At 38.7% G+C, this 461,614-nt stretch overlaps 18 protein-coding genes and 1 long non-coding RNA gene across 44 annotated transcripts in view; 11 read left to right on the top strand and 8 right to left on the bottom strand.

The window, feature by feature from the left end:
- Window positions 1-7,255, top strand: part of foxp1a (forkhead box P1a) — a 34,156-nt gene extending 26,901 nt beyond the window's left edge. For all 5 annotated transcript variants that reach the window (XM_057363013.1, XM_057363014.1, XM_057363011.1 and 2 more), the window contains 9 exons: window positions 1,733-1,820; window positions 2,085-2,168; window positions 2,280-2,487; window positions 2,736-2,812; window positions 2,981-3,082; window positions 3,692-3,813; window positions 3,916-3,979; window positions 5,417-5,568; window positions 5,701-7,255. In XM_057363013.1, coding sequence (XP_057218996.1) covers window positions 1,733-1,820; window positions 2,085-2,168; window positions 2,280-2,487; window positions 2,736-2,812; window positions 2,981-3,082; window positions 3,692-3,813; window positions 3,916-3,979; window positions 5,417-5,568; window positions 5,701-5,854 — 1,051 coding nt within the window. In that variant the 3' untranslated portion in view covers window positions 5,855-7,255. The remainder of the gene's footprint in view (window positions 1-1,732; window positions 1,821-2,084; window positions 2,169-2,279; window positions 2,488-2,735; window positions 2,813-2,980; window positions 3,083-3,691; window positions 3,814-3,915; window positions 3,980-5,416; window positions 5,569-5,700) is intronic.
- An 88-nt stretch (window positions 7,256-7,343) lies between these two features.
- tns2a (tensin 2a) lies at window positions 7,344-58,882 on the bottom strand. 5 transcript variants are annotated; one of them, XM_057363005.1, is made up of 28 exons: window positions 58,511-58,882; window positions 40,003-40,108; window positions 39,744-39,781; window positions 29,066-29,104; window positions 28,630-28,668; window positions 27,648-27,697; window positions 26,590-26,773; window positions 26,446-26,496; window positions 26,248-26,370; window positions 25,485-25,549; window positions 24,958-25,041; window positions 24,738-24,850; window positions 24,490-24,550; window positions 24,173-24,248; window positions 23,937-24,066; window positions 23,435-23,500; window positions 22,358-22,474; window positions 19,635-21,080; window positions 17,081-17,231; window positions 16,074-17,002; window positions 15,651-15,782; window positions 13,100-13,195; window positions 12,597-12,674; window positions 11,380-11,457; window positions 11,128-11,296; window positions 10,931-10,999; window positions 9,874-9,903; window positions 7,344-8,812 (listed from the first exon to the last, which is right to left on the bottom strand). In XM_057363005.1, the coding sequence occupies exons 1-28, from the start codon at window positions 58,622-58,624 to the stop codon at window positions 8,671-8,673; spliced, it is 4,776 nt and encodes a 1,591-aa protein (XP_057218988.1). In that variant the 5' UTR covers window positions 58,625-58,882; the 3' UTR covers window positions 7,344-8,670. The 5 variants fall into 5 exon arrangements, with proteins under 5 accessions (XP_057218988.1, XP_057218990.1, XP_057218991.1 ...); XM_057363007.1 differs by lacking the exon at window positions 58,511-58,882 and adding an exon at window positions 48,717-48,832; XM_057363008.1 differs by lacking the exon at window positions 58,511-58,882 and adding an exon at window positions 42,671-42,777.
- A 7,442-nt stretch (window positions 58,883-66,324) lies between these two features.
- On the bottom strand, window positions 66,325-81,787 carry eif4ba (eukaryotic translation initiation factor 4Ba). Of its 3 annotated transcripts, none has more exons than XM_057319747.1 (15): window positions 81,750-81,787; window positions 78,266-78,409; window positions 75,730-75,935; window positions 75,434-75,550; window positions 75,136-75,190; window positions 74,872-75,015; window positions 74,578-74,718; window positions 73,870-74,037; window positions 73,554-73,794; window positions 73,360-73,448; window positions 72,997-73,219; window positions 72,393-72,430; window positions 71,946-72,075; window positions 71,625-71,697; window positions 66,325-67,210 (listed from the first exon to the last, which is right to left on the bottom strand). In XM_057319747.1, the coding sequence occupies exons 1-15, from the start codon at window positions 81,760-81,762 to the stop codon at window positions 67,133-67,135; spliced, it is 1,860 nt and encodes a 619-aa protein (XP_057175730.1). In that variant the 5' UTR covers window positions 81,763-81,787; the 3' UTR covers window positions 66,325-67,132. The 3 variants fall into 3 exon arrangements, with proteins under 3 accessions (XP_057175730.1, XP_057175731.1, XP_057175732.1); XM_057319748.1 differs by having other exon boundaries at window positions 71,625-71,694; XM_057319749.1 differs by lacking the exon at window positions 66,325-67,210 and adding an exon at window positions 70,304-70,612.
- Window positions 81,788-102,389: 20,602 nt separating this feature from the next.
- On the top strand, window positions 102,390-108,636 carry LOC130545257 (keratin, type I cytoskeletal 18-like). The gene is made up of 9 exons (XM_057319687.1): window positions 102,390-102,466; window positions 103,369-103,515; window positions 105,581-105,993; window positions 107,055-107,137; window positions 107,444-107,600; window positions 107,723-107,887; window positions 107,960-108,085; window positions 108,164-108,384; window positions 108,483-108,636. The coding sequence occupies exons 3-9, from the start codon at window positions 105,640-105,642 to the stop codon at window positions 108,589-108,591; spliced, it is 1,215 nt and encodes a 404-aa protein (XP_057175670.1). The 5' UTR covers window positions 102,390-102,466; window positions 103,369-103,515; window positions 105,581-105,639; the 3' UTR covers window positions 108,592-108,636.
- A 945-nt stretch (window positions 108,637-109,581) lies between these two features.
- On the bottom strand, window positions 109,582-113,143 carry LOC130545407 (keratin, type I cytoskeletal 18). Its single transcript, XM_057319870.1, has 7 exons — window positions 112,607-113,143; window positions 111,146-111,228; window positions 110,889-111,045; window positions 110,636-110,800; window positions 110,426-110,551; window positions 110,102-110,322; window positions 109,582-110,024 (listed from the first exon to the last, which is right to left on the bottom strand). The coding sequence occupies exons 1-7, from the start codon at window positions 113,051-113,053 to the stop codon at window positions 109,910-109,912; spliced, it is 1,314 nt and encodes a 437-aa protein (XP_057175853.1). The 5' UTR covers window positions 113,054-113,143; the 3' UTR covers window positions 109,582-109,909.
- A 33,063-nt stretch (window positions 113,144-146,206) lies between these two features.
- Window positions 146,207-150,733, top strand: krt8 (keratin 8). The gene is made up of 9 exons (XM_057319744.1): window positions 146,207-146,711; window positions 147,801-148,009; window positions 148,640-148,700; window positions 148,784-148,879; window positions 148,985-149,149; window positions 149,245-149,370; window positions 149,453-149,673; window positions 149,765-149,808; window positions 149,885-150,733. Exons 1-9 carry the CDS (start codon window positions 146,319-146,321, stop codon window positions 150,160-150,162), a joined length of 1,593 nt encoding a protein of 530 aa, XP_057175727.1. The 5' UTR covers window positions 146,207-146,318; the 3' UTR covers window positions 150,163-150,733.
- Window positions 150,734-155,992: 5,259 nt separating this feature from the next.
- On the bottom strand, window positions 155,993-156,564 carry LOC130545546 (uncharacterized). Its single transcript, XR_008961661.1, has 4 exons — window positions 156,462-156,564; window positions 156,324-156,377; window positions 156,174-156,239; window positions 155,993-156,087 (listed from the first exon to the last, which is right to left on the bottom strand). It is a non-coding gene; the product is annotated as an uncharacterized LOC130545546 (long non-coding RNA).
- A 9,931-nt stretch (window positions 156,565-166,495) lies between these two features.
- krt5 (keratin 5) lies at window positions 166,496-170,527 on the top strand. The gene is made up of 9 exons (XM_057319558.1): window positions 166,496-167,111; window positions 168,158-168,366; window positions 168,454-168,514; window positions 168,602-168,697; window positions 168,779-168,943; window positions 169,026-169,151; window positions 169,239-169,459; window positions 169,540-169,610; window positions 169,718-170,527. The coding sequence occupies exons 1-9, from the start codon at window positions 166,566-166,568 to the stop codon at window positions 169,990-169,992; spliced, it is 1,770 nt and encodes a 589-aa protein (XP_057175541.1). The 5' UTR covers window positions 166,496-166,565; the 3' UTR covers window positions 169,993-170,527.
- Window positions 170,528-172,848: 2,321 nt separating this feature from the next.
- Window positions 172,849-180,367, bottom strand: zgc:171775 (STKc_p38 domain-containing protein). The gene is made up of 12 exons (XM_057363112.1): window positions 180,102-180,367; window positions 179,245-179,374; window positions 178,081-178,139; window positions 177,241-177,352; window positions 177,012-177,041; window positions 176,166-176,213; window positions 175,890-176,004; window positions 175,654-175,725; window positions 175,491-175,570; window positions 175,335-175,413; window positions 174,531-174,704; window positions 172,849-173,974 (listed from the first exon to the last, which is right to left on the bottom strand). Exons 1-12 carry the CDS (start codon window positions 180,218-180,220, stop codon window positions 173,913-173,915), a joined length of 1,080 nt encoding a protein of 359 aa, XP_057219095.1. The 5' UTR covers window positions 180,221-180,367; the 3' UTR covers window positions 172,849-173,912.
- A 4,082-nt stretch (window positions 180,368-184,449) lies between these two features.
- On the top strand, window positions 184,450-266,281 carry plxnb1a (plexin b1a). Of its 4 annotated transcripts, XM_057363109.1 has the most exons (39): window positions 184,450-184,841; window positions 198,232-198,354; window positions 232,275-232,354; window positions 233,363-234,464; window positions 237,277-237,459; window positions 240,053-240,181; window positions 240,365-240,465; window positions 241,305-241,437; window positions 242,185-242,341; window positions 243,727-243,835; window positions 245,229-245,337; window positions 247,559-248,242; window positions 248,462-248,596; window positions 252,050-252,172; window positions 252,350-252,443; window positions 252,581-252,747; window positions 255,109-255,260; window positions 255,513-255,618; window positions 255,906-256,042; window positions 256,286-256,462; window positions 256,764-256,977; window positions 257,079-257,321; window positions 258,304-258,480; window positions 258,559-258,707; window positions 258,798-258,898; window positions 259,005-259,222; window positions 259,301-259,479; window positions 260,432-260,498; window positions 261,154-261,300; window positions 261,387-261,552; window positions 261,643-261,746; window positions 261,823-261,907; window positions 262,238-262,410; window positions 262,497-262,657; window positions 262,738-262,885; window positions 263,008-263,072; window positions 263,170-263,245; window positions 263,331-263,405; window positions 264,836-266,281. In XM_057363109.1, the coding sequence occupies exons 3-39, from the start codon at window positions 232,341-232,343 to the stop codon at window positions 264,938-264,940; spliced, it is 6,465 nt and encodes a 2,154-aa protein (XP_057219092.1). In that variant the 5' UTR covers window positions 184,450-184,841; window positions 198,232-198,354; window positions 232,275-232,340; the 3' UTR covers window positions 264,941-266,281. The 4 variants fall into 4 exon arrangements, with proteins under 4 accessions (XP_057219092.1, XP_057219093.1, XP_057219091.1 ...); XM_057363110.1 differs by lacking the exon at window positions 198,232-198,354 and having other exon boundaries at window positions 256,764-256,962; XM_057363108.1 differs by lacking the exon at window positions 198,232-198,354.
- Window positions 266,282-269,143: 2,862 nt separating this feature from the next.
- On the top strand, window positions 269,144-278,692 carry si:ch211-220i18.4 (SRSF protein kinase 3). Its single transcript, XM_057319797.1, has 21 exons — window positions 269,144-269,254; window positions 270,315-270,433; window positions 270,931-271,039; window positions 271,127-271,214; window positions 271,287-271,374; window positions 271,470-271,576; window positions 271,672-271,840; window positions 272,373-272,446; window positions 272,560-272,667; window positions 273,506-273,516; window positions 274,066-274,184; window positions 274,682-274,790; window positions 274,878-274,965; window positions 275,038-275,125; window positions 275,221-275,327; window positions 275,423-275,591; window positions 276,124-276,197; window positions 276,311-276,418; window positions 277,054-277,123; window positions 277,606-277,698; window positions 277,820-278,692. The coding sequence occupies exons 1-21, from the start codon at window positions 269,217-269,219 to the stop codon at window positions 278,002-278,004; spliced, it is 2,121 nt and encodes a 706-aa protein (XP_057175780.1). The 5' UTR covers window positions 269,144-269,216; the 3' UTR covers window positions 278,005-278,692.
- Window positions 278,693-279,058: 366 nt separating this feature from the next.
- Window positions 279,059-287,454, bottom strand: slc16a7 (solute carrier family 16 member 7). The gene is made up of 5 exons (XM_057363156.1): window positions 287,349-287,454; window positions 286,873-287,100; window positions 284,900-285,043; window positions 279,747-280,568; window positions 279,059-279,661 (listed from the first exon to the last, which is right to left on the bottom strand). Exons 2-5 carry the CDS (start codon window positions 287,084-287,086, stop codon window positions 279,414-279,416), a joined length of 1,428 nt encoding a protein of 475 aa, XP_057219139.1. The 5' UTR covers window positions 287,087-287,100; window positions 287,349-287,454; the 3' UTR covers window positions 279,059-279,413.
- On the top strand, window positions 286,146-306,692 carry prkcbp1l (protein kinase C binding protein 1, like). Of its 6 annotated transcripts, none has more exons than XM_057363130.1 (20): window positions 286,146-286,174; window positions 295,212-295,279; window positions 295,929-296,089; window positions 298,153-298,374; window positions 299,437-299,550; window positions 299,683-299,775; window positions 300,291-300,378; window positions 300,471-300,526; window positions 300,634-300,711; window positions 301,082-301,197; window positions 301,350-301,825; window positions 301,966-302,073; window positions 302,240-302,386; window positions 302,468-302,974; window positions 303,058-303,495; window positions 303,668-303,798; window positions 303,960-304,040; window positions 304,192-304,273; window positions 305,164-305,403; window positions 305,754-306,692. In XM_057363130.1, the coding sequence occupies exons 1-20, from the start codon at window positions 286,161-286,163 to the stop codon at window positions 305,930-305,932; spliced, it is 3,399 nt and encodes a 1,132-aa protein (XP_057219113.1). In that variant the 5' UTR covers window positions 286,146-286,160; the 3' UTR covers window positions 305,933-306,692. The 6 variants fall into 6 exon arrangements, with proteins under 6 accessions (XP_057219113.1, XP_057219117.1, XP_057219116.1 ...); XM_057363134.1 differs by lacking the exon at window positions 286,146-286,174 and adding an exon at window positions 288,515-288,625 and having other exon boundaries at window positions 298,231-298,374; window positions 304,195-304,273; XM_057363133.1 differs by lacking the exon at window positions 286,146-286,174 and adding an exon at window positions 288,515-288,625 and having other exon boundaries at window positions 298,231-298,374.
- Window positions 306,693-307,365: 673 nt separating this feature from the next.
- Window positions 307,366-312,978, top strand: mapre1b (microtubule-associated protein, RP/EB family, member 1b). The gene is made up of 7 exons (XM_057363178.1): window positions 307,366-307,463; window positions 308,525-308,648; window positions 308,958-309,103; window positions 309,327-309,525; window positions 310,313-310,419; window positions 310,506-310,658; window positions 311,041-312,978. Exons 2-7 carry the CDS (start codon window positions 308,528-308,530, stop codon window positions 311,089-311,091), a joined length of 777 nt encoding a protein of 258 aa, XP_057219161.1. The 5' UTR covers window positions 307,366-307,463; window positions 308,525-308,527; the 3' UTR covers window positions 311,092-312,978.
- A 9,504-nt stretch (window positions 312,979-322,482) lies between these two features.
- Window positions 322,483-400,767, top strand: lama5 (laminin, alpha 5). Of its 3 annotated transcripts, none has more exons than XM_057363122.1 (80): window positions 322,483-322,943; window positions 324,508-324,660; window positions 347,405-347,522; window positions 348,274-348,392; window positions 348,928-349,098; window positions 349,247-349,344; window positions 355,949-356,064; window positions 362,491-362,609; window positions 363,231-363,321; window positions 363,418-363,552; window positions 363,670-363,714; window positions 363,793-363,933; window positions 364,964-365,101; window positions 366,245-366,379; window positions 366,474-366,608; window positions 366,708-366,845; window positions 366,966-367,024; window positions 367,169-367,268; window positions 368,474-368,526; window positions 368,606-368,711; window positions 368,794-368,893; window positions 368,975-369,131; window positions 369,471-369,609; window positions 370,201-370,343; window positions 370,439-370,542; window positions 371,763-371,916; window positions 372,131-372,294; window positions 373,001-373,109; window positions 373,199-373,296; window positions 373,374-373,566; window positions 373,667-373,793; window positions 373,896-374,035; window positions 374,120-374,235; window positions 374,352-374,563; window positions 376,036-376,237; window positions 377,937-378,081; window positions 378,229-378,369; window positions 378,461-378,622; window positions 379,182-379,286; window positions 379,675-379,758; window positions 379,961-380,191; window positions 380,534-380,647; window positions 381,673-381,803; window positions 382,451-382,531; window positions 382,617-382,831; window positions 382,923-383,023; window positions 383,096-383,279; window positions 383,424-383,564; window positions 384,785-384,936; window positions 385,019-385,129; window positions 385,201-385,312; window positions 385,554-385,724; window positions 386,693-386,889; window positions 386,999-387,115; window positions 387,212-387,366; window positions 387,491-387,632; window positions 387,743-387,842; window positions 387,923-388,036; window positions 389,117-389,302; window positions 389,383-389,525; window positions 389,944-390,126; window positions 390,220-390,356; window positions 390,457-390,610; window positions 390,823-390,965; window positions 391,272-391,434; window positions 391,530-391,655; window positions 391,819-391,961; window positions 393,824-393,956; window positions 394,371-394,514; window positions 395,817-395,947; window positions 396,272-396,433; window positions 396,575-396,701; window positions 396,828-396,973; window positions 397,199-397,388; window positions 397,461-397,610; window positions 398,562-398,712; window positions 398,836-398,966; window positions 399,153-399,246; window positions 399,590-399,709; window positions 400,117-400,767. In XM_057363122.1, the coding sequence occupies exons 1-80, from the start codon at window positions 322,689-322,691 to the stop codon at window positions 400,263-400,265; spliced, it is 10,995 nt and encodes a 3,664-aa protein (XP_057219105.1). In that variant the 5' UTR covers window positions 322,483-322,688; the 3' UTR covers window positions 400,266-400,767. The 3 variants fall into 3 exon arrangements, with proteins under 3 accessions (XP_057219105.1, XP_057219106.1, XP_057219104.1); XM_057363123.1 differs by lacking the exon at window positions 369,471-369,609 and adding an exon at window positions 369,906-370,035 and having other exon boundaries at window positions 367,163-367,268; XM_057363121.1 differs by having other exon boundaries at window positions 367,163-367,268.
- On the bottom strand, window positions 400,762-405,656 carry adrm1 (ADRM1 26S proteasome ubiquitin receptor). Of its 2 annotated transcripts, none has more exons than XM_057363163.1 (10): window positions 405,524-405,656; window positions 404,538-404,755; window positions 404,321-404,437; window positions 404,088-404,211; window positions 403,923-404,006; window positions 403,102-403,183; window positions 402,650-402,909; window positions 402,370-402,527; window positions 402,153-402,255; window positions 400,762-401,054 (listed from the first exon to the last, which is right to left on the bottom strand). In XM_057363163.1, the coding sequence occupies exons 2-10, from the start codon at window positions 404,745-404,747 to the stop codon at window positions 400,948-400,950; spliced, it is 1,245 nt and encodes a 414-aa protein (XP_057219146.1). In that variant the 5' UTR covers window positions 404,748-404,755; window positions 405,524-405,656; the 3' UTR covers window positions 400,762-400,947. The 2 variants fall into 2 exon arrangements, with proteins under 2 accessions (XP_057219146.1, XP_057219147.1); XM_057363164.1 differs by having other exon boundaries at window positions 403,923-404,003.
- Window positions 405,657-406,175: 519 nt separating this feature from the next.
- On the bottom strand, window positions 406,176-419,226 carry osbpl2b (oxysterol binding protein-like 2b). Of its 2 annotated transcripts, none has more exons than XM_057363152.1 (14): window positions 419,111-419,226; window positions 414,285-414,425; window positions 413,355-413,478; window positions 413,052-413,127; window positions 412,409-412,543; window positions 412,222-412,319; window positions 411,870-412,052; window positions 411,486-411,593; window positions 411,293-411,382; window positions 410,310-410,436; window positions 408,945-409,070; window positions 408,727-408,850; window positions 408,064-408,154; window positions 406,176-407,986 (listed from the first exon to the last, which is right to left on the bottom strand). In XM_057363152.1, exons 2-14 carry the CDS (start codon window positions 414,319-414,321, stop codon window positions 407,884-407,886), a joined length of 1,422 nt encoding a protein of 473 aa, XP_057219135.1. In that variant the 5' UTR covers window positions 414,322-414,425; window positions 419,111-419,226; the 3' UTR covers window positions 406,176-407,883. The 2 variants fall into 2 exon arrangements, with proteins under 2 accessions (XP_057219135.1, XP_057219136.1); XM_057363153.1 differs by lacking the exon at window positions 419,111-419,226 and adding an exon at window positions 414,516-414,590.
- Window positions 419,227-426,454: 7,228 nt separating this feature from the next.
- Window positions 426,455-429,331, top strand: LOC130571870 (zinc finger protein 501-like). Its single transcript, XM_057363159.1, has 4 exons — window positions 426,455-426,514; window positions 426,664-426,828; window positions 427,172-427,331; window positions 427,454-429,331. The coding sequence occupies exons 2-4, from the start codon at window positions 426,664-426,666 to the stop codon at window positions 428,440-428,442; spliced, it is 1,314 nt and encodes a 437-aa protein (XP_057219142.1). The 5' UTR covers window positions 426,455-426,514; the 3' UTR covers window positions 428,443-429,331.
- Window positions 429,332-431,355: 2,024 nt separating this feature from the next.
- The window catches only part of mocs1 (molybdenum cofactor synthesis 1), a 34,683-nt gene continuing 4,424 nt past the window's right edge, over window positions 431,356-461,614 (top strand). For 3 of the 4 annotated variants that reach the window (XM_057363145.1, XM_057363144.1, XM_057363146.1), the window contains exons 1-10: window positions 431,356-431,620; window positions 435,404-435,542; window positions 436,243-436,410; window positions 437,902-438,066; window positions 444,998-445,059; window positions 445,543-445,654; window positions 449,184-449,296; window positions 450,746-450,856; window positions 450,977-451,097; window positions 454,676-454,723. In XM_057363145.1, coding sequence (XP_057219128.1) covers window positions 431,474-431,620; window positions 435,404-435,542; window positions 436,243-436,410; window positions 437,902-438,066; window positions 444,998-445,059; window positions 445,543-445,654; window positions 449,184-449,296; window positions 450,746-450,856; window positions 450,977-451,097; window positions 454,676-454,723 — 1,186 coding nt within the window. In that variant the 5' untranslated portion in view covers window positions 431,356-431,473. Of the gene's footprint in view, window positions 431,621-435,403; window positions 435,543-436,242; window positions 436,411-437,901; window positions 438,067-444,997; window positions 445,060-445,542; window positions 445,655-449,183; window positions 449,297-450,745; window positions 450,857-450,976; window positions 451,098-454,675; window positions 454,739-461,614 lie in introns of all 4 variants that reach the window. The other variant, XM_057363148.1, reaches the window with a different exon arrangement.

Here is a 461,614-nt window from a genome sequence, read left to right as displayed (position 1 = left end):
TCTCTCTCTCTCTCTCTCTCTCTCTCTCTCTCTCTCTCTCTCTCTCTCTCTCTCTCTCTCTCTCTCTCTCTCTCTGTCCCCTGTGGCGGTGCAGTCATGGGGCCCCTCAGGGTTGAGCCCAGCGCACTGATAAACACAGTACCCATGGTGATCCTGGCCATCCCTCCCAAAACAAACAACAGGAGGATGTTTATCTGTGCCCCTTCCACTGACCCTGACCCCTGCTCTCAGTCTGAGCCCCGCCCTGTCTATTGCCACAACACTGCCTTTGTTCCTCCGCTCAGTCACCGTTGCACTATTACAAACATCACACTCCGCAAACTTCCACTGCTAATTTCCCTGCACAAACCGACCGAATGTGTAAGATGTGTGCGAGGTGTGTTTAGTGATGAAATTGACAACAAGCATTAGTTCTGACCATTTGACCGTAAGAAAGTTTTCTTCTTGTTGGACAGGTTGTAGCGTTTAAGCTGTTCTCAGCTCGAGGGGGAGATGCATTTGTTTTGTATACAGTAGACATCAGGCTTTCAAATATCGTGTGTGCCGATGTACCAGTAAAACTATTTTTGAACTCAACTTTAACTCAACTCAACTTTATTTATATAGCGCTTTTACAATTTTCATTGTTACAAAGCAGCTGCACATGAGACACATTGACTACAAGCAAAGCAATCAAAGTTGTACCTGCAAAAACAAGAAAAGGTTGAAACACAGAAGACAGACACACCCACACACAAAACACTCCACACACACAACACGCACACGCACCAACACACACAGACACACACACGGATGCGCACGCACACACACACAACACACACACACGTACGTACACAGACAAGTACGCACACACACACACACACGCTCAGTGAGAGCACACATTTAGGATAAAGAACCCAAGCCAGCACCATATTTATGTTTGTGAGATTTTTCTTTTTGAAAGTTATGAGCTTTGTATGCTTTTTATTTGTATCCGCTGCCCTCTAGTGGTCAATAGTAATACTGCATGATTCATGAACGCTCCACTTAGATTCATTCAAACCGGTTTACGGAGCGTTTGTAAATAACTCTGTAAGGAATATCTTTGTTTGGTAATCAAACTGTAGGGTGGGGTGACATGTAGTCATAAACAATGAAACAATAAAACAGAAGATTAAATGTACATTTTTTGTTTATAAGAAACTTGTTCAATCCCACAAGGAGCATTTGTGGGCTGTCAAACGATTAATCGCATCCAGAATAAAAGTTTGTGTTTACATAATATACGTCTGTGTACTGTGCGTATTAATATTGTATTTATAAACGCATATTTAGGAAATATTTGCATGTATTTATTTATATTTACTAATCATTTAAATTCTTTAAGAAAAATATAAAATATAACTTTCGTATATATGTATGTGTATGTGTTTCTTTTGTTTCCATTTTCATTTTTCTTAGGTAACTGTTATCAAATTATATTTGTATGTGTATGTGTACTATTTTGTATTATAAACACAGACATATACCATGTAAACAAGAACTTTTATTCTGCATGCGATCAGTCATGCGATTAATCGTTTGATCGCCCAAATGTGTGAAAAAACTTTTAGGAGCTATTTTTTACATCCGATCCAGTTAAATGAATGAAACCTCCCACTTCTTCCGTTGAGATGGTAATGAATTCGTTCTTTGTTTTGTTAGATGAAATGGAAATGGTTTTGTGTAAAAACTTTTGTGTTGTGTTCGTCAGGCATCTGAACAGTGAACACGCTCTGGATGACAAGAGTACAGCACAGTGCCGAGTTCAGATGCAGGTGGTTCAGCAACTGGAGCTACAGGTACTTCATTCCACACTTTGGAGGTTTTGTTTTGTTTGAATTTGTTTAAGATAAGTGTGATGGTCTTAGGTGTCGCTTGTTTTCTGTTTTGCATGTTGTTGAACATCCTGCTCTAATCTGAGCTTTAATCTTTCTTCCTGCTCTGTATGTACTGTATGTACAGTACGTACACATAAAGAAAAATTCCCAGCGTGAACAATAGACATCGTCTTCAGAAAGCTTATCTGTGTTACATGTCTGTTTTTGTGTGTGTTTGTCAAACAGCTCGCCAAAGACAAAGAACGCCTTCAGGCCATGATGGCCCACCTCCACGTCAAATCTACTGAACCCACACCAGCTCCTCAGCCAGTATGGGACATTATATTTACTCTTGCTGTCGCGTGTGTATATATAAACATATTATTCTTCAGTTGTTCTTTTACACAAGAGTTCAGACCTGGTTTATGGATTTCTTCTCAGGTGAATCTGGTATCCAACCTCACTCTTGCCAAGGGAACCGTTCCCAAAAGCACTCCCTCTATGAGCCTGTCCCAGAGTGCCACAGCCCCATCCACGCCGCTCACATCACTGCCCCAGAGCCCGTCCGTCATCATCCCCACCAGCCTGCACAGCATGGGACCCTTCCGCAAACGCTACTCTGACAAATATAACATGGCCATGGACCAAGGTGAGAACGTGTTTACAGTCACTATAATGCAGTTAAAACGCATTTATTCTGTTTTAAAGTCATTTTTAAATGCTATTGTTCAGATGTCAATAGAGCCAAGAAACAAGGGTGTTATAGCTAGATATTTCTTGTGTGGAATCAGATACGCATGTTGTGCCATTTGATGTGTTGTATCGCATACAACTAACCTAATTTTAGACCAAACAAACTTGACAAACGTGTCTGAACCTCTCTGGTGTTTCTCATAGATATAGTGCAGAATAAGGAGTTCTACCTGAGTGCTGAAGTCAGGCCTCCGTTTACTTACGCAGCTTTGATCAGACAGGTAAGGAACCACGACTCGACCCTGTCAAATCACATCTGATGAGACATCATCAACCATTTACTTAGCAAATACATTTGAGTTAAATCCTGTTCATTATACGTCATTGACACTGACAGTACATCAGCTACCAATGAAAGACACATTTTGTAACCTTTCGTTCATTTCTAGGCCATCTTGGAGGCTCCAGAAAAGCAGCTAACACTAAACGAAATCTACAACTGGTTCACTCGAACATTTGCGTATTTCAGACGCAATGCAGCCACGTGGAAGGTAACTAAAAATATGGAGTAAATCATTAGTTACATGGTGTCTAAAAAAAATTCTCATTGTTCATTCTCTCCTTTGCTTACACCAGCTTTAATCCTTATAGTAGCATGGCCTTGTAAACTAACGGTACTGTTTAGCGTGTTGACAAAATGTTTATATGCTCTCCTACTTGTAAGTCGCTTTGAATAAAAGCGTCTGCCAAGTGAATAAACGTAAATGTAAACCTGTACAGATTTCATGACGGCCTTAATGGCACAATTCACCCCAAAATAAAATAATCTGTCATTTAGTCACACTTATGTTGTTTAAAAGTTAAACCCGTTCATGACTCTTTCGTCTGTGGAACACAAACGAAGATATTTTGAGAAATGTCTCGGTGAATTTGTGTCTATACAGTTGAAGTCAATGGGTTCCAATATTGTTTGGTTACCAACATTCTTCAAAATATCTTCTTTTGTGTTATGCAGGTTTGTAATGACATGGGGGAGAGTAAATGATGACATACTTTTCTTTTTTGGGTAAACTGTGCCTTTGGAAGCCTCGTATCAGTTTTGATGTTCGATGTAAATAGGGTTTCGGTTGATAATGATGTCACTTTCTCTGGAATCCCAGAATGCAGTTCGCCACAACCTCAGTCTCCACAAGTGTTTCGTACGAGTGGAGAACGTGAAGGGGGCCGTTTGGACCGTGGATGAGATGGAGTTTCAGAAAAGGAGACCACAGAAAATCACTGGGTAAAAATGCATTTCATACTCAGAAAATAAAGAGTGACACGCTCAGATTCTTGTAAGGTCACTGATGCTAAAGGTGTTGAGATCTTTTGTTGGTTTTTGCAGATCTCCTCTGGTGAAGAACATTCAGTCCAGTTTGGGTCAGAGTCCTGCTTTATCTGCTTTGCAAGTATGAAGTCATTACATTCAATATCATTTGTCAATCATGAAGAAATGTCATTTTTTTATAGCTGAATTTGACGAAGTCACCCGTAGGCACCATAGAAGTGCTTAAAGAGGCCATTCCCTGTGATGCCATTCTTCACACTTTAGTTAGTGTGTAATGTTGCTGTTATAAACAATATCTGGAAAATGATAAAGCTCAAAGTTCAGTGCCAAGCGAGATATTGTCTTTAACAGAATTCGCTTTTCAAGGACTACAGAGAACGGCTGTAATCGGACTACAGCCCTCTACTTCCCGGGTACATGATGTCACTATTCCGAGTTTTTAAAAAACCTCCGCCCAAAGGAATACGCCAAAAAGGGGCGAGGCCTTCCTTAGAGAAGAGGAAGAGCCGCTGGAGTAGTGTTCGGTTATCAGAGATTGGTCATAAAAATTCAGCTACACACATTCTAAGATAACCAACGGTCAAATAACAGCTTCCATGACTTTAACATCGGCTGTGAAAGCTGTAATACACTGATATTGTGTGTGTGCGCATACCTCTAAAACACTTCTATGAAACGTCCTTTGAAGTCCTGCTTGCAAATGTCTCCTAGTCAATCTGCTTGTTTTATTATCCAATATAAAAAGGCAAAACGCTTCTGTTATTAGTGTTAATTAATATAACCGGTCTGACCCAATCGGTCCGGTGTCATTTCCTTCGCCATAGTAGGGAAAAATCGCGATCTCTAACAAAGATTGGCGTTTGCACATGCACTAGCAGACCTCCGTTACACTTCGATCGATCCGCATGTGTTTAACTGATAAAGTGAAGTTGACGCCGTAGTTACTGTTTATTGCTAAAAGCCAAAGCTTATGACTACACGTGCACTGAGAGGAGGACCGACCAATCACAACAGCCTGAGAAGCGTAAGCTCGCTGATATGGTATGGGTGGGACATCTTCATACACACACACACCCCAGAGCCCCAGAACCCCAGAGAGTTCACGGGAGCGTCACGTGATTCATGGAGCCTTCAGATAGTTCCAGGAAGTTATGTTTTATCTTTAAATGCTTTATTTCTTTATTTCTTTCATTTTTTTATTCATTAAATGGCTTTCGTCTTTAAATGGGTTAGAAGTTTACCTCAGTTGGTCTGTTTAGTCGCAGCTCCATATGCGTTACTAGTAACTTCCGGGAAATATTGAGAGCCTCCTTGTGCTGTGAAAAAACTGTTCCATTGGAGTCAACGGAGTTGGCAGAACTCTCTCTCTCAATGGCTCTGACACACTCTAAGTGGGGAACCAATCACGACAGACCTGGTCAGCTTTACCAATCAGAGCGTTTCGGAAGGAGGGATTTTATATATTCAGTTATGCCGCCTTATCCGAATTAATAAAACGTGTTGTTGCAGCACAAGTGTTATTTTTCGCGATTAAGTAATGTGATGTGTTGGTCATCAGGCGGCGATGGTGGACGGCAGTCTGCCCCTGTATGGCTCTGCGTCTTGTCTGAAGGCCCTGGCCAGCACTTTCCATGAGGACATGAGTTCTCAAGAGCATGATGATGGTTCTCACAGCGACTCCAGTCTGGAGCTGTCTCCTCTGCCCACACTGTAAGTCACACCTCCTCCCGGTCTGCTCAAACTCATATAAACTAGATATTGTGCATAACCGTAAAATAGAAGCAAACATTAGAAAAAGAGATCGGAATGGAAAGGACTCACATTTGTCATCTGTGTGCACAGGCATCAGTCTCAAATTAAAGAGGAGCACATGGAGGTGGAGGACTATAACGGCTCGATGTCTCCAGAGACGGAAGACCAGCAAAGTCCAGACACCAATCACGATGCAGAATACACAGATGATCACAGCCCAGCCTGTCAACCAGCTTTATCCTGAGATCCTCGCGGGTCCGCAGCCCCTCATTGATATCTGTCCCGTGTACCAACAGACTCTGAACCCTCACACATGAAAATGAAAGTCTTTATTTATTATTTCATTGTACCTGTTTCTGTTGAATGCAATGGATTGACCTCACTGGTACTAAAGGGCTCTCCTCCGTGTTGACGTTTATACACGACCAAGGTTTGCTCGTCAACTTGCAAAACATGAAGAGGGGACTGTAGGCTACACACATTTTGTTTGTATATTAAACACTACAGCGCCTGATTTGAATCTATGCGGAGAATGGTTTCTCTATCAACTAAAATCATTTCACACCTTCAGATTTTTAGGCGGTCTTGAGACCAGATTTAGTTTAGCTTTACCGCGAAACGTCAGACTCAGCTGAATGAAATGCTTTTCTTTGCAAGGTTGGAATCACTTCTGCCTCGATGCTGTTGGTAACGTGCGTCTTTAAATTTGGGGCTGCTCATTGGTGGAATGGAAACCGAAATTGTGAATGTCTATCTTTTTTACCTCTGTTTTTCCAGAAAAACACAAAACCAAAGGGGAACATTTTCTAACCAGCACTTGATGATGAATGTCTTTTCAAATTTTGAGTTTTGGCTTCTGTTTTGATTGTTCGTTCACTAGCGTGTACAGAAGGTTACTGTATTCCAATTATCCAGCACATTTACATAGAGACGACACTCGAGAAATGAAATCGTCCCTCAACAGTCCCGATCATTCAGTTGCTAGCAAAGCTTAACCAAATGTTTCTTTTGTATTTGAGTAGTGATGAGATTTTTGTCTAGTTTGGTTTGCTTGGTATAGAAGAACCATCAACAGTTACCAAAGATTGTAAAAGTAATGTTTGATGTTTTGTACCCTGTTTACATTGTCCCGTTTGATCCGGCCAAGACCAAGAAGTCTTCACTGTCTTGTAGATGAAAGTTTCAGATGCATTAAATGCCCTCATGCTCATGACATTGAGCAGATTATGAACTGTAATTGTGATCTGACGCCGCTAGTACTTGCTTGACAAGGAAAGAATGCATAACCATTGACTGAATAACTTATGAATGTTACAAGTCCAAACAAAATAGATGACCTCTATTTCAAATCAACTGTGTCGGTTTGTTCAACACTGGCCTTATGATAAATAAACTCTTAGTATAAGAATGTGAAAAAACGAAATGCTGACGGTGGTTTCTCTTTCATCAGTTTGATCCAAACACACTCAAAGTATTCAAACATTATTCGTAGGTATCATTTTTTTTAGCCTGCTTTGATTTTTAAAACTATTATGATCCTGTTTTTGTCTCCGTGTGGATGGTGGCCCAATAATGTATTTCATCAGACGTTATAATGCAGATACACACATCTGTTCGACAAATAAATGAGATCGTGAAATCAGTATATGGTACCATGACTTTACATTTCTTTATTATATTTTTCATTTGTGCATACACTGAAAAAATAGCATAGGGTAATAAAAAACCTTTTCTTATCAATTTCCTTCCATGTAGTCTTATTTACTTTCCAAGTCAGCTGCATGTGAGAAAATATATTACTACATACAAAGCTCAATAAGAAGATACAGAGCACAATATATTAACGTTGTCATAGACGTGTCTTGCTATCGGTCAATAACTCGATGATAAAGGCATGTAAAAGAAATGGCACAGCTTATATCGTAACTGAATGAATACACAAATGTCTTTGGTTATAAACAACTGCGGATTTTTTAAACCGCTCGTATTGTAAAAGTGAAGACTTCCACTTGTCATGTTTAAAGACCGAATACATTCCAATATGATGTTCTACTACACGTTGTGACAGAAAAGTGTGATGATGTTACATAAATGATGTCCTGTGGATGTCTATATTGTCGACCATAACGTGACGAAATACAGGTCTGTCCTACTCTTTACCGAATTCTCTCAGGTAATAAATCACATGACCATCAGCCTTCCATTATGACATCCTACATGACATAAAAATCCTCTCTATACTGGAACTCCAGAAGCTTGCTCGCAACGCCATGTCTGGTCCTCCATCTATACATCTATACATCTATACATCTCAAACCTCTTTAACTTGCGCTGCCGTTCGCTGACACACTGGGCCAGATGGAGAAAAACCACGGCACCTCAAAACAATATAAAGTTATAACACTATTTGACTTAAAGTATCACAACAAATGACATGAAAATATTAACCGCTGATTGTCATTATATCTGTGCAATTCATACATTCTGGAGTGCATATATTTCTTTTATTTAGGGGTCAATAGCAGTGCTTTCTTTTGGACGACCCCTGATGCTGAGACTATGTTGAGCATTTTTGGTGCTATGACTGATTTTATGTAACAGCTAAAGCCATTTACAATCCTATTAACAAACTATCTAACAAAATTCACTTGGTTAATACGGCTCCACCATTTATTGGTATATTATTGTGATGAATCGTGATTTGCGATAAAATTGTCACATTTTTGCACTGTGACAGTATGACTGTTTGCTATAAAAAACTGTAATGATGCTTTATGTTCCCAGAACGAATCAAGTAACACATCTTGTTGTACATACTTGAAGCATTATTGTGTCGCACATGGCGTTTTCCTTCAATACCGTGGAGCCCTGTTGCTTACATTCTGTACATGTTGTTTTGGTATAATATCAGCAGTAAAGCTTTTGTTTTTAAGGCTAAACTACACGCTTCTGTAGTGTCGTAGCCCTTAGTCTTTCTTTGTCTTTGACCAAAGATGCGTAAAGCCATGTTAGAACCTTAAGACAGTTGTGCGTGCAGATGTTATTCTTCATCCACGCGCTTCAGCGTCTTTGTGGTGCCAGCATAACCTTGTTAATGAAATTGACGATGGCCGTCGCCGGCTGTTCAGGATCTAGCTCTGCGAAAAGGTGGCACACGTTCTCTGCAACGCTCCCGGGCTTCTTAGCAACAAAGCCGAATACTCTGCGAGGACACGGAGAGATGAGATAGTGAGTAATTGATGATAAAACATTTCATGTGGACATATTAACCCAATAATACGTTATAGAGTGTTATAGAAGGTACAAGAAAAACAAATAAAGGCATGACCTAACAGGAAAGAAGAACAAACGCGTTATCGTTGCGTTTTATATTTCCTGCAGTAAATGCAAGTTCTGACTAATAAACAACCACCTTAGTTCACCCCAAAATATTTTTCGTCAACATTTATACACCTTCGTGACATTCAAAACCCGTACGTGCTTTCTTCTGTGGAACCCAAAAGAAGATATTTTGAGAAATGTCTCGGTGGTTTTGGAAATCAGTGGGGACCAAGGTTGTTCGGTTTCCAACATTCTTCAAAATATGTGACCCTGGACAACAAAACCAGTCTTATGGGTCAATTTTTCGAAATTGAGATTTTTACATAATCTGAAAGCTGAATAAATAAACTTTCTATAGATATATGAGTTGTTAGAATAGGACAATATCTGGCTGAGATACAACCGTTTAAAACTCTGGGATCTGAGAGCGCAAAAAAATCAAAATATTGAGAAAATTGCCTTTGCAGGGGCACTGTGGCAGACCATCCACTCACAAAAATAAAGTTTTTATATATTTAAGGCAGGAAATTTACAAAATATCTTTATGGAACATGATCTTTACTTAATATTCTAATGATTTTTGGCATAAAAGAAAAATCGATAATTTTGACCCACACAATGTATTTTTGTCTTTTACTAAAAATGTTCCCGTGCTACTTAAGACTGGTTTTGTGATCCAGGGTCACATATCTTCTTTTGTGTTTTGCAGAAGAAAACAACTCCTACGGGTTTGAAACGACGTGAGGGTGAATTAAATAATGACGGAATTTTGTTTTTAGTTGAACCTTTTATCCGGTTTAATCTATTACCAAATAAGAGCGTAAAGGAACAGGATGATCGATATAAAAAGCGTACTCCAAGGCTACATAAACATGCACAAACGCACATAATCAGCTCTCAAAACAGTCCAGACAAGACACACACAGCAACATTTGGACTTACTTAGACGTCGTGCTGTCTGTGTTAGTCCACCTATGGCAGCAAGAGGGAGACAGAGACAAAACTGAGGAACACGCATGCCACATTCACTCACACAAGAGGCAACATGCAACATGAGACAAACACACTCTACGCATGTATGCAAACAGTCTTGTTTTGCATAAGTCAGAACATGTTTTACTGTAGTGATGACGAACCTTCATACTCAAGGAGGGGTAATAAATGTCTTGTGAAGCAAAACGATACGTTTGTGATAGAAAATGATTCATATTTTGATCTTGTTTAGGGAAATTGTAATGTAAACAAGCAGTTTTTATTTTTAATCTGGCAGCTTTATATCTCATTGGTGACTAGTTGTCATCTGTCACCATCACTTAAGTAATTTGGGTTTTTAAAAACACATGAAGTGTTTCATTTGCAGTGTGGGACGTTTGTAAACCAAGCCCCAAAGCTTCTTCCACACACCACTTAACACATAAACACACAACAAACATTAATGCACATTACACACACAGAGCAGCCCACACAGGTTCATGCACGACACGGTTATTGTGTGTTAAAAGATAATGAAACTTTAGTTCGACTACTAGAATTCATTTGAACTCTTTCTCCGCCAGCATGTTTTAAAAGAAAGTTGCCAGTCATCGCCAACATTTTGATCATTTTTACAAAAATTGATGGGCAATGTGTCAAATTAAATAACAAAATAGGTATGTTATTTATCTTCCTTATATATATATATATATATATATAACCTCTGAAATGTGGTCAGGTTTGTTCAAAAAGCACAATGTTATTAATACAGTCCATGGTTTCACTGATATACAGTAGGGGGCACTGTTATTCATCTTCTGAAAGTGTACTGCGTCTACATGTTCAAAAACAACAAATACTGTACTTATGTTTGGATCGTTCCGAATCCAAATTTCCATTAAGGAAAGAGTTATCTAACGAAGGACGAAAAATTCAGTCTATTGCGGAGAAAGAGTTGAAAAGAAATAAACAAAACCTCCAAGTTTGGGACGAAAAGTCTTGCGGACAAATGAGGATAAGTTCTCACCTCCTGTCTTGTGGGTCCACACTGCTGAACGTCACACTGTTGATTGGATAATGTCTTCTGAAGAACACTCTGCAAAACATCTCAAAGTTAACAACTTTTATATTTCTTCCCCTATAAAACAGATATGTGGCTATCCTTTAAAAATCAAATACATATTCTCACTTGCTCTTGCTTTAATAAAACACACCACATCATACCTGCGTTGGCTGTCTGTCAGTGTAATGCCCTGAGCGGACACTTTAAAGTGGACGACTGTGGCAGAGGGTCGAGGGTTACGTGACACTGTTGCTCCGGTTGCTTTAGCAATGGCCTGCGGTCCTGTAAGTGACTCTGTCTCTACTGAGTTCAGGTACAGCACATTGCAGGCTGATGAGAGGGGTGAGAGGTCACACAGTATGTGAGGAGCGGGAGAGATGGGTCAGGGGTAAAATGCATTAACACACGCTCACCTGCTCCCTGTTTCAGAAGATCTGCAGCTGTGCTCATATTACTGGATGGCTGAACCTCTTGGACGTCACCTATTGGGTCTGTAAATGTCATTTTCAAGATTTATAGGTCAGTCTGTAAAGTTCAAACACGCTTTTTACTTTGGAAAAAAAACATAATATAAAACACACAGCTCTGTAAAAAATTAAGTGACCACTCCAAAGTTTTTCGTTTTTCTGAATTTACTATTTACATGTATATGTTTTAGAGACGAATTCTTTTCGTTCTGTGACAACATTTCTCTCAAATACCAAATAATTGTTTTTAATTTGCATTTATTTACAGGAAATAAAAACTAGACAAACTGATCAAAATGACAAAAAAAACTTGAATACTTGAATACTGCAAAGAAAACAAATGTATCATTCATTTTAAAACAATAAAACAGAGTTATCATAATTTAGCTTTTAGTTTTATTAATATTTTTAAATAGCTCTTATTTTTTTATTTTTTATGTTTATTGTAGTTGGCAATTTTGTTATCTGCTTTGTCAATTTATTTTTTAATATTGCTATATAAGTAAAAATATTTTTATTTTATTTTTGTATAGTTTTAATTAATTTTTTAGTTAACAATTTCAATGCCTACTCATTTTAATTTAGTTAAAACATTTTGAATAATATTAAGGCAGATATTTTATTAGATTTTTTTTAATCGTTTTTGTTTTAGTAAACTATAATAACCTTGCAATGCAATGGAAAATGCTTAAACAATCAATTAATTATTATTATTTACTATTTATTATTATTATTATTGTTTAGTTCAAAATACTTCAATGAAAAAGCTCACTTTTTAACCACAGCTATGTGTCTTGGCATGCTGTCAGTCTTTCACATTTCTGTAGGGACTTTATGTATTTGCAAGTCGCTTTGGATAAAAGACTCTGCTAAATGTCAATTTAAATGTTTATGTCACTCCTAAGGAATGCTTTTGTTGGAATGTAACAGACACTAGAATATACAAAATACATGTAGAAATTACGATTAAATGCAAAACTGGAGTGAGTTTAAAAGTGTGAAATGTTTTTCAGCCTTTTTATGTTTTGAGGCTTTGAATAAGATCCTACAATTTTCACACGGCTCACGGATGAAACTACACACTTGAGTTTAAATGCTGGGTTGTGGTGTCATCACACAGTGATATCTCAGCATGATGTGTTGACACGGCGAGTTGTGTTTACCTTTCTCTGGGATGCGGAGGGCACAGGGCAGAGAGATGGGTGTAATGGAGTGTTGATACACCAGTGCTGAAAGACTCCCTAACAATGACATAAAACACACAAACACTTTAAAACTGATTTCCAGATTGCAAACCAATGAGAATGAAGTCAGACAGTAACTAACAAACAAGACCTCTGATATTCTAATACAGAAAAACAGATGCTTCATTAAAGGTATGATATTTTTAACCTCTAAAACTTATGGCTGCGCTTTCACTTTCTATAAAATAATGTGCAGAACTATCTGGCAAATTTGATATTCTGCGGGAGTTTATAACACAGATAGAATAGAGATCAGACCGTATTGTTGTCTGCATACCTTGCAAAACATATCGCCAGCTAAAAATCATAAAATCATTTTCACTTCCACCTCACGTCAACGTTTCATCATATAACCATGCTATTCAAAAACACTTTTGATGTTGACCTCCTGAATGTAGGTAAAGGACCACAAACACACTTACCAAAGTATGGCTCATTCTGACAGCCCTTGATCTTCACTCCTCGTGGCCCGGTCTCGATCAGAAAATGTCTCACCAGTTGATCCAGAGGGTCCCCTCCTGCTCAGACAGGAAATGACACGTAAACATCGCTGTATGATGAAATATTACACTTCAGCTGCGATTAATGGATATTTAGATAACTGTTTACAGACACAAACTACTTCAAGTTGTAGAAAGCATGTGCTAAACAGTTTTTAATGATGTCTCAGTTAAACATTTAGATGTGGAGTGCCAAACTAAACATCAGTGCTCTTGTTTGCTCTGCTATAAATGATACTCCAGCTGTCAATAGCATGAACATTCACTTCAGATGTCATTCAGTGCAAGTTTAACAAAACACACCTATAGATGTCATTTATTCACACTGAACTTGGATAAGTAAAAATGTATTTGATCAAAATCAAAATTTAAAGATAAGAAAAACATTAATGTACAATTAATGTAAACAAATACATTACAAAAATTACCGCTTACTCAGTATTTCAATATAATGCTTCATGTTATTCCAGTACACTGAAAAATGAATTTCTTTACATAGTATTTTTGTCTTGTTTTCAAGTACAAATATATAAATTCTTAAAGGGGTCATATAACACGGCTAAAACGAATATTCTCATTTGTTTTAGATGTAATGCAATGTGTATACAGGATTTAAGGTTAAAAAACGCTGTATTTTCCACATACCGTGCATGTTTGTATCTCCTCTTTTCCCCGCCTCTCTGATTTTTAACAAAGCTCATGGCTCTGAAAAGCGAGGTGTGCTATGATTGGCCAGTTAACCAGTGCGTAGTGATTGGTGGAATACTGCAAGCGTGTGAGGGAAATGTAACGCCTCTTACCATATTTGGAACATCAGGTTCCAAAGCGATTGTACTGACAGGTACGCCCAGCTTACCTGCGTATACATTTGGGCGGTCTTAGTCCAATCATACCACGAACTGATGTAGATTTGTGGGGGTGTGGTTACACGAGGCGTTTCAGGCAGGTCTGGGTGAGCATTCGCTTTTAGATAGAATGCATCTTTTGTTCCCACACTTTCATTTTTGCAATTTTACGTGTCTAATACATGCATGGGCAACTTATAACACACCAAAGACACAGAAAAACATGTGTTCATGCCATATGACCCCTTTAAGTCAAAATACATTTTCTTGAGAAGCAATTAGACAGTAGTCTTAAAATAAGCAAAAGTATTTGCCAATGGGGTAAAAAATACACTTAAATTAAGTTTGCCTGTTTATTAACATAATTCAAGTTTATTTTTCTGACCATATCTCCAGATATCTTTGCTCGCTTAATTTTCGTATTTTCTGTCAGAAAACAAGAATATATATCTTGCTCCTCAAGTAAATGTACCTTGATTTAAGAATTTTTAGATTTTCACTGGAAAACAAGAAATATATATTTTTTGCAGGGTATTGCAAAGGCTAGAATAACATGAAGAATTATACATTATAAAATTATTATGACATTTTTGGTAATAACGACATTTTTTTATCCACCCTGAACATTTTTCTGCAATAATAGAATGTTGATTATTAGGATGTCTCATTTTTACTATAATAAATAGTTTATCTGTGCATGTACGAGCTGCGCATGTACAAAACTTTATTTTTTAAAATTTGTTTTTAAAACAAATATTATACCAAAAACGTGGAAATCATTAATTATTAAAAAATGGAGATCCTTCAGACCCAAGTAATTATCGTCCTGTCTCTAGATTATCTGTATTGGCGAAAGTATTTGAGTCCTTGATAAATGAACAATTAAAGCAGTTTTTAAAAGATAATGATATTCTTATTGATCACCAATCTGGTTTCAGAGCAGGTACCATAACTGCAGCGCTGTCTGTTACAAATAAGCTCATAACTTCATTAGATAACAAAAAACCACATGCAGCATTATATGTAGATCTGTCAAACGCCTTTGATTCTGTTGATCACATAGTTGATTATGGGGACATTGTTTATATGCATGCAGACTCTTCTGTATTAAGGAAATTGGATATTGTCCAATTATTTGAACCTGTTTCAACTCTTCGCGAATCGGCGGCGCGTTTGAGGCGTTCTTCCACGCGAATTGAAAAAATTCAACTCGAGCTATGAAGAACGCCTTAAACGCGCCGCCTGATTCGCGGCAATCGCACCGCCTGCTGCGAGTTCGCGTCTTTGCATTGACTTTGTATGTAATTTACTCGCGCCAGTGAGAACACAGCATAAGAATAAACATAACGTTATCTCTGTTCACTTGTTAGTTTAGTTATTGTTATAGTTATCGTTCTTGATGTGAATGTGCCTTCAGCTTTACAGTAAACAAGCCGTTATGAACACAATAACCAACAGAGAGCTACAGTAGTGTTGATGTTTTTCTGTTAACTCGTTCACGTTTTGAGGTGATGTAGCTCTGTTAGAGTACTTCAGAGGCAGTCGTGTGTTTCCTGTGCAGACAGACAGATTCAGGAGCAACACGAGATTAATGTTGGTCTGAGGAAATGCCTGCAGATGTGATGTACCTTTGCTGCTGTGGTTGTTGATGTTGGGGGGTGGGCTGGCAACTTTCAGAGCCAGGCCGTAAGCCCCCTGGAAAGAGTTACTGTCTCGGAAGAGGAAGGCCCCCGGCTCTCTTTCCTTCAGTGCTGCTATAGCTGTTGAACAGAGAGACAGTTTAACATCCAAAGCATATGGAACAGCCATCTGATGCATGTGCAAAAGGGATAGTTCAGACAACAAAATCAGTTATTTATTCATTCAAAACCTGTATATGACTCTTTCTTCTGTTGAACACAAAAGAAGATATTTCGAGAAATGTCTCAGTGGTTTTGTGTTCATATAATGGAAGTCAATGTTGTTTTGTATTCTTCAAAATATCTTCTTTTGTGTTCTGCAGAAGTAAGAAAGTCACACAGGTTTGAATTTTCATTTTTTGTTTAGCTCACCTTGTTCTCTAGAGATGCCCGGTTTATACCAAAACCGTGAGCTGTCCTGCACAAATTTCACACTGATACGGCTGCCCATCTCGCCCTCTCCACCGACGTCCCCCTGTCCTGCAGACACGGTCAGCTCCCCCACTGAAGGAGAGAATGTAACGTGGTGCTGACCCATGGACGCCCTCAGGGTTCCGGAACGTCCGTTGGGTGAGCCGGGCAAACCAGATGGGCGGCGTTTCTCGGGCAGAGGAGGTTGTGGAACGGCTGGACAAGTCGAGTAGGAGCCTGGAGGAGGTGACGGGGTGCAGCCTGTTGGAGAAACAGGGAAGGTGGGGGTGGACTGGGGGCTTCCATCCATACCAGAGCACATGTGTGAGCTTTCAGTACCCAACATTAACTTCCTGCCCAGAGTGGCGAATCCGGGCACGGGGGGTTCGGGACTTTCGTGGTCGGCAGCGGGCGGTTGTGGGGAAGCAGGTTTGGGGACGTCTGGTTCGGGTGATTGTGATACTCCATTGCGAGGCGTGATGGATTCATCAGAGATGGGACAGGAGGAGGGCGGTTGTGTTGTTGTTTGTGTTACAGTCTCTGGTTGTGTCTGTGGTGTTGATACAGTTTCTCCTCTGGGTGGCGCTGTAGGCGAGCAGTTTGTTGGTGGTTGCGTGGATTGTGATGGAGGGGTTTGGGGGGCGGGGTGTTCTGGCGTGGTGGGGACTTGTGGGGTTCGAGGCGGGGAATAGGTGGAGTGTTGCTGAGTTGCGGGCGTGGCTGGGAACGGGTGGGGCTCGGGAATCTCTTGATTGGAGGGGAGGGCAGCGTGTCGAAGCACCTGATTGGTTCCGTGGGAATGCTGGTCTGGTGGGTGTGGCCTGTGTTGATAGTGGGTCGAATTGTTTTCGCTTTTTATGTCTCTCGAGTCATACTCACGGGCACTCGGGCTGGAAAAGAAGATCTCGAATTTAACATATTTCTGTGTTCATGTGATGAGTAATACAAACACAATATGAGTTTATTACCTCTCCTGTGTTCGTAAAGGGCTGCTGGTGTGGACAGGTGTTGGAGGTCCTGAAATTTCAGAGGGTGTGGAACATGGAGCGTGATGTGTCCGTCGCAGGGAAACATGGGTAATGTGATTACGCCAGCCTATGGCATCTGCACCAGGGCAATCTGATGGAGGGAGAGCGTGGAAAAACTGAGGACTGCTACCGAACAAACATACAGAGATGAAATTCAACAAATGAAACTACAAAACTGCATTTTTTGATCATCTGTACAAATATCTAATAGGGCTTCCAAACGATTAATCGCGATTAATCGCATCCAGAATAAAAGTTTGTGTTTACATAATATATGTCTGTGTACTGTGCGTACTAATTTTGTATTTACAAACACATACACGTACATGTATACATATGTAGGAAATATTTAGATGTATTCATTTATATTTACCAATAATTAAAATGATATAAAACATTTATTAATTTGTATATTTTATATTTTTCTTAAATATATGCATGTATGTGTATGTTTTTATAAATACAAAATGAATACGTATAGTACATAGACATATATTATGCAAACACAGACTTTTATTCTGGATGCAATTAATCGCGATTAATCGTTTGACAGCCCTAATATCTAAACATGCTCAAATTAAAATACATTCACTTGAGAAGCAAAATGACATAAGATATTGGCCCTCATCTCACGTCAGGTTTCAACTCAAGTTTTTGTGCTTGTTTGCATGAAGGTCTGTGAACGTTGCACCTGTTTAATATTATATGTTAACGGAATAACAAGAAAACAGCTTGTGTTTTCATTTAGTTTAACAAATGAAAAATGTTCCTCACATGACACTGCCGTATACTTTAGACTTGACCACAGTAATCTGTAAATTAAAGTATATTGTAGAATATTATAGTAATTACTACACATTTTTTACTTATACTGTATAATACTGTAGTATTAACTATTATTAGTTTAATAGTGAATTGATAAACCACAGGCAATACTGCAGTATGCTTATATTTACTATAGTGAGGTTCAAAAACAAAGTTTAATTTCACTATGGTTTATTATAGCAAATACTTAAGTATACTATAGTATACTACTTTCATGTGGGCATTTTATTAATAAAGTATTTTCATACAAAATTTAATGTTTATTTAATTGATTGAAATTACAAGGTTAACCGGTGTGTTTGGTATAGACCAGTTTCTCTTCAAACTAAATCACACGTAATGCGCTCATTTTTGTTAGATTGATAAATGAGACCCATTGAGTCTTGTTTTCTGAGTAATAAACCAGAAAAAAATCTGCCAAATAGTATATGTGGTAGCATAAACTATTTGGAAGAATGTTAGCAACTGAGATTTCTGGGACATTATTGACGACCATAGCAGCAAAAATACAATGGTGGTCAAAAGTGCCCCAGAACTGTTTGCTGATCTACAATCTTCAAAATGTCTTCTTTTGTGTTCAAAAGAACCAAAAAAAAGATTAAGTAATTTTTCCTACTATGGGAGTCAATGGGGGGCAAGATCTGTTTGGTTATAAGCATTCTTCCAAATATCTTTCTCTGTGTTCATCAGAACAATGACATTTATTCAGATTTGGAACAACTCGAAGGTGAGTAAATGATGACAGAATTTTCATTTTTGGGTGAAGTGTCCCTTTAAGGGATTTTTTAAACCAAAAAATACAGAAGTGTTTTTACTCTTAAGTATATTGTCAACTATTTGCACTTTATCAGAATGTTTTTACATTGTATTTTTTTTACTTTGGATTTGGATTTTGGATTTGGATTCAATTTATTGTCATTGCACATGTACAAGTACAAGGCAACGAAATGTGACCTCTGCATTTAACCCATCCAGAGAGTAGTGAACACACGTACCCCCGGAGCAGTGGGCAGCTATCACTACAGCGCCCGGGGAGCAAGTAGGGGTAAGGTGCCTTGCTCAAGGGCACCTCAGTTGTTACCCGCCGGGCCTGGGAATCGAACCGGCAACCTTCTGGTCATGAGTCCGACTCTCTAACCATTAGGCCACAACTGCCCCTTTACTACATCATAAAGCATATATCATATTTTTCACTACATTTCATAAATACCTAACACTTAAGTACATTGAAAATGTAGTACTTTCTTCTACTCGAAAATGTTACTTGAAACAAGTAAGAGAGTACTAGGTTTTTTATTTACTTGAGCCCTAATGGCAAAAAACATAAAAGCGCACTCATGAAATGTTGTGGAGTAAATGTTCACTAATGTAGTGAAGTAAAATTCGTCCAATGTAAAAACACTGATTACAGATCAGATACGTTACAGATACTTGAAAAATGTAAAAAATGCTTACTGTAAATACTGTCCACCTCTGCAAAATACATTTACCAAACCTTCATAAAAAAGTCCAGTGGCCCAATACAGTAATAATATCTTCTTGCAATGTTTAATGCAGTGTTTTACACATGTAATTATGTGAGGTAATGACCATACACAAACCTAAACACAATTATTCACGTATATTTTGGGTAATTGTAGCAGTCAATGCATTTCTAGAATGCTCTCACCTGTATTTGTGTCAGAGGTGTATTGCTGAGGGTGTGGATCTGTCTGGTTGTCTGTAGGTCCACCGGCATGATGTGTTGGACCAGGACAAGCGGCAGAGGTAGGAGGGAGGGGTGACGTAGACTCCGACTGGTATCCTGATGCATATCCACGGCTCTCAGAGGGCGACGGCTGGTAGGGTGAGCAGGGGCACGTCTGGTGCGGTGTCTGGTACCCGCTGGAGCTGCTGCTGTATTTGAGGTCCAGATGGGCATGAGAGTGAGACCGGGACGGTTCGGGGTACGCGGGGTGGCCGGCGGGGAGGGGATCGAAGTTAAATGCTGGTAGGTCATGACCGTGGGGCCCATAAGGGGATACGGTGGCCCTTCTGTGCCAATACTCCGCCTCTCGTTCCCTCTCCCAGTGTAGCTCTGCTTCTCTGTCCCAGTGGAGCGTCATTTCACGGCCCCTCCTCAGCCCTGCCTCCCGGTCCCATAACTCCGCCCCTCTTGGGATGTCAGACTCTCTGCCACGCCTTAAGCCAGCGTCTCGGTGTAGCTCCGCCTCCCTTTCCCAGTGCAGTCCCTCCTCTCTGTCCAATCGGAGGGTGTGGAAGTCTTCTCGGCGAAGACAGCAATCCCGACAGGGACAGCCGGGCGGCACAAGGCCGTCTAGCATCATGACATCATGATAGGGGCCGGTGGGTTTAGTATGGTTGTGGTGATGATGGGGGTATGGAATGTAATCATCAGCCCTGCAGAGCAGTCGGCCATTGGGTGACATACCATGTTGATGTGGGCTGATGTCTTGGGAAGGATAAGAACAGAGGTGACGTGAGGGTCCCTCCGAGCAAGTGCGGTGAAGGTAGTGCTGTGAACCTTGTTGGCGGTCCCAGAGGAGGTCGGGAGGTGGCAGCGACTGGTGAGGATGGGCACTGTGGTGTTGGCAAAGCCCTATGATGGATGGCATACTTGGAGAGGGCGCACCAGCGTGTCCGTTAGTGGCGGCGGGTCGATCGAGGCAGTAGCCGTTGGATAAATGATGAAGTCCGTCGCATCCGGGCTCGACACACTGCTGGGACCGATATCCCACCCGACACGAACACGAGCGGCCTAACCTCAGTGACCCTGTCCGTTCGGGAGGCAAAGAGTCGCCGTCGTCCAAAATGGCCGTCTCTCGGTCGCGATCTCTTCCCACTCCGTCACCCTCTATCCCGCCGAGCAGGCGCTCGAGCTCCTCCCTCTCCTGCTGGGTGGGCGGGGCCGGTAGGGTTGGTTCATCGAGGCGGTCCGGAGGAACAGACGAGTGTCCAGAATCGGTGCTGACAGAGAGGAGATGACTGGGCCGCTCCTCTGAGCTTCTCGCAGGGCTCCCGTTGGTGGAGGGAAGGGAGGCGGAACCCGCAGCGCGTCGCTTTTTGATCTGTGCGTACAGGCTTCCGTCAAGAGGCCCTCGTGTGTGCGCGATATCTGGTGAGATGTAGAAATCATGGTTTTTGAGATGATTCAGAAGAATACGCAAGTCTTTACAGCACAAAAATGTACTTCCGCAATAAAGGTTCTTTGTAAAAAAAAGAACTGTGCCATTTTCCACCCACAGTTATTCAGCCTAACTTCAATAATGATTATCTTTATTTAATGGTCGTAATTTTTCGGAGGATCTATTGACAGAAATGCAATATAATATACACAACTATGTGTTCAGAGGTGTATAAAGACCTTACATAACAAAGCGTTATTATTACCTTAGAATGAGATATTTCTATCTACATACTTTTCGGGTCCACTTACATGGAAGTCTCCATGTTGTTTCTACAGTAGCCCTAAACGGACAAACTGCTCAACAGAGCGCATTTCGTAAATACAATATCTCCTTCGGCAAAGAAGTGAAAACGTGACGGCATCTTAGTTCTGTGTCAGCGGCCGTAGTGCTTCGAAAAGGAGGGGTGGAATGAGTCGTTGGTTGCAATGCGCAACCTCACCGCTAGATGCCGCTAAAATTACCCAATGGTCCTTTAATTTATACACTGAAGATATGCAATGTTATTATGTTATCAATTTCTACACCTTAAAAGCACTGTTTACTTTATGTTCATCTTTGCTCTATTGTTTTATTGGTGCTGTTATTTGTATCTTGATTTTTTTGTTCTTATTTTTTATTTGTCAGTAGTCCTTATTTCCCCGAATGTAGCATATACCCAACAGTACCGAAACTGTGGCCCGAACCGTTACACCCCTATTCGTAATGTACTAGGAGGGACTTTGAATTATGAATGTTAAAGTATCGCCGACATCAGATTATTCTATTTAAAGGGGCTATATGTAAGAATTGTCATGTATTTAGCACTTTTTTTGTTAATGTGTGAACAGATTGCTATGAAACTTAAAAAACTAGGCCCTTCCTGACTTTCTAGCTTGTCTATAAAAGCTTGCAGTTTTATGTGAAAGACATATTTAAAGGATGTGATGTTCATGTGTTCATCTGTCGACATGATCACATTCAATCACATTCAGTCACTATGGGCGAGTGTGCACAGGGGTAAGCTTGTAAATTGGTGTGAGTTGGTGGCTGCATTTCACTTAACGGCCACCAGTGTCGCTATTAACAAGAGTTTCTAAGTATAACCTGCACATAAGAGTATATAAGAGTTTTCTGCATTTAACCCCTTTAAAAGTCATTTCCCTAATATGTCTATTTTAAATACATGAAAATCTATCACACTGTGGATGCATAAATGAATAAATACCATCTAAGCTGTCTTGGTGTCTCTGGTTAAAGTTCTCATAAGAGTCCCAGCGCACCACAGGGTCATTTGTGTTGTAGTCCACACTCACAGATGGATCATTCCTCTGACTCGCTCTACCTGAATCACAAAGTACAATGACAATCCAATATATGTGAATAACACAATTAAACCCCATATAAAATCTAAATGAGACTTGAGGGTGTTGTGTACTTCTAAAAAAGATAAAGTAAAGTTTAAGAAGATATTTAGAGCTGCAATCTTTAACGCCTCTATATCTTCATCTCTGTAGATATAAAATTGCAGGTTACTTTACATACTTATCTTAAAGTATAACTTAAACTGATATTTACTGTGAAACTGTACCCGACAGCTCAAGCTATGAATCATTATTATAAGCTTACAGATGTGAACATAAAGAGACGGTTTTCAACACTGATGGTTTAGGCACTTGCTCAATAACTGTTTCTTGTTCATTTTTAATAAAACAAACACCAATTGCATTTTTAAAACAGTCAAAATGGGTCAAAAATGCAAAGAATTAATGATAGTACATCCTATATCCTGTGTATACAATTGGAAATAAGTCAACAATAAAGAAAATTGTGTTTGTCTAACAAAGTGGAATGTTAAAGGGATACTTCACCTAAAAATGAAAATTCTGTCATCATTTAATCATCCTCAAGTTGTTCCAAATCTGTGTAAATGTCTTTGTTCTGATGAACACAGAGAAAGATATTTGGAAGAACAGATTTTGCCCCCCATTGACTCCCATAGTAGGAAAAATTACTTTATCAATTTTTTAGTTCTGTTGAACACAAAAGAAGATATTTTGAAGCATGTAGGACAGCAAACAGTTCTGGGCACTTTTGACCACCATTGTATTTTTTCCTACTATGGGAGTCAATGGGGGGCAAAATCTGTTCTTCCAAATATCTTTCTCTGCGTTCATCAGACCAAAGACATTTACACAGATTTGGAACAACTCGAAGGTGAGTAAATGATGACAGAATTTTCATTTTTGGGTGAAGTATCACTTTAACCTGTTGTTTGATAAAGAGAGAAGATGGTTTATCTTACCTTTGATTTTCTCTGGACCAGACGAAAACACAAACTCCACTATGGCATCAGAGGGAAATCTATCATCTGTAGTGAAAATTCTGAACATTAGTCATTGGAAAGACAGACAACCACTTCCGACAGCTTATATGTGCCAAACAATGGTCCACTGTGGCCTGTTTAATATTCTATCCATCACACTTCACAGTATACATCTCATTAGAACAATGATTAACGTTCAGGAATTTTCCCAGACATTTACAAGCAACTACATCGGCCTCCCATGCATCTGCGCTTAACCCATAGAGAATCCATTGTCACGTATCTCATCTCAATTACACAGCTGTGGTCAGCAGGTGTTACCCAGCGGGAACGAAGGCGATAATTTACAGCACAGCTGAACGCATCATAAAATCGCTCCGCTGACATCCCAAGAGGATATGGGCTTGATGCGGTCAGAATCATTTCTACTGACGGACAGCTCTGTTTTTATTGCGGGTATGGAGAAGTTTGGCTTGTGTACCTGAACAGGCTTCGTCCAGCTCGCTTTTGCCAAACCACAGCTGAGCTCCATGTATCGTGCACGTGTGGAACTGAAGTCGAAACACGGTGTCCCTCTCGGCAGCCTGAACGCGCCTGTGATAACATTTGACCTACACGAGAGAGACAGACACCATAAAAGGGATTGAGGAGGTGATTCAAATCTTTAGTTTTGACAGTTGCAATATATCAGGGTCAGATAAAAACAGACCCACATACCATAATGTCTCCTTTTAACAATAGTGCAGGCTCGATAGTAACAACCAGCTTTCTGCTTCCAGAGCCCTGCAGATCACTACAAAAGAGACGGAGAAAATCATTCTCAAGGAAATACCAGCGCTTACAAGATATCCAGAGAATAGTGTTAAAACCCCATGGCTTAAAAATGGGCCCTCATTACCATCCCCGCAGAAAAAAACCAATAGACACCATCACAGAAATTCTAATGGTTTCCATTAAAATACCATTATGAACCGTTTGCTTTTTCCATTAAAACCGTTACAAAATTCCTTTTTGTTCGAAAGATCGTCACTCACTATATGCCAGAAGTGTAGACGAGTTGCATGGACTGATAGATCTTCAGGAAAGGGAAGAATCCTGCGAAGCAAAAAGTACGAGAGAGGAATTTGAACTCTCTCATCTGCAGCAGATGAATGAAAACAACATACAGTATGTGAGATACTGTGTCATTTCCTGCGTTTGTGAATGAGAAGCAGGTTTCCAAAACAAATAAACACATGCACCATGTGGCCATGTTGATGATGTCACTGAGCCATCCACTCACCTCCATCCTCCTGGAAGTTTGGGATGGTAGGAATGAGGACCTGATGGAGGAAGAGAGGACTGCTGTTCATTTTGATGGCCCCCGAGAGAAGCCCTCCGAAGTAGTAGATATACCTGCAGAGAGACATATGTGTCAAAGAATGTGAACAATGTGAAGGAGGTATGCGAGGAGCACGAAGGTCAACGAGAAACGAATGGGTCAAATATCTGAAGAGACGTACCTGTTCTGAGAGGGTTGGAGAGAAGACGACACTTTATCTTCACAAAACTTCCTCATGGCCAGCGTGCTGAGAGCCTGATCGGCACTGTGTGTACAAATCCAGCGGAAGATCATTCATTTACAGTTTCAATTCATAACCTTAACAATATTAAAGGAAAAACTCACAATCACATCAAAATGTGCCGTATAAACAAAATGACTTTTGATTTCTGATGACATAACCAAGGTGGTGTAGGCAGGGCGAATAGCATTAACCCCTCTCTGGAATGCTTGATTCGGATTGGTTAATCAAATATTTGACATATCAAATGTTGTTTCAGGCAAGCAAATAGCAACACAGTTGTGCTGGTTTCATGTCCTGCATCACTCTGTAGCGGCTTTCTTCTCACAAATGTGAACATGACATGTCCATTATCCCTTACAATGTTTGCTAACTTGTTTTGAAGACCCAAATCCCAAAGAATAAAATCAAGTCCCACCCTAAATTGTTTCCCACTAAATGGACATAAGTGCTACAAATGGACTTACCCTGCTGATATCTTGCTGTAATGCATGTAGGCAGCGATAATAACTCCTGTTTTTCCTTTGTTGCCCTAAAAACAATCAATACTTATTCATAATGAAACGAAATCAAAATTCATAAAACTGCAATAGGTTTGATGCATAAACGGTCAACATAAACAAACGTAATGTGGCCCAAATTTAACTTCCGGTAGACTTCCACAAAGCAACAATAACTTTTGAATAGTTTTATTTTTTATTTAATACAATTAATATACAATGAAACGTTAATTAAAATGGATATTAAAGTCAAATATATATAAAATAAAGACTTCAGGCCAGGCGCGTGCGTCCGATGAAATATAGTACATAAAAAATAAGGGTCTGATCTATAGAAACGTATTTGAAATATTGTGTGCAAAGAAAATATATTTTACTATATATTAACTGTCAATATATTAAATTCTAATATATATATATATATATATATACATTGTTAATCTATGATAATATTGCAATATGTTGAATACATGTTTTTTTTTTTACAAATATAAGCAGTATATTTACATATATTTTTTATTTCGTGAGGGATGTGTCCTTACAAAATGATTTCTTAAGCTCTTTGTTTTTGTTTTATTTTAATCATCTTCTAAAGACTTCCTCTGAAGTCTGACCCTACGTTAAATGACTCAGCCGGGTGGTCTTTAGGGTCATTTAGGGCACCTCTTGGTACTCTGTCAGTGTCTGTGACCCTGACGTGAACTGTCCAAAGAAAGCTATGACCTCTGACCTTGCAGTGCAGAACGACCACATGCTGGGGGTCCGAGTTCAGCCAGGTCTCCATGGCTTTGCACATGGAACAGACCTTATCGAGCGGAGGAGCGTGCATGTCTGGCCAACCGAAGTCATGAACCTGAGAAAGAAGAAAATTTCAATTAGGGGTGCTGCGGGACATTTGCATTTCAGCACCAAAAATATGAGACCCTACCTTTGGGTTTAAACGGGTGATGTCATGTCTTCTCTCGGACAGATTGAATAACTGTGGATAAGAATGGAGCGTAACGATGTAAATGTCATTAACATGAGCAAATAGGTTTCTTGATGACAAACTTATTACAAACAGTATCAGTACCAGAAACTTGTCCTGGTGTTTGGACTTGAGCATGGCTGCCACCTCTCTGAGATTGAGACGGTACCTCTGCTCTTCCAGCAGAGGGGGGAAAAACACAGAGATGATCCGCTCCGTGATGTAGGTGAGGTCGAAATCATAATGTCTCTCCATCACTCTGTCCATCACCCGGTCCACACTGAAACTCCTGAAAGAGAGAGAGAGAGACTTGACAAGTCGGTCATACCAACTTCAAAACCCCATTAAATGCTATAATGAATCCACTTTTCCTTCTAGCGTTGATGCATTTTCTTTTAAAAAAGGTAGGAGGAATATCGGAGGGCTTGTGATTATTTAAAATAATCAATATCTATTCACTATGTTAAATCTTTGAACCATGGTTTGCTACTTGATGAGACTTGGCTAAAATACAGACTAACAGTAACATTTCACATGGACTTAATAAAGTTGTTGGTCACTGTTGTTTGGCCAAGATAATTTAACCAGACTGATCAAGACGGTCTATAATGTAAAAATCAGGTTCACCAGGTGGTGGCTAAGTGAACTGTTTATCGAGACCAGCAAGAAGGTATAACCATGTAAATCCTGCTTTCGCCTGACGCTGATTTCAAGTTGACGTGTGACCAGACAAGACTGGAAAATCTGCTCCAAGGCAAAAGTTCTCCGAAACAAACCGCAAAAATTATTCAGCTCCATGTGATAGTCCATCAAATATGATGAAATTCATTTCAGTGAATAATTGAAGTGGCGTTCGTCCTAAAGTCATCTTTGATTGGGTACAGATGATCTGACCGCGCTCCCTGACGCACATATGAGTTATGAATGAGCCCTGCGCTCCTCACCACACTGCAGCCAAAGTGGATTCTTGACTTTTCACATCAAATCCCAAGGGAATAAAACCCTGCTGAGATGTGGTAATTTATCTGCGATAAATAGAGATTAGGAGAGGAATAACGTCTTGAAACTCCACGACGCTTAGCCACTCCTGCGGTGGTCAGTTAACTTCATGCTTTGAGATTTGAAGCTTTATAGAAGAGCTGATTCTTTTCAGCTGGACGTACCTGGGGAGAGTGTTTCTCTGTTTGGTGTATGTCAGAGACTTGGTCGAGCCCTGGAAAGAAGACAAAATGAGATTACAGCATTGTGTTTGAATACAATACACTTTTGTGGCCGTGTCAACTCCCAGTCATAAAAGACCCTCTCTTATGTTTATTTAAACAATATTTTGTTCTTAATTTCTGTCTTGGACTTAAGCCCATGTGTAATGTAAATAGAAGAATGCAACTGTAAAACTTAAGTAAAACATCAGCAATAGATAAATGAAATAAACAAAACCAGAAATCTGAGCATTATCACTGTGGTAGAGCTAAAGACAAACCGTGATTCACTACAGAGGTAACATATGAATAAAATACAACAAGATAACAGAACAAAACAAATTAAATAAAAAAACAGGATAAAAATTAAATGGAAGAACATAAACAAAAAAAATAAACAAACAAACAAAGCAGAATGTTATTTTAAAACCAAACTTATCTACAAGACAAAAACATATCTACTTAAGAAAACACACCTGCAAAACGAACTATATTTACAAAACAAAATGTAACAATAAACATAACTACAAAACAAAATGTAACTACAAAACATAAGAAAACACACCTACAAAAACAAACTATATTTAAAAAACAAAATGTAACAACAAACAAATCTACAAAACAAAATGTAACTACAAAACAAATCTACAAAACAAGTCGTAACTACAAAACAAAACAAATCAACAAAACAAAACATAACTACAAAACAAAATATATTTACAAAACAAAATGTTACTTCAAAACACATCAACAAAACAAAACAAACCTGCAAAACAAAATACCTCCTACCTAAACTTACAAAAGATTTCCAGGATTTCTATGACTGGGAATTCTGTAAATAGGATTTAGATGAGAACCCACTGGCGTCTACGTGAGTGTTATGAATGTATATATACATGTGTGAATGTGCGAGAGAGATAATAACAGAGAAGCAAAACGTTCTTACCAGATGCTGAATGTGTCTAGAGGAGGACGCTCCCCTCCGCTGTGTCAGATGAGAAAACACATCATAAATGACATCAGAAACACAAGAATGTGTCCTGTTTCATCATTAGTCATCAGTACTTTAACATTTTAGGATATCAAACACACCATAAGTGTCAAAATACCAAATGAGCCGTTTATCTAGACATTAATATATGAACTCAGAAGAGCCTTTACGTGAAGATGTATAGCTACGGTAAACACAAGGATTGCAAAAAGTACACTGTCATATTTTTTACAACTATTGTGAAGTGAATAAGTATAAAAACAAGTACGTGAATAAATAAATGTATATGTTAGTAAACCACTTATAGTGTGTTGGTAAGAATGAAAAAAACATGCATCAGATAGAGAGAGAGAGAGAGAGAGAGAGAGAGAGAGAGAGAGAGATCACTCACCAGTTCGGAGGACTGCGCAGGGATGCAGACTGTGTTGATCTAAAACAGAGAAAAGAAACATGACTCAAACTCCAATTCTGCATCACCACCATCCAACACACACATGATCCTGTCGTCTGCCCCAACTCAAACCCTTCCTCCTCAGGACGAGGGGATGGGAGTGGTGGCGGGATCTGCTGCGATGGAGTGAAGGAAATGCTTCCCCAAAGCAACAGATAAGAAAACTATCTGCTGATAACAACTCTTAAAGCTGGAGGGAGAGAGAGACAGATGCAGAGGATTGTGGGTAATGGGCAGAACCACACTCATTACTGCGCACATTCCTCTCGTGTGAAAAAACAGGACACAACAATATGTATACATATCATGAACGACATCACATGTGCCCAACCAGACACGCACTGTGTTTACATGTCTATTTCTTTTGGCCTACGGGGTAAAAAGGTGGAGACTTTATTTCCCTCGACTTGCACAAGGCGGGAATACGTGTGTGTGTTCACGGTCACGCTTACGTAAGATCAAATCCTCCCACCCCCTGTACATCCGATGCCCTGTTTGTTTGGTCACAGGAAAAGGGCTGAGCAGAGAGAACTTACTCTCAACCACACAGTCATTACATTCGGCCTTGACCTGTGACTGTGTGTGTGTTTACTTGTGTTTGTGCGAGTCAAAGAGAGATAAAGAGTTATTAAAAGATGCACGCTTTTGTTTAACAGGACAATGAAACGTAACTTATGAGACACTGAAGGAAGAAGGGCTTTTTGTTGCTAACATATATGCTCATTCCTCTTTTTCTGAATGCATGCTGAACAGTGTTAAAAACTGTAAGTTTAATAATGATTTATAAGTTGAGCTGTCAGGTCAGAATTTGCACTGAAAGTCAGTTTGACGTCATTTGATTTAATCTGACATAAAGATAAATCAAGTAACCTGCAATTTTAGTTTTCAAAGAAAGATGGCGATAGAGATACAAATAACTGCAGCTTGCGAAATCGTACAGATAGCTCAAATTATAAATCATCATTACAAGCTTTTCCTTGTCAATCTGGGCAAGGTAAAGAGACAGTTTTGAACTGTGATTTTGTATAATTTTGCTCAGTAAATGATTCCGAGCCATTCAAGGGTTATGGATGTGACATCTGCAGTCAAAACTTGAAATATAAATTCTCAGAGAATGTATTTATTACCAGTACATTGAACCATGTTTATATTTTCCTAAACCGCTGATAAGAGATTCCAGACATCAGAAAAACATCAGTCTATACACCTTTTTTTATTTTAGATGAGGGGAATATACAGTACATGCATTATGGATGTGACAAAAAAGGCCGCACGTTAAACAACAAATGGAGAAGGAAAAGCTTTTCATGAAACCAAAAATATTTTACTTTCATTTTCTGTGCACATTTATGAAGAAGAGGTGTTATGGACGTGACGATTCTGAAAGCTGCACTTACCTGACTATAAATATCAAGAAAAAACTCACCTGATCTGAAATGTGTGATAAAAAGTTTAGTAAAAACTTGGAATTGCTCTTTTGTTTATAACTGAAATAGTGCGGTAAGTATCACACCAGTATTTCATTCCTAACATAGCCTGTGCATGTGTTTTTGCTCACATGGCTGTTTTGTGTGTTGCTAGGTGGGATCCCATTATAATATCAAGTTTCCTCTTTTCTTTCTTAAAAATGCTACTATCACATTTGAAGAAAGTCAACGATTATGAGTCAAAACAGAGTTCAGACAAAATGCAAAGATAATATTTCACTCCCGTGTTGTAAAGGTGCTCCTCACGGTACAGTACACAAAGCCACTCTCTCACCCTGCACATCTGTAACACTGTAACACAAGATGATGTAAAACGAAAGAGCTATTTTTCTCATATGTACTGTAAAAGCTATCAGCGTGTTAAACACATCAGCTGCTAATTACTGATCTGGCATCAGAATCACACTCTCTGCAGACCTGTCGCTATGAACACATGTTTCCTCCTCTCTTTCATTTTTCCTGTTAATTCCCAACTTGCCTGATTTCCTGATTTATCTATTAAACTTTTCCCATGTTGCCACTCAGCCGACACCTCCATCCGAGTGTCAGTCATGCCATAAACATGTCTTCATCTATCGCATTTGTGTTATGTGCTGGTTTACCGCATTATTTCTGAAAATATACCAAGTTCCTGACCTGTTTTAGTTCACACCTGTACGTGACTCTTTCTTCTGTGGAACACAAAAGAAGATATTTTGAGAAATGTCTCGGTGGTTTTGTGTTCATACAACGGAAGTCAATCTTGTTTTGTTACCGACATTCTTCAAAATATCTTCTTTTGTCATCTGCAGAAGAAAAACAGTCATACAGGTTTGAAATGACATGTAGATAAGTAAATAATGACAGAATTTTCATTTTTCATTTTCAACTATCACTTTGACTTTGTTTGTTTAAATACAGAATTAAATTTTGAAATAAAATTGACTTTAAAATAAATACTGAAATGTTGCAAGGTATTTTTATGAAGAAAATCCTTTAATATTACTGTATATGAAACTAAATGTGTCCAATTAATTGTCTCAGTCTCAGACATGACAAAAGTCTGCACAAAGTAATTTAAAAAAGAAAACACACAAAGTTTGTTCCTTCAGTCTTTCTGTAGTCTACTATACATTCTATAAGGTACAGTATATAAGATGACAGCGTGGCGGTCACAAACAGGGTAAAGGTAACACTAACTCTTGGGGCCCAATGGGGGTCCGAAGCAACTTCTAGGGGTCTCCCCTCCCTCCAACAATGATTGCTTGCATACCTTCCTCATTCCAACGGAGATTGAGCAGAAATCCTCCACTGTTTCCTTTCTAAACTTTTTCCTCTTGTTCGAAATACTTTTTCACTCCCTCATGTAGCAACCAACCACCCAATTACTGTTTTCCATTCGCTTCAATCGCTTGGTGAGTGGATCTCAAGCAACCATCTTCACCCTAATTTTCTCACTTTCTTTCCCAACCTCATGTCCTTAATCTCCTCCATGCATCCCTCTCTGAAGTAACATCAGTCCCCTGTTAAGGCCCTGTATTCTTCAGTGAGCACAGAGGAACATGTTCCCACGTGTAACAGGACTTTAAGGGTGAGCTGAGGTCCATACGCGACTCCATGTGCCAAGTGTAATACCACAGAAGTAGTAAGGAGGGTTATTTACGTGACAGAAAAGTGTTTTGACTCCAGAGTGGCTCTGCTGAATCAAAGATCCAAACGAAACATGGCCGAGCTCGTAATCGTCGTCACGCTCAGAGTAGCATGCAGTATTTACAGTCAGACAGCAGTCTTACCCATCCAATGGCATGTTCAAAGTCAACAGGAGCTATTCACAAACCATTTTACTTTCATGATGTGGCATATTATTGACCGAAAGGGAAATAAATTGTGATAAATTGCCTATGTTTTCAGATTCAGAACATCTAGGTAAGTTCCTGACAGAATTGTCCTGACATCGAGTAGTAGCTGTTCTATCCGGTTCTATAGGGTTCAAGGCTTTTTTAAGCATTCCGAAAGAAAATGTGTGTGTGTCGGAGGCTAAAGATGATAGAGATGGACATACAGGCGTGTTGTAGGACAAAAGGTGCATACGTATAACACACGTATCGAGGAATGATACTATAAGCGGTAGAGGTTCTCTCTGTTGCGGTCTGTCCGCTCCTTGAAGGCAAATACAGAGAGAATGAGGAGGAGCTTCTTCCCTCATGCTATCCAGGCCCTCAACCAGAACTCTCCTACGTAACACAATCACACGACAACAGGACTGTTTTTGCACACACATATGCATACATTGCACATTGTACAAATTGTATAATACATATATATATATATATATATATATATATACATATATTGCACAGCACCTGCACTTTACATGGACACTTCCCCACTCCCCTACTATTTATATTTATATATTGTTTATATAGTTGAACCTTCCTTCCTTCCTTTCCTATCTCCTTTCTACTCTATTCGGACAGTCGAAAAAGCATTTCACTGCATGTCGTACTATGTATGGTTTTGTATGTGACAAATAAACTTTGAACTTGAACTTGAAGAGGTGCAGAAGAAGGGTGGAGATCGTGAGAGGGAGCAGAAGAAGGGCAGGCAGAGAGATGGAAGGATGTTGGAGCGATGATGGAAGCGTGGGAGGAGAGCGAGGGCGGGCGGGCGGGGGCTCGGGTGTAAACAGTGTAATTACAGCGATTAATCTGAGCAGAATGCAAGGCCCTCTGCAGGGGCACATACCGCCTTTCCACACTTTTTTAAACACTCACTGACAGAAAACAGCCTTTAATCAAGACTTTGATTAGTGTTTAGAACACATCATTACTTATAATACTGACTCAAGAGCTTTTTTTTTTCTTTTTTCTATGGGGTATAAATTGGACGTATCACCACAATTCTGATTCTGATATCGATCTTTCAGCAATACAACATTTATCGATACCTAAAAAAATGTTTTTTACTTGGTGTTTTGGTCTTGTTTTCCAGTAAATAGATATAAAAAAATTCATTTTCATTTGGTGCGACCATGATCTACCTTAAAGTGATAAAGTGATTGACTCCCATAGTAGGAAAAATAACTTTATAACTTTTTTTTGTTCTGTTGGACACAGAAGAAGACATTTTGAAGAATGTAGGACAGCAAACAGTTCTGGGGCACTTTTTGACTACTAGTATTTGTTGTTGAGATCTGTCTGGTTATAAGCATTCTTCAAAATGTCTTTCTCCGTGTTCATCAGAACCAAGACATTTATTCAGATTTGGAACAACTCGAAGGTGAGTAAATGATGACAGAATTTTCATTTTTAGGTGAAGTATCACTTCAAATGACATTTTTTAAGGCTATGGCCAATTCATAGATGAAAAACCCTAAAAACACTTAATTTAACATTTTAAGTTTAATCACATTCTTAATGTTTGACTAACTGAAATATATATTATTATTTATTTGTATTTTAAAATTGGCGTGTTGAAAATCGTCATTGACCCAAATAAAGTAAAAACATACTAATGTTATACAGACGCATGATGAAACCAAACCAAACAATCGTCACATTCTCAAAAGTATAGCAGCATCATGTGAACGGAGTGTTCAACTCAATCTGGAGCAGCTGGAGGACTGTTAACACACACTCAACTTTGAGCAGATCCCGTGAGAGATGCTGGGAATACAGAGAGGTCTGCTTTCACATACTGACCCATTACATCTTTTTTTTGGATCGATGCCCTACATGGAGATCCATAACTGTGACAGTTTCCGAACTCCAGCAGACGGGATTTATACAGAGCAATCTTTCCTGTAATCGTCCTCTCTCCCCCTTTCTATTAAAAACTCTTTTATTGTCTTATTGCCCAACTTAACAGGAATCACAAATCTCAAGAGTACAGCAGCCCCTCAAAGAGACACAGTATCACTGACTAAATAAGTCATAGTTTCATAATGGTTTATTACTGTTTGGAAACAACTTTTTCTGGCCTATATTTCTCCTTGTTACCCAACATTAGGATTCGGATGTAATCCAGACTTCTGAGTCAGAGCGCCAGCTACTAAATGACACAAAACGAAACTAATGCACATACTAGTATAAATCAAAGAGACTTCAATTAGGGAGGCCATTCAAAGTGTATATACACACACACAGGCTTGTGGGAAACATGGGAAACACATGCTACTGATGAGTTAAAAAAGATGGGTGATGAAGTGAAAGATTTACTGGAAGAGCCCACCCAGCTGACATCAGCTCATATCCTACTTTTGCTACCAGGAAGCGGGATCTCTTTTTTCCTGAAAAGTGGCGGAAATTACCCTTCCTCCATCTGACGAGCCGCTCTGCCATCCATTCCCCTTTTCTTCATCCCTTTCTGGCCCCCTCGCTCTTATCCGTGTCTTTTCCTACATGGACTGAACTTTCCGTTCTGGCACGTAGATAAGTCCCTTCCGCTCACAGGAAACACAAAAATACGAGCAAGTTTTAGTTTTGTTGCCTGTGGCAACAGAGGGATTCTGTATCTAAGAGACGAGACGTTCGCTTGTCAGGGGTCTGGTGGTTCTTTCCTGTGGTTTAAGGTTGTAGACGAGGATGCATCGTACTGTTCACCAGACAAACAAACACAAACAAAAAATGGTAATGACAATACTTCCCTTTCATCTCTGTTTTCAGGAAACTGCGTTTTGGGAATGAAAGAGTCAGGGGCTTTCCATTTAAGTGGGTAAAAGAAAAAAATGATTTACAGACTACTGAGGTTTTGAGTTTTTTGGTCACCATTGCTGTAGGCTACACAGACGCTTATTGGTTACAGACGTACAGTCAACTCATCTCTACTGTAAGACTTTTTAATTGAATCCAAACAATGACTGATATAAATAGTCAATCTTAACTCGAAGGAGTCTGATAAACACCAGCTGCTGCCAGCTGCTGTCTTTGGGAGGGCTGTGATATTTAGATGTGATAGATTTAACTGGATTAGAGGAACAGTAATCTGATCTTGGATCTAAAATTGTTTGAGGATTTCAAACAATGGTGCACTTTCAATGTTTAACTTAAAACAAGAGTGTTTACATGATGCAAAACGTTTGCTGAATTGGCTGAAGGCTATTGGCTTATCAAGAGGTCTACTAACTGTATACACAAAAATGTACTACCTACATGCTGTCCACATTTAACTGACTGTCAAGTAAATAAAAAAGATTTTAAAAATAATATTGAAAAAATAGCCATACATATTGTAATATTTTACCAATAATAAAGCTATTTTTATTGACTGTATTTATTTTCATTATTATTCTATTACATTTTATTAAACATTTATTTTTTCCATGACAATATGTAATGCGTCACATCAAATTCTGGTGGGAAATTTGACTAACTTGTGATCATTTTTAGGAAATACGTGTCACCACATATTTTCATAAACAGATTGGATCAGATATCAGATAAACTGAACTGCTTTCATCACTTGTATCTGCATTGTTTTGTTTTAGAGGTACAGTTTGACTAAATTTATTATTTTGCAGTTCCTAATAAAATGACACAAATCTTACTTTTGCAGTTAATGCTTGCCAAGTGTTCGTTTTGAACCCTGCTTGCATGTCACTCACGTATAGTACTGATCAGGTTGCCAGCACCACCCGGTCCTGTAGATTCATCCTCTACAATATTAGGAAAATTAGACCTTTCCTATCCGAGCATGCTACGCAAGTCCTAGTCCAGGCTCTTGTTCTGTCCAGACTGGACTACTGCAATGCGCTACTGACTGGACTTCCAGCTTGCAAAACCAAACCTCTACAGATGATCCAGAATGCAGCGGCAAGAGTGGTCTTCAATGAACCGAAGAGAGCGCACGTCACTCTCTATAGTCGCTCGAATCAAATTCAAGACTCTGCTCCTGGCCTACAAGACCACCACTGATTTGGCACCCCTTATCTTCACTCGCTAATGCAGACTTATATACCCGCCAGATCCCTACACTCTGCAAACGAACGACGTCTTGTGGTGCCATCCCAAAAAGGTAAAAGATCTCTCTCATGTACCTTCTCGGGATCGGTTCCACATTTATAGAATGATCTGCCCGCTGTTACAAGATCAACAGATTCTGTAGCCATCTTTAAGAACCGTCTGAAAACACATCTCTTCCGTCAACACCTGACCGATCAGTTCTGACTTCTATATCTTTTCTACTCTTTCAAAAAAACCTTAGCTCTGTATACTGTGGTAGGCTATATGAGACCAATTTTTCTTTTTGCACTTATGCTTTTTGTTGTCCTTATGTTGTTCCAATTGCTTCCATTGTTTCCTTCATCTGTAAGTCGCTTTGGATAAAAGCGTCTGTTAAATGACTAAATGTAAATGTATAGCTACGCTGTAGACTTTTAAAACAAGTAATTCTGTATGACCTAAAAATGTAAGAAACACAGCCAGACACGTTTCAAGATATCAGATATTCTAATCTACAGACTAAACAGACACAACAGTTTTTAATGTGGAACATCCATGACCACAGCGGATATACCATGACACTAGTGCTGCACAATATATCGAAATGATCGAAATATGCATATCGCAATAATTTACTGAATTATTTAAAATATTCAAAAAGTTACATATAAACCTGTTTGGATGACGTGTGTTTACATTTTCCATTACTCCACAATGGACTCCTCAAACAGTCAGAAAAAAAACAAAAGAAGGTACCAATATATACCTTTGAGGTACTCTTTAGAGTACTTTTTGAAAGGGTCCCAACCCAATGACAGATTTTGTATATTTATTTCCGAGAGTGTCAGTTTATTAGCCAGCTGTGTCCGAGTATACTCTCTCTATAAAGTATTTGGTTTCTTACCTATACTCTGTACGGTATACAAATATATATTTCAAAAGACAGAACTGTCCACACCTTTCAATTCTGACACAGGCCCATTCCTATTGAAATCCAAGTAAGCTACCAAAGCAAGGTCCCAAATCCGCTCAAAATAAGGGCAGCGCTATGAGGAGGTGAATATAAAACCCATTCAAATCTAATAATGCCACAGAGCCCTGGTAGTGAAGAAAAGCTTAGGACAGCAACAGGAAACAGCTGAAACTCTTTGGACTGGATTATCTCTATTAAAGAGCAGAGGAGGAGAGCTTACAGTGATTTTGTGCTGTGAGTAACAAAACATCTGCCATCGCTAGACTTTAAAATGAAGAGCTTTGGGTTAAATATGTAACAAAAGAAAGAATCAGTACTTGAGCGAGATTAGGGGTTACAAGGCTACAAGCCAACATTTATGTATTCAACACTGTATAACATTTCTGTGAAACACTTATACGTTATTCGCCCAAGGGTGTTTGGAACCCCTCTAAACACATGACTTGGGCTAATACCATGGTATTTGAACCTCAGAGGGCTTAAGCATTCTTGAAATTGGTCCTTGTAGGGTGCCAAGATGTAAAGGGCTGGTTTACAGTGTGGAAGGGTGATAAGGATTTTTTGTTAAAGGTCATGGTCTCCAAACTTCTCCAGGGAGAACAGCCACTCCCTTCCGGAAAAGAGATGATGGCTATCAGAGACAATACTAGCGCCAATGATTATCCGCGCTTGGTACACATATTAGTAAAATGAACTAATCACTAAATATTATAAACATCGGACTATTACAAAGCAATAAACTGAGTGCTTTAGATGAGCTGGTAAAATACAGTGAAACAATAGGAGAAACAAAGAACAATAAAGCTTAATAGGTACATTATTGCACTAACATTGCAAAGACTGTGTGTTTGATTCCACAATCTGTCATCGAATTACTAGAAAAGATTATTATTGACTTCCGAATCCAGAATTAGAATTCTCTAGTCCAGTCATTGTGCTCAGTAGCATCTCAGTAACATCCTTCTGTCGCACAGGTTTTTTAGTGAGTTTGGTGACTGAATAACCATGTGGCATGTTAAACCACTTACTGTTTTTTGCTCATTGACCAAACGTCTGCCTGTGCCAAACAATGAAGAATAAAGTTATATAAAACTGTGAATCTTTCATCACAGTAAAGGCAACAGCCAGCATAAACAGGAACCATACTGGTCAGGGTTGCCAGATCTTCAACAAAATCAACCCAATGGCCTAACAAAAAAAGCCCTAAACTTGCCTAATTACCCCTTCCTAAACACCAAAAACCAAACTATGTCACCAACATTCCTAAAATACATATTTAAGAGTCACAGTTATGCATTATACACAGTTTCTTACTGAAAATCACTCTATAGTAGTAATTATGAAAACACTAATTTTTATAAAGAACTCCATCTTTCCTTAAGAAAGACCACGATCCATCCAATTTTAACTCGTGCAATAAAAAACAACCCGTGTCAATGATTAAACATAGACCAATTCTGCTGGAAACCGCAGACCTGGCAACCATGATTTTGGCATCCCACTGCTTATAAAATTCCACAAATGTCTCATTTTGTGTAGTCAAACTGTTAGACATTTTGGATAAATAATTGATTATGTAAGACAAAATTATCATGGAAAAGTAGCTAAGCACATTAAAATGTCTCTGTGTCTGCGTGATCTTGAACCCAAGGTACACAATCTCATAATTTCCCTTTTAATTTAAAATCAACCAATTTAGCTCACTTAATTTGGATGTTTATTTTATTGCTAAAAATTAACAATCATTACCCATTTGTTAAACCAAAAATGAACCATTTGTTTTTTATTAGATTTATATGCCTCGTGTTGTACCCTATAAAGTGTTGTTGCTCTTTAGTTGCTCCCTACAGTTTCATGAGCTGTGAATACAAGCTTGCATCTAAGTTTGCATCCAACACGCAAATTGAGTTTAGCAATTGGCTCTGTGTCCTCAAGTATGATGCATGTGTTCCTGGGCCGGGACTCGAGGTCCCAGGGTGCTTCGCTGAAAATGGGCCTGATATGGGTGTGCCTGTCTGCCGAGTCCAGCGCTGGCAACCACTGGCCTTATCAATGAGCCTTTCAGTAAAGCAGTGTGGTGTTGGGGCGCGGCTGCCAACACTGACGCCCCAACACAGGGAAGCCTTCAGTACAGAGAACTCACTTTCAAAGACACAAACTCCCATTTAATACACCTATGTTGACGTAATGGGAGTGAATGAGACAGTGATAGAAATGTAAGGATTGGAAAAAGATCTTACCTTGGCTTCGCATTTCTTATGAGTGGCTGTTTTGCAGACTGTGGTAGAGAGAGGGAGATGTGCGGGTTAGACAAAAATACTTGGTCTTGGTTTGATATTATTTCATCAGAAGTGTTGCTTACGGATTTTTCACAAAGAACACAAATATATTAAATATACTCATGAAAGTGTTTTATATGAGTCATGCGCTATAATCCGAGTCTTCTTATTGTCCCCTTGGTTACTTTCTAAGGGGCTGAAATGGGCATGAAACGCTCACCTCGACAAAAAGAGCCCAAATTCTCCACGCTCTGTCTGCACACCCCACACTGCCGCTTCTTTTTGAAAGTCTTCTCTTTAAAGATGTGGGGCTCGCCCTTTCCCGCCTGAAAAACACAGAACATTTTCAACATTCAACTCATGCCTCTTCGTCACCTTTAATCCTTCCACATCCCTGTGTTCGTATAAATCTCACAATCTAGACATCGATTTCTAGTTCTCGAGACAAACAGCTTGTGATTCTTTCTTGCTGCCTCGTATGAACCTTTCATCATCGTCCCTCACTCACCTGAACTCTTCTGTAGACGTCAGGTCTCTGTCTGTTTTTCCATGTACAGCAGCTCATCTTTCAATCCAAAACAAGACAAAAACCCAGCACATTTATCCGAAATGTTCCGATTTCCGAAATGCTCCGATTCGCCCAAACGGATCTGAACAACACCACCGCGTGGCTTTTGGCCAGGGGTCGACCTTAAATACCTCACGCCCACATGTTCGCCAATGTCAATATGTATGTTATCGCTTGTGATTAGGGTCAATACCCTTCAAAACCCATCACACACGTATTTGACCCAGGTATTGAGCATTTAGTTGGGTTTTCACAGTGCATGACGTCTAAGTTGAGGAGAATAATGCTGCTTTGTGTTTGGAAGTGCATTTTTCCATTTGGCAGAGAAGTAGAGGGGTTTAGCTCTCTTTTCCACTCTCTCTCTCTCTCTCGTTCTCTCAAGCTCTACCCTGTTTGGACAGCTGGAGAGAAATGCACTGTGTGCCCGTTAGGTGCCATGCCCGCAGCTGTTAATTGTGAATTCACTAAGTTGGCACCGTCTCAAACATCCACTATAAGCATTACATTCTTTATCCATCTACCTAACATGTAACAGACATCTCAAATTGTCTAAAGGAGGGAATATCTGAGAGGGGCAGAGGTGAGCTCTTTGGACCCTGGACATTAAGCAGCCACTATCGTAAAGGCGGGTTTTTATTTCTGCGTCGGACCTACGCCGCCGTAGGCAATGTGCCGGTCTGTTTATACTTGTGCGTTGTTGTCCGCGTCGACAGGCAATGGCCACTAGGCGTCAGTGTCCACAGGCGTGTTGCTTGTGTAACCAAGACAAGAGCCAAAGAAGAAGCGGTTCGTTGTGTACGCTGTCTGAAGCATTTAGCAGTGATAGTGGCAAGTAAACAGTCACTTTTGCAGCTTGAGTTGTTACATACAGAAGAACACGTAATTTATTTATATAATTTGTTCGGAAATGCGTATGAGTAAACCCGACGCTATCACTGAGTTTTTTTTACCTGAAGGGAGGGGGTTCAAGCTGTTATATTTTTGGAGAGGTGCACTTCAGGCTAGGGCGTAGGGTATGCATCTCTGCGTATGCTACGGCGTAGGTCCGACGCAGAAGTAAAAATCCCCCTTTACACCCACCTGAAACTCAATAGTAGTTGACTAGAAACAATAGGGCTGGGTGACATATCAAATATAAACAATATATTGAAATAACAGCAATGAGTTAATTGTGCTGACAATTTGAAAATCGACATTAATGTGCCAATAGGCAATTTCTCTTCCACTTTACGTCTCACAAGTAAAGCAAATATTAAGAATATCATTTTCAAATTGTCAGAATTAACTTTTTGCCTTTATTTTGTCTCCATCCATGTTGCATTAAACATTTTGAATGTGCTTTGAAACAAGAGCTGTTTTATCCATATCATGGTTTTTAATGGGACAAACAATTTAATTTTTTTTAATTATTCTAGAGCAAATGTAATGTATAATGTAAATGTATAAAAAATGTATTGATTGATTATTGTCCAAATTTGAGCCGTGTCGTTGCTGATGGCCCCATTGGCAGCGCTCCGACATATGGCGCAGCTGTGCTTCCGGCCTAACTGTGCCCCTCTCTCACCTGTGCAAATCTCTTTACTGTCCTGTCAAAATTAAGGTATAAAAGCCCCAAAATTCCCTGATGGCAACACATTAAAATCTATTCAGAACACCTTTACAACAGCATAGCAACGCCTTGGCAACCCCACACAACCCCTGAGCATCATGGTGGTGAGTTTTGTATGGTCAAGCAGCACATTTTTTTCAGATGATGTAAAAATCTAGCTAACTTTGCAATTCAGCCCACCACATTATATTTCACACATTTTAATGGTTTATCCTCCTCAGCGAAAGATAGAAATCTCAAGATTTAATCCTGTAGTTCTCAACTGGTAGCAGAAGAGCAAGGCAAAAAACATCACTCATTCATTTTAACCAAACAGTTTAAGACCAACTGCAGGATCACCTGCTTCTCATCTCATCATCAAGTGTCTCATCTTCCACGTTATTTGAGAAAAGCTTCTTTCTGAGTTAATCAGAGTAGACTGGGAGAGAGAGAGAGAGAGTTTTGAGACAGATCATTTGCACTCATGTTCACATTCACTCCTCTCATTCTCTTTTATCCAAACTCCATTGAACTAATAGTTGTAAAGAACTGATGTGATTGTGAAGACAGATGCTACCAACCACTGAAAGAAACAAAAACAATATTCTGCTCCTTGAACATTTATGAAGAACAAAAAAAATAGCATTTGTTTTATTTTGCCCTAATGAGCATGTAGTAAGCGTTCTGTGTACCCTAATGAGGGGAGCACAAAATGTACATAAAAAATCTTACCTCTTCAATGCAAAAGTCCAAAAGGGCCAAGGACCCAAATAAAAAACCCACTATGCCTTTACCTTCCCTATGTAACCCCACCCCCTTTGACCAAATGTAAACCAAAATCCCGTCTCACAGGTCCAGCGCTCTCTGAGGTGTGACTGCTCCACCCGTCAACAGTGTCGCCTTCTGCCCGATCAAGAGTGTGCCAAGAGCGGGCAGTCAGGGTAGGGACGGCCCCCAGGGTACGGAGCGCACACAAGGAGGGACTGTTCACTTAATTTTAGCCATCCAGAACAGCAAGCCAAGGCTCTCAGCAAAAAGAACAGCCATTGAGAGAAGACAACCCTCTCCTTCTTCAATGTAAGAACAGAGAAGGAATTGAACAGACATTTCATGTAAATGACAGATGTACACAGTAGCAACAGACAAGCCAGTATTTCAGTCGAAACACACACACACCCACACACCGATTTTCCCATGATTCTTCACCTCTGCACTTTCTTCTCTTCCATAAATAGCTTCAACAGATCCTCACATTGTGTGGAATATCCTGCAGTGAACTAAACTCTGTGTTCCAGCCCGAATCCGTACACGGAAAGCCAAACAAGAACATAAACACAGACTGACTCATTTAGACCATTGAAAATGAGCTACCGGGACAGTGAGCTTCCACGTTAAATGTCCAGCATCTGTTGTTTAGTAAGGAAGATCTCGCTCAAGGAAGTTATTGACAAAACAAAGACCTCAGGTTCACCTGTATAGGAATCTGGGCATCTAAGACTTCATTTGCACCAGGAATCAACAACTATTTCAGGTCTCTAGAATGTTTTGTCCACAAGAAAGAAAAATCAAAGATGAGATCTAGGGCTGAACGATTAATCGAAATCGAATCGCAATCGCGATGTGTATCTTATCATTGAGATTAAAGGGACACTTCACCCAAAAATGAAAATTCTGTCATCATTTATTCACCTTCGAGTTGTTCCAAATCTGTATAAATGTCTTTGTTCTGATGAACACAGAGAAAGATATTTGGAAGAATGCTTACAATCAGACAGATCTTGCCCCCCATTGACTCTCATAGTAGGAAAAAATTCTTTATCATTTGTGTTCTGTTGAACATAAAAGAAGATATTTTGAAGCATGTAGGACAGCAAACAGTTCTGGGGCACTTTTGACCACCATTGTATTTTTTCCTACTACGGGAGTCAATGGGGGGCAAAATCTGTCTGGTTATAAGCATTCTTCCAAATATCGTTCTCTGTGTCCATCAGAACAAAGACATTTATACAGATTTGGACTCGAAGGTGAGTCAATGATGACAGAATTAAAATTTTGGGGTGAAGTATCCCTTTAAATAGAGAGCAAATGGAAACTTTGCCTAAGTCTCATCTGCATCTCAGATGTTTCCCCTGTCCCATTGTAGACAGGCCTACAATGCAATTATGCATTTGTGATTGAAATGCCAATCCATCCTGGCTGAGACAACAACGAATAACCCCCTGTTGCTTGTTACAAGAAGCTTTAAACAAAAAAAAAACATCTGTTTAAAATATACTCAGAAATACACATATACTAGGACTGGACAATGAATCGAAAAGTAATCGAGCCCGACATTCAGAACCTCTAACCGACTTACTTTTCCCATATCGGTTATTTCGATTACTTTCCCTTTAACATCCATGTCGACGGGTGCCCCTACCTCACTTTTTTTCTTATCAGAGCCAAAGAGACTTAAAATACTCCAATACTTCTGAGCGTACACATATATGTAAGACATCATTTCACTCTTTTACGTGCGTGCACTCACAATAACAACAAAACGTTGTGATTTTGTAAAATAAAGAAAATCAACAGGGCGCGTTATCAGTCGTCTCCGTCTCTACTCCACTCACATATTTCTGAAACACGTCAGTGAACTGATCCAAAACTCTGTCACACAAACATGATATTTACAGTACAAAACCTTGTCAGTAAACTACGCAGTGCAAAAAAAACAAAGAAAAATAAACAAAAACAAAATAATCGTTCAATATTCGTAATCGAGAGAAAATGTTCAATTAATCGAGATTTAGATTTGAGGCCAAATCGTCCAGCCCTAACATATACACATATTCATAGTTCAACATTGCTCAAAAATGACTAAACTTTCCCTTCTGCCTCAGCCAATCTGTGTCGAATCACTTGTGTCCTTGAACATGGCATTGATGCCCAGGGTGCCCCAAGGAGAAAGTCACTTCTCATTAATCCGAATGACAACATCTGCAAATAAGCACATTATCAAGAGCCTGAAATCAAATGATGATCCTTTAACAGATGCATCTGATTAGTTTGAATATCACAGGGACAATGAAAGTTTGTTAAGACAGCACAAACAAATATTCAAGAAAAAAGATCATAAACACAAAGCAGAAAAATAAATAGTGGAGAGAGGATGGAAAAATGAAGCCAATCAGCCAAGTAGCTGGACATCAAACTCCCATAAAGAAGAGATGAGCCAGTGAACAACAATGATTTATCACTGCTATAATCTACACATGCTGAAAAAAGTGCTTTAAGAGCCACAGGTGGCATTTACCGCAATGCCACTGAGAATCTTCAGCAAAATTACAGATTAAACACAATTTCACAAATTTTATTTTTACATTTTCGTAAGAAAATGTAATGCTTGGCTAGGCAAAACTACGCTATTGGCAGCTGCTTTAGATTCTACATTACTATCTGTTTGCCAACATCGTCATCATACACAAGACAACAGTTTAATACTTAAGGGTTTGTTCAAAAGAATGAGAAACACAAATGCTTGCCTTAAAGAAATACAATTCTGTCATCATTTATTCACCCCCGTGTCACGGAAAACCTGTATCTGACTCATTATCCAATGAAACACAAAAGAAAATATTTGGAGAAATGTCGTATTGGTGTTGTGTCCATACAATGGAAGTCAGTGGGGTTCAGTGTTGTTTGGTTACCAACGTTCTTCAAAATATCTTCTGTGTTCTGCAGAAGGAAGAAAGCCACACGGGTTTGGAATGACCTGAGGGTGAGTAAATGACAAACACTGCAAGGTTTCGTAAGTAGGGGAGTTTTAAAGACTTTATTCCATCATGACTCTTTCTCTTCAGTGCGGGGTAAAAGAGGGAGATCAAGGAATACACATAAGTTTGTTTATAAGTGTGATGGGTGGAACTGTGTGTGTGTGTGTACTGTAGGGTGGGACAGGCAGTGGGGAAACAGAGACTGCCTGTTCCAATGATGAAGTCAGCGTAGAGCCATTACCTACTTCCTGTTCCAATTTCCGTGACAAACACACATCACAACAACCAACAGACAACACATGCTTTTGCAAAACATTAATACTGGACCATCCATTTTCATAACTGTATTTCTATCAATGATCCATTTGTCAGATTGGCCCTAATCTTCGGCTAGCTAGGATGGAAACAAATATTTAAGATCGAATGGGACTAAAAGAATAAAAATCAATGAAAACCTAAAGTTGTTGATTAATAATAACAATATTCTGAATATTTGGGGCAAAGGGTTCCTTTCAGTGTGACACACAGGCGTTTCCTCAGGAAACGACAGACCGGACTACCCATCCTATTGTACGTTTTTATTTGCACTTCCTCCTGTCAATCTGTCACTCGGTTTCACACACAACAGTCAATTAGCAGCAGACGGTCATCAAGCATTAACTCTCTCACACAATGTTATCATCTTACTAAATATAACCCAAGAGAAACCCTACAGGGAAGTGGGGAGACTGCCAATTATATCGAGATAAAACAATTATGCACGCATACTGTACATCCAATTATTCCTCATCAGGAATTCCTGTGGCGTGACTCGTATGTGAACTTGCATGTTCTGTATCTAACTGTGGTTTCAGACTGTTATGATTAAGGATTTCAGTGTGTGATGTGAGACGTAAGAGAACCAAGTGCACAGTAATCAGTAACCGCACTTGTTTTATGACTGTACATAAATGCCTCAAATATGCTTGTAATAAAAATCACCTTGATTATGGCTTATATCAATTACTCGCATGGTTTTTACTGTGCTAAAATCAACACCGGGAATTATTACATCGTTATGTTGCCAGGTAACTGTTGCACGGCTCTCTATTGACATCCATAACTCTTTCAATGGGCTTCTCTAATGTAAACAATCGGTTTCTTAAGATAAACCAATTTACAGATTTTACAGGTGGAATATGATACAAAAAAGTTGTTAAACTTTGTGTTTTCAGGTGGATTTTAGCTTAGGCAGGGACTCGAGACAGACCTACATGAGGTCATATATAAAATGACTGCTAAAAGAAAAAAAAGAGAAAGAGGGATAAGACGTCTCTAAAAAGAGTACTGCGTAAAGTATGTATGTACTGTATATGGCAAATCATATGATATCAACTATTTACTTAAACATTAACACTTACATTGTAAGAATTATGGTCCAAAATAACAGTTTATATACGTTAAGCAGCTTTTTACAGGATCTCACACCACAAATCTACTTAATTAGAGCATTACATCCCCGGTAATGTCAACAACATATACAAGGACCGGCTTTCAGTGCAACACGTCATTACTGTTTGACTTTGAAAGCTGTGAGAGGCTGAAGAACAGACACAGAATGCGAATTTGGGTGAACGTGCATCAACTTCTTGTCTTTAATTTAGTTGCAAAACATACTTCAGGAACTTCTCGCAAACCTACTAAAAAAAATCGCAGGATTTTCTGTTTTGTACAGACATTTGTATTCACCACAGCTGCGCAAAAACATCCAAATATCTTTGTATTTTATGATTTTCCCTTCCACGCAGAATAATATCTTTTCATATTTAAGCTATTTCTGAATAACTAAAAATGCTTGTTTGATACAGTCTCTGTTACAGTTTATTGTTTTTCATGTGTTTGTCAATTTCATTCATTTTGGCCTGAAAAGTAATGACGTAACCTAAATATAATGCGTCACCGAGCTTGTCCACTCAATGATCTGAAGTACACAGTACTAGAACTCCAAGGTGTGCACAATTTTAGCCAAAATAGTAACTGGCAATTTGCTATTATTAAAATTAGTATTAGTTTTATGGTAAAATCGTTTTATTGTAGTAACAGTAACGTTAACTGTTGTAACTACGCAGTTCGGCGGAAACCACGGTTACCATGGCAACGTTCTGGAAGGAATATGAGAGCATTCCTTTATTTTATAACAAGCTGAATGTATCGAAAGCAATAAAGTCATTTACTAGATGCACCCACATGTCTACTCCCTTCCACACGTCTATGTTGCCTGGCTAGGCTGCACAATACGTTTTGGAACACAGTTGTCTCCGGTGAGGCGTTTAATACACGATGACGCAGTAACTATTAGTTACCGCGCGTGAAGTCATATGATGACTCTTTCTTTCTGCTCTGCAGTTTAACCCCTGGCAAAAAGTGGGGAAAACCAAAGATCTTTCTTTCCGCAGATTTTCATCGACGACACATGGCAAAAAAAATAGTTCAGACTCAAACGCGGGCGTTTAAATTAGTTCTTGCCAGACTTCATTAGAAGAGTAATAAAACCTTTAAAACGTTTTATAAGGTTTTAATTTGTGGTTATGTAAGGCTTGTGATCATTGCCTGTAAGGTACAAACACGCACAGCACAGAGCGCGCGCGCTTGCGAGAGAGACTTTGCTCAGTCTGTTGAGGATCCCGTCTGACATGTTTCACTTGTCATGATAGGGGAACGTGGAAAACGTGGTGACAGGAGACAGAACCACAAATGCCGATCTGTCGTTACCGTTTAAAACTACATCTAACCACTTAATTCTTCACCATGTAAATAAAACTCTGTCTTATTTAGTGTGTGCAAGTCATGGGATGCTGTAAAATCATACATAATAAATGAAAATGACAGACATTATCGATGTTGCTTTTTGCATGATAGATAGTATGTATCTTACATACAATACGATGTTATTTATACAAAAAATTTCAATGAACATATGAAATCTACTCCCGTTATTAACTTACACGTCCCTTCCTCTTCTCAAAAGTTAGCACCTTGCTTACCTTATTCATGTTCTTGGAGAATATTCCACATAAAAGAGGTTTCCGTAAAGATTTCATGGGCTACATTACCGATAGGTCAATGTTTGGAGAGGCACTGGAGTACAGATGGAGTTGTTTTCTTTACTCTCACTAGTAAACTCATAGACTGTGTGGGAGGAGTCACGGAAAGAAAGGATTGTGGAATGTTGTTACTGGAAGCAAACTTTTCTGATTGGCTGCATCCCGAAGAATCGATATCCCATTGAATGGATTGCAAACTAGACGTTTATTAATCTAAAGGTGTCATATATATTCAAGTACATTATTTATTCCATTCCATTACTGTATAAAAATGTGGGTGTTGAATCTTTAGTAAAGATGTCCTAAAGTAAAGAATTTAGCGTTTAATAAATGCTTACCGAGGTTTGCAATTATTCCAGCAATCGTTCTAGCAAATTCACTAGAAAATAGCTGAGCAGTTTGGCACCATTCAATAATTTTCATGTCGACAAAAGTCCGCCAAAAAGTTTCTTTGAATGAGCTACTGAAAGCGCAGCAGCGACATCACGCGGTCACACGTGGAACTACATCGTTGGTCAGTAAGTTTATAGTGTTTAAATGGTGTCAAAGTGTTAAGGTTGTGTTTTTTCAATCAATGAAATAAACAAAACACATGGCTTTATATTTAATTGGTGAATTCAAGTCAACAAGCAGAGTAAACAATATCTTATGTGGAATTCTAAAGCAACTTTTCAACTTTGCTTTAACACTGAATACAGAATAACTATCCAAGCCATGAGTAATGCAGTTGCAAACTATGCTTTTTATAAACAGACAACATAACAGAAATCCGAAAATTATATCAATATAAATAAGCACTAAAAGCAAACTTGGTTTAATTTGTAAAAGACGGGAAGGGATGGAGAGGGCAAGGTTAAGAGAAGGAAGAATAAAGAAATAAGGGAAGAATCAAGAAAAGCATGCATGGGTTGTGGCTTGGGAGAACACATTTTCACGATCCAGTTCAAGGAGAAGACTGAGCGATGTTGAGAAAGGGTTAAGTTATGTGTCAGACACACAGGCCATGGGAGAGTGTGTGTAGACAGGATGTGGAGGGCACATGGTTGGGGAGAGAGAGGGGCCCCGGAGCAGGCAGACTGTGAACATTAGAGAAACATGTCCCGTCCCATTCGCCAAGCCACGTGGATACGAATTTATACTGTTTACAGAACCACAGGGAGGGGAGGAGAGAAGGAGAAACTGTTTGTCCAGAGTTTACATTTAAATAGAACTCTCTTGCACTGTTTGTCCCACACTGTTTACACAAGCATCACTATTATGATCACTAATAATTAAGATGAGTTTTTTAAAACCCCAAACCCATTAGTATTAAGTATTAAGCTTTGGCTCAAAACTTTCAATATGTGCCGTTTGTGCTATGGACGTGAATGATGTCCGAGCCATATTTTGGTATCAGACTATCATAGACTTAAGCTCACGAGCAACCAGCCAGAACATTTACATAGCAACACCCTATGCATGCAACCAAGTGAGTTGTGAACAGGCAGGCACAATGTCAAAAATCTAGTAAGTAAATAAAAAACAAGGATTTGGGAAAATACAAGAGAGAAAGAGAAAAACGATTGAAAGTCACACCTAATCTAGGCAGCGGATGCAGACGTTTGAGATGAAATGGTGCATTTACTCCTCATAGTCGTGGGGTGGAACCGTGTTTCAGTAGAGCCATGTTGTGCCACACAGAAGATACTTGTGTTATTGCAGGACGTACAGTCACTCACAACAACCAAACGGAATCCAGGATATTTAGAAACACCTACAGGTACAGCCAAGTAAACATAACATTTGTTTATATTTTAGGCCTGAAAAAAAAATGAATACGTACTGAGTGTGGTGAAATGCTACTTGACGGATGATGTAATGTTGACCACCAGTAACGGATGGAATGTTAAAGGGAATCACTAACAAGATTAAAAAAGAGAGAGCGAGAGATGAGAACATGCAGAAAGAGGAAATGGAGGAAGGGGAATGAGAATGATTAGGTACAGGAGCCAAAGGGTTGATTAAATACAGCTGTGGAGAAAGAGAGAGAGAGAGAGAGAGAGAGAGAGAGAGAGAGAGAGAGAGAGAGAGAGAGAGAGAGAGAGAGAGAGAGAGAGAGAGAGAGAGAGAGAGAGAGAGAGAGAGAGAGAGAGAGAGAGAGAGAGAGAGAGAGAGGAGGAAAGAGAGAGAGAGAGAGAGAGAGAGAGAGAGAGAGGTGATGATGGAGCAAGGGGGTATTGGGGTGGTAAAATGAGTCTAAGAAATGGAAAGGATTCGGAAATTAATTTGTAGAAAAGTAATGTCTTCACCCAGTTAACTCAAAACAAAAAAATATTCAATTTCATTTCATTCCAAATCTGTATACTGTACTCTTTCTGTAAACCATAAAAGAAGATATTTTGAGAAATGTCTCAGTGTCTATATGGGGGCCAATGTTGTTTGGTTACCAAATTTTTCAAAATATCTTCTTTTGTGTTTTACAGAAGAAAGAAAGTCAAACGACAAGAGTGTGAGCAAATGATGAAAGAATTTTTCATTTTTGGGTGAACTGTCCTTTTAAGAGACACTTTTCACACTTTCACTTATTTTAATTTGTCTGCTAAAAGTCCAATTGTGTAACACATGCATTACAGGAGTGTTCTGTCATTTTTCGACCACGATGTTGTTCTCAAAACATGTTTAATGACGCATATACTGTATATTTTATGCTGTAAATTCTGTACTTGTATCAGAAATTTACATTTTAAACATTTTTGGAATAAATTCTTTCATCTTGAGCAATTTATATATTTGTCCTAAATACAACGGAATATTTCACACTGTATTACTACTCTTTATTGACACAGTTCTATTACTAGTAATGTAGTAAACAAACTTTAAATGACTACTTAAAATTAGTGAAAATTGTTGTAATGAAAATGAATTTATTTTCACAATAAATACTAATGTGGTTCAACCCTGGCACACAAAAGTGCCCAGAAACATTGAATATTTTCACAGATTTTTACATGTTTGATGAAGCACATCCCTCTCATTCTCTGCCCATCCCTCAGGCTCCCAAAACATTTACTGCACAAACACTGCAGTGAGCTGATATCAGTGCAGAACAACCAGCGGTGAAAGAAAGCAAGCAGAGAGATTTCACAGATTTGTTTTTATAACTGGTGCTGCCATGAAGTGCCACTAAAAGGACATGGCTGGCTTTTCCTTTTCCTTTGAAAGGCTTCCAGTTCACATTCTTTCGCAAAGACATGTGATTTCTCATGTTCTCTCAGCACACACATCCTCAAAGTAAATCTATCAAAAAAAATATTCAGACGACGGGTCATGCCCCCCTGAGAATACACGCCCACAGAGGGCTTTTCTGAGTCACTGTTTCATTTCAGATGAGCAAGAGGAAAATTAGAGCCATTTGTTGTCTGGTTGAACACTTACTATTCCATTAGACTGATGAAGAGATTCATCACGTGAGTGTTGGTATTTATGTATTTGCATTTGTACATACTGTGTGTTGTCATCAATGAAGAAGTGAACAAAACGTGTCAATTTTATGAAGAAAATGTGAGTGGTGTGCAAAACGTTTGGCTGCTGTGTTATGGGTGTTGGTCAGGGTGTTGCTGTGCAGTTGCTAAGGTGTGCCAAGTGGCTGTGTGCATGTTGTGCGGTTTCTAGGGTGGTCATTTATTGGAATAAGTGGTCAGATTATATTCTGGTTAATATAAATGTCTTGACTCCTTCCTATAACGTATATCTTCGCGATTTTAAAGTTAACTACGGGAAAAGCATAAATTTGATCAGTCTCTAAAAGTAACAGCACACTTTTTCAACAAGCTGCACCAGGAAAGCATGACAAGTTTTAAATGTAACGCTTTAAAGAGATTTATTCACGTTTACTCACAACGATGTCATTTCGAACCTGTCTAACTTCCTTTCTTTTGCAGAACACAAAAGAAGATATTTTGAAGAAGGCTGGTAACCAAACAACATCGGACCCCATTGACTTCCATATGGACACAAAAGAGACCGTATCTTCTTTTGTGTTTCACAGCAGAAAGAGTCAGATATAGGTTTTGAATGACATGAGGATGAATAAATGATGACAGAATTTTTACTTATGGGTGTGATGCTTGCCTGGGTAATAATGAAATGAATTCTGATCTCTTTCTCACAATACGAAGTATTCCTGTGTTAGTGTGATGATCAACAGAGCAAAAAACAAACAAACAGCATGTTTATGACCCTGAATGTGACTTACACCAGCAGCTTGCATGAGCTTTGGGAAAAACAGAGCCTATTTATACATCGACCAGGCTTTTTCCTGTGTGATGTTTATAGTGGATGCCTGTGGATTATGGCTGCAGTAAACTAGCACTTGTTGACATTCCATGGATATTCCATTCCAGGAATATACCATAAACCCCAAAGAGCACAGATACGTAAAGAGCACAGTGTGACTGTTGTGAAGTCATGCTCGCAACAACAATTCTTCACAACGTTTTTAGATGTTTCTAATTTAAGACAGTTTAATAACCACTGACAGAGAGACTTTAAAATATTTCACATCTAAAGACCATTTAGGGTGATGTAAGGGGGTGGTTCACCCAAAAATGAAAATTCTGTCATTGTTTATTCACCCTCATGTCATTTCAAACCTGTATGACTTTCTTCTGCAGAACACAAAAGAAGATATTTGGAAGAATGTTGATAACCAAAACAACAGTGGTACCCATTCATTTCTATTATATTCACACACACAAAAAAATCCCATGTTACCAACATTGTTCGAAATGTCTTCTTTCTTGTTCTGCAGAAGAAAGAAAGTTATACAGTTTTGAAATGTAAATGATGACAGAATTTTCATTTTTGGGTGAACTGTCACTTTAAATAAAAAGTAAAGAAGAGGGGAGCATTTTAAGGGAACAAGAGGAAAAAGCACTTTCAGTTTTACATTCATACTTACACCGTGTCTACACCAGACACGACACACGACTTGTTCTAATGGGATTGTCGCGCCGCACCCAGTGTGGACAAAATTAAAATGGGTTCTAATGCATTCTATTGTCTTTTGTCGCGTCGTATCGTGTTTATACTTAAAATATAACTGATGAAAAGGTTGGTAACACTTTACAATAATTTACTATTTGTTACAATTAGTTTATGCATTAGCTAACGTCAACAGCATTTATTAAAATGAATTCGTGTTAATTTCAGCATTTACTTATACAAACCCGATTCCAAGAAAGTTGGGACACTGTACAAATTGTGAATAAAAAAGGAATGCAATAATTTACGAATCTCATAAACTTATATTTTATTCACAATAGAATATAGATAACATATCAAATGTTGAAAGTGAGACATTTTGAAATGTCATGCCAAATATTGGCTCATTTTGGATTTCATGAGAGCTACACATTCCAAAAAAGTTGGGACAGGTAGCAATAAGAGGCCGGAAAAGTTAAATGTACATATAAGGAACAGCTGGAGGACCAATTTGCAACTTATTAGGTCAATTGGCAACATGATTGGGTATAAAAAGAACCTCTCAGAGTGGCAGTGTCTCTCAGAAGTCAAGATGGGCAGAGGATCACCAATTCCCCCAATGCTGCGGCGAAAAATAGTGGAGCAATATCAGAAAGGAGTTTCTCAGAGAAAAATTGCAAAGAGTTTGAAGTTATCATCATCTACAGTGCATAATATCATCCAAAGATTCAGAGAATCTGGAACAATCTCTGTGCGTAAGGGTCAAGGCCGGAAAACCATACTGGATGCCCGTGATCTTCGGGCCCTTAGACGGCACTGCATCACATACAGGAATGCTACTGTAATGGAAATCACAACATGGGCTCAGGAATACTTCCAGAAAACATTGACGGTGAACACAATCCACCGTGCCATTCGCCGTTGCCGGCTAAAACTCTATAGGTCAAAAAAGAAGCCATATCTAAACATGATCCAGAAGCACAGGCATTTTCTCTGGGCCAAGGCTCATTTAAAATGGACTGTGGCAAAGTGGAAAACTGTTCTGTGGTCAGACGAATCAAAATTTGAAGTTCTTTTTGGAAAACTGGGACGCCATGTCATCCGGACTAAAGAGGACAAGGACAACCCAAGTTGTTATCAGCGCTCAGTTCAGAAGCCTGCATCTCTGATGGTATGGGGTTGCATGAGTGCGTGTGGCATGGGCAGCTTACACATCTGGAAAGGCACCATCAATGCTGAAAGGTATATCCAAGTTCTAGAACAACATATGCTACCATCCAGACGTCGTCTCTTTCAGGGAAGACCTTGCATTTTCCAACATGACAATGCCAGACCACATACTGCATCAATTACAACATCATGGTTGCGTAGAAGAAGGATCCGGGTACTGAAATGGCCAGCCTGCAGTCCAGATCTTTCACCCATAGAAAACATTTGGCGCATCATAAAGAGGAAGATGCGACAAAGAAGACCTAAGACAGTCGAGCAACTAGAAGCCTGTATTAGACAAGAATGGGACAACATTCCTATTCCTAAACTTGAGCAACTTGTCTCCTCAGTCCCCAGACGTTTGCAGACTGTTATAAAAAGAAGAGGGGATGCCACACAATGGTAAACATGGCCTTGTCCCAACTTTTTTGAGATGTGTTGATGCCATGAAATTTAAAATCAACTTATTTTTCCCTTAAAATGATACATTCTCTCAGTTTAAACATTTGATATGTCATCTATGTTGTATTCTGAATAAAATATTGAAATTTGAAACTTCCACATCATTGCATTCTGTTTTTATTCACAATTTGTACAGTGTCCCAACTTTTTTGGAATCGGGTTTGTACATTATTAAAATGTTGTCACTGTTAACATTAGTTAATGCACAATGAACTGTATGAATGACTGTATTGATATATTGACATTAAAAAGGATGAATAAATGCTGAAAAAATAAATTGTTCAGTGTTGGCGAATGTTAACTAATGCATTTACTAATGTTAACTAATAGCACCTTATTGTAAAGTGTTAATAAAAGGGTAATACACATGTTATTCATGAACATCTCTCTCATACAAACTAACAAGAATGACAAACTGCACAAGACAGCCATCAGACAAATGTGACCTCACAGACCCACAAGGCAGAGATGAGAATGAGGAATGAAGTGTTTGTCTCACACAGACAAAAGCAGCTCAGTGAGGATCCTGACAAGCTAACGTTTCTCATTGTTAAATCGCACAATAAAAGGTAAATAATAACCAAAGAGAATGTTTATACGATCCGTAATACAATGACACGATCATTGATTTGCCATTATGAGTTAATAATACATGGGTCAACTTGATCTCTCAAGAATTAGTAAATATTTTAGTTCATTTCATACAAATCCTACTTATAGTCACGAATTGCCATTAGATTGTGTTGTCTGGGTCTGTATTTAAAAGTTTGTAGGTTTCAAATCCTTCAAGGGTTTATTAAGAATCACTGGCACTCGAGCATGACACGCAAGCCTCATTGGGGACATGATGGTGAACACCATAAGTATTTAAAAACAGCTAAATGTCAAACTGGCTTGTTAGCATCATAAACTAGATATGAGCTTGCATAACATGTTTCATTAAAGTCTCATCCAGTCGACCACAATCTTTTTCTGTCTGACGCGATCATACAGTGATTTAGGACTATATCGCCATGAAACTGCGTCCGCAGCAAAGAAAAGAACCTGGCCTGGTATTAAAGTGAAAAATGTCTGTGAAAATAAACATTATGGTTACTGTAGCAGGAGGAACCCTTCGAAATAAACCACAGCTATTAAATTATCAACAAGACAGCGGATTACTTTTTTGCAATCCCACAGTGAAAATACTAGAAAAAGGAGATATTGTTTTAATATGCGTGTTTGGATGCACATAATGAGGCTATAACATGTATGAAATGGGCGTGACTGAATAAATGCAACTTTGGAAAGGATTTAGTAACACGCATGCACACACGCACATAATGATTCCCAGGCCTGCTCCACAGGTTCAGCTGCAACTTTGTGACATCATCGAGAGGGCTTCAAGTTCCCACGATGCAGTGCACGTGAACGATCCTTAGGGACCGGATGGTTATAGACTTTCACTCTCAGGCATGTAAACACACAATCACACCCTCCTCAAGTTTTCCAGCTAGTCTTTGTCTTCTTTAACAATCGGGAAGACAATGTTACAGTACTTAATGCTACAAAAGACAAGCTCATCTTTAAAGAAGACTCGAAAGCGTAGAAAAAGTAAGACGATGCTATGCTACAGATATGTAGCATGATGAGGAAAGCACCGCAATTACTATTGCCCATTCTTGGTGTTACAAAGTTTAACGGGATAGTTCACCCAAAAATTACATTTCTGTTTTTCAAAACCTGTAGGACTCATTCTTCTGTGGAACACAAAAGAAGATATTTTGAGAAATGTCTCTATGGTTTTCTGAACATGCATTGGGTGTCATATTTTTTTATATATCGTATTATATATTTATATCATACTTTAATATATCGTCTTCTGTGTTCTGCTGAAGACAGTCATACAGGTTTGGAATAACATGAGGGTGAATAAATGATGAAAGAATTTTCTTTTTTGGGTGATTTGTCCCTTTAAGTACAACATTTTGACTAGTAAACATCAAGGATTTATGGATTATTATAGAGACTTGGGGTAATAAGCAACCACCTACTCTGGTAACCACATTGAAACCATGGCAACCACATATAATGTCTTATAGAGCAGGGGATTTCAAACTGAACAAAACATATTATTTTATGATTTATACTTCATTGAGTTTTCTTATTGGCAAACAAGAAACAACTCTGGAGAGCAGGGGGACTCCAGAATGTTCTGAGGGGTCCCCAGATTAAAAAAAGTAGTCAAATTTACTGAAAATTCTACAAACAATATGTTATCTTTATAATATTACACTTACTATTTGTCCAACAGTTGAAATGCTTCTTTATACAAAAGTATTTTAGAAAGGGGTCCCTCGCAAAGTGGTCATTATATTTGAAGGTCCTTGGCATGAAAAAGTTTGAAGACCCTGTCTTAGAGCACCTTAGCAACCACATAGAAACGCCCTGGAAACCAGCATCCTTGTGACAAAAGATTGAAATTGAACTTTGAATTTTTTTTTTTCAGAAAGTGACAAAAACTCAAATTTCATAATGTAATACAGCTAAAAATAAATGTTTGAGCATATACAGTAAATGCATAAAAATATTCAAGTTCATCAAATCTGATGCTCTTTTCACTACACGTGAGTCCCTCTATTTATAATAACTTACAAAACATATTATTTTATGATTTATACTTCATTGGATTTTCTAATTGGCAAACAATAAACAATATAAAACACTCATCAAGTAAACAATAAAAAAATACTAAAACACTAAAACACTAACACTCTAGACTCTTAAAAATAAAGATCCTAAATGATGCCATAAAAGAACCATATTTGGCTGTATGGTTCCATAAAGAACAGAACCTTTCTGTTTCACAAAATATTCTTTTCAGTGGAAAAAGGTTTCTTAAATAATAATAAAAAAAAATGGTTCTAAAGTAAATGGTTCTTGGGGACCCATCCGTATAGCTTCTTTATTTTTAAGAGCATCGAAAAACTACAAAAATAAAACAGTTAAAAACTTCCATATTACAGCATCAACAAACCCATATCCTATACATGAAATTCACCACAACCACGAGCATCAGTTCCAAGAACTGCAGCACTCAAATACACATCCACCAAACCTACCTTGGTCAGTCTCATGCTTCCTCTAGATTCTGCTCTCTCCCTCCTCACAGACCCTCTCACGGGCACCGGATCAGGCTCGTCCCCACAACTATCCGTACTCAGGGCGCAACCCATATAGAGACCTGGACCCGGACGGTCCTCTCCTTCCTCTCCCTCTCTCTGGCTGAAGTTTCCCGAGCACACAAGAGCAGCTGTTTTTGTCCGTTCACTGGAGGCCCTTCCCCTTTTTCTGGCTCTCGTTCAAACACACACACATGTTCGCCCGTTGACACTCATCTGTCTCTGGTGAGCACACACGTGTATACAAAGGTGGGAATATGCCTATTAAATCAAACGTCCATTAGCGGTTTGAAGCTAGCACGCGTACGGTCAGCCCAATGCACAACACGCAAGCCGACATCCAGAGGATATCAGCCCCCACCCCCTGCTTTTCCCGAACACACGCACTATTGTGCTGAAGTCTTTCCATCCAGACCATACACAGACACTGACTTTTTGATCTAGTTTAGTACTTTGTAAGGAAAACTTGTTTTGTTTTGCTCACTTTTGTTATTGTTAGACACTTGAGGTCACTTTTGTGCTACAGATCAATGAATGAAATTGTTTGTTGAAGAGATGCGTCCAAGGGACCGGAATATGATATAGATTTGACCCTCTTGACCTATGTAAGCATCCACATCTTTAATCATTTACTCGCCCTCATGTCATTCCAAACCTGTGTGACTTTCTGTCTTCAGCAGAACACAAAAGAAGATATTTTGAAGAATGTTGGTAACCAAACAACATTGGTCCCCCATTGACTTCCATTGTATGGACAAAACATACATTTCTCAAAATATCTTCTTTTGTGTTCCAATGAAAGGTAATCATATACAGGTTTTGACTGATTCGAAGTTGATTTTTATTTTTGGGTGAACTGTCCCTTTAAGATGTTTCAGTATGTGCATTGATGTTACATTGGTTAGTTTCAATCTCCTTACTGTTGTTTTAAACTAGAATGAAATCCAAATTGTGTGGTAAATATGAAAATAACCAATCAAAAAACCTAAATAAAAGTCTCAGGAGCCTCAGCGCAGAACCTACCCAAGATCTAATATCACAATTAAATATCTATGCACCTCATTCAAGTCTAATTTTTCCTCGCATATTTTTCCCCAGTATTCCTGTGGACAGGTCTGGCTATCCCACGGCTATCCACCAGGAAATTAAATGGCATATCGAACCACAACAACCAAAGCTGGGAAGCCACAGTTCTCAGGGTTTGGGCCTGAGCTGGTATGCGAGTTGGCAGTTGATTCGTGGCTGCTGGCCTTGTAACCGAGAACCTGAACAGAACTGAGACGCTTTACCCCGCCGAGGCCTCCTGCGACACCAGAACTCTCTCCTTCAGCTGCATGTTTTTCGTTTTCCTTTACTTTTCTCAGAGGAGAGTGAGAGATGGAGAGGAGCAGGGGAGGGGGGAGAGGGTGGTCTGTGGGACTATTAAATCAGACCCCTTTTAAGGCGAATTCCACTCGTGCCTTCCAAACCCCTCTTGTTTCTCTCCCTCCCCTTTTCCTGTGTTGTCTCCCTCTCTTTTTGCAGTGACTCATAGGCCAACACACAGTTGAGCGCCAATGTTCCTTTAACAACCTTCTCAGGTACACAGAAATGGGGCTTCCTACTTTTAAACACATCTGCCTGTCGTCCATGTTGTTGTGCACTTCTCTAAGAGTTTACAGGGCATAAAACCTGTTTAGAAGCATTGTCACTTTTCAATAATGGGGAAAAACAGATCATGACAACCGATTCGATGGACCTTGGCGTTATTAGGGATATTCACCTGAAACCAAAATTAAAATGTAAAAATTTGTAAAAAAAACAAAATATTTACATTGTGTGGAAGTGCCAAACATGGTTGATGGGAATTGCTGTGGAGATGCTGAAGTTCTCTAGTTTTAGGTCTTTAGATATGGTTATTTGGTAAGACCAATGCCTGGTTTTTAGTTTACTAATATTAAAACTGTGTAAACAAATGAATTGAAATTAAATAAAAAATCTGCCTAAATATTTTCTAAAAAAAAATAATTTAACTAAAATGACAAATGTTGCCTCATAAATAAACTGAAATAAGTTTGAGTTACTAAAATGATTAACTAAAACAGAAATAAAAATAAATTCAACCTATACTGCAACATAAAAAATAAATAAAATGACAACATCACAAAACATTTAATTGATTTAAGGGACTACACTAAATACTGAAAATATTAACTAATTAATTCAAAATATTAATAAAACTGAAAATAAAACTACTGTATAGACAGTTTCAACATAAACAAATGTTAGGTGGCCCAAACGTATCTTCCGGTAAAGAATCAATAACTGTCGAGTAGTTTTCATTTAATTTAATTCAATACAATTAATATATTATAATACATTAATAGGCCTATAAATGAAATGCAAAATAAGGCGCGTGCGTCCGATGAAACCGTCTATAATAACAAATACAAATAATCTGCACATGTTCAGCCAAAAGATAAAACTCTGAGAAAACTATGGTAGCACATCCACCTTTTTCCATATTTCCTAATGAATAAGATAAAAAATCAAGACATATTTAACTGCAACACATCACGAGAACTGAGTGATGTATTAATTTATCCAAGCTACACAGACCATGAAATCCTTCAGACGCATTTTTCAACACCTGAACAGACAAAATACTCGAAACGTTATCAACAACGAAAAACCACCCAGCTGCCAACAGCTGCTGAGCACTTTTTGGCAGGGTGACGTCCTCTTGGCATCAGTCTTCACAGACATAATTCACACTATCTGGCGATGGTGTGGAGAAAGCAGAGAAACAGTCCAGATTAAGTATGAACCGAGAGGAAGAAGAGAGATTATGTCTGCCTGGCCTCTAATCTCTGTCTTTTATTTTAATGGCCTTAAAAGACCTGAAAAGCGAGAAAGGGAGAAATAAGGAGTTGTATGAGAACCGAAAAGCAGATGAGGCTGCTTAAAATAGAACAAAAAATAAAGACTGTTTGGTCCAAAAAAGGAAAGATAAACAGACAGATGGAGAAAGATGAGAAACTAAGTGAACACTCAAGACGGCATTTTTAAACAAACAATCTTGGATTGGCCACTATGCACATGCAGTAGCAACTCCAAATCGAAACAATTAAAGGGATAGTTCACCCAAAAATAAAAAGAGTCATCAATTATTCATTCTCATGTAGTTCAAAACCTGTATATGACTCTTCTTTCTGTGGAACACAAATTAAGATATTTTGAGAAATGTCTCAGTGGTTTTGTGTCCATACAATGGAAGTCAATATGGAGGCAATGGAACAAACAGGATTTTGTACAAAGAGTAGTATAAAACGCCTTATCAAGCTAGACAATTTGAGATAACATTTATGTCTGTATAGCTTAAATGGCGCAGGACGAGATACGCACCCAAACTCTAATAACATCATTTATCCTCTCAAGCATGATGTCCTGAATGGGAGCAGATGTAGATAAGAGGAAGATGCTTCTGGGATGCCCCATTTACTATAATACTTTTGAATGTTTATGGGAGCTGCTTTGACCCTCCCCATGTATTTCTAAGACGCCACGGTCATACTGGACTCACACCTGCATCTGGTCAGTTGCACAGGAAGGAAAACACCACTAACTACACACTAACCTTTGTGGGAAGTGCAAATCTGCTTCACTGTGATTAACCACTGCAAGATGTTTACTCAGAATTATTTAAAGCTGCCGTCTGTAACTATTCTGGGTTAAAATAAACACAATTCAGTTATTGAGCAAGTAATTAAGTTATGAAAATTGTCTTCTACCTGAGTGGCAATACGCTAAATAATTATTTATAATTAGCTGTTGGGCGCGATTTGCAAAATTGTCAGTTTTACGTAATTTGTTATATTTTACAGAATTTTCATGTTTTTAAATGGAGTAAAAGTGTTTCTTTAAAGTTAAATTACAGAAATAATCTGCAAATTTACAGGTTGGGTGTAAAATAACACAAAAATACCCTATTATTTCAGTAATGTTTTTGGTTGTCATTTGCGTAATAGTACTTTTACTTATGAATGTGTATATAATACAATATAAAGCAGCTGAACAAATTAACCCCTAAAAAAACAAAATTTTAATTTAGTCATTATTTCTAGATTCCAGTCCAGCGTCTGTTGAATTTCAACAAAATCAAACCTCAGGAGCGACATAAATTCATTCAACAGCAATGTGAAAGACTGACAGCATGACAAGACGCATGAAAACTGTAATAAAAATTGAGGTTATCACAAAAAAATTATATTTTAACTGTTCCTAAATACATGTACAAATACAACTGTTGTGTTGCTTAAAAGTGAATATGAACTTGTTTTCTTTGCAGTAGTTGAGTTCTGAAAAAGTACAGAGCATCTTTTCTGTTATTTTCTCCTTTTCCTCCAGTGTTCATTTTTTGCAAATAAATGCAAAAAGAACCAACATTTTTTAATTTTGGAGAAATATTATGAACAAAAATGATCATTTTATCTAATAAAATACCTATAAATTGTAATGTTTTTTTAATAATAAATAGTAAAAAAATATAGTAAATGTAATAGTTTTTCTGTTTATGCAACATACCGGTATCGGCAATAACCGTGATATTAAAAACCATGATTCTAGATATTGCGTTAATATTGTATATTATTCAGCACCCAGTGTTTGCCTAAAAAGCCACAATGGTTACAAACTCTCTCTCTGCCTCTCACACTCAATGGCCAAAAAAGAAAACTTAAATTATTGAAATTAACTGAAATATTAATTTATAAAAATAAATCAGTAGATATCACAATGTCATTATTGTGAATTATTTTGGCCAGAAAAATCAAATATGTGACAGCCCTAGAATAAGTAAAACAGATGATTAGAATAAGGTACTCGTGAAGCCTCTTAAAGAAACAGTTCATCCAAGAAAACTTACGTTATTCCGAACCTGTATGCTGTTTTTTTTATCTTGTAGCAAAATGAACAATGACTGAATTTTCAGTGTTTGTGGTAACGCCTAAACTATCTCATCCACATTTCCTCTGGTCAAACCACCACCGCGGTTTTGGTGTCATACCACGTCCCACCTACAGAGGGCGTGTGAGAGATTTCTCTGAAAAGGCCACATATTGTTTATACAAAAGCCATGAGCTAAACAGCCTCAAAATACACAAGAAAATGTTCACATTTACTGCAGCGTATTTCACAGTATCCACCTAAACAACTGGTGAAGTATTCACATATTGTGCTGCAATCTTTCAGGGCCGGGGATTGGTTCGGTCTTTATTTAGATGTCTACACTCTTGAGTTCATTGGCTGAGAATAAAACCAATTGTGCCCAAACCAGGGTGTGTGCAAGATTTTGAGGACCATAATTTAGTCACTGTTTCATAAACAAGGATTGGGTAAATCTTGCCAAATTCTGAGAAAAGTTGCACCACATACCAATGACAAATAAGGCCAAACTCCCAAAACTTGGTTGTTTTGAACCGCAACAATAACTCTCGAATACAAAAATAAGTAAACTGTATCTGTGTTACTTCACTATCATCTATTAAAAAAATGTTGGTTAGTTAAGACACTGTATGCTGTGGCGAACTCAGAGGCAAACAAATGGTTTCCATATGAAACCAAACTCACCTGATAGCCTTATGTGTTTATTACTAAACAAGTCTTAGCGTTCTGATAAGTCTTAACATAAAATTTACCGGTGTGAAAGACCAGAAAATAAATACTATGAACACCTTTTATCAGTAAAAAATACTGGCTTGTGGTCTAGGGGAAATTTGGCAACACACTGCATCTAAACTGGAAATCAGAGCAGAGTGCCAAGAAGAAAAGGACAAAATAGTCACCAACAGCCCATGTCAGTTGAAAGCAAAAAACTAAGTATGTGTTGTGTTTTGCTCTGACTGAATGGTACAAAATGAATATGTGATGCATTTAACTATTAATAGACGCTTAAGTGATGAATGTCTTATAAGAAACCACAGTGTGAGATGCAGGGATGATAATACAAACATCCTGTGTGAGTGTTCATATCTGCTCATACAGATTAAAGTCCAACACTAACTTTAAAAAAATGCCAAAGAAAACATCTGCTTTAGAAGTCAAAATCAGACATTGCGAAGCCATTTCACATCTGTAACGGTTGAAACTAGGATAGCTTTGATGATGTCACCATATAAGAGGCAGAGAAAGTTTACATCGTGCACATTAAAGGGACAGTTCACCCCCAAAAAATCTGTCACCATTTATTCACCCTCATGTGGTGCAAAACATGCACATGACCCTTTCTTCTGTGAAAAACAAAAGTAGATATTTCAAGAAATGCCTCTGGTTTTGTGTTCATACAATGTAAGTCAATGGGGGTCAATGTTGTTTGGTTTCCACCATTCTTCAAAATGTCTTTTTTTGTGTTCTGCAGAAGACATGTTTGAAATGAAAATGTTATTTTTGGGTGAACTATCCCTTTAAGACACCAACGCACACGGCTACCGAGAACCACCCATGGAGAAACTGATCAAAATAGAAAAATACGAAAGTGAAAGATGCTGAGAAAATGTCATGCACATGTGCAGATGTTCTGAGAACATTGGGTTCCTGTTCTCTCGTCCGCATCCCACGGCCCTGTCTGCTTCCTGTCAGGGTTGCTGTGCTAAGAACAGAGACGACCCTTCGGGGCCGAAGCTCAGTTAATGTGGCTGAAAGGCCGGGTGAAGGGCACATTCTTTGGCCTCCGTCCAGCAGAAGGTCACATGATGAAGGGGTGTGAAGAGGACGCACAGCCACAGTGGAACTGAATTGTTATGGTAGTTTGATATGTACTGTAACATTGACAATGTGAAGATTCAGAATCTCTTTGATTAAATATGCTAACTTATCTTACTTTTTGTGTAGAAACCCAAGAAACCAGCATCGGCTTTTGAAGATACTGTAAATGATGCACGAAGATACACTTTAGAACGAAAAGAAAAATAAATGGTTTATCTTTCGATTAATGGCTTTCTTATAATGCTTGACATTTTCATGGAAATGAGAATTATAACAAGTTCCCACCAGGCTTGTATGCACAGTCCGGGTGTGCACGTTTACACTAAAATATGTAATAACATTTTTTTTTGTCTGGTCAAAGTTCAACAAATTTGAACTTTGACAAACAGCACAAGTAAAACCTCTTTACAGCTGTGGGAAAAAATTAAGAGACTATTCCATATCTTTTCTAGATTCTAGATTTCTAGATGTATTGTGTCCATTCCAGTCCAGTGTCTGTTGAATTTCAACAAATCAAACCTCAGGATTGACATAAAGTCATTCAACAGCAATGTGAAACACTGACAGCACGACAAGACGCATGATAAAAATGTAGGTTATCACATTTTTTAAAAACTTTTAATAAAAATACATAAATATTATTGTTGTATTGCTTAAAAGTGAATATGAACTTGTTTTCTTTGCAGTATTTGATGTCTGAAAAAATACAGAGCATCTTTTCACCTTCTTCTCCAGTTTTCATTTTCTGCAAATAAATGCAAATAGAAACAATATTTATTTGTAATTTGGGAGAAATATCGTTATAAAAATAACAATTACCTAGATTTAACCTATAAATAGTAAATTTAGAAAAACTGACATCTCTCAATTTTTCCCACAACTGTATATTTGTGCTTCTGCTCTGTGTTCACAGTCGTATGAATGGAAGTGAATGTGAGATGTTTAATGTTATCGTCCCTTTAAACCATCCCTTGTGGGATTCAACTCCATTCACAACTTCCTACAAAGCGTAACAGACTCAGTGTAGTCTTTTATTATTTTTCAGATGGTACACAGTTTGAATCAGTAAGCATTCATGTCACTACCTTTAGATATATGCTCAACCTGAAGCTGCAGCAGTCTCTGTCGTTGACACATTGAGATTCAGAGGAATACTTCATTCCTATTGCACATCAGTCCAAAGGGTGGCTTTCAAAAAAAAATCCTCAACGCATAAGTGAGAGGATATCTAAAGCAGTTCAAAGAAAAATCAAACTGTATCTATCCGGTTCAGATTCGTTTGCCGGCTGTTATTCAGCGGCGGTTATCGCTGAATACAAACAATCCGACTTGTCAGCCAACAAGAGTTTAAGACGTAAAAACTGAGTTTGTGTGATTTATTAACGCTGGGCGAACAATGCAGGTCACAGCTGCTGTAAACGATCTTTCGAGAAGCCCTAAACGTTGGGGAAAAGCATTTGATTTGTGTCTCATTTCCCCTCGAGTCTACATATTGCAGCCGCTCAACAAGCCAACCAAGCTAGAGATGCACTCAGTTTGTGATGTACGCGAGCAGCAGCAATTCAATCCTGTCAACGTGTATTTTTTTAATATCCCCATTAAGTAATTAGTTATAATCATTTATCTAACGTTCCACATTCTCTTACTTTAAAACAAGTCCTGTATATTCCCACTAGTTTAATACGGTTCTGATGAAGAAGGAGCTTCAAAAATGTTTTTTTTCCCTGACAGGACAGAACCCGGTCCTTCAGTGCTGCATGAAACAAAAGCTGTAGGTTTAATTTTGTAATTCAGGTTGGACCATTGCCAGTGCAGTTCCTCTTAATCTCCGCCATCTTCATCGTCTCCCTGCTCGCCATCCATCAGCAAGGCTGCGTATTTACTGGCTGAGCTAAATTTCTGTTGAAACAAGAACAGACAGTGAGATGTAAATGAAGCATGATCATATCAGGGGCCATTCACATTTCGCGTCTTTTGCGCGCGCATATTCGTTATTTTAAATGTAGACGTCAAACAGGGGGCGACGCGGTTGCGATGGGCATGCGCTGCGACCCTCCTGTTTTTCTAGACGCGCCGCATCGTGATGAAAATATTTCAACTTTTCCGAATGCCGCACGTGCACAAGAACCAACCAACCATTAAAGACAAGCTCAGTGAAGATGGAGACACAGATGATCACAGCATTAATAAATCTAGAAGCAGAGTTATTGCAAGGTATTTTCAGTGCATATAATCCATACTGTATATCTAGGCTTGTCGCGATAGCAACCTTTTGTTTGGCGATAAAAGGCATCAGAAATATGGTTTTCCTGTAGCTCAGTGGTTAGAGCATGGTGCCAAGGTCATGGGTTCGAATCCCAGGGATTGCACATACTTAGAAACAAATGTATAGAATAATGCAATGTAAGTCGCTTTGGATAAAAGCGTCTGCCAAATGCGTAAATGTAAATAATTGTGATAGTCGATATTATTTCCATTTTATGCCACTGATTAAGTAATGAAAATATAATAATGCAAGTACACCCCTTTAAAGAACAAAGGCCTTTTAATAGAATATTTGGACATTGAAATTGGAATGTAAATAATAAATGGAGTGTAAATATTTAAAATAAATAAAACGGACACTTCCGGTCCTTAATTTTGATTGGATGATTTACGTTACAAGCCGTTATGATGAAGTGAAGGGCAAGTAGAGCCCTTGATATGTGAACTCTGGAGAGGGCAGCACGATTGTATGTCATAATGTGGCCGTTTAAAATTGCTACACTTACCCAATGGAGCAACGAAAAACCATGTCTTTTTATCTGGAACGACTTTTTGAGTTCGTGTCCCATTCGTGAAGTGCCTTTCAAAGGAACAAAAACGCTGTTTGGAATTGGTCTAAGGTCTATTTATACATGTGACATGTCATATTTAACTTAACTGTCTGTAAGACCTCTCTCGAGCCACAACTGCGGCTTTTGTTTTCAATCACTTTACAGGTTAACGTTAGTTGTGTTGCTGTTTTCGTTACCTCCGTATTTAAGAAGTAGAGCGTCTTGTTCACGCACTCCTTTGTTTTCATATCGGAGTGTGAGGATTGCGGCTTTGACACCAGTCGATTACTATCCCAAACTGGCTTTATTCATCAGGAAAACGCAGTATAACTCCTCGAGTCTCTTCACCTGCTACTGTCCGGCCCGTGTGTGCGAATCTGCGCGCGCGTGTGATTGTGTGTGTGCGCGCGAGCCCCGCTTTTGACACAGGCCCAGGGCAGCGCCGACAGAGACAGCGCGATCGGATAAAATGTTAATGTCATTCATTTATGTAAACAAAAGCATATATAAAACTATCACCAAAAACTACCGACGTCAACTTTATATATCGTGCGATAAGTTGATAAATTGACCATCGCGACAGGCCTACATATGTGACCCTGGACAACAAAACCAGTCTTATGGGTCAATTTTTCGAAATTTAGATTTTTACGTAATCTGAAAGCTGAATAAATAAACTTTCTATAGATATATGAGTTGTTAAAATAGGACAATATCTGGCTGAGATACAACCGCTTAAAACTCAGGAATCTGCGAGCGCAAAAAAATCAAAATATTGAGAAAATTGCCTTTGAAGTTGTTAATCAGGGGCACTGTGGCAGACCATCCACTCACAAAAATAAAGTTTTTATATATTTAAGGTAGGAAATTTACAAAATATCTTCATGGAACATGATCTTTACTTAATATCCTAATGATTTTTGGCATAAAAGAAAGATCGATAATTTTGACCCACACAATGTATTTTTGGCTTTTACTAAAAATGTTCCCGTGCTACTTAAAAGACTGGTTTTGTGATCCAGGGTCACATATATCCTTTGTTTATACGCCCTCGTCTCAACGGCTAGCGTGGCACATGGTTGCTTAGCCTCGACAGACGCCAGGAGAGATCAAACTTATAGGCGCTTTGGGAAAAAAGGAGAAAGCAGTGCGGCTCGCGTTTTCCGCGTGGTTTTAGACACGAAATGTAAATCACCCCTTATAAATTCATACTGTGTGTGCTTCACATAGTTTCAAGTGAACAGACTAATAATTAGATAGAATCAGGTGGTGATATTCATCAAAATTGGTGGTTTGACTGCTAACAGGCATTAAGTTTGAGGAATAAATTGTTTACATTTGACTAACATTAGTTAATGCATTAGCTAACAGAAAACTAACATGGCAATTGCATGCAAAAGTCAAGCTTAAGATAAAATGTTTTTTTTTTTTTACCAGATTTACACCATACTAGGTCAGATGTCAATGTTTGGTGGTTTAAATACCCATGTTAAGTCTCAATGTTTTTAAAACATGATTGTCCGTAAAGGCTGGAATACACTACAAGACCTTTGCTCAGATTCTGCCCAGATTTTCAGTCTGGACTTGTTGCAGAAAGTCTGCGCTAGTCTGCAGAATTTATCGCGTAGTGTATGATGCCATTTTTTTCTCTGCAAAATTTCAGTAAGTCTGCAAGTGTGTGATGTCTAGTTTTTTCGTGTTGTGTAAAGTCGTGTAGTGTATTCCAGCCTTAAGTGAATTGTCACATCCATAACAGTCCATATTTCTCATAAATGGGCACATTCAAAATTTTATAATAGTAACTGTTTTTATTCTATAAAGAGGCATCCCTTCTCTATTTGTTTGGTATTATTGCTTCTGGTTTGTACATTTGAATTCACAGAAAACCTCCAAAGTATGTTGTCTCTGAAAAACATGCATCCTTTTTTGTCACATCCATAACGCATTAATTTTTCTCTATTTTAAAATAGAAAACTAGACTGATATTTTTCAGATGTCTGGACTCTGGGTTTCGAAAAATATAAACAGATTATATTGGTAATAAATACATTCTTTTCACTCTACACTCAAGTTTTGACTAAAAATGTCACATCTATAACGCTGGATTTAAAATATTTTTTACAGCATTTCTTGGTTTTTGTTAGTTACAGTAATACAAATACAATTGTTTCTTGATGTTGGTTCATTGTTTATTACACATATTTACAGATACAACTTCTGATTTAAGTAAAGTATTAGCAAATTTAAGAAATTTACATTAAGAACGGGGAATTGCTTCAGAAGCACTGTTCGCCGTTAGTTTATGTTAACTAATGTAAGTCACACCAGGAACGAGAACCATAACCATAAAGAAGTTTTAAAAGTCAATTTAAGAAAATAGCAGAGTCCACAACACAACTATAACAATATTGTTGAAAGACTTCTGTGGCAATTCTTTCCAGCTGATCAATTCTTTCCAAGGATTGAGAATTCAAATGATTTTGACCTATAATGAGTCAAAGATCTTTATAAAAATAAAGAGGTCACATCTTTAAGTTCCAGCTCTGTTGATTCCAGGTTAAATTCTTAAAGATGTAGTTCACTGAATAACTTGCTTTGAAAGACATGTTTGGTCAGCTATGAAGCCTGAAAAAAGCCTCTTAAAACTAACACCTGTTTTTAAAGTCTGGTCCATCTGCCTATTAAACTGCTTTATCTGAGCTTCCATGACACCCACATCCTAACAAATTTTGTGTTTGTTTGAAAAAGACTGTTGTCATGAAAAGCCAGATGGACCAGGATGTGAAAACAGACCAGAAGAACGAAACCACAAAACATGATCTACAAGTATCAAAACTTTCAAGAGAGAAAGTACAAGAAAAGTCTGCATCTTTAGGCCTAAAAACCCAACAAAAGCCATTCAAATGATGGAGAATGTATCCAATCTGAGCTCAAAGGGATAGTTCGCCCAAAAACGAAAAATGTATGCACCCTCACGTCATACCAAACCTGAATGACTTTCTTTCTCCTGCAGAACACAAAAGAAGATATTATGAAGAATGTTGGTAAACAAACAACAGCGGCCCCCTTTGATTTCCATTGTATTAACACAAAACCACTGACACATTTCTCAAAATATCTTCTTTTGTATTCCACACAAGAAAGAGTCACATACAGGATTTAAATCACATGAGGGTAAATAAATGATGACAACATTTCTATTTTTGGGTGAACTATCCATACGGATCAGGCAACATTTCAGTATTCGCAATTTACAAGCCAAAACATCCTCAGCTTGATACTAGGATTCTAATTCATCTGAATTATGTGTCTAGACTCAAGTAAATATTTACATCAAGCTGCGTTTGTTTCAAGCGAGGACTACAATTACAGTCTGTGACCTTGACATTAAAATCTCCACTTCTGTCTAAATTAAGGCGTCCCTTACAGAAATCTTTGATTAAAGAATGTCTGAAAGAAAGCAGTGGGGGATTGTGGGTGTTAGCTCTGTCACTCACATGATTCGGAGGCTCCTCACATTTCTTTGGCTCTGGTGCTGATTTGAGATCTTGTTCTCTTTTCACATCCCTTCTGCAAACACACAACAGAATCTCAAATGCACATGTACTTATTACAAAGACTCTGGAGCTACTGAGAACTCCATTGGTTGGGAAAAACACTTCCATTTAAAATATTACAATGTTACAGGATTTTTAGAATTACAGTAAACAAATCATATAGCATTTTTTTCTAGCTGTCACTTCAAGAGTTCTCTTTTTGCCCACTAGCCTTTACATTCTCATTTGTTTATCCATAAAAACACAGCGAAACAAGTTGACCTGTCAGTTTCCTTCCGTCGGTCTCGGCTGGCCGCGTCTCCACGTCCCCTGCCTGCTCCAGAGCCCGAGGCCCCACCACGACCCCGAGAGGGACCCCGATCTCGGCGAACCCCATCTGATTTGTTTTCATCTGTAAGGAGAGCTGGTGTTTATCAGTGTGGAGGACAACTCTATGAATCACACTGTCATCTGATGTCCGTTACTTTAAGCACCAAAACACTCAAATTTTTAAGACGCGTGTTAGTAGGAGAGGCAACTAGAAATTTCTCTTCCCCTGCTCAAAGTTAAGGTGACCACAAAGATTCAGACATACCAAGACAAAAATCCATAGTGATGTTATAAAAGATCTAGTGACTTCCATTAGTGTGTCATGACTTGTATTGACTTCCTCTTCCACGCCGGCATCACTTTCATGTCTCAAAAGATTTGCATCTTTATAAATCTTACCTTTGCTCTTCTGATGAACATCAGCTGAGCTTGTCGAGCTGAAAAACAAAGCAAAAATCTTTTTACAGTCCTGTTTAGACTCCTTTAAAGAAACTAAAGTCAGATTTTAAGTCTATAGTGGTACAAAAAGTTTTTAATGCATTCACGCTGTCTAAACATGTGGTATTTTCTGATCTACCTGAGCTTTTAATAGGATCTCAGATAGGGTTGAGAATCAAAAATCAATTCCAATTTTGGGATCTGAATGGAACGGTTAGGAATCGGATACTTGATATAAAATTAAAAATTCTATTCCTGTGCGTACATTTTCTTAAATGTGCATGTGTTAACTTGTGATCTGCTGATATTTTAATAAAAAATAATCATATTTAACATACAGTGCTCATAAACTGTTTATAATTTTTGCAAACCGGACAATAAGCAGGCTACATTACCATACAAGTTGATAGCTTTTTACAACTTTGGAATCGAAACTGGGAATTGATAAGAATCGGAATCCATAAGCAGAATCGGAATTGATAAAAGTCAAACCATAATCTCAGGCCACTGTCTCTTTTATGGGTCCCAGTTCACCTGCATTGCATTGTGGGTAAAACATACTCACCTTTTGGGTGAGACGATAGGTTTAGTGTCACTCTCACTGGATCCCGTGCTCATGGCGCTTCTCTTCGCCCAAACGTTTTCTTTTGGCGGAGGAGCTAGAACGACTTGAAATGGCAGGCCTTCCTGCTTAGAGGTGGTTTGGTTTCCATGGGAGGTTGCTTCCTCATCACGGCTACTGAAAACCTCGTTTTCCACAGAGCGCTCACTTTCCCGACGTCTAGGCCCTGTCAGAGAGAAGCAAAGGATATCATAGCCCATGTGATAAGAACAATGAAATTGTAGATACATCTATTTTTATTTATCCTTTTGAAAAACAAAGTCAGGGCAAAGTTATATTTCAGGCAAAAGCCGATCACTTACTCACCCCTGCTTGATGTGCTTCCTTGTTGTGATGACTCACTTCCTGTTCGTGAGCGCTCGGCTCCCTGGTCCTCACTTCGCCAGCTCGGATGCCTGAGTAAACAGCGTTCATTAGAAAAAGAGAACATGATAACTCTGTCCCTTGAATGCTTTTGCTTGTTGTTAATTTCATACAGTATGTGTGTCTGTGTGTTGTACCTCTCCCTGGGCTTGCGTTCAGGTGCCCTGCTCTTCTCCTCCTCCAGCTGTCTCTGCAGTCTCTCCTGTTCTTTCTTTAACCTCTCCTCCACCTCTCTTTCTTTAGCTGCCGTGTCCACCGGTTTGGCTCCCCCGAAGATAGAGGCGGCTCGCCCTGACGGCGCTGGCGGACCGCTGCTCTGGTCTTCCTCTTTGGGAACGCTGCGGGGCTTCAGGTTCAGCTTGGGCCTCTGCAGGGAACCTAAACACAGGAGCAGCCTGTTTACACGACCTTATATGAGTGACTCAGAGCCAAAGGTCAAATGCATGAGCTCACCTCTGTCCTCGCGCCTCTCATCCCGCCTCTCGTATCTGTCTTCGCGGTCGCCGTATCGATCTCCGTAGCGGTCGCCGCTGCCACGGTTATCGTCCCGGCGGTCGTCGCCATAGTCACGGCGGAAACCGCTTCCGAATGGCCGGCGACCCCCACTGCGAGAATCGTAGCCTGAAGTAATGAGAGAGAAGCCTCTGGTTAGAATAATGTTTATCGATGGCAAAGACATGGAGAAACTATCGTAATTTAAAAAAACGGTGAAAAAAGGCTTTTACAGGATTGTCAGTAGATTTTGCAAGGCGAAAAACATACAAATTGATCAGTTATAAACTGACAATGTGTCAAAATAGACAAAAAGTGTAAGATTAATATTAATATGGTTAAAACAGAATTCTGTGTTATTTTTGCTTGATTGTAGTTTTATTAATATTATGAATTACTTTTTCTTTTTACGTTTGTAGTTTATTCATTTTAGTAAAAAAATTTGCATTTTTAGGTATTTCTTTCTTTTTTTTACTTTCATTTTTATTCTATATTAATATATATATTTATTGTTGTATTGCTATACAAGTTTCATTTATTTTCTTTCTCTTGTTTTTATTTATTTATTAACAAAAAATGTATTTAAAAGAATTGTTTTAATAGTTTTATTTAACAATAATAACCTTTGTTTGTTAGTGGAGAAGTGTAAGTTAAAAGAACATTATATACCTCTGTCGTAGTCCCTGCGGTCTCTTTCGTCATAACGTTCCCGGTATCTCTCTCTCCCTCCATCATAGCGATCGCTTCCACCGTCCCACCGCTGGCCATCCCGGTACCGATCTGAATCATAACGATCGCGATCTCTGGATCCTAAAGAGCACACAGCGATTTAAAGGTACATTCATCCATTTAGGTAAGAAGTATGTAAGGTATTTAGATATATAAATTTCTTCACTCGTTTTCTTCAAATCTAAAACCTGATAAACTGAAATAAAATCTACTCCTGCTCCAACAAACACTCACGCTCTCCAAAGGCGTCATCTCTGCGTGGTCCGTCGTCTACGTCAGTTTTAGGCCTCGCTCGCCAGTCAGAATCCGTCTTATCTGGGCCCATGTCGCGGTCACTGCGGTTACGTTCTCTCCCTGACATGGAGCGCTCATCTCTCTCTGAGAAGAACACCAAAACAGATTTTCTGCTTAAGTAAAATGTCTCTCACAAATAAAACACATTGGTTGACAATTGCATAATACTGTATAACACCAGCACTATGCAGTGTCCATGCACACCTTTATCACCGGACTGGTCAGCAATGTCTACACGGATCCTACGATTCCCAAGGTTCTAAAGAGAGTAAGAAGAATTGTTATTATGATAACATAGCTGAGAATTGCACAACTGTGAGCCTGCATCTGGACTGTCCACAAGCGCAGCGGAAGACATACGCCACCATGTGGTCAAAAGAACCTTAACCAAACATCAACACTCAGTTTTATAATTCAAAATTACATTCACAGAGCAAATCGGATATTGAGGAACTCAGAAAAAAAGTATGTTTTAATAAGATGGTTGACAATTGGTTCTCACCTCTTCATTGAGGCTAAGTGCACGCAGCAGAGAGTCCACATCATCAAACTCCGCATAGCCGAAGCCTTTCAACCGTTCTGGGTTACTGGGCTCCCTTGGGAGGCGAACCGCACTCATCTGGATGAACGAAACTTGTTTTAGAGCATATTTCTGCAAACTGATGAAAAGCCCTGCACAATTTCCAACTAGGTGCACAGGCCAAAAAAATGCAGATGTCACTTTGCAGACCCTATTTTGACAAGAAACAAACCTAAAACTTTCAATGAAATAGGAATAATGCAGGAGGGAGAACTCACATTCAGCCCACGAAAGAAGTCTTTGATGGAGTCCTCCGTGACGTCATAGGGGAGGTTGCCCAGGAAGGCGGTGTAGGGCGGGCTGCGGGGCAGCCGGGAGCGATCGATGTTGGGCTCGCGGGCAGCACGTGGAGCCGTCGGCAAAATGGACCGATCGATGGGCGGTGCACGATACACGTCGTCTTCTGTGTGCCAAGACGTAGTAACTGTAAAAGTAAATGAAACTACATTACATCATTTTATTTGTTAATTTTCAGTATCAGTTGCGACCACATAACTAATACTCTTACTGAATATACTGACTTATCTAAAGATTTTAAGTTTAGACAGTAATACAGTCAGCAATAAAGAAGATAATCAACTAAGGTTGAGTTTATACAAAAATGAAAAGTATTAAAATCGTGGTTTTCATAGTTTAATGTATGACTATAGACTAAACACGTAAAACACTTGCATATGACATCACTGCTGTCAGAAATTGTGTTTTTATAGTTGACAGTATAAAACCTGTACTTTGAAACTTGCACTTGCCATAACGCATAAAAGTTTTTCATTTTTAGCCTTAAAGTCCCTGTGAACCGGAAGTTGCGATCGTTTTTACTTCCGTATTTTGATGCATTTCCGTGTGAAATGGAATTTGTAATGAGAAAAATAGTGGGCATGTCTTTTGTCTTTGTCTGCGATTTGATGGATGTATAAAAACGAAAACGGAAATAGGACTGGCAGCAGACTAACAGTTGAAGGGGAGGAGTTAACGGATTCTCCGCCCAACCGTCTAACATGCATCATTTGTGTTGGATAGTCATTACAGGGAAGTGCATTTTCAGATTTTAACTAAAGATTATGAGGGCACACGGATTTTAAAAAGAGATTGACCCACATTGATAAACTATTTACAATAAACGATGCAATATTTCATGAAAAAATAGGCATTGTCATTTTTTGTTTCACTGGGACTTTAACTGTAAACACCAACTAAAAACAGCAAGCATTTTTTCCTGTTGTTAAACTAATATTTAGGATACTATAGGTAGTTGACAAATATATCGTATGTGTCCTATGGTGTGACAGGAAATATTTAAAGGGGTCATATGGCGCGAATACGTGTCTTTGGTGTGTTATAAGTTTCCCATGCATGTATTAGACACGTAAAATTGCAAAAATGAAAGTGTGGGAACAAAAGATGCATTTTATCTAAAAGCGAATGCTCACCCAGACCTGCCTGAAACGCCTCGTGTAACCACACCCCCACAAATCTACGTCAGTTCATGGTATGATTGGACTAAGACCGCCCAAATGTATACGCAAGTAAGGTGGGCGTACCTGTCAGTGCAATTGCTTTGGAACCTGATGTTCCAAATATGGTAAGAGGCGTTACATTTCCATCACACGCTTGCAGTATTCGACCAATCACTACACACTAGTTAACTGGCCAATCATAGCACACCTCGCTTTTCAGAGCAATGAGCTTTGTAAAAAATCTGCGCGTTTCAGAGAGGCGGGGCAAAGTGGAGATACAAACATGCACGGTATGTGGAAAATACATCGTTTTTATAACCTTAAATCGTGTATACACATTACATTACATCTAAAACAAACAATAATATTCGTTTTAGCCGTGTCATATGACTCCTTTAAAAAACAAACTAGTTCAATAATTGTAAGTTATTTATTAATTTATATTAATAATAAAAAAACTGCATAAGAGAGATTAATCTTCATTGTTAGTTTATTTTTGCTGTCAACACCATAGGACACATGTTCAACTTATCCATATTTTAGGCTGCACTGTAATGCCAGCTCAAATGCTCAAATTTACTTTTTATTATTATTACTAATTAATTGGTAGATTTTTATAGCGACCATCTTAAAAAATCAATTTTAATTCGGACACACTGCTAAGGTGACAAATGGCTTATTTTAAAACCAACGCGTAAAGGCTTCAAGGGGTAAATTCAACAGTCACACAACTTCTATGCACGGTATCACCTGGGGCTTTGTTCTTAAGATAAATTATAGGAAGCTGCGGCTCAAGAAGTTCTCAAATATTTTCTTAAGAACATCATCTTTTTTTTCATAAAAATGAAATGACGTATGCTTTGTAAATCATTCTTGAGAAAAACAAAATGTAAGAACTGCCTTAAGAAGTTTTTTCGGGAACACAAAACCTTCCTAACTTTTTTTCTTAAATTACAGTTTGGTAATTAAAAAAATATGGCAGTTAAGAAGAATTTTCTTAAGAATGTTTTGTGAATTCTTATTAACTCACACCCACAGACCAGTTTAACCAGGTGCTGTCTACACTAAAACAGCACCGCCCCTGTATTTGAATCATGTAACTTTAATCTTCTCGGCAAAAACATTTGCCTTTTTATGTAAACTAGGCATATTATCGGTAACGGCACTATTAACATGACACAATTAACAACTATTGACCTGCATAAATCCCTCAGTGAATTAGAACAATGCAGACAGACAAATAACGCAAGAAATGAAATGTGGTTGATGATGTGGTTTAATCGAGTCTGAATCTCACCGTCTCCCTCCAAGTCATCAGTCTCATCCGCCCAGCTAGTGGGCTTTGTAGGCGCATAGGTCGGTGGAGCATTTCCCCCACTGTCCTCAGCTAAAAAGTCAGTCAGGGTAAGAGTCTTACCCTTCTTCTTAGTCTTATTTTTACCTGTAAAATGTTTTAAAATAGTTTAAAACCAAACACAAATGTCCCTGCAAAAAAAGTAACACAATAATACAAATAGCAATTTAAACAAAACAAAAAAATATATGAATAAATTTACTTCCGTTCCATGAATATGAGGTAAAACATTATGGATTATGAACATAATTCTGGTGTTGTAAACTATATATTCATTAAATATGTTTGTGATCCAGTTGATATCACAATGATGTAATGATATAAAAGTTTCTGCTTGATAAACAGAAATGGTCTATAGAAATGCAGTCATGATACAGAACTTTACATTTAGATGAAATCCAGAAAAACGTGTTACTTGTAAAGATAAACTAAATCTGCTTGGACGACAAGAACAAGCTGGTTATTTACATGCAAAATTCACTCTCTTATGGAAAGTGTCACGGTTAACACGTGGAGAAGCATTGTTGTGAGTTACTATTTGCTTCTGGGCTCTGTTGTGACAAACTGCACTGTCAGGACATTCCAAAGCTGTGGAACTTAATCTGTGTTTACTGTGAAGTGACGACAACCCACCGCACAACCAAAACAAAGACTCAACGCTCTAACAACACTATCCCTCAGCCCAATGTATGCACACTGCACAATAATTCAGGCAAGATGGGTTTAGACTGAAAATGCAAGAAGCTCTTCTCTGCTTAAGTTACCTTTCCAGGTCTATAACATACTGCTATAATTCATGACACCGGGGACAGTTAAGATGATAAATACAGAAAGTGTTTGTCCCGGGACAGTGAAGATTATAAACACAGAAAGTGCTTGTCCCAGGAAAGTGAAGATGATAAACAAAGAGTGTTTGTTCCGGGACAGTAAAGATGATAAATACACACAGCACTTGTCCCAGGACAGTGAAGAATATAAACACTGAGAGTGTTTGTCCCGGGACAGTGAAGATTATAAACACAGAAAGTGTTTGTCCCAGGAAAGTGAAGATGATAAACAAAGAGTGTTTGTTCCGGGACGTAAAGATGATAAATACACACAGCACTTGTCCCAGGACAGTGAAGAATATAAACACTGAGAGTGTTTGTCCCGGGACAGTGAAGATTATAAACACAGAAAGTGTTTGTCCCAGAACAGTAAAGATAATAAACAAATAGAGTGCTTGTCCCGGGACATTGAGGATGATAAATACAGAAAGTGTTTGTCCCAGGAAAGTGAAGATGATAAACAAAGAGTGTTTGTCCCAGGACAGTAAAGATGATAAATACAGACAGCGCTTGTCCCAGGACAGTGAAAAATATAAACACTGAGAGTGTTTGTCCCAGGAGGCCAGGACAGTCAAGATTATAATCACAGAAAGTGTTTGTCCCAGGACAATAAAGATGATAAACACAGTGTTTGTCATGGGACATTGAAGATGATAAATACAGAGAGTGCTTGTCCCTGGACATGAAAGATGATAAACACTGAGAGTGTTTGTTCCGGGATGGGGACAGTAAAGATTATAATCAGAAAGTGTTTGTCCCAGGACAGTAAAGATGATAAATACAGAGTGTTTGTCCCGGGACAGTGAAAATGATAAATACAGAGTGTTTGTCCCGGGTAGACATGTGCCCGGTTAACCGCGGTTACCACCAAATCCTGCTGAAACCGAGCTGGCTGCGATAATGCAAGGTATCGTTTATTTTATTGATGCGTAGTTTGTCCGTGAAGCACGTCTCTGGGATCAGTAGAAATGCTGCTCGATCTAAAAGCAGTGTGAGTTTGAGTCGCTTATAACGTGCATTTGAAAAAGCAACACCCGTCAAACATGATCATTATAAATATACTTTATTATCATGAAAATACCTGAGGAGGCTTGAGGATCAGTGATAAAAACATGTCCTTAGGCATTTCCTACTACTAGTGTTAAGGTCTTCTTCTGCAGCGCGTATTTGGAGTTTCTGCACGAGAGCGCCCTCTGGCTTTCGGATGCAGCAGCATTTTACCGTACTTCACTCACAAGTTGTGCATAAATCACGTGATAGATATTTTCGGTTAACCGGGCATGTCTAGTCCCGGGACAGTGAAAATGATACATGCAGAGAATGTTTGTCCCGGGACAGTCAAGATGATAAATACAGAGAATGTTTGTCCTGGAACAGTCAAGATGATAAATAAATACATAGAGTGTTTGTCCCGGGACAGTGAAAATGATAAAAGCAGAGAATGTTTGTCCCGGGACAGTCAAGATGATAAAAACAGAGTGCTTGTCCCGGGACAGTGAAAATGATAAAAGCAGAGAATGTTTGTCCCGGGACAGTCAAGATGATAAATACAGAGTGTTTGTCCCGGGACAGTCAAGATGATAAATACAGTGTTTGTCCCGGGACAGTGAAAATGATAAAAGCAGAGAATGTTTGTCCCGGGACAGTGAAGATGATAAATACAGAGAGTGTTTGTCCCGGGACAGTCAAGATGATAAATACAGAGTGTTTGTCCCGGGACAGTCAAGATGATAAATACAGAGTGTTTGTCCCGGGACAGTCAAGATGATAAATACAGAGTGTTTGTCCCGGGACAGTGAAAATGATAAAAGCAGAGAATGTTTGTCCCGGGACAGTGAAGATGATAAACACAGAGAGTGCTTGTACCGGGACAGTGAAGATTATAAACACTGAGAGTTTTTGTCCCGGGACAGTCAAGATGATAAATAAATACAGAGAGTTTGTCGCCAGATAGTGAAGATGATAAACACAGAGAGCGCAGTGAATATGCTTTGCACGAGATCAAAAGTGAAAGCTTGACAGGTAAAAATGTTCAAACATACTGTCATTTATATATTAAGACAAACGCGGGAAAGTCTGAAGTTACAGCAGCCCCTCCCTCGACTCTGCGCCTGCGTTTATTCAACTATTTACGATCACATACATTTGGGTAAGAAGATCGTTTATTTCGTCAGAGCTTGGCAGGCTTAAATGGCACACACTGCAAATCAATGAATTACTGACAACTAAAAACACAACAGCGCTACAATGCAATGAAAACAAGCACTTAAGACACGGGCTGGGCTGCACGCGCTTCAATTTCTGAGAAACAATTTAACGTTAGTGCTATCTGCTGAAATGATATTTACACGGTGACTCTGAATAGAAAGTAAATAAACTGCATTATTATGCTCTCATGCGTTCACACAGCTGCTGGTGCCAGCTCCTGCGCAGCGTCCCTTGACAACTCAAGCTTTTTAAATCACGCCACGCAGCCACGTCGCTTAATTCACATCCCGACCACACTTCATCTGCCAGTCAAGTACATGTTTCCAGCACAAATGACACATGGCACCCGCAATTTCCCAGCCGGCCCAGCCACAAATCTATAAAGTCCTCACCTGACGCCGCCATGCTGGAGAACGAGTGCGTGTCATTTCCCCGGATGGGGGCGTGGTCTGCTGCGTGACGCCATCGCGCATCCAGAGCCGCGCTCGAATCAGTTTGGGCGTCAAGAATGTAAATTCATACACACTAAATGGTCCTAAGATATTATTTAGTTTTTAAAGTCACACAAGCTGAAACTTAATTTTAACACTGCAGAGTAACAGCTGGTGTGCAGTAAGCAGTTTACCACGTTTAAAGCATGCTCCCCAACCCGTGTCTCAATATGTTTTCAATATATTCAATAAATGTTTTTGCTAATATCGAAAATATATATTGTGCTATTTGTCTTTAAGATAAATGCCAATAAGCTGGCTACTTTGTTACAGTATTTATTTATACGTATACTGTATCTTAAGAGTCAAAAAGCATATTTCCTTAGGATTACTCATTTTACAGGTTACATCATTACGCCAGTAGGGGACGACAAATGACTGCTTTGTGTTACGTTTTTTTAAGAATTGAACGATTCACTCTTTTAGATTTCCATTGATTTGTTCAAAACACTGATTCATTTAGGAAACAAACATTACTTCTGCAGTGCGTTGATCCTGCCTAAGCTTTGTTAGGAACAATTTTCGTTGACGAAGTAGAAACAAGTTACTGCAACATTGTGTTTAAAACGTAAGTCATTTAATATTAACGTTTTATATGGAACTGTTGTATAAAAGTGACATCACACGTGCAATCATGCTTTTGGGTCCTATTAAAACCCGCGTGTGGTTACCTGCTTCACAAGGCCGTTGATAATACTTTCTTTTCCTCCGATACTGCCTAAGTATATCACAATAAAGTACTTTAATATTAGTAGAAAGTATTACGTTTCTACGGAATTTACGAATAATGCATCAAATGAAATTGGTCTTTATTTTGAAACGGGTAGAGCTGTCACGATTATTAAATAATCGTCTCATCGCGATTGTTTGACCTCATCGAAATGGTTTCAGATCATCCCAATTATTGCACATCTCTATAGTGCTTCTGCATATTGCATATTTTATTGTATATATTGTAACTAAAGCATGGCAATACTTGTAAAATGTACCACCACAACACAATCACTTAAAAAAAACTAATACATATAACATAAAAATAATTTGTGGTACAATTTAATATTATTTCAGTGTGAAAACCAGTCTAGCAAAATCTCATTAACATAGAAGTAAACTTTTATTGTAGTCTTGCAAGTGAGAAAAAAACAGACTAGAAGCTTTTCTATGACTGATAGTATTTTAATGGTGGCTTCAATTCACACATGATCAATTTACTTCATTTACAAGTATTTGGCGGTTGTATTATTGACAGGTAAAAGCCTAAACCTTAAGTATGATGACCCAATTCTTTAAAGAACATAGTCTTTATATTCATAACAATATGGTCGTTTCAAAGCTGAATAAAAAATGTATGAGAATTAAAAGTCAAAGCTCTAAAACAGACAATTAATCGTCATAATCGCAATGATTTATCAGACAATTATTCGTCAGCCAAATTTCATAATCGTGACAGCCCTAGAACCGGCTTCTGTCCTCTCAAATGCCTGTTGACTCTGGTTCTTAAAGGGATAGCTTACCCAAAATTTGTATTCTGGGTGTATGCACACGGAGCGATGACGTATGTCCGCTAAAATCTCAGCCAGCTCTGTTACATCCGGCGCATATAGCATCAATCGGAAATAATGGCGTTTTTCACTCAGTCGCTTTAAAATGCAAATAGGATTACGGTCAACAACGTGAGTCAAATAATCCAAACACTACGTCATACACCAACAACCAAAAAGGAGTAGCGCTTCAGGCTATCCGTTTCAAGCTACATTCTAGGGCTGGAACGATTCCTCGAGTAACTCGAGTAATTTTGCCTCGAAGCTTTGTTTAATCCATTTAAAAACAGTGCACATGGAGCACCGCATTTCCCGTGGACCATGATTACCTTATTTCAGGCGATTTACCAAAAACCCATTCAAAAAACCCCATAGACTTTGGAGCGATGAAACCGGAAGTGCTAAAATGCTACCTCGCTTCCGGTGTTTGCATACAAAAATACGTCATCTCTGAGGTACTCAATATACCAAGTAGTTTCCTGTTTTATCATACAGTGTTTCTATGTATGCTCTTTTCGTTCTTTTCTTTTTTTGTATTTAGAATTTGTCCATAGGAAGGAGAAGAAATACATGTTTTGTTTTGTTTTTTTATTTAAAAAAAATTCTTCTGTATCTTTTCCTCTTTGTATGGTTCCGTTGTTGGATCTGTTTAATATTGTAATTTTCAAGATCTACAAAAAAAAAGTAGTTTCCTGTTTAATATGGAGTAATATACATTATGCATTTTCTTTAATAAACAATGCGTGTTTTTCATCGGATGCCCCAGCCTGGCCGAAGTTCATTTCTATTAGCAAAAATATATATTAAAACTTTATTGTATGTTAATTGTATTAAATTCAATTAAAAGTATTCAACAGTTATTGATTCTTTGCGGAGGTCTACCGGAAGTTAAGTTTAGACCACACAATGTTTGTTTATGTTGTTGCCGCTGAAACAGTCGATAAAATCTGACTTTAGGCTATGTGGCTGAAGGTAACAGTTCCCTTGTCTTTTGCGGTTGTAAAATATACACATGGTGGCAGTGTTGTCATTGAATGGAAAGACAAACTAAACCAAAAATGCTGTCCATTTGTACTCTCATGAAAGCTGATATTATGCCCATGTGACACTCATAGTTTCGTGGTTAAAGTGTAAACCAGATGTTTAAGGTACGAGTGGCTGTAAAGGGGTTGACCTTTTACCTATACTCGGTTCTTTCAGAAAAAGATATGAATTAATTCCTTATATAACAAAAATGCAATGTATTGTAACAATGCAATGTGTATATCTGCCACAGTTCCTGAATTAATGCTGTGGTGAGCTCATGCCACATGACTGTGGGTTTAATATGAGAAGGAACCGGGGGAAGACCGAGCATGACTCCAGGCCATTCCTCTTTCCTCAGCGTCTGTTTTCACCCAAACTTGAGAGCGGTAACCATAGAGACGGCTTCTGTAAGTCACTGAAGGACAAGGCCGGAGCACGTGGGAGAATTGGGAGGGATGCCAAGGTTCAAATCATATTCCACAGCAGTGTTGGGCAAGTTACTCTGAAAAAGTAATCAGTTACTAGTTACTAATTACATATTCAATAGTGTAATTAATTACTTTACAAATTACTCTCTCCAACAAGTATTTAATTACTTATTACTTTCTATATCCTATATCAACCTTGATTAGTTAAGTGATTCAAGCATAGACATGAAAGGCTCTTTTCATTCATTCAAATAAAGAATATAAAACTACATAAAGTACCCTTATTAACTGACCAAAGTATAACACATGTGAGAATTATACATTAAAGCATGGATTTTAAAGTTAGACTTTGAATTTTGATGTTAATTCCACTATTGCACACACATTTTACACAAAGTATTTAGTTTAATTACATCAGAAGTAACTGTAATTAAATTACAGAAAAAATAAGAGTAATCCCTTACTTTACTTTTTCATGGGAAAAGTAATTAAAATACAGTAACTAATTACTTAGTAACTAGTTACACCCAACACTGTTCCACAGTTCAACGGCGATGAGATGGGGGGAGGAAGTAACGACTACCTCTTATGCTTTTTTCACTGCATAACCTCACAGACCGTGTCTAGGACAGGACGGACAGTTTAACCTTTGTTTTGACAACAGCCAGAGATTTCCCCGTTATGCTCTACATGTAGTTGATGTCACATCTACTTCCGAAACTCATATTCATATACTGTATAATTCATATCTAAAGTGATGGTAGCGTAACGGTTTCAGTTCCATTTTTAATCTCGCATTCGTATTTTGGTTCGTTCAGGACGAGTAGGTTGTTTGTTTGTTATGCTTTGATGTCACCCGGTTGCTATGAACATGTTTTTCCCCGGTATGCAAATACCGTACAGGTCCTGTGCAGGTCTGATTTCCATATAGGCTTATTGTGCTTTGTCATCTCTCTCCCATTCTTTTTCTCTTACCTTGCACATGAGTTTACTGGTGTAGGAAATAATAATCATGCTAAAGCGAAACCGAATTCGAACAAACAATTTAGCGAATCCCTCTTGAGCTGAAAAACGTAAACCTTCACGTTCCTATTAAAATGCAACCTGCTGTGCTGGATGTTTCAATGGTTGCCAGGTTGCGTTTTGCTGTTTACTCTCTCGGGTTTGTTTGACCACCTGAGTGCTTTGTCAGTGCTGATGATGGGAACTAAAGACTTGATCATGCAAAAGAGATGACAGGCTTGTCTACAGTATAAAGAATAAAACTTCCATCATCTGTCACGACCTCATCATAATCACACACATTCTGCTCTGACGGATGAATACGTGGGAAGAAAGAACAAAAAAGCGGAAGGTTTTGAGATGATTGACATCAGTGAATCGCCGTCAGGTGTGTCTCACCTGATCTCTTGCCGGTCCGTGTACTCTGCATGTATAAACAGCTGCGTGTGTGTTTGGTCTCTGTAAGGAAAAGCAAGCAGAGGACAAAGCACATTATTTTAAGAGTGAAGAGTTGAATTATAATTTTCTATATACTTCTTCTACCTGTATCTAATTTATCATTGCCTATAGGTTAATATAAGAAAAAGCAACACACCTTTCACTTCTTTCCCCTTTTCGAGGACTATGGGACAAAAGTGACTGGTGATTTTATTTGTTATATAATTTGTGGTCTTTGTTGCTATGTAGCTGTGTGTGTAGTCATGTTACTTTTGTCTGATGGTTTATTCAATGGAATACCCACAGCTTGACCGGATCTGGGATCTCTTAATTTTTTCTTATCAGTTGTGTAAATAAAGTGCATACCCACAGTATATGAACACTTAAACATATTTTCCTCTTTTGAGCAGTATATTCACATACAATTATTTAACAATAAGGAAAGGTATTATATGGTTTGAAGGACGATGACAAAAAGGCACAAAAATGATGTAGCCCCCTGTCTTTATTTTAGACCACCTAATTCGTTTTAAAACGCTTGTTCTTTATATTTTTTCGCATTTTAACAAAATACAAACATGGCATTACATAACACTCTTAAATACTTAAACATATTTTAAAACATATTAAAAACTGATTCTATTAACCAATCTCAGGTTTAGCTGGTTTAGATTTTTTACAATTACCTTATATTTTTACCTTTACTGGGTAACAGAGTGGACAGCTACATAGTTGACATTTTGGGCCTATATTCAATATGTAAGCCAGGCCTAAAACTACTGCTAAGCATGTTTATAAATACATTTTCACTCAAAATTTCTCGTTAGCCATTTGTGTAACAGTCAATGAATCCACTCTTGACACAGGTTTGCTATTTTAACTAACATTCAGGAAAAGAGAGAAAACATACTGTACCTTTCATCTATGTGCCTTTATAACATCATACTATGCAACTATGCAGCTTATGTGAGATTGGGTCAAACCATTCCTTTTTTAGAGGGGCTTTCCTAGTGGGTAACTTAGTTGGCAATGGTTTTTCGGACACATAAAAAGGTATGTTACAATAAAAAAAATCTTTGAAGAACATACTCAAATGTCTTGATTATTTAACCTAACTAAAGGTGAAACTATGAAATTAATTTATATTGAAGATTATTTTAAAGGTTTAAAAAGTTTCTGGCCCTTGATTCTGATTGGTTGAGCCGCGTTCTTAGCCGTTATAAAATACCTGGTAACCCACTGCTTCTTGGGGCTTATTGCTTTAGTAGAATGAGCAACTTTACAAAATTCTACAGCTGGATACCCAGTGCTGTAGTGCTTGAGTTGTTTTTCTGTAGTGTCGGACTTGTCTTGGACTCGTTGGTATCTGCACTCAGACTTGTCTCGGACATGGTCATTGGACTCGCCAAATGTTCTAGTTGGACTCTTGACTTTCATTAAGTTAATTCTCTTTCCTCTTGGAGTAGGTTACTTTTTGTGATGGGTGTCAAGCTGTAAAAAAATGATAAATAATACTAAATGAAGTTGATGACTGATTTGAGTGTTCTGGTTCACAACGCTAAGATACTGTGTCAAATTAAAATGAAAGTTTTCCTGCATTCCTGAACACTAATCATACAAACCTCAACAATGGTGACAGTCATCAAACTAATTCAGATTAACCGCAATGCATGCTGGGAGACTTGAAATAGTTTTGTGCTGTGAAGGTTACCCAGTATGCCTTACAGCATGAAGCTTTCTTTTGTTGATTGTCACTATTGTTGAGTTTCATACACTGATTGTTTATGTCTGATCAACCCGTTCTCACTCCCGACTCGTCACATATTTACGTTCGGTCAGCGCCCCACGGCGTCACTTTTGAACGTGCAGTCATGGATATTTATTGCACAAACTGACCAAAAGCATTACAAAATATAACAAACAACTCATTTCGAAGACATTTTTGCACCACAGCCGTAAGATAACTTTACATGAAGATGCTGTGCGTGTCCGTGAATGCATGAGGTCGCCACCCTTTTAAAGATAAACCGGAACAGCTAGATGCAGTCGGTTGCGGGAGCCAATACCGTTTCACATTCAAAGCCAACGAAATGACGCGATCGGTCACGAGGTACGGGACAGCCAATGGCATCGAAGCTGACGTAACTTCCTCTGGCGGCAAATTTTGAACGTCGTTCTTCACTGGTGTTGAGATTTATGGCGGACGGTGATCGCCTTCGCATCTGTTCCTCATACAAATCGATCGTTTCGCGTTGGTACCTTTGGAATATCTGTATTTTTGAACGACATTGTGACTGCTTGTATTATGTGTTTTATATTACGATAAATATACTTTTACATTACTTGCTCAAACTGTCTGAATAGTGTCATGTAAACGCCATTATCCTGGCCATTAAACTTAAATTAAACCCCGAAACATCATCATTACAAATTATATTCGGTCAGTTCAAAGAAGTATAATAAGCAATACCACTGCTTTAATCTAGTATCACACAATACTCGTAAATCACAATACACTCATGAGCAATTATTTAGGTAACTGCACAAAGACTACAACCATTATCACCTGATCCCAATGGATAGTTTTCGTTGCCTCAACGGTTGTATTTTAGCGCAATGTTATAACAGACAATGAAAACCTAACGCTTAAAACACAAGAATCAAGAGCCCAACTAAAGCAAATACTGATCAAAATAATGATGGTTTGTTGAAACTACCTTTTTCAACATTAATTGCAGTTGCAAAAGTGATGTTGATTCAATGCAGTTAACACTGACAAGTAAACAAGCTGAGAATGGAAACATTTTCCATTGGCAGTCCAGAATGTGATTGTTACACTACAATAAAAGACTGAAAATCTGAAGTTGCACTTAGGCTTTATGTGACTGGTGAAATTGCTATTACTAAAGTAAATAAAATGACCTAATTTGATCCACTTTTTGATCATTTCAAATAAAGTATGTGGTCTTGAAGAGGATTCATTTTTGTCTCTGTCTTGACCGTCTCATTTGGACTTGGACTTGACTTGGACTTGAACCTCTTCAGACTCGGTCTTGACTCGGTCTCAACTAGTCCTGGTCTTGGACTCGACAAAGTTGGACTTGACTACAGCCCTGTGAATACCAGTGGTTTATGTACTGTAGAATAAAACCACTTTTTAAACAAAACATAAGGCTTTTTCCATATGTAGGGTTGTGTTTGGGGAAAAGATTGTAAATGTACAGGGTAAATAAGTGTTGATGCTTTATATTGAGGACAAAATAGTCAAGACATATCCCACAGAAATGTGCCCGCATTTATAGAATGACCCAACTATTATGTTGTGGCTAAAGGCATCCAAAGGAAATGTTATGTTCTTGCATCTTCAACGTAGCCACCCTTCACCTAAAATTTGCAAAGTCAATGTCTTGAGGTCTCACCCTAGAGAAGCTTTTAAAACAGTATTATTACACGGCTCGTTGGAACGCTTGATTCTGATTGGCCAGTGGCGACATTTGCAGGTTCGTTATTCCCAGATAACAACCCCTCAAAACTAATAACACACGGTAACCCGGATGCAGCAAATCATTTTGACAGTTTTTTTTGACAAATTAAATATAAATATGTCTTTTAGTAACATATATGACATTATATTTACAAATGATTAAACAAAATTGCCTGTTCGTGACATTTGAATGTCGTTTCTTACCTTAAAACTGAAAGTAAACGGCTTTTCCCAGTGGAGTTCGGCATTCGTTAAAAATGAGCTAATAAAATATTGCAAATTCACATTTAATTTCCAGTTTTTTTCTCATGTGGCAAGTACCCGTGTAATAAGCGGGATAATGTACAAGCAGCCAGCTGTTACATGTGATCAGCACCCGGCACACCGCCTGTACATTATCCCTTACTCAATGAATTTCCATTGATATATGGCGCTCTTATTGGCTGCTTTTTGGTACAAGTTATCCATTTCAAAATAAAAATCCAAGCAGTTTAGTTTTCTAACGATGTTGATATGATGTTAATATGTTGACAATTATATATTTGCCTACAAAGTGATTTGATACATTTGAACATGCATTTTTATATTAAAATGTTTTTAATATCATGATAAACATTTCAGTCAGGTGTTTTAGAACCTTTGACTGGTATTGTATGTGTTGACAGCTTCAATGAACTCAACTGTCAGCACTCAAATATGTGATGATATGTGTCTCAGTACTTTATGAATCTTTCATTATGTGATCTCTGCCCATGTTTACTAAAAACAGTGGCTTCAGTTTGCTCTCAGTCCTGCCCAAAACAATTTTATCAACGTTACCATAGTGGTCAACAGATGGTTAAAAAACTGTGTTTTTTAATTGATCAGTGCCAATGATACCGTATCACCAATACCAATGCATTTGGGCTTCAGATTCAATATAAGCACAAATGATAGTTTTGTAATTGTATTTTCGTTAAACCAGGAAGTTCTTTTGAACTAGACAGAGAAAGCATATCTGAGTTACGACTATAAAGGTTTAAGTGATTAGAAAGGTTTTACACTGACAATTTAAGTAAAGTCCTTTCATCTGTATATAATGCTTCATGTACTGTGAAGGCCTTTTCTCATGCTCTGCTATTTGCCTTTGTAATGTTGTGTCAACATCGTAAAAGTTAAAAGTCAACTCAATTAGTATATGGTTAGACATGCATCACACACATGCCAGAAATATCTCCTACTTTACTGTGTAAACAAAAGTCATGCATGGCCTCAATGTGAACTATATGAATACTGTATTGGTGAGTGATTGCTGTTTAAAGATGCTTGCGTGTAAGGGGGTTGTATTTCATCTGTTTTGTCTTCTGCTTAGCTTTGAGGAATGCACAAATGTTTGCTGAAATAAAGATAGACATCTCCATATGCTTGGTTAATATTCGGGTTGTAACGATGGATTGTGACACAATATATTATGATGCAAAAATATGGAGTTTTTTTTTACATTTGACGTTTGCTTAATCCTGTTGGTTGAGCTGCCAACATGTAACCTGCGTCAACATAATGTTTTAATGTTTTTTTGTGCTTTAAGAAGCTTTTATTTAGGGTTTCACTTATTAAAATTACTTTCTTAACTTTCATTTTATGTTAAAATTCAGTTTTATTTTTCTGTCACAGACCTATTCAGTTTGAATCATTTTACATACAATATTATTTCAGTTAAACCTTCTCTGTAAAAAATTCTGGTAAAAAACTGTTATATTTCGGCAGCTGGGGTGCCAGAAAATGCCGCAAAATATATTTTTTGAAAAGTAAAATGACACCAAAATTTGCAGTTTATTCTGTATTTTATTCTCTTTTACCAAAATTATGTGAAGATACTGTAAAATAAAGACAGTTTTTACAGTGTTGAATGTTGTAAATCATACAATAAGTTGTATGTACAACAACAAATATTATTTAGAATTGTTATTTTTGAAATAAATCTGTTATTCATTTTATTTTTCAAATTTTGATCAGAATAATGTTACTTTTGTACCATGAACCCAGTATCATGCATTGCATTGAACTGTGAGCTAAATACATATCATCACACACATACTATCGTTAACATATTTATTTCAGTATTTTAACTAATAAAAGAATTGCATTGGTTCATTTAACATGTCATATTGCTCTCAGCATTTTTATTCTTCTTCTTTCAGTGACTTCTCAAAACGATTCAATGGCAGACAAATTTCAACATGCCGTTATGTCATGATACAGAAACGGATGGATTTAATGAGATCACAATCCACACCCCTATTCCGGACAGGAAAAAGACTGTAGCTCAAAAGCAAGATTAAATTCAAGATGTTCCCATTGCAACTCATTACATCATTGCATCCCAATAGCCACTGAATCACGTCTAGCACCCAACCCCCAACAAACCAGTCATGTCATCATAACGGATGTTGACATAGCATGCTTCCGAATGCTATAGCATGATCTCATTGTGAAACATAGAAAATCTTTTGTTTGAAATAAATCCCAAGGAGTCTTTCACATGCTAGCTTAAGATATCAGTTTGATTGATTTGTATTTGGTTAACGGCTGTTTACTGATATCACAGCACTGTTACTTTTCTATTTTACCTCAGAACTACAGGTCAATCTGAAGCGCCCTCATAGGAAGGCATAGCTTGGCACTGAAGTTCAGATGAGCTGTAAACCAGCACTATGCCCCGAGATGGTTTGTGTAACATTAACAGATGTTTAAGATAAGATGTCACGACCTGTCTTCTTTCATGAAATGCTACGTTTCATGAAACTGTCACGCGTTTTTATTTCTCTCACAACCTTCACCTCAACTCTTTGAAAACAGGCCAACGGACGGTCAAGCATGAGATTTAACACAAACACATGGCTGCAAGAGAAATGCTGTTAGGGTGATCGTATGCTGTAATGAACATATGATATACAGTATGTTTCTTATCTTTATCCACCTTTATCTGTTACATTTTTGCAAGGCCTTCACTTCACATGTGGCTTCACAAACTACATTTGACCCCCACATGTTTTTCATACTCTGTCCAATTTAATCCTGTTATGCAACATTTTTTTATGAGCTCCCTGTAAATTGACTTAATTTCCTTATGACCAAGTTCCTGTATGTTTGCCAAATTGCAGATGGTTCAATGAACTTGTTTGAACTATTCATATCTGTAAACATTTGCGCAGACACAGTTGTCACCTCAAAAACAAAATATTTGCACTCTCCTTCCTTGACTATCCACCTGAGACGCACATTAACGTGTCACGTGGTCCAGATCTTATAATGGTGTGTTTCATTTTTTATTTTGAATCAAACAGAAACATCATATCATAATGAAAGTTAAGTGTTTTGCTGTGGGGTGTACTGCCAAAAAAAGAAACTAAGAATCTCAGTGCGAAAGAAGGTAATGAGTGGGGCTTATTTTGCGGAGACATACCAGAGCAGCTATGTCATCTGGCGAGACGTTTTCTGTATACCTTCAGAAAAGTGCTATCATTGTCATAATATACAATAAGTATTTTACAGATTTGGAACAACTCGAAGGTGACTAAATGATAACAGAATTTTCATTTTTGGGTGAACTATCGCTTTAAGGTAAGGCCTAAAGAAGCAGTGTTGATGGCTCTTGTCTCACTCCACGAGAGTTTCGAACCAACTTTTCGGTTCCATGTCCTGAACTTGATGTGCATGTAGATTGAACTTCAATTGTTAAGTTAACTTTGTGTTATAATATCATGAAGTAAATTCAATCAGCGTAATTTCATGACTGAGTATGTTGATCATTGAATGCACTTGACTGAACTTGACACATGAAGATGGGTTTTATCATCTTCAGCAAAATCATGTGTAAAAAACTCGGGTGTCGTCTCTGATAGTGCACTTAAATTTGAAAGTCAAATAAATTCAGTTGTAAAATCAAGTTTTTACCAATTAATAGCGCTGGCTTAAGCACTTTGAAACTGCGATTCATGCTTTCATTTCTTCCAGAATAGACTACTGTAATTCCCTATATCTGGGTATAAATAACTCTTCATTATCCAGACTACAAATGGTCCATTTGAACTTTTAACTGTTCGTAAACGCGAACATATAACTCCTGTTTTAATGTCCTTACATTGGCTTCCAGTCCGCTCTAGACAACTCAATGGTTTAAAGTGCTTTTACTTGTTTTTAAATGTTTAAATGGTCTTGCCCCCCATATCTTTCTGATCTGCTGTGTGAACACCATCCGGGAAGAAGTCTTAGATCTGCTTTTGCTACATCTTGTGACATGTGATGTTTCTTGTTGTGCGTTGTTGTTATTTTGCATTTAAAACATTGTACAGCACATTGACCAATCTGTGATTGTTTTTAATTGTGCTTTCTAAATCAATTGAGATTGAGAATAAAGGAGTTAAAACCTCTGTGACCATTGACCTTTTATTAACAAGTATTAAACTATTTAAATCAGTTCTTGTTCTTTGACTAAACATAAACCTAGACATAAACTTGACTCAACATAATCTACTGTAAATATTCATGTGCAAGGGGTTATGGGTATTGCATTTTGAACTGTTAATTGCACTTGAATCTTTAAGGATGGATTTAGTAGGTTAAGCATTTTTAATGTATGAGTCATGTTTAGTCATGATTGCATAGTTATGTACAAACAACAAGGTGGTTTACAGTATGGTAATAAAATTGAAATGATTAAAGTTATCTTCAATAATGAGCTGCTCAGTCAATGCATGTGCAGTTAACAGCAAATGGATCCGTCTATATGTTGACACCAATATAGGGAGTCCTGTCTTCTTTTCAGGTCTTAAATGGTCTACCTCCTCTGGCAATGTGTGCTTTCTCTTCAGTATTTGTCATAATACCAAGCCTTATTTGCAACATTCTTCCCTTGTGCCCCATAAGGAGTAAGTTATTTCCCTTTGCCTCAAAGCAGTGTGGGAGGAGTGCGATTTGCAGTAGCAACAAAATCCCTTTTTTGGTCAAATCTGGGCCAGACCAGATCAGAGGCCTGCAAAGAATATGACGTTGTTCATGTCGAATAATTATTACAATTTGACCTCTGGCCTTGTGATGTGTCATTTGGCTCGCTCTGAAGCCAGGCTGGAATTTAAGATGAGGACAAGCAGTGAACTGCTGAGAAAAGTGTCCCGAACAGCTTCTGCTTGTTACATCTTGTTTTTAATCGCGGCATGAGGCTGAATTAAGGGTTCACAAAGGTTGTTTTTTAACATCAGGGGGGTCCTGCTGAATAGATTTTTCTACCCCTCCAAAGCAGCTGAGTTTTATTAAACTTGGAGCAAAATAAAACGTTGTATAAAAAGCAGAATTGGCAGGTCATGTAACTCTTATCGTGATGTGAAGTGGCTCAGGCAATAAAGACAGCGGGCTATCTTTCACATTTTAAGGCATAGGGAGCCATACGGGCCAAGAGAAAGATAGAGATGTAAAGATACACACATGCATATAAAGTTATAGGAACAAGGCCGAATTAACCGTATGGGCAACTGGGCAATTGCCCAGGGGCCCATGACCTCTAAAGGGCCCAGGGCGGTGACGCCAATCAACGTGCACCGATCGCGTGACGGCAAGCGCCGCTACACAACACAACTCAAAAAATGCAAACATGGAGAAGCTAAGTGGGAGCGCTAAACGGAAATTAAAAAAGGAGAAGGATAATAGGGAATTTCTTCACGCTAGTAAACATTAGCAACTGTTCTGCTAAGGCAGCATCCGTCAACAAGGACAGCTCAGCTAGCCAGGACATTTCTTCACTGCCGGCGCTAGCTAATGTTCACAGCCCCGAGAGCGAAGAGCCCCCGGCAGCATCTTCAACCGACGGCCCGGATTCTGCTGCGAGTGCGACCGTTGAGGGAAGCGGTGATGGTCGAGTCTCACCGCCATCTGAGCCGCTAGTCAAGTCTGCGAGCAGCCCCTGTACCTCAACGCCTCTACTCCCTGTGGATCCTGCACTGTGGGGGCCGGTTACGGAGCCGCTCCGTGAACAGGCGATCTTCCGAGGGCCTGCAGCTTTCCAGAACCGGTCTGCCAAGTGTCTTGCTTCGGTGAGGGAGTCCGGACTTGGGAGTAGGACACGCTCCCTCACCAACGATCTGCTTCATTGCCAGATTATGTAGCATTTCTTTTTGTCTTGTCTAATTGAGAGAAATTGACAGATTTCCAAATGTTTATCTTGCACTAAAATGTTTAACCCTTGCCTGTCTTGTTGAACTGTGATGTGACAGGTTGTTTTCTGTTTTAAAACAAGTTAAAATGAGTTTAGGAGCAGATGATACTGCATTTTATTTATTTTTTCCTTGTGGTGGCTCCATGAAAATGCTGTAAATTGTTTATTGTTGTTGAGAGAAAACAGCAGATTTCAAAATGTTTATATTGCACTATAACTTGATTGTCCTTTTGAATTCTGAGGTGACAGGGTGATTTCTGTTTAAAATGAGCTGAGGACCAAAATGCTACTTGATTCTAGGAGATTATGGATTTTTGTTTGTGTCTTGTCTGTGGACTTCCTCTGTGATGGCTCTATCAATTCAATACATTTGTGTTGGGAGTAGGTGTTGTTAAATAAATATTGGATGCTTTGAAAGTGGTTGCTTATTTCTTTTTTTGTGAAAATGGAGGACACTTCCTTCACTCTCTATGTAGTGGGTCAATTTTGCCAGATTATACTGATGCCAATGCGTTTTGTTTTCATAACATCATGAGTGAATGGCCTTGACAAGAGAACACTGTGGTGCATTTGTAGTTCTATGAGCATTTGCACATCTGTACATCAAAATGCACTTGATGACAGTTAGTTATTTAAATATTGAGTATATTTACTGTATTACTGTAATTTATTCTGTATTTTGCCAGATTATGGTGATCCTGGGGTCGTGATGATGGGGCCCTTGAATATTGTTGCCAGGGTACAGTGAAGTGTTAATCTGGCCCTGTATAGGAACCGATAGTATCTGAAGTGTACTGAAGTGAGATGTGCTGACAGATTATCAGGGCTGTTTCTGTTCACATCTGTTAGGGTGAAGTGTTTGTAAAGAAGGTCATTGAGTGATAATGGAGAGATGCATAATCAGAGAAAATTTACTAATCTGTATACATTTCTTTGTTCTAATGAACACAAATAAAGATATTTGTTTGTAACTGAGATTTATGGGGCACCATTGACTACCATAGTAGAACATTTTTTTCGTTCAACACAAAATGAGATATTTTAAAGAATTTAGGAAAACAAACATTTCTGGGGCGCCTTTGACTACCATTTTATTTGTTCTACTATGGTAGTCAATGGTGCCCCAGAAATCGAAGTTGCTAACATTTTTTGTGTTCAACAAAACAAAGAAATGAATACAGGTTTGGAACAACTTGTTCATTTTTAGGTGAAATGTCCCTTTAACACCAAGGGAGCCAATGAGTCAAAATTGTAAGTATTAAAAATCATGATGTAATCAGGGTTTTTGTTAAAAACAATAAAAAACCATTTATTTTCCAGTGAGGTAAAACAAACATTATTTTAAGTCTTATTCAGTTTAGCTTCTCAAGCAAATTTATTTTGATTTGCTTTGCTGGTAAAATGATCATTTTTCTTTTTAGTGTTTAAGAATACACATCACATTGAAAACACTTTGATGGTCCAGTAAGCTCTATTATTGCACTCCAAAAAATAATTCAAGCTTAGCATTTTTGCTTTTTTTTCCTAGTAAGAATGTCAACATCATTAAAGGGACACTCCATAAAAGCATTGTTTTAAGGTTTCTCTTAAAACATAAAAATATCAAATAATATATTTTGTTTAAGCTTGTTTTTGGTAGTTGTTTCCTTTCTGTGGATCCTTTTTGGAGGTGTGATGGATATGAATGATGTAAGATAAACAGAAAACAGTTCTTGCTCATGGAGGTACATACAGTATAGTACATATTTCAGACTTTGGCTATCAAAACAAAACAAAAACAAAAACTCATAAATATCAGAATGATAGCTGTTCATGTTATCACATAATTGTTTTTAGAGGCATGTGCAAAGAATAATCATTCCCCTGCCATAGGCAGATACATTAGTAATGACAGTGTTTGTAAAGTTTTATATTATAATAATATTATATAATATTTGCAATCTTCTTTATAAATTAAAATCAGAAAACGTTTCGGTCACATATGACCTTCTTCTGTTTCACATTCTCTAGAAACTCTTCATATTTGTATCACTTACATCTCAACACACGTGTGTCAATCAACTATTCAATGAATGATTAATCAGTTACTTTCATTAGCAATAGACAATTATATCCAGAGGATAAACGGTCAATCAGACAATCAAAACGTCATATAATCTTCATAAACCATCATAAAAATAATAATAATAATGGGAAAGAAAGAAAAACAAACACTTTGTATATTGAGACATGAGTCATGTTACATCATGATACTCATTATTCACATAAATAATCACATATAAGCAGTTTTGACATTTGACTTCTGTTTGACTATTTGTCAAATGTCATAAGAAATAAATGTAATGAAAATTATATTTCACCTCTCCCTCACAGTTGACCCTGTGTCCTTACATTATTTTGATAAGAAGCAGAGTCCCCTCCTCTCTTACTCTTAAGATGATCATGATTTTTAGAGTCATATTTTTTGTTATATACACAAGGGTGAATTTTTTGTTGTAAAATTCTCTTTAAATTCAAGCTTAATATACAAAGACACAACCTATTAAAAGTTAACAGTGACTTGGGTCAAATTTTTCTCTTGCAAGCGTTTTGATTTATCCTTAAATGTATGAAATTAGTTAAACTACAATTTTATTTCACCTGATTTTATTTACAATGTTTTTCAAATAGTCAAAGCAGCAAATAAGTGCCCATAACAGATGGAAAATACTTTTACTGTATTTTTTATAATGGATCTCTATATGAGATCTCAATAAACTGGCTGATAAAATGAAGATTTCTGCTAAGCAAAGAGTAGCTATATTCGAAAATGCTAATTAATATATTGTAGAATATTAATAAGTAAATGTACATGAAACTTTTGAGCAGTATAGCTTCAGTTTTCTTGTTGGTTGCTCTGGTCAACAAATTTCCAAATTCTTAAACCTCTATTAAATCTTAATGCCTGCATATGGCTTGAATCCTGCAAGAGGTTTCAATTTTATTATTTTGTGGTGTTTGATGGGCTATTAATTGTGTTATCTATCTGTTCATTTGTTGAAGATTTTGTAGCCGGGCATTGGAATTTCAGACACGTAGTCCATTAAATTCCACCGATTTGCACAAGCATGAATGGACCCCCTTCTTAGCCTGCAACCTGGCAACCTGATCACACTAGACAAACATTTCATCTGAACTTCTGTTAACCCTGTTCTCACTAAACCATTTTATTGATGGCACCCCGTGGCATCCCCCCAGACATAAAGTACACACATAATTATGTGGCGAGGCACAATAAAAAGACCTCTATCGTAAAACAACGATTTATTAGAAGCAACAGTCCATTTCACATCGATGCTCAGCATGAGAAGAATGTTTTGGCAAAGTCTTGTTTTTTTAAACAAGCAGACAACGTTATTTACATGTTTATTTCCATTTATTTTCTTAGCAAGCCTGTTAAATTGTGGATTTTTTGTGAACAGCGAAGAACCATCTGTTTGTCTTTTACCAATGATTTGTTTCATAACTCTTAAGGGGGTCGCACGCCGGACGAAGGGCACAATGCTGTGTTTCACCACGTTTTTGAAAATAACAAACATATTGTTTTATTTGAGGGTTAACATGTCAGTCTCTGAGTAACATGTAATTTAATTAAGGCAGCGGCTATTTGCAGTAAGTGTAGATAGCAAAAGATGCTATTTATATCTAAGTTTGAATAGCAGTAGATTCTGTTTACACTAATTAAAAATAGCAGCATAAAAATTATTAAAATAATGGCAACTTATTGAGATATTAAAGCCCTACACCTACCCCTAACCTTATACCCTAAACCTAAACTTTATGAATAAAAATGAATTTTAAAGCCCCAGTGAAATCAAAATGAAAGTTTTTTTCCTTTTAGTAAAAATAAGTTAGCCTTAAGGACGTCAATAAACTGATATGCTCCTACGTGCTGACAAAATTCCCATTTAGAAGATATAAGCGTTCAAAACGGACAGTCTGGCACGTACGCTCAAAAAATTCGATAAATTCCATGACATCACGCCACACTTCAGCCTCTCGTCAAAGTTCTCGTCCAATCAAATCTGCTTTAGAATAAAGAAGAGTCCCGCCCCCTTCACTATGACAGCTGCGGAAGCACATTTATGATGTCCTACATGGTGAATTACGCATAATGCACTAGATGGGGGATGATCCAGACAGTGTAACCATTAACATTAAAGTCTTATTTCGCGTTAGTGTCACGCGAGTGTCCTCCGGTTCAGAGACACGATAGCACAGAGAATCTGACCCGTTTCAAGTCTACACATGGGTATCTAACCCGTTTCAAGTCTCTATGGAGGAGATCGGACATCTCCGCCATGAGTAAAAGAGAAGACAAATGCCAGTGTCACTCACCAACGTAAATAACAAGCTTTAAATGACACATCACTGGTGTCAATGATCTTCCTTCGTTTCAATAGACTTTTACACCACTGTGGCTATCATGCTGTCAAATGCTGCTTTGCCAGGCTGACTGTGCCGTAAACGAAACGCTATTGGTTGTTTTAAAAGGGGGCGGGGCCACTCAATATGTCTCGCGCTCTATGCATTTTTCTGTTGAAATTACGTCAACACATCAAATAATGCTGCGCGTTCCAAGTCATTGCAGAGGGGCTTTAAGTCTTAAATCTATTTTAATGAAAACAAATGCCTTTTTATGATCTGTAATGTGAAAAAAATGTAAAAGAGCATTTTCAGCGAGAGGTGGATTAGAATCCTGGTCTCCAGTGCCAAAGCTATACAGACTTTACACCTTACACCAAATATTTCACCCCATATGCACATTATCACATCCAGCAAAACTTTTACAGTAGGCCTATACACTCTAAAAAAAAGCCATAAAAATAGGGCACAATATACTGTATTAATATGAAGGAATTTTCCGTGTTCATTTTTACAGTTGTTTTACCTGTATTTTACATTTTGCACTGCATTCATTTGCATTTTAGCATAAATGGAAATGTCCGTAAAATAAAGGAAAATGTACTGGTAATTTTCTGCCAGTACTTTATCTGTTTTTTTACGGGATTTTTTTTACAGTGTATTTGAACTGAAAACATCGACACACTCACATTAATTTACAATCCAACTGTTTTCAAATCCACATTATTTGAATATAACATTGATGTCTGTTAAAAAAAAGTACACAGAAGTATTTGCAAGAAGCAGAGGTACGGTGCACACATTTCCTGGAAGACTTGATGTCTTCTCAGTTATTTAAAAGATTAAATGGATAGTTCACATTTAAAATGAAAATTCTGTCATTATTTACACGCCTCTTTTGTGTTTCGCAGGAGAAAGAAAATCACACAGGATTAAAATGACAACAGTGTGAGTAAATGATGACAGAAATTTCATTTTGAAGGTGAACTATCCCGTTATGGCGATTATCAAAGTTTGATAAAATTGTTGAATTTCCATTAAACATGTGCCTCTTAGCATGATTTGACTCGTCAAGCTATTGCAAGTTATAAAGTCCCACAAGAGTGTGGTTTCTAAAATGCTGTATAATAGCAGAAGAAAATGAAGTGTAGCTGTATAATTTTGGCTGGAAGTCGCCGCCCACTGCAGTTTTATATAGCAAGCTTACTGAATAAGTAGCAAGTGAACTAGCATGCACAACCTCTTATTCTGCTATATGTTGGCCCAGAATTTAGTTTCCATGGTGCCACCACAGTCTGGTTTTGATGTGTTATTGGTTGCCATGGTAACCCTGGTTAAATTTCCATTGGGGTTCCCCCTAACTTAAAACACATGCTGCCCAAACGATTGGCTGTGTGCTGTTCTTCACGTTTCACTCTGATGTCTACAATGCACATAGGAAACTTTTACTGAAATCTTATTGGGATTCAAGCTTTCCAACTTTGCCACGTGTATTGAGAGATGTGTAGGGTACTGTAGGTCTTGCTCAATTGCACAACCTCTGATACACCAAAAATGTGACGGATGGAGGGGTTCATTGGTGGTTTTAGACCGATGACCCAAAAAGAAAAGGGATGGGAAAAATCCCACTTTAGTTAACTGCACTTTTAAATTTGGCACGATTTGAACAATTTAGGAGATTAAACAGAATTTTTTTATATATAAAATATGATCATACATACTACATTATCTGTATAATGTTTCACTGCAGCTTTAAGACTGACTTGTATAATCGAAGCCTGTGCCTTAGAAAAAGAATAGAAGTAATGCCCATCCTGATCACACAAAAGCATGTATGTGTGTTGAACAGAGGCGGGAAGGGGGTGTGTGGCTCAGGTCTTATGAAAGCCGCACCTGTGAGGGATAGCTGCTGGTAATCTCCTGTCCAGGGAGCCCAGACATGAGGCATTGAAGTTCGGAAAGATTCAAAAGACTCTCTTTATAGCTTCTGCAATAAATTCCTTCTAAAACACAGCCCTGTTGTTGTTTCTTCCTGTTGCCGAGTCTTTTTCAGAGACTAATGGAGAGAAGAGCCAGAGTCGGTGAAATATGATTTTAACTCTTGGGTAAGTAAACTTTTGTCCCACAGAAATAAATTACACAGCATAGACTTGCAAGGCAGGGCCTAGACACTTGGGCTCTTTCGAATCTAAATAGACATCTTGTTACAACACTAGTATTGTACACTAGGAATAGACTAGAAATCACTCAGAACACCCTGGCAACCGCACACCAACCCTCACAGAGCCTTAGCAACAGGCATATAAATGCTTCGTTTTGTACAAACGTCACTCTTAAAAATGAAAATGAATTTACTATGATTTCTATTATAAAGATTGTAGAGCATTTAAAGTCAAATGTATGCAATAACCACATTGAAAAACTGTAAGACTGTCAATGTTCCAAATGCATTCCTCGCATCCTGAGAAGCATAACAGTAAATACCGCTTTTCAGTAGTGAGTCACGGGCGGTTATTAGAAATGCATGACTTCCTAAAATGTAGTAAACAGAGGATGACCAATTGCATGACTGAGGCATAAGGTTATGAGACCGTGTACAGTGTTGTGTTAAGACACAGACGAATAATAACATAAAAACACTTAAGTTTGCCTTTACCATGATTATGTTGGCTCTGATTATATACCGTATTCCTCAATTGCTGTTTTGCTCGGATAGAGTGGGAACAATCAGGTTTTGTGTAAGTGTCTGGACAGAGAAAAATGACTTGAGTGGGCAGCACTGATGGGTGAGGATTCTTGTCTAAGCATGTGGCCTTTTCCAAGTCTTTTCCAGTTACCTATTCATTCACAAGGCTGGGTAAATAAAGACACGACTGTAAAATTGCACAAGCAACCGTTTTTAAGTTAATAATATATTATAATATTTGTAAAGTTTTTAAATAAAATTCGTAACATTGCATGAATCATTACCGTAAACAATTTTTTAAACTCATTTTCATTCTCATAGGCCGGAGCTGATCGTTTTACAGTCCAACGCCGCTTTTCCATCTACAAAAGTTGCCTTGGCTCCATGCACGCCAGCAGGATTTTCCTTCGAGTGGACTCGCCCAACGTACCATGACGAAGGAGACTTGAGTGGAAACAGTGTCTCACGGTTAGCCGCAAATTCCCACTTTTACAGGCCCACAGTGGAACATTCTATAGTTAGTCATTGTGTACTGCCACTGGGGCTTTTCATTTTCATGATGGTTCATAAGGTTCCGTTCCCTAGATCTGCAGAAAACTGATAGTGCCAAACAGTTAAGTTGGTATTTACACAACAAAAATAGGAAAGCGTGGCATGGATTTTGAATTTCCGATGAGAGTCGGTGTGTAAATGCAGACTTACTGACTGCAGCCACACATGGAGTGAATCACTTGCACGAAGGTTCTTTTACAGTTTTTAACCCGTTCATTCATGAATTATGATAATCTCAGTCAGGTTTATTTACTTGTGTGTTTATTGCTCTTAGGGCATAAAGGATTCTAACGTTTTAACAAATATTTATTTTCCACTTACACAGATAATTGCTTACATTGTTTGTAAAAACACAATAATAGTTGCCAATAGCCAAGTAAGCAGAACTCGACATTTTGGGCTATAGCGCTTCGGTAACCTGGAAAATATAAAGGTTTGAAAAAGCGCCATCGGCTGATTATTATTGGCAGATCGTTTAAACACAGCTGATGATCAGGGCTGTCAATAAAAAGGGGGCGTTTGTAAACTCTGTGCTGCTAGAATTTCATGAGGTGGTCTAAGTCATTTGACTAGCCACCTTAAAGTCACCATGAAACGGAACTAGCGATTGTCTTCTTTTTCCATATGGTGACGTATATCCAAGTGAAACGGCTTCTGAAATGAGAAAAAAATGTAGGGAGGGACTTGGGCGTTGCTAACAAAATGGAGGCAGATTTGAATGTCAGTTTGCAGTCAGTCAGTCATTGGAGCCCCGCCCTCATGCCATTCCTTGTGACCGGAAGTGAAGAGATGACGTCTTGAGGGGGAAGTAGGTTAACGTTTTTGATTCAATATTATAAGGGCACATGAATAAAAACAATGATAACGTGCACAGAAAAGTCACATAAAAACACTACAATATTACATTAAAATATGATTTTTCAATTTTGATTTCACGCCGTCTTTAAAAGCTTAACACAGAAAGAAATACAATATGACAGGTTTGTTTAAGCTAAAGAAACAGTGTATAAAAAGCAGAACCATTGATACCGGCAGATATCATTCTAAATAATCTAATATTGGTATCGGCAAACACATTTTGCATCCTTACTAATTTTCTTGTAAATGTCGTCATTAACTTGTAAGCTTCTGATGGAATGACTGGCAACCCAACTGAATATTCTGATATTTAACAGACTTAGCTGACTGTTGAACTTGTTACCAGAACTCACTTTACCACAGAAATCTGAACCGTCATGCCTTGAGGCGAATCCCCACAGACTCTGAGAATGATCCTTGTTTGATCTGTCAGCATTCAATTTCACATTGAGACTGATTTCGATAAGAGATTACAAGCCAAGGGTTAGTAAGAAGATAAGAGTTATCCTGAGAAGGGAAATAATTCATGTCATGTAGGAAAATGTGTTTCTGAACATGTGGCAGACTAGCCACAATAGCTGCAGGGGCACATGGATCAACATCTCATGAAGCAGGAACCATTTTAAATGAATGAAGAAAAAAATACTGAAAATATTGCAACATTATTAATGACCAATCATTAATAGGAATGGCTTACAACCTAATAAATAAAAGAGTAATATAAATGAAAAAGTGTTAAAATTACAATAAACAAAAAAACTCTACTCTATCAAATAATTATTATTATTTACTGAGTAAATAAGTTCCACACACCAGCAGCTCCAGTAAAAGAAACGTGGAAATGGGATTATTGATTTTCCATGAGATCAATTTCGTATCTACACCAGTTTCGTCCCCTCCTTACCAGCGGTCTCTGCAGCAGCCAAAACACACCCCAAATATTTTTTTATGCTGCTCATTTTGTGACTTTACCATCCGCTTTTCCACACAATTTATGACAAAACAATTAGGCAGAATTGATAAATTCCATGTGATAAGATTTCCAAAGAGTGTAAAGATAATGTGGATGTGACCCTTGTACAGAGGTATCTATATATAAGCACCATTAACTCTCCTTCCACAGAATTAACCTGTTCTCCGTTTCACACCACATCTCTCTTCTGAAGAATAATAAACAGCAAGATGAAGAACTTCAGCTCTCAGAGCAGGAGAATAAGAAGAATGGCTTCAGAATCAGATCTCAGCATCCTCAAATCATCATTTAGCACATGGTCGAGCCCTGGAAAGCGAGGTTTCGATTCTAGGGAATTCCTTGGAAAATTTGACAACGCACAAATGAGATTTGGATTCGGCAATGAAAAAATAACCATGCAAATCCTGAACGATCGCCTCGCATCCTACCTAGAGATAGTGAAAAGCTTGGAAAAGGCAAACAGCGAGCTGGAGCTGCAGATTCACCAGTTTCTGGAGAAAAAATGTCCAGATGCTTGTGACTATAATCACTACCTGGTCATCATTGATAAACTACGCAAGGAGGTACTAAACCTATTCCCAAAGACATTTTTATATCTATACTGTCTGGTCCTCTGCATGATCTTTTACACAAAATACACATTTATTATAGTTTCTTTATCATTTTATTTGTCTATATGAGATATAAATACATTTTACAACTTGAATTCGTTAATTTCTCTGAATAACCTATATAATCTGAATACTACAGTCATTACACATTCATGCACTTCCTGCTACCTTAAAGTGATAGTTCACCCAAAAATGAAAATTCTGTCATCATTTACTAACCCTCTTGTCATTTCAAACCTGTATGACTTTCTCTCCACAGCAGAACACAAAAGAAAATATTTTTAATTTATAATGAATTTTTTTTTTTTACTTTTTTATGATAAATACGTATAAACAAATTATAAATATGAATCAATATTATAAATTAAGATGAATCATAAGTAATAAATAAACATAAATGATAAATAGATATATGAATAACTTTATGTGATGTTATCTATTATATTTATATGAAACTTTGAAGTAACAGAAATAATGATAAAAAGATTAAATAGATGGCTCAAACATTGAGAACATATGATTAGTTTACTTCAGTATATATAATATGTGCTATAGAATGGTTTTCCTTGCATAGTAAGAAAAATGACAATGGTGGTCAAAAGTGCCCCAGAACTGCTTGCTTTCCTACATTCTTCAAAATATCTTCTTTTGTGTTCAACAGAACAAATACATTTTTTCAAGTATTTTTTCCTACTATAATAGTCAATGGGGGACGAGATCTGTTTGGTTATAAGCATTCTTCCAAATATCTTTCTCTGTGTTCATCAGAACAAAGTAATGTATACAGATTTGTAGTAATTGAGTAAAGGAAGACTGAATTTTATTTTTGGGTGAACTGTTCCTTTAAAAGTTCAATCCTGAATTATGACTTTAAAAAAAGTGAACACTGAACATGAGTTTAGTGCTCACCAGAGAAGGTCTCTAGAGAGTGTGTTTTTTCCATCGAATAATAATCTAACAACAGACTGTAATAAACAGAGCCAGACCTCTTACCCTGTAATGTATTCACTCAGATCCAGGAGATGACCTTAGGCCTTGCTAGAGTTGATATTCAAATCGACAATAGCAAGTTGGCTGCAGAGGACTTCAAGCTCAAGTAAGCTGCTTTAAAGTCCAAGTTTGGTCATTATTAATTAATTAGCCTGATCTAATATACAGTATGTGCGTGTGACAGTTGACACAATAAACCTTGCACTTTAAAATCAAACTTCTATTGACTTTGATATGACCCACCCCAACATTTTTATTGATAATACATAAACAGACAGACAAGAACTGACCGAACTGAAGAACTGAAACCATTTCACAAAGCCTAAAATTTGGCATACCTACAAATATTTACATGCTGTAATTAGCAATTTTGTATTCAGGTATCATTTCCACGAATGTGTTTATACTGTAGGTTTGAACATGAACTTTCCATAAGACAGTGGATTGAAGCTGACATAAATACACAGAGAAGAAAGCAGGATGATATCAATATGGCGCGGATGCATCTGGAAAATGAAGTCAAACGACTGAAAGTCGAACTGATCGATTATAAAAAACAACATCAACTGGTAGATCCATTAAATCCAGATTATAAACAATTATAATATTATACTGCTATAGATCAAATTAGTCTTCCCTGAAATTCTCAGAGCATGTAGTAACTCGTGCAGAAAAATCGGATGTTTTACAGGACGTGTCAGAATTGCGCGATCAGATCGAGCAGGCGGGAGTTCAGGTGCATGTTGATGCTCCTATAGGGCAAGACCTTATTAAAATTATGGAGGAGATGAGAGCAAACTATGAAAAGATCATCCTGAAGAACAAGCGGGAAGTCAAGAAATGGCATGAAACAAAAGTAGGACACTTCTAATACAAACGCTCATTTATTTAAATATGTTGTGACAATAACAAAATTCTTTTGGGATAGATAACTGAGGTGCACATTCAAGTGTCCGAGAACACAGCAGCATTGAAGGAAGCCAACACACAAGCCAGCGAGAGCCGCAAAAAGATGAAGTCCTTAGAAATAGAGCGGCAGTCTCTGCTTGGAACCGTAAGCGACTTCTCACGTCTTGAAGGATTCATTCTCTTTTTTATCTCGTGAGCTCATTTTTCTTGACATTTCCTCCAGAGAACATCTCTTGAAGAAGCCCTCCGTGAAATGAGACTGCGATACGCCGTGGAGTTGGAGCAATACAATGCCATCATAGTCCTGAGAGAGGCTGAACTTCGACAGCTGCGTGAGGACACTCAAAACCAAAGCCGGGACTATCAGGCCCTTCTCAACATTAAGATGAAACTAGAGGATGAGATCGAGACCTACAGGAGACTGCTGAATGGAGATGACTTTGAGTGAGTGATCAAATATTTGTATTTATTTTTTCATTTGACCTCAGTTTCTTTTTGAGAATACCAACCTCTGGGCTTGATGTCTATTAAATCTTTTACAGACAACTAAGCGAAGAAGAGAAGAAGACCAGGGTGACCACCATCACCCAGAACATTGTGAATGGGCAAGTTGTGTCCACAAGCTCTGAAACGAAGGAAAAGGTTGTCTAAACACAAATGGGACCACAAATGCATGTTTGTGGCAACATTGATAAATCAGCGCTATTATTTTGAAAATAGCTCTAAATTACATATAATTAAAGTCCTCTGTAAGCTATACAGTGTATCTGTGCCAGTGTGTGATAAAACTGAGCTGGAAATAAACCAGCTGTGTGCTTTGTGTGAATTTACTATGTTATAACAGCAAACATTTAAATCGCCACAAATATACCATGGTTCTCTTGCATTCTGTTGGGTTTCTATTTGAAACAACTTTTTCAGAGGTATTTTTGCAGTAGTGCTGTATCACATTTCATGTTAACGCAAAGCCACCGCTTTCATCATTTAAACTATGTAGTGCATCTCTCTCCCCTCTGTCAACTTTGTTATTTGACCATTTTTCATGTCAAACATTCATGTTATGATAGACTGAGCCAGTGTCTAATGAGCATTTGGAAGCACAACGGCTGAAGTTAAATTCCACTTTCATTTCTGCAGAACGCCGAATGAAAATACCTAAAAAAAGCCCATGAAAACTAGACCTTTCCTGTCCGAGCATGCTACACAAGTCCCAGTCCATGCTCTCGTTCTGTCCAGACTGGACTATTGCAATGCGCTACTGGCTGGACTTTCACACAAGGAGAGTCAATGAACAAAAGTACTTCCTTGTTTCAACATGTCTACTTAAAAAAAAACTGTCATAATTTATTCACCCTCAGGTCTAGAGGTTTATTAATTCCATTCTTCAGTTTACCAGAAACATTTTTATATTTAAATGCTGTGTGTTCTTATGCAAAACTCAAAGTGACGTTTCAAAAAACAGAAGTCATACACATCAAGGTTGGCATGGGTGAGTACATTATGAGAGAATTTTTATTTCTGGTTAAACTCTTCTTTGAAGAGATATGATGAATAAACTATTCTCCAAAAAAAAAAAATACTTAGCAAGGTGCTATAGTTTATAATCTGATCTATACTCTGAATGAATCAATGACAGAAACAAACATTTGATAAAAGTCCTCTTTAATTGAAATGAACTCAACACAACATGGAAACAAAATGGGACAATATAGCCATCGTAAACAATCATTACAAAAATATGTAATAAAGTTCTTTGACCTTAAAGCCAGGTTGGCTTGTTGTTTAACACATTAGAGTTGTCATTTTAAATTAGTTTTGAAATGTGCTCGGTAAGTCTCATTGCCTATTTGCAAAGAGACGCAATTTGTTAAGGCACTTTGGGCTTAATAAATATCTAACTCATAGTTGGGAAAATTTAGCATTGGCCCACGAGGTGTCTGTGTTGTGTTGCCAGGAGATCTTCTGGGGTTCAGAGGTTCCTCTCCTTGGTCTCTGTGCTTGAAGACACCACCTTCCCATCCACCAGTGTCTGTGTGACCGTCATGACTTTCACCTTCTTCTGCTCATCAAGTGCATCCTGGAGCCTGCAGATACAACGTTTAGAGTTGTAAAACAAAAAACACACAATCATTATCTCTGTATACTTCGGTAAAAGACTTACTTGAAGTCTTCGCCGTCCAGGAGTCTTCTGTAGGTGGCTATTTCAGCCTCCAGCTTCATCTTAATGTTCAGCAGAGCCTCATACTCCTGCGTCTGCTGCTGGATTTGGTTGCGCAGTTGCGTGAGCTCGGCTTCCAGTTGCAGCATGATGCTGTTGAGACTCTCCATCTCCATGTTGTTGCGCATTTCTATGTCACGGAGAGTGGCTTCCAGTGATCCTTTCTGCAGAACGAAACGGAGAGAATCGCAGCGTAAATGGACGGATGTTTATTGAGAACAAGTCGTTTTAAGATTTGAGAGCAGATTTCCTGTTATCACAACTCACCAGGTTCTTCTGTGAGTCCAGCTCGATCTCCAACGTCTGGATTTGCCTGCGGAGATCGTTGACTTCTGTACGGGCACCTTGGAGAGCCTCTGTGTTCTGTGAGACTTGTACCTGTACCTCTGAGATCTGAAAAGCAAAACATTTCACATTAGAACATTCTACCGACGTTAAAAACCAAAGATCTCTAATGAACATTACTTTTTTATATACCTGTGATTCGTGCCAGGCCTTGAGCTCCTCTTGGTTCTTCAGAGCCATTTTCTCATACTTGGCCCTCATCTCCTCCATGATCTGGGACAGGTCATGTCCCTTGGGAGCGTCAACATCCACCTGCACTCCAGACTGGGAGACCTGGTTACGCAGCTCCATTACCTCCTGTTGTTTGGAGAGACCATAAAACGCGTCATTAAAAGTCAACGGCATGCAGATGTTTCCAGATGAGCCAGTCCAGATGTATACTCACATTGTCATGGTTCTTCTTAAGGAAGATGAGCTCCTCTTTGAGGGCCTCGATCTCGCTCTCAAGGTTCATGCGGTTCAGGTTGGTGTCATCGATGACCTTCCTCAAGCCTGCGATGTCAGCCTCGACACCTTGGCGAATGGACAGTTCAGATTCATACCTGCGAACACACGAAGGGTTAATAGATCAATGTTGAGGTCTCGAACTGTGAAGTTGCCACGAGGTTAAAATGTGATCATGTTTGCAATTTTCTTACTCACTTGACTCTGAAATCATCAGCTGCCAGGCGGGCGTTATCAATCTGGAGAACAAGACGGGCATTGTCCCTGGTGGCATCGAAGATCTACAACCGAACAGAAATTCTGGTGACTACGCTGAATCAGTGAAATCGGTCAATTGTGTGGAATTGTGACATAAACAGTATTAAATGTTTTTATGGTTTTGTTAACACAGATGGTCACAGCTGGGGCTACAGTACTATCTTCTGCTCTAACGTCCTGGTTTGTTTAGATAAGACGTACCTTCGGGGGGGGGGGGGTGTAAAGTCCATTTTACAGTTTATAGGGTAATCATTAATAAACAGGAGTTTTGGAGTCACTCATGCAGCTGGAAAGAGTTGGATTTTGTGTTTTTTCTAACCCGATAATTTTGTTTTGTAAATTCTTTCCATGTTTGCCGGCCAGCATGTGCTGGTAGTATCCATGGAAAAGGGCGGGTGCCTATATTAGCGCACCTACACTAGCGCGTTCAAAGCGTTTTTCCATATGCTAAAGGGCGTTGGTTATGAACAATAGTCCCTTCATGAATCATATCGTTTGAAATTTGATTACAATTATGCACGCTATGACGTTTCTGTTGACTTCACTGAATGTCAAAATTGATTTACACTGTAAAATATGCGGACATCACCTGGTGTTCTATCATGCTAATCTCATTTACATCAAAAACTTTGAGAAATTCTGACGAATATCAATTTAATGATTCCACTCTGATCTACCTTCCGCTAACACAGAGTCAGTTATAAATGTAAAGTCAATCATTCTGATAACATTGTGTGTTATCAGTGACCTATTGGATTTTCATTTCGGCTTCAAGATATAGTTAGTGTGAAAATATCACTTAGTTATCGGTGTCTCTCGGTTATCTTTCAGTAGTTGGTGTGCTTATTGCAACCATATCTGTAGGCAAACTTGTAAAAATCTACAAAATGACACAAATGTATCTGTATCGAATACTGTATGAATTATGTGAACATAATTTGCTATATATATGCTTAAAAACAATGTCCCACAGCAGGTTACATTTTGCACTGGCTGAACTCGACTTTTCCATTTCCCTTATGTCACAAGCTGACTCTGTCTCATATCCTGAAGTTTCCACCCTGAGGGAATAAACAGAGCTCTAGACGTAAAACAGCGCCAGAATAAATACAGGACGGAACTGCTTATTCATCCAAGCGCTGCTTGTATAAGCAGAATTGCCGTCCCACAGATACCAAGATTAATTCACATGAGACCACCTCCCCCACTTCCCCGCTCATGGCTTTATTGGTTCTCTGCCTATCAATCCCGGCTATCAGTAAACTCATCACACAACCATCTATCAGGTAGCAAATAAATGTCTTTAAAATCCCATAAACGTCCTCTAGATTGTTAACAAATGGCAAGTCTGTCCCGTTAAATTCATTACAGCTCTTCTTCAACAGACTCATTCAAACTCACCTTCTTGCGCAGTTCGTCGACGATGGGCTGGTATCGGCTGTAGTCATGTACATCAGGACCTCTCTTCTCCAGAGCCTCTCTGATCTTCAGCTCCAGCTTGCTGTTGGCCTGCTCCAGGGTCCTCACTTTCTCCAGGTAGGAGGCCAGACGGTCGTTCAGGTTCTGCATGGCCATCTTCTCGTTGCCCATGATCTCACCTGTGGCTCCAGTGGCGCTCACCTGGATAGAGCTGGACATCGAGGGCATCCCAAATCCGCTGCGGACACCTGAGTAAGAGGCGGAGGAGATGCGGGTTCCCTGACCCCCAGCTCCACCGTAGATGCTGGCAGCCCGGTATGCAGGCAGGCCACTGCTGACACCGCTGGTGGTGGTGCGCTTGATGGACATCTGGGACAGCGGCACCTGGGAGGTGGAGGAACGCACGCTGTAACTTGTTCTCAGACTCATGGTCGGTGAAGCGAGTGAGCTGTTGAGTGAAGATCTGGAGAGAGGTAGAGCTCAGTAACACAGCCAGAAGAGAGCACAGGGCAGGAGAGAGGGAGGCGATCGGGTTTATGAGCAAACTGCCCTCGGGTGTCCCGCCCCTGAAATCCTCACAGCCAATCGCATTCCTCCATGTCTGTGGGCTGTTGGTCTGGAATTCTTGAGGACTTTTGTTATTTCGAGTGGCTCCGTTTTTCCTGTCTGAAATGAGTGAAATGCATTTTACATCTGGAGTTACTTTAGAGCAAGGGATTTTGTGAAGTTAATAAAAGCAAATTTAAGCTATTAAGGAAACATCTCTATAAATTTTAATGAGATAAATTGAAGATTTTCACACATTTTATTTTATTTTATAACTGACTTCAGTTATTTCAACCTAATATTTCAGTTCTTGACTAGTATGAATTGCTGTAGCTTTTGCTAACACAAAAATTGCTAACATTTTACAAAAAGGTTGTATTTGGTAACATGCATTAACAAACATGAACTAACAATGAACAGTATAGTTTCATTTATTGTTCTTTGTAATGTTAGTTAATGTCAATACAATCATGGTGCATTATATTGTTAAAAGATAAAAAAGATAGTTAAAAAATAATGTTTGATTTTAGAAATATATTAATCAATGATCAAATTAACATGATCAAATATTAATAAAAATGTAGAAGTATTGTTCATTGCTTTGTTCGCTACTTTACAGTAAATTGTTACCAAAAATTATTTTGTTGAGTTAAAACATGTGTTTGCCATCATTTTTACAATTTAGTACACATACAACTTATACAATTATAAAATACTTGATTTTGTACAAGTTCAACTGTTTTCATTTTCCATGAAAGCCAAACTTGTCAAGGCTTCATTATTTAGTGTTGAAATCATTACTGTATGCTGTCATTCAAAGTTTTGCAATTTGTCTCATGTTTTGCAAAACATTTTTACACCTGAATGAAAATATCTCTCGTGTCACAACAGGCCGTGTGTTCTTTCATCATCTCTGATAACCATTATACTAGAAAACCATCAGAAACTGGAAGGGGATAAATGATTGAGCCCAAGTCGTGATATTCGATCACTGAAAGGGTTTTCCTGACTGACCCGCCCGTAAAAGGATGTGGATGCTTGGGAACAAAGAAACAATTAGATCAGGCTCCTGAATACACACACATGCAGAGACAAAGAACCAAAGCTAATCACAGAAACCTATCTGGACCCCCTTGACGTTTTAAACCCATTCTCCCACACACACCTGGATTACACCCATACCTGTTGAAAATAAGTTTCACAATGACAGGACTCCGAAAAGAAAGCTGATACCATCCACACATTCTCTCAAGATTTACTTTTGTTTATTAAGAACTAGTGGAAAAACAAAGCTTTTAAACTGTAGTTGCCACTCGCTAACTCAGATTTAGCGAGTATACCTGCTTTTTATGTGTGTCTTCAAACACACAACAAACTCATTCTTTACTTTACTAACCAAAAGACGTTTACAGTAAACTTTTAGGAAAAATGATCAGCTACTAAACCATCCCAAAACAAGTCTGCATAAGGCAAATTCACTTTGTGTGAGTGTTTGTCTGTGTTTGTGCGCTGCAATTCTTTCTTATCCACTGTGTTGGAATGTGTTTGTTTGAGGTTGGAAGGACACAGCGGAATTTGATTTGGAAAAAAATGTGGGGCATTGTTGTAGCCGATTTATAATTCCCAAGCCTAAAGTATGCACTTATTTACTGATACAGGACATTTTTTTTATTTTTACTGAACCGGTTTTAAAAAGTCCATCTGTAAACTTTCCTTGAGGAAAAATGCATTTTTTTTTGGAAACTATTATTTGTTTTTTATATACATTTTTACCTGTTTTGTATTTTTAGTATATTTTGAGGTATGCTATCATTTAAATTATAATGTAACGCGTTTAAAGATTTTTGAAAAATGTTTAACATATTGTCGCCTCTTTGTTTGTCAGGGTGTGTTTGATCATTCTTAAAGCCTTTAATCATTTTTCCTGAACCCAAGGCAATCAGTGTTGTGGGTTGCCAGATCCCTCAAACGCCACCCTTTCTCGGATTAGGAAATATTGCAGCAGTTATGATGGAGGTATGACAAAACATGCTGGTGGTCCAGTCAAAACTCATCTGGGTTTTATCTAAGGTGTGTCCTTACAAAATCACATTAAAAAACAAACATGGGGTTCATACAGCACAACAAGCCTTTGTGCTACAGTTAGTCGGTTTTTTCAAAAGAAAATATTTGCATACACATGGAGGAGTAGAGATGTGCTGCATTACACCCATTATGTCAATCATAGGGAAATGCAGGCCACATTGCATAATGAAATACAATAGGAGAGAAAGGTCACATGAGGTTCTTTGAATTTTACTGATAAAAGATCAAATGAGTCACATTATTTTACAGTCAGGGACATGTAACGTGTTCAAGCAGAATGCCTTTTCTTGTAAATGAATAAAAAAAGTTAGTGTTTGGTTAGATGATATCACAAGACAGGTTTAGACGAGGTTCATAAGACGTGCATCGGTCAGGGACATCTGTATGTGAAATACCTCGGGCCCAGTGCCTGCTTTAGCACATTACTGATGCCAGACAAAGTCTTAGACATAACAATGTACAAGGAAAGCGATGCCATTTTAGCTAGACAATTGAAATGTACGTTTTTTCCGACTCTTCAGCCCACATGGGTTTCCCACATGATGGTGTAGGAATGAGTCAAATGTTTGTTTTTTCATCTTATCAGTACTCAGACAACTGTTTAACTGTAATGTTGACTGTCATGAGCTGTTATGACTGACTCAGGTTAGATCCGGTAGGTGTGGTTCAGCCAGACAATAAAAATGAGAGCCTTACTTTTAGTGTCATTTGTTCTGAAATGTTGTCCAGAAGGAGAATTGAGACTCTGCTTATGTCTCAAAGTTCTCTGCTTATGTCCCTCAAACAAATAAATGTCATAATTTATTTACCATCATTTCAATCAAAACCTGTTTATAACTCAAAAGAAGATATTTGGAGAAATGTGTCACAATAAGCTCTCCCTATTCTACATAAACATTTACTCAGTAACTTTTAATCAAAGTCACTGAGTGCAGCTGTGACACGTCAGAGGAGACCTGGCCCTCCCGGCTGAGACTGGTTTCTCCCGAGGTTTTTTTTCCCTCCATTTATTTATCATTGGGGTTCCTCGCCACAGGGCCGTGTTGGCTTGCTCACCGGGAGACTGCTTTTATTAGATATTATTTACTAGAATGATCTTGCTTGTTCTATAAACACCATGCACTGTGCTGTGTTTTACCTTATCTGTGTTTTTCTGTTTTCTTATTTTCTCCTTTAAAGCTGCTTTGGAACAATGCACATTGTGAAAAGCGCTATATAAATAAAATTGGATTGGATTGTGTCCATACAATGGCAGTCAATGGGGGCCAGTGTTGTTCGGTTACCAACATTTTTCAAAACATCTTTTTTGTGTTCTGCAGAAAAAAAGAAAGTCACACAGGTTTGGAATGACGTGAAGGTGAATAAATGATGACAGAATTTTCATTTTTTCATGAACTATCCCTTTAAGAGAAAGACCAGATGTGTCTCTTATAGAGAGTCAGTATGGAAAATGTTAATGTCATAAACGTTCTCAGATTTTCAAGATAACAAAATCTTCTAACAAAAGTGATTTCCTACCAAATAAATGTTTGCCAATTATCTTTGCCTAATACATTTCGCAAAGTAAGATCCGAGCAAGTATAAATTCTTCCTGGATGATCTGGCAATTTATCAGTAATTTGAAACCCTTCTTGGTGACAAACATACTTTCTCAAGTTTTCACACCACTAGCTGCGACATGCCATTTGGCGTGACCAAGGATGGACACCTGATCTGTGTGTTTATCCGTCCCCATTTTGGCACAAGTAAAACCACAAGTGGAGATGTACAGAATGTTCCAGATGTGAAGCCACCTGGTAAAACAGATAGCAGGTGTCTGACACATTTTTCTGCACTGAATTAATAAAACAGCACACACACAACTCAGTTGTGACACAGGGTGGAGTGAGGACGGCAGGGAGCTGTTACTGGATATCTGATGATGTGAGTAAGATGCTTTGAATCTTGCGGTGCACATTCCAAGGGCTCTTTGTTCTGACTCTCAGTTGCATATTGTTTGGGAAAAGGAGGAAAGGGTGTGTGTGTGTGTGTGTGTGCGTGTGTGTGTGTGTGTGTGTGTGTGTGTGTGTGTGTGTGTGTGTGTGTGTGTGTGTGTGTGTGTGTGTGTGTGTGTGTGTGTGTGTGTGTGTGTGTGTGCGTGTGTGGCTTTCCAGTGAATCTAATTTGTGTAAACCTTTTGCAATTTCAGTATATTTGGCAACATGTAAAACCTAAGACGATAACCGTGTAAAAATCCAGGTAAATAGTAAAAGTTATAATCTTCTGGATGCAGACATCTGTACAAAGAAATGTGGCAGGGGTCTGTCTGTGTAACCCTCTCTGTCACATTGCCAGGGTGTCCTGAGTGGTTGCCATGGTGTTGCTGTGCGGTTGCTAAGGTTTTCTGAGTGTATATGTTGATATATGACGCACTGCAAAAACTTTTTTAATTCTTGTGTTTCTGGTCCAAATATCTAAAATACTTATTATCTTAGGTCATTTTCTTTTTAAAGAAAAAACAGTACTGTTACCACAAAAAATGGTTTTAAGCCAGTTATTTATATCTTTTTACCCACCATTTTGGGCGTTAAAAATAGTAACGCGCCTATTTCTGCATTCACACCAACCTGGGCGAGTAAATTACATACAAAGTCAATGCAAAGACGCGAATGGACGCAAACTGAGAAAAGTTGTATGTCCTTTCTCTAAGAAATGTTAAAGCATCTCTCCTCAACAAGCTACATGATTTGACAAATTAGAAACATTAGTGTCGAATATTAATACTTTGAATGAATAGTTTGTACAAAGAGCAAATTCAAGTATGGAAAATCACACGGCAATTAGTCTGAAGAATTCCCCCTCTTACGTAAAACACCCTCCAAGAAAACATTCCCAAGGCAGCAGAAACAACTTTCCCCTTCATACGCCTTTTTTACTACCTCTCCCCTGCCCCTCTTGGCGGGTCCTTGTGATTTTACACACTACATTGCACAATTGTGCTGGCTCTACAGCTGCACGGCTTTTGGAACTGAAGCCGTGAGGCGCCGATGCGTTTATAATGTCCAGCGTACAGAGAGCGAGCTCGTACAATAGGCCAGAAGAGGGGAGGAGTCGTACGGTGGAAACACTCTTAGTGAATGAAAAGATTCACTGTCTGTACTTCTCGAACGGCCACAGCAGCTCTGTCACACTCTGTAACTCTTAATTTAGAGTTGATTTGTACGTGTGTGCGCAGGAAAGGCGGGTTGACTTACAGCTGGGAGAAAATTCTCTCCCTTTGTGCCCAATGATGAATTATCGCACAACCGAAATGGCTTTTCATGTCTGTCTGTGACATTTAGGCGGACAGTGGCATGTCCACCGCGTCTGAATTTCTCTCTCTTTGTGAGGTCATAAAAACGTATGGCGAACGATTCTGCGGTGGATTTATCTGGCTGAGACTATATAGTGTTATTACCCAGCATTCTTTGCAGCAGGGCTAAGGGGCACTTTGTTGGAACATATTTGACACTTCCTTAGTCATTTTACTGAAAAGACTTACTGTTCGAATGACAGCGGACACATTGTGCTGCTCTCAGCACTTCTGTAATGTTCCTGTCAATCTTTATGAGGCAAACTGAGTTTTAATTTTCTGCAGAAAATATGAGTAGTCATACAAGTGTTGTGGATGGTTGCCATGTTGGTGCTGTGGTGTTCTAGGTGATTGCTAAAAAATGTGTTTTTAGTATGTTGTTAAAGTGTTGCTAAGTGGTTGCTGGGATGTTCTGCATTGTAGAAAAATAAATAATGAAAAATAAACTGGCAATTTTCTGCCAGGACATTTATTTTTACGGACATTTGCATTAATGCTTAAACACAACGCAATGCAATTAAAATTCAAAAATGCAAAAAAATCCATTATTAATATGGTATATTGTGCTTTATTTTTATTTTTTTACATTGTGGGTGGTTGCTTACTGACGTAAGTCAAAAAAGGCCAGTCTTAAATCTCATAATAATAATAATAATAATAATACATGATATCTCTAAATTTAGCTCAGTTTTCTTCTTTAATAAATTGAAGGCGTACGTTTTACTTAAGTTTTTCCAAATTTCACAAAAAATTGCATAATAGTAGGCTAAGTCTTGTGGGTTTCTTCATAGACTGTAAAATAATCTGTAATTTTACTGAATTTTGCTGTTTTATTTAACAGAATTTTCACATATTTTTGAAATGCGGTAAAATGTAATATCAAATCACAGAAATAGACTGCAAATTTACAAGTTGAAAACATGTAATCTTATTTATATTTTCAAAATATATTTCAGGTTTTTTTCTTGCACCCCATCTGCCGGATTATTATTTTTTACAGGTATTTAATTTACAGTGCATGCTATCCCAAAAGTGTGAACAATAGTAATGTTGATGCTTGAGTTAGCAAGCACCCCCAAAAGGCCAATTTTCAATACTATTATGGGCAGAGCAAGATAAAAACACTCCCTCTCACAATGCTTTTATTCTTTCTGAGGAACATCAAAACAACGTCCAGCTTCAAACACTCTCTCAAGTTGTCTGGCATCCATCACACATGCATAATGGGTCAACTTGGGCACCATTCAAAACCAGCCAATATGAAGTATTTTGAAAGCTTTGATCTGGCAACCTTACTGACCTGTCTGTGCTTCGCCTTCATTGATCATGTACCTTACCCTGGTCCAAGAAATATCTCATGTGTTTGTGGAGAATTGCACAGTTGTATGAAAGTGGATAGAGAGTGTGAAGCCATGTATGCGATCGATCAGTCAGAGTAATATATTTGTCAAGGATTTCGGAATAACCCAATTGCAGGCAGCGGGTATTAAGGGGTTAACAAGAAACAGGTTTATTTGAAACAAAACAAAAGCCCACAATGGGGTAACAAAGACAAGACTAAATAATACTATGGAATAAAAAGAAACAAAGACTTCCCACGTGGGGGCACAAAACCAAACTAGAAATAAACTGACACAACGTCTCACACCAAGGTACAGGTAAGGTATTCACAAGGACAGGCAAAACCAAACAAATAGCAATACCGGACACGACTAGGCACAATACAAGACGAAATGACACAGGACAGAGAAAACAAGGGCATTAAATAGGGGAATACAAACGAGGGATAATGACACAGGGAGGGTGAAGGGCAGGTGGCAGGGATCAAACACTAATGGGAAGCTAAACGGGATAACAAGGGGGCGGGGCCAGAGACTCGACACTGAAGAGAATGCATAATATGTTATGATAGACCATAATATGATTCTCTCCACATAAAACCTAAGGCTTTGTCATGACTCTGCTACAAGACCAAGAATAAACATGACATGAAGCAGAGTCATGACAGAAGCCCCCCCCCTTAATGAACACCCCCAGGTGTTCACCAAGGGGTAGACTAACGGGACAGGACAGAGTGGGAGACAGACAGGACAAGGCAAAACAAAGAAAACAAAATCAAGGGCAGACAAGACACAACAACAACAGGACTAGGGTGGGACATCAAAACTAACAAACATGGGAGGGGGGGTGGGGCCAAACAAGGGCCCATAGGGGGCAGTCCATGGGGGTGGGGAGAATTCCGAGTCCCCGGCTGCGCTCGAGGGCGTGGAGTCCTGGGGGAGACAGTCTTTGGCCCTGGGAGTTTCCCAGGGGTCGGCTTGGCTGCCGGACTAGGGACCGGCTGGAAGGCCGGCTGGGCAGGACTTGACGCCGGCTGGGAGGCCGGCTGGACAGGGCTTGATGCCGGCTGGAACACCGGACTGAACGCCGGCTGGAACACCGGACTGAACGCCGGCCGCACCGGACTGGACGCCGGCCGCACCGGACTGGACGCCGGCCGCACCGGACCGGACACTGGACAGGACATTGGCAGCACCACCGGACTGAACGCCGGCCGCACCGGACTGGATGCAAAGGACAGGGACAGGCAAAAACAAACAAATAGCAATACCGGCCACAACTAGGCACAATACAAGACGAACCGACACAGGACAGAGAAAACAAGGGCATTAAATAGGGGAATACAAACGAGGGATAATGACACAGGGAGGGTGACGGGCAGGTGGCAGGGATCAAACACTAATGGGAAGCTAAACAGGATAACAAGGGGGTGGGGCCAGAGACGCGACACTGAAGAGAATGCATAATGTGTTATGATAGACCATAATATGATTCTCTCCACATAAAACCTAAGGCTTTGTCATGACTCTCCTACAAGACCAAGAATAAACATGATATGAAGAAGCAGAGTCATGACAATATTAGGGTGTGTGTTGCTGAGCATGTGTCCAAGTGCTCCACAGCCTGTTGTGGTATTTCTTGATTCATTCATGAGTCACTGTCTCATGGTTTCATTTTAATTTAGAGTTGTAGAAGGAGAGTATTTTTGTCCAAGTGTGTGTGAGGGGGGACTTTTCCATAAATCCCGAGGACAGGGTAACCCCCGCTGAAAATGGGTTCCTGTTAATGTTTTGTCCTGTTTGACAGGAAGTTCCACCTCTACAAAAGACAATCCACACTGAGTCTTGGAGCCTTGGGGTGACTGAGTGTTTGCTTTGTGAAATTTTATTTTAAATACAATGGAGTCTAGAAGTCAGAGAACATGTTGGTTTTTACACATTTGCAAAATACTGAATACTAAAAGATTATAAGGTCAAATAAAGAAGACACATAGAGAATGACAATTTTTCTGCATCTATGAAACCTCACAAGAGTCATTAACATCAAGTAATTCTGGGATAAATTGGTACCTGGACCTGTTTTCTATTCCACTAAAGATTTCACCAACCAACCAAATGGTTTCACAAGAGTGATTGTCAGGAATTTGACCTCATGACACCGCAAAGACCGATTGCTGTTAGAGTCAACACCCTGACGTCTAAGATTGTTGCGTGAAAGGAAATCCATTCTACTAACTGATGAAGCCTTGTAGATGAGACGTTCCAAAAAATCTGACCTCGACGACTGAGACGACTGTAACATTACAGCATTACGACTTTATATCAAACCTTAAAGCTTCACTGCAGACAAACTCATGAATGCCCCTGCAGGAAATGATTTGACGAACACATCGTTCTCTCATTTTTTGACGTATTTCCTGTTCAAACAGGAAGTTATGGTGGAACATAACATGGCTTGTCTTTTATTAAATAGCCCAAAGCCTTTGGAGGGATAGTTCACCCAAAAATAAAAATTCTGTCATAATTTATTCATTGTCTTGTGGTTCAAAACCTGTATATGACTCTTTCTTCTGTGGAACACAAAAGAAGATGTCTCCGTTTTTGTCCATACAATGGAAGTTAATGAGGATCAATGTTGTTTGGTTACCAACATTCTTCAAAATATCTTCTTTTGTGTTCTGCAGAAGAAAGAAAGTCATGCAGGTTTGACATAAGAGTGTAAACCCGCCCATTGTTTTTATTAACGTGTTTGTTCAGGTTTTGTTATGAATGCATTGTTTCAATGTGTGAGGGTAATTCGAGTAAGTGCTGATCAAAGACAAAACCAAGATCTCCAGACTTGCTTTCTCAGCAGCATTGACCTTTGACCTGGGAAGGGCAGTTCCCGACACACAACAGACCTGGATTGTGTTGGAACCCACAACCCTAAGCCTCCCACTCATCTGCTCACATCTCTTCTCCTCTCTCTCTTTATTCCTCTTTTATTCTCTCAGAGCTCCAATGGATTGTGCCGGAATGTGCTTAGGCTAGTATGAGAGAATAGATAACAGCACAGGCTTCTGGGTAATGATTCTACTGCGAGATTACACTAAAACCAACAGGCTTTAAACAGCACCCCTGCCCGGTCTATTTGTTTCATCTTTTCGCCCCGGCTGTGAGTGTTTATTTGAATATTTCACTTTCTGTTGATAAAAGGACGTTGGAACAGGTAGTTTCTAGTTGACTTGCCAGCTGTATGTCCAGAGAGCATATTATTAAAATCATAACACATCATTTAAATCCATAAACTTTGCAGGGAATATTGGACGTACACCAGAAATGGAGTTTACTGATTAAGCCTAACATTAGGTAACACATTAACACATTACAATTAATCGTTTACTAACATTTTCAGGATATGCACATATCTTAAAGTCTTGACTACAAAACAGCTATTTACATTTTTCACACAGGAAGTGTGTGACAACATGCCCCGATGGCAAGCCATGCTGCGAACTTATGCGGGGCAAGTTGTCACATGGAAACCTGAAATGAAATGGCCTATTATAATACACTTTTTTTATTTTTTGCATGCAGTTTCATATTTTATATATTGTTGTTCTGCATGCAGTATTTTCTCTAAACTTTGACTGAATCGAGTTATTCTGTGTGATGTGATCATCACTATCTATGTGATTATTCCACCCTCCCCCAAATAACCAAACCAAATGAGCATTTCAGCCAACTTCTAAATAACAAGAGCATTTTGGGAAATCCTCATTCGGTCAATGACCCTGAGGTCTCAAGTTTTCTGGGAACGGAGACAAATGACACATCGTTTCAACTGCAATTTGCAAACAAAATGAGTCACCACATAAAGTCCAAACAGGACTAAAACACCTTGTGAAATGACAAACGTCCTATTCATGCGCAGCACTTTCCCCCTGAAATGTGTCCAGCTGCTTTAATGGCCGACCTATGTTGTGTGTGTGATTGGCCTGCGAATATGAACAGGTGATGATTGATGGATAACCCCAAAGAAATGTGTCATAGCTTTGTCCTTCACGCTGTGTGGACTCACTGTATGTGGACTGTGTGATTGATTTGTGTGATATTTTCCTATCATTAACCACACAGTAGTATTTTAAAGCATTTTGACTTTTTAAGGGTACCAAAATCTATTCCTTCGTGGGTTACCCTGTACTTAAAAAAAACATCTGCAGTGCTGTAAATAACCCAGAAGGAAACTTTTTGTATGTCTTTATTACATTTCCATTCATATGTTATTGTATAATAATACAATAATACATTTGCATTATTACAGAACATAACCATGTGATGTACAGTTCTAATTTAGTACAGTAGAGGGCAGACGTACAGTTTGCAGGTGTGCATCAGGTACGATAACTACAGTAGGTTTCTCCACCCATCAAACTCTTTATCATCATACCTTCACCTCTGCTCTTCTTTGTCTATAACATAAACTATCAGAGCCAGGTGTATTTTCACCATGGTGATGTGTCTTTGTTGTGAAAGCAGCGTGGGTGGATAACGCTGAAGATGAGTGAATTCAAGCCAGTCTTATCATCTCCCCCTGCATACCTGACAAATGTGTGGTCCGGTTTCCAAAACAATCAGGAGGAAAAGCAGGAAAAGCAATGCTCCATGCTGGCCCGGGTGCTCCGGACAGTTGTTATCGAAACAATGCACACTTACTACAGGGGAAATAACAGAGCTGTATCGCTCAACCCACTTCCATGTGATTTCCTTATTCTCTCTCTCTCTCTCTTTCACTCTTTCTCGATCTCTCAGCATTAATGGTACTTTATTGGCATGACCATGCATAGTTATAATATTGCCAAAGCTTTTTACATGAAACAAGTAATAACTGAAATATACAATACGACAACAAACAATACAATACAACACTGTATTTCATTGCAACATCTCTCTTGCTCGTCCTCTTGGCCATCTTTCTCTCCTGCGTGTGCTCGAGGGCTTACACACGTTTCACTTTTTCACTCCTACATCTTACGTAACTCGATCTCTTCTCTCTCCACCCCCCTTGTGGGGTTGAAGGACACCAGCACACTCCAAAGAATTCCCCTTGTCTTGTGTCGGCACTCCCTCACCTCTATATCTTAGCCTGACACCATTATCATTCCACACACATCTCTGGCCAATGCGCCGGACCCCCGGCCCCGTGCTTATCACAACTGGAATGTACAGATTATTTTGTAAAATATATTATATAAACATATTATATTGTAAATATAAAAAATATGGAAGCCATCGGTTTTGCTGATTTGCCTAAACACGATAGATACTTCACATAAACATTTCCATTTCCACGCCATATGACATTATACAATCCAGTGTGCTGCACTTGGGTGTATCCTACAGAAATAAAACCTTGATATGTAGGCCTACTAAAAGCACTAGAGACCAGTCCTGGGAATTATGTTTCATTAATGTCATTTATGTTCATGTTATTGGAGCAAAGGTGCAGCTGTCTGAATAGAGACTTTGGCACAGCATGAATAGAAAATGTGGCTTAAATTGTTCTCTTATCACCGGATGAAGTACACAAGGAGCAGAGGTGTGGTGCAACAGCACCAATTCAACTACATTTCACTTCATGAATAATGCAATTTCATTAGAATTGACAGATGTAGATGTTTAGAATACAGGTCGCATCTGTAGTTAAAGGTGCAGTGTGTGATTTTTTTGAGGATCTATTGACAGAAATGCAATATAATATACATAACTATGTCTTCAGAGGTGTATAAAGACCTTACATAATGAAGCGTTATGTTTTTTATGTTTTACCTTAGAATGAGCTATTTCTATCTACATACACAGCGGGTCCCCTTACATGGAATTGGCCATGTTGTTTCTACAGTAGCCCTAAACGGACAAGCTGCTCTACAGAGCATGTTTTGTAAATATGTTATCTCCTTCAGCAAGGAAGCGAAAACGTGACGACATTTATGTCCTGTGTCAGCCACCGTAGTGCTTCGAAAGAAAGGCGGAGCGGTGGAGAGAGCCCTTGATTGCAATTCACAACCTCACCACTAAATGCCGTTAAATTTCATACACTGGACCTTTAAACAAATGATGGTTTGTTTATATGCATTTCATTTTTTAGAGAAATATAACAATGTACGACAAAATAAAATTTAGTCTCCGTCTGTGAAATCCAGGTTGCATAATATTGGGACCATAAATGATTGTTGTAAATGACAGATTGTATGATACATAATGTGATACAGTATTTAAATTGTAATTTATATTATAATAAATACTGAAATTAATTATTCACTGTCACGAACGGGGGTGAGACACAAGGATACAGAGGACCCAGGTGCAGACGGGTAAGGGGATAACAAGACGTTTAATATAAAACAAAACAAAAAACCCACGAGGGGGTAAAATAACAAAGATATAAACATGACATATAAACAGGAACACGGACTAACTACACTAGACAAGACTAAGACAACACTTGAATTAAATTACAAAGGACTAAACTACGCTAAACTGAAATGTTCCAAATATGGTAAGAGGCGTTACATTTCCGTCACACACTTGCAGTATTCGACCAATCACTACACACTGCTTAACTGGCCAATCATAGCACACCTCGCTTTTCAGAGCCATGAGCTTTGTAAAAAATCTGTGCGTTTCAGAGAGGCGGAGCAAAGAGGAGATACAAACATGCATAGTATGTGAAAAATACAGCGTTTTTTAACCTTAAATCCTGTATACACATTGCATTACATCTAAAACAAACGATAATATTCGTTTTACCCGTGTCATATGACCCCTTTAAAGATATCAATGTTATATTTTCACAGAATGTTCTTTACATTATGTAGGATGACTTTACATAGAAAACAGTCAACAAAAATGACCATTCATTTTTATTGTATGGACACAAATCCATTGCAATGGGGACCAACGGTTTTCTATTACCAACGTTCTTCAAAATATCTTCTTTTGTGTTGTGCAGAAGAAAGAAAGTAATACAGGTTTGAAATGACATGAGGGTGAGTGAATACTACTTATATACTTATAATATATAATACTTATAATTTACACAAATAACGTAACACAAATAGATTTAATAATAAGTGGATTTCAATAAGTTTTAAACATATCTTAGTATTATCACACTGGTAAGTACCAAGAGGAGTTAAAAAAAACGTTCAAATTGAAAGTACATTCACATAACCGCATATCCTGACCACATGCGTGCAGAGAGACACCTGAAGTTCTTGCTTTTGTCTTCATGATGCCTGGATTAAAAACTGTCTAATGCACAATATTGCCAGGCTTGAAAGTGTTAATGGGAGTGGTTTTATGGGAAAAGACCACTTTGTGACTGGAACGTTTTCCTGTTAATTTTACTTTTTTACTTGTGTTATCTTTAATCAGGGTTTGGCAAGACATGGGGCAGTGATGAATCAGAAGCAAACAGACTTGTTATGCAATCCGAAAAAGATAGAAATAGATTAGGAAGCGATGCATGAAAAAGCAGATAAACTGTAGATTTGGCAAGACGATGCTAAATAGCGTACTGTGGCAACTCAAACTTAACAAAACCACACTGATTATAATGACTAATGTCTCATCTCCGGCTCTCTCTGTCCGTCTGTCTGACTTTTCTAAACACAGATGGCAAAACTTTGTGCTGATCTAGCACGTGATCTGTCTTGTGGAGGCCAAAAATCCTGCCCTAATATAAACTGACAGACGAGATTAACTACATAAAAGGCATTTGAAAAAGAGAGTCTTTGGACAGAATGAGGTGTGGAATAAAACAAGCGATATATTTTTCCAACACCCATATTCCACAGAAAATGTCTTAGTTTTCTCATAGACTCAACCACCCACGCCCTCCCCACTCGCCGTGTTGAGCTGCAGCGCATTCCTATCCTCTGTCATCATAACTGCTGCCGTTTCACACACTACCATGGCTGACCAATCGTGCGCTGCCCTCACATCACCTCTCGCATACAGAGACCCTCGCTCGCTGTTACCGCTGCAGACACGGGTGGGTGGGGTCGTTGGCAACGTCCAAAACAGGAGAAAAATATTAACACGTGAAAACAGGGGACAGGAAAACAGGAGACTTTCCCTCTGAAACATTTTTGGTTTGTTTTTATTGGTTTGTAAAGCTGCTCTTGAAATACAACAAGAAAGCATGCTACTTTCAAAATGAGACCACATTCAATTCCTCTTATGATGAAAAGCGGGTGACTAACACGGTACCATGGTTACCAAATCAGGAAACACCAAAAAAGATCACATTCTCATTGCGGTTATCAACGTTAGCTGGTCACCAATTTGGTCATTTCCTGTCTGAAACAAGAGCGTTGTCTTTCTTGTCTATAATGAACGCCAGAGATTCAGACCGCTCGCTCAAGAGTTGGGACTATTTTTTTTAACAGCTGCTTCAGTTGAGTTTTAAAGGAGACGCACAACAGTCAAATTGTGAGGAATTTATTAATTTAGGCATTTTCGTAATGCGTGTGCTGTTGTGCGTGGTTGCCATAGCGTTGCTAAGAAGCTGCATGTGTGCTGTGAGGGGATTTTGCATGTATGCGGTTGCTAGGGTGTCTGCGTGGTTGCCTACTAGCACACGCCAGAAGAGCCCACAAAGTTTCAGTCAAGTTCTAGTTCCCTGATATGACTCAAGTCTGTCTTTTATGTTGAGTCTAGGGATTTTTCACTTGTATTAATGTATTAATGCAAAAACATGTTACGTCTGTCAAAATCACAACTTGAATAAAACAAATTCAACATGTGTTGACAAACTATTGAGCCTTCTCTCTTCATGAGGAAGCAAACTGCTGTTTTGCATTTGCTTTGAGCAGTTTATTGCCCGAAGAGAACATGTAATTGAAGCAAGATCACTCTTCCTTCTTCAAACCACGTGCATGCATGCACACTCCTCAACCACAAGCTGCTAAATCTACAGACATCTACACACATCCTTGAAAATCTTCTAGCGACAACTCACAGACTATCTCAGTTATCTTGAATGATGCTGATATTACCCACAACTCACCGCGAGTAGGCGGAGTTTAGTGACGCTCCACTGCATTAATAAATTATATAACTGATGCGTCACAAAATTAACAAATGTGAGTATACAGTAAACATTACATACGAAATAATGAATGAATAAATACCTTAATGGAAAGAAGAGCTGTATTTTGATGTGTGTGACATTTATTGGCCACAATGTTGTCTAGGCAACAACGGCCACTTCCGCTTCCTGTTAGTATGTCCCAGTGTGTGCAATCTCTTTTGCCATGCACTCAAAAGTACCTACTATTAGGCATAGTATAAGTAGGCGAATTGGAACGCAGGGCCTGCGTCAGAAATCGCCTACTTCCATACTATATAGTATGCGAGAATCAGTATGAGTTATGAATAATCCCTGCATTCCAATTCGCCTACTTATACTATGCCCTAATAGTAGGTATATTTATATGAATTATTGAATGTTTTGTCTGTTTATTTACCAATGTGTTTCTGGGAAGCTGCTTTGAAACATGCAAATAGTAAAAACGCCATAGACATCAACTTGAACTGAACAAGCTGTTTTGCAGAGCAGTATGGTGATGCTGGTTCATCCAGTTTGGAAAATTCATATTGATCTTTCATCAGGGTTGTCATCCAGTAATGATTGCATTAGTGATGTATTACTCAGGTCTAAACAGTGAAATGACCCACGGCATTCTTTTGCTTTTACCGCGTCTGTCGTGCACAATTATGTTAATGTAATATTAGTAAACTATCTGGCCATTTGAACTCCACGCATTAGGAATGTGGCGGCCATTAGTCACATATGTGATTATCATAAGACCACACATGGGATGTGAAGACAATAACAGGAAAGGGCTAAATCAGCAAGTGTTAAAGTCCCCTGTTCGTATTTCAGTTAACGTGAGCTTTAAATTCCTCAGATGTTTCCATAATGTTTTTTTAGAAATGATTTTCGTTTCATATCAGTCGGCCTGCCGTTCTGCTACAACTCACTCAATACCAAAACATTACAACTGTGTTAACACACAGACACACCATTGCGCACCTACACATATACATTTACTATGACCTTATGTCTATTTACTTGTGTATTCAAACATCACACCAATACGGATGTGTACTTGCACACACAGAGTTCACAAATAACAAGATCAAGTTACAGTATCTCAAACTGAAGAGCATATGAGCACTGAGTCAACTTTCATTAAAGGGACAGTTCACCCAAAAGTTAAAATTCTTTCATCATTTACTCATCCTCATGTCATTTCAAACCTGTATGAGTTTCTTTCTTCTGCAGAACACAAAAGAAGATATTTTCAAGAATGCTGGTAACCAAACAACACCGACCCTTATTGACTTCCATTGTATGAAGACATTTCTCAAAATATCTTCTTTTGTGTTTCTTTTAGGTTTTGAACAACATGAGGTGAAAGCCAGAGCTTTCATGGCTGAGATTCACTGTGAGGACACTAGTTGGAGGACATGTTATATTTTTAAACAATAGATGTTCCCATTATGTTATGTATATGATATGCATGGTGTTTGGAGGCTATTACGTCAACATGAACTCCACCTCCCCCTTGAAATTCACTCCCTGAACTCATTTTCCCAGAGTCCCCCCTTTCCTTTTCCAGCTCTGCTTAAATCATATGGGTGGATGGTCTGGCACACAACCAAGATACCCCATTGTGCAAGCCCAGGTTGCTCTATAGGGAGATTTGGCGTAAACTTTTCCGCTAGCTATAATGTTATTTTATAAGCAGCAAAAAAATCAGTGGATCTGTTTTTTTCTCCCGCCCAGGCCCAGTACTAGGCTTGCTCGACTGGGGGGGCAATTACATATTCTGGTTGGGCAACACACAGTATAATCAAAGTTCATAGCATGCATCATTTTTACAATTTTCTGTAATTCAATTGACAGATAATTATTTAATAGATAAAACAAATAATTATTTAGTAAGTATTTAATAATAGTTGTTATTAAATAATAATCATTTTTAATTTTTTTAATTGTCAGATCGATATTTTTGGAGGGGCCCAAGAAAAATCTGAAGGGCCAATGCCCCCTAGCCCCCCCAGACCCAGCCCTGATCCCTTCCCCAAATGTTACATTGGAGATGAAATGGTGACCTCGTATATAGATTAACACATTATTATCAAGCAATAGCAAACTAAAATAGCGTATTTATATTGTAGGAACATGAATGCCAAAGATCCAACAAAGTACAAAAATATAAACACATCAGAATATAAAAACATACTATTTTGTAAGTGCATAAAACAGCAGAAGTGTTACGTTTCTAAATGTTATAAATATAAGCATTCTAATTTTTATGCATTGTTTTTCTGCCATTCACATTATGGGCCAACTGTCCTGCACATTTTTTATTTATTTATTTGTTGTTGTTGTTGTTGCAGACCACTAGTCAAAATCCACTTTGGCTAAATGGCTAACATGTTATTTTTGGTGACTGCTTAACACTAGCTTGTGTAAGAAGTACTGCGAAGCAAAACCATTTAAAGGGATACTTCACACAAAAAAACCACACAAAAAATGAAAATTCTGTCATCATTTACTCACCTTCGAGTTGTTCCAAATCTGTATAAATGTCTTTGTTCTGATGAACACAGAGAAAGATATTTGGAAGAATGCTTATAACCAGACAGACTTTGATCCCCATTGACTACCATAGTAGGAAAAAATACAATGGTGGTCAAAAGTACCCCAGAACTATTTGCTTTCCTACATTCTTCAAAATATCTTCTTTTGTGTTCAACAGAACAAAAAAATGATTAAGTATTTGAAGAGTTTGGTTGTTTTTTATTGTGTTATCATGTTTTTATTGTGTTTTATTGTGTTGGTTTGCTGTATTTTTGGTTATTATGGTTTAAATCAAAACAAACCTTATTTTGCCCGCTTTATCTATTTTCTTCATATTTTCCTACTACATGTTAGTCAATGGGGAACAAAATCAGTCTGGTTATAAGCATTCTTCCAAATATCTTTCTCTGTGTTCATCAGAACAAAGAAATTTATACAGATTTGGAACAACTCGAAGGTGAGTAAATGATGACAGAATTTTTTGTTTTGAGTGAAGTATCCCTTTAAGATTGCTCGTGACAGCAGAGCTACTGAGTCAGAAGAGGACTAGAGTATTTTTAGATTCCTTACAACAATTACCATTAATTGTATCTGATCAATCTTATCCAGATGAGGAGCCTATTAAATTTAAATTAAATTAAATTTCTGAACATCACATGGATCTTAGGTGTGTGGAAACAGCTGTTATTTGTGATCTCTACAATTTCAAGAATTTGTTCGAACTGTTTGTCAGAATAATTCTGAAGAATTATGTGATGAAAGCTTTACCAGAGTCACTAGAGTTCATGAGCAAATTCACCTCAAACAATTGAAATTGAAAACAGGAAGCCTCCGTATTATGACTCTGTATTGGACAACACTGATAGGCTTCAAAGAACAACCTCTTAAAGGGATACTTCACCCAAAAATGAAAATTCTGTCATGATTTAGGCTACTCACCCTTAGATTGTTCCAAACCTGTATACATTTCTTTGTTTTGCTGAACACAAAGGAAGAAATTTGGAAGAATGTCAGATCTCACCCACCATTTACTGCCATAGTATAGGGAAAATAAATACTATGGGAGTCAATACGGGGTGAGATTTAACAATCTTACAGATATCTTCCTCTGTGTTCAGCAGAACAAAGTGATTTATACAGGTTTGGAACAATCTGACGGTGAGTAGCCTAAATCATGACAGAATTTCCCTTTTTGGGTGAAGTATCCCTTTAATATTTACTTTTTGCCACACAATCGTATAGTTTGATGGCTATATTGTTTTGCGTCTGAAGCAGTATGGGATAAATAATAACCAAAACTGTTTGTGGTGGACCTTGAGAACATGTCCTGAGGTTACAGTGCCTTCAAAACAGTTTTTCTATCCTTTGTTTCTGTCACTTTATCTCTGAATGTTTACACTCCCCTTCAATATAAAAATTATCAAACACTCTAAGGCCCGGATTCACAGACAAGGCTTAAGGCTAGTCCCAGACTCAAATGAATGTGTGACCTGTCTTAACTGAATATAACTTGCCCAGAAATATCTTAAAATATATCAGTGCCGTTGTTTTGTCTCTGTGACACTCCCGTCGGTCCCTAGTCCTGTTTTCCCTGTTTTTGCCCCAAGGATGTTCTTTTGCCACGCTCCCTTCCTGTCCCTCGTTGTTTTTGCCTGCACCTGTTTCTCAGACCAATGACTTTCACCTGTCCCTCATTGACTTTCACACCTGCACCCCATCATCCTGGTTATCCGGACATTATTTATACCCTGCCTGTTTCAGTGTTCTTTGTCCAGTATTAATGCAATATGTTACCATGATCCATGGAAGAGTTTGCTCGGCGTGGCGTGGTACCCTGTTTGTTCTGTGGATGTCATTTGGATTACCCTCTTTGTTCCTGTGGATGTTTTTGATTACCCAGTTTTGTTCCTGTTATCACTTTTTGTTTATTAAACCTTTTTCACTCACCTCCTGTTCCTCGTGGATTCGTCTGTCATCAGTGAATGTTACAGTCTCAAAATGCACACCACATGTATTCTTCTAAGGCATTTTCATAAAAGCGACATAAATATCTTAATTCAACTAAGGCATAGTCCTGGTTTAAGCTAAGCCGTGTCTGTGAAACCGGGCCAATATGGTTCCAGTTTGGATTAGCTTGTGACCTATTTTTAAAGTTTATATATGACACCATTTTTTTTACCTCATTTATATTTAAGTAAAAAAAATCATGAAATCAGTATATGCTGTATATGTTGCTTGCAATTGGGAGAAAGTAAACAGCTGTAACGTATTTTCATGTACATTTTTCTGACTATATTGATTTAAAAACTGAATGCTGTGGGTACACAAGAGTCATTACCATAAGCTGATTAACACAAACATGAACACCATACAAGGGTCACATTAAACTGTTTCAGGTGACATCCAGACACACTTTAGGAACCAGTACTGTCAAATGCTTGAAAGGATTGTTGATGTCTGGACAGTTTCCCCTATTCCTGGTCTTTTTGCCTCATGTTAAAATCAAGACTTTCTTGCTCAGTTGCTTATTTTAGAAGAAGGGTCTGATTTAAGTGGTGTCTCAGTTGGGCCATGCATTTTCCATTTTGTTAAGCTAGACGTCACAGTGCTCCTAGGAAAGTCTGAAACTTAGTCAAAAAATTTTACAACTTTTTCCAGTGTGAAATGTCAGTTATATTAATCAAACAATGGTTAGTTGTACAAGATGTTGTAATACAAGCTTCACAGTTAACTTGTATTCCTTAAGCATATGTAGAACTTAGTAGTGAAGTATTAACACTCTGATTCAACAGAAATGTAAATAGACAGAGGCGTGTGGGGCTGGTCTGATTGCTGAGGATAAATGAATACCTCTCCCGGGTCATTTCAGATGTTTATTAGTAAAGGGTTAGTTCATCCATCATCCAAAAATTCAATTCTGTCATCATTTACTCACCCCCTTGTCATTGCAAACCTGTTTGACTTTCTTTCTTCTGCAGAACACAAAAGAAGATATTTCGAAGAATGTTGCCACCAAACAACATTGGCCCCATTGACATTTTTTATGAACACAAACCCACTGAGACATTTCTCAAAATATCTTCTTTTGTGTTCCACAGTCATATACAGGTTTTAAACAACATGAGGGTGAACAATTAATACGTTTTGTGTTTGCGTGTACTGTCCCTTTAATATAACCATAAAGACCTCAACTATAAAGATCAAAATACTTATTTGTTTCCTCATTATAGAGAATTAGGCTACACCTATAGCGTTGGAAATAAATCAAATCTAAATCTCCTTTAATTTGAACAAAAGATAACTATTTGATGGAGGTTTGAACATTGAGGTCATCTCAGGGGAATGGCCTGAATCACAACGGATCATGATGTCATAGATGATGTGATAAATCTGCACAGTACACTCCCACCCCCATTCCCTCTAAAACACCAGCCCTTCATGTAAAAAACATGTTTCAGTCTAATATTCCCTCCCTACGGTCACTTGATGACGACAAACAACTGAGATCTGGTTCAGCAGGTTATCACCTGTGTGACTAACGGCCCGTTTACACCAACCACTATAACTACAAGAATAAAGTTTTATAACCTGTTCAACATGTACAAGATAGCCAAATCCACACCACAATGCAGAGATAAAAAAACTATAATGTTGGGATCACTTTCAGAGGATTTTATCAGCTAATGAAAGATAAAACATCGACAGCCAATCAAAGTCCATTGAAACTTAAAGGGCTCATGCATTTAAAATGTACTGTAAGTGCATCATGCGAGTTAAAAAACAAAACACTATGATCTGTTACGAACACTGTAGTTATTGTTGTAATTCTCTTTACAGATATCGTTCTTCATATAGGAACCGGGGAACCAACTAGCACAAAATTCACATAAAAAGCTCTAAAAGGTGCACCTGTGACTTTGTTGACCGTAATGTGGGCGCATATCAATTTGATTCACTGGAGGGCGAGGCTTACAGAATGCTTACCTTGTATTTCACAGCCAAACAGGTTTAACAGGTGGCCTGAGAGAGGTGTGCATGACAGACACAACATCAGATGTTCGTCCTGCGCTAGATAAATGACATGTTACCTGGGATCAGCTGTGTGTTTGAAGACTCCAGTTTGTAGTAGCAGGTGATTCATTTATGGAATGAGCACGTTTGAAAGGAGGAGATGAGATGTGGTGTGATGAGATGAATGAGGAGAATGAGAGGATTTCATCATTTCTACACTCTCATGTCATTCATTCAAAACCTGTGTGTGACTCTTCCTTCTGTGAAACACAAAAGAAGATATTTTGAGAAATGTCGCAGTGGTTTTGTGTTCATATATATATATATGTATACTGTAAATATATAGTATACAATAGAAGTCAATGGGGGTCAACGTTGTTTGCTTAATTTATGAGGGAACTCGCTTCCAGCTCTTCATTGCTATTTTTTCTCTCCCTCCCTCTGTTCTCCAAGACACACCCACAAAAACCGTCTTCTGCAGAAATATCCCTCAGTTGTAGAAGGTCTGACTCACGGACACGCAAAGGTCCAATAATACTGCAACGGTCGAAATTCTTCCATGGGTTTCCCATGCCATCCAAAAATATCCAGCTCTTGATCACAGAGAACCTGCGTCTGCTCCATATTCTCACCATTAGTTGGGATACTTGGGAGAGGAAGGATATCATGAAAGCTATTATAAGCGGAGAGAACTCTCCACCCAGCAACAAAACACTACATACAAAAGACCTTGTATAAACATGTATCAATAATTTGTATCTGGGTGTTATGTTACTTTTAGTTTGCACTATCTAACTTTGAGCTTAAATGTGATTAACACAAATGTAATTTGCTGGGTATTCAGAAATGAATGCCTTCCTTGACATATTTACAATCGTTCCATTGTTGAGATGGTTGCATAATAAATAAAACAAGTGAAGGAAAGAAACGTTGCTAATGGAGAACATAAGTTGTTTCCAGCCTGGAAGTGTTTGTGGACTGTTACCATTACATTCACACTTTTCTGGCATGTCTGACATAGCAGAATACATTCACGGTGAGAGATTTATGGGCTTTGTCTTTCAAGTGACTTTGCCCTCAGCGATAATGCAAAATATATGGTTTTAAAGCGACAACGAGCAACTTTTTGACCTTAAAATATTGTCTCTAAAAAAGTGGTAGGTCAACCTTTAACTAGACGAATTTTACTGCCGTTGCTACCTAAGCAGCCTCCTATCGGCTGAAACTGCACTTGTAACTTTGGTGTTCGGGCCGGTACAAGCCCCGCCTATCCCCTGCTTTACGGCATATGCCACGTTTTACTTGTAGCCTGGGAGAAGTTAGCCAACAGCAGAGCTAACAGTAAGACGAAACGAACCAAAACATCACCATGGCAGAGCCAGCCAAAAAACCAAAGAGGGTTTTGTCGGAGGAAGCAAAGAAATGAAAGCAGGAGAGTGATCGGACACGAGGCCGGTCACGAATCAATATCGGACGGGCTTACACTCGGTGGCGCGAGCAGCAAGAGGCAATGGGTTGCAAACGGATGGAGACCTAGCGGTCCTGCTCCTGGATTTGTAAGTGTTATTTGTACATTTTTTGTTACTGTCCTGTACTTTTGAACGTATTTGGTATTAGTCTGTGTCATTGGCGCACCACCGGTTCACACTAGCTGAGAGATAATACATGGTTGCCGGTGTTGATAGCTAGCATGTTGTCGTGTCTCATCATGAATGTGTGTAGTTCAGACCAGTAAACCATGTAAATGTTGAACAGTTCAGTCGTTGAGTAGGCTAATGTTGTCATTATATATATATATATATATAATGACAACATTAGCCTACTAATGTTGTCTACTAATATATATATACATGCTATGCGCTGTTTTCATAGTGTATCTGGGTCCACCGGGTCCGTCGGCTTTATAAACAAACTCATGCGTATTGAGCTGCCAGCGGGAAATCTTTGCGACAGTTTTTACGACACTGTAAACAGACAATTCCGCTTATCAACCATGTGGGGCAACAGTGAGCAGAAGTTGCTCGTTGTCGCTTTAAGAGAGAAAGAAAGGAAGTTTGTTCCTTAAAAACATTTTTAAAAATTTAGCAAAAAAAAGGTCACATATTTCTACTATGGTAAAGCCACGGTTAATTTACTTATTTGAAAAAATATACAAAATGCAACCAGTTTATTCATTATTAAAAAATATTAACAGTTTAATGTAATATTATAAATATAATTATATAATATAATTATATTTATACTTGTTAGTTCATGTGAGTCTGCAAATCCACTTCCCATCTCATTGTAAACATGCACACACACACACAGGGCCGGCCCAATACTTTACGGGGACCTAAGCAGAATTTTATTTGGGGGTCCCCCTGTGCCCCCAGTACAATCGACTATTGTCAATGTTTGATTATTTGTATGCACACTTTAAACCTAACACACCCAATTCTATTAGTTTTAGCTGTGTTCAGGATGTAGGAATGTCATAAAAACATAAACACATAAACCTTGCATTACAAGTGTGTTGTGATTGCAAAACATTTGATAATTTCATTACTTCCAATTTTAGGTGAACTGTCCTTCTACATTATGAGCACAGACCATACAAAGGTTGTGGGATTTATTGTTCAATACATTTAACTATTTGCAACATTTTTATTTTAGTTTAACCACAACGTATAGACACCTCAAAGTCACACAGCCCTTGAGGATAATTTTATCTTTTTTTATTTAGTGTATTTACTTGATAACCATTAAATTAATTTACAATATGCACACAATTATTCTTAACCTTATCCCAAATAAAACACTGAATTGGCAGATAATTATAGATTACATGAATCACGTAAATCACATATTTTTAATCTAAATCAGCATTTTGTCATTTTCATCAGTGAATACTGTCGGATGTTCAACATTTCTATCGTTAAACACTAAACAGTTGTCAATTATTGAATGATTTTAGTCACTTACAGTATGTGTTCGTGACCTATATCCGAGTGAAACAACTTCTGAAATGAGGGAAAAAATGTAGGGTGGGACTTACATCGGGAATACATCGAGTACTGATTGGTTCGTTAAAAGTTGGGTGTTGCAAACAAAATGGAGTCAGATTTGTAATCCAGTTTGCAATCTGTCAATCACTGCAGCCCCGCCCTCGCACCATTCCTCGTGACCAGAAGTGAAGAGAGATCGTTTCGAGAGGGAGAGGAGGTTAACGTTTTTAATTAAAGATTACAAGTGCAAATGAATAAAAAAAAAAGAATGATGTGCACAGGTAAATAATTTATAATGAATACTGCAACACCGTGTAAATCAATTTGAATTGACAGTTTTAATTTCATCCCGACTTTAAAACTGAAGCGTCTTGCTGAACAGCTGAAGACGTGACGGTAGCTCCGTCTTCTTTGATTTGATTGGTCACTGCTCGGCTCTGTAACCAGTAACTCCCGCCTCCTTTCATTTGATTGGCCACCTCACTTATTTTGATATTGCAATGTTGCGCTTTGTTAGTAATTTCACAAATTTTGACACACAACACAGAAAAAAATAGTGGGTATGGCCCTACGTGAGAAAATGGATGTGTGTCGTCAATGTTAAAAAAAAGTTGCAATTTCATGTGCCCTTGGGGGCACCCTAATGGCCCTAAGCAGCCGCTAGTTCGCTTTTAGGGAGGGCCGGTGTTACACACACACACACACACAAACACATGATGAGCATGCTGGTAATCATATGGTACGTGCATCACTCCTCTTCAAAGGTTTCCATGGCAACTCATCAAACTTTCAACAACCAATGGAAATGTGGCAGGGGTTAGAATAGGCAACTTGTGAGTGTGTGTCAGTACGTTTGTGATCTGTGGTAACCCCGTTGCCATGACAACAATGGGTGTGGCTCACTGCCCAGGCATTATAGGGAAGTTCTGTGGCAGAGACACATGACAAACTAAAGCAAGGCCAACCATGACAAGCCACAGAAAACTTCACATCTGAGGAATGTCCCATTATGTTTACTATCAGATTGCGGACTGAGAAAAATGATACAAATATGTTGTGCTGAAATGTTTAGATTGAGGCTTGGGTTGAAGAAGACATTTTTTCAATGCTTTAGTGACTCTGAGACATTTGGGAAATCTTTATTTTGAATTCTATGTCTGACAAAGCCTGCAAATATTTCACATAAAGGAGTGAAGATGCTTTGTGTTCAGTTTACTTTCGTTCATACATACTGTATATGAAGATGGGAGAGCTTAGAAAGGGGTTGAAGTTCCATCCTTTACTGCGTACCAACGTTCAAGTATGGCGAACTTTGGTCTTCAAATACATATTAGTGAAAGACATTTGACCAAGAGAGATTTTAATCGGCAAAGATTGTCTAAACGGTTTCTCTTGGTTACCGACGTCAAAGCTGCAGGTTTAACAATGTGAGATAAATGTGAAGTAGATAATATTTAATTGCGCAGTTCTTTGAAAAATATCATTGTGATTGGTGAATCACAGCATTCAGTGGTAAAATACTTTTGGATTACACTTTATTTTACAGTGCCCATGTTACAGTGTAATTACACATTTAAGTACTGAGTAATAATAATTAACTACATGTACTTACTATTGGGTCAGGGTTAGGATTAGGGTGTGGTTTAGGGGTAGTTAACATGTAATTATGCATAATGAATAGTAAATACTATAGCAAATACATGTAACATGTGTAACAAGGGCACCGTGAAATAAAGTGTTACCTATTTTTGTTTATTACACCGCGATTTGGAATACTTGATTCTGATTGGGCAGTTGCAAAATTCCAAGGTATTTATACATATGAGATTATATTTACAAATTATATAATTACATTATATAACCAAATGGCATTTTAAACTTCATATCTTGCCTTAAAATATATCTTCTGCATCCGTTACAAATGAAATAAAATATTTCACAATTTTACAAAGGAAATACCATTTTTTCAGATTTACTGAGGTACGTAGCCATTTAGGTGGAGAATCAACAGCCAACTGGTTGTTATCATGAAATAAACCTCTTCAGTGTGATACAAGACCATGTGTTTCATGTCAGGTCCTGATCACACTGTCACACTGGTTTAGTTTGCAATAACAACTATAATGACTGTTAAACTGTGTATTTCAGCATTGTTATCTTCTTAACCAATCATATCACTTGTCTTTCATCAAGATGTGAGCACCCTGTCGGGGTTTATTTTGTTATAATGGCCGGCTGACAGTAAATTACCCCTTTATTTTTAAATTACCCAATTTATAGTCATTGTAATGTAATATTTATGAACAATAGAAACTATAAAGAAGCCAACATATATTGTTGCCTATATTCATGCATTGTTTGAAGTAATTTTCCAATTTAATTTCCTTACTTTTGTAGCGTTTGCCTCTCTATCGCCATCTCTGTTTGAAACATAAAATTGCAGGTGTACATAGTTATCTCTAGTGGGTTGAAGTCAAATGTCAAACTGACATAGGGGCGTCGCAATATAAAACTTTGGTCAATAACCACGATATTTACAACTGTGTTAAATATATGAAAGTAGTTCAGCTTCAGTATGTGATTGACTTTCCAACATAGTTTTGCACCATTCAACATTTTGCCTTAAGAGTCACAATGGTTACAAACTCTCTCTGCCTTCCTACACTCAGGTTTTGAGTACGAGTCATTCGCCAAACAGACAAAATAAAGAAAATAAAAGATGAGTTTAACTGATAGCGTTATCTATTTACTTAAACAAAATACATATTAATTTAGTAATCAGGATTTTTTGCCCATGATAATCGTATTGTGAAAATCTGATTGACAACCCTAAACTGACATTTCCCACATAATCGAACCCGGCATCTTAAAGGAACAGTGCACAATTCTGTCTTCTTTTACTCACCTTCGAGTTGTTCCAAATCTATATACATTTTTTTGTTCTGATGAACACAGAGAATGATATTTGTATAAATGCTTGTAACCAAACAGTTCTTGGACCCATAGTAGGAAAAATCACTATACATGTATAATTTTTTTTGTTCTGTTGAACACAAAAGAAGATATTTTGAAGAATGTACACTGAAAAAAATTCTGTTGGATTAACATGAAAAAATGATGTACATCAGTTGCACATAATAAAGTTATGTTACTCAGCATAATATTTTCATTATGTTCAAGTTGCCAAATTTATGTGTGTTGACGTCCCCATGAACCGGAAGTTGCGATTGTTTTTACTTCTGTATTTTGACGCAGCAGACTGACAGTTGAAGGGGAGGAGTTAACGGATGCTCCGCCCAAGTCGTCTAACATACATCATTTAAAATGGATAGTCATTACAGGGCAGAAGTTCATTTTCAGATTTTAACTGAAAAGTGACCCACATTGACAAACTGTTTACCATAAACGCTGCAGAATTTCATGAAAAAATAGGCATTGTCATTTTTAATTTCACTGGGACTTTAAACAAACATGATTTTTATATGTTAACGTATCATATTCTCATTTAACGTTCTGAAAATAAATGTTTTTAGTTAATGTGACATAAAAATGTTCTTTTAGCTCTGACAAGACATTAAATTAACAGAGCTTAACAGACATTCAAATTTAAAATTGTAACCGCCCACTACCTAAGCAAAGGCAACACTATTCTGAACAATGGTTAGCCTATAATAAAAAATACAACAAACTCCTCTAAATCTCAAAGATAAATGAACATTACACACTAACTAGTGTTTCTCTTTACTGAAAAACACATAAAACCACACTTAATTAAGAAAATCTTAAGTCTAACGCAAAGCATGCTGGGAAATATAAATCTTCTGCCTATTGTAACAATTATATGTTAACACAAGACAAATCATTTATGTAGTGCCACCATGAATGGATGGAGTTACATAACTAAACTTGAAAAAATCATGTTGTGGCCAAATTTTATAAAATTGTGTTGATTTAACTAATCAAATTGGACAAGCAAAAAATTCAGTGTAGGAAGGCAAACAGTTCTGGGCACTTTTGACTTCCATTGTCATTTTTCCTACTATGGTAGTCAATGGGGCCCAAGAACTATTTGGTTACAAGCATTCTTCCAAATATCTATCTCTGTGTTCAACCAAACAAATACATTTATACACGTTTGTAACAACTAGAGAGTGATCAATTCATGACAGAATATAATTTTTTGGGCGAACTGTCCCTTTAACTTATGAATCGTTATTATAAGCTTATCATTTTGAAAGGTAAGGAGACTATTTTTCGTGTCTTTGCTCTAAACAACTCATTTTTGAGTTTTGCATGAAATCTTGTGTGACCGCACCTTGAGGGAGTGTTCAGTGAAGAAAGTGCTGATGTGTGTATATGGGGGTGAGGTGAGAAGTCTCCGATTTCACAAGATCTAAAATACAGAACACACACTGTACTGAACAGCTGAAACTGTCCAACAATGAAGCAAAACAAATGTCAATTTAAGGTACTGAGGATTAAACAGCATTGAACGGTTAAAGCATATGATTGTCCCTCACGCTGGAGGTTGAGGTGTGAAGTGGCCGTCAGAAGGTCACAGGTCAGATGGTTTTAACAGTATCAGTCACAATGTGCTTGTTTAGAGTGAATCAAAGCTCACATTAAATGATTGGATTATAGCGTTTAAACTTCATGGGATAAGCAGCAAAACATGCAAATTATTATAATTGAATGAGATCATTTGGTTTGATTCACGATTGAATCATTGGTGCTCTTTTTAATTTAGCTCAGCTTTTTAGAAGGAATGTGGATTGTTAAAATAATAAACAGCTTAATGTATCATTCATCCGTCCATGATTATACACACCGCAAACGTTGAGCAAGACGTCCTCGTAGGTATTTACAAATACACATTCGCGTGTCTGCGAGAAGTCTAGAGGAAGGCTTGGCATGATCATTATGTGACATTTTTCAAAAATCTGGTTGTCACAAAACCAGTCGTTGCTAGCATCTAAGTAAAGGAGGAATGTTATAATCAAGCTATCATCTGGGCAGAGCCCTGCAGATTCTCTGAGGGTTTGCTTTCATGAAGAGATAAAATGTCGGGGATGACTGTGCTTAGAGAGTACAGTCACACCTGTTTTTAGGTTTTAAGAACGCAAGAAAGCATTTCACTTCATGTCAGCAGTGAAGAAAACAGAGTTCATAGTTTATTGAACTTGTGTTTTACAAAAAGTCTTACAAAAATGTCCTAAGGGGATAGTTCACCCAAACATGAAAATTCTGTCATTATTTATTCACCCTCCGAGTTACTCCAAGAAGATATTTTGACAAATGCTGGTAATAGACTTGCATTGGTTTTGTGTCCAAACAATGGAAGTCAATGGGGTACACTATTGTTCGGTTACTAACATTCTTCAAAATATCTTCTTTTGGGTTTTGCAGAAGAAAGAAAGTCCTACAGGTTTGAAACGACAACAAGGTGAATAAATGACGACAGAATTTGCATTTTGTGGTTCTAGAGGCATTTAAATATGAATGCTTCTTGCAGGAGTTTCATAAAAACTGACCTTTTGTTATGGTGCAAAGCTGGTTCATGTGTCTAAACAGCGTTATGTTACAAAAAGTCAGGTAAGAAAATGAGATTTAGCCGATATATTGAGTTCTGATCTGTAAATGCATGGGATTAGACTGGAGTGGATAGTTATTTTGGTAACAATAGGGCATTTGTTGTTAATGGTTTGGACACGTTGTGCGTAGTTATCGTCAGGGCATGTCCAAAAGTCAGCTTTTAATGTAGCTGGATGGAAAAGTAATGTTTTTATTTGATCTGGTTCCTCTCAGAAACAATAGCCGGGATTTTGTTGCTGGTTTAAGGAAAGACCAGCGCCTAAAGCAATCATGACTCACTCAAACCCATGGAGAAGATAAAAGCAAAGGTTATCTTATGTCACTATACATTAAACTCTACATCAACAACTGTATGTCTTCTTCATCATATACAGTATGTACTACAGAAGTATTCATCATTGTCAAGACTAGTTAATGCGGACTGCTGTGGCAGGATTTAGTCACTCAGAGAGAAACTTTTTGGCACATGCATCAGAGATATTCATACTCATACTCAGAGAGGACGTTATCTGACTTAATTAACATTATTGACGTAATGAGGCCTTTTAACTGTGCAACACGTGCTACACCAAGACCTGATGGCCCAACCATAGAAACAGCTGATGATGTAATCGAGTGGTCAGTAGAATGGACTGTACCTGAGGAACAGGTCGAGAGGGATGAAGTTTTGTTTAAGCTGATACCAAAATGCTTTGAGAATTATCTAGAATTTCAGGTCATGAGCCTTTGAATATCCTACCTAAAGCGATTAAGTCAAGATGGGTCAACAACAACAAAAAAGCACCCGTGTCCATTCTTTGTGAAGACCATATATGCTGATTTCAGTTACGAATAAATGTAAAAACACTACTGAAACTAAAAGTTTAAAGTGATACTGTTAAAGGCGAAAGAAAAACAGGACATTCATTTTATGTATACTTGCGTTACCCAAAAGCACAACACAATGCAAAATTCAAAATACAAGTGAAACAGCGGTAAAAAATCTATACTGAAAATGATTTTATATTAATTAAGTACACGGTGATTCATTTTTACAGACACTTTTTCAAGCAAACGCAAACTTCTGTTGTATCTGTAAATATCACAATACCAACATTCAAGCATGACGTTCCTCTTATCTGTAAAATAAACGTTTTCATCACCCTTAAGCTGTTTTCATAAAATCTAGGCACCTGGTTTTTCTACAGTAAACCCATTCAAATAAAACTGGTTAACTTTCCAAGATCGCTGGATTCTGGAGGACTGCAAGGCCTTTAGGGGATCGTTTTTAGAAACTCATGAGAATTACATTCCGGTCAGGAACTGTTGTGAGACCACAATGTGCGACAAGGATATCGCTTATACAGTCCTGTCGTACAAGTTCTGTTTGTTTGCAAAGTATTCAACTGTGTACCTTACTTCATTTACAGTGTGTTTGGCTCGACGTTTGCAGTAATGGTGTCATTTTGTGAGTCTTTTGGAAACAGTGTAATCTTTGTGGAGGGCTTGCGACATACATCGCTCTTATACCAGAGGTAATGTTAGAGCATGAGCTTTTTTTTCACACTTTTAGTGCTGGGAGCTAAGCACTAAGCTGAGAGAGAAATTTAAAGCCTTCCAGGTGCTGCATTTGAATAGGCAAATGTATGAATGCAAGCTGTTTCTGTGCCTTGTAGTATCAGGTGTTGCGTTATATCACAACAAAACTACTATTTATATAATAATACTAATACTAATAATAACAATACCTAAATCTAAAAGACATTTCACTTTCTCAATCCTGTGTTTGCTTTTATTTCTGTGATCCATTCATTTTTAATATATAATACTTATAGTTAAATCAACTTTAGCCAATGACAACGCAAAAGTTATCAAATTTTTCAAAATATGTACCACAAAATGTGATTTTTTCCTAGAAATACTGGCCCATCCAGGTAATGTTAGATGAAGAATGTACAAATATGAGTGTTGAGTTTCAGCCACGCCTCCCATTCTACTCCCCACCGGCCAATCAGAGTCCTCCTCTGGCTCCTCCCACTTTCCAGCAGATATAGTGAGAGGGGTGGTTCTGCTGTTCTGTCTATCTGCTCGAGTTTCTCCAGCACAGCAGACGAAGCTGTTTTCTGCTGCTCTCTCTCCCTCAGGTCGTTCTCAGCAAGTGCAGGACAAAACCCACATCAGCAAGATGTCTTACAACAAGAAAACCAGCTACACCGTGAAGTCTTCTTCTTCTGGATCCGTTCCACGCAGCTTCAGCAGCATGTCTTACTCCGGCCCCAGCGTCAGCCGGCAGAGCGCCTACACTGTACGCAGCTCCTACGGAGGTACCAACCGTGGCATGGGAGCTGGTATGGGAGCTGGTATGGGAGGTGGTAGCTACATCAGCAGCTCATCGGCTTACGGCCTCGGTATGGGCATGGGTATGGGCAGCGTGGCACCTATTCAAGCCGTGACGTTCAACAAGAGCCTCCTGGCTCCTCTGAACCTGGAGATCGACCCTACCATTCAAGCTGTCCGCACCCAGGAGAAAGAGCAGATCAAGACCCTCAACAACCGTTTCGCTTCCTTCATTGACAAGGTGGGTGCTTGTTGCCTTAAAAGTTTCAAGATGGTGTTTAGATATAAGTCCCATAGTATCAAAAAGGACATGGAACAAAAAAGTGTATTGGACAGAAAAGGTGTCTAGTTGTAAATGTGTGTAAAAGTCCTCGCCTCAGTCAAAGAAGAAAGGAGACATATGGAAAGGTATGGGGAGAACAGGGTGTGTACATGGTCAGAGAGTGGCTGGTTTTTCATTTGAATGGGATACTCTGAGGCTCTTCTGAATCCCTGCTGAAGAGTCCACACCCAAATTAGGACACACTGCCGGACATGATCCCTTTATATGCAAGAAACTCAACCAAACATTTCAAGAGAAGATAGTTACGTGCAATATATCATTACTCTTGAGAGTTAATAATTCATTCGAGAAGCTGGGGTCATGTTCTAGTTAGGTAACCAGCGGAAAGAGGAAATATTCTTCTCTCTTTGATCACACTTGTGTCCTTTGAACCACGATCATTTGCTTTGCATCACACTATTTGTTTAACACGCCGACTGTTTTGAATGGAAGAAGTTGATTAGTAAAGTGAGCTGGAGCTGTGACGCCTTCCCAAAGTGTGCAGTGTTCACCTCCAAAGGTTATCGGGTTTTTTGCTCTCCGCCCATCATTTACACACTCATCTCAAGAGACTTTCTAGCAGATCTGGGCGGAAACGCTTCTTCCTGCCCTTTCTTAAACATTAACCATTTCGACCTTCTAAGCAAGTTTCATCCGAAAAGTCACACCTCTGTAGAAGGACTGCCTCGTGTCCACCTTACAAATTTGGATCTGGAAAGCGCGCTCTCATCAGCCGCCCTCCTGGAATATGAGTCACTGTTTCCTAGGAAATAGCAAAAGCATTACAAACTGAAAACACATGCACCCTTCATGCAATGAATGTGTTCTCTTTGTGAAGATAACCCATCCACATGCCACATGTTGGCATATGGTTGTACTTCTGTGCATAAATCATGAGCCACGATTTCAGGCAATTGCAGCATCGGTTTAGGGGACGTTGCCCTTTGCTGCCAAGTACACATACAAGTTTTAGTTTTATTGTAATAACTGTTTATTTTTGTCTTTTAGGTACGCTTCCTGGAGCAGCAGAACAAGATGCTGGAAACAAAATGGAGTCTGCTTGAGAATCAGACGACCACACGTTCCAACATCGACGCTATGTTCGAGGCCTACATCACCAACCTCCGCAGACAGCTGGACAGCCTGGACAACGACAAGATGAAGCTGGAGGCTGACCTGCACAACATGCAGGGACTGGTCGAGGACTTCAAAAACAAGTGAGTTTAGGTTTTTATTTCGTTTTTGGGAGATGGGTAGCACCCAAGTTTAGTCAAAGAAGCCTTTTGTGATGCACTTGAATCAATTAGGCTGCTTTAAATTAGAATGAGGCCAAAGGCGTTTCACTGGAGTAATGGGATAAACGGCTGTCAGGTTCCAACGGGCTTATGCAACTGTAATATTTTGCTGTGTTCACTTTGTTTGGATGTACATCATATTATAGGAATTTTAATTGATGTTAAACATCCCATTGAAAAAAAAGTTGGTATCACAATTAAATGGGCGTCAGCATGAGTCATGTGGATTACAGCAATCGAGCAAACAAGTGCACAGCACTTTTCATGGATCTCTACACAATTTTGATGGGCTGATCAGCGTTAAGGCCCATGAGACTAGAGAAACTAGCGCGAGCATTTCTCCCCACAAAGAAGGAGCGCTGCTGCCCCCTATTGTACAAAACAGATATTTTCCCTAAACGTACGTAGACTAACGTTTTCGATGTTGAATATTCTATTTCAGTTTAATATAGAGAGAAATTGAATGCATATTTGGCTAACTTCTCTGGATAACTGTACTTTGAAAACTTTACAAAGAGTTTAACCGATGAAATGTTCTTCATCTGTCTTCAGGTATGAGGATGAAATCAACAAACGCACAGAATGTGAGAACGACTTTGTGCTCATTAAGAAGGTTTGTACATTGTTACAAAAATCACTGTTGACATACAAATATTCATGAATCTTAACTGAATAAATAAATCATATTTTTTGTAGGATGTCGATGAGGCCTACATGAATAAGGTAGAGCTGGAGGCCAAGCTGGAGAGCCTTACAGACGAGATCAACTTCCTCAGGCAGATCTTTGAGGAGGTAAATATTATGTTATCATTTCAATGTTATTTCAATGCTATTTTATATAATGCCTTAATGTGGCACATTTTTATAACAACGTTCCCTCTCTGTTTGGTCTTGTAGGAGATCCGCGAGCTGCAGTCTCAGATCAAGGACACCTCAGTCGTCGTGGAGATGGACAACAGCAGAAACCTGGACATGGACTCTATCGTCGCCGAGGTCCGCGCTCAGTATGAGGACATCGCTAACCGCAGTCGGGCTGAGGCCGAGATGTGGTACAAGAGCAAGGTATTTCATCATCCAAATGATATGAGTTGCTCAACATAGTTGTGAATTGTGTGGGATATTAAATATCGTACCAAATGTTGGGTCCTGCTTTTCAGTACGAGGAGATGCAGACATCCGCCACCAAATACGGTGATGACCTCAGATCAACAAAAACAGAGATTGCAGATCTTAACCGTATGATCCAGAGACTTCAGTCTGAGATCGATGCTGTTAAAGGCCAGGTAAACAGCCCACGGTGCAAAAATGCATATTTGTTTTAAACATACATTTACAGGAATTGACCGCAAATGTTTCTCGCAATAGCGTGCCAATCTGGAGAACCAGATCGCAGAGGCAGAGGAACGTGGCGAGATGGCCGTGAGAGATGCCAAGGCCCGCATTAAGGATCTGGAGGACGCCCTGCAGAGAGCCAAGCAGGACATGGCACGCCAGATCAGAGAATATCAGGACCTGATGAACGTCAAACTGGCCTTGGACATCGAGATCGCCACCTACAGAAAGCTCCTGGAAGGAGAGGAGGACAGGTGAGTGTGCTGATGACATGTTTGCTTTTACGTCTATTACGTCTATTATTAAATGCAGATTTCTCATTCTGTACTGGGTTTTTTTCAACAGACTGGCCAGTGGAATCAAGTCCATCAACGTCTCAAAACAGAGCAGTAAGTGTTGAATCTTTTCTCACTAAAATCATATGAAGGGGAGCTTCTTTTAACATCTCACGTTCTGTCTCAATAGCGAGCTACAGCGGTTATCCCATGGACAGTGCAGGCAGCAATTACAGCAGCTACTCCAGCGGTTTGTCCAGCGGATACGGCAGCGGATACGGCGGCGGATACAGCAGCGGAGGATACAGCAGCGGAGGATACAGCAGCGGAGGATACAGCGGAGGATACAGCTCCGGCAGCGGCTACGGCGACACCGTCTCTCAGACCAAGAAAAGCGTCGTGATCAAGATGATCGAGACCAAGGACGGCAGAGTGGTGTCCGAGTCCTCCGAGGTCGTCCAAGATTGAGCCCCCTCCCTCCCCAGTTCCGTCTTCCGAACCTCACGCCTTTTCACGCATTCTTGACCCTTCCTTCCCAACCGTTATGACTCCAATCCAAAGCTGCAGGACTGCAGTCATAAACGCAGTTGTAAAGCAATAAACCATTCAGTCCGACCAAAGAATTCCAGAGGGACCAAAATAACCTCACTACTTTAGTTGTGCCTTAACCCGCATCCACACCTTACACTAAAAAAACACACACGTGCCTTCAGGCCGCTGCTCGGCAATAACGTCTGAATGCTTTACCTTGCACAACATGGCCACATCTGCAGGCTGGAGAATCCTAGATGTGACACTAACACGAACTAGTCATTTAGCTGAACCGCTCGACATGAGAAGTAATTGATTCACTCATTAATGATGAAGGGATATGTTTGCATTTGCGCTAAATCACGGCCGTGTTGGTGGCAGATCCATGTTTGCCTGTTTAGTGGAGTCTGCCATTTCAGTGTATTCTGGCAGATGAGAAAGAAATGCCCACTGTCCTATGTTTTCCGAGGTGCTGTTTTTGCTATCAAAATAAAAGTGTTTACTTAAACATTGTCTTCGTGTCATTTTTCTGGTTAACTGGGACGTTGAGCTGTATGATAACAATTTATGTATTAAACTAATGAAATATTTAGTGCGTTGCATGTAAACGGCTCAATTATATTATAATATATTAACTGATTCATTCACCTCTAAATAGAACAGACTATATGATAGCTTTAGGTTAGATTAAAAGGATGTTAAATTGTATGAATGAAAGTCAATGGAGCAGATGCTTTGAATAAAAAGCTATTGTGATTAAACATCTGTCAGCTAACCTTCAAACATTTGCCATTAAATATTCAATTAAAAATAAACGATGATGTATTTAGAGACTGAAACTGAAATAGTAAAGTGAACTACTGTAGTGAAGTCAGGGCTGTTATATGACTGGCTATTGAGTTCACTAAAGTAAATAAACTGTTTGACTACTATTTGTGAACAGCTGATTTTCCATTGTAAACTAAGTTTATCAATCCAACATAAATATTCAAAGAGAAACATGTGAAAGACGTGGAGAGGGAGTTAATTTATTATCTGGAAAGCTGTTTCTTGAGGAGCACTCTTGAGGAATCTCCTCCATTGACTACCATTCATTCAGAACAGCCTTTTGTGTCACAGAGTCTTGCCCCCAACGCTATACATGTATTACATCATATATGTATATATATATATATTAGGGCAGCCAAACGATTAATCGCGATTAATCGCATCCAGAATAAAAGTTTGTGTTTACATAATATATGTAATGTGCAAATTAATTTTGTGTTCATAAACTCATAAACATACATGCATATCTGTAAGAAAAATATACAATATAAAAATAAATAAACATTTATATATAAAAATTAAATTATTGGTAAATATAAATAAATACATGTAAATATTTCCTAAATATGTATACATGTATGTATATGTGTCTATAAATACAAAATACTGTAAATATGCACAGTGTACAGACACATTATGTAAATACAAACTTGTATTCTGTATATGTGTTATGATCTGTTCTGTTCCCCTGTTATTTTGGACTTTTAGGTTACTTCCTGTTTGCGTACCATGTTTGTAGTCTTTTGTAGTTTTTCGTGTTAATTAGTTTCCCCGGGTGTTTCTTGTTTCCTTGTTATCCCAGTGTATTTAAGCCCTAGTGTTTCCTTTGTTTGGTGTCGGTCTTTGTTTTCATGTTTATATTGGATTACTTTGGTTTGTTTTTGTCTTGGTTTATGTCAGTTTTATACTGCATTTGGATCTACTGTCTGCCTGGTTCCCCAACATAACAGAAGACAAACCAAAGTAATCCAAGAACAGATCATAACAATGTGATTAATGGAGATTAATCGCTTGACAATATATATATATATATATATATATACAGTTGTGCTCAAAAGTTTGCATACCCTAGGTAAATGTGACCAAGAAATGCTGTGAAAATAAATCTCTGCATCGTTAAGCCTTTGGATCTTTTCTTGAAAAATGTTACAAAAATCCTAATCTTTCATTGGAGAGTAAGAATTTTAAATAGGGGTTATGAAATACATGTTATTTTCTCACACATTTAATGTGATTTTGTGAAATGTGATTTTCAATACACATTGCTCATAATTATTCACATCCTTTTTCAACTTCTTATTTTTTGCCAAGATAAAATTATGTATCAAACCTACTTTACACCAACTAAACATTCTTTAACTTTTAAACTTTTCTGGTATAATGTCTAGGTAATAAACAAATTAAAGATGTTCTTCCAGAGAAACCCAGAAAGGTGTTTCTCAATAGCCACAAGTCCAACAGGTCTCAAGACAGAAAGCATTCAGACAGCAGTCTGATTCAAACAATATGTTTTTGTTCTTATAATTTACACATTCATAAATATCTACATACTGTACCTACATCAACAATGTTTTGCTAATAGCAGTAAGTGAATGATCACGACAGAAAGACAGTACTGTACTGGATTTTAACTGTGAGCAGCATGCAGCTGAAGAGGTTCAACCAGAGGAAATGATTTATAATTTATCAGCTATAATATATCGGCCTAAATTTGATTATCGGCAGATAACATTAAAAATGACCATTTATCGGTCAATACCGATATGGCCTATAATTTATCGTGCATCCCTAGAAACTAGCAAACATTTCATTGAGCTACACTTCAGCAAAGACCATACAATAGATTGTTTCATCGGACGCGCACCTGGACTGCAGTTAAGTTCCGGTCTATGTTTGTTTATCGGTCTGGGTAGTGCCTAATAATATAACTATTTATATTTTATTTAATTTATGTTAATATTAATTTATTTGATTATTTTATTGTATAATAATTGTATTAAATAGGCTAAACGACTTGTTGAATTTTGTTGTATGTTAATTTTATTAAATAAACAATTTGTTAAACGGGTCCTGTAACATTTAGAAACCGTATGGGACATTGACATCTAGTGGCTGAGCTTGGTATCGCAGTCTAAACATGATGTAGTGTTGCCATATGACTACAGTGGGCACGTTTCTCAGCAGAATGAACATAGCCAGTGTCATCTATTTTCAAAACAAGAGTCAACCTGAAGATCTAACATGCACTATTTTGTATGATAATCCAAATATCAGTTCCTGTCTGCAGTCAGCCAAACACAGTGATTTACAGTGCAGTCAGGACATACATTTTTATTATGTGTTCCCTTGGAATCAAGCTCACAACCTTTTATGCTACTAACCCAATGCTCCAACAACCACTGAGCCACAGGAACAGAGAAAGAATTTACTGACGAATAGGGGTTCAGTTTAACTTCATAAGTGGACTAAACTGTTTCAGGTAATCTCAACATTTTCAAGGTAAAAATAAGTGACTAGATCCATGAGGAATTTTATGCTTTAATAGTAATTGAATCATTGGTTGCATAGACATGAATGATAACATATACAACACATGGTAAATGAGATTCACAGAGCTCACAAATGCAGCAAAAAATGCCATCAAAAAATAAAGCAAAGTTGCTTTTACGCTCATTTCTTTTTAAAACAATTTGTGGCAGCCTTTAATGCAGATTTATTATTGATTCATAAACTTTACCCAAACAATTGCTCAAAACACAGTGACAGGGTTGTTTCTATTACAAGTAATAAACGTGCATTATTTGTGTTAACACATTAAATGAATATGAATAGGCGATTTCAGAGAGGCTAACATTATAGCAAGCTAGCATTGAGCATGAGATCCCACCTTCCCATCAGAGCGCTCTCTAAAGCTACGCCTCCTCCTAAACACATGATCGACATCATGATTGAAGATCACCTGCGTGAGCAGCGTGCGCGGCAGTATATGCAAATACATCATTTGACAGACAAGTGGGATATCCTGTCATTGCATTCTGACCGGATGCAATGGTTGGATGAACATTTTATGGTATATTTGATGCGATGTGGGAAAAACCAACACATGGTGAAATTGTACATACTGTATTTCAGATTTCGATATCATATGAAAGCTGGGTTCCAGACTTTTCCGAAACATTTTATTTTGTTTCTACCTTGTATGCAACAAAAGTTATGGTTATCCGAAGTTGGCTGATCGCTATGATTTTCAGAAACGTAATTTTGAGAAAAACAGGTTTAAAGTTGGTTATGAAAAGCAATGCAAAATAAAGCACAACAGTCAAGTATCACAAGTAAAAGTAATACTCTATGAACAATTTTAATTAAAAACATTCCCTAGTGTTGAAATATATAAAATACACCATATGAAAACCATTCAAATAAAGTGAAAATAAGATAATGCATAGCGTTAATATGAAAATGGTGCTGGGCACACTTAAAGAATGAGAGCTCTGTCAGGTGCGCTAAAAGCACTGCATCACTACACAAGAAGACTAGTTAACTTTACCCTGAAGAGAACGGAAACTTAGTAAGTAGTAAAGCAAGTTTTCCATTGTTTATAATGGGCATAATCTCTGAACTTTTGATGATTTAGAAGACCTTTGAGTTTAGCAATATCACATGGGTAGTCTGTTCCTGCTCTGTGTTAAATTAAAGTTTGGGATTGTTATGATGAAGTTATGCAGAAATAATGGTTTGATCACCTGAATCGTGCTTTGTCCTCTATGAAGTACATTATGGCTGAATTTAGAAATAAACTATTCTTGCAATTTTAAAGAGCATTTAATTTATTCATTATTTATAGTTTTTTTGCTGCTTCTCTGTTTCAGCTATTTGCTGTATACTGGCGTCATTTGAGGTGCATCCCGGCTCTTTAGCTGCAAAAACAACAAATAAACTTTAAGTACAATTATAATAAACAACACTTCTTAAATTGTGATTATTAATGTTTATGGGTCTCATATGACTGTACTTGTCAGCTGAACGACTCAGACGTTTGCCGCAGAGCTTTTTGTCCGGGAGAAAGGGCTCGGGCTTAGGGTGGGGAGCAGGTGAATGCCTACAAATAGAAACAGAAATACAGTTTCTGCAAAACATCAAATAATAAGTAATTTGCTGTCTGTATTTTTTTACATGGGCAGTGTTAATATAATTTACATTTAGTCATTTAGCAGACGCTTTTATCCAAAGCGACTTACAGAGAGTTCAGGGAGCAATAAGCGATACAGTATGTCAATCAGGAGCAATAATACAATAGGTGCCAATACAAAGTTACTAGTTTCAGCGAAAGCTAGACCAATACCTGTTGAGAGAAGGAGAGAGGGTTTTTTTTTTTTTTTGTCTGTCAAGTATTCACAGAAGACATGGGTTTTAAGTAGTTTTTTGAATGTTGTGAGAGATGTGATTGACCAGACTGAGTTAGGAAGAATGTTCCACCAGGAAGGAGTTGTGAAGGAGATATCACAATGCTAAAACTGAGAGAATTTGTTTAACTTATTCAGGTGCAGGAGCTGGTGTAGGTGGGGCAGGGGCTTTTGTCCACATCTCTTGTCGAGCCAGCGTATAATGTTGTGTAAAACCTGTTGAGAAGATTTTCAAAACAGTATTAAAAAATAAAAGAGTGCTGAAACTGTTGGTCAGACAAAATAAAACAACTTACCAAATGTTGGTTGTACTTTAAAAACAAAAGTGGCCTGACGAAGAAGAGGCTTCGGCCTGTTTGATGTTGGACAGGAGCTTGGCTTTTCAGACAGGTGCAGTCTAGCCAACATCTTACAAAGATCTTCAACACTGCAGCCTGTCCTCAAAGAGCTCCTGACCTCCTGCCTCTGTGGAAAAGCTGTTGAGAAGATGAATAACACATCCAATGACTGAAATCATTAGTTTTGAAAAATACGGAACATCGATACTGTACTCTTTGCAGTAGCGTTCTTCTGTTCTTCTCATGGGCTCACTCCATTTACTGTCGAGGAGCTTGTGGGAGAATCTTGATGTCTAAAAATACACAAAAAAAAACACTTTAAGTCCCGTTTCATCAAACATTTGAACATTTATAAACTGAGAGAATTTGTTCAACTCACTGAGGTAAACCTTTGGCAGCAGGGGGATCTGATCTTTTAAAGGAATCCGAGGGAGCAGATCTACGACTAAAAATGCAAAGAAATGTATATTAAGTATCGTTTCTGCAAACATTCAAACATTTATAAATTGAGAGAATTTGTTCAACTCACTGAAGAGGTGGAGCCCTCAACTTTTGAATGAAGCCCAAGGGAGGAGATTGATGCCTAATAATACAAAGAAAGGTTTATCAATTACCGTTCCTGCAAACATTTGAACATTTATAAACTGAGACAGTTTTTTCAACTCACTGAGGTGGTGAAGCTTTTGTGACAGGTGGCTCTGGCCTTTTAAAGAAGTCAGAAGGAGTAGAGCCCAAAGGAGGAGATCTACAACTAAAAATACAAAGAAGTGTATACTGTTTTGGCAAACATTCAAACATTTATAAACTGAGAGTGTCATGATTCTGCCTCCCTATGTCATGTAATTCTTGATCTTGTGGCAGAGTCATGACAAAGCCTTAATTATCCCTCATTTGTATTCTCCTATATATTGACCTCGTGTCTCTTGTCTTGTGTTGATTCGTTTTGTGCCACTTTGTACTGTTTTGTACTGTTTGGATTACCTCGTGTTCTCAGTGTTCCTCGTCATTGTAAGTGTTACGTTTTGCTCTGCCTAGTCTTGTGTGTGTAGTTAGTTTAGTCCTGTCTAAGTTTCATGTAGTTTAGTTAGTTGCCTTGCCTCGTCTGTTTTATCCCCCTCGAGGGTGTTTTGCTTTGTGTTTTGTGTAAATAAACCTGTGTTTCCATCCACCGTTGTCTGCACCTGAGTCCTCATTTCCACGATCATGACAGAACGAATCTGTTCAACTCACTGAGGTGGTGAAGCTTGTCTAACAGGGCACTCCGGTCTTTTAATGAAGCCCGAGGGAGGGGATCTACGCCTAATCATACAAGAAAAATACTTTTAATACTGTTTCAGCAAACATTCAAACATTTTTAAACTGAGAGAATTTGCAGTGAAAAGCACTCGCACTCGAAAAGTCTTCATCTCTCACAAGCTCAACACTCAACCGTCTCCGCCGAACTCAAACCCACGATGACTACTGTGAGGCAGCAGCTTATAGGTAGATGGAACGCGCTTTATGACGTCATAATCTCATCAAGATCAGAAAGCCATGGCTTGGAGAACGTTAGTATACATTGTTACAGTGAAAATATTAATAAAATATAAATTTTGTAAACAAACTTCTTACTAAAACGTAATAAAATGATTTATAATAATATTAATTTATCCAATAATATTATATACTATTCTAAAATATAAATATTATTAAAATATACATAGCTGTATCCCTTCTAGCCACAACCACTTGAATGCGACATAGTTATGTTAAAACCCCTGTTTCGATATTGAATCAATGTTTTATCTGTATAAATTGTGAAGGTTTATTCGAAATTTGATTGACGACCGATACTGACCTTTCTAACCAAAAATCAACATTGAAACAATGTCAGAACAGAAACGGGATACAAACAGAAAAGGAGCACTTGCACTGAAGGCCAGGAGTCGTCCCGGTTGATCACGAACCTGATCATGTCCCCCAACCACAGGGGCCTCAACATCTCCACCTCCGTCCGCCTGAGGGGTTCGGTGAGGCAGCTGTTATAAATAACCTTGAGTTCTGCCTCACCGAACTCAGTCTCCCTCGCTGCCGCCACAAACTCCCGGGAGAAATCCCGAACCCCGCGATCCCCCTGACGTAGCCCAAATAGCAGGTGGGCCTGGTGGGACCGCAGGGAGGCTCGAGCACTGTCCATTACTGCCTGCTGGGTTCTATTGTGACTCGTTCGTTATGTCAGGATCGGGGAAAGAACCCAAGCGTAGGCAGCGATGCAAAAAACACTTAACTTTAATAACAATCAATCAAAACACCCACAATGGGGAAAACTATAACAAAACACGAACTAGAAACAAACACTTCCCACGAGGGGGACAAAATAAGAAAACAAGAAAACTAGATTTACGCTATAATGACAGGGACAAGACTAACTAATAACACGGTATGAAACACGACAAGGTAATCCAAATAGACAAGGCGGGGTAACAAGTAAACATCCAAGGCAAGAGACAAGGAGACATAGCAAACATAGCAAAGAAGTGAAACGAATGAGCACAGGACAGTAGACACAATGACATTTAATAGGGGATCTAACAAAGGATAATTAACAAGGGACAGGTGTCGGGAATGAAACACTAATGGAAAGCTAAACGAGGAAACGAGAGTGACGGGCCGAAGACGAGACCAGAGAGAGTGCATGCTATGTCAGAATCAACAAAAACATGCCTCTCTCCACAGAAAACATGAGGCTCTGTCATGATTCTGACACGAGACCAAGAAAGACATGAGATGATGAGGCAGAATCATGACAGAACAGTACACAAAAACACAAAAAACACAACATTTCAATGTTTTTGAACACATACCTCTCAAAAAGCCTGTTACAGGAATTGGGTAATAGGCATATTAAGTACATGAAGAGGCAATGTGTAAAAGTATTTTTGATATTGTGCTGCAGTGCTTGCATGAATTAGTGGTCAGGAATGTTAAGATTTAGATGGCATCCGTTGTACAGATGTATTACATTTTAAGATCACTACTGGGTCTCATAAAGCAGTTAACATTTCATAATCATTAGCTCACTGCCTTTTAAAAATCTTGACAGCACTAAGACAACCTTAGTTTTATGAAGTCTTAACCATCTTTTCCACAAGATGGCGATATCATCCTGTTATTATTCACAGTAAATATGACCAAATGAAATTAGAAATCTTTTGATGTGGTTATCTTATTCAGTACCCTATGTGGCGCTACTACACAAGAAAGCTCTTGCAATGTTTTTAATTTGTCTAATGAATATTCCCAAGATCTTGGTAGGCAGTTAGGGTGCAGATCTAGTTGGCTTGGCTAATAAATATTTTTCACTTCTGGAAAATATACTGTTTTTACAGAAACACTAAGCTGTCTGTATAGCATTGACAAATAAAGTTGACTGTATTGTGTTGCAACCCTTTTGACAAACAGTTATAGAAGGAATTTTAAAAACACAAACCTTACTTCGTTCACCTGCTGCACACATAAAATATCAGACAAATCAACAAAATCCTCCAGAGACTCCAGGTAAAAAGACTTTTTAGGTTTAGGTCTGTTCTGTTATTTAGTTCCTGACGGATCAAATTCTTAATGAAATACATTAAAAATTGTTCAAGATTATGAGTTGTGTATTTTTTTGTTTACTTTAAATGTAATTTTATAGAAATTATTAACAAATATGTTAACATGTACTGTAAATGATGAATTTGGAGATGAATGCTATGAATTAAATTACCTTAGACCCAAATTGTCACATTACCCAGGAAAATCCAGAAACATTAGTAAAAACACCTACATTTGTTACAAAATCAATTGTTTTATTTGTAATAATAAGATATTTTTTCATAACCAGCAAACTTACATTAAATTTGAATTTAATTAATTAGTTAATATAAGCACTTTTCGCAATGTTTTTAGAGCAACAGAACAAGTGCTAGTATGAAAATTTGTCAGGCCTGCACTGACAAGAAATGTTGTGCATTTGCTCGACATTTAGTTTACTACATCAAAGTGTTTATTTGTTGTGTCTTTTGTCTGCAGACCTCCAGGAACAAAAGAATTGGCAACAGACTCTAGAAAAAACTCTTTAGGTAAGTTTTACAATACCAAAGAAATAAACCTGCGCAACTGTAAACCCAAATGCTCAAAATAATCAAACAGATTAAGTAAGGTAAACTTAAATTTATATTTAAAAAAAGTTACTTAAATTATTTATGTTCCTGAAACACAATTTTACTTTTGAGTAAAGTTTAATGATTCATTTGATGTTAAATTGATTTTTGATTAACTTGAAGTTTTGACTAAAACTCAAAACAAAATTTGCTCCTTGTTAAATTTACTTCGTTGAAACATGTTAATTAGACACAATTGGTCGAGAAGGATTTCCAATCCCCAGCATACTTTGCGTCAGAGAGCATTAGGAGAGTATATTAAAATATGATTACTTTATGTGTTTTTTAGTGAAATCAAAGACTTGTAAGTGTTTAATGTTCACATATCTAGCAAATTTAGAAGAGGGTTTTTTTTCAGTTTTGTTGTTACCATTGTTCAGAAGAGTGGTGCATGTGCTTAGGGTGTGGAGGCTACATGTGACATGTTATCAGCGAGCAATGACTGTGCTAATTCCAGTTCTGAGATTAGTCTCTTCTTGCTCATTTTGGGTTGCATAAGTCAAGGTATTTGATTTATGCACATTAAGACTAATAAATATGTAAAATAAAGAAACTGAAATAATTGAGTTTATTTACCTTAAAAATACATATTTGTGTACATAAAAATTAGTTTTGTGTACATAATTTCATAAGAAGAATGAATGAAATATTTAAATCACACTTACTAAGACTTATTAAGAACTTTAACAGTAATCAAAATTTGAAAGTTCTGCTTATTCAAAGCAAGAACCTCTTAAACTCGTTGCCTCAATTATTTTGAATATTGCCAACTTATCCGGGTTTACAGAGTAACATAACATTTTTATATCATATGATGCAGAGTCTGATTACCTTCATTCATTCCTTAAAGGAACAGTTCAGCCAAAAATGAAAATTCTGTCATCATTTACTCCCCCTCGAGTTGTTCCAAATCTGTATAAATGTCTTTGTTCTGATGAACACAAAGAAAGATATTTGGAAGAATGCTTGTAACCAAACAGTTCTTGGCCACTATTGACTATTCGTTGACTTTCATTTTCAATTTTGGGTGAAATATCCCTTTAATGCAGTGGAGCTTTAAATAAGAAGAAATAGGAGAGAAAATAGGGTTTTACTGGGTTGCACAGAATGTTGAATCCCAGTTATTGGAAAATTGCACCTGCGTATTGAAGCACTATTGCAAAAATATTAATTCTGCCAATCGACTGCTGTCTTGGCATATACCAATAGTTTCTTTGCATAAAATTCTGCTAAACTAGATGAAAATAAATGAGACGCTATCAAAACTTTGCTTTATTTGTTTAAGCATCTTGCAACGTTTAAAGTTCCCATAACTTTCTGGTTGATTTGACTGGAGGCTTTCCCTCATAAATGCTACAGGCTTCACACTGTTGATATGAACATGGCTCATTACAAAGGAAAATTCATGTTTGGCCTGTGGCACTGCTTGGATGCCACCCTCCCATTGGCCTACAGTAAAATTAGCTGTTTGTGAAAGCTTTAGTGTCACACCAGTTACATGAAGTCTACTGTATTTCAGATTTACGAAAGGTCTTTTTAATGCTTCTGGAAACTGATGCTTTACAGATACAAGTCTAGCTGGAAGACTATTTTTCTATTGTTCTGCTGTCATCTCATGTCAAATAGCTAATAGCGCGCTAATTTTTGTTTTCCTTGTTTTTGTTAAATCAGATTCTGCAGGCCTTCAAAGAGATCAAAAACAATTTTTTTATCATTTACTCACCGTTATGTCCTTACAAACTTGTTTGAAGAGTGTAAATGTAATGAGCAAATGATCCAGGGATCAAAAATAACATGTTTATAAATCACATGTCCCTAGCCTTTAGCTTCAGGGGCCACGAAAACACAAAGCAGGTGGTGGGAACCATTAAAGCTATAGAATCTCATATCCTCCTTTAAAGTGACTCTTCAGTGTTTAAAACTCCCAAAATCTTTCATGTAAAAATACTGGATTATGATTGGGTTCTGCCAACACCTTATCAGTGTAGTGTTTTGCGGAAATGGAGGTTTCGCAGTGATGCAGTAGAAGTCCTAGGCACCGTTTACACCTGCCATTAAAATTTCTTTGGCATCTGGATTGTTTCTAGATATTCTTTGGCTTCAGCCATCTGGGGCACCATTGACTTTTAAAACAGTACCTTAGAACTGTTTGTTTTCCTACATTCTTTCCTAAATATATAACAAAATACAATCATTCTTTCTATGGTACTCAATGGTGCCCCAGAAATGTAAATTGCTAACATTCTTCCAAATATCTTCCTTTGTGTTCAATTGAACAAAAAAACAGGTTTGAAACAACTTGAGGGTGAGTAATTCATGACAGAATTTTCATTTTGGGGTGAACTATCCCTTTAAGAAGAAAAAGTAAGGGCCAGTATTGCTTTCTCTGTACTAACTTTAAAAAGACATCTTGGTCACACAAAAGATATTTGGAAGAATGTTAGCAATTTACATTTCTGGGGCACCATTGAGTACCATAGAAACAAATTATTGTATTTTTTCATATATTTAGGAAAGAATTTAGGAAATCACAACACAGCTCAGCAATATTAAGGTTGGCCCGGGACCAGTGTGAAACAGTGGTGGGAAGATTAGATCATTTTACTGACTTAGATCTTTGAATCTCGTTTAGCAAAAAAGTCTTTGCGTTCAATCTTCATTTGAATAACTCGGGAACAGCTTTCAATAGCCAAATTCCCAAAACACATTCATTAAGCGATCATACACTTGGATCATATTCATTATCATATCTTAAAGGGGTAGTTCACCCAAATATGAATAACGCATTGCACCCAGCATCTGGGGTTTTACAGCACATGCATCTGACGGCAGTAAACAAATAAAACCCAACTTTTAAGTTACAAATACTCCATCTTTTTCACGCTGATAATGCGCATCACAGTGATCTGACCTAGTGTCACATAGCAGGTGTGATGGAATTTAGCCTAACATACACACTCAAGCAATGCCTCTAAAATAAAAATGTTATGGGATTTCATCAACATTACTGCCAAGTGAAATACAGCCGCTGACAGAATTAAGAGACCACACAAGACCAGGCTTTGAATCAGCATTTCTGCATCTATTGTGATAATTTCAACAGAAACAAACCTCAGGAATAACATAAACTCCTGCTAAAATACATGTAAAAACAGTACCGTGATGTTAAAACATGAATATGAAATAGTTTTCTTTGCATTATTCATGATCTGCAAACATTTAATCTTTTTTGTTATTTTGACCACTTTGTCCCATTTAAATTTTCTGCAAATAAATGCAAATATTTTCACTTGGAATTTTAGAGAAATGTTATCACTAATTCATGGAATGAAACAAAAACGATCATTTTACATGTACCTATGAATAGTAATTAAAAAAAAGGAAATTAATTTTGGAGTGTTGTCTTCCGAAGCTGTACAGTATATGAGACAAAAAGCTTGCCGTGACCCCTAAAATGACTTTCATTTGTGTTAACTGACTGATTTACAATTTTTTAACAGCACGTGTATATAATATTTTACAAAATGCATAAAGGCATACCAAATCATTTCAAGTGTTTGTCAGGACCATCAGAAGTCACAGGTCCGACTATGTTCAGAATCCTGACACTCACACTGAAAGTAGACCCCCACCTGAGGGTCTACAGAATCTCAAATGTCTATTCTCAGTCTTGCCCACAGGACATAATAATGAAGATAAACATCAGAACAATGTGATGGATCATCGTGAGTTTCACACCTATTTAAAAGAGCTTGTTCAGAACAGGTTTCAATCCCATGTACTCCCCATTATGCAAATTATTACAAAGAGTAGAACATATTTTTCGAATTTGTTTGGATGTAGACAGTTTTGATTCTAAAGCATGTTGATTCACAAATTGATTCTGTTGTGACAAATATGACAATAATCATTTGAGTACTTCATAAATCAATTACTGTATATACAGTAAGAATTGGTAAATTGATAATGAAGACTTAAAAGGATGATAGCAATTTTTCAATTTGTTTATTATTAATTGATTATATTTTGATGATATCTGTTTATTAATGTTATACTTCTTTGTGTCTCATTTTTTTTGTTTAGATTGTCTGTACTGTCTTGGTGAAAGCATGTCAGGTGAGATGACAGTTTTTTTTATGTGCACATGTTGTGAGGTTTATGATGAACTGGATGAATGTTTGAGTCTCCCATGTGATTCTAGAGTAACTTGATTGTTTAAATGTTGTCTAAATTCTTGATTCATGACAGTTTTAAGAAGTGAAAACCACAGCTGTCCAAAAAACGTGTTACCAAAGGCAGGTTATGGTTCATATAAGTGATTTGATTTTAAAAAGCAAGAAAATAAAATAATCTGCGCCGTCTGGGTGGTGCAACAGTCATCTGTTTTAACTTTTTAATTTTCCAAATATACTGAAGCAATTTTAAACACAAATTAAAAGTCCATTACAGTGTACCCATAAGTTATTATCATCTATTCTATAGAACATATCTGGAATGTTGAAGTTGCTACTTACTGTAGATCATCTTGGGGAGATGTATTGCAGTGTTCCTTTAGCTTAACTGGTAATGCATTGTGCTAGCATCTCAATGGTCATGGGTTTGATCCCAGGTTTATACATTGCTTTGGATCAAAGTATCCGCCGATGCATAAATAAATATTATCAAAATGTATCTAATTGTTTCAAAAAACAACAAAATTCCTTCTTAAGATTTTGTTCTTTATACTTCAATAATGTGTCTCTCTGTATGAGGAAAGCCAGACAAACATGAAAGTCAGACAAATGTTTAGAGGAGTAGACATGTTTAGAATAATACTTTCAAAAGGCTGAGCAAATGGAGGCTACAAGACAAATAACAGAAAAGTAAAGCATGAAAGTTGCAGGGCAAGAAAGCAATAAGAGACTGCAGTGAGAACCTGTATAGAAATAAAATGGATCTGGAACACAATATTGCCAAAATTATAATATAACAAATAAATGAATATCTTCCATGAAAAACAGAGGCCAACATAAAACTGTCCTGACAGACCCTTGCAGGTGTTGACATTACTACACTTTGTAACATCAGTACACTGTAAAATATTACTTAAAATGTACATACCTGTATGTATATATATATATATGGCACCTTCGAGGCAGGGAGAGGAATATAGATAGATGTATAGATAGATGGGGGATTAGACCTAAAGAAACTGATGATAATTACAAATCTGCAAGTTTAAGGCAAATGGTAGCTACTTTGAAAATCTCGATCTAGAAAAAAAATGAATGAATACTGTAAGTGATCCTAAACTTTTAAATGGTTGTGTATATAATTGCATTCACATACAAAAAATATCAGTTCACACAGGAACATGTTAATTATTTTGCATGTGACAGACATAAAATGTATGCACTTTTAAATCTTTTAAATCTCTTCCCATCAGTGGATTAACAATTAGCTACACCCCATTTCAAACAGGCACACACACCAAACCTGTCTTCTTAATAAATGTAAAGAAGACAAAAATGCCTATTTTGTCTCTCTGTGAGAATTCACTACATTACATTTTAAGCTAACATTTATGCATTTGGCCCACACTTTAATCCAAAGCATTGATGGTATACATTCAATTTAACTACATTAACACTAAACACTAGATTAGTGTGCAAATGGTTAATATGTGTTTCGCTTCGTTACCGCCACCTCTTATATTTTCAAGATTTGTACGTTCAGCACTCAGATGTAAGCGGTAGATTTACATGTAACCTGATGAACATGATGGGGCTAACTGACAGGCTAACAGTATGTGTTGTTGAACAATGCCACCTAAAGAAAGTTATGAAAATTCTCCCGTATGATCTCTGTCCACATGCTCTTTGTGAATTTGTTCACTAAGACACTAAAATAAAACAGGACTCTTTGCCATTAAAGGTTGAATACGTTTTTAACACAAGGTGACATAAAAATCTACTTTGAATAAAACCACGTCATCCCACTGGGAATCACAGGAGAAGGTGGTGAAGCCGTGTCCGTGACGGAGTCATTGAGGTGAGAGAACAGAGGCTTGGTTGTTCGACTGGAAAGAGGAGCCTGCAGGTCACAATGGCTTCCAGGAGAGATGCCAAGCCGTAACATTTAAACCCCTCATCAAATATTCCTTATTTAATACTGTTTACAACAAACAAAGATCCCGTACCTTCCCAAAATCATGAAATATGCATGTGGTCCCTACAGATGGCATATTGGAGTTTACAGAAATGCCCTCTGGTTGTATAATCACAATGATTTGAAGTATAAAAAGCTCACAAAGATTCTGCAGTCATCATTGTAAAAGTTTCTCTCTACATTTCTCAATGTGAGTTTGTGTGCAGGGTGTGTCGAGCCCCCCTCTGATGAAAGTACTCCCATACCAGCCCAACAAGATGGGTTTGTATCACTCGGGAGGGGCCAAGAGTACCCAAGGCTGAAGGGGGAGTGGTCAGGTGAGTCCCTCCCTCAGCGTTAGTGCTATAAATCCACCTGCACTCCATGCACAAGTCACTCATCTCTTACTGAGCTCTCCTGCTCCTTCTGTATCTCAACGTCACCCCTCCAAGACAACAGCAACCATGAGTGTCAGAATGTCTAGCTACAGCAGCGGTCCAAGCTTAGGTGGTGGTATTAGCAGTGGATCTATCAGAAGAAGCTTTTCAAGTAGGTCTGCCAGTGCAGCACCCATCGGACAGATGAGCTCAGTGTCAGTACGTCGGTCGGCTGTCGGAGGCGGCGGCTTCCAGTATGGATCGGGAAGCAGCCACAGCATGAGCGGAGGTTACGGAGGAGGCGTGGCTGTTGGAGGAGGCTTCGGAGGAGGTTATGGCTTTGGTGGAGGCCTCGGCGCAGGCATTGGTGCAGGACTCGGTGCAGGAATTGGAGGTTTTGGTGGAGGTCTAGGTGGAGCCTATGGTGGAGGTTATGGCGGAGGTATTGGTGGAGGTTATGGCGGAGGTACTGGCGGAGGTGTAGGTATGCCACCCATCACATCCATCACGATCAACCCCAGCCTCCTAGCCCCTCTTAACCTAGAGATCGACCCCAACATCCAGCTTGTCCGTACCCAGGAGAAGGATCAGATCAAGAACCTCAACAACCGCTTTGCTTCCTTTATTGACAAGGTTTGTCTTCTTTTTTTCTTGACAGCAAACTGAAGTGAACTGATAATGTAGACATGTATAGTGGATAAATTTGCAAGTTTATGAATGTTGGGTTTTGGCAGCTGGGTTCTTCTCATTAAATATTTCACAGCCAGCCACTTGCCTCCAAATCCCATTAGCATAGATCTGTAAGATTTATACTTCACTACTACTGTCCAATGACAGAAAGCACATCGTAATGGCATTGCTTGTCATCTTCTGCATTATCATCAAAGTCAAACAGTCAAGGTCCACATCTATGCTCTCTAGTTTTAGTCTCTGTATGCAATTGTTCTCGTCAGTGAGGTTGTGTTTGGAAACCCAAGCCAGGTGGGATCCAATGACTAGTCCAGTCCAAATAAGGGCATAGATCAGGTTTGCCAGCCACCCCCATGTGTGTGTGTAACATGTGAGCATCGTCTTTAATTCAAACGCATACTCAATACCTGACCTAAAGTAATCCTGAAAATCTATTTGATTTTAATACTCGCTTTCTTTTCCTAAACAACCAGAATCAGAGAATTAACCATCCAGCCACACCTTTTTTAGCCCCTACACCCATTTCGATGGTCCAGATGAAAGATACAATCAGCATTTATATCTCTTGTCACTTCTAGTGATGCAATGGGTGTTTGTTGTACAAAAGTTTAACTTTTGCCTGGGGTTAAGCCATGTCATCTCTGTCATGTCATCTCTGTTAAACTCTTCTGTTTGGCCAAGGTCTTCTGGGAGCCAGGAGGGATAGATTTTTGCGGAGTTTACATTAAAGCACAGATAAATGACATCACAACACATTTAGACTGAGGTTACTCTTTCACAATCTCATAGGGGTGTGAACATGGATGAGTTGGAATATGGTTAGAGCCATAGCAGAACCCTGATGCCACCATTCCTTGTCCTACTTTATCTCTATAAAGACACAGTTCTCATAGTTTACAAGAAGAAAAAGAAAGGATAATTTGTGAGTTTCTTCATTTGTTTAGCAGGTGTTGCTGTTATAAAAATCAATCACTTTATCTCATACGCAGGTGCGGGTTCTGGAGCAACAGAACAAAGTTCTTGAGACAAAATGGACTCTGCTACAGGAACAGACCACCAGCCGCTCCAACATCGACACCATGTTCGAAGCCTACATCGTAAACCTGCGCAGACAACTGGACGGACTTGGCAATGACAAGCTGAAGCTGGAGGGAGAACTGAAGAACATGCAGAATATGGTGGAGGACTTTAAAACCAAGTAAGGCTGTTGAATAACACATTTAGGGTCTGCAAATGAACTCTTGAATATACTGTATGTGCTAAAGTGGAAAATGTGTCCTCGTAGGTATGAGACAGAAATCAACAAGCGTGCCGGAGCGGAGAATGAATTTGTCCTGCTCAAGAAGGTATAAACTTTGGCTGCCTTTTTGACACTCTAGTTATGTTTTTGTTGACTCCACCTGTTATATTGAGCTCTCTAAGTGTCTTTACAGGACGTTGACTCTGCCTACATGAACAAGATTGAGCTCGAGGTCAAAGTTGAGGCTCTTCAAGATGAAATCAACTTCCTCCGTGCCATCTATGAGGAGGTGGGTGATATGTTATGATGTGCTTTTGTAATAGTTTTCAGTGTTACAGCAGGTGTATTTCAACTATGTATACCTTTTCAGGAGCTGTGTGATCTTCAGGGACAAATCAAAGACACAATGGTTGTTGTGGAAATGGACAACAGTCGCAACTTGGACATGGAGGCCATCGTCGCTGAAGTCCGTGCTCAGTATGAGGACATCGCCAACCGGAGCCGAGCCGAGGCCGAGATGTGGTACAAACAGAAGGTGAGAAAAAACACAAATTCTTCAATAAATCAACATTGTTTCCTTCAGAGCTTAACATTAATCTTTACTTTCCACCTTCCAGTTTGAAGAGATCCAAACATCTGCCGGCCAATATGGAGAGGACCTCCGCAGCACCAAGGTTGAGATCGCTGAGCTCAGCCGCATGATCAGCCGACTACAGAATGAAATTGAAGCTGTTAAGGGACAGGTGAGTTGTTTTGTTAGTTGTGTTTAAGTTTAGCTCAATTGCTAACAGTAATAAGAAAACTAAAATCTCAAAATATTCTACACTCAGCGTGTCAGCCTTGAAACTCAGATCACTGAGGCCGAGGAGCATGGGGAGCTTTCAGTGCAGGAAGCCACGCTCCGCATTAGACAATTGGAAACGGCTCTACAGAAAGCCAAGCAGGACATGGCTCGCCAGGTGCATGAGTACCAGGACCTCATGAACGTCAAACTGGCCTTGGACATTGAGATCGCCACCTACAGGAAACTTCTGGAGGGAGAGGAAAGCAGGTCAGTCACTCTTTCTCGTTTCTTCTCTTGACATCTGTTGAGGTAAACAGACATTAAAATTCATATTCATCTGTTGTCAGGATTGCGACTGGTGGCAGCGCTGCCACCATCCACATACAGGAGTCGGGAGTGAGCTCCAGTAGCGGAGGCGGTAAGCTAATGACATTTCACGCTCCAGCTACCTCAGACAAGCCGAGATTTTCAGCTTTTTATTCATTGTACAAACTGCATTGGTAAAACCATTGTCTTGGTGCACAGGTGGATTCGGCTTGGGAGCAGGAATCGGAATGGGCGGCGGTGCCGGAAGCGGATTCGGTTTCGGCAGCGGATTCGGATATGGCAGTGGTGCGGGAATGTCCTACGGCAGTGGCGGGGGAATGTCCTACGGCAGTGGCGGAGGAATGTCCTACGGCAGTGGCGGAGGAATGTCCTATGGCAGCGGTAGCCTGACCGGTGGTATGGGAGGTGGCAGCAGATCGATCTCAATGTCCCGCTCCTCTATGGTCCATGGAGGACTCAGGACCCTTCAATAAGCCAAAAAATAAACGTCAATCCATTTCCCACATGGCAACATGCTCTAATCCATGTTCTTTTTAAATATTTGCCCAAAGTCCTTGAGCATTTGTCAACATTATTAATGTGTTCACCCACCCAAAACCTACCATCAACCAAAGAGACATTCACTGTGTTTGATTTTTTTTTTTTGTCGTCACTAACTCCAACGGTTAGTACCTTTTTGTCCTGTAGGGGGCACTTGAAGGGATAAAAGCAGCTTATGAGAAATCTAACAAGAAGCTCAAGTTATTTTAGAATAACTAGTGTTTATTACTTTTATTACTGTGTCATGACACACAGTGAATGTGTTTTTTTCGAAAGGGATTTAGAGAAATTATGTGAAGCAACTCCACTGTTTAAGAAGCAACTCCACTGTTTAAGAAGCAACTCCACTGTTTTCTTTCCCTCATTTGAGCTGTTTTTATGCTGTCACATTATATAATTGTATTCATTAAAGCTCATGGTCCACATGTACCACATTCATACACCAATAAATCAGGGTTACATATACAATCATTTGTCTTCCGTTATTTTTTCATCAAGTCTTCTTTCGTTTCTCTTTCTACCTTTTTTAATAAATGAGTATACATCATACATACTGTACGTATCTAAAATTCACCATTTAACCTAATACCAATTATGAAAATGTTCTTGAATTGAGTTATGATAACTTTTTATTCTATTCAGCTTGTAAGAAAGTATAGAAACAGAAAACATTCATGAGAAAAATTAACCATGGATTTATTATACAGTAGTAAAAGTGTAGTAAACATGCTTTTGACAGATTGATTACCATTTGTAATACTATAGTTTTGCTACAAATATCATGGGTAAATCATAGTGAGACTATGGTAAATGTATGGTTACTATATATGGTTTCAATACCATAGTTAAATGAAGTATTAAGGGTATAATTCAGTACCATACTATTGTCATCTGAATGCATCATTTAACATTATACATATTTACATCCACGAGACATAGGTGTTCACACGTTGTTTTGGGATCTGTGCACCTTTCTTAGCATTATGTAGCTTATGTGAACCAAAAGTCACATTTTATTGGGTTAGCTTAGTCTTAATGGTCTCGCACCTCTTCAAAGCAATCTGAACCAAGACAATCTTACATTTACTTGTTATGTAAGCTGTATATGTAAAACGCTCCAGGCAAAACGCTTGATTTTTACATATGTGAATTTCCATCCATTTACATTCATATCTGTTTCATGCAAAAACACACTGTATTTCATCATGGCTGTTTCTGCTGGATAAAGGAAACGGTGTGTGGAAGGATAGATGTTTGCACCACTTACCAAGACTTTTCATTGTTGTGGGATCCTTATTTGTGTGTTTTATTCTCTTTTTATTGTGTTCTCAGTGTTCTCTTTAGTCATTTTAAAATGTGGTACAAGAAGCCTTGAACAAAGTTAAGGTTTAGCAATTTGTGCAAAGAATTACAGCATTACAGCTTAAGTGAACCCAATTAAAATGTGACTTCTCTTTCAGAGACAGAATGTTAAGAGAAGTAGGTTTTGGTCCACTTTTTCTACAGGTTTTAAGCATGTTGTCATACACCTTTAGATTAGAAAGTGCAACTGACGCACAGTAAGAAAAATGTGGGTGAAAACTACCCCTCAGTCAAATATACTTCACAGAGTAAATATCACTGTAGAAGGTCCAACGTGTATTTGTGGATCTATTGACAGAAATGCAATATAATATGCATGTGTTCAGAGGTGTATAAAGACCTTACATAATGAAGCGTTATGTTTTTATTACATTAGAATGAGCTATTTCTATCTACATACACCACGGGTCCGCTTACATGGAATTCACCATGTTGTTTCTACAGTAGCCCTAAATGGACAAACTGCTCTACATAGAGCGTTTTGTAAATATGTTATCTCCTTCAAAAAGAAGTGAAAACGTGACGACATCCTGGTTCTGTGTCAGCCACCATAGTGCTTTGAAAGAGACGGGTGAGGGTTGGAGTGAGCTGTTGGTTGCAATTTGCAACCTCGCCGCTAGATGTCGCTAAATTTCATACAATGGACTTCTTGGGGTAAACAGATAAATACTACTTGGCCATAATGAATTCTGTTCCCATAGGACTTTCAAGCACACCTGAGTGAACGGTGCCAAAATCTCTGATAACAAGAAGCCACTATTAAAGCTTTCATTCAGTGAGGGTTTAGTGGGAAGGTCAGTTAGTATTACTCATACTCCTTAAAGAACAATTATGTTGTTATGTAAGTGGATGAAACTGATAGCCGCTTTATGTTGAGAGCTGTTGATTGATTTATCAGAGGAAAGACCTTTTGAGCAGGTCAGATGAGACATAACAATACAAAATACCTTATAGTGTGTAGATTTTATGGGTACATTGTTAGTCAACGGATCCCAAATTAAATACTATAAAATATCTAAAACATATTTTTCATGTTTAACACGATAGGATAATTTTCCTTTGAGCCGTTGAGAGTGGCGACACCGGAAGTTCAAATTTTTCGTGTGTCACGTGATTCATGGAGCCTTCAGATAGTTCCAGGAAGTTATGTTTTCTCTTTAAATGCTTTCTTTCATTTTTTATTCATTAAATGACTTACGTCTTCTATTAGTTATAAGTTCGTCACAAGTGGTCTGTTTAGTCGCAGCTCCATGCGTTACTAGCAACTTCCGGGAACTATTGAGAGGCTCCATGAACCGCCATTGCTGTGAAAAAAAAATGTTCCATTGGAGTCAACGGAGTTGACGCAACTCTCTCTCTCAATGGCTCTGCTAAGAACAACGCTGCCCCCTAATGGATTAAAAAAAAAATCCAAGACATATGCACACACAAAAATAACATTTATTTTATTAGAGTATACCATTGTCCTAAAATGCTTTAAAGGTTTAAAATTGATACATCTACAAAAAAGGGAAAAAATCGAAGCCCTTATCTTTCCATCATTTAACTTATTTCTAAAAAACATCTCCCTAGTTTTTTGTACTATATTTATGGTTGGCTTTTAAGACATTGATGAACGTTCTCTCATTTGCAAGCAACTTTGTACAAAAGCATCTGCTAAATGAATACATGTAAATAACCACTGGGTTTTAAAGACAGTTTCCTTTTGAGTGCACATGAAATGTAATAGTTTAAGAATCACCCATCGAAAAACAATCAAGCAGTATTCTTAACGGTTGTTACGGCTCTGGTTTTATAGACAGCTGGGCAATTCCAGCGTTATGGACGTGACATTTTGCGTTATGGACGTGACATAAAAATGCTCAGAGAATGAATTTGTTGCGATTATATTGAACCATCTGTTTATATTTTACTGAACCCTTGTTGATAGAGTCTAAACATCAAAAAGTGTCACTCTATGAAAAAAATGTATATTTTAAAAAAGGGAAATAAACATGCGTTATGGATGTGACAAAAAAAGGACGCAGTTTTTGGGAGACGATAAACTTTGTAGGATTTCTATAAAATAAAATGCACAATCCTGATGCAATAATACCCAATGAATGGAGAAGGGATACCTCTTTATAGAACATAAAATAGTTACTTTATATTCATTTTCATGTGTCCATTTATGAGGAATATGTAGCGTTATGGATGTGACAATCCTGAAAATGGCACTTACCTGACTATGAAAAATCATGCACTAAAAATAAAACAAATGTTTTACAAATTTGAAGAGAGATCTCACATGGGTATTTGAACCACCAAATGTTAAAATCTCTACTGTTACCATAGTAAAAACCACTGGTAAAAACTTAATTTTTTCGTGGTAAGGTTGACATTTTCACGGAATTGCCCAGCTATAGCTTACAGCGTTTGTCTAGAAAATAAAGCAATAAACAGTGTCTGTCATTCTTTGGAGTGTTGTTTGCTCTTCAGATATGATGAAATATTATGTTGCAGTCACTCTGGGGTTGTCTGGGTCGAATGTCATAATCTCCATATGGATAAGACCTGTGGGACAAAATAAGCCACAAAAGCTTTGGTCAAATTTGGACAGAAGGGACATTAAACAGAATGGTTTAATACAGCTTAAAGATTCTTGGACGTTTCTCTTTCTAAACAGCATTTGATTGGACAATAATCCTTTCAGTACAAAATGAGTCATCAACTGAGTCATTGATGTGCTTTTACCAGAAGAGAATCCCTACATTTTTGTATTTTTTACTTTCGGTCTTCTCAGCTTTTGTGGCCCCATGGGATAGAAAAGAGTCCATCTGACGCATGCTAAAAATATTTGCAGAATCAAGAAGACTATCTGAGTATTTCTAACATAGTTATTTGCACATGCTAAGCATTTCACAAACTTATTTAGAGATGCTACACATTTTGCCAACTAATATTCTAAACTGACGTGCTAGAGGGGGGTATGCGATTTTGGACACAGGGAATGTCTGTAAACTTCAAATGTATATACAATCAGAATGAAATAGAATTTTGTCAAAGTTACAAGCTACAAGTACACTAGCATATAGATAGGCCTTATATGTGTGCATTTTGTTGGTCTCACTCTTCCATTCGCTGACGGCCAGTTCTAGACTCTCAAAAGAATCGTCGTATGGTGGTGAGATGGGCTCATTTTCCGGGTCATGGAACTCAGACAGATACCGGTGTGACAGGGCATCTTTTGCTGTAAGTCTGACCTCCGGGTCCAAAACCAGCATGTCCTCAAACAGATCAAGGGCTGCAAATGAAAAGGTGAAAAGCAATTGTAAGATCTAAACTTCTTGGCAAGAAGCTGTGAAGCACAGCACAGATTGTATCTTTTAAACGGCTACTCCACCCAAAAATGAAAATTCTGTCATCATTTACTCACCCTCAAGTTGTTCCAAACCTGTACGTATTTCTTTGTTCTGTTGAAAGACATTTGGAAAAATGTTAGCAACTGACAATTCTGGGACATCATTGACTACCATAGTAGGAAGAAATACAATGGTAGTCAAAGGTGCCCCAGAACTGTTTGCTTCCCAACATTCTTTAAAATATCTCATTTTGTGTTCAACAAAAAAAATGATACAATAATTTGTCCTACTATGGTAGTCAATGATGTCCCAGAAATGTCAGTTGCTAACATTTTTCCAAATAACTTTCTTTGTGTTCATCAGAACACAGGTTTGAAACAACAAGAGGGTGAGTAAATGATGACAGAATTTTCCTTTTTGGGTGGAGTATCCCTTTAACTACAGGCCAACCACCAGGGGGCGACATTTCGTAATAAAAATGCAATCAATTGCACCAGAGTTTGAAATATGGCATTGGTAAAGGGTAAATAATTGGTGGTAAATCATTTCTCTTGGTGATTTAAAATACATACCATCAGGATCCATAGCTGGAAAGACGTCTTTGAAGGCTTTTTTCCTCTGGACTGGGAGTGACCGGATGTATGACTGGGCCTACAAACACCAAATCATCATATGACACATAATTCAACAAGTAAACATAATTTGAATAATTGATTGTATTTTCCTACATCTTTGCTTTGCATTTTCTGAACAAGCGTTGAGCTCGGTGTCCCTGTGAGGCTGAGGATCTTCTTGAGCTGATCCATACCTTAACAAAGTGTTAAGCGAAGATGTACGAACAACACACTCTTTTATAGATGTGTTTGATAAGCAAGTGAAAATAAAGGATACTGTCATTGCCGGGGAAAAGCACCCCTCCGGTTATCATCTCAGCCAGGATACAGCCAGCAGACCAAACATCAACTAAACAAACAAAACAACAGCTACACAGTTACAATACAAGCCTAACATCAATTACAGCGAGATACACCAGACTGTGACAAATGCCCAGAAAATATACAACCCTAGGGGTGACTTTAAATTCTTTAACACTATGTGCAGGGCGGAGTCAAGGGGTCAGAGGTCACCTGTCTGAGTGTAATGCATCCAGTTGAGGATGACCTCGGGGGCTCTGTACCAGCGTGTCACCACGTAACCTGTCATCTCTGTTTCCGTGTGTCTTGCCAGTCCAAAGTCCAGGATCTAAGGAAAGTGTGTGAAAACACGTCACATTTTCACACCCTTACTTTTAGCACTGTAGGAATGATGAAGGACGGATGAAAAGCTCAATAGAAAACAGAGACAGCGAAATAATCTGATTATTTATTATGTTTGTTTGTTGTATATCTAAACATTGCGTTTACCTTCAATTCACAGTTTTCATCCACAGCAAGGTTACTAGGCTTAAGATCCTGAAACAAGACATCAGAGGTTTCTTTAATTTCCGTTTTAGAAAAAAAAGATGATAGAATTTGCTACTAATTATGATACTTACTGAACTTATCATGTTATCGCATTTTGTTACAAAAACATGTTGAGTGTAACAACTTAAAGAAAATAAATCTTTAAATATAAAATATTGGGTCAAATATAAAATGGGCTTTCTGGGTTCATTTAACCGGTTTAAACAATTCAGATAAAAGACAACCCTAGACTGGCGGGGACGTAACAGTACTTTTAATAATTTACCGTATTATTGTGCGTTTATGAAGCAATAATAGTGCAATACTTTTTTATCATAATATATCGTATTTTTGAATACCAGCACGTATCTGGTTATGGCTAATACAAACATCTTAAAATGTTCGGTATAGGGCTGTCAAACGATTAATCGTGATTAATCGCACCCAGAATAAAAGTTTGTGTTTACGTAATTTATGTCGGTATACTGTGCTAATTAATTTTGTATTTATGAACACATACACATAAATGCATTCATTTTAGAAAAATATAAAATATAACAATTAATAAGCGTTTATTTAGAATTTAAATTATTGGTAAATATAAATTAATATATTTAAATATTTCCTAAATATATAGACAGGTATGTGTATGTTTTGTGTATATAAATACAAAATTAATATGCACTGTACACAGATATATATGATGTAAACTCAAACTTTTATTCTGGATGCGATTAATCGCGATTAATCGTTTGACAGCCCTAGTTCGGTACATTTACAGTAGCGGTTAATTTAAGACTTACTCACCCGATGAATGATCCCAGCTGAATGGATATACTGAGAAGAAAAGTTTCAGTTGTTTAATATATTCATTCATTATCTTCAACGTTAGCTTCGGTTTGATCGTCACAGGTTGTCAGAAATGCTCTTCTCTTCAGATAAGTACATTACAATGTGTGTTTGAATGAACAAAACCCAACTTTGTATCATTAGTATCGGAGAGGAATTAAGAGCTTTGAGGAACAAGACAACAGACCTTGAGTCCTCTGAGAATCTGATAGAACAGGTATGTGATGACTTTACTGGTTAACTGTTTCCTCCTCATGATATGACCAAGATCCCGAGCTACGAATGGCATCACCATATAGCTGTGTACAAACATTACAAATTGGGGGTTAGTCCTAAACTTGACTGTGTAGATTTTAGGGCTGTCAAATGATTAATCGCATCCAGAATAAAAGTTTGTGTTTACATAATATACTGTATGTCTGTGTAGCCTACTGTGCATATTAATTTTGTATTTATAAACACATAGATGTACACATTTAAGAAAAATATAATAAACATAACATAATATATTCAAATAAATATAATATAATAAAATTAATAAACATTTATATGTTATTTAAATTATTGATAAATATAAATAAATACATGCAAATAATGTGTGTGTGTGTGTGTGTGTGTGTGTGCGTGCGTGCGTGCGTGCGTGTGTGCGTGTGTATAAATACAAAATTAATTTGCACAGTAGGCTACACAGACATATATTATGTAAACACAAACTTTTATTCTGGGTGAAATTAATCGTTTGACAGCCCTTGTAGATTTATTTACTCTGATGTAAGATGAATCCAGTCATCTGAAGCTAAATGACCTAGCTAAAGTCTTTTTTTCCCTACATAAAATCAACCTAAAGAACATTCTGTGAAAATATATTCTCGATATGTTTAATATTGAGTAAGACCACGTCAAAGATTGAAATCATTCTCAAATGCTAAATCTATACATATGCATGCTTTCATTGCTGCAGCTCTCCGCCTGTCATGACGTGCTTCGTTTCTGCACAGGAATGCATTCTGTTCATATTGACACTCACAAAGTGTCAAATTTCTCCAGCGAGGAATCAGGGGTGAAGACATTGAGAAGGCAGATCACCTACAGAATAAAGAAGACATATAAATGCATCCAGGAATGTTCGTGGAAATTTTTGAAAATTTACAAATAATTAGAGAGAATGCTGTGATATAAGTTTAAAGGGATAGTTCACCCACATTTGAAAATTCTGCTATTATTTTCTCACCCTCATGTCTTGCATGTACCTGTATATTTGTTTCTGCTGAACACAGTGAGCAATGACAGAAGTTTCATTTTTTTGATGAACTACTTCTTTAAAAGTACAACGTTTCACCCTCTGTTGTAACTTATAAATGACATGATTTTATGAAATAGTGAAACATTTTTATGACTGAACTGGTTAGGGCTTTGAAAAGATAAATTATATTGCATAAATGATTCTGGTTCTTGATCCTCTTGTTACTTAAAGAGACAGTTCACCCAAAAACGAAAATTCTGTCATGAATTACTCACTCTCTAGTTGTTCCAAACCTGTATAAATGTCTTTGTTTGGTTGAACACAGAAAAACATATTTGGAAGAATGCTTGTAACCAAACAGTTCTTGGACCCCATTGACTACCATAGGAAAAATTCCAATGGTGGTCAAAAGTGGCTGCAGAACTGTTTGCTTTCCTACATTCTTCAAAATATCTTCTTTTGTGTTCAACAATTTTTCCTACTATGGTAGTCAACGGGGTCCAAGAACTGTTGGGTTATAAGCGTTCTTCCAAATATCTTTCTCTGTGTTCATCAGAACAAAGAAATTTATACAGATTTGGAACAACTTGATGGTGAGAAGAATTTTTATTTTTGGGTGAACTATCCCTTTAATCTAAGTCTATATTAAACACACAGCAGTCTGAGGTCAGGCACATTGTTTACTAAGCATAAAAACTGGTTTGAGGAGAAAAAAGCTTTTACCATTGGTATCAAATCTCTTTCAATTGACAGAAGGATTATGATGCTTTAACATAAAGCAGCATACAAAAGAGATGCTAATGCTTTGGTGTAATTTGTTGAAGAAGGACCATAAATAAGGGGCTGTCATGAATACAATAGCAGGTGATAACAAGGTAAACAATACAGAAACAAAGAATATTCATGTACAGTCTTTAATGTGTTTTTTCTTGGGAAGGTGAGACTTACATTGTCATGTTGGATGTGCCGCAGCAGTCTGAGTTCTCTATAGGCACGTTTAGCGTGAATCAGAGACTGGAATGGTCTGTATAGTTTCTTAATGGCCACCTTTTCTTTAGTCTTCTGGTCTATTGCAGAACTGCATATAAGATATCAATGATCTTCATGTATATTATGCATACGCATATTTGGACCATGAAAGTCTAAGGATAACAATAATGGACTTTTTAGAACTATGCCGTTTTTATTGTTTAACAATTTGATACTTATACATAGTGAACTGAACACTAAAGTCATTATACAGAATTAATAAAAGGAAATAAAATAATCACTAACAAAATTAATCTACAGTCTTATCTTTTTCTTTCTTTTTTTGCACAGATGAGCCGATACATTAACATTTGCCAGAAATAGCAAACAAAAGTCTATTAGGCATGGCTCATTACAGGCAGAAGTAACAGTAGGAAAGCTCATCGTTTTTTTTTTTTAGGAATTTCTGTCTTATCAGTAAACTTGCTGAAACTTGCACACCCCTAAGGTATGTGAATCAACATCTGTTTATTCCTCCTAAGGCTCTCAGTTTTAAGGCCATAAGAGATGCATATAGCCTAGCAAATCGGCTACAGTATATTACAAAACTGGTAAATAAGCATACTGGACTAACAGTGGTGCTGCATTCGATAATTAGAATAGAAATGCATTAAAAGTGCATTTACTATTGTAATACAGGGGGGTTACTGCACATTTAAACTACCCCAGTTGAACAGTATTTTTTTTACGCGAACACTGTAAATTTGCGCACATTCGCAGTTTTATAGAGTATGATAGGCCTAACGTTATAGAATAAGTAAGTAAGTCGCACTCACCATACTGTCCCATAGGCTCCAGAGCCCACCGGCTTGAGTGACGTGTATCGGTCCGGAACATCCCATGTAGTTTTCTGGATTTCGAGTCTTTGAAAGCCTGCTTTCAGAGGTGAAGCCATAGATGCGTTTGTTTCGCTCGTGCACTTGTGTAAAAATCACTTTAGAGTGACCCTGGCCAGGTGAGCGGCAGACAGAGTCGTGAGGACACGCCCACCTCAACGTACCTTTACCGTCACGTGACGTGAGTGAAGTTTATTCAGCGTCCGCTAACAGCCCAGTATAAAAAACGGCAAAAAAAACAATCTATTATGTCTATAACTATAGAACGTTAGACAACGTAACCAATGACATTTAAAAGCCAGAAATAAACTAAATGTGACGGTTTTTCACTTGAAAATACAGCTCTGAGGAGAAGACAGTGACCTCTATGCATGAAGGGGATAAAGTAGGCTAGGTAAATAAAGATCTCCGTACTGTTTTTTGATAAAGAGTTTAAAACAGCTGACCGGCTAAACCAGCTATTATTAACACAATCATTTATACTGGACACTTAAAAGTTATGTATACATTTATATGCATGTGTAAATTTGACTTCTAGGGGAACAAAATTTTTGAACTTCTTTAAAAAGTTGCTGAGGTGTTATACCAGTAAGCATAAAAAGCATTAAAAGTATTGTGCATTATACACAGAAGGCTTAATGTATTATACACAACCTTCTTGAAACACAAATATTTTATATTTTAATTATTGGAAAACAAAATAGTTTGAACTTCTTGAAGGTTGCCGAGCACTGTCATAAGCATATACATAAACAAATAAAGCATTAAAAGGATATGTATTATAGCCTACACAGAGGACTTAAAGTTTTATACACAAACTTCATGAATCACTAATAAGGTAACACACTAAAATAGTAAATAATACATTTTATAAAACATGCCAACCTGTCCTGATGTAAAATAATACTCATTTTATGTCCCAAAATAAAAAAATATGTCACAATTTACTCACCTTCATCTCATTCCAACTCCACAGCACTCAGAATTTAAAGGGTAATAAAAAAGAAAGTCTGGATATGACAAATTTTAAAATAAAATGTAATTCTCTGAAATAGTTGATTAAAACCAACATACATAGACACTGCTAGAGAAAACAAACATTTGTGCAGTTGGACTTGTGTCTAAAACCCCTGTGACAGCTTTCCCGTAGCCCTGTCACTTATCCAGTTATTATACAAAGTTTTGGGAGTCGTGACAAATTGGATAACATTGCAGATTACAATAACATACTGTTAAGATATATATGACATCCACTGCTGTCATAGTATGAGTAAATACAAGAGAAACAACAGAGCTGATGCACAGATAACATTCAGTGCCGTCACAGGGCAAAGTGTGCCATGCTGCTTCTTGGAATAATCCTGATTCCCATATAGGCCTACTTAGAAATTTCTCGAGATGAATGGACTCATTGTTATTTGCCAGACATTCATGAGGCTCTGGCATATTTTTGCATGAGCTCCATGTACAAAGGGTTGAGTAATTGAGCCTCAATTAAGCCACACCCCTTTTGTTATTGCTGCTGGGTTTAGTCTTCAAGACTTCACTTTACTTATTTTATGATTTCAAAATATTTTTTCTTTAAAACATTAAATAAAATATCAACACAAGCTTTCCATAAACTAGTATACGAGAACAAAAGCTGTTAAATGCTATTTGACAGCAATAGTTGGCAAGATTGGTCAGTTATGTTTTTAAGGCGGAGCTTAAGGAAGGTCAATTCAGTCATGTTACACGTGTTTTCAACATTAAGGTGTTACATCAAATAATGGTAGTCTCTGCAGATTCCTCTTCTTTTGGCTTCAGTGTGTAAGAAAACATTGAATCGCAGAGGAATGAATAGACTTTCACGGAAGGTCAAAGGTCAAACAGTCCCTCCGGGCAAGGAGGGAGATTACACACATTCAGTCGCTCACAAACATTCTCACGCTATTATCAGCATTATCATTACGATGAAATAAATATAGATGAATATATTTTATATAGGTACATGGAGGCAACAAGACAAATCAATGGTTACATTACATTCCACTGTTGACTTTTTTAGGCCTGCAATCTGTGTGTATTATGGAGAAAGAAAGAACAAAAAGTGCATTTATTTGCAAATGTCTTTTTTATAAACGTTTTACAGGATTTCCACCAAGCATTAGCATTACAACAAGCACAAAAAAATGGGTCTTTAACTTTAATGGTCACCTGAATTCATTTGCTGGTGCTTTGGAAGACTGTCTGAAACCAGTTTTCTAACAAATCCCTATCAGTTTAGTCATTAACTGGGTAACAAGAAAGCTGTCTTAGGTTTGAAGAAAACCATAGGTGACTGTCATAAAACCCCCTGATACTTACGTAAAAATACAAAGTTTGGGTCATAGCGCCCTCTCCTGGTTTACATAGGATCACTTTGTATGTTTTTTAATATGAATCAACTGCACAACAGACTGAATCATTGTTTTACTCTGCCAAAATATTAAAGCATCTATAACCCCAATGTATAGAATAGAAACCATTACATTTACAGTTATGCAACGGGTAGACACTTTTACCCAAAGCGACTTATATACATTTGATTTATATTTATGTATGTGTGTTCCCATCAAACCCATGACCTCGCCTGATGCAATGCTCTACCAATTGAGCAACAGAAACATACTGGGCCGATGTGCTAAAAACTGACGTGTTTGTGGAAAAGAGTAAGGCCTTGGTGTTGGTTTACTTTTAAGGTGTGGAGGGGACAGCCCATTCACAGAGGTGACAAGAGATTGGTTGTGTTTTTATGATGCAGTGTGGTGGAGAGGGATTGGCTATATGTGTCTGTGATGGAGGAAGAGAGACATAGAGGGATTGGCTGTGTGTTCATGAATGTGTTTGTGTGTTCTTTCTTTGGCACACCGTGAACTCCCACAGCACAGACACACCCACTCAAACAAACACCTACTCAACACACCCACCATCTGTGTGACCATGAGTGAATAAAATGGTCAACATGGTCTCTCATTCTCTCTGTCTGATCATATTTCTGTATCCCACTTCAAACTCTAACAAGGATATAGGGCCTATCGATTCGCATACAATTTAGGTAGAGGTGGAATTACATTACATTATTTATAACCAGATTCTGGAATTATTTTACTTTTTTTTTACATTTCACACTTTGCATATGTTGTTTCACACATAACCTTTTTTATTAAGTTCTCTTTAAAGGCTTACCTAATAATATGAATAATACCTTTGTGTGTGTGTGTGTGTGTGTGTGTGTGCGTGCGTGCGTGCGTGCGTGCGTGCGTGCGTGCGTGCGTGCGTGCGTGCGTGCGTGCGTGCGTGTGTACTGGTTTAGCTATATTTGTGAGGGCCAAATGTCCTCAGTACCACAGTGAAATACGTGTGAACCCACTTGTGAGGACATTTTACTGGTCCTCACTAAATAAAAAGGCTCATAATTCGCTCAAATAGTGTTTTTCTTTAAATGTAATAGAGTGCACATGTTTGTGTGATTATTAGGTTAAGGGTTAGGGATAGGGGATAGAATATATCATAAGCCTGATATAAAATCAATGGAAGTCTATGTAATGTCCTCACTAGTATACTCAAACAAACCTGAACACAGTTTATTGGCTACATATAAACATTATGTGTACTGAAACGGATATACGTGAATATAAACATGCTATATAAATACAATGTCCCATAAATAGAAACTTCCAATTCTAATTTTGCTTTTAAAGAAAGACCCATAAAAGAATAAAGAAAGAAAAATGGAGCACCAAACCTGGATGTATTTATATTTATTAAATTACCAATTTATTTATTTATTTCTGTATTAATTCATTTATATTCAAGTTTAATATGTTTCAAAAACATGGTGCTTATACGGTATTTTTACTGTTTAGACCTATTTTTGTGTAGAGTCAACTATCTTCTGTGGAAAAAAAACATAATGGGGCAGTCACTGCATTTTGAGACAAAACAAGGACACTGGTTTATTTTATGATGCGAGCTGTGCAAGCTGTTTTCAGTTTAGACAGCTTTAACATTTATTTTAGTCTAGGACTATCTTAAACCCTGTAGGGAAAACCACCCCTACATCTCATAATAACCTAAGCTTATGTAGCATACCATGAATACAACAACAAATGTATATTTTTTACATTTATTTATTTTATACATTTTAAAAAGAGTGGAATCTTTTACAACATTTTATTTAAAAAACACGAGATGAATAATTTTGTTGATGTTATGTCACCTTTAGTGTAGCGTAGTCTCTTGTTGGGACGATGCTTGAAGCCCAACCCTTTTTCCAGCAGCGGCCACCGGGCTGCACTCGCGGACAATAACGCTACTGTGTGACTCTCATCTCCCGTTATCCCTCTCCAAATACACACAGAGCTGCGAAACACCGAGGAGAGACGGTCTTCCCGGAGTTTGCGTGTCTGAAAATACCCAGAAACGCGTATTGGTTTGTTTCGGGTAAATTACTTTTTGATGTAGTAGAGTCAGACAGACGGTCGGGGACAAACACGTGTGTGCGTGCGCGAGGCGCGCTCCCGGCGAAGTTTAAAGACTGAAAATCGCCGCGCTGCCGCTGCTGTGGATTAATCGGGAATACAAATCACTGCGAGTTTGCGGGAGACAAAACGTCGGGGTTTTCATCCGAATCCAGAGACTGTAATACTTTGAATGCAGGTAAGTAGACAAGAACACATTATGCCTTCAAATGTGCCTCGTATTTTACCACTTCTTTGTGTTAACGGGCTGGATTGAATGCGTATTCCATTGAATGTAACCTAGATGAACTTTTACTTAGTAAGTTACTTGCTGACAGTCGCCAGCATTTCACAGTATCTGAAGTGAAATTACGATTAAAAGATCGTACTTTGAATCGCTATGCGTGAAGTTTTCATTTGATTTTCAGAAGCCAAAAGTTCGTTTTCATGGGTTAAATCGAGGAGGATTTCACTTTTATATGTTGCATCCTTATTTATATGAATGAAGTATACATGAATTCGTAAATAAATGTAGCTGCTTTGTTTACATGAAGAAACTTTGAATCTCTGAGATTGCAGGTGGAAACGGATTTGCATGTTCTGGTATAACGTTACTCACTGGTTTGTTCTATTGTTGTTTGAGGTATATATTTCATTACAATTCATCCGTGAAACAACTTTGTCAACATATAACGTTGTAGTGATGCATCATTTCTGCGAACTTGTCTGCATGACACAGAAACAGTCTTTCTGATGCTAACCTGAGATATCATGGCAGGCAGCATCTGCTTTGAGGTTTTGAAGAAAATGAGGAAGTTCTAACACTCTTCATTTCCCTAGGAATATAATGTTTAAACGTTTTCATAATTTGAAACCTATTGCAAGTATTTGGTTGGTCTATCTTGTCCAAACCAAAAGGAGTTTGTTAGGGGTGTTTGCTAAAAAAAAGCATCACTATCAGAAGACTGTTATACTGATGTCATTGGTTTGTTCAAATCCCTATTACCATAACTAAACACAGGCCGCTGTGACACAGACTTGAGTGAAACCTCAAATGAAATAATGAAATAAACCATCCATAGTAAACGTCCTTCTCTTTCACAGCCTGTCAATCCTCTACAGATCGTTTCCGAGATAAATGGATGCAGAATTTTGGGGAAACGATTGTGACAGACGTTCGGATAATTGTCTGAGGCTCTTTTCCCCCACTTTATAGTCTTTTCATCTTCTTTCGTCTTAGACCAGCAACTTTGACCAGTTGCTGGTCAAAATTATGAAGCAAACGGTCAGATGTCCTAGATTCGACCCATCCATTGTTGGTTTTTCCACGTCCACCCATAGAGGAATGTTTCAAGGTTTATCTTACCTCAGATTTTCATTTATCTGTTATTCATCTTCTGCACAAATGCATAAATATCAATGTAGTTCAACTCAAAAATGCTTCTCTTGAGTCTCTCTTGGCTTGGTTGTATAAGCAGAAGCCATGCTCGAAGATGACCATCTGCTCTGTGCTTTGTAGTTTTCTTCAGCACAATATCAGATTAACCCCTCACCTCATGTTCTATGGGAGTGTGGTGTGGAACAGAACAGGGCGGTTGTAGCGTGAAACCATAGGGTCTGTAGGGTGTTGGCCGGAGCTAACAGGTGGTAGCAGAAATAGACACTGAAGGGTTGGCATTCTCATTCAAACTCGGCTTAAAACACTTGCCGGAATATTTTAGTGAATTCACAGCGTCATTTCGGTTTCATGGCTTCAGTCAACGTTGTACTGTCATTGGATTGATGATGTCACCATCAAAATTGTGTGTTGCTGAAAAATGATTGTTGCTCAGGGCTTCCTGACTGTTTGCGTTTTAAAAGTTGTGTTGGGAGAGTTAGGTGTTAGATACGAGAGTTTTTATTGAGCGTGTATTTTAGGAGGCCGTGAATCTGTCTTTTGGCATCTGTTGCCTTGCGCTGCATTCTTCTCATGCATATGTTCGCTTGTGGCAGAAAGACTTCATATTGCCGTCTAACCATAAGACACCGAGCTTGACATTTTAATGATCTGGTGGATCTGCACCGCTTCATGCCCCAACCAAGAATCTCATAATAGCGCATCTGTATTTGAAAACATTGATGTCACAATACTTTCATCTTTTTATTTATTTGTTTATTTTTTCACAATGCGGTTAAAGGGGTAGTTCGCCCATAATGAAAATGATGTCATCATTTACTCACCCTCTTGTCATTTCAAACCTGTATGACTTTGTTTCTTCTGCACAACAAAAAGTTCAAAGATACTTTGAATGATGGTAATCAAACAACGGCGGTACCGATTGATTTGCATTGGATTTGTGTCCATAGAAGTGAATAGGTGCCACTGTTGTTCGGTTACCAACATTTTTCAAAATATCTTGTTTTGTGTCATAGGTTTGAAATGACAAGAGGGTGAGTAAATGATGGCAGAATTTTCATTTTTGGGTGAACTATCCCTTTAAATTTTGAATGAAGAACACCAGTGTGTAAGATAAAGTCTTATTTAACTGAACTTTATTGAATAATAGCTATTTAACATTGCTTTATCGTAAGTCTCTACCAGACAAGATCTTCTCTGAAGTCTCTGTAGTCAATTAAAATGATTTAAAAATATGCTTTTTCAGAAATTCCAGACATCTGGAAACACCGACATATTACAGTCAATCAAACAATGCAGAAACCTTGATATAAACAGTCAGCCTCCTTTTCAAACATTGGGCTTTTTCTACACATTCTTAACATTTTTGCTCCTCATTCTTTTTTTGTTTCTCTTAAACCGGGTTATTATTATTCTTTTTTTTCCCAAAGTGAGTTGCAGGCTTTTACGCAGTATCAGAATTGGAAGATAGACCGTAGCTACAGCAGGTATATAATATTTAGTGTTTCCAATGCAGAGAGAAACCTTGAGCAACAAATAAAGAACGAGATAAATCTTTCTGGATTCTAATGTTGTCAGAGTGCTGCCAAGGCGAGGTCAGTTATTTCCCACCGCTGTGAGACCGCTGCGTGGAGGAGAACATACAGTCAGTAACCTGAGGATGGGCTGCGAGATCAGAAGCCCGCCAATAATCTGGCGAACAGATGAAAGCTGTCGAGGAGATATGAAATTGGCACGCTATCTTCTTACCTTACTTTGTAGCCCAGGTCGGTGTGACCCTCTGTATGCTTGGGCAGCACCCACTAAACACTTCTAAGGGAATTATGACATTTTACAGTTACATTAATGCATCCAGAATGCTCACCGCTCACAGAGAGCTATGTGGAGGACACAGAGAATGTTTTGTTCTGAATTCAGGAGTTTTGGAGCTTCACCCTTGAATATAATGGTGGCACAAAAGGTTCATAGAAGAACCATTAACACAAAGGTTCTTAAGAATCATTTAATTTCTTACCTATTCATAGTCTAAATCACTTTGGCATCCTGTAGCACCTTTATTCTTAAGGGGGCGGTCATATAAGATGTTCAGAGTGCAAAATGTCTTTTGAGCCCTGTGTGTATGAGCAGCAACCATAAAAATACGTTGATAAAACGTTTTTATTCACACATCACTGATTCCGATGTATTCGCACGGTTATTGTTGTTTTCATGATTTGTTGTACAAAATTTGATTGTGTGATATTATTATTATTATTAGCATTTCCTTTGAAAAGGAACTGAAAAGGTCACGGCGTGCGATTTTCTATTGGACACACCTCAGAGTTTACCAAACTTGAACTTAGAAAAATAAGCTTGCTTTTCTGGTCTTCCACATTCGCATGTGTATGAATGGAAGTCAAAGAAGCAAAAAGTCTCATGTGACCGCCCCATAAGAATGCTGGTCAAGTAAGCAACTTCCTACCAACGCCCTAGCAACCAACCTATAACACCTTGGCAACTGCATAGCAACATGCTAAAAACTGTAAATCCCACAACACACGAAATCACAGGAACGCCCTGGCAAGTTTTACACAGACAGACAACTTTCACTTCTCCTGCGGAAAACTAGTTTTCGCTTGTAAATCTGCTGCGCAGGCCATATTATTTCCCACAGTAGAATTGTACATTCCAGACTGAAATAAGGCCGAAGTCCTCGTGAAACCATGCCAACGTTGTCTTTGTGTGTGTTTGTATGAAAAGAGAAGCCCACCCAGGACTTACTCCCCATTAGTTCTGGTCACATGTGTAAAGGCCGTGCATACCTCTCCGTTCTTCCCGGTGGGTGCACTTTTACTCTAAAGCCCCTCCGATGAGCTCTGATGCCACATGGTGACTTCTTTACAACCCGTAAAACTTCACTATAGCGTTTACTGTACTATAATTTTGTCCAAAAAAGATTCTCGATTATTTATTCTCTGACTCCATACACTTCTCATGGTCCTGCTGAGAGACTAAACCTCAAATGCTAGGCTAGTGTGCCAACATCCATTCTAGCTGTGGCATCTCCATAAATAACCTTTTTTATTAGCACACGGGTGAAGTGTTTGTTTTGTCAGAGCGAGGATTCTATAAATGTTCCTCTAATCCTGAGTTAGACGGAGACCCTGACGGGGCCAAAGATTGAGAAGCGCCTGGAGGTGTTGCCCGCTCTCACAGGCGAGGACAGTTGTGGGTAGTGTAATCTTATTTAGATGAGCGATCGCTTATTCTGTGTTTATTTGAAAGGGTGTAAATGTTGGAAAACACTTTCCCACTCAGCTGTGAGTTGCGGTAAAGCACACACACACACACACACACACACACACACTTGTCACACACACACTCAGTTTTCTCACAGACCCGAGGTCAACCTCCACAATATGTTATGCAAGTGTAGCAAGCAAGTTGTTGAGCTAAAAATACATCCACCATAGTAGTACATATGTGCTGCCTGTGACATAAGACAGTCCATGTAAGGAGTTTTTATGAACTGAAGCGTGAAGGTCATAAAATATATCACACATCTTTCATCATAACAGCAGACTAAACTTTTCATATAGAGGGATTTGTTTAGGCTAATGTCGTGTCCAGTTTCGTTGTCTGTAATAACAACAACAACTATATTTTGCTTCCTGTTTCATGTCATTTCCTGTGATGTTTGATTTCTCAGAGGAGAGGGATTTGCGGGAGCACCTAGTTTTTATTTGCCTCGGTCCACTCTGTGCCTTGGGTGAGATAAGATAAGACCAATGAAAAAATAACGTAGTAGTTCAGTAATAAGCATATGTCGTGGTAGTCTGGAGACCTCGGGTCGAAACCTAGCTTAATATTTAACCCTGACACCCAGTGACTACAAAAAAAGAACAGCTTTGACGCTTATGGTGGTAACTCCTTTCTTGTTCCACTTGAATAAAACTCAGTGCCCAACATATAAAAATGGTAATTTTCAGTGTAAGGCAAATTAAGTTTGAACTTTATTCGACTAACCAACTTTTAGACACTTTTTGATGCTTTTTTGTTTTTGGAGTTGCATTTTAAAGGGGTCATATGGCACGAATATGTGTTTTTCTGTGTCTTTGGTGTGTTATAAGTTGCCCATGCATGTATTAGACACGTAAAATTTCAAAAATGAAAGTGTGGGAACAAAAGATGCATTCTATCTAAAAGCGAGTGCTCACCCAGACCTGCCTGAAACGCCTCGTGTAACCACACCCCGGCGAATCTACGTCAGTTCATGGTATGATTTGACTAAGACCGTCCAAATGTATATGCAAGTAAGGAATTAGGAATGTCATCACTTTTGTTCATTTTTGTGATACTTTTTTATTTTCCACACTGTACGCTTTTTACTTCTTGTTCAGTTTTTTTCCTGGCAACCTGTGATTCTGTTATAAGAAAATACAGTTGATTTTATTTTAGTACAATTGCTTTGGAACCTGATGTTCCAAATATGGTAAGAGGCGTTACATTTCCGTCACACGCTTGCAGTATTCGACCAATCACTACGCACTGGTGAACTGGCCAATCATAGCACACCTCGCTTTTCAGAGCCATGAGCTTTGTTAAAAATCTGCACGTTTCAGAGAGGCGGGGCAAAGAGGAGATACAAACAAGCACGGTATGTGGAAAATATAGCGTAAATCGTGTATACACATTGCATTACATCTAAAACGAATGATAATATTCATTTTAGCCGTGTCATACGACCCCTTTAAATCACCGTACTCAAAAATCCAAATGGCACGTGCTGTCTTTGAATGGGTATTGCGATTCTGACGATTCAACGCTGTGCCATTTTCCGCCCCACTGAACCGTGCCAGTCGTATGAAATATGGCTCCGAGTAAGTACAGTAAGTCAGGTGTGTGCCACAAAGCCAAGATCACAGACAGACAGCATGACATGACAGCTGCGTCTGCTCTCATTTTGCCTAATCCATTAGCTAAAACGTATACAGGCCACTGGAGGGGGTTTGACCCGGGATCCTTTTGACAATATATTGGCTTTATCTGTGGACATCCGCACAGTGACATACTTGTTTGGGTGAGAGGATGTTAATGGCAACCGCTGAATTCACCAGAGATGGGCCGAAGGCTGGTGGGTGGGCAACTGCATAAAAGGGAAAAGGGGGCACTTTCTGAGCCGGCACTTGTTATATCCGAGTATCAGATTGCTGCACTCGTGTGTGTCTGTTGTTTTATTGTCCATAAAGTTTAGTAGTTGTGACCTCATTATGGTGTTGGATGTGGCATTATGGTGTTACTTGATTCGTCTTAAAAAGCATTTTCTGCTTTGAAGTGTTATGTGATGATTATTGTTATGATTATATTGCTACAAGATACAGTAATGGGTTTGTCAGGCAGTTTGGGTTATTTATTAAAGCATTTTATGATGCATTAGAATAATCAAGTAAAGCACAAGGAAGCCAGACATCCTGGGCTTCGTGGATCGGGGGTGTAGTTCATTATCTGTTAGCTAGTTAGCTGACTGCTTTGAGGCAGCAGTGTTGATGGTAACTGCCAGTCCATCTGTGTCGGCCGACAGCATCCCCAGAGTATCATCAAGTGTCCTCACTCCACTGCACATATAAAGCAGAACAGACAAACATGTCAATTTATGTTTGTGTGTATAAAAATTATATATAATGATGTGAATACACAAACGGTGTACATAGTTACACAAACATTAACTTTGTCTAACCCATTTTATGGGTAGTGCTATTTTTGCTGCACAACCCAGTGTGTAGGTAATGTGTTTTAAGCTGTGATAAAGGGTTTGAAAGGAGCATTATGGCATTTTCTATAGTACTGCATAGAGTAAGTCATAGTTTTATATTTTACTGCCTTTTATTATGGTGCTACCAGCCGTTCGAGGGAAAAAAAGTCTCTGCGATAGTCTCCCTTTGGTTCAACAACAGACACATTAGGCCCATATCGTGGTCTAAACCAATCGGAGATAGTGAAGGGCGGACCCCCCTCTGATTGGCCGTGGTCCAGATATTCCTGTACCTGTGTACATTTGAAAATGCTGTGCTGCAGTCGGACAGAGAGGTGAGTAGCCTAGGCCCGTCAGATAAACAGAGTGGATGTAGCCGCGGATGATGAGAGAAGATGAAAAGAACGATTGACAACTTTTTTGTTAAGAATGTTAAGTTAAGGCCTGATCCGTCCGAAAATCATAACCAATGCTCTGACACGCTAAATGGTCTCATTTTGCGACAATTTTTCCTGCCAGTACGACAAGTTTTTCTTAATGGTCGCACCGGTGCGACTGTCAAACTGATCAATATATAATTTTTGCGTATTATAAATTTAATGCGCAGAAATGTTATATTGCGCAAGCTGCGCATTCAGTCACTCATTTTCGTCTCCCCTCCTTCAACCATTCACTTATCTATCAGTGCCCCGCCCCCAAAGACGTAATTCGCGGGTTACGGGTAAGAGGCGAAGGACCGAAAGAGCAGACGAGTGAAGCGCTCAATCTTGCAATTTAAATAAATATGCAGAATACAAGAATTTCCCCGGCTAAGGTACAAAACAGCAAAGATAACGAAATGTGTTGCAAGTATTGTATGCATGTGAAGCTAATGCAGGAAACAAGTGTTTAAACTTTATGCACTAAACTATTGTATAAAGATCTCTAACAATACTGCAAAGCATACAAAACGTTATACATCACGCAAAATACTATTTATTTGTAAGTCGCTATTGATAGAAGCCAAACATGTATCAATGCAGCTTTCATGAAGAATAATCACTAAAAGCCTTCAGGTCTCGCGGGTTGTTTGAGATGCGCGCGCCCAGAGAGTCAGAGCACAAAATACTAAACGGAGTTCTCTTTCACGCCTTCTTACTCTGAAACGGACATATTAACACAAAATAACCTAAAAATTCCCATATTAACAAGAAACCTTGTTTGTTTCGTGACCAAACAGTTGGGAAACAAAACACGTGTTCCAATACTGTATATTGCGCGAGCTCTTAAAGGGGCAACAGCATAATAAAGATCTCTGTTTATAATGTTCATCAAACAACAACAACGGACAGCCCAAAAACACTCACTGATATTAAAGGAATTGTGTTCTCTTATAGGAGTCGTTCACAACAAATAAAGGAAGAAAGTAGCTTTAAGAAAGATGTGCTTTAAATATGGTGAAGTGTTGAAAGAGAGTTTACATATACAATAAAAAATAATCATAAACAATGATTTGTATTAATTTCTAATTGATTTATTAATGTATTAAACACATTTTAATGAAGTTTTAGTGATTCTTTTTTCTTACCTCACCCCATGACTCTGGTGCTATCAAATTAAGGGCTGGTGCCACCAACTGAATAACTTGGTAGCACCAGTGCCATCTCTCTCAAGTCTAGAGCCCTGCTTTCTTGTAGAATTGTGCTTCAAATAAAGAACTTTATGTTGACCAGATTGTTAGTTAATCATTTACAAGTCAATATTGCCTATATGGACAATGATTTAAAAAAAAAATTTGCGGTTGAAAATTTGGGTGCACCTAACTTTTGTGCTGGTGCACCTAAGAAAAAAAGTTTAGGCGCACCAGTGCAACCAGTGCAAAAAGTTAGTCTAGAGCCCTGCTGTATAAATTTCTTTTTTTGCTTGAATAAAGTGTTAGTAAATTACATTTCTGGAACATCATTGACTACCATAGTAGGACAAATTTAAATGGTAGTTAAAGGTGCCCTAGAACTGTTTGCTTTCCTAAATTCTACAAAACATGATACAATAATTTTCCCTACTATAGTAGTCAATGGTGTCCCAGAAATGTCAGTTGCTAACATTTTTCCTTTCTTTTCCCTTTGTGGACAGTTAAAAATAAAAACTCTGTCATCATTTACCCACCCTTAAGTTGGTCCAAACCTGTATACATTTCTTTGTTCTGATGAACAAGAAAGAAGATATTTTAAAGAATATGGAAAACCAAGCCATTCTGCGGCACCATTAACTTACTACTAGGGTAGTCAATGGTTCCCCACACCAGTTTGGTTATAACTTGAGGGTTAGTAAATGATGACAAACATGCTATTTTTAGGTGAACTATCACTTCAACATAAAGCTGTGCAAGAACAACACTGGCGGGGAAGAGCGGAGAAATCTCAGTCTCCCTCAAGTATTCAATCATGTTGGCCACAACCTGTTAAAATCAGAAGAATGCATGAACTTAACATACAACTCACTAGTAGGGCTGTACCAGAATATTCGAATATTCGTTCGGTGGGTTGGCATTCGATTTTCAATTTTGAGATTTGAATATTCCTATTCCCTTTTATTCCTAACACCTGGCATCCCTGTGAAGCGGTTCGCATTCGTGCTTGAATATGAATCGCCCATAAGTGAACGTCATGATTTAGTTAATCTGAAGGAGAAGACAAAAATGCCGAAGACCTCAGGTGTGTGGGAACACTTTAAATTCAGTGAGGACAAGACAAAGGCAGTGTGCCAAATATGCGGTTTGAAACTGACCAACAAAACAATAAAGTTTGAAAAAAATGCATGAATTCTGTAAGTAGTACGCCTATAATAATGCTAGTTTGTGATTTATTATGTGTTCAACTTCATGTGCGTGTTGCGCAGATCTGCTTATATTATCAAAACAACATGAGAGCAATTAATGAAAGATGCTTTGCGCTGTTCGGTCTGTGCAGCGCTGCATGATATAAACACCTAATATTTGGAGCAGTTTGGGACCCGGTAAGGAAGACAGGTTGCATGTCACTGTGATGCACGTATCCAAAGTTTTTTTTCTTACGGTGACAGAATGAGGAATTTAAACGGTCTCATGACCATCATGCGTTTATATCCGCGTCTCTGGCGCAGTTGGCAATCAAACTACGTACTGTGCCTGAGCAACAAACAAGAAATACTCAAAACATTTTTCTAAGCTAACGTAAGAAAGGAAACAAAATGTATCTAATTTACTATTGAAAACATAACAAAACTAATTTAATTGCTGCAACAGTTTAAACAATTTCGATGTTATGCATTTAAATCCGCACTCCAGCGCAGTTGGCAATTAAACTATGCTAGCACCTGAACCACACACAAAAAATACTCCAAACATTTTTCTAAATTAACTTAATACAGAAATTTAACTTAAATATAATTTGACATTAAAAACAAAGTGGAACTATTTTAATGTGAGGTGCGCCGCTTCCGGCTTGCGCTGTTGCGTTGCGTGAAGTCAATTGGATGAACGGTTCTCGACATTATAAAAATGCAAACAGAAAACAAAAACACTAGATCCTACAGCAGCACGGGATGATAGTGTGGGCAGGCAGCTGCATTCATACTTGCACTTTTTGATGTGATGCAGCGCTCAGTTTTTTTAAGATGTAATAATAACAAATAGTCAAATTAAGTCCCATAAATCACATTAGAAATGAAAACATCAAATTTTTTAACAAGTTTTTTTGAACTGATGAATTTGAAATAAAGTTTTGTTTTAAGCTGTTTACACAAATCATTACTTTATACATAAGTATCATTGTTTTGTACATCAGCATCTCAGTGGAATGTTGTTTATTTGTCATGTTTTAAAAATCTGATATTATTTATTTTAGGAAAATGGGTTTATAATGACCTTTACATAATATCGTATTTATCTGTCACTATGTAACGTCACAGGGGGTGCCTCACACATCCTGAAAAGTGAAGCTGCCGGCTCTTTGATCGTCACCTGGTGGCTGGCTGCAGTAAACAAATGGGACGGGAGCCACACTATAACATCCAATAACACTCCAAATAATGTTTTTCACAAGATGTTTTCTGGTATTTTAGTCAGTTTTCCTTCTGTGCATGCCCAGGCTCCAAATTGACGTTTTTGCATGACATGTCAGCGCCCATCGTCGGACGTTTTACGATCAGTTTTCTACAATGGAAGGAAGCGGTGTCACACCGTCCATTTTACATACAGTCTATGGTTTGTCAATGTAGCATCCCTGCTCTGGCATACTTTTAGTGTAGCAGCTCCACGCCTCTGCTTTCTTAGTGCTCCGCTATGTGATAAAGTGACAGTTATGAATTGATCAGTTGATCAAACGGGATGAATCCCTCAACCAGTGGGATTAGGGGATTACGGAGCAGGCATAACTGGCAGGAAGGGGAGTCAGTCCGGCTTCTCAGCATCTCTCCCCCACACACTCTCTTCATTATCCTGATCCTTTGGGATTTGAGGAGGGAAGGGGCGGATTCTGCTTTTCAAGGTGTTACCCCCCAACAGTGTGATTGAACTCCGGGGCAGATAATTGGGACCTCCACTTGAAAGGGGCTTGTTACCCATGCGGTGGTTTGGCCCCATTGATTTTACCCGTCGCACTGATCTGTTAGAGCTTCCTGCCAAAATAAGGTTATCTTAGCCATGGCTTGTATTACTGTACGGAGGTGCCTGCAAGTGCAACTGAGTGCAAACTAACCACATTTACAGCCATTATAACTCGGGAGGGCTGATAAATAGCATCACAATTTCTTAGAGTAATTCACTTATGCATGTGGAATGATGATTTGCCCTTTTGCATTTTCAACGCATGGATTTTTGCATGCCGTAACTTCTATGTGGGTCGTTTTCAATGTGTGCGGGACCAAAAGGGGTGTTTACAAAAAGGCTCCCAACAAGTCTTTTCTCTCTCGACATGTGTAACTAAAACACTTCGCATCTACTCCCATTGTCTCAATCGAACTGCGCCCGGGCGCAGACAATCGCGTAGGGCACGATTGAAAGCAACTGTGCTAAATGTGAGTACACCCTTAGTCCAGTCTCAAACTCAAACTATTGGTTGTGCCAGAAGTTGACATTTCATGTTACAGTACTTTTTGTTTGTCATTTTTTTATTTACACTCATAAAATACAGTATATGAAAAGAATAAAATTTTGATACAATTTTTAAGTATATACATTTACAGTAGAGATGCTCCGATACCAAATTTATCCACCGATAGCGATTATTCGGAGTGATTCTGCCGATACCAATTATGAAGTTTAAAGAATTATATTAATTCATAATGACTATTAATATTGAACATCAAACTGTTGATGTTTCTTAACATTTTCTATATACACAGCACAAATTCATTGCATTTTCCTGTCCTCTTTTGATTGACAGGATATATCTGCCCTGACCATCGGCTGTATTTAAACTATTGGCTTTTATCGACCAACACCGATTATTGCCCGATATATCTGTGCATCTCTAGTTTAAAGCAGTGTGTTTGTTCGCACTTTACTTTTGAGGAAATCTCTATTTCAGTTGGAGTTTGCAGTCGCAACGGTCTTATCTCTAATGCTGTGTTCAAAATCGAATCTGCATTGAGTAAACGACTTTTAAAAAACCTTAATGTTGTTTTTTAATTGGTTCTGGCTTTTTATGGTATTTCAGTAAAGCTGAAACAATGTTTTATTCGTGTCCTTTGTACATTTGCATAAGAGAAATTAAACAAAACATGAAATGAAGTAGAAAAGCTGTTAAGCACTGAAGAAATATCTTGCCACCATTTTTGGCTTGTGTCAGGCTTGGCTACAGATTCAGTCGCTTTTTCTCTTATTGTAGAATTAGTTGTGCTTTAGACAGGGGGATGAAAAAGTTAATAGACTAGGAATTAAACTAAGCAAACTCATAAATGAAGGAATGATAAGTTTTATGCCAGAGCTGTGCCAGCAGGGACGGAAACGTTAAGTGTTCTTGTAAAAGTTTCCAGTATTTCTGTTTAATAGTGACGGCAGTGTTTGGTTGATAGGATTAGACTACATTTCTGTGCTTGGTCATGGCTATATATTTATAGTACATTTGATTTGATTGTGATGATGCCAGTTTGTTGTACAGAATAGCTGCAATTATAAAAAGGGTTGTGTGATTATCCCTTCTAAATAAAACTCATAAAATCTCTCTAATCTCATTCAGTATACACAGTTTAGAACCTCTCTCCTGACAGAATATTCCCATTCACACATTGTTTGGTTATTTAAAGGGACAGTTCACCCAAAATTAAATATTCTATCATCATTTACTCATCCTCATGTCAATCCAAACCTGTAGGCTATGTCTTTCTTTTTTGCAATACGCGTGTTTTGAAGATCGTTGGTAACCAAACAACATTGAGCCCCATTGACTTCCAATGTATGAACAAACAACTAAGACTCAAAATATCTTCTTTTGTGTGCCACAGAAGGACAAAAGTCTTACAGGATTGGAATGACATGAGGGTGAACAAATGATGAACGAAATGTTCATTTTTGGAATGGCAGTGACAACTGGATTCTATTGGCAAATTCACTCCCGAAAAAATCAGGTAGTGACAATGTGATTTCTTATTCAATACGGATATAAAAGGTTGTGTAGAACAAGGGAAAAGGTTGTCTGGGGCAGCGCGTGCATTGCGGATCAGAGAGAACGCACGCAACAGCTTGTCAGAGGTGTGGCCCGGCGGTTAGAACGCATGTTTTGACGTGTCCCGGTGGCCCTTGTGGGGAAGCCACGTGAGTTTGAATCCAGATAAATCCTGATGTCACCCACCCTTCTTTCTTCTAATAACTTCCAGTCACCTTTCTGACTCTACTGTAAAGAAACCCAGAAATAAACTTAAAATCAAACGCAACCTACATTTGCATGATGAGTACGTCTGTGGTTGCTTTTGTAATTTTGATCATAAATTAAATCACTAACATCTAGTTGGTTAATCTGTGGGGATGTAACAATTCACTTAGCTCGCGATGCCATTTACAATATTGATCTCACGATACGATTCATTTATTTTAGTGATGCACCAAAATGAAAATTGTGGGCCGAAACCGAAAATTTAGGATGCACTCGGCCGAAAACCGAATCCAAAAGTAAAAAAAAAAAAAAAAAAGTAAAAGAAACAAAGCCGGTCAGGTGCAGTCGCGCATCACACACACTGCAAAAAATGACTTTCTTACGAAGTATTTTTTTCTTATTTTCCAGTAAAAATGTCTAAACATTTTACTTAAAACAAGCAAAAAAAATCTGCCAATGGGGTAAGAAAAATAATCTTGAATTGAGTGACCTAAGAAAAAGGTAAACCTTAATTCAAGATGATTTTTCTTACCCCATTGGCAGATTTTTTTGCTTGTTTTAAGCACAAATTCACTGAAATTTCATATTTTTTACTATTTTCTTAGGTCATTTGTATTTGTAGACATTTTCACTGGACCGATAAACCGATAATGCTATTTTCGGCCGAAACTTTTCAGCAGTCGAAATTTCGGTGCATCACTAATTTATTTTTACAAAATGAGTTGAGACTATTACATTAGAAATGAACTACTGCCATTTTATTATTTCTCAAATGCTGCACATTTCTTTGTCAAATTAAAATATTTTATGTCAAATAACAAAACAACACTGCAATTTTAAAACAAATTGGAAATCGAATAAAAAATGAATATTATAAATCGGTCAGTTGTGGTCCTCGATTCTGATTGGATGAGAAGAGTTGTAAGCCGTTATAAAATCCCCCCATATTTATAACTGCTGACCGCATTACATAGCCTAAATATCACTTTATTTACTTTATTTTATGAAACTTTGCTACGCATAATAACCGTTTTGGTACGCATATGGAATAACTGCTTCTTGGGGTTTATTGCTTTAAAGGTCCAGTGTGTAATTTTTAGGAGGATCTATTGACAGAAATGCAATATAATCTACATAACTATGTCTTCAGAGGTGTATAAAGAGCTTACACAATGAAGCGTTATGTTTTTATTACCTTAGAATGAGCTATTTTGTATCTACATACACCGCGGGTCTCCTTGCATGTAATTCGCCATGTTCTGTCAGCTGTCGTAGTGTTTCGAACGGGAGGGGTGGAGTGAGCAGTTGGTTGCAATTCGCAAGCTTGCCGCTAGATTTTACTGACTGGACCTTTAATACAAAAGTCTTTTTAAAATAAACAAACTAAGACTTTGTGCTTTTCTTGGGGTTTTTTTTACATTTAAGAAATATCAGCATATCTAAGTTTTCCAAGTTTGCAGTAAACACAGCAACCCCTGCTGTTCAAAACATGTATTGCGATTCAAATAACATCTCAACCGGCTTGAATCGTCACATAATCGATTTTCAACCGGCTCACGGTGAATCGTTACATCCCTATTAATCTGTTGTCATGTATGTTTGATGTTTACAGAAAGGTTTTGCTTTCTAAAATGTCATCCATGGGTGGAAGGAATAATTTTCTTTAAACACACAAAATGTCAACTTATAAATAAATAAGAGGATTGACTTTCTTGAACTTTTCAATGTCTACCAAAATTCTTTACCAAACAGCTTCAGTTACATAATACATTCAAAATAGTGCTATTCTAAAAGCGTGCTTAGTTTCTACTTAGTGGTCACAGTGTTTCAGTGTAATACCATTACTCACTAATCAGTCCAGCGCGTTTCAAGCAGAATTAATTAAATTGCACCGAGCCTTTCACACGGTGCAGTATGTCATTATGTGAAAGGACGTACGGGTTTGTTGTTTTCCTCCTACACAGATGGAGTTGTCCAGTCCGAGGTCTCCACAGCAATCCTGATGATGACACTGAATCTGGAGAGTGCCTTTCAATGATTGTGTTTACTAGCTGGATTTTGCTCCACTAACCATGAGATGTGGACCCTGTTCTGAACGGCCCTCTCGCTAGTTTTTAGTGTCATGTTGGGAGAAGGGAGAATAGAGATTGAAAGGGAAAAAGGACAGAGCGTGCGATTTTCATGACCTAACTGCTGAGCCTTGTAATTAAGTTGAGAAGTTGGCTGAGTTTTCTCGGGTTCGGTCAGTACAGAGGAAGTCGCTGCTAGCCATGTTTATGACCACTGAAAAGCATGTTATCTTCAGCTTCGTCTTGGCCAGCGCTGTTATATGCAGTGATATCTGTGTACTGTTTATGAAATTTCAGAAAGCTGTCATTTCCCTGTTAATGTTCTCTTGCTGTGTTTAAAAAGCATGTCAGCCTAATCTGAGGCGTATGACATATGTAGAGTCTGAAAGCTTACAGAGACAAGTTCTTGATGATTGCTGACATCTGTTATGTGTCATGTGAATCTCTTAGGATGTCTGTGTTCTCTGGCCATATGTCTTTTTGCATAAATAGATCATGCGTAACCGAAGGATTGGTGCATTTTAATTGGGCGACTTCCTACTGGGCTTTAATGATATGAAAGATTTAGTAACCTGCAATTTTATGTTTCAAACAGAGATGGCGACAGAGAGGCAAAAGTTACAGATTGCCGCTTTAAAGATACTTTCTTCCTTCCTTGCGTAATATTTAAAAATATGTCATCTGTAGGTTATTTTATCTTATCTTTTAGAGGCCTGACATGTCTGTTTCTGGCTCAGCCAATGTTTTGGTGTTTGAGTTTTGGGGTTGGGTTACTTGTTCACCCCCAAACAATAGAAAACAGGAGGAGTGTTATGGCACTAATGACCTAGAAATTACACACTTCAGCTTAAATCTTGCATGCTCTTTAGAACAGACAGGATCAGGATACAAACTGTGGTCTGTATGGTGTTGACCTGTTTTTGGATGTAATGTAATAGTGATGTCACTGAAAGGCAAGCTATAGAGCAGGCTTGGATATTCTGAGACTGTTGGTGTGTTGCTGTGGCAAAACTGGGCATATTTTTCTGCATACGTTAATGGACTCTCCTATGTCCATATGCTCATAAGCCACATCATGTACAAAGCAGGTTTCTTTGTCAGGTGTGCAAAAAGACAGTTTAAAGACGTGCATAATTGTTTGTGCTAAGTGCTTAAGCTAATGGCTAAGTGCTTGACTGAGGTGCTAATAGACCCGTGTGTGACTGCATTAGTGTTGAGTCCATTGAACCGACAACCGTGCAAAACAGCAGGACCTGAGAGGGGTCATTCACGCTGGCGCAAGGTAAACTTTCACTCAGAATGCCACAAATCTCTCTTTATTTCACTGTACTGAGTGCTGTGATGGAAAAAGAGCACAGTGTCCCAGCCAGGGCTTGTTAAACATTACACATAACGGCCTCTGAGGGGACAAACAGGGCTTCTGGAGATGAAGGGTTGTTGGAAAACTACTATGAATCTTATTCTTTTATGTTTAGCTCTGTTTTCAGTATAATGCAGTGTACAATACTGTCATTACAGCATCTCATCAGGGTCTTTATGTGGCAGACCAGCCTTGTGTCTTAGTAATGCGCCTTTCTTTTCTCTCAGTTTTGAAGCGTTTGGTGGAGCATGGTGGATTGTTTACAGTACAGTTTCTTGGCTAACAAAGGTCTGTGGAAGGGTAGAAGAATGTTGATATCCCCTCATCGCTTCATCATTTTTCTTCGCATGTCAGCTGGATTTATGGTCCTCTGTTCTTCTTTTAAACCATTGTACTGTATATGAGAGCTAAAGGAGCACTTAGGGTAAACTCTTGACAAAGGTTTTACACTGTTCGACCGTTTTCCTCTTACAGCCGGAAGGCATGTGGCCTCCTGGGAGATTCAGTGAGCTTGATGGTTGCACAGGTGGGGTTAAACATCTATCTTTTTTTAAGGTAGTGCCAACCTTTTCAGACCGGTAGTGTCAACCCCAGCTGTTTAAAAGTCAAGACATAGCTCACAACTGTAGGCAGTGATTTGACTGGCTGACCACAGCAATTTTGGTAGTCAGGGTGCACAGGTTTTATTAGTCTCTTAGGAATTGAGGATTTAAAGTCACCATGCAATCAAAGCTGACAGTTCAAAATTGGAAAATGTACTTCAATTATGGAGTGGCGATCCTTCACTGATGATGTCAGTTTGACAGTTGGGGCAGATCTTCCGTTGTCTCCTCCCCTCCAACTGTCAATCTGCTGCAAGCTCCATTTCTAGGAGCTACATTTATCACCTCCAAGGAAGATATTATCCCTAAATTTTAAAAGTTTGTGCCATCGAATCAAAGTTATTACTGTATAATTTAAATGAAATCAAATATAGACCTAAATATTATTTAAAAATGTTTAGAAATGTTGCCTTAGCAATAAACTGAAATTAAGTCGAGGCACTAAAACTATTATGAAAAAAACTAAGTTAACTTATGTTGGAATATAAAAATAAAATGACAAAAGCACAAAAAATGCTAAAAATGAAACTAAAATTAACATGAAAACTGAAAATATAAAATAAATAAAATAAAACTTTAATAAGCTGAAAACAAAACTGTCGGTCTTCATCGACTATATTCCGAGATTGAAAAACGTAACTTTCTTTGAAAACGTGTAGTTTTGCACAGTCTTACTATCGACAAAATAAGAAACTGGGGCCGGATTCATGAAACTGTTCTTAAGACAGTTTAATACAGTTGTTCTTAAAGGAAAAGTTCACCTCAAAATCAAAATTGTTATTTTTTTATTCACCCACATGACGTTCAACATGTTTTAAGACCTCCCGGCATCTTCCGAACACAAATTAACGTATTTTAGGGACATCCGAGAGATTTCCAGGCCTCCTCATAGACATCAGGGCTATAGTTGTTGTCAAGGTCCAGAAAAGTACTAAAGACATCATTAAATTGGTCCATCCGCTCATAGTGGCTCAATAGAATTTTATTTAAGCGACGAGAATACTTTATGTGTGAAGAGGAAGAACAAACCAAAATAACAAGTTGAATCGATATATTCTCCTTTGTCTTGTCAGTCTATGGTGCGCGTTCACGAGAGCACTTCGACGCATGCGCATTCAGTTTGTGCGCCGAACGTCGCATGGCGCATGACATGATCGATGATCGATTAAACTTGTTATTTTGGTTTGTTTTTCGCACATAAAGTATTCTCGCCACAATAAATCACTTTTTCTTTCTCCATTTACACTTGTGTTCATTAGACTGATAGCATTATTTCTTTTTTACATTATTTACATGAATAGATAAAGTGATAATATCATTATCGTGAATTATTTTGGCCACATTAATCGGGTTGTAAAAATCTGGTATCGTGTCAGCTGTGGTAGCGTTGCATTTTATATCGTAGTAATCAGCCCCAAACATCACACAGAAACACAAACTGCAGTTGGTCCTTTTGCATGTTGGGACTGCAAAGTGGACCTGAATTTATGCAGATTGTCAAAAGCTCGTCTTTGTGAGACTTCTAGATAAATGACTTGTATCTGATGAATGTGAATGTTCTTTTCTAAATCCATTTAAAGTAGGACTCTCCCCCATTTGCTCTGCTCAGCGGGAGTCTGCTACTAGATTGGGCCGCTCTGTTGATATTACTGTTGCTTTTGGCTCCTGGTGCTGTTACACTGTTTTACCAGCTGTGTGCCGTCTTTTGTTTTTGCTTTCAGCGTCACGTGCTAGAGATTCGAGGAGGTGTTTGCTCAACGTGCCAACAGTTGCCGCAATCTGGCTCGCATGGAGGAAATGAGGCGTATTTCAGAAGAATGACATTTGATTAGCATCCATTTGCCGTGCGTGAAATGTCGTCTAATGCTCAAAACTGTAAAATGATATGCTCTTTACAGTTCCCGTTTTACAAAGAGGCCCAGTCTAGTCCAACGCAGACTCCGTAATTGAGTCACAGCACCTTTATCCGAGAAAAACAAAGTGAAACGTCAATAAAAGGAATATACGTGCATAAAGACGTTGGATTAGCAAGTTTATAATGACCAAATAATAAATGTTGCTTGCAGCAAGTAAAGCGATTCTCAATGGAAATGGACTTTGAACTTGACTGTGATTTGTTGTATTGTTGTCGTATTGAGACGCATACAGACAGTACACTAGTCTTTGTTGTCTCAGCTGTTTACACAGTTGAGTCATTCTGTCCACATGAAAGGATTGACGGATAAAAGTTACCCCTACAGCACACTATCATTTATCACCTGATCATGTTATACCTGCAAACACGTGCAAATATCAAAAGAAAGAAGATTAAAGCAACTTTAAAGCAATAACTCTGAAGAATAGCTATAGTGCTTTATAGCTTATTCTGATGTAGGGAAACGTCGCTTTCTTTCTTTCGTTTTTCGTTTTCCTTTCTTTCGTTCTGTGTGTCTTTTTGTCTTTCTTTCGTTCTGTTTGTCTTCTGCTCTGTCTTTCTTTTTTCGTTGTTCTTTCATTTACTGTAGTTTCTTATTCTGTCTTATTTTTTCATTCTGTCCGTCTGTCTGTGTATCTGTCTTTTCCTTCAGTTATTTCTGTCTTTCTTTTTTTTTTTTGTTTATTAGGGGTGTAACGATACGTCGTATTACGATATTTCGCGATGCAAAAATGTTACAATACGGATCGCACAGAGATGAGGATATTTTACGAAATGTTTAATTCTGTTCGTTCAGTGGTCAAGACACTACCTACTCTGCGCCAGCACGTCACGTGTGCTTATCTCACATATGAGGTAGAGAGAGAAGCACAAGACACAATCTGTGTCTCCAAGTATTTTCCTTCACAATCGCCATTAAAACACAGCAAACTTGAAGCGGGACTGCAGGCGAGTCACCCCGAAACTCATTACAAAGGCAGCACAAACGTTTTTAAATGCCAATGTTAGTTTATCCGCTAACGTGAGCTGCTGCATAACGTGATATGCAACATAAAGCCAAAAGAAACCAGAAAGAAACCAAGGTAAATTATGTCGAAACCGTTAAATCGTTGTATGGAACATTTAATTACACCAATTAAATGAGTTAATCCAGAAAGATTTTAGTATACTAATATAATGTAGATTTCGTCGACTAAAAATAGACTAAAACTATGATAAATTGGGATGACTAAAACTAAATTGCATTTTAGTCAAAAGACTATGACTAAAGCTAAATCAAAATTTGCTGTCGAAATTGACACTGATCTTAATTCTAATTTCAGTTAAGCCTTAAAATGTTAAAATTCTTAAGTTGTATGTGCAACAAAATAAGTTATTGAAATTGTTAATATTTTGAAAATGTTATTTGAATTTCAGTTTCATTTTTGAATTTTGTTCAAAATATCAAGATATGTATTGTATCGTGTATTTGTATTTCGTTATAATATGTATACTGTTCGTTATGTATTTTATCTTTCCGTCTGTATGCCTTCCTTTTTTCTGTCTCTTCTTTCTGTCTTTTGTTTTTTAGTTGTCTTTCCTTCTTTCTTCCGTTCTTTCTGTCTTTCATTATCTCTGTCTGTTTTTCATTCTGTTCCTTCTTACTTTCTTTCTCTTTCTAACTATCTGTCTTTCTGTCTTGTTTTTGTTTCTTTCATTTTCATTCTTTTTGTTAAAAAAGCCTGAGATTCAGGTTAATGTTCTTTGTAACGTTCAACTTAAAGGCTAAACCAAATGCCCCACGTCCACTCTGCTGAAGAGGATTGAGCAATGAGAAACCTGCAGGCCGCCTCCCTCGTTAGTGCATCCGGTCGTTTCTATGCAGAGCACATCCCACTATTCACTTCCTCCCTGTCTTTCAGTGCAGTGGAGGACGGGAGGAAAAGAAGGGGGTATCATGGGATGACCGGCGGCTGAAGTGAGTGTGGGAGCGTCCGCTCTCTGTCTCCGACCTCACAGAGCGCTGTGATCAGAATATTAAACTTGTCCCACTGTTGTACCAGCGGCTGTCAGGGAAATGAGAAGTTTGCTTAGTTTTAAAGGCATAGCTCACCATTTACATGCCACTTCTAAATGTAGGTCATTCCAAATCTGTATGACTTTTTTCTCTTCTAGTTTACTTTCATTTTTGAAATAATTGTTGGAAAATTCCCCTTGTGTTTTCCACAGAACAAAGATTGTCGTGCTGGTTTGAAATGATGACAAAGTTGATCGTTTACAATCAGTCTATTGCAACATTTAATATTGATTAGATTAGAACTAAATTGTCAGATTTTTATCGCCCTTGCCGTTGGCTTGACATTCAAGGGCAATGGAAAGGAAGCCTTTTAATGGAGCAGAGCATTGAATAACGGTCTGTTAATTCAGTGTCAGCCCCAATCAAAGCGCTGATAGATAAGCAGAGAATCTGCACAGCGATGGCGTTCTTTATCGGGCCGTCTGGATCGCTCACAATTGATTCCGGGGACAGAGCATCTCTGTGCTGCGGTCCGGCGAGGCTCGTCCTGCGAGTGACTCCTCTCATATTAATCATTTATGTGGTTCCCAGGTGTTTGGCCTGTTCACTGACACGCAGCGAGCGCAGGGGAGAACCCCACCGTTTTCCTGCTCCGTACACTTCCCATCCATCTAAAGCGCTCTCCCTCTTTTCTCGTCTAATCTCAAGGGCCCACTCGTGCCAGCTGAGGATTTACGATCTCGTTCTCCCACCCTCTGACGCTCTCTATCTCTTTCCATCCCTGATTTTCGAAAGATTGCTTCAATTAAGCTAACGGCGGGGTTCCTTAAGCCATTAGCCATGTCGCTGGAAGCCGTGCGCTGTCTATCTCCGTTTCCCTCCCTGTAGATGATGCCACATGCTGTTGTCTGTACACTGTCTGGGTATTCATGTCATGAGCTCTTGAACAATATCAAAGGGAAAAAACATTATTTCTTCTCCAAGTTGAGCTGGACGAGAGTCTGTGGATGAATTTAATTGATTCATTTATGAAAGCCTCAGTTTGTGATGCGCATTTCTTTTTATGATATGAAAGTTTACCTTATAAAAATGCTATTGTGCGATACCATGATACAAGCCAGTTATGTTATATCTAGGAATTTTGATATTGTATATTGAACGATAATCATGGTAAAACCATGGTAGTACCCCAGTACTGTTTGGTGCTCTTTAGTAGTGCTAATAAAAGCATGACTTTTATCATTGCACAAAATTGCACTTTCTTTTTTCTGCAGAACACAAAAGAAGATATTTTGAAGAATGTTGGAAACCGAACAACGGTGGTACCCATTGACTCTCATTGGTTTCGTGTGAATGGGTACCGTCGTTGTTTGGTTACCGACATTCTTCAAAATATCTTCTTTTGTGGTTTGCAGAAGAAAGAATGTCTGGGAGTAAGTAAATAATGACAGAATTTTCATTTTTGGGGAATTATCACTTTAAAGCGGCTAGCAGTAGCAAGTTAGCTTTAAAAATGTAAAATTAGTAATTATCCGCCCTTCCTTCTAAGCTCTGTCTAAAACCACACCTCCATGTCATGTCAATGATCTCATGTCTCATTCAAGGGATAGTTCACCGAAAAATGTATATTCTTTAATGAATTAATAAACCTCAAGTTGTTCCAACACTGTATACATTTCTTTGTTCTGTTGAACACAAAGAAAGATATTTGGAAGAATGTTAACAACTGACGTTTCAGGGGCATCATTGATTACCATAGTAGGAAAAATTATTATTATTATTATTTTTTTGTCCTGTTGAACACAGGAAATATGTTGAAGAATATAGGAAAACAAACGGTTCTGGGGCATTTTAATGGTAGTCAATGGTGCCCCAGAAATCTCAGTTGCTAACATTCTTCCAAATATCTTTCTTTGTTGAGGTTTAGTAATTCATGACAGAATTTTCTTTTTTTGATGAACTATCCCTTTCACTGAAGAGACAACATAACAGGACAAATCACACTATGTTACTATATAACAAAAAGTTGATTAATGTCAATGAGCAAGTTTATAATGGCTATTGTGTAAAGAAGTACTGAATGTACAAGCCCAGAAACCACATTATTTTTGTCACTATGCAGAAACAATGTCATTGTAAAGCACAACTCAAGCTTGCCAGTAGGGCTGAAACGATTCCTCGAGTTATTCGAATACAAAAAATCATCGAGGCAATTTTTGTTGCCTCGAAGCCTCATTTAATCCATTTAACTACGGACCGTTATTACTGACGCACAGCCCGCTAAACTCTATTCATGTTACAGGGCTCTCAAGTCTCATGCATTCACCGCGAGACACACGCATTTGAGTATGTTCACACGCTCACACGTATTTCTCATGCTGATAAATAACTGATAGCTTATAGGGCTGTGACGGTTGCCATAACAACCGCACCACAGCGATGGTAAAGTGCCATGACGGTGGAGAACTGCCACCGGCGGTAGTGCACGTCACTCTGACAAATATAGGTGTAATAAATATGAGAGTTGCGATAACGATTGCTAGTTGTAGCCTTTCAGTTGTGGGTGGTTTTATTTAAAAGATTTTAAATTAACAGAAATTATTGGCATACGTTTCCGTTGGTGCGTAAGAGCGCAGGCCTGTAGCGAAACTTAGGTTATTCTGCGGCTTCTGCAATGGATCTTGTTGTGAAATGAACAGATACGTAAAATCAAAACTGGCTATGACCCGCTTGCTTAGTTTCGGAGCGCGCGCAGGTTTTGCCGCGGTTGCGGAGAGACATCTCTTCATTTGCGCTCCTGTGCACATCTTCTGAACGCGCATTTAGTGCAGCTGTACACATTTTAATCTGGACAATGTCAACAAGTAACTTTCACATCAACGACGAGTCGGAAAAAGTAAAGTTTTTATGGCAATCTGAATAGGAAAGCCAATGTAGGTTTAAACAGTTTGTTTCAAATGGAATTGTTAAGGACTGTAAGGGTTAAACGCCAATGACTGAAGTTACTGCAACAAGAGATTTTTTATTTAACTTTAATCATTTAAGTTTTCATTATTTACTGATGTTTATTTAAATGTTTTATATGCTGTAGTCTGCCGTTTCACTGATGGATTTGCGCGTTAAACATTGACGGATGTTTCATCCTCATTTATTTCAGATATCATATTTCAATTATTTAACAATTTCAAGTATTTAAATAAGGTCTATATTTCTCTTCCGCTCGTCATGTGGTTGCTACACGCAAATATAATAATATAAATATTATTTATATAAATAATATATATTTCTCAACCACCGCACCACCGTGGTCGATTTGTCTATTACCACCGCGGTGGTAAAAAAACTGCCACCGTCACAGCCCTAATAGCTTATTGAAATGGTGAACTGATATTTTACTTAGTTTTAGTCTATTTTACGAGTGAAACTTGTTTTCCGGCTGCATTGAGTCCATCAAACTAGATGCGGACTAGTGGACACCGAATCCTGTTATTTACACATGTCATCTGTCTGGTCTGCGTGTCTGAGTGAATGAACTGCACTGTTTAACATGCTACACGCGTGATGCTCATGAATTTGTCTGCGTCTGCACTGAATGAGGACATGAACTTCACCTCCAGAGTTGCGCTGAGAGTTTATTTCACAAACATGTTATTGTTTGAGTGAAGAAACAGACATACTAAAAATAAGAGTCTTCTGACAACCTGCCAAAATAAAAGTCATAGGCTATTGTTTGAAATTATTATTTCCATTTTTATTCATGTTTCTTATTTATATATTTGTATTATATTGCATTTTGAATTTAATATGGCAATGGAATGTACTAAATGGGTTTAGTTTTCACAGATATTAATGTATGCTATTTCAGCAATAAAAACTAATTGTTCTAAAAAGGAAACAAATTAGTTGTTTTACTCATTTTAAGAGACCTGTCTTATTTTCTCTTGTATAATTAGTATTGCTTTTTAATAAAGAAAAAGTACTTATTATCCGAATACCCGATTAATCGATGGAAAATCAGTAGAATACTCGATTAGTAAAAGAATCGATAGCTGCAGCCCTACTTGCCAGTGCTGTTGTATTACAAGCACAGTTTATTCGTGCGGCCTGCAGTGGGCAAAATAGTTAAAAGACCTTGGATTTTTAAGCACTTTGTGAATTACAGACAGATGAAGATGCCTAAAGTGTGTCCTTTGTCTGACTCCGAGGACAGATGCGAACATCATGGTCCATGATTCATGGCGGACAGAGATGTGTTGGGCGCTCGCCTAGAGAGAAGGCATCTGCGGGGTCTTTCAGAGACCACCTCCTGTTTCTCAGCTCGGTTTGCATCTCTTTTCAGCTCCGACGGAACTCGTCACCTCTTCACATTCTCGTTTTCTTCCTCTTTCTCGCCGTGCCATCCCTCAAACAAACAGACAGATGTCTTATTTTCAGCCACCTGCAGAGCTCCACCCACCGGGGTCGATCCTGCCACTGACTGGCCCCCGACCCACGTTCATGCCCACAGTCAGTGACACCGAGGCTTTTCAACTTGGCAAACGGACATCGATCTGCACCGATTTCCTGTCAGCAATGACTGAGAGGGTTGGAGATTGATCACTGGCAATTGTCTAATTGTGTGTGTGTGTGGGTTTGCGTGCATGCTTTTTTGTGTCTTTCCATCCAAGTGTGTGAATGAAGCCAAAGAGAAGAGATTTTATAAAGTGCTTGACAACTGTAGACCTCCCACTCCAAACGCTATGGCTTAGATTCTTCTCATTTGCAATCTGCCAGCGAGGACAATGTGTGTGTCCGGGGGTAGTCCATTGTCTTTCAAATGAAGCTGTCCCCCTTCCAGAGCTGGAACAGAAGGTCATGCAAGCTCCCTCCGTCCTACGCTTGAAAAGCCGGTTTGTAGGTGGACCTCTTTGTTGACGCAGATTTTACTGATTGTGATGCAGGGCCCAAATTCACAGAACATCTATGCTGACCTTGATGTCTGTGACTGCGGTGTCTTCCTGTATTTTGAGAAGAGATGCGTGATGTATCAGTTGTGACAATATTTTTGATGACAATGTCAAATTTAGAGACACTGTAAATATTAGCGCATTTTTATTTGGCCGGTTAACTAACAACCGTGTCATTCATGTCATTAGGTTTCCTTATTTTATGACTTGCTGGTATGAGAGTGTTACGACTTCTAATGGGGAACGCGAATAGATGTGTATTCGCGCAGTGCGAAGCAAGTGACGCGAATAGACGTGTATTCGCGAGGGGAGATACTGATAATGATGCGAATTGGCCAACGTGATTGCTGCGAACGTGTGATATACATCTCAATCGCGTCTTCCGCGCTAGTTAAAAATTTCACGGATAGAGCTTATTGACACGCCTGGTTTGACACGTTCGGATGCATAAAGTCACAATTCAAAATTGTTTTGAAATGTCATTCGCATGAATTTGTTTCATCTGTCCTTATCGATGTTTCAGTACATTGATTTAAAAATAAATGAGCTCTTTATTAGCGCTATCGCTTGGAAACGTTTACAGACGTCTGTGTGTGACATTTCCTTATGCTAAAATGTTTTCTATATTGGTATATATTTTCTACATTTACTACTTTGTCGATGCACATAAATAAAAACTATTAAATATAATATTTTTTCTTGTGTATGTTTGGTGAAACATTGTGCGTAAACATTTTGAAAGTTATACTTGGCAGCAAAGGCTGTTTAGATACACTGACGATGGCTTTTAAACAAACACCCTTTTACGCCATTTCAAAGCAATATTCTAAACATATTTTGAAGCAAAAAATATTATATTACCAGTTCTAATTTAGCGTAATTAACAACTCATACATCGTTTGGACTTGCTCATTAATATTGAAGGTGATGAACCCAACCATCTACATGTCAGTCGTCTGAAATAATGCTGACATTGACTATGATGCATCTTTCGTCATCTCGGTGTAATTCCCTTGTTTAAAATTATCCATATGTGGAAACAGCTGCATGACCGTGCTGACGACGTGCGCCTATTTTCCCCAAGGCCGTGCCCACTCAAAAATCAATCAGGAAATAGAATAGATTGTTATTTTCACAGTGAGCGGTGATGCCCGACTGTTTGGAGCTTCGCTTTACAACTGACTTCACATTGACTTCTCAGCTATTACTCAGAGATCAATCAGAGTTGATTTCATCTTAATTCATTCAGGATGCATGTTTTTGACCTCTAGGCTGTTTTGGAGTGTTTTAACACCAAAACATTTTACTTATTTTAGAATTAGGTTGTTCAATCTAAAACCAGGTTGGATGGATAATTGAAAGATAAAGGCTTTTGGAATGAAAGAGTGCTGCTCGTGGTGTATGACTGGAAGCCCTTTATGAGTACTTCAGCATGGATTCTCTGGCAAGAGATCAAGCAACTCACAGGACAAATGGGTGAGAAACTATTGGCCATGCCGGTGAGAACAGGGCGTTCACAGCAGACCTGCTGCTATAGTTCAGCCAAAAGATCTTTATTCTGCTCATGATGGACTGAATATAAATGAGGGTTTCCGGTCGACTGATAATGTACTTTGCCAGTATTGATTAAGATATGAAGAACGGATTTAAAATTAATTGGCTGGATTTAAAAAATAATTTGAAATGTTATATAAAATTGTCTCAGTTTTAAATGTATTACAGAAATGTGTGCTTATGCTCAAGGCGAAACAATATTGTTTTTAGCTTTAATATCTTCAATTAATTTCATGTGTGTTTGAATTCACTAAAAACTTTGTTTGGGGTTCAATGTGTTTACACAGCATCTTTGTAAAGTTTGTTTATTTTGACAATTGTCAAACTGTAAATGTTCGAAAATGGTTCAATAGACAAAATCTGCAAATTTATACCCAAAATTATGAGATTATGAGCATCAAGGTTTGAATCCAGTCAATAATTTCACTATGATTTCAATCTTTGACATAGCCTTACTCTCTCAATATAATAAAGTTATCATTTTACAGAATGTTCTTTACATTATGTTGGATTGTTTTGTACACTCAAAATAATTTTTTTTGATGTTGTTCACTTAACTTGAACAAATCACTTTCATTTAACACAATTGTATAGGTTTCTAGCTCAAACTTGCACAAAAAAAGAAGCTCTTTGGTTTAACATAAGTTAATCATGGACAGTGGTTCCACATGTTTGAGTAATGTTTTCTTAACATGAAATTAACATGTAGAGAGAACATGAGTGAAACATGTAAACCCAACAAGATACTCTTCTGCACAACTCCTAAAACAGACGTCACAAAAACTCTTGACACAACACAACAGAGTACTAAACTCTAATACCCTGATAGCAAGCAACCATTAAATCAATGTTAAAAAGGATTGATTTGTCAATGTTAATGGAATGGAATCAAAGTAACTTTTGCACCTGTAATTCATGCTGAAAAAATTAAATTTCATCAAACCATTATTGTGATCACAATCATCAAACTAATTCAGATTAACAGATCAACTGCAATGCAACTTTTTGAACTATCATTTTACCCAGCATGCATTGCAGCATGAAGCTTTCTTTTGTTGATTGTCACCATTGTTGAGTTTCATACACTGATTCTTCGTGTCCAATTGATTCGGCTATACAATTCTCCTCTATAACATCACATAATGTAGGGCTGCTCGATTATGACAAAAATCATAATCACGATTATTTTGGACAATATTGAGATCCCGATTATTTAATATGATTACTCACTAAGTTTTAAAACAACATAGAAAAATAAAAAAACTTGGCTTTTAAACTGTGAATTCAAAGGGGGTGCGCTGTGGATTTATACCACAAGAAAAGAGAAGATCCTTGCTAAATGGAATGCGGCACAATAAGCGTTTTTGTAATTGTTGAAGGCCAAACTTGACGATTACAATTATTTTCGATTAATTGCACAGCCCTAACATAATGTTAATAATAACACAACAATCTCATGAACAACATATCAACACCAGTAACTTCACAATGACTACACTGGATTCTGCTGGACCCTCATTGTCTTTGCCGCAACAAATATATAACAAGACGATTTCAACAGGCAAAGAAGATCGAACATTAAAAGAGGAATCAACAGCCCAACTGAAGCAAACACTGATCACAATAATGGTGATTTGTTCTTCTACATGGTCATTTCATGTTGAGGTTACTTGATTCATTTATGTTCTTGCTACTAGGGATGGGCGATATGGCCCTAAAACTTTATCACGATAATTCCTGGTATTTCTTGCGATAACGATAAAAATGACGATATATCCATAATGTCATCCACCGCTGTTTTTTGCGTCAAGTGATAGTAGCTGCATGTAGTCTAGACCCTCAGAAAAACAAATATTATCAAAAAGTAAAACTTACCCCAAATCAAACAGCTCCTAAAATATACCTACAGTGTTTTTGTAAATATAAAATGTAATAGTGAGATTCGACTTCAAAAGGTTGTAGTAAAGAAAAGTTAAATGAACTAAAGCTCAATAAACACATCATGTCACACCTAAAACTGTATATATTCTATTGTTGGGTGGAAACAATCGATCGCATCACGCTGTCAATCACTCTCTCTTGAACTGTGTGAACCTTCTCTTCTCACAGCAACATACACTGAATCTGTCTATGACTCGCGCTACAGAAAGAGAACAGAAAAATGCGGGTAAAAGAAATCTAATTAAATAATCCATGCTTTTATACGCTCATAAACGTATTTAAAATAACGTAATACAAACTCGCATGTGTACCGTATGTAAACAGGCAGCAGTGCTGTGCGCGCTGTGTCGCTATGAAAGCACATGTGGGCGCGAGCTGCGCACGGGACGCTCCGTTCATCCTGTATATAACAAGCAAGAAATCATACTAAACTATTTGCGCACGCGCACATAACATCTAACGAATGTTTAAATAAATACTTTTAGCCAAACTAAATGTTGTGGTGTAACGCATTATGACTATCAACGAATACTTAACAAACGAATTAAATAAAACGAAAGTGAAACTAAACATTAACTCGGACGCATCTACAGTGCCAACCTAAACGAGATTTAGAGCTTTAGTGCAAACTCTTTCTCAGCTTCACGTCCGCCCTCCGCTATACCCGTTTTCACTTCACATGTGAGCTGTGAATGGGTCTCACAAAGATATCTACAAAGAGAGGGGATGACGTCATCAACTAGAATTTATCGTTTATATCGCGGGAAGACTAATTCCTATCGTGTGGGGAATTTCTACCGGTATATCGCAAACGATATAATATCGCCCATCCCTACTTGCTACACCGAACAGCACTACAAATCATGCTGACTTGCGATCTTCGCGTTTACCCTTCACTTCACTTGTCTGAGTATTTGAATTCTAGACATATTAATCACATCTGCAGTTTGGTTTAAAGGGATAGTTCAACCAAAAAGGAAAATCCTGTCGTCAGTTATTCACCCTCGTGTTGTTCGAAATGTTACCTGAGAAATTTCTTTATAATGACAGTTAAAGGTTACTAAAGGCGTGCTCACAAGGACATAATCTCATGGCAATTCGTAACTTTTTAACTGTTTAGTTTTATTTGGCTTTAAAGGAAAATGCAATTGTTAAAATAATAATCATTTTGTACTATGTAAAAACACAGGTGTAAACACACTCACATATACTAAGAGCGTTGCAGACTACGACACTATTTAACCTCTGACGTCTATTTTATGTTTGCTTTTAGAGCCTGTGATAAAACCTGCGTTGTGTGTGAGCGAGATCCACACAAGGACCTTACTATGAGACTGCCAAAGGTGATTTTAAATACCTCACTGCACAGTTTTTTCCAGATTTTGCTGTTGCAGACAGATTTTCGAGGTCTGAAAAAACACAAATAGCAGCAAATCTACGCTCGATATTGTGATGATGATGAAGTATGATATCTAATCCAGCCTTGAACTGTCATAGAGGATCCAGTGTTTATCAAACGTGTGTGAAATAATCACCACACAACCTTGTACTGTGAGTGATGCTGCTGCAATGGTGTACTGCTAGGTAGGGTTGCACCAGCCATTCGTAAGTTTTTTCTTAAATGTGGCTTATTAAAGGGGTCATATGGCGCGAATACGTGTTTTTCTATGTCTTTGGTGTATCATAAGTTGCCCATTAGAAACGTAAAATTGCAAAAATTTAAGTGTCGGAACAAAAGATGCATTCTATCTAAAAGCGAATGCTCACCCAGACCTGCCTGAAACGCCTCGTGTAACCACACCCCCACAAATCTACGTCAGTTCGTGGTATGATTTGACTAAGACCGCCCAAATGTATACGCAATTAAAATAGGCGTACCTGTCTGTACAATTGCTTTGGAACCTGATGTTCCAAATATGGTAAGAGTAGCTAGTAGTTCGTAAGCGCTCCGTAAAGTAATGCGTAGTCGCATAATATGACGTTTACCTTTAATAGTCCAACAGCAGCCTTTAAATTCGTGAGAAAAGTTGTTGAAATGTTGTGAATTTCAAAACTTTCTTGATTTAAACTTATTTTTTCTCACATAATAACGGTAAAAAATAATAATTAAATAGAATACTACCTATCAAAAACATATTTCAAATTAGATTAATAAACGAATGCTGATTAAAAACAATACAGCCTAATTAACTCAATAATAAATGACATGCAATATGGGTGTAATTCATTTTACTGCCAACCGCCAATGAAATAAAAAGCAAATGATTTTATTTTGTCGTGCACAACACAGGCAGATACACACACGGAGGCAAGCTAGGATGGGTTTTTGTTAGAGCCGTCAAAAATTAAATGTCATCACATAATGTTCTCTATTTTAAAAGGTAAGTGACTGTAAATGTCAGCATTATCATGTGTGTAAATCATTGAAGAATGTCGAGTGAAACAAGAGCTTATTCAGTAAGTTCAGCGAGTCTGCCATTTTATTCCTACAGTTACTCCTGATGGGAGGCTTCCGTAAATATTTAGTTTATACGTAACATTACGCTTCAACTAAGTTGAATGGTGCAACTCAAAAATATTTTGTAGTGCGTAAGTTGTAACTTAGTGCCCGTTTAAGTCAAAACTAGGCTAAGTTGTAACTTGCGCATAGCTGGTGCAACCGGCCCCTGTAACCAGTCATAAAGTCTGTAGAGAAAAGAGGGTGGAGTAAGTTCAGCACACTACATTGTAGGGCTGGGCGATATGGCAAAAAAGTAAACTCGATAGTTTTTTTCTATATTGATCGATAACGATATTTATTTCGATATATATTTAATTAAAAAACTGTATTTAAAAGAATCTATTTTAAATACAGTTTATTAACAAAAGTTAACCTTTAACCAGTTAAAATTAAATTAAATTAATGCACTGTTGCAACACAGAGGATATTAGGCCATAAACAACATGTAGCGGTTCATTCAGTCTCATTTTGACTCAATTGACTCGTTAAGTAAAGGGAGTGTTCATTCAGTACATTCAACCAATGAAAGGGCTCCGTTACTGGTACATTCGAACGCTATTGGCTCAGCACCTGCGCACATACATAACGCTGCAATAATGTCTTGCTCGAGTAGTGGGATTCATTCAATGTATTCAGTGAACCTTAGTCTTTCAAAAAGACATCTCACATAAACTGTAGTACATTTCTTTAATCATGCAAGCATCTTACATACAAGGTTCAATATTTTAATGTGCACACAAACTCACTTCATTACATCTCTAATCTGTACAGGGCAGTGCTGGTTTGTTTCATATGCACCAGCTCATGTTAGCAGATATGTTAACGATGGATATAAAAACGTTTGTGCTTGAGTTTCGAAGTAACTCGCTTGCAATGGCGCCTCAAGTTTGTTTTGTTTAACCGGCGATTGCGGAAAAAAAATAAGACACTGGATAAACCGCGTGATTACAACTCGAGGTTAGTTTCACCTTTGTTTCCGCTTTCCTGTAATGTTTTCCTCCTCATGTTGAGTTTTCTTTGCCAAGTGCAGTATGAAATGGACTTTGTACTTTGACGCGCATGATAAAAGCTGCACGCTGACTGACTGTTGTTGCGTTTATTTCTGCGTTCTGTTAGACTGTAAGATTAATCCACATCGAGTCAAAATGCCAATAGCTTATCATCGTTTTTGAAATACATTCTATCGCGATTCAATATGATATTGTTTATCGGCACAGCCCTACTACATTGTTATAACCATAGACATATATATATATATATATATATATACTGTATATATATATTAACTAGACGCCTCATTGTCTGCTGGATCGTAACTGTGCGTTCAGACCGCCGCCGTTGAGCGCGTCAAAAATCGCTCTGGCCGCCCTGCCAACAACGCTGTAGAAAGAGTCTTGGGCGCGCTGACGCTCTGACGTAGATCGAAATCTTATCTTGTATTTAAAGGGGCTGCAAGCAAACAAGCTTGTTGATCTTGTGCAGACTGACCACAAGAAATTGATCGGTGGAAAAAAACTTTATTGTAGTTACACGTTTGCTAACGAAATAATACTCTGCAGCAGGAACACTGTTTTGCATTCTCTGGCGCTAAAGTTAGCATGAAATTTCCGCTTATTTACAGAAAATGTATAACGTTAATGACGTAAAATCATCAGCAACTCACCAGGAACACAAACAATCTCAGACACCTTGGTCCACGCATCATTTTTTTTATTTATGTCCCTGTACACAAACAGGGACGCGTTGTATAGGATTGGGAAACCCGCCACAGCAGTTATCAGCTTCTCCTCCATTTTGCTTGGGAACTAATGTGGTCGGAACCAAAGTTTACAGGGCTGCTTTCTCTGGAAGAGAGAGATGGACTTCTACGTTCCGATTGGTTGCCGCCGAACCGCGTCATAGCTCATTACCATAAAGTTGACCTGATTTCAACTCTCTTTGACGCCTCAACGGCCAAGACGCTCCTCGCCGCTGCTCGCCGCTGCTCGCCGCTGGCTCACATTGAAAATGAATGACTTCCGGCCACTTTGACGCTCTCGACGGCGGCGGTCTGAACGCACAGTAAGACAACGCCGCCGCCATATTGGTGAGGGCAAAAGCTGACTACAAAGACATACGAGTGAATGGTGGAGCTGCAGTTTTCTGGATAAAAACGCAACGTTTTCATTTCTCAACTAATTTCATACTTTTCTATTTACGTGGAGTACAGAAACGTTTTGACTCCAGTAAAAGATGATTATAGACTTAGTAGAGGCAACTTTAGTGTATATTTTAACACATTTTTTTCTGATTTTTTGTTAACCCATTTACCACTTCAGTTATGCTATACTGTTCCATTATGGACTACTACTTCATGTTTAGTTCTTTTAAGGGAGTAACGTTGTCAGTCAGCCTCAGTAGGGTGTAAACTTCGTGTAATAATAATATTGGGTCTTTTTGGCCCCATTTTGCTGTGAGCTAATAGACTCCCTGAATAGAGCACATATCCACGTAAACCTCTCTCATCACTGGACCATGGGGTGTCGTCAAGACAACCTCAGGTTACAAAGAGTCCTCTCAGACCCATTCAGAGGCACGAGAGAGAGGGGCTTTTGTGTCCGGTTGTGGGTGGAAAGTAATATATTCATTTAGTGTGCAAAAGATGAATAAGCATGCTAACTGTGCTCACTACACTATCGCATTTCACATCTGCGAGCCGCAAACAGAAGTTTACATTGAAATTACTCTCCATTCATCAAGCTAGATGAATTGGGATGAGATGGTCAAACAGATTGCATGTGGATACAGACACATGCTCGCGCACGTTCGTATGAGAACTTGTGTCGTAATGCAATGTTAAGTACGGCTGTGAGATGAATTCACATGCCGTGGGGGATTATTATTTCTAGGACACTTAACATAAAGGACGTGAAGTCCGTTTCAACAAAAGGCTTAGATGATTACTGGTTTCCTATGTTGATGTTAATGGTATGGGCTATATATGGATGGCCAGTGTTATGTTGCAGTATTTAGCTCTTGGGCTGTATGACTGATATAATCACTAAGGAATGTGTGTTGGTGCTTGTCTAGTCGAGGTGATATCAGCTGGCTGTTTGTATTGGGTAGAGTTTCATTACACCGCTGCTAAATACAATCCCTACAGTCTGATGTACAGTACAGTCAATGCCTCTGACACCGCACATGTTCTCTGACTCACTGAATGCTGTCTCGACTAGATATAAACAGACAAGACAAAACGAAATTAAACTCATGCAGATGCTAAATGCATTACTGACAGTCAATGCAAATCATTGACTACCATAGTAGGAAAAATTATTGTATCATTTTTTTTTTGTTCTGTTGAATACAAAATTAGATATTTTGAAGAATTTAGGAAAACAAACAGTTCTAGTGCAACCATTTTTAATTCCTACTATGGTAGTCAATGATGTCCCAGAAATGTCACATTTTTCCAAATATCTTTGTGTTCAACAGAGCAAAGAAATTTATACAGGTTACTTGTGGGAGTAATTCGTGACAGACAATAGACAATAGTGGTGTTTACACCACAGGTATAACGGTAACGTTACAGAGAGTAAGTTGGGATCGCTTCCAGAGTGATTTTTACCACAACTGGTGAAGTGGTGTGTTTATGGCGGGATATAATATTTATTGATTTAAAACGTATAAACTGTATTACAACTCTGAGCATTCTGGCTACGAGCACACGATCAGCCTTTAGAAAGAGCATCCAGCCTTTGCAGTAAAGTTTTGTTGGAAAGACTTTGCATTGGAAGCGTAAAGCAACAACAGATCATCTACATCTATTTTTATGACCGTAACACGCAGCGTGGGAGCTTACCATAAAATTATTATTTTTGTATGTCGGCGTGGACGCGAATGGAGTTATAGTTTTCGTTACATTTAAAGTTAATGTCGTAGTGTGAACATCCCTTAACAGACAAAAGCGAATCAACTATTTTAGTGACATCACTCTGCACTTCAGCTTCTCATCTAATTCCAGGCTATACTAATGTAAATTAAGCATGATTGGCTATTTTGAAGAGGAAGGAGACACTTAATATGTGAAACTTCTGGTTTCAGTGAAAATGATGTGCATTTCCACTGTGCATTTCAAAGCCCTTCAGTGGGTCTTTAAGGAACATCAAAATTCATTTTCACCATTCACACTTTGATGTGTCATAATTTTTGCAATAATGTATGCAAAATAAGACTATTACTAAGTTGGGGAAAAGTTATGTTGAATAATACATTTCCACATCCAGACCTATTATATGTCTTCAGAGGATTTTACATCTTGCACACAACTTCTTGTGATTTTTGGATCCACAGCTTCACACATTTGACATTCTGCTAAATATCTTTGCTTGTTTTCCACCGAGGAAAGCAAAAAGCTACAGAATATCCATTTCTGGACAAAGGTTTTCCACCAAGGCATTTAAGCAATGGTCGACTTGATTCTCATGACTTTTGATTGACCCCAACTTGGCACCAACCTGAAACGCCCAATTAGTTATTCAGTCTCACATCTGGGGTCACTCAGACACTCGTTCCCTATTCCATCACTGGCCGATTCATTGAACCAGCTACCAGAAAGCGTCTGGAGGTTGCTAGAAAGGCAGAGAGCCTGTTGAATAATTGAAAAGCCCCAAACCTCAAGCCCCTCTCCAGGACTTCCCTAATCAACGATTGCCGTTTGTTTGCGTTCGTAATCGCACCCGGTTTTCATCTGAAGGTGGGAAAAGTCTTAGAAAATGGCTGTTCATCCTTAGATGCAGGTGTGCAGATCACCCCCCCCCCCCACACACACACACTATTGAATGAACTTGTTTTGTTTTTTGCCACTCAGCTGAACCAGTCACATTTCTTTGCCGGTCAGTCAGGCAAGACAAAGGCCAGTTTCTCAGGGGGGGATGGACGTCACCCATCTAAAATGTTATGACTGAAAAGCCCATGAATAATTTATGTCCCACAGCAATATTAATAATCTGCTCGGGGGCCTTTAAATGCTCTTCACACAAAGTGGCTTGCATTGTGTCGAGTGATGTTTAACATGTGCCTTGTTAATTTTGTCAGTTTTGAATTATGATTCAACTGATTGCTGATGCGCTGGGCGAGTTTGGCTCGCCAAATCCTGAATGTTGTTTGTTTAATTGTATATCATTTCAGCGATTAATCTTGGTGGCTGACCTCCGTTTCTGACCTCATCTTCAACCACTGGTTTTGCTTCCTTCCTTTCTTGATCTGTATACAGTTGTTTTTTTCGGTGGTCTGTTTGGCAGCTGCCATGAATTACATTTGTAGAGCTGCCCAGGATCCAGTAATCCTTCACACAAGCCAAGAATCCATCTTTAGTTCTGCTGTGTGCTTTATTGACCACTTCAAAAGGACCTGAATAAAATAAGAGGCTTAGTCCACCTCAAAATAAAAAAATTATAGCAAAATTATTATTATTTTTATTATTTTTATAACAAAAATTGCTTCTAGATCAATTACATAAAAAACTGGTACAATTTCACTTGAAATGTCAGTTTGTTGTCATTTGACTTCTACACACATAAAGATAAAAATTTTAAGTAATTTGTAGTTTTATGTTTTAAACTGATACAATATGGAAATATAAAGGTTATAGATTTAGTAGATATAGTAAAGTTATAGATTGCCGCTTTTAAAAAACTTTACGCATTTATGTAGTCATGTTTTTCCAAACCATTTTTTTTACAATAAAAAAAATAGTTGTCTGCAGTATAACCCCAGAAAGCACACAGTAGTGGCCAAAAGTGACATCAAACTCGCTCTTTTCCGATATTTTATAAAAAAATCATTAAATATTTTGTAAGCATGTTGCTTTGGTATGTTTGCGGTATACATTAAAACTTAGCTTTGAGAAGAATTTAAGTAGGCTTGGCAAAAATAAAACACAAAACATTTACGAAGTTTATAAAGACAGCCCAGGAGAATGACTATAAAATATTACTATAAAGGTGATCAACAAATATTAATAACAGATTAAAATGTAGTCATTGAGTGCGTTTACATGCACAAAATAAATGGAAATCTATCAAAAATCAGCTTATAAAAGAAACCTGTTTTCACGTGTTTACATGCATAGTAACAAACCGCGTTTATATGGAAATTTGAGACTTGCCAGGTTTCTCACTGTTTAGTCAATAAAAATGCAGCGGGAAAACGGTCGGAAGCTGTATTTTTATATCTCTTATGTCCGCAGAACCAGCATATGCAACAATAGTTTTTCATTTTGACGTTTCTACATCAACTGCATGATTCGATAGCAGACTTTTATGTGTTATTTTACTGTTACTTCCGTTTGGGACTTTTACTATTGCGCTGTCAGACATGTGCACAGAAACTAAACTGAGAGAAAACCGGTAAAGACGTTTACATGCAGCGCGAAATCGGAGTAATGCGCAAAAAATACCTCTGCCGAGTGTTTTTTGCTTATGCTGTTTATGAGCTTTCCCCTATAAAAGAAAACCATTTTACGTGTTTACATGACATTACTTGTTATCAGCTTATTAAGTATAATCGGAGTAAGACTGTGCATATAAACGCACTCAGTGTTTGCTTTATTTCCTGTGAGCGTTTTATTTGTCTTTGAATTTTTTGTATATTATAATAAAAAACCCAAATATATCTGATACGCTGTAATTTGCTTTTTATATCAAACATTTTTGTCCAATAAATATCTAATAAGTTTAGTGTTTTGTCAATTTTGTATAAAACGCCTCATATTTAGATGGATTCATCTAACCTTAGGGGGCTTTTAAGGGTTACAGTTCACCCAAAAATGTCTTTGTTCTGATGAACACAGAGAAAGATATTTGGAAGAATGCTTGTAACCAAACAGTTCTTGGCCACCATTGACTAACATAGAAAATAACAATGGCAGTCAAAAGTGCCCCAGAACTGTTTGCTATCCTACATTCTTCAAAATATCTTTTTTTGTGTTCAACAGAACAAATACCTTTATTCGGATTAGGGATGTAACGATTACTGGAATAATGATTTACCGTGATAATAACGTCCTACGGTTAGTATTACCGCTTCATATTTTAATTACCGCTAAACCGTACAAGTGTTACGGCTTAAAAAATCCAGTCCAGCATCAAACAAAGTTATCAAGAGTATAATGTAGATGCAACATGAAACGTGGGTTTTGTTCATTTATGTCAGGAGAGTAAATCAGGAGTATTGACATTCGGAACAAAATAACGTGAGACATACCTATTTATTCACGTCATCACCTGTGAGTTTGTGATGACAGTGCTTCACTAATTAGGACTTTAATCCAAAAATGTGCACATTCACATCTCTTTATACAAACCCATCATTTCTATTCATTTTTCATTAAAGGATGTGATATGATGAGTTTGAAACTCCGTTCAGCTTGTTTCTTCTGCTATGAGCGCTGTTATGAGCACAGGTGTCATGCCGCTTTCTCCTGGGTCCTAAAGTACACCCTTTTCTCACAGCACACGCAGACAGATGATTTGCTGAATTGTGTTGTGTTTACCTGAAAATCTGATTTACTCACTTAAGGTTGTTTAATCTGAACTAGGAAACTTTTACCTCATGCCCCCAACGTGCCATGACTAATATTAATGTTATTTATTTGATGTAAATCAAACAAAAGTACATTTACAGGTAAACTCAATATTAAATTTGGTTTACATCAGTATTTTTTTTACATTTCCAGAACATGTCAATAAAGCCATGATAATATTGATAATCGTGATAATGTTATTCACTATAACCGTGATCTGAACTTCCAATTCAGATTTGGAACAACTTGTGGGTGAGTAAATGAAGACAGAATTTTCATTTTTGGGTGAACTGTTCCTTTAAAACCCAATATTGCATAAATTCCCCCCCGGACTTCGGCATAAGTTTACTTTTGGCCACTACTGTACATTGATGTGTTTCCACCTGCAACACCCAGATTTCTTTGACATACTATTTTCAACAAATTCTACAGAAGGCCTCTAATACGTTTACAAATGCATGCTAGTGAAATGTTCATCTTGCATAAGGTTCTGTAGCCATGGTGCGGTTTGTTGTTTCTAGAAAACAACCAGTTACTGAATGATATAATCAGTTATGTGGCAGTTTTTGTGCTGCTTTCTGTCAACACACTGCCACATTGAGAGCCACAAACTCTTGTGCAGTGTTTTGTGCCAAGTGTGATGGTGGAGCATGTGAAAGAGAGAGACCATAGCATGACGGAGACAGACACAGACAGACACTGTGAAAAATTGGTGAGAATCTCTGTTGACTGTGGTACTTTAACAATGACTCCACCTGATCTGTAACCATGACATCAGTGGTTTTACACTGCTGGTATATTTATAGTGCCGAGGGTCTAGCTGTCATGGGAAGCTTGTGTGCTTGAAGGAAGTGGGCCAGTCTGTCAAAACACTACTTTCAAAACCATGCAATATACGATATGCAATATGATCATGTTTTAAGTCTAATCAGTTTGTGTATTATAATATTTCATTTGTTGCAAACCAATGCATAATTTTGCTATATTGTGCAGCTCGAATGACCTTCCTCCTCCTATGCTCCTATCTGCTTCTACTATACTCTACCCTCTCAACCCCCAAAAGATTACTTCATGGTGACTTTATGTAATTCTGAAATGAAATGACAGATGGTTGACTTCCACAGACCTCTGTGAAACGTGAAAGTTAGTTTCAGCCTCCCATGCCGCCCACGGACTATTCACTGACCATCTGATGCATATTGCACCAAAAAATGCCAAGCACTTTTTCGATCTGGCAAGCTCTAATCTGATTGGCTGCCTTTGTGCAGTTCTGCTAGTTGGGTACAAAGGTTTTTTTAAACCAGTCCAATGGGAAACAAAGTCATTTGCCAAAGTTTGTGAAATCAGTGCCATCAAAGACAGTTAAGTAGATGTTTCCAAGGAGAAATGTACATTCTCTTTTGTCATGTCAAGAATTGTGATTACAAAGTCATTTATTAATTATTTTGTGTCTGTTATTGTGATTTCTACTCAGCTACGTGGTACATAGAAAAAAAGAAGCTGGTCACGTTACATATCACTCCAACAATAATGGCTGTCACAATTATAAAATTTGGCTGACAATTAATTGTTTAATAAATAATTGTGGTTATAGCGATTAATAAGCACCTGTTTTAGGGATTAGACACATTTTATGCTTAATTGTCACATATTTTTGTGTGCTCCATTCATTAAATAATTGCCACAAATTGTTGTGAATATTTAATGTATTCCTTTGTAGATTGTCAGTTGCAGTGTACGATTAACACACATACCAAATTGACTGCCCCACCATTATAAAAAAAGAGAAAAAACATTTTTCTCTTTTAGGAATCTGTCAAAAACTTGTTTAAAACTAAACTATTTTTATTGTCACTCATTAGGCAAATAACAAACTGAAACCACTTAATAGTCTATTCACTTTTTATGCCCAAATTTGATCTGGTACTTTCAACTTCTCAGAAGCCAGAAATGAACAGAAATTCTAGTTTCAACATTATTTGTTCTATAGACATGACCCACATTTAGTTTTTGATGACTGAAAATGTGTACATTTTAAGAGTTTTCTCATGAAGACACATATAGATCTTTATATCTGAACCATATAGGGCCTTAAAATTAAAGTTCCCAAAAGAAAAGTTGAAAAAAAGAATCTAAAAGGACGTTAAGGTATCTTAACCAACATTCAGAGGCATGCAAATTCACTATTGGCATTAAATGCATCAAAGATTGCCAAAGTTAACAGATTTTATTAACAGATATACCAAGCTATGTGTAAAAATAAAATTATGATGCTCGTATATTTCTCAAGTCGCTTTCACTTCTGTAAAAAATTTAAAAATGAATCCAGGAACCTCTGGTTAAGTTGACACCAAATAACCCATTAGAAACACTGCACTGCTGTGACTAAAGAGCTTACACATTGTGATGAATTAACCATTAGAGAAACAAGATATTATTTTGGTTATTATTTTTCACAAACCTTACATTGGGTGGTGGTCTAATAAACTTGTTAAGCACTGTATATCTTTCAGAAATTTGAAAATTTAGCAAATAACCAAAACGATGACTATAAAGTGACCATAACAGAAAAGACTGTTGAGCATAACAGGCCTAAGCATGCAGCCTAAAACACATAAATATACAAAGTTGATACGAGTCAAATGATAGAGAATTGTGTCTGCTAAGTAATTTACAGTAATCACAATAATTGCTGTTTTCTGAAATAATTGTGGTAGGCCTGGGACGATATATTGTGTAATTTTTATGCTCAGTTTCTCAATGAATTACGGTTAAATGCCGCCACAAGGGTGCTTAGCCAGAAACTCAGAATATGGGACACAGAAGAAGAACGATTTACACATGTAAGATGTGTCCCAATTTGGGGGCTGCGTCCTTTGAAGGCTGCATTTTAAGACCGATTGTGTCACAGCAGCGCGACTGAAGGCTGGTAACGCTGTCCCGATTCAAAGGTTGCTTCACCTGCAGCCCCAAAATGTGACCTTATTACCGTGGGTTTTTAAGGATAGAACGAATGTATCCTTCACAGCGTTGGCTATCCCGAGATTCATTGCGCCTGTAACGGCTTGACATTTTTTTATATTAATTCGAAACTTTAGTTAAATAAAACTATGTAATTTACAAAAATGGTCCATTTCAGAGTTTTAATACTAAATATGATGTTGTTAATTAACATTATTGTTGTTGCATTATTGTGTTTAAATTTCGAAGGTTGGTTAATTTAATATACTGTTGGGCTGTTTTAATCATATTCTCTAAAGTAAAATATAATTTTTCTGGCTCCGTATTTGTTTAAAAAAGTAAGAAACGTCTCTGCAGGTGACGCAATTAGGAAATTTCACATGACTATGAAAAGGTCAACAATAGCGTTTGGAATGTAGAGAATGCTGTAATGCTCCAGTACCCTCCGTGTCTAAGAGGTCTATTTATAACATCCATCTCATGAAAATGCTCTGGTTTAATCTATCTCTCATTTCCCCTCATTCCCTCCTCTCTATCCCATCTATTTCTCTTCTCACGCCTTCTCGAAAATGTCGAAATGAAACCGGCGTTTGTTCCCGACACCCATTCGCCACATTTCACAGACAGATCTGTTTTAGCGGAGAGGCTAACGCCATCGGTTTGATATCCAAAAAGACGTCTCGAAGTTGTCAATTATGTTTCGCTGCTTATTCTGGTTGGTGAATGGCCGCATTGTCCCCAGAGATGGATAAAAAGCTTTCCTAATCATCCAGAGTGGCAACTTTTCATGTTCATTGTCGTGTCCAATGAGGCGTGACAGCGTAACATTCTGTTGGAGGCCATAAAAATGTGGGGTCACTGTCGGCCCCTCCTGGAGAGACGGGGGGTCAGTCTCCTCTCCCCGTGGCTGTGTGAGGCATGTCTCGCAGGCCCTGCGTTACCATGCCAGTCTTAGCGTCTATGCCCCTGGGAACCCTTCCAAACAATACACTCCCTTCAGCACGGGGACGATTCACAGGGGCCTGCTCACAGTTTTCTCCTTTAACACACACTGAAGAGCTTGACATTCTTGTGTGGAATCCTCTCTCTCACACTCACTCACTTTCTCTCTCTTTCACACTGTGGGTCTGTCTTTTTCTCTGATGTACCCTCTTTCTCTATTTATGTTGTCTTTATAATCTTCTGTTTCTATTTACTTTGTATTATATGTTGTTTTTGTGCAGTTGATTGGGATAATGTTTTTTTTTCAATATACAAATTCTCTCTTTCTCTCTCACTTTGAGGCCATCCACATGGAGACGCGCTGTATGTGTATACGTAAAGATTTTGTATCGTACTTTCGTTTCGTCCACACGGATCGGGCATTTTGGGAGCCTGAAACCGCTATTTTTTGAAACCGAGTCCCACAGTGGATAAATCTGAAAACGCCACCCTTGCGTTATCGTGTGTACAGCCGATCCATATATTTTCTAAAACGATGATGTCATCACTCCAGCGCGCAAAGATTATGGCTGCGTCTGAAATCGCCTACTTCCATACTATATAGTAGGCGAAAATGAGTATGAGTCATGAATACTATGTCTATGTCCGAAACCTCAGTATGCAAAAAACAGTAGGCGAGAAATACCCGGATGGTCTACTACTTCCGCCGAGATTCGTGAGTGTGGATCGGATGGACACTTATCTATCCCATGATGCCACGGGAGCTGAGCAACGGTCAAATTTCAAAAGTAAATCAAATAAATATAGCGGAAAACTTTAAGGCAGATGTCCGTTTTTAATGTAAGTGCCAATAAATGAATTTCTCGTGACTAAATTATGTTTTTAGCAACTCTCATGTGTAGGTTGTTGTTAATAGGTCATAGGTCAAAGAGCATACGGGTCACATGACCATAAAACATGGCGGACGCAGTATGTCCGAAATGTATTCATACCACTCCCACTCATACTATATAGAACGTACTGTTTTGACGGCCGATAGGTAGGTACTTATTCAAATTCAGTACGTACTGTCACAGTATGCGATTTCGGACGCAGCCGATGTGAATTCTCCAAATCTTCTTCTCCGATCTCTGTGGCAGAATTACAGCACCACATACCGATTTGGCATGTACTACATCGTTTTGAGTCAGTTTAGCGGTTTTGTGTGTATGCAGATATTTCTTGAGACGACGCCGTAAAAAGGAAAAAAAAAGATCTGATAGGGAAAGCTCTGGCTTTGTGTGGATGTGACCTTTATCTTTATATTTTTTCTATTTATTTACTTTTTATTGTGTGTTGTTGGTGTATAGTTAATTGTAAATAAAGTTTTTTCAATTTTCAAATCCTCTCTCCCCCTCTCACATGACTCTATCTTTCTGTCTCTCTCTCACTTACCCTCCTTCTCTCTCATTCTCTCCCTTCCTCCCCACTTTCTATGAGTGGTTTGTGAAGAGGAGAATCTGTATTGTGTGGGTCTTAACTGTCATTGGTGTTAAATCAACACCACCTGCATGTCTATTCTAGTAAAGATTTAAAAGCATTCAGTCTAACAAGCTTCTATTATTCCGGTAGCTGTTCACTAACTGTGGAGGTTGAGTTATTCTGTCTGTAGTGCTTTTCAGGGTAAAACATAAGTGTTTTTTGAAACCCACCTCAAAAATCTGTTAACAAATGGAAACAGGACTGAAAAGTGCTTTGGAAATGCCATCCAATCAATAGAAATAACTGCAGTGCACAAATTTCACGCTAATCGCTTAAAACGCGCCTACGCCAAGAACGATGCACGTATTGCTGCCTAGACCTAAAAACAACAATGTTATGGTTATTCTGAGATTCACATTTTACATACTTGAGCCTTTAAAAGTTGGAACAGATTTTGATTTGCTGCCCATGTTTTATCATTCATCTGGGAGAATTTGCTCCCAACTGTATTGTACCCTCTTCCTTGATATATTGGTCTTTCACGTTGTGTGGACTGTCTATTCTGTTAAATGTAGAATGTTTTTTAAACTATTTTTATAGTTATTTATGGTTATAGTATTGTTATCGTACAGGCCTTTACCGATGCAAATATTTGTAATGTAGACTCGTTGACAAAAACGGCACAAAACCTAATAAAGCTGTCAAGGCCTGTCTGCGCCAAGCCATATTGCAAGTTGTCCAATTGACTCGATGGATTTTCCATCATTTTCCTCTAACCAAACAAATAAATGTTCTCCCAGCCCACATTTGCAAAAAATACTGACAGTAGTGTATAGCTCCTGAGTTGCCAGTCAAGTTAACATAGCTGGCCTTACAGATCATTGAAATAAGAAGGGCTAAATTACTTCATGGTTAAAAATGAACCTTAAATAATCTTGTTTGACTTGCATTTTAGTGTGCATTTGAGTTTGGTGAGGGTCTGTCTAACATGACTTGAAATCACTGGTGTGGTGATTTTTCAAATGAAAAGGCAAAGTCTTCTGCATTTAGACTGTGTAAGTTCATGTTCCAGATCAGTTTGATGTTTACACAGTTCACAGTTCAGATGGTCAGTCAACAAATCTTATGTAAACATGAATCCAGCACACAGCACAGGCTTACAATTCTGGAGCTGCTCCTTTAACTGAGTCATGCTGATGCTCAAACACTTACAACTTGAAACCTGTTTAAATTCAGATGAAATGATGTTCTTTTCCTTTGTAATAAGGTTATCCATTTCCATCAATTTGATATATTCAGATCAAGTGATTCATTCTATTTTATCCCACATTATCCCCGTAATATTCTCTCACTGCCTCTTTTTCCTAACATCTCTGATGTAGACCGCTCCGGTTTATTCCACATTGACTTGTAAAAAGAGAAACCGATTGGTAGAAAGCAAATAAATATGTGAAGTACAAGAAATGACGCTGCACTTAGAGAAAATATGAACCAACGGGGATGCTGAGCCATAAGACAAGTCATTCCAGCATCAAATCGCATTATTTCACATTCCCCGTATTGATTGTTTAGGTCATCTTGGATTGCATGAAGATCTCATAATGGCCTCATTTTAATCACATCTTATTCATTTAAAACGTCATCGACAGTTTTCCAAGTCTCCTCACAGGATCTCTGCCAATCTATGCAGAGTAATGCATTAGGGGTTCATCGGTGACTTAGGGTCTATATCATCCAATTTCCTGTCAGGGAGGGATTGCTCAGCTCAACAGCTGTGTCTCACAGCGGCATTAAGCTTCATGTCTTCATTGCTCAACGCTGGATGGTGTTAAGAGCTAATCGGCATGATTTTCTGTCTTCACAGACTGACTTCACAGGCATGTGCTATGCCACTGGATAACCAAAAGGACTGCAGCCTCCTGAACCTTGTATGTCTGACAAATGGTGGGTGTATTATTTTTTGACATAGCTGTAGTATGACATTTTTCATGAATGTTGTCATTATATGTGTACCCTGTTTCTGTCGCTTTTTCACAGTTATCATCCATTTAATAGACCAATATATAGAGTGTCGCAGGGATTTTTTTTGTAGGCCAACACAAAAGTTAGAGTAACACTGATTCCCTCAACCAAAAGCCTATGATTTTTTTCCCATGGACTTTTGGAGGATCGCAAAATATGAGTTGTGCGTGTGATTAACAAAGGTTTAGATACTTACCCGTTTTGTCTATTATCTTAAAAATTAAAACAATATTCGTTACTTTTGAATCCTAAATACAATTATCAAGTAAAAAGCTAACATGAGGCTATGAACAGACTACACTACGGTCACTCGATATTAACGTCACCACCACCAAGCCTCCGACAACTTTTTCAAACTTTATGAAAAAGTGTCCACTCAGTGAATGAATCTCTATCCGTGTTTTTAGAGATTTGTACCCATGTTGCATTATTTGTGAGATTTATATGAGCGATGAAGTCTAACTCGCCAAGTAGTAGGATGTAGTAACTCAACTACTGGTTTATGTTGTCACTTTGAAACCGTCTATATAGACCAAAACCACTTTTTGTACCAGGCTGTAAATAATTTTTTCGGCTGTAAAGTTGGGCACTGTAACATTTTTACCATTTTAACAACCAGTCTCTTGCGGCCAGTCAATGAATTGAAGTTTATGTCACTTCCTTGTTGGTTTCACGTGAGAGACCAGAAGGTTGCCACTCGGTGACTACACTAAAACAGACTATATATAGTTTGATTTATTTTTACATCATAATACCCATTTCTCCTCAGTTTAAATGAGTTTAATATATTACATTAATAAAGGAGTAATTGATCCTAAAGCCTAAACCTGACTGGCCGTTTATACCAACAGCCAACTGTACTGTATAATGTGTGCCGAGTCCTGCTCTAAGCTCTTGTAACACTAATTTTGTCACACTTCATTTGTTCAGTGTTTTTGCAGTGCATGGGATGGCCCTCATCATCACCCTGCTTCAGTCCCTCCTCCTAGGCATTCTGGGAGCCCCAAGGGTCTATAGCAGTTATCCTCGCTTCTCATCCAATGACACGGTCTTCCAACACCTTGCCTTGCACCCTGACCCCAGCGTGGGGACGGTCTACGTGGGGGCACGAGACCATCTGTTCCAGCTCGCCGGCCTCGATGGCCTCCGTCTTGAAGTGGATGAGAGAACAGGGCCGGTCAGAGATAGTAAAGACTGCCTGCCTCCGGTGACGCAGGAGAATTGCCCTCAGGCTGGACGTGTGAACAACCACAACAAACTGCTGCTGGTGGATCCATACTCCTTCCAGCTCATCACCTGTGGTAGTGTGCATCAAGGCACCTGCCAAAAACGCAGTCTCGAAAATGTGAACGAAGTTCTCTTCTCTACCGAGAGACCTGTTGACACTCAGTACGTAGCGGCTAACGACCCGACCGTATCAACGGTTGGACTTGTAGTGCGGCCGCATGACAAAGATCCAGTTTTGTACGTGGGTCGAGGCTACACCAGCAGTCACCCACCGGTCTCCACTCGACAACTTTTAACGGAGCCTGTGTTTTCCTATGAGGAAACCGCCAAACTCGCTGTCGCCGGCCGCCTCTCGGAATACGATCACAATTTCGTTGCTACATTTGCGCGACGCAACCACGTCTACTTCTTGTTCTATAGGCGCGACCTGAAAGCTACAAGGGAATATCGTACGTACGTGGCACGGGTGTGTCTTGACGACCAGGCGTATTACTCCTACGTTGAAGTTCCGCTGACGTGCCGCTCAGGCGCGATGGGAAAGAACTACAATCTCCTCCAGGGGGCGCAAGTGGGTCGTAAGGATAATGTAGCCTCGCAAGTTTTATTGGGAGTCTTCTCGACGGCAATTAGTGGTGCTAGTGGACCCAGTGAGGATTCGGCGTTGTGCTTGTATAATTTGGATGATGTGGACCGTCGTATTGATGAGACTCGAGATCTGTGCTACACGCAGGATGGGGAGAAAAGGGGCAACAAGGTGGCATACATCGAATACGAAGTTAAATCCAGTTGTGCCAACCTGCCAACGGTGAGTAAATGCAAATAAAGTTTCAAATAGCATCTTAGATTGAACTGTCATCATTGATTTACTCTCATGTCATTTAAAACCTGTATATGACTCTTTCTTCTGTGAAACACAAAATAAGATATTTTGGGAAATGTGTGAGTGGTTTTGTGTCTATACAATGGAAGTCAATGGAGGCCGGTGTTGTTTGGTTACCAACATTTTTCAAAATATCTTTGTAGCGAGGAAGGCGGGACGAGAGCCTTGGGGCAGGAAGGCGGGGCCGGTGGCGTGAGTGATAATGAGTATCAGCTGTACGCCACCGGCCCCACGGCTCTCGTCCCGCCTTCCTCGCTACAATCTTCTTTTGTGTTCTGCAGAAGAATTAAAGTCATACAGGTTTGGAATGACCATTGTCCATCTAAATTGGTCAGAAGAATTACTTTGAGTAATTACTTTGAGTTTGAACGTTGCATCACAACACTTGGTTACAGTTTGTATTACAGTAATATTTGTGAAGTGCATTTCGCTTGTTCACTCTTCAAATTGTAACATTATAGACATAAACTGTCCACATAAATACATTTTAGAGTCAAGTGTTCCCACATGATCCTCACAGTACTTCAGCTTTAGTAGGAAAGCCTGGGAAAATAAAAAGATGCCCACAATGAAACTCTAGAGAACTGGACCGCATCGTTTTCTTCTAGCGTAGTATTCAAACAAACATTCATCCTCATTCAAAAACACTGCTTTAATTCTCAGGCAAATCACATTCGCTTATATGAGCCTGTCTGTCTGTCTTGAGCGAATTATATTGTACCCTTTGAGGAGCATAAGACGTAACTACCTAGCATTAGTTCTAACAAGGCTCCCGGACAAATCCCAGACCTCATGGATGTGGGCTCTCAGGCACAAAACCTTTTCATGACCTTTTTGTATCTGCCCATTCATTCCTTTAACATCCACTGTCCTGGCTCGCTCAATCAATAAAACACACATGCCTAAACAACCCTAATGATGTTTACTAGTGGAGGGGGTGGGGAGGAGGAATGAGGAGGGTTAGATGTCCAGAAGACTTCAGAAGAATTGAGGCAAGAATTGCCAGTTAAAGAAATAGTTTATCCGAAATGAAACTGTAACTTCAGTCGAATGTCACTATAAATCTATCATTGTTTCTTTGGTGAAATACAAAATAGAAAGTTAGGCATGTTTACGCTTGACTTTTCAACATGTAGCTAAAATAATATGAATGCAATAAAATGTTATATATGTTGTTGTTAAATTGTAAAATAAATTATTAATATACAATCAATAAAATGTGGGTGGGTGTAGAGTGTAAAAACGACAGCAATTTACCAGTGTTGTGAGAAAGATGCCAAGTAGTGTTGACGCTGTTGAGTTCGAATCTGCCTTTTGCTTCTTTACATTTTTACATCACATTTACTTTGTGGTGTCGAAATGGAATGAAAATGAATGGACTAAATGAGCCAGGTGGAATGTATTTGAGGAAGTCAAGGCTTTAGCTAAAACGCAGAATGGAGTTTCATTTATTAGGCATTCCTAAAGTCAAAAGGTTTTGACTGACGATGCTTTGAAAAGTAAATGTCATATGCGTTAAATTAGAGATGGCAAAAGTGATTGGGTCCTGTCCCACCCAAATACAATGGTTCCGACGCCCATGTACAATCAATACAATCCCAATATACAGTATAAACAACAACAAACATGACAAATCAGAACAGATAAATTTATTTATTATCTAAGTTATCAGAACAGATTTGTCATGTTTTTATATATATACATTCTGCATGTACCTGTGCGTGAGCATCTTTCTGTCTATGGTAGTGGAAGCGTGAAAGAGAACGGGGATTACTATACAATTTATTATTATTATATAGTAAGTTATTAATTGCTGCAAATTGTTAATGTAGCTTGTTTGTGCTCACATTTATTCAAATGTGGTGCATCAAGATGCAGTGTGGTAGATTTTACCGTGATAAATCAAAGTGCAGTTTTAAATCAGTTTAAGCTTTTAGATAAACACGTCCCTTAAAGCAACACTATAGAACTTTTGCTCACGGTTCCCCCATGTGGTTGATAAGCGCAATTGTCTGTTACCAGTGTCGTTAATAATGTTGCTGTATAAGCTTCCCCGTGGGCAGCGCAACACATGTGAATTTGTTTACAAAGCTGATTGAACCGGCGAATGCAGAAATGTCTTTTGGAAACTCTTCCGTAGGCTGGGGCTGTGTGTACCGAGCCGAACACGGAACTTACAGAGTGTGGTTGTAGCCGCTATGAGGCTGGTCAGGTAGCAGCGGCAGTAGAATTCGTCCGGATAAGAGTTGTTATACCACTGAAATCATTTTAGAGACTTTATTTTAAGGTTGAAAAACTACAAAGTGTTGCTTTAAATTGGTTTATACTGATCCTGTGAACGCCACTACCCAAACACATGACACGTTTTGTTTGTCATAAACATTCTGACCCATTTTCATGATTTCCCCTATAATGCTCCCAAAATGTATACTCGACAAAAACTCACATCACCTCTTATAATAAAAGAAAAAGCATGTCAGTCAGACTAGACTTCTGGAGGGGATTTGATGTGTTGTGCTAAAAGAAAGGAGCAGCCTTGCTATCCTAGTATGAAACCAAGATAATCTTCATTTAATCTGCTTTTCTAAGATAAGAGGATTGCACAACCTTGAGGTAATCGTCTGAGAATGAAACCCTTACAGTAAAAGACAGCCAGTCTGAATTTAAGATTGCACAAGAAGAAACTGGATTATGTTACGACGGTTTTGTCATGAAAACATGTTTTTGTGTCTACCAGAACACCCTGAATGCTTACCCTTGCGGCTCAGATCACACCCCCAGTCCAATGGCGAGCCGGGAGCCGGTTGAAGCTGAAGCGGTATTGGACAACCCCTCCACCCGTCTTACCTCTGTGGCCGTCAGTGTGAAGGAGCGGCACAGCATTGTCTTCCTGGGTGACTCCAAAGGCAATTTGCATAAGGTATTAAATACCAACGTGAATTGTGTGACTGGTCATTTCTCAGAATTATTTATTTTGCATTTATAGTGCACTTTGTAGAACGCCAGGGAAATATAAGTCCACTGGTAATATTATCTGTCTACTTAAGCAGTAAAGAGATTTTGCCCACCGGGTGAATGTGTCATAGCCATGATAGTGCTGAAACAGCAGGGTTTTTTGTGTTTCTTCAGCTGGACCACAGAAAAGCCTTCACCGCAAACCACGCTATATAAAGCAGTATTTACAGTGAAGGCTGATGGCCCAGAGACAAACATAGTCTCATTTTGACCCTTTTGTGCTGAAATCTAACAAATAAACGTCCATGCCTGTAGGAAATGACAAGTACATGCGTGTCTGAGAGGTCGAAGTTTATAACGCGTGTTTGGTTAACTCCAGGCAACAGTACGTGACCTAGGCCTCACTATGACAGTCAATCACTGTTCTTTGCTATTTGACATATTTTGGCAAGTTGGCGTCATTGTTCATAAGCATGCATGACATTTATGCAGAGAAAAGCAAGTGATGCATTTAGAAAGTGAAAGACAAAATTGGGAAGTGATACGGGTGCTCATCGCTCCCTATATGCAAGCGGGCATGATGCAAGACCCTAGGCGAGACTTGTATTACTTCTCCTATACCTGGCTATATTGGCAACAGTTCGAAGGTCAGTGTAAGGGTACGTTTACACAACAATAATGCAGTAAAACACTGAAGAGTTTTCCTTCATCACATTTTTAAAAAAGTTTTACGTTCAGTCGTTCACACAACAGCATTTCGGAAAATAAGTAAAAACTTTGTTTTATACTTGCCAGCCAAGTGGTTGGCGATAATCCCAGCGGAACTTGTACTTTTACTTTTTTTTAGAGGTGGTTAATTTGTATAAATTCGTACAATCTAATTTGAATGTTTTAATACGATTTGCTTTCGTGCCAGTGATGTTCGGTTAAGGGGTGGGATTAGGAGAGGGGCATCAGTATTGTTTTTTGTTATAATCGTACGTTTTTGTATGATTGTCATGGTACGAATTGACACAAATTTGCCACCTCGTAAAATAGTTACGAATTCTTGTGAGATCAGGTTGTTTTGGTTATATTCGCGAATGCCCATAGACGGTTTCATCGGACGCACGCGCCTGGCCTAAAGTTAATTTTCGGTCTGTGTTTGGTTATAAAATAACAATTTATTTCATTGAATTTATATTCATATTTTATTGTATAATAATTGTATTCAATTAAATTAAAACTACTCAACAGTTATTGATTCTTCGCGGAGGTCTGACCGAAGTTAAGTTTAGGCCACATAACGTTTGATTGTGTTGTTGCCGCTGAAACCATCTATAGACTGAACGCATAATACACCGTGCGTATGACAACACATTGTTCACAAATTCACGTTTTTTTGGTTTACACAGAAATGATAACGGGTTTCAAAGTGCAAGTTTTTGACAATGATACCATTACTAAAGTTTCTAAACGCAGAAGTCGCGTAAACAGCCAAAAGGCAAAAAACTTTTTCAGATTTTAGTTAAAAGCGCTGTCGTGAAATCATACTCTTAAGTCAATATTCTGTTCCAGGTGTCCTGCAAAAAAGCATGCAGGCTCTTCCAGTAAAACCTATCTTTAAAATCCTTTAAATAAAATTTAAATAAGGTTTGTTTTCTGACAACATGTGTACATTGATTGTTGTTCTTGAATGAAAATTATTTTAATGTTTTTACATTTTTGCAGTGTTGGTATCATCCAACAGGTAAACTATAATGTTGTGCACACTTTGGACCCAGGCATCTATTCAAATCGAGATGTAAACGATTCGGTTTCGCTTTTACAATTCAAATGCGATGCAGGTGGATGTAGTAAACTGGTTTTGGGGCCGACTGAATTCACCGCTCGAACCTTTTGTGTGTGTGAGATTAAACTCTCTGCCAAATTGAACAGAAGCCACATATTTTACTAGGATTAACACATCACGGTTTCATCACACCATACACACACACACCTATTAACATACAGTTTTCATAATAGGTTGTACAACCTCTCACACATATCTCCTCTATACAGGTACACTTCCTGTACCCCTACACACACACCTTCGGTTTTGAATAATGCAATAATGCACCAATGCATGATTTCTACTGCAATAGACAGTAGGCGGCAGTTTGTCGATAGTAATCCTGTTAAAAGTCAAACGTGAATAGGCAGAGTGTGTGAGCAGCTCTCTGTGTCTGACACTCTTAACCAGGATACCTGCTCCTCCGACGGGCTTCTCACAATTCTAATCTCATTTACTGAAATCAACCCGCTCGTGATAGGATTCAAGAGGCATTAGGCAGCTCTCTTAGATCCATCGCCTTTGCCTTCCTTTAACAGGACTTAGAAGTGCTAAAGCCTTCTGCAGACACTTTTAGCTCTTTTAGTTAGACCTGCCCACATCCAGCCGTCTTTGGATATTCAAGGTGTCCCGTTGCAATTGATGTAGTTTCAGAAGCTTAAATGGACAATTACATTTCGAGGAAGTTCTCGGGAGATGTCGTCAGGTTACTTATTGAAAACTCTTCGGCTGTCGTCCTGTGCTGTAGGTGTTCATGGGCGCGTCCGGAGAGGTCAGGAGGTACTCCACCGTTCTCATTCAAGCGGGTACGGCCATCAACAGCGACTTACTGTTGGATTCCTCACATAAACATCTCTACATCATGACCGGCAACTCTGTGAGTCTGTTACTTTATGTCTATGGGGAATCTTTTACACTTTATGGTTGTATTTGTATAATTGCAAAAGATTCAGTGTTGTTTTTCTCATTAGCACCGTATGACTTAGGTGAAGACTCTAGGTCACGTATGTGTCACTGTGTGAATGTGTGTTATTATTCCCTTGCTGTGTTGTGTGTTCAGGTGGAGAAGAGGCCTGTGGCGGAGTGTGAAAAGCACACAGATTGCACTTCCTGTCTGGAAGCCAAGGACCCGTACTGTGGTTGGTGTGTCCTTGATGGACGGTAAGTTGCTTACTAAATAAGTTCAAAATACAGCCGCTGAAAAAAGAAAGGACCGTTTCAAAATCATTTTCAGTTTTTCTGAATTTACTATTTCTAGTTGTGTTTAGGTAAAATTATGATTAATGTTTAATTCTGCAAACTACTAAAAGTATTATTTCCCAAATTTCAAAGAAAAATATTGTTTCTATTTGCATGTATTGGAGAAAATGAAAGCTGGAAAAAATAACTGAAAGGATGCTCTACATTTTTTTGTTATTCTTTCATATTCACTTTCAAGCAATACAACAGTAATATTTGAAGAGTTTGGTTCTAAAATGAGATAACTTTTTCAAAAATCATGTTTTTTTATTATGCTATCATGTTTTTATTGTGTTTCATTGTGTTATATAGCTGTATTTTTATTTATTTATTATGGCTTAAATCAAAACAAACCAACTGCAGTTTGCAGGATATTAATTGTAATGCTCAATAAAAAACCATAATTAGTTATCTCATTTTGGAACCAAACTCTTCATTTGTACATGCATTTAGGAAAAGTTCAAAAATGATTTTTTTATGTGTTTACCTGGATTTTTATCACAGTTTTTATGCGTCTTGTCATGCTGTCAGTCTTTCACATTGCTGTTGGATGACTTTTTGTCACTCCTGAGGTGACAATTTTGATTTTGTTGAAATTCAACAGACACTGGACTGAAATGACCACAATACATCTAGAAATGCTGATTATATGAACATTTGGAATGGTCTCTTGATTTTTTCCACGGCTTTATGAATTTTCCTGTGTGTGAATGTTATTTATTTGTTACGAATATGACACTGTATCTTGTGTCTCTCGACAGGTGTGGGATGCGGTCAGACTGTAAGTTGGGCTCGGTGGAAGGTCATTGGCTGTGGAGTTTCGTTGAACAGCAGCAGTGTTTAAGAGTGGAGTCACTGAGTCAATATAACGCCAGCCTGGGAGAGCAGAAACAGGTATTCCTTATACAAGGATGTCTGTCTTACAGGGCTAGTTCACCCAAAATAAAAATGATGTCATTATTTATTCACCCTTACGTCGCTCATGTCTCCTGTGGAACACAAAAGAAGATATTTTGAGAAAGGTTTTGTGTCAATATAATGGTAGTCAATGGGGGCCTGTTATGTTTAATTACCAACATTCTTCGAAACATATTCTTTTGTGTTTTGCAGAAGAAAGACATTTATACAGGTTTGAAATGACATGAGGGTGAATCAATTATGAAAGAAGTTTCACTTTTAAGTGAACTGTTCCTTTAATGCGTGTTGAAATAGACAGAGAAATCCTATTGATTTAATATGAGATAACATGATTTTATGTGACAAATGCTGATTATCACATCATTTTTTCCCAGCAGTCTATATCGTCCTTTCAGCAGTATGGCTATTGTTCTACACAGATGAACCTATAATTAAGCATTACTGATGTCATTCCTGTGGGTGGAGCTTTCTTAGTGTAAACAGTCATTTGCAGATAATTGATACAGGAAGCAGATTAGTTCGCATATTAACACGTCGTTCTCACATTAACACATTTAGGTCCTGTGGCTATACTTTTCAAAACAGCATGTAATGTGTGTTCTGGTTTAATGCCTTGCCCACGGAGTTTAAATTGTTTCATCTGAAACATTCCTTTAAATTTAAGCAAATATTCTTAATATGTTTAGCCATTGCTAACCTTTTTTTTGTTTGTGTCCGTTTTAGATTGCTGTGGATGTTCCAGGTTTGCCGAGCCTGTCAGAGGGGGACATGTACTCCTGTTTTTTTGAAGACGCTGAAACAGCTGCTTCTCTCCAGGGGACCACAGTTACCTGTGCCACACCTGAGGCCCACAGACTCCCACCTGTACCACAGGGTGATGGTAAGACAAGCCTGCAAACAGCGTTTGGTCATTCGGGGGGTTTCATGTGAAGCGAATAAAAAATGAAACCGATTGGGATGTTTAAATGTCACATGGACATGTGTGGAAACTCCGTTATATCGCCATCTTTGTCCAAAACATAAAATTGCAGATTACTGTACTTTTCTTTACGTGGGTTGAAGTGAAATTGTTAAACGGACATTTCTCATGAAATCCGACCCAACATCTCAACCTATAAATCATTTATGTCAATAACTGATTTGTTTTTTTAACAAAAAAAGTTACGGATTGCAGTGTCAAGAGTGACCTGCTGACATCATGCTACCCTCGTTCTGTAATGGCCGTCTTCCGCTTTCAGTTACTTCCTCTCTTGGCTTTACTCTTCCATGAAAATACTCCTCAAAAATGTTGATGATATTACATACTGTAAATCAGTGCTTGAAGTGGCAAAAAAAAGGTTCCGGTATTCTCTTGTGCACGTTGCCATATGCAAATTATTACCACATTTGAAATTTCTAGAAGGAAAACCAGTATTTGGACATTGCTGGTACAACATAATTATTTACTTAAGAAACCATTTGCCAAACAACTGATTTAATCATGTTAAATACAAATTTGACCAAACAATTTGTAATTTTATTACTTGTGACAATAGTTATTCAGTCTATTGAATTCTTCTGTTAATTAAATCCATACATATTTTATGCCTTATATGCTATAAACTTATATGTTATGTTTTTAGGCATGTCAAGTCGAACACATATTACATTGTTTTCATTTAAAACAGTAGAATTCACAAAAGATAAGTAGTTTGCATCTCTGAAATCTTACCATTATCATTTTTATTGTAAAACCTTTGGCTTTGTTATGTTTGCCTTCTCACAGTCATTAGCGCCCGCTTGCAGACTGCCTTAAATGTGATTGGCTGAACGTTCTGTCTTCTTTAGTTTTATTGGCTGAACTGCTGCTTGGCCTCTGTAATATAATTGGCTGAAATTCAGTAAACCCTGTTTGATTGGTCAATCTGTTGAAATTGGCTAGCTCCGCCCCAAAAACATGGAAAGCCTGCAATCTTTAGCCAAAAAAGCGTTACGGCTAACGCTGTGGCTCTTGCGAATCACCCATACAACGACGCTTTGACTCGGAGTGACAAAGTACCGGCAACGTGAGAGAAGTGCAGGTATGCAAGAAAAGGTGAAGATGCGCTAAAGATTAAAATAGAATAGTACCGGCCCACTTCAAGCGCCGCTGGTGTAAATGCTGAAATAAGTTCAGCGAGGCGTGTTCAATTCACTGTGTGTGTTTTGCGTGACGTTGATAAAGTTCCAGTGGCAGGTGTTTGTGCATCCAGACTCCTCATGTCCAGTATCTGTTTTCTCTGACAGATTGTGTGCGTGTCAGACTGTCCCTGCGCTTCCGGAGAGTCACTGTAGCCGTCTCAGACTTCACCTTCTATGATTGTTCCGTGGTCCAGCAGCTCTCTGGCAGTCTGCCGTAAGTCACTCAAACGTCTCTGTGTTTTAATTTAACGCAAGTCAAGAACTAAGATAATGGTAATACATTGAATATATTTACTGAATCTGCCAAAGTTAAACAGCCTTGTCATACTTAAAGGGATATGTCACCTAAAAATACAAATTTGGTCTTTTATTCACAATCATGTCATTCAAATCCTGTATGTGACTTTCTTCTGTGGAGAGCAATAGAAGATATTATGAGAAATGTCTCGGTGGTTTTGTGTCCATACAATGGAAGTCAATGTTGTTTGGTGACCGACATTCTTCAAAATATCTTCTTTTGTGTTCTGCAGAAAAAAAGAAAATCATACAGGTTTGGAATAACACAAGGATGAATAAATAATGAAAGAATTGACATTTTTGCAGGAACTATCCTTTTAATAGATGCTATATTATATTATTTACATGTTACATTAAGTCATTTAGCAGACGCTTTTATCCAAAGCGACTCACAAATGAGGTGAACAACAGAAGCAATTAGAACAATACAAGGACAGCAATGCATAAGTGCAATAAAACTGGTCTCAGTAAGCCTATATATATGAAACTAAGTACCTTTTTTTAGGAAAGAAAAAGTAGAAAAGAAATAGAAGTAATAGAAATAGAAATAGAAGATATAGAAACAGAAGTCTGTGAACAAATTATAATATGTTCACTTTGTTAAGAACTTGTGAACTAGTTGAATTGTCCAATGAAAGTGGGTGTGGCTAACTCACAAGTGTATTAAAACAGGTGTGACATCTGTGGTGTCAACAGGGTTTTAAAGTATTAAATATATTACATAGCATGGTATTTATAGTTATTATGAAATCAAATGACTCATATGCTCACATGTTATACATAACACCATTTTGTTGATTTATGCACTTGATGTTTCATCCTGATTCCTGATGCCAGTGAGAAATATCTTAAGGAAGTTAAGCAGCACTATTAAAAAGCATGCATCAGTAAGAAGCTCTCATGGGTTTGAGAATGTCCCGGAGGCGTGAGAGGGGCAGGTCAGCTGTCTCAGACCTCAGTAACATGCGGCTGATGATTTAACAGCTGTTTCCCGCATTCCACCGCTCTGCGATCCTGTCATATCCTCTGGCCCGACCATCCTCCCTTACCCACACACCCCTGCAGACCGAGAGCGGCTCTCCCTCACGCTGTTTTGATTTGCGATGTGGGAAAGCTGTGAACTCAGCTCTCTGTCGTTTGATCAGTTTAGGGGAGTCGTGTGTAATTCTATAGCTCAGCTATTTTGGATGCAGGGCAGCTTCTCTGTCTTCACTCTGTGTTTTCAGCTTAAATGGGTGTAGATGGATCTCATTTATGCAGTCGGTGCTTTTGAGGATCAGAGGTCTAAACTGTTGGTCTTGTGTTTTTAGGTGTAGTGGTTGTGTAAGCAGCCGCTGGCAGTGTAACTGGTGCATCCATCTGCACATCTGCACTCACAGATCCATATGTGACCGTGGCCTGATCATCTACAACCAATATGTAAGACTGAATTTTTAAAAATAAAATAAGATGGCGAATCTGTGTGTTTGATGTGCAGTGTATTGGGGTCCAAAAGTCTGAGAACATTTGACAGTATTTTACTGTATTTTGCATTTTTTAACACATAAGATTTTATTCTGAATTCAATCACTATTCTAAGCATTTTAGTGCAAAATTTAAGTTTAAAAAATAGTTGTTTTTAATAAATGTAATATGTAAATGTAATAATTTATTGTTAATAAATAAAACTAACCAATAAAAATTAGGGCTGGTTAACGAATAATCGCATCCAGAATAAAAATTTGCGTTTACTAAATATATGTCTGTGTACTGTGCATATTTATTAACACATACACATATGTGTATATATTTAAGAAAAATAATAAATATAATTAAAATTAAAACTAAAATAATAAATTATATAATTTAAAGTATATATAAACTTAAATATATACATGCAAATATTTCCCAAATATATACATTTATGTGTAAGTGTATATGTTTATAAATAAAAATTAAATATGCACAGTGCACAAACATACACTCACCTAAAGGATTATTAGGAACACCATACTAATACGGTGTTTGACCCCCTTTCGCCTTCAGAACTGCCTTAATTCTACGTGGCATTGATTCAACAAGGTGCTGAAAGCATTCTTTAGAAATGTTGGCCCATATTGATAGGATAGCATCTTGCAGTTGATGGAGATTTGTGGGATGCACATCCAGGGCACGAAGCTCCCGTTCCACCACATCCCAAAGATGTTCTATCGGGTTGAGATCTGGTGACTGTGGGGGCCATTCTAGTACAGTGAACTCATTGTCATGTTCAAGAAACCAATTTGAAATGATTCGAGCTTTGTGACATGGTGCATTATCCTGCTGGAAGTAGCCATTAGAGGATGGGTACATGGTGGTCATAAAGGGATGGACATGGTCAGAAACAATGCTCAGGTAGGCCGTGGCATTTAAACGATGCCCAATTGGCACTAAGGGGCCTAAAGTGTGCCAAGAAAACATCCCCCACACCATTACACCACCACCACCAGCCTGCACAGTGGTAACAAGGCATGATGGATCCATGTTCTCATTCTGTTTACGCCAAATTCTGACTCTACCATTTGAATGTCTCAACAGAAATCGAGACTCATCAGACCAGGCAACATTTTTCCAGTCTTCAACTGTCCAATTTTGGTGAGCTCGTGCAAATTGTAGCCTCTTTTTCCTATTTGTAGTGGAGATGAGTGGTACCCGGTGGGGTCTTCTGCTGTTGTAGCCCATCTGCCTCAAGGTTGTGCGTGTTGTGGCTTCACAAATGCTTTGCTGCATACCTCGGTTGTAACGAGTGGTTATTTCAGTCAAAGTTGCTCTTCTATCAGCTTGAATCAGTCGGCCCATTCTCCTCTGACCTCTAGCATCAACAAGGCATTTTCGCCCACAGGACTGCCGCATACTGGATGTTTTTCCCTTTTCACACCATTCTTTGTAAACCCTAGAAATGGTTGTGCGTGAAAATCCCAGTAACTGAGCAGATTGTGAAATACTCAGACCGGCCCGTCTGGCACCAACAACCATGCCACGCTCAAAATTGCTTAAATCACCTTTCTTTCCCATTCTGACATTCAGTTTGGAGTTCAGGAGATTGTCTTGACCAGGACCACACCCCTAAATGCATTGAAGCAACTGCCATGTGATTGGTTGATTAGATAATTGCATTAATGAGAAATTGAACAGGTGTTCCTAATAATCCATTAGGTGAGTGTATATTATGTAAACACAAACTTTTATTCTGGATGCAATTTATCGCGATTAATCGTTGAAGAAACCTAATAAAAATATTAAGATAATTATTATATCATTATTAATTATTGATACAAGTAAAACATTTAAATATTTAAAAGTTAAAAATTATAGCCAAAAAATATTTAAGCATGTATATATATTTTAAATATATATAAAAACAGTCATAACGATACATAGTTATATATACAATGAGTATCAGAATTTAAATAGCAGATTTTCACATTTTTGGAACCCATGGTTGTATTTTTGTGTTTCCTTATCGCTTTAAAAATGTTTGGTTCACAACGCTTGCTTGCATTTTTTTTTTATTTGCATCAGCATTGTTGTTTATTTAAGTTTGCATTTGTGTATTTCAGTTGCTATTTATTTCATTTATCCCTTCATTTTCTCCCCCCTCCTCTGTCCATACAAACACAAGTTTACACTCCCCACATCTGCGCCGCAAACTATTAAAGACGTTGACACAAACACGTTTACCACCTCGACACCCTCTACGACAACCCTACCCACCACCGAGGATGCCATAACAACCGAAGCCGTTGTCACGACTACTCCTTCCGTGACCGCTCCCACTACTCCGGAGCCGACCGTTGCCCCCACCACACCTCTGGAAACCACAACTCCGCTCGACAACCCACCCACGACCTACAACCACGCAACAACTGCCTCTTCGAACCAATCCGCTACCACCACAGAGTCGCCCGATACGACCACAGACGCACCGACCCCCTCGCAAAACGTCTCTGAGGTCGAGGAGAGAGTGCAGGTAGGTCTGCTGACGTCGACTCCGACCCCTCGATCACAAGAAGGGTTTACGGTTGATTCATTCCACGAGGAGGCTGCCGAAATCACGCTGCCTACGTTGAGAGCCGGGGAAGTTGTTACGATGGGGCCGATGGGTGAAGTGGTGCCCTCTTCGTCTTCTGAGATGGTGACGCTCTCGCAGGCGGAGCTGGATATAGATGCACTCATAGACACGGGCGTCTCGGTGTCGTCTGCTAGCGCCCCCTCTGGTGACGGTGAGGCAGGCCTTGATTCATCCGATTTCCCCCTTGCTCCGGACATAGACTACCAGTCCGACTCGGCCGATCTTATTCTTCTGGTGAGTGTGGTTCCTCAGGTATTGCGCTGTGTGGGACCTTTCCTTGAATCATTAAATTTAGCTCTTGTTTATTTTCCCCTGTTTGTATTTTCGTGCTTGTTGCTTTTACTCGTCTAACATACTTGTGTTGTGTTGTGCTGTGTCGTTCAGCTTTGCATGCGTAAAGTTCAGGGTGCTGTCGTGATATGTCTTAAATGAAGTCTATCTGTGTGTGATCAGGGAGAAGAGCGTTTACCAGTTAGCGTAGGTTCTCACGCCTGTCCGTGTGTGGAGAGCGTCCAGGGCAGTTCCCTCCTTCCTGTCAACGTCGAGAGGAAGATCACTTTAGCCGGCCGTAACCTGCACCTCTACCAGGTAATGTGGCATCCAAGGGCCTGTTGGGGCTTGAGTAGTCTCACAAAGCCAGAGCTTTGACTTTGGTGCTTTTGTTTTAAGAACCGCCCACTTAGACAGGAAGTGACTAATTGGCAAACAATTCTTTCTTAAAGTGCTCATTGGGACACAGCTTTGTAACATGTTAACACAACTTGGTTTCAAAGCAGACTGACAAAAACATTCAACACCGACGCAGCCAGCCAATCAGATTTGAAATTGGTGATTTTAACCAGCTAATGTCATTAAAGTGTGCTGTACACAAGCCGTCTGAGGCTGAGTCTCTCGAGGGTCGATTAGATCAATGTTTGTTATTAGTTGAAGAAAATGTGAAAATATTTATTGATGCGTAACCGTGGCATCGTGGCAGATTGTGATAAAATACTATATTTATTGTAGAGCTACAAAATTTTTTACAATATGACATCTGTTTAATCCTATTGGTTTAACAGTCAACACGTGACCTGCGTCAACAAATATAATGTTTAGGGTTTGTTATGCTAGTCATTTTTTTAAGTTACAAGTTACAAAAATGATTACTGAAAATTTTTGAATGAATCTGTTTGAATTTACTGCAACAGTAAAAGCCATTGCACATTGAGTCCGAAATTTGCGTCCGAAATTTCCGCGCGTTAAAAGATAAATACGACCTCACGTTGTGTCAATCACATTTACACACTGCCTCCGATATTTTCGTCCGTCATAAAAAAATTCGGACTGGGTTCGATTTGCGTTTTTCGCATCGGTAGCAAGCATTTTGAGAGGCGTTTTGACAATTCAGAGACACCGTACAAATGAGCGCCAAATACGAAAAAATGCATACGAAAATTTTGGACTGTATGTGCAAAGACCTAAAGACATGGCAGTTCACAGATATGGGAATAAAACTTGTTTTCAATGAATTCTAAACGTTTTTTTTTCTCTATATTTTAATATCATTTAAATTGATTATACAAACTTAAAGCTTTATCGTATCGCATTTTGTATATTGCAGTATTTAGCAAATCATCACAGATTTTTTCTATATCATACAGTCCTATTAGGAAGCCAACTTTCAACATTTTTCTGTGCGGAATAATAAAATGTGGTTTTGATAAAACATTTACATTTATTGTTTGTCATGTTCGAAAATAAAATGTGAGTGCTGTATTCCAAAATCTATCATATAATCTAAAATTTACAGCAGTAAATGATTGATTCTCACGAAATCTTGGTTCAGAAAATCTTGTATCAAAACACTTGTATCAACAAATTTACTTTTTTTATTAAATGAAAGGTATACATGTTTAAACACATTAATTTCAAAACTTTTACTGACAGAGCACCCGCCATGACCTTCGCCGCACGAGGTGCAAGGCCGATGGAGGTGCGCAGCCGGGTCGGCCTTCCCATCAACCAGATCCTAACGCTTTGACTTATGACCCAATAGGTCGCCATAGCATTATAGACCTGACAGACCGCCATAGCGTGGAGGGCGGAAGCAGTTTTACCCACAGCATCGTAAGTCTTCGACACGAGTGTCAAAGAGCTTACATGCCCTGGAAAGGGAACCTTGGTCGACCCCTCCAAGTGGCAGTGTCTGCGGTGCACTGCGACTGCACATTCCACCTGGGGGACGTCGACATATCCCTTAGCTGCCCCACTGTCTAGGGAAGTAACAGCTCCTGAGCCCTTCAGACGGGAACGCGCCGCAAACGGCATATTCCACATCTTTGTGAGCTCCTCATGCACCTCCAGGTCAGCCACAAGCGTTCCGGGGAGGGCGGGGCCACTACAACCCGACGTTCGCAGCTGCCCAGGCAAGCACGACCGTCATCTCTTCGTCGCCTCATCTTAGGCTTTACCGCCCGGAGGCAGGAGCTCCAAGGCGTCTCCGCATCCGATGCCAGGAGGTAGCTGTCCGACGTTATGACAGAAAGTTCGTCCCCATCCCGTTGTCGAGTCTGCCCGCTATGGGACGGTACACCACCGCCCATCGGGGACAAGCCAGGTGAGCGTGCCGGGGCACGGATGGTCCGCAAGCCGAAACTGGCGGAGTGACATCCATGGGAATCCCCAATCACCCCTGCCGCTCATCGAAACAGTCGACCTCGCCGAAGCGGCAATCGCCGCTCGGGAAGCAGACGGGTTTGCGGCTACATTCCAGAGAACGTAGCCAACCGTGACCGCAACACCTTAATCGACGAGTCCTGCCACTGCATGCTGGAACCCCAACATGCAATACAGTCGGACTCCGGAATGAGTCTTTCATACACAAGAACACATGCCCGAAGACAGCGCAGTCTGTGAGAGGAAATTTGCTCTTAGAAATATCTGCGGCTCGCTGCCGAGACGCCCAGGGGAAGTCCACTACCGAGAGGGAGAAATCCGCTGCGTCACGTCGTGAATCCATCAGTCTGGAAGGAGAATTCTCGGAGAGAAGAATCGCTTGACATGTACCATCATGCAGGTTCCGAAGAACAAAAGATGAGGGAATGGCCGCCACCACCTCCCTTTTATACCCGTATGCATGGGGCGGGGACTGGCGTGCGTGTGCCATTCGCCAAGCCAATTGGCGTTTTAAAATTCCTCTCGGAGATGATAGGTTCTCAAGATCAAATCCCAGTCTGTCTCTCAACGCAACGTCGAGAGACCGACTGAAGGGGAACTTACCTGTATTGGTAAAGAGAATTTTAAGCTTTTAACTAGAAAAATAAAGTAATCAGTAATCAGCACATTTTTAACCTGTATGTGCACTGGAAACTTCTGTCACTAAGACAAATTCCTTGTGTGTCCAAGCACACTTGGCAATAAAGCTCTTTCTGGTTCTGATTCAGTCAACTTGGAAGCCATTTGAAAGGTACTAGTAGATGTGTTTCTTCACTTAAAATCAAACTGATTGTAAATATCTTTGTGTCTTTTAAAAGTGTTACGGAGGATGAGAGCATCAGTCATGGACACTTCTTTTTTCCACTAATTATTCATTATTATTATACATGAATATTCTGTCAATTATTTTTTGGTCAGTTTTTGTCATTTCAGAACATCTAGTTGAACAATTAATTGTTTTTTACTTATAAAATGCACCGAGACACAGCGGGACGCGTTACAGTAATGAGAATTTCATCAGAAAAAGCAATAAAATAATTAATTCCTGTTTAAATCATGCTGGTAGAAAACAATTGTGCTTATTATGATCATTTCTTGTGTTACTGAATTATATGTTTTATAACCAAAATCTTTACAGCCATGATGTTTCCGTGGTTTCGTGAGAAAAACCCAAACACACATTATCAATTTTTGACATTTATGGCTACGACTACTGGTGACTTCTCCTAATCTCATACTTATTATATGACTTTAGCCTGGATTTCACACACAGGCTCACACATTTATGCCATTTAAGGTAATAATAACAAGAATGCAAATAAAGTGTGTGTGTGCGTGTTCTTTAAGGACAAAGATCTGGATTACCAATGTGTGTTGGTGATTGAGGGCCAGTCAGTGGTGGTGGACGCTTTCGTGGAAGTCGATGACACTCAACCATCCCTTTTCTTCATCACCTGCCAGCTACACAAGGTCTGTCAGCACGACCGGAAAGCGTTTGTTTTACATGGCATCTATTTAATGAAGTTGTGTATAGTAGACTATGTGAGATATACAGCTTAAAGGGATACGTCACCCAAAAATGAAAATTCTGTCATCATGCAGGTCAGTCAATGAACCTAGTAAAATCATTGTTTTTTGGTTTGACAGTACTCCTACTCCACTGAAGTGGATGAATACAGGTCCACCATCTCAGTTAGGAGGAGAGACTCTTATCAGATCGACTACCCAGAAGATCTGAACAGTACGTTACACGTTTATGACTCTCTTGGCCGGTTTTACACAGTGGCCTGGTTTTTTTCAGTCTCGTATTAAGTTAAAGCCTTCACATAGCGTGTACAGACAATAAAATGACGCACTTCTGTTGTTTGTTTTTGGCAGTACGGCTTTATAACTGCTCAGTGGGTCGATCGGACTGCAGTCGATGTCACACGGCCGATCCGCAGTACGGGTGCGTGTGGTGTGAGGGCTCTCGCTCCAGCTGCGTCTACAAGAGCTCCTGTTCAGACCACGTCCAGCACACCTGTCCTGCTCCTTACATACACACGGTGTGGATTTATCTGCATTCCTCTTTGACTTGTTGGTTTTGTGCTGTTGTCTGTGCCATCTAGATGGTCTGTGTAATGTGTTAAAGTAAAATCTGGCCTTTTTGGTTTATAAAGGGAACAGTTTACACAAAAATGTAGGTTTTTACTCAACCTTATGTCATTCCAGGCCTGACTTTTTCTCTCAAAATATGCTAAAGAAGCTAGTTAAGAGAATGTTCGCATTGTTTTTGGTGATTTATATAAAGTCAATCTTAAGCAAAAAACTGACTGCAGTCTTTTGGAGGTGTGTGATAGTTTTGTGCGAAGAACAACCTGATCTTTAAAGAGTAACTATTGCAATGTCCTTAAAATGACATTTCATGCAGTGTGTAGTGTTGCCGTGTGTGAATGTAAGCAATCTGCCAAGTTGTAAAGCCGAAAGTGACTGAATAACAAAGTTATTGCCTTGAGAAAAAAGGAGTCGACTCTGAATCACGCGAACGAGTCGTCTGTCGTTCTAATTTCAGTTCCGGGTCAGATTTGCGTCACTCGGTGTAATGCCCGCCTACGTACCATTTGCGACCAATCACAGCAGACTAGACCATCTGACCAATCAGAGTAGGCTGACAGAAAGGAGGGGATTAGACCGATGAATCGCCGAACAAATCATTTGAGAGTCAGTCAAGAAGTAAGGTAATAATAACTGCATATTATTAGAAAATGAAAGTGTTTTACACCGTGTATGTATGTAAACTTGTTGTTGGACACTCCTTAAACCAAAGTAGGACCTTAAAAATAACAAAATATTTACACTTTAAGGCATTTTTCATTGAAAGGGGTGACAACACGCGTATGACAATGGGTCATAACACACAGAAACCAATGAGATTTGAAGTTTGAGAGGTGCTGCCAAATTTAAGTCTAGAACTTTTGTTTCTTTGTTTCATTTGTTTGTTTACAATTTACAGTTTTGTTTGCTTTGTGTTTCAATTTCAGTTTTGCAAAATAACCTTAAAATATATTTTTTATCTCACAGACATCGCTGTGATGCAGAAGACATTTATTAGGTTTAAATTGGTTTGGATTACTTTAATGATGTCAATGGCTGTTCCTGTTCTATGTGGATGCTTTTTTATAACCACTTCTCTTCTCTCTCCATAATAGACATTACTATGCGTGTGATCCAACATACTTCAATTTTACTTTTTTAATTTAGTCTTGCCTTGAGTGTATTCACTTTTCTCTGTTAAACTCAGGTTCGTGTGATAGTTTTGCGTGCTTTTCGGAAATTACCAGTTCTCAGTGGCCTTGTGCAAACTATTCTGATATATTCTGATTCTGAAATAAGCAAATCGACAACTGTAGATATAATTAATTGTATACATTTTTTGAGGAGGATACGAGTACTTGACCCTGCAGAAGTCACCAGGGCATTGCTATGCCGTTGCTACAGTGTTCTGGGTCATTGCTTTCTGTCTGCTTATTGGTTCAGATTCCCACCCCTAGGCATTACATTTACATTTTACGTTTTTGCATTTGGCAGGGGCTTTTATTCAAAGCGGTATACATTTGTTCATCAAACCTGTGACCTTTACGTAATGCTTTACCAATTGAGCCACAGGCTCAATCAACTTAGAATCTGACTAGGAGATATTTTTCTTCATACTCCTTTATAGTTCTCCAACATTACTTGAAAAAGCAACAGCATGTCACTGACAGCTTTTGACACTGAAGTCTAATACTCAGGGTTATAGTGAGAGTACAAGGAAAAGTAATAGTTGTTGCTAAGGCAACAAGCATCACTATAGTATCAGTTTTAAAACAGGTTTCCGTTTATCCTTCATTTACAGTCAAATACAGCTGTGGAAAAGGTATGTTTCTAGGTATGTGTTTAGGTAAAACGATCATTTTAGTTTTATTCTGTGACAAATTTCAAATAAAAATATTGTTTGTTTTTGCATTTATTTGCAGAAAATGGAAACTGGAGAAACAGGTCACAATAACAGAAAAGATGCTCTGTATTTTTTCAGACCTCAAATACTGCAAAGAAAAGTTCATATTCACTTTTAAGCATACAACAGTCATATTTGTACATGTGTTTAGGAAAAAATTCTAAAATTATTTTTTATATGATAACCTACATTTTTATCACAGTTTTCATGCGTCTTGTCATGCTGTCAGTCTTTCACATTGCTGTTGGATGACTTTGTCACTCCTGAGGTTTGGTTTTGTTGAAATTCAACAGACGCTGGCCTGGAGTGACCACAATACATCTATAAATGCTGATTACATGAAAACTTGTGTTTCCACATCTTGACAATATATTTTTAACATTCCCAAATAATCAATCTCAAATTGCCTTGTATTGTGTTATCATTTCAGATTAAGCCTCTTTCGGGTCCGGTGGAGGGCGGCACAGTGGTCACAGTCTCTGGATCAAATCTGGGTCAGAGAGCGGAGGACATCCAGCACTCTGTGACTGTAGCAGGGGTCCCGTGCACAGTCATACCCGACAGATACGAGGTCTCCTCAAGGTATACGAAGCCTCATTATGGTATTATACAGTATTATCAGAGCAGTATTGGTATGAACATAGCCCTCATTATGAAACAGGGTTTGCGGTTTATAACATTTGCTAATGATATTGTATTATTGGCTTCAGGCAATTCAGTTACATGTTGTGATTGACCCGCTGCACAGATTAATGAGAGCTCTCTCTCTCTCTCTCTCTCTCTCTCTCTCTCTCTCTCTCTCTCTCTCTCTCTCTCTGTGTTTGTGTGTGTTAGTATTATCTGTGAGACCACGGCGAGTGGAGGGGAGAGAAGCGGCCACGTCTCGGTGGAGGTTAAAGGAGGAGGAATCGGGCAGTCTGCCCAGCGCTTCAGTTACCAGGTAACCAGTAATCCCGAAAAAGGGATCAAACAAGAATGAATGTAATGCGAGGAATGGGGTTAATATTTACAAAGTCGAGGAGCTTTGGCTTCTGTATTTAAAGGAAAAGCGTGTCTTTTCATAATGCAGAATAAATGTGGTTCAAGGGGAATTCCACATTTTTGCCGAAAAATAGTTAGTTATTGAATAAGACCGAATAGAAAAATGTCTTTGGCGTTTCAGAAGCTCTGTGTATAAGCCCTTGTTTTGTTTCATGTTTGTACGTGTTCTGTGTTTCTAAAATCAAGGACCCGGTGTTATTGGGCGTGTCTCCTCTCAAAGGCCCAATGTCGGGTGGCACATCACTCACCATCACGGGACGAAACCTTCAAACGGGCCATCCCAGCGAGATCAGCGTCCTGATTGGAGGAGTCCCGTGTCACATGTGAGTTACTGTGTCCTCTACTGCGTTCCAGACGGACAGAAGTCGTGGCTTAATTTTATTATGATATCATCTCAACCGCCCCTGTTATGTGTTGTCCGTCTGCCGTTAAATATGTCTCTTTATCAGTGCAAACAATGAGTCGGATTTTAAACCCATACAAATGTAATGATGTCATGTACTTGTGGTTACACAGAATACATTGTAATGTATGATTGAGTTGTAATATAGTCTGTTTGTGTGTAGTTCCTCTGAGCAGCACAATGATCATGTTGAATGTGTGACGGGAGGGAATAACAGGACCCGAGAAAGTGCCGTCACAGTGCGGTTTGGTAAAGCACAGCGCCATCTACAGGAAGTCCTGTATCGTTACACACCGGACCCCAATGTGACCAATGCTGTTCCTGCTAAAAGCTTCCTCAGGTAGGGAGCATAATATTTAGAACTTTACAGCATTAGGCTTTTTAAAGGGATAGTTCACCCAAAAATGACAATTCTTGCATCATTTGTTCACCCTCATGTCATTCAACACCTGTATGACTTTTTTTGCTAAACGCAAAAGAAGATATTTTGAGAAATGTCTCGGTGGTTTTGTGTTCATACAATGAAAGTCAATGGAGTCCAGTGTTGTCTAACATTCTTTAAAATATCTTCTTTTGTGTTTAGCAGCATGCAGATGAAATAATAATTGAATTCCAATATGTATCGTCTGTGTGTTTACTAGCGGCGGTCGTATCATTCGAGTGTCCGGCCAGCATCTGGATGTGGTACAGGAGCCTCGTATCCGCGTGACCCTGACCCCCCTAGAGCCCATGTCTCATAAAAAGAAGAGGAGAAGCACCCGATACGCTCCTCTTAAAAGGAAACGACGTATCGTCCCGGAACCAGACTGCCGTGAAGATAGTCTCTGTGTCGTCAAACAGGTAGAGTTCACACAAGTGAGTCTGTGCTTGTGCTTTTTAATAACATTAAACACAACTGCCTAATATATGCAAATGATTATTCTTCTGAACTGTCTTCATGTTCTGTGGTTGATCAGGTTGAAGAGCGTTGCACGGTGAACAGTTCTACCCTAATCCTGTGTCCCACTCCGGAGGTGGGGCCCGAGGCCCTGCGTGCCGCTGTTAGCATCCATTTCCTCTTGGATAACCTCCATTTTGAATTCGAGGCGGTCAACGGCGGGCCGTTCAGTTATGAGCCTAACCCTGTTCTTCACAACCTCAATCAACATGACACCAGCAAACCCTTCAGACACAAACCCGGCAGCATCATTTCAGTGGAGGTCAGTGTTCACTTCTTTTTTTATCTCTATTCATTTGTGTATTAAAGGGAAAGTTCACCCAAAAACGAAAATTCTGTCATCATTTACTGATCTTCAGGTTGTTCCAAACCTTCCAAATGTCTTTGTTCTGATGAACACAAAGGAAGATATTTGGAAGAATGTCAGGAACCAAACAGATCTCATCCCCCATTTATGCCATAGTAGGGAAAATAAGTACTATGGGAGTCAATAGGGGATGAGATCTGTTTGGTTGCTAACATTCTTCCAAATATCTTCCTTTGTGTTCATCTTTGTGTTGAGCAGAACAAAGAAGTTTATACAAGTTTGGAACAACCTGAGGGTGAGTAAATGCTGAAACAATTTTCATTTTAGGTTGAACTGTCCCTTTAAAGAGATACTTCACCCAAAAATGAAAATTCTGTCATCATGCACTCACCTTCGAGTTGTTTCCGAATCTGTATATGAATGTCTTTGTTCTGATGAACACAGAGAAAGATATTTGGAAGAATGCTTATAACAAACAGATCTCGACGCCCATTGACTCCCATAGTAGGAAAAAATACAATGGTAGTCAAAAGTGCCCCAGAACTGTTTGCTGTCCTACATTCTTCAAAATATCTTCTTTTGTGTTCAACAGAACTAAAAAAAATGACAATGTAATTTTTCCTACTATGGGAGTCAATGGGGGACAAGATCTGTTTGGTTATAAGCATTCTTCCAAATATCTTTCTCGGTGTTCATCAGAACAAAGACATTTATACAGATTTGGAACAACTCGAAGGTGAATAAGTGATGACAGAATTTTCATTTTTGGGTGGAGTGTCCCTTTAAAGGCAACAGTTATTTACATTCACAAACTATCGTGTGTATCGAATATAAAAATGTAGGGATTTGTAAACTTATTTTTTACTCGTTTTACTTCTGTGTAGAATAATAAGGAATTCTGCAGCTTTACATTTGTCATGTTTTTATTTTTCTCCAGGGGGAGAACTTGGACCTGGCCATGTCTAAGGAAGAGGTAGTCGCTCTTATCGGGGATGGAGAATGCGCCGTGAAGACTTTAACCAGGAATCACTTGTACTGTGAGCCTCCAGCACAGCAGCCACCAGTGTCAGCTTCTAAAAAACGAGACGCCAATGACGCGCTCCCAGAATTCACTGTACGTCAACCTTACATCTGAAACCTCAATGATTTGTGATGTTTCACGTGAATAAAGAACTGTTTTATGCGTGAATAGGTGAGGATGGGCAATCTGAACTTCTCTCTGGGTCGGCTGCAGTATGATTCTCAGGGTCAGGCCACTTTCCCTCTGGAGGCTCAGGTGGGAGTTGGGGTGGGAGCCTCTATCGTGGCTCTTATTGTGCTGGTTATCGTCCTCATATACAGGTTAGTTCACACAGACACATTATTTTTCTGATGTTGGACATATAGTGTACAGTTAATGTATATTAAGTAATGAATAAAAAAAATGAACAGGAGGAAAAGCAAACAGGCGCTACGAGACTATAAGAAAGTTCAGATCCAGCTGGAGAATTTGGAGACGAGTGTCCGAGACCGCTGTAAAAAGGAATTCACAGGTCAGGCGCTGACACGCGTAAACATTTACATTACATTTATGGATTTGGCAGATTTTTTTGTCTAAAGCTATTTGCGGATGATAAAGTGCTTGTGTGTTATATGCAGATCTCATGACTGAGATGATGGATGTATCCAGCGATCTGATGGGATCTGGAATTCCGTTCCTGGACTATCGTAGATACTCCGAGAGGATCTTTTTCCCCGGTCACAGAGATTCACCACTGAGGCGCGATCTTGATGTTCCGACTTGTCGCCGGGCCACCGTGGAGCAAGGCCTGGTTCAGCTCTCCAACCTTCTCAACAGCAAACTGTTCCTCACCAAGGTAAGCTTCACCTGAGAAGAAAAATGTACCGTGAAGACGTTTTTTGAGGTCTTCATCTGTTTATGCATGTCTGTACAGTTCATTCACACTCTGGAAGCCCAGCGGACCTTCTCTCCGAGGGACAGGGCGTACGTGGCCTCCCTCTTGACGGTGGCGCTACATGGCAAGCTGGAATACTTCACAGATATCTTAAAAACTCTACTGAGTCACCTGGTGGAGCAGTACACCACTAAGAACCCCAAACTCATGCTGCGCAGGTCAGCACACCTCATGTCACGGAGGAGTCTGTTTTTCACTGTCGCTCTATGGCCCGGTTTCACAGACGAGGCTTAGCCTAAGCCAGGACTAGACCTTAGTTAAATAAGGAGATTAAAGGCACTTTTATAAAAAATACCTTAAAAGAACATTACTGGTTTGCATCTTGAGAAAAAAGCAAGGGGCAATCTTCTCGTGGTCTCTCTCGTGAAACCAACACGGAAGTGACTGAAACTGCAATTCATCGACTGGCCGCTAGAGGATGGCTCCAAAACAGAGCAGAATCTCATTGAGCCCCATGTTAAAATGGCCAACTTTACAGCACAAAAAAACATTATTTTGGTCTATATAGGTAATTTTGCCCTTCATGACAACTGTGAGGGGGGTGAATTTTTTTATAACTCATCTGTTTAGATTATATTAAGCCTTAAAATTCTGCATAATTAAGGGCGTGGCCACTTGAGTGACAGGTGTCCGTTTAGCTGTCACATGCACATTTTTTGTGTAGTTTCAGGTAATTTACCTCAAGAGTAAGCTGTAAACCGCTGTAAACGTTTAAATGTCAACCGCCAATACGTCGACCTTGGCGGGCGTGGTTTGTTTCAGCAACCAGACACGTCAGCTCCACCCACGTCCCGCCTCTTTGCCCATTTTCGATTATCTGGGAGTGACGCGCGATGCCAAGATGGCGACGACCGCTCCGCCTACTTTAGGCTTCATTTTTATTCTTCATAAACCTACGGGTGACGTCACGGACACTACGTCCATATTTTATACAGTCTACGGACAAAACAATGGCCATATTTTAAGATATGTCAAGGTTTTTTCAGTTAAGACAGGTCAAACATTCATTTTAGTCTGGGACTAGTCTTAAACGTTATCTGTGAAACCGGGCATATATGTTCATGCATTAGCTAACATGATTGATTCTGAGCTGGATTGACTCTTCAACAGGACTGAGTCTGTGGTGGAGAAGCTGTTGACTAACTGGATGTCGATTTGCCTGTACTCTTTCCTGAGGGTTAGTGGTTTCTTTGTGTTTTCTTCACACTCGGTTTAAATCCAAATGGTTCGTATGTCATATTTATACATCAACTGAAAGCTGAATAAATAAGCTTTTCATTGATGTATGGTTTGTGAGGATAGGACAATATTTGGCCAAGATACAACTATTTAAAACCATGGAATCTGAGAGGGCATAATAATCTAAATATTGAGAAAATGGCCTTTAAAGTTGTCCATCAGAGGAACTGTAGCAGGTTGTTGAATAAAAAGATAAAATAAAAAGAAACAGGTTTGTTTTAACGCACTCTATTGGCTTACGCTGTAATGACGTTGTGGAGAGTAGATGAACACGACAGCTGAAATTCTAAACTTTACGTAGATACCAAACTTGAGTGGGTAATTCCCAAAGAGCGTTTAGCTGCGAGTCAAGTTTTTTTGTTCGTGATTTTGCTGCGCCCACTCACAAAAAAATAAGTTTTGAAATATTTATGGTAGGAAATCTTCGAGGAACATGATCTTAATATCCTAATGATTTTTGCCATAAAAGCATAATTTTGACCCGTACAATGTATTGTTGGCTATTGCTACAAATATACCCGCGCTACTTATGACTGGTTTTGTGGTCCACGTATTGTGTTATATTTAGAGGTGTTTTATCTGTTACGTGGCAGGACACGGCAGGCGAGGCGTTCTACATGCTGTTCAGAGCCATAAAGCATCAGGTGGATAAAGGGCCCGTGGACGCCGTTACAGGCAAAGCTAAATACACGCTGAACGACAACAGACTCCTGCGAGAAGACATAGAGTACCGCACGCTGGTGAGAGAGACTCATCTGATGACATAACGTGACAATAAAATGTCCTGGTCGAACTAATGACTGTATGTTTCAATGTTGTTCCATAGACTCTGAATGTTCTGCTGAGCAGCGGAGGCACCACGGAGACTCAACCGGTCCCCACCAAAGTTTTGGATTGTGACACCATCACTCAGGTGAAGGAGAAGATCCTGGAACAGACGTGCAAGGGGACGTCATATTCCCAGAGACCCGCTCCAGACTCTGTTCATCTGGGTAAGATTTAACAGAGCTGATATGATGCTTAAAGACCTCGATGCAGTCGTGAGAAGAAACTAATGTCTGCTGTTTGTGTGCGTGTTGTAGAATGGAGGGCAGGAATGGCCGGTCATCTGATACTGTCGGATCAGGATTTGACATCGGTGACTCAGGGGTCTTGGAAACGTCTTAACACTTTACAGCACTACAAGGTCTTTCGAGCTTTAATTTTGAGGGTTTTCTGGGAGTAAAATGCGTTTTCGATTGACACATTTTCTGTCTCTGCAGGTTCCCGATGGTGCCACAGTGACGCTGGTGTCCAGACAGTCCAAGCAAATCCACCACGACAGCCATGACTACATACCAGGAGAGAGTGAGTCTCGTGAGCTGCGTTTCAGCCTCAGTTAGTGTATGAACTTTAGCGGCATCTAGTGGTAGGGTCGCGAATTGCAGCCAATGGCTCAGATAGAAATAGCTCATTCTAAGGTATTAAAAACATAACGCTTCGTTATGTAAGGTCTTTATACACCTCTGAAGACAGTTATGTAGATTATATTGCATTTCTGTCAATAGATCACTGGACCTTTAAACGCTCAATACGGATTTATCGCTCAGATCGGATTTTTAAATAGTAATAACATACAGTCCGACCCTAAAACAGACCAACATTTTCTCTTCCTCTCTCTCTCTCTCTCTCTCTCAGAGACTCCAATGTTGGAAGATGGAGATGATGAAGGAGTAAAACAGTGGCACCTGGTGAAGGCCAACGAGGAGTCAGATTTACCCAAACACAGACGGGGCAGTCTGAGAGATAAAGACCGTGAGAGAGCCAAGGCTATACCTGAGATCTACCTCACGCGACTGCTGTCTGTGAAGGTACGGCACACAGACCGACCGCCACTTTAAAAGCACACCCTTAATGTCAAATCGCAAGCGCTGCATCTCTCTCTGTGTGTTTTTAGGGTACACTGCAGAAGTTTGTGGATGATTTGTTCACTGTGATTTTGAGCACCAGTCGACCGGTTCCTCTGGCTGTCAAATACTTCTTCGATTTGTTGGATGACCAGGCCGCACAGCACAACATTACAGACCCTGAGACTATTCACATATGGAAAACAAACAGGTGGGAGTTTTGAACTGTATGAGCAAAGCATTCTGGGTCATTGGGTTCACAGCTTATTGTATTTCGGTTGTATTTTATAGTTTGCCGCTGCGATTCTGGATCAATATTTTGAAGAACCCTCCGTTCATTTTTGACGTTCACGCCTCTGATAATGTCGACGCGGTGCTGTCAGTCATCGCTCAGACCTTCATGGATTCCTGCACCATCGCCGACCACAAACTGGGCAGGGTGAGCCAATCAGAATAAAGCAGAAAGAGACGGCCAGTCCTAATCAGCCATACAATTGCATGTTAAAAGGTTCAGGTGGTAATGAGTTTGCTTTATTTTTGTTTCATGTCCTGTACATACAGGATTCCCCAATCAATAAGCTTTTGTATGCTCGTGATATCCCACGCTACAAACAAATGGTGGAAAGGTGAGCGTTTATATTCAAAATAGAAGCGAATGTGTTTATTAACGTGTAATTACATTATTATTGTACTCACGCTAGCTTGATGATTATGTTTCACTAGATATTATTCCGATATAAGACAAACCATTCCCGTCAGTGACCAAGAGATGAATTCGGCTCTAGCTGAACTCTCCAGGGTAAGTGTTTGCAGGATACAGCATTTAAGATGATCATTTTTAAAGTTTGTGCATTTATGTTCACACGGCTGTGCTTGTCTTGCAGAACTACTCGAATGAAGTGAATCATCTGGTGGCATTGCATGAGTTATACAAGTATATCAACAAATACTATGATCAGGTAAGACTTGTTGATGGTAAGCCTGTGATGAGCGGTCATAAACATCGTAAATCAGATTTTCATATAAACACAACATCTCAATCAATCATCTGTCTGCGTGTGTTGTGAGAAATACGGTGTACTTTAGGACCCAGGAGAAAGCGGCATGACATTTGCGCTAATAGCAGAAGAAACAAGCTGAACGGAGTTTCAAACTCATCATATCACATCCTTTAATGAAAAATGAATAGAAATGATGGGTCTGTATAAAGAGATGTGAAGTAAACGTGTGTCAGTATATCTAAATTAACACAAATGTGCACATTTTTGGATTAAAGTCCTAATTAGTGAAGCACTGTCATCACAAACTCACAGGAGCAGACGTGAATAAATAGATACAGTATCTCACAGAAGTGAGTACACCCCTCACGTGTTTGTAAATATTTGATTATATCTTTTTGTGTGACAAGTTGGGGCACCATACAATTTATAAAATTATTTTTGTTAGATTTTTGGTAAGACTTTTTTGAGTCAGGATTTAATTTAGTACTGTATGCGATTAGAGTTGTGTAGTTGTGAAGTATATTTACTGTTACATTTTTCAAGTATCTACTTTTTTTGAGTGTTTTTACTTTGGTAAATATTACTACACTAGCTTACAAAGCGTATATCATTAGTTTACTCTACTACAATTCATAAATACGTTTTTTTTTACATTTTATAACTTTAATACAACAAATTACATACAATAATATGTACATAATATAGTACATTTTGAAAATCTAGTAAAAAATACTATGAAAAAGAAAGTGCTAGATTTGAATGTACTTCAGTGTTAAAAGGTTAAAAAAAACATTTGTTTATGAAATGTAGTGGGGTAAAAAGTATGATATATGCTTTATAATGTAGTCAAGTAAACGATTTTCCAAAATAAAAACACTCATTTAAGTAAAAATACTTCCTCAAACAACCTCTTTTTTTGCTAGTTTTGGCTTTAAGCACCTCAAGCAACAGGATTTCTATGCAGTTGAAGCACAATTTTTTGTAAGATGAATAAATGTTGTAGAAGTAATGTTCATTGTTAGTTCATGATAGCTAATGCATTGACATTAATATTAACAAATGTAACAATGTTAACAAATATAACATGAGTGTTGTGTTAGCATTATTCATATACATCAGAAGAACTAAATGTTCTGCATATCCTTAAATTGACAGTTCACCCAAAAATGAAACATTTGTTCCAACATGAATAATATTTTACATTTTTTAAAGAATGTGGGAAATTAAACCGTTCTGGGGCACCATTGACTACCATAGTAGTCTTTTTTCTACTCTAGTAGTATCAGTGTAGTCAATGGTCTATCCCTTTAAGGTAAGAAAAAAATGTCTAAAGTTTGTAAACACAACTTGAATGAATCAATGAATCTTTATTTTTGATCTCTCTTCAGATCATCACAGCATTAGAGGAGGACTCCACAGCTCAGAAGATGCAGCTGGGATACAGACTCCAACAGATCGCCGCAGCTGTTGAGAATAAAGTCACTGACCTTTGACCTGTGACCCCAGACGAACACTTTAAAAGACTGGAAGAGAGACGAAGCCAATGAGAGAGCAGAGACACTGCCCGGAGCAATGAACTCTCACTTCCTGCACTTCAGAGCGATGAAGGATCCTGAGAAGAACACAGAGACACATCTTAGATGTTGAAGACACAGCATTCGTAGATCTGCCGTAGATGTCGCACATACGTACACTGTTGCTGGTCTGTAGAGTTGTTTCTCTTCGCTCATTGGCTCATTGCGTTCACGAAACGTTCCACAGCCCAGCACAGACATCTCCTGTTCCTCTCGGTGGGATGTTTCCGGTGTCTAAAGAAGTGTCTGATATGCTTGTCCCTCGTGCACTTTGCTCAAAATGTTTTGAAAGGTTTGAAAAAAAACGAACTGCGAAACTGCCGGCTGGTGCATTGCCACACCCGATGTCTTAATAATAAGAGCTTCTAATAATGAAGGTTGGACTGTAAAGGACGTCTGAATTGACAATGTTGTCATCTTTTAAAAACTGCTCTGAATTGTGACTGGTGGATGCATTGTTTTTATCCAGAACATTTTTGTTTTGCTTTGTTTGTTTGTGAGAAACACTGGTTTAAGGAACCTCACCCTTACAGAGCCTTATGCGCTGCTGTCATATGGCATAGATAACAGTGTTATATACATTAACATGCATGGATACTCACATGCATGTGGCACGTGTCAATCTGTTTTTAAGTCATGTTTTATTGCCGATTATGTAAATGGAAGGTTAACCCGATTAACACACTTGATTTAGGTAAATAGGTTGCCATGTAACGTGCGCCGGATGTAAATTTGACATAGTCTTTAACGGTTTATTTCTTCAGTGTTAATGTGTGCTGTTCTGCTGTTTTTGTTGGCTTACATCGGTAAAAAAATGTTTACCTGGCTGTTTTAATGGGTAGACATCTACGGTACATCCCTGCACACGACTGAAGTCGTTTTTTTAATGTGTGATCATGATCATCTTTTCATTCAAACTTTTTAAATTTTCTTATGTTTTTTTTTTTTTTCAAATTTATTGTGCTCACAGATTTTGGAGATTTGATTATTAGGTTTTTATTGGCAATACAAATTAGGTTCAACTACCAAATTCATACATGGTCACGATCAAGTAAATTCTTTTTTTATTGCCTTTTACACAAATGGTTATTGTTTGGAAATTGTACAATACTAGTAGGATAAAAAAGATCACAGGATCCTATTTTAGTAAGCACAAACCGTTCCCGCTTAAAGGGACAGTTCGCCCAAAAATTAATATTCTGTTATTGTTTACTCACCCTCAGATTGTTCCAAACATGTATAAATGCATTTTTTCTGCTAAACACAAAGGAAGATATTTGGAAGAATGTCAGTAACCAAACAGATCTCATCCCCCATTACCTGCCATAGTAGGGAAAATACATACTATGGGAGTCAATGGGGGACGAGATCTGCCCGGTTACTGACATTCTTCCAAATATCTTCCTTTGCATTCAGTAGAACAAATAAATGTAGACAGGTTTGGAACAATCTGAGGGTGAGTAAACGATAGATTTTTCATTTTTGGGCGAACTGTCCCTTTAAGATGGTTGCTGTATTTTGAAAGATGTTGGGTAGCAGGTGTCTTTCTGGTCCAAGTCTGATAGTTTATACACTGCCTTACAACAGCCACATTAGCTTCCAGCTACCAAAACACAACGACTGGCATTGGAGTCGCATGTTTTGTTGAGCAGTTTTTGCATTTATGATCATACAGCCGTTTTATTTTTAGTGATCTATTGGCTATCTGTGTTTTAACGTTTCGTGAACACTGAATTTACACGTGTAAACTAAACGCAGCTGCTGCCAGACCTGTTACACTGAGCATTGCTTACACGTTTGACTTCTATATATTTATTTATTTAATTTATGCTCAATTGGCTGCTGACGGCAGATTGATGTACAGACCAAATTCTGACCCGCCCTCCAAATAAAAACATCATTTTCTTTTCTACATTTTTTTGAGTTTGGTTCGATCTCGGATTCATGCCGATGTCTTTTTTTCGCTGGAGTTCACTGTTGTGCTGGCTGTTATGTTCGTATGATACACAACTGATGATTTTGTCTTGCACGGGACGCGCCGGCTGTTTGAAGCTATATTGTTCATTGTTTTATCTCTAACTTGCTCTTTTTACCCGTGCAGTTCCACACATTTCTGTAAATAAAATGTGCTGTCATAAATGTTTCTTAAACACTTAGACTGAGGCAAATGTCGATTTGTGTCAGCTGTTCTGTAATAAACTGTTCAACAGAATGGTTAAATCTGTGCATTAAAGGGATAGATTACTTAATAATTGAAATTCTGTCATTATTCAGACAATCAGACTCCTATGACTTTGTTTCTTTGTGGAAGAGGAGAAATATGGCAGGTGATTCATACATAATATGAACATTCAACGGCATTAACTAATGTAACATTCTGTGTTCCACCCTAAAATACATTTTAGGATATTTGGAGGATACATTTAGCTGTCATTCAGGATTTGGACATCTGCCGCTGTGCCCGATTTAAAATCAGCCTCTGTCGGACAGCAGGAGACAGTGTATATTTATCCTCATATTTTCAATCCTGTCAGGAGAGAGCTGTAGTCAGATTGATGACTGATCCATCTAGGGATGATGTGTATTTGGGTCCTAAAGTCACCACGAAATCAAAATAGACAATTCAAATTCTAGCCAAATACATTTATGAAGTTTCAATAAAAACTACTATATGCTTTTCTCTTAGCGTGTGGCAACAATAGTAAACGTTACACTAACAACCGCTTTTGACATGGAGCAGCAGATCTAAAGACAAACATTATATCAATGTATTTCATGGCTGCCCTGTTGTTAGCCGATTGTTCATTTACCATCTTTGTTTTTGACCTCCTGGCCCTGGAAATCATTTCAAGTAAAATAGCAAGATCTGATCTATAGCATTTGGCAGGATGAGAATAGACAGGGATTATTTATACACGCATGATGCAATTTTGTACTGCATTTAGAGCTCAAAGCCCGTGGGAGGACTGCACAAGGAATGTGAACTTCATTCATTAAAACTGTAAAATGAGAGCAGCTTTAATGAGTCTTTACATTGTGATTCAACTGTGCTTCTGTGCATGATCGAGTAGAATAAGGGCTTTTATAAAATATTCTGAGAATTTTGTACTTCTTTGCCAGAATTAACATTGAAAGATCTATCTAAATGAATTTAAATGCATTCAGAGTGACAACATTAACAAACGTTACTGCCCTTCACTTCCTGTGCACATTCGCAAATACTGTAAGTGAGTGCCTGTAGATTATTTCTGATAACAAGCAAAAGAAACCGTGAAGAATCCTTTGTTTGCCAAACTTCTCTACAATATTTTGAATGTAGACTGCTATACCAGGCTCAACCGCTAGATGTCAATGTACCATAAGGTTTCTTTAAATGCGTCATAACCACAGGACACATTCAACAAATTGTTTATTTAATCAAATGAACATACAACAAAATTAAACAAATCGTTTATTTAAAACAACTATTATACAATAAAATAATAATATAAATTGATATTAACATAAATTAAATCAAATATAAATTGTTATTAGACACTAAACACAAGACCGGAAGTTAACTGCAGTCCAGGCGCGCACATCCGATGAAACGGTCTATAATACTAAATAATCCTGGCTCTATAGTGATAAATCACATCAGCAGAACTAATCACTGGGTGTCTTAATAATGTGTCAACCACAGAGAGCTACTGTCTTGTCTGTCTCTTTCTATCTGACTGGTGGCTATTTTTACACGCTGTTTTTAAAGACAATGCAGACAGAAACCCACACCCCAAACTGAATGGCACGTGATGATGTTAATGTCTTTTTATAGACGGTGATACCATGTTTGAGTTTTACATTCCATTCCAAATCCTGCAGAATATTTACTGCCCTAAATACGGTAACAGACACGCCCATTTTTATTTTGAATTCATTAAAAATACTATTGAGCAATGTCGCTCTTTTAAATTCCTTGTGGTTTCTTTAGAATTTGATGTTCATCAACTTCTTTTCGTTCAAGAGTCTATTTTCGACCTATTTCTGTTTTTTAATGCGAGTCAAAATGTTTTGTCATGCTTCAGTTCAAATGAGAGAGAGAGAGAGAGAGAGAGAGAGAGAGAGAGAAGTCTGTGGAAGGTGGTTTAGTGGAAACCACATTCAGCATAAAGCAAAAAAAGGAGTATCTCAGCAGCTTTAGACTTCTGATGAAATCATGCAAACAAACAAAGGATTTAAGACCAGCCTCAAATCGTGAGTGTACAGCTATGATATTTTAGAATTTATTTTGCTTTTTTTACAGTAAAAATTGTTGTGCTCTTCTAGTTAGGCCTATTTAGTTTGTCATTTAGCTGAAACATTTTGTCGAGCATTATATTACTTTAGGTCCAACTTCATACAGAAAATCTCTTTCATTTGGTCTGTATAATGATTATTTGAGCAAGATCAAAGAGTGTTGTGGTCAGTTGTAATGCTATAAAAATGCTTCAAAAACCACCTTACATTGATCGTAAAATTATTTTATTGAGCCTTTTACAGCGCAATAGCTATGGTTGTGATTATTTTTGTTTTAAAAATTAAAATGACATAATAATTGTATTTAATATTTTCTAAATAATAATGTTTTGCCATGATGAATAGAATAGAATAGAATATCCATATTTTAACCATATTTGAAACAAAACAACATTTTGGAATCAAACAACCCAATAGGTTTATTCATAATTTAACAGTTTTGTCTGTTTTTGACCCAGCCGTGGGTTGTGTATGTTTGTTGTGGGGCAGTCAGTTTTTATTCACAATGAGCACAAGAATCCAGTTTCTGTAGAATATTAGCAAAGCTGAACAGTACAAATGAAGTGTACAACGCTTCGGTAAACTCAAGAAAGTCCAGGCTCCTTGCATCATCAGTGGTTGGGCCTTAATAAAAACTGTGAGAAAATGCCCCGCATGATGCTCTCATACCTTGTGGTGACAGACAGAAGGAGGGTGGAAATATTTCCATAGAGCTTGCTGTAGTGTCATGGTGTTAACTGTCACAGCCCAGGGTGCTGAGATCTAAATGTGGTGTGGTTTTATCTGACCCTCACTGAGCCAAATGTGGCAGGATAGCGCTCTGTATCCAACTCTACTGAAGTTTTATGATCATCTAAGAATACACAACATATATTTTTAGTCTGTTGTATGTAATCCAGATCACCATTGCTAGAATGATATATGTTGATAAAAAATGTTTTGCCTCATATAACACATTTTTAATAAAAATATGTGACTATGCCTGTGTGAATATTCAGATGTAACTGTGAGATGATAGCGTATGTGTGGACAGGTCTCATGTAGTTATGGACTGTAGGCTGGAAACAGTAAGAAGTTATAAACATCTTGAACCAGACTGCACAGAAGAACATGAAGATCCAAAAGATTACTGCTACGGTGAGCCTGAAAATAACATTTCATTCTTACAGAAGTTCATGACAAATGGTAAATGTTTTACAAGGTGGCTAATTCATATGAATTCATAAAATCTTGTTCATTTTAGTACGATCTTTATTGTGGCAGTGGCGGTTAGGCATGCACTGTAAAAACGGTAATGTTCCGGCAGTTTGGAAACCAGAAAAAGAAATCATGTTATGATGTGTAAATTTGCTGTCTATTTCTGTTATTTGTCACTTTTTACCGTATTTCAAAATGCGTAAAAATAGTGTAAAATAAAGCAGTATTCCGTAAAATGACATGAGATCAGGCTGGATATCATCATGAAGTCATCTTTAGAATCAAATGAAACTAGATCATCATGAATCTTTACATTTTTCTTTACATCTTCTACCGATAATTCGTGTTTAGTTAAGCACTACTCCCATTTTTCAGTGTGTTCTTGGTGGTTGGTAGGGCTGATAATATTTTATCTCTTCTCTTTCTTCTCTTTCTAGGTGGGTATCACCCGGTCCAGCTGGGAGATGAATTTAATAAGAGATACAAGGTTCTGTCAAAGCTGGGATGGGGTTATTTTTCAACCGTTTGGCTCTGTATTGACCTCAGGTACTTTAGTATGCTATATGTTGGTGTAAATATTACCCGTGCGGGTGTGTTTATATGGATTTTATGTTTATGTTCATGGTTGGACAGGTCAGGCAGGCATGTGGCAGTGAAGGTGTTAAAAAGCGGCGCTGGGTTTACTCAGGCTGGTCAAGATGAGCTGAAATTACTGCGCTGTGTAAGTCCTTTTTTCCTCTGTTTCTCTACCTCTTTATGTGTTTGTCTCAACATTATTTGCCTTTTTGTTCAGGCCAGTGGACCCACAGCCCGCAACCCGCTTAAAGAACGTATAGTGCACTTACTGGACGAGTTTAAGATAGCTGGAGTGAACGGGATTCGTATCCTTTCATACATTGCTCTATTCAACTGAATAACTGATAAATGAAGAAAAATAAACGAGCGCTTTATTATTTAAGTCTGAACTATGGAGCAGATATTTGTTTGGTGTTGGAGCTGCTGGGTCCAGACCTGAGCTGCTGGCAGATGTGTTTCGGTAATCCAGGTCTCTCTCTCAACTGTGTCAAACGTGTCGTCACTCAGGTGAGTCGTGTACTGCTGTCGATTCATGAAACTGGTTCATAAAACCAGCATAACTTTACTTAACCCATGTGATTGAATACCTTTATGTCTCTTAGGTGCTTGAAGGTCTGGATTATCTTCACACCCACTGTAAAATCATTCACACAGACATCAAGCCTGAGAACATACTGCTGTGTCTTGCGCCGCAACCCCCGCCTCATACTGCAGGGGGCGCTCTGGCGACTTACTCCTCAACCCTTAAAGAGACAATAATGAAGGATCCTGGTAAGAAATTCATCAAATGTGAGTGAAATGAATGTAACATTTATGTAAACAGCTGTTGTCTTTTTTCACTATGTCATGATAATTCACTCACCCACATGTCATACAAGCCGTCCGTGTGTTTTATTTCTTCTGTTGAAAACAACTTGAGGCTTATGAGGACAGCTTTCCAAGGTATTCTCCACGGGGCTGTTGGTTAAGATCCCAATTCAAATGTCACCAGCCGATGAATAAGGGTGTTGTCTAGCGAAACAATTAGTTATTTTCCAAGAAAAAGAAAAAGTTATATACTTTCTAAACATAAATATACGGCGTAAATATGTTTTCTCCGCGATCCACGACTTACGTATTACGCAATCGCATTGGACAGGTTACGCATGACGTAGATTTCAAAAGATTTAAACATCCCTGATATGCAAACAAACTGAACTTTTTAAGCAATAGTCTGGCACAAAGACATATAACATGTCATTCAACATCCAAGAATGAATTATCATGAAATTTTAATTTTATAGTCAACTACTCCTTTAAACAGGAGCATCTGTGAATCCTGGAACATTGGAGAACATCAGAGTGAAAATCGCAGACCTCGGTAGCTCATGTTGGGTGGTGAGATACACTGTGTGAATGATCCAATGTATACAGTATTTCTCTGGAAGTGAGTTTAACATTTTTTGTAGCCCCTGTCTTTTCTAAAGACATTCTTGATCATTTTGTTGCAGTATAAACATTTTTGTCAAGAGATCCAGACCAGACAGTATCGCTCACTAGAGGTTCTTCTAGGTTCGGATTATGGTCCTCCAGCAGACATATGGAGTGTGGCCTGCTTGGTAAGTCTGATAGCATTGAAACATTTGCTAGGAATTTGAAGAGTTTTAAATGGTTGATCAGAACTGNATTTCCTCATCTAGTTGCAGAAGCACAGCCACGTTGCTCACAACATCAGTTTGTTACGCTGTAGATGACAAGCTAGAGACACACACAGAGAGAGAGAGAGAGAGAGAGAGAGAGAGAGAGAGAGAGAGAGAGAGAGAGAGAGAGAAGTCTGTGGAAGGTGGTTTAGTGGAAACCACATTCAGCATAAAGCAAAAAAAGGAGTATCTCAGCAGCTTTAGACTTCTGATGAAATCATGCAAACAAACAAAGGATTTAAGACCAGCCTCAAATCGTGAGTGTACAGCTATGATATTTTAGAATTTATTTTGCTTTTTTTACAGTAAAAATTGTTGTGCTCTTCTAGTTAGGCCTATTTAGTTTGTCATTTAGCTGAAACATTTTGTCGAGCATTATATTACTTTAGGTCCAACTTCATACAGAAAATCTCTTTCATTTGGTCTGTATAATGATTATTTGAGCAAGATCAAAGAGTGTTGTGGTCAGTTGTAATGCTATAAAAATGCTTCAAAAACCACCTTACATTGATCGTAAAATTATTTTATTGAGCCTTTTACAGCGCAATAGCTATGGTTGTGATTATTTTTGTTTTAAAAATTAAAATGACATAATAATTGTATTTAATATTTTCTAAATAATAATGTTTTGCCATGATGAATAGAATAGAATAGAATATCCATATTTTAACCATATTTGAAACAAAACAACATTTTGGAATCAAACAACCCAATAGGTTTATTCATAATTTAACAGTTTTGTCTGTTTTTGACCCAGCCGTGGGTTGTGTATGTTTGTTGTGGGGCAGTCAGTTTTTATTCACAATGAGCACAAGAATCCAGTTTCTGTAGAATATTAGCAAAGCTGAACAGTACAAATGAAGTGTACAACGCTTCGGTAAACTCAAGAAAGTCCAGGCTCCTTGCATCATCAGTGGTTGGGCCTTAATAAAAACTGTGAGAAAATGCCCCGCATGATGCTCTCATACCTTGTGGTGACAGACAGAAGGAGGGTGGAAATATTTCCATAGAGCTTGCTGTAGTGTCATGGTGTTAACTGTCACAGCCCAGGGTGCTGAGATCTAAATGTGGTGTGGTTTTATCTGACCCTCACTGAGCCAAATGTGGCAGGATAGCGCTCTGTATCCAACTCTACTGAAGTTTTATGATCATCTAAGAATACACAACATATATTTTTAGTCTGTTGTATGTAATCCAGATCACCATTGCTAGAATGATATATGTTGATAAAAAATGTTTTGCCTCATATAACACATTTTTAATAAAAATATGTGACTATGCCTGTGTGAATATTCAGATGTAACTGTGAGATGATAGCGTATGTGTGGACAGGTCTCATGTAGTTATGGACTGTAGGCTGGAAACAGTAAGAAGTTATAAACATCTTGAACCAGACTGCACAGAAGAACATGAAGATCCAAAAGATTACTGCTACGGTGAGCCTGAAAATAACATTTCATTCTTACAGAAGTTCATGACAAATGGTAAATGTTTTACAAGGTGGCTAATTCATATGAATTCATAAAATCTTGTTCATTTTAGTACGATCTTTATTGTGGCAGTGGCGGTTAGGCATGCACTGTAAAAACGGTAATGTTCCGGCAGTTTGGAAACCAGAAAAAGAAATCATGTTATGATGTGTAAATTTGCTGTCTATTTCTGTTATTTGTCACTTTTTACCGTATTTCAAAATGCGTAAAAATAGTGTAAAATAAAGCAGTATTCCGTAAAATGACATGAGATCAGGCTGGATATCATCATGAAGTCATCTTTAGAATCAAATGAAACTAGATCATCATGAATCTTTACATTTTTCTTTACATCTTCTACCGATAATTCGTGTTTAGTTAAGCACTACTCCCATTTTTCAGTGTGTTCTTGGTGGTTGGTAGGGCTGATAATATTTTATCTCTTCTCTTTCTTCTCTTTCTAGGTGGGTATCACCCGGTCCAGCTGGGAGATGAATTTAATAAGAGATACAAGGTTCTGTCAAAGCTGGGATGGGGTTATTTTTCAACCGTTTGGCTCTGTATTGACCTCAGGTACTTTAGTATGCTATATGTTGGTGTAAATATTACCCGTGCGGGTGTGTTTATATGGATTTTATGTTTATGTTCATGGTTGGACAGGTCAGGCAGGCATGTGGCAGTGAAGGTGTTAAAAAGCGGCGCTGGGTTTACTCAGGCTGGTCAAGATGAGCTGAAATTACTGCGCTGTGTAAGTCCTTTTTTCCTCTGTTTCTCTACCTCTTTATGTGTTTGTCTCAACATTATTTGCCTTTTTGTTCAGGCCAGTGGACCCACAGCCCGCAACCCGCTTAAAGAACGTATAGTGCACTTACTGGACGAGTTTAAGATAGCTGGAGTGAACGGGATTCGTATCCTTTCATACATTGCTCTATTCAACTGAATAACTGATAAATGAAGAAAAATAAACGAGCGCTTTATTATTTAAGTCTGAACTATGGAGCAGATATTTGTTTGGTGTTGGAGCTGCTGGGTCCAGACCTGAGCTGCTGGCAGATGTGTTTCGGTAATCCAGGTCTCTCTCTCAACTGTGTCAAACGTGTCGTCACTCAGGTGAGTCGTGTACTGCTGTCGATTCATGAAACTGGTTCATAAAACCAGCATAACTTTACTTAACCCATGTGATTGAATACCTTTATGTCTCTTAGGTGCTTGAAGGTCTGGATTATCTTCACACCCACTGTAAAATCATTCACACAGACATCAAGCCTGAGAACATACTGCTGTGTCTTGCGCCGCAACCCCCGCCTCATACTGCAGGGGGCGCTCTGGCGACTTACTCCTCAACCCTTAAAGAGACAATAATGAAGGATCCTGGTAAGAAATTCATCAAATGTGAGTGAAATGAATGTAACATTTATGTAAACAGCTGTTGTCTTTTTTCACTATGTCATGATAATTCACTCACCCACATGTCATACAAGCCGTCCGTGTGTTTTATTTCTTCTGTTGAAAACAACTTGAGGCTTATGAGGACAGCTTTCCAAGGTATTCTCCACGGGGCTGTTGGTTAAGATCCCAATTCAAATGTCACCAGCCGATGAATAAGGGTGTTGTCTAGCGAAACAATTAGTTATTTTCCAAGAAAAAGAAAAAGTTATATACTTTCTAAACATAAATATACGGCGTAAATATGTTTTCTCCGCGATCCACGACTTACGTATTACGCAATCGCATTGGACAGGTTACGCATGACGTAGATTTCAAAAGATTTAAACATCCCTGATATGCAAACAAACTGAACTTTTTAAGCAATAGTCTGGCACAAAGACATATAACATGTCATTCAACATCCAAGAATGAATTATCATGAAATTTTAATTTTATAGTCAACTACTCCTTTAAACAGGAGCATCTGTGAATCCTGGAACATTGGAGAACATCAGAGTGAAAATCGCAGACCTCGGTAGCTCATGTTGGGTGGTGAGATACACTGTGTGAATGATCCAATGTATACAGTATTTCTCTGGAAGTGAGTTTAACATTTTTTGTAGCCCCTGTCTTTTCTAAAGACATTCTTGATCATTTTGTTGCAGTATAAACATTTTTGTCAAGAGATCCAGACCAGACAGTATCGCTCACTAGAGGTTCTTCTAGGTTCGGATTATGGTCCTCCAGCAGACATATGGAGTGTGGCCTGCTTGGTAAGTCTGATAGCATTGAAACATTTGCTAGGAATTTGAAGAGTTTTAAATGGTTGATCAGAACTGTTTAGCACAACCGTTAAACCTATAGATATGTATGAATGAGCAGGTGGCACATTTAAGTGCTCCAGATGCGTTGGCTTGTCCGCCATCTTGGATGAGTCAACCTTTAAGTTGCTTTCATGACACACAATAGAAATCAAAGAGTTTTCCAAAATTTAAATTCCCTGAGAAATGGGCTCACCTTTCAAACATGATGTTGTTGTTTTTTGTTTTTATCTGTATCACTTGCAGGAATTGCATAATTTTTAAGGCAAACCTGAAAACAAGTTAGCATTTTATCACTTCCAGCTCCATCGTCTTGAAGTCTTTTGAGTTTTTTTAATTGCTTAAATGCCTGAAATAAGGTCAGTGGTTATCAAACGCTGCAAATATTACGACATAAAACGCCAGTAGTACCCTACTATGATTTTTTTAAAGCTTTAACATGTTAACTGTTACAAAATGGTGGACGACTTACATATAGTGACCCCTAAAACAGCTGTGAATGAGATATCTATGTATATATATCTATGGTTGAACCTACAAAACAAATGAATTTGATTCAGATGTATTTACTGTTATTTTTGCAACAGGCATTCGAGCTTGTTACAGGTGATTCCTTATTTGAACCCAAAGCAGGGCAGAATTTCACCTTGGAAGAAGGTAAGCCATCATGCTTAAAGTCCCAGTGAAATAAAAAATGACAGTGCCTATTTTTGCATGAAATATTGCAGCGTTTATTGTAAATAGTTTATCAATGTGGGTCATTCTCTTTTTAAAATTTGTGTGCCCTCATAATCTTTAGTTAAAATCTGAAAATGCACTTCCTTCCTGTAATGACTATCCATCAAAATGATGTATGTTAGATGGCTTGGGCGGAGCATCCGTTAACTCCTCCCCTTCAACTGTCAGTCTATTGCCAGTTCTATTTCAATATCCAACGGCCGTTTTCTACATCCAATCAAATTGCAGAGAAAGACAAAAGCCACGCCCACTATATTTCTCATTGGAAATTCCATTTCATTCAGAAATGTGTCAAAATACAGAAGTAAAAACGATCGCAACTTCCGGTTCACGGGGACTTTGACTTTGGCATTAGAAAAAAAGTGAAGACCTGAGGTGTTGACAGCTGCTATCATTTGCAGATCACCTGGCTCATATAATTGAGCTTCTGGGGAATATTCCAGCATCAGTGGCTCTGTCTGGCAAATTCTCCTTTGAATATTTTGACCGCAAGGGTGAGTAGAATATTAAAACCATATTAAATCCATATTAAATCAATGGCATCCTATGACATGAGTAAATGTGTTATTCATTCACAAAAAAAACCCTAATAGACCCACATTATTTCTTTTACAGGCGAGTTGCTGCGAATTTCTGTCCTTCGCCCGTGGAGTCTGTACGATGTGCTTGTAGAGAAATATCAGTTTCTTCTCAGGGAGGCGTTACTCTTTTCTGATTTCCTGTTACAAATGTTAGACTTTATACCGGAGCGGAGAGCCACAGCAGCTCAGTGTCTCAAGCATCCTTGGCTCAATCTCTAACCATACATTCCTCTTTGATATATATATATATATAGTATATATATACAGTATGTACGGTACTGTACTATGGTGCTGTTTTAGCCTTTTCTTTGGCTTTAAACTTGAAATTGCATTGTGCAGTATACGTTAGTCCATCAGTTACAGTGTTTCTCTGTGTATAAGAGACTAAAGGTCAGGGCCTGGTTGCATAAAGCACCTTAAGTGTAATTTTCCCTTAAGTGTGTCCTTAAGTATACCTTAAGTTTTACTTAAGTTATTCTCCTATTGTCTTTGGTAAAGGGAAATCACCCCTTAAGTGTCATACTTAATTAAGGTGCTTTATGCAACTGGGCCCAGTTCTTTTTATGTTTGTTGTATTTGTGTTAAGGATATTTTGTATATATTACTGTATCATTTGATTTTGTAATCAACAATCATATAGAGAATTCACTTTTTTTAGTGATGTGGCTGTTTGTGATGCTGAAGATTTTTGTTTGTTTGAGAACATTTCATTATATACCTTTTTGTATAAAGGAAATATCTCCCATTCAATTTAATTCAGTTCAAATTTATTTTTGTAGTACTTTTCACAATTTTTTAAAGGCAACAGAGACATAAGGAAAATAATGTTTAGGTATAAAAATGGGGGATCACAGAAAACAGCCCTGAAAGAATTAAAGGGATACTTCACCCAAAAATGAAAATTCTGTCATCATTGACTCACCTTCAAGTTGTTCCAATTCTGTATAAATGTCTTTGTTATGATTAACACATAGAAAGATATTTGGAAGAATGCTTATAACCAAATGGATTTTGCCCCCCCCCCCCGTAAACTACTATAGTAGGAAAAATGACAATGCAAGTCAAAAGTGCCCCAGAACTGTTTGCTGATCTACAATCTTCAAAATGTCTTCTTTTGTGTTCAAAAGAACCAAAAAAAATGATAAAGTAATTTTTCCTACTATGGGAGTCAATGGGGGGAATCTGTCTGGTTATAAGCATTCTTCCAAATATCTTTCTCTGTGTTCATCAGAACAATGACATTTATACAGATTTGGAACAACTCGAAGAAGAGTGCATAATGACAGAATTTTCATTTTTGGGTGAAGTGTCCCTTTAAGAGACCACTCCAAAATTATTTTCAGTTTTCCTGAATTATTAAAATAGGTATTATTGCTGGGCAGCTATATCGACTATATCGAAATTATCAAAATATTGCAACTGTGCATGTTGAAAATTTAGAAAGTTATGTTTAATCAAAGTTTCAAGTTGATTTAGATAGCAGAGCGACTGTGCCTGATAAGATAAAAGATAAAACACACCTGTTTATACCTTATATTCTACACCTTATAATTTGTTAAATGCAACGATCTTTCATTCTAATACTGTATATAATGTTTTCAATGAGTTTCTAATACAAGCAAACTGAATCAAGTTGAATATGTCGCCTCCTCCGACCTCATATTGACTGCTGCTTCTTTGTCATTGGCTTCCTCCCTTGCTGGGAGCTCATTGGCTGAGCTGATCTGTAGTTCTTTTTTACTTGCTTTCTCCTTGTTTTCCAGCTGTCTGTAATTGTAATAGTTCATGATGAAGAGAAAGACGCCTGAAGTCAACAACATCCCACCACTTGTAAAGTGTATGAACTTGTAGTCCTTGAAAATGTCAACCAGTAAACCTGTTGAGAAACATAATCAAGAATCATCCTGTATTTTATAACACAAAAATACACAGCCACACTTGTACTGTAGGTATGGACTTACCAAATATCGGTGGGCCAAGCAGAACAGGTATGCATTCTATAACTGTGACCAGCCCAACAGTGCTGGAGAACTGATGGGCACCAACCAGATCCATCAGTACTTCAAACTTAAGAGCACCTACCATCCCGCAGGTCAAGCCAAAAATTATTGTATACACCACCAGCCCTACATAACCTGACAGGAGGGAACACGTGAGGTGACAAACACCGTTGCATGCCACGGCAAAGCTAAAGAAATACTGAATATTAGGCCGGATCCACCCGGTGCTGGCGATGAAACCTGTTCCCGGACACGCAACCGTGTCTGCCAGAGAAAATATGGAGAGCAGTAATACTGCATCGTGCTCATCTATCCCATGCTGCTCTGCGTAGGGTACCAGGAACACGATTGGCGCAAAAAATCCGAAAAGCATGACAACGTTTCCCACTAGATAGATGAGGAAGCCTCGGTGCTTGAAAATGGAGAGGTCGATGAATCGGTTAACCTTCTCAACACAGCCTTGTCTATTAATTGTTTCAGCAGTCTGATGGGTGACGTCCACCTCTGTGACACTTTGGTGGGTGGGTTTCTTCACTGCCGGCTTTATCTTGATGGGTCTCATAAGGGATCCAGCCACACAGCAGTGGAGCAACACACCTCCAAGAATAAGAAAGCTTCCTCTCCACCCGAAGTTGTCGAACAGAAATTGGTTTAGCGGTGCTAATACAGACAGTAGGACTGGACTCCCTGCCATCGCTAAACCATTTGCAATAGGCCTTTTTACAAAGAAGTATTTAGCAGTTATTGTCAGCGATGGTTGCAGGTTAAAAGCTAACCCAAAGCCTGTGAAACAAAGACATTTCCACTCATTTTCATATTGATAAATCCATGTACAGTACAGACATGCGCAACAGATTAAGCTAAGAAAACCCTTTACAGCATTTATTTGGACAAAATATTTAATTGTTTTGCACATTTTTTTATGAGTTTTGACTGAGTTGACTGTGAAGTAGTAACTTTGTTATTACATGCAAACTTTAAAAAATCATTATTATTATTATTATTATTAACAGTAGTTTAAAATATTTATATTTAGTTAATATTTGTATTTAAATTTTTATGTTATTTTTAAATATTTATTTAAATATTTTATTTTATTTTATTTGAATTGTTTATTGTTTTAAACAATGGTCACTTTATGTTATTACTCTATGTTAGTACTTGCAGTACTACAGATATCAACTTGTCCATTTAAATGGGGAATCATCAAATCTAACCCAAGTAAATTATGGATTACCTCAGGGATCGGTTTTAGGACCCTTGCTATTCTCCATATACATGCTGCCCCTTGGAAACATTATTAGAAAACATGGAATTAGTTTAAACTGTTATGCATACTCAGCTATATATCTTATCAAGACCAGATGATTCCTTCCAGCTATCCAAACTGACACAGTGCATCCAAGACATAAAACATTGGATGACTAGTAATTTCCTCCTTTTAAATTCCAATAAAACAGAAATATTACTTATTGGACCAAAGACACGTAGACAGAATATTTTGGATTATAACCTGCAAATTGAAGGCTGCACTATTACTCCAACATACTGTTAAAGACCTAGGCGTTATTTTAGACAGCAAGCTGTCATATGGAAATCACATCTCAAATGTCACAAAAACAGCCTTCTTCCACCTTAGAAATGTTGCCAAACTACGAAATATTCTGTGTTGCTGACGCAGAGAAGCTTATTCATGCATTTGTGACCTCAAGACTTGACTACTGTAATGGTTACTTAGTGGTTGTCCTGCATCATCAATAAACAAACCACAGTTAGTTCAGAATGCAGCTGCCAGAGTTCTAACCAGGTCCAGAAAATACCATCACATAACCCCAATTTAAAAAATTGAATCCCTTCACTGGCTTTTGACTTTAAAGTTCTTTTAATTATTTATAAAGCCTTAAACGGTTTAGCCCCTACCTACATAACAGAGCTTCTACCACACTACAAGCCATCATGATCTCTAAGATCTTAAAACTCCGCACTTTTTTTTGTGTACTTTTACTCTTACTTGAGTAAATTTCTAATAGAAAATCTGTACTTTTACTTCGTTACATAACTTACATTGCGTGACGTTCCTTCGTTCCTTCATTTTAAAATATGCTTTTTAAAACGCGTTGTTTATTTCAAGGTTGTCGTCTCTTTTTACGGGCATTCCCGAGTGATCGATGCTTTTGAGTCGATTCTTTTGAAAGCATTAATTGAACAATGGGCAAAACCACTTGAATAGGCTAATGAATCAGTTCAAATGATTTGTTCAGTTCGCAGCACGATCTGAATCATCTGAAGCAGGATTACTCACTCCTCGTAGAGCGAAACTTAAGAACACGCAGAACACAAAGAGCGTTGGATGAAGTGGATATTAATCTATATCTATACAATCAAAACTGCAAATGTGTCATATTGTTTGCCAGCAATGATAAATGCCCGCCATATGCGCGCACCTGCGCGACCAGTTCGTCAGACAGCGCAACATGCGCGTTACCTGTCAGACACAGAGACGTGGGCTTGCAGAAATATACATTTGAAGAACAGAAGGAAGAAAACTTGTTGATGGGCATGTGGTTCACTGTTTACTGTTTGTTTACAAGTAAGAGCGTTTCACAACACACACGTGACAACACGAGAAAACATGAGCTTTGATCAAAAATGTGTATTTCATTTAAGAGAGCACTGCAGATGTTCTAGATCATCTTAGGAAATGCTCTGAGTTTAGTTCATGCTTTAGTTTGACACGGTCTATTATTCTTTTATTCGTGGACGTTGCTCGGTGGCTTTGGTCGGGGTCACTGAGTGCAGCTATGACACGTCAGAGGAGATCTGGCCCTCCCGGCTGAGCCTGGTTACTCCCGAGGTTTTTTTTTCTCCATTATTCATCATTGGAGTTTGGGTACCTCACCACAGCAGAGCAGTGCAGTGTTGGCTTGCTCACCGGGAGACTGCATTTATTTATTCATTTATTTATTACAAACCCGATTCCAAAAAAGTTGGGACACTGTACAAATTGTGAATAAAAAGGAATGCAATAATTTACGAATCTCATAAACTTATATTTTATTCACAATAGAATATAGATAACATATCAAATGTTGAAAGTGAGACATTTTGAAATGTCATGCCAAATATTGGCTCATTTTGGATTTCATGAGAGCTACACATTCCAAAAAAGTTGGGACAGGTAGCAATAAGAGGCCGGAAAAGTTAAATGTACATATAAGGAACAGCTGGAGGACCAATTTGCAACTTATTAGGTCAATTGGCAACATGATTGGGTATAAAAAGAGCCTCTCAGAGTGGCAGTGTCTCTCAGAAGTCAAGATGGGCAGAGGATCACCAATTCCCCCAATGCTGCGGCGAAAAATAGTGGAGCAATATCAGAAAGGAGTTTCTCAGAGAAAAATTGGAAAGAGTTTGAAGTTATCATCATCTACAGTGCATAATATCATCCAAAGATTCAGAGAATCTGGAACAATCTCTGTGCGTAAGGGTCAAGGCCGGAAAACCATACTGGATGCCCGTGATCTTCGGGCCCTTAGACGGCACTGCATCACATACAGGAATGCTACTGTAATGGAAATCACAACATGGGCTCAGGAATACTTCCAGAAAACATTGTCGGTGAACACAATCCACCGTGCCATTCGCCGTTGCCGGCTAAAACTCTACAGGTCAAAAAAGAAGCCATATCTAAACATGATCCAGAAGCGCAGGCGTTTTCTCTGGGCCAAGGCTCATTTAAAATGGACTGTGGCAAAGTGGAAAACTGTTCTGTGGTCAGACGAATCAAAATTTGAAGTTCTTTTTGGAAAACTGGGACGCCATGTCATCCGGACTAAAGAGGACAAGGACAACCCAAGTTGTTATCAGCGCTCAGTTCAGAAGCCTGCATCTCTGATGGTATGGGGTTGCATGAGTGCGTGTGGCATGGGCAGCTTACACATCTGGAAAGGCACCATCAATGCTGAAAGGTATATCCAAGTTCTAGAACAACATATGCTCCCATCCAGACGTCGTCTCTTTCAGGGAAGACCTTGCATTTTCCAACATGACAATGCCAGACCACATACTGCATCAATTACAACATCATGGCTGCGTAGAAGAAGGATCCGGGTACTGAAATGGCCAGCCTGCAGTCCAGATCTTTCACCCATAGAAAACATTTGGCGCATCATAAAGAGGAAGATGCGACAAAGAAGACCTAAGACAGTCGAGCAACTAGAAGCCTGTATTAGACAAGAATGGGACAACATTCCTATTCCTAAACTTGAGCAACTTGTCTCCTCAGTCCCCAGACGTTTGCAGACTGTTATAAAAAGAAGAGGGGATGCCACACAGTGGTAAACATGGCCTTGTCCCAACTTTTTTGAGATGTGTTGATGCCATGAAATTTAAAATCAACTTATTTTTCCCTTAAAATGATACATTCTCTCAGTTTAAACATTTGATATGTCATCTATGTTGTATTCTGAATAAAATATTGAAATTTGAAACTTCCACATCATTGCATTCTGTTTTTATTCACAATTTGTACAGTGTCCCAACTTTTTTGGAATCGGGTTTGTAGTTGTCTGTGGTGATCTGGAATAAGGTGTGTATTTCATTTAAGAGAGCACTGCAGATGTTCTAGATCATCTTAGGAAATGCTCTGAGTTTAGTTCATGCTTTAGTTTGACATGGTCTATTATTCTAAATAAGTTGTGTAAACTACATTGACATCAGGACTAGATGAAATTTACAGAAATGCTTGTCTCTTCTGTGTTTGTCTATTCTTTAGTCTCTCTAGTATATTGCAAAGATATCTCCATATGATAATTAAAAATATTGATTAAAATGTAATATTAAAATATTGGCGTTAATATTAATTTTATGTAGTAGGCCTATATAATCAGATACAAAGTAACTAAGTAACTAGCTACTTGAGTAGTTTTTTCATTGCATACTTTTTTACTTTTACTCAAGTAGTTTTTAAAATAGTGACTTTTACTTTTACTTGAGTAACAATTTCTCTAGTTACTTGTACTTTTACTTGAGTAAAGATTTTGGCTACTCTACCCACCTCTGAATATTAGAACAAAGGGAAATCATTTGTATAGACTTGTTAACATCATACATACCTCCAATAACCCCCACACATATAAACAGATGCATTACGGATGTGGCGAAAGAAGCTGTTATCATAGCAGCGCTCACCATTAGCCCACCAATTATGACCACTGCACGGCTACCATAGCGATTGACCAAAACACTGCTCACTGGTCCTATGAGGGCAATAGTATGTATCAAAGAAAAAGATATGATAGAAAGTGTGTCATAAATTTGAAACTAAAACTGCATCCTTGCTGGTTCAATTTTGCGACAGTAAGGACAAACCGGTGTTTGATTTGGATGTGTCCAGTTGACCCTTCGCTAAGCCACGCCCGAAAACCGCCACAGGCCAATCGTGGTTTAGCAAGTGTAACTAGGCGCGGGAGGTCTGTCAAGCTTTCGAGCGAGGGAAACATGCTGAAGCGTTGTTCGTATGGATTGTGTAAATCTGATAGACAGTATCCTAAAAATTTGGACGGGGTGGTGGAATTTTTTCCCTTCCCGAAACCTAAAACCCAAGGGGAGAAATGTCGGACGTGGATCAAGCAGTGTGGAAGGCCTCATTCACAACTAAATGAGGGACATTCTAAAACGCTTAACGTGAAAAACGCTTAACGTACCTAAACAGCGATCAAGGACAACCACATTCCTGTCAAACCTTCCTTGAATTAAACACTTGCTGCTGTCAAAAGAACGAGCTCTTGTTCCGCGGATCAAGTGAATATCACGTTAAGCGTTTTCTCCCCCATAGAAGTCCATTATAAGGAAACAGCTTAACGTGGCGTAACGTACCTAAACAACGCACTGTATCATCTCATTTATATTTCTGTCCCTTTTTATCAGAGCTTTTAGAAACATTTGTGCTGTTTTGTTCTAGTTTGCTCCACAGGCTATTCAGCTCGATGTAACAACACTGAAGCCAGGAGTTAGCAACTTTATTGCCTTTCAGCCTCATTTCTAAATATTGGTTTCAGGCAGGGCATAAAGAAGCCTCTACTGAACTTTTTAAAACAATGCACGGTGGCTTTTGAAGTATTAATTACAACTAAAATGACAGAAATTTGTCTAAACCACGTTAAGCTGTTTTCTCTTATAATGGACTTCTATGGTGAGAACGCTTAACGCTTATATTCACTTTATCCGCGGACCAAGAGCTCGTTCTTTTGACAGCAGCATGTGTTTATTAGAAGTAAAATTTGACAGAAACTTGGTTTTCCTTTATCGCTGTTTAGGTACGTTATGCGTTTTAGAATGTCCCACTAAAGGTCGACAGGATTAACAAAAACACCCATGTTTGCTCCAAGGTAAGAGCACGCTAATGTTAGCTAGCTAGCTAACTCAGCACATCATTGCTTGGAAATAATGACGGTTCTTTGTTCGTAATGCATATATTTGAACGTAAAATAAGATGATTAAAGGCAAGACGGAAATTTGTTTGTGTTGTTGATGATCTCTGGCTCTTGCCAGGTGCAAGGCGTAGATTAGACCCACGACGTGTGAGCAGTAGCCTGGCGCGCTACTAAAATATAAGCGGGAGAATGTTATCATTCATAGGCTTTAGCTTCAATTTTGATTAAATTATTTTCTAATCGGTTGCATATTGTCGTGGATATATCCCTCGAATGCACACTGCAGTCCCTTTTGTCTTGCTCTCTCAGATATTTCACATGTTCGCCAAAAATGACTAATTATCTCCTTGGGAATGTCTGACACCGGTGCATACACACTGTAATACACTTGACAGGCGTGAAAGCTTGACAGGCGTAGCAACAGTAACTAAGGAGGGCGGGGCTTAGCGAAGGGTCAGTTATTTGGTTACTTTTAGTACACGTTGAACTGCAGTATGCCAAGGAATGGTGTGGCATACCAAGAATCAATTTCATACAAAAAAGTGATTTTAAGTGAAATTAAGATTCATACTTGATTTTACAAAAAAGTATTACACAAACACACGTAACAATATGTTATACTACAGGCCTGCCTATACATAATGTTGTCTAACCTCCTGCATACGTGGTGGCCATCATGATGGAGGACACCCAGGCTATCTCACTGTAGGAGATGATAAAATGTTCTTGGATTTCTTTGAAATAAATAGTGAGGGACTTTGGGAAGGAAAAAGCGAAGCCGATGGAGATGAAGGACGCAACCACCACCACCCATCCCCAGCCTCCATCTGGAGGGGTGTAAACCAGGTCTGTGACATCTGATGGCATGTTTGGTTTCCGCTCTCAAAGCAAAAAAGATACATTTTTAAAAATTTTAAGGTTTTTAAATCGTCATTATCAATCAATAAATGAATTAATATTTTTCATAAACTTGTACAACATTAGTCTTTGTTCATAGACTTATTCGCGTTTACTAATAATTATATGATTCAAGAATCACTTTTGATAATTAAGGATGCCGTTTTCATAGCTTAAAAGATTTATAAAAAAAACCAATGCAAAGTAAAAGACAAGAAAACAATAATCTTACCTCTCTACATGAACTGCGAAACAGTCACTGACGCGTCTCTCACAATCATCGTGTGCTTAAGTGTGTTTTCTTATCTTGTTTCGTTGGTGAGTTATTTTGTTTCCAAATTGCCCTAAATTTAGATGTGCTCGGCTTTGTGTGGCGCTGCGCAGACCGATCGGCACGTCACATCAAAGTACCGCGAGAGTCAAGCTGTCGTGTGTGACACGAACGTACTCTCGCGTTGCTGTGTGTCATACGACGATCTATCTGCGCAACTCAGCAGGAAGTCGGCGGCATCGGGATTGTCATGTCTTTCCAATAGAGGTCAGTGTCGTGTAAGTAAGTAGACAGCGTTGTTTGCGGCCTAGTGAACGCGTGCTTATCCATTTACTATCGTGGCCTGAACGTTTTCATTCACGGGGCTAAATTTAACAAAATGTAAACATCTTAACGTAAACTTTAGAGAGGCACACACATACACTGACAACCGTTTTAAGATCACTTGTTAAATATTACATTGCAGCATATGTTTACATTTTGGCTTGCTGTGTCTTTTAAAAAACAATTTAGAAGACTAAAATGAATGACTCGATTTTTCTATTTTTACTACTCATATATTGCATCATCTAACAAACACTAAATACTAAACAGCACACATAAGGCCAATGTTTATAGTAGCTATGTATTTAGACAACACTGATGTGTTCAATACTGTACGTATTTCTAATGTGACTAGCAAGTTGTTCCCATGAATCAGCAGCAGTAACATGCACAGGAAGTTCTTGCGTCTGTATTTTTATTCCGTGCTTTTCCACGAAAGCAAAATGTCTCCTATTTCTCAACTAGCTCCGGTGGGGGAGGGTTTAAACAAAGGCCTTCTGCCCAACAACACGGAGCAAGGACAAACAAAACAACTGTCACAAAATGTCAATATTCACACACAATTTTGATGCTTAACCTCCCTTCAACAATGACAGAGCAAACGTGACCGGTTAGGTGAGCATTTTTTTGAGCGAGTGAGGCCTACTTCTGTCTCTCTATCGTGTGTGCCTCTTTCCCCGCACTGGCAACTGGTCCTGCCAGCACTGAACAAAGATAATTACTCAGGAAGCGCTTCGGCCAATCAGACGAGGCTTTACATCCTGCTTGTGGGAGGGCAGCCAGTCACGGCCCTGCTCTGAGCACACAGGCCTGAGCTGTGAGTGTGGAGAGCCCTCCTCTGTCTAAAAGCTGAGGTTGTCCTCCATGTTTTATAAGTATTGACATTACACTCTTTCAGCCATGCATCCACAGAGGTAAGCTTGATATTTTATTATTACGTGTGTCTTTTGTCGTCATGTGACTGTTTGAATCCACTGCTAACACTGTGAATTGCAGATTTGATTCTTCAGTCTTTGGGAAGGCCTGTGTTTCAGAAAAACAGGCCAGAGGAAGGAGGGGGGAGGGAGCCATAGACAGTCGCTCTCTCTCTCTCTCTCTCTCTCTCTCTGGAGCTTTGGCCTGTGTTTGACTTGGTCACATGGTTACATTTCAAAGCAAGTCAGCTAATGCTGAACTGGCAAACTGTCTGCATTAAAGTGTGTTAAGGCCACATTGCTGGTTTGGTCCACATGTCATAGGGTGGGTGGAGGGGCAGTTGGGCGATGTATTTTTGGTCAAGGTGATTGCCTGTGCCATTGTCTGTGCGTGTCACAAGCCACGCCACACAAAATGGAGGCATCTGTTAGGGCCTATTAGTGAGCAGAGAGCCCCAGCTGTGGTCATTTAGAGAGGGGCAGGATGGGTAATTTAGGGTGTGGTCTACCAACAGGGGTTCTAAACCATTTTTTTTACATTTTGCTATATGTATTTGTTTGTGTGTTGGTCATTTTATGGAATAACATGCCATGATGTTTTTATGACTGTATATATACACGCATAAAAGGAAACGAAATGATTTCATCCAAATCTGCCTGGTTTTGGATTTCGCATATTTATCATATCAATTTGCATGTTTTTTGGCTATGTTTGTCTTTTGCACCCTGGTTGCCGTGTCAAGTGTGTGCGTGTAAAAATAGAAGCAACATCTCTGTCACGTTTCTGTAAATGTTTAAGGCTTTTCTCGAGCACGGATTATTCTTGGGAGGGTTTCTTTGACTTCATGCAAGTCATCCAAACATATATTTCCCATATGCTTAAATTTAGAAAAGATTGATTTCCATAATTGACACATTAACATTTCAATTCCATTCTATATATTATATTCTATATATTTACATGCTTTTTGACAGTGTTGTTTCAAAGCAGCTTCACAAGAAAATAGTCTTGAAAATGTATTGAATATAATATAATATGGAAGTATTGCAGTTCTTAATGTCCCCATAAAAAGACTGTAATCCATTAAAATGGTATATACTTTTTGTGAGACATTTTTTCTATTAATTGATATAACAAGTATCATGTGTGTGTGTACAGTATGTATGTGTATGTATATAATATTATACAGTATATACATATGTATACAGTGTGTGTGTACAATGTGTGTGTAATGGGAACGAAAGGACTAAAATCACGAAATACCAAGATACAAGGTTCAAAAGTACAACAGCGATGTGTAGGCTATATTGTTTCCCTTGTATTAGTTAAGTAATCTTAAAATTGTTTAACAATATTAATGAAGTCAAAAATAAAATAGCACCACCACACACACACAGTGAGCTTTCGATCACAAGACAAAACAAGGGATCACAATGCACACGGGACCAGAATCCTCGGGTTGCGTTCCCTACGGATCCTCTGCCTTTCTAATGATATTTATGGCTGCGTTTCAAGAAAACCCATCCAGCACGTATCATATTTCACCTGTTTATCACAAAACAAATAGTCGGCAAGTGAATTTACTGCAATTATGAACAATTAATTAAATTGCCACCATAATAGCATAATACACATACAGTAGTGATTGGCTCTGGTCTTTATAAGAGAAATGATCCACAGTGGCCATTTTGCCAGCCAGAGCAACTGGGAAAGTGAAATCGTATCGACGTCAACTTCTGTCGCAGGAAACTGTTCCTCCTTAAATGAACATCTCATTACATCGATGGCCTTTAAGTGACTCGCAGCCCACAAGCTTTGTTTAACAGCCCCGGAGAGAAGGCCAGGAGGAGGGTTTGCTTTGCCTGAACGGCAAAGTCTTCGTTTGCATGTTGATGCAAGTGCATCGCTCTTGTTTTTCTCAGCCGTGGCTCCTGAGAATGACCTACACGGACGGGTATATCTCTTTCTCTCCCTGTTTACTGTAAGCTCCCGTGCCATCGACGTGCCAGAGCCCGCGTCTCTGGCCTAGAGGGAAGGGGGAGGGGAGCGTGAGCCGGGTGGTGGGGGAAGGGAGGCATTCTCATTTCCTGCGAAGAGAGAGAAAAAAGACCTCAGCTCACTCTCTGACCAGTTATCTCCACATTCACAGCTGCCTTGCTCTGTATTTGGCTCTGTTTGCGAGAACCTACGATTGTTTGCTCTCTCTGTTGAATATGTGAACACCGTTTCGCCGGCTCCCATCGATCCAGAAGATCCAGTTTTGCCAACGGTGTCGGAGGCCCGTTTGGTGGCAGGCTGGCGGTTTTCTTTCTCTCCATTGGATCGGCAGAAGGACTTCCTGTTTGTTTGATCTCAGGGTTGAGATTTGCTCATCAGCGGTTTGGATTTTCAGCCACGCAGTTGGCTTGACATTGTTTGACCTTTCTGAAGAGAGGCCCGGTGGATGGGAGGGATCTGTTGAGAAATCATATCTATGAAGCTTGCAGTACAGTACAAACCGGAGAGCCCTCGGGCCTTCGGGTACACGCTTAGACAGGCATTTCTCTCCTTTTCCGAGTAGTTCGAGTTTGATGATGTGGATATTCATTCTCCAGACTAATATCATTCCTCTCACATATGCCATAATCCTTTTACGCTGTCGATTTTTACATCATCCATGATCGTTTTTTTCTCATCGAGCTGGACTTTTTGCTTGTGATAAAGGTGAGTCTTCCTGATGGCTGAGGATTATTTACATTAGTTTTTCGTAGTCTGTTGAGCAAGTCGGACGGCCGTGGTATGTGGATTTTGGGGCCTTTGTTTACCAGCGTTCAAAGGATGTCAAGCCGTGGCCCCGTCAACCAGAATCATGAGATCAAGACATGATCGTTCAAAAGGCCAAGGTTTCATCCTAGCCTGATCTATTCCATCCATCCTGTTCAACCTCTGTAAGCACCTCATCTTAACGTAATGAAGGACCATCGCGTGCTTCTAATCTTTTCTTGTCCTTTCATCGGTTTCGCACAGAGGATGGGATCAAGGCCTCTTTATTGTAGGGTTTTGTTTCTGCAGTGGGCCGTGGACCGCCTTTTTTCTTTCACCTGTCATTTACATGCTCCTTTTTGGCAATCCTTCCATCCCTTGTGGTTGAAAAGGTTTTTGTTGATCGAACATAGTGGGTTTTTCCATAGTGGGGGGAGTAAGGACAACTACATTGTGGGTTTCATGTGATGTTAGGTGTTCATCTTTTTTGTCTTTGTTTTTTTCATTTAAGTTTTAAGTTGACGTATTCAGATGACGAATAGCGTAGACATTTTTTCCAGTCTCAAAATTAATTTACTAATCAGTTTAATTCACTCACGTTATTTTATATTGCGTAAATAATAATATTTAATAGTTCTAGTATTAATAGTATTTATGAGTTTTAAAGATGAATGAGCTCAACTAGATTGAGAATTGTCTGCAATCTAACATTGTATCCTAACCAAGCGTCCGAAACAAAACCAATCTTAGCCAGCGTTGTGTGTAAAATATTACGGTGTATTTCCACTACAGCGGAGAAATGCGTTTGCTTTGAGGCGTGTCATTAATTTTACGGTAACACGCCTCCGAAATAAATTCACCATTTGCAAGCCGTTCGAGAACATACGTCATAATCTTGGCTCGCCTACTATTCACAGCAATCGGCTGACGCCCGGCGTTTATTGCTTGGTATTTGCATAAAGTCAAGAAGAGCCCAACTTTTTGACGTTCTCGGCCGCTCCCAATACCTTTTCCGCCTCGCTGTCAGTCCCATAATGCAACACGTGAGCGTCAAGCACAGCTCTTATACAAATGAATTGAAAACTCTTGCTCTGCTCCACACGCTTCACGTCACCGTTACACTGTGCACTATTTCAGGTGTCAGCCATTTTATAGTGGTGTCCAAATCTATAGAGGAAATGATCAATCCCATAATGTACCGCATGTACACTTACTGAGTAAATACCCACAATGCATCGTTAGGGTCACACATGAACTCTAGTGGCATGGCTGAAGATGGCTTTCCATTTGTTAAACAGTAAGGAATACTGTTTCCGGATCCAAGCCTCCACTCATTTTAAGTTAAAACAGCCATTTATGAGTGCTTTTTATTAATATAACAAATTTATGCCAAACTTTTATAAACTCACGGTGTACACTACAGTCTCACAGAATCCCCGAAACCGATATTTAAATAAATTGTAAAAATTTACATTTACGTCTGGACATCGGAGATTTCGTTATAGAGATAAATGATAGGATCATGTTTTTTGATAGTTTCACAGCAAACCATCTGTATATACTAGCATTTCTTGTTATTTTCCTATGGCATCTGATTTGGACCCATTAAACGGTATATGACCTTCCATATACAGTATACAGCATATGGTGTGTGATGTCAAGGTTAACAAGTGGATTCTGTTTTATGGAAACGAGCAATGCAATGTGGCATTTATCAACGAGAGAACAGAAAATAATCATTTCTACAAGCAAACAACAGCTTAGCCTGACAATCGAACCTGAGCTGTCAGTGTGAACACTAAATAATGTTTAGCATGTATCTTTAAAATTGTGATTTTGTCACATTGTGCAATATCTGAACAGACTTTACTAACTGTACCACAAAACAACCTGTGGGGAAGTTCACATACCTGAAAGTCATTACATAAAATATGCCACCTTAGTTCAAAGAAGCCTAAAGGTTCGTTCACACCAAGGATGATAACTATAAAGATAAACGTTTTACAAATCAAGTTTAGGGGAACAGTCTGCAACACAACAATAAAGATACAGAGGAACGATATTGTACATCACTTTTTGTGTTTTATTTCCACTAATGAGCAATAATACATTGACAAACAAACAAAATACAATACAATTTAAAGAGCTAGCACACTTAAAATGTGAAACTTCAGCATCCAACCTTTAAATAAACATAACATTATCATATCGTCGCTGTCCTTCCAAAACCTTGGATGTCGAAATTTACTGTTTTACAGGAAATGGAAAAAACACTGTACTTTTTATGATTAAATATTGTGTTGTCAAAGCTGACAAGTACTTTTTATTGGTTGGATATTTGCAAAACCCAGTAACAAATATAAACGGTGAACAATAAAAATGATTTATGGTAAAAAATAAAAATCATGAAATATGGAGATACCAGGTTTTAGAAGGACGGCAGCGATATGTTGGTGTGGATTGTTATAGTTATCTTTATAGTTACAGGTTTTGGTGTGAATGGACCGTAAGGGACAGTTCACCCAAATATAAACATTCTGTCTAGGGATGCACAATAAATTATCGGCCATATCGGTATCTGCTGATAAATGGTCATTTTTAATGTTATCGGTATCGGTCGATAATCAAATTTAGGCCGATATATGTTAGCCGATAAATTATGAATCATTTCCTCTGGTTGAACCACTTCAGCTGCACACTGCTCAAAATCCAGTACAGTAATGTCTTTCTGTCGTGATCATTCACTTACAGCAAAACATTGTTGATGTAGTATGTAGATATTTATGAATTTGTAAATCATAGGAACAAACACATATTGTTTGAATCAGACTGCTGTCTGAATGCTTTCTGTCTTGAGACCTGTTGGACTTGTGGCTATTGAGAAACACCTTTCTGGGTTTCTCTGGAAGAACATCTTTAATTTGTTTATTAGATAGACATTATACCAGAAAACTTTAAAAGTTAAAGAATCTTTAATTAGTGTAAAGTAGGCTTGGTACATGATTTTCAGGAGAAAAATAGAATGTTCAGTCTCAGAAAATGTTAAATGAATATTTAGGTGCTGTATATCGGCCAATATATCGGTTATCGGCTTCCAATGTTCAAGAATTATCGTTTATCGTTATCGGCCAAAATTTACATATCGGTGCATCCCTAATTCTGTCATTTACTCACCCCCGAATTGTTCCAAATCTGTATAAATGTCTTACAGTTCTCGGCCACCATTGACTACCATAGTAGGAGAATTTACAATGGTAGTCAATAGTCCCCCATTCAAAATATCTTTATTTGTGTTCAACAGAACAAAGACATTTATAAAGAAATTTTTCCTAATATAGTACAAGCATTCTGCCAAATATCTTTCTCTGTGTTCATCGGAACAAAGAAATGTATACAGATTTGGAACAACTCGAGGGGGAGTAAATGATGACAGAATTTTCATTTTTGGCTGAACTGTTCCTTTAACTCCACTGTTTCTTGTAGGCCCCTACACATTTCCTAGCCATGTCAATAGCTGATGGTATTTTAGATTTGATTGTGTCTGAACTTGATACCCAAAGCATCTCGGAAAACCACTAGACTAACAAATCCGAATTTCAACCAAAAATGTTACAGATTGCAGCTTTAGGTTAAACTTATGCTATAAGTAGCTCCAGCCTACATGTAGAAATGATTCAGATGTGGAATGGAAGACAATATGAACAACAACATAACTCTGGAGATTAGATTACATCATCCACGTCTTTTATCTCGGGGGGAGACCTCATGAGATTTCTGTTTCTTGTTCCATCGCTTTCTTTTGCTCGCTTGTCTCTTCTAAGGATCTTTTCCTTCTTCATTTAGTTTGGCTGAGGAGGAAATAAAGACCGAATCGGAAGTTGATGGCATGGAGGTGTCAATGCCACCAAAAGGTAATCTATTTTTATCATATATTTGCTTTAGCTGCACATTGCATTAATCTGATATAATGGACTTCCAACAAAGATTTTCTTACTACACAAGTCATTCTTTTCATCTACCACATCAAACGTGGCATGTGACCTCATTTTTCTCCTCTATGACTGCAGCTGATTGTAATGATCTTGTCTTTGTTAATATAATGTAGTCAGACATGAGTTGACATGACACATTCTTTAAAAGACACGCATCTTTTTGTAGTCCTGTGGAGGTTGTCGGCGGTCTGTGTTGTTTGTTGATTGAAATGTCACAATTGCATGGCCGACCAAGAGAGGTTGCCAGGAAACATATTATTCAGGTTTGCTTTGCATAATTTATTTATTTATTGTTACATTCTTAACGCCATTCCAGCATCTAAGGCTATATTCATGGCGAGAACTAGTCAATCTATACACAATTCGATCCATACACAAGTTAGCGGAGTGACAATTTGGAACCCTCAATTAACCTAATCTGCATGTCTTTTGGCTGTGGGAGAAAACCAGAGCACCCGGAGTAAACCCATTCTGAGACAGGGAGAACATGCAAACTCCACAGAGAAAGGCTTCCCGTCCCAGCTGGGGCTTTGCTTTGCATAACAAAGAGACTGTCGTTCTCTTACAGCGGTCCCTGATCTAGGACCAGCAGAGCAGACGTTGGCTGCTCAGAAGAGGAAAGCACCCAGTCCTCCACATTCCTCCAATGGACACTCTCCCTCCGACACTTCACCTAGTCCCTCAAAAAAGAAGAAGAAACCAGGAATGATCAACAGCAGTAAAGACCAAGTACGTTGGCATTCCATTCGCCCGATTTGCGTTTGATTTTAAAGGGACACTTCACCCAAAAATGAAAATTCTGTCATCATTTACTCACCTTCGAGTTGTTCCAAATCTGTATAAATGTCTTTGATCTGATGAACACAGAGAAAGATATTTGGAAGAATGTTTATAACCAAACGGATTTCGACCCCCATTGACTCCCATAGTAGGAAAAATTATCTTTTTTTTTTTGTTCTGTTGAACACAAAAGAAGACATTTTGAAGAATGTAGGACAGCAAACAGTTCTGGGCACTTTTGACTACCATTGTATTTTGTCCTACTATGGGAGTCAATGGGGGAGCAAAATCTGTCTGGTTATAAGCATTCTTCCAAATATCTTTCTCTGTGTTCATCAGAACAAAGACATTTATGATGACAGAATTTTCATTTTTGGGTGAACTATCCCTTTAAGACAAGATAATGTTACATTTACACACAAAGAATTACAAATGTACGTTGCGTTTTAAGAAATGCTCAAGAGAGTAAGTCAAACTCTTTCACTCAGACCTATTTTGACTACTGAACAAAATAATCAACATTTACTGTGGTTTTAATTTAAAAATCTTGTATGCCGTTTTGAATGAAAAAGACGCTTTTTGATTTGCATGAATGCAGTCGACCCCTTTTGGGAAAATCTGTTGAATAGACTTAGCTACAGTGGCTTCTAAAAGCATTTGGACACGTATATGAATGTCTTCACAATAGATAACAAAATATCAAACCGAGTAGCGTTTATTTTAGGGATGGTTAGCACAGTTTCGCCAGAAATGTCATAAATGAGAGATGTACTGTTTAAAATTGAAACAAAACATATTTGGACACTTTCTGGTATGAAACATATGCTCAAAGTTAAAAGTAGTTGCAAAACTGGCCTGGACTGGTGAAGTTAGTTTTGAGAAATATTCTATTATTGTTTGTTTGAAGATGCCACTTTGTTATTTTGTAATTTATTAACATTCATATATTTAGTATGGGAGAGGTAACAAAATACTTTTGTAGCCACTGTGTGCTCACTTAATGCGATAAGTAATAAAATGCACTGATGTTAAAGGGACAGTGAACCCAAAAATTATTTGATCATTTACTCATCCTCATGTCATTCCAAACCCGTATGCCGTTCTTTCTTCAGAACACAAAAGAAGATATTTTGAAGAATGTTGGCAACCAAACAACATTGACCCCCATTGACTTTCATTGTATGAAAACCACTGAGACATTCCCCAAAATGTCCCATAACAGGTTTTGAATGACATGAGAGTGAAAAAAATGATGACATGATTTAATTTGTTTAAACTATCCCGTCAATTAATGTTTTATAGTTTTTGTAGTGATGTTGCAGTGGCAGTGATGAATGTTTAATGCAGGATGCCAAATGCAGATTTGCTTATTGACCCTATGAAAATGAATTATCCACAACAACCATAGTTTACATATGGTATTTATAGTAAAACAATAGTAACCATAAATTTACTATGGGCTTAATATAGTAACCATAGTTTAACCGTGATATTTATTGTAAAACTAAAAAACTGGTAATCAATTCGCCAAAATAAAGCAATAATAAAACAATAGTTAATTTTCCTAAGGGTCACCTGAAACGTAAAGCAATCCTTTATTAATATCTAAAAGCACTGAACGCTAATAATTTTCTTTTTTGACATTTGAGGAAAAATCCTGTTACCCAGATCCATTACTGTAGCCAAAATATTACTACATCTGTCTTTTTGTAATACTTTCCATTGACCTATATTTGGCATCTATATTTGGCATCTTTGGCTTTGTAAATGAGTAAATTTGGATTTCATTCCAATCCCAGTCAAACACACGTATCATTGTGTGTGTTTCCTGAAATTAGGAGAGAAATCCTGCACAATGTCCTCCCGGTTGCATTCCGCTGCTTTTGACCCAGTGGTCATGTGACTGCTTACTATCCGTGCTTGATTTATTTCAGTGCCTTGCTACGTGTCCCCTGCAAGTGTTGTGGCTTGTGTTTTGACCCCCTGCCCTGTCTCTCTTGCCTGCATTTCAGTGTGAGCTTAGACATGGTCCCTTTTACTATGTCAAGCAGCCCGCACTCACCACAGACCCTGTTGATGTTGTACCGCAGGACGGGCGGAACGATTTCTACTGCTGGCTGTGTCACCGCGAGGGCCAGGTGCTCTGCTGTGAGCTCTGCCCGCGCGTCTACCACGCCAAGTGCCTCAAACTGGCCGCAGAGCCTGAGGGCGACTGGTTCTGTCCAGAATGTGAGGTATTGAACGTTAAAGGACTTGATGTTTTGCGTCAGATCTGTCTGGATTACTTCGGCTTGTTCTCGTGAAGTCGCTTGACTGTCAGTTTAAAGGTGCAGTAAGCGCAATTTCAGCCATTTTGGCTAGTTATCCCTAATATCAGTCACACACCCTCCTCAAAATATCCCGCTCTACAATGCCATCTCTGCCAATCTGATGGAACAAAATTGTAGGAAATATTGATTATATATATATATATATATACATACTGTATGTATATAAATACTTTTTTGAGTGCTAAAAGATATTGATATAAAAATGTATTATTACATTTTAGTAGATTTCAGTAACATCATTTTATTAAAATAAAAACTAGATAGAAATAAAAAATAGGGCTGTCCAACGATTAATCGCGATTAATAGCATCCAGAATAAAAGTATGTGTTTACATAATACATGTCTGTGTACTGCGCATAATACAACACATACATGTATACATATTTAGAAAATATTTCCATGTATTTGTTTATATTAACCAATCATTTAAACTATATATAAATGTTTATATTTTAAATGTATACATGTTATGATTTTATTAATACAAAATTAATATGCACAGAACACAGACATATATTATTTAAACACAAACTTTTATTCTGAATGCGATCAATCGTGATGAATCGTTTGACAGCCCTAATAAAAAAAACATAATTCTGAGCACACAGTATTGCGTTGTCTTATTGTTTCATATATATATATATACTGTAAATATATATAATAAAAATAAAAGCATACATTTTCTTTATGCTGACATCATCAGTCCCTCTTATTTCTCCTACAGTTTTTCCTCTTTTAATGTCCTGTTATCCTTGGAAATTGCAAAGTAATTTGGGTTGCAAACATCTTTTGGTTTCGACATTAATCACCCTAAATGAATGATCTTGTGGACGCTGTGAACTGACAGATATTGACCTCTGTGCTTTAAAGCTGACAGTCTGAGAATGCTTGAGAACATATCATAAATATGATCTGTATGCCTGTGATTTATGTAATTAGTGCATTGATTTCCCTCTCTGCCTCAGAAAATAACAGTGGCTGAATGCATAGAGACTCAGAGTAAAGCTATGACCATGCTCAACCTGGAGCAACTGTCTTACCTGCTCAAGTTCGCTCTTCAGAAGATGAAACAGCCAGGGGTGAGTAACCAATACCTCAGCGTCAAACGCCTGCAATTCATCACTCACAGGAGGTATTGTATCAGTTTTAAATGACTGGGTTAAGATGACTCATCCCTCAGAGCAGATCTTCATGAATGATTTATCTTGCAGACCGAGCCGTTTCAAAAGCCTGTGTCCCTGGAACAGCACCCAGATTATGCAGAGTATATATTTCACCCTATGGACCTCTGCACGTTAGAGAAGGTAGGGGACGGATGGTTATCTTATGGCAAGGACCTTCTCAGTGGGTTCGGTAGTGATCTTGTGTGTATCTGTATACATTTTACTGTGTTGATAAGCTTAGTTCCCATTGGAGGGACAGTTCACTCCCATCATGTCATTCACCCTCATGTCGTTCAAACCCTTTATATGACTCGTTCTTCTGTAAAACACAAAGGAAGATCTTTTGGGAAATGTCTCAGTCGTTTTGTGTCTATACAATGGAATGGGGGCCAGTGTTGTCTGGTCACCAACATTCATGAAAATATCTTCTTTTGTGTTCTGCAGAAGAAAGAGAGTCATACAGGTTTGGAATGACATGAGGATGAGTAATTGAAGGAATTTTGTGTCTCAAAAGTGTCCTAGTAACCACTTCCATCACTTTAACTATAGATGTTATACTATACTAGATGTTATGACAACCAGAAACGGTACAAAAAACTTTGCCCAAACAAGCGCAAGCAAGAAATGTACTACAACTGACAACTCCGTGTCTGTAGAACTTCAAAAAGAAGATGTACGGTTGCACGGAAGCGTTCTTGGCCGACGTGAAATGGATTCTACACAACTGTATCATTTATAATGGAGGTCAGTGCTGGTCTGTTATTAAAGTTTATATTTTTGGCTTCACATCAAATCATTCATTATAATGTTTTTTGTCAATTTGATGCACTCTTTAGGGAACCACAAGCTAACCGCAACTGCTAAAGTTATTGTCAAGATCTGTGAACATGAGGTGGGTGTATTCAAATGCTTTATACACGACACACAGCATGTGGTAGATGAACATGCTAATATAAAACTGTAATATAAAAGTGACTTTTGTTTGTAAATCATCCACAGATGAATGAAATTGAAGTTTGTCCAGAGTGCTACCTGTCTGCCTGTCAGAAGAGAGACAACTGGTTCTGTGAACCTTGTGTAAGATGTCTTCTATCATTTCAATATAACACAGGCCAATTAACACAAAACAACGGCTTACAACGGAGACAACTGACCAACACGATTTGAGCTTTTGGGACAAGTGTCTGAAACTGGATTTGCAGACAGTCATAATGACAACAAATAATATGATGTAAAATTGCTATTGAGAATGACAATGTATGTCATTTACAATATATTATTGATAAACAAATATACCGCTTTTTTATCTCCACTACTATTATTTCCCATTTATAACTTCAAAAGTAAAAAAATCTGTATTGTAAGTTGGACTGTATGTTGCATTTAAGAAAGTAATTGTCTGGAATGATTTTCCACATCATTCTTATTCAAATTTATTTTCCTGAAGTCTCAGCCTCATCCTTTAGTGTGGGCCAAGTTAAAAGGTTTTCCCTTCTGGCCCGCTAAAGCCCTGAGGGATAAAGAAGGTCAGGTGGACGCACGGTTCTTCGGCCAACATGACAGGTTAGCTTGCTATTCCATTACTGTCATGTTTCCTTTACTGTATGATTCAGTTGGATTTTAGCTGATTGTTGAAATCAACACATACAAGAAACCTTCAATAAGATCTGCATGAAAATATTATGTGCTCTTTAAATATTTTTGTTCTCTTTTAGAGCCTGGGTACCCATAAACAACTGTTACCTCATGTCTAAAGAGATCCCGTTCTCTGTCAAGAAGACCAAAAGTATCTTCAACAGCGCCATGCAGGAAATGGAGGTCTACGTGGAAAACGTGCGCAAGAAATACGGCGTGTTCAATTACGCCCCCTTCCGGACTCCTTACACACCCAGCAACCAGTTCCAGATGTTGCAGGACCCTAGTAACCCCAAAAAAGGCCCGGTTAAACCTGAGAAACAAGACAAAGTCAAGTTTAGCTTTGATATGACCGCCTCTCCCAAGATGCACCTGGGTAAGTCAGTGGTGTCAGGAGGAGGGGTGGGGCGGCGGATCTCTGTGACGGACATGCCTAGATCTCCAATGAGCACCAACTCTTCAGTCCACACGGGGTCAGACCTGGAGCAGGACGAACGAGGGGGGAGAGTTCCGTCGAGTCACTATAGCGCCGGTGAAGACTCAATGGATTACACAGGTGCTTGATTTGGTGTAACTGTGTCTAACTTCCTGAAATTGGCTAGTAAATGTTTAATTCTCTGCACACTCTGAGACAGATCAGTGGCGTTTGATTGATCAGGGTTTTTTTTTTTACTAAAACAAGTCTTGTTCCAACAGCTTCCCCTGCGTCTCTGAAAACAAGCGGCAGCCCCAAGCCTTCACTACCCACACCGGTTAAACAGGAACGGAGTTCGGGGACTGGGGGTATCCTCAACCTCAACCTGGGTACGTCTAAAATCAACCTGGCTCCCACAGCCTTGACCATAACATCTTATTTAGCTACATGAACATCAGCTCCAGGAATTGGTGCTACATTTTTGTTGGTTGTTACAGTAAATTGCTTGTGATACTGTGTCTGCTAAATGAACGACTGTTAATGTTATTTGGTCAGATCGTGTAAAGGCTGAAATGGACCTGAAGGAGCTCAGTGAGACTGTACAACAACAACAGCAGCAAGGAACCTCAGTGCTCCTCACATCTCCCAAAAAAACAACCAGGAGTTTGGATAAAACCATAGAGAGCTGCAAAGCTCAACTTGGTAAGGAACATAATAAAATACCCAATGCTCTTCATATATCACCTGCACCATAAACTCAAACTGACTCCTCTCTACTTGCAGGAATCGATGAGATCTCAGATGACGTGTACCGCCGTGTGGAGCACAGCGACTCGGACGAGTCCGACAAATCTGACTCCAGCGACAGTGAATACATGTCCGATGATGAACAGAAGCCTAAGAACACTAACAACAGCAATAGTGTCCACAATGCCTCCAAAAAGATGCCGAGACTTCCATCCGCTCAGGGACAAGACCAAGACGCTGCCCCTTCAGCCGGTGGAGGAACGGCAGCCGGGGACAAGAAATCCTCAGATCTCCAAACCAAAGAGAAGATAAGTGGTGGCGTGGAGAAAGATCCTCCTGAGAAGAACAAGCCCCCCCCGCAGACGCCAAGGGAAGAGGGAAGAACTGCTCGACCGCACCTGGATATGGACTCGGACTCCGAACGGGAACTGGTGATAGACCTCGGTGAGGAAGCAGGAGGAAGAGAAAAGAGGAAAGCCAAGAGAGATACCGCATCGGTACCCGTCTCCACACCTAAAGACCAAACCGCCGCTAAAACCGAAGGTAGATATCACACTTTCTGGATTTTGTTTCTGGTTTAATTTCTTCATCTTATAATATTCTGTCACGTTTGTTCTTGTATCCAGGTAAAGCTCCTGCGTCAACCAGCGTATCAGCTTCTCCATCCACAGATAACATCTCGCCTTCCTCCAATTCCGGTCCCAAAGACACGTCCATGCCAGCCATCAAGCCTCCACCACCCATCACGACCGTATCCACCGTTCCAGCCACCACGACCTCAGGAGCTCAACCTGTTCCTGCGGCCCCAACCGGCTCTAATGCGGTGAAGAAACAGCGCCCTCTGCTGCCCAAAGAGAGCACGCAGGCAGCTCAACGGCCTGCTGTGTGGAACCAGGCTGGTAGTAAATTCCAGACGTCTTCACAGAAATGGCACATGCAGAAGGTTCAGAGGCAACAGCAGCAGGGTGGGCAGGGTTCTCCGACGCCGGTGCCGAGCCAATCACAACCGCAGACAGGAGGGAACAACTCCAGCACTCACTACCAGACCAGGCAGTCTGTCAAGGGTACTTACAAGTTGCTACCTTGAACCTTAAATATAATGACCGAAAGTCCTTGATTACCCAGAATTCTTTGCTCTACAGAACTGACATTAGATGGACTGGTTACATGATTATCCTTGAGGGTGCTGTATTATTAAAATAAAAAATGTATCTGCACAATTTCTTGTTTCACCAGCTGTTCAACAGAAAGACGCGCCCCCTGTTAACACTGCAGCTGGATCCTCCACCTCCAGTTTGGCTGTAGATTTCCTCACCCCTCCTGCCTCCGCAGATGTGGCCGCTGACATCGCCAAATACACCACGAAGGTAAATCAGATGACCTCTGAAGAGTTAATGCTGGGGCCAAAGAGAAAGCTATACTGTGGAAGACAACTCAAAAAAAAAAGGGGGAGAGTGGCTAAATATTTTCAAAAGCTGTAAGAAATCCAGATTTAAATGTGTTGTTCTTGCTTTCATCATAATTGCAGATGATGGACGTGATCAAGGGAACAATGACAGAGATTTACAACGATCTTTCCAAGAGCACAACGGGAAACACCATTGCAGAGGTCTGTACATATCTGTGTCTTAATATCACATCTGCTTGATAATTTATTCCAACAATGTCTGTTCCAACAAGATGCACTGTATGAAACGTTTATAGGTTGCAAGACTCAGAAAAGAGTTTTCTCACACTTCTGGTATGTGTCTATATTTAAGCAGATTCGGCGGTTGAGGATTGAGATTGAGAAACTGCAGTGGCTACATCAGCAGGAACTGTCAGAGATGAAACATAATCTAGGTAACACGCTCTTAAAGTGCTAAAAACATTGAATCTCATATACCAAGCATGGATGCACACAAATTTGTGTGAAATCTGTGTAGGAACAAAGTTTCATACTTAAATTTATTTAAAAATGTATGCAGTGTATGCAACATAATACACAATAATCACATATGCTATAATTACACACTAGTTCATTGGCTTTATGAATATGGGAAAACACACATATTTTATATAATATATAAGACCATTTTCAAAAATCATGTTTTTTTATTGTTTATTGTTCCAAGTAATATCAATCAAAATGCAGTTGGGTTGTTAATAATAATAATAATAATTGTTAATTAATAATAATAATAACACAAAAAACAGCTAACTAACACAATAAAAACATAATAACACAATAATAACATGATTTTTGAAAAATTTTAAATTTTTAAATCTGTTTTTGCCAATAAACTATTCATATATAGTTTTTCTGAATTTACTATTTATCTGTACGAGAAAAATAATCATTGTTTCATTCAGAAATTGAAATGGGATAACTTAAGTTATCACATGGATTAATATATATATTTGTTTTATATATTTTTATTATATATAATTAGTTATATAATATATATGAATTATTTTATATTTTACATTATATATAATTAAGATTATTAAACCTTTTTATACATGCAGATTGAGCTGGTGTGGTGCGTTTTAAATTGAGAATATGTTTTTCTGTTTGCAAACAAAAACACATTATAAATACAAAAAACAAAGCAATGGATATCGTGTGAATCCTACTATATTTGTGTTATTGTAGAGTTAGTGTTAGCAGGTGCTTTTGAGGGTTAACAGTTCTCTCCTAACACACGCATGATCTTTAATCACTAATATATCACCACTGTGTGTATGTGTAGAGCTGACCATGGCTGAGATGAGACAGAGTTTGGAGCAGGAGAGAGAGAGGCTGGTTTCCGAGGTGAAGAAACAGATGGAGGTGGAGAAACAGCAGGCGGTGGATGAGACCAAGAAGAAGCAGTGGTGTGCCAACTGCAAGAAAGAGGCCATTTTCTACTGCTGCTGGAACACAAGTTACTGTGATTACCCCTGCCAGCAGGCCCACTGGCCCGAACACATGAAATCCTGTACACAGTCAGGTACCAATTGCTCACTTTACCACTTTAATTGCATGTGATCATAAATGTAAAGACATTCACGCAAAATCGAATCGCAATTAACCAGTTATTCCAAGTTGATAACTTGGCGCCTCATGAGGTCATGTGACGTCAATGTAGCATGCGGACACCCACCGCTGAATTGTAAGAAAACAGTAAAACTACTATGCATTATTCTACAGACCTCTGCAATGCTCAGTTCTGATTAGACAACCATGCTCACTGACCAATAAGAATCAAGTATTTTTAAGTAGGCAGCAGCATACTACACTAGTTTTCTGCTGGGATCACAGCATTTCTGCATTATCAAACAATAGTTCCTTTCTCCTCAGCCACAGCTTCTCAGCAAGAGACCGAAGCAGGAGCTTCTTTGGACCCAATGGGAAAACCTGTAGGACACTCCCCTAAAACTCAACCAATGCCAGCAGGTGACCGAACATCGCCCACGAACCGAGGACCCTCCCCTTCAACAGACAACACTAAAGGCAGCTCCTCTGTTGCTGTCTCATAACCAGAGTTGTTCCTGGATTTACATCTTTATCATCAAAATGGTTCCAAATAATAGAAGAGTCAGACGCTGCCACCACATGACATTGACTCGCTTTCAACAGAGATTTAAAGACAGTTTTCTTTGTAAGTGTGGTCAGGACACAATGTGGGCACACTTCCTGTTCACTACATCACAGGCAACATTAGGAGAAACACCTATAAACTTTTGATTCATTTCTACGTACGCTGTCGTTTCGTATTTGAATTTGTGACTTGTATAGTACAAAGAGAGACGCCATTTGATATGAAATATGCAACTGTTATACTGTTGTGCTTTTTTTTATACATATCAACTTTTGTAAACTTCACAAAACAAACAAATGTGTTTGATCGATTGTTTTTTTGTCTTAATGTGAAAGATGCACTTAGAAGTGCCTCTGGAGGGGTGGGTTTACTTTGTGTAAGGCAAATGAAGAGCGTGTTTGTACAAGGTCAAAATCTTTTACGGAATGTGATTGTAAGCACTCGTGGATTGTCACTACATATTCAGACAGATTAGAAAGATCTATACTCTGCAAATCTTTCATCCATGAAAGGCTTCTCGATTCAAAAAGTAATAAAACAAACTAAAAATCTAGAAGAGTAAAGGAAAAGATTATACTTACTGTGGGCATGTTTCTTTTTTTTCTTGTCTTGTGGACTCTCTTGTTTACATACTGTAAATAAAAAGGACTAAGCAGAGATGATATCTGTAAGAAAAATAAAATCTTAAATGAGACAAATCTCAGGTGGTTCTTAAGTAGTTGTATTTAATGTGTTTATGCTCTTTCATTTCACATTTCTTTTGACAACATTTTTTTTGACAAAAGGATAATTATTCCAAGATCATTATTACAAGCAGGACTTGACACAAAATAAAAGTATGCTTATATTTTAACTGGTAAATGATAATAGGAGTATAATATATATTATTTCATAATATTAACAACAACAATGATCGAATTATTATTGTTGTTTTGTTGTTATTGTTATTATTATTATAGCTTGGGAAAATAAGGATGGAAGAAGTTACAGTACGTTAAATAATTTCAGTAAATGTTACAACCATGACACATTTCCAAAACCGTATTAAATTAGCACTCTTTCGTTACTGTAGGAATGACGTTATTAGCCTTATGTCGTATTTAACTGCTTTTCAAATCAATTAAACGACATGTTATTATTAAACTTACCTTTACAAATAAAAATGTAACAACAAGATCATTTATTACTCTTAATTTGTCAGGCATTTTCCCACAATCGCATTAGGCTTGTTCGACTTGATGCGGCGCCGTAATATCCGACAGGCGGATGACATCAAAATACCGCGAGAGCGATTCGAAAGCAAACTGTTCGTAGTTTTTCGAATCGCTCTCGCGGTACTTAGATGTCATCCGCCTGTCGGATCTTGCGGCGCCGCATCAAATCGAAACGAATCTCTACGTAATGACGTAATACGTTCAAAGAACAAACCGACGCATGATCTGAGAGAAAGAGGCGCCGGCGAACAAGAGGTAAAACTCGTCTGAGAGCTCTGAAATACCGTTAAATAATTCGTCAGTCTTTTATTTCACACAACTACCACCGAGAGGGAATATTAAATTTCATACACGTAGTATAAAAGTGTATATGATGAGTAAACGGTTTATTTATAGCGAGGAAGTTACGCTGACATCAGCCGTTAGCTCCGGTCGCTAACGGAAGCTCATCCTGGTGTTACTGATGTTTTACGGGACAAAGAATTTACGTTGTCTTATCTGATGTTTCGCAGGTCTTCTGCTCTATGTAACCACTGTTCGCTATTTGAACGAATACGTGTATTTATCTTGGACATCAGGTTGCGATTGGTACTGATAAATAAGCCTGTTCGAAGGGGTTGGAGAGGAAGGCGAGGCCTGGGTAGGAGCAGCTGAAGGCGGTGTATGATTCAAGGGCTGCGGCTCGAAATCTTGCGACTTGCCTAACTTACATAGACAGCATTTTTGTCCGTATAAAACGCATTTTAATCGAAGCTGACTACTGTGAACAGAATTGTTATCCGATAAGATGTCGCCTAGGCAGGGCACCTTACTAGGGATAAAGCCACAGACAGTGCAACTGTGATATTACTGCTGTTTGTGTCACAGCATCTGCTCAGCTGTTCTCGGACTGTTTGGTTTTGTGCCATTATAGTGCGTTTATAGAAGCCAGCGGATTATAGAGTCTTATTTTATCCCGAAGCACACTAGTATCTCCACAGTGATCATTATTTTGTTGATTAAACTGAAGAGACTGTTTATTTCCTAAAATATTACTTATGTCCTAAAGGACATCCCGATCAGTGTGTTATTGTGGAAAGGGTTGATTTAGTTTGTAAACTGGTTTAAAATAAAAAGCAGGGCTTGACTTGAAATCTGAGATCAAACCTCCTCTGTACACTCCCTTAGTAACCACCCATGTCATAAACCATGAAATGTGTTTTTAAATTCTCCCTCGAGCTTTGTTAGTCAAGCAGCATTTTGGCAGAATAACAAAATTACACTACACGTCAGTTCTTTACTCATTGACGTTGAATGTCTCATCTTTTGTGTTTTAGGACATGGCTGTTAACGTATATTCCACCTCAGTGACCAGCGACAATCTGAGTCGTCATGATATGCTGGCGTGGATCAATGAGTCTCTACAGATGAACTTTACCAAAATTGAGCTTTTATGCTCAGGTGAGTTATGGGGGGACTGGTGGTTTTACTCCATCAGGAATTGATAATGAAGGCGGTTTATAATAGTTAAATCATCAATGGTTGTCTAGCTTTTTAGCTATTGATTTTTCAAAGTATCCCTATAAGAGAAATTGTATAGAAGCCGGAAAATTATGAGATGTATTGAATACATGATTTTTTCATAGTGCCACCAAGCAAGTATGTGTGTGTTTAAATGTGTTTATATGTGTATCTAAGCGGGCATATTCATACATGCTAGCTGTCAAAAAACGTGGACTAAAATCTGTTAATAATTTGATGTGTCTGCAGGTGCAGCCTATTGCCAGTTTATGGACATGCTGTTCCCAGGCTGCTTACCTCTGAAGAAAGTTAAATTTGGTGCAAAGCTAGAACATGAATACATTCACAATTTTAAGTTATTACAAGCTGGCTTCAAGAAAATGGGAATTGACAAAGTAGGTTGCTTGTCTGTTGTTTGTTTGTTCTGGGTGAGCAAAGCAGAAGAATCATTTATTCATCAGTATTATATATTAGATGTCTTGTAAGCGTTTGGCATTAGAGATGGAATACGTTTTATTTTGCAATAGTACAGTGATTCATGTTTAAAGTTCTTTTCTTTCAGTTTACCTTTAACAAATAAATCTTCCCAGTGAAATAATCTTATGCTTTCTTCCTCAGATAATTCCGGTTGACAAACTGGTAAAGGGGAAGTTTCAGGACAACTTTGAATTCGTCCAGTGGTTTAAGAAGTTCTTTGACGCCAATTACGATGGCAAAGAATATGACCCGGTGGAAGCACGACAGGGCCAGGACACCATGCCTGCACCCAACCCCTCCATGTCAGCCCTCAACAAGCCCAAAAAAATCATGAATGCTGGTCAGTCACAATAATCGTATTGATTCAATTATAGAAAGTGACCTTACGAACACAGTAGCGGTGTTACAAATGTCAGAAAGAAAATCTGACTGTATTTATTTACATTCAACAAATATTTTGTTATATTGATGTTCTTTTATCATTCTTCAGTTAGCTGTATATTAAAAGAACTCATCGTCCGTACCAAACATATCCTGTTCATTGATTTATTGCAGTGCATCTGTCCCCTTCTAATAAGATCAAAGTCAAACCAGCTGCTGTAATCGATATGAAACGGTATCACGGCACGTGGGGTCTTTATCTTGTTTAGGGGATTAAATGGTCCACAAACACAGCTGTCGTTCTCTTTTCACATAGCTGGTGATCATTTGGGTGTTCAAAAATATCCAGCACTCTGAATCTGGTGTGTTTTTGTGAAAGACGTTTGGTTCTATTGAAACCTCTCTGTAGAGAATGCTTGACAATCACTCAATATAAGACAATTGTGATATAATCTAAAACAAAAGGAACATTGACCTTGACCCAACTGCAGGACAGTCAGTTCTACGTAAAGCTGAAAGAGATTTAAATCACATCGAGGAGTTGTATGTGTCTACCAACTCGCCCACATGGAAAGTGCTCGACTGAAACATGTCAGGGAAACAATGAAGGATATGATTGGGCCTATAGCTTTTATAAATTATTGCTTGGACTAAATAAAAATTGACTAAAATTTGAATATGCAGAAAATGAATGGAAATAGTTTCAAACTAGATTGTCAGTCTCTTATTATTGATTTCACCAACAGCGCCACAAAGAGCAGCCGTAGCGAAAGTAATGCCCAAGATGGCGCCCGCCTCCGCACGGAGACCCGGTACCGGTGGTGATGAGGAAAGGGCGGAGCTTGTTCAAGAGGTGCACCATATTCCCACATCATGCGTCACATCATTGCAGTTGTCCGTTTTCCCACCATCTCACAGTGAATGTTTGGCCTCTTTTAGTTAAACATCCTAAAGTCTACAATCCAGGATATGGAGAAGGAGCGGGACTTTTACTTTGGTAAACTGAGGAACATCGAGCTGATCTGTCAGGAGAAGGAGGGGGAGGGAGACCCCACCCTGCAGAAGATCGTGGATATTTTGTACGCTACTGATGTGAGTCTAGCTCAAGTACGATCTCAGCTTGCACTGACTGATAATAGATTTCACCAACATGTGGGTTTATAGTTTTCTGGAAATATGAGGAAATGTGTGAATGAACAGGTTGCACATCTAGAACTTGGGGTCCAATGGCCATCAAAATGGAACCGTGTATTAAAAATCCTGATCTGTGATGACTGTGTTTGATAAACTATTTGAAACCTGAAACATCCTTGGAGTGAACTGGCCAACCCCACCTTCAGTGGCACGGGCATGTTATATACTATCAAGTTACTACAGGTGCTTTAAGGTTTTAAAGAGTTGAGATCAATTTTGGCCCAACATCCTAGAAAAAGAGTTCCGGATCCGGATGACTTATTTTCTCTGTTTTTTTCAGGAGGGCTTTGTCATACCAGACGCTGAGTCAGAAGACCAAGAGGAATTCTAATACTTGTGACTTGCAGTTTTAGCCTCCCCATTCCTGCCCTCGCCACACAGCCGCTGCCCCCACATCTCCCTCGTCATGTTATGCATTTGGACTTTTATCTAAACAAACCTCCATATTGTTTTGTCTGTTAAAGCATGCCCAGACACACATCATGTTGGAAGAGCCGTTTCAATTCTCTTAGACCTCCATTGAGAGGTGCCTGCCACGATACTCCCGTTTCACTTCAAGAAGCATGTAAAATACAATCTGTAATATTGCTTTTCCTCCGATAGCAACTTCCGACACCCGCAAACGTATTTATCTTGTTTTAAATGTCTCCAAAAGAAGTCTCGGACACTTTAGTATGTAGTAACGTTTCCCTCCCTCTCTGTTATGGTACATATCCGTGATGAGATTTGAGTCGGAATAGTACCTTACACTGACACAACACTGAGGGACGCGAGATTGAAAATGTGTATAGATTTTTTTGTGCAAACCTCTTCCTAGATTCCACTTGTTCTTGGTGCTTGCTTTAGCGTAAGGTAGGTAGCAGTCACCACCGCTCCAGTGTATATTTAGTGACTGTGCCTTATACAGAATGGAGGGAGTGGACCCAGTCTGATGTTCATCTGTTGTTTGTTTTATGGATGTAGTGAAGTATTGTTTATGGTCCAGCATGAGTCAGGTTTTGCTGTAAAATATGTACTAACACTCTACGTTTGTGCTACGTGATTTGCAGGCAACAGGACATCGTCCTGTACTGTGGCGCGGGCAAAAATCTTATTTTTATTATAATTTTTATGTCTTGCATTTAAAGAATTATATCCGTGTGAACTTCATTTTCACTACATTGCTGGACTCGAGGCCAAAATTTCAGTTGACAAGACAAACCCTGCCCATCTCTGCGTGGACCGCGCAGAGTTTTCTACCTGTTTTTACTGCCTTATATTTAATGCATTTTTTCTATCCTTTCACTCGCACTGTCTTTTGGCAAATGTTTGTAATTCAAATTAAAGTTTTAAGGATGTAAAGTTTTCTTTTGTTTCTTTTTCGTTCTTTTTTTAAAGCAGCAGCAGAGTTGTGTTCATCTTGGATGGAGAATCAAGACCTTTTTAAATACCTTTTGAGTTCTTTTAAAATATCGCACTCCACGACCATTCCGCTAATAAACATCATCACGGTTAATAAATGTGAGTCACACTAGAGTAAGTTATCTTAACCTCTCTAAGAAAAAAAAGTTAAGTTTGGAGACAAAAGCTGTACGTCTCATGCATTATGTTTAAAAGACCTGCATGCTATAGGATGCCTGTGTTATGATCTGAAGACCACTCATTTCGTCTATGTTTGAACTTGATGGTTTTAGGACACAATCCTAATGACTTGTCTTTGGATCACTGTGCCAGTTCTGATTTTCTCTGATGTGTAGCTTGTATTGGCATTGTTTTATGTGCACTGGTTATTCTGGATTCTCTGTGTCTGGTTCTCATTGTTGCGTTTTAAATCAATAGCACATGCAAAACAGCCAATCAGAGTTTTTAAATGCCTAGAAAATCCTCGTTGCTGGTTGCTTTGGTTCACTGGATTTCAAGTATTGCTGAAATTGGATGGATGTAACTGTGTTCTATTCTAAACAGGAGAGTAGGGAAAACTCTCTCACATATGCACGAGAGAGTTGTGATGACACACAAGGTGGATGCACGTAACACATGGAAGGGTCTAATGTGAAAGTGGTTCATGTCTGTGAAATGCAGTAGCTCACCCATTCTTTCCAGACAGTGGCATTTCTAAACATCTGTAGCAATGGACATTGACACTGTCTCTCCCTGTTTTTGTACTCGCAGGCTGTTAAGAACTTCACATTTTTAACAATTTGCCAAGTCCATTTCTTACAATAAAACAGTAGTTACACGTCCTTCTTATTGTGTTATTATTTCTGCTGACGCAGGACAGTCTACAGCATTTTTAGTTTCCTGATATCTTGGTTTTAAAAGTGTATCTGCACAGCTTTGTTGAAATGCTACCAAAAGTAGTAACAGCATTCTTAAATTTGAGCTTCTTCGAAGTAGGCTGTTTTTACTATAGACCTCTTTGAATGAAACAATGCTAGTTCAACGCTGGTCCAGAAGCCCGTTTCTGTTCTTTAACACTACACAAACGTTTGAACAAAATACAACCAACAGAACAGTTATAACCAAATCAAAATGTTAAACAAGTATCTTTAAGGTTTTATTATATATGTAAGATTGAAATAAATGCTAATAATAAATTAAAACTGAAACCGGAAGTGCTTTTGGATCAGTGTTTACTTCTTGCAAAGTTGTCTAGAGTGTAAATGTGTTCTGGTTATGTGGGGTTAATAGTGGCTCATGGTTGTTGCCATGGAATCAGTTTTTAGTTTCTACTCCTCCTCCTGGGATACCTGCCACATTGATTTTGTTTTACTTAAAGGAACAGTGAACACAGAGAAAGATATTTGGAAGAATGCTTGTAACCGAACAGCATTCACCACCATAGTAACCACCATTGACTACCTTAGGTAAAATTGCTTTATAAAGTTAGTTGTTCCGTTGAAGACAAAAGAAGATATTTTGAAGAATGTGGGAAATTAAACGGTTCTGGGTCACTTTTGACTGTCACTGTAATTTTCCTGCTATGGTAGTCAATGGTGGTTGGTTACCAGCATTCTTCCAAATATCTTTCTCTGTGTTCATCAGAACAAAGAAATTTATACAAATTTGCAACAACTCAAGGGTGCGTAAATGATGAAAGAATTTTCATTTTTGGGCTGAAGCATCCCTTTAAATATTTAAATAGGCATTTGTGGTTTAGGAATAAATTCTAAATGACAGAAAACGTTTAGAGAGAGGCTCTGTTCATTGTCTATGTATTTCACATGCTGTTTCCCAGGTTATTTTCCAAGGTATGGTTAGAACAATCTGTTCAAAAACAGCCATTACTCCGAAAGCGCTGCTTAAAGGTGCAGCATCAAGCAAAAGTGTAAAATAAAATACCAAAAGGTTCACTGCCTCATGAGCTTTGAAAGCAGTCACATTACCCTTTCATGGCAAGTCAAGCTAAGTAACTACTATATTTGTTTTTAAATATTAAACTTAGAAAGAAGGAAGATTGTAAAATCACTAGCACAAAATGTTGCCCTTGCTCTATAACAATTGGGTCCATCCCAGGTCCTCTATTACAGGAGTAGTTCACCTTAAAATGAAAAATCTTTCATCATTTACTCATCCTCATGTTATTCCAAACCTGTAAGACTTTCTCTCTTCTGTAGAACACAAAAGAAGATATTTTGAAGAACGTTGGTCACCAAACAAAAACGTTGGGCACCTTTGACTTCCATATAGACACAAACGCAAAAATATTTCTCGAAATATCTTCTTTTGTGCTCCACATGAGAAAGAGCCATATACAGGTTTTGAACCACATAAGGGTGAATAAATGAAGACAGATTTGTATTATTTGGATGAATTATCGCTTTAATGAAAGTGAGTTGGTGATTACAGCTTAACTTACATTTTGGCAGTGGAACATTAATAACGGCATGCATGGGACCAAGAATGACATTTTAGAGATGTTTGACTTTGCTCTCACATTACTGATGTCACTGTACAGTTGCACATGAAGTCAAACAGCTATTTTCCCCACACGTGTTTTACGCTGTCAGCAGCATCTCAGTCATGTTTCCTTTTTTTGCGAAATTAACATGTTAATATTGATGAAATTCTGAAATGTAGCAGCCCAATGTAATAAAACTTGAAGACATGGTTATATGTGGCACCTAATGCTATTAGCTGGTTGACTTGTTTGTTGTATTTGTGAAAACTGTTGTGTGTGATTTCACCTGCTTTGGGTTGTTGTGCTCAGTTTTGTCACCCTCCCTGTTACACAGTTGGTGTCAAGTTGTTGTTTATCAGAAAGGCTGCACTGTTAAACTTTGCCGTAGTTTTTGCAGCAGGTTTGCCAGTAACTTACTGTAGATACTTTAACCATTAGTACTGTTTTCAATTACTTTAATCAAAATTAAAACACTTTGACTTTTGAGATTCAAAATGAGCAAGTAGAGACTGGCATTAGCACAGCAACACTGCATCTAAGCATTTTTCCCTTGTTTTCTTAAATTACGATACATTAACATAACAAGAAAAGTGACCCAAGATATTTAGTCTTGTTTTATGAAAGAAAAATATATAAACTAGGTAAGTTTATGCGTAATTATTTAATTGTACATTAAATCTAAAGTAAGTTACTGGCAAACCTGCTGCGAAATTACAGCAAAGTTTTACAGTGTGGTTGTTGTTGTTGTCATCTATTTTGTTATTTCTGTATTTTTCTTGCATGTTTTAGACTCACTGGACCACTTGAAATATAAAAAGCTCATTGAGCTCAATAACAAAACACTGTATTTTTTATCTTTCACTCCAGAATGTTTTTTGTGTGTGTGGTTTGGATGTTTTGCACGATTTTTACTTTCTTACATAAAATACATGACCGCTACACTTTTTCTATAGTAAAACATATTTAGTTTTCCTAAAGGTTTTAAGTTAACAGTTTGTTTGTTTTCTTTCCTGCCTTTTCCATCTCTCACTTTCCCTGAGCACATGTAAAATTAAGTTCTTTATTTAGGGCTTGTTTTGTCAGGCCAGATTGCTTGTTTTTCAAGTTAAAATGTTTCAAAAATCATGTTTTTTTTTATTGTGCATTCCAATTAATATCAATCAAACTGCAGTTTAATAAAACACAATAAAAACATGATAACATAATAAAAAACATGATTTTTGAATTTTTTTAAAACAGAGTTATCTCAATTTGGAATCTTCACATGTTCTTTGTGAGAAATATACTCCCTTGTTGTGAAGTCTATAGAGTGTTGTCTATCTGGTTGAAATGCTTCACTGCTCATTTGCAGAGACTTCCGCCCTTTTGATCCTTGCATGCAAGTTTGCTCTCAGATTTTGTCTTCTGTCATGCAGAATAAACTTCAAACACTATTTTGTTAAATGCCAAATATGAATGTGGTGTACTATTTAGTCAGACATCTATGAGTCTGATTATTACAAAAATACACACGCATGCAGTCACATGCAAACACTTGTAGCCTCTCTGGGCATGATTCCAGTATTAAATGCTCATTGAAACTAAATGCCCACAGGCTTTATTTACTTTTGACTGATGACATTTGTTTGGATTATGAACATTATTGAAAATTGTGACAGCTATCGATAAAAGGATTCATGTGCCATTTGCTCTTCGTGTAATTCCAAACCTAGTGACTTTACCAATTTTCAAAAAACATTGAAGAACGTTCCATACAATAATACCGTAACCAGGGTTGTTAAGCCTCTAACAAAACATTAAACAACTAGTCCATGAACACTATTCTATATCTTCTAAGGAGCAGACTGATATTTTGTCATTATTATCTTATTTGAGACAACTGCAAAAAGTGTAAAAATTCGGCATAAATGCACAGATATATGAAGCATGACAAGGAAATGTCCAGAAGATGGCACAGTTGTCTTCTACAGGGGTTCTCAACCTTTTTGACTGTATTTAACAATATTCAAAGACCCCACTCACAAGAAGGCAAATTTCTACTCTATAAAATATTTTAGAGCTTGACATTAATATGAAATAACTGAAAAAAAATATTATTCATCATAAAAATTGCCAAATTATAAGCTCTTTAATTTTTTTAATGCCTGTCAATGCTCATTTGGTCTCATTTTTAAATATTGGTCATCTTGAGGCCCCCTTGAAAGTGAACTGGTCCCCTTGTGGGCCACGCCTCTAACACATCTCTAAAATAAACTATTTCAAATATTAAAATGCCAGTAATCAGAATCAGAAAGAGCTTTATTGCCAAGTGTGCTTGGACACACAAGGAATTTGGCTTAGTGACAGAAGCTTCTAGTGCACATACAGGTTAAAAAAGTGACAAGGCACAGGTAACAAAACGTAAAAAATAAATATGTGAGAGACAATACACATTTGACAGAAAGGACAATATTAGACAAAAGGACAATAGGCAGTATATTGGATGTACAGATGTGCTATATACAAATTATACTGTTATGTACAAGTTATGCAGGGGAATGTGGATAGCTGAATATTATATCAACAACATATATATAATGAATATGAGTATATAGTTGTGTATTGCACGTGTTTTTATTGCACAGTAGAACATTTAACTGTTCAAGAGGTAGATGGCCTGAGGGAAGAAACTTCAGTCTGACTGTTTTGGTGCTCAGTGCTCTGTAGCACCGACCAGACGGCAGCAGTTCAAAGAGAAAGTGTGCGGGGTGTGAGGGGTCCAGAGTGATTTTGCGAGTTCTTTTACTCACTCTGGATGAGTACAGTTCTTATAGATTGGGGAGGGTTGTGCCAGTGATTCTCTCAGCAGTCCGGACTATCCGTTGTAGTCTTCGGAGGTCAGTTTTTGCAGCTTTCCAGACAGTTCTGGATGTGCAGAGGACAGATTCAATGACAGCTGAGTAGAACTGTAAGAGCAGCTTCTTACAGTTCTACTATAGTAAGCACACTTTACCTTTACATTTGCTATAAAAATATGACATGTGACTAAATAGTGATTAGAAAAACATGGTTATAAAAAAATAACACAGATCGATATTACAGGTATTGTAAAACAGTGGCAGCATGAGAGATTATCTGTCATAGATGTAGTTAATTCAAGATTCTGTTCAATAGATATTGGTTGTAGGTCCACTTTTAGGCACACATTCCAACATATTTTGACCTTAAAGTCACACCAATGATATTCTATTCATATGTTCCCACATATCCTGGATCTGTTCTTTGACATTGTGCAGTTGAGGTCCCGTTCTCCATTTACCAGAAATCTGTTTGGACTCGATAACTGCAGCTTGCAGCTATATTTACTTTTGACTTTGATGATGATATTGGATTATGGACATCATCAAAATGGTGCCAGCTCTTTGCTAAAAATACATATTTGTACACTAGCTTAGTCTGTGAGAGACTTATATCCAGTGTCCGTTGTGCCCATATGACTCAGGGATTAGGATTTAAAATCCATTGTATTTCAGAGTTCATTGCTGAAACGTTCACGGCCAAATGATCTTTCAAGCCTCGTCTTTTGCTGTTTTCATTTGTTTGAGTTTGTTTTTTTGTGTTTTATTGGTAGAATAGCACAGGATGGATGTGGTTGAGATCACAATGTGTGGATTGAAGGGACTGACAGGTAGAGCAGGTGGTGTTTCTGTGTGTGTGTGTGTGTGTGCGTGCGTGCGTGCGTGCGTGCATGCGTGCGTGTGCGTGCGTGTGTGTGTGTGCGTGCGTGTGTGTGTGTGTGTGTGTGTGTGTTTGCGTGTGGGACAAGGTTAATTTTTAGTCCTGTTTTTTCCTCTCACTGTCACAGTAAATACGTCAATATCTTAAATATCTTGTTTAAAAAACAAGAGTCATTTTTGCTATTGCTCAGATTTTGGAACACAAAATAAGATATTTTGAGAAATGGCCATACAATGGAAGTTAATGCAGGTCAGTGTTGTTTGGTTACCAACATTCTTCAAATATATTATTTTGTGTTCTGCAGAAGAAATAAGTCATACAGGTTATGTACGACAATAAGTCAATTATAAAAGATTTTTTTGGGGGGGGTGAACTATCCCTTTAAAGTCCACTCAGAACATCTTGGTAACTACTGGGAAGTTTTGTATGCATTCATATTTTAAATAGCATTTCTATTGTATGTGTATTCAACATTTTATCCTGAGCAGTCCAGCTTGGGCAGGTGAAACGTTTAGGAAGCATGTCATAGTTGAGATCTAAGCTTGGTGCCTGTCTGATCATGTCTTTAGTCTGCTGTTTGAAGTGTTAGAGATGCCACATCAGAGCTGTGTTTTAGACACAACATGGCTTCCTGTGAAGTTCATCAAACAATATCACATACTCTCAACAAAACAGCAAATCACAGTTTGTCTGAACGACAGCAACACTTAACTGGAACATACGCATGTTTGCTAAAGAAAGACTAACTTTGATCACTCATAAACACTGATGTAGACAGTTTGGTTGACTTGTTGATTGAAATATTGATTCATGTTGATGTATTTTAGGTTCGTTGTGTTGTTTGAAACCTGTACGTGACTCTTATTCTGTAAAACATAAAATAAGATATTTTGAAAAATGTCTCAGTGGTTTTGTGTCCATACAATGGAAGTCAATGGGGTTTCAATGTTGTTCGGTTACCAACATTCTTCAAAATGTCTTCTTTGGTGTGCTACAGAAGAAAGAAAGTCAAACAGGTTTGGAGTCATGAAAGGATTTTCATTTTTGGTTGAACTGTTCCTTTAAGTCATTGACCTGAGCTGAGGTTACTGTTAGGGTGTTTCCAAAGTGATCCCATTCTACAATTTCAATGAAATTCAGTTTGCTCTTCTCTCCATAAAGGGAGACAGCTGGATGGCATGTCCTTCATCCGTCTATTGTAAGCCTGTGGTTCTTTCATTTATATGACCACGTGGAATGTGTTCTTGTTTGAAAGCGAATGTGAGTTTGGTTGCATTAGCAGGATGACTCTAGACTTCCTAAGTCAAACTCATCTGACCCCTGCCAGTTTGTTGCGATACTCCTCTGAGAGAGAAGTTCAGAGGTCAACATGTGTAGTGGTGAGTATTAGTGTGTCCACGTCAAGCATCTTTCATTAAACGTGACACGAGTTGTGGGACATTTCTCTGTTTTTGTTGACAGAGATAAACCATATGTACTTAAACGTATGACCGCCGTCTTTGCCTGTATGGGACACATGTGGTGTGCATATTTATAGGAATCATTCTGACATTTTTGTACCATGAAAAGTGAAGTCTAAGATAATAGATTTAAACAAGATGCTGCATTTCTATTATAAAGAATGTAGAAAAGCGCAACCGTCAGTATGTCTTATGTACAGTAAGTCCCACATTACTGTAAAAAGAGCCAATCGTCCATCGATAAAGACTGACGGTTATTTGGGGCGGGCTCTACATAGAGGTTCGTGAGGCGCTTGCTAACCTGTGCACAGTAGCGGAAGCGGCCCTGAGAAAAGTTGTGTTTAGCACAATTTAACTTTAGTAAACAAAAGTAATGGTACTGTTGATGACCGGTTTAATTGTTTGTCAGAAATATGTCATGTAAGTGTGTTTTTTTTCAGAGATTTCCCGAAATATCGGTCTTCCCCATGCAAGTTGATAGGACTGTGATCTTGCTGTGACTGAAATAGTTGCCCGGAGGTGTTGCAAACATGGCTGCCGAGTGGCACGACTTCCGTAAATGGACTTCGATATAGTTCTGTAAATTCTGACTTCGTAGTTTATTCTCATTTAATTCCAAACTCAATGACTTTCCTCCTTTCACAAAACGTTTATAGAGCATACAGTAAAAGTGTTCAGGTCAAGCACTACATATGCACTTTTTCCTTTGTCTTCTGAGGTTATAATATGAACGGACTGATATTTGGGTCATTATATAAGTCATTATTCGCTTAAAATTTCCTCCGGCAAAACTTTGACATCCTATTATGTTTGTACACATACATGTGCATTTACATACCTGTTACGTCACAATATTTTATCTGCACAATGAGATTTGACGTCGAAACTTGTTATCAAGCGTGAATAAGATTTGAGCGTCTTTTGCCTGTCATGTGTCTCCAGAAGCTTTGAGATATAACTCACTTGACTGATTTGACTGTACTTTTATTGTGTTTTGTGTCCTTTTTGGAGCTCGACTGCCATTGAACATTGTTTTCTTTTGTTGTAAAAGCTTTGCCTTCCTGGATTTTGAACAAACTATTGCTGTTCCAGCCCTACTGGGAAGTTTGTATTTGTAAGTTTAGATACAATGTGTTTTTGGTTGGAAAAAAATGACACTTTGGAAAATTTTTCGCGTACTGACAAATACAGGAAGATGGAATTAGAAATGTGATTTGTTCGCTCATACAGGTATGCTGGCTAAATTGAATAGTATGTTCTCTCCAGCTTTATCTCTGTTTCGCTTTATTCTCTATTTGAACATGTGTTTAAACTACTTTGGACCATCAACATTTACAACTTATCATGATCAATGCCTGTTCGCGCCTGCCAAGATTCTTTACCAGACACACCTCCAACTCTTACAGAAGGTCCATTTCCTTCTGTGTCCTTTAACCCGTAAATATGACGTGATGTAAACGCACCACGTGACTCCTGGTGCTCTTGTGCACTTAAATGATTTCTGAGCAAAATATAAACTTTAGTATGTGTGTGTTTTATGAGCAGTCAGAAGGACGCCTCTTTGCTGGCTGTGCTTTATGTGCCAAAATGACAGCGGAAGAAACACCTGCTTCTCTCTCCCTCTTTCTTTCTCTCTTTCTGACTTTGTTCTCTGGAGCACTGCCATTTAATTAAACCTCAGGTGCTGTAGACTGGAAAATGAAAGCCTGAGATTCTGTGAGGTGTGGAGGCATGTGAATGAGCTTTAGTTGGGAAACCTCGGAGACTTCAGGCTGCTGTATGCTGCACGCTCTGATGGATTGCTGTTTGTTCGTTGTAACAACACTTGATTTATCCTTCACCTATTGTGAACATTTGAATATTGTAACTTTTATAAAAGCACAAGCATCTGTTGCAATAAATTATCCTTTGAATGCATAATGATGATATTTGACTTTGAACTCGGTTCTCGGAGTCGGTTTTTGGAATCAATAGAGAGGCCACAGTTGCTATTTACAACATTTCATGTCTTTCTGAAACCGTGTGTCTCCATGATTTTTTTTGCCATATCATTATTATTAGTCTTTAGTCCCTTTAAGTTTGTCACTATTGTTTTTTTTAATATCTAACCAATAAAAACTAAAAATACAATCAAATCCTACAGTAACACCATGTTGTTTGGATGGTATAATGATACTATACTGTGGTAATATTATTTCACCCATTTCATCACTGTACTATAGTACATGCATGACTAACTTGATGGCCAAATGACAAAAAAACTGTGAAAATATATTTTATTAGACTATTTAGCAACTCTCAGTTTCTTTGCAAAAGTGTTCATGAAGTTGTATAATAAATGAACATTTGTAAAAAATAAATCGTAAACTTTTCAGCCTTACAAAAGTTAACCATGGTTTAACTACACTAATCATAAGTTTAATTTGTTGAAAACGCAAATTTTTACACATTTTACATCATATTTTACACATATCATATATAAACTACATGCGAATACAAATAGTGATCAATAAAACATAGTTTATAGCTTTTACTGTGATAAAAACCATGCAACTTTCATAAAGGCAGGGGTCCCTGCACTCACTGACGCATTACCTTTTCATTGGGTCTCGAGACAGGACTGCAGTGCTCACGCACCGCACTTGCGCTCTATCCACACAGCAGCACAGAGGGAGTGCGCGCGCGAGAGAGAGAGACAGAGAGAGAGAGAGAGAGAGAGAGCACCGAACTGCGTTTTCTGTCCGTTGTTGTGCATAACACAGAAAGAAACCCGCCGTGTCGTCTGTCTCTCCACATGTTCGTCAGTAACACGGTTCTCGAGTGGATTTTGTCGTGAGTTGTAACAGTGTTGCGTGCGCGTCACAGGTGAAGATGGCGAAGGGACCGTCGCTCTTCGCACCGGCGCTCGCGGCTCTGCTGCTCGTGTACGGCTCGTGGGCGCAGGAATTGCCCACCAACAGTATAAACGGATTCAGTTTGCACCCACCGTATTTCAATCTAGCGGAGGGGACGAAAATCACGGCCACGGCGACATGTGGAGTGGACGAGAACGGGCACGCGATTCAAGACCTGTACTGCAAACTTGTCGGGGGGCCCGTGTCCGGGGACCCGAGTCAGACGATTCAGGTAAAAACGCGTTGTTTTCACTTACACTGTCTGTTGTTTGTTAGCCTGTTATTTAAAATAATAATAACGGTTTTTTTTCATTTTACACAAAGTTTAGTGTAAGTTCTGTGCGGTTATAGCTTGATTTGTAATTGGCATACTTTTTTATTCTTTGCTTAGCTACCCTGAATAAAACAATAGAAGCCGTCACAGAAGTTCTAATGGATTTAATGGTTATAATGGGATTATATTGCTTTTAATTGAAACTATAGTGGTCTCTGGTGTTGGTGTCGACAGGTAAGGTGTTGGCGGGATGTTATAGCGGATGGGAATCAATCGCACATCTGACTAGATATAATAAAGGCCAAAAACGCGGCACAAATATTTTGTAATGGTAAACAGCTGTTGGTTCACAATTGTATTTTTAATGCTAATCACTAGATTTTGTATGTTTTTCCCTACAAAATAGCAGGTCTATTAATTATGTGCAATATAAAATGACATTTTTGTTATTTCCATTTTATAAATGACATGAACTTACAAAAAGTGTAATATTCGGTTATAATACCGTGGCACTTTTTAAAATAACGATATTCACTCTGGATTAACAGTTTTATTTGGTACTCAAGGTACTTGCAACAATAACACAATAAAATCCATGGTGCTGGTGATATTTTTGAGTACCTAAGCATTATATTAACTTGGGCATGTGCAAGTGTGCAGCTTTTATTGAGAGCACCTGCTCAAGGTGACAGTACCACAGACCGTCCAAGACCTCCTGTAGTGCTTTATAAGAGACCCCCACTGAAGCCTCCTGAGCACAAGTGGTTGGGGGCACGACTTGACTTGTTGGCAAATGGCTGATATGTTTACACACTGTAAAATGCAACCCCCGTGTAGCAATGCTACTCGGATATTCCCTGAGGAATGTGTGGCATTCCATAGAAGACTGTGAGGGAGAGACTGATAGAGAGGCACACACAGATTTGCAGCACAGATTTTCCCCTTTAATAACACCTGTTAATTTAGATGTTATCGTTGAAGCACATTTTTCATTACATGAAGGACATTTTCTTTGCTTATAATGTTTCATCGAAATTCCCCCAGGATCCTCTGCGTTCACAAGCAAGCGTCTTAATCTGTTTGCTGACAGTTCAAAAGGTTCAGTTATTTTCACAGCAGCATTTAGGTTCACTGTTTTAAGTCTTAATATTCTTTTCAGTCACAGTTTGTGCTGCCCAACCTATTATGAGGAATAAACTTTTACTTTATCCTTCCGTCTGCGCTATTAGAAATAACCGATAAGTGTCAACCTTAGAGGTATTGGGCTTCTCTTTCAATCTTTGGAATCCCACTACATTGAGATTTACATCCATATATTGGTCATTTTATTCAGAAAATGTTTTTATATGATCATTTTTATTTAATTTTACGATTAAAATTTCTCATCTGCATTTTTAACAGAACCAAGACATGCATTTTCTTTTCTATTTACCTGTGAAGAAACTGTAATGTTAACATTAGCCTTCAATTTATTTTCATTAATTCCTTTAAATCATCAATTCTCATTCACATCATTACACAGGGTCAGTACTGTGACATCTGTACCTCAGACGACACAAACAGGGCTCACCCTATCAGCAACGCCATCGATGGAACCGAACGATGGTGGCAAAGCCCTCCTCTCTCCCGGAGCGCAAAACACAACGAGGTCAACGTCACCCTGGACTTAGGACAGGTATGTTACCACTGCATTCCTTATCTCTCTCTCTATCACACACCCACATGCACGTACTGTATTGTGTTGAGACTACTCAGCGTACAGTAGCAACATCTGATACTTGGGGCCACAGCAGACACAGCTTTTGTGGATTGCACATGGGTGCAGAATTTCAAGGTTGGACCCAAAATTGAATCTAATCCATTCATACTTGAGACAGGATTTCATCTGGAGTTTTTTGTGTTACTGCTTTATGTCTTGGCAGTGTTTGTCATGGGCTGTTGTTGTTGAGTTGTTGAATAGCTCGGAGGCAATTAGAAGTGTTTTATATTCCAAAAAACTTGGTTATGGCAAATAAACATTACTCACAGTCTCCTACACATAGTCCTCCAGCATTCCCAGTGTCTTGATAAACACTGTGCTGCTCTGCATGTCTATTTTTTGGCTTTTGATTCATTTTTATAATGCTGTCAGCTACTGTACCAACAAGAGTGTAATGCTTTCGCCCATAGTGCAGAATATATATAATCCGGGTTATTGTGATGTGTTTGGGTCTATTTTGTGCACTGGTTTATGTTATTTCACTTCATACCCCTTATGGTAGGTTTTGAAGCATGGCAGCTGGTTTGTGCGGGTTTAAGCTGGTCATTTGCTGGTTTAAGATGTTCATGTGCTAGTTTAAGCTGGTCATGAGCTGGTCCTAAACTGGTCATGTGCTGGTTTAAGATGGTCATGTGCTTGTCATGAGCTGGTCCTAAACTGGTCATGTGCTGGTTTAAGATGGTCATGTGCTGGTTTAAGCTGGTCATGTGCTGGTTTAAGATGGTTTAAGCTGGTCATGTGCTGGTTTAAGCTGGTCATGTGCTGGTCCTAAAATGGTCATGTGCTAGTTTAAGCGGGTCATGAGCTGGTCCTAAACTGGTCATGTCCTGGTTTAAGATGGTCATGTGCTTGTCATGAGCTGGTTATGTGCTGGTTTAAGCTGGTCATGTGCTGGTCCTAAGCAGGTCATGTGCTGGTTTAAGCTGGTCCTGAGCTGCTTTAGGACCATCTTAAACCAGCTCAGGACCAGCTTAAACTAGCACATAGCCATCTTAAACCATGCACAAACCAGCTACGTTGCTTCAAAACCTACCTAGCCAGCATATGCTGTTTTTTTCAACAGGGACATGACTACTTACCAAAAAAATTATGTGCCAGTTGCTTAATGGCTGCAATACACTACAAGACTTAAAATCTGAACAGATTTTTTTAAACTAGACATCATACACTTGCAGACTTTTTGAAAGTTTCAGATAGAAACACACTAACTGATCAAATCTGCAGACTGGCACAGACTTTCTGCAACAAATCCAGACTGAAAATCTGGGCAAAATCTGAGCAAAAGTCTTGTAGTGTATTTCAGCCTTAAGACAAATGGTCCGTTATGCATTTGAGCAATGCATAACTTTTAACATTGCTGCAGTTGACCAATCAGAATGAAGTATACCAAAGTGTTGTAATAAATGTATAAAATGTATATGTATGGATATCTGGTTTTGTGATTGCCTTATTTGGCTAAATGGGGCTGTGACAAGCTAAGCCTTGAATTACCTGAATTATTCTTTCTCAATATTTCTCTCTCGCTCTCTTTCTCTCGTTCTCTGACTGTGTTGTTTTTGTGGCAGCTGGTTTTTCAGCATAACTTAAATAAATCAACTTTTTATTATAAAGCAATGCAAGAGCTATTACACATGCATCACTGTGCAAAGAGTGAGAAAGAGAGGTTTATGGAATGTATAGGTTAATGGTATTCCAGCTTTTTATCTGACAGGTTGGAATGCAGGTAAAGGGAGGGTCGGTGGTCATTGTGAATGAACTTATCTGTGTGTGTGTGTGTGTGTGTGTGTAAAGCATAAAAGAGAATGAAACTGACTTTTTGTAACACAGGTATGAGGCTCCTTTTGATCCCCCCCCGAGCAGACGAATTAGATTGGAATGTTAGTTAACCCAATATCTGTCTCGACATGTTCACACCAAAAGAGACCCTACCCTTCACAACCCAAATTCATGCCCCAATCTTTTTCTTTCTGTTAAATAACCTCAGGTACTTTCTGCTTTCTGCTCACCAGTTGCTGAAGTAACAGCTCTCTGACACACATCCACAACAGTAATACATCACTTAGGTGTGCCTATGTTTATTCAGGTTTATTCTAAAGGACCGTTCACACTCACAGCGATTTGCATTGACAAATTGATCTGAAGTCATTTATCAAAAATCATTGAAAAAGATAAGTCATGCCGCTGATGTGTCTTTGGAGGTGGGGTGTTGGGGAGATGGGCTGTGGATTAAGTTTTAATTGTATAATGGAATTTAGCCAGTACCTGAAATTTCTTACATCACGTTTAAGCCGAAAATGAGTTTCCATTTTACTGTTTTAGGTCACAGATCTTATAAACCAATAGACAAGACTCTTTCTCACTGCAGCACTTAAATACCTGGAAAACAGCCACACTAATGTACTAGGCTAAGACTGCTTGAACTAGATGATTCATTACTTATATTCTGAAGTATTTAACTTTTAACCTGTAATTATTTTCGGGATCATCGCACATAAGATCCTGTCCTGTCAGGAAGCAGGTCGAAATTACACATCACACTCAAAACAATAATCACGTTTGTAAAAGATACTGCATTGTTTATTTTTACATGATGAGTTCCACCTTTATTATTTTTTTACTTTTGCCACATTTAAATATCTATAAAATATTCCTTGTCTAAATCCGAATGCAAATGCTGTGACCTGTTATTGTGCTCTTTTTCCTTATGAAACACTAGATAGAAATAGATGACGTGTAAGCCAGAGCTCTTTTGGTGTGTGTGTGTATTTGAGTGTATTGTGGGGTTGAATGGGACCCAAAGGGGTCTAAAGTGGCCCATTGTGTGCCATGCGCAGAGATGGGCATGAAGCCAGTGAGAGCTGTACAGAAATAACGTTTTCCTGCGATTGAACAAGTCTCTTTCTCTTACTTTCTCTCTCTTTCTCTCAGTTTAACTGATGGGAAAGCAGTTGTACAAAATTAATTGTATGATTCCACTTCCTTCTAATTTTACGTCTTATTACATGTTTTACTGTTTCTCTGTTAGAACAGTAATTTGCTTTCATTTATTTCTTTTTTTACATTGGTTTTACTACCATGTTTGATATGTGTAGATCATGTGATCTTGAGCTGTAGGTTTGTTTGGGTTTTGTATTGACTTGAATTTGTGGCTGAACATTTGTGGCAGAATCTCTAGACGACTTGTGCAAAAAAAGTTTCAGGTATATCCAGTTCGCTATTATTTCAGTTCTTTATATGACAGAAAATAGACAGATAAGTTTCCAAGTCTTTATGATATTGTCATGTAATTAGATATTATGATAATTACATCTTCAATGTAATTAAATAAAAAAATGTATTGTCTACATGGTCTGAGGTATCATTTACGTCTGGCGTACAAAAGGCGCAGAGCAGGTTAGGCCAAAAGGTAACCACAAACACAAATGATGGTAGTTTTCCAACGACAGTGTGTTATCCTTCCTCACATACAAGATCCATCATGTCAGCGTATGTGTGTTTTCCGTCATCTCAGGTATGGGACGACCCAGTGTGTGGCCTGAATACTTTGTCAAACAAAGCTTCCATTGTGTATCACTAATGTCTTGCCTCATTTTCTTGCACTTGAAAATCATGACACTGTTTTTATACGTCAGAACTTTTGATCTGTGTCCAAACGTGAACTCTAGCTGTAGACTTTGATTGTTTCCTAAAGTCGCGTGAGTCACTCCACATTAGTAAGCTATTAGGGCCGTGTAGTGAGGAATTATGGGACAACTGACTGGATATTGGTCTGGGTCTTTTTGGTGGAGTCATGCATACTGTACGTGTACATACGCTTGCACATTTCTGACCTGCTTTGTCCCGTCTTTCATGAGGTTTACGGAGCTGAAAAAATGGGCCTCTTAATGAGAGAGAGAAAAAATGGGAGCGATGATTTGAGAGAGAGCAGCAACAATATGACCAAAACTGGAGGAAACCTTCCTACTTTTACTTCAATGTGTGCAGATTCGTGAGAATATCTCTCACATCAGACTGAACGATTACCTCATTTATTCGGGGGTAATTTAGAAACAGCAGGGATTTGAACTCGACATTCACCATCGATCACGGCTGAGGTTTTGTCTGCTGCTTCACCCCTGACGGAGGTGACCCCGTTTACACCCCTGATGCATATATCTTCACTGACACCTCACACATAGTTGACCTCTGCTCACCTCCTATTATTTATTGAAGGGGCTGTATTCTACACTTTTGTAGCATGTGTCCCCCGACGTCCACTTATAATATAAGTCACGGTTTCTCATGCCAAGAAGAGTCGTGATTTAGTTTTACATGAGCATTTTAACCTTTTCCCTGACCTTAAGAATTAACCTGGCTTTGCTACTGTAGCTTAAAGACTATATGTAAACAATACCCAAAATGTCATTCAAAATCTGTATTTTTTCCTTCTGTGGAACACAAAAGAAGATATTTTTATAAATGTCTTTGTGGGTTTGTGTCCAGACAGTGAAAGTTTGGTTGGTGAAACCAATTGTTTGGTTACCAACATTCTTCAAAATATCTTCTTTTGTGTTCTGCAGAAGAAAAGGGCACACAGGTTTGAAATGTCTTTAAGCATCTTCTTGTGTGGCAGACGTGCTTGAGGTTGAGCCTGTTCGCTCTATTTCACAGATAAACCAGATTTACAGATTAGACGCTTCCGTCTTAACTGTTGTTTATAGACCACATCTCTGTTTCATTGAGAGCCGAGCATGTGTGTGCTGTAACCTCAGGTGTGGATAGTCGTATAGTATGATATTTGCTTTTACTTGAAAGAAATTGACTGATGTGAGTTACTTATTGAGATGTCCCGTGCACGTCCTGTCGTGGTTTTGTTCACAGTGTCTGCAGCCCGAAACCTTTATTTTCACGCTTGACCTTGTCATCCAGTAGCACTGATTTTCATATCTCCTCACTTCCCTACTCCAGCCTTTAACAGATCGGTCTTATCTCCTTTATTGGCGTACCCGCCGAAGGGCAGAGTTTCCTTCACTCCTCTCTCAAATATTAGCAGAGCGTTTCAACAGCATATTTGAGAGGCCGGGGGAGAGGAGAGAAAATGAGTCAGTTCCGATCCTAATGAAGAGGTTTGATCTTTGAGAAGTTTAGGATGTTGAAGAGAGGTTTACGTGACAGTCAGGAACAGAAAAATCAGCTTTAACTTTAGGATGTGTCTTCGTTTTTGTTTGCTTTCAGCCCAGAGAAAGCAAACCAAATCAAATCATTTTTATCCTGCGAAAAAGACCCTGTGTCTGCTCACGATTTTTTGATGGGCTCAACGATGTCTCAAAATATGCTCAAAGATGCCAAAGTCTTAAAAGTGAGATATTAAAATAAAGTTTCTTCAAACATTTCTCATCAAATTCTCTCAAGACCAAAAGATCTGGGCCCGTATGTATAAAACTTTCTCAAAAATCCTCTTAAGAGTAATCTTAAATTTTGACTTAAGTGTCAAAAAAATCTTAGTAAGAAGTAGGAATTTAAGAGTAGGAGACTTCTATAAAGAAGCTAAAAGCAACTTTCAGTAAAGTTTAAGACTGATTCTTAAGTTCTGACTTAAGTGTTGTAAATTAAGGACTACAATGATTTAAACACAAAATGGCCGCCCTTGACCCCTGAATCAGCCAATAGGGAGCCGGCAAAGGTGAAGTCAGAGCAGCAATACACCATTTATTCATAACTGATTTAAGACATTACTTAATTCAAACATTACATTGATGTATATATTTTTATTCATTTATATACAGCTGCAATCCATAACTTATTTGGGTGAAATAAACCAAAATTTAATATTGGGCAAGCACATAAAAATTAGTGTTGAAAACTGTCTGTACCTTCCCCTGATTTACAATGGTAAGCTTATAATAGTGATTGATATATTGAGCTGTACGATTTTGCGGGAAATGTAACATCGGTTGACTTCAACCCGTATGAAGATAAAAACATAAAGTAACCTGCAATTTAATTTTTCAAACAGAGATGTTTTCAAATTAGAGATGCAAAAGTTAAAAATTGCAGTTTCAAAAATTTATTTTGCACTATGCGCAAAAATATTACAAATATGTATCCATTTTTGGCTTGGTTTCATACACGTTTAAATGAACAGTTAATTTAAATAATTAAGCTACTGAATCACATCCTATTACATTCACAGCTATAGGCTATATAAAGAGATGCCAGTACGTAGGCAGATAACGTGGACTTTACAAACAAAGAAACAATGTGTTGGAATGATATGATGACAGGGAATTAATGAAATAATATACAAAAAAAGGTTAAATCCATTTTTTATTTGCAGCTTTGGTCTTTTCTTTATATAGCCTACAGCTGTGAGTGTAATAGGATGTGATTCAGCAGCTTAATTATTTAAATTAACTGTTCATTTAAAAGTGTATGAAACCAAGCCAAAAATAGATACATATTTGTAATATTTTTGCGCATAATGCAAAATAAATTTTTGAAACTGCAATTTTTAACTTTTGCATCTCTGTTTGAAAAATTTAATTGCAGGTTACTTTATGCATTTATCTTCATACAGGTTGAAGTTAACCGATGTTACATTTCCCACAAAATCGTACAGCTCAATATATCAATCACTATTATAAGCTTACCGCTGTAAATCAGGGGAAAGTAGGCAGACAGTTTTCAACACAAATTTTTATGTACTTGCCAAATACAAAATTTTGGTTTATTTCACCCAAATAAGTTATGGATTGCAGCTGTATATATAAATGAATAAAAATATATACATCAATGTAATGTTTGAATTAAGTAATGTCTTAAATCAGTTATGAATAAATGGTGTATTGCTGCTCTGACTTCACCATTGCAGGCTCCCTATTGGCTGATTCAGGGGTCAAGGGCGGCCATTTTGTGTTTAAATCATTGTAGTCCTTAATTTACAACACTTAAGTCAGAACTTAAGAATCAGTCTTAAACTTTACTGAAAGTTGCTTTTAGCTTCTTTATAAAAGTCTCCTACTCTTAAATTCCTACTTCTTACTAAGATTTTTTTGACACTTAAGTCAAAGTTTAAGATTACTCTTAAGAGCATTTTTGAGAAGTTTTATACATACGGGCCCTGGGCCTGTATTCATGAAAAATCTTAGTGCAAAGAGTTGCTCCTAGTGACAAAATTCTAAGAAAATTCTTAGAAATGTGGGCGTTTCCCCTTAAAATTACAGAAAAGATCCTAGTAAAGAAAAAAGAAATTCATAAAGCATCTTAACCCTTGAAAGAGCTCTTAAGGTCAAAAATTTTAGGAGTAGCGAGGAGGACTTTTAAGAGACTTAAGAGTTTCTTTAGCAGCAGAGAAAATGGACGAAAGACGAAAAGTGAGAAGAAATGTGTTGCAATGCATGACAATTTCCATATTCCAGTTCAACTTTTGTTTTTCTTGGTTTTGGTTTACTTGTACAGCTGCTTTGATGCAATGCAAATTGTTAAAGCGCTATTTAAATTGAATTGAATGGCAGTGAGTTAATAAGACACAAGACATAAGATCGTGCAGGGTTCATGTTTGTGACCGATCCTATTAGAGACACGCTAACATCTCCAAGACAGCTCAGAAATTACATAGCGCCAGAAATAGACGAAATCACTACATTTACATTTTTAGCAACTGGAGAAATGCAGCTATGCAGCAGAGATGATTTGGGTCCGTCACAACGGTCACAATCTGATCACACAAACAATTACAGCACTTACAGAAGCATGTGTCACTGTTCACTTTCTATCAAATACGTTGACATTAACAGTATGGTAAAAACATATATATATAGTGCGTGCGTGCGTGTTGTGCGTGCGTGTTTGTGTGTGTGCGTGAGTACGGTAAAACAGGAAAAACTACATGTGCAATATCAAACTAATGACCCTATACTTAAAAGCGCTCTTTTTTCCTTCTTGGCCAACCAACCAATCAAAGTCTTTAAAAGACTGTGTCATACATAGCAACGGGGTCAGCCCCGCCTCCTCACTAAGATAAAAGTTTTTGTCTTTTCCTTGCTCAAAGTTGCTCTCATATTGGTCCTAAATCGCTTTTAAGCTAAGACTCCTACGTAAAAGTTTTTAAGATAAATTAAGAGCTTTCTGAGAGGATTCTAAGAAGCTTTAAGAATACGGCCCCTGAGCTTTGTTGTGCATATGAATTTTGTAGTTCTGCATTTATATATTTTATGACAACAATTGTGTTGTGTTGTCTCTTAAAAAGGAACATGTGAGACAATAACATTAACATGGATGTGCAATTCCAAGCACTTTGAAGGAATGCTTTATCAATAAACCCTTTTAATAATTTTTGTAATAATTATAATTATAAACACAAATTCACAGCTTTCTGTAGATCATTGTTGAAGGTCATGTCACACTAGCTCATGAATCTTCAGCTTTCTCTACTCTATGGCCAGAAAAGAGTCAGATCTCAATAATCAGTTGACCCTCAAACCCAAATGTCTGTGGCGGGAGAATATGAGCTCATGGGGGCTGTGACAGTGGTTTCAGACAGAAATGTGGCAGTGTTCAGAAACGCCCCCTGATTCTTGTCGGGGCTTGTCTCTTCACTCAATCAAAAAGAAACCCACCTCTACCTCTCCAAGGTCTCAGTTGAGTTTAAGAGATGGAACAAAAGGCAGTCCTGAATCTTTAGTACACCGTGACCTGACTTATCTGAGGCCAGCGTGCAAGATAGCTCTTTCTTAAGAGATATGCCAGTATGCCAGGTTTTGAAACCTGCTTCCTAAGTCTACTGATTAACTATCAGTGACAAACAAGAGCAAGACCAGTGCTGGAACTGAATGACCAGTCGGGGGTAAAACCAAAATAAGTACATGTAGATCTGAAACTTGCCCTGACTTCTGTTTAGGTTTAAAGTGATAGTTCACCCCAAAATGAAAATTCTTTCATCATTTATTCATCCTTGTGTCATTCCAAACAAGTCTGACTTTCTTTCTTCTGCAGAACACAAAAGAAGATATTTTGAAGAATTTTGGTCACCAAACAACATTAGCCCCCATTGACTTCCATTGTATGAACACAAAACTCAAAATATCTTCTTTTGTGTTTCACACAAGAAAACCATACAGGTTCAAACCACATGAAAGTGCTCTAAACAAGGTTAACCTCAACCATGACAGATCACCATGTCAACCATCTAAAACATCTTGAGCCAGTTCATGACCATAAATGACCATCGTCTTTCCGGATTTTCCAGTGAGCTGGGTTTTTGGTAGCATGGCGTGGGCAGAATTCTCTTTAGATAGACTTTTTATTGTGAGGTTACTTGCATTGAATTTCATCAGAAATTTTCCAAAGTGTTTTCTCTCACAGCAACTCTTAGTCATTGGAACGAATTGACATTATGAAGTCCGGCTATTAATAGGATAATGCTAATGCATTCGGGCCGTACACAAGCATTTCTTTCAAAACTTTGGGCACATTGTCATAGAGTTCAGTCTGAGGTTTAGAACCTGATGTCTCATACTAACTTCTCTCTGATGAATACATGTGAATCCAGACTTAGTTGAGCTGTTTTAGGAATTGCAGATGACAATTACAAACACTTCACTAAACGCTCTCCTTTTGTTCTCTCTTTTCCTCCCCGGTGATAGATGATTGTGTTTTTTGGAATTTTAAGCACAGGCTTCTGACAAGATGGGAAGGGATGGAGTGAACCGAGAGCCGGTCTGGTTAATGAGAGAGTAAATGTTTGTTTTTGCCAGGTCAACAAGAGCTGTCGTTGGAGTCTTTCATCCATTCAATGGCTCATTGGTTGGGTTGGGCCTGAGAGGGGAGCTGTGTTTGTTGCGGATAAGGGGGTCACTTTGGTTAAGGGAGGAAATAGAGGGATATAAATACCTTTCACCCCTCCTTTTGCCCTGAAGGGGGGAGTTTTCACTAGCTTTTCCCCTCCTTAAGGCTCCACTTTTAATCAACGTCCAGAGTATCTTGGCAGCCGAGAATATAGAGAATAAGTTGTCATAAAAGTCGTACACAGCAAAGTGGATTTCAGGGACCATTACAGCAAATGGAAGTCACCGTAGTTTGTGTTCATGAACTCTGAACCACCCATACAAGATCTTATTGGTTGGGTTATTGGTTGTTAATCAGTAAATCTATACAACATCTCCGACAGCACACATGGCACATGGTTCAGATGGTTTTAGTGCATAGAATAGTGGTCATAGCACTCAGTTTGCCAGTTGAACAATCTACAGTGGATGCCGTTGTTGCGTTGAGCCACGCTGCCCTCATTAAGTGGATTTATAAACTTTGCCCCCAAGCACGAGAACCTGGGAGGGGAAAGACAGCGATAAATCCATCCATCTCCATCTGAGATAAACAGGGCAGATAAACAAGCCAAAAAAGACCTCCATGTGAGAAGCCATAAAAGGCTGAATGTGAGAGGAGGGATCCAAATACAGATGACGTGAGACAACTATTCCTGAATTTGACTTGGGGGGACATTCCTGTAAAAGCCCATCATCCCTCAAACACGGGGATCAAGAGACTTCTTATTTACTGTCCACAAAAAAGCAGCAGTCAAGTAAGTATATGCATGAACTAAAGCGTAGAGTAGGAACATGTTCCCATGAGATTAAATGGAGAGCAAATGGAAACAAAATGTTACCCATACAATAAAATCATATAGTTAGTGATTGGATCTGCATGGTTGGAATGGATCTTCCTCCCATATCGTTTGAGTGGTCAGTCACTGCTTCTCTTTGATGTGGGTGCAGATTGAAAGGTCACACTCAAACTGACCAGATCAGAGTAGACCATGAAAGCTCTAATGGTGCTGAATGAGAGGACACCTGCCTTCAGCATATCAACCTCTCAGTGAGTTCCCAGAGGAGTACAAAAGACTTGTCCCACTGTGACTGGCAGGAGGGCTCTGGCTCTTGTTTCCTGCTTCCTCTTTGAGGACTTTTCAATGGCGATGGAGGTCCCTCAATGATTCAAGGCACTTAATGCTTGATCTCTGCTACACACAGAGCCCATACATCCACTTTCATTCAGACACTTCATTGAGCCGGGCAGTGGGAGAGAGACTTTAGAGGTGAAGTTCATGAGGAAATCACAGCTTGTCTTTTTCTTTTTAATCGTGTGTAATTGTTAGGAGTTGAGGGTTATGGGTTTAACCTTACCCAAAAGTAACAATGTAGATGAGTTCTTTTTGTCTTGTTTTCTAGTATAATATCTAAAAAGTCTTAAATTGAGACACGTTTACTTAAGAAACAAAATATCCTAAGATATTAAGTCTTGTTTTCTAGAAAAAAGTACAATTTAAGGTGCAATTTGTAACAATTTTGCAGTAAAATATCCAAAAACCACTAGGCTAGTGTTATATATTTTGTTCAGCTGAGTACTTACAATATCTCAAATGTTTCCAACTACTTGTAAATCGTGAGAAAATCGCCATTCTAAACAGTGACACGGGGCTGTGCAGTCGCCTGTCAATGGCGTCATAACTGCGTTCCCCTTTGTTTACCGCCTTTACTGACGTAGAAACCGCATGACAACAGTGTCGTGGACAAATGCGGAAGTAGCGTCTAGCGTCTAGCAAGCCACTAGCTTGTTTCGAACAGTCAATTATTTATGGACCACAATTATTCGCAACGATTATAAAACTTTACCTCATCCGCTAACATGATTTCTCGTTCCCGTCTGATTGATGGCCATCAGCGGTGGAGTTGAAGACAACAGATGCCATCATTCCACGCTCCTTCACAGCGTCATCAAGCTACGCCATTGTTGTTGGTTTGATCGATTGTCGTTTTTACAAACTGCACCTTTAAATGAGACTTCATTTTTAATTAAAGTTATTATTGAACTTTATTCAATAAAATTTATTCAAGTTAGGTTCTCTTTCTATTTTTCCAAATTCCAAAATTCACTTAATTTTAATATATATATATTTTTTAAATCATATTTTTACATTTTAAATGATAAAAAATATTTATTTGTTTTTACTTGCTTCACAAGTTAAAGTAGATTTAATTGAATTAAGATTTAAGACTTTTTAGGTGTTTGTACTGGAAAGTAAGATAAAAAACTAAACAAGAAATTTACATTTTTTCAATATATTTGTTATACAGTATATGCAAAATGCACTGTGTGTCTATTATTTCTAAACATACTGTTCAAAAGTTTATGGTCTCTTCATTCTCTATTAATACTTTGTTCTACATTTTGCAGCAGTATAATGTTTTTGTCCACAAAACATTTAAGCACACACCTTCATATTTTCAGATCATGAGAAACATTGTAGTCAAGTGACCCTAAACTTTTGAACAGAACTGTATGCTTTTTGAACACCATACGCTTAAATATTTGAAACGGACAAGGTGTGGTGATTTTAAGGATGATTTTAAATCTATGTCCATGTATTAGATATATTGTTCTCCAGAGGACGCAAGGGTGATCATATTTTGGAAGAGTCCCAGAGTGAAACGGCTGGTTTTGTCTCTGTTTCATGTCTCTCTCTCATCATCTTCTCTGGCTATGCCGGCTGTCTGGTTGGGTTCCTCTCAAAATCTCCCTCTTTATCGCTCATGTCGTTTTTACATCCTTTCTCTGGTTTTCCTTTTCCACTTTTCTCTCAGAACGTTTGGCACATTACTGAGAACATTGTTTTTGCTTTGTGATCTTCTAATATTAGACAAACTCAAACATTGTCTGAGGCAGGGTCTTCTGGGGAAGATTACCTGTTTGTTGGGTTCAGGGGGCCCAAAGTTCAAAACCTCACTTTTTGAGTTGATGTTTGTTTCTGAGTTTTTGAGTTTTGTCTGAGGGCCTTGAGATGTCTCTTGGGTCCAGTGTGTGTGTGTGGGGGGGTGTGTTCGAGCAGGTTGGAGGAAAACAGATAAGACACTCCGGCAGGAATATTTAATTAGTGGAGTCTGCACAGCATCTGGAACAGAGAAAACACCCACCGCTCTTTCCCAGACATTTGCAGGAGATGCCAAGAGCAGAACCAGAAGGTGCAACAGAGAAGTACCAACAATTAACCACTTTACCTCCTGGTATGGGAAAGAAAAACACATGTATAGCACACTCCCTTCAACTTCCCATGTCATTCAGAAGCAACAGTAATTACAGCTGCCCGCTTTCTACTTAGTCAGGGAAACATATAGATGCTGAACTAGCTGAAGCTGTGTGAACCAAACTCAGAAAAAAAATGATTTCATCAGTTACTCACCCTCATGTCATTTCAAACATGTGTGACTTACTTTCTTCTGCGGAAAACAAAAGAAGATATTTTGAAGAATGTTGGTAACCAAACAACATTGTCATTGACCCCCATTGAATTTCATTGTATGGACACAAAACTACTGAGACATTTCTCAAAATATCTTCATTTGTGTTCCACAGAAGGAAGAGTCATGTACAGGTTTTGAATGACGAGGATGAATAAATGATGACAGAATTTTTGTTTCTCTTGCGTGAACTATCACTTTAAAAAATATTGTCTCTAAATTTAAATATATGAGCAAAAATGGACAAATGATCAAATGAATGTGCAAAGCGTAGCTCAGATAATTTAGTCCCAGAAGAGTTTGATGAGAAATTGAGTTTACTTTTGAGTTTACATTAAAATCTGACTTTTCTTTGCAGCCTTTGGCATCATGGGAAATGCATCTCTACTGAAACTTGCAAGGAGACAAGTATGAGACTACAGGGGTCTGTTTCTTCAGAGAAAAGTTTTAACTTAAGCAAAAGTCTCTTTCTACTCTCTATTTTGTCTCGGTTTTGATACCAAAGATATATCATGTTTGAGGTTGATTTCGGTTAAGTCAGGCATTCTGGGAGTTTTAGTTCTCAGGTGCTTGTAAGGTGCTTGTGTTTGGAATTCACAAATCTGGCCCCTCCAAATACCCTGCAGTCGGAAGACCCTCAGACAGCCCATAATCAATGTTCGTGGAATGCTGAAATTATCCCGGACTGATAGTAGTGCTTTTGCAGGAGGGGAGGGTGACATTCAGGCATGCATGGCAGGTGTGAACAGATGATCTTCCTCAAACACCTCGGGGCTTAAAACACACGCGCGCACATCTTTTGTGACAGCCGAGAACCGACGAGTGACACGTCTTATTTTCCATGGATTACAAAAGTGTCAAGGATGAGGTAAAGCGCACACGAGCACAAAAGTGCTGTTGTCTGTGGACTTATGCCAGTTCACATACAAAAAGCACTTGTTTGTGAATGTTGACGTGTGTTATTTTATATTTGCACGTATGTTTATAACTTGTGGTTTATCCGTTTAAACTCGGTATTTCGGGTCTGACTGTTAAGTTTTGCTCTCTGTGTGCATTTCTCTCAGACTGTCTGTACTGTAGCTCTTAAGCTGCTGTTTTAAAAACATCACACAACTACATTGTCCTCTGTTTGCATGGCGGAAAGTTATGCAGCCGTTTCTGTGTCCTGTATGTTTTGTCACGGTGCAGAATTTGGAGTGAAGATTACTAATGTCAGCTCTTGCTCAGCTTACAGTAGCCAGAGATCAACTGTGAATAACAGTGTTCAACAGCAAGGGGTCAAATAGGATGTTAGGGTACACAAATACTTTTGTCTTTCAACCTAACTCTCGTCTGCATTCCTTGTCCTTTGTATTTCTTATCTTAACTCACTGTTTTGTCTTCTCGTTGTGACATCTTTGCCTTGAAGCTGAAAATGTGTAACAACAAACATTGTCTTTTCGTTCATGCCCATGGGCTAATATTCGAGTCTTGACTTGTTGTGCTGGAGTCCTTCATATCCAGAAGCTGTAATATTTAGAGGTGTTTGCTAAGGTAAACATCATAACTGCTGCTTAGATTTGAGAATGAGGATTTAAATCAAAGTCACTTTAAGGAGGTTATCTACTTTGAAATCCCTCCGGGTGGCTGTTTCAGTCATACGAGACCATAGGGCTGGACAATAATTTGGTCTATAACGGTGATATGATTTTTAACACATTTTTGATATTTCAATATAAATTACACGTCCGGGTCTGAGGCCTCGCTCTGCCCCGCAGCAACGGCTACTGGTTTTTGAGACACCTATGTACCTTGAAAACGAGATGGTGCATCTCAAGGGGTTTATCCAATAAATAAATTTGAATAATACTGGTGTTATGGAGCGGCACTCCGTCGTGCCCCGGTGTAAATCTCTAGTTTAAGTTTAACATTGATCATTTTTGTCAGTATATTCATTTACAAAACGGATCTGCAACTTACTAATGCTTGTAAAAGCGACGCAGCCGGACATCAACCGTATGGATGGATTTTTGTGCGGGTCTGTCCGTTTTCTTTCTGCAGCATCCAGCCGCGCACTACCTATCCATTGATTAACCATTAAGAGCCACACATTTTAACTCATAAAAAATAAAGTTAAATGTGGCCCATCATGCGTCGGTAGTAAACTTGGAACCTGATCGAGCATGCGCATGCATAAGGTACGCATCCGACGCGCGTTGTAGACGAGACACGCGGCGCTGTGCTTCTCGTCCGGTGGCCACTGCCGCTTCAAAATCTCCATTCATAATGAGGTGTTTGTGAAGAAAGTCTTGACTTCAAAGCCAAGCATTAAATGCCGTTGTGTTCATGGTGCGTGCGACAGCCATGATGCACAAGTTATAACGGATCATCTCATTTAGTCTTAAATACACGTTTTGTCGGAAAATAAACAAGAACACGAACAACAGTCCTCAATGTCAATTTTGAGGACAGAATGGCAAATTTCGTACAGTTTTTATAGCTAAGAAACTGAAGCATACTGTATGAAAGACACTGAAACTAATTTAAATGGTTCTTAATGTCAACTTGCAGGAGACCATGGCAAATCTTGGATAAAGTTTTGACAACAAAAAAAACTGAAAACATAAAATTCAGTGGATGTTTATAAAAGAAGATTCAAAAGCTTTCAAGAAAAAAGTGTCAAGTAATGGGAGGCCTGTGCCCTAATGTGGCAGTTGTGGCCTAATGGTTAGAGAGTCGGACTTATGACCAGAAGGTTGCCGGTTCGATTCCCAGGGCCGGCGGGTAACAACTGAGGTGCCCTTGAGCAAGGCACCTTACCCCTACTTGCTCCCCGGGCGCTGCAGTGATAGCTGCCCACTGCTCCGGGGGTACGTGTGTTCACTACTCTCTGGATGGGTTAAATGCAGAGGTCACATTTCGTTGCCTTGTACCTTCGTACATGTGCAATGACAATAAATTGAATCTAAATCTAAAAAAAAAAAAAAAATCTAATTTTTGATACTTACAAAAGGTAAGGACACAGGCCTATACAAAAATATTTTATTCTTATCATATGTAGCTTTGCACACTGCTGGCATCTCGAATGATTTTGATCAGCATTTGATTGTTCATATCAGAGGGCTCTCTCAACTTATATCTTACATTTTGTAATATTGTTCATATCGTTATTGGAATTATATCGTATCGAGCGAAATATATTTCAATATAAATTTTGCCCATATCGTCCAGCCCTAAAAGACCAAGTCCTTATCTACTTTACATGCACAAAGTTTCCCAACACTCACTACAGAGCCCCTCACCAAAGAATCTTTAACAGTTGATGATTGTCTCTTTTTACTTGAAGGCGGGACTTTAACCGTTTGTATTGAGCTATGCACTTTACCCCATTCATAGTAATAGGACTGCAGCATCTTGTTAAAATCTATTATCCTTGTTTAACTAACCATTTCTTTTAAACTTTATTTGTTTGTGCTGCGATTATGAATAATCAAGCGGCTATGTGGTATTATTTTTGTAGTTGATGAGATGTTTGGTAAACTAGGTGAGAAAAAAAACATTTTAATTGAAGGGGCACCTGAAACATAGGGGGCTGGAATATCATAAACTATTTTTCAATTAATCTGTTTTTATGAAAGTTGTGAAGTATAGCATTAGAAACGAGTCATGAAAACACACAATTTTGAACAAAAAAATAGTTTTTACGCTCACTTGAGGTGGTTTTTAGTTAATTCAAAGTCTATACATAACGTAGCGAACATTAGGGATACTCCACTCAAAAATGAAAATTCTGTCATGAATTACCCCCCCCCCAAGTAAGTCCAAACCTGTATGAATTTCTTTGTTCTGTTGAACACAAAGACATTTGGAAAAATGTTAGTAGCTGACATTTCTGGGACATCATTGACTACCATAGTAGGCAAAATTACAGTGGTAGTCAAAGGTCCACTGTTTGCCTTCCTAAATTTTTCTAAATATCTCATTTTGTGTTCAGCAAAACAAAAAAACAAAAATATTTTTCCCTGCTATGATAGTCAATTATGTCCCAGAAATGTCAGCTGCTAACATTTTTCCAAATATCTTTCTTTGTGTTCATCTGAACAATGAAATGTATACAGGTTTGGAACAACTAGAGGGTGAGTAAATCATGACAGAATTTTCATTTTTGGGTGGAGTGTCCCTTTAAATCCATGTGACTAATCGGCTGTTTCAGTGAATGATGTCTTTCTGGATTCTGGGTCTTTGTTGGTCTGTTGGTTACTACTGTAGGTTACTAATAGCACTGTCATCTGCTCGAACAACTTAACTGAAAAGCAACTATATCGCATATGTTTTTTTGCTAACTTTGAAGAGATTGGAAACCCAGCATCTCATCTCTTGGCAAAACATCCTAGCAACAACCTGGAAACCACTTGCATTACGGCATTGAGCTTTGCTGACCACTCACATTTTCTAAACACTTGCATGCATGAATTATAAAAACATCAGTGAGGATGTTTTTGTGTGTTTTTATTGCTCTTAGGCATGAAAAACAAGATTTAAACTTTTTCAAACTCTTTTTTTCAGTTTTTCATTTTCCACATCTGAGGATGGATAGGTTGATGCACTAGTGTCCCTTGTAGTGATTGACGTTCAACTATGCCTTTTAAACCCATGCATATGCAAAATAATGCTTTTAAAATAGTTGTCCACTGAAGTAATCTCACTAAAAAGTGTCACAAGAATGTAAAAACCAGGTTTTCCTAAGCGGACTGTAGAGAAAAGGCATTCAATAATTGGCATGGAGTTTAGGTGTATCAATGTTGTCGTTTATATGGTTTGAGAAGGTACTCTTATCTATCTGTATGACAGTAAATTAACGGTTTTAAACATGGCGTTCACAGAATGGATCTGTCTCTGTGTTTCAACAGCTGTCTTTTAGCTCTGAACTCTGGTGCCTGTGGCATGACCCATCACAGGTTTATTTCACCCACCCATGTACACACCAACCAGCGCCTCGTTGTTCATTCGCACATACTGTACATATGCAAAGACGGATGGATTTAAGACATGTGTTCAGACTTTGGGTGTGAATGGACTTTTGCAGCTGTTATGGCATCCGTCGTTTCCACAACGATCCCTCCTCCTTTCATATTCCTCATAAGCAGACCATTATTCCCGAGTCTGTCCGGCGTTTAGGAGTCAATCAGTTGTTGGTAACCAAACAACATTGGCCCCCATTGACTTCCATTGAATAGTCATTTTAATTTCTGTGTGAACTATCCCTTTAAATCCCTTCGACAAAAGGATTCATGCTTCATAATGGCTTAAGGCATGACATTTCAGTATCACACACATGAGATGTGCTTTAACAGATGGGTCAGCTACTGTAAACATTAGGAGAACTGTCACCATATGTTTCAAACACTTATAAGCAGGTGTTGATGGACTCACATGGATGTCACTGATGCATAACACACAGTGATGAATAGCTTCCGTCTCTCGTGTTTGTGTGGAAAACGGTCCATGTTTTCAATGACAGCCATGGCAAACAATATGACATTATTGATGAAGTTACAGCAAATGTAAAATTTTGACGGTTTCAAAATAAAGTTTCCCTTTAATTTAATTCAATTAATATACAATAAAATAGTAATGTTAACTGAATATAAAATAAACTGTTATATATATCCAAACACAGACAGGAAGTTCACTTTTGGCCACGCTTGTGCATCCGATAGTCGCTGTCCTTCCAAAACCTCTGATCGTACACACCAGCTCTTCTGTCACTCTGTCAGGCATGTTCAGTCATGCACAGATAATCTAAACCTCATGACCTGCATTCATACTGCAGCAGGCTTCTATAGCACAAGAACATTTTCAGGGGAGAGAATAGAAACGTTTTGCACAGTCCTGATCAGTTTGAACGAATGTGTCCTGAAGGCCCATGACACTGTACTTAAAGGGATACTTCACCTAAAATGAAAATTTTCTTTCCTACTATGGGAGTCAATGGGGGCCAAATCTGTCTGGTTATAAGCATTCTTCCAAATATCTTTCTCTGTGTTCATCAGAACAAAGACATTTATACAGATTTGGAAAAACTGGAAGGTGAGTAAATGATGACAGAATTTTCATTTTTGAGTGAAGTGTCCCTTTTAAGACCTAGTTCACCCAAAAATGAAAATTCTGTCATCATTTATTCACCCTCTTGTCATTTCAACCCTGTATGACTTTCTTTCTTGTGCAGAACACAAAAGAAGATGTTTTGAAGAAAGTTGGTAACCAAATAGCACTGGCACCCATTCACTTCTATTGTATGGACACAAAAGTGCAAGTAAATCGGTGCCGGTTAGCAACATTCTTCAAAATATCTTCTTTTGTGTTCTGGAGAAGAAAGTCATACAGGTTTGAAATGACAAGAAGGTAAGTAAATGATGACAGAATTTTCATTTTTGACCGAATCAGGTTAAACACTAGTAGTAATATGAACCCAACTCTTGTTCGGTCTCCTTGCTTTCCATGTCCTTTTGACCTGTTGCTTTGTTGACCAAGGTGTTGACTGTTCCTCCAGGTGCTTAATGATTGGCCAAACACTCCCAGTTCCTAAACGTGTCCCCTGGCTAGGCTTTTTCATTCTTATCACTATGGCAACACAAGGAATGTTGAAAGCATTCAATGGAGGAATTTGTGCAATCATTAAACCCAAGGGAGTCTCGACATAACTGTACCATAACTGGACCTTTATTGTATCATTTAAACACACTTCCCTCACGCCAAAGCAAACTAAGTTACAATGCATGCTTAAAGGGATACTTTGTTAAGTATGCATGCTTAAAGGGAAATTCTGTCATCATTTACTCCCCCTCGAGTTGTTCCAAATCTGTATAAATGTCTTTGCTCTTATGAACACAGAGAAAGATATTTGGAAGAATGCTTATAACCAAACAGATCTTGTCCCCCATTGACTTCCATAGTAGGAAAAATGACAATGGTGGTCAAAAGTGGCCCAGAACTGTTTGCCGTCCTACATTCTTCAAAATGTCTTCACAGAACAAATAAAATGATAAAGTAATTTTTCCTACTAACGCCACTGAAGTTCATGTTCACACACACCCGTGTGGTCATCACCTATCTGACAGACAGAAGAAAGAATCAGATCTCCAGATCAAAGCGTCCACCTTACCCCCTCCACCACACCCCTCAAATATTTCCATAGATGTGTTTTTGTTCTGCGGAGCTGTGAAGTGGCCTGCGTTGACAAAAGCCCCAGACGTCGCTGAAGTGCTTCTTTGTACTAAAGGGTCTTTGGGGTTGCATTGCATTGAGGGGTTGTGGAAAAGTTAGTACAGGGGATGGGGGATTGTGTGTGTGTGCGCGTGCGCGTGTGTGTGTGTGTGTGTGTGTGTGTGTGCGTGTGTGCGTGTGTGTGCGTGTGCGTGTGTGTGGTGGGTTAAGGGGGATAAAATGCTGTCAGAATTTAGGGGTTTAGAGAGGAAATAGATGTTTTAACATGAAGCCTTCAGATTGCTTGAGGAAGACACACTTCCAGAGGGATTACAAGAAGAATGCTCGATATTTCTTTTTCCTTGTCATAACAACTGATGAGAACAGTCAAAGGCATATTCAATGACATTTCCCCCCCCCAAAGGGGAAAAAATTCTAATAATAATAATGAATAAATACATTAATAATAATATAAATAACAAATAAATGAATAAATAAGTAAAAACAATAATAACAAAATGTATACATGTTAAGGATTTATACAAGCCACCAGATCTTTATACTTCACACAACCTTAAAGATACAGAACATTTAAGACAATATATTTTCTGATGTATACACTTTTCTCAATCAAGGCAAGAAAAGAGCCCCATATTTTCATACATCAAAGCGTCCTGAAACACTAAATATCACACGTTCATAGCAATATCAGACATGAGTTGAATGCTCGATATTTCTAATGGGACACTTTATTATAGATCACTCTTATTTTTATAGGTGCTGATGTATATCACAGATTAATAACCCCAGTGTTGCAGTTTTGTATTTTGTTTCATGGCTACAGGGAGCAGAAGTTCCCGTGAGAATGTAAGCATGTGTTTTGAGAGAAACTGAGATAGTAAGAGGATCACAAATCTGAGTGTGCAAACTTCAACAGTACAATGAAACAAAAAGCTTAGTCTTGAGCAGATGAGTTAGGGAATGAATGGAGAATATACAGGGAAATGTGTTTAAACAAATATTTAATATAATAGATATAAATCTTTTATTGTATTAATAACACATTCACTATAAAAATACTTCATACATCTTCTGTGATGGAACTTTTCAATTTTTAAAAATAAAGATTTAGGTTCAGGTTCATTATTTGAAGATTCGGGTTCAATATTTCTTTTGATCATTTATGTAAGGTAAAAAAAAGAATAAGATCAAGATCGTGTTTTTACTCCTGACCATTTTTTGTCTCATTTTCCAACAATCTTTAAATATGATATATTCTCTTGAGGAACAAAAGCATTTGTGTTTTGATTTCAGAGAAATTTGACAGAGATTTACAGAATTTTATGAAGGTTGTACTTTTGCAGTGAGATCGCAACCTTAAAAAAATGGCTTAAAATATTAACATTTTTCTTACAAACATTAACAAAATAGCATACAAATTAGCATTTGTATTAAATTCATTCATTGTTTAAAAAAATAAGCCTTGTCTGCCAAATCACTCAGTAAATGACAAACATGCAAGTTATTTTGTGGTCATGTGACAAGAAAACCATCAAACAGGAAGTGACCTCACCTGAGTGTCCTGTAGGCCTCAATTTAAGGTAAACCAGCAGATTTATCTTTTACGACATGGTTGGATAGTTAAGGTTGTCAGACGGTGTAAACTCGAGAAAAACTTTGTAGAACAAGATGTGGGTGATTATTTTCTAGTCATCATGTCACAGTTTTTCTTTTTCTCAGTCCTGAAACGCAATGAGTGTGTTTTGGTGGAGTCATGCAGATGGAGTGAAAACAAACCAAATGAATAAATCCGATTAGTGTCTTTGATCAAGTCGCTGTGGGAGAACATCTGTCACCCCTAGTGACCGAATAAATTCATCAATCAGTAAAAACAACATTACTTTGACGTTATATTAACTCAGAATCACAATGGGTTTATAAATGCAGGGCTGCTTTCATTAAACAGCGTGGGAATGAATCTGATGATGAGTTCATATGTAATGAATTCATGTGAAGAGAAAGTTTTAGTTGCTAAGTGCCATAAACCTGTTTAGAAGTGCTTTATAAAGGTTGAGTTTGAATGATTTTGTCCTCTATTGGATACAAATCCAATCAAATCTTGAGACTGAATTTTATTATGCTAGGGGATATTTGATGGTGTGATTAAATGTTATACTAAATTTCTCTCCGTTTTGTATTTCCAGCTCTTCCATGTTGCGTATGTGCTCATTAAGTTTGCCAACTCCCCGCGTCCTGATCTGTGGGTTCTAGAACGCTCCGTTGACTTTGGAAAAACTTACAAGCCATGGAAGTTCTTCTCCTGTAAGTATAACCAACACGAGCATCCTGTTTGTTTACTGTGATGTTCTTACGAAACTACTGAAACAAGGTTTCAGCTAAATTTCACAAACATTCTATGCCCCTCTGTTGTGAGAAAAATGCATTATGGGAATGAAAGTGTGGGTTAGTTGAGAAGGTCAGATTTTGGACAATTCTGCCTGTTCTCTGGCTTCCGTTTTTTGTGTGTGTGTGTCGTTTTGACAAAGCCATCAGTACCGTAGGTGGCAACACAATCCCGCTCACATTGGAGAGGAGAAAAAACACAATAAATACACAGACTCCTTGGCTGACATTTTAAAGCCTTCAGCATGAAACAAAATATTCATTTGTTTTGCTAAACCACAACACATTAGCCCACAAGTGCCTCTGTAACGAAGACAAATGTCTTTATAATGCTGATTTCTGTTTTGTGTTTTTGTATGTTTTAAATTGACTGTTCTTGTTGTTGTAATGTTCACCTCTGCAAAACTTGATTGTGAAAATATTTCGTTTTTCAGACCATTTTAATCAGTATTTCACTCACAGCAAAATGGTGTTAGTCTCTCAGCTGGAATGTTAGATATAAATGTAAATGTAAAGTAAAATCCATCATAATATTTAACTTCTTGTCATCTTTCCTCTCGCTGTCACATTTCTTCCAACATTTATTTAATGCTATTACAAATAAAATACTGCTGGCCATAGTCCCAGATTTTATATCTCAGCTGATTTGTTCATTGTCTCTTGCTTTTAGCGTCTAAGAGAGACTGTATCGAGCGGTTTGGTCAGAGGACCATCGAGCGTATCAACCATGACGATGACATCATCTGCACCACAGAATACTCGCGTATAGTTCCTCTGGAGAACGGAGAGGTACACACACACACACACACACACACACACACACACACACACACACAAACGCACACACACACACACACACACACACACACACACACACACACGCACACACACACACACACTGTCTGGTTTACTATCCCCGTGGGGACAGTCCATAGGCGTAATGTTTTTATACTGTACAAACTGTATATTCTATCCCCTATCCCTAACCCTATCCCTAAACCTAAAGATCGTAGAACACATTTTGCATTTTTAGATTTTTAAAAAATATTGTTCTGTACAATTTATAAGCTTTTTTGCCCATGAGGACCTCAATTTTGGTCCCCACGGTGACACGAGTCCCCATGTGTTGGTGTGCATTCAGGTTTAGGTCCCCACCGGGATATACAAACATGAACACACACACACGCGCACACACACACACACACACACACACACGTCTGGTTTACTATCTCTGTGGGGACAATCCTACAAGTCCTACATTAAGATATGAGCTTTTGGGGTATTTTCTGTAATCACTTGTATACTCATCTCTCACATGTTTCAGATCGTAGTGTCTCTCGTAAACGGGCGGCCAGGTGCCATGAACTTCTCTTACTCTCCTGTCCTGAGGGAGTTCACCAAGGCCACCAACATCCGTCTGCGGTTTCTCCGGACCAACACGCTGCTGGGTCACCTGATGGGCAAAGCTCTGAGGGACCCCACGGTCACACGAAGAGTAAGATATGCTCCGATTATGATTCTGAATAGTCTTTCTTTAAAATGTTTTTTTCGAGATATGACACCCACCATCAGTTTTATTGTGCTCTTTTAAGTCAGTAGCCTGTTGTTCTGACTTGATCATTCTATGTGTGTTTGTTCTGTAGTATTATTACAGTATTAAAGACATCAGCATTGGAGGAAGATGTGTGTGTAACGGACACGCCGAGGCGTGTAACGCACAAGACCCCAATGACCCGTACAAGTAAGTGACACAGGAACACTCTGCATGTACCATGTCAGTCACACAGATTTTGTCCTGTTTTTGATTCATATTAGGAGTACTTCTCTCGATCTGTTTATGGTAATGTGTTTCTGTGCTCGATGCCAATATTGGGACTCTTTTGTATCTTAGTATCTTTTGTAAAATTTTTGTTCTGTAAAGCGGTGCAAAAAGAGTTTATCAAAGACTGAAGTTTAAGATAATTATACTTGCTTGTTGTGCAAAGCTGAAAAGTATCATTGAACAGGGCTCTAGACTAACTTTTTGCACTGGTTGCACTGGTGCGCCTAACTTTTTTTCTTAGGTGCACCAGCACAAAAGTTAGGTGCACCCAAATTTTCGACCACATCACATTTAACACCGCAGTTTTACCAGTTCATTTCTTTTTAAATCGCTGTCCATATAGGCAAAATTGACTTGTAAATGATTAACTAACAATCTGGTCAACATAAAGTTCTTTATTTGAAGCACAATTCTACAAGAAAGGTAACTTACTGAAAAAGTGTTGGTGCTTAAAGTGCTTCACTGAACTGAAACTTAAAACATCTCAAAATTAATGGACCAGGGCTTGACATAATCTGGGAGGTTGATGGCTCCGTGTCAGAGCATTGCTTATGATTTTCGGACCGATCAGGACTTGACATTATTCACGAAAAAGTTGTCAATCGTTCTTTTCATCTTCTCTCATCATCCGCGGCTACATCCACTCTGTTTAACTGACGGGCCTATAGGCTCCTCCCCTCTCTGTCTGACTGCAGCACACGCATTTTCACATGAACACACCAGAGGTTGCTCTAGACTTTTTTATTGTCCATCATTTTGACTGACAGGCTCGTCAAAAATCCGTCATAATCTATTATTACCCGTCACTATGGTGCAAGGTGGCGTTAGGTGGTAATTAGTATGTTTGTGACGTCATCATGCTGTACTTGCGTCTCGGAACTTGTTGTATTTTAATACAACTGAATGCCCAATAAAGCCGTTGTTGTTTATATTCATCTATATATTTAATGTTTTAATGTTTATGCTCATATGTGATTCGATCTGGGAAAACCCAACACATGGTGCAAATTTATATATTACAGTTTTTGATACCAAGCCCTTTTCAAATCAGTTTTTATTTTGCTCATTGTACGTATGTAACAAAAGTTATGGCTGAGGTCGGCTGAAGCGCTAGGATTTTCAGGAACGGAATTTGGAGAAAAACGGGTTTAAAGTGATGAAAATAAAAGCACAACAGTCCAGTATCACAAGTAAAAGTCACTTTAGAGTAGTAAAAGACTTACTCTAATAACAATTTAATAAAAAAACATTTCCTAGTGTTGAAGTCTAAAAATACTGTACAAAACCGTTTGAATAAAACGAAAGTAAGGAAAATGGTGCGGGCACACTTAAAGAACGAGAGCTCTGCCATTATCACTAGGAAACTCGCAAACATTACGGACAACAACTAATAAGCAGTGAAGCAAATTTTACCTTGTTTATCATGTGCGTAGTGTCTGGACTTTTGATCATCCCTTGTATGTTTTGCGATCGGATAACTCCCTGTGCTGCAGACGGAGAGCTCTGTCATCTCACGAAAACATTGTATGAAAAAAACTTTGCATGCCGTAGTTTACACAGGACTGGCGGGAAATGTGCATTGATACTCCTTCATTCTTCATGTTATGTAGTTTACTTTGATAGGTGAACTGTCTTTCCCGCGTCCCAGCGCAACATCCGACGGGTTTTCCCAGATCGCTTCACATATGTATAGTCAGTAACAATGACGGGTGAAAACACGCACGTCCCTTCGCGAGCATATCACGCTCAAATGAAGGGAAGCGGGGAGTTACAAATTGCCCTCATTGTAATCCGTCAAAATAGCTGACGGACGGACGAACGGCCTTCAGATTTTTCCGTCACTGGTAAACATTTTTTGTCAATGACAGAGAATTTTCGGTTAACACGACCTCTGGTACACACACTTACAGGAAAATCTGGACCACGGCCAATCCGAGGGGCGGTCCGCCCTTCACTATCTCTGATTGGTTTAGACCACGATATGGGCCTAATGTGTGTCTGTTGTTGAATCACAGGGAGACTTTCAGAGTCGCGGAGACTTTTTTTCTCCCTCGACCGGCTGGTCGCACTGGTGCGACCTCAGATTTTTCTTAGTTGCACCATTGAGAAATCAAGTCACATTTGCGACCAAATTGGTCGCACTCTAGAGCCCTGTTGAATACGTTGACATACACCCTCATAATGCGATTATAATAGGATTTTGGAAAAATTGCGATTACACTTTACCTCATGTAAACATTTTCATTTATGCATTTGACAGACGCTTTTTTACGATGACAGCGTACATAGGGGCCTATGAAATCCATTTTATTTTTTCCCAAATTCCGTTTTTTCCATTTTTATTTTTCTGGATTCTGTGTTTTCTGTCTTCTGTCTATAGACAATAGTAATATATTTGCCCACATATTCACTTATAGACTTTATTCAAAAACCTACAGTAGATACTTTGTGTACCATTCAGGGAAATTTTTTTTTAAAACAGGGTATAATGTACAACTACGTTAATTAACCAGTATCTTACCAGTACATTTCTTTTTTTTTCTTTTCTGGTTTTAGGTCTACATACATTTAAGTACCATTTTTAATCAAGTTTTAATCAAGTTTTTCTTGTTTTCTAGCACAAATATCTAAACATTTTTAAATCAAGATACATTTACTTGAGAAGAAAATTTACTATGTGAGTTTATGGTTAAAGCAGGATAAGAAACATAATCATGTTTTTTAAACTCAATTTTATGAAGTATTTAGAAAACAAGATTTAATACTTTCAAGTAAATGTATCTTAATTCAGGAATTTTTAGATATTTGGCTGGAAAATAAGATGAAAATACTATGTAAGATATACATTTTTGTTGCATTTGGAAATGTTTCACTTACATGTCGACATGTCATCATCAGTGCATGATTACAGTGTCTGTCTCAAAGGAAATGCTGGATGAGATTTAAAGATTTTTTTAGATTTAAAGACCAGGTTGGAGGAAAGGAATGAGCTCATTATAAAAACAATAGAAGTCAATGGAAAATGACCCTCGGCATGATGGAAAAGGTATGTGTGTGTCAGAAATGAAAACTTTCATGTGCCTGGAGGGACTCTGTGCTTGTCAGCTTACACAGACAGAAGACTGAAGCACTGCAGGTGTCTGCACTCGCCAGTTTTACCCCAGAATATCACATGGTCTTAAGAACTAAGATTTCAGAAGAGTTGATATGTAATCCAGGGTTATAGAAAACTAATCTAGCAGGCGACACTGGATCACTGGATGTTTTCAGTGAGATTAGTCGACTCTTGTAGGAGCGTGTCTCAGAACAGTGAGTGATGGTGGCTGGGGTGGGACAATCTTCAGGTCTGGAGTCTTGCAGGTGTCTGGATGTACAAGATCAATGATTGTCGTCATCTGGATAGACAACAAACTGTTAAAGGGATAGTTCACCCAAAAATGAAAATTCTTTCAATTCTTTCACGTCCTTTTGAATGTGTGGCGTTGTTTGTCAGAGCTGAAGATCTTTGGAAGTAAAGCAGATTGTGCTGTTTAACTTACAAAGGTTTATTTAACACTACAGGAGTTTTCAAAAGATTTTTGTGACTCTTTGTCTAAACTGAGAAACATCCGCCTTTTTTCGCCCCTGCTGATGAACGCTCTGTTACAGTATTAGGTCATGCTGCAGAGTCCTGTAGCATTCCAACCCGGTCTCATCAATCTACGTATATAACACGAGTTTACGCTCTCTGATTACGTGTAATAAGCCAAAATCTAATTATTTTGATACTCCAATATTTCCTAAATATGACAAAATGATATATTGTGGTGTCATTTGCCATCATGACGTGTAGGGTGTGATTGTTGTTTTAATTGGACATCGTATTTTGTGCACGTTTATTATTTCGTTCGCGCAATTTAGACAGTTTGAGCACGTAAATTCTCAAATTCCTATTGAAAACTCTCCTATATTTCGTGTGCCCCTCTTCAAGCTTTTATTTCTCTAAACAACTGTTAAGACTTTGTAAGTTGGTTTGAATGAAAGCGTTATGCTTAAATGTGAGTCTGTGTGCATAACTACTAGACACAAATCAAAATCAAGTTTGTGGATTTTAGCATTCTGTATGAACGAACAGCAATATGAACCGCCTGGAAGGTGTCAAATCTGTCAATCTGGAAAAAAACCTTGAATGTGTGGGACATATCAAAACTCAGAAGGTTAATAGAGATCATACCAACAAGAAACATATGCTAGCATTGCGTTTGAAGAGAAGGGGAATGTAACCTTCATTGATCTCTCATAAACCTGCTGTTCCTTGTGATTTCCTGTATAAGATGGTTTTGGTGAATGTCCACATGTGCGTGTAACAGATATTGTGGAGATCTAAAGATCTAAATGAAATCTAGATGCTTTGAACCCAGATGTTCTCTTCCCGAGACGTTGCACCTGTATTTTCAAAGCATATACTGTACTAACATGCAACTTGTTGTAGAAGATTTAAAGGGATAGTTCATCCAAAAATAAAAATTCTGTCATTTTTTTGACCCACATGTCATTCGCACCTCTATATGACTCTTTCTTCTCTGGAACACGAAAGAAGGTATTTCGAGAAATGTCTCGGTGGTTTTGTGTTCATACAATGGAAGTCAATGAGGTCCAATGTTGTTTGGTTACCAGCATTCTTCAAAATATCTTCTTTTGTGTTCTGCAGAAGAAAGAAAATAATACATGTTTTGAATAACATGAGGATGAATAAATGATGACAGAATCTTCATTTTTGGGTGAATGAGTTAATGAGTCATATGCTTGAGGTCAAAGGTCAATCACCAAAGCGTGCCTTCCTAAGCCTCCCAAAGACACCTGATTGCCTCACGGGTACAGAGAGTTAAACCGAGGTCAACGTGTGCTTGATTTACAGGGAAATTCAGGCAGAGATGTATCTTCTGTAAGTTTAACCTGAAGCATGAGACGTTCAGACATGTGTTAAGGTGTCTTAGAGGAGATCTAAATGGAAACAGAGGGACACTTGGGACGGTTGACTGTAGCTCATTTGAGGTGAAACTCTGGAACGCTTGCTCTGAACGTGGGTGGGAGCTATTGAAAGATTTCCCTGCCGCTCAAGCCGAACCATCCAAACAGATTCACAGAAAGTCTGCGTGTGTGCATCCATCCGTCTGTGTATGGTTGATAGTCAATAAGCACAGAAATGTTTACAATCAACCACAATTCTCACACCAGAACTCAACTCCTGTTTAATATCTCTAAAATAAACAAAAAGTCAAAACTTGTGTAAACCAATCCAAAAGGCCAAATCATCTTGAAAATCTTCTCTGGAGTGAAATAAAGTCTGAGCTTACAAAATGCATCCATACAAACTTACTAATTATACTAATAATGAATGTTTTGATGTAGATGAAGGCGTTTTTTGTCTGTGGTTCACTTTTTTCTCCTCTTCGAAACATTTTAGTTCTTGTTATTTAAATGTTTCAAGTCAAATATGTGATAGTTACATCTTCACTGTTTATCAGTTTGATGGTATGACTGTAAACGCCGGCACCCGTGAGCAGACTGCTGAGTGTCATGGTTAATACGGTATGTGCACACGGGACGATGATGTGCTTCTTCTAAAATCGCTGCCAGCTAGCTCACTTCCGCTCTCAAAGCACTGAGGGGATATTTCACCAAGTGATGTGTTTAGTAGGAAAACGTTCAAATTTCGGCGAACCAACAGCACTACGGGTGAGCATTGTTAAATGCCTCTGTGATCATGCCTCTAGTAAGTGCAAAAGTTCACGTTGCTTTTTTCATATTTGTTGATGTACCTTGAAACGGATAGCCAGAAGTGCTTCTCCTTATTTTTTTGTCGTCGTATGGCGAAGTGTTTGAATAATTAGACGTTGTTGATCGTAATCCTATGTGCATCCTGAAGCAAAACGCCATTGTTCCCTATGGCGCTGGATGTAACAGAGCTGGCAGAGATTTTAGCAAAAGGATGTCATCACTTCGTCTGCATATACCCCATTCCATTAGCTTTTGTCTTACAGTACAAAGCGAGCGTGAAGAGCTTAACGCTTTCAGTCTCTCTCGCTTTCACGTTATCTTTCTGACTCTCTCTTTTTGAGAGACAGCAGGGTCAATGAGAAGGTAAGACACTTAAACCTCTTGTCTGGCTCTTTTGATGCCCACAGACATGAAGTGCTGCAGTATCTGGATATACCGGACCCTCAAGATTGAGATTGTTCCAAAACAGAAATAAATATACACTGATTTATTCCTTTATTGTTTTATAACTAGTTTGTTTTTCATTTCCTTGCAAGTTATGATTTTCACTAGTGAATACGTTTTTAAAAACCTGTCTGACATAAAGAAATATTTTTGGTTGTTCATAGAAGCTGACACTTTGCCTTTTCTCATTAGGTCACAGCTTTTATGAAAGCCGAAATGCATTAAAAAAAACATAAAATGAATACTTTTTCCTTGAACCACAGACTAGTTTGATCGTGTTTATTGCTCAACCCAGGTTGTGTCTTGTCCTCTCTCACAGGCTTCTGTGCGACTGCCAGCACAACACTTGCGGCCCGTCATGTAATCGCTGTTGCCCCGACTTCAACCAGTTTCCATGGAAACCAGCTACTACTTACAGTGCCAACGAATGTGAATGTGAGTTTTACAGTCTTTGTCCAGCGAGCCAACAAAGCAGATTTAGTACCTGATGGGCACCTACTTGACACATAGTTAAAGTGAAATTTCTTTCCATGTGAGAGGAGATATTCTTTCTTCCCTGACACAACAACAGCATTTTCTGTATTTTTAACAATAATGTGTATAAATGAATGACAGCTAACCACTAAGAACTATGAGTGTGACTTTTCATGAAGTTCAGAAACTTTATGAGAAGCCCTGTACTATCTGTATGAATTCTGAGCATCTCTCATTTGTTAACTTATAACTTATTTTTTATAACGGGTCATGTCAGTAACATTATTTTGTTATATAACATGTTTATTCAGTTTTAAAATGATATACAATCTTTTGCTGGGATCGATCAAACAAAACATTGTACATAGACATATTAATGAATCTGAAACCAGATGCTTTGTATAAATTACAATAGCTAAAACAATCATTATAAAAATAATGCTAATAAAGATTTCTAGTAATAAAGAAGTGCATATAAAAATTAAATTTGAGGCAATGATGATAAATATAAAAATAGTCAAATACTTAAAAATAACGACTTTGTAAAATTGTATATAAAGTGAATATTAAAATATTAGTTATAAAAATTGAGGCAATAATGATAGTTGATAGGTAATGATAATAAAGGTAGGCAATAATTATTCAACTTGTGTTATTCAACAGCTCTAAAAAAAAGATTTGTATTTATTTTCAAAAATGGTCTTTGAACTCATTTAATTAAAAAGCTATGCAATTCCTTAATGATTTCTTTAAGAGATTAACAAAATCTATCAAAAAACAAATCCCAAATTTAGCCTAAACAAAGACGCCAAAGAGACTCAACAACTCAGACATAATCTAAGTGTAACAAATTCTTTGTGCTACAAAGTTGTTTATAAGGGAAAGCAGTTTGGGATCAGTGCAGTATCACCTTCAGTAAGACGTCAGAGAGGGAGAGAGAGAGTGAATAAGGGAAGCTGACAGTCATTGTGAACACCCTCAGCCCGCTGAGATCTCATGCAGACATTAATCCAGTCTGGCTTCTCTCACACACAGTAAAAATAGTCCCACGCTAGAGTCCAGACTCACTCGGTGCGTGTGTATCTGCATTGGGAGCAGTTTCAGTCTGGAACACGTTTCCGCTGAGTATATTGTTGGATATCCGCCTTTTTTGCCTAATCTAATCTCTGAGTTCCATATATATAACCACCCCTTTGTGTGGACTGAGAGAGAGACTCGCACACACTATCTACACCGTCAGTGAGGTTTATAGCACATCTGTGAACAGAGCTGTCTTGAGTAAAGCCAGAGTGACTGTCCCTTCTGACAGAACTGTTTCATCTCATGCCGGGTCACCATGTCCTCACCCTGCTGACAGCAGGCTGAACCTGGAACAAAACACAGCTATTCCACATTGCATGTTTGGTCAGAAACAATACAGCATATGGTGTGAATTTTTATTTGCTAAACAGTCTATTAAAATGTTAAAGTCCCAGTGAAATTAAAAATGACAATTCTTTTTTTTTCATGAAATATTGCAGCGTTGATAGTAAATTGCTTATCAACGTGGGTAATTTTCTTTTTAAAATGAATGTACCCTCATAATCTTAAATTAAAATCTGGAAATGCACTTCCCCCTGAAATGACTATCCATCTCAAATGACGTAATTTAGACAGCTTGGCCGGAGCATCCGTTAACTCCTCCCCTTCCTCCCCGTCTGCTGCCAGTTTCATTTCAAAATCAATGCAAGAGCTGTTTTTACACATCCAATCAATTTGCAGTGAAAAATGCAAGCCACGCCCACTCATTTTATCCTTTGAAATTCCTTTTCGCTAGGAAATGTGTCAGAATACGGAAGTTAAAACGATCGCAACTTCCGGTTCACAGGGACTTTAAATGTTTAATCACTGAAAATATCTGTTAAATAAGTTTGTCTCACTGCCTGACTAATAAGTGCCAAATAACCCTCTAAACCCCCACAAAACATGCACAAAAAATAGTAAATTCCTGCTTGCACAAGGACGGAAACTAAGATAAAGTTTTAAACATTGTTCCAAATTTAAAAGTATAACAGAGTACACAGCACAAAAACAACTATACAGAGGGACAATATCAGTGGAATACTTTTGTAAGTCACTTTCAGAGCAATTATTTTCTAGTTGATGATTGATAAAACATTGACAGCCATTCAAAATCCAAAATTAAAATGGCTCGCACATTTTAAATGTAAAACTGCAGTTATAAACACAACTTTGTTGTCCATTGATGTCGGCTCTATTATAGTTACTGTTGTTGGTGTGAACAGACCTTATTAGTTTGAGTTTTAAGATAAGTTACCCTACCCCTGGCAATATTAAAATATTAAATTTAACCCTGGTAATAATTATGGTACTTTGGTGGAAACTACAGTTGTTAAATTGTCTCACTATTGCACTTCATGACATTTTGTCATGTAGGGCTGGGCGGAATGACGGAATATTCCGTTACCGCGGAATAAAATGTCAACCGTAAGAGATTTTTCTATTCTGTGTATTCCGCAGAATGTAAATAAGTAGGCGTGGTTAACTTGGCCCTCTGCAGGTTGGCTGTTATTCTGAAAAAACAAGTGAATTAATCTACCCATAACAAACTAATTTATCAAATATTCTTTTGACCTTCTTTCAGTCTGTAGTTTTGTGATCCGCTCCAGTCCGGCACTTTCTCTGTCACCCGCAGTGCTCGTGCAGGGATCTGAAAAAAAGCTCATTCTCAACACGTATTTCAGAACTCAGATTGCTTCGTGAAGCTGTTAATAGTTTCAAAAATGTTTAACTTCAGGCGAGCCAAGGTGAAACTTGCGTTGAAACACACGATGATGCTCGGCGCGTGAGTGCTTTGATGTGACGTGCCGCTTTCCCCCGTTTTGGGAGACGCATGTGGAGTCACCAGAGACTCGCAGTGCAAAGACAAGCGCCAGAATAAACAAACCTAAAGACAAAGAGTTGCCGCAACACACTAAAAGTGCTCATCTAATAGAGAGTGAAGAGCGATAAAGACCTACAGTACAGACCCCATGAACACCAGTTACCAGTCATATACTGTACTCTCATTGTTTGTGCATATTCATGTCATGGTTCTGCTTCCTTAGTCATGTTTTTCTTGGTCCTGTAGCAGAGCCATGACAAAGTCTTTGGTTATGTGTGGAGAGAAACTTATTGTTGTCCTTTTGACAATAATATATGTTCTCTCCAGTGTCTTGTCATTGGCCCCGCTCCTCTCGTTTCCTTGTTATCTTTCCCTAAGTGTTTGATTACCCACACCTGCCCTGTGTCGTTATCCCTCGTTTGTGTTTCCCTATATATACCCTCTTGTTTCTTTGTCCTGTGCTCTTGTATTGTGTTGTGTATGTGTTCCTGGTTTACCTGTGTTCCTGTTATTTGCACTGTTTGTGAAAAGTGAGTGTTGTGTTTAGTCTTAGTCACCCTGCCGTGTTTGCTTTTGTAAGACGTTGTGTCGTGCCTTGTTTTGTTAATTTGTTTTTGCCCCCCCGTGGGAAGTGTTTTGTTTCAATTTTTTTCTCAGTTTCGTTTTCCCCATTGTGGGTGTTTTTGTTTTGTGTTTTTTGTAAAATAAATATTATCTGTTAAACCCTTCACCGCCTGCCTGCGCTTGGGTTCTCTTCTCTCCACGCTCAGCCGTGACAGAATACAAGAGCCATACTGAACCCAGCAGGCAGCATGGCCGACTCACAGCGATCCCGTCTAACCCACCGCCTTTTCGGGATCCGCCAGGGGAGCTGGGCCACCATGGACTACGTGGACGAGTTCCTGGACGCGTCAGCAGATTGGGTGTTCGGTGAGGAGGAGCTTGGCTTCATTTTTAATCGTGGCCTCACCGAACCCCTCTCCCCTAGCGAGATGAGGATGCTGGGTTCCCCCAGCTTTGACAACCTGGTCTGGATTTTGGCTGACCGGGACAACCCTGAGTCCATTGCACCAGCCCGGGCTTCCCGCCCGCTAGCTACTGTGCCAGAGGGTCGCGTCCTGGCCATCGCCACATTGGGGAACTCAGTCCCTCCTCCACCCACCAGTCTCTGTGGACGGCGCCGACGGAGGGAGTCGTGGGACTCCCCGTCCGACTCCTCTAGCACGGAGCTAGTCGTGCCCCCCACCGCTTCTCAACAACCGGCCACATGTCCTGTGGGCCGGTCCAGGAAGAAGAAGCTGAGGAGGGGGAAGTCCAGTCCGGTGCAGCCGGCGTCCAGTCCGGTCAGCCGGCGTCCAGTCCGGTGCAGCCGGGTCCAGTCCGGCGTCAGTCCGGCATCCAGTCCGTCGTGACCAGCCGGCAGCCCAGTCCGGCGATCCAGCCGGCTCAAGCCCTGTCCAGCAGGCCTTCCAGCCGGCATCAAGCCCTGTCCAGCGGCCTTCCAGCCGGCGTCAAGCCCTGTCCAGCCGGCCTTCCAGCCGGCCTTCCAGCCGGCGCCGCCTTCCAGGGCTCTTGGCCCCACCCCCCCTCCCATGTTTGTTGTTCTTGTTGTCCCACCCAAGTCCCTTTGTTATTTTGTCTTGTCTCCCACTTATTCTGTTCTCCATGTTTTGTCTGGTCTTGTCTTTGTCTCAGTCTTCCTTGTCCTGTCCGTCTACCCCTTGGTGAGCACCTGGAGGTGCTCATTAAAGGGGGGGCTTCTGTCATGGTTCTGCTTCCTTAGTCATGTTTTTCTTGGTCCTGTAGCAGAGCCATGACAAAGTCTTTGGTTATGTGTGGAGAGAAACTTATTGTTGTCCTTTTGACAATAATATATGTGACCCTGGACAACAAAACCAGTCTTATGGGTCAATTTTTCAAAATTGAGATTTTACATCAATACATCACCTGAAAGCTGAATAATTAAGCTTTCTATTGATGTATGGGTTGTTAGGATAGGACAATATCGGGCGGAGATACGACAGTTTAAAACTCTGGAATATGAGGGTTTTCCCCATTGTGGGTGTTTTTGTTTTGTGTTTTTTGTGTTTTATTATCTGTTAAACCCTTCACCGCCTGCCTGCGCTTGGGTTCTCTTCTCTCCACGCTCAGCCGTGACATATTCATACTTCATTGTTATACATGTTGTCTATCTTCCTACTGTATACATATGATATAGCCAGAAGATAAATATAAATAAATAATTAATCTCATTATCAGAACTTAATCTGATATCTTCAGTACATTTTCATAACTTGCCTACATTTTTACTATGGTGAGCATTTAAATGAACTGTAATAAATAAATAAAGGAAATCATTCTAAGAAAAATGAGGTATAAGATATAGAATTATAATGGGAGATTGTTACCGTGAAATAAAATGACTCATTCCGTGAAATAGATTTTTGCCCATTCCGCCCACCTCCTATTATCACGTTTAAATTTGTATTTCCTAGTGGTTGTCCAATATGAGTTTTTTAATGCCCTATGTTGATACCATATTAAAAAAGCAGTGTAGCTGATTGGCCAATATAAGTCCGTCAACATAAATGTAATTACAGTAAATGAGAGAAGGATAGAAAATTGGTGGAACTAAATGAACATTTAATGTGCATTACATGCTTAGTTATCAGATAGGTAGTATCAGATACTGTAAGTAGTAGCAGCAGTTAAATACAGAATATACTGAATAAAAATATATACGAATACAGTCATCACATTAAAGTTTGAATGACAACTGGTCTGGGTAGCTTTTTAAGGAATAAAGTGCTAACGCGCTATAGATTATCTGCAAAATATAAAGATTTATCCATAAAAATATATATATATCGGCCATTTTTATTTGCACAGTGTTATATCGGTCTATAACTAGTTGAGATGCTCCGGTACTAAATTTCTCCACCGATATCGACAGCCAATTATTCAGAGTGATATCTTCCGATACCGATTCTGAAGATTAAATGAATATTTCTTAACTTTCGGAATGTTATTAATTCATATAATGACTATTAATATTGAACATCAAAGTACTATTTTCTATATAGTCTGTTTCATCGGCCGATACCGATTATTAACCAATATATCGGTGCATCTCTAATCACTAGTATTTCCCACTATGATTTATAATCTTGCTGACAGTTTCTCCATTCTAACTTCACTTCTGGCTAATCACTGTCCTCTTTCTCTCTTCGCTTCTGCTCTCATTCCTCTGTGGACAGTGTGAGCTTTTCAGGTGGAGACTGATGTACGTTCAGCCCTGTTTGTGTGCGTTTCTGACTACATTTTGCATGTCCTGCCCCCATATACTGACTGTTTAAATCTGTCATGCTCTTCTACTCTACTCTCTGCTCTGATGGATGAGATGTTAACCTCGGTGTGTGTAATTCATCATTGAATTCTTTAGCTTTCATACCTACAGGCTGATTGTATGGTGTTGTAACCATGTTGTGTGTGTGTGTTTTCAGCATGTAACTGCCATAGACACTCGTCGACATGCTACTATGATCCAGATGTAGATCAGCGGAGAGCCAGTCTCAACGTGCAGGGAGAGTACAGAGGCGGAGGAGTGTGTGAAGAGTGCCAGGTGGGCTCAACACACCTATCTACATGTTTATCTACATTGACTTAAATTGTTTATACTATGGTCTGTTTGAATACTGGATTCTGATTGGCTGGAAGGTGTGCATTAAAAGCCTTTAACGCACAGGTAGCTCCAGTAAGTTTGATTACATTTGAAGTCTGTTATTTTCACCTGTTTGATCTAAAATTTCACTGTAAACATCAATAAAAGATTTAACTTGGCAAATGACCATGGTATAAGCGGGGTAATCCACAGCTACCTGTGCGTTAAAGGATTTTAAGGCACTTCGCAGAGGCAACCAGGTTCTTGGCCTCCACGTCGTGCATTAAAACCCTTTAACGCAAGGCTAGCTGTGGATTACCCCTTATTTATAAGGTTACTGTACTTCTAAAGTTTTTTTGTTTGTTTTTTTATTTTTGGTTCCTTTAAGAACGCATAGTTTTGTGAGTTTTACCAACTTCTGGGAAGAACCTACAGAAGTTGGGTGCTTTGGGCAACATAAAATCGCCGTTGGACAGAATTCTTGTCTCTTTCATGATTTTCTATAATTTTATAAATCGTTAATATTGGTTGTGTCTTAATATTTAAGATGTAAGAAAGTCTCATTTTACCATTCTCTCACAGCATCACACCACAGGTAATAACTGTGAGCGCTGTATTCCTGGATACTACAGGTCACCTGACCATCCTCTGGAATCGCCAGTTGCCTGTTCAAGTGCGTCCTTAATCTTCTGATCTTCTTTTAAATGAATACAAAATTGTAGATATACGGTAAAAAAACAGGTTTTCTTTGTTTTGCTGTATATAACAGAGTGTCCGTGTGAATCTGAGTTCACTGACGGCACATGTGAAGATCTGACCGGACACTGTTACTGTAAACCAAACTACACGGGAGAGAACTGCGACGCGTGTGCTGAGGGACACGAGCAGTTTCCCGTCTGTTACCGTAAGTCTACGTCTTCAAAGATTTTTATCTGTACTTATCAATTATCAACATATTTCCTGCACCTAAATGAAAGAATTGATATTGTTTATAACAATGTTTTGTGTTCATTGTTGTCAGAGATCTACATCAGTGGAGAGGCCAGACCTGCTGGAGAAATCATCAGTAAGACACTTTGATTCGATCCATTCACTTTAATTCAGTAATGTTAACGATTCGATTCAAATGCCCTGTCTTGCCTAGATTGTGAGTGCAACGCTGCAGGTACTGAGGGGAACTCCTGCAGGCCAGACCCTCGCACCAATACATGTGTGTGTAAGCCTGAATTCACTGGAGAGCACTGCGACACCTGCGCTCATGGACATTATGGCCTTAACTGCCAGCGTAAGACACACATTCACGTTCTACAAGCACAGCCACTGTAATAAAAACATTCTTCTGGTATCATGGGATTATAAACGTGTACATTATTATATAAACGTGCAGACATAAGGGACAGCATTAAAGTTGACAAAATGTGGAATGCTCTCCCACTGTGCCTAATGAATAAATGAGGTAATATGTTACAATAATGTTCATTAATAATTATAGGATTTATAATAGATGTTAGATGTCACTTTGTCTGAAATACAGCTCTGTAGTCTGGTCATTCAACCAACTTAATGAAGTACACCGAGGGATGCTTTTTAAACAATATTGAAGTATGTATTCTAGACACTTGTTGGCTGCTTAAAAAAGATTTTCATTTTGTAAAAAACGTGTAATTGTCTATAAAACATAAATATGCAGTATATATAGAAAAAATGTGTAATTGTCCATAAAACATGTACAGTACCAGTAAAGGGTTTGGTAAGGGGATAGTAACTCCGCCCCTTTCTTCAATAAAACGTCAAAACCACTCAATTATCGGGATAGTTCACCCCAAAATAAAAATTCATCATTTGTCATCATCTATTCACCCCGATGTCATTCAAAACCTGTATATGATTCTTCTGTGAAATGAAATAGAAAATATTTTGATAAACGTTGATAACCAAACAACATGGCCCTCGTTGACTTTCACTGTATAAATACAAAACCCCCGAGACATTTCTCAAAATATCTTCTTTTGTGTTTTGAATGACATAAGGTTTAATAATTGATGACAGAAATTTATTTTGGGGTGAACTGTCCCTTTAATTGTGTGGTTTGCTGGAGACTCAGATCCACTCAGCTGTTCAGTTCTGCCCATATGTGTCTTTTCTCTGTAAGCCGTTGAAACAGGTGACAAACACAAGCGTATCGTTACACCTCGGTTGTCTGTCTGCTAAATCACTGTTGGTCTTGTGCATAGTTTGAGAGTTTGTGAACACAATATACCACCCAAAGACAAAGGCATCACAGACATTCCCGTTCGTCTCCCTTCCCCCCGCAGGCTGCCAGTGCTCAGGCCCGGGTTGCCTGGATGGGTCCTGTGAGGCAGTAACAGGCCAGTCTACGTGTCGCACCGGGTTTCAGGGGCATTCATGTGAGCAGTGTGAGCCCAGCTACTTCAACTACCCGCTGTGCCAATGTGAGTGCTTGCCAACTCTAATCGCGCTAAACAGAACACAGAAATCCCCCTGAGCGCTGCCAAACTGTGAACGTCACAATGCAGCCACAGTCACTGTTTCCTGTCCACTCTCTTTAACCTTTTTTCATCTCTTTAAAATCAATATATAGTCAAAATTGTATTTTAGTGATTGTTAATCCATAACGTTTCCTTTGTTATCTTTCATATAAATTCATATTTATGTTAGGGGTGTCAAAATATTGTCAAAAATATGGCAATAGCAAACCGTGATTATCTATTTTGTTGATACCCAACATTGATAATCACCCATTTAGCACCATTTAAAAATTTGCCTTAAGAGTCAAAACAATTATCACAATTCTTTCTCTGCCCCCTTACGTCACAAAAAAAGAGAAAATACTAAATAAAAGAAGATGAAAACAAATTAAAGATTAATTTGATTGATTGCATTATTTATTTATTTTATTCAATAGATGTTGCAATATATTGTTATAATATTAGAAATTATATTATTGTGAAAAAAATGAGACCATACTAAATAAATAAAAGATGAAAACAAAATTAATTATTTTTAATTTAATAGATATTGCGATATATTGTAATAATATTGTGAATTATATTATTGTAGAAAAGAGAAATATTGTGGAAAAAAGAGAAAATATTGAATAAATAAAACAAAAACGATGAAAACTACATTTAAGATGATTTTCAATTTTTTATAAATAGATAATGCGATATATTGTGATAATATTGTGAATTGTATTGTTGTGAAAAAGAGAAATATTGTGGAAAAAAGAGAAAATACTAAAAAAAAGAGAGATGAATTTGATTGATAACATTATTTTTATAAATAGATATTGCGATATATTACAATAATATTGTGAATTTCTTTGCCCACAATAATTGTGTAGTCAAAATATAGTATTGTTATATCTGTACATTTTGTGTACATGGTGCCCTTTTTCCAGAACATTGTTTGATGTATTTTGTCAAATATGTTGTGAATGCAGTTTCATGTTGACTTTAAAGCTTTAAATGTGTTGATTTAATCATTTAATGCACACTTACATTGCTTTCTTACTTTTTTCTCTCTGTCTGTCTGTCTGTCTGTCTGTCTGTCTCTCTTTCTCTGTCTATCTGCAGTTTGTGGTTGTAGTGTTGTGGGCTCTACACCTGAGGTGTGTAATGAAGCCGGTCAGTGTTTGTGCAGGCCGGAGTTCACTGGTCCTCGCTGTGATCAGTGTCGCTCTGGTTTCCACTTGTACCCAGACTGCCAGGGTGAGCCAAACACACACACACAGATATAATACGTCTAATATCTTCTTCTTCTTTTTTATATTTACTTAATTTGACATTTTCTAACATTTCCCAGTGTGCATCTGTGACCCCCGTACATCTCTGGACACCAGCTGTACCGTCTCGGGCCAGTGTCACTGCAAACCCAACTACAACAGCCCCAAATGTGACCAGTGCGCACCAGGATACTACGGATATCCCAGCTGTGCACGTGAGTTTGGCCGCTGTTTGGTGTTGATCAGGATGATTTGTGTTCTGTGTCCATCCACAGACAAACAATTTTATTTTAAATGACCGGTTTGTCGTTCAGCATGTGCTTGTTCATCGGAGGGTTCTCGATTCGGTCCCTGTGATCCCGTGTCTGGTCAGTGTGTGTGTCGTCCAAACGTTTTGGGTCAGAGGTGTGATAGATGCGGTCCTGGATCATACGACTTTCCTCTCTGCCAAGGTGATCTAACACGGAGAGTCGATCATTGATTGTGTCCTATTTATTTGTTTTGAATATATGTAAAAGGGTTAACGTTTGACTCATGTTTTCGGTCTGATCTCTCTCGGATCTATGCTTCAGCTGGGACCTGTAATCCGGCAGGCTCTGTGCCTGATGACATCCTGTCCACCGCTGGAAATGTAAATGAGCTTTTATCTTTGTCTACATTACTTTAGTTGCACACTTTCTTCATATTAAATTGAAGTATTTCGAAATAATTTTGCACGTTAGTGTCAACCAGTCATTTGAAGCCCAGACTCTTATTGGTTGTTGTTTAACCTCAGGGTTCGTGTAAGTGTCGGCCGTATGTGGAGGGGGTGGCGTGTGACCGCTGTAAACCTCTCTACTGGAATCTTTCTCCTGATACAGTCTACGGATGCTCAAGTAAGGACAACATTTTGAAACACAGCACACTTTTCATTCTGAGTAATGAAGTGAAAAGCTAGTGGCAGTTATTTTGGTAACTTCACAGGTGTCTAAATTGTGTTTATTTTTTCATTCATTTATGTAATATTGTTTTATAATCGTATTGTAGAGCTATGCCATTTTTTACAATATGACATCTGTTTAATCCTATTGGTTGAGATGCCAACATGTGACCTGCATCAGCATACTATGTATAATATTCTTGTTTTGTGCTTTTTCTTCTTTAAGAAGCTGCATGGTGAAAAATAATTTCTTACTAAGCATTTTTGTCTTGTTGTTTTCTAATAAAATGGCTAAGAATTCTTAAATCAAGATACATTTACTTGACAATTTACATAACATTATAATTTATATTTACATTAACTTGTCTTGTTTTATTACAGAAAATATAAGATTCAAGTATATGTTTCAAACAGGCAACAAATCTGTCAATGGGGTAAGAAAAATAATCTTGATTTAGGTACCTAAGAAAAAGGTCAAACTAAATTCAAGACTTTTTTTCTTACCCCATTGGCAGATTTTTTGCTTGTTTTAAACATAAACTTACTTGAATCTTAAATTTTCTGTAATAAAACAAGACAAGTTAATGTAAATATAAATTATGATGTTATGTAAATTGTCAAGTAAATGTATTTTTTGCTTGTTTCAAACATAAACTTACTTAATTATTATCATTTCTTTCTTAAAACAAGACAAAGTATCTTAGGTCTTATTTTTTTGTTTATTTTAATATGTTAATATTTCTTTCTTTGTTTATTTTATATTCTTATTTTTATTTTATATTCTTTGACTGACCCATTCAGTTTTTATTCATTTACATTCAGAATTGTAATTGTTGTTCACTCTACACCAAGTTGTACAGACAACACAAATTATAATACAATTATTATGAATAATTAATGTTTTAGGAAAAAAATCTGTTATCTGAACTTGTTTAATTTTTTGGATGTAAACTATAGTGATATTATCGTATTCTGAACCCCTAACTGTGTAATGTATCAATCGTGAGCTGAATATTTCATTACACCCCTAATATTTACATATATACCTTTTTTTTTTGAAGGCGATTGTATCTAAAGTGACTAATAGTTCATTTGAACAATATTCACCAAGAATAACCTGGTCATTTCTAGTGTTCATGTGTACTCTGTCTGATTTTGCAGCTTGTGATTGTGACACAGTAGGAACTCTGAGCGAGGTTGCAGAATGCACTCAGGTACAGAAATATTTCCACCTCGTCAATAATCTTATAAGACTCAAAGAGCACGCCTAACAGACCTCTGTGTGTGTATCAGAGCACCGGCCAGTGTTACTGTAAACCCAACGTGTGCAGCGGGACCTGTGCCGTATGCAAAGACGGATACTACAATCTCCAATCTACAAACTACTTTGGGTGCCAAGGTACAAAATCAGCCATAAACATCGATTATCAATACATCAAAGAGGAGATGAGTTTGAACCAAGTCCCTGTGTGTGTGTGTAGGGTGTCAGTGTGATAACGGAGGTTCGGTTGGACAGGCCTGTGATGACAGATATGGCCGCTGTCGGTGCAGACCCAATGTGGAGGGACCCAAATGTAACCAGTGAGTCAAGAAAAAAAACGAAATAATTGCATTGTGCTGGAATCACATGCATGTCGGTCTGATTTGTTTGTGTTTGTTTAGACCCCGACCGGATCATTATTTCCCCGACCTGCACCATATGAAGTTTGAGGTGGAGGATGGGACCACCGTGGATGGCCGTTCGGTGAGGTTTGGTTACAATCCACTGGAGTTTGAGAGCTTTAGCTGGAGAGGGTACGCTCAGATGACATCCATACAGGTGAGACACAAACACAAATCCTACACATAGAGAATAAATGTCAGTCTGTCCATTTAAACACGAAATATTGTTATTGTTAGGATTTATTATTGTCTTGTTTTCATACATGTGCAGTACATTCATTCAGATGTTGAGATGTGTCATGTGTCATGTCTTTGAAAAGTTCTTTCTTTAGCTTTGCTGGGGGCTTTGATCAAGGTTTTTGATTTATTCTTGCATATATTGGGCTTTGTGATTGGCTGGGCGCTACAGTGCTGGTGGTGGTTTAAGCAACAGCTTTGCATTTGTCTTTCTTTCTGTCTGTCTGTCTCTGTTGTGGGTCGATCTCTCGTCTTCTAGCCGCGGGTTCTTGTTGAGGTGGTGGTTGGCTCTCCAGACCTGTTTCACGTGGTCTTGCACTATGTGAATCGCGGTGGCTTGGACGTCAGGGGGCAGGTATCTGTGATCGAGGAGGGCAGACACTTCCTGTGCGGTAATTGTAAGTTTTCGCGCACAGAACTTTTGGAGAACTTTTCCTCTTCCATCCTCACTTCCTGAACCCTTTTCTGTCAGCTGCTCTTTTCTGATCCTTTATTCCTTAACCTTCTACTTCCTCTCATGCTCAAGACACGCACACTACAATCAGCATCTTAGATCCATCACAGAACAACACACACCTTTATGAGAAACCCATTAGTTTAGGTCTTTAACACAGACCGTGTTATGTGCTGAACACCTTTCCCCCCCTCCCCTCTGTTTTCCTCTTCTCCCTTTCTGCCTTGTCCTCCATCTCAGAATACGGTTAAAATGACGGTGCACGTGCGTGAAGCGGACGTGTATCTCACGCGCTTCATCCTCAGATACATAAACATGCGGTCGACCGTGTCGAACGGTAAAATCACGGTCTATCAGAGCAGCAGAAGAGGTACGTCTGATGGTTAGTCGTGTCTCCGAACTGTTGTTGCTTGAGTAAAAAGAAATAAATGAAATGATGATGATTCAATTATGAGAGAATTTACATTTTGAATTTAACCTTGAATATAATTTGAAAGAAATAGCTTAACCAGATCACGATTTATTTTCTTTGTAGGCTCTGAGCAGTCCAAACAAATCGTCTTTGCACCCAGTTCAGAAGCTACATTTGTCAACGTGCCCCAGAACAGTTTTGTGGAGCCGTTCGTCCTGAATCCTGGAACCTGGATTGTGATTATAGAGGCAGAAGGAATTCTGCTGGTAAGACTCTCTCTCTCCGTAATGTTAAATGCATGGACTCTGTACATAATTTTTTGGGGAAAATAATCAACATTCTTCATCTTCTTGCAACACAGGACTATCTGGTGCTCTTGCCCAGCGCGTATTACGAGGCTCCCATCTTGCAACTGAAAGTGACTGAACCTTGTTCATACAGCCACACACAGGATGCCAATCAGAAGTCAGTATGGCTTTCTTTTGTACATAATGCATACATAATCGTCTGTACCTTTTACAAACAGTAAGTGTACTTTAAGTTCATTTTAGTACAGTATTTAGTGCTACTTGGGCTCACATTTAGTTTATAAAAGTATATTCTAAGTGTAACAGTAGTAACCAGTAGTAACTTATGTTTTTCATTTGTACTGTGAATAATTCTTGAAATATAACTACTAGTTTAGTAGTTTTATACTACAAGTATAGAGCTCTTTGGATGACGTAAGCAACGCTGGTCCATAAAAACTTCCTGTTTAAGTTTTTAAACACCACACAAACGTTTGAACAAAATACAACCAACAGACCATTTATAACTGAATCGAAATGTAAACAAATATGTTTAAGATTGAATTATGTATGTAAGATTTAAATAAATATGAAACCAGATATGCAGCTGGACCAGTCTTTACATCTTGCGAAGTGGTCTATACTTGTATTTCTTTAACTGAACTTAAAGGGACAGTTCACCCAAAAATGAAAATTCTGTCATCATTTTCCTCACCCTCAGGTGGTTCCAATCCTGAACAAATATCTTTGTTCTGATGAACCCAAAGGACAATATTTGGAAGAATGTCAGTAACCAAACAGATCTCATCCCCCAATTACTGCCAAATGGGAGTCAATGGGCGATGAAATCTGTTTGGTTAATGGCATTCTTCCAAATATTGTCCTTTGGGTTCATCAGAACAAAGATATTTGTTCAGGTTTGGAACCACCTGAGGGTGAGGAAATGATGACAGAATTTTCATTTTTGGGTGAACTGTCCCTTTAACATCATGCACATGTTAAGTATGCTACTGTGTTCCTATTTAGGTATACTTGAAATTCACCTTTAACGGTACTGTAAATAGATTTGAAGTACACCTCGATCAAGATTTAGTACAAGTATATGCCAAATTAACTTTTCTGTCGGTATAAGTCAAGTGTAGTTCTTAAAAATAGACAGAAAGTTTGCTTTTTTTGGTTTAAAAGAAGTATACTAATAGCCTACTTGAATAAACTTATTTTTATTAACTTATTAGTTATTTTTGATTTGAATAAAACAGATACAAAACAAAATACCATCATTTGCTAGGTCGCTTTCATTACCTCAAGCAGATTTTACATGTGTTCATTTAATCGAGTACCACCAAAATTTGCAGCTATACAATGCGACTGGAGTAAATGATGTTTTGTTGTGTTCAGCTGTCTGCACTACATGTACCTGTCTTTGGACGACTTTCCATCCATCTCTGGAAATGAAGCCAGCTGCAGATCTGACAACCACCTGCCTCGGCCCTGTCACAATGAAAAGATCACGCCACACCATCCCAGCATGGCCATATGCAGCGGCAATGACGTAAGTGTGTGTGTTGACTGTTACATACTGTATAGGCTGAATCCCAAAACCTATCGAACTGCCTGTTTAGCGTTCAAATTCCCCAAAATACTTCACTTTTTATGCTGATGATTCTTTTTGGTCCGGGTTTAGCGTTTGGGAAAATCAAATAAAAAAATACATTTGCACTCGTCTTTAAAGGTCATGTGATGTGTATATTTGTGTGTTTGTTCAGATGAGCGTTCAGCTGCGTCGCCGTGTGCCTGTTCCTGGAGAATATGTTTTGGTGGTTGAATACGCTAGTGAAGATGAAGCCCCTCAAACTCTCCTCGTGTCTGTCAACTCACCGGGTGAACGAACACATCAAGAACAAATAACACTGTTACACTGCAAATACAGGTGTGTGGAGGTGGCAACATTTACCCTGAATCATGCTCTACACGCTTATAATATAAGAATGCTTGCTAAGGTTTCTTTATACAAAATTTTTTGATATCATTTTTAAACACCTTTTTACACGTACGCGAGAGACAGCGTACTTGCACCGCCGGAATTTTGTTACCTCGCGTACAAAGTACGCACAGGTCGCGCATGCACGTTCCATTTCTTGCAGTAATTAGTTTAACTACCAGGTGACAACCGTGTCCTGGGAGCATCGATTCAAGGTAGTAGAAGAAAACCTGACCCCTGTTCTCCGGGAGAGGTATTGCAATATGTTGTAATGCGCATGCGTCAAAACCATAGACTGTATAAAATATGGACGTAGTGTCCGTGACGTCACCCATAGGTTTGTGAAGAGTATGAAGCTTAAAGTAGGCAGAGCCGGTCGTCGCCATCTTGTCATCGCGCGTCACTCCCGGATAATCGTAAATGGGCAAAGAGGCGGGACGTGGTTGGAGCTGAGGCACCCGGTTGGCTGAAACCACTTGTCACTCAAGTGGCCACGCAACTATTTTGCAGAATTTTAAGGCTTAATATAAGTTAAACTTAAATTTTGAGATAAACTTTTTCTTTAAGAGTACATTTAGAAAGTACATCTAGATCAAACGTCTAGATCAAATCCTGTTTCTCCTTGTTGATTTGGTTGACTGTTATGTGTTTGTAGTTTCTTGTGTCGGGCGGTGTCTGTAGACGACATGAAGCGTGTGGCGGTCTTCACTCTGTCTGTGGAGGCTGATATTCAGCTCATCGCCGACAGAAGCAGTTTCTTCCTGGTGAGAGGAATTCTCTGCTACCATAAAAAGTCATTTGTGTTGGTCACAAACGCGTGTGTTTCACAGCTGTGTGTGTTTGTCCTCTCCAGCACAAAGTGTTCCTCGTCCCCCGTGATCAGTTCACCATGGAGTACCTGAAACCCAAAGTTCACTGCATCAGCACACATGGACGCTTCTCTCCGGACAGGTAAATGACTCAGGTAAATCAAAACACCAAATCCGATTAAAGCTCGTTTTTAATGCTTTAAGTTCTTTGTCCTCCAGTGGCTCCTGTATCCCGTCTCGCTTCCAGAATCCTCCTCAGTCTCTGGTTCTGAAAGAGGGTCAGGCGTCCTCTGCGCCCGAACCCGTTCTGGCTTCAGCCCCTGACCCCTCCTTCAATGCAGACAGACCCGCTACCTCCAGACCACCAACAGCAGCGGATACCAGTGACCACATGCTACTCAACCCGGATCAGGTGCACTTCACTAAATACTATCATTTGTAGGATTTATTATTTCATTATTTTTAGTGAATTTATACTCCGAATCTATGATAATCGTGCCTTGATTTCCCAGAATGCCGTAGTGTACACCACACGTGTGCACGCGCTGGGCCGCTATGTGTTCATCCTGCACTATCATCAGCCCCTGCACCCGACCTACAACATCCAGGTGTACATCAACGGAGGACGCATCTGGCGGGGTGAGCAAACGTAACATGCACAGACAGATCGTGATGGATAAGTGTTTAGCTTCTGGCAAGTTTGTAACTGGCTCTGTTTTAATGGCCTCATTTTTATTCTAGGTCATGCCAAAGTATCATTCTGTCCCCATGGTTATGGTTGCCGTAGTGTTGTGATGGCAGAGAATCAGATTATTCTGGATGTGACGGATCATGAGGTCATTTTGACCCTGCGTGCTCCCGACAGAAGAACTCTTTGGCTGGTGAGTGTCTTTTAAAGCTGCAATATGCAGTTTTTATGGAACAGTACCAACTACAGTTGGGTGATATTGGTGTGTTCGTTTTAGGACTATGTTCTGGTGGTACCAGAAAACACCTACAGCTCCACCTTTTTGTCAGAGGAACTGCTGGACAAATCTTATGACTTCATCAGCAACTGTGGACAAAACAGCTTTTACATCAAGTACGATATGTGTACATACTGTATGGAAAGACATCCTTGTGCAAAAGCACAATGGGAGTATCATATTATGTGTGTGTGTCTGTTTATGTTATGTTATTTCTTCTCTTTTGTATCAGCCCTGCCAAGGCATCTCCATTCTGCCGAAGCTCAGCCGTATCTTTGTCTGCATTCTTTAATAATGGTGCTGTGCCCTGCGGCTGTCATGAGGTGGGAGCAGAGAGCGACACATGTGAGACCTTCGGTGGACAGTGTCAATGCAAACCCAACGTGATCGGCCGAGACTGTTCCCAGTGTGCCACAGGCTACTACGGCTTCCCCAACTGCAGATGTGAGTATCTCCATCAAAATGTATGGATTAGTGAATGAATGAATGACTAGATGGATTAATGGATGGATGAACGAATGGATGGGTGAAGTAAATCAGAATCAGAAGAGCTTTATTGCCAAGTGTGCTTGCACACACAAGGAATTTTCTTTGGTGTTGGAAGCTTCTAGTACAGACATTCAACACAATGACAATACAAATATAATGAGATTTACAGTCTAAAGATTCTAAAATATGCATATATAAAATAAAAGACTATTGTACAGAAAATGGGGGATAAATAATATAAGAGACATTGTACAGGGTAGTATATAGTAGAATATATAAATGGATGAAGTGGTAGATATATGGATGGTGGGTGAGTTAATGGATGTGTGGATAGATGGATGGATGTGTGTGTGGGTGGATGGATGGGTGGGTAGTTTGATGGATTGATGCATAAATAGATGAGTGAATGGGTGGGTGGGTGGATGGATGAACAGATGGGTGGATGGACGAATGGATGAACGGATGGATAAGTGGATAAACGGATGGATGAGTGGATGGACAAAGGGATGGATGGATGAGTGGATAAACGGATTGATTAGTGGATGAGTGGATGGACGAACAGATGGGTGGATGGATGAGTGGATGAGTGGATAAACAAATGGATTAGTGGATGAACGGATGAGTGGATGGATGAAGGGATGGGTGGATGAGTGGATAAACATATTTATTAGTGGATGAATGGATGGATGAGTGGATAGACGAACAGATGGGTGGAGGGATGGATGAGTGGATGAAAGGATGGATGAGTGGATGGACGAAGGGATGGGTGGATGGATAGATGGATGAGTGGATAAACAGATTTATTAGTGGATGAGTGGATAGACGAACAGATGGGTGGAGGGATGGATGAGTGGATGAAAGGATGGATGAGTGGATGGACGAAGGGATGGGTGGATGGATAGATGGATGAGTGGATAAACAGATTTATTAGTGGATGAGTGGATAGACGAACAGATGGGTGGAGGGATGGATGAGTGCATAAACGGATGGATGAGTGGATGGATGAGTGGAGAAACGGATTGATTAGTGGATGAATGGATGGATGAGTGGATGAACGAACAGATGAGTGGATGAAATGATGGATGAGTGGATAAACAGATGGATGAGTGGATGGACGAAGGGATGGAAGGAGGAGTGAATGGAAGGATGAGTGGATGAATGGATTAGTGAATGGATGGGTGGATGAACGCATGGATGGATTAATGAATGGATGAACGTATTGATTAATCACTGGAAGGATTAGTGGGTGGATCAGTGGATGGGTGGATGAACGCATGGATGGATTAACGAATGAATAAGTGAATGGATGGATGGAAGTGTGGATGAATGGATGGATGGTGGGTGGACGGGTGAGTGAGTGAAGGGATAAACGTATGGATGAATGTATGCGCGGTTGGTGATGGATTGGTGATATTTCTCCTCTCCAGCTTGTAACTGTGGATCACGTCTGTGTGAGCCGGTCACGGGTGAGTGTATTTGTCCTCCGCGGACCCTGCAGCCAGACTGTGTGACCTGTGAGCCGCAGACGTTTGGCTGTCATCCTCTGGTGGGCTGTGAGATGTGTAACTGCTCCAGACCTGGAATCACCTCACTGGACATCAGCTGTGACACAAACAACGGCCAGTGCAGGTACACAACACACACACAACTGCTGAAAACCAACTACACAACTCACAGACTTGATCTTATTTTTTTTATAAACTTACTGTCACAATTTGGGGTAGAATATAAAGATTTTTTTAAAGATTTTCCTTTCAAACCAAACAAATTATGGAGCATTAAACAATGTATGAGCATTTTCCCACATTACAGTACTAGGAGCATTTTTATTACAGACATGAAAAGTTGGGGAAAATATTGTTGAAAAATGGTCTTTCAAATAATGGCACACTGCACAAAGCCCTAATGACCTTAAACCACTAGAAAATATCTCATTTCTTATTTATTCTTTCCGTTTTGAAGTGAAATAAGACCTTGGCACATCCTCGACAGTTTTCATGACGTACTCCCTCGTCTGTTATAGTTCAGTCTTTTGGATTGTAAGGGAGTGTTTACTGACCTGTAACACCGTGTCAAACTACCGTTTTTAAAATCCCCCATCAAGCACTGGCCGAAGGGCTGATATTATTAACCTTTGCCTCTCATTACAACACTACTGTCTATATAAGGATTAAGTGCAGAGATTTCAGAGGTATTTCTTTACTAGGTTTTATTTGACTCTAGTGTTCCCCCATTAGACAGTGTTTAACATCCACAGGGAGGAATGTTCCATACGATCTGCTCTGAATCTCTCGTGTCATACCTTTACTATGAGATAAAGCCATAAGTTTTCCACAGCCTCACCACAACCTTTTCCACTCTCTCATAATAACTCACATACTGTTTTACCTCTTCTGTTCATATGCTCTTCTGTACAGTAACAACAGAGAGTTGACCATCTGTTTTTACACTTGACAATTTCAGTTTATTTGATCAGGATTTCGAAAACGCACCAAACTTGGAAGCGGCGAGCTCATGCATAGACAAACTGATGTTGTGACTGGCGACGACTGTTGATTTAGTCATGCATTCAGCTCACATTTGTTAAATAGCACTACAACGTCAGAGCAGTGCTTTCACAAAACAACCACAGGGAGTTTAAGTTTGACATCTAGACAATATTTGAATGGCATGTTTGGCTTGAAAAGTGAGCTTGTGATATCTTTTGTTGTTTGGTTACATATTTACTGACATCAATGCATTTTTACAGTGAGAGTGTCTTTTGTCCATGTATGTTTTAAGCACATTTATTTTTCTTTATGTTTTATGTACTATGATTCGGTGTCTCTATCTACAGTACACATTTTTTTTTTGAATATTTTAGTAAGAGAGTTTTGAGGTGAAGACTGGATCTAAATCAGTCATATTTGGTGGTTAAGGTATAGTTATATATAACTATATGTTTAGTATATAATATACTATATATATAGTTATATATAACTATAAAGATACAACCAAACAAAGTTCATCTAAATTTAAAGGGCTTGTGAAAATTCAAGTGAAAAGCTCACCTTCTTTGTGAAAGTGCACCACGCAAGCTTATAACAAACATAACAAATCCCGTGAAAGCTAATATAGTTATTGTTACAGTTAGATTTAAAGAAATTACGGTCCTGCTTTTCCCAATTTCCTGCTGTGTAATTCACAGTCACATTCCCACTTCACTGTGATTCTGCCCAGACATGACACACCATATACCACGAGACCAGAAACAGTGCTGCAATGTTGATATCTTACTGTACATACTTCATATTATTTGCAATGTCAACGCAGGTTGTTCTCTCCCCAGGTGCAAGAACAATATCGTTGGGCGTCAGTGTGACAAGTGCTCCCCGGGTCTCTATGGATACCCCAACTGCAGACCATGTGACTGCAACGAGGCAGGGACAGAGAGAGATGTGTGTGACTCCTTCACCGGACGCTGCTTATGCAAGGTGGCTTTCCTCGATATCAAAATGTATACCATAGTAGCGTGCTTTTCACCTTCTAGATCAGAACTCTTCATGAAAAAGCAAACATGTTCAACACTACAGCACCCATGTTGACCTGTGAAATGAACATTGTGTGTGTCTCTCTCTCAGGAAAATGTGGAGGGTTCTCGCTGTGACCAGTGCAAACTGGGAACATTTCACCTGGACCCCACTAATGCTAAAGGCTGCACCAAATGCTTCTGCTTTGGAGCCACGGACCGTTGCCACAGTTCTGAGAAACGCCGTAATGAGGTGCACATATATACATTATTCATACTTTTATTTAGCCTTTTACAAATATTATGCTTTAACTCACTTTCCAACGTATTGTGTAAAATGACAGATCATGGATATGAGTGGTTGGATGCTGTTGAGAAGTGACAGACAGGAAGTGCCTGTGTCTGTGTATGATGGTCAAGATGTGATAGAGGTGGATCTGAGTGATGTACCTGACGTCTCCCAGGAACTCCACTGGCACGCTCCACAAGCTTATCTCGGTGATAAAGTGAGTCTGTGCATCAAAACATCCATACATTATCCCTTCAAATCCTTTTTATTGAATGAATTGCTGATGTGATGCTTTCTTCAGTTAAACATGAACTAATAGCTTTATGTGAAAATGTGAGCTTCTTAAATGGAACATGTGCCTGGTTAGAACAAAAATGAAGATAATGTCCAAACCGTGTGTCCTAACCTTTTATTTCTGTGTTCTGATCTTCCGTATTGCTTATTTTGATGCTTTGTGTTTTTGCCGTCATAGCAGCTGCTTTGAGATACGTTTCACGCAAGCGTATGGTTTAGTTATCACTCAGACAGTCAGGGGCCAGACAGACAGCTTAACTGAATCAATATCAGATCATTCACATTAAAGCTATATGCAGCATACGGGTGAGACAAACACAGCTCCACAATAACATCTGATAAGGTGACACACATAGTTTGGTCAGATGTCTTTGATGCATTGTATCTGATCAGACACAGGCTTTTGCTTTGACTACACCTGTGTGCCTACTAACATGCTTGTCGTAACCTGCATGGATTTTCTTTTTGGTGTGTGCGTGCAGGTGTCATCTTATGGAGGCTATCTGCGCTACCGGTTGCACACGCAGACAATGCGGGGTGATGCTTTTCTCCCTGGGGAGACCTCTCGTCCAGATGTTATACTGAAGGTAGAGTACCGGGGCGTAAAGGGTCTCCCAACAAGAAAATCTCTTTTAGTAAATCTTGCTGAAACTTCCAATGGGAAATGAATTGCACAAGAACGAAAGATGTACTTTTCAAACAATTTTACTACACTAAAAAAAAACATATCATCCTTGTTTAAAAATAGTTGAAGTGTATGATATGTTCCTATTTTAGAAAGATGGATGGAAGTGTTGAAGGAAGGAAGTATAGAAGGAAGGAGGGCAAGAAAAAAGACATGAAAAAAAAAACATGAAAAGGAAATTGTGATTGTTAGGTTTAGGGGTAGGGAATATGATATACAGTGTGTACAGTATAAAAACCATTGCGTCCATGTCCCCATAAAACATGGAAACCCAACATGTGTGTGTGCAGGGAAATCAGATGACTCTGGTATATATGGAGAGGGAATATTCTTCACCTGAAGATCCTCATGAAGGAATTGTTCATCTGGTAGAGGTGAGGAGAGAATCTCATTATTATTATCACGCTGACAAATTCAAAACATACTGTTGGTCCTTCTGCTGTGTTTTCTTCCAGAGAAGACCCTGCTGCTATAGAGTTGTGTTGTATATGATTCTGTATGTGTCTGCGCATGAAGTCCAAATGCCTTCACAAGTGCTGGATTGTTATAACTACAGCTTCCTGTCTGTCATTGCAGGAGAGTTTCAGACATGCGCAGACGGGGAACCCTGTATCCCGTGAGGAGCTGATGATGGTGCTTGTGGCCCTGGAGTCCCTTCAGATCAGAGCCCTGCACTCTCAATCCGCCCAGTCTGTGTCGCTGCGAGCTGCTGTGCTGGAGGCGGCCGAAAACCTGCCCTCCGGTAGCCGCGCCAACAATGTGGAAATTTGTCTTTGTCGTGGAAACTATCTAGGAGACTCCTGTCAGGTAGAGATAGTTCACCCAAAAATACAAATTCTGTCATCATTGATTCACACTCACATCATTCAAAACCTGTAGGGACACAAAAGAAGATATTTTGAAAAATGTCTCTGTGGTTTTGTTCATACAATGGATGTTAATGGAGGTCAGTGTGGTTTGGTTATCAACGTTCTTCAAAACATCTTCTTTTGTGTTCTGCAGAAGAAAGAAAGTCATACAGGATTGAAATGACCCAACTGTTTTCTTGCTTGAAGGATACCGGTGTGTTTACTGTCACAAAGAACCAGACGTTATTGTTTATGTACTGTATGTTTTGTTTTAAAACACATTTCTTCATCCCCTTCACAGCAATGCGCTCCAGGTTACTATCGTGACATTAAAGGGCTGTTTCTTGGGAAGTGTGTTCCCTGCAACTGTAATGGTCATTCTGATCAGTGTCTGGATGGATCGGGCATATGTGTGGTGAGTTCTGTGCACTGAATCCAATAGAAATTGTAGGGGATTTACAGTAAAAGACCCCCGGTGCCATGGCTTCAAATGACTTGATGTTTTTGTTAGTCAGCAATTGTAAGTCTAGTGGACCCACAGCATTATTCAGTTTATAGAGCAATACAGCCATAAAAAACGATGTAAAAATAGTTTATTCCAATAACCAACATAGACACCATATATTGGTAATATTTACCACACATTTATAAAAAAGGGGGGTATTTGTTTTTGTATTGAAAAGACAAAACTGTGATATCAAAATAAATGTTTATCTCTGATAAATATGGGATGAAATATTTTATGCATACCACAAGGGTTAAACATAGGCGATATACAGTGTTGGGTAATTTACTCTGAAAAAGTAATGAATTACTAGTTACTAATTACATATTCAATAGTGTAATTAGATTACTTTACAAATGACTCTCTCCAAAAAGTATTTAATTACTTATTACTAATTACTTTCTATATCCTTCATCAAGCTTGATTAGAATTGATTCAAGGATAGACATGAAACGGCTCTTTTAATTCATTCAAATAAATAATAAATAACTTCATAAATTATTCTTATTAACTGACCAAAGTAAACAAATGTGAGAAGGATACATTACAGCATACATTTTAAAGTTTAGAATTTTTATGTCATTTCCACTATTGAATATATTACACAGTATTTAGTTCAATTACATCAGAAGTAACTGTAATTAAATTACAGAAAAATAAGAGTAATCCCTTACTTTACTTTTTCTAAGGAAAAGTAATTAAATTACAGTGACTAATTACTTAGTAACTAGTTACACCCAACACTGGCGATATATTGCCAACGCTAAATAAATACCATGGATTCCATTGGGCATATAAAAATGTCAAACTGAAATGAAAAATAAAGTCTTAAATTTGTACGTTTACATCATGAGGTCTAAATTAGACCTTCAGGGTTTTTTTTACATTGGAGTTATTTGAAGTCATCATTGAAATGTTAAACTCTTTAAACACAGAATTGCCGTCACAACGCTGCCGGAGATCATTGTGAGAGGTGCCAGGGCGGCTTTCATGGCAACAACAGCATTGACGGACATGCGGTGTCCTGCTCCAGCTGTCCCTGCCCACTGCAGGTGGCATCAAACAAGTCAGTGCCCTTTTGTCATCACCTCTTCTGTCATCATTTACTGTTTCCTGTTCCTCTCAAGCCCCACATGTTCTAAGCTTTATCCAAATATAACAACATTATGACCATTTTTGTTTTTTACACTTAATTAGATCATTTTTCTACACTGATATCCCAACATGCATTGCATGGTACACCTTCTGCAAAACTTTTAATCTGTATGTTTATGTTGTTTTACGAAAGAGACTGAATTGTCTAAGAAAATGACACTTGTAATATACTGCACGTGGATATTATGAATAACATTTATTTTTATTTTATTATAAAATATATTTCATTTCTTATAAGCATTTTGTGATGGTCTTTTTTATATTTTTGGAGCTTTGGTGTGCAGACTTCATATATATTTTTAATTCAAATTTTTAATCCCATGTAAGTTTTAAATTTAGCGTACCCTATTTGCTCATTGTTTTTCTTTTTTATATATACACCTTTTACATTTTGACAAATTTATGAGAGGAAAAAATATATCCTAAGTTGAATTCTTAAAACTTAAAAGTACAAGTCATATGCATGATTTTGCTTCTTAAACAGTAAATCTCCAGAAAATGTTTCGCGATGTATTTTTTTCACAGTAAAAAATGTTGTACACGCGGTCTTGTTTTCAGTTTTGCCGTTCGCTGTGTGGAGAAGCGCAATAACATGCAGTGTCTGTGCATGCCTGGCTATGCCGGATTCAAGTGTGAGAGGTACAAGCATGCAACTTGTATTAATTATCCTCAATTACAAAACTGAAAAATGATTGATGACGTGTGATGTTTGGACCTGATGCAGGTGCGCCCCGGGCTACTATGGAAACCCTGTAGTGATCGGCAGCACGTGTCAACCGTGCCACTGCAACGGTAACTCAGACCCCAACATGCTGTTCAGCGACTGCCATCCTTTGACAGGAGAGTGTCAGAGCTGCATGCACAACACCGCCGGGCCGCACTGTGAAATCTGCGCCCCGGGTTACTACGGAGACGCCATCACTGCCAAGAACTGCACCCGTATGAACACATTTACTGTATATCTGGACTGGGATTTAGTGTTTCGTTATAATCGTCAAGTTTCTCATGACTTTGAATTTGTTTATCCTAGGATGCAATTGTTCTCCGTGTGGCACTGATCGCTGTGACCCTCACACCGGTCAGTGTCGCTGTAAGCCTGGCGTGGTGGGTGCCCATTGTGACCGCTGTGAGGTATATGCCCTTTTCTGTTTTTGTGTTTTTGTATTGTTTTCTATGAGATCATTGATTCATTGATTTTTTCAGAACGGTGCGTTTGGCTTTGATTCGTGCGCTGGTTGCCACAAGTGTGAATGCGATGCAGCGGCGGCACTGGTTCAGCCGTGTGACCCCGTCAACGGATCGTGTTCCTGTCGGACTGGAGTGAACGGGCCGAACTGCCGTCAGTGTGCACCGGGTTACTGGGACTACGGCCCTGATGGCTGCAGGAGTAAGTGCACATACATGTACATTAATAGGTCACTTTTTGACTATTAAAATCAATCCCAGCATTCTTTGTGCAGTAATGTTCTTTTTGTAATTTGTCTACAAAGTCCCAGTTGATTTTTTTAATTGTGTGTGTGTGTTTGTGTAGAATGTGATTGTAAGGGTGGTCACTGTGATCCTCGCAGTGGGGAGTGTCGATGTGCAGAAGGTCTAACAGGAAGACAGTGTGACACGTGTATTAGTACACACAGCGTCCCTGTGCAACACAGAACAGATGTCCACTGCGAACGTCAGTATTACTTCATTCACTTACTTGTGACTCATTCAATGATTCATTGATTTACCTATAATCTATTTATTATAGGTAAATCATGCGCGCGTTCGTGGGCTGCACTTAACTTCCGGTACACATTCACAAATAATAGAGTGCCTGTAGATTATTTCTGATAACAAGCAAAAGAAACCGAGAAGAACTGTTACTTGGCTAAACTTGTCTCTCCAATATTTTGACTTTAGACTGCGATACCAGGCTCAACCGCTAGATGTCAATGTACCATACGGTTTCTTTATATGCGACCAAACTACAGGACCCATTCAACAAATTGTTTATTTAATAAAATGAACTTACAACAAACATCGTTTATTTAATACAATTATTATAAAATAAAATAATAATATAAATTAATATTAACATAAATTAAGTAAAATAAAAATAAATTGTTATATTACTAGACAATAGCTAAACACAGACCGGAAGGTATAACTGCACTCCTGGCGCGTGCGTCCGATGAAACAGTCTATACAATTGAAGAGATAACTCAGTTTTTAACTTTTAAATGATCATATTTTATTGTGCATTCCAAGTAATATTTATATTATTAGTAATAATAACTAAAAAAAACTGCTAACTAACCCAATAAAAACATGATAACATCATAAAAAACGTTTGTGAAAAATGTATTTTACAAATAAACTCTAAATTATTCATGAATCCAGTCCTACATTTACTCACTCATTGTTTGTTTGTGTATTCATTCGTTGTTACATTTGTTTGCTTGTTCGTTTCTTCATTAATTTGTTTGTTTCCCAGACATTCACTTATACGGTTTTCTTGTTCAGTTATTACCCATATCATTATTCTATTGTTCAAATAGAGATTTCATGGAGTTCTCAGTTGTGTTTCATGGAAGTATCAATTTAGTCTTAGACGTTTTTTGCATGGGTGAAATAAAATAGAAACAGATGTGACAATTGTTAAAATACATGAAGAGTATGGAGGTGTTCAATAAATAGATTATAGGTAAACAGATAATAATATGAAAATATCAAATGAACAATTTATATAAATAATATAAATAGATTGTATGGGTTAAATAATCTGGATTTGGTTGATGAGAAATGTTGAGTTCATATTGAGATCTTCATAATTGAGACATCACAGACATTGAGAGAATTCCACAGAATGCTGGGTCTGTTTCACTTTAGATGTTGTTTTTTGGTTGTTTATAGCCTGTGACAGCTGTGTGTTGGTGCTGCTGGACGATCTGGACAGGATGAACCAGCTTTATGAGTCTGTTGCCCAGCAGATGACCAGTCTGAATGCTAGCTCCTTCGCCTGGGCTCAGCTAAACCGACTTAATGTGTCTATGGAGGCTATTGATGTGAGTCTCCTTCTGTCTCACACACAAACACACAAAACAACGTGGGCATTATTTTACTAACCGGAAGTCCCAATCTTAACAGAGTGCTATAAGAAACTACAACAGCAGTCTGGATGAGAGCAGGAGCCAGGCCGACATGCTGGATGGAGAGCTGCAGATCATTGATTCAGATATTAAAGAGTTAGAGGAGAAGGTAAAGAAATCTTCCGGTGATCTAGATGTGGTCTGTATGTGACCGTATTGACCTGGCTGTTTGTGTTTTAGGCCTCAGTCACACAAAAGAAGGGAACGGATGTGGAGGACAACACTAACTCCACACACGGCAGAGCACAAGACCTACTCGGCTTTATCAAGGCCATCATGGGAAATGTGAAAGGTACAACATCAAGGCCAGTGTTATCACGGCTAGATTATTTCATTCCTCAGATCGACATAATTCAGAGATGCCTCAGACTAAAAAAAAGACACTTGCAACACAACAATTTATCACAACAAGCGTGATAGCGTGCTGTGCTGATAGAGACATATTGACAACTCTGTCTGGTGCCAGTCATGTATTTTCAAGTAGCATCTTTTGTATAGAGCGACACTCATAATGTAGTCCCATCTGTTTGTAGGCCTTATACTGCAGGTGAACCAGACAGCACAGAATGAAAGCAAGGTGGTAAATGAAAAGGAACTGGCTCAGATGATATCCGAGATGGAGTCCATGCTCAGAGACATGCGCTTCAAGACCTTTGACTTCCAGAAGAGACTTGCAGAAAATGAGCTGGACCAGGCCAACAATTGTGAGTGACCGAAACTCTTTTCATTTCATATTAAACTGAGAATTACAATACAACTAGGAAGAAAATATATGTTCTAGCTTCCTGAAGTTCAAAGGGGCAAAATCCCCCCAAAAGCTTCAAACCCCCATATTTGTCTGGCAGTAAAATATAGACGGTTTCATTGACCCACGCGCCTTGCCCGAAGTTAGCTTTCGTCCCTCTGCAGTACTGCTACTGTATTGCCCCTCTGCAATACCTTTAGTGCCCACCGGGGTCTGCTGCCCACAGTTTGAGAAGCATTGTGTTACACTATTGGCACTTTTCCACTGCATGGTACCTTCAGGTTTAGTACGACTCGGCCCGGTACAGCTCATTTCACTTCGGCTCACTTTGCTTTTCCACAGCAGGTTAGCACCGCTTCAAAGTGGGTAGGGATTATAAACTTATCGTCATGGTTGCACCGCCTCTACTGCCGTAGCATCATTTTGAACGCGACAAACACACGCGGATGGCAGCAAAACAAAATACTGCTAAAATACCAGAGAGTTTGGGAAATCTTACAGCAAATAGCACACTACGATCATTTGGTTTGCTCGACGGCGCACGAGGGTAGGCTAATTTAGCATTTAGCATTGCATTAAGGGTCTCGATCACTATTTTACTGTCACGAAGCATATAACGAAATGGCAATATTACGTATTAAAATGCGTATTCATGTGTTGCAAATCCAATGACGCTGGTAATGATTCTCTCTGCCCAATCAGGGATCTGTGTGTAAACACGTCACATTTTGGTATCGGTACAGTACGCTTGGAACCTCAACCGAGGTGGTACTAAAAAAAGTATCAGGTACCAGGTACTGTACCAAGTGGAAAACCCCCCAAAAGTGAGCTGCAGTACTATGCAGTGGAAAAGCGCCGTACATGATGTAGATGTGGACCATTTCTTAGAGTAGCTGATGTCACGACTGATGTTTCTGTCTCCTATAGTGGTAGATCGTGTGAAGAACGACATGGCGAACCGGACACTGAACAATGATGATCTGGCGAAGAACATCAAAAACAAACTGAGCCAGTTTAACCAGCAGCTCATGGACCTGAGAGACGCTCTGAATGAAGCGGTCAATAACACTGCACACACTGTTGAGGCCAACAACATCAACCAGAAACACCTGGATGAGCTTCAGGTAACACACACCACAGATTTACACGTGCCTGACACAGTCTAGCACACAAATGGTTTCTTTGGAAAATCTGTCCTCCTATATCACTCTCAAACATCGTCTGATCATCTAGAAAATAATGAATGACCTGCTCGAGAAGCAAAAGGAAGTGGAGCAGCAGTTACAGATGGCAGAAGATGATGTGACCCAGGTCAACGATCTGCTCTCCATGCTCCAAGACTCCAAAGAGGTACACGATTGTACACGCAAAATCAAATCGCATCACGTCTTAGCACACATGGACCTCATCGAGTGCAACGTGCGTGACCGATGTGATGTCTTTCAGGAGTACGAGCGTCTGGCGGCTCAGCTGGATGGAGCGAGGAAGCCGCTGGCTGAGAAAGTGCAAAAGTATGCTCCGTCCGCCGCTAAAATTCCCCTGGTGGAGGCTGCGGAGAAACACGCTGAAATGCTCGACCAGCTGGCCAACAATATTTCCAGGTGTGTGCGTGTTGTAGCAGTCAGTCATTGGATATGTTGAATGGAGGATGCTGATGTCATCATTAGAATTCATATGACAGCAAATGAGACGATGCGCTTTTAAATATGCGTTTTTCCTGTACAGTCTCATATCCGGCTCCAACCAGAATGGTTTCATACAGCGAGCTCTGAATGCATCTCGTACGTACACCAACATTATAGATAGCGTGCAGGAAGCGGAGACTGCAGCTAAGAAAGCCAACGAATCTGCCACAGAGGCTCTGAAGGTACAGACAAACATGCTTCGTTTCAAAATACTCTCACTTTTATTCATCTTAAAACGTTAAGCTGAGATCTCATTCTGTACGTTGAGTTATTATTTCTGTATGTGATTCAGAACATAATTGATGATGATCTGGCCCAAAACGCTGCCACGTTGAAGAACCAGAGTATGGATCTCCTGACTGAGGCAGAGAAGCAAAAGAACAACAGTGAAAGTAAGAACGCTCAGAGCGGGCAGTTCTCCAAATCACATTAGCAATTAAGCGTGAATTGATGTTTTGAATTGATTTGACAGATCTGACGCCCCGTGTGGACTCCATAAAGAAGAGTTTGCAGGACGCTGTGGAGAAAAAAGACAGGATGCTCGATGACCTGAAAAACATCCAGGATAAGCTCAACTTTAGTCGAGGTCAATGTCAATGTTTTTGGCGCAACTGTTATGAATTGTAACACTGGTCAATACTTGGTTTATGGAAACTCGTATTGCTGACATTACATGGATGCAGCTAGCGTCCATTTAAACATAATTTATGCCTTAATCAAAACGCATGAAGTCAGACATTGAACATCAGCGATTAGAAATGTCAGGACCACTTACCAAAAATGAGTATACTTCATGTTCATTTTAAGTATACTTTTTAGCACATTTAGCTATAATTAGTAGCACATTTTTAACTATACTTTATGTAGCAAGTATACTAATGTCAATGTATACTAGAAGTATACTTGTACGTGTAATATAAATTGGCCCACTTTTTAGTTTATAAATAGTTAAGTTTATAAAAGTATGCTTTTGAGTGTACTTTATTTAGTACTAAGCCTAAAGTACACAACCAGTTTACAACTAGATTTTTCATTTGTACTGCAACTATACTGCAAGTGAACTTATTGATATACTGGACAGCTAGTTTACTAGTTCAATATTTGTAGCGCATTTTTAGTTAATAATGAAAGCACACTTTGTAGTATACTTTTAGTAAACTACTAGTTTTGTAGTTTTTATACTGCAAGCACTGTATACTTGTATGTTTTCTTTAAGTGAACTTAACATCAGACTTATAGTTTAGAGTTTATATATTGTTTTTGCATTTCCTTTTTTAGGTAGGTCATTTTTATACGTATAATCTAACTTTAAGTGTATTTTAACCTGAACATGAAAGTTTATAAAACGGTATATAAAACTAAAATCATTTTTAACAGGCTACTAAAACATAAGAGTAAACACAACTACCAAGCAGAGTATACTTAGAATGCTTCATTATACTTTTAAGTATATCGCCATCAGAAGATGAAGTACAAGTATAGCCCAGATATACATAGACTTTATTATCAAGTATACTTTATTTGGTGTGATTGATCTTTTTAAGATGTACATAAAAAGTAGACTTTTCAGATTTTAATATAAAGTGCTTAAGTTTGGTAAAGGACATTATTGAAATGTAGTATCCCTGAAAGGAAACCCTGATGTAAATGTGTTGCTGTGTTACAGATGACATAGGGAAGGACATTGCAGATGCTAAGAGCGCGGTGGAGCAGGCTAACAACACAGCCACTAATGTCAGCGACTCGCTGGTTCCTCTAAAAAAGCAGCTTGAGGAATGGCAAAAGCAGTATGGAGATTCCAACGCCTCCAGTGACGATATCAACAAAGCATTGAACGACGCCAATGTGTCAGGTGCGTGTTCATATGTGCATGTTCTTGCACGTCCGTGTGTGTTGTGCTAGTTTAATATGAAGTTTTATGCGTTCCTACAGTGGCGGCCCTGAGCGACACTCTTCCACTGCTGATGGAGAAACTAGACCGACTGCAGAACAACTCACTTCAGCCATCCAACATCTCAGACAGCATCCAGAAGATCCGACAGCTTATCGAGCAGGCTCGCAACGCTGCCAACAAGGTAAAACTCTTTAGAAGATCTAAACGACTACTAATGATTGTATTCATTTTATTTCAGTTTATTGATAATTGCAGTATTTCTAATTTTGTTGAATTTATTTTTTCCAATAATATTAGGCTGATTTTTGATTTGATTGACTTTGATTAACAGAAATGTTTTAGCAGTTTTAGTTTACAATAATAACAATAATGTTTGGGTTTGAGTTATCAAAAATGTTCTTGCAGTAACGTCAAAAGAGCATTTTATCAACATTGTCATTTTTAAACATTATGAAAACTATGTTAAAAAATTATATTCTTACATTGTTAGAGGAACATTAAAAACGTTATGTTTTCATAACGTCATGGGAATGTCAGCAAAACCGCTAAATCGGATGATATAGTTTTGACAGGCAGTGACTCGCCTTTTTGTCCCTCAGGTGAGCGTGTCCATGCAGTTTAATGGCAACTCTGGAGTACAGGTGAGGACGCCCAAAAACGTGGCCGACCTGGCAGCCTATTCGAATCTACAGATATACGTCAAGCTTCCCCGTACCAAACGCAGACGCCGCCAAGCCGAACCCTCCAAACCTCAGTTTGTCTTCTATCTCGGCAACAAAGATGTAAGTTAGACTTCTCAAATAAATTGATAAATGTAAAAGTGTGTAATGAAACATAAATATAAACCCTCATGTTTCTATACCGTACGTCTGTAGTCTACTAAAGACTATATGGCAATGAAGCTGGAGGGGACAAATCTGCGCTGGTACTTTAACGTGGGAGGAGATACAGCAGATGTTCTAATGCCAATGAGCGTGAATACAGATTACTTCAACCAACTCGCCCTGGAGAGGTGAGGAACAAGCTTGCCATCATCTTGAAGTTTTTCGAATCAACTGAGCTTTCTTATGTCAAGTCAAAAATATCGACTCCTATATATTGTGTGTATGCAGGACTCTTCAGTACGGTCAGATGGCAATGGCCACTGATTCAGAAGGCACAAATATATTTAAGAAAAGCATGGTAGCTGGTGGAGAAAATGGCCTACTCAACTTACCAGCCGAGGAGACCGTGTTTTATGTCGGCGGTTACCCCAGCACATTTCAAGTAAGTAATGAATTGAATTTCATTCGGTAGATTACTTCTCAATTGTGTTGATTTGAACGTTTGTGATGAAAAAACGTCAACATTTAAACCAACTGATGCCAAACTATTAAAACTAGAGCTATATCTAGAGACCAGTATAGTAACGTTCGCTCATATATGCAAAAAATTCGATTTGCACATATGTTTTTTGCTCTCCTCTCTCACATGTGCAGCCTCCAGCGGGTTTTAACACGTCGTCCACAAGCTTCTTCACAGGATGCGTTGAGTTGCTGAGTCTGAATGAAGAGCTCATTAGTCTCTATAACTTTGAGGAAACGTTTCAGATGAACACCACAACTGACCTGCCATGTTCAAGGTGAGAGAGGGAAAAACCTGTTTTAAATCATAAGATCTGCATGAAGTAATCTATGGTATCCCTAAGTGTTCTTTTGAATTTTGTCCAAATATTTGCTAGTCAGTATTCAGTATATTAAATGGTCTCCAGTTTATGTTCCGTGTCAGTAATTAATAGTAACTTGAACTAATCCAAATAACTTTTCATGAAAGAAACCAAGTTTGACTAGAAACCAAGAACTGCATCATTTGTAGTGTCTCATTATCTTGCTTAACCCACAGTGTGTGTGACAGGGCTTGTTATAATTACTTCCATGAATTAAAACAGGAAGAGGCCTGTAAACACACCGGAATGGGTTGTTGACGGTGTGTATTTTGATGGTTCGGGTTATGTTGAAGTTGAGTTCAACACTCAGAAAGACGATCGGCAGTTCGAGCAGTATGTCAAACTCATCTCGCAGGATGGAATTCTGCTGTTGTTCCACAGAGGGGTGAGCCAGCGACCATCATTTCTCACATTATTACTGACATTTCGAAATATATTGCAGTGTGTTCATGTGTTTGGTCCCTGTGAATTTCTTCTCAGGATAAATTTGTGTGCGTGGCCATGCATGAAGGTCTTCTTAAGGTCTTCCATAATGTTGAGGGAACAATGACAAGTCACTTCGATGATTTGTCTAAAAAAGCAATTGCTGACGCTCAGTCGAAGTTTGTAAGTCACATTCCACTACATTAATGACAAAAATGAAACATTTAAATGTTGTGTTATAAAAGTATAATAAAAAATTCTAATATTTGTATAAAATTACATATCGTTAACCAGGGTCTGGCGAAATTAATGCTATTACATGTCATTTACTCTTTGTGTTTTGTAGCTGGATGTTATCTTTCGACTCGGCAACGATGAAATGATGGTGAGGATAGGCCGTCAGAAGGTCTACACCCTTTCAAGCAAAGAACTTAACTTCACACATAGCTACTTCCTGGGTGGCGTACCCGAGGATCAGATGCCTGAGAGGTAACCATGGCAACAGTTCCATTAAGAAGTCATAAGTTGTGTCCCAAATAACAAACTATGCACTCAGCCATCTAGTGTATGAATTTAAGAAGAGTAGTATCGTCCCAGATGGAATACTAAACGGTTTTATACTAACCGGAAGTGTGTGAGGTTTCCCAGACGAGGGCAAATGACGTCAATCTCACAACACAATGCATGTCAATAAAAATCCATGCGAACGAGACGTCTGTCGTTCTAATTTCAGTTCCGGGTCAGATTTGCGTCACTCGGTGTAATGCCCGCCTACGTTCCATTTGTGACCAATCACAGCAGACTAGACCATCTGACCAATCAGATCAGAGTAGGCTGACAGAAAGGAGGGGATTAGACGGATGAATTACCGAAAGAATCATTTGAGAGTCAGTCAAGAAATAAGGTAATAATAACTACCTATTTTTGTAAGGTTGCTTGTACATTATCACACGGCTACTTGCCACATGAGAAAAAACTGGACATGAAATGTGAATTTGAAATATTTTATTAGCTCATTTCTACCGAATGCGAGGAAAAGCAGTTTACTTTCGGTTTTAAGGTAAGAAATGACGTTCACGAACAGGCAATTTGGTTTAATCATTTGTAAATATAATGTCATATATGTTATTAAAAGATATATTTATATTCAGTTTGTCAAAATGATTTGCTGCATCCGGGCTACTGTATGTTATTAGTTTTGAGAGGTTGTTATCTGGGAATAACGAACCTGCAAATGTCACGACTGGCCAATCAGAATCAAGCGTTCCAACGAACCGTATAATAATAGAAAATGAAAATGTTTTTACACCTTGTATGTATGTAAACTTGTTGTTGGACACTCCATAGACCAAAGTAAGACCTTAAAAATCACAAAATATTTAATTTAATGTAATTTGAATCTGTTTGCTCAGCATGACTTCAGTCAGCATTAAATTGAAGTGTAATCACTCTGCAGGAGAGTTTTGCTCGCGCAGCGTATGATAGCTCCGCCTCCCTTCCGCTACGTAAGCAACACTGCAACCGTTGAGTGCGTGAAGTGCATGGAGTTCCACACTTCATATTTTTGGTTGAATGAGTGCATCATCTGGGTACTTAAAGGAGTCATATTGCACGGCTAAAACGAATATTATTGTTTGTTTTAGATGTAACGCAATGTGTGTACACCATTTAAAGTTTAAAAAACGTTGTATTTTCCACATACCGTGCATGTTTGTATCGCCTCTTTGCCCCGCCTCTCTGATACGCGCTGATTTTTTACAAAGCTCAACGCTCTGAAAAGCGAGGTGTGCTATGATTGGCCAGTTAACCAGTGCGTAGTGATTGGTCAAATACTGCAAGCATTTCACGGAAATGTAACGCCTCTTACCATATTCGGAACGTCAGGTTCCAAAGCAATTGTACTGACAGACGATACAATGAGATTTACAATTACGCCCACCTTAACTACGTGTAGATTTGGGCGGTCTTAGTCAAATCATGTTACGAAGTTACGTAGATTCGCCGGGGTGTGGTTACACGAGACGTTTCAGGCAAGTCTGGTTGAGCATTCGCTTTTAGATAGAATGCATCTTTTGTTCCCACACTTTCATTTGTGCAATTTTACGTGTCTAATACATGCATGGGCAACTTATAACACTCCAAAAACACAGAAAAACACGTACCTCCGCCATATGACCCCTTTAAAGTGCACTTCTTTTTGAGAAATTTGAACGTGAACACAGGACTCACAGTATTTTTTTAAACTACAAAATGGGGTAGAATAGTGCATAAGTGCACGATTTGGGACGCACCTATCTTCAGGGGCTGCTGATTAAGCTGTTTGTGTTCAAACTCTGTTTGTGTCGTTGCAGTCTGAAGAGTGTGTTTCCCAAGCGTGGCTCCATAAAGGGCTGCATGAGATACATCAAGTCCCTGAAGAGCTTCATTCAGATAAAGACCATGAAGAGTATAGGAATCAGCTACGGTTGTCCTGAAGATCTCCTGGTGAGTTTCCAAAAAAATGTCTTCACTCAGCTCCTCTTTAGGTTTGGCAATGCATGCAATATTGGAACTGAATAAACTTTTGGGAAACATACATGTCTTATCATTTTCTTAATCAGAATCAGAATCAGATTGAATTGACTGAAATTGAATTGAAGTTCTCTTTATGTCTTTATATGGGACCTTCTAAACCATAGAAAATAATATGACTAAGTAAATATGACAACTCTTTCTTTTGGTTTTAATGCATGTTGACTATGATTTTTATTTCTGCACAAATGATAACTGGGACTGTCAGTACATTTAATTACAGTACATCTGTTGTGAGTGCATTTTATTTTTCTCTTGTTTTTTTTGTAAGAAAATAAAAAACTACGATTTAAAAAACATTTGTGTGTGTGTCTATGTGTGCTTCAGTTTACCCGTGAAGCCCATTTCGCTGGCGAAGGTTATCTGGGCTTAAAACTGGACGATGTCCCAGATGTCCCAGACAACTTCTACGCTGGTATCGGCTTCAGAACAGATCAGCAGAACGGCCTCATGTTCTACCATCAAGGCCAGGTACAAACTCACAATCACAAATACTGTATTAAATGATGCTTGTATATTGAGTTTATGAGTATATATGATGTACTTTTGTGATTTCTGTTTGAAACACAGCAGACTGTTGATATCAGTGGCGTAACTTTGTTTTGAAACAATACTTTAATAAATTGTTTCTGTAATAACTCATTGGGAATATTCATGGGCGTCACAATCGTGAAAAATGTAGGTGACTCCTCCTCTAGAAAACAGTATAAAAACTGTGCCGCTTTATCGACGGCTTCAGTGGTGTAATGTTAGTGCGAAGGACGCATGACAAATAATATTGACACTGCCGTGAAGCAGGTGCGAATCCGCTGAACTCACTATTCTAAATTTTCACATCACATATCAGATCTGCTTCCATTTGTTTTTTATCTATATCATGTTTTCATGAATAGATCATTTAAAGCATGTTGTGCTTTATTATATGTAAGGATGGCTGTTGCCATACGGAATTAAACGTATTAATTTGTGATAAAATAAAAACTACTGAAACGAATGTGTTTTCCCCATGTTAAAAATTTGGTGTTTGACACAGATTACCTGTCGGTGGGTCAAGGGTTGAGACGTTTGGGAACCCCCTGCTAATAAGGACAAACATACAAGTATACAGGGCAAACAGATGGAAAAATAATATCTTTAAAAAATCTTATTTTCACTTATTACTACGGGCATTGCCAGATAGGCTACAAATATACAACGAACTTTCTAAATTTTGTTTGGAACTCATGAAACTACAAAGTTGTGACTTTTTACATTTATTGGAGTTTTCTATCAAGTATCAAAATGTAATTAATCTCGCAACCGCATGTCGAGAACAATAAGGATGAATATACAGTATAGCGCCAAAGCGCAAAATGTTTGGTACATGCATGACTTGAACAGCCATTTTCAAATATTTTCATCATTTTATTAAAAATAAATACCTTTACAATCTGATACGTGATAGGGAAAAAATTCAGCCAACAGCAGTCCCGAACCCACGATGACATGAAGGTAACACATGCTTTACTCTCTACGCCACTGGAGCAGTTTATTCACACGTGCCTTTCTTACATTTTGTCTATTCTAATCTGAAACTGATGGGCGGCGTTAGTATAAATAGCTTCTGCTTACAAAGCGGGCTACTTGCACGGTAAATAGACACTCCGTATTTTTTATTTCTTCCAATAAGTGGTGGGGACAAAATTGACTTTGGCAAACAGTGGTGGGGACATGTCCCACCCGTCCACCCGCAAATTACGCCTATGGTTGATATTGTGTGTTTGTTTTCTTCAGAGTGCTGTGTGTCAGGTGCTCTTAGAGAACGGTCATATAGTGATCAGTGCTGGTGAAAATGAGGTCAGGTCACAGAAGACATACAATGACGACAACAGTCACTATGTGGCTTTCTACAGCAACACAACTGGGTATGTAGCTGCCTTCTGCGTCTAAATGTTTAACGTAGTAATTCTATATTTAACCATATTAGCCATCATTTTTTACATTTTAGTTACGACAACTCAATTAGAGCATGTAAAAGCAAGTATGACTTGCTACTGCTAGTACACACTACACACACATGCTGGAGTGAAAATTAAACTAAACTAAACTTAATTGCATTAAAATAAATGTAAAAGCAGTAACATGCTTTTTTTGCGCTAAGAATAAAATCATTTCTTAGAATCGTTAAAAAAAACATAATAAAAATTGTGTTCGTTTACAGTTTTGTGACGATGCATTGCTTCGTTTAGGTTGTACATTTATATAGACGATATGCGTGAGCTTGGAGAAGAAACTGGCAGTGTGGTCACCAGCAGGGCGGCGCTGCAATCTGCTACTTATGTGGGTGGCACACCTGAATCAAACGGCCTCGCCAATCTCACCGGCTGCATCAGCAACTTCTTCATCAGGAGGTGAGTGATGACATCACAAAACCAGCAAGAAAATGTGGGTTGTTGGAGCCAAAATGCTAAAAGAATAATGAATGAACAAAATGTACGTAATGAGCTGAATGACGAGTGAGGACGACTCTCTATTGTCTGTTTGTGTTGTAGAATTACTGAAATGCAGAACGTTGTGGATCTGATAAAAGCTCAAGAGGGACGCAGATACACCTTTGACTGTCCCGCTGCATCACAGCCACTGGAGATACTGGATTCACCACAGAAGAAGAATCCAAAGGTACTGTCCTACACATTGAGGTCAATGAGAAATCAAATTTGAAATCAAAAATCAGTTCACTTGAATAAATATAGATATATTGTTATACTTATAAAGTCTGAATGTATTATGTGCGTGATTAAACAGGTTAATGGAGTCTCCAGAAGTCGTATGGCAAATGTGTCGTCCTGCACGGGTGAGATGCCCATACAGGAAGCCGACGCCCTCCACTTCAGTGGCTCCTCCCACAGCCACCTGCGCTTTGATGAACTCCCTCCAGCGTTTAGCAAAACGTGAGTGTTACAGTTCCTGTTAAAACTTGCCTTAAAGATGAAAAAATCGTAAGTGTCCATTATCTGAATGTCTCATCTTTCCATATTTAAACTGATTTCACTTTCTGTGAATTTTGATTGATTGTGGACATTGTGTAGAAATCACATCGCCCAAAATATTCTCTACATTACCTGTAGACATTCCCAACGATTCTAAAACTCTTGTGCCGTTTCCGTGTCACGCAGGCCACACGTGTCTCTTGGCATACGTGTGAACTCTTCGAGCGGTTTGATCTTCCACGTGGCGGGAGGGAAGAACCAGAGAACCATGATGCTGTCTGTGTTTGACAGTCATCTGATGCTGCTGGTCAACGGTGGAAAGAGGAAGACCACCATACGCAGCAGAAAGAAATACAGTGACGCCCTATGGCACACGGTTCGTGTGTGACTGTGTTTTTGCAAACATTTTAGTTTTCCAGACCACTCATTTTTACAATGAATTGTGCAGGTGTTTGTCAAAGTGGAAGGTGACCGGGCCTCTCTGACGGTGGACGGCATCGACGTTCAGAGCAAGAGAGCATCATCAGGTGGAGGGAGAAACGTGTTTGGAGCTCCGCTTTACATCGGAGGACTTCCATCAAACCACAGTGCAGCTACGGTAAACACGGTATTAGGGACACTACGCTCTCTGTTTCAAAACCTAGGGAGCTGCCTATCTAGGCACCATCCTAATGATAATGAATAGGTATCCGGTGAAATCGCTTAAAGCTGCAGTCTGTAACTTTTGCTTTCTATCGCCATCTCTGTTTGAAACGTAGAATTGAAGGTTACTTTACCTGCTTATCTTCACGTGGGTTGAAGTTAAATGATGTCAAACCGACATTTTCTGTGAAATCTAACCCAGAGATTTCCACACGGACATTTTATATACTAGCTCAACTGATTTTTGTAAAATTATAGATAGCATGTTTTTATTACATTTAACCTTCTTTTTTATTATTTCTTAAATGTTATATTTCTAATAATAATCATATTTATTTAATTAATTAATTAATTAATTATAAATAATAATAATAACTTATAAATAATAATATTTTTTATTTCTCTTTTTTTATGTATGGCTTTGCCGTTATCCAACATACCTAATAATGACAATGCAGGTTTGCTAGATTCCTTTAATGTTATATAAATATTATAGAAATGATTTTTAGCTAATTTAGTGGATTTTTTTGTTTTAACCATTTTTTGCAATGCATTCTGGGATTTCCTTCTACATTTACATTTAGGCATTTAGGCTTTAATCCAAACCCATTTACAAAAGTAAGGAAAGCAAAAAAGCGTTTCATCCCAAGGAAGCAATAATACGAATTGCAAAGATACAGCATTTCAACACTTGATAAAGATGCATGTAATGCTGTCTTGGCAAGGTTTCGTAGGATAATGTTCTTCAATGTTAGCATCAGTAGCTCTGGTACCCTAAAAAGCTGTTTGGATTGGCAGCTCACTTAGGTTTTGGAATAAAGTTTGTCCTTATTTGAAAGCATTTACAAGCTTAAAGAGTTTTTGTGGGCAAACTTATCTACAATATGCCTGCTGATGTTTCTTGCAGCCTGGTTTCATTGGCTGTGTGAGGGATGTGAAACTGAATGAGGTGGAGTTACAGAGCCCGTCTCGCAGTGTAGGGGCGATACCCTGTTTCCAGCAGCCCCTTCAGCAGCCCGCTGTTTACTTCTCCAGTCACGGAGGATATCTGACCATCGGTGAGTCACCTGCCATTTACTCCACTGACATCACTTCATTTAACACTGACATTAAAGTAGAGGTGTACTGTTAAGATTATTTATGTAAAACACACGAAATGCATCTCTTTATGTTCGTGATAGATGAGTCACTGGTGCTGGATCGGGACCTGGAGATCCTTTTGGAGGTTCGGACAGTTTCTGACTCTGGACTCCTGCTGCACGCCGGAGCCAAGAAAAGTCAACAGCTGAGTCTCTACCTCAATCAGGGCCAGGTGATGCTTTCACACACACAAACAACAGTAGAGAGAGCAGATTTACAGATTGATTTGATAATTTATAATAGAATTATCTGTTAGGAAAGACTGTTTATCATTTATGGTATGAGGGATGCCATACAGTTTTTGTTTGTGGATTGGTCCATACTCCATTTTCCAACTCTCGATTTCTCACACATACAGGTGACCGTGTTGGTGAACAGTGGAAGTGGAGAGTTTTCAGTAAGTCTCACACCGGAGTCGTCGATCTGTGATGGACTTTGGCACAGTATTGCGAGTGAGTAGTGATCCTCAATATAATCTGTCAAAGATGATGCGCAGGCTGAAGAGCGGTCTTGTTTCACCATAACCTTAATTTGAGGCTTGGAATACATTATCCCATTTATTATTGTATTTATTTCAACAACTTTGTCTGAGACCAATATTGAGAATCCTAATGGTCTGCTATAAACCTAGGCAAAATCTGGTTATTAACCACAGGATCTCCAGTGAAATTCTGACATTGTCAATGGTTTTGAGACATAGCGCTGTGTAATAAATCCTTTATAACATGTACTGTAGCATTACATCAGAAGTGTTCGATCAAATCGCTCACTGTGATTACTTTTTGTGTATTTTAGTTGTGAAGAAGAGTAATGTAATCCAGTTACATGTGGATGCAGCGAGCGAACATGGAGTGGGTCCCAAACAGCACGTTTCCACCGGAGGCAAAGAGACTGTCTACCTGGGTAGCGTGCCAGGTATGACCCCCCAGCCAATAAATCAGTTTATACCATGGTCTGTTTGAATACTGGATTCTGATTGGCTGGAAGGTGTGCATTAAAAGCCTTCAGGCAGTTTGATTACATTTCAAATTAACTGACAAAATGGCCATCATTTTTACCTGTTTGATCTAAAATGACTCCGTAAACATCAACAACAGCTTTAACTTGGCAAATAACCATGGTATAAGCGGGATAATCCACAGCTAGCCGTGCATTAAAGGATTTTAAATCCTAAATTCCGCTTTGCGTCGGGTGGTTCTTCGCCTCCACATCATACATTAAAATCCTTGAATGCACGGCTAGCAGTGGATTATTCCTTACTAATGTCATCACAGGCACCGTATGTCCATGAACTAAAATGAAATAAAATGTTTCATCTTCAGATACTATCAAGGTTCCAGGTCTCTCGTCGGATCTGCCTTCATTCCACGGGTGTGTGAGGAAAGCCGAACTAAATCACAGACCCGTCATGCTCTCAAAACCCCTCTCGCTGTTTGGAGCCGTGGGGACTCAGGGCTGCCCTGTCTTATAGTTACCCGTAAAAACACACTGACAATATCACATCATCAGGTGGTGGGTTTACTTTATACGGTTTAATTTAAACAACTGCGAAGATATTTATATGTTCATGACACCATGTGGTTTTTGTTGAAACAAGCACTGTAAGTGCAGAGAAATCACTAATAAAGTATACATGGTGTACGCTGTAAGCAGGGCTGGTTTTGCTGGCAGAGATCTGAATTTGTATTGTTAAATAATGCATTCCATTGATGTAATCATAAATATGGACCAGTCGACATTAACTGTGACCAGTCACCATGAAATGGGTTTTTATGGTTCTTTATAAACACTGGAGGTCAATTTACTGTGGATATAAACAAACGGTCTGTGAGATACCTCATTATTTGAACATTTCCTATTGTATTATCTAAAATCACTGGAGTTAAAAACTCTATTTTTGTCACATGATATTTTGTCTGATTCCCTTGAACTATAGCTGTTTGTATTGGCAATAAACAATTCCCTGAAACGTTTACAGAACTTTGATTTTAATTCCATCACACAGACAGTAATGTCATTATCAGTTATTTAATGTTGTGATTTTAGACATACAAAACACTAATTGAATCTGATTACAGGCATACATTTCAGATTACAACGTTACTGACGATTCATATCGTAGCGAAAGATGTTTGTTTTTCTGGAAGGTGATTTTAATCTAAGCTCATGTCCTCATCATCATCCTTTTTGTCTTTTGAATCGCCATTGTCATCTGTTTTCGTATCACTGCCCTCCATTGCCTTGGCAAACGCCTCCACATCTACACATCAGAAGGAAAAGACATGATAAACATCAGAGATCGTTACCATGACAAAACTAGAAACAGAATTTCTTGAAGTTTGCGGGGCTGCTGATATTCTGGTGTGATGTGCTGTTCTCCATCTGCAATTCTTTTAAACACCAATTGTTCATTCTTTTATAATTATTAGGGCTGCAAGATTTATCTGAGTTATTTAAATAACACAAAATGGTTTTAATGATTTGCTGAATGATTTTAATTCCCTAAAAACAAGGTTATCAAAATATACACTTTTCACAGTGTAATTGTAAAAAAAAAGTTAGACTTAAAGGAAGAGTTCAAAAATGAAAATTCTGTCTTCATTTACTCACCCTCATGTTATTACAAATCTGTATACATTTCTTTGTTCTGATGAACTCAAAAGATATTTTGAAGAATGTGGGAAGCAAGTTCTGGGGCACCTTTGACTACCATTGTCATTTTTCCTACTACAGTAGTTGATGGTGGCCAAGAAGTGTTTGGTAACAAGATTCTTCCAAATTTCTCTGTGATCATCGGAACAAAGACATTTATACAGTTTTGGATAGGGATGTAACGATTCACCGTGAAACAGTTGAAAATCGATTATAATATGTGACAATTCCGGATGAGATGTTATTTGAAATGCAACACGTGTTTACTGCAGTGCAAACTTGGAAAACGTAGACATGCAAAAATGTCTTAAATGTAAAAAATCCAAGACAAGCATATACAAAAGTCTTAGTTTGTTTACATTAAGGAGACTTTTGTTTTATTTGTTTTTTTCTTTTATTTGAATTTTTTGTCGATGGCAGTTTAGTTTTGTTCTTGACATAAATTATTTTTATTTTACAAAGAAATGTACAGCATTTGAAAAATAATAAAAGGGCACTTGTTTATTTCTAATTTGTCAACTCATTTATTTGAAATAAATCGTATCGTGTGATCAGTATCATGAATTGCATCGCTAGCTGAGTGAATCATCACATCCCTAGTTTTGGAACAACTTGAGGGTGAATAAATGATTACAGAATTTTCATTTTTGGATGAACTGCTCCTTTAAGACCTGGCTGAAAGTCCATGAAAAGATTTCAAGTTTACCTCCTTTATTAGCCGCGTCCACCGCTTCAGACGGCAGCCCAAACTGATTCATAAGAGGACCGAGCTGCCCAGAGGCCAGTGCACTGCTGAACATACTCATTGACTGCACACACAAACAGCAGGTTTATCAGAGAGCACAACACAGTTGCTCGGGAGTTTATGAAGGATTTGATTCAGGATTGCAGTGATTGAAAAGCATCGTGTGTGTATATTTTACCTGTTGAAACTGTGGAGAGGTCAGCGTGTTCTGGATCTCTTCTGCACTCTGTGGCAGTGATTCTCCTGAGGGGAGGTAAGGCAACAGTCTCTGCTGGACTTCAGAATTGGCCAGAATAGGAGCCATGACATCAGGAGTCAACACGCTCGCCAAGTCCACTACAAAGAGAACGACAGAGATACAAGATATTACGTAAGATTGAACGTAACAGCAGGAGCACATAAGTTAGCATTAAGAAGTCTTTTAAAATCATTGATGGTGTGATATCTCTGTCCCTCACCTCCTTGACCCTCGGCACCAACGGCAGGCACATTCATGGTGGCTAGAATGCTCTGGAGGTCACTCAGCTGGATGGGCTGTGTGCTGGAAGAGGGACCTGCAGGGATGGAGGGAGTCTGGGCCGCAGGGGTGGTGGGGGTCACCGTAGGAGAGCCGGTGGAGGTAGCAGCAGGGGTTACCGGTGTGGTGGGTGCCGGAGTGGAGCTAATCCGAGCAGCAGATCCAGAAGAGGGAGTGGCAGCTGATGATTGGCTCCGGGAGCTGTGGAGGGCATTTAAAAAAAGGTTGATATGAGGCTTCATTTGCATGTATGCATTTAGTAGACGCTTTTATCCAAAGCCACTTACAGAGCATTTAAGCTGTACATTTTTTTTTTCGTCTGACTGAAATCTCAGAATTACAGCATTATGTCATTATAGTGACATCACATGACCATCGATAGACAAAACAAACCTAGAGGTGGAGCTGCTGGTAGCAGGACCTCCGCTGCCTAACAGACTAGCCAGACCTGGACCGGCAAGAGCACCAAGCCCCCCTAAAACACACAACAACAAAGGCACATTTTTTTAAAACATTTTATATTTTCAAGGTGCTCTTGATGTTTTGAGCTGGTCAATATAGTTGTCTCGGACTTGTCTGACGCAAAGCCACAACACAACAGACATTGGCAAAAATTGTCAGTTTTAACAAATTGAATTATTGTTTAAAGTCCCCGTGAACCGAAAGTTGCGATCGTTTTTACATCCGTATTTTGATGCATTTCCGAGTGAAATGGAATTTTGAATGAGAAAATTTGTGGCCGTGGTTTTCATCTTTCTTGTGATTTGATTGGATGTACAAAACAGCCATTGCATTTTGAAATGGAACTGGCAGCAGACTGACAGTTGAAGGGGAGGAGTTAACGGATGCTCCGCCCAAGCTGTCTAACATACGTCATTTAAGATGGATAGTCATTACAGGACGGAAATGCATTTTCAGATTTTAACTGAAGATTATGAGGGCATACGAATTTTAAAAAGAGAATGACCAACATTGATAAACTATTTACAATAAACGCTGCAATATTTCATGCAAAAATAGGCACTGTCATTTTTTATTTCACTGGGACTTTAAGTCGACACAAAAATTAAAACATTTCTTTGAGTTCTATATTTCAGGGAAAATACATAAATATGAAGATATAAAATAGTGAGAAAGCTCATATATTTGTTGCACAGTCATTCTATAATTATTCTTTTCGAAATCATGAGCACTGGATCTCAAGAATAACTCACCGAGTCCACCCAGCCCTGTTGGTCCAATAAGCTGCATGAGTTGGTTGTGGCTCATATTGCCCAAGAGGTTTTGCAGGCCACCTTCTATTAAAAATGAATTATGTGAGTAATAAGATAATAAAGTGAGCTGGCTAATTTGAAGAATATTTTTCTTTAATAACCCACCGCCAAGCGCAGACAGCTCATGACTGCTACCCCCTCCACTACCCAGAGCACCTGGAATGGGCGGGTTATTCAGGTACTCGTTCGCCTTGCGACAGTATTCCTCATCTTTGTCTGTTTTGGGCTCCTTCACATTGAGGGAGACAGCAATGTAATTCACATCTTATATTCTGACTAAGCAATTCCGAATGTTGAATGTCAGCGATGACTAAAGCTCCACAACACACATTACTCACCTGCATCCAAAAGAAGAGCCTTTTAGATCCAGCCTTGAACTTCAACACAAAAACACGTCCAGTAGTGCACTGGTTCACTTTCTTAAACTCGCAGTCGTCCGGAAATATGATCAGATCCTGAAAAAAAAACAGCAGGATCATAAAACCAATGGTGCAAACAAAGAGTTGATCAGACCAAGCGGATCTGGAGTTGTTTCAGAATGTCATCTCCACTCACATCCTCCACGTTTCCGGTGGTTCTGTCTTTCCAGCAGAAGTGGATGAGCGAGTCATCCGTCTGCTGGATGTAGACGGTGCCCTTGCGCTTATCTGGGGTCACAGTGCTGCCCTTCAGCGTCATTTTACCGGCCCGAAACTCGACCAGATATTTACTGGATGAGCTGCGGGAGCCGGACACCAGACTGGGAAACAGAGCTCCAGACGACATCTTCACTCCTGGACAGACAGAATCAGAAAGAACCTTATTGCAAGTGTGCTTGCACGTACAGACAAATCTATTTGCTACTTGTACTTTTACACACATAAATACAACGGATGAATAAAGAGTCAAATATAAAAATAAAACAACTACTACACAGAACTATAAAGTAACAGTGCATTCTGTGAGCGTACATAGATTAAAAGACAAATAAAAATAATATAACAATTGAATTGAAACTTAATAAATACATTAGACATAACAGAAACATAATAAAAATACAGATAGATAGAACAGAAATAAACTTCGTACAGAAATAGACGAAGAATATAAATATAACAAAATATAACAGACATCAAATATCGAAATAATATACATAGAAATATGCAAACCAAGAGTCAAGATTCAACTACAGTTCAATCTATAAATAAAGATTTCGATGCTGTTCTCCGTCATATTGAACAACATGTACGCGCAGCAGTTACACAGCAAAATTTGTTAGCACTTCAGCTAGCTGTCGTTTGAACTAGTGCATATTTGTACAGACAAACTATTGTGTAATATTACCAAAACTGTCACACTGTCGCCAACGGGCTGAAAATGCGAGCATATATTTAACTTACACTAACGTTACTTGGCTTTTAAAACGCGACAGTGTATTAGCATTAGCATTTAAACAAGTCCAGCTCAACGATGACTGTGCATTTATGTGCACGTGTATATTTCAATTATACATGTCCCGTATATATCAAATAAAATCATATTGTTATAAAGGTGAATCATACCGGTAGTAAACTTTAGTCTTGCGTAGATTTTTGGAGCAAATACGCGACTTGATGGACGTGAACTGGACAGGCGCAAACAGTCAAGTGAAAAACGGCAATTAACTTCCGGTATCCGCCCAACCGTGTTCCTATTGGTCACTTTTAGACCAGTATTTTATTGGTCGAATTATATGTCGTTCTTGGCTAACAGCGTCTGTTGTGTCAAGTCGCTGCGTAGAAAGATCAATGTATGACATCACAGTACTGCGAGAGCGATTAGAAAGCACAGGCCTTCATGTTTTTATATAACTTTGTTTATTCCCCCTAGCAAAAATGTTATTTTTATTTACTTCATTTTTTTCTTTTGTATATCCCCGGTTACACTACACGTATTTTTTATTTCAAAAGGATTTAAATATTCAGACTAAAATCTGAACGAGTATAATTTCTCGCCCAAATGTAATCCCATCAATTCTAACGTTTTTTATAGTAAAATTACCATTTGACACGGTTTAAAAAATGTAAATACTATAAAAATAAATCATTACACAAAACAAGGAGCTGCTTGCTATACATGAATATACGTGCGACATCTGTGTAACATACAGACAATAATATACGACAGAGTAATGCTTAGTTATTGTAAAAGCGAAATGAGAGACACAAGACTGCATAAAAATAAAATCTATATTTTAATTGTAGAACATTAGTTTTATAGCGCTAGTTTTCAAATAATCAAATACACACACAACGAAAGAGCAGATACAAAAAGGACACGAACCAAGTAGTGTAAATGTTGTGTGTATCAAACAAATGGTGATTCGTTTTTACATCGTTCAGATACTCACTCAGACAAGGGGAAATGTTTGAAAAATCAAATAAAATGTCTAACATACTTAAGTATTAAAAATACCCTCAACACTAAGCAGGGAAAAGTCACGACAATTTGAGAGTAAGTGACAGATGTTTTTAAAGTCAGGCACTGTGGAAAAGAAAAACACATCTGTGTAACAACAACTGCTAGAGCATCACTATACATCAAACCCTGCTCATCAGAGTTCATTTCCTACACATTACATCTCTGAATGAAAGAATAAACAATTTTGTAGTCTGAAAGGGAATGTTATTAGCTTGTAAAAGATCTTTCAAAGCAAAGACAGCAGACAAGGAGCAGAAAGCGAACAGAATTTCATACTTTAACTGTACTTCACAGCTGCCATTCTGTACATTTCATATTTATGAAGCCTGAACTATTCAAACACGTACAGTATGAGGGATTTAAGCGGTTTAATGGGCTGCATAGATTTTGTGTTCTTAAACATTTGTAGACGAGTACACTGTGATAAAGGAAAGTGAAAATTGGTGCAAATGCTGACTGATACATAACTCGTGACTCTACATATAACAACCTGGACAGTGCTTGAGGAACAACAGCGACCAATACATCAGACCGTGTGAAACAGAAAATGTGCATTATGTCAATAAACCGTGTTTTGTGATCATTTGTTAATTATTAAACAACCGATAAATGGCAATACAAACAGCTCCAATGAGTCTCTACTGGGGCAATGGGTGCATAAGCACATAGTGGAAGGAAGCAATGAAAGCGAGCAAGCTATTTTTAAAACGCTTTACGATCATTTATTAACGACGAAGGTACTTTTCGTTAAATTTTGAGGTCTGACATTTGAAAAAGCAAAACACTGTACCGATTAAAACAAAATCTATAACTTTTTACACAAATCGCCACATCGCACGCATACACACAAACTGAGTTTATTATTAACGTTTGTTAAACATTATTACTTTTGTTTTGTTAATGCTGGATCACCTTCACACTCTCTCTAACTCTCTACATAAAGCTGGACAAGAAATCTTTCGTGGCTCAGTGCTAGCAAAGCTCAACAAATCTGGATTTAGTTGATTTATTTGAGTCTCATGGCCAAAGACGTTTAGAGTCACCTGTAGTGCCCACACTGGCGCAGGGAGTGATGTCATGAGATATAACAGTGCATGACTGAGCTTCAAAACAGTAGCTTATGCTACTTTCCTCTTCTGATAAACCTACAGGGTTCATGAATAAATATGCTTCCAGAAATCAAACTGTCAAACGTCGTGACATTACAAGTGTGTGTAATTCAATCACCTATCTCTATTTCCTTCCCAGAAAACGAACAACCCAACCAATTAAATGAGCAAAGACATAAATTAACTGATTATGGAAAAAACCCATGATCTGAATTTGAATATGAATTTGGGTGAGCAGGTGCTGAGCAAAATGAGATGAGCGCTTAGGGTGAACTATCCCTTTAATATGCTGTTGAGTAGAGAAGGATGCTGCAGTTGGGGAGAGAAAGGAAGGTGGTCGCTGAAGCTTGTCATCAGTAGATATCATTACAGTCTGTGTATTTCCTATCAAAATATCCCCCGGTGTAAAGCCAGTCCTGTGATCCTGTGTATAGGTTTGTGCCGAACTGAAACCACCTTCGGACAATCAAAGAGGTAACAGAGGTTAAAACATGGCAACTTTTGATTCAGTTTACGTGTGTTACGTTATTTACCTAGTGGACCACTCGCCACCATCTTTGTCCCGTTCTTTACGAGCTGCTCTCTGTTTCTCCTCCAGTCTCTCCTTTTCACTGCTGGCTTCGTCTACACAAACACATAAAAGCTGTATGAAATCAACTGTTGCTTAATGGTGTTTTCAGGAAGATTTTGCCGGCTGTTATTCATCCCAATATTAAACTCTATTAGTGGTTTTAGCTTATTTCAGAATGTTAGCAACTGAGATTTCTGGGGTAGTCACAAAATGGTAGTCAAAGGTGCCCCAGAACTGTTTGTTTTCCTAAACTCTTCAAAATATCTTCTTTTGTGTTTAACAGAACAAAAACTATATGCAATATTTTTTCTACTATGGTAATCAACGTTGCCCCAGAAATCTCAGTTGCTAACATTTTTCCAAATATCTTTCTCTGTGTTCAACAGAACAAAGACATTTACACAGGTTTGGAACAACTTGAGGATGAGAAATTCATGACTGAATTTTCATTTTTGGGTGGACTATTCCTTTAAGGGATCAATGGGAAGTTTGTTGAAGCCCCTTGGTTGAGAAACACTGGTGTAGACTGACACCTACAGGCCTGGATGAATGATGTATTTTGTGTGTATAAAACAGCAGGGGGCGATGTAAGGCAGCTTTAGGGTTGGAAAAAATGATCCATTACCCATGTTGCCATTCTCCATGGCTCTGATGTCAGGCCGTAGGCGGCAATCTGTCGGTGCCAGCAATCCCTCCATGCCAGGTTCCAAGTCATTGAGTGTCATAGCAAAATTTGTGAAGTTATACATCTAGAAGGGAATGAAGGGACATTATCAGAAATCTGAATTTTGAACGATCAATTTAAGCCAAGAGTAGGTGATGTGTGTATTTGTGTGTGTATACCTCTGCTGAATGAGGCGGTCGAGGTGATATTCTCCACAGTAACGTGCTACCAGGAATCACAGCCACAGTCTCTTGCACATCAGGCATCTCATCAGCATCCTCGTTGATAGATCCTTCTGTCTCCTCCTTTATCAACACGGAGACAAAACAACCAGGCATTATATACAGTCCAGCCGGTCACTATAGCGAGATAAACCACAGACATGAAAATCCTCTCACATTCACATAGAGTGTGATCAACTAAATATACTGTAGACAAACTGAATGAATCACTCTTCGAAAACGGCACACATTCACAGAAAAAAAAGGTCTGAAGAATGAGAACACACCCACGTGTGCTGCTCTGGTCCTGCACACACTCCTACACACAACTCTACTGTACACACATTAGCACATATCTAAGCTACACACGCCAATACAAACAATCCAGACCACTTGAACACACCATTATTCTCTACAGCAAGAAAGACATACACTCCATAGCCAAAGGATGTGGACATCCCCTCTAATTGATGGGTTTGGTTACTGAAGTAAAGACACTCGCTTCACACACGTACAATGACGTAATGGAGTGCTTCAAGCTTTGTTGCAGCAAACTGAGGCGATGTTTTTCTGCCCCAGTGCACAAAGTGAGCTCCACATAGAAAAGCTTTACCAATTAATACCACAGAAATGACTGGAAAAGCCAACTCCATTCTTTAGATGGGGTTGTCCACATTCTGTTGGCCATATAGTGGTCAAAGCACACTTTTATGAATATAGTCAGGATAGGACGGTGGCTCTTTGTGTAAATTTACCACACAATATGTATTTACTTCCTGCTTCAACTACACTGTCTTTTTCTTTGACTCCTTGCTCTAAACTCAAAGAAGAGATCAGCATTAGCTAAAAAAATAAAAGTGAATAAATCTAAGCATTAGAAAGGGTTAAAGCATCACTGGTCAATTATTTGTTAAAGGTATAGTTCACCCAAAAATGAAAATCCTGTCATTTACTCACCCTCAGGTTGTTCCAAATCTGTTTAAATGACTTTGTTCTGCTGAACACCAAGAAAGATGTTTGGAAGACTGCTTGTACCCAAACAGTTCTTGGCCACCATTGACTACTAGTAAAAAATTACATTGGTAGTAAATGGTGGCCCAGAACTATTTGCATTCCTCAAAATATCTTCTTCTGTGTTTAACAAAACAAGGTAATTTATACAGCATTTTTTTCTTTTTTTGGTTACAAACATTCTTTCAAATATATTTCTGTGTTCAGCAGAAGAAAGTCATTTAAACAGATTTGGAATAACTCGAGGGTGATGACAGGATTTTCATTTTCGGGTCACTTATTCCTTAACGGGCATGCTGTTTTCCTTCTCACCGGTTTCTGTTTTTTAGTGTCTGTCGTTCCTTTCTTATCGAGTTTACGGTGGGCGTCGTACACCTGTGGGTCCACACTCCACATACACTCTGTCCATTTCCCATAGATCACACAGCGCTTCTTCTTACTGCACATAGATTACAAGCACACAGCAAAGTAGATTTTATAATTCATTACAACAAAATCAGCTATTTACATTTTAAAGAAAAATAAAATAAACAGGACGGCTAATGACATGGTACTGTTCAGGAATGTGTAGCATGTAGCTGTAAGGCATCAGCTAGCATGTTTGTAGGCAAATATTTAACACTACCAAAGTTAATACAACATATTTTGGTCAAAAACACTTTTATCATAAAACAAAACAATTTTATAAATGACTTAAATGACTGAAATAATCTATTATCAAAACAATCATGAGTTGCAACCTTATGATGTAAGGGTGGGTGGTATGACCAAAAACCAAGTATGACCATTTGTTTTTATTTTACAGTAGTGATATTTACCACCCATGTGGTGTTTTTGTAACTATATATCTTTATATATATTACAATGAAATTACGGTCCTCTCTTGATCTGTGTCTTTATATTTCATCACATTCAGTGCCACATGCAGCATCTCTCTCAGTCTAACATAACAACTAGCCACGCCCACTTATTTACATACTCGAGGGCCACGCCCACTTATTTACATACCGCAGTATACAGTGAACAGACAACTCAGTTTTATTCGGCTACAACAGTATATACCTTTTTATCGCCCTGTCATAACAGGAAGTAGATGTCATGTGATTCACATTTTGATACTAAGAGTAGCAATACTCTAGTATAAACACATAATTTCTTTCTAGAATTCTGATCTGATTTCATCAACTAGCTGAGAATACGAATTATGTGTCTATACAGAAGCAGGGTCATGTTAGAGCACATGACTGGACATCAGAAAAATTAGGTACCATGAGGTCAAGATGTCATGAACTCACCTCTTGTCCTGAATGTAACCTTCAACTCTGTGCAGCTCTTTCCCAAAGATCCCACAGGGTTTAAAGTTCAGAACACACTTCTCTCCAGTACTAACCCATCAAAGAGCAGACAAACAATAAGAGTCAATACAAAAAAAATCTAAACAGTATAAACGTGACATTTTGAACTGATCCGAGGTCAGTCTGGCAGTACCTGTGATTGACAATTTCTACAGTGCCGTACTGCTCGATCCACAGTTTACCCAGAATGATATTGTGCACACAACAGAAAGGATTGGTCCACGTATATGCCTCTTTATGCCTGTGAAGACACACAAACACGTGCACATGTGAGCAGGCAGCTACCCGGCAACCCCCACAACCTGTCGCTCTGATATCAGACACGGACACCACCAACTCGTCCGAGGAAAATCTCACCCACACAATTAATAAACCTTTTTAACAACTCCAGGTGAGCTGGTTCTTCTAGATCGACAGGTGAAAACCTATCAAGTTCAGCTGGGTTAGATTCAAGATCATGAAACAAAAAAAATCTTACAGTCAAACAATCAAAAACCACACATGCAGTCCAACTTACTTGAATAACTCTAGCGTGATGGTTCCTTTAGGTTCGGCCTCCACGCTCTTGCCCCAGAACTTGAGTTTTGGGTAGATTGAGCCATGAAACACAAAGTCACCCGTCAGACTCTCCGCATGGAACGCGCTGATGGGCGGATGGTGACTCACCTGTTCTGAGATCAGTCTGAAACCCTGATCATCTCTGTATGAAAGAGCCAAGAACACAGGAAGGAAACGTTAAGGGGAAGGAGAAGTGAAGTTTCATAAATGATAGGGAACAGTCAACGAGCAATCTTGATCTATAAGCCACATTTAACATCCTCAAATCTTATCAGGGTAGTTTCTGGTAAACAGTGTGCCATTGTCTGTACCGTGTAAGTTCGTAGGTCTCTCCTAAAAGGGGGTTAAAAGGTTTGCCGGTTCTGTCCCACTGAGAGGCGACTGCAGACACAGCGAAGGCAGCTACCGCCTTAGGAGAAAAACACGTTTGATTAGGGGTTAAATTACAATTGCGCATACAAATGAAAAGGAATGGTGATACAGTATATATGGAGATACCTGCATCCTCTCTATAGAGTCGGACTGCTCGCAGGCTTTCTGGATGAGGTATGTGTGCTCCATGTACTCAGAGAGTCTCTGGAGAAAGCTCAGAGGCTCATTGAAGACGATGGGCATGGTGATCTTGGACAGTTCCTAGAACACACACAAAAACAATCTGAGCGGGACCAACGGCACAACAACTTTAGGCAGAGCTTAAAGGGATACTTCACCCCAAAATGAAAATTCTGTCATCATTTACTCACCTTCGAGTTGTTCCAAATCTGTATAAATGTGTATTTGGAAGAATGCTTATAACCAAACAGATTTTGCCCCCCATTGACTCCCATAGTAGGAAAAATTACTTTTTTTGTTTTCTTTTGTTCTGTTGACCACAAAAGAAGAGATTTTGAAGAATGTTGGACAGCAAACAGTTCTGGGGCACTTTTGACTTCCATTGTATTTTTTCCTACTATGGGAGTCAGTGGGGGGCAAAATCTGTCTGATTGTAAGCATTCTTCCACATATATTTCTCTGTGTTCATCGGAACAAAGACATTTATACAGATTTGGAAAAACTCAAAGGCGACTAAATGATGACAGAATTTTCAGAAGTATCCCTTTAACACATTTAACATTGTTTTGTCAATAAAACCCGTCCTTACCAGTCCAATACATTTCTTGAGGATGCTCCATATGCTAAAATCATTTCTGGAGAACATGGGGGCAGGAAGACACGACCTGATGGGCAAAGGAAGGACAAACATACGATTCCAGCCCAAAGTAAACCTTCAGTACTACGCATGTACATATTATGCATGAGGAAAAATTCATTATTGGAAAACCAAGAAAATGAATAAATTGGAATGTAGTGAGAGTCAGACAAAGAGAGATAGAATGAGAAAGATTAAAGGAGAGACAAAAAGAAAAAGGAGGACATGGATCAGAGCTCTGGAATCTGGCCATACCTGCGTTTCTTGATTCCATTCTCCTGAGGAACCACGCCATTGTTCTTCTGAGCGCCGTCAAACACTACAGCATCTTTAAAACTGCCTTCTGATGTGCCCTCACAAGACTCATCTGAATCCAAGCCTGACACACACAACAAACTAAATGTCACCTTGTTTTCTGTAGTCAATGTTTTATAATAAAAGCCGTTGTCAACTTTTTGCCTCGTTTCAGGCTCGGAAAAATCGATATTAATATTATAATGTATATCGGTCAATATATCGGTTATCGGCTTCCAAAGTTAAAGAATTATCAGTTATCAGCCAAAATGTACCTATCAGTGCATGCCTAAATATTATTATCAATAATTGTATCAACTGACAGCAAGCTCCATTATACGTTTTAATGTAATATATTGTACCACCTAATATGAGCACCTCCAGTGCCTGGTACGATGACCTGCCAAAGTCCTTTTCACCTTGTCTATTTATTATTTATTGTTTGTTTTAGTCTCATTTCATCTCAGCAATGACAGGAGCCATCAGACCGTATGAACACTACATAATTGAAGCCATCAAAAGAGGTAAGCCAACACCGGGCCAGCATCCCGTGTCACGGCCGCTCCGTTATAACAAACACACAGCCAGGGCCAAAGTCAACAGTGTCCAAAACACTCACAATGGGGGCCAAATGATATCGTCCATAAAACACAGCTCTTTAATGCTGCCCAACTTCTGAGTGTTTTCTTGACATCCAGATATCTGGACACACTTGAGTGACCGAAGAGACAAACGTCTCCACAAACACAACTGACGGGCAATTGTTAACTGTTGGCCAATAAAAGGCACATGCAAAAACTTACATCCAGAGTGGCCCAAAAATAAAAAAAATCACTATGAATCAATCTTGATGACTTTCCTGCGGCATGTAAAAAGTTTTCATCCCCTCACCTGTGACGGCATCATAGAACTCGTCCTCATTGTTCATTGTAGCTAATGGGCTGTCGGCACGGGTGCTCTAGAACATGGTCTCCTTGGCTTTTCTAATCTCCGATTTCCAGTAAATCTATCACCTACAAAACACAGTGATAGCTGTGGAGAGAAAAAACACAACATCTTTACCAGAACATCCAATAGGCTTATACTCAACACAGACAGGCATTACAAGAGTCCATCAGATACCTGCCATACGTGGACAAAAGTCCCAGGAGTCACTTGTTCGCACCTAACTTCATTCATGCACTCATTCATTTGTCATGTTTCACTGAAACTGGCCGGCTGCTCCCATGGGTGGAGCCATTGTGGGTCTCCACCCATTGGCTGTCACAGATCTGATATAAGAATGAACTTTGGACTCAGTTTGTGTCCAGGGAGGGTAACCTCTGGCTGACAGACAGACTTACGCACCGTGACGTACATGGCCCACAGAATGGACTTACCTGGTTCAAGAGAAGACCTGAGGGAATGCTTTTAGCATAATTAAAGTCTTATTAGAAAGCTTTCTGAAATGTTATCTCTTTAGTGAGTCACTACCATTTTGTTCTTCGAGGTCTACCACACTCAAAAAACATCCAAAGATTAACCTACCAAAGAAAAATACAAGAGTCCCGGGACAATACAGTACAATACCGTACATTACTCCAGTAATGAAAACAGCCTGATGTTCAGTACCAGCAGATCACAGAAGACTTTTAAGAAAGCGATTTAAGCAATACAAACACAACTTATCCAACAAAAATGCAATGAAGGTGAATTTAATGGGAGACACAAAGTTCAATGAGGCTATTAGGTCAGCGAACAGTAAATAAAGCAGATATGCAAAACAAGTTCCCAACCTGCAGGTATGTTGCATAACTAACTTCATATTACTGTTTAATGATAAACCTTTTCGGGCATTTTCTTTAGAAAATTGCAACAAACTAATCTGCAATATTATAAAACATCTCTCAAATTAAAAATTAGTGATAAAGCTAGAATTACCTTGACAATTTATTAGTGGCAAGCAATCATTTATACACAGAGCTAGCACTGTGAACAAACATAAATATTGAAGATATAGTTCACCCAAAACCAATGTTGTCATTTTTTAAGTGTTGTTCAAAACGTCTATGAATTTCTCTGCAAATCACAAAAGAAGATATTTGTCTCAGTAGTTTTGTATCCATATTAAGTCAATGGGGTCCAGTCTTGCTTGGTTATCAACATTCTTCAAAATATCTTTTGTGTTCTGCAGAAGAAATAATGTCATAAATGATGTAAATAATAAAAGAATTTTCATTTTTTAGGTGAACTAACATATCTTGTACAGTTTGTGCAAGCTCCGACAGAGGCACCAAGTCATATCTTGGGACAAAAAATGTGATGCTTATCACGTATTTTTGACCGATAAGCAACCGCCTAGCAACACCCTAGCAACCGCACATCGAAGCCCCACCAGCCAAACCACACTAGCACACTAACATTTTAGTGTCAGGATTTCCATGGGCAAGCAATAAAATCTAGCTGTCCTAACAACACGCGTGTTTGCATGAATCAACTCATTGTGTGTTCAGCACAACATTCACAGCTTTTTAAAACACTTTTGATAAGAACTAATGGGTTTCTGATGACCCAGAACCATGTGACACTTGGTGTTGAGCATTGTGTTCCTCAGCGCAAGGTTTCTAATGGTTTTAAAGGGCAAATGTCATGGGTCAAGCCACAAGGACGACTCATCAGAACATCAACGAATAAAAAATGCCTAACTGCACCATGGAGGAAATGTCTCCGTCATGCTCATACCAACACTTAACGTTAAACGTTTAAGAACCGCAGGCAGTTGGGTTTCAAAGCAAAAAGGAGATGTTAGAATGCGGGATGTCATTTTAAACATACAGTACAGACAGTTAATGCCAAAATAAACAAAGGGTTGAAGAAACAGGCAGGGTCCCCTGAAATCATAGAGAGTTCATGTTTACCTGATCGACTCATTCTGACACATTTTCTCAAATGCACTTTCACCTACTAGGGAAAAAGTCCACAATCAGTTGAAATGTAAAAACGTCTCCATCCTCCTGAAACACTAAGAAAAGGCGTCCAAGCTGGCTATGTAGAGTCTAAAATTGCAGCTTTATTGTTACACCAAGTATTAAAAGAATTCAAAATGCCCATCACATGACAACCAGCCATACAAATGACCCAGGATCTATTCACAGAAGAGATGCTTCTTGCAAATCTCACGCAGGATTGAAAGATGAGTTGCCTTGTTTAAGGGCATGTTTGCATAAAACAGTGACAAGGTAAACACAAACACCCACAAGATTCTACACAATGAATCATATACTCCTGTTTTACAATCTCAGTGTTTTGTTCAAACACATTTGGAATGTTGTCTGTTTGGGAGAGGTGCGATTTAATATTAGTAGAATGAATCATCAAGTCAAGGTGATGGGTATATAGCCAAAATACCATCGTTTAAAGCTAGTGAGAAGCCCTCATACACCCAGTGGTTTTCATACAAAACTCCCAGGGCTGGTCGGTATGCCTAAAAATAATGACGCTTGAAATATATCTCTATATTTTTTCCTCTAGAATAGTTCAAAGAAAAATAGTTTCTTTTGGCTCAATAAAAAAAAAAGAATAATTTGGTGTAGCCCATACTTTTCAAAATGTTCAAAGAATAATCTAAAACAATAGACCAAGTCACCACACCAGTACTTTATTTTTAAATAAACACATGTAAATGATGCTTGAGGTGATGATAGAAATCAGTTGTGCTAACACCCTTTGTTGTGTTTGTCTTTTTGAACACCTTGCAAATTATGACATTTTGTTTAGTATATATTTTTTTTATAAATCATTCAAATACATTCATTATAGGGACTTTACCTGGGAATAATAGTTTGTTTATTCCTGGAATAATGCATTTCCTAAATCTCTGAAACTCTACAATCCAGTGAATTTGTTGCATATCTTGCTTTTTTTAATGATGTTCCATGTCTGAACGAAATATACTCCCCGTGTCAAAGGCAGAGCCCCAGAACACACACCTCCATTACGTAATGGCTATGGACCAATTATCAAAGGTGTGTAGCAGGCAGACCGAACTTTCCCAAAAAGTTTCCTTTGGTGTACTGCAGCAAAATAGCTTGTGTTGGCCAGATTTTGTTCGGAATTTTGTTTGTTCCAGATTTTGTTCGAAGTTGGTTTTTCGATTTTGCCTGAACTGCACCGAGGCCTTTTACTTCATGATCATCATTCGCTCCCGTGTCTCTTTCCACACCCGTTCACTTTAATCCTAATTTTCCACAATATTCTGTAACTTTAACCCCACTCCTAAACCAAACCCAAGTCGCTGACAATACTTATTTAAAGTAAGAACATTCTGGATTTACAGTAGGAGTCTTAAAAACACTTCAAACATTTACCAAACAAATCCACATACACACAAATAAGTGACACCCCTCTGGAATGTGCCCTGATACTCTACTGCATTCTACAGACATGCCTCAAACTACACATGATGCCAAAGGAGAGGAAATTACACAATAACCGATCGACACCACTCCATGTGGTAAACGAGTCAACGACTATACATTTTTGAACCCCTTTACTTGATGTAACAAACTACAGTAATAATAATCTAATGTTCTGTATAATAATTAGATGAAGGCATAAGATGTTGGTGCAATTTAATGCCATGACCAACCCGAGTCAACAAGACAATGCAAATAAGTCAAACACCGGGTGAACACACGCACGCACGCACACATGCCATTTAAAATAAAAAGCCTGGAATTCTGACAGCTTTGCAAAACTAGAAGGTTTGAAACAAACTCTTGATGGTTGTAACTATGACAGTCAATAATTTTCTTACTTTTATGACAGAATACGCACAGATAAAGCACAGCTCAACACACAGAGGTGGCGCTACTGCATGTATCCAGCAAGTTCATATTGGTTATATGCTTGTGTTTAAAGCCCCAGGGAACGACAAGGTAAGTTACTCTTGAAGAGTTTGTTTCCAAAATGAGATAACTCATCAATCAATAAAATCAATAAAAAACTTTTCAAAAATCATGTTTTTTATTATGTTTATCATGTTTTTATTGTGTTTTATTGTGTTAGTTAGCTGTATTTTATTATTATTATTATTATTATTATGAGTTATTATGGCATAAATCAAAACAAACCAACTGCAGTTTGATTGATATTACTTGGAATGCACAATAAAAAAACATGATTTTAGATTTTTTTTTAAAACGGAGTTTTGGAAATAAACTCTTCTCTTGTTTGTGTACGACATGCTAGCAAGGGGATGATTTTAAATGCATAAAACGCAAATGCTTGCTTTTAATAAGAAAATGGGACGTGTAACGTTGGAAGGAAATGACAGCGGAACAGCCCTCAAAAAGTCACCGCTGAATTTCACACAGAACAGTGCACTCGCACTATATATCCAGAATAATTACATAAATTATAAAACTAAATCAATCAGATGACACTTGCGATAAACTGATTAAAACCTCTGGATGCGTTAGTGAGTAAGCTAACGTTACCTAGACTGCATCGTAACGAAGTTTAGCGCCTGTTCGCTTGGATTTCCCAGTGTGATCACAGGGTTGTGAAACACAGACAGATCCTTAAACAGATGCTAACAGGCTAAAGAACAGCAGTAACTTAATGGGCAAAGACTGAAGAGATTTTAAGTCGGCTGGAAATGCGTTGATTTATTTGCTTTAATGACTGGTGCGTTTCAGTCCCAAGTGTAGGATTTTAAAGAAGAAAAGCCTCGTTACCTGCGCTGATGTCTGGATTTGGCTTCTGTCTTATAGGGATGCTGTTGGTTACTGCTGTTGCTGTTGCTGCTGCTGAGCGCTGACACACAGCCGGAAGAGTAGAGACGGGCGATTTGATTGACGTGCGCCTTGGCCAATTATATTAAGAGAATTTAGTCGCCTGACGGGCTACGTCAGCGCAAGACAAATCGCATTGTAGCTGCACAACAACATTTTAAGTATTTATCAAAAGCTCTATGAAAATTTTGATTTGATGTTATCATGTTACTTATTATAAAATTATGCTGCCCCCTTACTTCATTTTTGTTTATTAAACTTTGGTTATTCTTTACTTTGTGGAACTGGTTTATTTTGGTTATTTTTTATTTATTTTAGTCCTTTTTTACTTTTCATGTTATGTTTATGTTTCAACGTGTTGAGCCTTTCTTGTCTTATGTTGAATGCCTATTTTGCCTTTGTTGTAATTTAAACTTTCTAGGCTATTCTTTAATAAAAAATAAGTTGCACAACAAGATTTTTTACTACAAAAAAACATCATAGTTCATATTTTTTCTATATTAATTGTTCATATTTATTTATGTTGTGTAATATTTATTTATATTTTATTATTAGTTTAGTTTTTGTATTAGTCTTTATTATTTGTAATAGAGTTATAACAACAGATCTTGACTCAATAGTATTTGTGATAATACAAATGGTAATTACACTTTTAAAAATAAGACCATGGTTAGTTTTCTCAAGGGTGTTCTCAAAGCAACACCCACAGCTGCCCCTCATTTATTACACATTATCTTGACATCAAGATATTTAACTGAACAGCATAACCTCTTATCATTTGTTATGAACCAGCTTTCGTTATATAGGCTACAAAAACTATTAAATAAAACCAAGTACATTCATATGGCACAGTGTAAATATAAACTAGTAAAGAAAAGCATGTGTTGTCTTCCATAAATATTATAAAATATTCCCCATGAAAGCATGAAAATGATAGAGTGCAATAAAAAGGCTGTGCATATAATTATATGTTTGGTCTGTTTGTTAAGCTTAAATTGTTGCTTAAGACTTTTAGGTGAAAAAGATGATAATGAATCTAGTTTTATATGTCAACAGATTTAGTGATATTCTCACAAAGCTTCCAATACAAATATCTTAACATTTACCTGGAAAGTAAAATTACTAGTCTTATTTTCAAAGTTCAAAATTACATTCTTTTTATTTGCTTTAGGGATCCAAAAACTACCAAACCAAAACCAACAGAACTGCACGAAAGCCGTGGCTGAAGAACCCAAATGCAGGCAGCGGGGATGAAGGGGTTAACACAAACTTTTATTAAATAAAGAAACAAAACAAGACCCACAATGGGGTAACGAAGACAGAACTAAATATAAAAACAGAAACAAAAATACTTCCCACAAGGGGGCAAAAACAGCAGTACAAAGTAACAAAAAACTAACACGACCAAACGTCAAAGCACAATGTTGGACCGGATGAGACAATGAGCACAAGGTACAGGTACACGTACATACACAGGTAAGCACAAGGTACACGTACAATCCACGAGCACAGGACAAAGAAACATAAGGGCATTTATAGGAGAGACAAATGAGGGAAAATGACACAGGGCAGGTGGGAAACATTAGACACGGCAGGGAAGCAATACATGAAATGAGAGGGGCGGGGCCAATGACAAGACACGAGAAAACACACGGAGTGTCAAAAGATAAACACCCCATGGTTTTCTCACACAAAACCAAAGGCTTTGTCACGGCTCTGCCACAAGACCAAGAAAACCATGACAAGATAAGGCAGAGCCGTGACAGAAGCCCCCCCTTTAATGAGCACCTCCAGGTGCTCACCAAGGGGTAGACTGACAAGACAAGACCGACTGGGTGACAGACAGGACAAGGCAAAACAATGAAAACAAATTCAAGGGTAAACATGACAGGATAACAATGGGATTAGGGTGAGACATCAAAAATAACAAACATGGGAGGGGGGGTGGGACAAAACAAGGGTTCGTGGGGGGAACAGTCCTAGTCCCCGAGTGCGCTTGAGGGCGCAGAGTTCTGGGGGACTTAGGGGGGAAAGTCCTGGGGGGGCGCCGGCGAACAAGGTTGGGCGCCAGCTGGAAGACCGGCTGGAAGGCCGGCTGGGCCGAGCTAGATGTCGGCTGGAAGGCGGGCTGCTGCATCGGCTGGGACGCCGGCTGCTGCACCGGCTGGGCAGGACAGGACGCCGGACTGTATGCCGGCCTGGACGCTGGACTGGACGCCGGACTGGACGCCGGCAGCACTGGGCTGCGTGCCCCTCTCCGTTGCCTTTTCTTCTTCAGCCGAACCACCTGACTGGTGGTCGGCTGAAGGAATGAGGTGAAGGGCGCAGCTGGCTCCGGGTTGGACACCTCCAACGAGGAACTCCAGGACTCCCTCCTTCTTCGCCTGCCTCGAAGGCTGACTGGTGGGGGAGAGGCTGCAGGGAGCGAGGCGGACGGTGCGGTGATGCCCACGACTCCGATCTGCATGGCACGATCCTCCGGGATCGTGACCAACGGGGACGGAGACTTGGACTGCACTGAGACCCCTGGCTCCGACCGGTTCAATGGCATATCTGACCACGTTCTCGAAGCGCAGCGGTCTCAGCATCCTCATCTCCGCCCGCAAGATCGGATCGTTTAGGCACTGTTGAAAATCACTGTTAGCTCCGCCTCACCAAATGCCATCTCCTCTGCAGCCTCCAGGAACCTCTCGGTGTACTCCACCATGTCAGCCTCATCCTGACGGATGCTACAAAGGAGGTGAGCCTGGCGAGATCGGAGGATGTCCATGGTGCCGCCTGCTGGGTTCAGCTGTGGCTCGTGGATTCTGACACGAAAGTCGTGGCTGAAGAACCCAAATGCAGGCAGCGGGGATGAAGGGGTTAACACAAACTTTTATTAAATAAAGAAACAAAACAAAAGACCCACAATGGGGTAACGAAGACAGAACTAAATATAAAAACAGAAACAAAAATACTTCCCACGAGGGGGCAAAAACAGCAGGACAAAGTAACAAAAAACGAACACAACCAAACGTCAAAGCACAATGCTGGACCGGATGAGACAATGAGCACAAGGTACAGGTAAACGTACATACACAGGTGAGCAGAAGGTACGCGCGCGCACACGCGCGCACACGCACGCACGCACGCACGCACACACACGCACGCACGCACACACACATACACATACACATACACATACACAGGTAAGCACAAGGTACACGTACAATCCACGAGCACAGGACAAAGAAACATGAGGGCATTTATAGGAGAGACAAACGAGGGATAATGACACAGGGCAGGTGGGAAACATTAGACACGGCAGGGAAGCAATACATGAAACGAGAGGGGCGGGGCCAATGACAAGACACGAGAAAACACATGGAGTGTCAAAAGATAAACACCCCATGGTTTTCTCACACAAAACCAAAGGCTTTGTCACGGCTCTGCCACAAGACTAAGAAAACCATGACAAGATAAGGCAGAGCCGTGACAAGAACGGCTGGGCAGTACACTGGCCTGATGTTTAATTGGAGAGTTTGCAGCGCAACTGGTGTATAAGGGAAAACAAAGCATGCTGTTTCCACAGATATTTTTTCATTAATATCAGACAGATATCTAAATGTACACTGTAAAAGTTTGCTGTAGTTTTTGCAGCAGGTTTGCCAGTAACTTACTGTAGATTTAATTACTAATATACTTTCCAATTAGTACTGTTTTCAATTACTTTAATCAAAATTAAAACACTTTGACTTTTGAGATTCAAAATGAGCAAGAAGAGACCGGCATTAGCATAGCAACACTGCAAAAAATGACATTCTTCCTAAGCATTTTTCTCTTGTTTTCTGTAAAAATATTTAAAACTTCTTAAATTACGATACATTAACATAACAAGAAAAGTGACCCAAGATATTTAGTCTTGTTTTATGAAAGAAAAATATATAAACTAGGTAAGTTTATGCTTAAAACTAAATTGCACATTAAATCTACAGTAAGTTACTGGCAAACCTGCTGCGAAATTACAGCAAAGTTTTACAGTGTATGTTTTTGGAAGATAAACATTTAAATTAAGGTGTATGTACATTCTACATGTGAGATTCCATTTGTGTCATGTGCCTTTTTATACACCTGACTCGATTTTTAAATTTAAAGTGTGAAACACACAAACGCTAAAGACTGTTTCTCCTTTATTACATAACTCGAACAGTGGAATCTGGCGTGTATTCCAGAAAGCAGGGTTAATTTACCGTCAGTTTAACCCTGAACTCTGGGTTGATTAACACAAATCTTGCTTACTCGGGGTATGTCGGTTCCAGAACACGTTTGAAAAGTAAGTTTAATCAACCTCACGAAAGATACCCAGAGTTAACGCACGCTCACAGAAACAACATGCAGACATTGTCAATGGATCACAGATTTCACGAGTAACCATGGAAACGGCCGGGAAGCTTAAAGTTTTTGACTGTAAAACAACGTTATAAATCAGAGTTTATTTTTTCACCGAAGATTTAAATCTGCATCAGTGTATAAAGTGCTGGATTAAGTTATGTGTTTATAAAACTATAAATGAATTATAAATATTTTAAATATGCACTATTTTTATACTATAATATTTAAAATATATACTCATCATGGCTATCTTTGTTACATAAAGTGTAGATTTGTTGAGATGTTTGTAACTGTTATTTTAAGGTGTCTACCATGGTATTTTACCAAAATTGTGTCGTGTATTATACAGTATGTATCACATTGGTAATTTTGAAGGCAGTATTAAACCTCTTTTTTATTCCTTCTCTGTATGTTCCTTAAAAAATCTACCTTTATTTGGTTTTCTGAAAACTGACTTTGCATTGTAACAGCTTTATTTGCAACAGTTGCTGATGTAGTCATATTAATGGAAACTCTTTTAATTCTAGAAACTACTACATTGGTCATAATTTTGTAAAATTTTGTGTAATGCTTTTCAGTAACTACACTATGTATGATAATTAATTTGCAGCAGAGGATGAAGGTCTGCTGTGACAGAGAGGTTTAAAATGTTATAGGCCCAGTCACATGTCCAATATGTCATGTAGCCATATACTGTATATCCCTTTCAAATACACATACATTTTTTTTTGTTTGTTTCTTTTGACTTTGTTTGCTAAAAGGCCATGGCTTTCTAAATGTTAAAAGAGGTGGCCCGAAAGGCTAATTGTAATTTGGAGAAAGGCATTTCAATACTGTAGGAGGAGGCTGAGGATCAGAAAGACATTTTTAAGGAATACAGTCAGTATGAAAAACCTTAAGTCTAGGTTTTTTATGTATTTTTTTATGCAAATGGATTTAAAATTATAATAAGAATTTAAAAATATGTGAACAATATGCCATATTGGGGGTCATCTAATAAAGCCTTGGAAACCTGCCAGCCTGGGAATCGAACTTGCAACGTTTGAGTTTTAAATCTGTCTCTCTAACCATTAGACCACAACTATCTTTGACCCAATGCATCAAATATTGCCTAATAAGTGGACAAGAGTAATGATATGCAATTGCTCTGGAGTTAAAATACTGTACTTCAGTATTAACATCCTTTAACTGTTGGAAATTGTAAGGTGTGTATATTTATCCAGTGATATTTGGAGATGATTTAATAAACCTAATTCAAAGTATATACAGTATTTAATATAAATACATAAAGTTTAACAATAACATCTTACATTATTTATTTTATTTAAAGATTTCATTTTAAAAGGTTAAATAATTAATTTACTAAAATTAGCTGCATGCTAAATTGCGATGGGTGAGATTGGAAATGTAATTGTAATATTGCAGTAAAATTATAATATATAAATACGTAATGTGCATGCGTAACATGCGCAGACAACCCCCTAAAGCTTATCACTTCCTTAAAATGAACTGGAACATACCTGCTCCGGAGCAGGTTATCTTCAGAGTGCAAGTTGCTATGGTTACTTACATACCCTGAAAGTTACCTGTTTTTTTAACCTAAAGTTGAGGTTATCAGCTAACTAACCCTTAAACTTACCCGGGTGTGTCACATAACCAGCTTTCTGGAATAAACCCCAGGGCTGCTTGAATTTCGTTTTTAAGTGCTGGGCATCTTGGGGCCAGTGGATAAATAAAAACAATGTATAACAGTTACAAGACTCAGACGTGAATCTGTTTTATGCAACAATTGTTGCTTCACATCAGTTCAAGTGAATTTAATGATTCTCACAGCTCGGTTATTAAATAAAAAATGTACAGCATTCCACAATGACTTTGTCACGGCAAAGAGAACACAAAATCCAATAGCAAGCGTAACAAAGTTTATTATAATAAAGTGAACAAAGGCAAGACGATGAATGGATGTTGACAAGGTGAGTAGATTCCAGATGCAGAGAGCCAATGGTAAACTGAACCAGTCCAACCACCAAAGGGAGATCCAAACGGCAACTTAGTATTCCTCTGCAAGATAAGAATCCCAGACAACTCCTGGACAGATCTTGCAAGAAACTAGAGTGTCGATAAACATGAGTGAACAGCGATCTGACAATGAACATGGAGATTTGCAGGGCAGATACAGGCAGCCGGCAATGCACAACAGGTGTGGCCAAGCTGATGGCTAATCAGCACCCTGGTTTCTAGGGCAATGCTAACCAGCAACAGACATGAGACAAAAACAAGCAGGAATGAACACACGGATCCATGAACCGTGACAGACTTATTAAAAAACATATGTAGAGGAAAGAAAATGTCACAGGAAAACCCAGTTCAAAGGAAATGCAAAGCATTAAAAAGGAGTATTTCACTGCCCTGTATTCATTTTTGTTTAATTTTCTTGTTTAAGACGTTGTAGACACGTTTTAGGTAAATAAAAATATCAATGTAACGTTCTGGAACTGTTATTTTATGGTTGCAATAAAAAAAGAACCCTCATTTGGTTCTTCAACATGCATCTGCATCTAGTTTAACATGTGAATATGTTATGTTGTGTTCCTATGTTACAAATTCATATGCACATAATACACAACACTGTTGTGTAGACTGAAACAATATACTCGCTAAACTAAAATGAACGGGTATCTCTGGGAATAAGACTTTGGAATGTCATGACTAACCTATCAAAATCAAACATTTCAAAGCGCCATGTGGCAATAACTGTTCGTAGTCAATGTATGCTTTATTTCCAACGAACTTTTTAATATTCAATGGATTTTTGTATGTTAGAATAAAACCCCTATATCTGATATGAGTGGGCAACTAAATGAATGTTGTCAAGCAGCCGCTGCGTCACTCTCCAGTCCAGCAGGCGGCGAAACGCACCACGTGACGCAAAACAGCACGTGAAGAAAGAACCGCTGTTTCAACAGCAGCAAAGCTGTAAGTTTCGTAGTTTGTGCTCTATATTATTGTTTCTGTGGTTCATATTTGTGTTTTGTTTTCTTGCTTATTGTAGACCGAGTTATTTCTCAATTGAGGGAGGTGTTTTTTATTGAACATTTTTTGTTTCTTGTTTGATTTGTGTTCAGATGTCCGTCATGAGGACACAGGTAGACGTGATGTGCTGTAAATCAGTAGGAACGGATCTGTCCATGCTGGATATTGATGATTTAATGACAGAAATCTCTCAGCTGAAGAAAGAGGTGGCGTTATTGGAGGCAAAGCTCAGCGAGAGAGACGAACTGAACAGAAAGGTTTGTACAGGTTAAACTTTCATTTCATGATCCGCTGTGTCTGTTTGTCAAATGTGAAGATGAAGCCAATATTGTTGTTGTGTGGTAACGTTAGATAGTAAAGGTTAGATGTAGGTCTTTTTTTATTGAGTAGTTCAACCAAACCATCTCGTGTCATCACCATTTTCCTTGTTACACGTGTACAACTTTCTGTTAATTGGAAACCACACAAAGAGAATATTGTGTTCAAGAAAATTTATCACACATTATGATACATGTGAATGTAACATTTGCCTTCTCACTAGTTTAAATGTATATATAAGCTCTGAATTTTATTCTCAGCTTGTTGTGATGTTATTTCCAGGATGTATCTGGTGTGTCTGTAACATCTCCAGAGCTTCTGGTTTCTGTCTGTAATGAAGAGGAGAAACCATCAGTGAATCTGCTGGACTGCAAAATGGAGCTGAAAACAGAAATCACTGAAACAGAAGAACAGACAGATGAAGCTGATTTGATTCATCCAGGTAACTTCAATTATTGTTGAACCGATAATGACATAAAGACATTTTAAATATAGTATAATTATATTAGAAGTCCTCCATGCATTTTTGCTTTGTCATAATAATCATAGTGATGTTCATTTTAGACCTGATGAAGGAGGAAATTACAGAACCAAATGAAATGGATGAGAAACCTCATTTTGTAACTGGACAAGAATCTCCGAACTGCTTAAAGACTGATACGAATTTTTCACCAAAAAAATCTCAAGGAGAAACAAACAAAGATTCCCCTATGTGCCAACTGTGTGGAAAGACCTTTATGTGTAAAAAATATCTTAACCATCACATGAAAATTCACACTGGAGTAAAGCCTTATAGATGTGACCAGTGTGGAAAGACCTTTGCACGTAAATACACTCTTAATGTGCACATGATAATTCACACGGGAGTAAGGCTTTACAAATGTAACCAGTGTGGAAAGACCTTCAATCGTAAATCCCACATGAACGATCACATGAAAATTCACACTGGGGAGAAGCCTTACAGATGTGACCAGTGTGGAAAGAGCTTTGCACGTAAATTCACTCTTGATGTGCACATGAGAAGTCACATTGGAGAAAAGCTTTACAGATGTAACCAGTGTGGAAAGACCTACGTTTGTCAAGGCAAACTTGATATGCACATGCTCGTTCACCCTGAAGTAGAGCCTTATGGTTGTGACCAATGTGGAAAGACCTTTCAACATAAATTCCTCCATGATACGCACATGAGAAGTCATGCAAGAAAAAGGCCTTACAAATGTGATTTGTGTGAAAAGACCTTCACTCGTAAATCCCACATGAACGAGCACAAAAGAAGTCACACTGGAGAAAAGCCTTACAGATGTGATAAGTGTGGAAAGGTCTTTTCACGTAATAGCAACCTTACTAAGCACATGCGAGTTCACACTGGAGAAAAGCCTCACAGATGTGATCAGTGTGGAAAGAGTTTTGTGTGGGCAGATAGTCTGAGAACTCATCTTCTGTGTCATTCTGGACTGAGACCATTTCAGTGTGAACAGTGCAGTAGAACATTCATTTCTGTACGTTACCTGAAGAAGCACTTGAGGACACATGTAGGTGTGACTAATGACTAAACACAAGAAAACACACACAGGTGTGACATCTCATATGTGTTTTGAGTGTGGAAAAGCCTTTACTACAGCTAGCCAATGAAAACAGCATCACATATTTCAGTCGAGACAGAAACTTCACCCCTGCTCCTCATGTGGACGGAGTTTCAGAGAATCAAGACGTCTTGTGACCCACAGGAAGATGTGTTGCAAAGACAACAAAAATCATCCTTAAGAAACCGTTCAGACAAGAAGATCCCTAAGAGCTTCTGCTCTAGTCTGCTAATACTGGTCTAGCTGGTCATTGCATAACTCTGCAAAAAAGTTTTGGAATGCTAGATCAGCAATTTTTATGCTTTATATTTATATACTGTATATATTTCATAAAGTTCTGGGTAACTATGGGCCAATAAATAAGTGGTTTGTGTGCTTTGGGACCATCTTATACAAAGAAATGTCTGTGTTTACTGATGGCCAAAGCCTTTTGAACCATACGTTGGACCAGCTTGGCAGGGTTGCCAGATCTGTGAAACGAAATCATTCATCCCGAGCCTAACGTCTCTAGTCCAAATAACAGAACTAAACATTCATAAATAAATAATCTTAAGATTGACCCCTAAATAACACAATCCTTCGACTGTTAACAGTACAAATCTTGCCTTTTTTCGTTTCCCAAAGACCCTGACGTGTAATTATTTACAAAAGTGTAAAAATATTGTGTGTTTGGAAGTGGGACTTATGTTATCTTATGCACCTGCTACCTTTAACTGGGTTTTCAGTCTAGGAACCTTAATTCATTTTAGGAACTGCAGGTCCTATAGCCATGGAAAGCATAATAATGATTTATATGAATATGACACTAAGTTAGAATGAGCTTATTAAATTCATTTGCTGCATTAATTTCATTGATAACTTATTTCTGTATGTAACATTATGTGTACCTCCTGGGAAACAGTAACGTGTTTATAACCTTAAAGATTATTGACAAAATCAAACATGCCGCGTTCCTCACCGGAACTTACGACACGCCTGCATCATTATGGATATTTCTCTTAAACAAACACATCGATTCGCTTCAGAAGACCTTTGTTAAGACCACAGAGCCGTGTCGAGCAGTTCTTTAATCGATGGATGCACTTTTTTGGAGCTTCAAAAAGTCGACACCCATTCATTCCCATTCTATCGCTTGGAAGTAAAATGATACGTGATATTATAACTCCGACTGCATTATTCTTCAAGAAGAAAGTCATATTCAGTCAGGATGCCTTGAGGGTGAGTAAAACATGGGGATATTTTGATTTGCCGGTGAAATATCCCTTTAATTCAGGGTTTATAATGCTAATACTTAGATGAATTTCAATCGAAACTGATATGGTTCAAGGTTTAGTGTAAAAAAAGTACAGTCTGTAAAATAAACTGTTAACAGGATCTGATGATCATTCATCTGTCATCATTCAGGTTGGATTTCAGTTTTTTAAACAAAGCAGCTGATATTGCCATAGCGACAGCAAAAACCTGGACTGCCGAGTTGCTTTAGATCAGTGCTTTCACCCCAGTATGGTGGAAGCAAACCTTTTTTTATTGCTTCACATTATATTTACAATAATTATGAATATTTATATTGAAAGAAGTACAAGGGATACATTTCAATATTATGTATATTACATATGTAAACACAATACATAAAAAAGAAAGAACAAAAAAAAAAAATCAACTCACTTTTATTGTCACATCACCACGTATGGTGAATGAAAGTCTTGGGTGCGTACTCCATACAAAGTAGAATGACAAAATCATAAACTTTAATAAAAAAATTATAATAATAATGAAAATTATAAAAAGTACTTTCTTTTTTTGTTTAAGGTGGTAGACAAGAATCAATTAAACATTGTATATCTGTTCACTGGTGAGCTAACAATCATATTTAATATCTTGTGTGTTTTAATACTTTTTTTGTTTTCCTTCAATCTATAAAGGGTTTCGGCAAAACTTTTAACTCAGAGCAAAAAACAATAATATTAGGTTTAGAACAAATAACTTTACATTTATGGATATAACTTTTTCCAAGCAAGCACAGGATTCTGATAGCATCGTCCAATGTAGAGAAGCCAGTGTTGGAAATAAACCATTCTTCTTTAATATCAATCAAATTATTAAACGAATTAAAAATCATAATGAAACCTCAGTCCAATATGACCTTGTTAATGTAGGCTACATCTAAAAACCAAGTGAACCACTGATTCATTTTCATCACCACAAAAAGAACAATTGGTTGAATATCCATACACTTAGACAGAAATAATGTACAGGGGTAAAAGTTATGGTGCATTTTTGTGTGACGTTCTTCAGCTTTATTACAAAAATATTATGAAGAGACCAGATGTTATAGGAAAGTATAAGGGTACATTTTTTTTCCATAAAGCCGTTGTTTTCGGGGCAATACTATTTGTACAAATTAATGTTTTTCTGATATGCCAGTTATTGCATTTTTATAGAACAAGTCCACCTCACCTATCATTAAACGAATAATTTCTTCCATTAACCTAGAATATTGATGATTTGACAAGGTGTAAAAGTTTAGGAGATATTCCTTTAATTACCCTAAAATATTTTATAGGAGTAATATTAATTTGGTTATCTTCAATACATTTTTCATTACAAATTAGGTTTCCATTGTATGAATTGTGAAATAAAAATAACGTTTTTTCAACACATTGTTTGTTAAATATGGTCCTATTTTTATATAAAACATATTGATTGTTCCACACAATGCATTTATGAGGTGAAAAGTTATGCTTAAAACCCAATTTTCATCAATCAAGTGCTTGCTTATGAAAATGTGTTAGCTTGATGGGCATTGGCGGAAGTGAACCTGCTGGAGTAATTTAACTACACTACCCACAAATACATGAAAATAAATGGGCGCTGATTGGCTGAAGGAAAAACGCCCCTCGTGGCTGTTTCAGGAAAACTGCGAAGCAAGTTTAGTAACGCAGCTGGAACAGGCCTAGATAATGTGTGTTTTTTAGCATAACTTGTCGTTCCCGTGAGTGCTATGGCGTTTAACTGCGTTCGATTTTACCGTCTTATCTTTGGAGCAAACACCGCGGTCGAGGTCTGCTCAAAGCGAACAGTTCAACGGTCATGTCAAGTGAGTCGGCGGTATTCAGGTGTCACTCGTAAAGAGAGCAGACTGCATCAGGTATGTGACAGCTACATAAGAAATCATAGATAATTACAGAATGTAACAATTTGTTTAAAAAGTTGTGCTTCGCTTTAATATTTACTGTTTCTTTATAAAGTTTAAAATGCTGGATACGAATCACATAATTTTATTTACCATCGACGGCACTCAAATAATAATACATTTACATTTATTCATTTAGCAGACGCTTTTATTCAAAGCGGAGAGTTCAGGGAGCAATAAAGCGACATGTCATACGGAGCAATAATACAATAGGTGCTAATACCAAGTTACTAGTTTCAGCCAGAACAATACCTGTTGAGAGAAAGATAAATGTTTGAAAATAATATTTTCCATATATTTTTGTTTTGTTACTCGTACGCAGAAATTACAAGGTATTGGCATACTGAGCTCAAAACAACAGTTTAATATAACAGTTCCTAAAAATGAGTCAAAACTTCAGAAGTGTACATTTGATCGTTGTTTTATCGTTTCCTTTTATGACAATGCTGTCCTTATGAACCAAGTTCCAGACGTAGTTACACATCATCGCTTCATCCCACCTTCCCTGTGCTACAGAATTTTCTGACAGTGACAACTGGAAAATCATTTTTAAAATATGTGAAAATTTGTAGTTTTTGTTTATGTGCAATTTACAGACATGTCGTAATTGGCGATATAAGCTCAAAATTTACTTGACCTAAATATACACTAAAACATTGATAGGCCTACTATATGAAATCAAATATTACCACAATAATTAGCACCCTGAGAATTGTACAGGAACCATAAAAAGTTTATAGCAGCGGAAAAAAAGACATTTCAAAGACTGTTGTCAGTTTTTCTGAATTTACTATGTAGGCCTATAGGTATGTGTTTAGGTCAAATGATCATTTTTGTTTTATTCTGCCCATTATTAACAATATTTCTCCCAATTACCAAACCAAAATATTGTTTCTATTTGCAGGGTCAAAATAACAGTAAAGATGCTCTGTATTTTTTGCAGACCTCAAACACTGCAAAGAAAACAAGTTCATATTCACTTCTAAGCAATACAACAGTAATATATATACTTAGGAAAAGTAAAAAAAATAACCTGTGATTTTTATCACAGTTTTCATGTGTCTTGTCATGCTGTCAGTCTTTCACATTGCTTTTGGATGACTTTATGTCACTCCTGAGGATTGATTAAATAAATTATGATTTTAACGAATTATGAAATATGATATGAATTATATAAAAAATTAAGTTCGGCTTTAACTTTTGGGTTTCTTGCAACTTGTTGAAGAATGGTTAAAATATGAGTTTCATCACATTCTTAATCATTAATTTGTTTAAAATATTTAGTGCCAGTATCTCATTTGTTTTTTTAGTGATTCATTTAATTAACCTAAACTTTATTTCACACTGCACTGCACACTTTTGCAGTGTTGCAAAGCAAATAGATTTGATCTTTAAAGAATAAAGAAAGATCGTATCGTATCGAAATAAAGAAAAGAAATGAATAAATACTGTAAAATGATAAAATCCACAGTTTTATTGCAAATATTTCAAAGGTTGAGTTGCTTAAAGGGAACCCGGTGTATAGAGAGATGTATGGCTTAATGCGTTGTAATTGCCTTACACTACTAGCATTTGTCGTTAGAAACACATAAAATATTTTCAGTTCTTAAAAAAACCCTAAATGTAATACTCATTTTAACCTAAGGAGGTCGCCATGTTCTTTTTCGATGACGTAAACTGGTTGCACGCACAGCTAGGCAGCCAAACTAAACACAGACACACTAATCAGTTCTTCAGTAAATATAAGGTTCTGTAGGATAATATACAGTATATATATATATGTATGTAACAATGTTCACAGCAAGGAAGGAGGAGGGAACCGGCGAACGTCGAACAACAAAACTTTAATAAAATAAACAAACAACAAAACGAAAGTAAAATGCATAATACCTCATAAACATTATTATGTCACACATAATAAAACATAACGTAAAGTCCAGGCCTGGTTCTCTCTCGTCCTTTACTGTTGTCGCTCCTCCTTTTATATAATGCTAAAAGAAGAAAGAAAGAAAATAAAGACGCTATTTGGTGTATTTTCCTACATTTTAATATTGTTTGTCAGAAACAACGCAAACATGCATATTAATAACCAAAATCATTTCGAATTTATCATATACACGATATTTTAGCCATTATACAAAGCATTTTATCCAGATCTTGACTTTTTAGTAGCCTAACGTTATTGTCTTCTCTCCCTCGGTCATTAGCTGACGGGGTTAATATTCACGTGTGCTCTAATACAGAATAAATAACCAAACCGCAAGCATTATTATTGTGTTTATCAGTATATTCTCATAATGTATAAAGTATACGATTATGGTGGATGCTGATGTCTTAAATAGTCTTAAATGTCTCAAAGGCGGTAGTTTAAACTAAAGCTATGATTTAATGCACGCTCACCTTAACAGACGTCTAATACTGAACTCGTTCTTCTTTTATGGCGGGCAGGCTGGCTTGTGTCAAGAGGACATACCGCCACCTACTGTCCCTGTGTGTTTGTATATCTGATCTTATGTTTTACGTGTCATATTTTACTGTTATATATGGAAAACGTGTGTGCTTCGCTGTTGCGAAAGAGAACAGGTTTAGGTCGCAACCATTTGACATCACGGATTCTGACGCAAAAAAATGGCAGCCTACAAGTAAAAATATTTTTTCAAAGTTTATGAATACTGTGACAGTTACACTGTTTTTTTATTTCACAATTATAAAGTCAATGCCATTGTTCATATATTAAGCCATACATCGCTCTATACCCAGGGATCCTTTTAAGAAAATTATCATGGTACTACCAGACTAATAGGCTGATCATCATAAAGAGAAAATGGTTGAACGTTGATTAAAGGTTAGATGCCAAAAGTAGTGTAACATTTCATTTTAGTTAATATAATAGACTACACCTGTGCAAACATAAATGGGAAATGACTGTACATCAATAAAATGATCTTGGATACCTATGTTGGAGATGTTAATATCCAATCTAATGACATGCATACTTTTGTTACCCATTCTGTAAAGCACCGTAGCCAGTATGTACACACGTGTATATGTGTATGTCAGACACAGATTGTCTGAATTTCAGAATGACTCGAGGTCTTATTTAGTCTTCGCTTGAAAGTGATTGCTGAACATTATGATTTTAAAGTGTGACAGACTCTGAATGATTTCTTCTGTTCAGTCATGGGACCCTTAACTAAAGTACTAAACCACACTGCAAATCAATCATGGGTGTCAAATAGGACCAAGCCGTTATGCATGCTCACAGTGAAATCTAATCATTTGGTAGAAGCTACTCTTAAAAAAACTCAATGAAATGTGAACATGTGTTTCAGTAGCTCAGAATACTAGGGTCATGGGTTAGATTGCGAAGAGTCAGGATACAAACAGACTGTTTCTAACAGACTAAAGAAGATTAAGAGATTTACATTTTGTCACTTTGGGATGACCCACATCATCATTATCCTAATGGAACTACTGTATATGTAGCCACATGAATCAATAGTGTTCTAGACATCTGCTTCCTAAATTTACCCACCTCAATCCCCTGTAAAACGGTGAAAAAACAGTTTAATCCAATGACTAACAATACACTTGTTCATTAGTTTACGTGTTTGTGTGTTTGTTCACTTATTCAAATATATTATGAAAGGTGTATTGTGTTTGGGGTGTAAACTGAAGCTCAGATTCGAGAAGAATTGTTTTATATTTATGAATATATTGTGTGTGTGTTTTTTATAGGTCGGCGACCTTACATTTCATGGTGGCCGTAGGCAAGTCCTGAAGGATACCCTGCCTTTCTCAGCTTTTCTTACAGATTCTTTTGGACGGAGGCATAATTACCTTCGCATTTCCCTCACTGAGAGATGTAATTTACGCTGTGAGTCTGTATAATCACTTAATGAAAACATGTTAGCTTTCTGTTCCTGTAAATTGGTATTGGCTGCGTATGGTACACAGTATGGTACACATGTGACCCAGTCTGTGAAATCAAGGCTTAAGTTGTAAAATCTAATTCTGAGACAAAGCGCATCAAAGTTTCATTTCAACCACTCGTTTCATTATGATTTCAGTTTTTGACATGGCCTTACTCACTCAATATTAAAGATATCCAAGTTATATTTTCACAGAATGTTGATTCCTTTGCATTAGGTAGAATGATTTTATGTAGAATGGCTAGCTGGGGTTTCACAGACCGGGTCACATATTAACAACACATGAAACTCTGCAATTTAGTAAAATAAATGTTCCCTGTCAACACACAGTCCTACTACGGCAATACAGATTTTGGTAGACATAAAAGAAGTGTCATGTACAGAATTATGAGGATAATCCCATGTATCCTATATAACTTCTGCCATACTTTCTGTATTAAAGCATAATTTAGAGTCGGGCCTTTTTTAAATAACCTGAACAACTAATGTTAAGCTTACTCAGTCCAAGTATTTTTCATATAACACGGCACAGCTAATATTTGACTGCGGTCAGAGCTACAGATCTGACCGGCTTTCCTATTGTTAAGGATATTAATTAATTCCCTATTTAGAATTAACAGTGAACAAAACTTTTCTATTTCTCAGGTCAGTACTGTATGCCTGAGGAAGGGGTAAAACTCACTCCTCGCTCTCAGCTTTTAACAACAGAGGAGGTGCTTACAATAGCTCGACTTTTTGTACTAGAGGGGGTGAACAAGATACGCCTGACTGGAGGAGAACCCCTCATTCGGCAAGACATTCTGCATATTATAGGTAATTTGTACAAATTTTGATCTCTGCAGCCCACTCAACTGTATGCTAGATGTTTACGTGCACTGTGGGTTTATAGATATATGTTAAGTAGGTCGCATACCAGACAAGAACCGCACCGCGTTCACTCCTGGAGGCTGTTGTTCTAGACATGGTGCAGCCGGTGCTGTGCATCTTGTCCAGTTTGCGACCCGCTTTAAACGGTCACTCACAGAACCGTGAGCCATTATATATGGAGAACTGGTCCATTGATACGTTTACCTCAAATCGGTGAGATTTAAATCAGTCTCATTACCTGCTGGTAGTTCAACATAAACATAAATCTTTAAAACCGGACTTTGTACCTTCATGCTTAACCTGTCGTCTTCAAGGCATGATTTTCCAGTTAAAATATAAACGAAAAGCTAATTTAACTTTACATTTTATATTTATGTGTTTGCTAGGTCAGGTGTTTTTTTTACAAGGGAGCAGGAGATGGACATACCAGTGGGCCGAATATACTGTATATATGAATTAATATACACACTGCATTCCAAATTATTATGCAATTTATGCAATTATTATGACATATCGGTAGGATTACGGTACAATAAACACTCAGCTTCTCTCAAAAAGGTTGTTTAATAGTTTGCCAGGTCTTCTTAGTTAAATAAAAACTTTTACTGGAGTTTTGAAGCTCCAAAAAGTGCATCCATCGATCAAAGAACTGCCCAACACGGCTCTGTGGCCTTAACAAAGGTCATCTGAAGTGAATCGATGCGTTTGTTTAAGAGAAATATCCATATTGAAAGCACGATTAACATTGATGTCTAGCATCTGTTATCCCTCTGCTGCGCGTGAACCTGAGGCTTGTTTTTCCGGCAAATGACGCAGGCTGACGAACGCGGCATTTTTTGTTTTGTTTTGTTTCAATAGGATGTCGTATCTTCTGTGTGGGAGCTTTCGTCACTGTCATTTGCCAGAAAAACAAGCCTCAGGTTCACGCGCAGCAGAGGGATAACAGAAGCTAGACATCAATGTTAATAATAGATGTTACCTTTGGCAAGGTCCATCTGGTGCAATTATTTTATTTTATAAAAGGGATTTTTAGGTAATTTGACCCATCTCATACTATAACTCGTACCTCTAAGCAACAGTTATGATTAGAGGATAAAGAAAAGAAGATTCTTATGGTACGTTTCCAAGTCATCATTTGTCATTTTAAATATTGCAATAAATATCGTACCAAGGTAATATCGTTCAGTGAGATTTTGATAGTGTTACATCCCTAATACTTTGTAATATGGGCATTTGGATATCATTTTGTGTAGATATGGCTGTTTAAGAGTAAGAAGATGTGAATGAGAACTCAGTTTAGTATTTGTAAATGTATTAATGCAATATCGCTCGAGTAGGAGTGTGATAGGGCTTCAGCATATTTTGTTATCATACTTGAAAGCATTTGATCACTTGCTGGCTTTTTGCCAGGTGTGTAAACTTTTGTTTTTCCTTAAGCGGAACTGAGAAAGCTGGAGGGTCTGAAGACCATTGCAGTCACTACTAATGGCATGACTTTGACTCGACTGCTTCCTGCTCTTAAGAAGGCTGGATTGGATCTACTCAACATCAGCATGGACTCACTAGTGCCTGCCAAATTTGAGTTCATTACTAGACGTAAAGGTAAGGAAACACAGACCTTCTCCAAATAATACGTTTTATTACACCAGATTGTGTTCCGTCAGTAGGGATGTAGATACACTAGATGCAGATAGGAAAGAATGAAGTATCCTGGAGGAAGTTCAGGGGTGGGCATTCATCATTGCTTTGCCAGCTCGTAAAATTTGTGCGTTTTAGCAAAATTAGCCTTTGCTGCTGTGATTTTAGGGTTTGGGGTGGGATAAGGTATTGCTGAGCCAACGTAAATATGTACAACTTCCACAACTTCCTTTAGTTTTAGATTATAAATATATAAATGCATATACACACGCAGTGTGTGTAATGAAAGTCGTGCTGAGTGACACGAAAAAATGGGGGAATTTGTGTCCATGAACACGAATCAATAGATTCAAAATTTCGTGGCTATGCCATAAACTGCCTCAAGATTGGGTTGCCTAAGTCCACTGTGAAAAGTAACTCGCTAGACTCACTGTTCAATGCTACGAGCTCTTACTTGAAATGAAATGTTACACTTTCATTTGCACAAGGTCCAGTGAAGTCAAGATCAGAGACTTTATTTAAAACATTGTGATTTGTTTTGCTTTGTCAATACTAATAAAATAATGGGATCCCGCACACTACCAATACTTGCACAAATATTTATTAATTAACACAGCGTTTAAAAATAAATATTTGTGCAAGTATTGGTAGTGTGCGAGATTTCATACTTTTATTGGTTTTCTTATCATTAAAATTTGGTCGGGTGGTTAATAAAACATTTTTCTATGGTGTGACAGACTCAGAAAACATATTTAATATTGCTTTACTTAGACTTTAAAACTAAGCAGTTTGTTTAATTGGGCTTTGTGCAACAATCCTCTTGTCTCAGAAGGACAAAAATAAGAATACAGTTAATACCCATTTGAGGACTGATCTATGTTCTGTTTGTGGAAACACGTACAGTATCAAAATGTTAATCATTTGCAGAAAGTAACTTTCATTTGCAAGGTTTCCTTAAATAGTTTAATTCTTTTTTTGAAATTTGAAGTGTAGTTACATTATTGGGTAATGTCTTGGTTACGTATGTAACCTCAGTTCCCTGATGGAGGGAACGAGACGTTGTGTCGAACTGACAGAATGGGGTTTGATCTTGAGAACCTATCATCAACTCAGACAGAATGGGGTTCCTATACGAAACGCCATGGCGCTGCGCCGCGTCACGACTTCCAGTGGAGAGCGACATTGACTGGCCTGGCTGAGTCACAAGAGAGCATAACCGCGAATCGTAGCCTTCCAGTGGTGTAGTAAGGCATCAATTGCATGAATCACGACGAGAGGCTCTAACTAACGGCCTAACTTTGTAGCCGCCCGGCACCGTAAGGAACACTGGGAAGCGCTGCCCCCTCACCGGGAACGCTACGGAGACCACATCTGCCGTAGGGAGGTAATACGTGGAATACCAACACCGTTTCTCCAGTGGCGAGATCTCATGGGAGTAGTAGTGCGGGGCCCCAACCAAGGGTGCACAGAAGCGGTGGAGTCCACCGAGGGGAGGTCACAGTTTCACCAACAGGGGAACCAAGAGTGAGGAAACATCAGACGGGACTACCCAAGGAGGAGGAGTCACTACGTGTGGAGCACTAGCTCAGGTGTAGGGGTTCACCTCGTGAGGGAATCTCAGCTATACTGGGCTTGGAATACGAGCCGCTCCGCCCGGCTCGTAAGCTTGAAAGTTCTTAGTGATGGTTGGAATGCTTATACTTCATCCAGTGGAGGAAGTAGGGAAGCTGGAACAGTGCACTGACTCACCTGATGAAGGGGAGAAGGCACTTCGCAGGCGTACGCCCAGCCGGCCGTCGGTCTTACCTGGTGTGCAAGATTCGGGCAGACACAGGCTCTACACGAAGTTTGTAGAACCTCGCGAATGTATTGGGCATAGCCCAACCCGCAGCTCTGCAGATGTCTGCCAGAGAGGCGCCCTGAGCCAGTGCCCACGAGGAGGCTACACCCCGGGTGGAGTGAGCCCTCACTGCCAGTGGGCATGGGAGATCTTGGGATCGGTACGCAAAGGTGATGGCGTCCACGATCCAGTGCGCCAATCTCTGTTTGGAGACAGCTCTCCCCTTCTGCTGTCCTCCAAAACAGACAAAGAGCTGCTCAGAGCTGCTGAAGCTCTGCGTGCGGTCCAAGTAGAGGCGCAGGGCGCTTACTGGACACAACACTGAAGGGGTTGGGTCTTCCTCCCCAGGGGGAAGCGCCTGCAAGTTCACCACCTGGTCCCCGAAGGGAGTGGTGGGAACTAGGGGGAAGCGCCTGCAAGTTCACCACCTGGTCCCTGAAGGGAGTGGTGGGAACTTTGGGCACGTAGCCAGGCCGGGGTCTCAGCACCACATAGGCGTCTCCCGGCCCGAATTCTAGGCACTCGTTGGACACAGAGAGTGCATGCAGATCCCCTACCCTCTTGATGGAAGCGAGCGCCACTAGGAGAACCTTCTTCATTGTGAGATGAGGTAGAGCGGCTTCCCCTAGGGGCTCAAACAGAGCCCCTAGTCCCACAAGGACCAAATTAAGGTCCCGAGAGGGTACAGAGCATGGTCGGGGAGGATTCACCCTACTCGCGCCCCTCAGGAATCTGATGACCAGGTCGTGCTGCCCGAGAGACTTACCTGCCACAAGAGTGTGATGTGCAGCAATGGCGGCGACATATACCTTGAGCGTGGAGGGAGAGAGGTTGCTCTCTAACCTTTCTTGAAGGAAGGACAGCATGACTGCTTCCCTACGGGAAGACCACCAAGACGAGAAGAGGCGCCACTTGTAGGCGTACAGTCGCCTAGTGGCTGCTCTTACCTGAGTGATTGTACTCACGACTGCGGGAAGCAGGTCACTCAGGATCTCCTCGTCCCGTCCAGGCAGACGTGGAGGTTCAGAGGTCTGGTCTCGGGTGCCAGACCGTCCCCTTCCCCTGAGAAAGAAGGTCCTTCATCAGGGGAATTGGCCAGGGGGGAGTTGCCATCAGAAGCGTTAGCTCTGAGAACCAAGTATAGTTGGGCCAATAGGGCGCAGGACCTGTGCAAGGAGGCTCACTGTGGGAAGGGCGTACTTCTGCTTGTCCCACAGCCAGCTGTGCGCAAAGGCAACCGTGCCGAGGGGGGCCTCGGTCAGGGAGGACCAAAGCGGACACTGGGAGGTGTCCAGGGAGGCAAACAGGTCCACCTGTGCCTGCCCGAACTGCTCCCAAATGAGCTGGACGGCGCAGGGATGGAATCGCCACTCTCCACGGATCGTGACCTGCTGAGAGAGCGCGTTGGCTGTCTGGTTGAGGTCCCCTGGGATATGAGTGGCCCGCAGGGATTCTGGCTGCTGACTTCAGAGGAGGCGTCGGGCGAGTTGCAACATCTGCCATGAGCGAATGCTACCTGGTGGTTGACATATGCCACGGCAGCCTTGCTGTCCATGCGGAGCAGCACGTGCTTGCCCTGAATGAGAGAAAGGAACCTCTTCAAAGCAAGCCAAGGCAATTGATATGCCAATGCAGGATGGGTCCCGTCCAACGCCCCGACACTGCATGCCCGTTGCACACAGCACCCCAACCGAGCAGGGAGGCGTCTGTCATCACCACGATCGGCACTCCAGCCTGGAGAAAAGACATGTCTGACCAAGGGGCTAGGGTGCGACGGCAGTGAGACGTAATGGGAATACGCCTCGTGCCGGTGTGCCACGCTCTCCGAGGAACACGACTCTGAAGCCAATGCTGAAGTGGTCTCATATGCATCAATCCGAGCGGCACGGCTGCCGTTGAGGACGCCATATGCCCCACGAGCCTTTGAAAAAGTTTCAGTGTGACCGCCGAGTGCTGCGTGACGAGGGCCAGACAGCACAGCATTGACTGGGCGCACTCGCATGGTAACAGAGTCCAGTTCCATACTGAGATAAGTGGTGCTCTGCTCAGGGGAGAGCTCGCTCTTGTCCCAGTTGACCTGTAGGCCCAATCGGTCAAGGTGCCAGAGTACAAGGTCCCTGTGCGTACACAACAGATCTTGTGAGTGAGCCAAGATAAGCCAGTCATCGCGATTGTTGAGGATACGCACGCCCTGCTCCCTGAGGGGAGCGAGAGCAGCCTCCGCGACCTTGGTAAAGGCACGAGGAGACAGGGCCAGACCGAAGGGCAGGACCTTGTACTGGTATGCTCGACCCTAGAAGGCAAACCGAAGAAATGGTCTGTGCTGTCACAGAATCGAGACATGAAAGTACACGTCCTTCAGGTCGATAGCCACAAACCAATCCTGATGTCGGACAAACGTCAGGATGCGCTTCTGTGTCAACATTCTGAAAGGGAGCCTGTGAAGGGTCTTGTTCAGAGTGCGCAGGTCCAGGATGGGGCGCAGGCCCCACCTTTCTTGGGGACGATGAAAACATCTCGGCCAGAGGGACGGGCTCGATCACTCCCTTCACCAGAAGGGTGGCGACCTCAACCCGAAGCACTGGAGCATTCTACCTCGCTCTGAGGTGCAGAATGTCCCGAAACTTGGGCGGGTGCCTGGCGAACTGGAACGCGTATCCGAGACAGATCATCCTTACTAGCCATTGCGACGGGCTGGGGAGCTGTGACCAGTCCCCAGACACCTCGACAGAGGAACTAGCGGGGAGATCTGCAACATCGCCCCCATGGGGGGAGGTTCTGTGGCTGGCAGAACGGCTGTCTCACCAGGGACAGAACCCTGGGGAGGCGAGCGGGTCTGCTGACTTACCTGCCTTAAGTCTTCGCTGCACGACGCACCGTCGAGTGGAGAGTGCTGAGGGCTGCGGGATTGGCATGACGCAACGTCGAGTTGAGGCTGCTGCATGTTGGAACACCCAGGGAGAAAGGAAGCTATTTTAGAGACAGAGTGGGCGCCAGGACCTGAAAAGCTGAGGTGGGATGTGGCAGGGCCGTCCCAGTGCGGCCTGACAGCAGTGGTATGGCTGGAGCCATGCCCGATGGTTCTCCCTGGGCTGTCCCCGTCAGGGCCGCTTCTTCTTGGTCGGTTGTCGACGGGGAGTCGATGCTCTCCTCCGCGATGACCTCGGTCCACCGGGGGCCGCCTGAGAAGGGGGCGCCGGGGCAGGAGGTGCGGAGGCGTGGGGCTGCTGGGGAGCAGACGCCGTCCGAGACCTCGACGCCCTGAAGGAGGTTGGGTCACGGCAGGGACCGTCTGCTTCTTCACCGCCAAAAACTGAATAAATCTTCAACGGTGTCACCAAACAGCCCAGCTTGCATGATGGACGCATCGAGAAAGCGTACTTCCTCGGCGTCTCGCATCTGCGCAAGGTTGGGCCGAAGGTGTCACTCTTGGACCACCAGAGTAGACATTGTTCGACCCAGCGCGTGCGCGCCGCCATCTTGGTCGCCCGGAGAGTGAGGTCAGTGGTGGTGCACAGTTCCTGCATAAATACTGGGTCGCGTTTTCCCTCGTCCAGCTGCTTCAATACCTTAGCCTGCAGGATGGCCATGGCATGAAGTGTGGAGGCAAATTGACCCTCAGCAGTGTAAGCTTTCGACACCAGAGATGAAGAAAATTTACACGCTTTGGAAGGGAGCCTTGGTCGGTCCCTCCAGTGGGCGGCGGTCTGCAGACGGCACGCTCAACCTGGGGTGCATCGACGTAGCCCTTAGCTGCTCCATTGTCAAGGTAAATCAGAGCGACCGAGCTCTTCCCGGAAGTGCTCGTTTCTCCGTGCACTTCCGGGAAAAAAAGGTATCGGTGTGGAACGCGGTTGCCACCGCGCTCCGTATCCAGGTACCAAGAATCCAGCCGTGAATGTTGCGGGGAAGGCAGTGCCGGGCACTGCAACCCGAGGCTCGTGGCGGCTCGGGCAAGCACAGCTGACATCTCCACGTCAGACTCGTCCTGGGCTCGACCAACCGAAGCTAGGAGCTCCAGGGAGACATCATCGTCTGATGCCAGAAAGTCGCCATCCGATGCTGTGACTGAAATCTCATCCTCTGCGTGCTGATGCGTGGATCCGCTATGGGACGGTCAACTGCCGCCCATCGGAGGCAGGTTAGGTGAGCGTAACGGAACCTGGGCGGTCCGCGGCATTGCTGCGACGGGTTAACGTCCATGGGAACCCCCATATCACCATCGCCGCTCACTGCTGCAGACGCCACGGAATAGGAAGCAGACGATGTTGTGGCTGTGTCCAAAAAGAACACAGCCAACCGTGACCGCAAAACCTTGATAGACATGTCTCACAGTGCGGACATGCCGTATCCCCGAACTTCAGCTGGTGACCCAGACATGTGATGCAGGTATCGTGCCTGTCAGACTCAAGGATGAGGCGGTCACATCCAAGATTACAGCGGCGAGACATGCCTGGCGACAAGTGCACGCTGTGAGAAATTTAGCTCTTTTAGGAAATTTTCTCTAATAGACACCTTCGGCTCGCTACCGAAATGCCCAGGGGAAATCGCACACACCAGGACGAAACCGCTGCTCTGCGTCGTAGAATTCAGTAGATAGTCAGGAGATAATGCGCTCAGCATTTCAGCTTAGCAGGTTCCGAAGAACAAAAAGGTGAATGAATGGGCACGCCATCTTCCTTTTATACCCGTATGTACGGGGCGGAGACTGGCATGCCATGCCATTCGCCAAGTTAATTGGCCTTTTAAAAGTACAATCAGAGATGATAGGTTCTCAAGATCAAACCCCATTCTGTCGGTTCGACACAACGTCGAGAGACCGACTGAAAGGAACTACAGTAAGTGATACATAGGTAAAATGACCTAACTATACTCAAATGCACACAATCATTGTAAAAGCTATTGGACTGCGCGTGCTTTCTAGAAAATAGAACAAACTAAATACACATATGAAATATAAACATGAAATTTACAAAGTAGCTGCTATTACTAACAACAGTTTCCATCAACTGACAGTACATACTTTTTGATGCTTAACATTGGTACTGCCTGCAGGGTTTCATAAAGTGATGGAAGGCATTGAGAAGGCTATTGAAATGGGCTACAATCCAGTCAAGGTAACACATCTGCTTTATCCGTTTGTGTTTATGTTTGTGTGTGGCGTGTATGTTTATAAATACACAAACATACATGTATAATTTGAGAAATATGAGTAATATTTATACATAATGTAATTTATATTCAAGTTTAAAATATAAATAGAAGTATTAACCTTTTTATCTGCGTTAGGTCATGTGACAATGCGAGTTTTGTGTTGCCATGACAACATTTCCAAAAGTGTTGTCTGCCTGTCAACAATTAATAAAAAACTTGAGTTGCTTAAGGTAGTTTTTAACCCAACCCATTTTTTTTGTTAAAAATACAGGTTTTAAGAACATGTCCCGTATTTAACCTGTTTTGACCACATTTCTTGAACACATCGAGATATAACAAGTTACCTTGTAAATGGTAAGGTAAAGGCTACCTTGGACAGGAAACCAGTATAAGGGCAGTCTAATCTTTGGAAAACAATTAAGATGTTCATTGTTGACTGCTTTCAGGTGAACTGTGTGGTCATGAGAGGTCTGAATGAAGATGAGTTACTGGACTTTGTGCTCCTTACAGAGAAGAAACCTTTGGATGTGAGATTCATTGAATACATGCCTTTTGATGGTAAGATCATTTTAAAATAATATACACTATATTTGTATATTCTAGATACAAAGAACTCAATAGTATACCCTTCTATATAGTAGCAGAATTGACATTTGTAAAACTGATACATAGTTGGAATAATCTTTAAAGACCTAGTGAATCACCTTGGAACGTGCAGCATTAATTGATGTGTTGACGTAGTTTCAACTGAAAAAGGCAGACAGCATGAGACATATCGTGTGGCCCCGCCCCCCTTTTAAAATAACCAGTAGCGTTTTGTTTACGGCAGAGTCAGCCTGGCAAAGCTGCATTTATCAGCGTGATAGCCACAGTGGTATAAAAGTCTAGTAGAAAGATGAGGAAGATCTGTGATACCAGTAATGTGTCATTTGTAGCTTGTGATTTACATCACGCTGGCATTTCGTCACCTTAGAATGATAAGGTTCTATCTGTTATCTGTATCAGTTATTCACAAATTGTTATTCTTATTTACATTATGCCATGTTTGTTTTTTTAATGTGTACATTTTGGGACTTTTTTAAAGAAAACAAAAAGGTTCTATCTACAAAATCGAATTATAATTTGATGCTAACTCGAGCCAATCAGCACTTTGAATGCACAGAAGAGGACCAATCAGGATCAGCTTTCTTTGTCATGTGACCGGACTCCTCAGTGACAGTGGGAAATATCTGTTTAAAAGAAACCTCAAGGTTGACTGTTTTATTGATACTCTTGTCAAGGAGAACTTTTGTTTTGTTTTAGGTTTTGTTGAGGAGTTTATTTTTATATTTAGCTGTAGACACAACACTAGCCAGCAGCGCTAACTGTTAGCTTCCTTATACCAATGTTTACATGAACCCCCATAATGAGATTAATTGCCTTAAGTTTTACAATATAAAGCCCTAACGGCCGAATAGTCAACAATGTCAACAGTTTTAATTACAACAATAAACATGATCATGTTATTTCAGCCATAATTACATTTTCCTGTCCCACCTTCTGTAGAAAACAGTCTAGGTCTAGGTAGCTGCTTTCTGTCTAAACCAACGGAAACTTAATGGTTCCTGCAATAATGTGTAGAATTACCCACCATATACCTAAATAAAAATACCATCTGCACTACTATAGATCAAACATTTCGCACTGCCTTTTATGCTTAACTTGAACAAAAAGTATGCGTCCTAAAATATTAAAATCTCATAAAAGCATGAAAACTTCTTGTCTATACATATCAACACAATATTACAACACTAATTTCATGTTTTAACAAACATTATAAGTCAATTGTTTGTGTTGCTTGAAAATGTATTGCATTAATGAATGTTTTGCAGATAGAACCTTATCATTCTAAACATAGTGATTTTTCAGAATCGGAAGGTTCTATCTGCATTTGACCTGTTCCAAAAATCCCCATTTACAAATTTCAGAAAATGTTGCTATTGTAGAATACATGTAGGGTCTCTGTCTTTCTCATATATGAAAGAGATTTGTTCCCCATATCATTTGTGCTATATGAAATGCCAAAACTTTAATGCTTAATATCTCAGAACAACTCCGAACGCAGATAGAACCTTATAATTCTAAGGCGAGGATTTGTCTTACTCGTCAAGGCTGCAGTGTCTGAGCTCTTCCATAGAGCCGTACATGCAACATTCTGTGCAGGCTTGAAACAGGTCAGATATGCTTTTGTTTTTTTTTCTCAGATTTGCGCGTATGATCATATGCTGGGGGCATATGAGTTATCACATAACTGGGGCACTGATGCGAAATTACACTTCATTTGTCCCAAAGGACAACGTTTACACTATCTGAATCATTCCCCATCTATGCGTCATTCATCAGGACATAATAAATGTGCAAATAAGTGGCTGATGTGAGGCACCACTTTAGCGGCTTTCATAGTAAAGGGATGGGGACTCTGTTGATTCTAAAGCGCATTTGATTGGACAAGAACTTCGACGAGAGGCTGAAGTGTAGGGTGATGTCTTAATGGTTAAAACATTCACAGACACGTATGTACACACATACAGTATATAGCATTGTATACATTGTACAACTTTCATGGTATTATTGCAAGTCTTACAGATGAGCTAGAGATACTTTAGATATGTTATCAACAGGTCAAAGAGAAGTTGCAATACTATTATGGGTTGCAGTTAGCATTCTTGGGAAAAATATTTGTGTCTTTATGATTTTAGTCTGACTAAGACGTTAAAATCAAATTTCACCTGATGTCAGCAGGCTCCCAGTGAGCAAGCCCAGCAATAGCGAACAGTGGAAAGGAACTAAAACTCCAATGAAGTGTATAAGTGGAGAAAAAATCCTTGGAAGAAACCAGACTCGACCAGGAGAGCCAGTTCTCCGCTTGCTTGTTAACAACACAAAGACACAAGTATTTACTGTATCTAATAGCTTGTTGTGATAAGGACTTGTCTGGCCATTGTCTCATCCTTTCGGGTCCACCATCAGTCTGTTTACGTGCCAGATCCAGCTTTTGGTTTTGAAACAGGACAGATTTTGTAAAGTATCAGATAAGTTAGTATTGACCGTGATAAGTATCAAATATTAAATATATATAAATTTATACAGATATACAAGCAAACCGTTGGCAGAAAGGCACACAGGAACCGGATGTCATGATGCATTAACACATTTTTAACAAATACAATCTAAAATAAATATAAAGTGTTACCAAGTAATTGCTAATTGTATTGTTGATGTTACATCTGTAACATAAACAAAATGCTAATGATTTGCATTTGCATTTAAATTAAGTTAAACAAATTTAATGTGATAGGTCATAATTCGGAAGTCATTGGAAATGCAACTGCAAGTGGACTTGGCTTTTTCATTTGAAATTTGGCAGACATTGAACGTTTGAAGAAATGAAAATGCAAACAACTTGCGTTTGAATTATGTCACAATTTTTACATCCACAAATAAATGCAATTGCAAATACAATTTGCAACTACTTTTCAAAATTGTCTGGTAAATCCTGCCATAATTTTCTACACAATCCTTCCATAATTAACAAAGCCTTGGTGTTTTTCCTTTATTTCTTTAAGCGGAATTCGTAAAACAATGACCAACAATTCGCTAGTTGTACGAGATGGTGCCGGTTAGCTTTTGGGACGCCAGAGTCGGCAAAGTAATTTCCGGTTGTATAACGCTGTATGGGAAAAGGAGGGTTTTTTTAGATAAAGTAATAAATATATAAGTAGATAGATAAGTAATATATAAGCGATATGACAGATCCTCTTTACATGGTTGAGAACTTCGTTAAGCCAAAACAACTCAATAGGGTTATATGACCGGAAATTAGTCTGCGGACTGACTCTGGCGTCGAAAAAGCTCACCGGCAAATAAAAGTAAAATTATCAAGAAAAAAAAAATCTCGAGTATGCTTCACTCTCCTCGGAATTTGTACTTCTTCTTAAAAGTAAAACTGTTACAGCTCCTTCAGTTTCCATTATTAAAAATTGCCCAATTCAATAAACAAAATAATTAAAATGGTTGAATGTTAAGACACATTGGTCTATCACTCTAGGTAACAGATGGAACTTTAAAAAGATGGTGAGTTATCAGGAGATGTTGGACTGCATAAAGCAGAAATGGCCCAATCTGGAGAAGGTTCCTGGAGAAGAAACGGACACAGCCAAGGTCAGCCAACTCCTAACTGCTAAATAAATCAATCTGAATGTGACTTAGTCTCTGTGTTCTTACTATAGGTATTCTGAAAGTAAAGTTTATCACATTTATACTATTAAGCATCAGTCTGTGCGCTGTGATCATTTTACTGTTATTGTTAATTTATTTAAGGCAGTGGTTCCCAAACCTGTTCCTGGGAACTCACTGCTCTGTACATTTTGCATGTCTCCCTTATCTAACACACCTGACTCAAATCATCAGCCCAGGGATCGATCCATGTACTAAAGTAAGCGTGCCAGTTAAATGTGCAGAGCAGTTGGTCCGTGTAGTTAGCAAACAGTTTTCATTTGTTCATATTTTTGGCTAATACGTCTGAGTTCCCATGAAAACCATTACATGCGGATAGCAGGTGTAATGGAGAGGATCAGAGATGCCATATTCTTGTAGGCTAACCCGGAAGTAAGCGCCGCGCTGGTTCCCTCGACCGAAAGCCTTGCATTTTCCCCATAGACTTTTGGAAGATCGCAAAAAATAAGCTCTGTGATTAACAAAGGTTTATGATGTTTACACTTTTGTCTATCAAGACAATCTTTATAAATGAACACAACATTTGTTACTTTGAAGCCGAAAAACAATCGGCAGAAGTAAAAAGCTAAAACGATGCTATAAACAGACTACACTTAAGATTGCTCGATATCAACGTCACCACCACCAAACCTCCAACAACTCTTTCAAACTTTATTAAAAATGTGTTCCCTGGTAAGTAATTACTCTGTGAATGAATCCGCATCTGCGTTTTAAGTGATTTGTGCCCATGTTGCATTATTTGTGAGCTTTACATGCGTGATGACGTCTATCGTCCCGCCAAAGGAAGTAGTCACTTTTAGCAACTTGTTAGCAACCGCCGTTTTTAAGACACGATAAGGCTTTAAAAAATCACAAGCTGGCTATATAATTGGTGTGTTTTATGTCATAGAATAAAACGTGAAAATATTTAGAGGTCTTGTTTACGACAGACCTTATTTCGGGTGATTTACCAAAAACCCATTCTAAAACCCATAAACTTTGGATCGATGGAACCGGAAGTCCTAAAATGCTAACTCGCTTCCGGGTTTTGCGTACAAAAATACGTCATCTCTGAGCCTCCCTATGGCACACCTAGCACACAGAGTGATTTACTAGCAGGAGTGGGCAGGTGCAGGGTATAGCCTGGTGGGAGTGGAATTGAAAAAACAGACCTCAACCTGACAGTGCCTGCTCGCCATCTACTTTGATTATGAAAGAGCAGACTAGACATTAAACATCTTGCTTAATGTCTCTCAGAATAAATGAGTTTGGAAGTTACTGAATATGATAATATAATGATGAGAATTTTCATTTTCAAATGTTAAGGCTGTAGACCAAGAAAATGTTAGTGAATAATCTCTAATGTGTATGGTTTTATGCTATGTATGGTTATAGGCGTTTAGAGTACCAGGATTTCAGGGCCAGCTGGGGTTCATAACCTCCATGTCAGACCATTTCTGTGGTACTTGCAATCGTCTGCGCATCACAGCTGACGGCAATTTAAAGGTAACTGAATGCAGTATGAATCATGTTTTCTAAACTCGAAACCAAAAGTTTGTTAAAGCTTTTACCTGTCTCTCTACTATAGATTTGTGTTTTATATGTATATGCCTGTGTTTGTGCTAGGTGTGTTTGTTTGGGAACTCGGAGGTATCCTTGAGGGATCGTCTGCGTTCTGGAGCATCTGAAGAGGAACTTCTGCAAGTCATAGGGGCGGCAGTGGGGAGAAAGAAAAAGCAACATGCAGGTACACAAACACATCACACAGATGAGACAAAAGTGTTATGGTCATTAATATAGAGGAAAATAGTCCTATATTATATCTGTGAAACCAGATTCACATTCTTTTGTCACTCACAGTTGTGAATCTCTTGGTCTTTCTATTTATTTGGGATTATGAAACAATTCTATCACCATACGTACAATTTATAGCCGCAGAGTATAAACGCCAATCAGATTCACTTTGAGCAGAATCAGTATTTTAACGTTTCTGTTTGTGTGTTCTTTCTTCGACTTATTAGACTTGTCATAGGAGATATGCGGATGGAAACATCGAAATATATTTGTTTTATTTGAAACGGATGCTTATGCAGGTAACCCAGGTTCTGTGAATGAAGTCCACACACACCACTTTCTGCCTGGCTAAGGATGAACTGTCAGGAGACAGTCAAATGTATGTCAAATTAACCACGCCCCACTTGTAATCACGCTTTATAAATACAGGTGCCAAGCCAACGGCGGGCCCTTTCTCTTTTTTTCTGCTGGCGTCAGGAAATCCCCGAATGGCATGTTGCTTTCATTCTCTGAACCTGGGTTATCTGCGTAACCCTTCACTCTATATTTTATCTCCGTCAATAAGTAACGGTATGTGTCAACTGTGTACCAGATAAGGTCATAAAGGGAAAAATAGAAAAGTAGGGGGGCAATAAACCACAAAACCACTTCACGTCATCAAAACATTTTATTGGTTTTTACATAACACACAAATCAATGGGCCACCAACCCTTTAGGGGAAAGCATTCCCATGCTATGGTAGGCCAACTTTATCAACCTGACCACCCATTTTGGCTGGCCTCTCACTGAGTCCCCGAAGCAGACAAACAGCTTATTAGTTTGACTTATAGCTGTGTGCAATTAATGTACCTCCACAGGGCTCTAAATGGGCGGACCGAATGCATTCTGGCTGCTTCTGCAGAGGTGTGGGGAGGGGGTAAAAGGATTCCAAGAGTAAAGGTCTGGAGACATAGGAATAGGACAGAACTTTAGGCCCTAACCTCAGGCATGCTGGGTGTACAGACGAGGCATGCTCTGACCCTCCTAAAGGAGGAAATAGCCAAAAGAAATGCTGTTTTTAATGTGAGGAGTTCAAACCTTGATGCCCCTCAATGCCCTTTTGTTAAGTGTCCATTGGGGCAAGATCTGAGATCTGAGAGGCTCCATCCCACAAATCTGATTCAAGAGACGTCCTTCGTTTCTCTGTTTCCTCCATCCCAAACTCTCTTAGCTGCCACAGACAGTTCATATGGGTGGCGGAGTGAACGCTTTAACTTTGGCTCACCCAGCCTGGGATGACGTCCTGGATTGTTGAGCCTGCACCAGATCTGCACCTATCAACAAGAGAAATGTGTCATTTGTCCTCAAGTTCTCTATGTTGCTGCTTTATGTTAAACTACTTTTACATTAATCTACACTCCATGCACAATTAAGAATAAAACGAAACAAAAGCTTTCTGACAACAATGAAACAATTACATTGCATAAGTATTCAAACCCTTTTCTGGGACACTTCAGAAAGTTAGCTCAGCAGCATTTCAGTTTTGCTTGTTGATGTTACTTGAAGTGGAGTTAACATGTGGCAAATTCAATTGAATGAGTATGATTTAGAAAGGCACACACCCCTCAATAAGATCTAACTGCCAGTAGAGCTGTGAGACAGGATTGTATCAAGACACAGATCTGGGGAAGACTACAATAAAATTCTGCCGTATTGAAGGTTCACAGAAGCAATGCAGCATCCATGAATCATTAATGGAAGAAGTTTGGAACAACCAGATCTCTTACTTGAGCTGTCCTCCTGGCCAACTGAGCAATCAATAGAGAAGGGCCTTGGTTAGAGCTGCTGTGATGCATTGATATCTTCATACTAAAGGTCTGGGAACTTTGGCCGCTTTCATTGGCCAAGGCCCTTCTGAGGCTGAGAGTAGTGGCCGGTTGGTACCTGTATTTATAAACTGTGATTATGAGCGGGGCGTGGCTAATTTGTCATACCATCTCCTGACAGCTCATCCTTAGGCTGACCCATACTGTGGCGTGTTGACTGAGATGAAGCAGAACTAAGTTTATTGTGCCGTTGGCGCTTACAGATGATTTGCCTATGATGATTTATGTCTGAGCGCTGGCATCTGAAATTGGTTTCAGACTTTGCGGAAACACTTAAGGGCCCGGGTTCACAGACCAGGTTTAGGCATAGTTCACCCAAAAATGAAAATTCTGTCATGAATTCCTCAAATAATGGGCGTGTCAGTCCTAAATTTAGTGTTTTATCACTAAAACTAGCTTCTAAATCTGTGAAATGTTAGGAGTTGTGAAGAGGACTCCTAAGTCACTAAGACCTTCTCACAACAATTCTAAAATCTCTGTAACACCGACAGTCTGCCTTGAAAACTAAACATTTTAGAAAGATTTCATGACATTAAGCTTAACCATAAAGGCTGCTTATATCTGCCAACTGTTTATGAGATGCTAACAGGCAAGATAATGACAATTAGCCGAACATATTGTTTGTTTAATTAGTAACTATATTAGAGGAGTTCATTTGCAAAACAGATAACCATGTTTTTTACTGTGCATAGGGCTGCACGATCATTTATCGCGATACCACTAAATCCTATTGAAATCAAGCTGGCTTCGATATGCAATGTGTCGATATTTTATTTATGCATAGCTTGGCTCTGGGATCAGTAGGAAATGCTGCTCGATCTAGAAGCAGTGCGAGTCGCTTATAATGTGCATTTGAAAAAGCATCACCCGTCAAACGTGATCATTATAAATATACTTTATTATCATAAAAATACCTGATGAGGCTTGAGTAACAGTGATAAAAAGATGTTCATAGGCATTTCCTAGATTCTAGAACGTGTTATGGTCTTCTTCTGCAGTGCGTATTTGGAGTTTCCGCACGAGAGCGCCCTCTGGCTTTCGGATGCAGCAGCATTTTCCCCGTACTTCACTCAGAAGCTGTGCATAAATCACGTGATATTTATCGTCGGTTTATCGCGACAGCCCTACATTCTAAGTAATATCAGTCAAACTACAGTTTTTATTAAGTAATAATAACTCAAAAAATACAGTTAACTAACAGAATAAAACACAATAAAACCATAACGCAATAAATAACATTATTAAAGAAAACGATTAAAAACGAGTTATGTTTTTTCAAATAAACTTTTTATTTTACCATCTTAATTTAAATGTAGATTCAGATGCGGACAAAATTATTGAATACCAACTGGAAAGGAATGCAGATTTTTTTTACATTTAAGCATTTAGCTTCCAAAGCAATTTAAAAAAGTTAGAAAAATAACAGTGATTTATCCAACGGGGCAATAATATGAGAAGTGGTAAAATACAATATTTTTAGTAAAGTATTTTTTTTTAGAACATATGAAATGTATATTTTCAACGTGTTTACTAAAACATTACCTTTTAGTTGTGGGACATCTGATAAATCCTGTTTCTAGGACATTTCTAATCCTGCCTTTTAAATCATGCTTTTTAATCCTGCCTGTTTTAATTGGTTGTATATAATAATTTTATTTTTCTTCAGGGATGTTGAATATATCTCAGATGAAGAACAGACCAATGATCCTCATTGGTGGGTGATGTAGCAGTACGTAACACACTTTACACTCATTGCTTTTGTCATCTATTGGATTAAATGTTATTTACTCATTGAGTGGGCAATATACAGATATTCAAACATAAGATGAAAGCTCATTCCTTCAGAAAGGAACCAAATAGGTAAATGTTTTTAAGATTGATTAGGTGCAATCAGGCATCACTCATTAACTGATCATAAGGAAGGAAGGTAAATGTGGGACTAGGTTATTCAGTTTTATTTATATTTCACTTTTCACAATTTTCATTGTTGCAAAGCAGCTTTATAAACGTCATAATTAAAAAAATGAAAAATAATAGTAGTACTTGAAGGGAAAAAATTAAAGACAGTATATGGTATTAAGATTAAGATACATGGGGCCCTATCGTACACCCGACACAAAGCGCAAGTGTTTTTGCTAGTTTCAGCCCGACGCAGTTCTCATTTTCCCGTCCTGCGTTGCGTTGTTTTAATAGCAAATGCATTTGCGCTCATTTGTGCGCCCATGGGCGTGTTAGTCTAAAAAAGAGGTGTTTTCAGGCGCATTGTTGGCCCATTGCTATTTTGAGGAAGTAAAAATAGACTGCGCCATAGACCAACTCAAACCTGGTCTAAAGTCAATGGCGCAATATTTTTGTGTTATTTAAAGAGCGTGTAGAAAATGCGTCTCTGGGCGGGTCCACAACGCGCTTTCACTTTACTTATTACACAGAGGGAAGCGCACAAACATGCCATATATAAAAAATAAATGGATAACAATGTAAAAGATCATTATTGTGTACATAAAGATAAAAATCCGGCTGATCCTGTAGATGGTCTGCTCGCGCGCTTTAACCTCACGCACGAGCAGATGCATTTCCTCTCTGGAGAAGCGTCCAGTCTTTGCTCTTGAAAATTCCAACGTGTAAATAGCGAATCCGCCATGGCGCGAACGCAACTGGCTCTTAAAGGGAATGAGAGACGAGACTCTGATTGGTTTACTGCACGTTACGCCCCAAAATCACCCATTACTCGAGAATCGGGACAACCTGTTTTGACCATGCACCCTGGCGCGCCGACCGTTTTCCCGTCGTTAAACTAGCAAAAGTGGATTCAGGCACGCCCTGAGTGCACCTGCGCCGTGCGCTTTAGAACAATGCGTTTATATGAAGGCATTATAATGCCATAAAGAAACGAGCGCAATGCTGATGCTGGCAGCGCACGGCAAATAACTTCCGCGAGTAAATAACGCCATACGCGAGAGGACAACGTACATACTATGGCAAGCCGATGGTGTCAGAATTACGCCATAGATTTAACGCGTTTATATCCGAACGCCGTTTTTGACGGCGTTTTAAACAGTATTTGCGTATGGCAAGCCGATGGTGTCAGAATTACGCCATAGATTTAACGCGTTTATATCCGAACGCCGTTTTTGACGGCGTTTTAAACAGTATTTGCGCCGCAAAATACGGCGTCGCGATTCCAAACGCCGTAAAAAACGCGCGAAAAGTCGTCCATAACGCCGTATTTAACGGCGTTCTAAGGCACTTGAAAGCGCCGCTTTTTGCGCCGCTGTCTGGCCATATGACGCGCGTAAAAAACGCCGTTTTGGTTGCACAGAGCGCGCGTCTTTTACGGCGTTTTGTGTGTTGTATAATGAGCCCCTCCCGCTGATTTCCGCAGCCAGTAAATTCGAACTGTTCTCACCCAATCACTGATGAACTGAGCCAGACCAGAGCAATTTACCACTGATCATTTTACAGGATTTTATTTTGTGCGCAGTGTTACCTTTGCTAATATTAAACAAACCATTGCTTGCTTTCCGAGGAAGCGACTTCTTCTCTTTGGAAATGTATAGTTACACAACGAGGTCAGCAATTGTATGAAGGCCAACCGATCCCATAGTAATGTCTCCTGCGTATTACATATAGCGCGTATGGCCTACGTGAAAAGCAAAAAAGCAATCGGTTGAAATACTGTATTAGCTAATTTCCAACACCAGAAATCACTCCTGGTATAAACGAGGTCAGCCACAGTAAACTGCATTCCCTTTAAGCAGATGCTAAGCACTGTGAGAGGTGGTCTGCTGGTTAGCGACATTGACTCGCAGTCTATAACAGCATGAAACGTCGTTTCGAGACCCGCTTGATCCATTAGTCAATTTTTTCGTTGTTGCTCTTGTTCTGTTTATCTGTATCGCTTGGTCGTTTTTAGATTTATATTTTAGTACTTAATGCGTATTCAGTATGAAAAGAAAGTCTGGAATGAGAGATCTTTTTATAAACCGTATCTGCACTTGATTTTTGCTGCTGAGCTCACACATCAGTGGACTTTCGTGCTATAAACAGGACGAACGAACAGTAATAGATTTTACATTTACGCATTTAGCAGACACTTTTATCCAAAGCGACTTACAGGGGCCTTTTAGTCTATGCATGTCTCTTATCAGTAGCCATGTGATTTTCGTTTCCATATTACAAAAACTGATTGACTATAAGGAGACGCAATAATGTTGCGCAATGATTGTAATGTAACAAGCATGAACTTATTAACTCAAATATAACACAGCCCAAGTCAATGCCAAATGCCTTGCCATTTACCTCCGTGAAGAGACTGACGCTATCGTGCGTGGAACTGCAAAGAAACTTACAATGAAATGGAAAAAAATATTATTCAGCACATAGAAATAAGTGCGGGATTCAGGCCCGGCAACCCACTCATGCAGCCTAGCCTGGCGAGAACATGGCAAAATGAGTCGGGATGCGGGCATGCTACTTACAAGCTACAGGAAAAAAACATTTTAAAAAGTTGGTTTGCACAAAGATGGTGGTTATAAGCCTACTGATCCCATTGCTCCGAATAGTAGGCCTAATTAAACGTAATTACATACACTGTAAAAAAATCCTGTTAAAACAGATGAAGTACTGGCAGAAAATTACCAGTACATTTTCTTTTATTTTACGGACATTTCCGTTAATGCTAAAATGTAATGTAATTCAGTGCAAAATGTAAAATGGAGAACATGCATACTGGAGTGAGTCGTGGTCATTATTTATCTTTGTTTCATATGCTTTGTCGAGTAAAATCGATCATATCTAAATGCTTGGGTGAACGTCCGTTTTCAGTCTGTTGAGGCCGGCTGCGGAGAAACGCGGTCCTCCACGGCATGGGGCAGATAAATAGTACAGTTTAAGGTTGCTAAGCAATCAAGCTTATTATTATTTTTTTAATTTTTGAAATGATTATTTTGATTAAAGTAATTTTCAACCTTTAATCGGCATTTAGACGTATGACGCCGCATTCTCTCATATAATTTAACTTATATGGGATGATATCTCAGTTTCAGTTTGGGTGGAGTTTCTGACTTGTGCAAAACTGCATTATAAGTAAATACTGTTTTCTGTTACGAATAAATTACTCTTCTAACTCTTGTTCTCTTACCTATTTATGTTACCTTTATTATAGGTAATAAATTAATAACATAAAATAATATATTATGTTATTAGATTAAGGTTCGGTAAATTCCGTTAACATAGCTTAATTAGAACGACCTTGCTTGTTCTACAAACACCATGCACTGTGTTTTATCTTAAGTGTTTTTCTGTTTGTTTGTTTTTTAATAGATTTTCTTCTGTAAAGCTGCTTTTGAACAATGCACATTGCGAAAAGCGCTATATAAATAAATTAGAATTTTATTATGCAAGCAGGAAGAAAAAAGCAAAATGGTTCAGAATTACGTAACGCGTTTACATCCAAACGCCGTAAAAAACGCGCGAAAAGTCGTCCATAACGCCGTATTTAACGGCGTTCTAAGGCACTTGAAAGCGCCGTATTTTGCGCCGCTGTCTGGCCATATGACGCGCGTAAAAAACGCCGTTTTGGTTGCACAGAGCGCGCGTCTTTTACGGCGTTTTGTCTGTTGTATAATGAGCCCCTCCCACTGATTTCCACTGCCGATAAGTTTGAACTGCTCTCACCCAATCACTGATGAGCTGAGCCAGGATCTAATTCACCATGGCCTGCTACTAAATCCTTGTAGTGGCCATTGATATTACTATGTTTTGATTAGTGGAATGAAGATGTTTATGAAAATCATTTTTTCAAGTGAATTTTATGTAAAAAATCACTGCAGCCAATTCCAGCAAATTTGGCACACACCAACTCAAAAACCCCTATCTATAGGTAAAGTCTATGTTTTTTTATTTATGCTTATTTTATTTTATTTATTTGATTGACATCGAGAGTTAAGGCCTTAAGACCTGGACGGATCAAATATTTCCCCCGGCATTTCACCAAGCATTCACTTGAGACAATAATTATGTTTGCGAGACACATACATTCTGATGTGCGCACTTTTGGATGTTTCAGTCAGAGTAAGATCATTGTTGTGACTTAACATCTTTGAATAACCCTTAACATCAATCAGGTCCCGCACTTTATTTTCTCTAGTACAGTTAATTCCTTTAATGCAATAGGCAGACTCGCTCTGCTTGATATGCAGCTTTTGCAGTAATAATGAATGCACTTTATTTAGCCTACAATAAAGCTGTGCATTAACATGTATGATATGCTTTTTAATTATGTTTTTTAAAAGTCTATTCTTTTTTTAAATGCGTCATGCAGAATCGTTATCATCAGCAGGTGCATCAAACATCGCCTACACTAAAAAAATCTGTAAAAACAAGGCACAATATACTGTATTAATATGAAGGAATTTTCCGTATTCATTTTTTACAGTTGTTTCACTTGTATTTTACATTTTGCACTGAATTAAATTACATTTTAGCATTAACGGAAATGTCTGTAAAATAAAGGAAAATGTACTGGTAATTTTCTGCCAGGACTTTATCTGTTTTAACGGGATTTTTGTACAGTGTATGTACAGTGGCAAGAAAAAGTATGTGAACCTTTTGGAATTTTGATTAAGCTACTTTGACTGATAAAAACCCCTCAAACTTTTGGAGTTTGCTCTGCACAAGAACACGCTTATGTGAGCCATGCCTCACCAAAGAGAGCTTGCAGAGGATCTACGATCAAGAATGGTTGATTTACATAAAGCTGGCAAGAGTTACAAAGTTATTTCACTTTAGAAAATTCACCAGTCTACAGTTTGCCAAACAATCTACAAATGGAGACACCTTAGGACTGAGACATAATTAGGACTGTTGCTACTCTACCAAGAAGTGGGCGCCCAGTCAAAATAACACCAAGAGCACAACGAAGTCTCATCAGAGATAAAGAAACAACCCCGAATGACAGCCAAAGATTTGAAGGCATCATTGGAACTTGCTAACATCTCTGTTCATGAGTCTACAATACGTAAAACACTGAACAAGCAGGGTATCCACGGCAGGACACCACGAAGGAATCCACTGCTTACTAAAAAGAACATTGCTGCACGCCTGAAGTTTGCAAAAGAGCACATTGACACTCCACAGCGGTATGGACAAAATGTTTTGTGGACTGATGAAGCTAAGATTGAACTATTTGGAAAAAACACACAGCACTACATCTGGCGTAGAATGGGCACGGCATATCATCATGAAAACATCATCCCAACTGTAAAGTATGGTGGAGGAAACATCATGATTTGGGCCTGCTTTGCTGCATCAGGGCCTGGCCAGCCTGGAATCATTGAGGGGAAGATGAATTCCCAAGTATATCAGACAATTCTTCAGGATAATGTGAGAATGTCTGTACGTCAGTTGAAACTTTGTAGAAGGTGGGTGATGCAACATGACCACGACACAAAACACAGGAGCAAGTCCACAACAGAATGGCTTCAGAAAAACTAAATCCGCCTTTTGGAGTGGCCAAGTCAGAGCCCAGACCTCAACCCAATAGAGATGCTATGGATTGACTTGAAGAGGGCCGTACACATGAGACGTCCAAAGAATATGACCGAGCTAAAGCAGTTCTGCCAGGAAGAATGGGCTAAAATTCCTCCTCAAGGATGTGCAGGTCTGATCCACAGCTACAGGAAGCGCCTGTTGAGGTTATTGCTGCCAAGGGGGGTCAACCAGTTATTAATTCTGAGGGTTCACTTTTTCTACTGCCATTTTGAATGTTGAATGAGTGTGTTCAATAAAGACATGAAAGATGTCTATTTTTAGACACGTTTGTCAATACCCTTGACTTGGATGAAGATCAGATCACATTTTATGACAAATTTGTTCAGAAAACAATGAAATTCCAAAAGGTTCACATACTTTTTCTTGCCACTGTACATACACTGTACAAAAATCCCGTTAAAACAGATAAAGTCCTGGCAGAAAATTACCAGTACATTTTCCTTTATTTTACAGACATTTCCGTTAATGCTAAAATGTAATTTAATTCAGTGCAAAATGTAAAATACAAGTGAAACAACTGTAAAAAATGAATACGGAAAATTCCTTCATATTAATACAGTATATTGTGCCTTGTTTTTACAGATTTTTTTAGTGTAGGCGATGTTTGATGCACCTGCTGATGATAACGATTCTGCATGACGCATTTAAAAAAAGAATAGACTTTTAAAAAACATAATTAAAAAGCATATCATACATGTTAATGCACAGCTTTATTGTAGGCTAAATAAAGTGCATTCATTATTACTGCAAAAGCTGCATATCAAGCAGAGCGAGTCTGCCTATTGCATTAAAGGAATTAACTGTACTAGAGAAAATAAAGTGCGGGACCTGATTGATGTTAAGGGTTATTCAAAGATGTTAAGTCACAACAATGATCTTACTCTGACTGAAACATCCAAAAGTGCGCACATCAGAATGTATGTGTCTCGCAAACATAATTATTGTCTCAAGTGAATGCTTGGTGAAATGCCGGGGGAAATATTTGATCCGTCCAGGTCTTAAGGCCTTAACTCTCGATGTCAATCAAATAAATAAAATAAAATAAGCATAAATA

This window comes from Triplophysa rosa, linkage group LG21 (genome assembly GCF_024868665.1).
Source record: "Triplophysa rosa linkage group LG21, Trosa_1v2, whole genome shotgun sequence".
NCBI lineage: Eukaryota > Metazoa > Chordata > Actinopteri > Cypriniformes > Nemacheilidae > Triplophysa > Triplophysa rosa.
The sequence above is the reverse complement of the archived record's forward strand: the minus strand, read 5'-3'. Positions and strand labels throughout refer to the sequence as shown.

Bases quoted from the DNA above. Each gene is read 5' to 3' on its own strand.
- prkcbp1l (XM_057363130.1), top strand. The intron at 302,074-302,239 runs GTACGTCTAAAA...TTATTTGGTCAG, and splicing joins TATCCTCAACCTCAACCTGG to ATCGTGTAAAGGCTGAAATG. The intron at 303,799-303,959 runs GTAAATCAGATG...TCATAATTGCAG, and splicing joins TCGCCAAATACACCACGAAG to ATGATGGACGTGATCAAGGG.
- LOC130571870 (XM_057363159.1), top strand. From the start codon at position 426,664: ATGTCCGTCATGAGGACACAGGTAGACGTGATGTGCTGTAAATCAGTA. The intron at 426,829-427,171 runs GTTTGTACAGGT...TGTTATTTCCAG, and splicing joins GAGACGAACTGAACAGAAAG to GATGTATCTGGTGTGTCTGT. The intron at 427,332-427,453 runs GTAACTTCAATT...TGTTCATTTTAG, and splicing joins AGCTGATTTGATTCATCCAG to ACCTGATGAAGGAGGAAATT.
- slc16a7 (XM_057363156.1), bottom strand. From the start codon at position 287,086: ATGCCATCAGATGTCACAGACCTGGTTTACACCCCTCCAGATGGAGGC. The intron at 285,044-286,872 runs GTTAGACAACAT...TTGCCCTCATAG, and splicing joins GGCCACCACGTATGCAGGAG to GACCAGTGAGCAGTGTTTTG. The intron at 279,662-279,746 runs GTAAGTCCATAC...GTTTCTCAACAG, and splicing joins GCTTGGCCCACCGATATTTG to GTTTACTGGTTGACATTTTC.
- plxnb1a (XM_057363108.1), top strand. The intron at 242,342-243,726 runs GTAAGACAAGCC...TTTCTCTGACAG, and splicing joins ACCTGTACCACAGGGTGATG to ATTGTGTGCGTGTCAGACTG. The intron at 248,243-248,461 runs GTGAGTGTGGTT...GTGTGTGATCAG, and splicing joins CGGCCGATCTTATTCTTCTG to GGAGAAGAGCGTTTACCAGT.
- lama5 (XM_057363121.1), top strand. From the start codon at position 322,689: ATGGCGAAGGGACCGTCGCTCTTCGCACCGGCGCTCGCGGCTCTGCTG. The intron at 322,944-324,507 runs GTAAAAACGCGT...ATCATTACACAG, and splicing joins ACCCGAGTCAGACGATTCAG to GGTCAGTACTGTGACATCTG. The intron at 385,313-385,553 runs GTACAACATCAA...ATCTGTTTGTAG, and splicing joins CATCATGGGAAATGTGAAAG to GCCTTATACTGCAGGTGAAC.
- LOC130545407 (XM_057319870.1), bottom strand. From the start codon at position 113,053: ATGAGTCTGAGAACAAGTTACAGCGTGCGTTCCTCCACCTCCCAGGTG. The intron at 110,801-110,888 runs GTGAGTATACAT...TCCAAACAACAG, and splicing joins TTAAGAAGAACCATGACAAT to GAGGTAATGGAGCTGCGTAA. The intron at 110,025-110,101 runs GTAAGTCTTTTA...TTGTATCTGCAG, and splicing joins CTGGACGGCGAAGACTTCAA to GCTCCAGGATGCACTTGATG.
- mapre1b (XM_057363178.1), top strand. From the start codon at position 308,528: ATGGCTGTTAACGTATATTCCACCTCAGTGACCAGCGACAATCTGAGT. The intron at 308,649-308,957 runs GTGAGTTATGGG...ATGTGTCTGCAG, and splicing joins AATTGAGCTTTTATGCTCAG to GTGCAGCCTATTGCCAGTTT. The intron at 309,104-309,326 runs GTAGGTTGCTTG...TTTCTTCCTCAG, and splicing joins AGAAAATGGGAATTGACAAA to ATAATTCCGGTTGACAAACT.
- si:ch211-220i18.4 (XM_057319797.1), top strand. From the start codon at position 269,217: ATGCAAACAAACAAAGGATTTAAGACCAGCCTCAAATC. The intron at 272,447-272,559 runs GTGAGATACACT...ATTTTGTTGCAG, and splicing joins TCGGTAGCTCATGTTGGGTG to TATAAACATTTTTGTCAAGA. The intron at 276,419-277,053 runs GTAAGTCTGATA...TTTTTGCAACAG, and splicing joins TATGGAGTGTGGCCTGCTTG to GCATTCGAGCTTGTTACAGG.
- zgc:171775 (XM_057363112.1), bottom strand. From the start codon at position 180,220: ATGGCTTCACCTCTGAAAGCAGGCTTTCAAAGACTCGAAATCCAGAAA. The intron at 175,414-175,490 runs GTAGGAAAATAC...TGGTGTTTGTAG, and splicing joins AGAAAATGCAAAGCAAAGAT to GCCCAGTCATACATCCGGTC. The intron at 174,705-175,334 runs GTATGTATTTTA...TTTCATTTGCAG, and splicing joins TCCAGCTATGGATCCTGATG to CCCTTGATCTGTTTGAGGAC.
- osbpl2b (XM_057363152.1), bottom strand. From the start codon at position 414,321: ATGAACAATGAGGACGAGTTCTATGATGCCGTCACAG. The intron at 413,128-413,354 runs GTATGGCCAGAT...TTTGCCCATCAG, and splicing joins AATGGAATCAAGAAACGCAG to GTCGTGTCTTCCTGCCCCCA. The intron at 409,071-410,309 runs GTGAGAAGGAAA...GTGTTGATAAAG, and splicing joins ACACTAAAAAACAGAAACCG to GAGGAGACAGAAGGATCTAT.
- eif4ba (XM_057319747.1), bottom strand. The intron at 71,698-71,945 runs GTCAACTTGTTT...GTGTGTTTGCAG, and splicing joins CGACGGAAGGAAACTGACAG to AAGGGATGTGAAAAGAGAAC. The intron at 67,211-71,624 runs GTGAGTGACAGA...TTGTTTCAACAG, and splicing joins GTGAGGAGCCTCCGAATCAT to AAATTTAGCTCAGCCAGTAA.
- krt5 (XM_057319558.1), top strand. From the start codon at position 166,566: ATGAGTGTCAGAATGTCTAGCTACAGCAGCGGTCCAAGCTTAGGTGGT. The intron at 167,112-168,157 runs GTTTGTCTTCTT...TCTCATACGCAG, and splicing joins TTGCTTCCTTTATTGACAAG to GTGCGGGTTCTGGAGCAACA. The intron at 168,367-168,453 runs GTAAGGCTGTTG...GTGTCCTCGTAG, and splicing joins GTGGAGGACTTTAAAACCAA to GTATGAGACAGAAATCAACA.
- krt8 (XM_057319744.1), top strand. From the start codon at position 146,319: ATGTCTTACAACAAGAAAACCAGCTACACCGTGAAGTCTTCTTCTTCT. The intron at 148,010-148,639 runs GTGAGTTTAGGT...ATCTGTCTTCAG, and splicing joins GTCGAGGACTTCAAAAACAA to GTATGAGGATGAAATCAACA. The intron at 149,150-149,244 runs GTATTTCATCAT...CCTGCTTTTCAG, and splicing joins AGATGTGGTACAAGAGCAAG to TACGAGGAGATGCAGACATC.
- LOC130545257 (XM_057319687.1), top strand. From the start codon at position 105,640: ATGAAGAACTTCAGCTCTCAGAGCAGGAGAATAAGAAGAATGGCTTCA. The intron at 105,994-107,054 runs GTACTAAACCTA...GTATTCACTCAG, and splicing joins TTGATAAACTACGCAAGGAG to ATCCAGGAGATGACCTTAGG. The intron at 107,888-107,959 runs GTAGGACACTTC...CTTTTGGGATAG, and splicing joins AGAAATGGCATGAAACAAAA to ATAACTGAGGTGCACATTCA.
- tns2a (XM_057363005.1), bottom strand. From the start codon at position 58,624: ATGGGTTGCGCCCTGAGTACGGATAGTTGTGGGGACGAGCCTGATCCG. The intron at 39,782-40,002 runs GTGAGCGTTTCA...TCTCTACCACAG, and splicing joins TTTGGGCTCTTTTTGTCGAG to TCTGCAAAACAGCCACTCAT. The intron at 25,550-26,247 runs GTCAGAGGTCAT...GATTGTTTTTAG, and splicing joins TGGTCGTTCTGCACTGCAAG to GGCAACAAAGGAAAAACAGG.
- adrm1 (XM_057363163.1), bottom strand. From the start codon at position 404,747: ATGTCGTCTGGAGCTCTGTTTCCCAGTCTGGTGTCCGGCTCCCGCAGC. The intron at 404,212-404,320 runs GTGAGTAATGTG...CTCAATGTGAAG, and splicing joins GGCTCTTCTTTTGGATGCAG to GAGCCCAAAACAGACAAAGA. The intron at 402,256-402,369 runs GTAAAATATACA...TTGTGTGTGCAG, and splicing joins CCTCTCCACAGTTTCAACAG to TCAATGAGTATGTTCAGCAG.